This window comes from Chaetodon auriga, chromosome 24 (assembly GCF_051107435.1).
Source record: "Chaetodon auriga isolate fChaAug3 chromosome 24, fChaAug3.hap1, whole genome shotgun sequence".
NCBI classification, from domain to species: Eukaryota; Metazoa; Chordata; class Actinopteri; order Chaetodontiformes; family Chaetodontidae; genus Chaetodon; species Chaetodon auriga.
In genome coordinates, this window is record NC_135097.1 from 15099491 (window position 1) to 15631841 (window position 532351).

Genomic DNA, 532351 nt, shown 5'->3' on the forward strand with positions numbered 1-532351 from the left:
GCAACAGCTGTAACATTCAGTCACGTAAACGCCACCTGCCAGTAAAACGAGAAGAAGAAGGAGAAGGTGAGAGTGATGGAGCGCCTGCCAAAAGGCTAAAAGTCTGTGCAAGTATCTCACCAACTGGGAGGCTTACCTGCACTTAATGACGAGCAACATTGGTGGTGGTGTGTCACACGGAGGGAAAAGAGACAAATCTTTCGAACATAAAGGAATCCGAGAGGCTCAGAAACGTGCTCCACCAGCGCCTGCATTTCTAATATCTCTGTGATCTCCTCTCTCAACCGTTGTCTCACTTCTTACTCAAAATCACGACTGAAGCATAATGTGTGAGTGACGTGTGCAGCATTCAAGTATTTCAAAAATAAAGCAAGTGCTGAACTTAAATGCCCTTTTCTGTTTTCATTGAGATAATGCAGGGAAGCTCACAGCATTTCACTTTAAACCTTATAACCTTTAGTAGTGCTGTGGAGTTTTTTTCTTTAGGTTAAAACCACATTCCTATCTATGAGTTCACACTGTTCAACTGGTGTATAGGAAACAAAGCAAGGCTCCAGCAAAGACAGGGAGAAAGAAAAATACGAGAAATGTATGGAGATCTAAATATTTAAGAAAATTCAATCCACTCAGTCAAGGGACAGTTTTCAAGGTCAGTTTCAGATGAGAAGGATGTGGGTTGCTCACATTTGTGTGCTGTGGACAGTTCGATTGGTTCTGTTCGATTTGGCTGAACGTCTTATTCATTATTTCCTAATAGCTTAAGCTTGAGGAGCAGGAACAGCACACAGCAAATTTGTGTCATGAATGTTCTCGATGTGTTTGTCTTCACATGCAGCCGGTTAGTGAAACATACAGTGTGATATTTACGCTCTGCTCAGATGCAGAGCGGAGATGGCTGTTAGCTGTGGTGAACTGCAGCACGCCCACATGAACCTGTAATACGACGTCTGTGTCGACCATAGATCATGTTAGAGATGAGAGTCTACGGTCACACCGTGATATTCTGCAGTACTCAGCACACTTTTTCATCGAAACGATACAACAACCTGGCAGAAATTGGATAGTCAGTACGCATAGGTGTGTCAGCTCAGTTCATTAGGTGGTAAGTTCAGTTAGCATGTCACAACTTTGTGTGTTTTTGAGTAGGTTGGAAAGCGACTGTGAGATATAGTGAGAGCCAGTGAGTGATTGCAGTTGATTTCCTGCAGGTTGTGATGCTTGTGAGTCACAGCAGGTGAGTAATGGAGGTGTGCCTGTATATGTTTGTCTCTGGCAGTGCGGTTTGTGTGTGTTTGTTATTTGTGCGGAGGTGAAGCAGGTAGACGGAGCCGCAGTTAGAAAGGCGCATGCAGTGTGTATCTTTGCAATTTTAAAAAGCCTGCCGGTGGATGTAACACAGAACAGATGAAGGTCAACAAAAGCAGGACTCCATATTCAATGTAGTGAAAAGGCCATGTCAAAAAAGGAGGATCTTGTTGTCCAAAAAAGCTGGAGGTGAACATGCCGGGACCCTCAAACAACTGAACTTGAGGGGGAAAATGCAGACCTTTGTTTCAGGAAAGAAAATCAAATAAACATTGATGACGTGATATTTTATGTCCCGCCGGGGGACAGAATCCTGGGCAATTTAAAAAAAAAAAAAAGTTTTGGATCCTTCCCCTCTGGCTCGTCCCTCACAACCCACTCCTCAACAGACGCACATACACACAGCATACAAACATGCACACATCCACATCTGTCTACTGACGGACATCTGGAATGCCATCCACACATGCAGAACTTTGTGAGGAAACTCCCACAAAGTACGCCTCTAATGCATTTTTTTTTTTTTTTTTTTTTTTACAAATAATGGATATTGATGTTTTTAAAGCAATCAGGAGAATAAATCAGATACACAACCGTTCAATCTGTACCTGTTTACCTTTTGGTTTCTTTGTCTTTTAAATCTTATGGTCGTATTTTTTATATATTTTGCTGCTTCTGCTGTGAAGTGTTTAGCAATCTCTTTCTTCGTTGTCTCTCTGGCATTCTTGGGAAGGCATCAGCAGGAAGCATACAATGTTTATATGTAAATATATAGAGCAGAAATGGGGACATGTGGGGGGTTTAGCATGCTCCATGCTAAGCCCAACATGGGAGGCAGTCGAGGAAGACAGAATGGACCCAAATGCAGGAGACGGCAGGCAGAACTTTCAAAAGCCCAAATATTAATCATTTATTGTACATAGAGCTTGGTGAGAGCACTTTGGTGGGTGAGGAGTTACTCTCCGAAGTTTTCAGCATCAGAACTTCCTTCCTGCTTTGCTGCTCAATGATCAGATTATGAACCTCCTGTATGAGTAAGTACTGCATATTATGTGAATAAACTCAGAGCCTGACTTGTTGGTGGTTGGATCCAGATCCGCGATGGGCCTCTTCATCGTCAGTCACCTGCTTTTGATGACTGTTCTGTTCCAGCCGACTGAGGAGAGTGAGTTCAGACGCTGATCTCTTCGTAGACTTGATAGAATGAACAATGCTTTTGGGCTGTTTGTACCCTACGATCTTCATCATTTAGTGATAGATAATGTTCGGTTGTAATATCAGGAGTGCACAATAGTTTCTTGTACACATTTCACACGATGAAATGATTGAGTTTGTGAGAATTCTGGGAGCTCAGCCACCAATCAGCAAACACTATGAAACCCTGCATCATGTTAAGTGAAGAAGACTTAACGAATAATTCAATGCTGATGTTTCTTCATCATTTGAAATGATCTCGTTCTCTCCAGACGCAGAGTGGAAGTCAAGCACAGCACCTGATCCAGAGACACAGTCTGTGCATTTCCGTGAGTTCTGCCTTCGGACACCTGATGACTCTCGCTGGACCATCTCTGCATCGGTAACCCAACTACCCACGAAGTCAGCTCACCCAACCAAACATGCCACCCAAACGCCTCAACAGCCAAGCACAGAGCCAAACCCTCCTTTCGGGGAATCAACCCAAGAGCCTGAAGATGTCATCCAGGGAAGCGGGGACGTTATATTAGAATTTAAAGCCCCTCGTCGTTTAGGTGCTCAAGGTGAGACCCTTTTTCTGACATCATTTGATAACGTCATGGTGGTTTGCAGATTCAACTTAATACTGATTTTCAGAAAAAACCTAATGATTTTTAGTTTAGCTTCACAGACGTTTCAGTTATTAGAAATGTAGTTTACTATTGAAATGGAAGTCCCATCAGTAATTTTATTTATTAACTGAAACAATGAGTTTGATCGATTCGTCTGAAGCTCTAAACATCACATGAATCTACAAGTTGTCTTTTATCCCCTTCAAGCCATCGTTGGATGTCGCTGCCAATATAAAGAGAAGAAACATCCATCTGAAGCAGAGTTTACAAAGATCATGATGTTGTTCCCCACTGAAACGTGTGAATCAGCTGAATTCGTGTAAGTGTGTGTGTGTGTGTGTGTGTGTGTGTGTGTGTGTGTGTGTGCAATGCCTGTCCACCATATTCTCATCAGCCTCAGCTGTATTTTCTTTTGTATTACCTGCTCAATGCTATTCATTAATATTACCAATTTGAGCATGTCTGTGTGCTGATGTTACCGCGTGGCTCGATGCGCCACGGTGCCCAGTGCAGCCTCAAAGGACGGCGAGCATTGCCGTGGGCCGTGATGCTAGAGGTGCAGATGACAGAACTGCAAAATGAACGGACTCTAACTCATGTTTTCCAGTGGGACACTGATGGATGGCACGGAAGTTTGTGTGATTACACCCAGCCTCTCAGCATTCTACAAGGAAATGTTTAAGTAAGTCTGTATTATCTGATATTGAACATATGATAGATTTCACCAGGAGGAAATCAGTGTTAATATGTGAGCCAGTCACAGCTCATTGCTCCCATCAACTCGGCTCCAATTCTTTCAGTTGAACTACTTTTAAACAGTTACAAACAGAACATTAACCTCATCCTGAGCCACATCATACATGCTTTTGAAATCTGATGCAAGCCATTTCCTCACTGATAAGTGGGTGTATTACTAATCTTTTCCTGTCAGTTGGTTTGCTGACAAGAATATATTACTCAATCCCCAGCCACCAGTCTGCACCTGCAACAGAGCCAAGTATCTATGAAGAGCTGTCGGTCACATCTCCTGCTCCACTGGACCCAACCACAGAGTTACCCACAACCACTCAACCTTCTGTGACAGAAACCAACCAAGTCCATGATCCAAATCCACAAACTGTCTTTCCAAGTACTGTAGAAGACACAGAAGCAGAAACTGATTTTCTCTCTGAAGCATCAGGAGATGAGGAAGCTTGTGAGTTTTGCCAGTAGAGATTGTAAAATGCTGACAAATACCGTGCAGCATTTTGTCAAGTAAATCTTTGTCTCGTGTGGCTTCACAGTGGATTACCATTGTGAATCCTGCGACTTCACGATGAGCCTGGACAACATTGACCCGAAGGCTGTACAATCCCTGTCTGTGACAATGCAATCGCTTCCCTGCCCCATCCTGATTCAGTAAGGTTTCAACTACTATTTTTCACAATGTTTTTTGAAGGCCTTGCACTAACACGGTTTGGTTTGGACTGAGATTCCAAATAGATGCATCTTTAACTTCCAAAAGCACACACTGTGTCATGTATTGAGAGGGGACTGCAAATAACTGTTGGAGCACCAAACAGCATGCTGGTTGGGTCCACTACTGTCGCCTGCTGCTGCACATGTAAATAGCCTGGCCCAAAATACTAAAATAGCCTGGTTGCAAATACTGTTAGCAATGACAACAGCCAGTGATGATGTCACATTTGCTATGAAGTTGAAGGCTATTTTTGCTTGAAATGTCCATCCCTACTATCATCATTCAATAAGTTTGTTTTGCTTAACTCATTTCAAGCATCATCAAGTAGTAACTTTGGGAATTAATGTTTTTGCTACCAGCAATACCGGAGGCCAAGCAATTGGGCACTGCCAAAGTTGTCTGTATAAATGTATAACTCAGATTGGACAGTAAACAATGCTTTTTATTTCTCTCTGTTGGCTCACAGTGTGAGCCTGAATGGTGATTCAGGTTTCTGTCTGGACTCACATCAGCCGGAGTTCAAGGCAATACTGAAGAAACTGGAAATTCCCCCTACCCATGAGGATTATATTGCCCGGACACCAAAAAACAGTTTGTAAAAATTTCCTTTTTACAGTTGTTTGGGTGATATTCCACAGTTAGAGACTTCACCAAATGTACTGTTTGTCCAACCAACAGCCCAAACCCCAGCAATATTCAATTTAATATAATGTGATGTCAATGTACTATAATGCAAAAAGAAAAGCAGCCAATTCTCACATATGAGAAACTGGAACTACCAAATATTGAGCTTTTTTTTTTTTTTTTTTTTAAAGTTGCTTTTCTGTCATTCAGCTAACTGATTAATCATCTAATCGCTGCAGCTCTGAACAGCATACGTGTTTAAATTGTTAAAAGCTGTGTTTTACCTCCCTCAAGTCATCAATGGATGTCGCTGCAAAGAGAGAGAGCAGAAGCGTTCCGATGAAACCTCCACCTTAATGAGCACAAAGGTTTGGCTCCCCAGTGCAACATGCAGCTCAACTGAATTCATGTAAGTGCTACATGCATCTGTGTGTGTCTCAATCTATGCATGATAATAGTGAAATTTCCAGCTAATGTAAAAGGTGCCTCTGATGTGTAGTAATACTGGCCTAGTGTATGTTTCAAAACTTGTATTACAAACTGAATTGACCCTAAATCTTGTTTTCCAGTGAAACACTGATGGATGGCAGGGAGGTGTGTGTGACTGCACCCAGCCTCTTAGCATACCTTGAATTTCTTCTTCTGTAAGCAAATAATATTATTATTTTGCACATTATTGAATGTAAATTGTGTTGCACTGGCAAACTGAAAAGTCTGGCAATGAGCGGCTGACATACTGCAGGGTCGATGAACTGGTGAATAGTAGGTATGTAGGCTGAGAGATTTGAGAGATTAACTTATTGATGATAGGTGTGCAGGAAGAGCAGAGCTTAGAGCCAGGAGGGAAGTCACAGCCACACCAAACACACACAGGGTGCGTCCCAAGTCTCTTTACTGCGTCCATGTTTCCTCACTTGCATCTATTTTTGCATCTTAGTTTCCGTGTTTCTTCTTCTCACATCCTCTGTTGGAGGGACTAGACACAAGTGAGGGAAATGTGGATGCAATTTAAGCAACTTGGGAAGTACCCAAAACTCCAGTAAAACCAATAAAACTGGAGGCACGCCCGTGGCCATGACAGCGTTGCTGGCATCAAGTTCATATTTAAAAAAGTTGACAAGGTATATATATATACGCACACACACATATAACTGCCAATAACTGTGAAAAAGCTAATTGAAAGATGTAACATTTCCAAAAAACTCACTTGCACACTTAGCTAGCATGTCATTGGTTAAGCTACCGTGTGCCAATGGTGGCGCATGGTTAGGCGCCATGAGAAGCAAGTGAGGATTGAACTGAAAATGAAAAGAAGATATTCATGTTTCTGTGGTTTATCAGATGTTGGCCATTTCCTTGCTGATACGCTGCTGGATGTGTTCCAAAAGTAACATCAATAATCCTTTCCTGAATGTTGGCTTGTTGATAATACTGTGTAACTCATCCCATCCCCAGACAGAGGTCTAAACTGACAGGTGATACAGGTGGCCATGAAGCGCTTGAAATCCCACCTCTGGTCTACAGTACGATTAAGCAAATTGACAGCATTGTTACATTACGTGAAGAAACACTTCAAATACGACCTGAATTCGTTAAGAAAGAGGGTGAGTTTAAGCTTGGACATGCCAACATCACATATTCAAAAATATATTCATTCTCAGACTCTTATGTCAGATCAGTCTCTGTGTGATGCGGCAAAACATTATTTTCACCATTTATAGCGGGAGGACATTGTCCATAATGGACGACATCCTCTTTATATTCATGATCACACCGATATGAATGCTCAGTTTTGATTCTAGCGAGATGCAAAAGTTTGCTGTGTAAAACATTTAGCATGTGTGAAGACTTACCGCGGCATTGAAATCAATTATTGAAGGTGCTGAGAAAACATTTTCTGAAATGACGGCAATGACACAGTTACTGTTTTAAACAATGCAAAAAATCTGGGCTTGGTTGTCACCGCTCATGATGCTTATTCCTGATGTTGATATTGTTCAAAACCGCCTTTATGTCCATATTCATTTAGGTTTAAGTTTCACACATATCACATTTCACATCTGAGTTAGCTTTGTATACCGCCAATGCCAATACCCACTGTTTTGTGCTTTATTTGCATTACTTAGTCTTCCATATGATCTACAACTACACACTCACAATTTTACATGATTAGAACTGTACACTCCGCACAGAGCCAGTTGATCGCTGCAAGTATATGCTGCAGCATTCCTCATTGAAATCTAACAAAAAATACATACATTCAGAAACATAGATTTTTTTGAGGGAATCTCTAGAAAAAGTCAAATAACTTCAGTTGAGATGAACTGTGTTTACTGGGACCAGAATTAACTGTGTTATGATGTGACTATACAGTGTATGTCATTTTCTAACTCAAAATATTTAGTGTTCAGTCTCTGTTTAAAGTTTTCTATTGTGTGGCTTCACAGAGGAACCACTTATATGCATAGCCTGCTCTCTTCGCTTCAGCAACCTTAACCCAAAGGATGTACGATCCCTTGAGATGGTTGTGACATCACCCAAGTGTCCTGTCTTCATTCAGTAAGTGACCTGCGACTCTTTTCCACTGATCTTTAACCTGCAGGGATTCATCGTTATCTTTTGGAAAGCTTTTCACAACTTCAGAATGTCTAGGCTTCCTCTGTTCTAACTGAATGGTGGGGAGTCCCGGGTATGTATCCATTGTAGGATCGTTCACACCTTGAGAATTGTTGAGCTCACAACCAGTGTTCATGTGAGTCGTTTGGGTCACATGAGTCATGGTGTGAATGAGTGTTACGTGAGTCATGGACCCACCTGGTCATCATGTGAGTCATTAGGATCACATGAGTCGTGGTGTGAATGGGTGTTATGTGAGCCGTTGACCCACCTGGTCATCATGTGAGTCGCTGGGGTCACGAGTCATGGTGTGAATGGGTGTTAAGCCGCCTGGGGAGGGATGTCAGGACTGTACCATGACCTGGATGAATGAGAATCTTCGCAGGCACTGTATTCTTATTTGTCTTTTGGTCCTCAGTGTCCGTCTGAAAAGTGGAGCCGGCCTGTGTTTGGACTCGTCCCAGCCAGGGTTCAATACAGTGCTAGAGGAGCTGGAAATTCAAGAACACTGAAGAAGAAACCTTAAATTACAAGGTGGGGTACTTCCGGAGAACCATGATGTGGTGGCTTGCATCCAATTTTTATTTTTTTTTTGGTCAAATTCCTTTATTTCTTGTTTTCAATTTTTTGTAATTTGTCTTGAAATCCACTTCATTCAATAAAATTGAATATATGCATCATCTCAATAAATATGCTATTTAACAAATGAAATGTTCATTCATCCAATTGAGTGGTTTTATCATTAATTACTACTCCTGCAATTTGAACTTCGGATTATTAAAAAAAACGTAATATTATGCATTTATTTTGCAGCTGTGTGCATTTCAACTGTATTGCTCTGTTGTTAATAAACATATTGCTAACTTATCTATATTGTTTACTGAATTATTCATTTTTACCAGGCAATCTTAGGGATGCCAGTCTGGCTAAAATATCTCAAAAACTATTAGACGGATTGCCATGAAATTTTGATTAGACATTCAAGATTCTCAGATGATGAATTATGAAATGCCTAAACATCTGAATCAAAACTTTAGCGATCCCCTGACTTTTCCTCCAGCACCCCCATGAGGTTGACATCTGTGGTTTTTAGAGACATGTCTCAAAACCTGTTGGATGGATTACTCTGGAATTTGGCATATACGTGCCAAAGATGAACTGTAAACACTTTGATAATCCCCTGGCTTTTTTTCTGAGCATATCAGGTCAACATTTTAATTTGTCCAATTACGGTTCAATTATAAGTTACAATAACTTATAAAGTACTCATCCATGTCAACATTTGACGATACTTGAAAGTATCATCAAAAAGTTACATCAAAAAACTTGAATCAGCACTGTGTTGGTTACTGACATTTATACCCAAATATACAGTAGATGGTGGTAAGTAATGTGCTTTTGCATATGTGTTCTGTCCTTTTTAAGTGGCAGCATCAGAGCCTGTGAAGTCCTAGAGTTCACAGACATACAGCAGCTTGTGTAGAACTAGATCAGGTCCCATTTTTCCTTCCCATGCTCACTGCTAGAGTAAGACTGAAACGATGAGCCCCACTGGCTGCATTTCACCTCTATATACAATCAGACAAACTGTTAGTTTAACTGGAAGCCCAAGAACTATACATGTCTTCAAGTATCTGTATTTTCCTTGCAGAAGTCTGCCTTTCCACTGTTGTACAGTAGTGCCATCTACTGACTGCAAGTGAAAACAGCATATTATACCTGACATGGTGAAGCAAAGTTTCACTGTCAGACAAAAAAATGTGCTCAGGTGGTTCTTTATTAGTATTGATTTGAATGATGATTTGAAACTCAGTCTCAAAAAGGTTAAGATGGTTTCAATCACCTCAAAGTAAAATTAAAGTAATAGCTCAACTTTGGGAATCTGAGAGTGAGATGACTAGATTTCTAACATTTTCATGTGTGTATGAGCAGATGGAGGCTGTGACAGATGGGGATTATTTTAGCTTAGCATACAGACTGGATGCATGGGGAAACAGCTAGCCTGGCTCTGTTTAAAATACATTCAAAACTTCCTCTGCCTCCACTCTTTATGCTATGCTAAGCTAAGCTAACCGCCTCTGGGCTCCAGCTCTGTACTTGCATAAACAGGAGAGCTGTACCGATCTTCTCATCTAATTCCAAAAATGTAATTTAAATGGAAATATGTAATGTGTAGTGTGTATTGTGTAGTTTGATGGCAGTCATTCATGTCAGAAGCTTCTTCTTCCATCTTCTGCAGCTGAGGACAGTCTCAGCTTGCTGGCCCTTCAGTTTCTCCAGCTGATCCTCCAGATGCTCGGAGGCGTCCACGGTGTCCTCAAAGTCCCGTAGCAAGACCCTGTTCCCCAGCAGTCCGCGATGCTCCTTCAGCCTCAGGTTGTCTCTCTGCAGGCTGTTGCGTGCCTGCTTTGTCCTGGTCAGGAGGTCCCTCTTCCTGGCCACCGCAGCCTCCACCTCAGCCAGCTCCTCTCGCTTGGCCTGGACCTCCGCCTGACTCCAGAACAGCTTCTCCTTTATGTTTGTTAGGAGCTGACAGAGCAGAAGAAAACACAACACTGAGTCTATGATTTAACTGAAAATCATATTTTGTGAAGCAACTCCAAAAACTTTCTGTCCCTTCTTCAGCCCACCTCTAAATTGCTGCTGATCCTTCTCTGCAGCTTTAATGATTCCTCATTCTGCTTTTCGGTGTGTTTCTTCAGCTCCAGCCTCTCAGCCTGCAGCTGCTCAAACTGGAGCTGCAGGGGGTCCCTGGCGTGTTCTTCCCTGTCACGGAGCTCTGCCTCCAGCCTGTGAATCTTGATCCTCAGCTTGATGTGCTTGAGGCGCAGCTTGATTAGCTCATCCTGTCGAAGTTGCTCTGCGGCCAGGATTGACTCCACTTTGGCCTGAGCAGCTTGCTTACCAAGGTGTCGGCTTAGTACTGCCACAGCTGCATCCTGCTTTAGTGCTGTGAAAGCTCGCCATTCATTTTCCACCTGAGGACGAAGATGGGGACAGTTTGGCACCACAACACACACAATCAACAGTTATTGAGCAACAAGATGGTTATTCGTGCAGTCATATAAAGATCCTTGCAAAGAGCCAGTTTTATCAGGGTACAACACTACTAGCTACTCAGTTGTAGCTGCAAAATAGTTGTTCCTAAAACATGCTCCTGTTTACATAATGCTGTGAGCAGGGTCTGCATGCCTCAGTATGGATGTCACATCCACCCAGCTCACTGCGTAGCAGCATGTGTAGACCCCTTGTACTCCTTTTTCCTGGAGACAAAGGAGGCTGTTAAAGCCCCTGAAAATTTGGATTTAAATCATATGTATTTCTCTTTAGTGATAAATAGCCTTTACTAAATAAGAAATGATCAAAGATAATGTTGATTTAACATTTTAACACACAAAACAGTTTTTTTTTTGCCATCAGGACTGGTGGTTTGATCAAATTTGAGCAGTCAACCCCCAAACTGTCACCAGATTTAGATTTAAATTTTGCTGAGCTCTGGTTTTTGCATTACATTTCACCAACTGAGTCCCAGCCACTTCAAACCAGTTAGAAAAGCAAAAACAAGAACAGAAATTTCTCATGTGAGTGAACAAAACAACCACCTGTTTTACCCTGGGTAAGAAAAGGAGGAAGCAAGGCTCGCTGAAGGAGTTTCAATGTCTCAGCAGTCTCATGTCATCTCCACAGCTTTAACAATGTCTCCTTCAATTATCTAAGATTTGTGTACAGACGCCGCTTTTGTCTCACCACCATCTGCTCTTGATTTAAAGTTTTTGCGCCTGTGAGTGCTGCCTTTATCCATTGCATTGGGGCACAATGGCATCCATCAACATCACATTTTTTTTTGTAGAAAACCTCCACAAACCCTTACAACAAGACCAACCTTGTCCAGCTTCTCGCGGCACTGTGAGCTCAGCTCCCCTGCCTGCTGCTCAGCTGTCTCTGAGTCAGTGTTGAGCTGCTGCCTCAGGTCAGTCAGGATGTTGATGTTCTTCTCATACTCCTGCAGCTGCTCTGATACCGGCAGCTCTCTCTCCAGCTGGCTGTCGTCACCGGCCTTCTTGTGGAAGTACTCTGCCAGCTTCATCTGCAGCTGGCTGTTGTGCTGGCTGGCTTGATCTCTCTCCTCACACAGCTTCTGGAGGAGCTGCACACATGCGTCATAGCTGATGTCTTCCTCGTCTGCAGGAGCGGCAGTGGGTGCCTCTTCTTCGGCCTTATCTTCCTCCACCTGTGTTGGACTGATGTTCTCTCTCTCCGGGCTCTCAAGATGCAATCTGCTGGGTCCATCGTCATCATTGCTGTTGATCTCAAAAACAACACTGTCCTCATGGGATGTTGGCTCTTGATGGACTTCACTCACCTTCACAGCCAAGTCTTCACTGGTGATGACGGAGCTGACAGCAGGGAGCTCATCCTCACTGTTCTCTTCTGGCTCGGAGGTGGCTGCTTCTTCAGCAGGGGCTTTCATGCTTTCAGAGTTTTCTTCTTCATGACCTGATGCAGCCATTTCAGCTGGGACACCTTCTTTTTCATTTTCATTGACAGGAACAGGAGACATGTCCTCCTCATTGGAGGAATCTGCCACACTCTCTGTGACATTCTTCACCTCATTTTCTGACTCTCCGTCCATTTTTCAATAGAAAAAATAAGCCCAAAGTATTAATCACTTTGTCTATAGCTATAGGAGTCGTGCACTTGTGCAGTCAATGAAACTGTTCGTTTTGTTTCGGTTGTCCTGGAAACTGAGAGCGGGAGCCAATCAGGGGCGGCCTGGCCATCGCTCATTAATATTAACAAACAGGACGTTAGTAGGTCGCGCTGCCAGGCTCGCGCTGCGCAGGCGCGCGGATGTGCCTCCAACAACAAGAAGCAGGAGCGAGGCAACATGGCCGACCTGGGGAAGAAGTACTGCGTGAACTGCCTTGCAGATGTTACCAATCTGCGGCTTCGCTGCACCGACTGTCCCGATATAGAGCTGTGCCCGGAGTGTTTCTCGGCGGGTGCAGAAATCGGTAACCACCGGAGATGGCACGGCTACCAGCAGGTCGACGGCGGTCGGTTCTCTCTTTGGGGTCCCGAGGCAGAGGGAGGATGGACCAGCAGGGAAGAGCAGTCGCTACTCGATGCTATCGAGCAATATGGATTTGGAAACTGGGTACTTTTTAAGTTGCTTAACTTAATTTATCTATACAATACGCCATATACGCCAACACGAGTTTTATTTAAAGTGCGTAGAAAATGTCAGGAGTGAAATTTGGCTAGGAGCGATAATGTCAGTAAGTTAACGTAACTGACCTTTATGAAAATCCATTTTCTCTTCGGACTGTCGTAAAGTTGGACAAGTGAGCATGAAATGCAAATGGAATAGAAGCTCTGACTCTTGGCTTCTAACACAGAAGAACTGACTGAAAGATAATATTTTAATATTATATTCAAGGCACAGCAGAGCTTTGATAGCATGTCCCATTGAAAATAGGAGCTTACGAGTAGTCTCCCGAAATAAGAGAGCAGCGTTACTTTCCATCTTCAGATCGACATGAACGGGAAAAAATGCATAAGAATTAAAATTGGAAACATATAAATCGTAACAAAGTAAAATTTTTGACCAGGAATTCAACTAAACTAAAACTTGGACCATAGATATGCAATGTTAATGACTGTAAATGCGATACACAGTCATATAGTAACATATAGTAAAGTAACTATGTGAGGTAGCTGTAAGCTGTGGAGGGTGACTTTTTAGAGATGATTGCAATATATTTATGAAATACAGCACACTCCTTTATACTGGCTGTATTGTTGCTGGCTGTAACAATTCAACTTCCCTGAAGTGGGATTGATAAAGTTTTATCTTATCTTAAGAATAGCTCCATATAAACATTCATTCATTTATCATTTAGCAGAGTTTACTATGTTGTTAACCTGACTTACTGTTAGTAATAAATTATATAGTTTGTTACTTTGAACAACTTAAATATGGAATATATCGATTACTATCATTAGTAAAAACTTTCTGTCCATGTTGTCTTTCAGGAGGACATGGCTGCCCACGTCGGAGCGTCCCGAACTCCCCAGGAAGTCATGGAACACTATGTCACCATGTACATCCATGGAAACCTGGGTAAGGCCTGCATCCCTGACAGCATTCCCAACCGGGTGACTGACCACACCTGCCCAAGCGGGGGCCCTCTGTCACCCAGCCTCACCACCCCCCTCCCTCCGCTGGATATCAGCCTGGCTGAGCAGCAGCAGCTGGGCTACATGCCGCTACGTGACGACTATGAGATCGAATATGACCAGGACGCGGAGAAGCTCATCAGCGGGCTGTCTGTGAACTACGACGACGAGGATGTGGAAATTGAAATGAAACGCGCCCACGTGGACATGTATGTACGCAAGCTCCGCGAACGCCAGCGACGTAAGAACATCGCCCGAGACTACAACCTGGTGCCTGTGTTCCTGGGCCGAGACAAGAAAGACAAAGAGAAGGAGAAACCAGGAGTGCTGGGAGTCATAGGCACCGCTGGTGGTGTGATTGGGGCAGGGGCTGGTGGTGTTACGGTTGGATCAGGTTCCACGACAGCAGCAGGGTCGGGTCCTGTTCCAAGTACGCCCAAAAGAAAGATCACCAAGGAAGAGAAGGAGCAGCGGGTCAGGCTGCGGGGGCTCTGTCAGTTCATGGCCCATCGGGAGTTTGAAGACTTCTTTGAAAATATGCATAAAGAGCGCGTGCTGAGGGCCAAGGTGCGAGAGCTGCAGCGCTACCGCCGCAATGGCATCACCCGCCTGGAGGAATCCGCTGAATACGAAGCAGCGCGCCACAAACGAGAGAAACGCAAGGAGAACAAAAGCGTGGTCACCTCCAAACGCGGCAGCGGAGGAGGGGGCGGGCTTGGTTCCGGGATGGGACTTGGGGGTACGGCTGGAGGGGGAGGAGGCATCGCTGGGGGGTTGGGGGTTGGAGGTGGGATCAAAGAAGAGGGCAAAGATGGCGAGTTTGCCGCGATTGAGAATCTGACGGGCTTTGAGCTGCTGTCAGACAGGGAGAAGGTGCTGTGTAACTCCCTGAACCTCAGCCCAGCACGCTACCTGACTGTCAAAACCATCATCATCAAAGACCACCTGCAGAAAAGACAAGGCATCCCGGCCAAGAGCCGGCTGCCCAGCTACCTGGACAAGGTCCTCAAGAAGCGCATTCTCACCTTCCTCACAGAAAGCGGCTGGATATCCCGAGACGCCTCTTAGCGACCCATCTTTGATCAGGAAGTGACGAGCTGATCGTCACTGACAGCCGAGTTGCCGCACTCCATGAGCAGGACAAAACTGAAATGGCTGCGACCATTTTTTTTTTTTTTCAAAGGTGGCCTTGTGAATATGTACATTGCAAACAAAAAGGATCCCCCGCTGGAAAATAATCTATTTTCATACCAGGGCTAGGAATGAAAATGAGCCTATATTTTTACATTTGAAATGGGATGGGGGCGAACAACAACACTGTGGGTTCAGGCGTCCATATTGTTACTACATGATGATAACCACGATGCTAACAAGTATTACATAGTTGCAGAGATATTTTAGTGTTATTGCATCAGGCTCATTGAAGATGTCTATGGAGAAATGCTATTTTGTATCCAAACAGCGACAGGGAAGAAGTCTTCTCATGCTCAAAAGAAGAGGAAATAAGAGGAGTAGAGTCATTTTTTGGGCTGAATGTTTGACAGCATGGCACTGATGGGTGTCAGAAGCGATCACTCTTGTGGCTCTGGGTGTTGTTTTTCAGGATCTCTCAAAGTCACAACCTGGTTTGGTCAACTTAGTTTTATCATTTAAAGCTTAAAACACTTTAAGGCCTTCATTTCCTACAACTTATCATCACTGATATCGGTATTGCCACACATGGCAGCGAGTAAGTAACAAGAAATGTCAGTACAAAAATGCCAAAGAATGCTTTCGGGGATGTCTCCATTATATCGTCTGCCCACCAGAGGGCGCTGTCAAGTTTATTTTTCAGCTAAAATGTCCTGCTCGGTACACATACATTCACAATTCTTCAGCAACCAAGTCAGTTGATGTATTGGCTTCAGATCTTACGTGTTTCTCCATCATGTCAACTGTTCATGCTAAATAAGCGACAACCCAAGTTTAAAAACATCTTTACGCATTATTTATTAAGGATTTAATACTCTTCTTTGGCAGCGTAAGCAAACAAACCCAAAACTCCTCAGATTGAGATTCAGATGTTGCTAAACTCTTAATTGTTGCGCAGAATTAATGTCACTCTTTACCAACTGAGCAACTAACCAATCCCATTGGACTGACGGTGACCAAACAGCCCACCAGCTGCCTTCACATTTGCAACGCTCAGATGTTGCTTAATCCTGATTGGTGCCCAGAAGTATGACATCATTCCAGCTCACTTCAAACCAGTGAGAAGAGCACAGAGGGAAAAAAAAAACTTTAATCGTTGGCAGAAAATTGTGAGATTTTGTGTGATCCGTTGACCACAGTGAGAAAATAAGTTTTCAGGGACGTTAAATATCCTCTTTGAATTTGACCGTAAATGTATTTATTTTTACAGAAGCACCTTGTGCAGCTTTAAGTGTTCCACATGGTACAGTGCAGGTAGAGAAGATGAATGTGTAACCAGTGATACTCAAAATTCCAAGATCATCATTATTGTGTGTATGCGTGGCGGGCTAGTATTACACCTCTTTATCTTTGATGACGGCGTTCCTCCTCACTGTATGCATCCTTTTTCCGTAAGCCGGGCTGAAGGGCGGCCATCGCGCTGTTTGAATGAAAATGAGGTTATGAAGCTCAAACATCAATGTGTGGAGTATGTGCTTGATTCTTATTCTTTTTTGGGGTGAAACTCGTGAAATACGCAGCATTTGTTTTGTGGTGGAAGGCATTACCTTTAAAGTGGAGGAATGGCCTCATCTGCGTGGCAGAACTTGAGGTTCTGGCGTGAGATTGTGCACCAGCTGTGTTAAGGTTGTCAAGATCATGAGTCATTCTTAGTCCTGTGTCGTCAGTGTAGTGCTACAGCTGCTTTTATAAAATAACTGGTTTATTCTTTAATTCTCTTATTGTCAGCAAATCCCATAATAACACCCACGACGTGTTGATTCAGCTATCAAGAATTGTCTGACTAGATAATAAGATTAAAACCACACCGACTGACGTGTTCCTTCATGGCCGTGAACGCACACACTGTAGTTTATTTTGACACAAGAGAGCATTTGTGTATTCATCCGCTGCTGAAATTAGTCCCCAACAAATGCACTATTTTCTCATGTTTGAGTAGCGTTTGTTAAAATCTACAGCGCCCAGCTGTTTTAGGGATTTACTTCTTAAACATAGAATAAGTAGATATTCATGACACATCCACCAGTGGGGAAAAGTGGGAAGTGGGAGAGTGTCGACAGGTGGATTGACTTTTTCTTTACGTGGGATTTGTTGACAACGAGACCGTTATTTAATGTCGTCTCATCTTTTAACGATGAGAATGATCTTGACAGGTGGAACTGATTTCCAGCCTTTAAACCAAACGGCGAAGGTGTAGAACTGAATTTGATGGTTCTCCTTTGTTTGAATGTCACCTTTTCTTGAGTCCTTTAGATGTTTTTTTTTTTTTTTTTCCAAATTTGACAGCGGCATAATTCTGCATGTGCAACCAAATGTTCCTTCCAAAACGGGGTTTCAGTGTAAATGTCTCAAAGAAAAAAAATATGGCATTTTGATTATTTTTTTTTTCCCGCCAGAGAGGGACTATTTTTTTGTAAGTACGGGGGTGGGGGTTGCTTACTTCATGTCAGGAAGTGTAAATAATTTTGTAGATAAATTGGAAAAACTATAATTACTGACCTGTGAAATGTACAGTATTTTGTGTCATGGAAATTTTTATAGCTTTTGTAATAAAAAAAAAAAAAAAGATTTTGGATTCCGAACAAGCGTTTTCTGAAGCGTCGGGCATTGTGATGGCATGCTGTCCAGCTGTCTTTGATCTTGTTACCGAGCTGTTTTCTTGTCCTGTTACTTCGTTGTTGCACATGACAAAGTATGTACAGAGATGTATTAAAAGTGCAGATCCTTTATGATATCATCTAAAATAGTCCTGTTTCCTCTCCATCATTTGCAGTACTTGTGCACCTGACAGGACAAATGAAGCCCGTCAGAGCAGAGTGTCAGCTTCAGTTGTCAGTCGTGACAGAGAGGGTTTGTGACTGAAGCTGCAACTGTGGGCCAAGTGTGAGGAGTCACACAAGAGCAGCATGTTAACGAGGTTACGCCGCTCACAATGTCTCCATTCACTGTTATTACAAGTGGTTAATGCTGCCACGCCGACAGCTGAGACCGGAGGAAGCATGCTTTCGGGTTGTCCATTTTCATGGACGCAATATCTCAGGATGAGATGGAGGGAATTTCTTCAAATGTGGCACAAATATTCACTTTGACTCTACTCTGAACTGATTGGATTTTGGTGGTCAAAGGTCACTGTGACCACCAAATGGTCAAATATATATCCAAAGGGTCAAAGTTCAACTTCACTGTGGGATCATAGTGTTCTTTAAAAACACTTTTCTGTCCACTATTCATCATCATAACTTAGGAACAGGAGGAGAGATTGACCATCTTTCACATTCGATCAGATACTGATCAAAATACACTTAATACCTTTTATTAAAACCCTTCAAAGAACATATATATGATGAGTCCAGACAGACATGCATGTAAACTCGAGAAGCTAACAATTTTATTTCCAGATGTGTGTAAAAGACAAACACGTAATTAAGGCGCCTTTGAAATTTGATCAGTTTATTCTGATGCTGTGACAGTTTGGACAATGGTCCATAGACAGTTATTCTAGTAGTTTCCAGCACTTCCTGTGGCATAGGGACGTTACAATGACTGAGGCTGGTTCATCAGAGCCCGATCGCAACCCAGCAAACAAGAGAAAGACGTTTCAGCTGTAAAGGCTTTGGGAAGCCCACCTCAGTGCAACGTAACACCTCAAACCTTCCTTCACACCCTCAAGTCCTGTTCCTTGCTTCATTTGCACAATGAATTTAAAACAAACAACAACTGAGGAGTCAAGTTCAAGATTATAAGGGCTTTAAAGAAAGAGCCGGAATGATGCCAGCAGTTCAGAATCAGCACTGCTCAGTTTGTGGATGGGTTTCACATCACGGCCCACCGAAAATTCTCCAAACCAGAGCGGTTTCTGATGGCCACATTTCACCTGCTTCTCTTCCAGTTGTGACTGATGGCTGTCGGAGGAGACACGAAAGCCTCTGCCTGTGATGTGGTGAGTGTTTTTATTAACAAACTGGGACAATGACTGACTCTGACGAGACTCATAGGACAAACTGAAATGTTGTTGTAAAGAGCATCCTGTACAAGACAAAGTGTGACGAATCTGTTAAAGCTGGTAAATACTGTCCAGATACAGGGTTCAGTTCAGTTGGGTTTCCGGCGCCTCGACCAGTCTGCTGTACCTGAAGGGAACAAAACAAATCCCACTTTGTCACAGTTACATCATCACTTCTAGGGGGCTTTGGCCACGCCCACTAGTGCTGGCCTTAGGGTGCGACCGTGAAGCTTGTAGCCCACTTTTGTTACTACTGCGACGCTGCCGGGCTCCTTGCCCTCCATGGGGGCATGGAAGACGGCCTCGTGCTCGTAGGGGTCAAACTTCTGGCCATCGGGGTTGAGCTTGACCAGGCCGTGCTTGGTGAACACCTTCTGGATCTGGACCTCGGTCATCACCAGGCCATCGTACAGGTTCTTCAGGTGAGGGTTCTGGCTCGTCACCTCCTCCTTGGGCACGCTCTCTGTGGCCTTCTCCAAGATGTCGGCCACCTCCAGCAGGTCCTTGCAGAAACCCTGGATCCCTGGTGATGGAAGGAAGTTAGAGCGTTATTCAGCACGCTTTAACTCTGACTTTGTATCAAAAATGTCCTGCATTAACACACGCCACTAATGGGCCCATCACCATCCACAACTGTGGCTGTCATATGTCTCCAATTTAGTCTCTCAAGACTCACAATTTGGTCAAAAAGGCCAAAGTTGCCATTTTCTGACATCTAGTGGTTAGAATATACAACTGCAGAATATTTAATCTTCACCACAGATCATTTTCTGAGGGATTCATCCACAGTGAAGCCCATGTTAGGTGGAAAACTGCTCATTACCGTATAATTTAGCATCTTCTATCATCTTCTGACTCCTCGTCCTGAGGTTCTCTGTGTCCGCCAAGGCCCGCTTGTACTTTTCCTGGAAAGATGGTAGAAACAGTCCAAAGCGCTAAATGTAAACCGTTGTAAACATTCCTTCATTCACAAACAAATACTATTTGTTGTGTGCAGCCACCCTATGCAAGATATTCTTCTATGAGGAATTCTCATACTGGCAAGTAACATTCGAATAATCCAGGCAAAGCAGATGGAACAATTCTCTGTCTGCTCAACTCTACATAACTGGTCCCTGTCTGCAGACGTACTGTCATGTCCTTCAGCTGCTCCTCCAGCTGAGTCTTCTCCTCCGTCAGGACTTGGTCTGCTGCACTCTGCTCCGGCTTTTCAGCCTCCTCCTCTGTCCTGTCGCCATTCTTCTGCTGGGTGGCAGTACATAGCAATCGAGGGGATGCTCTGGGTGGGGAGGACACATAATAATGGGTCATTTGTCAAGTGTGTGAACGATTTTGGCAGTTGTGTTACTTATTCTTTCTTCTCACAGACGGTTTATCTTCACGCCTACATTATCAGAGAAACAGCATGCCTCTAAGCCTGTAATAATGTGAATCACATGGTGTTCATAGCCACCAGATCTCAACCAAATGAAGACCTATTGGAGATTTTAGAGGAGTTTTCTAAACCCATCTGCAACTACTGCACATATTGTTTTAACTTTTCCTCCAGAAGGCAGGGTATTCTGGCTTTTTGACCTACTAATTGATGTTATCAGACAGCTTAATTTACACTCCTGCCAACTGTATAACTGCCAGTAGTGCTTACTTGGAACGTTATGCAACTTCCCTGGGTGCCATACAATGATAAACCTCCACTTACGGCGTCTAGCAACAAGTGTAATGTTGTTAGACCACCTTAGCATCTTATGTCGTTATCTCTCTCTAACCGGTAACGTGGAGACATAACACCAAACTGCCTTCACAGATTATTAATTTCCTTTTTTACGGATGAAACTTTAGGCAAAAAGAAGACATACTCGCTAACTATGAACGTAAAATTAGCAGATTTATGAATGGAGTTTGGTTTGACATTCTCTCCTGTCAAGAAGATACAGTAACGGAAGTCAACGCATTGAGAAACGCACCTCACATGAAAAGTAAATAAAGGAAAACGCAAACGCACACCCAAAGTCAAACCTCACATGACAGACAGTCTGAACGTTACTTCAGCAGAACGTTACAAAGCGACATCCCCCTCCTCTTCATTTAGGATATGTCATGTTATGTCATCACCCTGTTTCTAGCATTGACATGCTAACAATGACACACACTGATATGCTGGTTACACTTAATATTTAAGTCTGAGCCATGTCATGTCCAACACGCACACATACAAGCACACGTCACACACACTTAATGTATGTATTATTCACATTAAGGTCAACATTAAGGACCATGGTCGGTCACGAAAGCTAACGTTGCTAGCACGCTGCTACTACTGTTCCCTGAGATGACATGAGCTCCTCATCCTGCCAAACCAAGCCTAACATTACTGTAAAGACCACATTTCAGTTAATAAAGTCGATACTGATGTCTGTTTTTACCTTAATAGCGCAGGCGAAGCTACAACTGAGTAGCTCTGTCTCACTGCACGTACGCACCAACTCGCCATTTTTCACTCTGCTCAAATGTGCAGGTAAAACCTCCTTGTAACGCACGCTGACGGGATGCTAAACATGATGCCGACGGCGCGGGCATTGAGCCAATCAGAAGTCAGTGGAAAAAATCGACTCTCCAAGTTGACCAATCACATTCAGAGAAGACATTGACGTCGTTTATAGTTAGGTTGAGTTGAAGTTAAAGGTGAAAGTTACACACGTGATCAAGGACAGTCTTTAAAGAGTCTTACCAAACAAGAGGTTACTCGTCGCATGGTTATTCAACCCAAACAGTTTGCTAGTAAACATTTAGAGCTTTAATATTCTCCTGATAGTTCATGTGAAATGGAAAATTAGATTTTCTCCCGTCAGTACATAAAGTATTTGATTCCCTTGTTTCAGAGAATTCTAGCTCTTGCATTACAACTGACAACAACACATAAAAGTTTCAGAATATTGTATATATATTACATAACCAAGCTATGATGTCAGAAGGCCAAGAAGCATAAGAGACTAAATTCATTGAATGGGATCAGATCTGAGGTAACTCATTTTAAATGTACTATTTTTTGCAGGCCTCAGGTGCTCAGGTGGAGTGGAGGTAAGCAACACTGCGCAGGAAGTTGAAAACTACATAATGGTTCAGGAGAATAAGCATTCTCAAGATGCACAATGTTAATGGCTAATTAAGAAAAGATTTGTATATTACTGGCAAAAAGAATGAGAATGATGTAGCCATGTAGTGGCACTGCAGAGCATCACAGTTGCTGTATGGTACGCTGTATGTCTATGAGCAGGTGAGTCCACATGGTACAAATACTTGGGTTAACTTGGTGCTTTGGTTCACTGATGTTGATGCATTCTGTTTGTGTTAAAGAAAACAAAACTATGTAATCATTTTAATGCACTGGATACATTGTATTCATCTGTCTAGTAATCCAGATTTACCGCTTCTTGTCAGGATGTGGTGTCCAGTCAGTGGCAAGAGGTAAAAAAAAAAAAAAAAAAAAAAAAAAAAAAATGCAGCCTCTCTATTACATCAGTCACTCCAAAACAAAAAAAAACACACACAAAAAAAAAAAAAACAAAACACACAAAGCTCCAAATATGCTTGTCTTTGAATTTTCCAATGGCAAAAACATGGCCTCACGTTTACATTTCAGTTATTCTACAGATTTCATGAATCAGTGATACGAATAGGGACACACATTTTAATGTACCACGCAGGCTGCATTAAACACCGCCACTGAGAGGCAAGCTGGCCTTAAATTCTCCTCAGTGTATTAAATGGAAAGAGCTTCAAGCTTAATATTGGATGGCAAATCTGCAGGTAGCGCTCTCGTTTTCCTTTATCCTCACTGTAAATGTAAAAATCACTCCTCAGCCACCAGAGAGGGGGTTTCTCCACCTGTTTAAAAGAGCATATAAAGGATGTCATCTGAGTCACCATTGTTTAGCAGCAGTCATATTAGAGCTGGTTATCACTTGAACTCCACCTTGGAGCCGTGATGGGTGAAATGTGTGCAGAGATGCGAGCTGTGACAGTCAAATTGCCTGTAGCTTCCACGCAGCCCTTTGAGTGACACTCCCGGTTATAGCCTGCTCATTCACAGAAGCGTGGTCTCTCTGTCTGGCTCTCCTCAAATAATCAGCCTCGCCGTGAATGAAAAGAAACCTTGCATCATCTTTTTCCTCCCACTTTTCCTGTCACACACACACATGCGCACACACACACACACACACACACACACTCAAATCTCCTTTTCATTTCCACTCTGTCTATTTCTCACCCTTTCTTTCAGTGCACATCTGACAAGGCGGAGCTAATTGATAGGCATGCCATTTCTCCATGCTCCTTGCCAGCCCCGTGACTCCACCTGTTCACATATCTCAGTCGCTGCCTCAATGGTGTGGGGGGGGGGAGAAGGAAGAGGCAAATTATTCCTTCATTTTGCAGTAAGCGGAGCAGACAGGTTGGCACTTCCTCATTAGGAGGAGGTTTGTTTCATGAGGTGAGGCTGGGATCTCTCTTGTTTCTGCTTTGATGAGGCCTTGCAGAGTCAGACTTTGATGTCTGTCATTAATGAAGCTCTTAAAAGACTCCTGATTCATGCTTAATGGGAAAGGGACTCGGGCAATGTGGTGGTTGGGAAAGCGTGCGAGCAGCGTCTGTCTCAGACACTATTTGATGGAAACTTTTAGCTGTGTTTGTTTACTTCTCTCTGCAAGGTGAAGCCTTTAAACAGAACGTTGTCCAACTAGGTTTTCCTTTCAATAAAAAAATCTGCTAGAGTGCATTAAAGGGGCAATCTGCAGGGAGCACAAGTCAGCCTGTGAAAACAGTTTAGAGTCTTTTGTGTCTCTGGAGGAGCTTTGTCAAGTCTGAAACTATTTTACATACTGACGGTCACTAGAGGGCGCACGTGTCCCCTTCCACCAGCCATCAAGCTTAATTCAGAGTCAGCGAACTTAATAAATGATAATATTAAATGTTTGATTTAATATTATTCTTATGTAGTAGAAAGCTGGCTTTAAAAATGACTCTATTTAGTTTTTTTTTTCTAACTGAACACACGCTTCCTCCTCATGCCGCCTCCACATAATGCAAGTAAATGGATGTAAAAAGGACGCAGAGGACAGCGCCTGAAAACCAATAGAACTATGGCTTTCATAGCTGATTGGCTGAGTAGAGCCCACACAAGGGAGGCTGTCCCCGTTTCTGTTCCTCCCTCTGTCACTCTGTGGGACTTTTGGCCATCTCACATATGGAATCACACCTCAACGTCCATTTAGCTCAGCAGCCACATTATCTTCATGAGCGGGTGGACTTTTCTCTGTTGTCATGTTATAATTGTCATGTTTTTCTGAGTGCTATGACTTTTCGTCCAGGTTGGCTTCAAAGTTGAGTTCGCCAGTTCACTCTTGACCTGTTTGCTAATGCTGCAGTTATTATTTTAAGCTCATTTTATGCTGTATATACTTGGTGCAGCTGTTATATAAATATGCAAGTTAATTAGGGTTGTTGTTTTTTGGCTATTTATGTTGCCTTTGGTCATTTTATAGAACTAACATATTGAATCTAAAAATATATGAATATTTTCATCTTATGTATGTTTTGATAACATTGCTGTGACAGGTCTAATCCCCATCTCCCTCATTGACCCGATCCTTATTTCAGCCTCTGTCTGCCAAAGTTGGACCGGGGACACGTGATGAGTGTGTTTGTTGGGGGCTTATCTGGGTTAAGGATTTAGTCCTTATGAATAGTCATTGTGAGCTCTCAGCCTTGGGGATGTCGAGGCAGACAGAGCTGTCTGTTTGTTTACCAGAGACGCCGAAACAACTTGCCTCCAAAACCCAGTGTCATATAAAAGCATGAAGGCAGACACAAATGAGTGAGGGGCACAGACGCTGATGGAGAGGCATAAGACAAGCGCAAGGAGGAAAATAAACCTCACATCAAAGCCCGCTTGTAATGGAAGAAAGGTTGAGCGCGGCTGGGTGGATGCAGATTGTTTGAAAGTTTTTCTTTTTTTTTTTTTTCCCCCACGCAAACTAGAAGACAACATATTCAAGGTTGTTCAATTATTCATGTTCGGGGATCTTCTCCCAGCCCTTTCCCTTCTCATCCAACAAGACTAACAAGACCTTCACAGTATTACCAAGAGGATGTTTGTTTACACGGATCAGATTCAGAGCAGGAAAATAGCTCACAAGGGTCAGATGATTGCCACGGCTTTGAAGGGCAGGGTGTGCACAACACCAGCAGGGGGCATTCAAACACATGTTTTAATGAATGGCCTTGGATCAGTCGAGCTGATATGAGACATGGCAGGAGGAACGCATTGCAATACACCACAGAGCCCGGAGGGAGGCTTTCTCAGCGCTGCACCCACAGGACAGCTCACAACACAAAAGAGGACTTTCATTCATCATTTTCGTCTTTCTCTGGGACGCATGCGGCAGCACACTCGCAGAGCACAAAGAGAGAGCGAGCACGGCAGAGAGGGACCCTGTCACCGCCGCTATCTGTGCAGCCCATCACTTGGAGTAATGGAGAGGGAGACTACTCAAGTATGGATGTTAAATGGAAAAGTACAGCGAAGTGAAAAGGATTTGGTCTCAGTGCATCCTGCATAAAATATTATTTTTGTCCCATCTGTGGGCTCAATAATGCACCTGATATGTACAGTTTACTTAAGACTGTGTATTTTCAGCTTTGTCTTGCGCCCCAATAAACTAGAAACAGCAGAAATATGCCATAGTGTGAGCCTTTCTTCACTAAACTCTCTGTATCAGCCTGCTAATCATCAGTAAAGAAGATGTAGAAAGCATTCAGGTAGCATGTTCGAATATTTAGTCATAACTATTCCTCACACCTGATCTGATCCCCATCCTTAACTTCACTTGATGTCAGCAATTCTTCAGCTTCTTTGACAAGAATTCCAAACATGACAGCGCTCAAACTCATGTGAAACTGCCGGAATTGTTCGAAAAGGCAGCTTTTCATCTGTAGCTCCACTTACAGCGAGGTGAGTGATGATGGTGTGCTCACCGCCGAAGTTCGCGTTTGTGACGTTCACTGAGTGGCCGCCCATGAAGCAGGGTGTGACTAAAGGCCCGCCAGCCTGTTTTCCTCCACCGTATGAAATATGCAACAGCATCTTCTTGAATCTTCATCCCTCAGTTACTTTGTTCAGTGTCGCTAACAGAATTCCAGCTGGAAAGGTGTTCGGCCTGTGATGAAACAGGAAAAAAAAGGTCCGCACAGTGTAACTCCTTTTAGTGCAGTTTAATGGGACACCCACCTGCAACAAACTGTATCTGACAAATGGAAATTTTGACTGTTTAATTCAGTCAAAATTGTACTTTATTCTGCTTTACCTCAATTAAACGAAGCATAAGAAGAAATGGGACTTGCAATTTGCTGCCCAGTGACTTTGTTGGCAAAAGTTGGCGCTCAAAGGTGAAGTGTGAAGGCGGTGTCACCTTTGTCTACGTCTGGATCTTTGAACAACAAGAGACGAGGATGTCGGGGAGTTACGGGGGACATAAAAGTATTCAGTAAAGACAGACATTAAATGATACTTCAGACTATCGCATTAGCACTTAAAGACTTTGCTTGGGTCGACATGAAATTATGGAAAACATTCAGTCATAGTTGACATGTTTACTAGAAAGCTTTATTTATTTCTGTATTATGTACATTTGTAACAGATACTGGACGAGGCTGAGGGTTGACAGCCATGCTTGTGGCTCTGTGAAGCTCTGTTTACTGACAGTTGGGCCTCGAGCAGAATGCTAACATCAGCATGCTGATATGCTCACAATGACAACATGCTGATGTTTAGCTGGAATAATGTTTGCAATGTTCACGTCTTACTTTAGCGAGCTAGCATGCTGAGGTTTGCTAATTAACCCAGAGCGCAGCTGAGGATGATGGGGAGGGAATGTTTGGACCTAATTACATGGCAGTGTTTACTTTCCAGACTTGGACTTGTGGCTTGTTGGTCTTAGCCCTGTTGTACCTCTCTTGTTCTATAATGCAATTGACGCCCGTGCATCATTGAGCCAGCCTAGACCTACGTGATGGATTGAAGATAACAGTGAGGTTGCGTGAGGACGCTTGCATACAGAACTATGCAAACACAAGACGGCGCCTCCCCTGTGACGCCTCCTTCTTCTGACTCAAGCGGAGGACCCTGGGCTAACCTTGAGCACGGAATAACTTGTGGGAGTAATAATTCACTGCTACATTTCTTGATGTGACAGCGCATCATTTCCCCTCCTCCCCATAGACGAGCATGTCAGCCTCTGCACTCCAGCCACACACACACACACACACACACCCCTTCCCACCTCCATCCATCCGCTCTTCCTCCCCACGCTCCCTTGACAACAATTAAGACGTTTGCCTTGCACAATAAACAAATCTGTTACAATTAGCGTTGCTACACCAGGGTGGGTTTCACTACTCTATCTTAGGTTCAGGATGGTGGCGGCGGGAGGGTGGAGGCACCGGGAGGCTCTTGCGCCGGTGTTCAGATGTTTAGCTCTGTTGAAAATAAAACCCCAGGGGTGGGTTTGATTGAGTGAGTCATGTGGGTGGGAGGGATGGTGGAAAGTGGCCGGGCTCTCTGGGGAAATCTGACAAATGGAAACGTATTTCTATTCCCAAAGCAAAAATTTGCATCAAGCAAAGGCAGAATAAAACTGCTCGGCTCTGACTCTCACTGCTCTGATGTGTTTATTGCTGAAGCGAAGAGGCTTTAAAGGTGGTGGAAGTTAACACAGCTGAAGGCTTTTAAAGCGCGGCTTTTATCAGCACAACTTGTTTTTCTGAGTTTTACTGCAGAGTCATGTTGTGCTGACATGGTCTAAATGCTGTGTCAGAGGCTTTTACCACAAACTCATTCCACTGTATCGGTGAATACATGCACATTTAGTGAAGGAACGGCTCAGCATAAGACAAAGATATATATATTTAACTTTTTTTTTGATAAGATACTAACAGGTTTTCACATGATGGTCTCATATTCATGTCAAGACAGAAGCTTCTGTTCTGTTCTTCTAATGCTTTATAGATCAGTTGTAAGACATTAGTGGATTACCGGGTAGTGAGAGTCTCTTTGGCTGGGGTTTATCCTCCTGAAGGGTTCAGTGGACACTTAGACCTCTGAAGGCTGGGTGCCTGAAACAAACTAGTTCATACAGTGTGTACAAGTGTGGTCTGATCCCATCTAAAAGCACCCATAGCCACAGGACTGGACTGTGTATAACCCACACGTTGCAACATCCTCTTTCAAGGCTGGTGGTGACAGTAGCTGTCTGGCTGGTACAGAGGGCTCCTCCTGGCTTTGGTTAAAAGGTTGAATGGCAAAGTTTCTAAATTTCAACACAGTCTAAACACAAAATCTAACATGTCACCCTGTGGGGATTATCTGGATGTGGCACAACTCCCCTGGTTTTCTCCTCCAGTATAGGTGTGTTGCAGCAGTGGCTCATTAAGCTGGACAGGCACATTTCGGTCATTCTTTCTGAACGGCTGAAACTGTGGAAATGTGGCTCAAACTGCACGGTTCAATCACCGTGGACATAAACACAGAACCCTTGGTTTGTTTTCTAATTATACTTCACTCCAACAGGGTGATTGTGCCCTCTTTTTGTGGTGAAAAAAAGACAAAGACGGCATTACTCTGCCCAATTCTGCTTTTCAGAGGAAGCAAGAAGAAAATAATATGCTACACTTTTGCAGCAAAGTTCAGTTTTGTTTCTAAATTCCGCCTCATTCTAAAGTGAACTGGGGGAAAAACCTTCCTGCACACGACCTCATTCACCAAATTACAGGAGTGATTACAGCACAATTCATAAAACCTTTATAAAATCGGCCTTGTTAGGAGTGAGCAATCCAAAAGTATCAGTATTGTTCTTCCCAAATCCACCAGCGAAATTCCATACAACTCAGACAACAAGAGGAATATACATCCTCCTCTGTGCTAATAGATGGGTTAAAGCAACCAAAGCTGGCCCCCACAGCTCTGATTAGCCCGTCATCCTTGAAGGTCTATTGTAGGTCAGAGTGATTGCTGTGAGAATTAAAGCAGCCTTATGATGCAGCTCTGCCCATCACTCATCACAACCCGGCCTCATGACACAACGCTGAACCGCTCAAACGGCTTAGCACAGGGGTGTGAAAGAAGAGAAAGTTGCATATTTGGTTGTTAATGCAGTTTTATCTGCCCAGAATAGTTTGACATGAAAACAGCTTTTTGTTTTGAATCAACCGTTCAATTCACCACTCCATTTAAAAATGTAGATATTTGGACTAAAACTCGAGTTTTAATTACATTATATCAGGCCTGCTGTTATCCACTCGAGATGCAGACCAGCATGAACTGATGCGACCTGACCCTTTGTAAGTGCACTCAACACAAGGGTACAAACTCTTGAATCATGTGTTTTATTATTTCACTGTTGGCAATGAGAAAAAAAAAAAAAGTGTTATGCAAATGCATTCATCGGCTTCAGTGCGTGAGGTTTGGTGAATTCAACGTGGGTAGGTACAGAGCAGAATGTACACGTCGCTGTGCATTAAGTGGCGAACGAGAAAGTACTCGTGTACATCTGTCCAGTACACGCAGGCCTGCAGCGTTGTTTGTTCATGCTCCGGTGCCGCCGAGCAACACCGAGGCTTTCAGAGACCCTTGTTTCTTCCTGTCGAAGTGTGTGTCCGGCGGCTGGGGTGAGTTATCAACCTCGCCGCTTTAAATCTGGGACGACAGAGCGTGACTGCTGGGACGCCGGGACCTGTATGCCGGGTGTTAGAGGAGGGGGGGCGGGCCCCGTGTGGCCCTTAATTGATGGTCACACTTCTTAGACCATGCAAGATATGAAATATTGGTGGGGAGCGTTGGTGTCTGCGTGGCTAAAGGTGTGTGTGTCTGCTTCTAGGATCCTGAACCGAGGTAATTACTCGTCCGGGGGTCAGCGGGGTCAGTTGGTGGCTGGCTCTTTATTGGAGTGGAACATGCCATTAAACTGTGTTTGAAGTACGTCTTCAAGGTGTTTATGCTTCACCGTAGAGCCTAGAAGTGATCACGGCCATTAGAATATTTTATTCAGCAGTACTTCTTTTTATACTTTTGTCATGTACTTTTACTATAAGCTACACCAAAGAGCTCACTTGTAGCAGCAAACCCACAGAGAATGATCACTCCACTCTGCACCGGCGCTCAGCTCTGCACAGCTTTATGTCGCCTTTCAGCTGCTGATTTTGTTTTACCGTCTTCCAAGTTTACTGTTTTGGCTTACTTCCACTCCTCTCAGTACCCTTTTGCAGCTGCAGCGGGCAGATGTTGGTGGCAAAAGAGCTTCGATCAACCCACCCTACGCTACCTGGCCAGCACCAAACAGCAGACAGACACAGTTAGCGACGAGATCTGTGTTAAGCAGCTAAAGAGCCAGATATTTTCCTCATTATTTGACCAAAACAGAGCTAAATATTGGGTATATATTTGTCACGTGGCCAGAAACACAACTCAGTGACTGTTCCGTGTCCTGTTTGCTGCAGCTTTAACTTACATACACTTACACCGACATATGAACTTATAATGTTGATATGGACAACATGTTGGCAAGAGGAGTGACCTATTTGCACAGGCAGCAGAAATGAAGCAACATTAGCTTTCATTTGGAGTTTGTTTCTGGCCAGCTGATAAATATTTACAGCCCCTTTAGCTTTGCTTTTGCTCTGAGCCAACTCTTGAGAAAAATACACATTTGGCTCTTTAACGCTTGAACTTTTGTCATTAGCTATCAACACTGGTGCTATTTGGTGTTGGGGAAGCTGCATTAAGTGGCTTTATCAGAGCCTTTTTGCAGAAAACCAAATAAATGAGCTACAACAGGCTAAAAAGCTGCATCGAGCTGAGGGGAGCTGCAGAGTTGCTGATGATTCTCTATAGGTCCATGCTAGCACTTTTACATTATTAATAGTTATTTGATTAATCATGAATATAAACAATATTGATTTGTGGCCTTTAGTCCCCAGAGAAGGCCTGGGAGCCTGTAGCTTTTTCAGTCATAGGTAATGTTTATGTACGTGAAATAATGCAGCTCCTCATCATAACCTCTCGGAAAAGTAAACTCAGTAAATATTTCATGGCCCTCACTGATGGGTGTCTGTGGCACTCTTGTGTGTGTGTGTGTGTGTGTGTGTGTGTGTGATTACAGATGAGAAGTATGGATGAATAAAGCAGGTCTTGCATCATCCGAGTGCATAGACAGCTCAGGGGGAGGCAAACCTTGGACCGCGGGAGTCCAGCTTGTTAGCATGCAGCCGAGCGGCTGCTGAACGAAGCTTTGTTCGTCATGAAATTTTCACGGATAATTGGATGTTATGAAGATTAATGTGCATTAGTTTTACAGAGCCGCGGGAGAACTGCAAGAGACTTTGACTCTCAACAGCCGCCTGTGGCCTCTTTCGTGGGGGTAGTTGTATGAGAGTGCTGGCTTGATTTCTTGGTGTTGATTGATTATTGATCAGCTGGTTTCTTTCATTCATTCGCTCACATCTGACTCGTTTGCACCAGCGGTTCTGTACAATCTGTACCAATCTGTGCTCTTACGTGCCTGCAGGATGATCTCAAGTTTGGCTTCACTGTAATTTACTCCAAATTACTCCAATTAGAGAATGCGTGACTCTAATCATGTCTTTCATCCTCATTACTGTTATTTCCAAGTGTATACTTCAATAATGAATCAACCAAAACTTGCATATTTTCCTTGTATTAAAATCATATCCGCTGCAGACAACATGTACCTCTGGTGTGTCCCTTTTTTTTTCACATTCTTACCATGTAAATGAGTTCTGGAGCTTCACACCAGACATGGTGAAATGCAGGAATATATACTAGACACGAGAATAAAAAGGCGTTCTATGCAAAAGTGTTCTTATTCCCCCCCCAAAAAGTTTTGTTTGTCTCAAAAAGGTTTTCTCTCCTTTCAGAAAAGTTTAGTTTCACCTGCAAAAAAAAGACATTTTTCCAAAATTTTCACAAGAATTTGGCCAAATGTTTTCCAGTCTCTCACAAAAGTCGATTAAACTCAGCTCCACTTTCTGCACACTTTCTCCTGGCAAGGTAAAATAAGTTTGTTATTTTCACGGCCAGCCCGAATCCTCTGGGTGATCATGACAAATGCAGCTTACATTTTCCATTTAATTTTCACCCTAATTGGCTTTTGTGTTGGGCCTGTCTTTTAGATTAAAACAGATTACGCTGAAGCTCCTGCAGCCGTAGCCCTCGCCTTCCTCCTGCACACACTCCGGCACACACCCAGACACACAGCGGTATGAAATATTTAAATTTAAGCTCCAGTTTAGGAGGCACAATTACAGGCAGTATCCTAGCAATAGAGGTCATAGAGGGTGCACGCGCTGCCATCATCTGCTGTCCCGCGCTTGTGCACGAAAACACAGCAAATGCGGAAAATAGACCTATTTTTAAGATCACAAGTAAATTTTTAATTTGAAGTCCTGCCAGATCAGCTGGATAACTAGGCTGTGTTTTGATCTGTGAGTTCTGTAGGCATCACATGTAGGTGCAATTTCCATTTTGATACATATTATTAATGTCGGCTGAATTATTCAATATTTTCCAGACACATGCATTATTTACAGTGTTGTCTGTTGAATTATTTTGTTAAAAAAACGACTAAATAAGTTAACTAATGAAAAATCATGTGAAGTAACCTGGAAGCCCTTGATGCCGTGCCCCCTCCTCGGCTGTCTGGCATTACTTTACCCAGCTGTGGTTCTTTGACTTTTCTCTGCCAAAATATGGTGTTTCTACTTCTAAACGTCACTAAAACTCAAGTTTGAGGATTCTCAATGTGGACGGAGAGAAAAGAAAAAGAAATGACAAACGGTGCTGTCGTGGAAATTCTCCATAATAGAGATGAAGAGTTGTCTTTTGGGTGTTTACTGTAATATTCAGTCAATCATTTGCAAATAGACCTCCCAGCTTGTCAGACTGAGAGACACAGACAGGAGATAAATGGACTATATTTATCGAGTGCGTTTTTCTAGTCTACAGACCAGTCGTTCAGAGGATGATACTTCCTGTTGTTGCTTCTATGCTCGCCCGTTCACACTGCAGACATGCAGGGAGCGGCTTGTATATCACGGATTGAACCAGCGACCCTCTGATTGGTGGGTGACACCCTCAACCTCCTGAGCCCCAGCCGCCCCTGTGGTTCAGCAGTCTCATACTTTGGAGAGCGTTCCATCACCCTCAGAGAGCAACAACTGACTTTTAATTAATACATCATTGCTCTTCGTTCATTCATAGCTCCTGTATTTCTTTTTCAGCTTTTATCTGCTGAGAGCTGAAGGTTGAAGGCTGAGTTTTACTCTCTGAGATCCTCGTCCTCTCCCCTTCCTGTAATTCTGCTGCGCCTTCTGCCCTCAAAGCCATCAAATATTCAAACTAACTCTGCTCCTGTTCCGCCACTCTGGACACCTGAGTGCACTGATCTGAGACCAGTTGAGCCAACAACATCGCTCCGTCCATTTATTCCCAAGCAGCAACAACAACAGAAGGACTCTGGCGTATAAATAATTGACAAAGATCACCTTTTCAGCACTGATACCGCTCATAGGTCAGCATGAGCAGAGCTCTGTCTTTAAGGAGAGGTTCTGCTGAAATAATAATGTCCAACCCTGTCTCCTAAAGACTGAGTTTAGAAGTCTGCAGCATCTGCTTACAGCGGCACTCAGCTTTAAATATCAAAATGTACATGATGGTATGTTTTTCTTTGGGCAAGCTGAAGGTCTAAGTGATCATTATACTGTATATTTATGTCATAATGACCATTTAAAATGATGCACATGCATGGTACCACAATGTCGTGATCACTTAATTATTGACATTTTTATTATTTCGAGATGAAGCAACATGTTGGGAAACGTCAAAATACTGTTTGAGTAAATTTATATGAAGCACTTTTCCAGAAATTTTACCGCATGTCTGTCACGTGACACGCGGAATTCCAGCGAGTAACTGCAGCTAATAGCAATGATGATGCTAACCAGATTGTACACAAAGCCAGCTCTGCAGGTAGCGAGAAACGACTTGTCTGTCCCAAACCATCAACAGGAAGTGTGGGTTTATAGATTTGAGGGGAAAAGCAGACTTGGTGATATTCTCTGTGGGGGTGTCACCTCTGTATGACACCTTTAACATCACTCATACTGTACAAAACATTGATCAGTGCAGCTTTAATTGGTATCAGTTTGTCAAATTGTGTTAAATAAATGAATTACATTCTCTGTGATAACATTTAATCGAACAATACGTCGTCAAAAAGTCCACAGGGGTGTTATGACTTAAAGCTGGAACCGACTGTTTTCTTTTCTAAGTAATGCCTTCCAAATATATTTGTTAGCATATTTAGCACAGCCAACCTTTGATTCTTCATTACATTGATAAAACCTACAAGATCCAATTTAAACTCACATGTTAAATCCCTGAAACGGGGCTGGAATAATCTGCTAGAGGACCCCAGGCTAAAAACCAAGGACCCCCATTGAGCTCCTGTGTTGCTGAACTCAGTTAATTAACTGTAAATGTATTTAAATGTGCACAATACCAACTAAAACATCACTGGAGGCCCTTATCCTAAAACAGGACCCCAAGATTAGGCACAGAACCCCCTTTTTTATTTCAGTTTATAGTGAACCAAGGACTTTTGAGACCACTGAGCGTCTGAGCAGTTGCTCACTTTTCATTATTTGTATTATTCCACCACTCCCACATCACATGGCACTGCTTGTAGCTGCGAAAATACAGTGCTGTTGATACAGAATGTCAAAGACCCTACAAGCCAACCCTGGTACTGGCCGGTGAGGCAGGTTAATCCTGTCTTTTAGAGCACTTTCTTTATGTGCTGCACTTTATGGTCAGGAAAACTAATAATCTACATGACAGAGGACAAAAATCAGCACTGGGATTTTGTGGTCACAGCTTAATGTCAGCACACAGCAAAGGTAAATCCTTGTGGTTTGCCCTGAAGAGACGTCCGACCCCAATCCCGACCCACCCAGTCACGGGTTAATCCAGCCTCTGCCTATAATTGGATAGGACGGTGGACACAGAAGAGAGCTATTACTTAATGTGAACTCTGACCTCTTGGCCAGCTGGCCACCATCACAGGCAGTGAGGCAGTGAGTGGACTGACTGCATGCAAATGTGGCTTGGCAGTGTCTTTTTGGGGAGTGTTTCCAACCGCTTTAGGACATCTGATAGTTTTTATCTTTTAAATTGGGAACAAAAATCTAATTAAAGCAATGCAGGACTTTATTTGAAAGATGAAACAAAATTAAACCCTGGGAGAATTTAGGGACAACTGCCCGTAAGCTGATTAACTGCTGACCTGTAACATTTACAAATTCTCCTCAGGACCAGTCTTCAGTCAGTGTTCCACCTGCTCAGGGATGTCTGGTAAATAGATCTCTCGCGTTGTTTCCTTATGTTGTTTGGGCTTCAAACTAGCATCCCAACACCAGTCACACTGGATTAACTTTATTCTGCACCAGTTTTGACTGTGTGTCAGTGTTATACTTTTGCATTACTGAAGAGCTAGCCACCCAAACTAAAATAATTATTATTTTGACCTATTGTTGGATACAATGTTCTACCTAAAATGGTCACACATTTCCTATTATTTGCACAAAATGAAGTGCATATGACATTTCAAAGTTCTACAGGAACAAATAGTTACATGTAAGTTTAAACAGAGCTACAATAAATCAGTTTGGAAACAATAATATGTTTTAGTTTTGGGAAATAACCCCACGTTGAAACACTAATATTGGGCCAAAACAACGCTGGGTATTTTCTATCAATGAATAGGGATTTTTTATTTTATTTCACTGAGTATCAAACCTAAACCCGAGCAGAAGTTTCAGTGTGTTTAAAGGGCTCCAGGTCATTAATTCCCATTTTTGAGTCACTGGTGTTTGCTCCTCTGCTGGGGGCTCTGCAGCAAGAAATGCATGAAGTAAAAATGCGTTTTAACGGTGCATCTTTGAAATAAGTCATGTCATATCTAAAATAGGAACTCGTCATGTGATGACACTTTAGGAAAATGCACTGAGTACAGTAGCGTGGGCGCAGGGCGCTGCAGCTGCACGACAGCAGATGGCACCGCTGCGCCGTCCTGTGGATCCCGCTTGGCACAGAGACGCGTCCACGTTGTTCCCAGTAGCTGCCTTCGCTCTAGTTCCCCTCCCTCCCTCCCTCCCTCCTTCTCCCTCACTCTCCCTCTCTCTCGGCTTACAGTATACACCTATCTATCTTCCACAAGCATCAGCAGTCTCTCCATCAGTCTCCGCGATACGAGCGCTACTACGGCGCAAAGAATGGCATCTCTGCGCCCCGAAAACCCGGTCTCCGTTCCTTCGCACCTCTTCGTCTTTCTGTTGATCGCCTCGGCCTGGATGGCACTGCCGGGACCCGTGCGCTGTGACAGCGGGGCTTTAAACCGGCGCGGCGGGGAGGACCGTACGTTTGACATGGGCGGCGGAGACGGAGGCTCCCCGCCGGGCTTACCGACGGACGGTGGCCAGGATGCCGTTGGCGCGGATAGCTCACCCCGCTTCAGGAGAGCACTGTCCCGGGAAAAACAAATGTCCCTGCTCAGCAGTTCGTTCGTGCTCAAAGGGGATGCGACCCACAACCAGGCGATGGTTCACTGGACAGGAGAGAACAGCAGCGTAAGTAGCCTACCCCTCCTCGTCCCGTCCCGTCACGACCCGCTGGTTCATACACCATCACCACTACACCCCTCTTTGTCACCTTCCACCATCCATCACTCCAGCCACAGCGCACATCATCAGAAACAAGTTATTGTTCTCGCTGGAGGCTGCCGCTGCAGACGCACGCTGCGCGGCTCCCAGAGAGACGGAGGCACGGTGTAGTTTTTACGCATCCAGGTGGTCCACCTGGACGCGCGGTGGATGTTGTCAGGCACCGGGCTTTGTTGAAAGATCAGGACTTTGTAAACGTTTTCACGTCAGGGGCCCCACTAATAGACATGTGCACCGTGTCGCCCCAGACTTCCATTACATCACATGGTGGTCCATGTTCACGAGCATCTTGTTGTTGTCACACGGCGCTGCGCAGGGGAATCAGCATTCAGACTGAAACTTCCTATTATCTGCGTCCTTTGTTTGAACCGCCCTTTACATTAAATTACAGTAAAATGAACACATGGCTCATATGACTTGGGGAACCCCTTTAATGTTCTATTAGTGACCCGGGGAAGGTCCTGTAACCCCACTTTGGGAACCACAATAACAATCACTCACGCCACTGTGTGTGATAACATTTAGAGAGGGTCCAAGGACGCGCCTGTGAGCGCACAGAGGCAGTGTGGAGACAAGGAGCTCGCACTCAACAGACTGCTTGATTCACCCACACGAAGCCATGGCTGAAATATTGATGGAGTTTTTTTTTTTTTCTTTCTTTTTTTAGCCCATGAATTTTGCCGTGCCTTGTTTAATTGTGGGTTGGAACGTAATTTGGCTCACATGAAACTGGATGTAGCAGCCTCCTTTGTATGCCTTTACCGTCAGTGTCTCAGTGTGTCTACTAAAGTAGATTTCAGCCAGATGTTCTGATATCACAAAAAAAATTAGCCCCACTAGGATTGAACAGTGATGTCAGCGGTGACAAAAATAGTACAACATAGATGATACATCCATCCATTAAAGTGACCAAGCACTTAGACTGTATTCCAGTTTTTTTTTTTAGGGATATTTAAGTGATTATTTTCTAGATGATTGTGTGATGACATGAAGATAACTGTATGAATAGTTATATTTATCAGAGTTTTTCCTCGGGGCAGGGTTAAGTGAGAGCAGCTCCACTGTGTAAACAAGAGCAGTCTTTGTGATGGATATTGACAGACGCCAGGGGGGGATTGGTGGTGGTGTCTGGTGGGGACATCACTTGCAATCACAGCCTTTTTGTGAGTGTAACACATTGCTGTTTTACTGGCACTGGCAGTGGCTGCAGGCAGCTCTGGAAAAGAAAGAATAACATGAAAGAGAAAATAATCTGCCGGCAAAGCAGCCAGCAGAACTATTTTGCTCAAATTTATGACAAATTGGTTGTAGATAATGTAAACGTTTGCAGGTAATGCGCATCTCTGGGCGCCTTCACACGGGTCCAAATGGCAAGAACGTGAAAAAGTTGAATTTCAGAAGCCAGAAATCTTTGCACAGACCAGTTGTGGTGATGACCAGACTGTCAGAAAAGCTCCCTGTGACGCTGTGATGTGAATCATAACAAAGAGTAACGTTCAGAGTCACGGAGACTGTGCTCAAATCACAGATGACACTCAGCGGCAGCTAACAACATCATCCTCCCAGCTGGTTAATTGTCTGTGTGGCTCTAACAATTGTAGTGATATTATCAACAGTTTTTAGTGGCCGCCAACACAGGCAGCCTCCCAAAAACACACGCCAACTGGAGAGCACAAATGCTATAATGGCTGAAAAATAGACACAATTTCCTTTTCTTGGTTATTGCAATTTTGACCAAATAATCACACCACAATCAGCAAAAGTGCACTGATTTGTTTCGTAAAGAAAGAACTTTGATCTCGCTTCGGCGATAAGGAGCCCAAACTCGATCCACTCAAACAAACTGGTCAAAGTCACCCGTGAGGACGAAGGCACCACAATTTAATAATGACTTGCAGGATTCGAGGACTTTGGCATTTAAGACTGGGCATTTAAGTAATAAAAAAAAAATTGACATTCTCCCAAAGGACTCCGGCCTTTCTTGTGAGGAACTTCCGCGTCTGCGTCGTCTTTTTTTAATCAAGGTGATGAGTCCGCAGGGATGCTCGCGCTCAGACTCTGCCAGTCACAGGAACTCTGAGTTTGACTGATCCTCAGCTAACTTGGCATGGGTATGTACTCTGAAAGGTCACTGAGACCGAGTTCATCCCAGCCTAATAAACACAGACAAATGGTGCCATTCAATTTCCCTAAGGCTGACATTTATGAGCGCCGAGCAGATTGATGGGTGGGAAAAATGAATCTTTGCCTCCCCTCTTGTTTCATCATTTCGTTTCGGAGTCTCCGAGGTTCCAAATGTAAGGCGCCGTTGAGAGGGTCAGCAGCGCAGAGGACTTCACTTGTCACATCCGTCTTGATGATGGGTAATCAGGGCTGCAATAAAAACCACCTTAGTATCGCAGTTTTTACATACGTTTCGTTTTCAGGCCAATCATCACATCAACTGAAATATGTTTGTTTTCTGGCCAAATTCCATTTCCTACCGGGCTGCGAGTGTTTTGACACGAGGCTGAATTGTTCACCTAGTTTTCTAGTAAAAGTGCTGTTGCAGAAAACAGCTCTTGTGTATCCCCCTCTGTCACCGCAGCAGCGACGGAAACAGTCGCTTTACTTTGGCAAGCCTTGATTGGTCAATTGATGGCTTAGAGCATAAAAGAGCTTTCCCTCAGGCATCCTCCAGAGGTGTCCTTGAAGAGCAGATAAAGCTGGTGAAGTGTGTGTGCGTGTGTGTGTGTAATGGGTGTTTTATCGTAAGAGCATGCAGATATTCAAGGAAAAGCTGAAAAGAAAGTGGATATAGAATCAAGATCAAAATACAATAAGCGCAACGGTAAAATGCCTGCTTTCCCTTCAGGTGCTCCTTCTTCAGCCGTATAGGAAAAAATAATATTGAGGAGGTCAGAGGTCACAGACACAGCCCCATGATTATGTTCCTGAACCCAACAGAGAATTCTGAGAACATATTAGGGGCTTTAACATATTGTATTAGGGGCACAATAGGGGCTTTAACACACTGAGAATGTGCAAGTATGTTAAAGATGACAGGTTTAAGGACATTTCATGATATTAGCATGTTATATCCAACAAAATCATTATCCACTGTCAGAGACGTAAACACACATACATGTGTGTGGAGTCCCTGAAGACGTCCTGGGAAGGGACATGATGCTGTAAACATGATCCCAGCCTTCTGAATGAAGAGAGCCTCCACTGCTGGAAGTGCTCTCTTTGTGCCCGTCTCTCTCTCTCTCTCCTCTCTCTCTCCTCTCTCTCTCTGAGCTGCTGACCAGCCTCAGGGAACTCCGAGCTGTGTTCGTGTTCCCTCTATTCCTGTCTCCTCTCTGTGGCGACGAACAGCGCGCATGTGTCTCCAATATGTGCAATTGTATCGCCGAGGAAACAGCCCTCAACGTTTAATAAGGTTTCTCTATTTTGCGCGTATTGATCGTTTCGTGGAGAGACAGATTATGCATTGGTATTGCGCTCACACCTTTTTTAAATTTGCGAGCGCGTGTGCCTGCATGTGTGTGTTGCTGATCCCTGGCGGCCTGTCCCACAGTAGCCTAAGTGATTAATGGGCGGCAAAAGGGGTGCTGACAGTCCAAACTCTCATCCCACCCTCTACCCCCATAGGGGAATTGTGGGTAATTCCTGCCACTTCCTCGTTTAAGAGCCCTCCTGGGTGGGAATAAATGAAAGTAGAAGAACACTGAATTCATGGAGTCTTGGATGGCCAAAGATTTAAAATATAAAACAGTATAAAAGTATGTGATAATCACCTCATCCACTGTATGTATAAGCATCAGGTGATATGACCCGGCTGGGAGATAAGAGCCTGAATATATTGTGTGACTGTACAGCCTATCAGGACCAAAAATAAATATGAAATATTGCAACAATATGGTGAGTCACATCAGTCTTAATATTCATAGTAAACAACACTGAAGAGCAACACACATCAACGTTTGTGTATCATTTGATGTGTGTACCACACAGTTGAGAGAGCAGATAAATTGCTGCTTTTCTGCAGAGTTGATGCAGATTGATGATTTGGAATCAGACAGCGGCGTATCTTGACAGGCTGGCTCACATACACCTGCGATGATGCTTGTGTGTCTCGCCCTCAAGTCTACAGCAACGCTCGCCGCTCTGTGAGACTGTGCTCAGGGTTAACTAAATGCTAATGTCAGCATGCTAACACGCTCACGATGCAGGTATGGTTTTTTTTTTTTTTCCCATGCTTGCCATCTTAGTTCAGACATATTCTTATTTAGCACTAAATGCGAACTTGACAAAGTTAAAGTTTGACTGAAGTGAAGGAATCAAGAAAAGTTATTAGAATTCATCCTGAGGGGAGCGTGAATGTCTGGTCCAAATTTCATGGCAGTCCGTCATAGTTGTTGAGACATTTCACTCTGAACCGAACATCCCAACCTGCTGGTGATATTATGAAAGGTAAGAGGGAAAGTTATTGGCACATGAATGTCCGTTCCAAGCTGTGTACCAAGTCATCCAGTAGATGTTGAGAAATTATGCAGTACGAGAAGTCAGTGGATCACCAAAGTCATTAGCATTCATGCTCTGGGCACCTCAGATGTCTGTACCAAAGTTCATAGCAATCTATCCTGCAATTGTGGAAATGGTTCACTAAAAACCTAAAATGTCATCTGTTTGTTGGTGGTAGAGGAACAAGTCAGTAGGATTCACCCTGTGAAGACCATGAATCCATTTGGTGGTGTGGAGTTTTATTGTTGCCTTGTCCTTGTCTCGACCACCTCCGTATCATGTTCCTCCCTCTGCGTGTGTGTGTGCTACAGGTGTGAATCGACACATATCAGATTACTCTGCGATGCTGTCTGAGTGTGTTGCACTTAAAGCAGCAGCTCACACTTTAATGGCTGTTTTCAATTAACTTTGTCCTTCTTGTCATTGTCAGCTGACATCATCAGTTTGAATGTACCTGTCTTCACCGTTCCTCATTCTCATCTTTTTCTTCTTCTCCTTCTATTCCTGGTGTTGGGTTGAAGGTTTTTTACAGTTCATATGATGTTCTATCTGTAAAGAATACTGGGTGATACAACCTTTTACCCTCATCTTTTCTGCATCCCCCCAGGTTACCTTGCCAACACCACCTTCAGATTACAAGCATCATTTTAGCCAATTAGGTCAAAGGATTATCCGCCTGCAGCATACATCTAATCTAAACATGGCATTGGTTGAATTTAAATTGAGTATTTAGAGGGAACCATGATTTTTTGTAATAAGGTGCTTGCCTTTATTTGCATGGGAAATCAGTGCTCACGCAGGTGTGTACACACGCCTATAAGCCGTAACTATACACAGCCATGCTCACTCCCTCTTGCTCCAGTCACACACATGCACATGCGCACACACACTATCTAGGTCTCCAGGGTCCTGACTTAATGTGAAAGGCATTTGTTCACGCTTCACATACTGAACAGACAGTTCATTTGGCCCCTGGTTGTTCTGCGGTGGAAAATTGTTTGCACATGTGAGGAGAGCCTTTCTCGTCATTTATCTTGTCTGTCCTCGTTCATCCTGGTTAAAAAGACACTCCAAAACCCACACTGTAAATCATCAGACTTGTTTGCTCGGTTCTCCCCTGTCTCTTTTTAGCGTGAATCCTGCAAATTACATAGTGCAGCACCGCTAAAGCAGGCTTGCCATCCAACATGGCCGTTAGGACACATCTAAGTACAGTTGAGTGTCTTTCCGCAACATCAGATGGGTCCTGGTCTCCTCTCATGGTTGATTGATGCCTGCCATCCATTTTTTCCACTATGAAGGTCTGAAAGATGTATCGCTGTGATTGTTATATCAAGCTGGTACTGGAAAATACCCACCATAACACTTTTTTTTTTGTAATATCAAAACATCACTACTCCTGCAGCATTATCCCTCTGAGCATGTGTTAGGCAATGAATTTTTTTTTAAAAATATAGCTAAATAAAAAGCTAATATTTGTCACTAGTGTGGTTATCTTTTGGGTTAGCACCCTCGACAATGAATTTCTATGGATTAATGTAATACACAGAATTAGGTTATATGGCTGTTTTGTAGTGTGTTCATCATTTGGCTACATTATTATTATGTCAGACTAATGTATTTTCCCCCAAGAATATTTTTTGATGAATATCATTTTTAAATGGATTGCGTGCCCATTGCTGCCCTAACTGACATCATCCCATTTATTGCCAGTAGAGAGCACTAGCTGTTGCAGCACTGCAAGCCCCGTGTAAGAGCTACCAACACCTGAACGTAGCGCACAAGAAAGGAGAGCTGCTCCAAGATATTAATTCTCTGTTAATATATGGTTAATTAGTTAATTAATGTTCGTAACAAGGCAGCTAAGTTGAGTAGCTACACTACTTTTCTGGGCAAGCTAGCAACCATAGCTTTGAGTGCATGGAAGGTGCTACAAAGAGCAGCTGATGTATGAATAGTTTTATTTAGAAAATTTGTCATTAGATATGCTTTTTATTGAATATTTGCTTTCTATTATATGAACACCGTACATAAATAGCATATGGGGACGTCTTAGTGCCAGCTATGCTAGTATGAATGTAGCATGGTCACAACAATGGAGAGCCATTGTGCCCGGCTCCCGAAGCACCATTTTTGTATGTAACACTGCTGCATGTAGCAGCTACCGACGGACTGAGTTTGAGAAATGTCTATTGACGTTTTCATTCTTTTCCACAATGAAACGTTGTACCCATTGGAATCCATTCTAGCTGTTGTGAATCCAAGGTGACTAAACCTTGGTGAAGGTTTAAGTGAGTGAGTTTGATACATGACATATAGGTTTTCAGTAGAACTTTCTACACCCATATAATGGAAGGAGGGCCATGATTGTACTTTTTTTTTTTTTGAAGAGTTCCAGAGTGCATTTCCCTGCATCAGTGCTCTGCTAACCAAGGAATTACATTACTCTGAGCATCAATGGAGTTTTTTGTCTTTCATGATGGTCTAAGTCATTTTCCAGAAGTTTGGAGATTCAAGAGTGAAAACTGATCTTTGTTATTTTCTGGACACTCTAGCTTTTACAATGGTCAGATGCAAAACATATGCAGGCATAAAATGTCTAATTCAAACTAGAAAGTCTGCCTCAGCTTCCAAAACCCATGTCAGTGAAATCTAATCAGGCTACCTGGCACAGTAGAATGCTGATAGTCCGGATTGTGAAGCATATATCTGTGCCCGATCTGTTGGCTGCGTTGACACAGACTACAATAGCAAGTTAATTGTCTGAAACATAAAAGCACTGTGGATGATCGAGTTTATCCATCGATAAGATCTTCATTCAAGGCCCTTATCTTATTTTGGCCTCGGTGTTGGCACCGGACAGCTCTTTGCCACTTGGTAGTAGGTAGCGTTTGTCGCTTCGATGCCGCGGTTGCCTTGCTAACGAGACCTTGTAAAGTGCGTGGAGCGGTATTCTACTGTAGTGTTACTGTCTAATTAAGTGTTTAGTGATGCCAGGTGGATGCTGGCTGCCCGGCAGCTAAATAAAAGCATCGAGACACGTTTGTCTTACAGGTTGTTTCAAGGATGCTGGCAGCGGGGCAGAGAGATTGTTGTTTGTTCCTGCAGTGCTGTGTGTGTGTGTGAGGAAGATGTGTGTGTGCGTTCCACCGCGAACCAACTACCTTCTTTCTTTCTCCGCTTCCTCGCCCGTGCTTCCGGCGTGGCAAGGTGAAAACCCTTAAAGACAAAATTACTCAGTGTAATCATTTGTGCGCCTCTGTGTATGCTGTGTTTGTATGTGTGCGGTGGAGCTGGGGGGTACTGGTTACCAAGCGACAGCCAAAACAAGTACTTGGCAGGCTGTGGCACAAGCTTCATCTTCATCATCTGCTGGAACATCCCAGGCGTTCTCCAAACTTTCTTTGTTTTGCTCCGGTGTTCAGATGTCCCCAGCATGCGTTCATTGATTCTCCAGTTTTGTCCCTGTAAACAGATACCCCTCTCCACCCCCACGTTCCTCGGTGTTTTGCGCTCTCTTCTTCATCATCTGCACTTCGGCTGCCATGGTTGGAAGTTCCTGCTCATGTTGCCCTGGCAACCCACACTGGAATCCTGTTGGGGTCTTCCAGTGGTTTGGTTCCTGATCTGAATTCAGAACGGGCCCTCGCCTCTCACTTCTCCTCGGTCCTGCATATTTAATACATAGCGCTGGCATAAATGTATGCCAGTCATATTGAGATTGTCTGGTGAAAACCTTGGATTTCCAAAAGTCAATTTTTCAGGAACATAGGTTATGAACCTTGCTCTTTTTTGGCTGACCTTCATGCATTTTTGCATTTATCCTATAATTTTTGGTTTCTATTATTGATGCTCTCCCTGTTTGTCCCCCAGTCTGTCTGGTGTCCATCTAACCGTGAGTAAGACATCATGACAACCAGTGGCCAGATTGCCATGAAATTTCAGATGTGGATTTATCGTCCCCTGAGGATGATTTCCCAGTAAATGTTGGTGGCCCAGTGACCTTTCTTGGTGTGCCACCATCCAAAATATCTAATGGCCAAATTAGCCAGTCATATTCCTGCTCCCCAGAGGATAATACATTAAAACATAATATATGAGCTTTCCTTTAATGCCAGCCTTTGGTGTCAAGTTTGCACACAGAATAATCTCCTAATCAATAAACAAATTACCATGAAAGTATGTTCATGCTACCAATGACAGAACATTTGTAATTTTAATGACCCCGTGACATTTCCACTTGTGTCAGTCTCTGTTTATTGTTCGTTATCTCTCTATCTATCTTCATAACACCGACGTTCTTTAACTGAAGATATTGAAGTTGAGAAGTTTTCACCTGACAGTAATGAGATATATATATATATATATACAGCTTGCAGTGTTTGCTTTGTGTGTGTTATGTATGTGTGAGGGGGTGGTGTGAGATGTGCGGATGCCTGCCTCCAGCTACTATAGGAGTAGTGGGAAAGCTCTCCCTATAGAACCCCTCAGAGAGATGTGAAATGTGGCCCAGCAGGGTTTCTCCAGTATTTCACCTCCACAGCAACACATTTCAAGATTGGATCTTCTTCCCTTGGCAGTAAGCCGTCCCCACTTTCTATCGAACTCCCCCCCCCCCATCTGAGCCACACCTCTCACCAGGGACCTGCGTATTTTCAGTTTTCGTCTTAAGCCAATTGCACAACAACAGCGTGAAACCTTCCACACAGAGAAATGGATACAGATACAAAAGACATTGTCCATGTCCTTGGTTATGAGTATCTGAGGCAAATACAAAAATACACAGTCAACGAACAAAGCGAACAAAGCGGTTGCAAGACAGTGGATGTATTCATGATATCCTATCAGAACAGATACTCATGGATTTGACTGAGTAGTTGTTTGATATGGAGCCATTAACATTTAGATAACTGCGGCTCTTTTAATCATAGTGAAGGATCCATTTGGTGCTTAAGACTTTTAGCAACTTTTCTAGCAGTTGTCAGACAACCGTGAAGGATTCTGCTTTGGTTTAATGCTAATGAACCCCATTTTGGTTATTTACAGAACCCCGCTCTGTAAAAGCTGCAGTGATCCTATGTTCCCAGTTGGCTGAAGTTTGTCTTGGAGCACAAACCCAGACTTAAACTCTGCCCTGTCTGCAGTTCAAAGGCAACTCCGCCACCCAAGTTCTACCGGGAATGACGTGTTCGGTCGCTGTGCCAACCGCGCACACACCTACACACACCTACACACCTACACACACACAAGGCGACGCGAAGCAGTAAAAATGAGAATTAGCATGTGTTGACGGACACGAAGCTTGCCAGTAATAATTCTTCTCCCTGGGAAAAAAAAAGAATGTTTGTGACTCATGTTGATAGCAATTAGAGCACCGGAGTATCAGGGGAGGGGTGGCGAGTGTGTGGGAGAGCAGAAAAGGAAAGGAGGGAAAAGAAAGCAAAAGCAATAACTCTACACTGAGGCCTCTTTCATCTCAACTCTGCACGTTCCTTGGGTGGTTTTTAACAAACGTGCTGAAAAACAGTGGTTGTTTTACATGAAAAAGACAAGGCCGTGTGCTGTGATCTGATGCTGCCAACAATGTAACATACTCTGCCGGGCTCCCAGCTCCCAGTTTGCCTCCTCTCTCTCTCTCTCTCTCTCCCTCTCTCTCTCTCTGGTTTACTTTTGCCTGATTGAAAGGAGACGTGTGCCTGTGAGCGAGAATAAAGATTCAAAGCGGCGACAAATTGAATTATTGTTTGGAGTGCTGCTTGTCACAACAGTGGCATCAGGTGATTGTGCAGTGTGTAGGGAGAAACACGACGGCTTACAAAGACGAGGTGACAGGTAGCCGCTAGGATGCTAAAAATAAGCCTAAATGCAAGCTAAAGGAGTGATTATGTGGCTTTTAGAATAAGTCATTTGAATGTGAGCTTTTGAAGTATGAATTCATGCACCAGAATATTTTTTTTTCTCCAAAGATAGATGTTTAAGGCTTGCAGAACATGAGATGAGATTAAATTTTGAAAACTTTACAGGAGAACAGAGCTCGTCGATTATTGAAATCATGAAATGCCAATCAATGATAGAAGGAATGAACTGGGAGCGACGTAACAGATAAATCAAGACTATGTTTTTATTGACAGCACTTTAATTGAGCCTCTGAGTACAATTCTCAATTTGTGCATGAAAAACTGAGAAAAAAAATGTGCGAAATGTGAAAAAAGAGCCAAATTATTACCAAGAAAATAGCATAAGGACAAGGACAACATGCAAAAAAGGATCTTGGAAACAGATTTTTCAAAAAGACCTGCTTTTTCTTTTGAAATAACGCTGCCACTCATCATTACATGGCCCCACTCCGCCAAATAGACCAAACAATGAAGCTTAAAAGGAGCGGAGGTGCAGAGTGCCTCTGTGGAACTGCAGCATCTCCGGGTTTGAGTCAACAGGGGGGCCCTTGCTGTCACTCCCCTCTCTATCACAAAAGCGGTGAAATGAAACGCCACAGAGTACAGTCAAAAGACGCAAATTAATTTCAGTCATCCAGCTGACATGGAATGGATTATTATGAGTGCAGGATACGTTCAGAGTTGATATTTGTAGTCCTGGTTCTGAACTCTGAGGTTCTGCGGTAAGTGCTGTGGCAGCGGGCCCGCTAACAAAAGAGCAGAGGGCTTGTTTGATATATGCTGCAGTTAAAGGAGTCCGTCGTGTGAGGGTAGCAGCAGAGTCGACTTGATTGCCTGAAGGAGACTTTGCTTGATTCATTTAACAAGACCAAGTGTCTGCAACCACGCAAGAGGCTCTGCGAGGCTGCACTTAGACGCAGCAGTGCTTTCAGTTAAACGCTAATATCAGCGTGCTAATGGACTCACAGTGGCAATGCTGATTACTGTATTCACCATGTTGGTTAAGTGTGTTAGCATGCTAGCATTAGCTAAGTGGCACAAAGCACAAACTGCAGCTGAGGATAATGAGAATAGCATCGGTTTTGCAGGGTTTTGGTCGTAAACCATAGTATTGGACAAACTGTGAGCTGATGGTGGCACAAGGTTAAGAATCAGTCATTAGGATTCATCCTCTGGACACCAAACATATCTATCAAATCAGATGGCAGTCCATCCAATACTTTTCTTTTGCTGCCTCTTGGCTGTCTTGTCATGGTCCAGAGTGCTGCCACTGGAACTCTCACTTTATAGTCTCCTTGCTGTCTCACCTCATTGTTCATGTGTCTTCTCAAGTGCTACCATTGGTGGTCATATTTCAGTGAAGTAATTCTACCAAAGCATCCAGCCCGCGACAGCCCCTGCGCTGGGAAAGAGCCATTTGATCCCTCGGCCTCCTCTGAGGCTGAGCCAGCCGGTTTGTTATTGCAATTGGAACTTTTTTTTTTTTTTTTTTTTTTCCGAGAGAGAGGGGTAGAGGAATGAAGGAGCGTCAAAGCCTCTTTGGAATAACGCGTGTAAACACAGGCAGTGCATCACTCAGGTAATGAGATTCTCCACTCTGCTTATATTGAAAGCCCCTCAGCACCAGAGGAGGACAAACAACCCCCTTCCCAACGCTTTCCTTTAGAGGAAACACACATACACGCACACACGCTTTCACACTCGCCATATTTCCCTTTCTCTTTCTTCCTTCCTTTCCCCTTCTCCCCTTTGTGAAATTGGACCGACTGTTTGTATGCAAATATGTCATTTGGAAGACCCCAATGCCCAATTCACACACACACTTGCACACAAACACAGAAAACCCCGTAGAGGTTCAGAGCTGCCGTGCTGAGGTGAGCAACACTCCAGCAGGGCAATAGAGGCCAGCAGAGGGAAGCTTGTTTGCCCTTTTTTTAATTTATTGTGTGTATTCAACAACAGGCCCAACTGGTTCTCTCCTCTCTTTATGTGGTTAATCCCCTTTTTCATTATCATCCTTTTCATTTGCCTCTGAAAAACAGCTTAACGCCAAACACTGCGCAAAACACTAGCCCATTTCCGGAGTGTTGTGTTTCTTTCTTTCTCTGGGAGAGATCTGCAAAGCTGCTTTTGCTGAGAAGTCCGTGTTGTTTTGTGGGATGATTGAGGGTCATTGTTGGACATGTCTGTGTTTCTGTATGTCAAGGTCTTTGTGATGTAATGCACAGAAAGTTATAGCTCAACAGGATTACTCATCAAATCAGTCAAAACAAGTTTATACGAATATATCAGGCCAATAAAAATCAGATGTCCGATCGTAAATGTCAAACCGCTGCCAATATGATGGAGGAGAGGATGTTATTTTCCTTAATGGCCTCTAAACCCTTCAAGGAAGCCTCACTCAAAACCTCCTCCTGGACCAGGAGCCCACTTGATGTTTTTTAGAGGTCATGATGTTAGCGAGAGGAGTAACTGAGCTTATTTCTGCACTCAAGACACCTGACAGAAACATCAAACAATTTTGCCAACAATTAGGATGTCTTAGACGAGTATGGGAGGGGAATTAAATATAACCACGACCTTTTCACAGAAGGGACATAACAAGGGTCAGTGATGACCCTCCAACTGTGCTGATTCCAAAAAATCATGCAGAGCAACCTGTCAATAAGTTTATGTTACATAACTAAAAAATAAGTAAATAAGATAAAGACGAATGAAATATAACAATAGGTTGGAAGCTGTGGGAGAGAAACAGAGACATTGAGACCAAGCTGGCAGTTATGGCCATGGTGGAGGCCTGCGCAGGTGCCACCACATCACCTAAATGACTCCTGCAGGATGAGGCCAGCTGAAACTCTGCAGGCAGAAAGGGAGGGACTGCTACCTTTTACAATAACATTCATGGAGCAAGCTCAATCCTCCGCAATATTCAACAGTTTCTCACTCAAATGAACAGTAGCATGAATCAGCTTCTGCATGAAATAAAGTAAACCTTGAACAAAACTAGAAAAGCAACACGTTTTTGCCATTCTCCAAAAACTCCAAAAGCTCTAAAAGCTAGAATTAGAATTCACGAGGAGATTAATTTTGGAAACTCCTCAATCACATAGAGGCTGGACCGTTTGATGAAACGTGCGTTGTAAAGATGATTGACTGGCCTTGGCCATTTATGTGTTCAGAGAGCATACAGGCATCTAAGTTAAAAGTGGACCAAAGTGAAGCATGATTCTTGACCAAAAAAATAGTCTTGACTGAATGATAAAGAAGACCATCTGATGAGAGCAAAAGCTCTTAAAAAGCTACGAAGTGGACCTTAAGTTAGTCCAATTGAGAAAGTCTACCTTCCATGTAACTGTTATTTGCACAGCATTTTAATGACTGTATTTCAGTGTGTGTGTGTAGCCTTGTTAAAACACACTCATTGAAACGTTCTCGATCCAATATGTAATCTAGACAGTTGAGACTCGTCTAGACTTTTCATCCAGATTTAGCCTAGGTTGATCCCGGACTTCTAGGTGTGGTTTGAACCTACTAATAATCGGATTAGCGCTCTTAGTTACATATACCCTGGATACCTGATGTACATTTATATTCATCCAGTCGCTGTAAGAAAGGGTTGATGTTGTCATGGTTGTGTCAGTGAAAGAGAACACCACCACGCTGCTCATGACGATTGACCCGAGCCCATTGAACCAGACCACAGCGACTGAAGCGCATGTATTGTAGTTGCTTTTGACGTTACAGTTGTTAGACCCGGTTCTTTAACAGAAGCCTTAAATTATGCACCGAGTGTGCTCCATTAATACAAACTAAGCTGTAGATTTTACACTAAGCCTTTCTCTGAGAGAAAAAAAAAAGAAAATGCAGCTTTGTGAATGACATCATCTGGGAGATATTTGGACACTGTTGGACCTGAACTTGCCTGTGCACTGAAATATATAGCTCAGTCTGAGCAACATCAGAACAGGAAGTCGTTTAGTACACAACTGATGAAACCAGTGTCCTCGTTGATGAAACATGACACCGTATTCCTCCCCGGTGTCTGTGCGTGGACTGCATGTATGTTGCCGTGTCACCGTGTCTGTTCCTGTTAGTCCCATTCCAGTGGCCCATGGAAAGAGGACATTCTTTTCTGCAGTGTTACAGCCTTGTTAAACCCATTCCACTGCTTCCTCCCCTGTTAAACCTCATCTTTCTCACAGCCCCTTTCTCTACCCGTTCCTCCCTCTCCAGTTCTCCAGCCAGTGAAAGACAGTCCGTCACCGGCCATTCAGAGGCAAAGGGACACAATGACTGATTGGTGTAAATTAAAAGTGCTCTTTGAGGCCGCTTTTGATCGAGTGTGTTTGCGCACTTCATCTGTGCATATGTTTGGACTCTCAGTCGGGGTTTTGATTGTCAGACGGAAAAAATAAATTGAACTTTTTTCCCCTCTTTCTTCCTCTTCTCCTCATAAATCCTTTTACTGGAACTGGACTCCAACATGGCTGCCAGTTGCCAAGAAGCTGCCCTTATTTCCCACTCAGCTGCCGCCACTGGCCTAACACTCAGCATGTTTTGACACATTGGGTGGGGAGTATGTGTGTTGTAGAAAAGGGTTGTTATGGTTCTGGCTTGTGTCTCTCTCCACATCCGTCACAATGGCTGCCAAAATCCCCATGACCTCATTCTCATTAGCACTGCTTCAAGTACAAAGAGCTAGGCTGTGGCTCATCGGCGAGGAGCACCGGTCCTGAATGGACGACGCCCGCTGCATTTTTAAAAAGGGCTGGAGACTTTTGGTCGCCGCGGAAAGCGTGCACAAAGTCGGCTCATGTGTAAACATGGTGGATAATTATGCGAGCGGGTCTGTCGTCTTAGCGTGAGCTGCACGACTCCTCTAAGGTCTCTTGAATTAATTACGCTCAGCAGTGGACGCTCTCACCAAATTTGAGAAGTGATGCACCTTGGAGAAATGCTGCCATGTGGAATGTTTTCAACAGATTTCCCATTCTAATTAATAAGTTATAGCTTGGGGCTGACAGCGGGGATGTTGAGTCAAGGTTTGCAGACAAACAACTTAATAGGCGGGTAAGTCTGTCGAATGCTGTGATTTCTATTTGCCTTTCAGACATGTTATTCATTTGGCTTACTGTCTTACACGAGAGCAATAGAAAAAAAAAGGTGCTACCTTTCAGATACTGCATCAGAACATCCACAGCGTGGAGAGCTTATGGTGGCGTCCCTGTTGTTACGTTGCGTTACTGTTGTGCCTTTTGGAATGGCTAAATTAGGGCTAAAATCTTCTGACAGCATGTGTGTTTCTAACCTTAGGAGACAGTGAAGATAAAAAAGAAAATCATCAGGCCTGCTGGCGGGTAGAGAGAAGATAAAATGGCAAAATGAAGGATGATGAAAAGGTTCCCCTCTACAAAATCTCCCACCCGGAGAGGGGATTATCTCTCTGGAAATATCTCTATCTTCAAGGCTCCTCAGTTTCTATCTTTTTCTTTGTGAGGAGAATCTCCACACTTCCTGATGGTCTTGTCTGATTTTACGCTCTGTCACGAGAAGCCTTACCTGATGCCAAGACAAGAAGTGACAAGAAGTGGAGCTAGACTTTCACCTGAACTCCCACCATGCACCTCTTCCTGTTTCACCTGTGACCCCCACCATATGCCAAGTCTGCACGGTTAAACACAGCCGCATCATTTGCATATTCAGGCCATCACCGCTGGAAAGAGGGAAAATGGAGCGCAGGAAAATAAGCAAAGCACTGTGGGGAATTTTGGAGGGAGCGACCTTATTACGCGGGTGATGCTTGTTGTGTGAAATGCTGATTGGCTTCAATTAGCTCGTTGGCACCTGCACAACGTGTGTCCCAACGGTACCACCTTCATTACTGCCATGACAATTCCTTATTCGTCTGGCAGACGGGATTATCTTTAGATGGATCTGGGGATGGGATGCTTTATGTCAATGATGCTGAAAGGGGGTGAACGCCTGCCTCAACTCCTTATTACTGTGTGATAGTGGGGGCTGGGAAAACATCTGTGTTTAAGGACTGGAATGGAGAGGGGAGTAGAGAAGGGAGAGGGTGGTGAAAATGCAAGCAGACTGTCTGTGTGTTGTCACCAGCTGCACAGAAAGAGTTAATGGTCAGAGTTGTACAATAGTATTGATATGCAGATGAATTTCCCTCACACCACAGGGAAGGGTATAACAAATAAGTCAGGGCTGTTTCGCTCCACTGTGGAGTGGAAATACTTGCACATTAACTATTTTTTCCCACCACCGCTCTGCCTCACATTCCTATATTTTGCCCTGCTCGGGCACCATTGTAAAAGACGTTCTCTGCTTGCTTTTTCAATTTGAGACACAATTCGCCTGGCGAGATAGAGCCCCCGTGTCAGGGTGCAAATCATCCCAGTGTGTCGGAGAAATTGAATTTCCCATGAATACGTGATTGGCTGTGATGTGGCCCCCAGCGTGCGCGGCGGCTAATCCTCTGAGGTGGCGTCGGCGGTGGCGGCGGGGTGGCTGAGCACAGGACGACAATGCTGGGACAGCTGCACGGGCGAGCATGCCCACGCACTCCGTCGCGCTCAACAGACACGACAGGAAGACGCACCTACTGTATGTGATGACACGCTGAAACGGAACCCCAGAGAGTCACAATCACACACTCGCAGCAGGTCACCGGCAGCTGCCTGTTTGTGTGTGACTTCAGAGCATGCTGTGTGCACATGTTGGCGCGATTACAGCCTGCTGTGTGTGTGTGCGCGCGCTGTGTTTATCAGTATTCCTGTCTGTTTGAATCCTTGCCGCCCCATATGCTGTGGCCCTCTCCCCACCGTCACATTTACAGACCACTTGTGGGCCTCTGTAGTGTAACACCCCAAAAACTTCACTATCACGCCTGTCATCAGCCCTTATGCTAACAGCCTCTTGAATTCATCCTCTTCTGGTTTTCACACAAAGGATGCCATCACTTCCTTTGTTGTCCATGCTCCACTGCAGCGAGCTGATATAATTTTCCCATGTATTTCAGGAAACAGTGATGAGCGTATATCCAGGCGAGCTAATGCCTATTGGACTCGTCTCCTGTGTCAGACAATGGCTGGTGAATGAGTCACTCAAACACAAGTGCATATGATTGCATGGGCACATGCACACCTCACAGACACTTTCGCAGACACAGAAAGAAAGAATGCACACACACACACACACACCATTTTTTTCAGTTTGTCTCTTCAGAGAAGCAGTAACTGTTATAGGTGTCATGAAAATGTATTTGCACTTTTGTGGGTTTTGAATTGTGTAATTATTATTAAATAATAATAGGTAATTGAAGTGTCTTGAAACCTGATTGGTGGGGATCTTTAACAACCAGCTACAGAGATTTCAGTTTGCATGCATTCTGTTGAGGTGATGTATGTATCAGTGTACAGGTTTCATTATCTGGATCTGACTCCATCCACAGTCACTGTTCTCCTGATGTGATCGGATTCCTTCATTGGTGCCCAGGCTCCCAGGAACACAAGCAATCACCGCAAACTATGAATTATATTGTATGCATCTTCACCAGCACTGAACAAACGTTCAGTGTTAATCAAAAAACTGTCTTGGAGCAACATTAGCTTAAAACTGATTTTTTTTTTTTATCAAACTTTAGGCTTTGAATTTTTAAGCTATATTAATTGTCCTCTACTTTAAAATGCAACCTGCTCTATTAAGCTACATGATGAGGTTAGACTGGGGGACAGCAGCAATGTCGCCTATGGCACAGATCCTTGGTAGGATTGAATGTAGCTGGCAGCAAAGGTGTGCCTCCCATCACTGCCACTGGCAGCAGACACAGCACTAATACGTTGCTACCTTATAAAGGACCAAAGCATGTCTTTTGAAGTGCCTTCCTCAGGTATTAAAAGGGATGTCCAGTCTTTACTTGATTTAATATGTTAACAGCCACTCCTGCTTCAACATCACCCACAGCAGCTTCAAATGCCAATCATTATGCTGGAGGAGTAAACTGACCGTTTGCCTGTGGCGCAGTTGTTTACCAAGTGTTACTTGATAGATCGGAATATCAAACTGAAATGAAGGGCGATGATTCCCTCTTGATTAGAAATTTAGGAATATGAATGCGTCAAGTGCAGCCCCATCAATCCTTTATCATGTGTAAGTGATGATGTGAACAGATCTTTGTGCCTTCCCATATTAATTCACATCATCCTTTTGTGTCGTAGTGCTTATTTTAAAATATGCACTTTTGGAAAAATATAGACATCCATATAATTTTCTAACCTCCTTCCCTCTGTGTTCTGACAGTCTTAAAAACAAGGCGCTGCCAAGTGTCATTTTTAAATGCTACCAAAACACTGCAGTTGCAGCATTTCCTACCATGGGTTCCTCCCCCTCCTCAATTTCTGTCATGTGAAGTGAACCTGTGCCAGAGTGAAACTCAATATATTTCCACAGGGAGGCCAGTTAAAGTTTGAAAAACTTGGTGTCACTGTGTTTGTGTATTCACCGCTCCGGGGTAATTGGGCTTGATTGGCTGAGTGGACAGTCAGAGGAAACTATCCACAGCCTGGGAACTCAGCGTTTGGATGTAGCCACTAACAACCAATACTGCACTGAAAATGACCCAACCCACATAATATCCTATCATTATTGTTCCACAAGCATTTGAAAACATTAGCAGAAAAAGTCCAAACAGGACTTTGCGTATCATTTTGGATTCTGCAAAGCCGGCCAGCACTTACATAACTTCCTGATGGCTGTAAATTTACACTTTCATCTGCCCTTTTCTTCAAAGATTTCTCACTTCCCTCCTTCTATCTCCATGTTTTCCCAGTAGTGGGCTTTGTACGTTGTACCCAGCTGGACAATGGCATGTAACCTGGCACGTCTGGGAGACCAGAAGGAAAGACAAAAACATGAAGAAGCAGAAAGGTGCATAGTTAAAGAGGGAGTAAGAGACCCGTAGGAGATTTTTCCGATGCCCAAACACAGAAGAAGAGGCGGTTCTTAATTTGATAATGGCCCTCGGGCCGAATGACTCTTCCTGGGCTGCATTGTGGCTTTACACACAGTCATCTATCAGGCCTGGACTCTCCTGTAATTACATATTCTTCATGTGGATACAACTGAGGAGAGCGGGCGCATGGGGGAGCAGAGAGGGCCGGTCAGCACATTGAGGCGTGGGATGATTGGAAAAGAAGAATCAAAAGAGGGAATTTTTTTTTTTTTGTCCTCGAAAGGGTTTGAGATATGAGAGGAAGGGAGGATAAAGAGGGAGACAGAAAGGGACAGAGAGAGAGAGGGTGAGGCAGGGACTGTAGGTAACAAAGCTGTTGTCCACACTGAGATAAGACAGGACAGGATTTCAGAAGCGGTTTTTCAGATGCCCTTTATCCTTTAGTTGTCAAGCCGGATGCATTTAGTTTCTCATGTGTCCTTCACTTTGTTGGCAGGTGAATTTGAGAGCTATTGCTGAACCTGAGGCGAGTTTTATTTGCACTACATATAGATAATACCTGTACTGTAACAACACCTGTGTGACACCTCAGACTCTTGACTCAGAACTTACAATGAGTTCCTGTTCTTTCAGTTTTTTTCTCCAGATTTTTCATCTCTTTAAAGTTACTTTAACTAAGAATTGTATTTTAACAATCTATCAAATGACAACCTGAAACAGTGTGACAATGGTAAAGGGGTCGCTTGTAGTGATGAATCTACAGAAGACGATCACATAAATCTGCAGCTGTACTGAACTTTATGGTTACTTTCAGGTCACTGTTAAGCTGTCCAACTGCAAGAAATAGAAGAAATAACCCTAAAAGCCTGCTGTTGACTACCTGCTCAGCACCAAACAGTAGACAGAAACAGTCAGAGAAACTTTTTCAACTCACATGGATGCATCTTGCCTTAATTCATGGGGCCTAGAGCCAAATCTGTCTGTCTTAAGAGGCTGTTTTCTGAGATTTTAAATTGGAGGGTTTGGGCACTGAAAACCTCATCTCTATTGTTTTTAACCTAACTCCACACACCAGCGTAACATCATGAGTTGGGTTGACTTGTCAGGATACCCAGCTGTCATATCTCAAGCTCTGATACTTGTCATTGCTCCAGAGAAGCAGCAAATTTGTCCACATTCACTCTCAATACTGGCAAATTTGGGCTATTGTACCGTAACTGTTTCTTCTATCCAGTGTGTGCTACATGGGTCAAACGCTACAAGATACAGTGCATGTTGCCCTCAAAGGTCCGATTCTTAAATCAGTCGTTCACACAAAGGTGAACCATGAAAACCATGAATACTCCTTTGCTTCGGTCGACTGCATCTAATCTATCCAGACCAGATGGAGTACTGGATCTGACTGCATCCACTGGTTCCACTGTTGTACCTCAACTCACGTCAAAATCCCAACGGCAGATTATAGCCAGGCTCAGGGCTCTCGTTTGATCTGGGCTTGTACCCATGGATTACCCACTGTGCCTTCGATTTTGAGAGATTGTAGATGCACACACACACACACACACACACACAGGGTCCCATGACCAGTTCCACTCTCTCAGGCCACACTAAATTCCAGGCCAGAGAGGGAGGAAATAATCAAATCAAATTTTTGCTATGAACCTCATCTGCTCTGCCCCTCTCTGTCCTGTATATGCCTTCCATGTGAACCCTCTCAGTCCAGCAGCACTGGTCCACTTTCCAGCTCTATTTTACAGCCACAGCCTTTTCCCAGCATGAGCTCTTGTGTAGAGCTTTGTGTGTTGACCCTTAAATGGGTGCACATCCTGGAGAATACTGAATCCCCTTTGTGAACTCGTCCACAGGGGTCAGATTCAGCCTGACAGGCCGCAAAACCCAACACAGAAGAGCTAGATTGTTGTATAAGGGCTGTTTCTAGACTGTTCACCTCTGAGGAGAATGTGACCCTGGAGGTAAAGAGGAGATGGACTGGCAAGAATACCAATCACAAGCCTTCTGGCAACGTGTCTTTGAAACAAAATCTCCAGAAGTTGCGATCAGATTGAGTTTGAATTCAGTAATTGTGAATTGGCAAAGATAAGCTGTTTGTTTCTGGCATTTACCTTCCATGCAATTTTCTACACGCGCATCAAGCAATTCATCCTCTGCTTGTTTTGTTCTGACTTGAAGAAGGTATTTGCAGAGGGACAAAAGAATTGCATGAATCTCCTCAGCAGCTGAGCAGCTGTGGAGGTTTATGTGATGTCATGTCGAAGGATTTGTGAGTCACACCGGAGAGGGAGATGGAAATCTGCAAAGGCTGACTGTCCTCACCTCATACAGGTGTGCTGGCTGAATCATCTCAGCTGAAAAAAAAAAGATGAATTTGTCCTTTATGACTTTTCTGACTTTTTTTTTTTTTTACTCTGCAGATTATTGCAGCGTGCTCTTTTTCACTGTCAGTGGAAACACGCTCATTGTTGCTCCCATCATTGTCGTGAGCCTTTTGACTGGTGGCTTGATGTAGATCAAAGCCATCTGCAGCCCTTCGTACCTCAGTGAGTCACCGCCTGGACCGTGCTTAAAGGCAGCTGTTGTTGGTGCGCAGCTTTGTGGAAGAAGAGAACAAGTAAAAGGATCAGTCTTGACCTTTGGTGGAGACTGCGCTGGCTCTTTCACAATGCCTTGGAAACTTAACACTCTATGTGACATTTAGTGTCTGTGGTGGAGTGGAGCCACTGTACTGGACAGAATGGGAATGAACATGAATGGAAATGAACTGGATGAGCAGGTTGCTATTTTAAATGCAATGGTTTTTTCCATAGACAATATAAACTTGTATAAAGTGTCAGTTAAAGCCTTTAGAGTGCTGATCAGTTCATTAAATTATTGTTGCCAGTTAACCTGTGTCAACCTGTGATTCTATTTTTTTTACATTTTTTTTTTATAATGACTGCAATCAGTCACAATCACTGTAGGTGCATTAAATTATTATAGGGCTGAGTGATTGGAGGAACAGCAGATGTGCAGATGGTCATGAAGCTTATCAGCTGTGAAAACACAGCCGCTGAACCTTTCTTGGTCATCATCCGTCATCAGCTAGTCAGAAGTCTGTGCTTCCCTTTTTCCTGGGCTCAGACTACATTCAATGCGGAAACTCGACACCTCTGTTTGCTTTCATTTTGTTATAATTTTATCTCACAAGCAGGGCCACAGCTAGAACTCTAGAAAAAATAAGGTCATGAGTACAAGCCCTGCCAATTTTCTTTATTTGCATGTAGTTCTATTTCTGGTCACGAAACCAAAATTCCCACAAATAATACAGAGACATGGTCTGCAGTGGTAGATATGGCCCTGTTCACAAGTGAAACAGATCAGTGGAGAAACTGCATCTGAAAGAGCTTTCTAATCAATACTAAGATAATAGGTTATAGATTCAAAGTAAGTCTCATTGGCTTTACTTTACATAGTTTGCAGTGTGTCATTACTCTTAACTTGTGGAACTCGAAAATGGATCATGTACTGTATTTTCATGGTGATTCCACAGTATTCAGACAGGGTTACAAAATCTGACTTCAGTCAGAAACACTTACTACAATGAATCGAGCATTCATAGCAAATGATTATACAGTTCTATTTGGCAGAAATAGCTCTGTTTTATGAGGGGGTCTGAGCTGTCCACCTGCATGAATATGATTGGACGTTACCAGCCACACAGCTGTGAGAGGGACAGTCATCATGGAGCATATTGCAAACAGCTGTATCAGCCAATACATAGCAATAGTGGTGAATCATACAGTGGCAGTTACTGAAGGCTGGTATCTGTCTGCAGAGCCATCCATTACTGAAATCTTTTTCTTTTTCTGTTTATTCATGGAGTAACCTGATTAAAACTTGCTAATTGTGTCCGTGGATATTTGATTTATAACTCAATTTTAAAATAGATAGTTTCTTGTTCTTAGTTATAACTTAGGGTGAGGATGAGGGTAGCAGTCTTTTGTAGTTTCATAAGCTACACAACCCGGCTGGTCAGAACACAATTAGGTACTCAGCTGACTAAAACTGCTCAACAGAGCAGCTTTGCTTACAATAGTTTAGGGTCATCTCTGCCTGTTCTGTTAGCTGACACTGACCCAAACTAGAACTCTGTGTCCCACATAGGCTTTGTATCACATGGTGTGTACCATCAAGACTGCACTGTTTCCCTTTGGTTCAGATGAAGTTCCCTGGTTTATGCACAGGTAAACATGGCATTGTTTAGGGTAACATGGGGGTTAGTTGAGGAAAGCACGCCTGGCAGCATCTGCCATTGCACCTTGAATCCCCTGTGACAAGCTTCGCTTCAGACAATGGCTCTTTGTAGAGGCTGAAACGGACTTACCTTTAAAAGCCGACCTGTCTGGTAACACCTGTAATTAGTGTGGGTGACCTTGGAGGCCATCGGTAATCATACTGAGCTAAGCTGTGATGATAGCACCTGTGGAGTGACCTGGGAAAATTCTGAAAACCGTTTTTGATCATTCAAAAGTGGAGTTCTCCCTGGTTTGGATGCTAAAACTGGCTTGTACTGTGAAGATTTGTAAAATGACTGTTTTGTTCATAAATTGGGGGACATAGTGTTCCCTGTGCGTGTTTCGCGGAAACACCTGCAGGGTAAAAACTGTAGGCTCCGAAAACGGCACATCTTGACTCTATTCATTGTCTTTTATTGTATTCTCAGTGCGTGCTGCCTGTGTGGGCACAAACATTACCTGCTTCTTCTTTTTGTCTGTCGGGTACTCCTTCTTCCTTCTCACTAACTTACAACTCTCAGGAGTGTCATCACTCCTCTCTTGTAACTTCACACTCGAGCAGAAAAGGACCCAGAGTTATGTTCATGTATAGTACCCTAATGAAAAGGAATGCTTCTTCTTTTTCATAAATGATAAATAAGAATAAAAGCGCAATGTATGTGCAGCCATTTCTATATCACCATAGAAACAACACATGTGGCCAATGTACAAAGCATCATTGATTTCTTATTGGTACATTGTATTCTGCAGCACAGCAGCGTCCAGCAGTAAAAGCAGAAGAGAAAAAATCACCCATTTGAACGTGGATGCATTTGAATTCCTCCTGCTTGATCCTGACAGTGATTACAAGTTGTTGTGGACGGAGGCTCGCCGCGAGTATGAATCAAACCTCGGAAACGTCTGTGCAGCGCCGTGTCTTAGCGTGTGTTTGCTCGTGTGAAAGCGCCTAAGTGCATGTGAATGATACCGTTTCCCCCCATGCATGTAAATGGAGAAATTGTTTAGTTGTTCATTGTGTTTGCCTGAAGGGGAAAACTGGAATATAGCACCAGTCAACTGTGACAATTGAAGAAATTGAGAAAGAGAGCGAGAGGAAGATGTGGAAAGAGGGGAAATATCTGACATGAATAATACACCTGCATTTCCAAAGATGCAACACTACCTGCCCAGACAGTCCTGCTGATGCTCCAACTGTCTGAATATGCTAGTGGGAATTAGACCATGCCGTTGCAGCTCCTGTGGGGATGTTACATGTACTATTTGTGCGAAACAATGGAATATGCAAACAGTGAAACCGTGTCAGACCTCTGTGAATGAAGAATCTGTCGTCCCAGTCAGCTGAAACAGATATAAAAGCTGTCACCACACAAACATGGCGGTATACAGGAATGATTTATTACGCAAGGAAGGAACAACATGGAAGTGGCTTCACACCAAATATTATTCAGACATGCTCTTTACATATATACAGTGCATGCAAGTACATAGGGGGCATAGTTTTACGACATTTCGGACTGTCCATCCCCTCATAAAAAACACTCCATGAGCTCCATGGGTCCTCCAGATGTTGTCAGTTCCCATGGACTCTCCAGTGGCATTTGGCTCTCCGAGGCTTAATAATGAAGCTAATGACTGTCACTAGTGTTTGATTAAACCCTGCCCTGGCAGCCCGGGGGCTCAGGTGTACTGGCTGTAATTAACACATGGTAATTAATTTACTGAGGAGCGGGAAGAGGATAAGGGTGCCCCAGAGGTTAAAAAAAGCACTTGTTTCAAGAGATGGAATGAGCTACATTGCAGTGCTCGACTGCAAGTCCCGACGAAAAGGGATGCCTTCAAATTCCAAGCAGCTGAATCCTTTAAACCTTAACATCGCTTACTGTGTATCCAATCCTCTGAGTCATCCCCGTGAGAAGTCACTGCTGCAACTTTTCATTCATAGTCTGAGCAGGAATTTATTTTGACTGAGAGGTTTTCCATATCTGTTCGGTCAGCTCTGCGAGACTCCTTGACCGCATTATAATATCCATATTAGAGGCAGAGTCTGCCATGATCATGTTAAAAAAATGTACATCTTGAAAAGTAATTTTGTTCAGTCTTAATTGATAGTATGTCTTTGATATAATACAAGTGGTTTCAAGCATTTTTCTTAAATCAGGTGACATCATGATACTCAGAGAATTACGCCTCGTTTCAGTCACTTGAAGCGTGAAATTATCTCGCCCCCACTGGCAGGTTTTGTGAAAAACAAGCAGCTCTTTTTAAGGCTCAATTCAAGCCTAAATTACTTGTTGGCATGAACATTATTTCCAGCGAAGCTACGTGCCTTCTTGCTTAGAGACACCATGAAGAGCAGCTGGATATCATTAACTCAGGGCTCGACTGTGGACCTCTCCAGGTCAGGACGATAACCTCTGCATAGGATAAGAGCCAAGGGTCAGAGGTTATCTCCAATTTAATGGCTTCTTGTCCCTTACTCTATAATAATCTTGCTCCAATCATGATATGTTTAGAATGTTAAAAGGCTATTAAGCAAACTTTCCTGGACGTGGTTGAGCTGTGGAAGAGCTGACTGAAGCGTTCTGCCAGGCAGAGAATTCATCAGATAATGAACATTTCAATTGAAGAAAAGCTATATCGAGAACTGTACTGAATTCACTTGCAAACTCAATCCGTGGAGAGCCATTAACGTCTGAGCTCTGTACCACGGCTTTCTGCTGCCTTACAGACCGGGTGTCCCTGTTCAGTCTACCGTATATCTCTCTCCTGCTCATCCTCTGGCTTTCTATCTCTTCCTCCGCCCTTTCTATTTTCCTCTGAACCCTCCTTCCTCTCCCCAGCTCTTCTTCACTTCTTTTTCTGTCCTCCGCCTCCACGGTGACTCTCCTCTCCACCTTAGCGCTTCTCCTTGCTCAGGATGTCTTCATCATGTAGCTGCTCTATCGTGTCTTTTTCTTCCTCTCTCTTACATCTTCCTCTTGGATTTTCTGTTTCATTTGTGTGTCACTGTGTCCTCACTTTTTTTTTTTTTTTCTCTTTCCAGCCATTGCTCTTTGATCAGGGACGCACACATACCCATGGCATCCACAAACGCACACACACACACACACACACACACACACACACACACACACACACACACACACACACACACACACGCAGTCTGCCGTGGATAGATAAGAGGTGTGTGGAGATTAGCCCAGGGAGTGTTGTCTTAAGCAGGCCAATATGAAAGAGGATATAGAGGGGAACAGTGGGTCCACTGTTAGCACTGCTGATAGCCACCTCAGGTAACACAGGTTTATATACACCGCTGCAGATAACCACCTCAGCTAACACACACAGAGGCAGGCATGTGAAGGTATACATCTCTACTAACACGGTAATATTGTAGATAAAGCATTACTGTGATCCCAGTGGTGCCGAATGTATTGTGGGAACGTGGTCAGCACAGACCTCATTTGAGAAGATTTGCAATAAGCAAATACAGAAAAATGAGCCTGTCCATTTCAGCTTTAAAGGCAGACACAGGAGACCATTAATCCAACTTGTACTAATACTGTAAGAGGACAAAATGAACCAGGACACTATGGAAAGAGCGGTTCAGAGGCTTGGATGGAAATGTGGATGGAATCAGGGGGCAACTATGATTTGAAAATGATCACTTCCTGGGAACATGTCCCTCCACAGATAATCAATCATAAAATGATGTTTGTTTAAAGTTTCTGATTTTTCATTAGTTTATCCAGTAGTCAAACAATATTTGCTCTCAGAATAGGCTGTCTGATCCTCTGTTTTTCAACACTTTCTTCTAATGTCTCTTAAGGAATAGGTGATTTAGCACAATGTATATAGTATATGTACAGAGTTATTTCCTCTGACATTAAGGTCAAAGAAGCTGATGAAATTGTCCAGTGCCGTCCCTGGACTATGTTTTTGTCCCTTTGTGTGTTGTCAGTTTTCTCTCGACACTGGATAAGTGTTGGTTAAGATCTGACATGTGAGGAGGTGAAGTTTGGGTCCACTTCCCTTCAGTCTCCTCTGCTTGAAGGACTGACACAGAGGCTGCAAGGTCTCTGGAATGCGTGGCCTTTATGCAGCACACTGCTGTGGGTCTTAGGACCAAGAAACGCAGGGTGTTTTTCCTCTTTGGTGCTCGAATGGGCCTTGCATTCCAATTCCTCTGCCTGCAGAATGCTGAACAGTATGAAAAAAGTTTGAAAAGAAGGAATCAAACATGGTGGGACAGAAACCGGTCTCAAGCCTATACCCCAGGGCCATACATCCATCCGTGCATTGAGTGCAGCTAGCATCAAAGTCCTCTTACACACTGGTGTTCCATGTAACCAGCAACTTGGAAATGTCGACTCAGAAGAATGTTACCAGGCGTCTCAGGTAGAGGAAAAGATCTTAAATTCTTTGTGACACTACTACATTCAGTGAGAGTTTGAGGCATGCATAATGCCTGAGAGATTTCCTTTCTTACCCAAGGTTGAACTCCACATAAACGATCATAGCACTAAGGAGCCACTTTTTATCTAAACTTCTTAAAAAGTGAGAACAAGAGCTGCCAAGTGACAGGCTCGAAAGTTGAGGAATGTCTTTATGCTGTTGATAATGTAATTGTCCCTTTGCCCCCACCCTTCTTAGTTACTGCACATATGAAGTTTACAGTGATTATGGTGGCAGATTAAAATCACAATTCACAGTCATTTTGGCAACAGACTTGAAATAGGTCTTGTTCTAACATCCCTTGACTTGTTTAGATGTGTACTCAAGAAAAAAAACATACTTGGACAAGGAATACCATGGTTAGATTTAGGCTAAGCTCTGTTGATCGCATTTCCAAACACTGTGCTTCATTTTTACAAGAGAAGGTTTTGAGAGTATGAGGAAGAAGCCCTGAGTTTGGCAAACGTAGTGGTATCTAACTCATGTCTGGCTAGAGTTGCTGGAGTGGGAACTTCCTCAAATAAACAAAGAGCAGGACTGAGCTGCTGTCATTACTCTGACTTCTGATAAAGTCGCATCTTGGCTAACAGATTGACATACCCACAAGTAGTAGCTGTGTTGGTCTTGAGCAGGTATTTTTCTAATGTAACCTGTAACCTCACAAAATAATGTACAAAGCTAATAACATGCCCATTGCCTCAGTTACCCAGACATGCTAACGTTTGATCGGATAAATGCAAAGTTTAATCCATTCCCCACATGTTTGCATGTCTTTTAGGCTTTTGAAAGACTACAAAAAGACAACACCTGTATCACTTGTCTTCGAGGCTCATGCTCACCACATCAACATGAAGAGAAATACAAAGCTTGACAGGCCTGAAAGTGCCTTGTTACGCTTGCTAAGCTGTGATTGGACAGTAGTTGTTTGGAGGAGAGGTTTGGCGAATGACAATGTCAATTTGAATGAGGAGCTGTACTGATTCACTTACACGACACTTGAGGTGATTTTTATCTTTGCGTTTTAACCTGTCAATCAGTCTGACAGTATTATAGGAGTGCAATGTTGAACCAGAGAGGAGTACTTTTATTATATATCATACTTGACAGGGCTATGCATGGTATCTTTCATCCCATAGCACATCAGCAGGAGCACTGATTAAGATGTTGTGGATTCTGATCAACGCTTCAGATGCTGCCAGGTTGCATCTCAAGGTCATATTCAGTCGAGGAGCTCCAAACAATTCCCAGTGTTTGCCAATTCTCTGCCCTCCATGTGATACCTCCTGCTTCCCTAGACACATCAGTGTGGACAAGGATTTCTCTTGTATGTTTCACCACCTTGCAGTGTGTGATTGTCTCTTTCTGGCGTACCTCACTCAGCTACAGATCGATGCATGGCTCTGTTTTCAGACTCACAGTGGCACACGGGTGTCGTGGTGTAGGCGGCTGTTTTTCAAGCAGTTTCTACAGCTGTATTAAAATGTGTTAAAATATGTTTAGCGACAACAACTGGCACAACAAATTTATGACTTCATTCATTAGCTTCCACCCTTCACTGTAGGACTTGCCAAACCCTACTTTGGCCATGGTTCTGCCTCTAAGGTGTTCTTCTGTTTCATTGTGCTGCATCGGGGCAGCCAGCCAGCAAACAGTTCCTCTCCATGCTATTTATTCCATGCTTACAATCATGTAGAATAATATGGCTTAACCTAGCATTGTGGGTAATTAAGTGCTCTGATTGTCTTTGCATCTTTGGCGCGTTTCTTGAACAATACAATACCGCCGCCCATACAAAAGCATAATACTTGGGTGTTCATCAAAGTGCAAGCTGCCAAAATCATCCTCGTAGCTGAAAAACATCCATTCTCCGGGGAAAGCCTTGGCAGGTGGCAGTGGTCCAATCCTACAGAGCCTGAAGGAACAGCACATCCTGGGTGTAGGTAGCTGCCAGCTTGCTCTGCCTGTCTGTATCAACTCCCAGAGCCGAGCAAAGGTAACTGATTGCCTGATTATTACACAGTGAGTTGCTAGACTTCAGTTTGTCTTTTATACAAGAAAAAAAGTCTTTTTTAAATCGTATACATATATTTTGAAATATATTCTCCTTATTCAATCAGTGCTTAATGAAAACAACCCTGGAGCCAAACAAGGAAAATGTTATTTTCATTAATGAAGAATCTATAATCAATTGTTTAATCCATGACATCTTGAAATGCCTGTGTTGTATTTATTAATACACTAATGCTACAGTATGTCTGCATGATGCAAAATGGCAGAAGGAAGACACTGATGAACACCCACTGTGGGACCACAAAGCAGGCAAAGCGTCTTTTATTCCCAAGTCATTCATCCTCCAAAACATAGACGATCACGAGTGCCAACTAGCTCACTTCCTTCTTAGGGCTACTTGGCTTTGATTGTTGTGTTTCCTCCCAGTTGTCTTTTCCCAGTACAATCTGCCCAGAGCAAGAATATCTGTGATCCTCAATCTGTCTTTAGCTGCATCTTTTGGACGTTTGCCTATTATGTCTAGACTCTAGGAGAGATGGCGAAATGGCGTCTGTTGTCGGCACAACACAAAAGGGGTTGATAGCAGTGAGTCTTGGGTGATAAGGCTAGTGTCTTTCTAATAATATCCCGTTTAACACATTCTTTTTATGTTTCAAGATGCAAGCACTCAGAGGGAAAGGCGTGCAGAAGAAAGGGATCAAAGTGAACATTTCTACTCAGCTGTCGTGTTTATTGCCTCCTCCACTCCCACTTTCTGTGGTTACGCTGCTTCCTTGGATTGCTGTGGTGACTCCAAACCGCACATACCAACAGGCGGGTCGATGGCGGCCGGTTCTGGGGGAGTCCTAAAACTGAAGGCATGCCGGCTATGTGCCACTGAAAGGTCTGAAGGAGTGTGAGACTCAGCAGCTGTTCCGTCCTCTTTCCCACAATCCTTCACCTGGAGCCGTCCCATGAGGTTTCTGTGGTTGAAATTGACACAGATGGTCATTCATTCACCCTCACGTCATATCACGTCATGCTGAGGGGGGGGGGCGTCTGTGGGAACGTGAGTCCATTTTTAAGGCATCAGGTGTTCAATAAAACAACGGAAAATCATGATAAATGTGCTCTTGTATGTTTCAGACAGGGTGTGATCATATCATGTTCATTCATCTTTGAGAATGTTCGTGATCAGGAATGTAAAGCATGTAAGCCTCAGCAACTGAGCCCACGCTCATATCCTGTGCCCACTGCACTGTATATGCTGCTTATGTGCATTTATGCTGCAGCTTCAGTATTCAATGCACACAGTTATTGACGCACACAATTCATGAGGGATAGTTCGTTTGCATGTTTGCCTTTTGGAGGCCCTGGCAGAGACTCTGCGGACAGAAAGTTAGAACTTGCACAAATAAAGATATTTATTGCAACATCTGATGTTCTGAGATTATCAAACACACTGACAAAAAAAATGACCACAAGAAGCTGAAATATCTGAAATATGCAGATTCAGGCAATGTGTTTCGAGCTGTGCACTCTTCCTCAGGTAGCATTCAGCATTTATTGATTTCTGCCCATCCAAAGCTGTAAAAAAGCTCATGCTCTCGGCCCTCTTTATGAAGATGAATGATTAAGCGGTGGAGGTTTCGGTGTCGTTTCTGGAGGAAACACTGAAAATGTGTTTGGAAGCTCTGCTGGTTGAATTTATTTTGTTTTCAGGAATCCACTTTTCCCCGGTACCCACAAACTTACCCCTAACCCACACAGTTTGTGAACAGTCAAATGCCGATTGCCATAAGTGCATAGTTCTAGATATTATTATTCATATTCTCACCATATCCAATATTATTCCACATAAACTTACTGCCGTCAGCTGCATTGCTGCTGCAAAGTAGACTCTGGTGAATTGTGGGATATACTTGGATCTTAATTCCAGCATTAGGCAAAGCGTGCCTAATAAAAAGCAAGAGCTGGACTTCCTGCTTGACTTCCCTCATTCAAAGGACCTTTTTTTCTCTCTTTCTTTCTTTTTTTTTTTTTACTTACATTCTCTGAAAGAATTTGGCATCCAGCTACTTGTGATAACATTTTATCTACCGTCTGAACAGATGAGATATGGGTCATTGAGTTCATATCTCAGCAATTATGAGGGATGATGACAGAAGCTATGAGGCAGGATATTTAAAAGAAATTACCCTGACCGAGATTTTTTGTTTGATCCAATTTCTCACAAATTGTGTTTGCATCACATGACTGCTTATCATTTTCTTAAGAAAACCATACTTCTGATTTTAGATTTGCGATAGTCCTTTCCTGGCTTCATGATTTCTTTTAAAATGAAGTCATTGTTGCAAGGTAGCCCAGTTCAAACTAGGGTTTTAAAAGTCCACTGGATTTTTGTCAGCCAGGATTCAGGCTTTATCCTTACATTTACAGACTTTTACGCTAACTGTGAAAGGGCGATATTGTAACTGACAGAGCACCAGAGAGGGTTTTCAAACAATCACAGAGCTTTTGGGCAGTCTGGCATCAAACTGTATTAACATCATGTTTTTCCAGGAACTGACTCCGCAACAAGCTCTGACATCTACCAGCTTTAAACAGCCCACAAGGACAGTGTAGTTTGTGGGAAGCAGTCTTGCATACAGTCTCACATTCATGCACGACATGCTAATGTGCCCAGACAGTGTGAGCATGAAGGTGTGGGGTTAGAGTGCCTCGGCTGCATGGCATTCAGCTGGCTGAACAACAGAGGTGCTGGATGTGTCATCGGATGTGTGTAAGTGAGCAGACAGGAAGTGGTGTTTAATGAATTCCTGTATATTGTGTGTATTAAACATTGTATACGAGCATTGCATGTCTGCATATATATGTGTGCTGTTGTGAATTTGACAGACAGGCAGCTGTTTCTAAGCTGGTAGGGAGGTAATGAAAAGAAACCGGGCTGCAGGGCTGATGCAGCTCTGTCAGTAAGGCCTCTCTAAATGAACATAAGGTGTTAGTGGATTGACGGAAAGGTCAGGTTTACACAGACGTGCATGTATGTATGCAACAGGTTGTTTTCCACTTTCTCACATGTGGCGCTGTGGGTGCGGAAAGAGAAGATGATCGCTTTCTGAGCTCGTTAACGTGTGAATGTGACTTTGTGCAGTGTGTAAATGTGTGTGTTCATATTTTCAGTCAGGTCTGATGGAAGTACAGGAGACATCACACACACCCACACACACATTCTCCCTGTCGCATACCTTCATCTGACCTTGGCGTTAGCAAGATGGTGACAGCTTCATCCTTCTAGGTTTGACTCTAATGTGCTCTGCATACAACATGAGGACACGAATGCACTCGGGGACACTCTTACTGAAAGAGCACACACACGCACAAACGCAGACACACACACTGAGTGCATGCTCGGTCCCTCCGCCAAACAATGGCTGTTTCCCTGCAGAGATGAGCGACTCCCTTGTTTTAAAACTTCATTTGAACAGACTGTAATGCGGCGCTCGCCAGGACATTACTGAGGAAGTGAGCACTTAAAAAGCTCAGTAAAACTCATAAGCTCACATGTAACTTAATAGATAGACTGCTTGCCCTGCCCTCGCTCCCTACTTTACCGCTTATCCCTTGGTCTTCATGTTTTAATTTAGTACCGCGGCACAGAGGCACAAACAAACGATGGGGCATAATTACAGGGTGCGACTGGGGAGCCGAGTCTTTACCCCGCCACGTTTATTTACAGCTCTGATGAAAACGACACTCGGCGGACCTCTAATGGAGCTTTTTATTCACTCTTTCTCGTTTAATACCCCCCCCTCACTCTTCCCTCTCTGTTGTTGATGCAGTTAATTTGGGTCGGGATAATGAGTTATTGCTATCAGCAGCGAGCGCCGCCTTGCGCTTTATTCCGAGCCACAGTGTCGTGATCCCAGCGACCCTTCCCCCCCCCCCGGGGGCACTTGCGCACGTTTCACTGTTCCTGTGGGAATGGTGTTGGTTCATGTGCATGTGGCACTGCACAACTGTATACTGCAGCAAGCATTAGCCTATCTGTGTACCTCTTGATACAGAATGTAATCATTGACTGACCTCTCTGTGTTTCCCTGTGGGTGAGCTAAGCAGCAGAATTTATCACTGCCTTATAATCTCATACACACACATAAACACACACGCACTCTGCTAAAGCTTGTGAAATGCATATACCAATTTAAGAGGAACAGCGTGCATGGTAACAAACTCAAAATGTCAGTTCAGCAGGATGCATAAAACTGTTATGAGCCATAAAACCCATAAAAAACTGCATAATTCTCTGTTTGGAAAAACACTGTTCCCTGTAAAAACCTGTTTCCTTTGTTATTATTCATTTTGCCACTGCGCTGCCACGCCACAACACCCTGGGGTGTAAATAAAACCTTAAAGTCCTCTCAGTGCAACACTACCACTGACAGCCAGATGACGTTTATTAGGGTTTCAGCTATCTTAAATATATCCCCCCTCATTTTTTTCTTCCGCTATTGTCTCTGTCATTCTGCGAGCTGCTGGTATATAATGCAATCAGTCAAACATGAACGAGGGATAAATGGACCCACTCATGAGTCTGAATGAGACCATCAGTCAAAAGAAGTAGAAAAGTGGAGTCTTTAAAGCCACAGGTGGAGTGTGTGGCTGTTTGTTTGGCTCTGTACTATCACTGGCTATGTTTACTTGCATGGAAGGACCCTCCGTTGCACCACAACCTTGCTAAGGTCTTATTCAGGTTAATCTGTTAACATGCACTTTTGCTGCTCAGGGATCAAATCTCACTGTCACAACGAATAAACCAACGTAATATTCTCTCATCTTTTTTCTATGAAGCACTCAGGGTTGCCTCTAATTCACAGAAAGAGAATAATGTCTGAGCAGTGATCTTCACGACGCTCCTGACAAATAACCAGATGCCGCAGGCAATTATACTTTCTGCTGTGATGAATCACGGATGTCACGACTAGGAGGGCCGCTGCTAAAAAGAACTGACCCTGAGAAGTGAATTGCCGTCACACAACGGCCAGCAACACTCAGAGGGTGAGGAAGAAACCGCAAGTAAACGATGTTTTATTTTGGTTTGCAGAAGACTTTCCAAAGTGTTTAACCACTCTTGAAATAAGGAGTAAGGATGAACTATATCAGCTCCCTTGTACCTCTTCCCATGGCTGCATTCTGTCTCCTCAGTCAGGTCCATGTTAAAGCCAAACCTCAAGGGAACACTGACGCCGCTGTTGGACATGTGCCATCACATTAACACATTAAAGCACATTGTTGTCGCTGCCACCTAAGTGAAGACGACGCCAGCAAACAACGTTGATATTCTAACATATGGAAATACCGGCGGCAAACGAGAAAAGGGAAGCAGCAGGGTGACAAGGACATCAGGCCCGTTAAAGCATCGCAGGTGACTACAGAGAAGTGATGGATGTTTGGTGGGAGATTAGTCATGTCTGTATTAATGTGCTTGCTGGCGCCGCGGCAATAAAGAAACAACAAATTGATATAAATGGCAGGACGGTGTTTGAGAGAGAGTGACATATGAGGAGTGTAAAGTGATGTTTAAAATATCTGTTTTCTTGGCCTCTCAAGCATACCAAGCATTTTCTACATTGGTGTAGAAAATCATCAACAAATCGACAAACAGAATAAAAAGAGTGCACCAAAACCTTGCTGCCTGCAGCGCCTGCCAGAACTACAGTGGAGAGACAATTTCCTAATCAGGGCACTGCAAATCCTTTCGGACTGTAATCCCAAATCAATTTCAAAACCAGGTGAGTTTCCACCGCCTTCCTTTTGTCTGAGCTCCTCTCTACCCCACTTCAAACCTCTGCAATTACATAATCGCATCTTGTACAAAGATGCACACGGCTCCGCACTGGTGATTGGCCCCTGATGTGGACCTACGACTCTAATCAGCTGGTGGTCACACAGAATAGAATAATTTTGTCCACAGAGCACAGCCTCGGTATATCTTCATGGGCGGCAATTTAGAGATGCACTACGCATGGCCGAATTAACCTATTAGGAAGCAGAAATGTGTTGTTGGGGCCCTGTTTCAACCCTGTGTCCCACTGGACAGACAGGGCCACAAAATGAAATACAAATGCAGGAGACTCCTGGATTGATATTAAATTTTATTTGTGGAAATAATTAAAGAACTCTGTGGTTATAGAACCTAATTTTCTGTCCAGAGGAAGCTATTTGTTCATCTAAACAGTCCCAAATGATCAGCAGCTCTGTAGGTTTAACTTGTTTTGCACGTCGGCCTCCCTGATGGCTTTCCAGTATGCATGCTGCAAGAGTAAATTCAACAGCATAAAAAGATGAGAGCGATGCAGAGATTGTACGAGGATAGGTGTGTTGTTGTGAGGGAGTCAAGTCTGAGACGAAAGCAACCAGAAGAGAACAGTTTACACACCTCTCCAAATGTTAAAATGGGTTCAGAGATGTAGATCTACTACGGAGCCCTGGCATAAAACCTTCAGCGTGGAAGCTCATTACATTATGGCTCATTACATTATGTTTGTAAGGGTGGAAATGCTGCCACACATCAGTTAAACATTTGTTCCACTCACTTTAAATGGGAAGGAAAAATCAAGTTGACATCCAGCAGGGGCTTAAGACCAAGATGAGTCAGTCACACTGCACTGGGGGCAGAGACGAATCCAGCACACCAGAAAAGTAATCTTGAGACTCAACAAGACTTCAATATTGCAAACCGTGCTTTGTTCCTTCAGTCAGGAACATTTCCAGACTGCGTAAATGGCAGGGAGGTTGGACAGAGCTGGTGTTCAGACCCTCTAGGTGGGGGTGTGGGTGGGTTTATTGTACCCTGCTTCAGTTCGCCCCATTTGGCGCTTTCAGACTTCACGGCCTGGACATGTAAAAAATAAAAAGCTTTCACCAAAACACAGCCACCACGCCAGGCGCATAGGAGGTCCCTTTGTGCTTTGTTTTAGATCTTTATTTCTGTACATGGATGGCTTGTTGGATGGAGTGATGGAAGAGTGGGTGTGAGAAGGGAGGAGGGGGAATAGAGAGTGAATGCTGGAACACAATGACTTCACAAAGATACGGGGAATGTTCAAGGTTGAGCAGAGAGTGTTTCCATGCAGCCACCAAACAATACCGATACAGTTCTAGTTTCAAGAATAGCTTCAGACCCTCCAATCAACAGTCCTGCTCTTTCCTTACACTCCATTCCACCTTCTTGCCACCAATTCCACCAGTGCCTTGCTTTTCCAATACGTAGCACACCTGCAACATACACACACACACGCACAGATGCAACCCACACACACATTGCCCAAACCCAGGGCGCTCCTTAGACAGCAACAATAATGAGGATGTCGTTAATTTGCCCAAACGAGCGGGGGGCCTTTAGTGCAGGCGAGTAATTAATTAACAGCAACACAGTTACTTAATTAGCTCCACATGAAAGGAGAAGGGTGGTGTTGGAGGATGAGGTGTACAGTGTGTGTTTATGATTAAGGGAAGATGGAGATTGATTATGAGCGCACATGTGTCTAACTGACTTCACAGCTGTGGATGTAATGCTGTCTTGTGTAAACGTCCTCTAAATGGGGAAAAGAATGTCATCGAGGCTGTTAATGTGACAAATGCTTGACTATGACATGACATGTAATGACATTTTAGCAACAAAGATGCTAACCTGAAGCCTCATGTGGATCCTGAAGATGTTGTGCACAACCTTAAAATCCTGTAAAATCATTCTGTGGGTATCTCTAGCACTGTAGGGCCCCTTTCTCAAAGCCATCCCCTGGTTTTGTTGTCTCCATTAAGCGTATGTGTTGTGAGCTGTACGGTACGTGGGTATATGCATACATTTTCATGCCTCTGTGCATAAACGCAGCCCGTTCCCACCCACTCCCCGCTTTCCCCAACTGCTCACTGGGAGAGCTTTCGCTTTGTTAGCTGCAGGCTAAAGCAGAGCCTTATCAACCCAGATACCAAGTCGTACTCCCTGAGGGTCACACAGCCCTCTCCGTGAAATCCCGCAACTCAGCATTACTGCGTGCTGTATACATATTCAGGCCTGCAACAGTGTAGCATCAAAGAGGCCCTCTTACCCTCTGCCTTAATTCGTCTCATGCTCTTTTATAACTTATCCTAGTTGGCCTTGGTACACATCACCAGAGAGCATGCACAGTCGCATCAGTGTTTGTGTGGTAGCCTAAAGGTTAGAAAAGCTGTTTTGTGGTTGTTGAGGTACTGTTGGCACTGAAACCCCAACTGCTTTGGCTGCTGCTGCTGCGGCTCAGGGGGCCACCAGGAGAAGAGGACTGGTCCACTCTGGTTCCCAGATATTTTAAACTCTCATTAACTTTCATAGAATTTCAGGAAATGAACGTTTACTTTGAAATGCAGATTAGTCAATGTGTATTAGACACAAATGCTGTGCAGATTTGGGTCATCCTGCAAGAACTTTCAAGTATTTTCTTGTGTAAGAAGCACAAGTTTGGATGAGATTACAACTGAGTTTAGATTTTGCTAATAAAGACCATACCGCTTATGTATGTGAACAACTTTAATGAAATATATGCCAAGCGCAGGGTTGAATAAGTTTAGGGGACAGAGGAGCACATGGTCCTCTTACCGGAATATCACGTCCGAATATTACGGTATTTTTGCTTTCTGTTCATTCTTAAACTTGGAAGTTGGACATTATAACCCCAACTTAAGGCCCTCTTTCAACAACATCAGACGTGTTGTGTCTACATGTGACCGCACACTCAGTATGAGTATAGGTCAGCATACTTCTGCGTGAATACAGAGCAGACTGCATCTTTTCGGACACACTACTCAGTGTGTACCACCTCACTTTCCTAAGAGCACGTATGTCAACTCAAGACCCAGTGGAATTATCTTTGGCCCGCATGATAATATCTAATCATTATTAGAGCTGGCCCGCTGGTATAATGCATGCACCAGTAGTACTACAAGTCCCACAATGCACTGCCAGTGACAGTTTTATAAGCTGTGTTAGTTCCAGGTTTAAGTATCTGGCTTAGACTAGTGTGCATCAGAGAGCAGCACACTCAGGTTTAATATAGGTTGACTTTTTGAATTCTTTGGGCATTTTTGGTTTTTGTTTTGAAGGAAATTGTTTTTTGGCTGTTGTTGGCCTGTCGGAAATTACTATGGAAAGCTGCAGATAAAGCCATAAGAAATGAATGCAGCTGATTTTTCATTTATTTAATGATTAATGCTGTTTTATAGGCAGTAACTTATAAGCTGTTAGTTCCAGGTTCAATATGTGCAATAAGGTCATTTCAATCAGTTTTCAATAAACATTGAATCAGTCCAGCCCTCGACTTGGAGCAGTTTTTTTTAATTTTGGCCCACTGTGTATCTGAGTTTGACACCCCTGCCTTAGAGCCTCCTTGCTGGTTGAAGATGCGTAACCATGGAAACCTGTGCCACAACGAACTAATTTAAAAAATATATTCAATCAAAGTGAAACCCACATTTTTAATCAGACTTTCAATTGATTTGTTTGATTTATCTTATTCCTTTAATCACGCTTCTTAGCATATTTATCTTTGTTCGTATCTTATTTTAGTTGCATGTTTTAACGACATGTTTAATTGCTATTTATTTCATTTACTCATTTTATTTTATTTTATGTTTACGTCTTAGTCCCTTGGTTTTTAGGTCAAGTGTTTCCTCATGGGGGCCCCCCTCACTGGGAACTGCTCCTGGCCTACTGATGGGGGCGCTGCTGAGGGGACGGCTCTGGCCTGGATGGCTGGAGGCCTCTGCACCTTGGTGTGGGGCCTCCTGTCTGCCTGGGTCGGGGTGGTCTCGGGCGGCGCCCCCCGGTCATGAGCCGGGGGCCCTCTCAGTGTGGATGGCCCCCAAAGTTGGCTTATTCCTTATCTTGTCTGTATGTGTGTGTGTGCGTGTGTGTGTGTGCGTGCGTGCCTGTCTGTGTGTGTGTTTCTGTATGTAGTTATGGGGGCGGGAGCGCTGGGTTTTCTTCTTTGTTGTTTTTAGCCTCTGTGAGGCACTTTGTGTTGCTTTTTAAGTATGAAAAGTGCCATATAAATAAATAAAGTTTAAAAGTTTAAACTTTACTTCCACATAAGTTTAAGGGTTATTAATGTCACACCTACTACATACTGAAAAACCTCACACACTGTTTGAGCACACTAAATAAAATGTTAATACGGACTGTAGGACACAGCCAACAACTTCATCAGCAGATGGAGTTTGCTCAAACTCATTGACCGTTGAGGACTTCCCGAAAGTCCTGGAAAAAGCTTGCAAGTGCTTGTTTTGTCATTGCTTTCACTTGAAATTTCCTGGTAAATGTCCGTTCAGCACCGCTAAGTTTACACCTTTCCTCCAGACACACTATTCCATTTTCGAAGGAATGCTACACCCTCACAAATATTCTGTCACTTTTTTTTATGCAGGGATTTTAAAGCGAGCCTATGATGGCATAATGCTGAATGCTATGCGTAGTGTAGAAGTAGCAAAGGCAGAGGAGACTCAACAAGTCATTAAGCTTAGTTACACAGCAACATTTGTTAAAATTAGCCACCATAAGCGCCTCGCCTCGTCTTACCAGACTATGTTAAGTTTATGGTGGGAAAAGCGCTGGGTGTGTTGAATTGAATCCTGTGTGTTTTATTGCTTATGACTTCATCGTTTTATCTGTAAGAGAAACACTTTGTTGTATTACCTTTTGCACATTACATAGCCTTACTTTAAGACACTGCTTGATTTAGCTTGGTCGTAAGGGTTAATGGTCAGACATTATCTTTGACCTCCGTGCAGCGGCTGCAAAAGCGAAAGAGAATTTCCTCATGGGAATCAATAAACATATTCAATAAAAAAGCAGGCAGATACTATGGAAAGATTATTTCTTTGTACATCTTCTATAGCCTGTTAACTAATAATCCAACATGAGGAGTGACAGGCTGTATAATGCAGCAGGTTACAAAGCATGTGTGAAAGGCAGCAGCGTTGTGCTGGTGTGGATGTAAGCTGTGGCTCGCCTCTGGCCTTTCGCTGCGCTCTAATCCTCTCTGCGCCTCTATCTGGATAGCTCAGACAAGACGAGGTCAGGGGACACCAGGCTAATGCAATCATATGATTTAACCAGATAGAGAATAGCAGCGCAAGTGTGTGCATGTGCGTGAGAGTTTGGGTGTCCGTGTTGTCAGGACTCTGTAAACTGTAATCCAGAGGAAATGAATAAAACACTATATGAATGCACTTTGAGATGATGGAATTATAATACACCTCATATCTCCTTATTAAAACATTTAGTTTTGACAACGAAGCAAGCACCTGGTTTAATACATCCAATATAACAGTAATGATATCAGTGCGGTCAATTATTATCTATCAGATAGGGTGTGTACACAACGGAAAGGGACCCTTCTGCATTATTAAAGCGCTGACAAAAATAGGTAGGCTTTACTAGAAGGGTTCAATTCAACAGAGGCTTTCATTGGATTATTCATGAGGCGACAGGGAACTATTTACGAGACAATATTGTGCGAGACCATATGCAGCAATAGAATTTTTTTCCTCTTTAATCTTCATATTAAATTGTAATTCAAAGCTTGGAGTATGAGGTCTTAATGAAAACAAAGACCATTCAACGCCAGCACCCTGTGTTGGTTAGTGAAAGAGTGTGTTTGGGTTCATCGTTTTTCTTCAACCGTCACCCTTTCTCAGTCATCCACCCATCCACGATTGAATAGAAAGCAAAGAATGCTCCAGTCCCCATTATTAATTATGTATACAACTCTCATGCAAGTCCTATCTGGACTGGAACTGATTAATAATGAAACAGTACTGTAATTACATGGCACTCATCACAGATATTTTCAATTCACTCTTACCCCTTCCCTGCCTCATCTCTTTACCTCTCTATTTCTATCTTGCTTTGTCCATTTCTCTTTGTGTCCGCTTCTTTAGGTTTAATCCAATCTGTTCTCATCAGCGTCAGCTTTTATCTGGCACGCTGTAGATGACATCACCTTGGAAGAAACCAGGGTGCTCTTTTACTGTACAGCAAGGTCGAATCTCCTCTTTTCTTGGTATCAACTGGGCATTTTGTTTGGGAAACAGAAGCTGAAAAACGGGCAAAAAATTACGCCTTAAAGTTCCTGTATGAGCATCAACTCTCTCAAATTTCCAGCACATAGCCAATAACATAACAACTAATTTTTTCCATCCCCTCTTGGCATCTCATACAAACCATAAACTATACTTTCAGGGGCGTTTTCCACCTTTGTTGCAGTTTCACGTATTGAAACCAAAAGCAAAACTCTGCAATGACAAGGCAGCATCAATCTAAGGCATCAAAAGCTCCATTAAAAACAAATAGTTCCAAGAATTAAACTACCACAGAAACCGAATTAGGAACTCATTATGTATCCCTGAAAATTTGATGAATTAAATCAGCTAATGGATTGAAAAACAACAGCTGCCCCCATCCTTAGATTGATAGGTGTGGCACCCATTGTTTGCTTCCTGTGCAAATGCTGTTCCAGACATGTTGCACAGCCTCATTCCAATAGTTCTTGGGCCACCAGAAAGTACTACCCCTGCATTAACTGTACACGGCACGAGGCACTAAGGTTGAAGCTGGAATTCTGTGGCCTGCACTTTCAAAACCTGATGCAGATGTTGCTGTGCTTCTTTTGGTACTGCACTAGCTAAATATCTCTAACAAACTGGTTAGCCATGTCTTAGATTTGGAACATGTGCTATAAATTGCAGTCCTAAAGTATAATGTGTGTATCACTGGTGCAGGTCGCTATATTTTTCACATCAAGTCAGTCATGCTACCCGTGTGGCTGATTATTGTGCATGGATGCTCTGGCACCACTGCTCCAGTTTGAACATCTGTATCTGCCTTAGAGGACAGCGATGTGATATCAGTTTTAAATATCAGAAGGGCAAACTAATGATCACCGAATGCATCTTTATATCAATACTGAAGGCAAATGCTCCGCTATGATTTAATACTTCCCCTGAGCGTTTACTTTAAAAGAGCATTTCATTGTGTTTTCCCCAGCTAATCAGAACATCAAATAGGAAATTACAGATATCAACATCAAAGCAGCTGCCCTGTATTCTTTCCTATAATGTTGTCAAGAGCAGTATCCTCAGACCAGACGACGACGGCAGAAATGAGTCCTGTCGCGGCAGCGTGCAGCAGCTTGCTTGACAGTGCGCCTCGACAGACGCCGTCCCGCGAGCCTCTTTGATTCAAAAAGCCAGTTAATGATTTACACGGTAAAAACAACATCGGCGACAAACAGTTTCTCCAGACGGCTTTGTCTGCGGTCTGTTGTGGAGACAGCAGCAGAAGAAGAGGCCCCATCTGAGTGGATGCTGTCTGTGTTTAGAACAGGAAGCAGGAGGGCTCTTTGAAGGGGCCTGAAGTGAGCAGACGTCTCGACAGCAGAGCAGATTTATGAAAGGTGCTCGTTCATTTATCAACATTTTCCTCCTGGATTGTGTTTCCTAACTCATCCATTTCGGAGCTTTTTTTGCATTTCCATTCCGGCCCGTTTCTGTCCTCTCTTCCAGCCTAACCTCTGTTTCCCCTCATCCTCTCCGCCGCCATCGCCATCGCTTTCATTTAATCTGTTATGAATTGTTTTTGTTGTGGTTTGCACCGGTGAGGCTGCCATAATGATTACAGGTGTCCTTTCTGCAGGAGCACAGGCAATTACACAACTGCAGGAAGTGGCGGTGTTCACCAGTTAGTGTTCAGAATTAAGCGTCTGCGCATTTCACCATTCGATTACCCAGACTTATTCTTAGCAGGCTTTGAAGGAGAGTTTTTGATTTGTGAGGCGAAATTCAAATGCTCGCCCCGGAACTTCTATCTGATCAAGTTATGTCACAGGATAGCTTGGTCTTCATTTGTAGACATTTGCACCCATCTTCCACAGGGCAAAACAAGAGAAACGGGCTTGTCTGGACCCATTATCTGTGACGTATATCTCTGTAGAGAGGCGATTGGAAAAGATGGCAAAGGTGACTTGCAGAGAGCTCAGTTGGATTTTCGGGGTATAAGGCTTCATGTTGTGGAGTTTTATACTTGATTAAATAATCATTTCAGTTAATTAAATGGTCAAAATACGTATTTGATTTTAGAGGTTTTGTGAGAAAGTGCCTTTATCTCATCCTATGACTACCATGCCTATGGTTTCATATGGAGAGATTTAACATGGAAGTAACTATAAATTCATTATTTATGACTAATTACATGTATTTCTTGCATGCCTGGCATCTTCCAGCACCCCGTCTTGGACCATCCCACCGCCCTTACTTACATTTAGACAAGGGTTCGCACAGCATCTTGCTTTAACATATCAGCACAACACGGATCGGGTCAACTAGCTCCTACATTAAGTGACTATAATGAGGGGGTCAGAATCAGACACATGGCTGAAAGTGAACTGCTGTGAAGAATCCCTGCATTATAAATGAAAACAGAAACGGGCGTATAAATTCAGCACTTCATTTATGTATTACTTGAAGGATACGCACACATCACTTACACATTACACTTCAATCGTGATTTGGAGAGAGGCTACTGACAAGCGAAACAAATGGGAGAGGAGGATGATGGATGGCAGAGATAGTGTAAATGCAGTCACTGGTGGAGTATGTTTCTGTGCCTCTCGGTCGTGCTTACGCTTGACAGATTGGTCGCCTTTCCCTCCGTCTGACACACGACAATCCACGGGGCATATTTTGCAAAAATCATGACTCTGACTGATGTCGCTCCTCATTAAGCATGGGCAAGCCTCCTCCCGTTTGGTGAGACATTTGCAGAAACCTTTAGAAGTTTTGGCAGGTGCTCCGTGATTCATCTTCTTCTTCTTCTTCTTATAATGGTGCTACCATTTGAGAGAATGACTAACCCCTTGTTTAGGAGTGGGAGAGAGGGGTAAAATTCAGGTGAATCTCTGGAAAGACTGGATTTACTCTAGAATGTAGTCCAGTCTGATCCTTTTAATTTAGCCAGAAACAGCTGTCATATGGCTCCTCTCAAAACCACCAGACTCCATTGACAGAAATAATAATTTCACCTTGAAACAAAGCTTCATTGCTTGAGGCTTCTCTACCTGGCACCAACCTCTCAACAGTAAGTTGTTTGGTGTGTTAGCTATATTACCGAAATACATTATCTCTGCATGTCTTCACTTGGATGACTCTTACTCGGCGTTGTTTAATGTTAATGTTACAAATGGAGCATTTGTCATCGGTCCAGTTCGTTTAAACAGTCTCTTAATGAGGAAGCGATCCTCCTCATTATAGCAAATTTATCCATAAAGCACTTTAAAGTTAAATTAAAATTCCAGTAAAGTCCTTTTATGCATCAATATTGGATGTTTCAAGAGAGAATCACAGTGCTTCTCACTCAGATCTCTCTCTCTTTTTTTTTTTTTTATCCTTCTGTGTGTGTATCTCGCCAGCTAGCCTGTCTCATATCACAGCAGAGTCTTTTCATGTAATCAAGCTGTAATTATACCATAAGTAACCATAAATACTGCATCCATATCCACGATAAGCCTCGTCAACGTCCTGCTGCAGAGAGTAGTTATTAGTTGATTGGTGGGCTGTCAGCTTTACTTCCTGTCAGAACCGCTCAGGGAAGGCTCTGATTGGCTGGCATGGTGACAGAGGGCGACAGAGGGTTGACGGGTGCTGTGGGAGGAGAGGGAGGGAAGGCATTTGCACTGAGGACTGTGGGCAAGGTTTCCAAAAATAGCTTGCGGCTGTGACAGGACAATGACGGGCTGTGTGTGTGTGTGTGTATGTGTGTGTGTGTGCGTGTGTGTGTGTGAGAGTCTGTGTTCGCTGTGAAATCTTAATAACAGCAGCACAACTAACCCTGCCCTATCATTAGAAATCTCCATAGACACAAGGGTTCACTATAACTATATAATAACATGGGCAACAGACTCTGTGTGTGTGTGTGTGTGTGTGTGTGTGTGTGTGTGTGTATGTGTGTGAGGGAGATTGAGAGATACAGAGGAAACAAAGAGGGAGAGGATCAGAAAGAATAACCATAAGACACCAGTCGATCCTTTGGGACAGAGGGAGGGAGATGCTTGTCTACCCCTTTGTTCAAACTCCTATTTGAAATTACACACACGTGCACAATCACGGCACATTCAAACTCACACTCCCGCCATGCCGTCTTCCTACAAACCCCACGTATCTTGGCAGGGAGGCGCTGGTCGATGTGAAAAACTCCTCCGTCTGGGTGTGAGATGCTGCAGGGAGAATCGACAAATCAGTGATTGATTTCCTCACCTGCTCGGGGAGAGACAGACCGAGGGAGGCAGGTAAATGATGGAGACATGAGAAGAGAGAAAACAGATGTGGGGCAAGGCAGCCAACGGGGAGGAGGAGAGTGGTGAGGTGGAGGAAATCATAGGGAGAATGAGGAAGGGGCAGTAGGCTGAAAGAGGATATTAGGAAGAAATCAGCAGGGTAAATTTAAGCCCCTTCTATAGTTTTGCATCCTATGTCTTTCCTTAAGCCTTGACCTTGATAGAAATCGTCATGAGGTCAAGTAAAGATGTGAAGAAGAATTGTGAGAAGGCGACAAACAGACAGATAGATCCATGTTTAGGCTTCACTTGTCTCCTCTATGAGATGTCTGTGTCCTCACTGTGCTGCATTATTGTAAACTATGATGAACTGGTCCTGGATCACATCTTTAGCCTGTGTCCAGACGCTGTCTCTCCCTCTTCATCTCCTTGCAGTCCTCATGCATTACTTCAGTGTTGTTGACTGTGTAGCTGCTGTGGCTGCTTTGACAGACAGTATGTTGGTGTTCAAGTGTAAAATGTTCTCAAATTAGCACGACTGTATGAAAATAATAGTTATATTTATGCATGACTGGCATGATGTGTTTGGTCTTCAGATCTACTACTGTACTGTTGATTGGTGCTTTCAAGTTGTTATGACTGATACAGGCTGTAAATGCTTAATTTGACATGTTCATCATTTCCTATCATGACTGACTGAATGATGTGTCACTTAAAATGTTGCTGCCACAAGGAATTGTAGGATCTTCTTTCCTTTCCTAAAGGACGGTCCATGTATCCTAGGCCAAAGGAAATATGAAAAGAGGCTCATGTTGCAGCTTGTTTTGGACTTATTGGAACTTACTTTTCTTGAATTTGGACTTTAGACTTCTTGCCAAGGCGCAAGACTTCCTGTCAACATCTTCAGGGTTATTTTTTCTTCCTTGAAGCTCCTCCAGAGCCACAGAAGACGTGACCTGACCTTTATGTGTAAAATTTGTGACGCTCTCCTACTTTTGCCCTCATATGGTAAGACAAAGAGTTCAGAAGCAAATGAGAGTAAAAACGTGAAAAAGAAGGGAAGTTGCCTGCTTTCAAGTCACAAACCACCACATCTGGAGCTTTTCCCAGAATGCCCTCTAATGATTAAAATCCAATGATTGGCTGCAGGCTGGCGTGAAACCACCTTGTTTGCTCTCAACTTTAATTGACTAATTGCTTAGATATTTCATTTTGCTTTGTGCACTGGAGTGAATTGTTATTGTGTGCAATCTATTTCCACCCTTAAGCACTAACACCCCTCCTTGAGTTGTGTTGCTGCTGAAGAAAAAGCTCATATTGATCACAAATCCTGGCCAAAGGCATTCCAATTAATCACCTCATGGCTGTCCTGTTTTGTGCACCTTGGGCATTTTGTTGCCTTGCTGGCGTTTTATTATTTCAGTTCCAGATTAGCTCGGTGAAAGCACGGGAGAAACGAAATGTGCTGATGCATCTGCGGAGCCACACCCTTTCTTTTACAGTCAGTTACCTTCAGCATTTTGTTTTTGGAAGGGTGAAATGGAGGATGGCTCCTGTGGGAGAGCCAAACAAAAGCTTTGTACTCTCACCCGCTCTAAATCATTCATGGCAGTATTGTTGGCGGGACTGTAGATCGGGTTAGATCCTGACAGGTCAACATTGCCCCGACGCTGCCCTCAGCTAACACCAAAACCTGCCCATCTTTCCCTAATTCATTGTGACTGCTGGCTTCAGTCAAGTGTGAGATGAAATAGCTGAGCTTGACATCAGTGATCAGAGAGCGAGAGAGAGGGAGAGCGAGAGAGAGAGAGAGAGGTGTTCATAAATGTCTAATGATCCCACCTGGAGTGTGTCTGTTGTTGCAAACAAAGGCCATCAATGTGTTAAGTGGAGACACTGTCTCTCAGGGCGTGGATGTGGTTTCAAAAGTGGAAACTAGAGCAATTCAAAAGACTGCATTTATGTACAGTACATTTAAATTAACACAGCAAATAACACACGTTCCGCAATGTCGGTGGTGCGCCAAACAAAACAAAATGTGAACTGCTGTATTATTAATGCCATGACTCTACTTAAAATGATACCTGCTTCTCTTTCATGTTACACTTCAACACCCCTGGTCCGGCTTTGTTAGATTTAATTATCATGAGCAGCACAAGCGTTCCTGATAATTCCCTGTAATTTCTGTCACTCAGCGTTTTCTCTTTGTTGATCTGTTGTGGCAGGAAGGTTTGCACAGCGCCACCAGCAACGCTCCGGAGCTCTGTGGTGTCCATGTTGTCGTATTGTTTGGCTGACGTGAGGTATTTTCTGATGATGCATTTTGATATACGTACAGGTTCACACTGGAAGGAGATGAAGATGAGCAGATTGTACCGGGCCGTCGACGGGTTGATGTATAAGAATGGATTTTTACGTATCGCAGATTTTTCAAGCGACATCATTATTTCTGCCTCAGAGCAGCTCTGCCTCCCAGAAATGTTTGTTTAACTAAAACTCCTATCTGCTCTCATCACATTTGAGGCTTTGGTACACTCACTTTTATTTCATTTTAGACGTTTGTTCCAACCGTCACACCTCTGCGAATCCCGCAGCCGGGCGACGTGCTCAATGTAAGGAACACTTTGTTTGTTGCACCTTGTATTTTACCGCTACAAAATTGAAGGTTACAGACTATTGTCTGGCCACAAAAAGCGGTATGTGTGTGCGCTTCCATGGTTGGCGTGATATGTTTGTTAGTTGGGATAACCTTCAACCGCTGCCCAGCCAATCGGAACAGGCCTGACACTGCCGGCTGCCTCATTTCTGGCATGTTTTTTTTCCTTTCACTTGTTTTTCTTCCCCAAGTATGTGTGTTGTGTGTGTGTGTGTGTGTGTGTGCGGGGGGAGGGACTGTTAAAGTGACGTGACGGCAGCTTTTGTGGGGCAGGTCTGGATGTTAACACAGGCGGTACAGACACACACACACACACACATAGACATCAGCAAGGGCGGCAACAGAAACACACTCTCTGCCTTTTAGTCAAGCATACTTACACACACTGGCGTATGGTTGCGTTCAAGGTCATGAAACAGCCCGGTGGAGGGAGGTAAATAAGTGATTATTGTAGCGGGAGCAGGAGATGAGTGTGTGGGTTTCTTTATTGTTATGCTAATACAGGGAGGAAGTGTTGCGAGCTATTCTCAGGCACTGTCTGGCTGTCACCGCTGCAGCCCGGTTAAAGATGACCTTTTTAGACATGCATGGATGCATATGAGACATTCACCCACGTAAACACACGCAGCCCATACGCAGATAAACAAACACACGCACTGAAGTGGATGAGACATGAACACCTGATTGTGCATGCAGCGACGGATTCATATATCCCATAAATAAGCGCTTACTCATATTTATTTACATGACCAATTCCAATCAGTTGGATCTCATTACACACGGGGGACAAATGATGATCTGGCTGTTTTTTTTTGTTTTTTTTTAACATGCATTACATCACACGTCAATGAATTTTGTTATTTAATTTCACAGATTTAAGAGTTACATTGATACCAGAAGCAACTGGTAAAAATCAGATTGTAAAGTCGGAGTCAAAAGTTTTCATTTGCTTGCGCTAAGTTGCGGTGTGCTGAGCTGCCGTGGCCACCGCAGCGGAGGCATGAAATCCAGCTGGAAATGAGTCTTAACTGGATACTTTTCAGTGAAACATCCTTAAACTTCTCTGAAGCACATTGAGTCTTTTATATTATTGTTACGTTAACACAGGACTTAAGTCATCAAAGCCGACACAAACTGAACATCTTTGGGTTTTGGACTGTGGTCAAATAAAACAGGCTCTAAATATGGATCACCTGAGGCTGAGGGGACATTTTTCACTGCGTTCTGACATGTTACAGACAAAACAATTGATCGATTTATCGAGAGAATAAAAGGTTAATCAGCGATGAACACAATCATTAGTTGCAGCCCTGCAATGAAGAGCAAGAAATGATCTGTCAATCAATCAAGTAACAACTGAGCCTCCAAGATAATGTTTGTTTCCAAATGCTTTATTGCATCTTTTCTTTCAGTTTTTCAGCCTCACAAAAAGAAGAAAACAACTGTTTACAATGTGCAGATAATGTTTTAAAAGGTGGCATTTTAGTTTACCCTTCACACACACATCCAAATTGTGCATGTGAACAGGTGCACCTGTGGATTTCAGTGGCCGTTTGCTCTCACTGACTTCTGCACAAGTCAAATAAATATTTGTAATTTTTGGAAACAAGCGAGGTCCAGTGTTTCCTAGTTGAAATTTATGAGGTTTGTGGAAATCAAGCATGCCAATTCGCATCCATCTGCTCAGGTTGTGATCCTCCTGGATGATCCAGTGGCACCGAGGCCCTGCATTTATACAAATTAACCCCCCGCTTCGACGCATCACACAGCTCATACCTCGCTAATGTTATTTGTCGTCCTGGGTTAACATTCAGTTGGAGCTGAACTCGGCACCAAATGAACTCCAACTGAATTCCAAAACTGCCCTGCGATGGTATTACTGAATTATATCTGTGGATTGAATTAGTCCAATTTGGCCGTAATGGGCCCACTTAGACTCACATTCAATACCGCAGGCACCTGTAATTTGAGAGTGAGCCATTTGTTGCAAATTACACACTCCAGACCCAGCTCATCTTATTTAACTCACATTGTGTAGGTACAACTATGCATACGCACATAAACACACACATCTGACTGCTCTGCAGAAACAATCATTTGCGCTTGTGTGTGCTTCAGAGTGTGGGTGTAGATGCTAATTTGGTGTTTCTGTGAGTGTGTATGTTTGTTTATATGTGTAATTATGTGTGCGCCTTCAGTCTATTTGATTAATGTTGGCATTCAGTCTCTTGTGTGTGTTTGTGTGCGTGTGTGCGTGCGTGTAGCAGCACACACTCGGGCACACATGTCAATATGAGTGTCTAATGTGTGCGTGTCTGGCCTCTGGAAGTGTCAGATTAGCGGATTAAAGGGGAGAGGGCCTCCACCAGGGGACACACAGAGGCGGGGGGGGGGGGGGGTGTTTGCGGATGGTCCCGTTAGTGCACTGTTTTCTCCCAGTACAACCCCCCTCCCCCATTCACTTTAAACCTCCCTGGTGAACCCCTTTTTTTCTGTCTGTGCCTCCTGATTGCCTTCCTAAAACCCATCCTTTTTTATTTTTCCTCCTTTTGAGATATTTTTTAAATCTTTAATCCATCGTCTTTTTTCACTGCTGCTCTGTATATCATCATATTTGCCCTCCTCCTCCTCATCGCCTATCGCCTGCTGTGCATTGCTACTCCTTCACCTCCCCTCTCTCTCTCTTTACTCAGTCTCTAACCCTCCCACTCGTTCTTCCTCACAAATAGAAAAGCACAAAGCGAGGACGGCAGAATGGCTGCGCACCAAGAAGACGAGGAGAGAAAGAATAATCGGTTGAGGTTTGGACGAGCTGCAGCCGTGGCGACGCCAAAGCCCGGTTGCTGCCGTTGGACAGCCCATAATAAACCCGTGCAGCCATTTCTCACTCACTACCTCTGGCCAATAATTAGTAATTGCAAGCAGGCCTCGGCTAATCTGAAGCAAACGGTCACTCTCAGACGCAAGAGCCTTGGATCACTTTTGCATTCTCTCACATAGTATTGCGGTGTAGCGAGGAAGCAGAGAGAGCGAGACCGTATCACTGCCCCGCAGATAGAAACTCCTCAGCTTAGATGGGAATGTCATGCTGAAGTGAAATTGAAGCTTTTAGCCTCAAGCCACAACAAATCAGGAAATCTCAGCATCTACTGAGCGTGCTGAAAGCTTAACGCCACAGAGAATTTGGTCTTGCAAGTGATTTTGGAAATTAAGAGATGTTGTTTTTACAGATATGTCTCTGTAAAGACCATGATGAAGGTACAGGAAACAAAATATTGTTGTCACACTGCCCTTCAAAAGCTTAGAGTACTCAAACAGAGGAAAGAAGTTGAGGGAAAACGGGTTGATGATACTGTTCCTTCGAACGAGTTCGTGGCTCTGCCTTGTACTTCTTCCATGCAGAGGTCGGCCACAGTGGGAGATACAGGTGAGCCCGTAGTGTAGCCACCAAATAGGTGGTGTTCAGGCAGAGGTCCAGCAGTTTCAAAATATGTTCTGGGCTGAGGTTGGATTTCTTTCGTGGATGGTGAAGTTGCAGCTCTCATTTCCTTCCATTTTCCACCATCTCTAATTGAAATGCATATGTAAGGATAAATGCAAGAACATTGTCATTCTATATGTGTCCGGAGTGTCTGAGAAACACTTTACATATTTTGGATTGGGAGGACAGATGGCTCGAAAGAGGAGTGAACCCGAGGATGAGAGAAAGCATCCCTCAGCAGAGGAGGAGGTCTACAACGCCACTTGGCCTCGAGTGACTCCAGATATTCTTAACAACTGCCGTTACAACAGCCAGGAGCGCTATGAACCAGGTGGTATCAATGACCTCGATAACAACCCCACGGAGGTTAAATACCCAAGACTCCCCAGCAGTCAGTGAGAGCTGAAGAAAACGTTTCCGGTATCTACAACCAAGTCCAGTTGCCCAAGATTCAACCCTCCCTTGATAACCATGACCTGGATGACTCAGAGTCTTCACAGGCCTCTAGGCAAGATTTGATTCAGCTCCTGTCTTATCTTCTATGATGTCTTATCAAGTGGTATAACTTACTGGATAAGGCTATAAGGCTGCTCTCTGCATGCACAAGCCACATTCTAGTTATATTCTGTCTTGTCATGTTAGGTGGGGTCCTGCTGCTTTGTCGTGGGTATCAGGTCTGCTTGTCAATATGTGTAGCATCCACGTAGAGGGAAGTGGATTTAGGCAGACTGAGAGTGTGAAATATGGATGCAAGAAAAGCATATAGTGCCACTTGTTTCAACCACGGCATGTTAAGTGGTGCTACATCATGCTTCTTCCTGGTGTTCTCTGTCTGTTTGTGTTGACCGCATTTTATATAGAGTCAAATTCTTCTCTATTCTGACAAATGCTAGCCCAGTGTGTGCTAATCTGCAGATAGAAACAGTCCCAAACAAATGCCAGCATTTACCCCTTTTTGAATAACATGGTAGCACAGGTGCTATTGAGCTAATCATTAACACTGTCAGGGTTGTTATCTTAGCTAACTCTCCGCACACACAAATCATCGCTTGTGTAATTCAATAAGAATGTGTGAGAAATGACTGCGCTGCCAAGTTGGCAGATGCTTTAGCAGAGGCAAAACATGGTGAGATCATGTGACGCATCTGTGTGTGTCCCATATGGAAATTCATTTCACACTCGCTTCAGACTTAATGTTAACATTTTCGAAGATAATGAAGTATCCAAAATACACGTTATATGAAGTTTATCTGTGTGTAGAAACACATTTATTATTTGTATTATTATTTTGTCGCCGTCTTCAAAATCTGGGCTCTTTTGCATCATTTCATTTATCGCTGCCGTCTAATGTAGAGTGTGAGTTGTGCTGCGTACTTTCTCAAATGGCTCCTCCTGTAAAGCTCAGTTTGAAAGTAATCATCTGTGACATTTTCATCTGAATGAAGTCCATTATGTTACTCTCAATGACAGAGTGGCATAACACGAAATGTGGTGTCCCAGTTCATGAGGCTTTTTGCATCGGATGTATTTTTGGTGAAAAAGCTTCAAGGGCACAGGAAGTGATGCACTTTACATTTGAAATAGAATTAGTTCGGGGTTTGTTAGCGCAAGTCAGCGGCAGCCGCTAGCTTTTTAGTACAGTTGAAGCTGAGGGCTGTGTTCAGAGTGACATTACCGCAGTCTGAGCCCCCTCATTCACTTCAATGAGCACCGCCTTGTTGAAACAGTGGGGGAATTGCAGGGCTGTGGTTGTAAAAAATAAATTGTTGATCCGTCATCATCTGTCCGGAGTTGTAAAGCCGCGGCTTGTGCACTGTAAAACGCACTCTTCATCTCACCACCACTGCTGCGTGCCCTCCTGTCTCTAACCCCGGCTATTGTCGCTCTCTTAGCGAACATGAAACTGCAAAAACTAGCAAGCTATGCTGACAGGATGATCATGATCCCAAATCATCTTAAAGCGATGTGATAAAGTGTTCTGGGTTCAGCACAGCAGAAGGGAAAGTCATTTATAATGGTAAAGCTGTTTGCTGAGTTTTAAAAAATGCAGCTTCCTCACAGCAGCAGCACGTTATCTTGCCACTCATACGAGGAGGCTGAGGCACCATGAATGAACTCCTGTCTCACGGAATTACTAACTGTGTAGTGTTTTGGCACCATATATGCCTTCGAACTTAAAACGATTGGCTTCCTGCATCATATTTTCCCATCACCACCACCTGTAGTAAACCTGCCGCTATCACTGCAGCCCCTTGGGTTTATTCAAGACGGCTATTTTTGTTCAGAGCACCGACTTAGATGAATTTAAGCAGCAGTAGTTGTGTGTGTGCACAGGTGGGGGAGCGGGGGGTGGAAGGTTGGGGTGGAGAGCTAAGCAGCTGAAGCAGCAGGCAAAGGGCATCACCTGGTCTTGGATGCTGACCTGGAGCAGGACCAGGGCATGTCATGAGAGGCAACCACCAGGCTGGTGTCCGGCTGGTGGAGGGGCACTGGATTACAAAGCAGACGCTTTGGGGCAAAGTCAGGCTACACCTCTTTGTTATTCTGCCGAGAGAGCCGCGGCCCCACAGACATTTTTATGGTTAAATCATTTAGAGCGCGTGCTTTTTAATGTGGTTGTTGCTTTTAATGTCCATCTTTCACAGACTCTGCTGCTCAGAAGCTAAAGTGACAGTTTTTGAGAAGTTACGCTCGAAACGAGAGCTTATATCGAACCGTGCATTTGTGCATTTGGCCACTGTCACTTACGTCATGTCTTGTTAGTGTCTCTGTCTCTCTGAGTTTCACAGTCACTTTTCATTTGCTCCTCATGCTGCTCTCCATTTTATTTTCTTTATGCATCAGAGTTTCTGCTTCTATCAATCCAGTTTCACTTCAGCCTGCTGCACTTTATTGGTGCGAAAGTAAAGAACACTTTTGCCAAAGCGCCAAGATAAAAGACAGACATTCTGACATGAAATTGCTTCTTAGTGCATGTGTTTACTTGTGAGACAGATTTTTTGGACATTGCTGTGTGTTCCAAAATAGGAATCCACCAGCTTTTTTTTTTTTTTTTTGCAGAAACATATGCAACATGAATTCATAAATCCACTGAGCAATAAGAACTTATTTCTTTTCCACATATATCACACCTTTCATGGCCCATTCCCTTTATTCTGCTGTTTCTTCCTTTGTTCTTCTTCCTATTATCTTCTTCTTTGTCTGTCTGTCATCATGCATAGCCATATGCAGGAATTTCTGTTCAAATACTCATGTATTCTTTTTTTATGTAATGAGTGATTGTATTTGCCTGACAGGCTGCAGGGACAGAGAGTTCAGAGCTGACATGTTTGCATTCAATATGCAATCTCCTCCACTGGCCTTGATTTGGTCTGGTGCATACGAACATATGTCTGCCTGTGGTTGGAGGGTAATTTGCGCTTTATTGGACGGTTGGGCTGGATATTGGTTTTGGCTCTCTTTTCATTTAACAAAAGAAGTTCTCAAATGTTATGGCAAAGGTTAGATTTATCTATCTTAGTACAACAACAAAGAATAGGCAACTCCATCCACAGGTCTCGTTCCAGGCCATACTAAATATTGGACTTCTGAGTTATTGTCCTTTTTTTGTACAAAGGTCCCTTTTGTGTTTCCATTGACAGTGTTTCTTTGCCGTGGCAGAGGGATACATCCTGGCAATCCAGCCTCATTGTCAGACAAAAATATCAATATTGGACGATTCCGCAAAACCCAGGATTATGTGCAATGCCAATGGGTTTTTTTGCCAACATTTTTTTTTTTTTTTTTTTTTTTAATTTCTCTGCAATATCTGCACTTGGGAGCTACGTTATTGTTAAAGTGAAGGATTGATTGTGGTCAAAATGTTTGGCTAAGGTCAGGGATACATGAAGGGCACACTGCCTCTCGTGTCAGCACTGAATGTTGCTTTTGGAACTGAATGTTGGAAGTAAAGATGTGGAATTGTTCAACATCGCATAACTGCCTTGTATAATGAGATGGGCAAATGCACATATGTAGAGCTCAAACTGGAGTGTATACTGTGAGGTGTTACTGCTCTTGTGTGTACCGCTAGCATTACAGCATAAGGCACAACCTCGTTCAGATCTTCTCCAGTTGCTTCATTATACTCTGTAACAGTTACTTCATTATATCCCTCTGTCAGCATCAGCAGCTAATAGCCCTCAGACCATTAGTGTACCTTCAGAGCGTTGAGCACAGTGCCAAATTTGGGTTTGAGTAACAGATGTGGCCTATAGAATTCTAATGTTGTTGCACTGGTATTTTAAATGAGGTAGATGGGTGAGTGTGAGTGAGCCTGGATGATTATTCAGTACATCCTGGAGATGGGATGTCATTTTAGGTATAGTATAATATTATATAGAGGATGTATAGATACTGCAGAATGCTCTAAGGCACTCTAACCATCTCCCTATTATATTTTTAATCGTGCATGGAGAACAATTCAAAGCTGCACTCTTGATTTGTGTACATTTATTCATGTCTTCCTTGAATGATAACTGCAGGCTTGTTTACTCACCTTTTTATTTACCCCACACCTTCTGTAACATCAAATGTGCGCGGTTGTGACAGTTGTAGCATGCCAAAGGAAGCTTTACTGCGTCACTCCCCGTGTGTATTCAAGTGCATGCATGTGCACGGCGGCGTCTCCCTCTCCTAGACTGTGTGAGAACAAAGAGCAGCCAAAGAAAGGAGCGGAAATGTCTGCATGCTCAAAGTCGTCCTTGAATATTTTTATCCCAGGTGTGTCTGTTCCAAGAGACAGAAGTGAAACAGCAGACACTCTAATCAAAAATGGAGAAAAAGGCAACTTAACGCAATAATGTTTGTACAAAAGCTGCCACTAAATGAAGGGCAATTTCTTTCTCTATCAGATGGACTTATTTCTCTTTTTTTTTTTACTCTGCTCCACATCTGTGTTGCTTCAAAACAAAGCGCGGCCCTGCCATGAATAATGAAAGGCCTGTACAGTAGCTTGGCATCTCTCCTGCAGTCTGCCAAGCAGACCACGACATCCACAGCCCACCACCATGTTTATGGATGAGATGTCGCGCCCAGCGTACCGCAGGGACAGGACGCAACCGGACCCTGCGAAATAAAAAACCCTCCGCCATCTGCACCGCTGACATTTCCCACACCAGTGAGAAAGCGCGAGCATCTGGTGTTCACCTCTCGGCTTGTGCAGGATTTGAAGTTGTCGTAATGTCATGCCGCCATGTGGTTTGTGTGCAGGAACCAGTGTGAGCCACATGACATGTGTAGAATGCTCTTGGACTATCTTGTTCGAGTGTTTGTGTGCGTGTTTGTGTGTGTGTGTGTGTGTGCTGAATTCCAGTTTCTTTTTTCAGCGGCCTTGATATTGTTACCTCGGCTCTGGCTCGACTGTACAGGGAAGACGGACTTTGTTTTTGAGGCACTGTGTGGAAAAAAAAAAAAGAAAAAAAAAGGCCACCTCTTGGTAGTCATTGGCTGTGCGTGCACAGATGGTTGGCATGGCGATGAACTCTGCACTGCAAAAAGCAATTTTACTGAGATAATCTAAAATGTAAATTTAAAATCTAGTCTGACTTATTTTGGATTGGATTATCTAGTGCTGGCTATGCAAGACTGTGACTTGATTTAATTAAATGTTGTCTTAATTAGAAATTTCATCTTACCAGTTTTTTTTAGGATTGGTCGTGTTGGTCTGTTGGTCCACCAGTATAAACTGTAATAACCTCGCTGATCCCTTTTATGACTTTTATTATTTATCTAATAAATTTGTTTATGACGAAATACCTGCAAAGCTAATGCCTTTCCCATCACGTGTACTGTAAGATGCTGAACATGGCCAATATTATACCTGCTTAGCATCAACATGCTACATGTGTGAGCATGTTAGCATGCCAACATTCCTGTTTAGATACTATGTCGATGTGCGGCCTTGCAGAGCCACAGTCATGGGTAATATCTAACGTGTGTTCACTTATATTTGGAAGGGTGCATTTTTAATGTGCATCACCGCCCATTGTGCAGGTTTTAGCACACCCAAGATGGCACTTCATCTCTGCCAACATAAGCCTGGAATCTCTTCTGGGTGCCGTGCGTTCACCGGCTTACATCAGCCCCTGGCCAAAGTTTGGTTTACAACACAGCTCATATGGTTTGCTTAATGATGCAGCACCTTGCTTACTTCACTGGCTTGGCCGGGGAACAAAGGTTGCAAGGTTTGAAAGCCCTTTCAGTCACTGCCGAGGGCTCTTGTTTTCATTCTGGTTTGACGGACAGCCCGGCTCGGCCATGTGTCAAAGTACATTTACGTCCCTCTGTGGGCGAAGCAGCATCAGTGTTTGTACTTGTTTAGACTTTAACACTCGCTCTGACCTCATTCTATAGCTGGGTGGCCTTGGTGTGAATAGGACAATACAAAGAGATGGAACTCGGAGAAAGGCCAGTCTGAGGAGGGATCCAAAGAAAATCTGAAAACTGGTTGTCTGCAGAGTTTCCAAGAGCGCTTACAGTAGCAGAAAGAGCTTGTGACTTCATTTGTGTGTGTGTCTTCGTGCACAAGTGTACAGATATGTTTGCGTGCTGGTGAAATGTATGCGTTAAAGCCTGCACGCACATCACACTCCATTGCTCCTCTTCCTTGGAGGGTAAATGAAGTGTGACAGGGCATTAAAGTAGGACCAGAGCTGTGGGTCCTTCTGCGAGGGAACTGGAGACAGAGGGGGCTGGAGGCTGGATGGAAAGTGTGTGTTTGTGTGTGTGTGTGTGTGTGTGTGTTTGTCAGTGTGTGTATGGGCGGGTTAGATGAAAAGCAAGAAGGTGCTGATGGCTTGTGCCAGTGGCCAAGGTGGAGGTGAGGAGAACAGCCTGGACTCCAAGGAGGCCTGAAAGCCAAAAACACCAAACCACAAAACTCTTTGCAGAAAGTTTTTTTTCTTTTTTTTTCTTTTAATTTTTAGTATTTGTTTGTAAAGGCCTTGGGCTATAAGTAAAATTGACTTGACTTGACTCTGAGTACATTTGCACAGAAGCTCTGGATGGAGCTTGTTTGGTAGTTTTTATTTCCTTATCTAAATCCGAGGTTTAAGGATATCAAGTGTCTTGTACTCTACAGACTGTGAAAACCTTTGATGCTCCGTTGAGGTCATCTGGGCAAGGCTGCTTAGCACTCTTTCAAAGGTTTCTTGAGACATAAAACCTCTTAAAGGATTTCTTTTGGGAGTTTTGTCCTGATCCAAACCTGGGGCCCGAGGATAGAAGCTGAAGAATTTGCGATTTGGGCTGTATACATAAAACTGACTTGTCTCTGAGTGCATCTGTGCTCATCCAAATGCTTCTTGTAAAAGGGATGAAGGGAGCTAAAGTAAAGCAGAAAAAAGGAATTTATTCAGTGAGTTTGTGTATGGAAAACAAAAGTGGAGACATGTTTGCACTTTCCCATTTTTTCCTCCTTGGTACAGAAAGCGCTGCCTCAACTGCATTTTGTGCTGATAATGAAAACTGGGTTTGTTTTCATAATGACTAACGGAGGTAGCTACGACTATCAGCAAACAGTCCTTAGGTGCAGCTCCCAAACGCTTAGAAACTCCCCAACGCACAGTGTGCTCCCATCAGAGAAACTGCCACTACCGTACCCCCCCGACAATTTTCATTTTGCTGTTGTTGTGACCTGTCAGCAATGCAGTGTGAAAACCCCAGTCTGCTCTTCCATGTGATTAGTCAGCTCTCACATACAGCATTGTTCCACAATGTGTGACACAGCCAAAACTTTTTCTCGACTTTAGAAAGACCCCCATTCTGTCTTGACAAAAAAAGCCAGCTGTGGAGTTTTCTCCAAAGTGAGCACCTTCAGCTCTTGTCGAAGCTACACTCCCCTTTCAGCGCAGAATAAAAAGACAGCGGCAGTTTGAATGAATGCACGCCGGAAGCCGGGTAGAATGTGTGAGGTACAGATACAGGCATTGACAGGCAGGAAGAAGCATTTGTTATTATATTGCTCCAACCCCGGCTAACCCCAATTAATGTTTCGCCCATGAGAAAGAGAGAGACTGAGCGACGGGGTGATCTCGTGAGGGGGGACGAGCTCGGTGTTGGGACAGCGTGTCGCGCTTCAGCTGACTAGTAATGAAGCTTCGCGGCCAAATAGCACCAAACTCAATTAGCCGTGTTAGCGCTCCGCTTGGTCGTAGCAAGCGTTTTAGTCCTAATGTATTTGCATAGCCCTCTGCTCTCGGCCCTGGGCCTGTTGGACTGGACACTGGGAATGGTGCTTTCAGGTTAAGGCAAACATTTTTGGGATTTGGCAGCTGGTCTCATATTTCGTGCCCATAATCAATCATTTGAGACAAAGATTCACTAACAATAATGGTACAAATGCAGCTACTGCTGCCTGTAGCTATACATTACTATTACAACAAGAATATTTCTAATGCTGCTAATACTTCTTTTCTCTCTAATGCTGCTGCAGTAAACACATTAACTCATTATGGGGACCCAGGGCAAAATGTAAATGTCCCCACTGACACTTCCTTTGCTGCTGCAACTGCTACCACTACTGCAGTACTGGTAGTATTACTGCATTTACTGCACAGTTTTAATGGTGTTACTGCTTCAGTTACTACTGCTACCACTATCCTAACCATAATTAGCATACTTCCTAATGTAACGGACAGAAATCCAATGCAAATGTCTATTTAGAATCAATTCAGGTTAAGTGCTTCCCATCCATAACTGGCATTGATCAACAATCCATCCGAAATCAATCAAACTGCAGCTTCCTATCCACCAGTCAGTGTAAACCTAGTTCGGAGGATCTTGGGGGATACGGGGTTCATTGTGATTGTTTTTTAAAATCCAGCCAAGGTTTGTTGTATTTAAACAATGTTTTTTTCTTAGTCAACTGTTTATGTTGATAAGCTATTTCTATTCAGGTTTGTAATTTCCATAATATTTCCCTCTGGCTTTGACTGGTGGTATTGTAATAACCCTGTTCATTTCCAGAGGAGTAAACACTGGCCTATGAAATAACATTAACGGTACCTAATGACAAGGTGGAAAAATGTTGCGGTAAGAGCCTGCAGTCTCCTCAAGAGTCAGCAGAATCGGAAAACACGCTAAATGACAACCAAATAACATTCGGCATTTCTTTACAGCTCATTTACACATGAAGGTTTACGTACAGCATGTAGGATAAACTGTGTTTGAACCTCGGTTGTCGGGAACAGGGAAAACATTATGTATAATAATGTACATGGATAAATAATGTATCTTCTTGGAGTAATTAGAGCAGCTCCCCGAATACATTTGCCCAGATTAGACCCTGAGAGTATTTCCACTGTGTTTAATGTTGCATTCAATACTTGTTACACTCTGCTCCACTTACCCAAGTCATTTTTAACTCCCATTAACAAAACAATCTCAGGCATCGCTCGATTGTTAATAGCTGCATTTGTTAATGACGTGTGTTTTTAGACTTTGTTTTGTTGAACGTCGGATGCAAAGTGTGTTTGCAAGGGACGAGAGAGCTGGTAATGGCCATTTATGACAAAACAAAAACACGGCGCCAAAAAAAAAAAAAAGCAACAGGAACGTCAGCAGAAGGAGGGGGGAGAGGGAGAGGGAGAGGGACGGGGATTATGATAATGCTGAGGCGACAGCTGTTCAGCTGTGGCGAGCAGCTGTATCCACTGAAGGGCATGAAGCCTGAGCCAGCACAGGAGCCTCTGTCCACGCACCATGACAGCAAAGGTAGCCAGGACAGACACACAAAGAAAACAAAGCTGCATGCAAATGTGTGATGAATGTAAACAGGTGATCATTGAATATATTAAGCTCAGATGCGTTATAATGGAGTCAAGAAAGTTCCTTTGCTTTGCATAGAGATGACAGCACAGAGTGTCAAATCTCAGCGCTCTAATTAAAGAGGAGCTCTTCTAATTTTATGCAGAAGAGATCAGTTTACTGGTCAAGAGGAGTCCTCAGCCTGTGAGATCAGCTTTGTCATGTCTGAGGGATGGTGGTGTCAGCAGGTTTATGCTGGGAGACAACAGCTTTTAAACAGGACACCTGTGTACATAATGCAGCCATTGGATTCCAAATTCACCGTACATGAGGGTCAAAAAAAAAAAAAAAAAGGATAGTGAACGAGCTGAATTACGGGACATGAAGGATCCAGGACTTTCGGAGCTTGAACATACTATGTACTAAAAGTGAGAGCATCACAGTCTCTGCTGCATCGATTTAGACCCATTCTTTTTCAAACCTGTCTCTTGTGCACGCTGAAACTTTCAAGAAGTGCAATACTGAATCACAGAAGAAACATATCCTTTGTATTCTGTGCTTTTGTTAGCAAAGCCAGCAACGCCTGAGTCCAGCTTCAACACAGCCTGTCGGAAAAACACCCCTCTAAGGCCCAAGTCTTTTCAAACTGTGTCACAAATCCATAGAGTTCCATTTCTTTTTCACGTTAGTAGTATACAAACACAATTTCTAAAAGACACAGTGGGAACTACACCTAAGCTTATCTTTTTTTAATCTTCAATGTACTTGTGTATTTATACACTTGCCATTTAAGCTCAGACAATAGCTCTTAGTATGACAGACTTATGCTGTAATCACATCTTCCATGAAAAGCATCAACTTTCTTTCTCCAACTAAATATCATAGTTTAACCAATCATATTTGCATGTTCAGTTTTGCTCAGAAGATAAAATCCCTTTGATAGATTGACTAAATAGAGAGTAGAATTATTATCAGAGTACGAGCCCATTTTTATACCCCTCTATTTAAGAATTATGACGCACGAGAATGAAAGCATGAATCATCACAATGTGCCAGATAATATCTTTCGCACTTGAATGCAGCAAGCTGAGAAAGGATGAGGCCTATTTCACGTGCGAGCAACAGCATCTGTTATCTTTGATGTGCTCGCTGTGGCAACTCTCGGCCTCCGCATGAGAGAGAGGAAGGGGAAGTTGCTCCAGTCTCCGCTGACTTGATGGAGGATGTATGGAGGCATGGCTGGTACACATGTACAAATAGGACAAGATAGGGCGATTTCTATTTAAAAAATGGTGAAACAGGGTTTAATCAGATACAGTTTCATACACAGTAAACAAATACAGCCTTACAAGACTGCACTTGGCTACCCCTACCCTTCACACAGGTGGTCTTTTAATATCTGCATAGTTCCACCTGTGTCTCCAGCTCCGTGGTGTTTATTTTCTCTTTCTAATATTGCTGTCTGGAAAGATTTTATTGCGGCTTTCGGAACAAAATACAACATCTGTCCACCTGAGCGGAGTGGAGGCATCCCCCAGCCTCTTATCCATCTACTTAGTCCGTCTTTCTTCTTGTAATTCCAACTTTGAGATGGGGCGTTGCAGGTGTCTGTTCGACATCAGAGACATCAGTGTTTCATTCTGCAACAGCCTGCATGAAAGAGATAGAAACATCACATATCATCTCTGTGCTTCTTTAATCAAAGACATCTGCTTTCTGAGTCTTCTCAGCCCTTCGGGAGCATATGGTAGTAATGTACTCTCAAGATTAAAGGAACAATTTACCTCCAGTGGCCCTTGTGTCAGTGAAAAATCAGTTAAAGGTTTATATCGTCAAACTAGAAAAAAGTTCTTCTTATAGATTTCTTCGGCTTACAGTGGCATTTGTTGACTTCAGAATACTTGAATTATTATGCCATGATCTGTAAATAGAAATTGGATTTCTCATTTCATGCCCTTTCTGGAGCTCTATCTCAACCACGCTCTCCTCACATCAATAATGTGTGATAAAACTGCGAATGAACTGTGTTTGCTGCAGTGTTTACTGTTTTAGTTCTGCAAAAACAGTTTCATTTAAAGATGCGGGGAATATATGTTGACATCCCATGCCAGCCAAACACAACACATTCAAGCCATTTCTCCTTTTAAATAGTGATTTCTGGGCCTGCTTTGTTAAAACCACCCGTGCTACGCGTGGTGATGTACTCACACAGAACTGGCCGGTTCACCTCAGCTCTATAGTTTTTAGTGTCTTTTAACTCATTGTTAGTAAGTAACCTGCTGTTGTCAGTGAAGAAGCTCAGCAGTGGACAGTATCTGCCCAGCAACAGACAGCAGACAAAGTTAGCAACTAGCAGGTAACCATAGTGATGTTTCTCAGGAGTTGGTGGAGAGAAAACAGAGCTAAAAGGATAGTGAGTTTCAGATTTGGATTGCTGTGTTCCATATGAGATAAAAAAAATGTAAATTATGTCAATACTTTACACTTACACAAGTTTAATTAAGTGTCAAAATCCAACCCTCTGTGTGGCATTGAGCACTCGTTTGATTGTCTGTGCACACTCGACTTTTTATCCAAATGATCCTTGAGCCCAGGTTAAAATGAGAGAAATCATTGCTAAAGACCTTAAAATACTTTAAGCCGTTGCTATTATTTCAAACATCTGAACAACTACTCAATGGCTTCTTCTTGTTTTTAAGAGAACAAATATGTCCTCAATTCTTCGTGAATGCTACAAGGACTTGAATCAGTGTGGACTCCTCAAAATCTTTCAAAATCTCAACAATCACAGCACGTCAAGTTACCACAACTACCCAAAAGGCCATGAGACTCTCGTATAAAAACAGTTTTTCAACTTTTTATTCTGCAGTGTGAATCCAAACACAAAAGAAAAGAAACTTTTCCACCTTGTCAGCCAAGGCTGGACAAAACAGACAGTTGAACTGACTGGATGCTTGTATTTCATTGGATCTCACCTTAGTAAAGGCCTGAAAAACACATCAAGCCTCCAGTGTCTCTCCTTGCATCGGAGTGTTATAGTACATGTCGAGGTAAGGTCATGAACCTCATCAGGTTTCCCCTGGAAGACCAGCACTGATTACCGAGCCAGGTTATGTTGGGTTTGTGGTCCCAGTGGCCCCGTCAAACCCCATTGCCTCGTCCCCAGATCGATGGACAGATTTGAGGGCCAAAAGGCTTGTCTCAATCCCTGAGCTTCATCGATTACCGTCCCCATTACAGTCCTCACAATTCCAATCTCCCTGTCCTATTTTATGTCTAATTCACTGTCTTGTTTCCCTCCTCTATCCATCTCCAGCCATTCCCTTTTTTCTTGATCTTTCTCAGTCATTCTCCAACTATAATTCTTCTTTCTCTCTCTTTGTTTCATGCAGCGTCTTCCCTCCAACTTATCCATTCTCAACTCTTTTCTTATTTCAGCTCTTTCCTTTGTCTCTTTGCCTCTTGGTCTCTCACATCTTCCTTTTATCTCCCCGTCTCCCACTATATCCCATATCTCTCTTTATCGCTTCTTCTTCCTCCCCCAACACTCTCTTTTTCAGTCCCAAAGGCCTCGGGCTCCCAGCACTGGATTATCACACATCTAAGGAACTCAGCTTCCTCGGTCCTGTTGGTCCAATTAGTGGTTGGATTGAGCATCAGTCAATCTATTTCAACCTCCACGGGCAAAATCATCCTTGCAATCCCACGTATATTAATATGTATTTGCGCGGATAAATGGTTTTTGTTTAAACGTGTGTTGATGTTACCCCTTTGTGTTTGCAGTGGAATTACAGTAATGTGTGTTACCAAAAATATCCTATTGTTGTGGATGCACCCCATAATTTGAGAGATTTGGGGGCGGACGCATGTGCATTTGTATGAACATCACCAGCCCTATCTGTTCCAGGCTCTTCCTTGGAAAACAGGCCACCAATTTGATCAGAGTCCAATTATAGCAATTTCTCAGATATTCATGGAAGAACAGAGGAAGCTTGAAAAGAGGAAGAAAACCACAGAGACTTAAAGAAGTGTGGAGATCAAAAAGAGTTGATGGGAAACAAGACCTGTGAGGCATAAAAGAGGAGGAGAAACTGACAAAAGATGGGTGAATAGGTAATAGTGGGAAGTAAGGAGCGAAAAATTTGTGGTTCGAAAAGAGACTTTAATAATGAAAGACCTTCAGATCAAACATGAAACAAACAAGCACAAGTTTTACCTTAATTTGCCATTGTAGCAGGGTAAAAACTCATATACTTTTTGAGTTTGAGGCAATCTAAAAAAGAATAAAAAAAATTCAAAGATGATCTCACACTTATCTTTGAGTCTGAATTAAAGTAGATGCAGAAGGTGGTCCATTTGGAATCCCTGTTATTACAAACTACATAGCATACCGGATCCAGTTACTGGTCAACTTGCTGGTTGACTTACCTGATTTTGCTGCAGAATCAATTCATTACAACAGAATCACCATGATGAGTGGATTCACCTGTTGGGGCTAAGTAAATCCTGGAGACTCTTTACTGTTTTGTGCATTCAACTTAATAGAACTTTGACATGCAAATTTGTGTTGTTGGCGAGCAAATACTGTGCCAATGTGCTGTACAAGCACTAGCAAACACAAAATGATGGCTTGTCTTGTCACTACCATGATTAGAAGGGAGACTCCAGTTGTGGCTAATTGCATAACAACTGTGATGCAGTTTGCTGAAACAGCTGCAGGGATTTCCAGGGGATTACTTTCAATGGCAACTTTTATTTAGACTCAAAGACAAGTGTGGAGATAGATTCTGTTCAGCTGAAGCTTGAAGCTGTAGGAGGTTTCCCCTGCTTGTCCCAATCAGTGCTGCTCTGCATTTTCCAAATTTCTAAAATAGCATTGGTCAGTAAAATTTGAATCATGACCACCAGTAATAATGAGGTTGATACATACCTTTTAGTGCTGTATTTAAACAAGCACACCAAGCTGTTAGGTTAACTTTCCAAATAATATCCAATTTGAATTTCTACAATGAAACTCGGAAGGTATTGCATGTGAAAAGTAGACAAAGTTGAACTAATTTCCTTAACACCGACCACAGTTCCTCTGGAATCCAGATGTGGTCCTTTTCCACCTGATTGGACAGACTCCTGCAAGTGAGGTCAGCACAAGGTTTTTGTATGGGCAGAGCAAAAGGCAAGCAGGGGCAAAGATCCATGTAATTGCCCTCCCCTTTTCCCTGCCTGAGCGGTTTAATGAATGGTGGCAATCTCAAACTACTGTTAAAATGGTAACGAGTTTGTGGGTCACTGGCTGGCCTCAGATAAAGAGTGTGGTCAAGGTCCAACGCAAAAATGACTTCAACCAGATGTGACTACTCAGTGGTGGCTGGTGTCCTGAACCATTAGCGCGGCCATTGAATGGGAAGGACGGGGGTAATGGGGAACTACTTGGATGAATAAAGCAATTTATTTTATACAAGTGTGCGTATTCTTGTGCTTGAGCAAGCAAGGACAGGGATGTAGAGGCACTGAAATGTCCTTTGGATCACCGGTTAGGGTTTTAGATGCTGGAAAAAGAACGTGTTGGGTAATTGTTACTTGTTTAAAAGGTTAGTTCATGTGAATTACAAAAATTCATCTTATTTTGAGACGTGTCTCAATGAAGATGAATGGAGTGTTGTTTGTGCGCATTGAAAAATGGCAACGCAGCAACATCTCACATCTCCCTATCACACTGGAAGTGAAGAATAGAAATACAAATAGAATAAAAGAACACACTGTGACTGTTTCTTTGTGTGTAAGCAGAAGTTTTTACTGAAGACTGTCTACAGGGAGGTCTATGGATAATTTAGCATATTAGCGGGTGTTCCTGCAAAGCAGTGTTGCCATTTTCTTCTTAAATGTAGTTGTTGAATGTTGTGAGCACCAAAAACAAGCACTTTTTTCTTCGGCAGCCACTTTTACAATAGTGTGTAGAGTTGTTTTGCTTCCAAGCTGTTGAATCCACATTTGCAGCTTGTTTCTAGTAGCAGAATAAAACTGTAGCATTATTGTGTCAGTACATACATGCATTTATATACACTCACAAGTGAATTACATGCTTCAGAAATGGTTCTGGCAAAAAATAAACTCCCATGTTGTAAAGATAGTAGAGAGGAGGAGTGAGCCATGCACGAGCTGAAAGCGAGTCAGTTCAGTCACACAACCTCAGTTGGAAAAGCAGCAGTCTCTGGCAGTCCTGGCAACAGAGGAAAATCAGTGGCCAGGGTTTTGGTTTTTATGGCCAGGCTCTGAAAATCAGTCTTTTTTTTTTTTTCTTTTTTACTGTTTAATGCAAATAGTTCAATAATATGTAGGTATATATGTTAAAAAACAACCACTAAATGATGTGCTTATTTACTGAACATTTTAATGTTGACAATTAAAAAAAATTGGTTCGGTTGATATGAATTCATTGTGACCTGATAGCGTAGAAGGCAAAATATGCCTATATATAAGTGGTGTAGTCTCACCCCACTATTAAACTTACAATTCCTACATAAACAGCCCAAGGCCAAAGTCGGTTATTATAAAATAAAGTCAGTGGTAAGGTGGCAGTTGTATGACTACCATGGACAGCACTACACAAGCAAGCAAGCAAGAGTACGACAGCGTGTTCCTGCACGACAGCGTGCAGCTCAGGGAGGTTTCATTCTACTCTCATTTGTCTGATACTTGATATTGGCAAACATACGTCCACTGAAAAAAATCCAAATATTTCTTACAACCTGAAAACTGGAAATATTTCACAGAAACAAACTGCAAAAAAATTATATGACTATGATGATTGTGGCTTACTTACTACACTTACAGTGGCTCAGGCTGGGCCTAATAATGCTGCAGCCAGCATTTCCCAGATGAATTGAATCTCCTCAGTAAACTGTCTTTCCCCTCTGTCTTGCATTGTTGGTCAAGTTAAATTAAATGAGCTTTCCGGAGATGTGACACACTTCTCCGGTGCTCGGTGAACACATTTTGTGGCAAGTGGAAAAAGACTTCTCACAACCTTTTACTGTAAACATTAAATCTGATGATGCATGAGCCCTGTCTGCGAGGGAATCAGCACACAGCATCGCCTTTCAAGAGTGCTCAAGCCAGGGTCTGTTGTGGTACCAGATGTGTTTCTTCCCCGAGAAGAGCCGAACTGGAAAGCTATTCAGGAGTACCTGTTTGGGTTTATCATTCCCCAAGGTCATCTGGACTTACTGCTGAATTCTCCAACAGGAGGTTTGGGAGAACAGCTGCTAACAGACGCACAACTGCCATCCTGTTCTGAGGTAGCTAGTGGTGGTGTAAAAGGCGACCCAGACACCGCTGCTGGTGGTGGAGGAGAGGGCGGGAGAGTTGACACAGTGGTGGCTGCACTTGTCCCTGCTGTGGTTGCTCACTAGGTGGTAACGTCAATGTTAGTTCCTGTTTCATTAGTGGAATCTACAAAACTCCTAGCAGTAGCTGATTATAGTGGTGAGGCTGCACCTGCTGAGCGACCACCCTGATTAGATGAGCTTTTTGTTGGTAAACCACTTTATTGTGTCCATTTTCAACAAGAAATGTGATTACTGATAATGAAACCAAGCTAGAACTGGTCTAGCAAATAGCCAGCAAAACAAGCACGATATTCCATACACTAATATTGCAAAATAGTTAAATAAAAAAGAAACATTTGCACATATACATTCAGTGACAATAATGATAATAATAAATCACATCCATTATACATTATATACAGCTTTTGCAGCATGTCACCACCCTCTCTCTGTGATGTCAGATTCCTGTCTGATTCTCTGTTGTACTCTGCTGTATCAAATAAAGACAAAGATTTAAGTCAAGCTTACAGATTACGCAACATATTGAAAGGCTTTGTGCTATGCGTGCACCTCTATCGCTGTGCCTGTGTTTTCGTGTGTGTGCGCTTTTGTTTGTGACAGGCAGAGAAACAGAAATGGCGTCAAAGTGTCAGCACAAACTCATTCCCCAAATTTAATCGTTGTGGAATTTACTTTTGTGCCCCAAGAATATAAATTGGGCTCCATTTTTTTTTTTGGGGGGGGGGGGGGGGGGGGGGGGATAGACAAAAATGAGTTCCTCCCTTTTATTGCAGACTGTGATGAATTGTTTATGTGTGTGGTCTGTTTCTGGAGAATGCGAAATGGCCCGGAGGGATGAGGAGGGGGTGTCACACACTTGGATGGAGTACTTGTATTTCACTGTTTTCGCTTTAAAAATGAATGAGTGCATTCTTTCTCCAGAGCCTCGGAGTCTGTCTGTCTTTATTTCCCCCCAGTCCCTTTCTTTCTTTAGCATTTTCTCCCTCTGTCCTCTCCCCAATAGCTGATTGCTAGTGCTCCATTGACACGCAGTTGATGGGAATGTCTTGGGTACAAATGGTGGTTGTCAAGCGGGAGTTCATGGTCAACTCGGCTAGGAGCTTGACTCTCAATGGGGTCTCTTGTAGCATTTGTATGAAGTCATCCAGGGGTCCTCACCACCCTGTTGACTTTTCCCCAATAAAAGCCATTAGGCTCATTGTCCACCAGCTTACAAACAAGAAATCCACAGTGGTTGATTATGTGGTCGTGGTATTACAAGGTCGCTACAATACAGCGATACTTCCTCTACCGCAGTTTGATTAGGTCACCAAGTTCATCACAAACTTCCTTGCAAGGAGGAAATTGCTCCTGAAAAAAAATGAGCTCCTGGACATGTTTTACTTGTTGACTCTAAGAATGGTGATTTATTTCTGTTGAATTTCAACTGACTGGCATGGTATTATATTTCCACAAAAATAGGGTTTTTCTTCTTACCGCCCTGGTTGGATTGTTAACCAGTGCCAGTTTCGCCCTTTAGTCCAATGAGCTGTAGGTAGAAGCTGCCAAATAGTAGTCCTAACACACTGCTCTGTACACTAGAGGCAATAGAGGAATCTGGCTTTTGTGCTGTTCAGCACTTTTGTCAATGTGGCTAGCTTTGCTGCTGCCAAATAAACGCTCTCCCTGCCTCCTGCCAGTCGTGATTTATGACCGAATACATCCTTGCCCTGTCCACTTCATCCCCAAAGAAAGATCTTTTTCCAATTGAGCAGAACTTAGGCCTCGAAGACTGACTCAACATGAGGATAGAGAGGCAGAATATTTTATTGGCAATGGCATTTGGATGAATGAAGCATACCTCAATCTCACGGGGCTGATGGACTGATAGACTTTAGAGGCAGTTTCTTTTCCCCTCTCATTTTCCTGTACAAGACAGAGGATGCAATTTGATGAGAAAGCTATAATTATAGATTTATATGTAGACAGGGCTCATTTATCACCAGCATCACAAATGTATTTTGTGTCAGAGGAAGGACGCAAGATGTTAGAGGCTGTTGAGTATTACTATATTTATTGTTACATTTTTATGCGCAGCTGCTTTTCTGCCTTAGCACTGGTACATATAGAGTTTGAACTGACACAAGACACGCTGACCAAGATGGCCAAATGCTATGCGTTGGATATGTCATTAAGTTGTTCTGGTGCATATCTCCAAGTATTTCCCCTCCCTGCCCTCACACAGCTTCTTTAGTGCATTGCTTAGATTTGTTTGTCCTGCAGCTTTGCAGCATTTGCTTTGCTTCCAGTAACTAGCAGTGGTTTTCAGCAAGAAAGATTTGATAAACCCACTGTATGCTACCTGCTCAGCACCAAATGGCTGACACAGCTAGCAACTAGTTAATGAACATGTTAAAGCATTTAGAAGAAGAGCCAGATATTTTTTTTCTGGAGCATATCGGACTTCTATTTTCTACCTGGCCAGAAAAACAACTACAAATAATGTAATGTAGCTTTAAAAACTATGCCAACTTAAAAAAGTTTTCACCTGGGGGGTTTGAGCTAAAGGGAAAAAGAAACTAAGATGGGAGGCACAAGTACTAAGTGTGCAGCATGGTAGATCTAATCCACATGTCAAGGGACCAGTGCTGTTACTTTGCCTCCCTGTCTGCATGGTAAGAGTGTCAAGCTTTGCACCAGTATCTCATTAGGAGAAGGACAGCTGTGCAGAGGCGGACAGGCTGTTTCCAGAGACACCGGTTGAATCACAGTAGGCCAGCGACCAATCAGGGAACACTTGCTACATGCTGCATGACTCAGAGAGCCTCACATGGTGGCTTGTTTGCAAATTCAGATATGGCTGCTGTCTAATTCAAAGTTTTTCTGTTAGAGGCAGAGAAAAAGCAGGTTGTGTGCTCTGTTTGTTAGAGCTGTTAACAACAAGGTTGTTATCAGCCCTGGCAAGTGGCGTCTGCTTGGGGAAATGTCCTCTGTTCCGGTTCTCTGGACTCCATAAACGTCTTTGGAAGCCAAGCTCCACCAGGGTTGGAAATCCTGGGTTTGGGTTGCTTTGAGCCAATTGCCTAGAGACACCACTGAGTGGCTTTGATGGCAGTTTTGTGGAAATTGGTCTAAAGCTCTCAAAGCTCATTCTGTATGTACCCAGCTGTGGTGCTCTGCTTTGACCAACTCGTAGTTTTGTGCAGAAAAAAGTATTTTAACAAAGTTACCAAGACCAGACCCGCCTCAGTGGAGTGGTCCTATTAAAAATTGAGATCCTGGTCTCATTCCCAGAGCATCAAATACCAGCACTTTGTCATGCCCCTCGGCGTCTCATAGGGATGCACAAGGTTCCCACCCCCTGTGTAAACTCATCTGCAGCAATATTAGATGTGGATGGTGTGTGACAAAGCGTTGGTATTTGACACTCATGGAATGTAGGAATGAGAACAAGTTAAAATTGCTTTGGGTTTCTTTTTGAATACTAAATCCAACTGGTTGCTACAGGCTGCGTAGTCTCCTCCTGACACAAGAGGGCAATATGACGGCTCTGCTTTACTATGGAGGGTAGATTTTTTGAGAGGTTGAATACATATTTAAGAAAATATTTGGCCCTGGAGCCTAACTACATATTAAATCAGCTGAGACAGACAGCTTTCATGCTATCTGACAAAGAATTTAGTCAGATATGTATCTCCTGAACTTTACTTAGTTAGCTGTCTTTCATTTTCCCGGAGGCCACCCAGACTGTAAAATTTCCATCCTCTTGTTCTGCAAGTTGCCTAAAAATGAGAACCATAATCATGAACTATCGCCACAGAGAATATGGTGATACAGGCTGTGCTTGCTTTCCGCATTAAGATGTATCAGGAGTATCCATATTGCACAGAGTTTGCTGCTTCACTCCTTGGGAGCAGCCACCTTCAACACAGCCTGCTGTTGGCAGCTGCCTCTGGGCTGGACCCCTCGGCCAATCAACTCCCCTCTGCCTGAAGGCAGGCCTGAGTTTTTTTTTTTTTTCTTGCTCCACTACCTAGAACTGCAAGCCAGCCTGTCAATCACACCACCAGGCCCCACTGTGCTGCCTGACCCACTGGCACTCCTGCCATGGCAACGCAAATCCCAGCAGACCGAGCTGTCAAGAACAGGAGTTCTCAGAAATATGAAAGACAAGACTCTCTGATCCAGTGTACACACACGGGGTTTGTGCCACGGACCATGATGTCTTGGTCACATGAATGATGCATCCCTACATGTTATTTATTTGATTTTTTGTGAAATATCATAATAATATAGCCCCCTCACCCAAGAACATACTCGTATTATGAAATAAAGATTGCATAATGAAGTCGCCCGAAGAAAAATAAGTTGAAGCAAAATTCTTAATTGCACTTGCACAAATTAGGCATGGAGGAACATTGAGGAAAGCACTGTGTGAGCTTGCTTTAGAATCAAAGTGGCAAACAAGACTATTATTTGTTCAGGGTAATAGTTTCTCCAAGCACCCTCAAACAATGCTAAGCATAGAAAACAGCAGCAGTGCAGATGGAGATCCCCCATGGTTGCCTTTGCTTGGAATATTAATAGAGAGGAGAGATTAGTTCAAATCTTGGCCAAACATTGGCCACATATATGACTGACCAACGGTGCTGTCAAGTAGAAGTACCAATTAAAAACCTCCCATCGAGTATTGTTGCCAAAACTGAAATGAATTTTTTTAAATGTGTTTTTTTTTCTCTTTTGGTTGACCTTCTAAAACAGTGACGGGTCACTGACTCTGTTTTTCATCACAAAATTTGTTTTAAAAAATGATGAAGAAGAGTGTAATTTACAATTGGCAGTTATTTTCAGGTAATCAAAAATTCTCATTTGGAGGAATTATGGATTATAAAGAGACAAAATGTAAGGATTAATGGATTATAAAGAAACAAAATATATACAAATATAGCCCAACATCAGGAGTCATGTTTGGTCAATCTGCTCTGTTAACTTTACTGCTGCACAGTATACAATCAGCCAAGACCACAAGTAATAGCTGCACTTGCTAGCATTTAGCACAGGAGATTACCCTTTGCTCATTAACTGAGCTAGTTTTGTTCCTACATCTTTAAGCTGCATTCATTTGTTGATTGTGTTTTGTCACGTGATCAAGCCAGTTGGGTAGAACATTCTTGGTTGTTTATTGTCCTTACACAAACTATTTTCCTTTAATGCTCCACTTCTTTCCTCCTGGTCATCCATCCCTGCTCTGCATTAGCTGTACACCCACCAGTCTGAGACCCACTGCACTAACCAGTCCTATTCTTCAGCAGTAGCTTTATGCTTAAATGGTAATAAATGTGTCTCTCTCCTTCACCTTGTCTTGCAGGTTATCCTGATCCTGACCAAGTACTACCACGCTGACTCCACCAAGGTGCTGGAGAGCTCACTGTGGAGGTAGGCCAAACGTTTACACCATGTTTGCTCTTTCTGGATGTCTTTATGTCATGTCTGGCCTCAGACTCACACAGACCTTTCATCAGCAAGAAGCTTCCCTTTCACAGCGAGGATAGTGCAGGTCTCGGTTATCTCTCTGCTGTGCTTCTTCAAGGAGACAAGAGTGATACAGAGCGCCAGGGCGGACAAAACATCAGCAGGCAGCTACGAGTAAAGTGGGGGACCGGAGAGTGGCGCTGCGAGGCCAGAGCGGGCATCTGTTTGGGCAGATAGCATATCAGCATGGCACAGGGCAGGACGGCAGGTACCGGCAGTGCCAGGGAAAGGGGTCAAGTCTGGCTGGCAGAGCTTCCTCTATTTAGCAAAGCTGCCTGTCGCCAGAAACACTTCACACTTCCCTCGCTTCAGAGCGGTGGAAAACGCAATGCATCCATTCCGCTCATCTTCACAACAAGTGTATCTTGCGCCCGTACTTATATTCTCTTGGAATATTAATTTCCTCTTTACTCTACATCCATTCCCTACCAGCTCTATGCTGCTATGTAGCTGAGCATGCCCCCCTCATAGATAAGGGTGTGGAGGAAACTTAATTACATTCAAATTTCCTAATAAAAACTTAGAAAATAGACAAGACAGGGCTCATAGCACTGGCTAAAATTAGCCATCTAGAAGGCATTCACACAGAGCAAAACGTGTCTGATGGTGGTACTTAATTCATGCCATTCACCTCACTGAGGGCTCCATGACTTCAAAGCCTCAGCCTCTCATTAGCTCTGACTGCCTGTCTCCCTGGAGGACAGATATGAATAATGTACATATTTTCTCCTTCCCTTGTTGATGTTTTAATTGTTGCAGCGTATGAATAATGCTGCAGATTCACCACTGGACAGCCCAGTTGAAGAAGAAGAAACACAGCAAGTGGTTGAATATAATCTGAACTGAACCTAAATTGACAGAGACAGAAAATGCTGGCCAGCTGCCTGTTGGCATCATCGTCTAAAAAGCAGAAATTACCATGAAATTAACATGTTTCTAAGAGGACCCATACGCCTCTCTGACCACGTCTTGGTAGGTATTATGTGTGGGGTGTGCCTTGGTTTCTTGTAGCTGTCAGGTTGGCGTGGTGTGTGGACAGCCACAATCCACTGGCCTATAGGCTTTGAAGTCTCAGGGCTGCAGGATCAAACAAGGAAGATGGGGGAAGATGAATGGGTTTGCCGTCTTGCCCTGTCAGGTGGCGTAGATCAAGATGCCAGGTTTCACACAGGGGGAAAGTTAACGGCACAGAGAGGAGAAAAGTTTTTCAGGGCAACTGGATTAATGAACTGAGGCCTTTTTAGATCAGCAGTGGTCTGTGGAGGCTTGTTTTGTGTCAATAGGCAAAGCACACATTCTGTGTTTTCACAGTCGAACACCTAAAACTGTTAGTGGCCTTGGTGGAATCAGCCCAAACAACTGGGTATTAGCCTGTTGGTGTCATTCACTTCAGCCCGGGAAAGGACCAGAGAAATCATTCAGACTGAGTGGTGTTCACTTTGCTGGACCGCCTTAAAAAAAATCTTTTGATTGATTTTTAGTGTCTCTCGATATAGAAATGCTGTTTTGCAAGCGTTTCCTCACAATAAAAGAATGCAATTCAGTGATCACTTTTCCCAAAAAGAAAAATAAATGTTCATGTTTCATGAATCTTTGTTTGAACGGGGACAATGCACAAAAAGCATTAATCTTATATAAAGCAAGGACAGATATAATTTCAGATTTTAACACACTGGTATTTTCCATCCATAATCCCTGGCCAGATAGGTAGAAACCCAATGACAAATATAATTAAGTACAAGTCATTTATTCACACACTAACAACCTACAAAAAGGGAGGAAGGACATCTGAGGGGATAGTTGGGTCCACAAATGACGTGATGTATTTAGCTTTCCAGTCCAGCTCCTACCAACCTTCAAGTTTCTTTCAACCATGACGGCAAGGATCAAACCCTATCCAAGTTTGCTTAAACCTGTCCAGTTCTGTGAGATAATTTTGGCAAAGCTATCCAGGTCACTGGAAGGTCCTTGGACTCTCCAGGCATCATCAAGTGTGAGCTTTCCAGCTTGTACCTTCTAATCATAACCATAACCACACTTTGGTGCCATGTCTGTGTTTCCCAGTATGCTGTGGAGAGTTTTGTCTGTCCCCAGGCTTTGGCGTCAGTGCTGGCTCCTTTACCACTGCTGCCTGTTACTCCTATATGTCTGTACTTCAGTCTGTTATGGCTGGCCCAAGTTCCAGGGATATAACACAGCTGATAAAACAGTTCCAAACATCTCCCCTCTCTTGTCTTGTGAGAATGGCTTTCTTTGTGAAGGGGCAGGGGGGTGAGTGGTAACTCACAGAACACCTAAGGTCTTACCAGGCACTTTATACTTGTCTTTGAAGTATGCAAGTGAAAATATGAGAACATGTACCTATAGGAAGATGACTCAGATTTATACATGCAAGGCTCCAGAACTGCCTGTGGGCAATGGGCTTTCTTTGTCTCTTTCTTTCTTTCTGTCTTTCTTTCTTTCTAGGTGTTAGAAGCTTCAGTGTGTGTTCAGGCTCTGGTCAATAATTGATGCCGTAGCGGCAGTGATTTTGTCGTGTTTTTTGTTGGCTGAGGTGAACTGCTGTAGGCAGAGGTCTGGACCCCTGAAGTGAGAAGAGATACACTCGGACACTTAAACCGCTGATGTCCTGCTGTGTGTATGTGTGTTTTAGTTACGCATCTATTTAAGTGTGTGTGCTACTATCAACTTCTATATCGTAAAAAACAGTCTCATCAGAGCGTTTAGGGGAATAAAACTGCGAACAATATTTAGTCATTTAGTGCTTAGTTTAAATGCTAAAGCAATAAGCCCCAAGAGGCCGTCCTTTATAGTGATTTTAGAAAAGCTAAAGGGGTTTTAGGCCCTTTAGCTGCTCTAAAATCACTGTTGCGTGGCTTATTGCTCTTAGAAACGGTTATTACATATACCTGGCAAGGATTAATGAAGTAGACACACAGCAACAAAAAAGTGCAGTAATTTCGTTAATTAGTCCATTTAGTTTGACTCTGGACAGGTGCCAGGAAGAAGGAATATTGCTCCAGCACTCTCTGTCCTTTCTGTCCTTGTAGTTTGGGCACCAGCAAGTAAACTATCAGGTTCACCTTTCCTGTTTTTCATAGTGGCAGAAAGCAGATGGAGAGCCTGATTTGGCTTCATTTTACTAGATTTTAAACAGCCAAACCCAAACAGCAAACTGAGCACATCATCTGTTTCACGGTTCCGGCTTTGTTTCTTGACTTTTCCAGCTCTTCAGTTTCTAGCTTAAAGCTTTCAATGTGTCACAACTAAATCTGACATTCTGAAACAATTTGTTTGGTGCAGTAACACTGATGTAAAACAGTCACATTTACAACATCTTCCAACATGGTTCAGCCAATCACAATCAAGGACTTTTTGACAATGACCATTATAACAGCAATCAAACATTTTAAGGACTAAGGACCTCTTCTTGCTGTACGTGATGGGTTAGGGTTAGGGTCTCTCCAAGTACTCTGTTTTGCAATTGATGCACACTTTCGGACAGTCTCTTGCCCAAAGCGTGATAAGTTGGTAATAAGTTGTGTGGAGAATGAAAAAAAGTTCAAACTTAGCCTGCTTTCATCTCTTTGCACACCTGGCCAGGCGTTACATAATGTAGGCATGATTGTCACTGTAAGACAGACCACTTGACCCGTGTTTGGCACCAGGTTTTCAGATGCTGTTAGGCTGTTATTGTCTATGTTCTGTAAGTGTCTGACTGCACAAAACCGGAGGAGGGGGCTATTTCTAATGCTAGACAGTAAAGCTTTTAGAGTTTCTGGCAATGGCAGATGGTGGAGAAAGTGGACGGCTGAAAGTGAGACCCACAATGAGTTCCCACTCCACGTGTCGCCTGAGGACACTTAAATATGATATTTGCCTAATCTGATATTGTCTCTCAGTTGACTAGTCCAGGCTTACACTCTAAACTCAGATCACATTCGGATACTGCATCAGAGTAAACAGAGGGAAAGGTCCTCATAGATTAGGCAAAGACGTGAGGATTTGCCACTGCATTACCAAACACTGTGATGACTGCAGGCTGACAGAACTCCTCTTAAGACTCTGTTGCTCCAAGTCGAGCCATAAAATACTCAGTAAACCTTTTTGATCCCCAAACTGAAAGGAGCAGATGTACACTTCACTTTTTTTTTTTTCTTTTGAATCCTCGGTGCAAGAATTGCTCAATTTTAGACGATGCATCGAGCTGCAAGCATCAGGCCGTCGCTGCTGTCCATTTGTGCCTTGGTGAGTGGAATTTATTGTAATGTCATATTTTGATCAGATTACCATACAACATCCTGATTTGTAGTGGAGTTTTAATGTCTCCAAAAGGGCTAAATCCAGTTTTAGAGGCTTTTAAAACCTGAAAATACATTTTTTAAATGAATTTTGGGGAAAAAAAAGCTTTTCTTCTCCCTGTTGGGAGTGTCCCTTTGTGTTGCTGTATAGATGCCTTCTGGAATTGCAATATTGAGGCTCTAATCTGGCTGTATTAGATGTTGGCTCAAACATTGGCTTTTGGAAGCATCATTACCTTCAAAGTAATGGTCGTTGGCCTTCAAAATGAACCTTCAGAAATCCATTTTGGTCAAATCTAAGAATTTCTGCCCCATTTTTGCCTTTGCGTTGTTTAACCCCAATCAGATGCATTTATTCCCATAGTAACCAAACCCTCGCGTAAACAGGGTGTTGGTGTGAGAGTTGGGAGGTATTTATAATTCATGCTGTCTTCACACATCTTTTGAAGAGGCGAGGGAGGCTGGTAGCCACCTCACTGGGGGGGGGGGCTTCACTGCTCCATTATGGATGAAGAGACCATCCGATAGGCCAGCACTTCTGTGTCCAGTAGATCAACCACAGCTCACTTCCACAAACACAACGTTATGTCCGTCATACGCCGTGTGCTAAACTGCTTTATCAAGCATAACCACGGAACCGATTTCATTGATATTCAAAATGTGAAAGCTTCGCTGCAAACACAAAATATGAGGGAAAATTAAGTTCAGCTATGTGTGTGTGTTTGTATATTTCTGTTCCGCTGTATGTTTTTGAGCTTTCTGTTGATGGGTAGCATCAACTGAATGAAATAGAGAGAGAGAGGGGAGAGAGAGCTGGACAGGAGGGGAGGAGAGTGATTCAAACGGGCCTTCAGGGCATCTTTAAGCTGAACATTAGGGGGCATCAAACTTCAGATGCGCACATCAGCTGTCCGACATCCACACCTCACCCTCATCCTCCTGTCTCTGTCCGTCATGCCTTCCTGTTCCTCCCCCCACATTGATTCAAATGAAACAAGGTTGCTCTTCAAAGCTGCGTTCGAGAAGCAGCGCAATCAGGAAGATGATGAGTCCTGTGGGGAAACTGGGTCATGATAATGTAATACAATACAATGTAGAGGAAGAAAATTCTACTTTTGGGATAAAAAAAAATAAAGGTTTATATAAGGAAAGTCTTAGTGATTTTAACCTTAAATGCGAATGAGGTTACACGGGCCATATTATGAGACTAATAACATTAAAATGTACTGTATGTACGTGAATTATAATGAATGACAACATGCCTGTAGGATGTCCAGTGAACAGTTGCAGAGTACAGAGAAAATGAAAGATCGTGTGAAAGCGGTAATAGTAACTTAATGCTACAGTTGATCCTGTATCTTTGTTTCAATTTGTTTCAGTGTTTTCAAGCTGTTGCTTTGACGCTAGTAGCACTACATCTACAGCTCACTTCCCACTTTGATGCCTCCTTAATCGGTTTACTTGAGACACAGCTGACACACACACACACAGACACACACACACACAGACACACACGCACACACACACACACACACACACACACACACACACACACTCAGATATTTGTGCTTCTGTCCTTATGAGGACACTCATTAGCATAGGGCATTCTCTGGCCATCTCAGAAACTTAAACTTAATTCCAATCTAACCCTTAAAACCAATTTTGAACCCTCAAACAGCCCTTTGAATGCCCGTCCAAAAATGGCGATTGGCCAAAATGTGTACAAGAACAACACGCACACGCCGCACACACAGTTCTTCCCCCATTACAAATGTGTTGACGATTAGCCCTCCCTGGGGTCCAGATCACATTTCCCCAAACTAAACCTAGAGCAAGAGCCACAAAGTAGAAACTTTTGGGCTTAATCAAGACAATATGTTTCATGTCCTCATCTCCTTTTCCTCTTTACCTCATCCTCCCCTCACTTCCACTCATTCATTTCCCTCTCAGGTTGTTTCTGTCCGTTTTCCTTCATTCTCTCCCTCCGTCCTCTCCCGCGGTCCAGATGGTCTGGGCTGCTGTAAATACTTAATCGAGACGAGAGCATCGTCCTTCCCCCATCCCTACACCCCCACCTCCACCGCCATTGCTTCACTTGTCCATGCATATTTCACAGCCTGTGGAGAGAGAGAGAGAGAGAGAGAGAGAGAGAGAGAGCGCACCCAAGAGAGCTCTGAAGTGGTTTCATATAGAACTAGAAAACACTTCTCCAGGGTCATACCATAGCGCGCTGGGTAGGATCATTTCAGAGAGAATGTTAAGCATTTACTGTATATAGGACGTTACAGTTTCATATGGAAACCTTGACCCTAACAGAGGATAGTTTGAAGAACTTTGCTGGTTAAATCTATTGAGGAAAGAATGAAAAAGACACTGCTGGAATGAAGAAATCAAGAGCTGCTTCAATGATGGATAATTCATCGTGTTTGGGTCGAGTAGAAGCCGGGTCATATCTCTATTTTCCCTTCACTTTCCTTTCTGTTTCTTACAGTAACTAATAAAGAGGTGCGACCAGCGGTCTATGTGCCAGCTTGTTTAACTTATTGTCACTTTGCTCACTTTATTAAAAGACTTCTCACTCATTCCCACGAGGGGACCAAATCATGAGTCACCACCGTCTGCTGGCAGGTGTAGCACTACGTTTAATCCAGATTATATTTGTGTTACTAGAAACTCAGAAGGCAAGTCAGCTCGGGTGAAATTAAACACATATGGTCAGCAGTTGTCATTCACTTTGAATATGACTGTCTGGTCTAATATGTGTGACTCTATGATTGAAATGTAATGATGATAATGTCTGAGTCATTCATGTCGTTTCTTTCTAATGTCAAGAATCCAAAACCTATTGACTTATTGAGGGAATATATTAGAGGGATTCACAGAGTCAAAGTGATAAAGGGCACTATAATTGTTAAGAAAAGATGTATTTAATATTTTTTTTTAATTTCTCATTGCTGCCTGTCACACCTTAAATGCTATAATCATGAAGTTTTCAGGTCAAAGCTGTGAAAGTTGTGAAATTTGGTGCACGCCTTCATCAGAGGATGAACTGTAATGTCATTGATCCCCTGAGCTTCAAAGCTTTAGCTTTAACTGTTTAATTTATCCATTACTCTGGATAGCTAGCAAAGCTAATGACGATCCCATCGGCTTCGGTTTCAGCCGTACTTTGTGTTTAGCGCTAATTAGCAAATGCTTGCATGCTAACAGGCAAGTTTGATTGATCCCTGTGATGGACAGATGACTTTTCCAGCATGGACGCCGCCTCTCACCCAGTGTCAGCTACGCCAGGCTTCAGCTACCCCACAACAGTGCAATGGAGAAGTGGTTATAGATGATGGATGAATGGATGGAGGGATTCTGCATTTTATGCCTTCATCATATAATGACAGTAGAGAGATGGTAGGAAATGAGTTGAAAGAGAGGGATGGACATGCAACAAAGGTCGCCAGCTTGAGGACCAGGGATGTTGGGATACATGGATGTGTTGCAGTCCAATGTCCTCTGAGGGCGTTTCAGAAGCAAAGCGGTCTCTTCTTGAGAAGCCCTATTTTCAGGTTTCAGCAGGTTTTTTGTTGCTGTGCTTGACTTGTTTTGTTCAGTATAGACGCAAAACACCTCGTTGCCTTTGTTTTTTATTTGTATTTCCAAAAATAGTGCATATTAACAGAAGAAAAAGTGTTGCAGAACTTGTTTCGTTAAAGATGCATAAAGACAAGGTCAGGTGCAAATGAAAAGCATCATTAATTTTATGTCAGCTGTCAATAAATGGAGTCATTTATATGCATTCACATCACAAGTGAATTTCATGCATCAGAGATGTGAACTGCTGTGAGGAGTGAGTCACTTCTCTCAGAAGTTACCTTGACATCAGCATACTGGAAAGATTAAGCTGTGTTTGGGAGGGCAACTGGGGCAAAACTAGTTTACAAGATTAAATGACTCATCAAGATTGATATTTGAAGAATTACAATTGAAACTGAATTTAACCAGCACCTCAACTAAGCTATAAATACTGACTTACTGGCCACGTCACTGCTGGTATGCAGTATGGCCACTGAAATAGCCCACAAAACAGGATTATAAGATATCATTTTACAGTTTTGGGGCTCAGCCACTGTTACAATAACAAACATGATATGGAAAGTTTGCGCATTGTCCAATAACACAACGACTGCCAATGTGAATCTGTTAGGAAATGAAGGATGGAGACGCGCAGGAAACTCAGATTACTATCTGATTGGACCTGAAATGAATTGGGAAATGAAACAACAATGCAAGCACATGGGCACGTATAGATCATAATGACATTCTGTGTGTGCATGTGTGTGTGTGCGCGCGCCCATACAGTGCAGTGACTGCTCTATAGAAGTACGATATGTTGTGCACATGCTTAGCCCTGCTCTTGGCATGTGTCTGCGCACATGTGTGGGAGTGAGATCGTTTTCGCACGGCGGCTGAACGGGGGCCATGTGCCCGGCCATCTGGAAGATGTTTGCCATTTCCTCAAACATTCTTCCTGTGAAGAGGAACACAGGTCCGCAACTGCACACGGCTGAAAGACAGAGAGAGAGAGAGAGAGAGAGAGAGAGAGAGAGAGAGAGAGAGAGAGAGAGAGAGAGAACTCCTTCTGGATTTGCTTCTGACTAAACTGTGAAAGTATACCCACAGTAAACAATAGTTGGCAGGCAGTTCATAGCTATCCTACTATCTATCCCTCCGTTTTCTACACACACACACACACTCACACACGTGCTCTATCCTTCCTCCACTTTCCCCTTTTTATCTTTATCCCAATTTCATGGCCTTGCTAGAAGCTATTTTCCTGAAGGACACTCTAACTTCCGGACCACACGGCGCAGAGCAAAACACAACAATAGCGCTGCAGCATCTGAAGCTCCTCAAAATAAATCTGACCTGGATGAGCCTGGCATGGTACTGTTTGTTAGCTGTGATCTAAGATCTGACTGAAATGAAAATGAAGTAAATGTCAGGAGTTCACTGGAATAAAACCTTTTTTTTTTTTTTTTTTTTTTTTTGTAAGTGTCAGTCAAAAAATGTTGGGTTTGCCAACCAGAAGCTGTCATTTCTCACATGGCTGAGGTCAATAGCCCCCAGTACACCACTGGCTGACTACTGGCTATTTTTACTGTACTGCCATACTGCATGCTATACTGTAGATTTTACTTATTGCTATAAGGACATTTTGAGGGGTCTGCAGTCCAGTAAATTCACAAACTCCATCTGTTGTGGACACCATTCAAAGACACAACTTACACTCACATTGAGAGGACTGAAAAATGCTGTTAGCCGGCTTATGGACTCACCTGTTAGATGAGCGTTCAGGTCCAAGTAGGACAGACTCAGTCAAAGCTGAAGCTGAATTTTGAAAAGCACACATTCAAACAAATATGCATGTTTATGCCCATACTTCTTGTATTCTCTCCCTCTTTCTGGCTCTAAATTCTCATTATACTGTTGGTCTTCATCCAAATTTGAGTAGTCGACCAGCTCATGATTCTGGAGGATGCCTTCAAATTAAATTTACAGTAAAGTGAATTATGGTAATGTTAGTGAGGTTGAAAGGCGAGAAGTTATGCTGACTTCCCTAATTATAAGGCAACTTGCAGTTTGTAAGCTTTGAATGATTGCAGCTTTTTTTTCTGCTTTTTGACCAGCGCAATTTCATTTTTAACCGAGAGGAACTTACACGTCACATAAAAACGCACGCTAACATGCGAAAAACCAGAGCAACAACCAAAAGCACTGTGTCTGTACACAGCCAAAAAAGCTTTCAGAGAGAAGGAAAGAAAGGACGAAGGAAAGAAAGAGAGAAAGGGTATGGCAAGAGACAAAAAGAAAAGGAATGGAAGACATTAACAACAATAGAAAAGCAAAGGGCGGACAGACAATAGTTGGACAAAGCAGCCGAGTAATGAAAAGAATGGCGTGAGAAATGAGAGGAAAGACTTCGATTGAGAACAATAATAGTCTTTCATTAGTGAGCATTAATTGATGTTTTAACCTCGTGTCAGCCTTTTTCATACTACTCTGCGCCACTGTGGAGATAGAGAGGAAAGAACAAGGGGAGAGCGATGGAAGACGGAGGTAAAACAGAGAGACTGGGGCTCGGATGAGCATGCGAAATGTTAATTGCGCTTTGATAGAACAACATGTCATCGTCTTACAGATAAGAGCAGGGAGAATTGTTCTGTCAACACGGCGCAGCTAAGACAGCCTGCATGTGTAGTCATTAAGTAATACAGAATGCTTCATTTTCGACTTTTTTTGGTCCTCTTTCAGACTAGTCTGTCTGTTTCATCCTACCCATTTAAATTATACAAGCAAAAAAAAAAATGTTTCCCTCAATTAAATAGGAAATCTGGGGATTGTGGTTAAAGAAAAACACATGCGAGCTTGGTAGCAAGTCAGAGTGAAACCAAACTTTCCTGGCTTCATCAGTGAGGAAGCCTGTTTTGCAGGATCAACATCTGCGTGGGGAGAAGTCAGCAGGAAGCACACACATGTTTAAACACGTACACACACACACACACACAAAGGCTGGAGCTGTCCCCTGAGTGCTTGCATGTACAGTAGGAACAATAGGAAACTGGGACTAATCCTCCAGTTGGTGCCTGCAGCAGGTTCACTCTTTACATGCTCAGCCGAGGATAGAGAGCAGAGAGGCATGGAAACATGAGGACATACAGGTTCATTACCAGTGTGGTATTTTTCCCCTGCCAAACCAGCAAACTGCTTCAATAATGAAATGACAGGTGTGTGTGTGCCTGAGATAGTGACTGGCTGTTTGTTTTAGTCTAATGAAAGCAGCCGACGTGTTTGGACAAGCTTTGATCAAACGACAAAAAGGTGGACGTCCGCAGCTGGCCATCTCAGAGTCTTCACCGAGCCTTCATGTGTCCTCACCCGACCCGAGTGCACCCGGGCAGTTCGATTAGGGGGGAAAGAGGGAGGTGAAAGCTGGGATTTGTGACATGATGGGCATTTCCATTCGGCCCATTTTTGAAGTTTCATGAAAAATTCTTTTTTTTTTTTGTGAAAAAAGTGGGAATTCTAAGTTGGTGTTTTGATAAAAGCAAGAAGTGCGATAGAAAGAGACTTGGCAAGTTCATCATGATGCACATAAATCATGGGGCTTAAACTTCCACTAAAGAGAGACCAAAACTTTTGCAGATTTAATGGAAATTTGTTTCTTGCCCTTTTGGGCTTATTTATAGTGATGTTTCCACATTGACAGATCCCAGCAATTTAACGTTGGAGTTTAATACTATCCGCTCTAATAGAAATCACAGAAGTAAGACTCGCCTTCTAATGAACCAAAAATGATCACAGCTTTGCTCTCAGTTTGGGCAAAGAGCTTTAAATACCACAACACACACTACAAAGCCTCAAACATCGGTTATTGCCGTGAATTATTGAAGCAAATCCCGAATGTTGTTGAAATTAGAAACAATTGCAGCACCATATTTGCTGAACGGTGCGCTGCTGGAGGGGCGGAGCCAGCTGGGTGCAGGGAAACACCCAGCTGAGACAGACAGGGGAACAGACAGACATGACACTAAAGGAAAAAATGAAAAAAGGAACACTAGGAACAGACAAGTTAGCGGATCCTGACACCTGGAGCCTCCAGCCTCGAGCAGAGCTGAGGAGTCGGCTGCAGAGCTCCACGAGCCCACGATTGCATTTCATTTTCAAACTTGTAGCCTTCAGATCCGACCATCACTCGGGAACACAAAAGGCTTTACAAAACTTTTTTCACATGCAGTAATCCTCCTCAACACCTGTAAACAGACGAACTTTGATGTGTAGAATCGATGGAGTTGAGTTGATTGACGGCTTGCGCGTAGCTTTTTATCTAACTCTTTATTAAAGAATCAGATATATTCTTCCACAGTTGGCCGTCTTTTGTACCGAGGATTAATCTAAGCCCTGGAACTGTTCCAACTGTAAGCCACCTAACATTGTCTATGCACAAAATGAACAGGAAATTTACTTCAGGAGCGACTAACACTGGAAATAACTCTGCAGAGCTCCTAGAGAGAGCAGCTACAGACTGTGCATGCATCCTCTGTTCTCAAGACTTGATAGAGCTTGGAACTGAGCAGGGGGTGTCACTCTTTTGCCAGACAAACACACAGACACAGAAACACACACACACACACACACACACACACACACACACACACAGTCACACCACAGCGTGCCAACTCTGTTTTCTGAATAGACTTGGCAATCTTCATCGTTCCATCATCAGTAACACTTTAGTGGTCACAGAGAGCTCTTCATAAAGTCTTATTGCCGCTTTATTTATGAGCTTGCCATCATTAGAACAATGAGCCTTTCAATAACACGCCATGGATAATTACCATAAAACAATGGCCATTATCGCGTTAATGATGTCGTTAAGATATGTGCACTGGGACCAGAGCGCGGGCTTATGAGGTGAATTTGTGGGTTTGATCGACTCGGGGAAGAGTTTTCTATTTGGCTTGGTTTATGACTTTTATTAGCTGATTGTGCAGGGAGGAGGGCTAATCGCTTTTTCAAACACTTTTAAGCTACAATAATGGGGTGAAATGAGGTGAACGGAGGCTGTGGCGTATGATGAGTCGATCTAAATGTGGGAATGTAGCACAGCTGTGATCTCAGCCAAAGACAGGAAGCTTTGTTACATGTTACACGACTTCCCATGTGGGGGGGAAATTCTGAGATTAGATTTAAAACCGTTAACAGAGTTTGCTGACCTGACCCCCGAGGCAGACCCCTCATACCGGTCCATTAATAACTCACTGACATACGGTCAACTTGTGTAATACCTCAAAAGTAATTACAATTAGCCGCTGTAGTGAGTCAGCACCGGTGTGACTGAGGCGTCTTCAGTAATCATGCAGCCAAATGTAAGACTAATTGTAGGTGTGCTGCAGCTTCTTATCCTAAACAAGAGTGTGATCCATTACGACAAAAACAGGTGGAGACGATAGCTTTAAATGTCATTATGATGACGGTGATGGTGAAATATGATGCTGCTCTCAATGTTGAATACTCACTTGTTGTCCTTGGCCTGCCTTCTACAGATAGTGGCTTTAAAGTGGCTGTAATACATACGTTCATAACAATGGATCACATGACTACTTGCATGTGAAAGGTGACAAACCTGCAGAGATTTATCACCTGACTCTGCAGTTTTCACCAGCTCTACAGACTTTCACCTCATTGTTTTGATTTTCCTGTTAGAAACTTGACTGTTTCGGCTTTTACAGAGGCAGTGTGGGGGTTGTAGTTTTTTAGTAGAAGCCAGGTCAGGCCACTGTATCCTGCTCTGAAGTCCTTGTAGCAGTAAGTCTTGTCTCTGTTCCAGCGGACAGTTAGCATGCTGGGCATCTCACCGTGAAAGTGCTTCAGGGGGAAAAGCATCATTACGTAATTCCAGCCAACGCATTTCAGTGCCAGAGAGGTGGCATCTGGCAAGACAGAGGCAGCAGTAAACCCCTCTTCCCCTCCCCCCCCAAACACCCTGCTGATGGTTGTGATCCAGAAAGCTCCAGGACAGGGAGAGAGGAGAGGAGAGGGGAGCGTGTCCAAGGAAAGAGAGCTGATCCGTGAACTCATTTGGCGAGGGGAGAACAGTGACATATCCTATACAGGAAAAGAGCCAGCAGCTGATGGAAGATGGGTCCAGGCCATGGGTGGAGGACACAGAGACAAGGCTCTTGGTCCTGTACCCATGATCACTTGGAGCTACTGGCCCTTCTCAGTGTAAGCTCCCCAGCTGGCGGTAGAATTAGCTGATAGCAGGCCAATTTTACATTTGGCCAAGGAGGGAGTGAAAGAGAGAGCAATCAATGGAAACAAACGTTGGGTGTTACTATTGTTGTCGAGCTTTGTGAGGGCTGTTAGGGTGCTGAAATGATCAGTGGGATATTTTGTGGTGTGGTAAATCCCATCATGCTTCATCTAAATCACTGTTGTTCTGATATGATGTATATCAGGAATAAGTGCACGTTTACGAGCATGAAAAAGCAAGCGTTTATCCAAGTTCTCTCAAAATGTCGCTCACAAACTTGGATGGAGCGAGGTTCAGCGCTTTGTGAACACGTGATTGTATTAAGGATATTATTACATGGGCTCAGGAACAAACATTGGAGTAGCTGTTTAGCTCTGAATTACAATTAAAATGAACTTAAGTGACGAGCAGCCACTGTGGTCACACAATTATGGGATAAAGCTAAAGCTGGATTTATTGTTGGCTGAAGGGAATAACTGCAACCGTGCTGTATATGCCCAAGAGATTATCTGTGCTTTCATTTTAGTCCCCACAGTTACTGTGTATCATGATAAAGAGTGTGAGGCTGTGGTGGGCTATGCTTAGGCCTACTGTGAGCACAGTGTTGGCAGTGGAGATCATTTTGCTACATGCCTGTTTCTGCGACTTCCTTACTGTTGACTTCACTAGCAATACCACCAGAAGCTTATAGGAGAAAACATAAGCTGACCAATGACAGCTCTTGCAATCTCCATGTGGGATCTTGATCACTGCTGTAGCACAGCCTACACTGTGTAACCCCAGAACTCACAACTACAAAGCAAACTAGTACATTAGAATATCTGCAGCTTGGAGATGGAGTTTTACCCCTCATACCTTGTGAGACTTGGGATTCTGCAGAAAGAGGGATGGATGGGACATTGAATAATAGAGTGAGAAGCTGAAAATCCACAGACTTGGCATAGAGAGAGAAAGAATTATTGAGTGTGAAAGTGAAAAAAAAAAAAAATGCTCAGAGAGGTGTGAGTGTGGAGGAGAGACTGGCATGGTCTATGAGGGCTTTAATAGCGGCAGAAGAAGGGCAGCACGGTCAGAGCGGTTCTCCTCCTCCTCCTCCTGCTGACCCCTCAGGGCGCACTTGTCACTCTCCTTGACACACACACTTTCACACACACACACCCACACACACACATATGCTACTGTATAGCTGGATTTTGCTGCTGCCTGAGGCAAGAGGGTGAGGCTCAGTCACCACTGGCTGTCGCAATAAAACACGAAACACATATATGGCCTCTTTTCAAAATGGATGCTCTGACCCTAAAACTTGCCAGCATCCCCCCCATCCTGCCCTCACACACACACACACACACACACACACTGCTGTTTGTGAGGTCTGGGCTGAAAGCCTGGAGAGGGCGGCCAAGCAGGCCAGAGGCTGAAATGAGCCAAAGTCTCACTACACACAGACTCCGTTTCCCAGGAGGCCTAGCTGCTACAGCTGCCCCAGACTGCCGCCCCTTTTAGCAAACACCTTCCCTGTCTCTGTAGTTGAGGAAGCGCTCGGCGATCGCTGTCACCATGACTACAACCTGCAAAAAGCAACAACACTTACAGCAGCAGCAGCGCTCAGGCCAGGCGTCCCGCGTGTAATACATTCATTTAAATGCCATCAGCTGTGTAAATACAGAGTGGGAAATCAAAATTCCATCTGACAGGAGATTTAATTATATTTGACTGCTGGGCCATCGTTTCTTTCCTGCGTCCAGAAAGTCTAAGCGACTTATGATTGCTGCTTATGTTCATTCACGTCACCCGCTGTTTCCCCGGCCAAATGAAACCACACGACTGTACCTTATATGAAATGACTGCGATGACTTAACAAGATTTTGGGCTGAAGGGAGGGAGCTTTGGCCTTCCTTAATCTAGCTGGAGCTTCTTAGCAGCTTTTGTCATTGGCACGGGGGGGTGGGGGGGGGGGTGGGGAGTTTTTAATGGGGTTTTAATTAAAGCTGCATTTGGCTTGGCTTATGGCGCGAGACGGTCTCCTTATCCTCCCTCTGTGACTCCCCCCTCTGTTTTTCTACCACATCCCTGCAAAAAAAACTGCCCATCTCAATAATATGTTTGTGCTCCCACATGGCAGAAAGATGTACTCAGTTAGTTTGTACTTTGATGTGTTTGATCATTTCTTAGCTCCTGGTGAACCCTAAACGTGGATTTGGTCATCTCCCTCGGCAGTCGGCCATGGCAAATTACAGACACACCTGCACTTAATCCAGGAGCATGCTTCACCGCATGTTTGCTAACTAGCAAGTAATGGAAGCTGATATGACCCCACTTGTCTGTGTAACTTTACCTCGATTCCAAAAAAAAGAAAAAAAAAAATTGGGATGCTGTGCTGCTCCAAGAACACCTGTTTGGAACATTCCACAGGTCATCAGGTTGATTGGTAACAGCTGATAGTATCATGATTGGGTATGAAAGGGGCATCCTGGAAAGGCTCAGTTGTTCACCAGCAAGGATGGAGGGAGGTTCACCACTTGAACACATGACTGAATATAGGATGGACTCAGGAATGCTTTGTAAAATTGTTGGCAGTTAACCAAAGTTCATTTGCACGTAATTACGTTCTGCTTCTATTTAGCCAGTCAGCAAAGTTGAGCCCCGCCAGCTCTATCCCTCGTAGCAGGGGCTTCCTTTACACCTGGAACTACTGTACAGGAACTCAGTTTAGTCTCTGCTTCCCCTGGTCCAAATGCAGGTTTAAGCTCCTCGAATGGTTCTTGATTCAGTGGCGAAGTTCTGATGGAAACGGCATATTAGTCAGTGTCATTGGGCCAGGCAAAGCTAAAGTTAACTAGCCTTCGCACACAAGTCAACACAATGCGGTCAGTGTGTGTTGAGGATGGCTGCGAGTCAAATGTGCCGCGGAGAGAAGTGGCAAGAAAAGGAATATTGAAAGAATGAGCACAACAGATTCTTCATGTGAAGTGAATATTATGCACTTTCTCAGGTCTGTTAACAGGGAACTGGCAGTGGTATTGTACTCTGTTATATATCAATCTTCGAAAAGAACATCACATCAATACGCTGTGACAGGAATCTCAGTGCCTCCTGGGATGTGCACTGCACTCCGAAAAGGACCTTATCTTATATTATGTGTGGTGTTTGGATGCTGTTCCTCTGTTCCTCCAGGAGACAGTTTTCTCCTTCTGTGGCATGTGAAAAATGATGAGGCGAGGTTGTAATGACCTGGCACTTTCTAGATATGACGCTGATAACTCATGTGACGGATCTTTTCTCAAATATTAAGAAAACAGAAATGCATTCAGTCACCTACATCCAATTTGAATGTAATTCATAACGACACAAATGGGACAAAGATATTATTGCAATGTGTTTCAATCTGTATTTGTGAGCCAGCGATGAAGAGTTTATCGAGGAGGATACAGTTGAGTTGGGCTTTAGAAGGGAATCGGATTAATCACAATAACCATCAATACATTGCATTGATGGATATTGTGAACAGAGGACAGGAAGTATTATGATTAAGTGACCCAAGTGTTGCATGTCGGATGATTAAATGGCACAGGTTTAGCTCCACTGATGCATGTGAACAATGCAGTGGGTACAGAGAGGTTATGGTTAGCACTGGTGACACATAATAAGGACAGTCGTGTGTGTGTGTGTGTATGTGTGTGAGAAAGAGAGAGAGTGTCTGTGAAAGAGGGTTTAAGGCCAGGCTGAGCTGTGGGTGTTATAACCAAAAATGGAGGTCAGCAAAGTTCAGGAGCTTGTGCTTTTCCATCAACACAACCGTTGCGACTTGACAAAAGTGTAAAAATCACCAGCTGTCACTCAGTGTACCACCTCTACGTGAATGTGCGTGTGTGTGTGTGTGTGTGTGTGTGTGTGTGTGTGTGTGTGTGTGTGTGCGTGTCACATCACAGTGATTCTAGTCATCTTTGACGAGATTTCCTCCTAGAAGATTTTTTTGCGTTGGATGGTTGTCTAAGATGGAACAATGTCATAGGATGAAGGTCAGTCAATCCGCCATTGACAGCATCAGATTTGTCTCCTTAGTGCCTCATGCTAGACACACAGTAACTGAGAAACTATTGTAGAAAACGAAGATATTTTCATATTATTCCAAACAATACATCAGTAACACCCAGTTTGGATGTTTGTGTTCCCTTGCGGGCACACAGCTAGGTTGGCTCGCCATTGGATCATGTACGTTCCTCCATCAGGTCTAATAATTGTCCAGTGTGTCTTACCATGGACTCCTTTCAATTCAAACTGTCTAAAACTTTAAATGAATGCAGAGTTTACCTTCGCTGGATATCACAATGTGATGTAGAAGAACCATCCATGACGCTAAAATCGATGAAGCTTGAACTGTGGCTTTCGTGCCTTATGGGGATAAGTCTAATGACGTCCGATGGTGAACAATACCATAAAGGGACAAAAGCCATCACTAAATTAATATTGCTAACAAGTATTGTCTATGAAGGCAAAGCCTGATACGCTATATTCAATTCCTCTGTGACACAAGGCTCCAGTGCTGTTCAAAAACTATACACACACACACACACACACATACAAATACTGCCCCAAATACTCAGTAGAACACCAAATGTGGATTATTCTGCCACTGAAAATAGTCCACAACGAATGCACTATTTCCTCTGCTTAAGGGCACTTGCTAAGAACTGCAGGGACAACAACAATATGGAAAATCCCCAACCTTATCCTTTAGGACATTATGTCAGTATTCTGTCCCTGAAGCAGAGATGGACTTGCTCATTTACTGCAAAACACAGATCTAAATCTGGCAAGTCCAAAGAGTGAGACACAAGCGCAACACTATCCTCGCATTAACATATCTGAAGAAAATCACTTTAATCATTAAACCAGGTCTGTGACCTCTGAAGGTGCAACACCTACATTTACCTTCAGTGGTTACATAAGTAGCATAACAGTAGTGTTTATCAAAGCCTATAATGGTAAAGGAGTATTTTACATTACTCGCCTCAGGTTGCTCTCACGTCCTCTCAGCTCCACTGAAACCCTGCTTTTGTGTAACAAACACAAGACCCATAATAATAAAGTCACACCTGATTCATAACCTCCTAGATTATGAATCAGGTGTGACTTGGCCTACACTGTATTATATAAATCTCCTAGATTTTTTTTTTTAAAGCTGGGTGTTGCTGCATCTATTTTATACATATTTAGGAATATGAACCCCATAAAGCTCAGCATGCTGTCATGTGGGTGTGGAGTGATACATTGTGGGGGTGTGTTTATGCCACATTGTGTATATGTGCAGAATATACAGTACTGTATGTGTTTGTATATGCACAATATGAACCAGCAGCTTGTCTGTATAAATGTCTTTGTAGGCAAGTATATATGTCGGTGTATCTATGTCTGCATGTTAATATGCAGGTTGTGTGTACATGCATGTGTGTGCATACTGTACATGTGTTAATGTGTGGTGTGTGTGCACTTGTGCTTGCAGTTGTGTGTGTATGCTTTGAAAAAATGTATATTTTTGTGTGTGTGTTTGTGTGTGGTAGCTGTGAATGCTATAAAAGTGTTAAATCTCACAGGGACGCACACACACACACACACACACGATCCTCACTCAATGTTTTTGCATGGATTGGGCGAGAGAGCTGCAAAAAATGAAGTAGAGAGAGAGAGAGAGAGAGAGAGAGAGAGAGCATCCTGTAATTGAGGTGTATTGGGTTTCGCACATCATTATCAGCATGCTGGAATGCATCTGCTATGTCGGGATGGTAGGTGTGATGGCAAACAACACTTTGCACCTGGTGATGATGTCATCAGCCTTGGACCATATTGTGAACCTTCCGTACGGGCTGATGTGAATTCGTCTTCATCTCGCGTCTGCTCCTTTTCCATGAATCTCTTCTGGAAGACGACGCAGTGATATCTAACACAGTGTCTCCCATCTTAAATATTACATTGAATATGAAGTATAATTATTGCACGAGGGACATTATCATCATTTCTCTTACCTCTTTGTTCCATGGCAGCTCTCAACCTCTCCGTCTAACTCAATACTTCATCTCCATATGCCCGCTGCGTTAGCCCGTTCTCTTTCTCCAGCTTTATCTTTCACCATTGAAGTCGACCGACTAAATTGATATGACAGGGGCTTTTCACTGAGAAAAAAAAAAACTGCACATTAGAGATGCTTGGGCTGATTGAGAATCATGTCATATCTACACATAGGTCAGATATCGCTTGACCTTTCCTTGAAGTCTGCATTTAAAAGTTTGTAAAATATCAATTTTTTGATGGTAAAACTTCAGTCTTTTTATCTTTAAATCTTGCCGATCGTCTCCAAAGTGAACATCAAAACAAATCAGATCACTCTGATGCATTGGAATCAAGTGATCTCACCTCCTCTGAACTGTTTTAAGACACAAAATCAGCATTTAGAAACAGCCTGAGTCTGATTTCAGACCAGTACAGTTCAGATAAAGTCAAGTTAAATGCTTTTATTCTTTACATTTTCTGCTGTATCATCTCTCCAGCTGTCATTGTAACAACCACAGATAAGCTGCATGGGTCATTAAACGCCCTGTGACACTTGTATGTATCCCAAAAATTATATACCTCTTTTATTTGGGCTATTTCTCTTGCTCTCTCTGATGGCATATTGTCCTGCAGGAAGAGCAGACACTCAGAGACATCAAGGGTAACGCCTCTCCCCTCTCACCATCCGTAATGCTTCAGAGAGGGGATAGAGGCAAAGTAAATAGGGAGGACAGCTTGTTCACTTCTAAGTGGCTGGGGATTGCTGCTGAAAGAGGCCGGGCTCGGCCGCCTCACCAGAGGCAGCTAGACAGTGCATGCGGAGCGCAGGGGCGAAGCATGAATGAATTGATTGTCGTCTGTCATGGAGATTTGACTTTGAGGAGACTCAAGATTTTCAGTAAGAGCGCTCATCCGCATGGCTGAGGTGATCCGAAGCGCATTATTGCGGCCCGCGTATCAGTTGGATTTCATCTCTGAACAAGAAGCCTTTCAGGGAAACAAAAAGCCCCAAAAACCCCAGACAATCAGGGAGAGATTGCATAATGCTCATTTGGCGGCCGGCTGGGACATTTGGCTACGACTTGGCTCCTCTTTAACCCACAGAAAAAGAAAAATCAGCAAGGATTTGGGCTAATCCTCTTAGCCCTATGCTTTCTCTCCCCCTGCCGACTGGAAGACGAATGTGAGCACAGGCATTCGGACCCCCCGACTGAGCCAAGCCCAGCTCCCCTTCAGCATATTTTAATTGTGAAATGGATAGTGACGGCTTCCTGGAGACTTGTTGGCCGAGGGGCTTTTGCCATTGGTCTGCCAGGTTACAGATCCTGCCCGAGGTCCGAGCCAAGACAGCCAATGACAGACAGTGTGATCACAAACTGCCCAGTTATTCCCCGCTGCCTCCTGGTCCATCTATCTTTCTACACATTTCCCAACATCCTTCTTGTTTATGCTCTTTTTTTTAATGTTATCGCAATGATTTTTAACCGAGGAGGCCAGCGCTGTCACAAAAGGCTCATTTTATGATTATTGAAAGCGTATTAAGACCAGAATCCTGTGGTTTCATCATGGTTCGCTCTTTTTTCTCTCTTTCTATTTCCCCTCATCTCTCTTTATAATCTCTTTCTGTCTTCGCTCTCTCCATCTGTCTGTGTCCACTAATTCATATCACAGCTATCTGAAAGATGGGATATTTTCAATATAGCTGCTTTTACCAGAACCCCCACTCAGACTGAGAAAAGGAATAGAAGGGAGCACATTAGAAAGAAAGAAAGTTGAGGTTAGTCAAGGCAATCATGGTAATCATATGCATTCTTGTGTGAAAACTGATCCAAATGTCGAGGACCACAGCAACAGTCAATTCATTATCAATGGAAATAAAATCAATTGCCAACAACTTTGACTTTATCAGTTAATCATTGAAGTGGCAGAAGTGGCATCAAAATTGGGTTTTGGGCTGCTGATCGCACCAAACAAGGCATGCCAGGATGTAACCTTGCCCAAAAATGATTGATAGTGAAATAAGTGGAGCCCTAAAAACGTCATATCTAATAACTCCAACGACAACCAGTGCCAGGGTTTTTTTTTGAAGATGGCCTGTGAGAGCAGATTAGAAAGTCTTTTGTCAACTCACCCTGCTGTCACACCAAAAGTTCAGTACAACATTGTGCAGAGCAAAACTCTTATTTTCTGTGGCTTTACTCTCCTGAGCAGCTGTATGAGCCACAGAAGGTCAACCACTCACATTTCACACTGTCCGGCTGAACTTGACATCCAGATACGCTGACCTCCATGATGCACATCCACTGGCATCCGCCGATCCAAGTCCGATCTGACGTCACAATGACACACCTTTATGTCCAACTTGTCTTGTGCATGTAACACAGTTCTTGCTGTACGATTAATGGCTTTTTACACAGATACACAACACACAAACAGCACTGAGCGCCTATAGTAAATGGTGACTTACCAACAGCTCCTCATCCAATACTCTGTTTATGCACATTTGGTGTAAAAGATGTCAGCTCAATTATTGGACAAGTTATATTTTAATTAACACTTCCTACTCCAGTCAACTATATACAGTAAAAAGAATAACTTGAATGCAGTGTATCTGTTGGTGATAAATGAGAAACTCATTTTTAATAGGCTGGTATCAGGCCTATTTATCTGTGTAACCATGACACACATGCAGTACACACTCATGCTAATGACTTTTTACTGCCTCCGTCAAACCACCACCGCTCTTCACGTCAGGTGTTATTCTTCAAACGATTCCGAGTTTGAAGTGCCGGAGCCAAAACGAATTAACACACGCTGGCCCAAATGACACGAAAAGAAAGATAATCATGACAAATGCTGTCTCTCTGCGTGTTTGCTATTGCAGCCCCCGGCTCTTTCCACTGAATTAATGAAGCTCTCCACACTCTGGCAGCTTGTTGTCCTCTCTTTAACACGTTCAAAGTCCTTTTAAATCTGGGTCCATGTGGCCCGACAGAGCAATTCTTTTTTTTTTTTTTTTTTAATTCAAGTTTGGTGTCGGTCCCCTGTTTTTACACAGATATGATATGCAGGACACTGACACCGGACTCTGGGGTATATGTTTATGCAAATTCCCCAATAATGGATAATTACAGCAATATATAGACACCTTACCTACTTCCTACCATTCATTATCCTTAAAGCTGTATCCCTGGCATTTGACAGTAATACAGTGCAGGCCAGTTTTGTACATTAACATGATGTAAAATGACATAATCTCTGAATTAGAGGCCAGTAACCCCTGACAAACCACCTCTTTTTTACGTTATTGCAAATGTCAAGTCAAAAGTTCAGGTCTATGTCTCTGTGTGTATGTGTGTGTGTGTCTCTGCGCTCTGAGTGAAGCGCCCTGCTACATCTGCAGTCTGTTAAGCCTTCAGCACTGCACCTTGGCCTATAAATCTCTGCTTTCTTAATATTCTTCAGTTTGTCTGGCCTCTGACCACAGCACAGTCCCTACCCTTGATGGCCAGATCCAACTCTCTGCAGACTCCTAAACGTAGGCGGTTGCTGGAGGTTGGGGGTGACATAAAGGAGGATAAAAGAATATAGAATCCAATAAAAACAAGCCATAGATGAGAGAAAAGCTGGAGCTGATGCAGTAGTGTTTGAGGAGAGACAGCAGCACACACTTGAATTAAGGGCCAAGATGGAAATGCAAGTGCTGACGTATTTTTTTTTTTTTTTTTTTGACACAATTCACAAAAATTCACAAATTCACAAAATCCATGTTGGTGAAATCAGCTGATTACATCCATTTTCCACTACTTGGTATAGATGCTATCAAACTGCTTTAAGGGTTTCATCATATTCTGTGAAGTGAAAAGCTGAATCTCATTTAGGGTTAGGGTTTACACAACTATTTTCAACACGTGCACATCTAGAGACCGACCTTATATAACTTATATCAGAAAAGTATGACTTTTGTGTCACTTGTGTCAAATGAAGCTTGAACTCGTAGTTTTAAAAAGCTGCTTGTGCCACTTGATTATGCAAACAGGCACCAACACATGACTGATCAACCCAGTTGTCATACAAAGGTTGTATTATAAAATGCTTTAGCCTCCCAAAACTGATTATATTGTTCAGATAAACTGAAGGATTCAGCATTCCTTTAATTAGAGAAAATAATGCTGCACCAGGATTCGGTCAAATTAATTCATTCCAACTGTCACAGTCTGAGGATCAGCTTGAGGAAGCAAAATTAGTCTGTGTACATGTTCCATGCAGAGATTTTGGTGACCTTTGGTGACCCTTGACAAGCAAATTTGCACCATTGACCAAAAGCATGTCACCTAGACAGTGCTGACCTTTGAGGGAACGGAGAGCCACGGACTCCAAAATGGAAGACGCTATTATAGCATATTAGCTGGGTTGCACTCGTCACTTTTATTTAACCTTGTCTGCCGGAGCAAAAACGGAGCCACGACAGAGCAACAGACAGTTATGAGACAGCAGCAGTTGGTCGTTTGAATAAATTGTATGAGGGGAAGCACTGGGAGCTACTGTGACTGATAAGTGTTTACCCGGTTAGCTCACCAGCTACAGCAATTCACCAACTAGCCCAGATCACTAAGCTTCCAGCCCCACTTATTTCACTCTGACAAGCAAATAGCACTTTGTGGAGTGAGCGCCACTTTAAGACAAAAAATAAAATCGATCAAAATAAAAATCCAGTGAATTCTATAAAAAAAAAAACCCACACATTGTCACAAAGCTGAACGTTTTTGAGATGTATAGTTTTAATAGGACAGCAGCTGAACACATCCTCTTTGCTGCAGTCAATCTGTTTGTATATCTAACTGTTCTCTACTTACACGCTGGATGCAACATTTTTTCCAAAGCGACCATTTCATATTCTCTCTTAAAAAGATCATTTGGGGTTTTTTTTGTACACACGCAAAGCTTAGCAGCTTAGCTTCTCCCAGTGTCTGCGTGGGCTTCCTCCAGGTGCCACAGCTTCCTCCCACAGTCCAACGATGCAGGTTAAATGGAGATTCAAAATTGATGACGTGGTGACCTGTCCAAGTTGTATCCCACCTCTCACCCAGTGTCAGATGGGACCTGCTCCAGCCCACCACGACCCTGCAAAGGATAGGGGGTTACTTGGATTTTCAAGTTACTTAGTAGACATTGTCTTCGATCTTCATAGCAGCTGGTAACTTCATAGGCAAAAATGAACACCAGTAAAATATATGTACAGCAGATTTTATGGTAATCTGACCGGCAGTTGCAGAGATACCTTCCTCTGGAGGAAAGTGTTGGAGAGAGGGACTAATGGCCTGACAGACATTGCCTTCTTGGAGTTCTGCTGCTAACATTCCCTCCAATCCGATATTCATATGCACACGTAATTCAATAAACCACTCTCCAGATTTCATTACCCATCACCTAACTCCTCCTGCCTAGCCTGCTTTGCTACTTCGTCCCCTGAGCTGGTGTGTTCACCTCTCAGCGACCCCCCTCCAACACACTTCCACCCAGAGCCTAATCCAATCAGACACCCCGGGCATGTTGGTCCACGGCCCTCTCACCTTGCACTCAGCCCAGACCCATCCAGCCTCCCTCATGGGTGCTCTCTGTCAGCCGCGTTGTGAAAGGCTTCTTATTTCAAGGCTACAAAAAGCCTCTTCATCCCTAACTAAGAGAGGCAGAGCGATGGAGAGGGCACTCAGACAGGGAAAGAGAGTGTCTGTGTGCCTGAGCTCATGTGTTTCTATACTTATAAAGTGTACCTACAAGGCTGGGACAACAAGGGAAATATTGAATAATTACAAACACCAGCTCCATTGATACAAGCATCTATAACTCAGAAGGTCAAGCCTTGTTGCTGTGTGTGCAGCAACCCAGCCATTTAGTATGTGTGTGTGTGTATGGTATACCTGAGTGTTTGTGGGTGAGCCGAGGTCAGGGTTTGTTGAAGTTATCTTTGAAATCTAGCGGACAGTCTTCAGGGAGCTGAAGGAGGCAGCTGAAGCAGCGTTCAGGGACAGAGTCAGAGTCAGACTGTCAGTACAGCCCCCGGCTTAGATACTGAAATCAAAACCTGCCATCAGTGGCAGATAAAGAAGACATCAGTCAGAGCTTTCAGATACATGAACTACTGGAGAAGAGGTGGAAAAAGCTTTAGTCCATGTTTGAGGTGACAAAGTGCAGCACAAAACCTCTTAAAGACCTTGGTATACTCCAAAATAGATTGCATGCAGTTCTTTTAATACTGCGCTGGGTGTCATGTTGGAAGATCCTGCACATCTGATGCCCGTGTTGAGTGCAAATGCAGATTATGCTGAGGTCTTCATGTCAAGAGGTGTAAAGTTAGGGTCTGGAGGTTGAGTGGATTGGTGTCTAACATGTCATACTTTTCATCTTGTCACAGTCCTGGCCTTTTTATGAAGTGTAACCACTATTTGTAGCTGCCCTAGACTTTTTTTAGTGGCATAACGAATACCATACCTTAACCCTAGTTTATTTGCCAATTCCGTAATCTTATTTGCCATGTTCAGATATCATAGAGAGTGAAGATAACCCAGGGTTTCTAGCAATGGTCCAGTTTTGATGTTCTTGTCTGGCAGTTGGGTTGGTTCACACATTCAGTCAGTGGTCATGGTCAATGCGATCAGTTTAGGCTGTATGTGGATGTCCACTAAAGACTACATTGGCAGATTTACTACTTCTACTACTACACCTACAAACAATGTAAGACTTGTAGCTATACGAGCACTGAATGGAAATGTCTGCTGAAGATGTGGCAGCACATCAACGGAAATACTGGAATCTTGTCAGTGATTAAACGAGCAGCTGCTCTGATCAATCTGCATTACGTTCAGAATTGACTGACCCAAAGTCCAAACTGGAAAAAAAAGGCAGACAGAATGGAAATCTCTGTTAAATCAGTTAATGATAATCAGATGATAGGAAGTCTACGTGACCCTTTTTGATCTTGTGGTCTCCACTTTGCATGTGATTGCTGAAATGATTAGCCATCTTGTGTACTGTATGTGTGTGGGTGTTTTCAGCAGATTAATCTCGAGCTCATTTCCAAACCATATCACCTCGTAGATTGCTTTTAAATTATTTAGTAAAGCAGTGTTCCCCCTTCCCATTGGAGTATTATTGGCCAGGCTCATCATCAAAGCCTCATCAAAGACTGCAGAGCTACATGAATGCTCCTCATACGGTGTATGTGCTTTTTGTTTTAGTTGCTGCTGTACAACACAGTTCTTCCCCCAGGGGTCATTAAAGTTTCATCATGTCTTAATGTTTTGCAGACCAGTCTTCAAAAAGCACAAAGTCTAGAAAGTAAAGAGATGGTGAAAAATCTATAGTTGTATGTACAGTATAAAAGAAAGCAGTGTTGAGGTAGCTTGCAAAAAAGACTTGGGACGGTTAAATAGTAGCTTGAAAAACAGATATTTCTCTCTTTTTTCACTGTGTTCTGACAAGTGTACAGAGTAGATTCAACTGTAGCTACATTGCCTGATTTCTAGGAGTTAAAAGTCTTCTGCTAACATGCACTGTGCACTTTCATATGGCTGTGTTGTGTTCAGATCATACATTGGCTCAAATCGCTTTGGATCCTTTGAGATGTTTGAGTCGTAGCTAATGGAGCAATTAAATTTGCCGGTTGTCAGGAAGGAGTGAATAGCATAATCTGAGGACCGTAATTAGGAGCTATTGCTGACACCCCACTCCTGCTGCACTGAAGCAGCACTTACAGCAACATCACAGGCTTAAACATTTTGTCCACACTTTCTAATTCTGAAAGGCTGTTGATCGAACATGACACAGCAGCGCTGATTGAAGTGTTGTGGTAGGCGCTGCCTGTTGGTTATTCCGCCTTTGTGTCGAGAAATGAGAAGAAACAGCTTTTAAATGAAATAGAGGCGTGCATCCATCATGCACCGGAAGCGACGACCCAGCGGGGAGAAGATGTGGGATTGATTTGATTACCTGCCACTTTAGCCACACAGGCTTGGTTTGATGGGAGGCTCTAGCACGGCCAAGCAGGCCAGCCTTGAGGTAGAAAGTATCCTGAGCAAAACAACACTGCCCTTTTTAGTCCCAGGCCAACAACTGTGCTGTTGTACTACTCCCATATACAGTATCTGCTTGTCAAAGTCTCCTATTAACTTCAAACTCTGTATGTGTGTGTCTGGAAACATGCGCTACTTTTCTCCCTCACAGACAAATACATCTGTTCATTCCCATGGGGATTTGCCTCCTGACACTGTCACACACACACACACACACAGGCCACGGATTCACAGGTGGTCCTGACTGTCCATTTCCCTGGAGACATCCACGGCCGGCATTAATTGGCTTGTTTACAGTCATCTGCACAAGGAGCAGTCACATGTGTTTGCAGTAGACGGAGTGGGTTCACAGTGCCATCATTGTTTTAGATCGCTGTGGGGATGATTGTTGTTTCAAGCAGTCAGCCACAGTGAGATAACAGGTGATAACACGCACAACCTGTCAGGCTCAATAGAGGATGCTGGGTAAAGAGCGAACTGTGTGCATTTCCTTGGATAACATACATTAGAGCATTAGAGACTAATGGATAGCAACTGTCACAATTCAAATCAAGCTTTTTTTTTTTTTTTTTTTTTGCCATCTAGTCTCTCTCCTCCTCTTGCTGCGAGTCAGTGAGGCATTTTGCCCTTCCTGTTCAAATTTTCTGAAAACGACCGCACTCTAAATGACAAATCCACAGTCCTAATTTGGTGCAAAACTGCATGCAAGTTAAGCTGAAGCTACAAGTAATATGAGGCTTCAGGTGTTTGAGCGCGACAAATAAGTGAAGTTTATTGCCACAGCAGAATGAGAAAACACTGCCTGCAGAAACACGAGGAGGAAATTTTCTGCTAAAAAGACCAATTTTGGAAGATACCCACTTTATTCGGCTAACTCAGGCTGCAGAAGCCTCCTTTTGAAAGCATCAACATGTTGTCTCGTGAAAAAACATTTCCACAGTGTAGAGCTTTTCAAGAAGAAGAGGAAGAAGGAGGAGGGAACCGAAAGTCAAAGATGTCAGTGTGCACAGTTACTTCCAATAACATATTAGCTATAGAAACAGGATGGTTTAGCGGTGTTGATGGCGAAAAGGGTCTGTTTTTATGTGATTTCGGTGAAGTTTCAGCTTTTATTGCTCATCAACTGATGGCTTAAACGTCCTTCACTTCTGATAAGTTGTGTTTTAGAAGTCAGATTTGTATTTGTTCGCTTGGAACATCACTAACTAATGAACTTTGGATTTTTTGGCTGGAACAGGGACTGTGGATCCTGATGGCTTTCTTTTACCAGTCGCTCTGAGAAGGTATTGATTAATGGCCAGTATGCAGAAGAGGGATGATTAAAGCAACCAATCATTATTTTCAAATTTGAATCAGTAAAATCCTTTGACAATCAAACTAAATAAGACAACAGTGGGCCTTGCACAGAATACCACCTCAAATATTTCCAAAAACCTTTTGAACACCAAACAAAAAGCTGCGATCAGGAAAGCCCAGGTAACAGCATGTCAGTGGAACTCTGCTGACATTTTTTGCTTTTTTGTAAAGCTATTAAAACAGCTTTGAAAGAAAAAAATGTTCAAATATGGTGCGACTTCAATGGTCCATGGTCAGATACTTTCAGCTGACGAAGCACTTCTGCAGTGTCAATCATGTGTTGTGGATAATCAGTGGTCAGATTTTCTGAACTTTTAAATAACCAAATGAAGGACGGTTGAATTCCATTCAGCTGCTTCAGCTTCAGGGTCACTGTCAAGTCTTCCCAGAACACTTGAGGAGAACACAGCCATTGTGTGTCTTATTAGTAACAGTAACTGTGCAGTGAACATGCTCACAGCGGTCAGTAAAGTGAACAGATCTGGATATTTCTTGTGCTCCTTGGACTGTATGCTTCTCAGTAAATCACTGAAAATTTGGATTCAGATTGTCTTAAAAATTGAGACTACAGCTGTGGTTGGCCTTGCTTTTCTCTCCGAACTGTGTGTGTATGTCACGTGTGCATAAGCTGGTGCAGTCAGACTTTGTGATTCTGCCTCAGACAGAACGCACTGATGGAATTCACTTAACCTTCCTGCCCAGTCTTACCTCCTCAGCCTCTGTATGTTACTCTCTCTGTCACACACACACACACACACACACACACACACACACTCTTTGCCTTAGGTTTTCTCTCTGGCCTCCCATCATACCCATCTGTGATAATCCTTTCACCTTGCCTATGCTTTTATCTCCCCGTCTTCTTGAAGTTTCCATCCTACCTTCTGCTCGCGGATACAGTTTGACATGCGACTGCGCTATTTAGCCTCTTCATGTTGCTCTGTGATTTTTTTTTTTTTTTTTTTTTTTTAACAGCTCCCAGGAGGGATGCATCTTCTCCCATCAGGTGATGTCACTTATGATTTTGTGCCAACAACTCTCTTATCTTATTACTTCACACAGCAAAAAGCTTGCTGTTGGCAAATTCGGGCATTATATTTCTACTCGTTCAGTAAGGAGGCAAGTGTGCTTTTAAATGCAATTACACAAATGAGATGACCACCTACATTCACGGCCAGTGAACAGCGGCAGCACAGTCAGCCAAGGACGAGCAAACGTGGGCATATTTAAATCCAAATGTGCTTTCTGTGAGCATTTCCCACAACAATGAGCAAGCAAGGTGATAAAACAGCGCTGGCTCGCCCACCTTGGAGTGCTTTCTGTGTAATTGGAGCCAAGATGGTGTCGGAGGCTTGTCGAGTCCGAATGGAGGCAGAGGTGGAAAATCTCAGCACTGCGGACAGCTCCATGATAAGACTTAACTGGCAGGGAGGGAAGAAGAGGAAAGCCTCCCTCAATCCAGAAGTAGCATAGAAGCAAGCATTTTATGCATGCTATGTCCTGTATACAGTCAAATTAGGACATGAACATCATTTGTTTTTATTGTCTTCTTTGCACCACTGAGGTTTAAAGAAATTGTCAAAAACACAATAAATTCCAAATCACTGTTCAAACATTGGACTATTTCCATCTGAAAGCACAGGCTGGACTAGATGCACAACAAAAGCCATTCCTATGAGTGCTGCTTGGCCATTATTCAAGCTTGTATTTATTTTGTCGCATATAAATTCATTGTTTAATCCAGATGATCATGAGCATTTCGTCTGATGTGTAGAATTTAAAGCCCAGCCAATGTCACAGCTCTTCCTGCCTGACATGCATTGATTGATTTCACCACTGAGACTGAATGCAAATGACACTGAGACACAAAAAATGGGTTTATGGCTGAAAGACGGCAGACATGAGGGAGCAACAACAACAACAACGACAGCTGCAATGTTGTAAGTGAAGTCTTGAGCCTAATTAGTCTATAGGCTAATCTATCAAATTGGTTTAACTAGATCAGTGGGTGTCTGTGTTTGGGCATAGTTAATTAACCAGAGAATGATTTCCTCTTCTTGCGATCCTAATTCCAAAAAAAGGACGTGGTGTGAAACAAACAAAACAGGATGTGATCATTTGCTAATCCTTTTTGACATATTCTCAAAAAAGCATGATAAAGATGATGTAATTAATGTTTGACCTCATCTACTTCAACTTCCAGCAAGGCGTTTGACAAGAAAAACAACATTATTGGCCACTTGTTCAACTCTTTCAACTACCTATGGGTGCTTCCATAAATTGTCCTCCGTCATTGAGGATCAGTCTTGGCTCACTCAGGGAAAATGAGATAACCTATGTGAGTATTTGTCCACCTCATCAGCATAGTTTCAGTTGTCATTAATTGTATGTTATCCATTAGCCGCTGCCTGTAAAGTATCAGACTTTCTGTTCTGGTTGGATTTCTTTCCAGTAACAACCAAAGTCTGACTTGGCTTTCCTTTTTCAGTCAGAATGTGTTCTTAGGGAGGATGTTGGGGTGGATTGTTGGGAGGATAAAATGTCGGACTTTGACAACAGAGACTGCGGTTCGTATCCCGTCTCCCACCAGCTGTCAATGTTTCTTTTAACCATCACCAGAGTCTTCCCTTTACATTATCCAAGTTGTGGTTGCATCACTGTAACCAAACCTCAACCACAGACAGGCAGATCAGAAAACACTGGTGTAAATCGATTCTGTAACTGTTTTTGGAAGACTCACTTCTGATGATGGAACCTCACCTCCGGGTGATGTGAGGATGGAGGAGCGTGAGACGTGGAATAAAAGAAACGAGATGCCCCCAGGTTAAGCAAGGATGCAGCTGAGGGTCCTCACTGGGAATCAATAAAAAAAAAAAAAAAAAAGCACATTGTGCCAGAAATATTTTTTTTAAGCTGGGCTTTTTAAAAAATAAAAATCAATGTCACTTTTGCATGAGGACAATGAGGAAAGTCTTGCGTCAGAGCTTTGTGCGTCAAAATAAAATACACGATATAAGACTTTCTTTTTGCTTCCCACACAAGAGAGCCTTGGCATGTGGATAAGCCGGCCTCACCAATCTCACTGTGCTACAATGACTTTCTTTTGCACCGTTTTCCCACACATACGCTATATGAAATGCCTTTTTTCTGCTGTAAGACTCCTGCCACCACCAGCACCTCTGCCAGCTTTGGGTCAAATCCTTCCAGCACCGTTTTAATGATGTCTCCCCTTCCTTCATGCTCAGTAGAGATATTAATAGTAGAGGTTAGTGGATTGCACACTCAGACCCACACAATATGCTCTCACTGAAGGCAGGCAAGGCAATAAAGATTACCCCATGAGTTAGGATTGCTTTATAGACCTGTAAACAGTCATTGCAGTGCGGCATTTAGACATTTAAGAGCCATCTCAGTTGCATTTTATTTATTAAGAGGTGGATGTCCTTCACGGTGATGCATGGTAACGTTTATAGCCTCTAACTCAAATTACAGATATCTGGTGGGAGTTGGATATTCATGCAAACTTGACATGAAGCTGATCAGATCACAACACTTGGAACAATGTGGTATGCTGCTGACTGATAAATATGATGCATTGTAACAGTTGTCTGGCTATTATCTGATTTTGAACATAACAGCTAAACCTAGCTGAGCCAATGTGCTGTATACAGCCTGCGTGTGTGTGTGTGGGGGGGTCCGTGGGTGTGTGTCTCAGGGGTGACAGATGATTAGGAGATGTGAAGCCACTGCAGTGTGCTCGCTCGGCCCCCTGGGAAACCGTTGGCTTCTCTCTGTGTTATCAGCCCACATACTGAAACCACCGTCTGCCTCGCTGTGTGTGTGTGTGTGTGTGTATGTGTGTGTGTGTGTGTTTCTCTAGCACTCTGTCTGAAATGCAACCTGTGCAAGAAGAAAGTTGGCCTGTTTGTATTATAATGCTAAATATCCTGATGTTTTCTGCCACCACTGTAGACTGGGATGGAAGGAAATATCTACATCCGTCACTGATGCTGTTCCCTCTCGCTCTGTGTGTGTGTGTGTGTGTGTGTGTGTGTGTGTATGTGAATGTGTTAGCAGTTGGTGAATTCTTAAGGAGTTTTGCAACAGTTCCACATTTTGAGAAATGACGAGTAAAAGTCCCACAATTCAATACACTTGGGGGTTTTGGTGATACTTCTTTCTTGCTCTTGTGTGTCCAGTAACGTATCGTGCCTACTGTAAGCTTATCTTAGCTAAATTTAGACTGAGTGTGTTCACTGACCTGATGACCCTAGTTCTTGTTACAGTATGTTTTAGCATTTGTGGGTACTGTTCAGCGAAAGCTACATAGTCTCACGTTAAGTACAGAGCTGGAAGTCTGGACATGGTTAGCCTGGATTAGCGCTGGAAGCAGGGGAAAACATCTTGGTAAAGTGAAAAAATACACACATGACCACGTCTAAAGCCAACTTTTCTCTCATGTTTGCGTAACCCGTCCATGAACACAAATGAAAAACAGACAGTTTGTGACTTTGGGGATAATGTGTTGGAATTCTATTTAATTTTTCTGTCTGCCCAGTACTTTTTCGCAGCGTCACTACAGTGTGGGTTGCCAGATATGGTCGCCAAGCACATTTTGTGGTATGGGTCTCGAAACCGACACATCAGCGGTGAAGCTGTGCCCAGTCACTTCGTCTGGCTGCGTCTGACAATAAATAGCTACTGCATGTAAAACCACAAATGAGGGCTTTGACGTGTCAGTGTGTACCGGCTAAACAAACAAAATCTAACATGTGAATTAGTGAACTTTAAAGGTGTTGGTAGACGTACATATGTTTGAACTTTGGATAGAGTCAAGGTCGCTGTTTCTCCTGCTCCCAGGCTGTATGCTAAGCTAGGCTAACCAACAGCCAGCAATGTCTGTTTTCAGAGCCAGAAAATCTAGCCTTCTAGAAATTAGTTTTCTACAAGATCTGGCCAAGGTTAAGATCTGAACAACTGTAAGGTACCACCCCCACTGAATTTACCACACATATTGGTCTGCAGAATTATCGACAGTCAAACTAACAGCAATCAGTAGTGGCTGATTAGTCTCTGCTTTGTGTCAGAGTCGGTTACTGTGACAAATTATTTTGTCTTCGGGTTGACTGACATTGACATGGGATCTCCTCCCGTGAGGCCTCGCCTCTGACACCCAGGCACGTGTGGGCGTCTGACAATCCTTTCAGGCTTTGCCTTTTGGGGTCAAAGGTTGAAGAGCTGAGATTAAAAAAAAGGGGGGGTGAAATGGGAAGAAAGTGCGGGGACAATGTGCAAGCCACGGAGATGTTCCCTTCATCTTATACTAATTACCACAAAATCCTCGAAACCAAATTGCAGAAACAGACAAAATGAGCACAGATGCTTTATTTCATCAGTTTAATAAAGGGATAAATAAATAAATAAGAGTGTGGCAGAGTTGCTCTCAGAATCCATAAAAAATAAATCCAACTGATTGCTGAATTTCTTCTCCAAAGTAAGACTCGCTGTCCATCTTATCAGTGAAGGGTCTCTGGTCATAACTTATGCATACAGCACAATCATCAAAGGCACCTTTTTCCCTGCCCTTCATGTTATTGTATTTATATTTGCTCTTGATCATTGCCAGCGAGGCTGCATGCTGGCCTTTATGTGGACTGCTGTGAGATGCCCCACGGCAGTAGGAGAGCGCGTTGCCAACATTAAGCTGCGGTTAGCAAGGGGGCGTAGCCTGTTGGTCTTTGAAGTCAGGTCCCTAAGGTGGATATCAGGTGATCAATGGAGATTCACACCAGTTCGTTTTGATTAAACTCTGTTGTTCTATGATGGTGTTCACTGTTGATTCATCTTCTAGTCAAAGAATCAAGTTTGACCTCCTTCCTTTCTGCCCTCTACATGTGTATCTGCATGATAGTGTTATACTTAAAGTACCTTGAACATGTCATTTCATGTCTGCTTTAGTAAATCCACAATTGTTATTAGAGTGTAAAACCCAAAGATATTTGATTTACAAGCAATTCTCATTTTTGCAAAACTTGAACCAGCGAATCTTTTAGCATTTTTGTGTTGCAAATAAATTAAATGCTTGATCAACTAATGAGTAATCCTTTTAGCATTAGATATTACAATGCAGCGCTTGAGGAGGTTCGTGTTTTTAGTGCAGATCAGTCCACTTTTTCCACTCAATACATCACGACAAGACTTTAGCTTTGAGCTAAATACTTACTTCAGCATGCTAACATGCTTACAGTGACAGTGCTAGCATGTTGATGTTTTGCAGGTGTGATGCTTAGGTCTACTGTGTTCACATTTTAGCTTAGCATGTTAGCGGGCCAGCATTCGCAAAGTAGCAATAAACACAGTACAGCTGAGGCGGATGAGAATGTCATTAGGTTTGCAAGTTTAGATACCAACCAAAGTACTGGACAAATAAAAGTTTTGGCTAGGGATACAATAGATGTTGAGGTGTTTCATCTGGCCAGCTGGTATCGCCATGCCTGAAAGGCACACTGCTAGCATGGCTAATAAAAACACAGTTTAATTCCTACTAATCAGTGGAATATGCACTGTGAAATAGCCCTTAATGAAAACAACTAGTACAGAAATTTAACATCTTAATAAAATAGGGTAAACCAAAAAGTGACAAGGCTAATAAAAATGGCTTTAGCCATCCCGGTCACCTGTAGTAACATCAAGTTCATTTACCCAAATATTTTTTTTCAAAGTCTGTGAAGATTTTTTAAGAAAAAAAAAATGCTCTTCAAGCAAAATCAGTCTGTTTTTTCTCCTTAATCTGCCAAATCAAAGGGCAAACAGCAAATCAATAAAGCTGATGAAAAATACCTTTTTTTTTTTTTTTACTTTTCTAACATTTAAAAGATGCCTCTCCATGATTTTTCCTGAAGTGGAAACTGCAAGAAGAGTCCCCTGGAGGTTGTTGAGCAGTCACTGTTTAGTGGAACAAACTGTCCTGCACAAGCACAAAGATCTTTCAGAGTCTGAGTCACACACAGAGCCACAATTACTACATAACATTCATGGGTTCCCCACACCAAACACAAATAAGCAACATTCCCAAGACATTTTCAACATCCTTCAAACAGAAACCAGCATTTGTAAAGTGCTGGAAGAGGCACATCCACAGCCATCAGCAGAAAACATCAGTACAGCAGTAAAAGTTAGGATTGGCTGCTGGCAAACGCTGCTCTTATTTTGGGACAAAACACATACTGGAAAAAATGTATTCCATGTGAAGATTATTGATGCCATTGCTACAACACTGCACACAATTTTACATTAGTCGCATTTTATTGTATCCAGAGGATGAAGAAGCCTGAAACATGAAGTAATGCTTACAACGGTAATTCCAATAATTTCAGCCAATTATAACTCCATACCTGACCGCAATGTCATATTTTATGCCCAATCCCTCCAAAATATAGCCCTCGCCCTCACCGAACTTTTTTTGCCCATTAGTCATAAAAGTTAAAAAAAAAAAAAAATGTCAAGAAGAAGACACAAAACCATCTCTCTGTTTTTGGCTTACACCCAGTATAACCAGCCATATGTGCGTTGTTAGGCTAATGCTAATAAGTTGTGGTTGTGACAGTGCATTAGCATGAACAGCAGACACAGCTATACACCACGTATACCTGCTTGTCCTATTGTCAGGTTTTTGGTTTTTTTCCTTATCAAAACAGTTCCCAAGGGGTTTGACAAAATATGCTGCTGGTTGCATCATGAGATATGGAGGAGTTAAGGGTCTTGGGAGTTTGACACATAGTAGGAACTAAACATCCACATATCTCTGCTGCACCGATTTTGGCCATTCTTTTTTAAAAATGTCTTTTAATGTCTTAAGGAAGTGCAGCTATCGCCTGTTGGAGTACCCCTGTAATGGTTGCTTTGTGACATTTCAGCAGAAATAACACTTGCAAAGAAATTCATGTGTGCTAAAATTGCCAAGATATTTTTTTTTAATCTGAACTTAATCCTAATATTAAGACTCAAAGTGAATCACAAAACTCCAGCTTTAGTCATCATTGTGGCCATTACTTGGATTAAATCTTTAAGGATGAAAACAGCAAAAAGCAAAACCAGTGAAAGCTAATCTTTGTCTGTAGCGTTCTAATTGCTGAATTTCTGGGTAATACCTCTAATATGTGAGCATTTTGTCTCTCTTTAATCACATGAGATCAGTAATTGGCTTTTTGGGTTGAGAGTGATGAGTATTTTCCAAAAGCCTGAGGAAAAAAAGGGGGGGAAAAGAGATCTTTTTAGATTTCCAGTAAAAGCAATTAAGCTGGAGAGCATTCTTTTGTCTTTGTACCTCCTCTGTTGTGCCTGTGCGCCTCAGCGTGGTTATGGAGACACAAAACAAAGTGTAGAGAGCGTGAGGGGATCATTTTTAGAATAGATTGACTGAAACAGCAGAGGGAGGAGAGGCTCCACTGATCTGGCTGTGAACGTCATCGTCTGTTTCAGGATTCACAGCCAAGTTTAGTCGGAGGACTTGCTGCTTTTTATCTGCTCGTTTCTGTGCACTCTTCTTCACTTGACACACACAAAAAAACACAAGCTCAAAGTCAAACCACACAGATTCACCTGCGCAGAAGAAGCCATGTTTCATGTGAAGTCTGAGGCAGTGTGATGTTCAGGGTGCATGTCCCCAAGGGTGCTGATGGGGATGTCATCTAGATAAATGTCCCCATTTACTGCCCTTCCTCCTTCTATTCAGCTGGGACATGGGTGCACGGATGGGTGGGGGCGGGCTGTGTTTTATGGTGCCTTTGGTATCTCTGCTGAGCCAAATCCAGCCAGCAAAAGTGGTTCAATCAGAGCTTTAACCACATTAGAGCAGGAAGGCTGAGAAGAAGCCTGTAAGAAGTGTTTAATCTCAGTCAGGAGACACAGAGGTAGGAAGGGGGAAAGATAAGTGGAAGTGCTAAGTGGACTTGCCGCGAAGCTTAAACACCACTCTAAACACTGTATACCGCACACATTTCAATCTGTGGGTTTGCATGCAATTAATTGTCAGATTTCTGCCAAATTACATGATTTCTGACCGTAATTTAAATGTGAAACTTGGTTTCCTTGATCAACTCAAGGGATTAAAGGTCACACAGCAAGATTTATGCAGGAGATACCTGATTTATTGACGATGTATATGCATAGATGGCAGCAGGCGAATTAAAATAAAAACTACCCTTCTTGTATCTGTTTAAAATAACTAACATTGAAATATATTTGAAACAATAAAACCTCAGATGTGAACACGGGAGATTTCTGTTAGTTAAGAGTTTACAAGTCAATGTTTTTTAAGCAAGGTTAGGCCACAATCATCCTCTAACCTTAACAAAGTACTTATTTCGGCCCAAACATGATCTCATTTGATTCTCTATTGACATCATACCAGCAAAATTACAACTTTCACTCCCGGTTCAATGTCTGTAGATTATATTACAGACTTGAAAAAAACATGATACATGATGTCCTTGATTTTAAGTTTAGCAGTTTGTTGCAGTGCATGTAAACCCTTTCGCTGATTGCTTTCCTGATCCTACATTTCTCCCAGTGTCAAATGAATCTTTGCGACTTTGTGACATCAGCTAGTTTTTGTTTACCTGGTTTTAGTCCTCGGGTGTTCTCTGCTTCTTGCAGATGTGAGAGAATTGCTTGTCAGATCTCATTAAAGTCCTTACAGCAGCTTTGATTCTCCCTCTAATGTCAACTTCCTACATACCTTTTTTTACGCTTTAACCGCATCGCATGTTTACTCTGGGGACTCTTGTTGAAGTTGCAGTGGTTATCAGCACCGCTGGTGTTCACCTTATGGCACTGTATACTTGCTAGAGGTTTTTTGGCACACTGCTAAAGTACTTTGGGTGACTTAAACATGGAGGTTACACAGAAGTAGGCCAGGTCAGCTGGCCTTGTGTTACAGGAAAATACAGAAATAAGTCTATTTGGACTGTGGACAACATTACAAACTGATAGTTATTATTATAAAATTCAGATTGGATCCTGGACGTGTGCAGAAGGATTGAATTCTCTTCAAGGATTTTAGTCTGCGCTGATTTCTGTTTTCATTTTTGCTAATTATGCTCACTGGGAGAGCCATAAACTTTTGATGATGGGATCCAGGGAGTGTAGTTATTTCTCCTGATAATATGGTATTTTATATATACACATATGTCTTTTTTATGCATTTTATTAGCAAAATAGTTTCTGCTCTTAGAAATTTTCTCAATGATTTCCATGCAGGGTGCTAACTACAGGCACGCGAAACTTGTATTTTCTGACATTGATCTCTCGTCCCAAAGTTACAGCACTGTGCTGTAAGTGAATCATTTATCAAGCATTATTTCTGTGATGGATTTATATGACAGCAGGAAACTGAGGACATTGGAGGGACAGAGCTGTGACTGAATGCCTTTCACCAAGTGCAAACACAACCTGTGTTGATATTAGCAGGCTGACTGTGCTCCATAGAGGGAGACCTGGAGGCCATGGCAACCTCCATATGTCTTTTTATTGTTCTTTTATTCAGTGGTTCTTGTCAAAAGGATTCAAAGACATTGTCATCAAAGCTGACAGGACGAGGCCAGTGACTCACCACAGAGCCTCAGAGAAAAGACTTCAGTTGTAAAATACGAGAAAGACCTCTTATGCCTCTGATGCCCCACCCCCTTTTCCCCCAAGCCTTTTTCAATCTGTGGATTAATAAATGTATAAAATTATGTAATTTTCTCCAAACAAATAGGAAAAATTGATGCAAAACAAATTGTCAGGGGACATCCAAAAGCAGCGTCTCTAATGGCAGCAGCTCTTTGCTCCTGATAACTATGCTCCAGTGGTTTTGTGCATTTCAAGAGGCTATCCGCAACTGTCAAGTGCCCTTACCGAGCATGAATCACTGTATCCTGGCTAACTGCCTGCTCAGACTACTTGCAGTGTAGGAGGCACTTCCAGATGCAATTTGCCAATTGCTGCTGAGGTATCAGTGACTAAGCTGAACAGAAGTGTAGCCCACATCCTCTGCTGCCAGGTATTGTGATTCTAATGCAAATGATCTAATTTACTCTCATCATAAAGTATGAGCGATTGCAGCATAAGCAAATCTGTTGCAGAATGGACTCCTTTATGTTACAACGTCCGTGACTGTCAGTTCTGATCTGTTCTACCTCTACAGGTGTCTACTCCTACCCATTTTATTGCAGGACAGTATGGTGCATGGTCTTCCAAGTCCTCTCCGCTGAATTGCACATGATGGTGTCTTAAAGACCCTATGCCACTGAGAATGGCACTTTGATAAAGTGGTTCCAAGTGCAGAGGCAGGACTCAAAATCAAGTGTGCTGTATAGTTGATCAGGAAGTGAGGGATGGGAGAAGGAACAGAAGGGGAATGCTGATGAACAATCAGTGGACTCTAATATTCACAGTACTGCACTGCAGAGGTTGTGCAGCAAAAGCATTAGTTCATGTAAATTACCAAAAACACATATTCCCTCACTAACCCCCTCGTTTTATCCCAGCAATGCATATAGTTCATGGATCATGAGCTTTGGGCGCTCATCAAAAGAATGAAACTGTGGAAATGTCAAAAATGATCTTTCACAGGGATGGGCATGCCTTTAGGGATAGGGTGAAGAGCTTATACAGCCTGAAGGAGCTCTGAGTAGAATCACTTCTTTAGCTTGTCAAACAGACAATGAACAAAGCCAGTTTAGATGATTAGGTCATCTGATCCATGTGCCCCCTGAACGTGAGGTTTTCCGGGCACAATCATCTGGGTGGAGGCCAGGGGCAGGCCTGTAACAGGCTGGAGGGATATCCCATACGTCGCTAGAGACAGGGATATCTGGGCTACCTTGTTTAGCTTGCTTCTACTGCCGTCTCTTTACTCTATAGTCAGTCATGAGCTTGTAATCCATAACATCTTTTTGGAGACACTGCTAACAACTCATGAAAGGGCAAACAAGTGTGACTGACACCTCTGCTGCTGTCATCTCAAAGCCAAAAGAAGTTCACTAGTTGTCTTTTTGCTTTCCCTATTGACTCAGGTTCACACTTAACTCTGCATAGCTGCCATTTTCTGGAGGCATTCACAGCTAAGGAAAATTCACACTAATGGAGTGAGTGTTAAAATCTGCTTGTGTTTGTGACTGTTACAGCTCAATCATGACAGGGCCGCAAATGTCTTCAAAGGGCCATGCAGGGACCGCAGTAGCAAGGTCAAAATGCCCAAAGGCATTATCCATCAAAACATTGTTTTGTCAAAGTTGCCTCACAACCATCCTGCAGCGTCTCTGTTGGCAACATGTGGTAGATCTCTGGAAGGCATACTATATCATTCTACATTCCATTCTGCAGTCAATAAAGCCAGGCTCTGACACAATCAGGCCAGAGCAGATGGTCATAAAGCCTTTGTCCAGGGTACACCTGAGACTCCATGAGCCTTATCATCCATAACCATTGCAGGGCTGTAAAAAGTAGGGAAAATAAACAGATAGATGGCATCGAGGAGTTGCCTGATCCATAAAAAAAAAAAAAAAAACCCAGCTGCAGTCAAACAGAATGGTCATTTTTAAAGGAAGATGCGAGCCAGAAAGAGGTCAGCATTGATGACCTGGCCATGTGTGAAGCAGATGGGAGCCCCCCTTTCTTTTTTTAGCGTCATACCTCATAGTTTCATTGTTTCAGCGGTGCAAAGCTGTGTCATGAAACTGTATTTTTAGAGCATAGAGGCTTTAACACTAATGGCAGCCATCTCTGAGTAGTATTTTTAACGTTAGTCATGGCAAGTACCTTTGCTGTGATATATCAAAAGCTCTCATCTCCTGCCAAATCCCGGCTCTTTCAAAAAGAAAGATAGGCAAGCTCAGATCGTTATGATCGCTCAGGACCTGAGCTTTAACCTGCTCTAGACAAAATTTGGCACAAATTCTTTGGGGATACAGTTAATAACCCAAATGAACGATACCCTGGCAAGGAAGCAAATTTGCCTCATGCTTCATCACTCTTGTCAGTGAAGTGGCGGCGTTGTAATGGATTACAGAATTTCTCAACCTTGTGTGTCTGTGGCAGTGCAGCACGATGCACGGATGATCGAGAGCTCTGACACACTCTCCATGGGCAGATACGGCTCAATCCTCTGTCTTGTCGGGGGAATCTGGCTTCTTTCCCGACTGCCCCGCAATTTCTGGTTGGGCTCCCTGGGACATGTGTATGTAAGCCAATCACTGATGAGCCTCGTCAAAGCTAACAGTCTGGCCGTCTGGCTGTCTGGGCCTGAGTCAAACTGACAGCATCTGTCTGCCTCAGCATTCTGCTCCCTGTAGAAATCAGACCTTCAGCATGTCAAGGCATATCCAGCTTCTTATGTCCCCTTACTCGTCTTGAACACGCCAACTGGAGTTTGAACCTATTTCAGTGTTACCTTAGTTCTTGACAGCAGATACCTCTTGACATGCATGCACAGTGAGGAGAGACATACCTTGAAGGATACACTTCCGTCTGTCACGTCTCCATCACAATACATCACCAGCTAACATGTTGAAGATCTTCAGGCTGATTTATCAGGAATTCATTACAAACCCGTTTGCTCGCATCATTCTCAATCACACCTTTTCTATATTTTGGTATTCTGTCTCGTCACGCGTCTCATTGACGCCCTCGATTTGTCTTCCCTAAGATGTCAGGTGCTGGGAGCAACCTTGACATATTAGGACATTAAATCTGAATCAGCACCTGTCGCCACCCTAAAGTGCCTCCACATTCTCTGTTTTCTCAAGCGCATCAAGGAAAATACAATTTCACCTGCAGTGTCTGTCTCTGTCACATCCACTCTCGCAGACACTTCCATGTCTGCCTTCCTCTCCCCTTTCCTGTCTCTTGTTATTCCACTCCTCTTTTTTACCTCAGTATTCTAGTAGTTTATGTCCTTCCGCTGTTATTATTTCAGCTGTATGGTCTCTACCAAATATCTTCTGTCTGAGGCAACTTGTTTAAGCCTTTGTGTGTTAGAATTGAATGTTTCTCCATCCATGTCATGATTGCGATGATTGAGGGTACGTTTCTGGGAGTTATTTCCTTCAACTGACTGGCATTGGCACATCCAAATCAAATAGTGTTTTGTATACATTGTACGAAATGAGGGTAGTATCAATAGTAATTTATTTATGTAAGTGCCATGATGCCCCACTTTTCTGCTAATACGTAATTTTGCTAGGATTGAGGGCTACACTGAGTGTAATAGATTAAATTTTAGTCACAACCCTTCACCCCTCTCCTCCTCCCTGTGCTCCACCATCTCCCGTCTCATCTGCTCCCCACACTGTTTCAAAGTAATTATTCATCATTAATCTACAATAGCTTTTTACCAGTCTATTAATCCAAAGGTCTGGATGGCAGACAGTACAAAATGAGCTCTCCTATTAACTCAACTTCATTATTCTCACCATATAAGGTGCTGTGACTGCTGATTTTCCACAGCAACCCCCACCCAACCCCCCAAATTAGCCTCATTAGCGGCACAGCGTCTTTCCATTGCCCTATGACTCCTCCCCTGTGCTTGGCAACATTTTTCAGTTTCCGTTCTTATGTTTTTCATATGAGCAGGTGCTGCTACTTGTCAGTATTTTTGAAAAATACACCTGCCACTTCTGCTTGAATTGTACTTTATAAATACATTTCTTGCATGAAGTTCAGTCACCTTCGTACCGGCAGGGAGAAACAAATGCAAAACACAAGCCGCCACCCACAGCAAGATGGACGACTCTTATCTCTGTCATATCATTTGGTCTGAATATTTGAACTGACATGTCAAGAGCCCAGTGTGCTTCTAGCTGTTTTCATCACTTGACCAATATTGTCGCACACCTTAGGTCTTTAACACCAGATGGATGTAAAGAACCAGCCTCCATGGCAACACACTCTTGGTAGTGAGGAGTAATGAGCATAGAAACATAGGGTATGAAGTGTGAACAGTCAGCGTCCAGATGTTGAGATGTGTTTCTGGGCATAAGGCCCACTGCAACCCTGGCCACTCATTACACTCCTGCTAATGAAATACTGTGAATATGTAATGGTGAGAGGGCTTTACAGACCTCTGTGTTCAACAGAGATTATCACTGGTTTGTTCCAAACAATGTCATGTTCAGCAATACAGTGGTGCTACATATACTATACATAGACTGTGTGGTGAACTGGTCACTGCATGTTGGTGAAACAATGTGATACTTCAGGTATAGTTAAAACTGCAGTTATTGCTATTTCTGTAATATCAATGGATCAAATATATGTGCGCAACATGAAAAAGCATTGATCATTATGACAAACCAACATGACAAACTGTCTCAGTGGTGTTCTCGGACATAAATTCAGCACTGGACTTATCCGCCGGCTTTCTTCAGTTTTGTTTCCAGCAGCAGTTGCTTGCTGTTTTAAGCAGAAACATGCAAATTGACCCACTGCACACTACCCAGCACCAAACAGCTGACGAAGTTAGCAATGAGCTGCTGAACATATAGCAGCATTTAGCAACTAAAGAGCCAGACCAAAGCTGCGAAAATGAGAGTGGAACTTGGATTCATAGTCATCATGTGGCTAGAAACACAACTCCAAATGAGTGCTTAATGTGGCAATAAACAAGTTTTTGTTAACACATTTGACATAACAACTCTCTACAGTAATGTCAGATGTTTTGTTTTCAGCTTGTCTTGGAGTAATTCCCATGTCACACATTTCAATCCAGAAGACAAACAATGGCAAGCAAACATGGACATCATTAAAAATAATAGTTTGAATTCGGTCATAGTCATTTAAAATATGTGTTTGACAATGCAAACATAAAAGATATGAATCCACTCTCAAACGTACAAAATGTGTATCATCCTCCTAACTCATTAGGGCTGATGAGTCTGCTCAGTGTGGTTTTTTGCACTTGAACCCTGATGATCCAGCCTCTCAGTGGACCTCTACACGCCAGGCCTAGCAGGTCTTTACTCCATCCACAAGTGGGTTTTTGAGATAAGCGCTGAGCTCTGGCTGCTAACACAGCCATCAGCACTAGATCTGTCCATGTCCTCCAAGTGATCCTGGGTTAAACACCGCGTACAGGCCGGCGAGGAAGATGAAAACACTTGCCAGCTCACCGCGGAGAAATAGCTCACCCCTGCTATGCCACTCCATTTTCTACAGCTGTATCGGAGCACTCTGGGAGAGCTGATTGCTGAATGGCTTGGCAGGGCGTCGGGTGTGTATGTGTCTCATTGTGTGTGTGTCTGTCAGTAGTTGATGTCCCACTGCGCAAAGGAGTAAATCCTCTCATCCTTAACCAGGCTTACGTGCTAGCTCATCATTCTCTTTCATCAAGACCTCTTCTTCCAGGCTCCCTCCTGTTGAACCTTCAAGCCTCAGCTAAAAGCTGCAGCATCCTTTCCTGCGTGCTTTGGATTGCTTTTGAAAGTAGCCATAGAAAGCAGTCAAAAGCTGCAAAAGCTGCACACCAGAATAAGCAAATGCAAATACAGTAGATGCAATATTCACTTTCTTTTACCTCTTTTTACCCCCCACGTAAATTCAGTTTCTTATCAGTATTTGTTGCCTCAATCTCCCTTGCTTCCATTATGTGGCTTAAGAGAATATTTCCTGTATTGTCTCTTCTATGAGACATTAATTATCCGTAAGCAGTCACCTCTTTTCAGCCTTACTGAGATGTATCCTGTGCTGTTTTCAAAAACCTGTCACAAACAATTACTTTCACTTTGCTCGGTGGGTGTGACTGAGCCAGACTGGAGAAACAATCCAGCAGTTAGCTATCAATCTCAAACACACACAGCAGTCCGTACCTGCTCTTAAAGCTGCCAGATTTGGGGATTGGACGGTACTTCATTGCTAACCTGAGGCTGTTTTTGCATCGTTGTGGCAATGACAAGTTGTCCAGCCATTTTTGATTTGTCACCGAGATCAGACCACGGACCACAAAGTGGTAATATGATGAACAGAGAGTTGATATAATGCCTTCAGGGCAGTTTGAGAGAATAAGCAGGTCCCCTTGTCTCAGGCTTTTTGCAGATTTAATCTCCTTCCGTCAAAGCAATGATTTTTCATGGAGCTGATGGTGTTTTAATATGCAGGATAAGAAGAATTTGATGAAATAGAACTAAGATAAGTTATAAAATTTAATGAACTATCAACATATTGTACCTGCAGCACTGTTTTTAGAGGTTCTGTTCACCAAATCATTACCATAATTCCTTTTGCTATTTATATTGTGCGGTTCAGGAGACCATTACAAAAGGAAATGACCGCAAAAATGTTCTTAAACTTTCCTTGCTAACTACTACTTGTTCTTGTTTTTGTCTGACTATGTTCAGGTCTACTGACTACGGCACCACCTACACCAAACTCAACCTGATGCCAGGGACAACCATCGTGGTGACCAGCTTCTACATCTGCCCAACCAACAAGAAAAAGGTAGTTGAGTGTATTCACTAATGAGAGTACCACTGTGTTTCCCATGAGATTGCTGAAATCTACCACAGTGCTGCTCCTCTTAAAGCTTTGCACTGGTGTGTTGTTGAAAGAGTGAGCTGGAGGCCTAAATGAATATTTACACTGGCGGGCTGGGTAGATAGAAGAAGACGTCCAGTTAAAAGATGTGTTCAATTTGAGAAAGTGAGCTATTCAAACTAAAGACAAATGGCTTTAAAATTAGCAAAGACACTCGAGCATAGAGGCAAATATCCACTGATATTAGGAATATTGAATTATAATTATATTGAGTAAAACTATCCTTTTAAAGCACCTTCAAGGGTCATTTCTAAGTATTTCTTATGATTTGAATATTTCTGATTGTGTTGCCCAAAAGTGGTAGTATTTAATAAAAAAAAAACCAAAAAAAAAAACCACCCTTTTAACACACTGTGCCAACATTTTTAAAATTACTGCTTCCTACAATATCTGTGCATGACAACTGCGGTATAAGGTTAGGTAAGTAAACTATGGCGCAGCTTTATAGTCAAGGTTAGGCGACATAAATAGGTACAAGTGCAATTCATAATTTAACTTCCAAAAAGTTCGGGGGTTGCCAGGGGTAGGTTAAAAATTGAAGCAGCAGAGGCCAAGATATCCTGATTTTTACTCCCAACTGTGACTCATGCCCAAAAAAGCAGCCATGATGATGTCATTGGTTCTCAGCTCCCCCTGATACTCAGAAGACATTATACGGCTGTTTTCACAGGCTGTATATTACGCCTCATGAAGTAAAATGAACATCATGTGGTGGCGTGCCCCACTAAACACTCGAAATTATGGGAAGATTGTGGTTATGGTTAGATACACAAGCAAACATTAAGTGCTAGATTGCACCAGGATGCAAACTCTGCTGCATGAAAGCCTGCCTGTCCACTACCCAGACCTCCAAACCTCTGCTTTCTGCTTATATATAGGACGCACTGCTTCCTGCTTTTTACACTGGCGTTGAATCTTAGCTTTCGATGAAAATCGTGTGCTGCAGTCAGTCATCCAAAAGGAACAAATAACGAGGGATACGAGGCTGGTGTTCGCTGACAGGAACACACAAGATATCCTCCTACACCCCATGGCTCCAATCCAGGGACGCTGTGAATGAATGGGCTGAAAGCAACACATAGAATGGACCAATTTTCCCTGAAACTGTCTCATAAAAAAGATAAGACAAAAACCATCACGCAAAATTTGAAAGACGCTATAATCACATATAGATTTTAAATCCAGGGGCTTTGATCGTGGCAAATGAAATGTAAGCAAATGCTGGAAATGTGTCTTTTGTTTGCCTTTTTACTAATTTTCTTATCTGAGTGTGCCCAGATTAGGGCACGTGGCACTGCTGCACTTTCCCCAGTCTTTTAGTGGTTTTGTACTCCTGCACCACTCCTCTGCGTGTTATTCAGTCCACAGGCAGCTTCTGATTTAAAGGTGAGGTGAGTCATTATGGAGAAATATTGATAATATTGCCAACTCTCCTTCTTCACAATGCAATCACATGTTAGCAAACCAGGTTTACCATCCCTCTCACTCCCCCCATCTCCCCTACCCTTCCCCTTGTCCTGTGTTCGAGCATGAACACTGATTGTGCTGGAATAGTGCTGTATGGCTCGGTCCGAGCCACTTTGTTTATTTCCCATTTACGGAGCCAGGGCTGTGCGCAAACACTGGATTCTTTTAGGTGTGCACAGAGCAGACAGCTAGCGGACCGCCATGAGATATGATTTGAGATACTGAATTTCAAATTCAGCAAATATGAACAATCTTTCTCCAAAATGACTCCCCTCACCTTTAAGCTCAGATACGACTGGAATGCCAAATCTCGCGGCCAGTCTAATTGGCAGGCATTATCGCCGGGGTCCAGGGTTCTTCCAATCGATGAAGAGATAGAGGGAGATTAGATGTAGTCACTTTTCTCACTTTCTGCTGCAGTCTCCACTCCAAAAGTCTGTGCGGTCTCTGCCATCTCATCTTCTTCACACACACACACACGCAGAGAATAATAGAGGGCAAGGCAGCATGAGAGCATTTAATTGCATGGGAATGGAGTCATCTTAATTTTCCTTAGGGACAGAAAGAGAGACAGATAGAAAGAGAAAGAGTGGGAAACAGTGACTGGCAGTGAGAGTGTGTGTTGTGACAGTAGGATGTCTGGTAATATGAGCTGAGGATCAAGCTGCTGCTTAAACACACCTCCAGGCCTGGCAGGAGGGGTGTAATGGAGGCTCAGGTTCGTTGCTGCTCGCTGTAAAACGGTGTGTGTGGGTGTCTGTGTGTCATTGCTGCCGTTGTGAGAGTAGGTGTGTGTTTTCTTGTGTGAAAGGCAGTGGATGTAGGCTGCATGTGTGTATAGATTTATGTGGACTTTGTGTGCAGAGTTGATCATCACTTTGGTGCCTCTAACTAAATATCAGTATGCAGCCATGTGTTTACTTCCTTCTTTTCAGCATCCAAATTATGGGGGATCACATCCATTAAGTGGCCCTACACACATGCAAACACACACATGCGCGAGCACACTTTGATCAATACTGCTAATCACATCAGAAAACAGCAAACGGGAGGGTCTGTAAGCTCTGTGAGGGGATTACACACAGTGTGAAGGGATCACACAGAATAGGTGTGAGGGGCCTCGGGTAATCAATAGGACTTGAGGCAGTTAGAGAGAGGTGAGTCTTCAGGTGGAGACAATGTCACCCTCTCTTTCTCTCTCTCCATCACTTCATTGAGAGCTCCATTTAAGATCCGCTCAAGACCCTTTGCAGTAGAGAGTCCCGAAGGACCCTTGACACACTTCAACGCCAATGTCGCCGAGTTGTGAATAAACTTTGCCACTGGAGGCTAAGCGCACTCTCCCTTTGCAATTTTCTTTGACAGAAGAGGACTGTCAGCCGGGCAAGTGTTTGCAAAAACCCTTTTCTTGTTGTTTTTGATTCAAATAAATAAGGTCAGACTTCTGTTTTTTTCAAACAGTTGCTAATTTGGCAACATGTCCACAAAAGAGTCGAACAAAACATATAAAGAATGTTACATAAATCCATACCGAGTCATCAGTGTCAGTAACTGAATCAGCAGCTTTTAACATTAAAGCTCCCCTCAGTGGTGATTGCAAGATACTGTCTTCAAAAATGGCCGAATCAGTCAGACTCAGGGTGGAGGTCAGGGTGCATGGATGGGTCAACAAAATAAAAAAGAAAAAAAAGAGAAATCCTAAATATCATCAGACAGTTTTAGAATTACTGTGCCTAGAGAGAAACAAGTTATCCATCCACCCGTTCATCCATCTAATAGCTTTCTGGTTTATTCTTTTGAGGGTCACAGAACTGGAGCCAATTCCAGCTGACATTGGATGATAGGCAAGGTGCACCCTTGACCCATGAATTATGATTTCAACAATGTTCAAATTTGTATTATTTATTGTGTGACATCCAGTTTACAATTGATCTAAATGAACACACGGAACAGCCTTGAGTCAATGAAGGGGCGCTAATCTGACCAGACTGTCGAGGTACATCAGACAAAGAAACCTGGGAGCCTTTGATGTAGAGTATCTGAGGCCCTGCTTACTAGCCGACTGAGAGACCACGAAACCTAGGAAGCAACAAGAATCATGATGTGATAACTTTGTTGCAGGTAGGTGGTTGCAGAGTCTAACTTAAAATAGTGCATATATAGGGCTAGTTTTGTACTGAAGTCAACCAATAACAGACTGAACTTGCTCATGATGTTATGTTATTGTTTAAATGCTGCAGTGCAGTTCGTACTGGGTAAATGATTTCTTGTTATATCTCAGGAAATGAATTACAACTAACCGTAATGGCATACCAACTATGAACAAACCACAACCATCAACTGGTGGGTGGGACGGCCCAGCGTCCTCTGCTCACAGCTATGTCTTGGTTGGATGCAGACAGCGATATGGTTATCATTCATTGTCAGTCACAGTCTTTGTGAATTAATGTTTCCTTTCTTTTTCCTCTCTGTCCCTGATGACAGTTGGCTGAGTGGTGATGGATTCAGTTTTTGAGTTAGTTTCGCATCAAGAAGTTCTGGCCGATCCAGGCTTTAATTTCGTAGAAACATCTGGTGTCGTCTGCAAAACAATCAATAGATCAAAAGAATATTTGAACTGAACTGGACAAAATAACTCAAACCAGAGATGAAGTGTTTTTGTAATTTTAAACTTGATTTTCCTTCAAGAAATATACGGATGCTTTCTGGCGTGATGTGTCATATGTATCTTCAGTAACAGTAACCTTCTTGACTTTTGCTTCTGTGTAGCAACACAACAAGAGGCATCTTAGCAATGATTCATAGAAAACAAGTACAGAAATATGTTTGTGTATTTGAAGACATTTCTTAGCCCATTAACGATTTATCGAACTCTGATCCTGTCGCAATGCTACTTAAGATATGCGCCCGACAAAACCTTTTTTGCGCCTCCTGAAGATAGTGCCACTGTAACACCACTGACCTGTGGCTTAAAACATTTCCGTACCTCAGCAATTCTCTAAGCAGCAGGGCATCAAGCTCAGAGGGCTTCAAAGGCAAACCACCTTCTGAGCTGGTGTCCCCAATTATGTCCTCGGTTACTAGTGGCATGGCATCTCCTGAGGGAGTACTGTTCAGGATTTCCTACCTGATGTCACGCTGAAGAGACTGGGGATGTGTTTTCTGCTCCATAAGAAGAGGTCTAGTGGACTCTTTTAAATTGACAGGGCTTACAAGGGCTAAACAAGTTGTTCAATGACACCAGAGGCTCTCTACTGGCTGGACTGGTTACTCCTCAGTCCTTTGAGGACGGTACTCAAGTAATATATTTTATAATGTATTTGAGTATATAATAAAATGTAAGCTATTACAGTTATCCAGGGTGACTCTGAAACATTAGCATTCAAATTTGCCACTTTATATGATGTAGTCCCACATCACAATCAGCCACAGAATGATGAAGATGTTACATTGTCCTTGTTTATTGTAGCACATCACTCACGCATTGGCACTTTCCTTTACTGAGACATTAAAGCAAGTCTGGAAGGACATAGAGCATGAAAGAAACAAGAAATAGTTCCTGTGGATTTCAATCCCCAGCCGGGAGGGATTTTAAGGTTAAAGTTAAAAAGTGAAAAAACAACAACTCGCTGTAGGCAGAAAGGTATATCAACCACAGGTAACAAAGTCTGTCCAAGGGATGTTAAACATTTCTTTATATACAGGGCGAAGGGGGCAGAATTAGAGATGAGAGCTTAACAAACTGGCTTAGGGCATCTGCCTTCGCTCTAACTGGCTCTTTAATGTGCTTATGCAAAAACTTAAATCTTTATCAGCCTTTGAAGTTTTGGGAAAATGTCTCAATGTCTAAAGATTTTAATAGCTTCATTGACTCCATCTCATTGAACCATACTCTATGGCCAAGACCAGACCCCTTACCCTTATCGTCACATTTTCAAGGTGTGAATGCAGGTTTCTTTGGGTGTTTTTGTACCGACAGTTGGTTAAAATCTCCCACCCTGAAGCATTTTCCCCATGTATAAGTTTCGTTGAAAATTCAGAACTGAGCCCGTCAAAAGAAACATTTCATGATATGTCACCATGATATGATTAAGTTGCAATTTTACTGCAGTAGAAAGTCAGTTTCTACAGCAGGAACTACTCCAATGCAACCTTTGTTAATACAGCAAACAGCAATTGCTACGCCAAATGGAACCCAGCCGATACTACAAAGCAATAACTCGGACTTCGACTGTGGCCAAACCAAGTAGTGTAGTTTTGAAAAGACCTGTAGTCACCTACTGAGATGGAGGAGAAGAAAAACAGAAAAAAAAAAACAAGACGAAAAGCAAAGCACAAAAGAACACAAAGTGAGAAGGAAATGATGAGTAAACACAGACATGAGTAAAAAGGCTTCAAAAAGAAGAACAATGGGAAAAGGAGTAATAGACTGAATGATAATGCAGATTTACTGTCAGCATTTCAGTGATTGGCAGTTCAAAGAGCTTCAAAGAGAAAAGCAAGATATTCAGATGTGGTCACATCATGTTCAGATGATATCCCTTTGATGAAGGGCAATTTTTGTCATTTCAGAATAACTCCTATTCTTTAATGTGATTGACAGTGAAATAGATGTCTGCTTGTCTCTCTGCGATCTCTTTTTTACTGTCAACTGTGTCCCCTGCTTTCCATAAGAGTAACATAATGGTAACTGGATAATTTTTTTTCTGGAGCAAATTTGCCGTCTTTGTCCACTGTTATCATAGAGGAGAGGACCTTGAAAGTCATTATGAACAAAATGATGGTGAATGTGATTCAACAGTAACAGGAGCCACTCTGCTGCTGGAAAATGACCTAAAGTATTAGATGGAGGATGAATAAGCCAGGAGGAGATTTTTTTATGCATTCAATCAATGTTTAGGAAGTTTTATTACCTGGCAAAATACTCAAAAGAGTTTTCAACTCATGCACATTAATACCTCAAACCTGAAATTCATTAGCCCTTTGGTGATTCACTTGGGACCAATTCTGTTTAATCTGGTTTAAAATCAAATCAATCCTAATACCAGTTTTGTAACAATTGCACAAGTGCACGTAGTTTGCATAAATCATGGCATGGGAGAGGACATTGTGTAAAGCAATGCCAACTACTACTGCAAAACGACTAACTATAGGATGCAACCCTATGACCAGACAGAAGGTTGATACTGGACAGTGCTACAAAACCCCAGTGTACGCTCAATGCCAGTGTTTTTTAATGTCCAATGTATGTTTGTAAGACCAATATTTCAAACTGTCCTTGCTTTTTACAGTACCTGTCCATGGCAACTATGTATAAGTTGTAGAAGCTATGTAGAAGACACACACCCTGTTGCTGGTCAAGTTGTGCTATGGGTAATGAAGAAAACTGGTTTTGACAGGAAGAATGTGTTAAAATGTGATATCTCTGGTCCTGTTCCATCAATTTTGACCTTTTTTAAAAATGTTCTGAGTCTGACAGTGTTATATGAGAGAAATTGCTGGAGTATTCTTTTAAATTTGTGACCGTGAAAAGACACAAACTCCAGTCTCCAGCATGAAAGTCAAAAGTGCCACACACCTATTCGCCATGCTTTCACCTCCCTACAAAATGGGCACATTTTTTCCTGAATTGGCACTGATCCTTGGTATTGTGGGTAAATTGTTTGCTACGCACTATATCTGAAACTAACCAACCAAATCACATGCTTGATTTTCATTGAAGTCCTGGTAGGAATTCTGAAATGCCCATAATTACCTTTCCTCCAAATTGGTGGCATTGTAACTTCAGACCCCTATCAGTGCCTGCATGCCATCGGATACCTTAAATCTCAGTGTTGCTGAACTGTGTCTGTTAAAAGCTGGTGGAAGATCAGGCCTGTGTGATAAGCTATGACTCATGCAGTTGCTCAGGAGATGAGTTGCTGTACAATGTCACACTTGCCTGTTTGGTGTTAAAGCAGGATCACAGATATCTGTCAGTGCCACTGTTGGACAGTTCATTTAGCATGAACTGTCACTTACCATTTTTTCAGACCAGGCTTCCAAAAAGTCCTCTTCCATTTTGAAGTCTTTTACCATTCATGTTAGTCTCCCCATTCCAGGGCCATTTTAGATTTGCTGACACTTCAGATATGACAGCCATGGTGTATGCACGCCGGCTCCTTTCTGTGTGATTAATCATCAATAATTCAGGAGGTTTACAGACATACTTTGATGGAGCACTTTGCTCTCACCCTTTGGCGCTTTGACCAAATGTTTGCCCATCCTCTTTTTGAGAGCCTGGCTGTGTGAAAACACTTAGAAACAGAAAGTTAAGCTAGTCTCTTGTGTATAATGCTCCCAGGCTAATGTCACTCATGAGCAAAGTCGAGCTGCAGGGCATCAGCAAAAATGGTTGGTTTTCCTTCCTCTGGAAACAAACATAAACGACATGCGAGGTGACCTTTTGACAAAGCTTGACACAGAAAAGCATGTGTTCCAGAGCTGTAAGCTATGCCTGCTAAACCACAGCATAGCCACATGAGAACCAGCCATTCCCCTGATGTTTCCTCTTCCTCCCTCATCCCTCTATCCATGCAGCCAATGTCGTCTGTACCGCAGAGGAGCCGTCTTTCCTTTATCCTCTGCCCAGACACTGATCTGGAACCTGCGCACAGGCTGATAAGGAGACTTGAGCATATGGTGCAACTGTGAACCGAGGACAGTTGGAAGCGAGGTTGGACCACGGAAGCTAGTGCTAATGCTTGCTAGAGGGTTATCGACTTTGGGTTCCACTACAGCGGTTTGGTCCACCCACGCAGTCATATGGAAACAGTGTTCTACTTCTGAGTCTGCAGGCTACATTTGAAGCATTAGGAAGACGAGGAAAGCTAGATATCAGACACAGTGTGAGACAGACACACTGCATGGGAGACAGCAGGCACCAGGTGATGATGGAACTGGATTTTCTTTATGTTATGACACATCAGATGCGGTGCTCTCTTTCTCTTTCACAGCTTTTCAGTTCTCCCTGCGTCAGCAGACTGTGTTTATCTCAGGGTACAAAAGAACACGCAAAGAATAGCAGACTGTAGTTCAGTCTTTCCCACTGACTAAGACTTAACTATGAAGAAGCATTGACCTTGGAAGAAGACCCATCAGTCAAGAGGAAATTTATAGATTTATATTTAGAGACTGAAATTTGTTTGACATGCTGTATTTCTGGTTGAAATGGGATGTAGGGAACGCACATAATGTTTTTTCTCCAGAGAGTGAATAGCAAGGAGACTAGATTATGAATCACTAAAACCAGGGTCAGACTAAAGGCTTTTTGTGCAAATTCATCCCTGATTCACAACCTCCCAACATTCGGAACAGAAATCTTGTCTGGGATCCTGGTCGGTACCAATTTTTGGTCCAAGTTATCTGGTAATGTGAGGAGTTTACAGATCCAGACTAAAACCTCCCAAACTCCTCGCAGACTCCTGAAGGGGGACTGCGATAGCCAATGAGAGAGACAGGGTGATATACTCCCAGAGCAGCTGACTGTGTTGCCAAGCAATGGTAGTAATAGCAATGTCACTTTATAGCACAAAGCAGAAGGCCCATAATCAGACTGACACACAACAAACCTGGCTTCATTAATGTTTCACTGATCTTTTCAAACATGCTAGCAAACAGTTGCCTAATGCTTGATGAGTATTTGGAGGTTCCAGGGTACACAGGAAGTGGGTCAGTAGTGGCCCAACAGCTTATTTTTGCCTCAGGGCCACATAGCAGGTTTATCGAACCTTGTTGCTGTCTATACATTTACAAGGTATTTACGTTGAAAATGTCTTGTTTTCTGTCCACTCTGTCTCTGACAAAGCATATTCCATCCACAGTGCTGCTGCCACATGTCCCTGCAGAGCATGATAAATCATACTGGCCCAGTCTATTCAGATTACAGCATAACGTTAGCTGTGATCATCTTTGACCTCGCATTGATCACAGCTATTGAACATATGCTCCGTCCAGCTGGGCTCTTGTGTTTGTCCTCCTGTGCCATAGGGATCAGCACTGCTGCTCACAGCCCTTCACAGGCCGGGCCTAAATGGATTGACCTGACCTGGATCCACCAATTTGGATCAATAGGCAGTCAGCCAGAGCTGTTGACTCACACTGCTATCTGCCGGCTCACCCCTGGAGGGAGACCTGGCTTTGAACTATCCGTCATGCAGCTTTTGAAAGATGTAAATGCTGCCCTGCGCTTGTCTCTGAATTTTAGAGCTGTATGTGTTTGGTGCAGTCTAGAGCTTAATAGGGCTTGGTTAATATTTCAATGCAACTGAAGTAGACCGAAGAGAATATAAGAGCAGAGAAGGCATCAGTGGAGAACAGACGGGAGGACAAAACAGGAGGAGGGGAGTATGAAATCGATGTTTTTCAGCTTTTTATGTGTCACATAATGCGTCATGAAATTTCGAAATTAATTTGACATTAAAGACAATTTGAATCAGCGTTTGTATGGCGTGCAGAGGCAGCCACTGCCTGAGAAAAGACATATCAGCTTTGACGTAGTACTTTGACTGGCCTAGTTGTTTCAACGTGGGGCGTCTAAAAATAAATTTGACTGTCGCTAATCCCTTTATAATGTCCCTTACTGATTAAAGTGAGCCAAGTTTAGCTCCGCAAGATTCAATTTTTGATGTCTCCCTGTAGGTCTGCGTTCAGAGAACTGTCACACAGGCAAAAACTCACCAGCTGATATTGGATTTTTACTGTAAAGCCAATTTACTGTAGGCCTATTTATAGATGTACCAACAGTGCCGGCTTGATGAGATGTAGTGCTCTATGCAAAACCATCAAAACCAGCGTGATGGGCTCATACACCACAGCATTACTCTTATTCTGGTTTTCTCTCATCCTACCCAGCATTTGTCCATTTATTGATTTATCTATCCATCCCTTCTCTTCCACCTCTATCTATCCATCCATCATCCATCAATGAATAAGTCCTTCTTTCCCACTTCTCTCTACCTATCTTCATCTTTGCATCCCTGCCATCCTCAAAATTCTCTTCCCATCTCTTGATCATTTCTCTTTTTGTAAGTACCTCCTTCATGCCTTCTTCTCCCTCTCATCTTTTTAGTCTGTTACCACTGCAGGTAAATTTTCCATGGAGCCTTTTCAAGAACCCAGGAACTTTTTAAGGAAGTCGGGGACCTCCGGGTTTTGATCAGAGGAATTAAAAAAAACCCTCTTTTCTTCTTCCTTTTCTTTCTTGCCGTGTCCCCCTCTCCCTTTCCTCCCCAGCCATTTTATCTTTCTTTTTCTCGCTCATATATCGTGACTTCTATCCTGCAAGAGCACCATCATAAATATTAGCACCACAATAGATGCTATTTATATTGTAATTGTCCTCCTCCCTCTTTCCTCTCCATCTCCGTCTATTTTCTTTCTCATTCTTTTTCATTCTTTTCAACCTCCCTCTGTCCTCCTCTTCCTCGCTAACTGAGGACTAGACGCCATGAGCCAGACGCTGGAGATTGATTGACCCCAATGAAAGAGTTTATAGACAAATGAGGAGAAAGAGGAAGGAGGGATAGATGAATTATGCTGGGGAAGGAGAGGGCGAGTGTGATGACCCTGCGGCCGCACCGCTGTGTGTGTGTGTGTGTGTGTGTGTGTGTGTGTGTGCGTGTCTGTGCTGCTGAAGCAGGAGTTTTACAGTGGAAAAGGACAGGGGGATGAAATGATAAATGAGTAAACAATAAAAGAGTAGCAGAATAAATTGACTTGCATAGTCAACAAATAATATATGTCACTGCTATAAAACTGTGTGCATGTGTGTGTGTGTGTGTGTGTGTGTGTGTGTGTGTGTGTTTTCAGATTTGTTTCTCTCCATGTCTTTGACTGCGCTGTGTAGAATATGTGTGTTTTTGTAATAGCTCATGTTTATTTGTGCCCAAAATACAAATTTGATGTATTATTTGGTAGCATGTGTGTGTGTGTGTGTACGCGTGCATGTGTGCTTGTGTGTGTGTGTGCGCACGCTGGTTGTCGAGTACCCACAGCGAGTCTCGCAGCCCTCTCTGAGGATTATTCTCTGCACTTCAGTTCCAACTGCACTTCATAGGAAACTTGTAGAATAAATCCATAAACTTCAAAGGGAAATGTAAGTGTTGAGGTAACATCCAGACATACAGCTGCAGCTAATTTTAATCCCTTGTCCCCAGGCAGGTACATTATTCGCTAACTACATTAGTCACATTTATGATAGGATTTTATATGTTTCAAAGCGAAGCTCTCATTTTATATATTGTTTGAGTGAAGCAACCGAATTATATTTTGACTTTGTGCGCAGTTTTATCCATCTAGACGCTGAAAGTGACATCCCAAATGGAATGCCTGTCACGTTGGATTCATTTAGGCTTGTAGTTGTGTTCGGGATTCAACAAGACCTTGATGTGTGTTGCTGAAACTAAGTGGAAATGGGTTTTTCTGCAAGGAAGGGATTTAAGGAAAAGGCAGGTGTTGCATCATTCTCATGATGATACAGTGAAGCTTGACAAATAACCGTGAGCGGTGTCCGGGTGAAGCGCCGCAAATCTAGCACCAGACAGAAGGGCGACATTGGACATTTGTGAAAAAATAAGTGACATTTAATGACAACTATAAAATGATCCACATTTCCAGCACATGGCAACTAAATGAAAGAATGTGGTTATGGCAAATCACCAAGGTTATAAAGATCACAGTTAACAATCATTCAGTATCCACAATAATCCACAAGCTAATTGTTTTTGCAGTAAGAATAAAATATTTCTCCAACGTTCAATTCATCTGCCTTCTTCTAGCTAATTCTTAGACAAACTGTTTTGCTGCCCATAAAACTCAGTATTTTCTCTGTTGCCTCTGTAGCATGTGTTTTCATAAGCTTGCAGCATTATTTCATATCATTTCAGTGATAGAGATCAGCAAAAGGACATAAATTCATATGAAAAAGTTGCAAATTATTAATTTAACTAACAGTACTGGGCAATATGACACTGGTGTTACAAAATATCTTCATATCACTGCTGTTTTCTTCTGTTTGTACTGCACTCTCTATTCCACACATACACACACACACACTCATCCACACTCAAGCTAATTCTCCCATTCAGAATCTCCTCTGTACCCTTTTGCCATCTCCCAGCGTCTCTTTCTCAATTTTTCACTTATCTTACCACAATTCCATGGCAAGAGAGGGGGAGAATAGAAAATGAATGGGTGAAAGAGACAGAGGGAGCGACAGAGAGAGAAGGGGGAGGAGGGGGGGGAGAAGTGATGAAAGCCAAGATCTAAAACTGGAAAATTGATCTTTTTCTTCGGGACTCCTCTTCTTTTGACTGCAAGCGGCACTGAATATAAATTGATAAATTTGCCAGGGTATACTCGCTATGACACCCAAGGCAAGCCAGGAATGAGATATGGTTCTCCTGTGTAGATACAGAGAAGGTGGAGGAGACATTAGAAGAAACAGAGCTAAATATCTGGGATTACATGGAGTTTCATGTGTCACTTAAACAGACCACTAGAAAGAGTTCCTCATTCTTTTAAAATCCATTTTTACAGAAAGCAGTACTTGCTGTATATCCTCGGTGTTGTGCTTTAACTTGTGGACTTACTTGCTCAAAACTATAATTACAAAAAAAAAAAAAAGATTTCATTGACTTATTTTTATCTATTGTGCTGTCCAGGGGGCGTGAACTTTTGGCTCTGATTAGTGCTGGGAATTTGATTGCTGCAACAATTATCTGGGTGGATGTTTTAATAATTCAGTCTCTTCAGTTCCTACAGGCAGTTAAAGGAAAGGTTCTACAAACAACGCTTGCCCATTTGTCCAATGCAACAGTTTGTTTGTCTCTGCAATTATTCCCCCTGTCCATAGCAGCCCTGGAGAGATCATCCTTCCAAATGATATATAAGGTTTTAACAGTCACATCAAGTGGGTATTATGTAAAGTTACAGTCTTCTCAGCACAAATATTGTACATTACTTTGTACTGTAAGTTGAATCAAGGGGATACAAATGCAGTGCTGAGGTAACAGGACGACCTTTTGCTAAGTTTTGACAGTCTGGTTCCTTGCCACCACATCTGGGCTGATGGCAGAGAGCCAGCTAATGCTAGCTAGCCCCCTCTGCTTTCTATAATGTGTGCGTAGAAAGCGCTGAGAGTGCAGGAGCTGCTGTTGACTCAAGGTGTTGAAACAACATGAATGAAAAGTAGCCTAATGTCCTATGAGAATTAGTGTTAGTATTAGCAAGTTAGCCAAATATAGATTTGATAGCATGATGGGTCCTCCTAAATATTGAATGCTGGAAAAGAACAGATGTCGTAAATAGCTAAACTTGATTTAAATATGCCAGACTTGCAGATGCACACATGCAAGCAAAGATACACAAAGAAGAAAGTGTTGATTTTAGAGGAATTTCAGTGAGGTTGATTAGCCATACTTTTTTTCTTGAAATATCTGCCAAACAAATATTGTACAGAATATATTTACCAGGGTAGAAGTCAACCTTCGCTCTCATCTGTCCCAGCTGATTTCACAGCGAGTATCAAAGGATTGTTAGATGAAAATGTTACACTGACAGCGCAAAACACAAGCAGTCAGTCACTTGCCAAGTCAAGCTGTCAGTCTGTTTTCAGACAAACAGGTGATGGCTGCCAGAAAACCTGTTTCACTACCTTGCATGGTGTCAAATAGATGTTATTTTATTTTTGAAACAGCATTTGATTGTGTCAGCCTCATGAAAGTGGAAAGTCTGTCATATCGGGCTCAGACAACACAAGACATTATTGGAGCCTGTTCTGCATGACTGTAAGTCTATTGGAAAGGATTTCCCAGCTTATGTCCTCCTATCCATTCTGATCTGCATTTAAAAAAATACGTCCTCTGCACACTTGCGTCACTTTGTCTCCAGAATCGGAGCCTTGAAAATTGCCAATTTTCCCCATCGCCCTGACACGTAGCGATACTTCATATTCGCCTCAGCTTTGTCAATTTGTTCCTCTGTGGCTCTGGCTAAAATGCTCTAGTCGGATCAGGGAGGGTGTGGGGACTGACAAAGTGCATTATGGTTCGATTATAGCGTCCAATATAGGAGGCCCGTGTTGTTGTCTTGTTCAGGCTGCTGTCACTCAGCTGGGACGATTGCCTGCGACTTGAAGTGAACAGAAGGGAAAGAAGACTTTCTCTGCATCGCTGTGACTAGAAGATCTATAAAGCATTATAAGGTCACTAATAGGAAAATATAATGCACACCTTCCTGCAGTACTGCTGTTTGATGACTGACTTTTGACAGCGTGTTCTGTGGGTTATCCAGACAACAGGAACATTTCTGGAAAGAGATGAGCATTTTGGATAAAACCTAAACAACTAAAACCAAAACTTCCTGCATGGCGCAAGAAACAAGCGAGAAAATATTACTTTGCTGAAATATAATTGTTTACAACCTACAGTTGTTACCCAGAACAGCTTAACATTGCTATCAATTAATTCACCTTGCTACTTATTTATTCAACAATAATTCATCTTTCCGTGGCCGGTTCCATGTTGGATCTAGTTTTTTAGTCGGAAAATAACAGATGCTAACGACTTGAAACAGCAATGGAAAGCCCACAGTATAGATAGGCTCTCACTTATAGGTGCCGGTTAGAGCAGCTGTAGGTAATTAATGGTACTTCCATACTGGTAAAAACAAATTGTTTGGCTGGCTAGCTCAGAAGGCTACAGCTGTTATGTGAGTCTGTCAGATACACTTAATTATCATTTAATATATTATGCTGCTCTGCAGTGTTTCCTCCTTCCATCTTTTGGTTGCAGTTATTTGAGCATTCGTCTGCTTACAAATGTCGAAAGGTAAACTTGATAAGATTTGGTAAAGGATTCGCCAGAATTTGGATTCGATAAGTGGATTCCACACTGGATCTGGATTTAATAAAACGCTATGGAACCTCATCCGTAAGTGGAACTGCAACACGCTGTGAAGTCGAGGTATAGATTCAGCTTTGAGCTAACAAACACACTTGGATGCCTGTTTTTCACAGGGATGGCGAGGAGTTTGGCAGAAGTAGAAAGACACTTGTCCGTCAGTCATGCATGTGGCGAACAGAATAGTGGATCTTTTCTCAGAAGCATACACATGCTTCACAGCAAGACTCTCATGTTGCCTGGCTCAGGCGAGCGCTATGTGTATGTATCAGTGCGTGTGTGTATGTGTGTGTGTGCACACCAGACAGGGCTGTCTCCTCCCAAAGCCTGGAGCAGACAGCCTGAGCACCCTCATGACAGCTGTATCTACAAACTCTGCTGCATTTGGTGCCCTCTCCTCTGCAGAATCCACACTGGCTACATTAGAACCATCTTGATTCTGAGGGTTGTCTTTCTCCTTTGATTTGAAAAAGCAAAAATGTGGCAGCTGTTGGAGGAGTATAAACGCTAGTTTTCATGTGTTGGCAGCAGACAAAGTGCAACAAGGGGTCACCAATATGAAGAAGATCTGTGTCGCCCTCCACATGCGAAACATGCAGATTTGTCAGGTTTGGAGCTGCAGTGTCTTTCCTTATGGATGAATGCATGGATGGAAATTAGCATTAATGCTGCAGACCGAGTTTTTCATTGTCTCTCATTCTTCTCTTCCTCCATCTCCTTCACTTCTCTGTGTTCCCTGTGCTCGTCCATTTCTCTCTTTTTTGGTTTATTCTCTTCCTTTGACTCATTTTACTCCCCCTTACTTGCTGTTTTCTTTTTGTTTCTGTTTATAATCTTGTTTCTTCCCTCCCTGTTCTTCTTTTCTCTATCTGTGTATGTATCTGTGTGTGCATGCGTGTGTGGGTACAGTATATCAGCTCTCCACATGCCCCTCGTTAGTTCCCAGCTATCTGTGTGCCACGGGGGGAAACAAGCGCTTATTATTTTGTCACGTGTGTGTGTGTGTGTGTGTGTGTGTGTGTGTGTCTAACTTTCTCAGGGTGATGCGCTTGGAATAATCTTTTCACAAGGCGACACAGCAAAACGAGATGTAATTGGGACCAGACATGCGGACGCACAGGCGCGCACACAAACACACACGTAGACGTGCAAACACACAAATGTAGATGAAGATATCAATGTAAGCAAGTTATATAGATATATGTGCGTGTATGTGTGTCTGTAGACGCTGTGTGTGTAATGTTTGCCTTGGAGGTGGACGTTAAAACCTCACTCACCTTCAATGGTGTGTACCCTGTATATCCTTTTAATGTCCACTGCATGTGGACATAGGCTGAGGAGAAATCAATATATGGACTGACCACACATTTGGCCAATAATTGCCTTTTATTAAAAACAAACCACCCACCCAGTGTTGTCCGCTTCCTCCCTGTCCACAGCCGATCGATAGCTTCTTGATATTGTCCTGTGTGACTTTCTCCTAAGGCAGCCTTTATAATGGGTTGATAAGTTGTAAATAATGATTTTATTAATTGTTAATGGTTACTAGTTTTCACTGGACAACTTTTTGGTTGTAAAAAGGTTGTCCAAAATCTAAAGCAAGGACATTAGAAGCAGAGAAGTGACTTTAGCTGAAATCATGCTTCTAAAAATATGCTTTTAATGTTTTACAAACCATAACAGCAGACACTCAGGGGAAATTGTAGGCATTTTGTTGCTTTGAAAAAAAACAAAAAAACCAAAAAACATTGTGCTGCAGTGGGTGGTAGGGACTGGGAGTCTGGAAAGGCCTCATTAGTTGGCCTTTTTTCTCTAATTTTAGTTTGCATTTTACTGATTTTCATTGTGGTGAATTATTGTGTTTATGCAGGGCTCAACATGTTCCAGCCAGTCAAGAGTTTTACTAACAAGTAAAGAATCGGTTCTACTCTTCATCAGTGACTTAAGAACACTTCGAACTTTTAGAGTAAAGGTAGAAAGCCAAGAGCCATTATTAATGGATTACATTAATGAAATGCAATTATAATGGCAGTTTTAGCAAATGGAATGAATAAACACTAACCAGAGGGAGCTTCATGACTTGGCAACCCAAAGGTTGTTTTTACCAATGGCTTATGACTAATCTATAAGGTATTCAGTAAATGATTAATGAACCATTGAAAAACTATTAATCACAGCTTATAAATGCTTAAGAGGATAAAAAAATGATCACAGTGCAGTATTTTGGGTACAAAGGTGCAAGTGAATGAAACGAAAGGAGAATCTTGAAACCATCTCCATGTGAGAGTGCCTCAACTTTTGAATGTAATTCAGGCCAACACGCGGGGCAGCGTTTGAGACGGACAGCTCGACAGCTCGCAGACGGCACCTGAAGCCAGTCATCCATTATGCTCACACTCAGCCCACCGGTAACCACCTTCACATACAACAGCTTGACATTTTTCAAACGGACTTCACGCTTGGCAGTGACACCAAAGCGTTACTTCAGCTTAGGCTCTGGTTAAGTCTTCGCGTCACTCCCAGGCCTTTAAAGTTAGAACAACAGCGTCTGGTGGGCTGAGGAAGAGAGGAGGCAGAGAGATGAAGAGTGGGAGAAGAGAAGTAGAGTGATGCTGAGGTGATGATGTGAAGCCACCTCCCGAGGCAGAGCTGGGGAATTGGTGGGGGGGAGGTATAAAGCAATGAGGAGGCGACCTGTCAGTCTGAGTGTAGAGGGAGATTGATACAAATGACACATTGAAGGAGGGAGGAGGAGAGAACAGGAGCAACAGCGACTTTGAAACAGTGAGGAGGATGAAAAGAAGGAAAATGTAGAGGTTCTCACATATTTTTTAAAGATTAGGATGATGTTCGAGGGCTTATGCACCAGCGATGTTTGCCAGACTTCTTTGAGAGTTTTCAGCTTTTTTTTCTCATTTGGTTTGTTATGCTAGAATGATACCATTCAAAAAAAGAGGTGACATCAAACAAGCAGAGCAAAATGCCTGAAAATGCGCGACTTGATGTTATGAGAAGTTCGCACACTGATTCTGAACCAGCCACATGAAACAAACACAAAGGGAACAAGGAGCAGTGATCCGTCATGGCTGCAGAGCCAAGCAAAACAAATGAAGTGAGGGCAAACCACACTCTGATTATATATTAGTGCCTGGTCACACCGGAAACTAGAAAAGCAAGATACATTTGCTTGCCCTTGCAAAACGGGGGGGCAAACTAACAAGCTAAACACAACACAAACAGAAGGTTTTATCATCATACAAATGGTAATACAGTTTCCCATTTACAGAGCTACACTATTATGTATTCATGAGTCATTATCTCCTTTTACTTCTGTTCCCCACCTATCCCTGGGTGATTTTTACCTTTTCTTTTAAGTGCAGCATTTACGTGTCAACACACTTTCAAGCTTTAATGGCAAATGTTAGCAGACCTTTACCTATTTACACACCCAGCTGACATAAAGCAGCTGTTAGTTTCTTTCAATGTAAATACTCACCCTCCTTTTAGTTGCTGCCAGTGATAGTGGAGACAAAAAAAAGTAAAATTACAGGTCATCAAATCAATGATTAAAAGACACTTAAAAGCTGTGTAGAGCTAAGGGGAACTGCAGCATAAGGTTACAAGTCTCTGTGGGTTATTTACAATGAGTGACCCCTTTTACATTACACAATCATTTGATACATTGGTAATATAAAAGTACTGATGAGTGCAGCTGTAAACAAATATTTTCTTCAGTGTTAAATATCTATATATAGTATCATGTGCCAGAATGCACAGCGCTAACATTATGATTGGATCTTATTGTTCCTTCACTCAAAGCTTCAGGTTTGCATTGGAAGCTTACCAACAAATCCCCCTCTCGACTACCAGCCTCAGTCTAACTTTGTGCTCTCCAGTTGCAAAAACATGAAACCGGAGGAGAAACTGGAAGAATTCAGAAGGAGTGCGAGACAGCTCACAGGCCAGAGCACCTATTCCCCTTTGGTAGTGTGAGAACACTGCAGCTGGATTGACAGTTTTGCTAGAGGGAGTTTATTTCTGGTAAATCATCAAACCAACTGTGGAACTTCTTAAGGAGGGAAAATGTGATCTGACCATGATCCAAGTCTAGGAAGGAAGCTCTGGATTATGAGTTCAACAAGCTGTGATTTTTGGATCAGGGACTAGTTAAACCCTGATAGAAAGTTCTGTCTTGCAGCATATTTCTAACCATAAGGGGAAATGACTGCTCTCAAGAGACTCTGGTTGCTAATTCATAATTTGTAGTGCAAAATATGACCAGACCATTCGTATCGGCCTCTTTTTACCTTGTCGGACACGTCTTTTCCCAAACTCTCCACAGCCAGAAGTTTTAACCTTGCATGTGAAGAGGTAATAAGGAACTGCTATAGCATAGCAGTGAATACTAATAGCTCCTATCAAATCATCTGTATGACAGTCATACCTCCATGCGTCTCCAAACTTTCCCTCTCATGATTTCAGATATAAGAGCCAATCTTGCAATTTTGTATTTCATACTATGCCTTAGAAACGTTACGTGCCGTGGGCTCCAATGAAATTCATGATCTTTCTTGCTGATTAAAAATAAATAGCATCTCAGCAAGGTGATGTTTGATATCCATCACATATTGCATTTATTTCTGAGGAAAGAAAGATTTTACAAATGGCTCAACTCCAGTGAGTTCGTTCATGTTAGAGAAGTTCAAGGTTTTCATGGCGAGAGGTACCCATGCACTCCACGAAGCAAACTTTGAGCGACGACAAGAAAGACTTCTATAAGGATCATCAGATGTTTAAGAGCCTTTTCATTGGTTGTTGTTTGAACAAAATTCAGCTGGACACATTAAAAAGTCAGCCAGAGACTGTGTTATTACCCAACTCAAGGAGATATTGTTAGCTACAGCTAATAACAATGCAATACTACTATGCTTGGGGTAACTAGCCGTACCCTGCAATACACAAACAATGCTGCTCCATTAGCTCTCCACGGTTGATAAAACCTGCTAGAGACAGTAAGCATTTTAGCTGTCACTGGCTGGAAATACCTGCTTATTTCCTTCTGTCTGCGATCAACAGCCCATTGCTTCAAACGTTTCTTATCATTTTGAGTAGTAAATCTTCCATGGTTAGATACTGTAAACTGCATATGTGCCATGCTAAAAGGAAAAGATTGACAGGCGTAGCAACAGTAATTAAAGGGGATAGGGCTTAGCGAACTGGTCAGTTATTGGATGTCACTATCCTTCTGAAGCTAAAATGTCCTCACATGGATACAGGGATGATGGAAATCCTCTTAAGAGAGCATCAGGACTAGGTTTAGGGCTAACCCCCTCTAAACAATGACACAAATGTATTTGTACCATGTTTTATACATTCATATTTGCCAGACAGTGTGTGTAAGTGTGTGTCTGTGGTTTCCCAGGCTGGACACATGTGGCTCTGCTGAATGGGGGAATAAATAAAAAGGCAAGTGGGGCCGCTGCAGGACGGTGTGAAAAATGGTCCAATTTGTTGTTGAGCTGAAATCAATGGGACAAGCTGAGGTGCCGGGCTTTGCCGCCGCAACAACACTTCTCCCACAGCTGCTGCCTCTCGTCTGCTCCCTCTCTCTCACCATGCACTTCTCTCTCCATCTTCCTCCAGCTCGTTCTGCAGGATCCATGCTGGCTGCACAGGATGGCCTGTGCTGATGGCTTTGCTTTCTCTCTCTCTCTGATTTATCGGATTTCAGCTTGCTTTCTCGCTTTGATCTCATTTGCTTTGTCACATTTACTTAATCGTTTGTGCCAATCAAAAAAGTGTCTTGTCCTTCATTGTGAAAAAAAAAAAGATTTTTTTAACAAGGATGCAGGGAGGAATTCATCACAAGAGAGCAGAAAGACAAACATCTTCACACCGGGCAGCCGGGCAGGAATCAAAGGCAATGAGTGGACAGTTGCCATCATCATAGACATATTCGAGTTGTCACGACCTGGGTGGTGAGCTTTTATGTCATCCTTTCATTGAAAGCAACAAATTCACACTGCTTTTTTTTGAAGGTCGCTAAAATTGAGGCTTGTAAACAAACCCCAAACCAGGACCTTTGTCTCACCAGATTTAAATTCTATACAATCTAATCATATCTGGATAACATTCTGTATTGTTTCTCGTTAACTGGTCACATGTTACTGCCAGGCTTGGCGTCGAAGACTGCCCTTTTTTTTTTTTTTTTGGTCTATTTTGGACCAGTTCTTGCTGTCCTCAGGTCCCTTTCGGATTAAGTCCAAAATTCTACACATGTGAAGACCTATAGTGGTAGTAGATGAGGCAGACTGCCAGACAGCTGATGCACCCAAAAAGTTAATAATTCATTGGTGACACTCATAAGGAACTGATGATGAGGGCCCATGGGTAATTTATTTCCATAGATTTGGGAAAAGGTCCATGGTGCTGGAGAAGCGAGTAAGCTAAAGGGAAGAAGGCAAATGAAGAGGAGGATCAGGGAGACAATGAAGAAAAGATCCCTCACCCACCTTCTGCCACAGATGTGCAATTGTACTCCCACATGTTCTCCAAAATAATAAGAATTCATCCAATAATTCACACACACAAACGCTTCTGCTGTAATGCTATTCTGTCTCCTCCATTCCTCATGAAAATAAGATACACATAACCCTAATGGATTCTGTTTGAGGCAGGGAGAAGTAAAAGTGGATTTAAAAAAAAAAAACCAGAACCGTCAGACTTCAGAGCAGCAATGATTGTGTGTTTCATTGATTGATGATTGTAGAGTATTCACAAACTGCTAGTACTATGAGGAGTAACATGAACATGCAATAACATGCAATACATGTATTGGTAGATTAGACCTGCTGCAATGCATGACACAGTGTACAGCTAAAACCTTAAAACAGTGGTGTTTCCCTGCCTGGCAGTTGCAGTATATACAACATTCAAAGTATATCTCTTAAAGTATGAATATTGATGAAGAGACACACTTGACTTCATTGAAGAAATGAATGAATTAAATGAATGCTTAAGCCCAACATAAACAACCTCCCATGTTTCCATATGTTAAAGTATAAAGTTAATGTATTCCACATCTCAGGATCCTCAATCCTGCTGCAGGATGAAGAAGGCTATAGACGTGACGTGAGGCTAAGCAGTTAGCCCGAGCCAGACAGTCCAATTAACCAGAGTCAGTGGAGTGATGAAGGCCTCTGCATGCACAGGGTGCATCTCTGGAAAGGACCGTCTGCAATACTGCAACTCCTCTTCATTGCTGTTTCCCTTCCTGTGTGTGTGTGTGTTTCCATATGTCGCTAATCACCTCTGTACTTGCATCTACATTTCGTTAGCACCTTGTTTCACCATTTCCGTTGTGATGGTGGATATTACAGTTTGTCGGGTGTACGCACGCCGCATGAGGGACCACCACGACGGCCTGACACTGCTAATGAGGTCCCATGATGCTTTGCCAGCTGGTTATTGCAAAATCTGGGCTTAAGGTGAGAAGTGATTGGCTGCTGGAAAACGTGCGTTTGACCTTCTCCGCCCTCCTTGGTGCACAGCCACGAACTGTGAGCTGATAGGAATGAAATCAGATCTTTACAGGGATCATTAGTGAAAGACACTATTAACTGATACAGCGGCGACATCATTGTGAAGGGGGTGAAAGTAGGAATTTGGTGATGACCAGGAATTAGATGGTTTAATTAACCAAATGGGACTGGAAGGAAAAACTTCGCAAGTCAGCTAAAGTTTTATGTCTCCTTTCAAAGGGTATACTTGCTTATAACACCTTTAAAAGTGTCTTTTATCACTCAAAGCGTTTGATGGAGTTGTTAATTTTGTTTGGATGTGACGGTTGCATAATTTTATAATCGAGGCTCACAAAATTGCACCCCTGGATTTAACGTCCAGCGGCTTTATTGGCCCCATCTGCATTATATTCTGAAATGACCTGTCGTTGCAGCCTGCGCTCTCCAACTGCAGAATAAATAAAGCCAGTGATTCATGCGTTTGGGGAGTCGTGTTAAACTCCAGGCTCCGAAGGCTTTGCCTGAGATCTGCAAACCAGACGGAGCACATTGCATTTCCTCTGCCAGGATTGAGAGATGATGAACGATGCGATGAAAGAAGAATAAACATCAGGAGAGGGAAGGTGAGGCAGATGGAGCGTTTTGCTAGTGCAAATGTAACATTTGCCATCAAGAAGCGATGGGAGGGGAGAATATGATAGAAAAAGAAAGTTGAGCGGGGAAGGGAAGAAAATGGCTGGTGTTCTGTGGCTGGTAGAAGAGTGGCGATGACAAGCAGCCTCATTACTCTCATTTAAATGTCAGTGGCTGAACCTCAGCTCATTTGTTTTGTGGCCGTTTAAAATGCTGTCCCACGGGCTCTGATCCTTTCGCCTCCACTGCTTTAATTGAATCAGATGATAAACAGCAGAAGAGCGTTAATTTGCAAGTGTGAGTGTGTGTGTGTGTGTGTGGGTTGTTGGCAGAGAGAGATAAAGATGATATACTGTATCTGTCTACGCGCGTGTTTGTGTGTTAGTGTCTCCTTTGTGTTTTGGGTGTGTGGCTGCAAATGTGTGCATCTTAATACACAGTGCAGCTGAAACTGGATATGTGTCTGGAGGCCAGAGCCAGTTTCACTGTCTGGTGAGTGTGTGAGCCACTTATGTAACCAGTCGCAGGTTAGTTAGATAGTCGAGTTCTGTTTGTGGTTACAATAATAACCACATGGTTAAGGTTAGAGAACAGTTGTGGTTATGTTTTAAAGACTCTGACTGTCGGTTCTGACTGCATTAAAGTCTCGGTTTTGGTGACCCATCCATCCACCGCGACCTCCTCCCTACACCGACCTTGTTCGCTCTATGCATAATAACATCACCTCACTTCCTCCTTTGACCACAATAATTGGATGATTACTACTGCCAAAGGCGCAGTACACTTTGGATTGGTGGCTTGGCTCAGTATTTCATGACCTGGAAATGAGACTCAACAATCCTTTCAAAGTTCCTTACTGCACCTTTTATTGGCATTGAGGTTTAAAGTTGCAGATCTCTTGCATGACAGTGGCCTCTGTGGCAACAAGTGGGAATTACATTAAAAATTGCCATTGTGTTTACATCATTTTACTGGTCATACCGGACAATGCAGCAATGCAAATGTACCGAATTTAACAAGGGTATGTTTTACTGTTCATGAATTCAAACGTTCATTTTTAATGAGAAAGATTGTATTATTTCTGCTCTGAAAAATTACATAGCGTCACTTTGAAGTGGATGCCACCGAACAGTCGTGCTTCTGTTCAAACACAGCTTAACCTTCAGTGCCCCTGGATGACAGTTCTGGATCAATTATTCAAAATGAAGGATGAACTAAATCACATTTCTTGTATTTCTCTCCGCATGACATTCCTTCTGTAAGACACTTGAGTGTATATATCAGATTTGTAATATTAAGCACACAGTGCAAATCAAGAACTGTCAACCAAAGCCCAACACTGACTAAGAGCTCTATCAGATCTACCTTGAGGCAAGGAGGGAAAAATGTCATTTTGACAAGCACATCTCTGCACTCTCTCTACATTTCTTTGAATTGTGAAACTCAGCAAATTATTATTGGATAATCGACTGTTGGAAAACATAAATGCATCCTGACTCTAATAAGGTTAATTGTAGATAATGCACGTGTCACTTTGTCTCAATTAGCATTTGGTGGTCAAACCAAAGGTCGTCACAAGCCTGTTTGGCCTTTTGGCCCCTCTCTGTCGGCCCTGTTGCAGGGAAGGATTCACAGTCAGATCTGGGTCAGTCTATTGAAAAAAATAAAGTCTGTATCCCACACTGCGCAGCTACGTGTGGCTTTCATTGGCTCTGACATGGATTTTTATTTTTTCTGAGTAAATCAAGTGGAATTTAATCCAATTATCCCCGTGCATGTCCCTAACAGTAGTTCACCCAGTCCTGCTTTTACTGTGAAAGGCTAAATAATCACTATCCGTGGCCTTGCCGTTCAGCGTTCTGCTGCCAATGAGTTAAATCACCATATGAAAGATATTCTGGGGTTCGCTTTGCCTATCATGATTTCCTGCTATGCTAACCCAGGTGGCGTAAACAAAACAACTGGCAATTTGTGTGAGATGTGATCTCCTTCAATCCCAGTTTGTTGATCCTCATTTGATTCGGTATTGCTCCGTCAGTCTCCAGACCCGTTGCCATGTTTTATTGATGCTATGAATAAATAAGCAAATTAATAATGAAACAAAAGTATGCTTTTTTTAATGCATCGGTGCACCAGGACTTCTTATGTGAAGCTGTGTGTGTGTGTATGTGTGCTGGCAGGGTAATGAGCTCAGGGATATGCTGCGTGAACTAGGATAGAACGGTGACAGCATATTGAATGGAGATGAATGTGGGCTATGAGGATGACTGGCAGTGCTAACAACAGAGCAAAGCAAGACAGCCCTCTGATCCTCTCCACCTCACAGCTCAAACAAGAGCTGCTCCCTGACAGCCACCCAGATCAATAATTCACAGCAATCAGCTCTCAGACATCTCATATTCATTTTAATTGCCTCACATTCTTGATTTTAAATGTAATAAAAAAGCTGATTGAACCGAATTAAACAATGCCCTTCTTGTGGCAGACAGACGGATCTGAGAAAACTTTACTCTCTGTAGTCAAGATTAGATTAGATTTGGTTTGATCGTGTACTATGTTGACATCACAAGTGTTAGTGTAGAATTGTCATGAAGTTGCATTCAAAGCCAGATCAAGACATTCTTACTGACAAAGTTAATTTTAAAGCATTAAAGTCAAACATTTTAATTAAAGGTTTGTCGGGAATTGAAATATGCTGTCTGCATCACACAGTTACATGATATAACCATGTAAAATACAACAGAAATAAGTGGATTTTCTAAAATACTATGACCAATGTTACAATGTAAAATGACTAAATACAGCTAAAATGTCACTAGAGGGAGTGCATCTCAGATATTCCTCAATTTGGATGTGATGGATGGTTGATCAGGATCCAGACACAGATTCAAACTTTGTGAATATTTCTTGTTAGTAAAGCAACAAACACAGAGGATGGTACCACACCAGCAGAGGTACAGAGGTGTGTTCTCTATGGGTGCTTTCTGGTTCAGTTCTACAGGTGTCTTGTGGTGTCAAGGTGACTGGTTTCAGGGTCAGCTGAGGTGCACGAAGCTTTACAGATCGTGGAGAACAGGAAGTATCGAGTATAGAAAAGAGGAAGTTGAGTACTGCTACCATGATACCTTGCTGCATAATAAATGTGTTGCTGTCTCTGTCCAGACTTCAGTCCCTGCTGGGATGTAGCCAGATGCCCTATGCAATGCTGCAACAACTCCCACCAGCACACAGCTCTGCTGTCTAAAGTTCCCCTTTGATAGCCTTCCAGGAATTAGTTTTCTTTGCTTGAAAACAAGTTCTCTCAGGCGGAAGGACCCACTGGTGCGCTGTGATATATTTTTTTTTTTGCTTTGTTTATTTCCCTGTGAGATGATTCATACTTGTGACACAACATTCTCCTTCTTCAGAATATCTGAAAATATTCTGACTCCCAGAAGACTCATTCTCAATACCCATCAAGGCAGAATCAAATCAATCAGCATTTTATCAGCAACTCCAAATCCTGCTAAGGGTGTTTTTCAAGCTGGAAGCACTGATAGCTTCTCTAGGGCTCATTTCATGGTCGGTAAGCCTTTGCAAACAACAGACAGTATTCATGTTTGCAGTCACTTAATTACTGCTTTTGTTGTCTGATCACTAAAGGCAGTAAAGTGGGAAAACGCAACAGCATGTAATCGGAGTTTAACAGCACGTGAACGACTACAACAGATCCCAGATGCCCTTTTTCAATTAAGACAACAGTGAACACAGTTCAAATGTCTACATGTGTAAATGCATCAGTCAGAGTGTTTTTCCTGTCAGATCAATCACTCATCTGTGACTTAGACAGCAGAGGTTACTCTCTTTAGAAAAAATGTTGCAGATCACTACTGAGGGCTTCATGTGAGGAATCACCTGCAGAAAAAGGTTACTCTTGTTTTAAGTCACCGCAGCCCAGGAGCTGATTTCAGTCTTTAAACTAGAATGACTACAATTAACAATTTCTGCTTTCTACACCTCAGACCATGTCTACCTGGGCTGCGTAGCGAAAGCGGCGCAGCGGCTGTAGTCACACCTGCAAGTCGTAAGAAAGCCATGTGGTATAACTTTTGGTGGACAATGCCAAACTTGGGTCCAATGATGGCCAATGTGGAGGTTTGGACACCGCAGACTTGTCAGATATTTAAGACTAAATTCTCACAATCTGACCTCTGCTACGACTTACATCAACAAACACACCGATCAGAATTCAACAGACTGTACAGGCCAGCTAAGGAAAAACAGACACGTCCAGTGTGTCATGCGTCACAGTCTGTTTTGTCTAAGTGATAAAGTGAAATAATATGACAAGTCAGTCTGATTGTCCTCTAGCCTTTCTATCATACTACACACTTCTTTCACTTATATTTAACAAATGCGGCAACTTCCCCCGCAGTTAAATAGCTTATTTGTTGCCTCTGTATGATATATCGACTCATAACAAGCAGTGATATACAGCCCACTTTAATCCATGCAAAGCATTCATCATTAGATTACGCTGTGATGTACCATACACGCACGGAATATGTTTTCTAGCAGGGGTGCTTTGAATCACACACACGTTACAGGTCATGAATCTTCTGCCCTTTGATGTGAGTAATACAGTAATGTTCTTCGGTCCATCCTGCAGGCCTGCGTCTATGGTAATTTATGGAGTGTCTTTACCGCTCACTGCTGTGGGGGTTCCACTGTTTGGGAAAAGCTAGCAGGGGGTCGATTTAATGATGCTGATTTATATGTGTGCAGGGTTGTGTGTGTGTGTGTGTGTGTGTAGGGTGTGCATTGCAGAAGGACAGTCCTGGGCGTAATTGTTTATTCTAACATCTTTGTGCCCTCCCGAGGCTCATCTTGCCCTGTGTGTCCCTGCAGAGCTCCCGTACAGGGTGCTGGGGATGATTCTACGACCTGGAGTTAAATTCACTTTGCCATTAATGAGCTCACATTACAAAAAATGTGCTTGACTTTCCAATGAGCTTGACCTATGAAGTCCCTGTGGGCTTCTCATAATATTCTCCTGTCCGGTCTAACTTGTCTTGCTTACAGTGCTGCATTCTTTCTCTCTGCCACGCTCTCACTTGCAGTCAGTGTGTTCTTTAATAGCTTGACACTGTAATTTGATACATTGCCAAAGCAAAAGTGCCTGATTGAATTGCAGTCTGCAGAACAATAAAAATCAAATGGGAAGTAATTAGTAGATATCAAGAATGTTAAGTTTCTTTCAGTGTTGCCTACATTACTGGAAGGTGTGATCATTCTTACACATTAATACATTATTGGTAAGTTAACTGTGATGAATTAGTACAATTACCTCAATTAGATGAGCCCATTGTTGAGCCTATTTGTAGCCTGGTGTGCACCATTGCTTCCTGCCCCCAAGATCTTCATCATTTTCTCATTTGTGAAGATGATAAACTTTTTCAAAGTGACTTTTCCAAGAGCCACTCATGCCACCATTTGTAAGTCACTCTAAAAGGCACTGAACACCCACACAGATGGTTTCAATCTGGCTGCTTAGGCTTCTATTCAGGTTGTATTAGGGCGGGCGGAGCTGTGCTGGAAGTTTGCTGAGGTCACCAGACTTCATCTTCATAAAGAGTAACTTAATACCAGGCTGAAAAGTCGTGTTTATGGTTCAAAGTTTTAAGGGCGTTGCACCTCTGATCATCACTAATAGGTCTAGTTGAGCGGGATCAGTGTGTGCTTTTGCACCTGCAACCAAAAGTAATGTCACAGTGTATTGACTCTCTATGGAGCATACTTCTGTATCACTGAAGTATGGTAAGAGGTCGAATCACTTGAAGTTAGCAAGAGTTGCAGCTGGTTTTAATACACACTTTAATAGAATGGCTGTAACACCAGCGGCTGTGCTTTGTCAGCTAGTTATAAACAGCAGCAGGTTGTCCTGATTGTTAATACTTGTTGAGGATGAGTTGTGCTTTTGTTGAACATAGGCTATACGTTACAGATACAGAAAAAAAAAAAATCTCAACTATTGTCTGAGGTGAATGCAGCCAGTAGCGGGCAAACTCTAAGTCAGTCTTTCAACAGCTTTAAAGTGTTTGCAAATTGCTGTATTGCAGAGGTTTTCAAAGTGGGAGAGTTGAAGGGAGAGATTTGAGGCAAAGACACTGATACTCTCTATTTCTTGGAGTCATAACTCTGTCACATCTGAACACACAGGCGTTATACACACATTTTCATATTCAGTTTTTTCACTTTTACTCTCCGAGGATATTGTTATCATTATCTCTATCGTGAAAAAGGTCCATAAAGACGGCCTTTATAACTCCAGTCCCTGAGAGTCAACACATTTTTCAGTCTTCTTCAGCATCACAGTAATCCATTGATACTTGTCTATACATCCTTGGGAACATTGCAAACAGGACCTGCTACTAGCTAATTCAGCATACTTTTACTCGTTCAGAGAAGATGCAGCCTCTCTGGCCTGTTATGTTTATTTACCCACTGTACATATTACTGATTTATACTGATTTTCTGCACGTGGTCAGTCACTGTCAGTCGTCTCTATGTGTGTCTCTCTTTCACTGGTCTTTGAGGTCACCCAGGGTTGCTGTCTGAGCAGTAATGGAAGAGAAGTGTGAAGGAATGAAGTGAGAGAGAAAGAGAGGGAGAAACCTAGCGGAGGCTAATGAGGCTTCATTAACTGTAGCTAATTGGTGCTTTAACCTCTGGCTGCGGCTGTCATGATGCCTCTCTTTGCCAGCAGGGAGACTCATGGGAATCAGGGCATAGCAGACGTTCTGTCCTCCGACGTTCATTTTCACCTTCCCAAAGAAAAAAAACAGTATTTATCCTCTGCAGATTTGATAGGTGCCAGTCAAACCGACTTAATTTGACCAACTCGGTGTCAAAACTTGGGAAAGGTGAAAGGAGGTGAGCTGGAGCAGGGAAGAAAGAGGAGGCGAAAGAGGGCGGCAGGAGGGAGGGATGGGGGTGAGAGGAGTGCGTTAGGTGAAGACGAGCGAGGTTTGAGTTTGCATCATAATGACAGCGTGCCTTTTTCCTCCCAGGCGAGGTAAACACTTAATCAAATGCAAGTGAAGATCCTGGCTTCAAATTGATTTTTGGTCTCTTTTGCAAGCTGGTGGCCCAATCAGCACAGCTGAATGGTTTGATAGATGGTTTGGGAGACCAATAAATGAGCTGCCAAGGCACAGAAATATCAAGGATGAAAGGCTTTTTACTTAGTGCCATACCTTATTCTCCTCCACTCTGCGCTGCAGTTCAATCAAAGATGCTATAGCCCGTGCAAAACTAAATACATTTAGTATTTTCTAGATTTGAATATTAAGTCTTTTATCAATCCTTTGCTATTCTATAAACTTTCATAAACCAAAACACAGCCTTTAGTGGTTGTAGTACTTATGATGGGAGATAAAGGATGTATTCTGAAGAGCAACAAAGTGCGCTTCTGACAAGATGGTGGACAGGGCAACACCCGTTTCTAAGTTCTCGTATAAGTGCCCTGAAATTTACACGAAAACTTCAATTTTCCTGCTCAAACAAGATATAAAACAGCAAAATGAATGTTGGAACAAGTAATCAGACCACCTCAAAGTACAAATTAGAACCGGGTAGCACCTTTAAACTAACATGCTAAGGGGAAAGGCTGAAGCTAGGCTAGGTCAGGCCTAGAAAACATGAGCGATTACAACTACTGACAGATAAATGCTGCTGAGATTAAAGATTACAAAGCCAAGATACCAGCAGTGGCCGTCTCATCAAGAAAAATGAGGAGTTTTGGTAGGAGTGGAGTGGTGGAGGAGGAGTAGTTGATGCCACCTCAGGAGGAAAGGGGAGACGCTATCAAGTCATCATGCACTTCACCACGAGATACCATCAGGATATCTTTTGGAAGATGTCCAAAGAATCTAAGATCTGCAAAAACTTGGGGATTCACTTCAAACAAGACGTCTGCAAAGCCAACAGAGAGGCTAACATGGCTGCATGGGCCAGGGCGGCAGGAAAGGATGAGTAGTACAGAGGACATGTGGGCTACATCAGTGGTAACAGGGTTACTCCAGGTTCGGTAAACGAAAGGTTACAAAGCATCATTCATTTCACACTCTCAGACGCTTGAGAGTCCTACCTCAAGGTTCTGTGTCAGCACTCACATCTCAGATATTATCTTCTGAAACTTTAACAGTCCTCTAAGGTGTGTTGCACATACAAGAACTTTTGTTATACTTTGTTAAACTGAGATAGAGATCTCTGTTTAAAGGTCAAGAAAGAGGAAAATAGATAACATTTCAGAGTGAGCTAACTTCATATTAGATCAACTGTTTACCTCTATTCACATGAAGATTTGCACTTTAAATGCCAGCTTGGCCTGAGGTTCTGCTTTTTACACATTTAACTGGTAGGACAAGGTGAAACTATAAAAAACTATGAAAAGACAGTTTTCCTGGGAAGGTTTAACCACTCAAAGGGGTACTTTTGGTCACTGGATAGTTTGTGTCTTTGAAGTTAATGATAACTTTCTGATCCTCTGTAACCAAAATAAAGCCATGATTACTGAAATTACAAAGGCTGCAAAGGCTCTTCGTCAAAGGTATCCCACTGAAGATTTTATATGTGGACTGACTTTAATATGGTGATGGATGAATGGCTTGATAGAACTTGAAAGATGTACTGAAATGATATCCAAATTTTCACGTGGTTTAAGGCTGGTGGTTCAGTCAAATCCAGAGTAGATCTTTGGTTCGTGTCAGAAAATAAGCATAAGCCTGGAGTCAAGATCCCTGTGTGGTTCAACTCACCACTGGAACTTTAACTGGATACTGGAAATTTAATTCTCACCTCCCACTTGTCAGGAAATTATAGCAACAACCCATCATACAATTGAAGATTCAAATTTTCAACTCAGAGATGAATATGAGTATTTAAAATACAAACTATGTCAGATCTCCACAGAGCAAATTATTAAGCAGAGCTAGTAAAAAAAAAATCATTAAAGAGATAAAATATATCTCTAATAAATCTTTATTATTACCTCTAATTCTCATGAGACGATTTTTACATCACTAAAGCCAAAGGAGCATAAGATCAAGTGCGAAGTGGATGGAGGAGGATGAAAGGAATGATGGGGGGAAAAAAAGGAACAAAGAGCAGAATGCTGTAAAGGCACTGCTAATCGACAATCAATGATGTAAAATGCCTGATAATATTTCTGAGCAAATCCTCCAATTCTGCGGTAAACAGTACTCTTCCTCTTCCTTAGTACATACTGACACTGTCTTTGAGCTCCTTAAGGATGGGTCCCTAAAGTAGATTCAAAAGTGTATGTGATGCAGACGTCAGTGTGGATGAATTGGAAAAAGCCATGAAATGCTTGTCCTCACGCAAGATGGTCTAACGAGTAATGCCTGCAGGCACTTTTGGGCACATCTGAAAGACCTGATTTACCATATGTTGAAAGAAATATCTGAAACTACTATGAAGCAAGCACTCATATCTCAAACCTGGTGAAGATCCAAATGACCAATAAACTAAACCTTTTATAAAGGTTTTAACACAATAAAACACGGGTTTATATGTTTCGTACTTTCGAATTGTTTGGATTAGGAGGAAATATAAATTTAGTTAAACTACTTTACAAGGACACTAATAGCGCAGTTTTATTACCACAAGGTACGTTTCCAAGATTCTCAATTGATAAAGGAATTAAACAAGGTTGTCCAATTTAAATAGCACGCTTAAGCAATAAACCCAGCCCTTGTTGAATTCAACACTCTGAGGCATCACACAAAACTTGGGTAGTCTCACTTTAATAATTTGAACGTTTGTCGGCATGTGGGTAAGTCTTTACTCTGTCCATCGCTGTCTTGTAACAAAAAATGCATCCATCCCACATTTTAGCCATTCCTTCTCCACGTTTGCCTAAATAAGTGAATGAATCAGCAACTTTAAATGACAATGAACAGGCGATTGCGGCTGTTAGGCGCTCAGTATTCCACTAACTAAACAGGAGTGCATCTCTGTTGCTTGCTCCGCCGTTCATTTGAAAATCCATTTCGTTGAGCGACCACATTTGCTTAATTTAATTCACAGTATTTAGACCGTAATGATGTCTGACTGCCTTCACTGTTGTAAACATCATTGGCAAACAATGCATCATTACAAAGCTTTGCTTTCCTATTATGAATATGTAAATGTTATGATTGTGCCTATGTGTGTGTTTGTGTGTGTGAGAGAGAGTATAAATGAGTTTCTAGTACTTACTGTTTGTAATGACTGTGACAAAAAACTGGAAGACAAATGGGAGAGAGACTGCTTTCATTGTAATGATGCTACAGTTTACACAGCATATTATATAACTGTCAAGTTAATTAAGATAACCTTGTATACTTACCATAAACAAACAGGACTATAGTTGAGACGGGTGTCATGCTCATGGTAATGCTTTTAGTTCTCTGTACAATAAACCTGCTAGATGGGATTTTTCCACAGTGCCACTTGGTTCCACTGTGTCATAATAGTTGAACAGTATGCTATTGCCACAGTGTGTTGTTTTTGCCGTTGATTTATACGAAATTAATGGACTTTGCCATTTTCTTCTAATGGGAAATAATCCGTAATATACTCAGACATCACTCTAACTTCAAATTCTGAATGCCGCAACCATTTAAACTTTCCAAAGAATTTTCAAAGATTTAATAGTTATTTTCGACATAAAATAATGCCCGTGCATAAAAGTGTGCACACCCCACAAGAGAGATTTTAAAAAGTGTTATTAAAGTGTAATCTTGACTTTTAGCTCCTATTATTGGCCATTACCATGTATATCATTGGTGTTGGTCAAGTCCCATCTCTTCTCATTCCTTTGCTTTTTGTTTTTGTGTCACAGTATTGCAGCCTGTTCTGGTTGGTGCTGTGTCAACCTGTTCTTTGTTGTGCGTCTGAAGTTGTTTTGCTTGCTATGCTCCAGATAGTCATGAGCCAAAGCAAAGGAGAAATGATATCGTAGTATCTTTGTCGTGCTGATACAGTTTTGTCAGCAATCCACTCGGTCCATATGGAGAAGTCATATAATATTCCACTGCTTTTAATGTTGTCTGTCCCCGCCGCTTAAAGTATATTTCTATCTACCTGTTTTCATGAGCAATTTCAACTTCATCTGCATTAAAACAAACAAACAAAAAAAGACCTTGGTGAAATAGAGACAATAATAAAAAGAAAAACTTGAAACATGAATGCCATATTTCTGTAATGATTTTTTTGTCTGGTGCTCATTTAATTGCGTTGTCCTCATCCTCTGCAGTCATTTAATGGCACCTGACTGGAAAATAACACCACCAGCTGTTTATCTCTATGAACCAACTCAGAATATTTGCAGAACTGTTAATTAGGGAAAAAACTGAATTTTAGTGTCTTGTTGATGTTTCAATTTACCACATGAAAACTCTGTGATTATGGCTTGAACCTTTATCCTCAAAATCCTCAAAGACTGTGCAACACCATGGGGAACCATCACGACATCAACATCATTAACCATAGAATATTTCAGTATATCAAATTTTATGTCCTTGGAGAAAAATGCCATGTAAATGTTATCTGTAATCCAGTGTGTGTTTGCATTGCTTGTGCATATGTCTCAAAGTAAAGAGGCCCCATGAATAATCCTGCACTGGGGCCCATCTTTGATAGCTGAAATCACTGAAGCAATCCAGCATGCACCAGACTGCCCGATCCGACATATCTGCACTTTCATGCCACTTCCTGGTGTCTCAAAATAAATCCTGATGTACTGGTGTTAAAAAGCGCCTTTGTGGCACTGACTGAAAATTACAGTTGACAATTTAGATTTTTTTTCCTTTAAATGTGAATGCCTAAATAATTTTGCATGCCTTCAGGAATATTTGAAATACAGTCGCATGGCATCTGAGTACTGGAGAATGCAAGGATGAGACAATTCATAATGCAAAGTGACACAGAGAAAAAGTGGATGCAGAGATACAAAATCATAGCGGAATCTTGCAGTAAAAGTCAGATAGAGGGGGGACTTGCCCTTTATGCGTATTAACATGAATCATAAATTACCAGCACAACAGTATCTGTCCTTTTAATTAATTTCTTTGTCAAATCACAACGCTGTGAGTCCGTGTCTGTCCCGGCTCGATAGAAACCTACTCTGACTCTTAATGTGTGTTTTACAGCTTCTGTGTGTGTTTTCTCTGGTGGAAAAGGTCACTGCTTCCCAATTAAACCCAATCTCCAGACACACAGCCGCCCGCCTCAAGGCATGTAGCAGCCTCCAAACCAAAATATAACCTCTCGCTTTGAGCGGTAGGGAACTGTGTCAACGCTGCTGTTCGTCTTTGTTCTTGGGAATTTGTGTCAGTTCTTAATAATCTAATAGGAGCTCATGCTGGCTAAAACAAAAGGCAAAGGAATGAGAAAAGATGTCAACGCTGCGGATGAGAATTAGAGTATACCAATGGTGAACAACTGCTCAGATCCTTCACTGAACCAGAACAACAAATGCAATTTCAAATTACTCCTTTGTAAGTTTAAGTACTGCATTCAAAATGTTACTTAAAGCTGCAAGCTCCTGTGCTTCTTTTCACTTTTGTTAGCTTGATTTTACAGTTTTTTTCATGACACAGTGTTTTAAAGTTCATCTGAAGTCCTCAGCAATCAATCAATATCTGCAAAATTAAGGTGTTTATAGACTAAAAAGTTTAGTACTTTGTTTCTAAAGTACACTTTTGTTGGGGCTCTGGGTATTTGTTATGGTTCCATTATACTTCTCACTACTACTCACAAATGACAAAGAGTCTTGCGGCTTTTTAACTTCTGTGCATTGCACAGGCCAGAAACTATGTTTTCCAACTATTGGTATTTCCAGCCACTTCCAATTTGCCAGTCCCCACATGAGCAATGGTGGATGGAACAATTGATGAGCATTTCAGAAAGACTAAGGAAGGCCATAAACTAAAGCCAAAAAAAAAAGCTAAATGGTTATATATCACTGTTTTGTATGGTGATTGATTGCCTGCTCTCTATTGTTGGATCTCTGCTCTAATTTGTCTGCATTGTGAATATTCGACTTCAGAGATGGTGCCAATGGCAGGCCACGTTTGATCAATGAGATGGGGTGGCTGTGCCAGACACTTGTCACTGCGATTGCAGTCCCTACTGCCTGCCAATATAAACTGAGTCATGTGTTATTTGCATTATGCTTTTTTTTTAGTTGTGTGGTTTAGGAAGGGGTGAAAAACAACAGTGAGACTTTGTCATCGACCTTCCCGCGAGGAATGGGGAGTCAGTCAGTCATTAAGCCAAGCTGGAGTCATCAGTCCTCATAAAGGCCTGGTCACACCAGCATTTTAATCCAGTTCGTTTCAATCACCGTGATTAGTGGATTCCCTCATGGGGCCAAAGTAAATCAACTTTGGTGATCTACAATTTTAATCAACAGTCTTGGGAGTATTGAGCTTTGAGGGAATGGAGAGCTTGACAGTCCAAAATGGGAGAAGCTATTGTAGCTTATTAGCTTTGCTGCACCATTCACATGTATTCAAGTTCCTCTGACGGAGTAAAAGCTGCTCCGCAAAAGAGGATTGATTTGCAGGCAGTGGTGGGACTGGAGTTCATGGTGCAAATACATCATTTCAATGGACTGTCTGAACTTATTGTCCCATTAGTGACTGAGTTAATTTTCCCACTTCAATAACTTTTTATTGAAGAAAATGCTCTTCATGGTGAACAATGGTTAAAAATACCAGGGGGAAGTAAACAGAACAGTAGAGAGGAAAGCGAATCTCCAGGAACCCTTGTGAATAGCGCGTTAATGGTTAGCTTCCCAGCTACGGCAGTTTTACTACTCCTGTGAGCAGACACTGCGTCACAAAGACTCTAAAACCAAATATTTTGTAAAGACATGCAGAATACGTTTGTGGGACCTTAAAAATAAATCAAAGGGTTGGAGGCAACAGTATGTTTTTCACCCTTACCTTGACCCCTAAAATCAGCCGTATTCCACTCCCGCCATCCTCGACCATGAGGCAGACGCTAATAACATGACAGAGCAGCCAGTTGTGAATTATTGATTGTTGCCTTCAGATGGGTTCAGCCTGCTTTCATCTGAGAGGTCTCAAACTACACAGTGGTTAATGGAATTGAAAACAGTGACAATGTTTGAATTAGAGTTGAAATCTTCGGCGTACGATTAAGTAAAGAGGAGAGAAGTCGAGAGCAATAAGCTGAACGTTGTCAGTTTGAACCCCTGCTGTGAAAATGTTTTAGCATAAATAAACTATGTAGCACTGTGCTCTTTAAACAGCTGTCCATGTGTTCTTGAGCGCCGCACTGAGCCATTAACCTCTATAGAAGAGCAATTAATGAGAGTCAGCGGAACTTTTTGCCTCGATGCAACAGCTCCCGCTGTTTATAACAGTGGGTTAAGTAGAGGTCAAAAATCACTCATCCATCCACAAAACAACTTCTTGCTTTGTGTCAGTCCAGACAGTAGCACACTGATTTGAAAAGAACTCAATTATTTATGTTAGTTTCTTCCAGAGCCTCTTCTTTTCCTCTTCTCTCTTAATTGTACATTCATGAAGTGGAGTCCTTCATCTGTGGATTAGCATAAATTCTTTTGCACAAGCTGAGGCACTTTCAAAGTGCCTATAGAGCAAAAAAAAAAAAAAAAAAAACTCTTTTACAATGTTCCCTCGATTGGAGCATCCATCCAAATAGTGACTGACTTGTCAAAGACTTGATATTATTGATACATTTGAAAAATAGTGCAACTCGTAGACAAAGTAATGTTGTTTAAAAAACCTTTAAGGTCACGTTGGAAGACTGAGTCCACCTGAAATGTTTGTGTTGCGAGCAGAGCACCCAAAACTTTAATGTGGTTCTAACCTAAACAGCTGCCATCAGACAAAGCCTCAGTAGCCTCTAAGCATTCCTCTCAGGTCCAGCGGTGCGTTTGTGGTCGTCGAACACATCTGAAGATAAACCAGGTGCTTCTTGTTTGTCACGTTGTCTCCTCATTTCCCCCACGTGCATCTTTTCCTCGTGTTGCTCGTTCCCACATTCAACGCCAGGGAGGAATGAAGGAAACACTTGTTTAATGAGATGGCCGAGATGTCTCGAGCGTCATCACAAGCGACAACGATAGTGATGGCACGGCTCACAAAGCAGGGCCTGAATTATCAGATTCAAATGTGAAATGTGACTGAAATGAATGGCAGTGCTTATTGCTGAAAGACATTCTGTGCTGTAAGATAAATAAATCCCTTCATGATCATCGACATGAAAAGTGTTATCAATTGCTCTGCTCCGTCTCGTATTTTATCATTTTTGAATCGATTGATAACAAGTGTAACCCAGGGGCTTGCTTGTGCCTTTTACAGCGTGAAGCTTCTCTACATGCAGATTGTTGCTTCTCTCAGATGTCGGAGGCCTGAAGATTTTTCCCGACAGACAACAGAATAGTGGCAACTTGTGTTCAGCATGCAGACAATGAGGCAAAGCTACTTGAAAGGCGAGCAGTGCACTCCAACAGTGTGTGTTTGTGTGGAAGGGAAAGAAATATGACCTGGGCACATACAGCTCCCTCTGCAGATGTAAATCTGACAGGCGAGGTGTGTATTCAGACACACTTTGGCTTCCAAGGAGTGCGATAAGCACACTCACAGTCACACAGCTTGGGGACGTACAGAGCTTTTGTCAATGTTTGACCTGTGTGTAAATGTGTGTGTATGCGAGAGGGAGGAGACTGGGAGTATTTCCCAGCAGTGCTGACGTCTGCAGACCGCGGTCAGGCGTCTGTCTGGGGATCAGGCTGCATCACATATTTACTGGGATTATCATAGGGCTCAGCATCTGCAAACACCATTTTGGAGTAAATGACAGATACATGGATCTGTTTGGAGCAGTTCAAAGGTGGCTGAATATTGGTGTGGTAGTTGATGTGGGGAGCTGTGTACACATCTACTCTGGGAAGCAAGATGAACTTGAACAGTCTCATGTTTTTCAGTCCCCATGCCGACACCATTAAATAACCCATCCTTTCCTTATGTAATGCTGTTTTATTGCATTTCATGTGGCTTTACCTCTATTCTGACATTTTCCTCAATAATCCTTTGAGTTGAAATAAAGGTTTAGTCTTCACTTCATTGTCCACTGCTGAGCAGCGTATGTCTTTCATAGCACTGGCCTGTTGGCGTATGATTCAGAATGTGACTGACTGATGGATGATTGTTTGTTGGCCAGCAGCCCCTCCCCAGTTTCCACCTCTGGGACTGATTGACAGGTGGACACTCTGAAGCTTATTAGGACTGGCAGTAATGCTTAGGTCTGATTGGCAGAGGTTTTCCTATTTATGACAGGCTCTCATCAAAATACACAGGTTGAGAGGGAATTTCAGGGTCTATCACATTACTCGGGGTCATTTGTCTTCCCACTGACTATAGAAGCCACTTTGTGTGCCCTTTTTGGTATGTCATCACATTTTTGAGTTTTAATGGGTCTGTCTACTGTTTGGTGCCGGGCAGGCAGTGTGCAGAGTGTTTATCAGAGCTTTTTCACTGAAAACGACTGCCGGCTGATGAGAGCTGTGGGACTGAACCGAAACGGTAGAGTTGCAAAGCAAAATCGGGTGTGGCCATCTAACACTTTTGAAAGTTTCAACCCATGTAATAACCAGAGCTGTAGCAGTTTTTTATATTAATCAATACTAATTTGCTGTTATAAAGTTCTTAGATGTTTGCACTGACAGAAGAGCTGAGATATAAAGAAAGCAGCCTCTGTTTTTAGGGTGGTGGCTATCATGTGCCAAAAAGGCTCGATGACATAAAATACATACACAAAGTACAGATGTATGTCAGTAAATCACGAATAAAGATGTCTCTATTTACCTGCTGATACACCCTGCGTTCTTACAGTATGGTCTCATGTGTTTTCCACAGGTCAATAACTGAACTGAAATTGCTTTCCAGCATCGGCGTCTTAATGAACACTCCGATCATAGCAACTGTCTTCATGTCCTTCAAGTTAAACAGGATAAAGTGACGCTAAGCCATAAACAAGCAGCACAAATAGATTTTTAGTGCCCTATCCTTGGTTGATACCACATTTAGTGAATGTACATAGATGTCGTTTCCCTCATCCAGTATTTGATGCGTCAGTCTTTATTGCTCTGTACTGCTGATTAAAGTCATCATAACACCCTCTGCCTCATTTCCACAGTGTGACTCACACAATGAAGCACTCTTTTCAAGCTGTTTTATTAGTGGCCAAGAAAATATGATCTCATCCCCAAATGCTGGAGTTTTCATGTCTCCTTGTATCTCATTTATTCTCCAATTTTCCCCTCAAATAAAGGCATTTCAAGGTGAATGAGATTTGGTATTTGAATTTTGTCATAAAGATATCCATTTATGAAGCCCTCTCTGCAAGCTGTTTGAAACCCACCAGGACCTAATGAATAGGCTTGAAAATGGTTGAAGGGGTATAGCTTTTGAAGTTCTCATTTGTGAATGTCATGAAATAGGACTTCTTAGCAACATATGGTCATGGCATGTAGTGCAGCTTGCTCCCTCCTCTCTTTCAGCCACCTCTTACCCATTTATTTAATCTTCTTTTGAAAGAGCAAGCTGCTGAGCATAATTCAATTTTACATGCAGCTCTATTCCTGTGACTCTCTCTCCCAACAAAGGCTTTAGACACTGAATCAGTTTGTCTCATTGTCATCTCACCAGAGGAGGCACATCAGCATTTAGTTGATGGCAAGCTTCGCCTGCGTTAGTTGTTTTTAAACCTGCAAAGCACCTTGTTTCGCTGTGGATGCCAGGTGGTGGAGAGAAAAATGAATAGCAGACTCCGCGCAAGCCATAATAGTGTTTGTTTGATCAATTTCACATTTCTGTCCCCCTGGGCTTACTGTTGTTGTTGTTTGTCACTATATTTCAGCAATGAGAGAGATATGTTTCCCCTCAATGCAACCTGTGCTAACACGGGGCAGACTTTTTTTTTTCCCACTGCTATTGAGAAAACAGTGGTATCTGTTTACTGTGGCGATGGCTGAGCTCCATTTGCAGGCTGCAGTGCACCTGCAGCTTGCTATAACAATATTCCCCAGTTTAGAGAGGCATGGCAAGATCAACTTGTTAGGGGGCCCGTGGGCAAATATTTGTTGTGGGACCCCTATGGATGAAAATAAAGGTGTGAAAGTCAGGGTGATGGATGGGAACATCAAATAACAATAACACAGTGCTATGAAAAATACATTTTATAATGCAGTGCAACAAACAAATCAGCATTAGTTTGGCATGTGCTTATTAGTTAGTTGAAACAGCTGTAGCTAGAATTGACCACTTCCATTAATAAATAGGAAATTTGCATGATAAATCTTATAGAGTGCCAGTGTTGTGAGGGGTGCAAAGTAAAGACTGACCATCCCGCTATGCTGTGTGAAGCACAGTGTCGGGTCCTAAAGCTAGAATTAGTGACGTACCTGAGGGATGAATGAGACAGGGGGTCAAGTTTGGACAAGGTGGATGGTGAAGCAAACCTATAAATAGAATTGCCATAATCTGAGTCAGAGAGAGGCCAGCAACTAAGCATTTTCAGAAATTATTAGTAATTTTGCTTCATTTCACCGGACAAACAGGGAGGGATGGGGGAAAACATGACTTTAGTGGTCAAAAATGATATTTATTGCACAAGATTCCCTGGTATTTGTAGTTATCAGAGGACTGAATAGAAACACCATCACAAGTATTGATGGAGAGAGTTGGAACCTTTGATCGCCCAGGGGTAAAGTCATGCTTTTAGCCTTGGTTGACTTTCAAAGCAATTTCAGATTTGACAGAGCATGCTGCAGGCTGTTAAAATCAGTCTGCAGATCTGAAAAGACCATCAGGGATGCATGACTATATCATCTGTATACAGATGGTATTTACAGAAATTAAACTTATCACAAATGTTGTTAACATAAGCTTTACAATTACAATTACAATTACAATTGCTTTAATAAGAAGGGGCCCCAAAATCAGTTCTTGTGGAACACCCTTCAGAACAAAGAGTGGCTCAGTTGTGACTTATCATGTTTAACAATCAGTTTGTGGAACCACAGCACTCAACAAGGTGTTCATGATGAATGGGTGGTCCACAGTATCAAAGGCCATTGTAGTTATTCCAAAAATCTTGAAAGGACAGTGAGATTAGAAACTTTTCATTTAGTGTGCTCTCGCACCAGAACAACAACTGGTGCCAGGTTTGTTGCTGAGTGAAAGCCCTGCAGCTTTATTTAAAGGTGGCCACCAAATAAATCTCATGAAGGACCAAAACCAGCATTGAATGCATCCCAGTAACAAGCGTTTGCCCAAAGCCTGATATATCTTACTCCTGAGCACCATTGTTCAAAAACCCTTAAAAACACATGAATGAGTCACAGTGTTCAGCATTTCTTCATCGCCATGGACACACTCACTGCAGTTTATTTTGACTCAAACAGACATACCACCGTCCTGGTACCATAAACATTCAATAGAATGAACCAAATGTGGGTTAATCCTTATGTGAAAATAATGTCCAGCTGGTTTAGGAAATTAATGAGACTTTTTTTTTTTTTTTTTTTTTAAATGTCAAAGTTTTTCAACTATTTTACATGCTCAGTAGCAACCAGTTGTCTTGGGGCCAATGGCTGGGATGTGCCAGAAAAGAAGTAGTTTGTACCGCAGGTTGAAGCACCAGCCATTACAGAGAGGGCGATGCATTATCTTTTAAACATGGGGGAAACTCTCCTGGAAGACAGTCATTGTGTTGCACTTGATTGCAAACATGAAAGTGGCAGAAATTGTTGTGCAATGAACAAAAAAAAAAAAAAGGCTTTCAAACCCTGCTTACTTTCTCATCTCCACGCAGCTGGCCAATCTCTACGTGAAGTGGATGTGAATGCTGGGTTGTTGGTTTCGAATGTTTACAGAATGCAGGGGTGAATGAAAGGGTGTCTCGACATGTTTGACCATCAGACAAGCATTTCTGATGAGGTGCACTGGGGCCTTGTGTGCCGCAGATGGTAGCAGGAGCTGGAACATACTGAAAGCTGCACAACATTGTTGCTTTTGGTCTTTTCATGAGATTTGCCGACAATAAGAAAACTATTGGAATTACACCAGCTGTAGTCTTTAAGGTCTAGAGTTTGACAAAGTGCCTTTTCTACAAGAAAGAGCCACATCATTCCGTAATAACACACGACCTACTTTAGTTAATATTACACTTACACTGACTTCTTTTGATAATGAAAACATTCCATTCCATAACTGCGAAACTGAATGGCCAAACATAACTGCACAATCGCAAGCTCTGCTGTGATGGATGCTCTGAGATGCGTGCAAGGCCGGATGCAACAACGATAGCGATTAGATAAAAATGAGAGAAAGAAGCAAATTGCAGTGTGCTGAATTATTAGCCATTAGCGCTGTCCAAGGTACCCATTAATCTGGCAAAGTCAGCTCAGCTCTATGCAAGACAGGGGCACGGCTCGTTAAATCAACATGTCTTCATTAGCTGGGGCGGCATTACAGCTGTGATATATTCAATTTATAGCCATTGTCCTGGTGTGGAGATTCGTGGTCTTCTGTCTTCTCTGTTAATGCCGCTGTAAGAAAACATTTCAAGTATCTTTTTGTGGGTTTGTTTATTGAAATAAGTGTCAGGTTATTGGAAATTACTTTGCATCCTTGTTAGCGCAGAGATGAAAGTAAGCGATCACTGGAAAACTTCTCCGAAACTTTTCTTTTGTTGGACAGAATCAGATCTTTAAAGAGGCCTTCAGGCCAGCGATGCTGTGATCAAAGCAGGATTGGCTACAAGTTGATGAGTCAGGCCAGCTTTGCAAATTTTTTCGCTGAGTCATCCATCAAACCACGGCTTTTGTTTGTGTCTATACTTTAAATATTTATTCAGCAGATAAAACCATCCATCCTCTCCACAGCCGAGAAGCTGCTAAGTTGTCATCACGAGGGAGGGGCTCCTCACAGAGGCTTAAGGTACTTGGAGAATGTGAGAAAGATCTTTGGGTCCAGATAAAAGAAACAACTCCCCTTACATCCAACATGTTTTTTTTCATACACAACTCAGATGTCAATGGGCTTTCATTAGATTCTTATTATGTTTTCAGTTTGTCCGTCCAGCTATCTGTACATACTTACGTCTCCTGAACATGATATCTCAGGAACATCTGGAGGGAATTTCTTCAGATTTGGCACAAACGTCCACTTGGACTCAAGGATGCATTGATTAGGATTTGGTGGTCAAAGATCAGTGATGGCATGTGATATCCAAAGGGTGAAAGGTCGACTTCACTGTGACATAGTGTTCTTTTTCTGTCCATTATTCAACACCATAAGAACAACAGAAGGGGAGATTGTGACCATATTTCACATGTGATCAGATACTGACTGCGCTGATTGTATGGATCTCATGTGCTGTCCGGTTGAAGATGTGTGTGAAGCCTCCACCTTTTCCAGTTTGTTGCTTCTTTGCAGCAGCATCCATATTTGAAGCATTGTTGTCACCACAGCTCACTGGTTCTGCTGATATTGAGCTTCAGGTGATTGTTGTTGCACCATGTGATGAAGCTCTCTGTCAGTCCAGTCTCTAGGTGAAGACAGCATGGTGCCATGGAATCAGACATGGCAGCATAGTGAGAACTTCCATCTCACCAAAAAATACGCTTAAAGTCTTCACCACATATGTTATATGACTCTGGACAGACATGGATGTAAATTGTTACTTGACTGATTGGTACAACTACAAAGCAGTGATTCAACTACTAACTAGAAGCCATTTCTAGTATTTATCAAGTTTCTTGTTTCTGGTTAGTTTACATAAGGGTTTTTATTGCCAAATAACTTAATGGCATTTTAGTTTCATTAAAATCACTGAGCTTCTGGTCTATTTCAACAATACATAGCTGAGTGTGTCAGTGAGTATATTTATTTAAACCACAGAAACTGCTTGGTGTTTATTATTCTTATTCTAATTATTCTGACTATTATTTCATCTGTGTTTGGTTTTATATATGTATCCTGCCGAGTTCTGTGTATCATCCTGTTTTTCCTCTGTCTGTCCTTGTATATTTTATCCCCATTGCTGTCATAGACAGCATTTCACCAAGTTTATAAAGTTTCCTTGAACTCAACAACTCAACCAGACGCCATGAATTTTTCAGGGAGTCTGGGGCTGATTTGCTGCCACCTCAAATTACTCACACGCAGATTTCGTTCTGGGGGACAGAGATCTGATCTCAGGGAGAGCAACTAAAACGCATTAAAAATACCAGGTGTACAAATTAAAGCCAAGACACAGCCATGCTAACAGACTCTGCTTCAGCTCATTCATTTTGTGGTTCCACAGTGGACTCTTTTCCAGTGATGTGGGGTCAGTGCTTTAACATCACAAGCTTTTGGCCGCTGTCGCTCCAGCAGCAAACTGTCAGGACTTCCTTACTTTTGATTTCATTTCAGCGACCTTTTCGGATTTTATTAGCTTTAACTAATTACTTAGGTGACCTGAGCTGACATGCACACTATTCCAGTTCTGACTTTTATTCAGATTTTGATCATATTAAGTTACAAAGTAAGTCCAGTGTCCCTTTGCAGAGTCTACTTGCAAACTTCTGTCCTCATCCGGTGCTTGGTGCAGTATAAGCGGTGTGTTTTCCAGCTGGTGGCACCCTAGTTTTGTATTTAGGCAACTTTGTCTGTGTCAAACTGCAGCCCTGGTTTCCGCTTGTTCGGTCTCCATTCGAATCTCTGCAAGACCCAGAAAGAAAAGCCTCCTCTTTTCAACTTCTCCCTGTCAACATCCTCAGCCATAACACCCTTTGAAGATTAAACACTCCGGCACGGATGCACACCCCGACCCCACGCATACCTTCGTGTACATTCCATGAGTACACAGCATCAAACACCTCACACATGGCATGTTTTACGTGTTGACAGGCAGAAATACTTGTAACGCTTGAGCATACCTCATATGAGGGCAATTTATTGGCCCTCATGCCTGGCAGACCAGAGATTAATGAGCTGTTTGTTGGGTACACACATTCTCTACGCCTGTGTACTCCCAGACCTCGTGTTTCCAACCTGCAGTCCTGGGTTTTTTCATTTTGTACAAAGGTAGAAAAGATTTCTCCGGAATGCTCAGGTGAGATTTTGTACATTCATTTTTTTTTTTTTTTATGAGCAGGATGTGCTCATAGTGTAGGCCGCTTTCATCTTGAAGGTCAGGACCGTTAGGCCTTTTAGCGTTGACACTGAAAAGGGTGATAACAAGGTCTGGAAAGTCATGGTTGAGTTGTCCCGAGCATAAAAAATGCTTTTAGGAGAAGAGCAACAAAAAAAAAAAAGGAGAGAGGAAGTCAAACCTTGACAATTCAGATGTTTGAGTGACTTGTAACATTTCCGGGAAGAGCCTGCAAATAGATGACGATCAGTTTGTGACATTTTGATTCAATTAATAGCAAAACACTGTTTTCCAGATGGCTGCTCGATAATCCGTAAGCTCATAAGGAAATATTTTCTGCCTTTCTCCACTTTACGAAACAACTTTGCCGTGTGACAGACGGAGCAAAAGTGTGCAACACTTTATTTTCTTTTTGGCTTTTGAGGGCAAGTGGTGGCCGTGTTCCGTTAAATATTTCAGAACCGACAAGGCTGCTGGAGAGAGGCTGTGGGACGAGGAGGAATGGAGTAATTGCGGGAGTGTTGGAAACAGAGGACAGAAATGGAGGAGGGTGACTGTGGTTGAACTTTAGCTGAACTTTGTCTGGGTGAATAACAGTGGGCCAAAGATGATTTGCTAGGAACGTCATATTTTCTTTACGAATTTGACAAAACTTGAGTTTTTGTGTTCAGTCTCAAAGCCACTGCACAGCCTGTCAACAGATAGTGATTGCTTTAATCTTTAAAAACTGATATTGCAGCTGTCCATTGCTCCATTGAGTGTATACGTCCACAAATCTGCTTGGAAAAAAGTTCTACTAGAACTTCAGATCTTTCCTCATAATCACCAGATTTGTACAAGTACATGCTGCATGGTGAGGACTGTAATGGCAAACTTACATGCCAAAAGCTGGCATTTCTGAGTAGACTAGGATATTTTGAAAATAACAATAAATGGCATTCCTAGCTAAGACTTATAGATATTCCTGGCATTAGCCTGGGGTTCATGTTGGTGGCTTATAACGACAATGAAAAGGAATATGCATGAGTCTCGCTGTGTATTTGACACAAAGATGGCAAATGTGACATTGAGTGCTAACATTTTCCCCACATTCTAGTCTTTTTTTTCATATATCTGGAATATAAAATGAACGCAGACACATTCTCTGCTTTGGGGGCCCTCTTTTCCCTCTTCCTTTTTCTCTGTCACACCAGTTTTGTCTGTCACTTCAAGAAGTTCGCACTGTAATGCCATTAATGTGAGACTTTGCCTGCTCGATAACATTCCTCGTGTACTGTGAGACACAAGCTCCAGATTCTAATGTAAATTAAACAGATTTAATTGAATTCCGTTCCCCCGAATAGTTTCACGTTCCTCAAAAGTCAAAAGTTTAAAAAGTGTGTAAAAATTTCATACTCTCAGTCGGCAGAGCAGCTATGCAGAGATTTGTTTTCCTCAGAGCGAGTCAGGGCATTTCCACTTCACTTTGCATGAGGATGAAGCATTGTTGGTAAGTGCTTTATGTCTGTCTGAGTACACTGTAATAATTCTCATTCTGCCCTGATAAAAGATGCCAGAAAATCCACCCCCTTCCTTTCTGTTTTTATTGAAAAATATCCCCCTGTCGGCAAATCTTCCTCTCCCACTTATCTTTGTTTGACGCACACCTCTTTAGGAATTTATCCCCTCAATCCTGCCTTGTCATATCATCCCTCTGTGGCAAAGAAGCTGTCACGGAGAAAAAAAAAAAAAAAAAAAAACCCAACAACAACAACAACAACACAGGAATCTAAAACGAAATAGCTCGACTGCAGAGAATGATTCACAGACACACATGCATCTCAGTCATTCATTCACTTTGCATCTCTTCTCATCTCATGAGTGTTCGGCACTCACAGTGATGAATAGCAGCGATTCTCCTCTCGGCGGCTCACGGCTGCCTCAAACCAGCCGCTGTGTGGGTATGAAAGATCGCACAAAAAACGAGCCAGAAAATCCTCGCTCGTGTCTCGGGCCTCTGCACTCTCATCAGTTAAGTTATTAGGCTAAATACACAGTGAAATCATGAGCCCTGTCAGGTACGGCTGCTTGTGAAGGACATGCGGTCTAATGCAGCAGGGGTGATGGACTGGGATTGCTGCTTCATCGACCTCTCTCAAATGGGAGTAATGGCTAATGACTGAGGCAGGCGACTCCACATGCAAGGCTCATTGCGTTCAAGCGAGGCCTTTCAGCATCTGTGTTTCCGCCTACTAAATACTATTCAATCCTATTGGGGTGACAGGTGTTGAACTCTATGGGAGGCTGACATATGGATGATTTCTTCTTGTGGGGTGATTTCATACACAGTTTGACCTTCCACTAATGATTTTGTCTCTCTTCTCTCTGCTTTTTTTTTTTTTTTTTTTACATGTGTGCCCTCTGTCTGGCCTTCTTCAACATTCCTCAGGTAAGAGCTCTGGAGAATTTTTCAGATGCAAATGATGCTGGCTGCTGTAATGTAACAAAGAGGCCTTTTATAAACTGCCACCTTTAGCATCTAAATGGCAGTGTTTGTTGATGGTATGGACACGGTTTCAACATGAGATCTTGGGTCAAGGTGCTCTCTGTGATGACACAGTCTAAAGTGCTGTTATTAATAAAGCCATCCTCACTGTAGCTGATGTGAATGGTCAAGAAATGCAGAGTTCTGAAGACACAACAGCTGGATCAAGGCGATTGCTTTCATATACGAGCATGAAAGGCTGTTCTTAATCTTGGAAATCGTAGCTTGACAAAAAGAAATAGGATTATGTTGATACTTGTTGAATGTATAGCTCAGAGACTGAAGAGTGTGTTGACAAGCAGCATCCGTTAACATCAATCAGGGGTTTTATTGGAAACAGTATTCCAGTTGTTGGAGATTATTGATAATAATGAGCTAAATGATAAAGCAGGTTTAAGTTTAGTGGCTGACTTGGTCCACCAGTGTTGTCCTCTTCCCAGCTGTTAGCTAACCGCTGTCATCATGGCCTTCATATAAGTAGTGAAGCACATTCATGTAATGACTGGGTATCAGTGGTATCTTTATTTGTCACTGAATTACATCTGTAAACTGAAACTTATGAAACATTAATGAAAACATTGATCACTTAGTCATTACTGGCAATATGGATTCCGTAGATTGGATCAAAGGGTTTCTACTCACACCCACCTGTTATCACATGCCATCTTCATGACAATCTTGAGCTGAGGGTTTGGGGGGGGGGGGGTTGCCATGTGCCTTTCAAAGTGAGAAAAATGAGTCCCATCTGTGGATAGGTTATGCTTTGTAGGTTTTGGGTCAGTGTCAAAAATTTTCACAGGTATCTTGTGCATCAAGTCACTGGACCTGATCCCAACCTTAACTATGTGCTCTCAGTGCTGAAACACAACCATCAGAAAGTTTAATAACACTATATAAGTAGATATTGTACCATGAGGTCAGAGAAAATATAATACATTGAACATTTTATTGATACGAACAGCATCGTTTTTGTTATGTTGCCAGATGACTTTGATTAACAGCGTTTCCACATTATTTTGACAGGAAATGCAGCCCAGTCAGCCTTATATTTCCCACATATTTGCTGTTGCAGATTAGTTGGATATAAGCATAATTTCTAGGAGACATTACTATTTGCCAGTTTTTTTCAAAACGTCCTGGTTTATCGTTGGTTCTTATGCACTCTGTTGCCAGTTTGAGGGCAGCTTCTTGGTGACGTCTTGGCTCTAAATGTTTGACTCGGTCTTATCTGTAGAGGTGAAGGAGGTACAGTCTGGCCTTCAGGTCCGCTGATGGACTCACCTCTGCGGGCTCCCACTTCTGGAAGATCCGGCCTGTTACAATAAATATAACGGCAATAAGAGCTAAAAATCGGAGAACTTTGAAGTTTAATTCTAAACTCTTTGAGCAGTGCAGCCACAGCTGAATTCTGAAGTCATTTATTTCCCCGCTGCTCGGGGAAAGCCCTTCTCGTGGCGTAGACTGAATACAACATCTAGGAGGGAGAAGGAAAAGGAATTAATGGCTATAGTTGTCGTTTCGATTCCCCTCCAGCAGCCTCCAGCGTTTTCTGTATTGCTTATGCGAGGAAACACATCCTCTCAGCTTCCCAGTAAGAATGATAAATTTCATCATTGCACAGAGGCAGTAATCACTGACTCCAGAACTGTGTGCTTTCATCATTCCTAATTGGCTAATAAATTACCTCCACTGATGAAAAATGGCGTGTGTGTGCAAACTTGCGATCAGATGCACTTTGTCTTACAAAGTCGCTCAAGTTATGAGTGCAGGTGGAAGGAAGAGGAGGGAGTTTTTTGAAAATTCATAAGAAGGAAGATTTATTTAAGGAGTTGGCGGGGGGGGGCTTTTCATCATTGATTGATAAAAGCAACGGAGAGTGAGGAAGGATTATGAGATTTATGAGATTTGAAGATAAACCGCTGCGTGTTTAATTTAGGGAACAATTAAAGCGACATATCACTGGTGCTACACCACTGCACATTAGGCTAATCCCCATGGAGACTGTTGTAATGTTTATTTAGACACCAGCCCCCCAGGGACGAGGACGTGCGGAGGGATTTGTCAGATGACGCGTCCTGCTTGGTGTGTGTTTGAGAGAATACTAATGCTCACTACAGGACATCAAATAATGCGGCGTTTGTTTAACTTGAATAAATGTGTGAGTGTGTGTGTGTGTATATGCAGTGTGTGTGCATGCATAATTAGCTACGTTTTTAAAGGTGTTTTGCTCCGTAATGTTGGCTCTACATCTTGAATGGAGACAAACTCTCAAATGAATTCATACTGCTGGCTCACACAGCAAACCTTACTTAGAGAGAATAAATCCACAGAGACTGACAGTATTTTAACAGTTTGACTGAGATGAAGTGTGATGATCAGTGAACTGTACAATTATTATACATCATACATGAGGAGATAACTTAAATTAAGAATGTTTATTAAGGCCCTCCCTGAGGAATCACTTAATTCTTGTTCTCTCTTACATTACGTTACAGATCTCTGATGCTTTCCCACGACTATTCCAGGTGAAATGAAACATGAGCAACAGCACAAAAATAAATAAATATAGAAATTAAAAATCCTGTAAATAAGCAAGCCAGCCAGGCTGTTACCACCCAAAGCAGCGGTAAAGGTTGATAATGCCGCTAATGGCGCCCGGTGACTCGTTTCACGATGTCAGGGACACACATTATATTTTAACCGACAACAGCACATAACTAGGATTTTTGTAGCACTCCTGTGGCAACCACGATGTGTGAGGAAAGAAAAATCAAAATGGGATGACAGTCAGGTGTGTTTCACAGTAGGTGCAGCACACTGGACACACAAAAAAGACATATCTGTAGAAATGCATTTAAAGCTGTGTGTGTTGCATTAGTGCAGTTTGATGTCTGAGAAACCTATAAACCCCCCAGAGAACAGGGCGACGAGAGTGGAAAGCAGTGGAGAAAGACTGACTGGCAGCAGGCAAAAGGCCGCGCCTTTTCCTCCCCACCAATTACATACCCAGCAGGTGACTGAGCAGTGAGCTGCTAATCCTGCCCTCCTTCCAGTCCTCCTTCCTTCCATCAATCTCACAGTTCATTTATCCTTCACCGCTATCCTTCCCTTTTTAATTCCCCCCCCTGCTATTAAGACCACCAAAGCAGGGTGAGGTTAACACCCCCCCCATGTAGGATACCATGTTAACTTTGTCTGTGAATGCTAACACATGTGCACTGCATTGACAGCATATGGAGCGCATGGTACAGACTCAGTGTTGCAACTTGTTTTGGATGTAAATACCAAAAGGATTTTTACAGCTTATTACAAGTTGACTCATATATTCATAGTTTTGGCCATTGACACCACCTATAAGATGCTAAAAGATGTGAGATGGGACAAGATGCATGAGCAGTCAGGCAATCAGACTCATCTAAGTCAGACATATTCAAAAGACAAAACAAAGGCAACAGTAACATTTGCACCCAAAATGTCCATTACAAACACTTTACTGGCCAATTTCCTAGTTCTGATTTAAACGACTACACTTTACATACTGCAGTATTGTGGCCTTTGTTTCTGTTTACATTTTCCACAGCGCCAGGGCTGTAGATTACCTTTTTTTTTTTAAATTGAGAATGGATTAGCAAATTATCCCATTTTGTTTTATTTTTGTTTCACACTGCTTCATACATTGCTTGTGCTTTCCATTTATTTTGATTAATGTGACTTTTCACTTTGTAACTGTGGTGGTCAGCCTCCTGAACATAAACATAGTGACACAACAGAATGAGTAATAGCGCATTGATTTCACTTTTTTTTATTTCAGCTATTGATCATAGCAGAATATAAAGCAGTTTGGATGTTGTCCCTGGATGTTCCCCCTCTCTGTTTCCTAGATCTTTGTTCACTTCTCTGATCTTTTCAACTCAAAACCAATATCAACCTTGTAGATTTTATCCAGTGGACAAACTGCATACCCACAGATTCTCCCAGTGTTGTTTCCCTCCTTGTTCTGTGTTGTTCTGTGGTGTTTCGGGGGGGGGGGCTGCAGCAGGACGCCCCTGCAGCTTTCACACAGGACAGTGGTTGGCTCAGCTTCCGAGAGGCCCAGTTTGATCCTCAGCCCGTGCTCTTGTTTTAACACGCTCGGACCAGGTCAGTGAAGGAGAAAGCCCCCACCGCCACTCTTTCCTCTTTGCCCTGTCCTTTATGTGACGTCTCCACACCACAACCAGTGCAGATCGCGAAGGTGAATCACCGTCATTGTCCTTGAACACTCTGCTACACTCCGGAAGAGACAAGAGAAAGGGAGAGTTGTTATATCAAACTCTTGTCGAGGCGAGTAGTCGCTGCTGTTCCCTCACGCACCCAGTGGGCAATTTGTTTCAAACATGGAGCAGTGCTTTTCCACAGCTTTCCCACATAAAGAGGATAAATCCTTCTCTCAGCTCCGCTCCTCAATTGTTACCTTCTCACATCATAGAAAGTTTCTTTAAAGAGTAAGCTTGTTCCGAGTGTGTTGGCAATGTGGGCCCCTTGCATATCCCCCCCCCACATGCTTGCTCTTTGAGTGGAAACACCAAACGCTCTGACAGTTTGTCACAAAGAAATAGCAGGTGGAGTCATTTCAAAAGAGGCCTTTTAGAGCGTCTGACAAATCCTTGTTGTGATGAGTGCTAGCCGGACACATTTGAAATTAGCAGGAAGCTAACAGGCACAGCATGACTGGAGACCACGCTCTGAATCATGGAGCACAGACTGATGGTACTATGAAGGATTGGTTAGCGTGGTTAATGGGTTTTACTGCTGCAACTGTACTCATCAGAAGAATTGGTGATTTATTTTAAAAAACTATGACCAATAGCCATGTTTTCCACACAAACGAGTGGTTGATCAAATAATGGGTTTCTTTTCTTTGAAACAAAGCTGAAACTAATGTTGTAGCATTAAAACCTGGAGATCTATTGACAGATTTGGAGATTGGTTTGGGGGGGTAGCAGTACTGAATCCATTTATCAAATCCAAATCCTTCCCTGTCAAATCAATTTAGGCTTAGTTTTCACTGTTGTAAGCAAAGTTATTAATGACCTCACTTGAGATCAACTTTAGGTTTTTATGGCCAAGACGGCAGAAAAACTAGCTTTGAGTGGCGGCTTCATGATAAGCTCTCGCGAGACCCTATTGATTAAATATAGGTATCTGCCTGAGACAGTGAAATAACAGGTATAGCCCACTCACTTTTGGATGTGTTTCACAAGATATTAAGACCTGCTTTGCAGCCCTGCATGGAAGCACATTTATTATCAAGAATGACTAGTTTTACAATCCAATATTCATTAACATTTCCCCCTTATGTATTGGTTTTGTTTTTCCCTCTGTTAGAGCCATCTTTATACTTAGAATAGCCCTTCATGTGTATAAACTTCTAATATCCCCCTGCTTCGGTTTTCTTTCCACTCTGTTGAAGCCCTACCTCCTGACAGCACTGCTGTTTAGCCCCTGATCAATGTTTGTTTTTTTTTTTATCCAATCCCAGCCGCTCCCCGTGGCTGTGACCTGTTACCACAGTAATCAATAGCCAACAAATTTTGCACCAGCGCTGAAGATGCACCAGTGAATTAGGGCAATTATACCGGAGGAGGAAGAAGGAAACGACTGGAGCAGAATGTGAAACAAGTGCTGCTCTGGAACAAATAAATGAAAGTCACTGTGAGAAGCTTCTGTTAGGCAGAGTAGACATCATTGTATTCACCATTTAATAATACTACTACCATTTAATAATACTTGTTTCATGGTGTGGGAGTCCTGTCATGTTATTTGAATGTTGTTTTTATGAGCTTTTGAAAATCACAATTGAAAAACAAATTTAACGTGTATATTACAGGATAGCTTTGCAAAAACAGACATAAACAAAAACAGATACAAGCAAAGACAGTGAACAGTAACATGAGATCAGTCAACAGGGCAGATTAGCAACAAGTTGTATATTAACAGACATTTGCCAAATGATGAAGGCATCCACACTAATGCTGACAGTTTGATGGCTTTTAAGCCATGTTCTCAACTGTCTAGAGAAGTAGCTGAAAGTGGTGGGGTCCCTGATGTGGACAGCATTTCTGTCATGTGCTGCTTTAATTGAAAAGGCAGATTGCCTGAAAGCAGATTTTCTTTGTGGGATAATGCAGTTTTCTCTTGTGACTCCTCTTGTAATCTGACTGGTGCTTATTTTTTGCCTAACAAAGCAACTGAATAGGGGAGAAGCCATTCTGTGAATAATTTTATAGATGAGACTTGTTTCTTATCAAGGGTTTCATGGTTTGTTTATATAATGATTCTAGTGGCCTCAAGCTTGAACTATTTGCCTGAGCTCAGCTTGTGAAACAGTAGGTTAAGGGGGATATGATCATATCACTCATGTACACTGTAACAGGCTGGGTTTCCATACAATAAGTTATGAATGTGAAATTTGCTAGATCGTATATGACTGTGTACCAAACCTGCTGTTTCAAATAATTGAATATGTGTTTAACAACTGCATTGCAGTATTTTCTGTGAAAAATATACTTGTCGTTTTTGACACATTTATCTGTAGATAGCAGTGCTTCAGTAACATGGGCCATAGTGTTCGTTAGGATGGAGGTAACTTGGCTATTTGTACTGTTGTATGCATATATAACAGTGTCATCAGTGTACATCTGAGTATCTCAGGGCAGACGGATGGCAGAACTTTAACATATAAGCTAAATAGAAGTGGACCCAGTATGGATCCTCGTGGGACACCAGTGGATGAGCTTCTCTCCATATGAAAGTAAGTAGCTTTATGCTAACACATAATGGGAATTACCACAAAAATTAGTATCACAACCAAATTTGATATTAACAAACAATCTGTACTTACACTATACATTACAGTAGGTTTAAAATGGGTTAAAAAATACAGCCACCACTAGGTGGAGACATTGTGTTTGAGAGCAGGGCAGCACACATGCGCACGCACACTCACACACACACACACACACACATATATATAGGCAGAGAGATACAGCCTGAGACTCGAAATGCAACTAAAAGAGGGTGGCGAGGATTACTGAGTGTCAGAGCCACAATCCAGGATCAAACAAGGAGCATCCATGAATACATTAGGGAGGAGGCTCCCCACGATGAACTGCTGAGAGAGTGCCTCAGGCAGCAGAAGACAGAGTGTGATGAGGAGGGAGAGAAAATATCGTGGACCAAGCTGCTCCATGGGATGTGTCATTGGCAGACGGAGGGAGTGGCTGACATCAAGAAATTCAACCAGTGGCTAGAACAGCACAAGAACAGGCCCTGAGCACCAGCTCCATAGAGGCAGGGGTTTTACCATGGGAGACAGGACCCCAAGGTGAAGGCTGTGCAAAGATGTCCCTGAGACAATTCAGCACATAGTAGGAGGGAGTAAGATGCAAGCTGGGTCAGCATATACTGAGAGGCAGAACCAAGTGGCTGGGATAGTGTACAGGAACATCTGTACCAGGTATGGATTAGAAATCCCCAAGAACCAGTGGGATACACCTCCAAAAGTGGTTGAGAACAACAGAGCTAAGATCCTGTGCAGCTAGACTGGTAGTTACAAAGAGCAGAGAAGAGAGCAGGAGTGATACCTGTGGCAATCCCAGCTGGCAGTAACATCAGAAAGAAGGAGCGCGAGAAGATCGAGAAGTATGAGGAATAGCAATAAAGAATTATTGTAGATTCCATTTACAGGCTTGCAAATGGAAGTGCACTGTGAGATCCTGGTTGCAGAAGTAAAACTAACGCGTTCTTCGCTCTGCATGCTGAAAACCTTGTGCATCATTTTAAAGGGATTTACTGAGATTAAGGTAAACATCAGCGACGAATAAGATGAGCGTGTTTATATATTTTAGAGGCAGATGTGAAGTAAATTACATGGTGTGTGTGACGATATGCTAATTCAAATTATCCTCAGCCTGCCCGCTGTGAGGAATACAATCATATTCGACACGCATGTGAATGAATCACAGGTTCACAAGCAGAGGCACGCACGCACGCACACACACCTGCCCAGCTGTACTCATTCATACAGAAACATCACTGAATCCACAGGCGAGATTAAACCACAACACCTGATTCTGTTTTCATAGAATTTTTGCTGCACCTGTGTTATGTCACAACAATACTCAGGATACCAAACAGAATGATCACACTTTTTTTTTTTTTTACATTTCACCAATTTTTTGCTCTTTCTTAAACATCGCCAAGACTTCTGCACAGTGTGAGTTTAAAGTTGAATGTAGTCACATCTGGTTGATGCAGATCATAGGAACTCCGCCATTCAAAATTCATTTAAATTGAGATACGTCTGCATCAGGTTTTGTTGGAAGGAGGCAGAAACATGACAGTTTTGAGTGGGAGCTGTATTAGTCATGAATGGGTTTCATAACAACCTGTTGCTAGAACTTGAAAATGGGATGACAAGTAAAAGATAAATGTAGATTAATTCAGACTAAGATTGGGAGATTTAAACTACTTAAACTGATGTAATGCATTCAACCAGATCATTTCATCGAGAAGACTCGCCACCATCCACAGCGTCCGACATGCCAAGAACACATTAACCAGGCAATATTTTGGCCATTTGTTTATGTCAAATACATATAAGTAGCTGACTGAGACATTAAACCAACAGATTTAGCCTAATTGCTTTTGCACACATTTTTCATAAAGTATCTGCTCTAATTACTGGAGGTCCCATTGCTGAGCTGTTGATAAGCTTTAACTATTGAAACATGACATATGATATTTAAAAGCTGGATTCTAACCACTGAAACTGATGTAACGTAACCAGCTGGATTGTTTCACCACTCTTCTGGTCTTGTTGAACTTTGAAAAATGGATCCACTTGATTTTAGAGTGGCGTTAGAGTGGTGTTCCTTTCACTAAGACGTGATCTTGTGTGAGTGCAGACAATCTGATGCATTTCCCATTTTGATTTGGTTCATTTAGGCTGCTGTGGCCTGGTCCACTTTCAAGCGAACTCCGGTCTGGTTCATTTCACCAGCAAACTCCATGGTTTTTGCCTGTTCATCAATAAAAAGTAAATAAAATGTCATAACCACAAAGGAACTATCACACTTCTTGATAAGATTACGGTACAAGATGCCTCATTTTTTCTGTTTTTAGCTGTCTGAACTTATTTGTAAGATATGAGGTTCAGTTTCGCTACCTACTTCTGTATTAGCTCTTTGTGTCACTACAAGAGACAAATAAATAAACCATTACGTCTCAGTAAAATGCTGTGAGACTTGTTGTTGCTGCTTACATGTCGGTTCATATGACTTCATATTCACAGGTCTTGATTCATTTGTAATCCATACAGAGCAAGGAGTCCAAACTAAATCAATGCTAGTCCTTGTAGCTTTAGCTTAGCGTGATGGATTTGTGTGCTCTGTCTTGTCATTCATCTTCTCTGGTGTTCACCTGGTTGGGAGATATGAAGGTGGTTGGAGCTTTGAATGGAATTGGTCAACCAGCCAATCAAACTAAAAGACTAAACACTTCAGAGTTCAACTGAACCACTGCAAAGATCTGTCACGCTTCCTGTCATGTTGCGCTCAGGATCAATATCTGATCGCACTGAAAGTTTTGCATTCACATATCAGATTGTTGCAGTCATTGAATGAACATCTGTATTGTAAACTGATGGACATTTATCTGTAAAGGCTGGCAGAATTCCTCAATTTTCTCAGTTTTGTTGTCCTATTTTTCATGGTGGCAGTGGCTCACCATGATAATACTGAATACATACTTTAAAAAACAGTAATCTGTGAATTTCTGCAAGAAGACCTAAAAAGTCAGGTGAACATCAGTTTAGACAACCGGCTATTTTGAAGTAGTTGTGGTATTTTGGGTGAAAAGTCAATATATCTTTTCCATTAGGAGCTAATAACGAACCTGCAGTTCATCTTGTCATCACCACTTCTCTTTTGAAAAAAAAAAAAAAAAAGGGGTAATTTCTGTTCCCTCTCTCTGCTTCTACCTTTCTCTTCATCTTTATTTATTCATATCTGAGCTCTTGTATTTTGAGTTCTCACTCTGCAGCTGCAGTACTGTGACAGAGCTGTCACCTCCTGCCGCACTCACTGCTCTTGATACGCATGTGACAGCTAAATGGCTGTAAAGTAAATATAAATCTTGACATCACCTCTGGTTTTATAATGGTCTCTGCCTCGTGCGTGTGTGTGTGTGTGTGTGTGTGTGTGTGTGCTGATGTGTGTGTGCATGATACCTGAAGGGGAAAATCATTATATCATAGCAGAGACATTCAATGACATAGACGCCTTCGGTGGAGTGCTTTTCTTAATGCTGTAAATGTGTTTCATAGTTACATTTTGATTTTAAAATACACATTTGATGGCATTTGAATGGGTAATCTGTGAGTAAACAATAGCACATATCCAATAGACGCAGAGCCTAATCCTAGACTGGAATCCTTGTCATAGGTGCTCGGGATCCAAGACAGGAGGCCCACTCCAAACCGACCTCACGGTGCCTGAAACCCGGTGAGCAGGTTGGAAATCAGTGTATTATTTTAGACTTGGAACTCAACTTCACAAGTATAAAAAGTGTAAAAGGACAGCATTTCACCACCTAAAAATATTTCCAAACTTAAGCCCAGACACTGAAAACCGTTCATGCGTTCATGTCCTCTAGGCAAGATTACCATGATGCCTTTCTTGTGGGACTTTCCAAAAAGACTGTGGGAAGGATCCAGCTCATCCAAAATGCTGCAGCCAGAATCCTCACTGGGACAAGAAAAAATAAACACATTACTCAATGCTTAGGTCACTTCACTGTTGTGGATTAAATACAGAATTGGTTTAAAAAATATTGCTCACTGTCTACAAATCACTTAATGGTCTGACATGCTGACCTGCTAACTGCTTACAATCCCTCCAGAAGCCTCAGATCATCAGACAATAGTCTCCTAACTGTTCCTATGATCAGAGATAAATCTGGTGAAGGTGCATTCAGGGCCCACTCTTTGTAACAAAATGCCCGATGATATAAGATATACCACAGCTGTGCTTAAGACCTTCTGTTCTTTCAGTGCCTACGGCTAGCTAGTCTCCCTCTCTCTCTCTCTCTCTCTCTCTCTCTCTCTCTCTCTCTCTCTCTCCTCTCTCTTTCTTTGGGTATGTGCAGTTGGTATGTATGAAATGTGCTATCTTAATAAATTCTTCTCGATTTGACCAGTCATATTCACACACTAACGCACCAATTAGAGGATGCCATTCCACCATTGTGGTCTCTTAACGCTGGGTCGCCGAATGAAAATGAGAATTCATTTTGATGAACGATTTCATCAATTTGATGAACAATTTTTAAAATGATTTCATTATAATGCTCGCTGCTGTGCATCTCCTTTGGATCACTGGAGGCCCCCGACTTCACTGTCTTTGTTTACTCGTGGCACTCATAATATATTCCTTTATTCATGAAGAATTCTTCAGCATAAGCAAACAGCTTTCTCTCATACAGCCCCTTCTTCTCTATCTCAACCCCGTGCTTGTTTTGCGCTCCTCTCGCTCACCGTCCCTCGTAGCGCTCACATTAAGTGCTCGCACGTCCCCGACCGTCTGCATGCCTTTGGATTTTTCATCAGCCGAAGATGCGTTCCTCCCCATCTCACCCACAGCGTGTACATTATTCAAAGCTGCAGCCCCCAAATATAGCCATGGGGGATTCACAGATGCCCCCTCTGTCCCCTGAAAGCCCTCACGGGCACCCTCCCATCATGCTCCTCATCCTCCTTTGAGCTCAGTTTAAATCTTTAATAGCCTGACAATAATTTTTCTGAACAAGGGTTAACGGGGCTGGGGGGAGGGTGACTGGGATTCAAAACATTGGAGGGAATAATAAGGAGAGGGGCTGTCATTAGGGAGCTCATAGCAATCAGAGGAGGGAGGAGCTCTCTGCCATCTTGACGCACATTTTGGGAAAATCTCTGTGGGACGCCTGCTTTGATCACTATCATTTCCCCAGTGTGTACTGTATGTGCACGCATGTGGTTTTGCTCTGTGCTGGCAGGCAGTGGTTAGTCGACGTGCGTGTTTATGCAAATGCACTTCTGTCCTCTGAGTTTTTAAGCAACTGTCAAGGTGTTTACTTGTGTTTCATCTTCCAGACATGGCTGAGTGTTTGTTTGAGATCACATGGACGCCTCGCCACCCCACCCCCACCCCCCACTGCCATTTATTTATAACCAGGCAGCATCAGTAACAGCAGGTTGTGAGCCCAGAGTGGGTGCTGGGGGCCGACTATCATGTCAGCGATGGGTCTTGCTTAATGATAAGCCTACATTGCCTTGACTACGGGATCAGCGCAGATGTGTATTGAAATTCCTATTTACAGACTGTAATCTTGGGGTTGAAGGAGAGTGAAGGAGAGCAGGCGGAGGCAGCGGATAAAACAGAATCAGAGGAAAAAATGAAGATGACTTTGCGGGCTTGAGGTTTTTAGACTTTTTCAGGAAGAAATACAACATGATTAAATCTGGCGCCAAGGTGAAACAACAACTCGTCGTCAATCACAACTCATCACATACGGATGTGTGATCAGGATCACTTTAATGTCATTTTTGCAGCCCATTCTCCCTCCCAGTGCATCAAACGACAATTTGAGCAAGAGTCCGTCTATGGAAGAGGTTTGGGTGGTTGGATGGGCCAAGCTCAGCACCTTTACCCAGGACACCGGGGTTTGTGTCCCATTGTAAGTGAAGTAACATGATGTACGTAACTTAATGTATCTAAGTAACATATGCAACTAACGTACTTATTTTCAGCCAAACCATGATCTTTTCCTAAACCTAAGCAAGTCATTTTGTTGCCTAAACCTAACCAAAGGGCAACCTTTTTACAACGTTAACAAAATGTTTATTACTGTTCTCATCAAACTTTATTTTGAAAATCTAATTGGACTGATCAGATGTTGCATATTTATCATTGCTAACTTGACCGCAGAGCACTGTACATTGTTAAATGATGCTAAAGGGGTACCCAGCCTTAAAAAGTGACACCAAGAGGTCCTAACAAAACATCCGTATGTGACAACTTGGTAGAAAGCTTTGGAAACAAAGGACTGCACTGTGAGGAACCTGGTATTACCAAAGCTTGTCCTCATTTCTATACAAGCCACCTGTCAAAATTTAGGTGGAAGAAAGCAATCAGTCCCCATACCCTTCTTTGAACAAACCTGTTTGTCAGTATAATGTGAAAGATGCTGTAATTGCATGAAAAATTCTTGAAAACAGGGGTTTAATACGTGCAAGGAAATACATAATGTATGACGTTTTCTTGATTGCTGCTGAGGCTGCAGACAGACCAGAGGATTACCAGCTGATTTACTCGAGACAATCAGATGGAACATCCTCACCAGATTCCGATCTAAATCTGTGAAGGATTTACTGATTGAAAGTACAATCTCTGCCAACAGCCAATAAGTCCTGGGTTTGCTGTTCGAGTCAGTTTAGGTTCCTAAAAGTTAGTTTTAAAGTTTTGGTCATCATCAAATAACACATGGCAGACTCAAAGAGAAATAAACACCACTAACAAAAGTAGAAATCATGTTATCATGTGTTGGGGTACCTTTTCGACCTGTTTCACCGTGTATTGATGCAAGTTGGACACTTTTGCAAGGTTCTGACATCGGAAGGATTATCTCACTAATCCTGTTAAGTGTGTCAAGCCCTGTCGTTACTCGTCAGTGAGAACAGATTTATGACATCAGTCTAATCCGTCACCGTATGTAATGTAATGTAGTTGGGAGTTCTAGTGTGCTAGTGCTGTGAATCCACACCTTTTCGGCCTGTAACCCTCTGAAATGAAGCAATGTCCACTTGTGACCTTTCACTACAGGTTACAAATGACTGAGAGAAGACTGTTAGCAAGCACCTGCCCTCTAACTCACCATATAACGAACATGGGTTTACAAACCTTCAGATATTTTACACCAAAGATTGCAGTTCGCAAGACTGCAAACAGTCAACGTTGCTTCTTTTAACCATGGGGATGATCTTTCCTTAACCCCGAACCTGAAGTAGCTTTAGTTTGCCAAATCTTATTCGTAGAGGCAGCAGTAACAGTCAAGGTTTTAGGTGGCACTGATGAGCAATGTCAGCCCACCAACATGAACGCCAGATGTGTCGTTTTGGAAGACAATGACAAACAATATCTTGTCGTTTACTTTGGAAGACATATTGGACTTTTCTAGTGTGTCTCTAGACCTCAGTTTTTATTGGTCTTTGCAAGTGGTGAGAGAAGTGCTGTCAGATAGGGAGGAAATGAGAAGAGTGTGATGCAGTCAATTTATTGGAAATCATTTGTTTGCTAATTACAGTAAAGAATGGAGGCTTTTCTGGTTTTATAATGTGGGTTCATATAAAGTGTGTGTGCCCTGACAGGGCTGTTTACATAATCCATAATGCATTGTACTCCTCATAATTTCCACTACCACTTCTGTGATTCTCATCTCATTCATTGTTGTGGCTGGATGCAAGTTATTCCCTTGATACACCGGTGCGTGCACACACACACACATACACACACACACACACACACACACACACACACACACACACACTGAGCTTGTCATCCCGTGGCCAGCTCTGTAATGAGAACTGACCCTGACACAGATACGGTGTCATAGCCACATATTGTACACCACAGCCTGCTCTGCATCCGTCTGTCTTCCTTTCTCTCCATCTTCCCCTCTCTCCCCACCTCCGAGCACTCCCTCCTTCTCCTCATCTGCCCACTCTCTCAAAAATGTAGCAGCGAGGATTATGCAGCCGTCAGATTTCTCCAGGATGACAACGACACCCCCCCCCCCCCATACACACACCCTCCTCTTCTCAAACCTCATTTCACCTCCTCTCATCTTCCCACCATCGCTCCTCCAATAAGCCTCCAGGTCCGGTGGGAGGGGGCTACGGGAGGTCACAGCTGACTTTATTAAAACATGGGTGTCTATTAATCTGCAGTCCAAATCACACTGAGAAGAGGCAGGAAGAGGAGGGGGGGGGTGGTGAGAAACAGAAGTATGATAGAGAATGAAATGGGCAGGGAGAGGAGGAGGTGGTACTGAAGGAGAAAACAGAATGAGGAGGACTAAAAGAAGAATAATAAAGCAGAAGAGAAAAGAAGAAAAAAGGCAAAAGAGAAAGATAGTGAAGAAAAATTATATATTAAGGCCACAATTTACTGCACTGAGGTCACATGACGCTATTATATGCAAATGCAATTATAGCTGTGCATTTGCTTTGATTCATTCAGCTACATAACTGAATGTTCTTCTCTTATTTCCATTCTTCCTCCCCTCATTTTCATCCCTTTGGGTGCGCAATTTCATAATTCATCTGAATGAATGAATTGCCGCTGCTTTCCCCGCAATTTAATAAAAATAAGAGCATTGCTCAATTTAACTTCCACAGCGACCAAACTAGTTTCTTCTCTTAGCTAATTGAATTTCCTTGATCACACAGATTTGTTTAGTTTAATAAGTATTTTCGCAAACTGCAGATTCGTTTAAGTTTTGTTTTAGTTGAAGCTCTCAGGAGAGGAATCATCATTTGATGCGATTTTACTGATCAAAACGGTTGAAAATGGCTTTGCTGTCAAGTAGAGGTGTTATATGCTATGAAGGAAACAATCTGTAAATGTCTGAATTCTGATGGGCTTGCTAGCTTAACTGTGATTAATAAGAGGGGAAAGTAATTGCACTGATGGAGTTAGTGCTGTTGAAATGTTCATGTCCTTAAAAGTGAACCATTGTAACACAGGTATCACCACCCATGTTTGCTTACCCCAGCCCCCCAGCTGTTAGTTGAGTCTTAAAAGCCCCTTGAGGCAAACTGTGATTCGTGATACTTGGTTATATCAATTAAAAATGACTACATCAATAAATCTCCTAATTCATAGCATTTGAAAATTGCCATGAATTTCCTTAAGAATTTTTTAAACGTCTCGTCTAAAATTCATGAAAGACTTACAGGCCCAATAGAGTGGAGGTTCATGGAGGGAAGACTTCCAGAGCAAGAGCGAGCTCCCCTCCCTGTCTTTGTCCTGTTTAAATCACCGACAGACGGTCGGTGTCAGGCCGTCAGCTGCCATTTTGAGTGAGGGCAGGAAGGCCAATCTGCCATAATGAGTGTTTGATGATGAGTCTATTTAATTATCATTAGCCTGATCGCACAGCCCCTGTCCTTTTATGGATCCCACTGGGGTGATAAGATAGGTTTGCCTGGGAAGTGCTGGGAAGAGTTGGAGAGGAGAGGAGAGGAGAGGAGAGGAGAGGAGATGTGAAGATGGGACATGAGGGGACAGGAAATATAAGGAAGGAGAGGACATAGGAGATAAGAAAAGGGGACAGGAGAGGTGATACTGGAGGGTGAAAAAAGACGAGAGGAGATTAGTAAAACTGGAGGATAACAGAGGAGACGTGTGAAGAAAGGACAAGACATGGAAGGAGAGGAGAGATAGACAGAAAAAGATGAGGAAAGGTGGGAAGAGGAAAGGAGAGGAGAAGGAAAAAGATGAGGAGGAGAGAGCAGAAAACAGGAGGCAAAAGAGGGAGGGAAAGGAAGACAGAAAAGGGGAGGAGAGGAAAGGTGACATGAAAGGGAAGGAGATATGAGGAAATAAGAGGGAGAGGAAAGGAAGAAAGACAAGGAGAGGAAGAGATGAAAACGGAAAGGAGGGGATTACAGGATAGGAGAAGAGAGGGGAGAGAGAGGGAAGATTGAAGGAAAGAAGATGAGGAGAAGGAAAGAAGAAGAGAGGAGTGTTGGAAGGAAAAAGAGAAAAGAGCTTGAAGTAATAGAAGAGAACTGGAAAATGGAGAGGCCATGAGGAGATCAGTAAATGAGAGGAGAGAACAGACACAACAAGACAAAAGAATAGACAGAAGAAGAACAAAGTCAAGTAAAAACGGAATAAAAAAACAGCTGTGACATGAAGAAAACAAGAGGACGAAGAGGAGAGGGTGTTGGAGAAGGGAGCGAGAGGAGAAATGAGTCTGATTGTAACAATTAGACTGATTAAACGAGTGGCACTCTGCAACTATTCACCCTCGTCCCTCACCTAATTTACTCTGCTCTGCTGTGCTTTATGACATGCCTGGGAGGGTAAACAAAAGAGACTCCTACCAACAAGAACCAACACACACACACACACATACACACACACACACACACACATACACACACACTGTACTGTAGACACACACACACAAGTTGCAAGACTCCTCTCACATGTGAAGAACACCCACTTAACCTCTGCGTCTTCTGTGTATAACCTGATGTGGCCTGCAGCTAAGAAGTGTTAATGATGTTTTTGGTTTTTACCAGTGAGGGGGGTGGCTAATATCTGGTGCCAGTTTAAGGCCAGAAGTGTAAAACCATAGTAGTAGCTCCAGTATAGAAGCATACCATTCTTTCTGAGAGCAGTTGTCCATGCTTATGTACGGTGATTGAACTGTCTATCGCCAGAGAAGTAACATATACCAGGATTGTGTTTTAGGAAAGTTACTAGCTTCGAGCCAACTGCAATGTCTTTATTGGATTCGACATAAAAAGCGGCAGTGCCCGCGTCGCGAAAACACATCCAACAGTCCAAAGCACTCGCTCTTATGAACTGTCAGCCTGCCGCGAGGTTCACGTTGACTTTGAAATAAATTCAAGAAAATGGGATTGCTTTTCATGACTTAAGGAAACTGGAACACTATCAACAAAACAAGCCCTCCAAGACACACTAATGCAAATCCATGAGAACAGGTGCAGGTAGAAGACAAAAAGAAGAGCTTGCCGTAAGGCCAAGAGTTGGCAGCCCGTCGCTAACGTTTCCTCCAACAAGCTGCTGCAGTCTTTTTCTATTACAGTAATACTTTCCCCGCACAGCGCGCACAGTTCGCAGTGCACTTATATGGCCTTTCTAGGATAGCATGTACTTGAAACAATACCTGGGTTTGTACAAATCATAATAATCCATGAATGTTTGCAGCCTTCTGTGTCATGAACTGTCCTGAATAGACAAACCCATTCACAATAAATGCACGACAATATAGCGGCTATTAGCCATGGAAACATTTAAAGGGAAAGTCGAAAACAAAGCTTTTGCAGCACATACAGGATGACAAATGGAAGGGAGATCTAATGTAGTGTCTTTGTCTTAGTAGGTGTGGTTCTTCCAAAAGCTATTCCCTCACTTGGTGTTTTGCTGATGGTGGTGGAGAGCTCTGTCTGCCACAATATCTCCCATAGGTGTCTGGTTAGATTTAAATCTGGTGACTGGGACGGCCATAGCATATGACTCATATTATCTTCTTTCTGATTAAACCAAGCCCTCATGTTTTATGGATGGAGAATTGTCATCTGAGAGGGGACCACTGTGATCTGGATATCATTTTTTCATTGTAGGATGAAAGTGATCACTTCTTAAGACATCACTGAATCACTTTGAGTTATCAGGCTTGTTTGCTGTTACTTGTTTGTGGCTATGATACAATTTTACTCTGAGGATGTAACTCCAGTAAGGCTGCAACTAAGATCATTCTTTAATATATGTTAATCAGATTATTTTCTCTATTAACTAAGTAATAGTTTGGTCCATGGCCTGTCAGATAGTAGCACAAATTGAGTCCAAGGTGGCCCTTCAGATGTCTTGTTTTGTCCAACCAACAGCGCAAAACCCAAAGATTGAGTTGACTGAAGTTTGAGAAGCTTGAAAACATTTTTCCTTAAAAAGTTACTACAATTAATTGGTTATGAATGTTCTTCAGTCAGCTGGTATTGGAGCTCTCATCCTCATGCGTCTTCCTGTGGATACGAAGACTTTCCTGATGCTGCTGGCCTCTGTGTTCTCTTCAGGTTGTCGCGTTGACTCAGGCATGACTCTTGCCAAGCAGTAACTTCCTCCTCTGAGGGGTTCAGGAACACCTGCTTCATCAGGTCGCTCAGATGATCTGGAAAACATGGCCGATACAGTGTTACGTGTAAGACAAGTACATAGCAATATTACATCCTATGTCGAACGACTGAAGGCTGCGACAGCTCATTGGAGCTCAAAGTAGACCTGAGCAAAGCCTCAACTGTCCTTCATCACTCTGTATTGGATGCAAAGCGTAGAGGGGCTCCACAGCCTGAGTGTCTCAGAAGACGAGGTTCAAAACGTTCTTTATTTAAAAACGTGTCCGGTCACGGAGCAAAGTGTGCTGCCAATGGCTCACTTTTTTGGCAAGTAAAGAATGATAAAGCTGGCGGCACTTGACAACGTAAATGATGCAACGCTGAAGCATTCTTCTTCAGGCACAGAATAAGGTCAATAACAGCAGATGCTAAATGCCACATATAATTACAGGACATAACGCTAGTGAGACCATACAATTCAGATATGAGGGTGTGGGAAACACCAGTTTAAAGAGGCCACCCCTGATTTCCTGGTTAAATCTGGACAAATGGCCTGTTTGTTGGAACTAAAAGTGCCTGTCTGCTGTTTGTGCTCTGTTGTTGAAGTCCTCTTATACAGTTAATGCATCCAGGTGGATGCACCGCCGCAGGTTTCCCTCCCGTACACGAGCCAGGGTTTTGTGCCCACTCGTTGCCATTGATTCCCAGTAATCCACTAACAACTGTTTACTGTAGCAGAGCGCTGGAGGCTTTACACTGTGTCAGCCCACGCCTGGATGTGCTGCACTGCACACAGGACCATCTATCTTCCCTCTAATACAGGAAGTCAGCCAGAGCAGCAGTTTTGTTGTTTACAGTGCATTGAAAAGCTGAACCCAGAGAAATATTGTACACAGCCTATTATAATTTATACTATGACGCTCGCTGGCTTGTGGGTGTTAAAATGGGTTTTGTAACTGTGGGATTGCATGTGTGTGTCCAATGTGACAACTTGTTCCAATTCCTTGTTCCTCCAAGGACTTTGGGTTGCTTATTTGAGCTCCCGCTGTCTTGATATACCAACAGGCATATAATCTTTATTTGTAATATCACTTTCCAGCCAAACATGAACATTTTGAAAAACATAATAGCTAATATTTAATAGAAATCTCAGGAATTAAAAGAGAGTACCCTCTTTGCAGAGAGTTACCAGAAAGTTCACTTGAAGTTCAGTAATGATAAACAATAACAGAGAGTCCAGAGGTAGGATTATAGAGATATAATAGGGCATGCTATGATTAATAGATATACAATATGATAAGAACAAGAAGATAAGTCTCATAAAATAGGGCAATGGAAAGTCCAATTACAGTTCACCACCAGCTTCAACAAAGTGCCAGGCTGATTCATCTGTCTCATGGAAACTATGTTCATACATACTGGAAGAACTCTCTGCTTGGGTTCATGTTAACTGCCAGCGTTTTTTCCAATCGAGAAAGTTTTAAGGCCTTGTGCTGCACAATGGTCACAAGGACCCAACACATCCTGAGTCCTGTGTGGTGAGGTGTAGGTTTTCTCAGTATTTAACCAAGACCACAATCTCACCCTTATAATGATGATGTTTAGCATGCAATATTTACCACCTTCACCATCTTATTTCGGTTGTTAGCGCACTCACAGTTGCTAATTAGTACTGAACAGAAAGAATAGCTGAGGCTGATGGAAATGTTGTTAGTTTTGCACGTATTTGCTCAATTGAAATTCAGCCAGAGCTAAACCTTAATCCAGTGCTTTGAATTGCCTAAACACAAACTCAAAAGTGTTAATCATGCTTTAGTTTCTCAAAACAAATTGAATTTACCGTGTTTAAGTGCATTTCCACCCTCCTGTTTCTCTGTACATTTAAAGTTTGCCCATAAAAAAAACCTGTAAAAGACTGTAACCTTCCTCAATTTTAATTTAATTAACTCCACACGGTTTTCTATTGTTCTATTGTCTGACTGAAGCATCGTCTCGTTGCACCTTCTTCCTCTGCAGGGACTCCATCAAGTAATATTCACCCAACAGTTTGCGCCACATTTGGATGGAAACTTGAACTTCAATATATTCAATGAAAATATCTCCTCATGGTGTTAATAAAAACATAACTGGGGTGACATTTTATTTTTAATATTAAAAGTATATTCAATGCAAAAGAGATATTTTTGTCAAAATTGACAAAAGACCTGAAACAGACAAAGAAAGTCACTGCATCACTGATGCAGTGACTTTCTTTGGTTATTCTAATTCTTTTTGACAGCGCTCAGAAAAGGGACATGAACTTGTTGCTCTCAATTAACGGTGTGTCTACAAGCCAACTGCTTCATAAATATCAGAGCGTGTCTATGATCACTGATAAAACTTAGACAAAATCCAACTGTCACTGTGGCTACTTTACATGCTGCTTCATTGAGGCTACTGTTGGTGTAGAAATTGGCCTGTCTGCCTCTTCTACAAGATGTCAGTGCTCTTTGATTTAGAGAGAGGCTGCCACCTCTTTTCTGTCAAACTACATTAAATATTTTGGTATGATGTCAAGTCAATTATCCACAAAGAAATGCACTACAGAACAGATCACATGGGTCCACAAATTTGCTCGGGACTGTGCTCGAGTGTCTCTGTTTGAATATTTCAACACTGTTCTGAAAAGTTACCTAATATGTGTTCAAATTAACTCTGGGATTCAATAAAACTGATAAAACTCTTTCTGAAGGTGAAAAAAAAGCAAAACTAGACACAAAAGAGTGCAAACAGACAAGTTGACAGACTGGTTTGTATTGTATGTATTAGCCCTTTGTTCCAGGACAGAGGTTTGGTCTGAGTTTGATGTTCGGCTGCTGGTCTGTGCGGATGCTGCTTGACCGTTGGAAGAGGTGTCGGAGAGTAAAACATCTCTATGAAATCCAGATCAGAGGTCTGCAAACCAGAGCTTCCAGGCTGTGGGAAGCAATCCTTACGCAAATTTAATCCAGACATGGTCTTTATCCAACAATAAATAGAATTATGTCAACAAACATGTTTGATCTGCAGCTTGTCCAGCAGGTTTAAAGTATTTTAAATCACACTGTAAAAAAAAAAGAAAAAAAAGACTGCTTTTAAGAAGATATTCAGCTTTGCCATTGACTCTTCCATTCTATCCATCATTCATGTATACTTGCTTATGCTATTCAAAATCACAGAAGGCTTAACTGTGGAAGGAGACTGACAGACAACACCATGTTCACATGCTGACATGGGAGAACATGCAGACAACACCTAGACAGGCCTCAGTCAGGTCATTCTAATGGTTCAGGTGACCGGTAGATTCTGTCTTATCTTGCACTATTATGCTGATGTGCAAACCGCATCAAGATGACACTATCTTACAAAATGAAGTACAATGTGATTTTAAAGGGTCTGTCCTCTCAAACGTCTTCCTTCCAAAAATATATGTGCTATATGTTTTGTCTAGACCAGCAGTAGGCAGCCTTTTCCGAGCAAATGTCGCCTTTGCTGAAAAAAGTGTTTGTGTTCTTTACCTATTCACAGATTTTAATGTAAAGCTAAAGACTGTGTAGAAAAACGGCGTGACATCATTCGTAGGTGAAGAGCCATTGTGAAGCTCAGAAAAATTCACCCCTGTACAGTTGTCATGAATAAAGAGACTAAAAAAATGTTTTTTACCAGGTGGTAAACATGTTTATTTCTGTTATGAATTTGAGCATTTTAATATTCGAGGATCTGCAGGTTTTGGTATTTCTGCATTTGCTTCATTTTTCCGTCCCAGAGGCTCCTGCTTGTGTGAAACCAGACCAGGAAGTGACTGCTTTAAATTAGCAGGATCTTTACACAATTGATGCAGTCCTGATACAGCGCCAGGAAAGCATTCTTATAGAATAAAATGACCATTTCCATATGAGCCTGGCTTTGTGCACAGGGGTGCGTTGAAACAAGGACCAACACAAACTGCTGCCACAAAGTTGGAAAAACACTGTAGCATTAAGATTTCCTTTAATTAAAACTAAATGACCAAAACCAGACCAACAGTATGTGGACAGGAGTGTCCACATATTATCCATGTATGTAGACACTCCTGTCCATATACCTTTGCCATATTAACTCATACTTTTTTGCCATAAAGTGTAAGTGAGATAAGACAGCTTTTGCTATTTGGCTGAACTGTATGACGGGCAGAATAAAGGTAGCTTGGAAAGAAAATTTTTTGCAGTGTAATCTTAAATTGTTTGACTTCATGGGTGCAGCTGCAGTGGGCCGACCCTTTTGATTTTTGTCCATTTATTGTTCACAGACTTTTCTGATGGAGCCCTCTGAGGACAACACTCGGCGTTCTGTTCTTTTTGTTTAGAAACCATGAACTGCTTTGTTCATTAAACTAAATTACACCCTGGACTTTGTGGTGGAAACTTAAATTAGTCCCCGCTCAGCCATTACCTAGCTTTGAGCTTTGATGTCATTGTGAGCCTGACGCACGAGCAGATTACTAATGGAGCAGCTGAGGAAAGATACAGACAAATATTCTCCTTCCCACTGAGAAACTTTTGGGGGAATAAAATAAGTGCAGCAAAGAGAGTTTCCCCCTTTGCTCTCAGTGGGGTCCCTCCCGTCCGCTGTAATGTCTCTCCTGCCGCATGAAGCAGCACGCTGCTGCAGCTACCTCATTATTCCATCTGTCAGAGAGGAGAAATAGAGAAATAGAAGTGGGGGATGGAGGAGAGATGGGGCGGTGTTATCCAGCTCAAGGATGAAGGGTCAATAAAAACAGATGGCGTAGAAAAGCAACTTTGAAAAGGCTGCGAAGATGCTCTGAACAAACAATGCAAGATTCCATTTCAGAGAGCAGAGAGGTCAGTTTTACCTCCCGTCCCCTCCTTGTCACTGTCTTCTCTCGCCTCTTGAGTGTTTTCAAGTGTGTTTTTCCGTCCCTATCCACTCGGAAACACACTCATCTTCTGCGACCCACGTTGACAAAGCAGATAAATGAGTACAACTGCCAAATGATGGCAGTCGTTTGCCTGCAAATCAGATAGATGAAATGATAAAAAACCCCTTTTTCTTTCTTTTTGCACTGTGGTACAAATGGTTGAGATGGCTGTTTGTTTAGCCAGGCATGAAGCTTTAACAATCCTGGACTCTGTTTGTTCCCTCTTGTCTAGCTGCAGTACAAACTGGACCCACAGCAACGATTCATCATTCAGTATGTCTGCACAGAACGATGTCATTACGATTTTAAATGAGGCAGGACTTCATGTAGACTTATGCTAGCACCTTTGTGAATATGAAATGTGTGTTTGTTGTGTGCACTTCTAAATGACCATGGACTATTGTATCTTCTCATAAGAAATGACCAGGGTTTAGAGAGTTTCACCATTCCTTATTGGGCCTATTCACTTTAGTTCCCTGAGTTACAGCCTTGAAGTGCAGCACTCGCCTTTATTTTATAGCTTATCAGTTCAGCATGGTAACAGTCGGAGATCTGACACATCGTTCCAAGAAGCATGAATATCAACATGGCATTCCTGCCAGCAGCAGCAGTTTGTAGGAGCCCCAGCAGCAGCATGCCAGGGAGCCCACACACACTTTATCAGGGTGGTTTATAGCTGAGCAGATACAGCAGAGCTGCTGGTGCTGCTGCAGCTTCAGAGCTAGTTATACTAATGAAACAGAAGTGCAATGGCAAGATAACATGAAATTACAGAACATACAGTCATGTAAAGTATCAGATGTACTGCAAACTACACAAACCACTACAAATGACCATAAACACACACATTATCCACTTATGGACATATTATAAGTAATACAAGGCCCCTAATGATGATTACACCTGTATAAGAACTATGTCCTTTAACAAGATAAGTAGGTCTCTTGGTTCCGTTTGTTAGTCCTGCTAACAGTGTGGCAGTGACAATGCTGGTCTGTCAGACTGTCAGTTGGTCCGCCACTTTGGGCCAAACAAAAATATTTCCATAACTAGATGGTGGATTGAAATTTGATACAGATATTCATGGTTGCCAGACAATATATTCCTAAGGAATTTGTAGCCATAAGGTCACATGTGTGGCTTTTAGAGAAACGTCTCAGCAGCTGTTGGATGGATTGCCATGACATTTGGCACAGACATTCATGTCTCCTTCAGGATGAATCTTTATCACTTTGGTGGAATCTTTTCATCTAGCAGCATCGTCAAAATTCTCATTTGTCCAACACGTTGGTTTATGAGCAAATACCTGCAAAGCTAATGACATTCCCATCAGTCTCAGCTGTACATCGCGTTTAGTGCCAATTAGCAAATGTTAGCATGCTGGCCAGCTAAACTGAGATGGTGAACTTGCTAAACATTGCACCTTCTTAGCATTAGAATTTTAGCATTGTCATTGTGAGCCTGTTGACTTTAGCATTTAGCTCAAAGCATCACTGTGCAGCCTCACAGGGGTGTTAGCTTGATTATAGACTCTTGTGACAGTAAAATGTGCCCGCCAGTAGGAAAACCTATGTACGTGTTCTTTATGCTATATGGTCTGCAATATGTGTCAATACAGATTTCCTTTTGCATACAGTAAATATGGTCACAGTGTCTGTTAGGCCAGAGTATAAATACCAATTAGGTCTGACAAGCTCATTAGAAAGTCTCACCCGTGTCTCCCACCTTTACATCCCTCTCTCCTCTCCCTGCCTCTCCATCTTCTTAGTAATAACCTCTCTTCTGTATGCTGCAGGGTTCCGGTAATTCATCCAAGATTAAACACAAAACAAACAGCCAGACTAAATACCACTTCAGTGAATCTCACTAGCTCTTCTATCCCCTTTGTCTGGCTGTCTCACAGTCAGGCCTGCAGCTGTGTGCTGGCTGTGTGTCTTTTGTCCGACTGTAGTTACAGAGCAAAGAGAGCTGCAGCTGGACGAGACCTGCCTCGGACACAGGGAGACAAAGTGGAGTGTTTTATTAAAGGGTTGAGACTACCAGATGACAGTGTGAGCTCATGTGTAGGCTTGTGCACATGTGTTTTGTGCACAGATGTACGGCTGCAATCCTATTCTGGTGAGTGGTTATATGGGAACACCAGACCTTCTCTTTAGTGCTGACTTGAGTTCATTAGTGCATGCAGCCATTTGTAGTGTGTTGATTCTGAGGTTTGAGTCACAGGCACATTGTTCTTTGATGTTTACTTGTAGCATTCATGCTAAAGCTTCTACACATGCTGGTGTACCTGTTGAATGCTCTCTGCACTCTGATTGGAGGCTGGCTGTGTTCATGGGTGATTGTGATTGAGATATTTCACCGAATGCTAAATAAAATTGGCAGTGGTGGCATTGGATGGATCAGAGGTCAGACACATTAGAGTCATCCTTTGCAGAACACCAATAAGATATTTCACTCTGACCTGACATTGACATCCTCACAGCTCCACCCCAGACATGCCATGTTTCAACTCAGTTGGGAAAGGGGATTAAATTTTGAAGTACTGGGCTCTAAATTCCTGATATTCAACTCAAGTATGCAGATGAGTCACCAGAATCACACTGACACATCAGATCCCCTGCCGCTTAAAAAGCGATGACTTGTGACTGCAAAAACCTTAAAGCTTATATCTTGACCTAAACAGGAGTGTTTGACGTGTGTCCCTGTCTGTTCGGCTCATGTCGCAGGTATTTCTTCCTCCCTCAGTTTGGTATCTGCAAGGTATTTTTTTGTGGCAGAGACGGACTGCTGGAATGAGGGAAGAGTGCAACAGAAATAATAGTTGTATTAGTCATCCTGGTCTTGTACTGTACAGTAATAAGGAGCTCTATTTTTAAGACACATCACAAGGATTGAAGGGTGAAATATCCCCTTATTATGTCTTTACACCCACAGGTCACATCATATCTCCTCACAGGTGCCAGCTTGTCAGTGGGAGATGTCTTCTAGTTTTTCTGTTAAAGCGATGGTTTTCTAAATGCTTGGTCAGTTCCATTTCTAACACCAGGGACTTAGCTTCTTCATTCCTGCCTCTGTGCTCTAAAATCTCAAGCCCCCATTATTTTTTCATCTTTAAGGCTCTCCCTCTGTCTCTTGGTCTCTCATCCTTATCCACCCATCCTCTCCTGACTGATCCACACGTCAATGTGAGCCATTTGTGGTTGGAAATATCTTTTCTCCCCTGTCGCTTACCATTCAGATCTCCCTGTAATTAGAGCACAGCAGTCTTTAAATTGCATTGTGTACCAGTGAGCGTATTACTAGTACAGATCAAAATGCTGCTTAAATCAGTTTGGCATTGGATTGACGCTGTGCCAGTGGTAATTATCAGTGTCACTGGCAGGAAATGAAAGGTGAAAACACCTCCATCAAAGTTATTCGATATGGTGTAACTTAGACATGGAGGGATTTTTTCAATGTGAGAATTTTCTTAAATTGAGTCAAATTTCTTTGGCGTCCAAGGAATGGTCTGCCTCATTTGGTCCTGTTTGAAAAAGCCAGCTGAATCTGAAAATGCTGCTACGAGACTCTCCTTTTAGCTCTGTTTTGGTCTCCACCAACACCTGAGAAAAACATCTGCTAGATTCTCCACTATATTCACCAGCCTGTTGTCACTGGAAGGGACGCCTCCAACATTATGCATAGTCATTTGGCCTATTGTTGACATGAAAGTACTGACTAGTCTATCCAAATTTCCAAAATATCAGTTTTCCAGGTCTGCAATTAACATAATACTAGTATTAATAATAATAGTATTTTCAGATTTTTCCGCTCTGGCCGACTCCGTGTGGACATGGTCTGTATTGCAAAGGTTGAAACTGCCTTCGTCCATCGACAGAATTTTGCCATTTGTCAGTTTTTACGTCTGAAGATTCCACTAAATAAATTAGAAATACAGTCAGCGCATCAGGAGCTTGAAATTCCGATCTTCTATGTGATATTTTATTTCACAGTTATCCACAACCTCTTGAACATCCCTTTTTTTTTCTTGTCTGCAGACAAAAAAGAATCTCTTTGGAGCTAAATATTGAACAGTTTTGAAAAGAAAGTGCACGACAAAAAGAACACTTCTTCCAGCTGGGATGTCAAATAGGTCTCTGAGCTTCATTCTTCCCACACACGCTATGATAATAATAATTCCAAACTTGGGATCTACTGAGGGTAAAGCAGATATGCAGCGTGAGAAGTTGCAATACATTACCTGACTTGAATGTCTGCGTCCTCTCTGCCTATTAAATCTGCTTTTTGTCATGCCAGCCTTTCAGTCTTACTCCCTTTTTCCTCTTGATCATTCACAAATCCCATTCCAGCCTGTCCAGGACATTACGAATAGCTGTTTATGGTGAGGTGCAAAAAATAAGTGGAACATTTTGCAGAAGCTGGGAAAAAAAGTGAAATGAGAATTAGATTCCTCCATCCACTTTTTAATTTCGGTAAAATGTCTGCCTCTAGAGGAAAAAACATTGAGCTCTTAGAAGCGATATGGGCTCTAAGTTGCAGAGAGTCCCCTTAATTGAAAATCATTGTAAGAGAAATAGGACTGCATATGCATGCAGTCTGATGGGCTGCCGCTGTACATCTAGCTGTTCAGCAGTCATAGAAGGGAAAAAAAGCAATCGCTGCCTGTATTAGGCTCATCCCTCTTCCTCCCCGATTGATTAATGCGAGCCATCAACTGTGCTGTTGTTGCTTTGTTTGCTGTGTTTTCACTGAGTTTTCTAAAATCAGAGTTAAAATTAAAGGCCCTAGAAACCTGTTTCTTATTATAAGTGATGAAGTCCAACGTAAGCATAACCATAACAACGCTGTTGGTTTTTGTATTCGATCGTGAGAGTTCATTTTTGATGTACTTTCCAGAGCTTCTTCCACAGCAAGTTGTTGGATTGTTTGCATATGACACCAGAGAGGCGCCACTGTCAATCAAATCTGATCGAAACCAATTTAATTGTCCCATTCAACTAGGTAATCTTTTCTTTATTGGTCAGTAATACCTGAACAATTTCCTAGGCGTTTCCGACAGCTCCTTCTTCTTCTTCTTCTAATTTATCAATTCCAATCGTTTTGTTCCTTTGTCTAGAGAGTTTCTCAGTGAAAACACATCAGGTCAGTTGAATGTAAAAAAATGGGACATTTGTATAAAGGCAAATGTACAATTCAACAATAAAGAAGAGCGAAGTTCAAAATAATAATCAATGATGAATCGATATTTACTGATGTTTATACTTAAAACCGGTTCCTAGTTCCAGTCCAGGAAATCATTATGAAACAATCTGTCAAACAAAGTCTTACTTCAAATTCTTATTACTTCATAACTAAAGACATGCTGGGATTGCTGAAAGGACAAAGTGGGCCACTGCCACAGAGCTCCAGATGCTTGTGGACCCCGAAGGTTCGTGTCTTGCGTTTTTTAATTCACTGACTTTATTCATCCCCAGCAGGCCAATTGAAAAGTACACTTTTTTTTCCTCTTTGATGCTAAATAACATATAAACTGTCACAATCAGCACCTACAGGCAGCTCTCGCCTCTTTCACGTCTTGTAGAGGAGCCCTGTGTCGAATTGTTTTTAATGCTGTCATTATTTTATATTATGTTGTGTTCACATTGTGCACATTTCTTAAAATAATTGCGTTTAATCTAATTACCACAAATGAAGTGACACACAGCAATTCTGTAGCGTAGGTGGTATCCCATCACACCATTGGTAATTGGTTTTTTGGGCTCTGGGCAAAATATAATGAATGTGCTATTTGTAGTATGTAGTGTGGTCTTAAAACCCCTGAAAACCTGGTTTCAAATCAAGTATTTCTCTGTAACATTAAATATGTATGTTTAAATAAGAAACAATACATTATAGCTCAGGGGGGAAGATGGAACTATAATTTATGAAGAGCCACAGAACTCAACTTAAGTGCTTCACCAGTAAATAAACAGGAAAAGAAAGACAAAGAATAAGCCTTTTGAGATAGTTGTAAACTACAAAAAGAATAAATAAATAAAAGAGTAGAATGAGAAGGGAAATTGAGTGTGAGCATATATGACTTTCTAACCTGCGCTCCATAATCCACCGTTCCACTTGAATGTCAGCTGCCCACAGTGGGAAACAAACAGATTCCCATCACTCAAAATCCCCTCACACTGTTGAGAAATCTCCTGTTTTCCTTATTAAAAAACCCACTTCTTGTCAAATTTCCCAAAAGCCAATTAAATACTCCATATCTGTTCAAATCAATTATCTCCACCACGCAAGTGTTCTGCAACGCTGTGGTGAAATGATTGAGCTAATGGGTTTTTGTTCCCACGCAGACGGTATCAAACCACTCCGCAGCAATTAAGATCATTATCCACCCCCGTGTTTTTGTTTAAGCCCATTTCAGGTCCATTTTGCTAACTCACAGGTTCAGCTGTGATTGAATTTGAAGCTAGGAGCACGTTGTGTACTTCCAACCTTGTTAAAACGCATCGGGTGACCACAAATGCACTTCAGCTGCTGAGAGCCGTGGTCATTTCATCCTGAGAGCTCTCCATGCCACAGATAATTGACCTTGTGGTGGAAAACAGCAATTAGTACCTCAAGTAGCTGAGATGTAGTTGAGGTTATTGTAAAATGACTTGCTGACTGGCAGCCTCACGCCGCAGACTCGTGGAACAAAGTGGAAAAACTAAATTCGGCATAACCAGCCGCTGCAGATTCATTGTTGAGCAAAACTGTGGAAAAAAAACGCAGACTTGCTTCCTGCTGCCAACCCTGCAGAAGGAAACTCTTCACCTAAAGTATAGCATCAACTGCATCATGACGTGTGAAAGGACTGACACAATAAGCAATGAATCACAACAAAACAATGCAAATATGGATAATTATGTGCAGCAGCAGGGAATTATCACAGCTTCACTGTGTTTTTTTCCTTCTGCTGCTCAGAGCTGTTTCTGCAGTCACTGCCGACGCAGACAGTAACACCAATAGTTTTATGAGCTGTTGATGCTGAGGTGCTAGTTCAAATAAAACGATTCAGCAATTAAAACATTAGAACACTCAAATTTCTGATGAAACATGTCATAAACATGGCACAGTTTTTGAGCTAAGCTAGAGAGGATTCATTGCTTGTGGAGAGGTTTTCAAACGCTTAAACCTTTATTTTTATATATCCGTCATTGCTTTATGTATTTCGTGGCCACTGCGAGCAGCACACCGGGCTGTGAACACATCTGACCTATCATCACCCTTCATGATGAACAGTACACATCCAGCACACACATGCAGCGCAACATCAGCATTCATTTGGAGTCGTGTTTGTGTCCAATATTCCTCTCCTTGTAGCTCTTTTTTGGTCTCCACCAACTCCTGAGAAAGCTGCCAGAAAGCACCACTACGTTCACCTGCTAGTCGCTAATAATTTTATCGACTGACATGTCGCTGTGGCGCACATAATAACTGCTGTGTCTCAGATGCGAAGGCAGACTGAGTGTGATGCCTCAAAACATGAGTCAGACACCAGAGACCAGGGTTCACATCCTATCTTGTACCAACAGTCTGCGTTTGCCTCTTTAAACTTTAACTACAATCGTTCTCTAACCTCGCTTGTTGTAATAAGTCAAAGCCACAGACTGAAGTCTTCATACAGCTCTGTGTTAACTGAGATGTGTTGGGATTCGTCTGTTTGTGTGTCTGGGCCAGCTGTCATCAAGCTGGGTTCCTCTTGTGTGTGCGCCTGTGAGAGTGTGTGTCCAGCAGCAGGGGTATGTATGCCAGTCAGAGCGATGCTCCCTGTCACTGGTGATAAGTGGTAATTGAATTTTGCCAGGCGGAGCTGACAGGGCAGGGCTGGCAGACTAGTGTGTGTGTTGCATGAGAGGGTTTTGGCAGCATAATGCTTTTAATTGTGTCAGTCAGGGGCGGCATGGAGGTCCGTCAACTGTAAAGTGCCGTTGCACTCTTTGTGTCTCTGCTGTCTCTCAGCCTTTGTGCTTCCATTCCTCTTTCTTTGTCTGTATCTCTTTCTTTTTTTTTTACTTCACTGGAATTAATCAAATGCATTATCCCTGAAGCTGCATACAACAGTTTAAAGCTGCGCTAATTAATATTTGTGGATGGATCAAGTGACTATGTTTAATGTGAAAGGTGGCATCTGTAGTGACTCACAGAGAATTATCACCCACTTGCTGATCTGCTCGGCTCTGTAGTTTTCTTTCCTTCGTAATCAGCAAAAATACAAAGCTAGCAACTAGCCAATGAACACACATGAGCGTTTAGCAGCAAAGAGCCAGATTGTTTCTCAGGAGTTTTTGCTATAAGGAGTGAATATTAGCATTGCTTTCACCGGGGGCCACAAACATGACTTTAAATGAATGCTAATGTCGCTCCGTGTCTGATTCATATCCAGACATTTGTTTGGGAGCTGGTCCGACTGTCCCCGTGAAGCCAAAAATATCACTGAATTCAGCTTTAACAAACTGAAACATGTCAGACTACGCATGCACTGCTTACATGCAGACCACTTGTTGTTGTGTTTAAATTCTTTTTAATTAATTTTAAAGGTTTTTTCTTAATTTCATTTGTTCACTATTATCATTATTATTTGGCAATTATAGAAAATGTGATTATTAACTGTTATTGTTTAATTTATCAGTATGATTTTTTTATTCTTTCCTTCCTTTTTTACTATTTGCTTAAAAAAACATGTAACATGTGATGCAAAGTGCAAATTTATTGGTATCGATTATTAACATGCCATGTCTACCAACAAAAACACATTATTAATACTGTATACTAGCGCTACATCTAGTATAATAGAATATATTTATACTATGTTATACTATATATTTGTAATACACAGTATGTATGCAGTAAGCAAGACTGCATGTTTAGGTGGAGGTGAAGTGCTGCTGCTCTCCTCTCCACCCAGTCTTTCCTTCTTATTTTCCCATCAGCTCTCTCTGCTTGTTTGTTCTTTCTGTCTTCTACTGTTTTTGTCCCGTCTTGATTAAGTCTCCAACCGTCTGCGGTTTTTCTCACAGTTGTCCTGCTCTCCTTTTGGTGAAGTGGGTGTTTACTGCTGCAAGGTTGCAAGGTCAAAGCGGCTCCCTCTCTCTCTCTCTCTCTGTCACCTTCTCTGTCTCCGCGAGGGTCTCTCGCCCCATGTCTGGACGCAGCCCTCAGTGTTTGTGGCAGTGGCAGGTCGTGATGGTTGGCTGATTAACCTTCGCAGCGCAGCCGCTGACAAACTGGCCTGGATTAATATCAGTCTGACCTGGCGCTCAATTACTTTCTATTTCTCACACATGCACATGCACACACACACACACACACACACACACACACACACACTGCTACCACTCTCATGTTTGCTGTGAATGTTGCATGAAAGTTTCGTCAAGTTTCGACACATATGTGCTTCTGACTTCTTCAATAATTATGATAATAATCACTAATTGATTACGACTGATCATCAGATGTTGCATGGTCAAAAAGGATAAAACACTTTAAAAACAATTCCAGCTTTTATCACGTTTAGAAGATATTTGATCGTTTCACCTCATCTTACCTACTGTATTTTTAATTGAGCATCATATATTATCATGTAGTTTCTCTAAGAAGGCAAAAAAGTAAAGCAATTTTATTAACAAATTGTGGCCCGCTTTGATTTGTCTTGAGTCAGCCATGATGGACATCACATATTTCACAGTCACAAAGAACCTTAAAGTTTTAATTTTTGAGATGAAACACAAGCAGAAATTGGAAATGAGATGCTCTCTTTCAATCTTATCTCAGCTCTGGCAGTGTCCCCGAATGACTGCATTAATGAAAAAAACAGGCAGTGGAATTATTTCTTGTCACTGTATTACATTTGCTGATGAGTTTGGAAAGTTGTTTTCAGTGTCTTTGTAATTAAACAGGACTGATTGGTCCCAGAAAGGCTCAGTGGTTTAGCAATGTCACCCCACAGCCAGGAGGTCAAATCGCAGGACTGGCAGAGTCTGAGTGTGAATTTGGCTGTTTTTTATGTATTTAATCTACGTGGTAGACCCAGTTATAGGTAAGCAACCCCCAAAGCGATCGAGTATTGGACTGCTACAGTAGGTAGGGAGGTAGGCTACGTCATTAAATGCTTTATTTCTTCCTGTTTTTATGACCAGAAATCTGCACATGGTGGTTTATTTTGAAAACTGACCGGTTCCCGTGCCTGACTTCCCGCCTTGGCTCATTCCACTCTGTGCAGCTTGATGCGATTTTCATCAGAAATAGGCTCGGCGTGTATTCCAAGTAGAGCAGAGTGTGCTGCGGTGCATCTGGTGGAATCACAGGCATTGTCCAGAATGACTGCGGAATGAGATACAGCCATGCCCAGTCGAATCAAGCCGTCAGATGATTGGTTTGAATTGGTGATCTCCCCCCTGTTCGTGTGCATACAGCCATGTGGGGAAAGACTGAAAGATGAAACTGTCATTGACTGACCTGATGGATGAAAGGCACGAAACAGTATGTTGTTTGATGCCTTGACTACAATCTGTTGCTTCATCCACAATTTTAAAACATGCAAATATTGTGTTCAGCCTGTAATGCATGTTCATCTGGTTTTGTTAGAACTTGGTATTCATTCCACTCTGAAAGTTTAGAGGATTGAACAGCTGACCTTATTTCCACTTCATAAGGTTCAGTTCCATCACATGGAATTCGTTCAGTCCACAGACGGAGAGCCAGGGTTTATTTTGACAATTCCACTACCTTCACCTACTGTCCTTCATGTCCAAGTCCGTTACCAAACCCTTCACTCAACACCTCTCAGCAACCCGTCTTACTTCTCATGTTTGAGGGTAAACCTGTACCACTGAATCTTATTATAATATTAATATCATACATTACTTGACCAAAAATGCTACGCCAACGAGCAAATTCAGGCAGACAACTGGAAACTGTTGTTTTCCATTCACTTTCACATTTTTCAAATGCTCTCCTCATTATATGGCAGTGCATTTCAGCCGCTAGTGTTCTGCTATGATTGCTTCTTCACAGCTCACCAGTAAACTATGCTACAACTGCTGCATCAGGCAGCATTCATATAGCATTTTATGAAACCTACCTCCACCCCAGGATCCAGTTGTATCTCTAATTTCCCATGGGGGGGATGATAGCTGTAGCTCAGATGGTACGATTTGTGATTTGAGCACATGCTCATTTGTCTTGAGTGAGACACTGAACCCCACATTCTAATGAGCAGGCCAGCACCTTGCTTGGTCATCCAAAATATCACTGGACCAAAGAAACATAATGTAATGTAATCTGAAATTGTGAAGGAATGTGGATGAAAACAGTCAAAATAAGTGCATCTGGGCCCACAGCTTCCGAAGCTGAGACACCCGGAGGGAATTCAGTGATGAACCTCTGCTCCTCCACTTGAAAGGTGGATGATTCGGGCATCTGATCACGATGCCTTTTGGGCACGTTCAGGGACGAGGAACTCCTGAGGCAGACGCAGACCACACTGGAGGGATTGCATATCTCATCTGGCCTGCTAAAAGACTTGTGTCGGAGGAGCTGGACAATATTTCTGAACATGCAACACAGCATCAGAATGCACGCAAGGTTTAGAAGTTCCTCGAGACGTGTTGACATTGTTTCCTCTGATGCCTGAAGAGTATTAGACCAGTTCTTTTTGTCTGGCTTCGAGTACTGGACCGCTCTGTGATGAGCTGGCAGGCCTCAAGGACCCCCTCATGGAGGAAAACTACTGACATCCTCAGCTACACATTTATGACTCCATCATGAAAAGTGCACAAACCCACACTGAAGTATTTTAGCCTGTTGAATATGTTTGCAATATAAAGTAAGCAGGCCAGCCAGTTGTGGTTTTGTGTGTTTTGCTTTGAGAGAATTTTAGTGCTTAGAGAAGAAGGACCACTTTTCCCTGGAAATGTTCTTCATTGAAAAGCTATTTTTAGCAGGGATTCTCACTTAAGACTTCATTATTTCTTATAATGTGAGGACATAAGGCAGCCAGGCATGTTTGAAGCCCATACGAAACTAAAGAAAATAACCCCAAATCTGGCTTCTGTGGTGCAGGCTGCTTTCAGATTTGCTACTTGAGAAAGCCTTTCAGTGAACCTTGCAACCCGGAGGCGGCAGGACGATAGAGGGCACACGCGCAGCGCCACACCAGCCACAAAGCTTAGCTGATCCAGCTTCAGTTTAAGAAAAGTAAACTGACATAAAGTATGTAGAGGGCTCTCTAAAACCAATAAAACTTGGCTAAGTGGGCTTTATATTGGCTGAGTTGCCAGTCAAGACCTCATGCAGTACAGCGAGGTATTTCTTGCATTGTCCATAGTTGTAGCTTATCAGCAGAAAAGCAGACTTGAAGCAACTCTAAACTATTAATTTAGGTTTCATATTAGCCATTCCCAGCTCCACCGGTCTACTCCAGCGAAACGGGAGGCTGTTTCCACCTTTTATGCACAATTCACAAACGCTTTTTTTTTTTTTAAACTGGGAATTATCTGTAGCCAATCAGATGGCTACTTCAGTTACAGTCAATCGCATAGGGGTAGATTCCAGCTTATCATTTAATGTGATTACACAGAGTTATATCCTTACACACCATACATAATATATAAAACCACAGCTGTGAAATGTTATTCTATGTTACATAACACTGCTGCTTAGCTTTGGCATTTCTTTTATTAGAACATCCATAAAGCAGCACAAAACATTTGAGATGCGTGAACATTTGTGAATTGAGCCACATCAGGGTTTCAGCGCTAATATGCAAAATCAAAGAAATATTTGATGTGTGAGTCAGAAATACTTTTGCAAGCCTTATTATTTTATTTTTTTTTTTTTACATGAGGATTTGTTGTACATTTCTAATATGATAACTGTTTTGGTGTGCATTGAAAAAGAGTTATAAGGACAGCTGTGAATGCTTCTTTGTGCATTCATCAATACTGAGACTGATCTGAGTCCATGTGTGCTGGCACAGTAAGCTCAGAGCTCAGCTTTTCTAACCGATATCTGCTTGTGTGTTGAGGAATCCATTTTAGACAGACTTTGAATGCCTCTAATATAATAATAATAACTGAAAGACAATGTATTAGCCTACGTCTGCAAGAAGCTCAGTCAAAAAAATATCAATCCAGTTAGAACAAATACGCCAGAAATAAATATCAGACATTTTTCACCGACTTTTCAGACATAGCACAGCGGAAGTCAAGCAGCTGAGACACAGTGTATTATAATATGTCTCCCCATTCAATATATTGTTCGTATCACAATTAGCTCCACCTAATTATCTATTCACAAAAATATCGTCGAATAACTTTTGCCAGTTTCTACCTGGTGTGATTCAGAATAGCTTGGTCTTTCCATTGAAGACGCTGTCGTTCTATATTAATGAAATAAGTATTTTTATCTGAGGTCAGAAATACGTTCAGTCAGATATTTCATCTGTGAACAAGTGAAATGCAGATTCTCAGTTTCACTTGGCATCACTTGTTGTTTATTACTCTGGCATTGCAAATACTGTTTACTCATGTCAGACGTAAGTTTTCATGGAGATGAATGCCACAGAGTTAGTAGTGTGTGTGTGTGTGTGTGTGTGTGTGTGTGTGTGTGTGTGTGTGTGTGTGTCTGAGTGGATGGCACTTGACACTTGATTGGCAGCCATCAGTAACAGAGGAAAGCCTTTCAGGTGTGCACCTTTATAGTGAGGCTCTTTCTTACACACACACACACACACTCGCTCACACAGCTTCTGGCAGGGAGGTCCAGGTTTTTTTTTTTTTTAACTTTATGTAATTAAGTCTAGAATAATTGCTCAGAGGTTCCTCTCTTCCTCTCCTCCCTCTCATTCTCCTCTCCTCTTCTTTACTTGACAGAGGAATGTAATTAAAAAAGGGAGAGAGAGCCTTCCCGAGGTTTGATCATTGTCTCCATCCTCTAATGGAGAGCTTAGACCTGCCGTCTATCATTGACGGCTAGAGAGGGATACAGAGAGAGACCGAGGAGGAGATATCGGAAGAGCGACGAAGATAGAGAGATCCGTCAATGAGGGGGAGAGTGATGGAGAAAGGCAGGAGACAGCCGAGGCAAACAGAACATCAGGCAGGCAGATAATCCAGAAAGATGTGGAGAAATAGATCAGGGAGGGAAGACAGTGAAGGAGAAAGCGATAGATTATCAGGGAATTCTGTATAAAGCTATTATATGTTATTGTTTACTCAATTTTTCTTTAGTTTTTGGCAGCCTTTAACCAACACCGTTTCCCATAAGCCCCTAGACCACTGTGGGTAAAACATAGGGATGGATGATATCAAACTTTTTCGACCAATTCTTTAAGTTGCATTTTTAACTATACAGATACTGATAACATACTTCATTTTTTTTGCAGAAAGACAGGAAGAAATGGTGAGTGAGGGGTTGCATTGAGTTACAGACGTTAGCAGAACGTAGGCCAGCATGGACGTGATGTCCTGACTTCACCTCTCTGCAGAAACAGTCGACTATAGGGAGCCATAGTTAGTGTTGGCCAAGTTATTTTCAAACTGTTATACATTACATATGACCAGTTACCTTTGGTTTGAAAGTAGTTAGTTACTTTACAATATTATAAAATTCTTTTCTATATAATGGTTTGTATTAGGCTCCATACAGGCTCACATTTCAGCTCCTGAAGCATTTATTTACATTTATTTTTTTGTGCTAGTTTGTACTTTTAAGCATTAGTGAGGAGGCTGTTGCTTTTCTTGACTCCAGTTGTGTTTAACAGCAGTGTTTTTGAGTTCTTTTCCCTTATGCTGAATGTCATTAAAGACTTGCTGCTAATGGCTGATGAACGCTTAATAGCCAGCAGTCATGCATTACATGATATAGTGTACTATAACTGTAATAATATTACAGAAATCTTATTTATAGCTACTTCCTCCTACTTATTTCCACAGTTGAAAAGTTACAAATTTGGTGATTCAGCATAAACAAAATCACAGAAACAAGGCAGTAGTTAAATCTAGTCATGATGATGGAGATTAAAGCTAAGCCTTATGAGCTCGGGAGGCTGACAGTTACTCCAGCCTCAGACCTAGTGAACTCAGCATGAGTTGAAACTACCGTTTCCAGCATCGACAATGAACTTTCACACTCAGTTATAGATTCAATGAGATTTAAAGCTGAAAGAGCACATTTGGTTTCTTTGGGGGTGAAAGTCAGAATGCAGCGTCTGCATTTTCAGGGTTCTGTGTAAGGCGTGACACGATTGTACTTGGGGGTAAAGTAATCTGCTAAAAAATTCATTGTTTCTGTCTCTGTTGTCTTTAAAGGGCAAAACAGCGAATGTATTTTTTGTATGATGTCCCGAAACCTGTGTTTGATTCAGCCTCGTTAAGCAAAAGCACGCCTTAATCTTGCGTGCGATTTTTAGGTACAGTTTTAAAAATGTGTTTTGCAGCTGGCTGGAGAAGTTGCTGTAGAGCAGGGGATGAAGGCAAAAAAGACACAAAGAGAGACGAGAGTGTATCTAAGTCCTTGTCAGTCACAATCTCTGCTCTTTGGGAGGCTTCAGACGGAGGGAGTAGCTAACGGATAACAGGGAATCTGGGACAGGCAGTGACGTACCACACACCCACACTCCCACATAAAAACACACACCCCTCTTTATTGTATCTATCCATGCTGTCAGTCTCAGCGTTACCACACACTCTCTGCCTCTTTCTGTCCCATTAATTCAATTTCACTGATCAAATGTGCTTCAATGGCATGAAATAACACACAGAAACATCCATATTGAAGCTGCAAAGGTTGTGCTTGTGGAGGTGATTTGCACCAATGCACAAGTTGAGAAATGAATTAAGTGTCAACAGTCTTGGGGAACAATCAAAGATTAAATCATAGAAAAAAATACATTTGTTATAAAACCTTTCCAAAGATGAGAACAGGAGTAACCATGTGTCTTTTTCCACGCCTGAGTGCATCAGCGCGTCTCAATGCATGTGTGCTTGTTGACAAAAACATGCTAAATTATTAATTGGCTTTTGACTCGGGGTCATGTGTAAAAGTTGACCCCCACTTGCAGCGTGCATGTCTATCAGTGTTTTTCTCTGAACTCGAGCCAAGACGTGGGATTTGCCGGAGTCGAGCACGTTTGCCAGTCACCTCCACTGTAGTACAGTGCAGCAGTCGGGCAGGGGGGATGTATAATACATGAGGAAGCCTCAGGCTAATGCACTTGAGCTGTCGCCAAGGTGGGTGAAAACGCTCTCAGACCTCTGATCTCCCCATATCCAACACCTCGCAGGACAACATGTCGCCCATGTTTGCCTCCCTTATTCTCCATTTCGAGCAAACGCATCATTTCTCACCTTGCGTTCAGAGAGGTGTGAGTGTGAAGTGACGGTGGTGCGGTGCAGCACAAGCTCTGCACAACTTGCTCAGACTCCTGTTTAGTTAAAATCTTTATTTTATTGAACAAGAGGAAAAATACAACGGAGAGTGCAGATAAATTCTGTTGTCTCCGTTGTGAATCAACTTGCTTCAGGGATTAACTTAATCCAGTGACATTTTGTTGATTCTAGCCTCACTCTGCCTTGAATAAAGATATTGACAGAAGGGAGACTGCACTGGAAACAAGTGAAATTATCTCATCACAGGCAACGTTTTTAACTAAATATGAGACCAAATGTACAGCATATCCCTTCTCATTCCTCTTCTATGTCAGGACAATATGCTGTTATTGAAGCAATTTGGTTTTACCAGAAGCAGAAAGTTCATTCTTGACCTCAGAAACAGCAGTTTGACAAAACAATCTCAACTCAAGGTCTCTGAGCAGCTTGCTGCAAGGCTGATGTGATTTAAAGCAACATAAAAATGTTAATGCTCCAAATAAAGTCAACCAGCAAAGGCCCCTGAGCTGGGGTCTACCCTAACCCTAACCCCTAAACCACAGGGGTCTCTCAGTTTCTTTTTCATCCATTCCATCGCAGAGTGGTAGTATAACACACACCACCTCCCACACTCTGTCAAGTGATTGCAACAACTACATTTTACTAATGAATGAACCCAGTTTTCGTCTGATGAGAGCCTGAGGACGATCCTTGTACAACAAAGCACTTAGACGGTCCAACAAGGGTCTTCTGTAGGTGAGACTCAAAGAAAAGTTGTGTCAAAATTGAAAGGTCCATCTGTTAGATCGAAATGGACATCAGTGATTGTTTAGTAGGTGGATGCAAGCGACTAAAAAACGTATGTATTCCCAACAGACCACGACTCAATGAGCTACCGTCACACGGGGGCCTCTCTCCCAGAAGAAACCACAACCCAAGCAATTTACATATGTAATTGAGTGGAAAGCAATTGTGCTGGAAGCCGCTCGCTGCAAGCAGCTACCGGTATGCATGTGTGTGTGTGTGTGTGTGTGTGTGTGTGTGTGTGTGTGTGTGTGTATTTATGTTTTGAGACCCCAGATATCAATGAGAAAGCAAAGGTTTTTATAACAGCCTCGCAGATCGGTCCGTCTTCTCAATCAGTCACAATAACATTGTAGTCACCAAACTAATTTTCTGACTTGTCATAGCATAGCAAAGCACACTTATAACAAACTGTGTTTATAATGGCTCAGTTCCATCAATTGTCCCACTAAGCCGTGACAGTGAGGCAACATGCACACCACCACAACCCTGGAACCAGCTCCCCTAAATGGGTAATATTTACTGTTATCAATTACTCCTGTGCTTGGCAAAATGTCCACTGTGAAAAGGGTGTATTCTAGAGATCTGGGAACACTGCAACGTTACTGAGGTCCAATGGGTCAAGAAACACTATCAGTCAGATGAACAGGCAGGTTGCAAACAACATTGCCATTGTCCAGGACATGACCCGACACCGGGCCATGGAACATTTGCTAACGGGCCATGAGAATCGATATGAATCTGCAAACAAATCTTAATAGTAAATCCTTAAACTTTATAAGCTATTTGCATCTTCCCTCATCCCTTCTTGTCAGTCCCAAAACAATGGAACTGTAGTCAGTAATGAGTGTAAAAAGTCCTTTGTCCCATTTAGCTACTCAGTCTGAGTGTGCTCTTATTATTGTCACAACTAGTTAGTTAACCTGAGTAAAAACCAGGCCCCCAATCTTTCAATTCCCCAGCTAGCAACAGTAATAAGAACCCAGACTGAGTAGCTACTGTGAGTACGTAATGATGGACTCATGACTTCACTTACTGCTGAACTGCAGTTCAGAGTCTGTATCCTGTTATTAGTGGCCAGCAGTTTGCGAGCTAACCTGAGCAGAAAACAGACCCCCAAAAAATTCATCCATGGAGCAAAAGAGGTTGGAAAAATTTTTTGGTAAAATTCAAAAGTGAGTGCTGCAAAAAAGTGGCTTAATTTAGTCAACATTGATGCAGGAAATCAGTATATTTCTGTTTAAATGTGAAGTTTTTTACTTTAACTATCAAGATATCTAACTCTGTCGCCTGATTATAAATGCATCAGGTAACAAAACTGGAAACTCTAAGCTTGGTAAATCTAATGAATCTTCTCTGAAGGCATCATCAGTTCAATTGAAACACCTTTTCCACCTCTATCATCTTCGTGTGCGCGCTCATATTTTGTACCCTCCGGGTGCCTTTGACATGCTGCGACATTTGTGCATGTGTGTGTCCCATGTACAAGCTTTCTCCATTCTCAAGACCTGAGGAGTTTCCATCATCCATATCAGCACAGAGCATCAAAACCATTTAACTGCTTGAAGTTGTGACATGCAATGCAGAGTACACACAAGCATTCTCATCCTCCTCTGGCCTGTAGACATTCATGCCGTTCAAGCTGCAACTGCACGCCAGCGCTCCTCCATAAGCTATTCTAAGCTTCTAAGTAGATTGTGTTGTTTTATAATAGATTATAGGGCTGATACCCTCTGATGTGTGTCAACACAGCAGGACTTGTGTGCGATCAGCTCCCACAGTCAGATTGACTGTGATCGAAAGATTATCAAACGCCGCACGGATTCGGCATCCGCTGCAAACCACACTGGTGTTTAAGCCCTTTACAGATTAAAAAGAGCTGAGTTTTGTTTCTATCAGTCCCCTTAATGTGTCACACCCCTACAGTATCCAGAGCAGACACAGGAAGTTTAGAGTCTGCTTTTATCTGCGGCGCACAATAGCAGCACTGTGCTTCCCAAAGCTTGAGTTATTACACAGAGGAAATCGTTATGGAGGAGGAATGTATCAAAGTCTTTTGATTGTGGAGGATCGTAACTTGTGCTACAGGAGAGGAATTGTAGTGTCTGTCTGCCCTCCCCCAATCCTCTTCTTTTTTTCTTTTTTTTTTAAGCTTCCCCCAAAATTTCCCTGTCTTATCAGTAAGTTGGTGAGTCAAGCTCAGTTTCAACTTTAGTATGAAGGTTTGAAGGCATGCTGACGTGCAGACAGTTTGACAAGAGTGCCACTTGTTGGCAAGTCCCGTTACTGCGTCGGGGAGGCTGTGAGTCTGTGCATTTCTGCAACATGATACAAACCTTTCTGCTCGGACACGGCCTGTGGTGGAGCCTCACGAGTCGGCGTTGGTCGTCTTTAAAGGGTCACAAGCCGAAAAGGCTGGGAACCAGTGTTCTACATTATATGCGTGCACACATCATGCATTTGTGCAGAGAGTACACTGCAAAAAGTATTGGCTTGGGCTTTTGATAAATGACATTCTATCTTTTGATGAAACTCATCGGGTTTGTTGAGGGTTTTTTTCAGCTCAAAGACGAGAATGTTAACCTTAAAGTAAGTAACAAACTAAATAAATAAATTATGGAGATGTTGGTTTTCACTGGTTTTCACTAGACATCACAGATTTGATTTATTCTAGTTATTTTCTGTAAATGACGTTTTGCAACATGAAAGTCAAAATGCAAGAGCTTTCTCGACAATGCCAGGCCGCCTTTGTTAGTGTTTCTTCAATCGTTTATTTTGATGAAACGTTATTGATCAAAAAGCGTTCCAATGTAGTCACGCTGAGCCGAAAAATAATTGAATCGACTTATTAAAAAAGCCCTTGTGTGGAGTGTTTTAGAAATGTGCAAGTCTGTAAAACGGCCAAGCCCTGCGTAGGACTGTCTCACCCACCGGGTGCAGACAGTCCTCGATGGTTCCCATAGAAAAGCTTGGAAACACATCAAGTTTTGTTTTTTGGTTGTTTTTTTTTTTTTTTGGTTTTACAAGAGAAAAGCCTTCAAGGATGAACACTGACTGGTTGGTTTGGCAGATGTTTGCCTGGTTAACTTTCCCTCCAATAAAGACCAGCGCTGAGCTTTTTTTGAACTGTCTCCATGCAGTCACTGACATGTGAGGCTAATCGGTGGAGTGTCCCCTTAAAACTGCCAAGATGTTTTGGTTTTTTTTTGTCTTTTTGCAGAGTGTGTGACCAAAACGAAACAGGGTAATAGCTATTTGCGTTGTTGGCCGTGCAGCTATTTCAGGCCGTTATGGGCCAGTAGTTCTAACTTCATCATATACAGCAAGGCTTCACCTCTCTAAATAACATCTGTAATATCCAGAAGCTTAAAACTTTAAAGAGTCAACACACTCCGCATGCATACACACGTCCATGCATCATGAATCAAACATGATTTTTTCAGGTGCTTCTTGTCTCACGGTACATTTTCTGTCATCGTTTGGCGATGTGATGTGTGGGCGGCCTGTGTGTGTGTGTGTCCTGAGGATGTCCAGCTGTCAGAGCTCAACTAGGTTAAACTGAGTGATGTCCTTTAAATAGAGACATATTGGCAGAGGCAGGCTGACCTGATTGATGGTCCTGCCCCACAGGGACGTGAAGACAAACCACAGTGAGATGAGCATGAAAGGGAGGCCTCTCATTGGTTCATGCAGTAGAAGCCAAAGATTTTGTTAGTTTCCAACTTCTTGTCATCGCTCAGTTAGGACCAGCGACAGAGCAGAGGGTACAAATGCAGGATTGTGACTGAAGAAGTGTTTGTCAAGTCCCTAAATCCTCTGGAAAAACTCCTGCTTTCTCAGAACAAATGCTCCCAGGGTGCCCTTGAGCAAGGCACTGAACCATGAGCCTTCTTAGTGGATCTGCTTGGCTGTCAACAGCAGGCACTGTGGGCAGCTCCCAGGTGGAAACGCAGACATACCCAGGCAACATTCGCAACATGAACACATAGAGCGACTTTAAAGAAGAAAGAGGCAGTCCTACGTCCCTCTCCCCCCCCCCCCCCCCCCCCCCCGCTCTTCACCACTGCACCGCTCGTCCTTATAGGCCTTCCTCTGGCAGGCAAACAAACATTGGGCCTTTAATTGACCATGTTGCTCAGGGAAGTGTTTTCAGAACAAGCAAGAGTTACACACACAGAAACACACACACACACACAGAGCTCTCAAGTAGTGCAGCCAGCAGGATGTGAGGCATGCTACGCCGGCTGCCTAAATACAGTCATGATGAGAATACTGAAAAGGATTTGTGTGCATTCTTACTCACTATCTTGTGAGTCTCACTGCATACAAATTTATTTGATTTTTGGAGAGAAAACATATATATTTAATGATATGTTACCTGGATGTAACTCCAGTTCTATGAATCTGTGTGTGTAAATGAAAGAATGTGAGGTCGCTGTGTGTAATGTAAAGCATTGTATCAGCCCGTCCTCAGCAGAAACACGGCTGTATAGGTCACATGTTTAGGTATGAGGATGTGTTGGATCATATACAATCTGTCTGGTATGGCAGTGGTGATATCAATGGCTGACATCTGACCACAGCCATATATAAAAATGTATGCCCTTAAACCTCTGACATCAACTATAAATCCAGTTTAACCACCTGGCTCTAGGTTTCCGTTATGTCGGTTAGTCTGTGGTCGTTTGCTTAAATGTAGCTTTTAAAACGGGGCCCCTCTACAACTGAGGACCATAATGTTTTAATACAGGACCCAGTTGATACACTTTAGCGGTGCAAATCCCAGACTAATTAATAAGTAATTAAATTTTCAAAAACCAACTGACAGGGAGTGAAACGGGGACTTTGGGGCCCCTGGAGGTCTGGGGCTTTGGGACGTAAACTTTAATACCCTGTTGTTCTGTCACGTTTTCCTTTTTTAGAATGTTCAACGATGAAAACTGTTCAAAATAAGTATAAATTTACTAATAAAATATTCAAAGCCCCCGAAGTCTTGGCTTCAAAACTTAAATATTTCTCTATAACATTAAATATTCACGACTGAATAAGCAAGTTCAAGTTTGGAACGGACACATTCTTAAGTTTATTTATTAGGAACTTTATCAAATTCAGCTAATTGGGTTCATGGATGTGTGAATGGGGTCACATTTTCATGCAAGTGTGTGGCGTCACCTTTTTCACGTAGAGCGCCATTTCTCATAGTAAAAGTCTGAAAGAGAAAATGTGTTTGGGGCCTTTAAGTTAAGTGACGCTTCACCCTCGTGCTCACGCAGCTAAGGCCTGTCTTCTCTATACCCTGTTGTACTGAATTCCCCCAACCAGCGGCTATTTCACCCTTGAAAAACAATAGCAAACATGTGGCGCTTCTGACATGGTTGAATATTTGTGGTTCCTCGAGGACTCGTGCGAGGATCCGAATCTTTTGTGAATAAATGAAACCATGCGATTCAAAATGAGAATAAACACTGGAGAGAAAAAAAAAAGGCATAAACACTTGTTTGATAATGTCTGCTCTGTGGATAGACTGTCAATGGCCTGGTTGCTTATTTGTGTGCGAAACAAGCAGAATGAATGTTTTAAATAATCATTACAAGCTGCACTTCCCTTTCCTATTACACACTTTATGTCCATTAATCTAAAAACCTTGACAACAGAAGGAAACAGATGCTTGGAAAGAACACAGCTGTCGGCGAACCATCTTCATTATTTGCTTGAGCGAAGAAACAGTTGTAAAGGTTACTAAACTATAACAAATACTTTCTGTAAAGAGCAGGTGCAAACATCACCGGGATGATGTTGAACACCACAACCTAAAAACATTCACTGGATAGTTTCCCATCTCCCACAAACTCCCAAAGAACGCGCCTGGTTCATTAGTTTCTATCGATCACCCCTGTTGGTAGCCTCAGTTCTGGGTGTCCGGGACATAATTGTGATTGGTGGGTTGGCAGGTCCTGCTGTGCCCTGTGTTTAATGCCTTCACTTTATGAGCTATAAAACTCTGAATAGATAATCAATACAGTGTCGCCTCGGTCTAAGCAGCATCTAAGGTTGATGGAAAGTTCGTATGGCCCAGAGAATGGCCTTGAATAAAATGTGTGTTCATGGCCGTGCATGCATTTACCAGTTTTCCAGTGCGAGCAGGGGAATTAATATGCACAAGTATTGATATGAGGAGGATAGCCGTTTCACGTCTGCCATGCTGACTGAGCTGTGAATACACTGCGGGACATTACCCTTTGACCGTTTCACCTCTGACCTTTTTTCCTCTATTTGTCTCTCTCAGGTAGTGCTGGTGGGTTCGTCCATAAATGAGAGGGATCAGATGCTGTTCATCAGCACAGATGAAGGTTCCTCCTTCCAGCGACAGTCCATATCCTTCACCCCGGACACGCTCGTCTTCCACCCCAAGGAAGAAGACAAGCTCCTGGCCTACTGCAAGGAGGGCAGGGTGGGTATCATAGCGCTGCAGAAACATGAAAATGAATAGCTGATGCTGTAGCTGCAAGAGGGAACAAGAAGACAGCATGATGTTAAACCAGCAAGACGTCTCTGCTGTCAGTGCAGCAATGCATTAAATTTCAATTTTCACAAGCACCAGCACAACACGAAGCTCAGAAAGAACTTGATGTGTGATTCATCAACAATACGGCTGTAGGGCGAATCTTCTTAAGCAAGTGAAATAAACAGAACGGTGGCCACATCCAAATACACACACACGGTCTTGATATTGCATTTCGTATTGAAAACATGTCGCAGTTTGTCACACTTTGCTGTCTGTGGGAAGCTCTTTGAAATATCTTGCCTGGAAAAAGTCTGGACTAGGATGCAACAAATACACATTGTAAGTCTCTTTGTGTACACTTTTTTCAGATGATCTAAACAACTCTTTTTGGTGTCGAAGTTGAAACAAGAAGTGGGTCTTTAAATTTTAAACATTTTGATGTTTGCATTGGACAGTTTAGGTGATCATTTGACTGTTGTTGAGCCTTCCATCCTTTAATGCAAAGAAAGATCATTTGTATAGCACTTTTAAACAATAAGACAAGACAGTACTGTGCATAAGACATAAAAGATAAATAACAGACACAAGGCAATATAAGAAGACAGATAAACAGGATTTAAAAACAGTAAAATAATATAGTGGATAAAGTCAGTTAAAACCTGTCTGATCATGTTTATTGTCCTTTTAAAATTATTTGTAATGGAAATAATGAAACTAGGAAAATATGACCCAGCATCATGTGAACACTGCACTAGAAATGTTAGCTGATTTTGAGTAGCTAGCAAGGACTACTGTAGCTACACTACATGAGCGTTAGTGGGAAATGTAGTACCTAAAAACAATAGCAATGCTACATGCAGTGTTAGCACTGAGTACTGTGTTTAATGCATACAGTAAGTAATGTACTTCCACCTCAAGATTCAAAGTGAATTTTGACATCCCATCTCAAAACAATTAATACTAATATTATTAATATTCACATTAAAGGCATAATATGCAACATTTCCTCATTAAAATGTCTAAAAACGACTAGAACAATGAGATTAGACTAGAAAAAAAAATGTTCTTTAGTCGAGTTGTGTACTTAGAGCATCCCAAATGTTTCCAACAATAATCCAACCCAGAGAAATCTTGGAATTTTATACAAGGTAAGGGTGTGTTTTACCTCACCACCTGTCAATGGTGTCATATACCCTTTACCCCTCTTGCTGCTATAACTTCTGGGAGAACACAGGACACACGGGATGATGTGTCAGAGAGTAAAATAGGCTAATTAACACTAACAGTGTGGTTTCTCAGGTGCTGGTTAACGAGCGGGCATGCACGATTATATAGCAGATAATAGTTCTGCTCTATGGCATTGAGATCATTCAGTGAGACCATCAGGTTGACAGCAGTGTGGAAGAAGAGCTGCAAGATGGGACCAGTGCTGGTCAAAGGCAATGCATCCTCATTTACGTTAGAAGACAAAACTTTTCGCAGAGGACACAATCATTAATACACAACATATGAGACATCTGTCAGTCTTTCAACTGCATGTTTTAGTGCTGAAGTTTCCAACCTGGGAATGAAGGCCCAGCCAAGAGTTCCCAACTTAAATCTCAGGGCTCTTAGATTTAAGGGATAAAATCAGTTCTTCTTAGGAAATACTTCTTTCAAGACACAAGCCAAAAAAATAACTAAAAATTGGCAGCCGCTGCTGAAAGCACACAGATTTCACTATTTCTGCCACTGGCAAATGATGCACTAATCAATTCCAGCATTTTTCTCCACTTCAGGAAAGCCAAATACAGCAGGGACGCAGGGTCAGCAATGCAGCTTTGACTGTAGGAAATGTCATCTTCATTTTAGGAGATGCTAAAGTTAACAACACCTCCAGTATGAAACAGAGACAGCTAATTATCTCCAGTGCGGTCTTGTTTGTTTACGGTAATCGCACAAAGGTAGCACAATAAATCTGGCATCGATGTACTGATGTTTGAAAATGACGCCCTGTCTTGTTTAACCGTGACAGCGTCTTCATATGGACCTAAATGCTGCAAATGCAGGCTCTTATGGAGCATTTTGTATGTGAAGAATGAATGCTTTTGTCATTATAATGACAAAATTATCTTATCATGACAAGCATATGTTGCTCTTGTCATTAGCAATGACAATAACAATACAGGCACTTTGATGAACAGATGATGAGCTGAAATTGTTGAATTATTCCTTATGGGGCAGCTTATTTCTATCTTTTATATGTATATATTGTATCTTTTGCTCATTTGTCTCACCCACAACCAATAATTTTATCACTAAGATTCAATTTTCCTGTTAATTCTGGATAAACTAACTCCATAAAAGCGTCTTGTTGTTGAAAACCCAAGCTTAAATTATCAATTTTTTCTGGTTTGTAGCCTGTCATTATGATCTATTCCCATATGTAATTACTTATGCATTTCTATGAGGTTTGAAGAACCTGTTTCTTTCTAGCTTATTCTGTTTTAATAAACCAAAACCAATACAATGAAAAACATTCTTCTACTGTCTATGACACAAACAATATTATCATGCGTAAAATCGAACTCCAGTCCTCTCTTGTGTCACCCTCCCCCATTCTGTTTGTTTCCTCTCACCCCCGAACATGGACCATCACACAGAGGTGAAATGCAACAAAAATCATTTGGATTCACTATTTAACGAACCTAATCAGGTAAATAATTGATCTATGTCATTCGGCTTTTCCAAAGACGTGCGCTCGAACGCATTCACACAGATGTGCACAGCTCCTAATTGAAATTTGCACTGTAAAGCGGAAATGTGGCGCTGGAGACATAGAGGTGGAACATTTGGTCCAAAGTTAAGTCAGCTCAACTCCTCCTCAACTTTCATAATTTACATGCAATTAAACAAGAAATTCAATTAGGTTTTAATCTGTTCCATATGGGCAGCCTGCAGATGGAAGCGAGGAATCCATTCAAACAGAACAAAAAAATCATTTAGCTGGCGGATGATGGGAGGACGCGTAGTGGCACGTGTAAATTAAGAAGGTGTGTGAGGGCAGGGACAGATTTCTATCAAGGTCGGCCACAATGTGCATTTGAAATACGCTTTAGGAATGAGTTTGACCATTGGTGACTTGTATTTTCCGATGACCCTGGGCGAGAAAGGTTGCTAAGAGCAAACCTGCCAATGGCGAGCACTGAGAAAGTCCGCGTTAGTGTCTTTGTGTGCTAGAGGAAGTTTGGGTGGTGAGGTTCTTTTCTGGGCTTCTGGATGGTCTTTTCAGACATCCAGGATACCTTGTGGGTAGGAATCAATAGACTTTAATTATGGGTGCGATCAATGCCGTACAAGCTCAGGCAAAACACACTAATACAAAAACGCCGCTCATAAAATATTAGGCACACTCACAGACACTCACACACCAGACCTGCTATGATTAATAATTGAGCTCAGTCTTAACTCAGCGAACCATGAAATTCAGTAGCTTGATTGGTTGAACTTTTTTTTTTTTTCCCAAATAGACTCTCAATTTATCCTCTATTGTAAAGGATACTGCTTGTAATAGGGCTCGGGTTAGGCTTTATAATTGAATGTTACAAGCTTTGGCCGTGTGTTTTTCTGTCTAATTGTGGGCTCTCCTCTCTTTTTTGTGTGTCCAGCTCTTTGCTTCCACAGACCTGGGCCGCAAGTGGACTTTGCTTCAGGAGCGGGTGACCAAGGACAGAGTCTTCTGGTCAGTTCAACTTTATTTTCTCGTTATTGGATGAATAAGGACTCAGCTCAGTGTTCAGAGCAGCTTCATCACTGATGTACAAAGCAGTAACAAGCAGTTCAGCAGTCAGAATATTAGCAGACAAACGTTTTTTTGCTTCTTGTTTCAAAAACATTACATAACAAATCACCCTTGGTTATGCAGACAAATGCAAGGCCTCGCTACTCAGACATAAGTCATGGTTTTATAAGAGTAAGATCTGAAATAGATGAACAAGGGTACTAGTACTTCTTATGAATTTAGTCCAATACTGCTATGGCATGGTAAAACATAATCTCTAGGTCTGTTATGCAAAAGGCCTTCATAGCTAAGGTACATAAAAGACAGGTGAAATGTCATCCCAAGAGCTGTTCAAGCAACAGTTAAGCATAAGTGTGAAGCAGGAGTCAACCTGAACAAGGCTGACCAAGACTGGAAGGCTGGAAAGACCCAGCTCGCTCATTAACACATGGTATTTTGTATAAATGTTTAAATGAAATTTTGTGATTTTAGGGGGAATAACCTGCTAACTTTTTCTCGGTGAACGACGGCTGGCTGCTGTGTGTGCAGCTTAGGGTTAGGGTTAGGGTTAGGGTGAGGTCTGCTGGGTTTGGGACCAATGTGCCTGACCAAAGAGACCAAAACCAAAACCTGTGCTCGCTGCATGCTGCACAGGCGTGCTGGGCAGGTGGGACATGTCTACCAACAGTTTCAGCAAGCATTCACGGTGCCCATGGTGGATCCTGCTGACTATGGTGACCACCTGACCTTTCCTCTAGGACCACCTTCAGGTTTGCATTTGAGCTTTTGGGTGAAACATCTCAGCAGTTCAACACTGGATGGATTGCCCTGAAATGAGAATGAGCTCTAATAACTTTGGTGATCCCAATGGGGAGTCCTAACTGCCCACACATGTTTAAGGTGTGTGTGGTTATTCTGTAGCATCCTGGTGTCATTTGCAAGTTATTCAATGAAGTAAACACAATAGACAACCATGTATGATGGTACTGCACAGAGGATTTATCAGCTGCTGCTTTAATGTGAAGCAGCAGTGGACAAAAGACACTGGAAGAATCACAAATATTCATTCAAATGAAGGTATTCCAAAAAAATGTGTAACTATCAACTTTAATATGATTTTTATCCAAGTGAGTAATCTAACAATGGTAAAATAGAGTGAAACAATATTTGGTAACCGAGAAACAGACTCCTGCAATAAATACATGAAGTATTTTAAACCATTTAATGATTTATACTCTCAACTGTCAGGGCTGTTATAGGGTAAATATGGTAATGCAAGCACGGTGTGGGAGTTTTTTGGGTTTGATTTGATTTATTTCTGATTTGATCAGCCTTTGTCAGACATAAATCTGATCCCCTGCAGAGCTAATAGGTTTATTTTTTGACTATACCCTGATCCCATTTTGCTATCATTTACACAATATCGCTCAAACAATAAAATCACGTCTCCATCAGTCATAACCCAGAGACAAATAAATCAGTTTTATGTTGACCGTAATACAGGAGACTTCTGCTTCGGTTTTTCTTGAATTACAAATTGGAATTGAACTTTAGTCGTAAGTGCTGGAGTTTATGCAGCAAAACCCCTTTATAGACGAATCTCTTGATAACTTAGTGGCTGCGTTGGCAGAACAAGCAGGCGGAGGTATATGGCATTTCCCTGCACATGTAATATTTCACAGTTTGAGATCTACAGTATCTCTTCCAATGCTCCCCCTCCTCATTCTCGCCTTCATCTTATCTTGCATCATGTGTCTCTCCCTCCTCATCAGTGATTTTTACCCCTTCCTCCTTTCTCAACTTTGTTTCTCGTTCCTCCTCCCTGTCCAGTCCATGTTACTGTAAAGTGATGCATACAGATGCGCTGCATTTAAATACAATTGACTGCACACTTTCTCGGGTCAGAAAGGCATCGCAAGCTCCCTTTGCTTTGTTTCCTTTCGCCACCGATAGCAAATGAGCTGGTTCGCATGCTCAGACACCTCTGATTTATACTAGCAACTCCAACGCACAAATCATCCACACTCTGTGCTGTAAGAAATGAGAAGGTGGGGGACAGAGGGAGGGAGGGAGGGAGAGAAACAGCTCCAAGTGCTTCCTACTTCAGGCTAAAGTTATATACTCAAGATTAGACTTGGGATCAACCTAGACAACCTAGACACGGTAATGTGACGCACAGTATTTCTGAATTGAACACAGTGTTTGGAAAGGTTTTAGTAATGAGAAAGACTGAATTCAAAGTGATCCAATCAGATGTGATTGGATCACTGAAAAGTGGGCTTGTAGGTGTGGTCTGCATGACCACCCTTGCATTAGACCAGGAGAAGGTTAAGAAAGAAAGACATCCTTTATTTGTCACGCCACACAGTACATGCTTGGTGAAATTCTTCTCCGCTTTTGACCTATCCTTGGTCAGTCCTTCATCCGCGGCAGACCAGGGGCGATGGGCCGCCAGCCGACCAGCGCCCGGGGACCAGTTCCTTTATCGTCACCATTGGTCAGGCGGTGATCTTCTTGCATATTTTTTTTAGTGGGGGTTTTTTAAGGAGGATACCCCAGGTGAACATGCAAACTCCGCTCAGAAATTCCCCTTTCCTTGAGCAGCAGGCACCGAAGGCATGGTGAAAGACACGCCCACAGCGCTGGGAATTGAACTGTGAGGCAGAAGTGTTACCCCTGTGCCACTGTTCCACCGTGCCACCTAGTTTTGCCAGCTGAGATCCAAATCCTCACTTGCCGTATTGCTCTGCTCCTCATCTATATTCAAGGCTACGACAGCCACCACATAACACACCCAAATCCCTAATCAAACTGTTTCTCGTCGAGTTGTGCACTGTGGGTAATGTAGGCACCAGGTTTTAACAGCGAAACTAAAATGTGTGGAATATAGAAGATAGAAATTCAAGCTGGTTTAACCTGTTGTTCTTCCTCGACACCAACTGTGTCACTGTATGCAATAACATCAATCTTCTGTTGGAAAGAAAGCAAACAAGCATATCTAGCAAGATGTTCAACCTTTGCCGTAAGATTCACCAATATTTTATTGTCTGGATTTCAGTATATGCTCAGTTTTAGCAAAGTACAGATTTTTTATGGTCTGGCTAAGCTGTGTCTTGAAAGTGTAAGATCACATGATTATTTTTGCAGTGTACATTTAATCCTTGCCGCTCAGGAATTGAGCCACATATTGCAGAATTTTATTTGCCTCAGGTAAAACTGCCTGCAGCAGACACACACTTGTGAATTCAGGCCTGCACTACTGGAAGACTGGGACCTGCTCCTCCTGTTCAAAAAATAATAATAAAAAAAATGCTTATGTGCAGACATGTGTGCATACATGTACTGTATATGTGTGTGGTCAGAGTAGACAGAGTTGGCCTGTTGTTGGCTCTGGCCTTCGCCTCGCCTGTGGTCTAACAGTCATAAAAGCAACAAGAGAACAGGAGTCTGCCAGCGTGCTCACATAAATCACATTAAAAACATCACATTAAAGCCAATCTGCTGTTGGGGTGGTCTGGCCAAATGTGTTCCCGTGGACCTTGTTTTTGTGATCCTGGGCTGTAAAGTTTTGTGTTTGTCATCCTGAATGGAAAAAAAAAACAGCAGTTTTGAAATTGAACTGGCATCTCGCATGACAGCTGACAACAAAAGCAAACATTTGAGGATAGGCGATAAAAATGAAATGCTGTGAAAAGCATGCGGATAAAAGTGTAATCGAATGGCAGTGAAACCAGAGCTGGGATGAAACTGAATTCCATCCCAGGGAGGATGTTTTTGCAGCGTGTTGCGCTCTCTCCTCCTTTTCTTCGAAATCAATTCTCTTTTCTTTGCGGATCAAGCTCTCTATCTCTCCGTCAGCCCTGTCTATCGTCCCTTTTATTTCCCCTGCTCTCCCCTCAGCCCTCTCAGCCTGTCTGCTTTAACTTCCCTCACCAAAGGAGAAGGAAATCCCACACACTTAGACTGTGATGAAGGTCTAACTGGACCCAGAACGTTAGTGGAATGAATAAATGATGTATTGCCGGTGCGGAGTGCGCCTTCGACCTCGATCTAGGCATTTGCATTTCAAGCATGCAGCTGACACTTTTATCCAGAGTAACCTGCACTGAGTGAAAAGGCAGAGGTTCAAAGACTTGGTCAAGGACACTTTAGCAGCACACACAGGACCTGTTGAAAAGTTCTTTTCCACTCTTTTTCTTTCTGCTCTTACTTCCTTCATCAGCCAGATCTCCAGTTTCTGACTGGACTCTTGTGGCGACCTCTTGTGGTGGTACAAGCAACTGCATTACCCAAACACCATTCAGATTGCCCTCAAAAGCCCAGAGAACCCCTTGTATGTTATTTTTGTTGGGAAACAAAACTGAACTGGTTCTTAAAAACTGTATCATACCAACAAAAATGTGTCAATAAGCTTCCTGCAGACATCTGACAAAACTTAAAGCTGCTTAAAGTTGAAACGTCCATGCGTGCTTTGTTTTTTTTTCACTTTTTGACCTTTTTTTGTACTTTTTAAGATTATTTCTACTTAAATTTGATTGCAGTAACTCTCACTGCTTCCAAAGGAATGTCATGAATTAAGAAGTAAGAAGAACAGCTGTGACGTTCTAGTACTTTTCTTCATTACCGTATTTCCGTTTTTGGAACACTTTTAAGAGTATAGATTTTCCGATTTGTTCCCTGTTATGGTCGGCTGATAGCTTTAGACATAAGACCCTTTAAAGAAGTCAGACAATTATTGCTGCTGTCATTATTTGTTCAGTACTTTTTCATACCAATACTTTTGAAAGCAGGACTTGTACGTATATAACAGTATTTCTCCTTTATTGTATTACAATTTTTGCTCAAATATGTCCAGACAAGAAAGTTGACATTGGTAAATATCCAATGCTAATACAGATTTATACATCACTCATGAAAGTCATTTTGACTGGCCTTAATATGATCAGTTGCTATGACAGTGAGAGCTGTAAAATATAATATAAAGTAGATCAAGTGCATTTTTACTGGTATCGTCACCTGTGAAGCCCCTAAGACAGCCTGACTTTCTGTTGCTTTGATCGAGAACTGACTAAAATCACATGTATTTCTTCCATTTATTGATTTAAATAGTAAGTAAGCAAACTGCTCATACAGATCACTTGAAGAAGACCTGAACCATCATCCAGGAGCAGCAGATCCTGAAGCACTGCTGCGATTCATCTTCTCCTCTTCACTCCTTCCTTCCTCCCTCGTTCCTCCATGGCCTGCTAATTGCTCATAAAGTCTCTTTATAGGCAAAGTAACAAGGTTTTAAATCGCCACTCTATCTTTACTGGGCTGGGGAAATTTCACAGACTGCACTGCGCAGTCCTAATCAGATGAACTGCTTAGTTTACTGCTCACTGAAGGGCACACAGAGCGGGCGTGCTGAAGTGTATGTGAGTGTGCTTCTGAGGAGGATAAGGGGTATAAAATTTTGGAGCTTTTATCCATGTTAGGCAAGGATGAATACGTCAGAGTGCACTTTCCAGGAAGAGCTGAGCTGTGCATATTTACCGAGGTATCTGTGTAATCAAAGGGGAAGCAAGGGATGTGTTTGTATATTCGTATGCTATGATGTAATCATTTTAGCCAAGCGTTCCGTTTTAAATTTTTCATGTATCAATTAAATATCTGCACACTGATCACGTGCAATGCAAATACCTGTTCCACTCTTAGATCATTTGGATCCTCACACAAGAACGTTGAACCTGGACGATTCTGCAAAGCCCCCAGTCTCAATAAATGACAGCTTTTTTATGGAGAAACTGTGGTTGTTGATTTCAGATCCAGGACAGGATGAGTACTTGGAAGTCAAATGACGTCCTTCCACCAACCCAGCCTTCTTTTTTTTCTTTTTTTCATGTTCCTGTTTACTGTTTCATGACATAATTGCTGGGAATACTGGACCAATGACATCAACATTCCACTTTTTTTTTTTTTTTTTTTTTTTGACTGTGTGTATGCGTTACATACCTCATCTAGAATTCTAAATTTGGTGTTATGTATCTTATTTCTGATTGAATGTATTGTCTCTGTTAATTAACGTCACGTTATCAATTCATGTGTTCCAGGTCAGTATCTGGTGTGGACGTGGACCCTGATCTGGTGCACATGGAAATGCAAGACACTAGTGGAGGTACAGTGATGTTCCATCTGGTCGTTTATCATTTATATATTTATTCATGAGGTTTTTAGGCCCTGGTGACACCAGCACAATGAAAATTCAGACAGAAATGTATTCATTTCAATGAAATTGCTGTTGATTTTTTCAGAGAAGCCTTGTAAATGTGTGGTACTTTCTCATAGAGATCAACTTTGGTTAACTTTATGACACAAATTCACATCAACTGATCAACAAACCAACCATGAGAAGCCAGTGAGGCAAAGCAAAAGTGCTGTATTAGTCACCAAGTTTCAAGCACTCCTTTTTTTGCAGGAAAATGAATTAATTTCAGTTCGCCTCTTCTGCTGGGAATGAGTGTTTAAAGGTACCCTTGTGGATTTTTTTTTTCTTTTTTTCTGGTTGAAAAGTGAAATTTTTGTACTCTTCAGGCCTTGTGAACATGTCGAGTGTATTTTCTTCCTCAGAAAACATTTGCAGAGCAGATTTTTGGAAAAAATTAAACCTGAATTGTTTTTTCATCAATGTTTAAGAACTAGGAGTCTTGTTTTTTCTTGCCTTTGTTGGCCATTGCTACACTGATTAGCACACAACAGCCAACAAATATCAATCGGAGGACCGTGTGTTACACCACCCTCATGTGCACGCACAAGATACAAACAACACAGGCAACTCATCTGCTCGTAAAAACACTGCTCCATAGCACTACTAGTTGTTAAAAAAAACAGACTCCACAGGGCCACAGGGTACCTTTAAGGTGCACTTAGATTGAGCTCATAGCAAATTTTCACCTTGCTGTATTTGCACAAATTTAACTGCTGGACTGTTCGTTTGATCTCTGTTTATTTGCCCTGCAGCCAGTGCACCTGCTGTACAGACATTAGCGGTAGCTCGGTAGCTAGCTGCCTTCTTTATGTGATCTAATCACATTGTACTGGAACTCTGTGGTGGTAAATAGGAGTCTTCTTCTATGCTCAGTGTCTGAAGCTAAATAGAGAAACCCAGGTATGTCATTTACATGAATTGATTCAGATCAGTCATCTGGAGACGTGTGTCACATCTCTGCAAGACCTACTGAGGGCGAGAATTTTAATGTGCTCTCTCCCCGTCATGGCAGCACTAGTCTTAGCATAGCTTGCAGTGTAAATGCAGGTAATAGAAGAGATGGATGTTTGACCTTGCTGTGGGCAGGGTGTGTTTCGGTGTTGGGAGGGGGTCAATGGAGAATTAATGGGGAAGTTAAGGAGGGGTGTCAGGGGCCCCCGGGGCAACAACAGCAAATCTGGATTATCATATCAGCTGAGTGACAGACGGACAGGTTAGTGCTTAACTCCCCACCAAGGGCCAAGAGGCTAATAGAAGTAGTGTGTATTTAAGATTGTGTGGGTTTGTTAATGTGTGGTTGTAAATCCATGTGTGCATTCTAGACTTCACCTACTGCGGGTCTCCCTACCCATAATGCCTAAGTCTAAATAAACCTGAGCAGGCTAAGTCAAAAAGTATTCACAGATAGTGAAGGGCAAAATGAAGGATATGTTTCTTAGTATTTGCAGTGCCACACTTTATTTCTCCATAAACCTCCCCTCTAGGAAAATACAAACACCTCTTAAATCCCTTGAGGAGACACACAGTCTTTTAACCCACACACAGAAAGATGCTGCCTGCAATGTGAAAGCTGTCAACCCGAACAACACTGCCTGTGTTTGTGGAGAGTGAACGGGAGAGGCTGTCTGTCTGGGCCAGCTGCCCAGGCACGAGAGCTCTTCCTTGGGCTAGGCAGCACCACATGGTCCTCCCTCCTCCCTCCTCCTCCTCCTCCTCCTTTTCATTCTCCTCCCATTCCCTCACCTTGCTTCCATGCCCAGATAGATAGATAGTCAAGGGGGGCTGGAGCGATCAGGCATGCCAAACCAATCTGTTGGTCCTGTGACCCCCCTGTCACACATGGCATCGCCAAGGTTAAACGGTGGCATGCTACAAAGAAGGGCACAAAGTCTTGGGAGTCTCTATGGAGGCAAGGAACCATGCTCAGCCCGTACCTGGAGGATTTGTGCACAGGACTGCCGGTTGACAAGAGCAACAGGACTCCAGAGAAATGGGGGTGGTCTGGTGATGGATGAGCCATGTGTACAGGGAGGATGGCAGAGAGTACGTTTGTCATTAAGAGGGATCGATGTGCAGGAAAGCCTGAGTGTACCTTGTTCATGCGCTGATGTACACAAGCATGCATGCATTCACGCCCTTCTCTGTTGTGTTGGCGTGCGAGAGACAAACAGGGACATACATGTGAAAACAAGCACACACAGCACACATCTTCAGTACGCTCCATTGTATAGAAATTTTAAAATTATGAGTGCTGTAAAATCAGTATATGCAATAAATTATAAAAAAATTTCTTCATCCTTGGTTGTCTGTAAGTCACTGTTTAGTTCTGATAGTTTTCTTGGTAGTCCATCAGCTGCACAGGTGTAGGAAAAAATACATGCGCATCGTATGTGAGCATGTTTGTTGGTGTGTGAGGACAGCAAGTAGCACGAAAAAGTGCTCATGCCACAAGCTGCAATTGAACACTTAGCCCAATCTAATGGTTTTTTAATGAGTTCTCCGCTGTGTGCGTCTTTGATTAAACGTCCAGGCTTTTCAATAAATTAGCCAGTCCATTTGTTAGACCGGACACCTCTCAAACAAAGACGACGCAGAGAGAGAAAAGTGCAGCGGCGGTGAAGAGGGGAGACGAATATGAAGTGGAGTTTATTGTGTCTCTCACGTTGTCACTCATATGAATATATAAAGCTGCCAATGGCAGTCGTAGGACCCGCTAAACCATGTTTAGAGAGCTTTTTGTATATTAAGTAGCTTTAAGGTGGAGTTTATTATTTAATAATCTTAATGAGTGCATTGAAATGAGCTAAACTGAAACATTAGGAAGACTGACAAAGATGGTAAATATCATGTCTGCATAGTCACTGTGAGATTGTTAGCATGCTGATGTTAGCATTTAGACCGCACAAAGCTGCTTGACCGTAGACTGTTCGCCTTGTCAAAGTGAAGCTTTGTTTTCCATTGAAGGAAGCTTGACAATGATTGAAAGAAATGGCAAAGTGGGAGCAACTGAAAGTAGCTAGTGAGTGAATCTGTGAAAAGCATTCAGTGCTCTCAGGGTGTGGAATATAATATTAATCTGTTATTGTACTTATTGAATTTGTTCTGCGGTTGCTGAGTTGCAGCATGGACCCCCAGGAATGCAGAAGTGACCATTTGAGCTGTGGAACAGTTATCCCTCAATGGTTTTTTACCTTTATACCAAACCAACCTTTATTTTTTTCATGCTAACCCTGACCCTGTGAGACTTTGGGGTATGTTTTCACACCGAACTTCAAATAGTTATCTTCTCATTGTGAAATGGAGTTAAAAACAAACCTAAATTTTTGTGGTGGCATGTTTTTTGCTCTTCCCTTTGGCTTCCCAGTAGTGAGGTTTGAGGTCCATCAGCGGGCCAAAATTTCGCATTTGCACAAGTACACATTCACTCTTCCTGAAAAATAGCATTCAAAGATTCATATCAACTTGGTAGATGTCTCACCCACTTAAAGGGTTGGATAGCTTCTACGTTGTGGGGATTTCATGGTATGAGTTCATGTCAGGGTGAACAAGTTAAGGATTGCATGCAGTCAATGGAAGGTTTAAGCAAGTATTGTCATGCAAACCTGTGTTTTTGTGCAGTATGTGTCTGCTGCAGTAACCCATCTCTGAACAGTCAACCTCACACGCGTAGGGGTGCAGGCTCGTGAGTGTGTGCGTGTGAGCATTTTCTCTATTGCCAACTTGTCACCTCTGGGAGGAGAATAACGGCTGAATTTCAGCAGGCAATGTTGCTGATGCAGCTGCTGGTTGAAATTCAATAGCGGGTAAGCTTTGCAACAGGCGCTAACCTCTCTGTGTGTCTCTCTGAGGATAATCCCTCCTGGCCATTTGGATGCTAGAATGGCTATATGTCTGTGGGGAAGCTGTCATATCTTATAGAGTTTGGAAAATGATGTCTCAATTTTTCTGTTCGCCTGGTTTTCTCCCGTCCTTTTTCTTCCATGTCATCTACCTCTCTCTCTCTCTTTTCTGTCTTTGGCCTGCTTTGTGGTTATTCTTCAATTTGTTTTCCATAAATATAAACTGACTGGAAATAAATTACCTCCTCTTATTCTTCCCTTCTCCCTCGCAGTCCCTGCTTAGCGTAGCTCACATAACCATACAAGGCCATCACAGCACAGAGTCTGGTCTATCCATCGACAGTAACCGTTGTTTCCTGTTCCTGTGTGTCACTGCAGGTTACCTGTATGTTACCTGTCTCATCCAGAACTGCTCAGACAAAATGGTGACGGCTCAGTTCCTCGGCAAAATCGACCACAACTCCCTGCTGGTGCAAGACGACTACATATTCGTCAAGGTAAACAACACTACAGTGGGGGGAAGGTGAAAAGGAGATTGGTGTATTCTTGAGATGTTTCAGGGAAAAACAAATGGAAAAAAAAATAGTATACAGTATAATCAGACCCCATCTGTTCCCTACCTTATCCTTCATGTCATCAGAAGTATGCCGGTACCTGCCATGATCCTTTTTTTGTAGCTGTGAAATTGGTCTCAAGGTACTAGAACTATTGCTACTCCATTAAAAACTTCAGGATGTATTGCCTGTCAAATTAAGGTGACACCTCAACATACTCTAATTTCATTTAAAACCAGAGACTGCTTCACAAATTTAGGGCCACATTTCCGATTAACATATTAAAGAGAATTTTTACTTCTTCTTTGGAGGGTGTCTCGTTTGGCTTCATGGTAGAGGATACACAAAAGTAAAATGACAAAATCACATGAAATGATTAAATATAAATGACTATGATACGTCACAGGGGGTCCTCCTCAGCCTGTAAAAACAGTTGTACATAAATACAACTGATATTGTGTGATAAAAGAGGCTGTGTGACAAACGAGGTGTGCATTTGAGAGACATGGGCGCTTATCAGGCAGTGAGGGTCTGCATTATTGGTAATTATTAGCCACTAAAAGTCATGATATCTCAGCCTCTGCTGCCTCTATCTGGACTGTTTTTTATTTATCTCTTGCAAGTACCCATTTCAAGTCTTAAAAGCCAGATTTTTAGTTGTTGTTTCGCCTCTTAAGGGAAGTGAAAAGCCTGACATATCGCCTAAAAAGTGATGTTAGCAAACAGTTGCTTATTTACACATCCAGCACACACAGAGGAGCATTAACATTCATTTGGAGTTGTGTGTCCAACCACATGAATAATTTAAGTCAAATATTCACTCTGCTTTTAGCTCTGGTTTGGTCTCCACCACAAGTTTTTTCATTAAAAACAGCCGCCGACTGCCGTGAAAAGTTTTGAGGGTAGCCAGGAGAGGAGCCAGGGCAGAGAAACGACAGAAAATGTCCAAAGTTTGGGAGCATTTCAGAAAGCAGAAAACAGCCAGTAGACACAAGGTACGGTTAATATCAAGGTTAGAATATGATAGCTAGTTAACACAAAGGCTAGCCAAGAATGGATGTTAATTGTGGCTGTATGTGATGGCTACTAGTTATGTCCCTAACTTAACCCTTAGATGCATGACCTACCAGTACCTACACTCTTCCATGAGTGGGGTCAAAAATGACCCCAATTAGAATGAATGCGTTTTAAGCTGTAAACTTAAGACATTTCTTTCCTTTTGGTTAAAGATGATTATTTTAATTATATTTTGGTCAACAAAAGAATTATTTCATGTTTGACATGTTCCTTTATCACTTTTTATTAACATTTTATTCCAAAACAACTTTGAGAAAACTGAAAAAAGTAAACATCCAAAATGATCCCAACATGAGAATGATTTCATATTTTACATGTTAATTTCTTATCATCTCTCATTTGAACACAAACTTGCTATCAACACAGCTATCAAAACATTAACTTTCAGTGTTTGTGTGTCCCTCTGTTGCACGTCCACACATGGCCTGACAACGCCAGGTGGACAATAGTCTGGGTCCTCTATTGGGTCCTCTTCCTCTGAGATGTCAGATCCTGAGTCAAACCCCATGATGGGTTCATCATCTTCCAGGATCATTTCTATGGCAAGGTCCAAAGAAATCTTAGCAGGCATCCTAGCAGCCATGATACTCTAGATGAGGACATAAAAGAAGATTTTTTGATTGGCACACAAAACTATGAATCAGTATGTAGCTGCATAAGTACATGCACACACATACACATACACATGCACGCACACACACTTATGATATCATTGAGTAATCAATAATAGTATAATAGGCCACCTAATGGGTTAGATTTTATTACTGGAGGCTTTAAATATCATAGTAAGAGTCTGTTTCTCTACACAACAAATGCAATGTTTGCTAGCTTAGTTACCTACTGTTAGCTTAGTTAGCTTAGTGTTAGCTTAGTGTAGCTAACTACAAAATAGTAATTTGATGATGATAATGCAACACTATCGCACAGAAATTCATGGATGTGGAAAATAAGTTCATATTTTATAACAGCACATATATTATGAGGTATAAAAATGATGATTATACTTACAGGTATGCTGCTGTGTAAAAATAACCTTCAGCGTGGTGAGACTGCTGGCATAAGATGTGTGGATCAACAGTAAATGTATACCTGACAGTCACAGTTGATAAAAATCAAAGGTTCCTAGGGTTGAACTTCCCCATATTCCATAGAATTCCATAGAAAATGCTTGGGGTCATTTTTGACCCCACGTATGGAAGAGTGTGGTACTGATACAAAAAATGCAATCACTTAAAAAATTTAACAATTAGATACAAATCCAAAGGGCCTCATGTCAAAGACAACCTGTTTGAGGAATACATGGAAGATCAAATGATAAAAAATTAAAATGACAAAGATATTGCAAAAAAACAACCACTGGGGTCATTTTTGACCCCACTTATGCATCTAAGGGTTAACCAAGTTTAGCCAAAGAAAATAACTATAAAGTAAGACGCTGCAGTCACTGTGTGAAGCTAGAGCTTCATTCATGTGACTATTATAGTCACACACACAAATGAACATGCAGCCGTAGCACGCACACACACCTACTCCACTAAAATACACATAGCAAAATATCAGGTGGTGTAAGTAACAGTTTGAGCCTTAAAGGCACTGATTCAATACAGCAAGAATATTCAGTATAGTCAGATTGAGTGATTTTTATGTCCATGGAGGAAGATGGCCCTGAAGCCCACTGAATGGGTTCAGCTTTGACAGACAAATATGCAAATTTAACCGATAAAAATAATTGGTAGAATAATCTATTACTAAAATAATCGATAGCTGCACTGAGACAGAACCAAAACAGGACATCCGCATCTGATGGAGTCCCGTGCTTTGTACACCCAACCATCCATCCTGATCTCCTCCCTGAGACTTATCAGCCTTGAGACGACAGGAGGGCGCTGGTGAAAAGTCATTTTAAGGCTTAGAATAAGCAAACGATTCTTTAGTTTCACTGATACACGTGTGAATTCAATTGTCCATGAGCTCCACATGCGCTGGAAGAACAACGGCCTCCAACTGTTTTATGCTTTAAACCAGCTGAGCAGGATTTCCCCATATCTGATCTCACTGTAAAGTCACAGAACAACAGTGGCTCTCATTTGTTCATTACACTAATTCTCAAAGTGAATACACTCATTACTCTGTATATTAATCCTGTAGCCTGTTTTTCTAAAACCCGCTTCTTATTTATCACCATTCAGCATTTTTCTGCATATGTTGTATCTGTCTGTGTATCTATTCGGTTGTAGTTGTATTTGCACACACACACACACACACAAGCACACACACACACGCACACACCGAGGCTGCAGTCTTTTTTACTGATAAACTCTGCTGCTCAGATAACATACAGTACTGTCGACTTGAAATGGAAAAGAATTGCTATTCAGGACATTGTGCAGAATTAATCTTGCCTTGTCTATAATTGACTTGCCATGCAGTACAGTACTATACACTCTGAGGAGGCTGAGAGCTGAATCCCATTTGCATGTGATAACAGCAGAATATACATGAGCCGGTATACTGGAGCAGACTCCCTATAGTTGGATAGAATAGCCATATTTTGTGGACGTGCCCGTCTATATGTGCGTGCGTGTGTGAATATGTGGACATGTGTACATGTGAATGTGTGCGAGAAGAATTAAAACCTCATTAGCAACAATAGGCTGGTCCATTATCCTTGAGGGATTATCCTCCCAGTACTCCCAGTATTACTAAGCCACTGATAACAGATGGAGGAACTCATGTGTGGACAGGGGCGTCGTTTCCACGGGGGGTGGATGCGGCAAAACGTTGACTCAAGTGACATCACTTGAGGACAGAATTTTATGTGTAGTGTGTTATAGTAGTAATATAATTTCCTTTTATTGTTTTCTTTTGTGTAAGAATCTTTGATTTCCAGCCTTAAACCAAAACTACACCCTTAACAGAGAGCGCACACACACATAATGTATGTGCACACACTTGCCAATGGCGTGGCCAGATCTTTGAGGTAATTATCAGATGTTAAGGCAGTGCAGAAATATGCAGAGTCAGAGGTAAGAACGCAGTGTTAGCGTTGGCACTCACTCACACACGCACACACTTCATCTCCTCCCACCTCGCCAGCCATTCTTTAGAAAGCGATTCCTTTTGAAAACGCGGTCGATAGCGCTTCCTTGGGGGGCGCCTGCTTTTAAAAATGGCTTTCATTGTTTCATCACTTTTTCACCAGCGTTCAGCATTAAATAAAGCCGCGCTAGTCGGCTCCTTTCAATCACAAATGATGGTCGTAATCACAGCTCAGTCTGAACGCCGACGATACAGGCTCAGATATCCAAGAGTGAGAGGGAAGGAAAAAAAAAAAAACAAAAGGCCTTCCCACAAAGCCCAAAATAGAAGCGCTGAATGCAAAGTTCTGCATCAGATTTTGAAAACAGCAGCTCTAAAAGTTTAAGTGCTGCACACCTTGCAAAAAGCCAAGCGGTGACAGCGACTGTGTTTCAGAGAGTGTTATGTGGGTTCCTGAGCCCGTCACTCGACATGTGACAAGTTCAAGTCCTGTTTAAGTCACTGCCAGTCACCGGCGCTTGTCTCTTCCACCGAGCTTCCTCTGCTCAAACCCACCCTCAGCTCTTTGGGTATTCTGCTTCAGTGCCTTGTGAGCTTTCTGATCAGCTCTCTCAGCAGGGGGCGCAGCATGATTCAGCTCTTTCCCCACAGATCTCCGTCTGCGAGGCGGATGCCAAGCTCTGTGCGGCGCAGGGGAGGTGTTTTCGCGTTTACCTTTCAGCGCGATGTTAGTCACCAGCAGCAGATGGTGAACTCTGCACCTCAGCTCGACGACTGCGCAACGGTTCATGCCGACTACCTCATTCTGTTAGAAGTCTTTTTTGTCTCCTGGAAAAAAAATGGAAATGTCCTACTCTAGCATTTTTCCAAAATAAAAGCATTCAAGCAGAGTTCAGTTCTGTTTTTCTGGAGCCAAGTGACACCAACTCTGCAATACTAATCTCACCTTTAATTGGCATACTGGTCTTGTGTTTCATTTTGACTGACATAAACAACAGTCTTAATAAATACAATTAGTTAAATACATATTCTGTTTCGTTCTTCAGTCTGACCTCTATTTATCTATCTATTCTCGACGTATTTACCAAGTTTTATCTCCTCTTCCCTCCCTTCCTGTGTGTTTGAAAGATTAAGAGCTAAAAAAATCTATAAAAAGTCTGCACACGTTCATACTGGAATAAAAATTTTAAATTTTAACTTGTGGTCTATTGAAACGTTAACCATGTTGAGTCATGTGGTTATTTTTTGTCCATTTCCCAGGTCACCACAGGGAATCGCACCAAGCACTACGTGTCCTACCGGCGCAATGAGTTCGTCCAAATGAGGTTTCCCAAGTACGCCTTGCCAAAGGTAAAGCAACAAAAGTGATACTGCTTTCACTGCTGATGTCATTTCAAGCTTAACGTATAGCTGATGCTGAACACTACATGTAGATCCACATGTATCAATCAGATCCATGTTTTTCTTTTCTGCATAATGTTCTGAAATTGATGATGATTAATAATAATACTAATAGTTTTTACCTACTTTACTCATCTTTACATGTTTCCCAACAAGTCAGTACAGGCAACAGGATGAAAAGCCTTTTCCTTCACTGTACGGATTCAAACCTGCAACGCTGCAACCTTCTGACCGCTATGTTCCACTTCTTCTATGGTGTCAGATGTTAGTACAGTACCTGCACCTAAATTAGACCTGGGACTGGCCTGATATACAATAGCTTGCATAAAATATTCAGGATGAAGCATCGACCCAGTCGCATCCCGTGTCACTGACATAGGCAAAGACAAATGAGATCCCATCCAATACAAGACAAGGAACCTTTGCTGTCGGCGGCACAGGGGGCCGATTTAGCGCGACACCGGCCTGAGTGCTATTGAACTGTGCTGATTGAATGCAGAGCCCAGAGAGATGTCTCATGTATTTTTCAGCCTTAAACTAAGAAAAGAAAACCTTTAAGACAATCACTGCCATTGACTCTCTGTCAGTGTGTTTTCTACCAGTACACACACATGCACATACACACACAGACACACACACACACACACACACACACACACACACACAATGTCCAGGAAATGTATAGAATTACTCTTGTTCGACTCCAGCCCACCACTTAGAGAGATCTTATACCTCAATTGCTCGACTACTTCAGCCTCAGTACTCAGTGATCCTCAAGGAAGGTGAAAGGGATTAAATTCCACACACACACACACACACACACACACACACACACACTTGTTCTCCTTCCAACAAGTAGAGACGATAGGGATCAATTTGATTAGGTGTGGCAGGAAGGCAGTGGATAAATCAGTTTGTGTATGAGCGTGTGTGTGTCTAAGTGTGTGTTTAGTTAAAGTATGCCCTAGTTGCTCTCTCTCTCTCTCTCTTGTCTTCCTCTCTCTCTACATGTGTCCTCTTACTTGGGTGAGCAGATAGGTCACACGTTGCAAAGCTTTTAGGTCGAGCGACACGGGGGGGGGGGGGGGCAGGGGAGAGGAACGGAGAAGGAAAAGAGGGATGGACTGAGGGATGGAGAGGGAGGAGAGGAAGGGAAAGTGTGTGTGTGTGTGTGTGTGTGTGTGTGTGTGTGTGTGTGTGTGTGTGTGTGTGGGTGGGTGAGAGAGGGTGTGTTGCGAGTGCCATGTTTTTCCACTGTGAATAATTGAAAGGCTGGAGGATGAAAAATGCAGAGGCCATCAGAGAAAGCAGTTTGGCTCTGTCCTGCGAGACCTGACCCAAGTTATGGATTAACCACACATACACAGACACACACACACACACACACACACACACACACGCACAGACACATGCATACGGCTTGCTGGGCTGTGAAATCACAGGTAATAATTGTCCCTTTTTGCTCTGCTTCCATCCCGGCACTTGCTGTCTATCACCCAGGAATGTAATCACCTCTCTGTCTTTTTAACACTTTGTTTCACCAACTAACACTCCACAACCACAGCGTCCGCTCCAGTGGACGGGCTAGAGTGTCTTGCTCAATGGCACTTCAGTGGTAGCTCTTGAGAACGAGAGGCACTCAAGTTTCATCAGAACAGTATCAGGGACTTCAAATCTTCTGTTGACTTAGTGCGCTGTACACACACACAATGATGCTAAACGACGCGTGTCCGAACACCCGCACCCAATGTTTTCTGTGGAAGTCCGCACACTAACAGTATCTGCATGCAGGTTATCACAGGTTGACGTGCATCAAGATATCTGACACTGGCCTATTTCACACATTATGACATGCCAACTCTTAAAATAATCAGCAATGTTATCACATTTGTTGGCACATCCTGGATACCATCCCATGAGCACTTTTTCTGTCAACACACGCTGATGGTAAGCAATGTGTTGGGACACCTGTACACATTGTTTTCTATGGAAGGCCACACAATGACAGTGTCTGAATGTGGGTTATCACAGGTTGATGCACATCAACATGTCAAAATACCGAAGACACTGTCCTATTTCACACGTTAAGACATGTCAGCTTTCCAAAAGTCAGCAATGAGTGCATCCCGGCCACCATAGCATGAGCACTTTTTCTGTCAATATGACTCAGTCTGTGTTTGGTATGGGAGTCAGTTCTCAATGCTCCATGATGGATTGGGTATGTGTTGCACTTAAATTCATTGAATGTGCAAATGCACCTTGACCTTGCTTTAGTATGTAAGTCCATCATATGGCGTTGCTTTATTTACCTAATATTGTCAGTTTCTCTGTATTTCTGGCTACTATGTAAATACCAAATGGAAGTGGTTTTCCCAAATTGAGTGTCTCCAGTTGCCAGGTATCGTATTTTGCTTTGAACCACATTTGAGTGTGGTATGCAGTTAAAAGATACTGAGTGGACCTTTAGTTCAGATTATTTTGTCACACACTAGGCAAAACAGTCATTTACATAGCACAATCAATACGTAGTATAGCTATCCTCCAAACCGCAGCAGTGACTCTGACCAAACTCTATAGGCCACCAAGAATGGTGTCCACAGGCTACACAATTAAACTGTTTACGTATTACAGGAATGAGTGTGGCAAGCCCCAAAGCGCATAAGCAGTGTCTTTGATATGCTTTGGCATACAAGCAGAAGTTCAGTATGTATGAACTGTTGAGTACTCTATGTATGGGGCCTGGTATCGTCACCATGCGAGTTGAGTTGAATCGAGCATACAGGTTAAGAGTAGTATTAAACTATGTCGTTAGCAAAGGCATTGCTTGCATTGCGAAGCCAAGTAGTCCAGAGAAGGTGATAATATGCATGTCTGTCAGCATCGCAGTCAGAGGCTGTGCTCTGCAGGTACAGGTGTGAACCACTGCAGAACCAGTTCGTACAAAGTTGAAAAGGAATTGATGCAAAAGAAGTTTTTGTTAAGTTTCACGGCACTGTTTCACATCAACAATCCAAATCACTTTGTGACCACTGACACCTGATTTTTCTGTGTTGTGAAATGACATCTCGACCAAGAAGGCAGTTTGGAAATATGCCTATAATCACTACGAGAGATTGATCTTATCTTCAAGAGGGTACGTTAAAGGAAGTTGAATGGAGCCAGAAGCCAGTGAAGTCTTTCTGAAAGGTAAAATGTGTGGGCTGACAGAATCAAAGACCTCTTTACAAAATTCAGTGTGAATAATGTCCAAGGGGCATGATGAGGATTTAAATGATTAATGGGATCTGTTAGAGTGTGGAAGGAAATGAGCTCAATGCTGCCGAGAGAGGGGGAGCGCACTGAAGAGGCTATTATGTCACAGCCGACTGCCGGGGGAAATCTGGCATCAGATGTTGTCCATTCTTTTAATGAAATGGGCAAGACACTCCTCACACCACTCGGTATCAAGCCTCAGTAATGTTGCAGGAATAAGGGGGCGATGATGTAGTTTAATCTATTTAAAAGGAACCAGGAAATGGTTGTATGTAGGCTTCCAACAGAAGCATGACAAATGAAATAAGTAAGGCTCTTTGGCGAACCCCCGTCTCATGTCATGAAATTTATAGTTCTGCCGTGTGGCATGAAACATTGTACACAATGTACTTGGGAATTCGGTAGTAGAAAGATTGAAGAACAGGCAAGTACACAGCTGGAACCAAGCTTGGAGTCTCGACCCTTCTAACCGACTGGTTGCTGTGATTTTATAATTCATGCGCTGTGATGAATCAAGTCCAAACAGGTGGGAACTGTCCCAAACCACACTAAAGTGTCCATCAATAGGATGACCAATGAAATGCAGCAGTCATTCACCAGTGCAGCTGGCAAATGCAGCCAAAGTTTACAGGAAATGATGGACTGCATGCAGGATTGTTCTGAAATCTTCCATGAGTCGTCTGGATTTTAGGAACTTGATGATAAATCCTGTGTGGATAAGTGAGGTGGATTTAAAATTCAGGCTCTGGGGTAGCAACGGGTTTTGATTTGGAAAGGATTTATAGGGTGGAGTATGGATGAGCCCCCAGGAATGACAGGATGAGGTGCACCATTTTTATATCTGCCTGGGAATGAGGGGACCTGTAGCAATGATCACAGAGCCCATTGAAAGGATGAACAGGCGATGAGGAGGAGGATTTCCAACACCTAGTACTGGCTGGCAAGAAGAATTTCTTCTCAATATCAGCTAAAATCCTTTTGTCAGGACACACACATTTATATACCAGAGGCATCTTTCTCATGGGAAGTAGCCAGTTTAGCACAAGCAACGTGAAATAACTTAGCTAGACACACAGAGTTAGCAGTTTATGGGTTAAATCTATAGCTAAACTGATGGAGTGTGATACAACAGCAATGCAATAAATCCCATGACATGAGAGTTAGAGTGTTTTGATTGAGGTGCTGATATTCGTGTAATTTTGGTGGCTGTAGTTTGTAGTCCTGTTCAATTGTATTACACTGACAGTTCTGTATTTTCTTTACCCTAGTGGACATAAATTGTTATAAAACAGGGGTAGCCAAGGAGGACTAATTTAGTGGCTTTGAAAGGCTGTACTTAATTAAATTGAGGCAACTCACAGATGAAATCTCACAGTAGTCTACCGAGCCAGCAGACATGTTCATCAATGTTTTTGCCAATATAGTCAAATGGCCGCTGCACTCTGACCTTTGACATCTCGCTTGACCAATTAAAATCTTCTATGTCACGTCCACAGCCGACAATACGTGTCGCCTACAAGAGCCCACGCCAAATGGAAGTGTTTTGTACTCTACTTTCATGTAAAGATCGAGCCAGTTGCAATAATTGTGCAGATGACTGGTACGTCCTTTAGCCAATGAAATTCTGAAAGCAAGCTCAGTGGGTAATTTACAGCCAAATCAAGAAACTCAGTCCAAATAGGAATATTACACAGGGTTTGAAATGATGATGTATTAAATGGCAAAAATATAAAGATATATAGTTAAATATATGTAGAGATAACCTAGATATAAATATATATGACCAAAATATAGATTGCGTGAATATAAACTAATGTAGATAAATGGGCTTATTTTGGAGAGAGGCTCGCTTTAATGTTAGAAAAGTGTCAAATTTTCTTTGTCTGTGGTATTGTTAGCAGTTTTTATTGAACTTGGAGTTGGCTAAGACATCCCTTTGTGTTTTCTAGCTAATAAGACCCAGATTCAGTCATCTTCAGGCATCTATTTGCCAAACAATATCGAGGCAGAAATAAAAAATTTCTACTTCACTGTGTTCAGACCTCTATTACTCAATGCCAGTAGCACTCACAGCACATCCATGCCTGTGTGTGTTTGTGTGATTGAGTGTATAAAGGACAAATTTTAAAGTTCTTTGGATAAAAATGCTGCACAGATATGTTCATTGCTCGTGTTGTGTTGGCATGTTGTCCATGTTGGCCGTATGAGTTTTGGAAAATCATAGGTAGATGTAAACAAGCACAGTAGTTTGAGGGGAAAATAGCTATAATTGACAACACTTAAACGCAATATAAATCACAATGAATATCAAAGATGGATGATAAACTGTTACAGGAAGTAAAGGGCTAAGTTGATTAATAGCCAGTCTCCCAAACACATTGTATACATGCAGGTGGATATGCCATTTCCTTGAACGTTTCAGCACATTTAATAATGTCATCAATAAAACACAGTCTATTAAAAAGTAATACAAGATCCTCAGAAACATACTGTGGACTGCTGCAACATCTGTTTCACCTTTTCACTTCACGCTTCCTTGGGTTCACCTTCACCCTCCGCTCTGCTGTGGCAGCTCCTGTGTCTTCTTTCATTCTCTCTGGCTTTCTTGCTACAGTGTGGGTTTTTGCTACTGTGTGTATTTTACAGCTGACTAATCACACCACTTATTTTCACTGCTTCTTGTGGTCTGTTTCTGCCCTACATAAAGCTCTTGCATTTTTGGGGATGTGCATGGCGTGCCTCTGCACCCAGACATTTTCCATTCAAATTCAAATAAATTGAGCTTTAGCCTTCACTACATCATCACTTCTCTCCGTCTTTGCCTCTTCTCATGTCATTAACACCATACTGAGTTTCGGTCAAGGGAAGTTTGAAATAGCCACATGTTGGTTGTTGTTGCGTCCGGTGGCTCTTGTAGCTTCGAGGAATCTGGATCTCTGATACCAGCCGTGGCCCCTGTCTCTGGGGTGACTGGCCCCGCTGGCCGTGACAGAGATGGATGGAAGATGTTTGTTTCAGCGGGCACTCGGTGATGCAGCACCAATAGGAGGGACACTGGTTGAGATATCTTGCAGTTTCAAGTCAGGATTTGAGCTGGATGGTAAAGGACAGTGCACTGGAAATCAAAGTGGCATTTTCAAAACATACAGATGCCAGATGTGTAGATTTCCCATGATCATTTGTCTTGCTCTTCTCATGCTACATTTAGCTCCTTCAGATATGGTAAAAACCCAGCTCAAATACCACTGACTCCAGACATGGACCAGAGAACACAGGTATCCTTTTGCACAGGAATCTTACTTTGTTTCCTGCATTCTCCTCCAGTTTTGGCTCTGTATTTTTGTTTCTGGCACCAGTTTGTTAACCAGTTAAAGGTGGACTGGGATCCAGTTCAAGGCAAAGTGGATTGTTTGATGATGGTGCCACATTTTCCACTATTGGACTGCAGACTATTCCAACCATTGTGCTCCTTTTTCCCTTTTTAACTCATACCATCTGTGCACTTACACCCTTACAAGTGGTGGTGGTTGCTGTTGTTGAAAGTATCGTAAGTTTCTAAAATTCGATATTGATTTCAGTCCCTCAGAACAGTTCTATCGTTTCCAGACTTTGGTTACTGAAAGAAAGCTTGTGCTTCCTTTGAAGATTCTTTACAAGCACCAGTTTGACAAACTGCCTCGGTTGTATTCACACACTGAAACAGTGTTACATAACTATTCTACATGCTGTAGCTTACAAAAGCAGACCGTCCGTCTTTTCTCATCGCAACCAAATCCATCAAGTTCCTGTTTTCAAACATCAGCTCACAGAATGCGTAGAAAAGCTTCTTTCAGCTTCCATTCACCATAATCCCGTTCAGTACTGCATTCACATCTTTCAAACAGAAAAGAAGAGTGTTCAAACATGTTGCTCAGCTGCTGTGTTTGATCTGTGAATTTAAGGTGCAAACTGCAGGCTTAGGAACAGGCACGTGACAGGCAGACGGGACTTACAGTAAGTTGTGGGGGGAGGCGTCATGTAGCTACAGAAATACCATTTCATCCGCAAGCCCTTACATCTCCAATACCAAACTTTCGTGGATGGTGCTTCCTTCCAAAATCTTCCCACTGAGTTCAAAGATTTTAAAGGGAATGTAATGTAATGTATGAGGCAAATATTAATCAACAACTCTGAGTAGGAGCTATAGATTAAAAAGATGTCAGACATTACATCTAATGCATGTTCTTTTATCACATATCAAAAAGCCAATCTCACAGCACATTCAGCTTCAGCCACACTGTGTTCAGCTCATTCACCAGCCAGTATGAAGTCCTCCAGTAAACTAAGCATCAAAATACATTGAAGCCATATATTTGGAGCCACTTTTGGCAGGATGAAAACGTTTGTTAATGCCTTCCAAAACCATCACAAACGACAAAAGTAAGCACTGCAGTGACAAATACATTGGGTTTCCTTTGCTGCTGCACAATAAAGGCAACCGTGTTTCATCAGTGTGATGCAACATTACAATGCTGCACCGCTTTTGCCTGTGCTCCTAACAGACAGCCATGAGGTTTGCATTTGGACAAACAACAAATGCTGTTTTTCTTGTGAGGACTGAAATGGTCAAATGCACTTTTCAGCCTTTTTTTTTTTTCTCGTTCTCTTTAGATTGGTTTTCCAACTAAGGACTCTGATCCAACCCTTGGCCATGACTTGTGAAAAGCTGATGAAATAGAAGAAAATAGAAAATCAGTGAAAATACAACATCCAAGTGTAATAGGTTTACACAGGTTCAGTCAGTGTTGTCTGCATGTATTTTCGTCTTCACCTCAACACATCTTCCGTAGCTCAGGATTATGTTCTGTCTACGCTGGTGGGTGGAGGGCTGGCTCTCAACGTTCAAAGGCAGCAGGAGTTGAAGTTTGCACACTTCTCAACGCCAACTCCTCTTCAAGCTGTCAACCATAAACTCGGGCTACAGTGCAGTGCTTCAAGGGGACAGAAGAGGAGAGACAGGAAAAGGTAGATTAGGGGGAGATGCAAGGAAAAGTAAAAGAGGTGAAGTATTCATGTTTGAACTCCAACAAGGTGCTGTCATTAAGGCTTTGCACGATTATTTCCTCATTCACAGTCAGTATTGTGTGGTAATGTCTTATACAGAAATGACAATTCTGCCTGTAACGGCACAACAGGTGACTTACCTACATGATACTCTACTAATATTGTATTATAGAGCGGTTGGTTTGTTGGTTGTTGGCAGGTTGATTCTCTGACGTGTTTCAAAGTTAGACTGACCTGTTGGCTGTCATCGCTCTGACTTAGTTCCTTAAGAGACTCTGTACGAGTGGTTCCTCAGTGCGATAGCCACCTTGGTAATTTGCACAATGCTATCAAAGTGATCAAGAAGCTCTATGTATGAATTTAAAGATCAGAGAAGTGAGATTGGATAAAGGGATCGGAGATGAAGGAGAGTGCACATTGCCTTTACAAACATAGTAATCTTCCATACCTGAACTTCTTGTTCATACATAAGCCACTTCCTGCTTTGGATCTAAATATTAAACAAATTCAACGTAAAGAGAGAGGTGCAGAATTGTCCAATATGCCCAAGCAACCTTAACCTAAGCCTTCACCCTTCATAGGGATAGTGGGCTGAGCAATCAAATCATGCATCCATACAACTTAGTTCCCTTTTTCACTTTTGGCATTCTTGTCTTCCTGCCAAGAAGCACATAGCTTGCTGCGTTATTCAAACAGTACATCTTTGAATATGAATATCAGTGCACAGCTTTCAATACTGTTATTACTCTGAGCCACAACCATAAATCCAAGGGTAATTGAGCTCTTGTGTTTTTTCTCAGCAAGAAGGCAGAGTGTCAGTGATTAGAGACACACCTTCTTGGGCACTTTCCCCCGCGCTCTGATGGCTTTATCTTCAAATGTTATGTTAATGTAATCACTAACACAGAGAAAGTGCTGAGTTGCTCTTTGCACCATCATTACAGTCCAACATGAGTGATGAAGCCATTTGCATTGGAGGCTCACAAGCTTTGACGAGAACACCTAACAAGTTTTCTAAGCTGCCAGAAACAGTTTTCTGATGGGTAGAGGGGTTCTTTATCTCCCCCAGTTTGGTTCTGTGACTCTGTAGCTCTGTATTTGCCGGATTATGTTCTCTGGCTCGCAGTGAGTGACTGTCAAACTTTCCTTTGAATCAGACTGCTGCATATACTGCTTTATTTCTTTTCTCCCCACGTCATCACTTCCAGCTTTTATTTACTTACCCTTCACCCCACATATTTTTCTCTCTTTAATGACCTCTCTGAACTCTGTGAGCTTTCTCTGTTGTATCATCTGTTTTGATATTATATATACTTCTTTTTTTCTGTTTCTTTAGCTTCATTTGCTTCTCTTGCCTCCACTGTTCATTTCTTCCCACTAATTCAGAAAATGCTGACTGTCCCGTTTTGACCCCCACTTCTCCTTCTCTCTCATCCCTCCGTCCCTCCATCTCTGCCCCCAGGATGTTCAGATAGTGAGCACGGACGAGAAGCAAGTCTTCCTCGCCCTCCAGGAGTGGTACCAGTCAGACACGTATAACCTCTACCAGTCGGACCCCCAGGGCGTCTACTACTCCATCGTCCTGGAAAATGTTCGCAGCACCAAGCAGCCCGAGGAGAACGTCCTCATCGACATACTTGAGGTGAGATGGGATGGAGGAGTGAGGACAGTGTTTATAGCAATGGACACATGGAGGACTTTGCAACAAAAGATACATGGATTTCATGAATGAAACAAGCAGGGTCTAAATAAAGGCTCCGACTTTTTTTTTTTTTTTTTTCCAATGAAGCATTTCTGTTTCCTGTGCTGAGTGTGCTGTATCATTATTACACCTGCAGCACTCAATGAGCACAGTCAGGACTCAGTGAGTTTGAGTGTGTGTGCGAGAGAGAAAGAGAGAGAGAGAGTGTGTGTGTTGGTGAATGCAAGTGTCGGTTATACACCGGTGTGTGTATGTGTATGTGCGTATGCTTGTGCATGCATGTCAATTGGTGTCGCATGTGTTGGTTATAAGCAGGGGGGTGCCTACAAGAGACTGTAGCGGGTCAAGTAAGTTCTGTATTAGAAATGCTGTTTCAGCTCGACAGCAGTTGCATTTAAAGGAGCCGTCTGAAACGAGCAAGCTGACCAGCTGAAAGCCAGACGCCTTACAATCATAAATAACAGCCTAGTTTGCACCTGAGCAGCCAACTTTCAAACACTTTCTTCATCACTCAACCCGTGTTTCTCATCAGATAAAATAAAATCTAATCTGAAATAATGTTGACTAAAATGACTGAAAGCTTTTAGATTTGGCTGGACTGGATTGACTTAAAGGTTCGATATAATCTGATGACTAAAATAAAATAAAAAAAAAAAAAAGTGACCAAAATGCTCAGACTTTCAGTCAACCAAAACTTGACTTAAAGGAAACAGGTTGACTAAAATTAAAATGAGTCATTACATTATAAAAAGGACCCATTTAATCGTGCCTAAAGGACAAAGCTCGTGCTATTCTTGATTTATCTTTTTGTCAACGAATCCTGTTAAAAGACCAAAACCAACAATTAGGTTAGTCTTAGTTAGTTAGTCTCCATTCCTGTCCTGTCTGTGGCTGTTAACCCACTGGTTCCTGCTGAAGATGTAAAGTTTCTGTCGCAAATATATTTTTTAAAGTCTCAGTAATTTCCCAAAACAGCTGGGCACTGTAGTTTTTAACAAATGTCACTCCAACAGGAGACGATACGCTTATACTTCTTGTCCCGTCCATAAGCCCAGACGCCGTCGGGAGGAAACTCACCTCACTGTCCATACTCTCACGGTTTTAGCAACAAATCAAAAGTAGTGGTGGATGTGAGGGTTGATGCACTTTCCTGACAGCAGGTGATCCTTTCAATCTAATGCTCACTCTTTCACTCATCCCTTCACTCATGAACAAGAGTAACCCAAAAAAAAAAGAAGAAAATCACTCATGAGGGTTTCTGTCACAAATTTTGTCAGCTGCTCATGACTTCGGGCCAGACTTCAAACCCTTGGAGCCACATAAAGTATAACTGCCCTTCAGAGTCTCAGAAGAAAATGACGCACAGACAACCCATGTTCTCAGAAAATTGCTATGCCTGCCAATGCAGTTTGCGATGTTAATGGGGTCAGATTATCCACTCAGTTCTCAATAATTCTTGAAACAGTGGGTTCTTGATTTGAGCAATCACTGAGTAACGTCATGTTGGGTGAGGTTGTATAACTCTATGGACTAATCTAAATATTACAGTAAGTCTTAACTTGGATGTAACTGCAGCCCTGTGCACACCACTTTGGGATGTGGAGAAATCAGTCAGGCCTGTTGTGCCTAGTTACTCTTGCTAGGCCGTGCTTCGTGATTGGACAATGACTGCTTGGGGCAGGGATTTAGCGGACAGTCAGTTGTGCAGCAGGCGCGACGATTATGTGTCCGAGAAAAAGCAGATACATGCAAGTTCTTCGTCCACCTAAATGGATGGAAAATAAATGCATTCAGCCTCTGATGCCTTCTTAACTGAATGCAGTCCTGCATTAATTATGAAGACTGTTGAAGATCTCCGCCCGATTCACCTTCCTTCCATTCTGTACGTTCAAGCAATCAAGCTTTTGTTCATCCCTGTGTGTTTTGGCAAGGTCTCTAGATAAATGGGCGCAGAGGACATGAAACGTAGAGATGGAGGAAGGAAAGAGGAAGTGTTGGAAGGAAAAGAAAAGGCGGCGAACCATGGAGGCAAAGGCCTTCACTGCAGAACTCATTTCCTCCTCCTCTCTCATCCCTCACTCCAGGTTACACCCTCATCACGTCGCTGTAGATAGAGATAGAAAAGGCGAACAACATACAGGGCATGGACAAAGACTTGAGGCAGCAGGAGGAAAAAAAAAAAGGAAGATGTTAAACAGAGGTGAAGAGATGACATATGGAAAGAGAGGAGAGAAGCCAGAAGTCCAGAGAGAATACAAGCAGGCTTATGTGCTTTGATATAAACAATTACCTTGTTTCACTCCATAAACATCAATGCTACATAATAGATAGCAAGGGGAGCTGGGGGAGTCTGCGGATGGAGACATGTCTGACATGCTGCCTGCCTCTGTTGGAATGTCTTTCTGCACAGCCTTCATCGTCCTGCTGTTAAATGTTTCAGCTTAAGAGCCTGTAGCTATCAACCTCACAGCCACAAAAACCATGCAGTGTGTATTGATTTCAGGGAATTAAACTTTTACAGCCCTGTAGTTTCTGTGTCAGTGGTTTCCTTTAAGCCTTTAATGTAACGCACGCATCAGTTTCAACCACTGCTGACAGTTAAAGGGCACGTTCTCCTATGTTCTGCTATCATTCTCCATGTAGCTGCGGAGTTCACGGTAGAGTTACAATCTGGCGAAGGCAGTTTTGTGTTTGGACTCCTTATAAGAATCCTACCCACACATAACTTCGCTACATTCTCCCTTCGACCCATATTCTGTGCTTCTATCAGGAAAATTACCATTTGAAGATCCAGTTACTGAATTGCATTGAGAGAATGGAACTTTTTACAGAAGAGGACAGACATAGAGGTTTTACTGCTGCAGCCTCACTCAGTCTGGTATGACCAGTAGCTTAATGAGCTAATGTTAGCAAACTTTAGATAAGTATTTCTGTGTAACTTACATTACTGAGTCAGTTCACTGACTTTATGGTTCACCCTTGCTTGTGCTGCTGTTACACTGCGTTTTAGTATTTACCACCATTCTGTAATTTCCACTTGTGGCCACTGTTCAGAAACATTATTTAATCAGAGGTTCAGATCATTCTTAGTTAACCCTAGCTGTTGTAAATCCACCTTGTTTCCCAGGTACGTGGGATCAAAGGAGTCTTCCTGGCCAATCAGAAGATCGATGGCAAAGTGACGACGCTCATCACCTATAACAAAGGACGCGACTGGGAACCCTTGGTCCCACCTGCTACTGACATGAACGGCAAGCCGGTCAGCTGCAAAGCGGTAAACACTGACCCAGGAGATCCTTTATTCACCCCACCCTGTTGGAATACTGAGTTTGTGGCTTTAATGTGAATGTGTTTGCAATTAAAATGTCCTCAATGGGATGTAAGGAAATGTAAACAGGTGAAACAGTCAAGTATCTTAAAATATGACCTGGTTCACAGTTAGGTGCAAATCCAAATATACACAATGTCAAGGTTAACGGTAAGAATCGCAGATATGTATGAGAAGTGACATATAGCTATGTATGTACCACATCAAATCTTAAGTACAGGTTAGTACATATACTTGCATATACTCCCAAAATGTCCAACTATCCTTGTTTCTGTGCTACAGTTGCCTCACTTTGGTCAGTTCAGACTCAACACACTATAAAACATTAAGAAATCACTATATTTTACCATAATGTCTAGTTAGCAAGATTACTGTAAGTGCACCGTGACATGTTATATGACCAATTTAGGACTATAAATGCATTACATCCATTAGGCTTCAGCATTTCAACGTGTCACCACATGCTCATATCGAGGACACATTGATATTGAGTCACTACATTTTCACAGAGTGCTGAGCTAAACATCCCACCTCTCGTGAAATGCCAAAGTTACACAGCTATTACCGATCCATGTAGATATGCATAAACTATGGGGGCATCTTCTTGTTATCTCAGAATCTTCTGTCTCAAAGCGGACGAGTAAAGTCAGAGCCCCAAAGTCCCACATCAACACATCACTTTGCTAATGCTAAGCTAACCAAGGTTGCTATTATAGTGGCTTTAAAACAGAAAACAAACTTCTCAAAACTGTTGCTTGGGCAAAAGCTGCACATGCCAGATACTGCTACTGCTGGCCAATATGTTCAAACTTTGTATCTGCACTCAGTCAAAATTAGGACCTGTCAAGCAGGTAGTTCAGAATGTGAACACAAAGTTCGAGAAGGAATGATGAATGGTGTACTTTGAGGAATGTGTGCGAGATGCCCGCCTGGCTCTTCCATTCATCTTGTCAGAGTTGCTACTGCGGGGCTAGACGGCGAGAAGCAATGAGTCAATTGCAGTCTGTTATCCATACATCACACCTCACAGGGAGGGTGAGCCTGGTCCTTTATTTGAACCATCACTCCACTCAGCTGACAGATTTGAAGGGAGACACGGATATCATCTTGAGACTTGTTTACCATGACTGACACACACACACACACACGGCTGTTCACTCCTATATTGACCTCTTCTTCTCTTTGGCCTCATCCATACCTCAACATAATGACCTTGCAAAGAAAATCAGCTCTCCTAGAATCACATCTTGATGTCTAGCGGGGGGAGGGACAGCGTCACACACCTCACCTCACTGACATTACAAGCCACCAAGCTAGACAAAGCCAGATACTAGATGTACTATCTACTGCGTCAGCTTAACACTGCCAGCTGTATCCACCTTACCGCCTGACAGAGACTGGCTGAGAGTAATGACCTCAGAAGCAGTTTATCATAATGTCTGAATGATTAATATCCTACAATCTGCATTTAATACAGTGTTGGAAAGTAGTGTATAAAGCAGAGAAGACAAACAGCTATTTAGAGTTCCCTTTGAAATGAGAGTGCCGTAGCTGTGAATACACAAAGAGCACAGGTAATATGAGCTGCTAACACCTGAGAAACGCTCTAAAATGCTCTAAAACACACATATGGTCTTGTCAAAAAGCATGGCCTAACATGGTCACAGACTGTCCTACAGCAACATGTGTCATATTGGTTCTCTGACGCATTGCCATAAAATATCCCTGCTTGCATAAGCGGAATAATCTGCATACTTCAGTGCTATTTGTGACAAAGCGTCACACTGCGCGTTGCAGAATAGACTGCCTTCAGCTCTGCCTTTTGAGGTTTAAAGCCACGAGATCCCGAGTCAGCTCTGCTCTGACAAATGTTTGCATCGTCTCATTCCCTCCTCTGAAATGAGCTGGCTTCCATTAAAGATCTCTCCCCCCATGTTAGGCTTGATTAACGGCGCTCAATCCCCACGCTGAGCTGCATTTGCAGCCGGATTATCAGGTATCTGTGCGGTAAGACTCATCAAACATGGCTGAGTGCGAGTGTCTTCACTTCACCACCGCTGAAGTGCTATTTTCTTGTATTAGAAGTCATTGTCACAGATCCTCTGTGAAACCTCCTGTTAGATGACGGATCAGTGTATACGCTGTGGGACAATGACGCTTTCATCCTCACATTAAATTCTCTCTATACATTTTGGTTCTGCAGCCTGACTGTCACCTCCACCTCCACCTGCGCTGGGCAGACAACCCTTACGTGTCAGGGACCGTCCACACCAAAGACTCTGCTCCAGGTCTCATCATGGGTGCTGGTGAGTCTCCAGAGCAAACACTGACTTTTTATTTATTTCTATTTACTCATTTCTTGACTGTGTGACCTTCTCTCCACCTGACATTTATGAATTGTTTTCATTAATTGGCGCAATCAGTGTTTCTGGCCCGAACGCTGTGTGGAACTGTCTTTGCGAGTGCAGAAACTGAGATGCAACTTGCGGCTTGGCTGAATTTTGAAAGATGATATGTCACAGGAAACATCAGATGAACATTTCAGATTAGATGTGGCTAAACACATCTGGTAAACCCATCTGATTTCAATAGAAGTAACATCTTTTCTGATCATGTTTTATTTAGTTGAATACTTGATTCTTCTTGAATGGAGCTGTCAAATACAATCAATAGGCAGTAATAACTAAATATCTGTGCGATGCCTGCTAATGGAAATCTGCTAAAATGTCACCAAAGAAACTGATGCCATGTGTTTTTTTCTTTTAAAGAAACTGTGTTTTGCCAGTAATGTCACACATCATCACTTCAAGTGTTAAAGGGACAAACACATTCAAATCCAGGTGTAAATGCAGTATAGATCATAAGATCCATTGACTAAACAATTTCTGGAAGTGCTCAAACACACATGGACTAATTTAAAGTATGTATATGCAAAAAAGCACCCGAGAAGCTTGAGGGAATGGATGCACTTGTTTGGTGGGGCCAGCAATTGTATCAGGGTGGCCATCACTGAGTTTCCATGTCAGTATTTCCTTCAGCTCTATTTATTATTCCAGACCAACAGACACTTTGGAACAATTTTACTTTGTCTGGTTCTAGCAGCTCTGCAGGAGTAACAAGGCTCTCCTTCACAAATTCTTAGCTATCAGCTCGATCACCACAAAACCTGCGTAACACCACCTCTGTCAGAATGTGGTCTTGTGAAAGCTGCTTGTTGGGCATCCTCTGCTGGAGAGCTGGAACTTTATCCAAAACCCTTGCAGTTGTTCCAGTTTTGAGCTTTAATGGCCCTTGAGGTTAACCATTTTCATCGCTGTCAGCTCATCCTCGCAAGCTAATTAAGGCCCACTGGCTTTCCTTTATACTTCAACAACAAGCATGACACTCAGCATCTACCTTTGCTTTGGTGACAGTCAGCATGATGCATTGACGCGATATCAACCCGCTATGTGGGTGTTGAGTTCAGGGACCGCTTGAAAGAATGTGTTAGCCTACTATTTTATGTAATTTTCTTTGTCGCTGAAAAAAGTAATTGCTTTTTTTTATTATTATGAAGTGCCTCGCGGGCCTGATCAAATGGTCTCACAGGCCCAGAGGCCAGAAGTTCCCCCACCTCTGCTGTACAATAACACTCCAATTATGGCTGCACTAAAAAATGTCACTCCTCCAGAGACAAACTTCCATTTACCCAGAAAAGAGCTTTGACACAAGCAGTCCTTTCTGCCTGTGTGGTGGTGGAGGGAAAACCACACTGCTTCATGCCCGGGCACTCGAGAATTCCACTGAACTGCCAGCAATTTTATTTATTGAATACTTCACCGTGTTTGTTTGTGTGCACACCAGACAGATAGCAAGAAATAAATAAATAAATAAAAATAAAAGTCCTGAAAGGGATAAGCTGTCTGTGTCTCTTCATAAGATAGGGAAAATAAGCTATCTAGGTCATGCCTTGCATCTCTGTCTGCTACAGAAGCCCAGTTCTGCCAAAAAAAAAAAGAGAAAAAAAAACACACCAAATACTAGGAATGACAAAAATAAAAATACTCATGGTAATTTGAGAGATATTAAGTCCAAAATCTTCGATAGAAAGTCAAAATGAGGAGTTTTAAACAGGAATTTCCAAGTTCAGTTTACCTTTGAGGACTCCTACTGAGCATGTGAAAGCAGTGCTATAATGCCTTTTTTGGCTCTAGAGGGTCTGTTTAGTGTGTTTTTGAGCAGTTAAAGGGGGCACCCAAGTAGAGGTTTAGCATGAAAAGTCAAAATGCAAGCCTAATTGAAACATAAATTAAAAGTCAAAATTAGTTGTTTGTGAGTCAATATTTCAATTTTCTGTCTGACTGAACGTTCTGACTTTACTCATAACTTTGTCCAAGCAAGCCATATTTTTTTTTTCTTTTTTTGATTACTATCCCATAATTATGACTCAGGTTGTCATGTATTTCTTTTACTTACTTAAAAAGTCAGTATTTTGACTTGCTATGTCAGAATTCTGTCCATGGATATGTGATTGTTTCTAAGAATTAAACAAAAAAATACCCACTTTGTCCGAAAGAAAACCCTTCTTTTCTGTTATATTTCACCTAATTTCGCAATTTTCAAGGTTTTCTTTCTCTTCTAAGGCCCATTCCCATTTGGTAAATCGTCAAAAAAAAAGTAAAGTAAAAGGTGAAAAAGTCCTAAGGGGACATCCTCAACCCACACATGTGACGTCCTCTGTTTTGGTAATTCACTATCGAGTCTCTCACATCTTTCTGTGAACTTCTGGCTCTTTGAATCTGTTGTTGTTGCATGCCTCATGTGAGCCTCCCTGCCTTATGAAATTTTAAATTCCTCAACTTTCCTTCAGGTAACCTTGGCTCCAAGCTAGTAGAGTATAAGGAAGAGATGTACATCACTTCAGACTGTGGGAAGACATGGAGACAGGTACATCATGTCTTCCCTTGCTTCTTCTCCCTCTCTGTACTCCCACGTCTTTCTCCGCTGTTCCCCTCCTAACCTTCTCCACACTTTTGCCTCTGCTCTCATGAAAGTTACAAAATCTCCCAACTTTACTCCAAAGTACGGCTTGAACCGTTTTCAATCTTACTTTTTCAAGAACGCCTCGAAATTCTTTTGCTTTTTTTCATCGTTTGGGAATTTCACGCCCCAAACTCTCTATGTTACTTCTCTCGAGGTTTTTGAGGAGGAGCATCACATTCTGTACCTGGACCACGGCGGGGTCATCGTTGCCATCAAGGACACCTCTATTCCTCTCAAGATACTCAAGTAAGATTGCTGTTATGTCACCATATAGTGACATAACAGACGGTTGATTAACTGTTTATTCTAATTAGTGCTTGTGGATCACCTATTAGAAACAAGTGGCAGTCATTCAATCAGGTCAGTGCAATTGAAAGTGCTGGAAGTCAAAGATGCCTGACAAAAAAGACGAACAACAACGAACGAATGAACAAGACAAACCAAAAGTTGGGCGACATAATGGTGGTGATTAATAAATACACTCTCAACCAGTCACATCACTAGTGTTGGTGCTTTGAAACAGCTGAGCAGATCACAGTGAAGCATGACAGAGCCCAACGAATAGTTCAATACGCGGAGAGAGAACCTCTCCATGACTGCGTCACTCCGAAGTTATTTCAGTCATAACTCAGTATGTACAGTGACACATTTCAAGAATAAAACATGAAACACCACTTTTGCTAAAAAGCTACAAAGGGGGCCTAAAATATCAGCGCATGAAGAGTCTGCACAGGCCTCAAAGCTCCACATCAGCTGGGCACATTCCATTTATTTATACAGCACAAAGATCAGTGAATCCCCCGGTCCAGCACTGTACCCTTCAAAATCATTTAAGATCATCCCCCTCTCTCCCCACAGCTCATGCTGACAATTTCAAGCTCAGCAAGATGCTATCTCATCAACCTTAATAAATAAGGATGAAATAATGAGAAACCATAGATAAGGGAGTACTCAGAAAAACATTTATCACAGACCTAAATCAAATGACCTTTTAGATGGGCCCTCATCTGTCTCTCGGTGAAAGGCAGCGCAGCGTTGTCCTTCACATTTTTCCTCCTTCACGGCTTAGCTAAATCAATAACCCCAAAGGCTCTGGCAGCACGGTGGAAAACATCTCATAAAGAGCCACAGAGGGCTGTGAAAGCTTGAGAAAGTGTTCTGTAAGAAACGACAACTTCTTAAAAGCGAAATGAGCATTTTTACCACTTCATTACACAAACTCATCGTAATGTTATCACCTCATCAGGTGCAGAGCTCTGGCTTCCAGAACTCTCCCTGGCCTGCGTTCCAATTTGGAGGCTGAAACGCTCGTCTTGTTGGAGTTTCATGACCCCCCCCAATAACTCTTTCTTCCTCAGCTGCTCCATAATAAAGACGGGCGTAATGTGTGAGAGCAACACATTTCAGCTGTGAAGATTTAAAAGCATTGTTTTCAAAGCAAAAGAAAAAAACTAATGACGGAACGGCAATGTTATCGCAGTGTTTTTCACATTGATTTATTACATTTTCAGCGCGTGTCTCTGTTGGACGCCTGCTCTAATTACCTGGTTTACTCATCTCTTTTGTAGAACCGCAACTTTATTGTTATACTGGCGTTCTGTTAGAGCACAAACTTTTGTAAAAGGGAATGTTTTATGTCAGTGTTTCAGCCCCAAGTGCTCTCCAGCACATCGGTAAAACATTCAATAGACTTCAGGATTCAGACTTTAGGATTCAAATTACATATCCATTCATGCTTATTTCACCTAATGTCGGCAACATATTTCTTTTTTAGTCTTCTTCATCACTTCAGCACTGCGCTGTAAACAGACACACCAACTGCTCTTTTTATGCTGCATGTCTTTTATTTTTTGTTTTTTGGGGCATTGTCTTTATTTGACAGATGACAGGACATGAGGACAGAGAGAGTTGGGGAAGGAAAAGCAATAAATGTCCCTGGCCGGAGTCAAAATGGGGATTTCGTGGTTCAGCACCTTAAACCCATGTGCCACAATGGCATCCCTTTCTTTTCCATTTCTGACAAAGTAGCTGCAGAGACGTGTTTGCTGCCATGTTTTTGAATGGAACTCTTGGACCTGTGTTGTCTGGCAGTAGGGATGCTTTCCTTTCTTTGAATCAGTTGGATACGACACAAATATTAGACCCAGACAACGATTAACCATACAAAAAAGCAGACTAACAGATGAAAATAGACAAAGAAACAACACACTGATAATAATCTTTCCATTTTCTAACTTCTACCAATGGGGGAAGTTGTGGAACATAATAAAGCCAACTTGAAACAGATGGCTGGACGTCATCTAGCCAGCACTGTGGACAATACCATCCAACACTAAGGCTTGTCTGATATCAGTTTAATTCAAGTAAGGAAGCATGTAGGAATAAAATACATTGTAGAAGATGATGATACTTGGTGACCAATTTCAACCCAACATGTATGAATCTCCATACAGAGCAAATGCACCTAGGTGTCTACATGCTGCTTGATGGGGAGATTCTCAGTCATCCAGGTCATGGCTGTCCACGGAGCTTTGAGTCAAGGAAACTTAAAAACATCTCACCTCCCATTCAGGGGACTTCATTGTGTATGTATGACAGTCATTAAGGCTGTCACATGAGGCCAACTGTGACTAGTCGTTAAATCTGCTGGGAAGGGATGAAAGGACTTTGTAGGTGGTGGGTGAGTAATTGTTTTTGGTTCAAACCTTTGCCCTCTTCTTTAGGGGGTTATACTAACAAACGGACTCAGCCCATGCAGTGCGACTCATGCACGTGTGTCCTGGGTTGCTGTCCACACTACACCTACCTGTAATCATGGGTCAAAGCTTCAGGAGACTTCACCTCTCAACCCATAGAAAGCAGGGCAGCAATGTCTTTTTTTTTTTTTTCTTCACACTAGATCTAAGTTGGAGTTCTACTCTTTAAGGATAAGAGCTTTTAATGGGTCTGTGTGCCCTAGTTTAACCTCCCGGACAGAAATGCGCAGAGCTGACAGTGAAAAAGAAAGGGCAGGAAGGACAGAGATAGAGAACTACAGCAATAGACAGTGAGAGATTGAGGACATGGCAAGCTGTAACAAGAGGAGTTTAGAGGAGAGTCAGTGCTTGTCTCTGTGAAGAACCCTTCTCGACCTGATACGCTCCTTCACCATGTCAAGTCCTCAGAATTTACACACTCCTGATACTCCAAAAAATCTGTCCACATCCCGACTCCCCGACTCTGCAGTGCCTTTGACTCCGTGAAATAATTACACCATGTTCCCGTGCGGGGGACGGATATCTAGAACTGTGTGCATGAAAGCAATGCTGTTTTCACGGCCACTTGAAAAGCAGTGCATCTTTTTTGAAGTGATGACTGCGCGTGTACGCACACATACTCATTCCATTTCAGATAACTCCCCGGCTCCTCTCATCGGCTCACTCAAAGTCAGCGGAGTTTTTTTTTTTTTTTTTTTTTTTTTAATACAGTGGTAACTCACACAATGCATTGATATCAGTTAATTATGAAAAGCTAGCAGGCTGAGAAATGAGATGTCTCCGCAAGCGCGCCGGCTGGACAGGATTGTGTTATGTACATTTATGATTTATGATTAGTTCCACGTATAATAACTCTTGTTTAAGGTTTCTTCGTAGCATTGGAGGAGTGGAGTAAAGGCTGGTAGGTGGTATGGAGCATAATAAGTTTGGCCGGCTAATCTATTTGACAGGGTTATCGCTCCATTAATTTCTAATAATTCCTCGGGTATTAGCTGGAGAAAATGAGATGTAATTGGATGGGTGACTGAGGACGTCCTCAAGTTGAAGGCTGCAGTTGTCCAGCTGATGCCTTACAGTTCAGATGGCTGGTGCCTTGCTTAAAGGTAACTCATCAGTAGTCACTTAGAAAAAGGAGTATTGCTAATTAGTTTGTTCTGATTGAATCTGAATCATCAGTATGAAAGAAAAGCTGGTTTCCGCTTATGCACCTTGACAATTGGACGAGCCCAGTTGAAAGCATACTGAGGCCTTTGCCATTGCAACATTGTCTTCAGTGGCTTTGTTTATCCATTCTGTCTCTTTGTAACTGTGCATGTTTACCTGATTATCACATTGTAGTCCTTGTTAGCACATCGTTACCACACACAGCCTGCAGCACGAGCCACGCACTGCTCGATTCGGAATTGATCCCTCTTCATCGCACAGTCACATTTACTCAGCACTGCTGCCACTGTTGACTGCAGGACTTGTCGGCACAGTGAATGAAGCGGAGCAGATGGCTCGCTTTGTCTGCCTCCGACACTTCATTTGTTTGTGGGATTTTTTTTTTTTTTTTTTAGTTGCATCGAAGGAAACTCCAATACCAAGTACTCTCACACATGAAGGATTGTCCCTTCCTCATCAAAACATTTCATTTCAAATTTCTTATTTAGATCATTTAGGATTTTCTATGGGTGGACATTTCCTGGTAGTTCAGTGAGCCAAGGTGCAGCTTTGTCACATGGTCTCTGTCTCCCTCATCCTTTATTTCATCCCCTTGTTCGTTTCATCCTTCATAGTACAACTAGCATGAAATGCATATTAGAAAAAAAGCTTCCTCAAATTGACCCTTCACTCATCTAAAGAAATTCAGAAACAATTGGTCCTTGATTTCACAGTGAGTGTGTCTGTGATTTCAAAGCTGACTTCTCCATTCTAGCTGGCCAGCTTTGTTTTGCTGGCTGTCGTGATCGCTACTGCTAGCAGATTTTATCAGCTGTAGCTAGCTCATCTGAATTAGGGAACATTAGCACCACGTTTTGCTTAAAAATGTCCCCAGCTCCCCATGTTTACTGCTGAATCTTTTTCACACGTGAAGCCTGTAAAAGGGTCTTAAATATGCACATGATGGCTACATACATGATATGGTAATATGTATGCTAAAGCTACACGCACGCCCTCGGCGTGCTCACCAGTTGATGATCAGTATAGAAGAAGCAACACTGTTGTATTGCATCAAGTTAGTGTTATAGTATTATAGGTTCGCTAAGCAGAGATGCTACATCAGATTGTTTGTTCCGACAAAACCCTGTTTAGCTACTTAGCTTAAATTATCCTTTATTATTATTATTGTTTTTATTTAAACAATGGTTTGGAACTAATGTGACGAGAGAAAAGGCCTGTAGGATAAGGATGAACCAATGTGTTTGGCAAATGCTATCTGAGGCATCATCAGCCTACTTAAACTTCCCTAAATAAAGACCAGGACAGAGCTGCTAGTGTTAGCCTAAACCAATAGCCTCCGTGGCCTTTCTGCACTGTGGAGAAATAGTAAAAAGCGGGTCCATTAGTCATGAATGGAGCTATTTTAATCCTGACCTGTAAGCCCAGGTCAATTAATGTTCTCTTTGAACGTAGATGTAATGCTTTGTACTACTGTACTGTACTACTGTACTGTATGCAGTAAGATACAAATAATCATGTTATTTAATTCATTGATTTCACTGGTTTCAGTTTTGAAAAGGCCAAAAAAGAGACAACACCCTCCAAACTCTTTAAATCCCAGATAGACAGGGGACAGGGTTAAAGACATGGTTTTACTGACTGCAGTGCAAGGCTCCATATGTGTTTGAATACTGGTGATTGTGAACACTGCCTGCTTGTCCACAGGTTCAGCATCGATGAAGGACAGACGTGGACTGTTCACAACTTCACCAGCACCTCCGTGTTCGTCGATGGACTCCTGAGTGAGCCGGGAGATGAGACTCTGGTTATGACGTAAGTGAATAATAAAATCTGCATTGGTTTTGTTGAATCCATCGCAAATGGTCTGAAGACTTTAAATCCCTACCTCCAAATCTGAGCCTCTATTCAATCATGAGTGTATATTACAAAATATTGAATTGAGGCTCTGTGGATGGATATATTAACACATGGCATCTCCTGCACCTCCCATAGCATAACTCTTTTGTCCTCCTTTCACACTTCCTGCTCTCTACTCGGCTGTAATGAGTTGTCTAAGAGGGTCAAACGGGGTCGCCCTGCCTGCCTATACACTACATTCAGGGGAGTTCAAGTTTCTCTCCCATCACAACAATTCCCTCTCAATCTGTTGGAGCGGGTCGCCCAATTTCGTGGGGCTAACAGCAGCTGGTCTCACTCTTGATTTCTTGCAAAGCCATCCCCCCTCTTCACCTCCAGAGGGTTTGATTGCCGTTGCAGCGGAGGCTGATGGGAGAGGAGGCCTGTACGTGCCCCCTGCCACCCAAGACTGCTGAGGCCACATACTGTATTAGCTTCATCTGAACTTTGGAGGGCACTGTTCATGTTCAGGGCCAGTATGATTAAAGTAACACGTCACTCTTTCAGCATGCACACGGCATGTTTCTAAGCTGCTGTTGTTGGTTTTGCTTTCAGTCACTCAAACTGTGGAAGAGTCTGATCATGTGGAGCTGAGCCTGAACAGCTGAGTTTCAGATGTATTTTTACAGATAAACCCTGTAGATGCAGGCCAAAAGTGTTTCAGATCTAAGGACGGCAAAGTTTGTTTGATTTCTGGTGGGTAATCAGGAGCCTCATAAGGCCACTAACATGACTGTGTGCTTATGCTGCTGCTGTTGTTATTGTCTTTAATTTAAACTAAGATTTGTCTGTACATCTGGTGTGGTACTCTGCTACTTCATTGGCATGAAAATGATCAAAATTAATAATGTTGAATATTGGTACAAAATGTCATTGGCAGCTTCTCACCCAAACTGTTGATGTAGGCTTCAACTGCTCACATCTTTTAAAAAAAAATACGGCCTCTCTCTCTGTTTCTCTCCCTCTTTTTCGCCAATCTCTCCATCAATAAGTTAGCCGGAGTGAGACTTGTCACATCATCTCAGACTCCAGGCCCAAGCTCAGAGATAAGGCCGTCTTCCAGCTGTAATCTGCTGAGAAGGGCAAAGAGATGGTCACACAGTACGCACACACACACACACACACACACACACACACACACACACAGGCAGTTGCACACAAGGAGTAGAGACCTGAACACTCCGACTCACTCACCATTATCTGCCATGTGTCTGACACACCCTCTAGGTTGACACACACACTCACACTCATGTATATACGTTGCCCATCTGGCTCCGGCGAGATAGGGTCGGCGGCCAAGGAGGGATGTTGAGGGCAGCTCATGTCTGACAGATTAGCCAGGGTCTATTTCCTTGCCACTGAGATTCGATTTTTGACGCCACAGCCTGCCATCCCATAATGAAGTCTTTGAGCAGTGACTTAGCACCAAGGACAGGTGGGGGAGCAGAGATCGTCCACTACTCATACCAATGACAGCTGGGCAAATATCAGAGACCGGACAGACTCTCAATGGGTTTATGCTGCACATGCTGCTGGATGAGAGCCTCATGCCAGCTCATTCTGCTCCTGACAAACCATTTGCACTCTGTTCGTTCCCTGCGCCGTGCACTGTAACAAACACACTCAGAAAAACAAACACATTTCCTCAGAGGGAGCCCTGCATCTAATCTCATTCTGCAGCACAACTCTCATGGAAATGACTTCCAAATACATTCTTGGTAATATTTTGGCCTTCTTAGCTCTGGGTTTTAATGAGAGGAGCTAAAGGAACAAATTTCCCACTGTTAATGAATGTTGTTGTTTGTCCACTAATAGAGCTCTTACGGCTCTGGAGTGGCTATTCAACACTAGAAACAAGCGTTAGATGAACCCTGCTGGTGGGAATTAATGCAGAAACAATGCAAAAGAGTTAATTTTTACACTTCATCCTGGAACTAACAGTGACAATTTACTGTGTGCAACTCAAGCAGTGGTATCTAGCAAGTAAATTATTTGTGTTTCATGTGCTGAGGTTTCGAGATATACCTCTCTGAAACTTCTGTTTCTCGTATTTTTATTGTCCTGAAAGAATGCTCCATGTCCAGACTCTCCTTTAAACACGTTAATCAGGGGTAAAATTCTCATTTCAACCCAATGAATTAGCATTATTGACACCTGCAGACCTTCTAGGAATAATATGCGACCTGTTCCGCTCTATTTGTGGCCAGGTTTCATTCACTAAAATGTTACCGAAGAGTAAAAATAAGAACTTTCAGCCGTGGAACAGTCAAAAACAGAACAAATTCAGCATTCAGCACTCATGTGAGCGGACCAGGAAATATGAATACAGCTGTCAATGACCATCAAAGTTACTGTGAAAGAAATAAAGACAGAATGGTTTGATGCTCAAAGAGGTCTTGCTAAAGCAAAGCAGTCCATGGTTTAGATGGGAAGAGGTCAAGAGGAGGCTTTGATATCATGCACTGGGTGATTTTATGCTGTCTGCTGTTATGTTCTAAGTACGACAAAATTGCTCCGGACAAACTGAGAGCCTTTCTGTTCACGAGAGTTTTTCACATGAGGGCCAATATCTCAGTCACAGGTGGTGATTTGATGGTAAAAGAATACAAACACATTGCACTGAAAGTGGGACCAGCTAGCAAGTCAATGTGGCCCTCACCAGAGGATTAAAAAAATAAAAATAAAAATAAAAAACTTTTAGGAATTTTTAAGAGGCAGGCCTGGAAAGGACATGGCAAATACATAGTTATGATGAAGAAAGTACAGATGGAAAGGTAGAGCTGAGAGACAGACAGACTGCAGAACAGCAGACAGACCCCCAGATGGACAAGAGAAACAGCAGCGATGAAGGGATGAGAATGCGAAACGACAGCATATGCGAGTCCACAGCCGAGACATCTATCACTTCCCCTTAACGACGATGGGGAAGACAGCATTAGTCATGCTTGTCTTGCACTCCAGCGAGGTGAGCGCGAGCCGCCACCAGCACGGCAACATATGTCGGAGTCACTGACTTGTGTCACATCAGTCTGCTGCAAAAAAAAAAAATGCTGTGTGTGAAAGTTCAGGGCTGGGTGTTACCTGTATTGCATTGTGAAAGAGCACCATCTAGTGGGTAAGAAGGGAAACTGCAGTTCTGTGCAGAGAAAAGAAAAAAGAGACTCTGCATTTAGATGAGGTTATCCAGTCCTAATTTTAACCAACCTTAAAGTCTTTTCTGTGTTTTTCATAAGGAAAAATAATAGCTGGGTTCAGGGTGGATTGAAGGAATATTTCAACAGTTTGGGAAATATGCTTATTTGCATTTTTACTATGTGTTCAGACAGAATGCAAAGCGAATCATTCTAGCTGTGTCCCCCTGGTTCTAGGCTTTATGCTAAGCTAAGCTACCCAACTGTAGCTCGAACTCTATATTTAGCTACCGCACAGACATGAGGGGGCTATCAGTCTTCTCATCTAACCCCACAAGAAAGTGAATAAGTGCATTTCCCAAAACGTCAAAGCATTTGTTCGCTGTGGAGATGAAAAGATCCATTTGGGCTTATTTGGCGATCTGGTGAGACGTTGTTCGTACACAATGTGTGGCCTACTTGTGAATCTGTTTCATGACAGCATGTTAGAATGCGAACTGTATTCTAAGGAAAGGCTTAAAATGCCGATGTTAAATCACAGATTTGACACTGCACACGTGGAGGAATTTGATATTCAATGATGTCTTGATTTTGCATCTGTGCCGTGTGTATGCAGCGTCTTTGGCCACATCAGCTACAGGTCAGACTGGGAGCTGGTCAAAGTGGACTTCAGGCAGTCTTTCCCCCGTCAGTGTACCGAGTCTGACTACGACTCCTGGCAGCTCGCAGACCTGCAGGTAGTGCACGCACGCAAACACAGCACAGACACATATTTACAGAACGTGTGTGCTTGTATTTTCAACTGAATTCTGACTTCCCCATGGTGAACATCAGGGAGGGAAGTGCATCATGGGCCAGGAGCGGAGTTTCAGGAGAAGGAAGGACACAGCGTTCTGTATCAAAGGGAAAAGCTACACCTCAGCTCTCACCACTGCACCCTGCCAGTGCACAGAGAAAGACTTCAACTGGTGAGCACAGATTAAAAGCAAACACTGAGCAGACTTTAGATTACATGATAAATATACAGTGTGTGAATAACGGATGTTAGACACAGCGAGGAACCAAACATAAACAAATAATTTCAACATTTAATCATAAAGGATGAAATATGAGAATAATTGTCAGAGTGTAATGTATAGAAATCTTAAATGAAATGGCACCAAACAATGAAAAACATGATGTTTGAATATGTGTTATTTAAATACTCAAACATACTCATTTTATGACATAAAAATATTAAATCTCATGAATACCTGAGAGTGCTGCAGCGTTACGTTTGAGGTCAATACTTCTGCTCATTGTTATTACTCTTGTTCTTTCTGTGTGTCTGTGGTGTGTGTGTGTGTGTGTGTGTGTGTGTGTGTGTGTGTGTGTGTATGTGCGTGTATAGTGACTATGGTTTCGAACGGTCCCCCGTGGAGGGCAAGCGGTGCTTTGCTGACTTCTGGCATGATCCAGATTCACCACCTGAAGACTGCCACCTCGGACAAACCTACGAGTCCAGCACTGGGTCTGTACACACACACACGCACAGCTTTATCTTTAACACACACACACACCTATATGTAGCTAATAATGACATTCTCATCTCACTCTATATAAGCACATTTTCCCTCACTCCACAGACTCACTCTCACACTGTCCTCTGCTGTGTTTCAGGTACAGGAAGGTGACATCCAACATGTGTGAAGGGGGACTGAACAAGCAGCAGAGTGCCAAACAGCACAACTGCCCTCTACTGCCCCCTCAAGGACTGCAGGTCGGCATCAAAGGGCAGATGTTGGCCGTGGCGCCTGGTGATGACATCACGTTCATTGTCCACCAGGAACAGGTAGGGTCAAAGTCGCTCTCTTGATTTGTCTTCCTTGCCTTTGTTCCATCTGCTGAAAGTCCTCGTTCCTTCCCTAACAGGGCGACACCAGTAGCACCAAGTACCAGGTGGACCTCGGCGACGGGGTTCGGGCCATCTACCAGAACCTGACGGTGACGGATGAGCCCATCCAGCATCGCTACGAAAATCCAGGCGTTTACAAGGTCACGGTGAAAGCCGAAAACATGGCGGGACACGACGAGGCCACCATGTACATTCAGGTCACAGGTCAGTTCTCAGACAGCCTCTGGATGTTTTTCTGTGCTTATTAGACAACTGACACATTTTTTCCTTTTAGAAGGTGAAGGATGATCCTTCACTCTGTGCAGCGTTCTCACCAGAGCTGTTTTTAAGTCCGTTGAAGCAACTTCACTTCAATGCCTCGAGTCTTTGAGTGGATTTTGTCCAGTTTATCCTACTAAGTAGAAAAAAATAGTGAAAGGCTAGAAAAAATAATCATGACTGGAAGTAAAGCTCGACTGGCAGCTCCTCTCAGTGTCGACTGAACTCCATTTGAAGTTGTTTTTAAAGTTCTTGTAGCTCAGTCCACTCACCATGACATCACATTTTACAACTGTTGAGTATCAATTCACTGAGAGCTTTAAGGCAGCGGCCACTCATATTAGCATGTTAAAAATACTCCATATTTTTTACAGTGTAGGGATGTTGTTAGAGTGTAATGTGGACGCTCTTCATGTCCGTGATGAGCGCGATGCAGGACGTGCACGACTGAAACAATGAACAACCTTCTCTGCTCTTTGTCTGCACGTCTCATGTCGGCTTGTGCCTCCAAGAGTTCAGTCTCACAGCAGACGAGTTCAAATCAATCGGCAGGTCTCAAGTGTCAGCAGCTCCAACCTGCACGCTCCTTTGACCTGAATTTTGTTGAACACCTGGAAGAGATAAACATGATGAAACCGGTCGGTTCAGTCATCTGTGATATATCTAGCTTTCTGAAAAACTCACCCCTCGCTGTTAAGGAGACAGGGTTGAGTCTCACTTCTATGGTAACGTCTTGTTTTTTTACATCTAAGGTAGAAATGATTGAGACTTATCGTATAAAGTAAATCTATGGTGCTTCATTCAGCGGGGATTGGAGGCTCTTATCTGTTTGTGTTTTACTTTGATAAGACGGCTCTTTGTGTTCTTTGTGCAGCTTTTAATCCAACGAGCTGGTTTCTTGATGTGGCTTTAAGCTGATAATGAAGACTCTTGTGACAGACTCACTGAGCTGTCATCCATTTGTTTTGCAATGATTACATGAGGTTCGGCCTCAGATGTTGTACTTCTCTTGCTCTTGTATGAAATATTTACCTCAGTTGTAACCAAATCGTACACCCTGCACTTACTGTGTTTTAATAAAATTCTTTGCTTTGTAAGTTTGAAAATCGTGTTTTCTGGCCTTACAGCCCCTCTGCAGGAAGTGCACTTGGAAGTGGTTCCCATTGCTGGGAGGAACCATGAGGTCAATCTGACAGCTGTAGTTCTTCCCACTGAGGCCAACCTCACCGTCTTCTATTGGTGGATAGGAGACAACCTGCAGGTAAAGGATGTACTACGAACTTCATCTTAAAACATTGACTAACATCAAAATATAGACTTAAAAAGTCTGAAATGTGTGTGAGAAGAGGTGAAAACAACATATTATCACCTTATGAATTTGTTATCTCACTAAATGCAGTAGACACAGCAGTAATCGCCCTCTTTTAGCTCTGTTTTGGCCTATATTGACCAGCATTTGCTAACTTTGTCCTCTGTTCAATGCGGGGTAGGTAATGTACTGTGGGCCGATTAGAGCTTTTTGGTCAATAACAGCTCCGTGCTGCTGCTGTAATCTAAGCTGAAGCCAAATATTCAGGCGGGAAAACAAAAACATTAAGCTGAAAGATGCTAATAAGCTCCTTTGAGCTGAGGGGATTTGCAGGGTTTAGTGATAATTCTATGGATCCAATGCAGCCATATAGAAAATATTAATTATTGTAGCTTTATTTTGTGGCCACTGGGGGGCACCGGAGACAAGTTGTGAACACAGCACTGACATATCATCACCTTTTAAGTGAATTTAGGGAGTTTGCTAGCAAATAGTTTGCATGTGTTTATACATCCAGTGGTTATGAAGAAAGGGAGAACATCCAATATTCACTAGCTCTGTCTCCTCTTTATCTGCTAATCTCCACTATGTTCACCCCCTCGTCTCTAAAAGAGCTTTTCCATTATCACTTTTGACCGCACTGAGTCACACCATGCCGCATTGATTTTTATTACCAGTTTAAAGTCACTGAGTTGTGCCAAGTTGCGTCAAGATGAACCTTCTCCAGAGTCAGGTCAAATGGTGAGGTCGCCCGCTACCGAGCATGTTGGGGTGACCTCAAATGGGCTTTGCCATCATTCAGAAACAATGCAGATGATGTGTTTAAATAGCCCCTGCAGCTATTGCCAGATATAGCAGATACTTCATCAGTTTCATTCATCCTGTCTCCATTTTTCAAGCAATAAGCAGCGCTCCTGCTTGTAAATGTCATTGACTCAAGAGAAGGGCATCATCAGTTAAAGACATATCTTCTGTCAGGTAGTCTTGTTGTAATGGAGATCCCTGCCAATGCGCCAAGTCAAGCCAAGCCAAGCCAAGCCAAGTCAGCACATGTGTATGAAAAAGGCAGATGACTGTGTCTGTCTGCTCGCTCTAAACCTCAGTAAAGCTGAGGGGAGCTGCAGCCGTTTTGTGAGCTCAGAAAGTTCAGACGCTCTGAATGCACCGTTGACCTAACAGCCAACCTGTTGTGACTTTCTCCTGCAGCCTACGCTGACCCTGCAGAACAGCCTTCTGACTCGTTTCCCAGAGACAGGAGAGGTTTCAGTCACCGTCCAGGCTTCGAACGGCCGATCCATGGTGCAGGATACCAGGACAGTCCAAGTCTATGGTAACACAATGACAACTGAAAGATCCTCCACTCTTAAACGACAGCAGTTGCTTCAAGTTTGCCCATTTGAGAAAATTCTTACATTTTCCAAAGTCAGAGTTAGGGCAAAAGTCATTTAACAGCTCCTCTTGGTCTGTTTCTCAGTTAGACAACACTGATGCAAACCCTTAGCCTGACTGATGCTTAAAAATATGACATGATCTCATCTGTTGTTGGTGCTAAGTGTGTCACATGATGAATTATGTTAGGTTTCTTTTTTAAACAGATGTGCTTGTTTTATTTATAAGCTGCATGCTTTTGTCCCTTACGAGAGCTACGTCTGCTATGTCTGTGAGTGGCTGGGATCCACTTCACTTAAAGGCAGATATTTTCATTGGAGCTGAAGGCTCCATTTAAGTCAAATCGATCTTGTTTCCTGGACACGCATCTGTGCATCAGCATATTCAGATGCTGCTTTTATCTTTTTATGCTAACAGTGTACATCTGCATCTCTCCATTCAGCACATAGTGTACATACATTGTGTTTCTGCATTTGGCCTTTCTTATTATATTTGCTGTTAACTCTTCAGCACTCGATATGCAATATCCATGTTTATGTAATGCTGCTGCAATAATTCATTTTGAGTTCTGGATCGTGACTGAGATTATTGCTCCTGTTCTCCTGATCCCAGATAACTTCCAGGTCATCCCTCTAAGCTTCAGCGCGAACCTGGACCGATTCAACCCAAACATCCCAGAGTGGAGAGAAGACATTGGCCAGGTGGTCACCAAAATACTCGCTAAGGTAGGACTGTAAAATGAAATGACTGCAAGCACACGATAAAAAATGGACAATGGGCCTCAAATAAAGATACAAAAAAGGAATAATTAGTTATTAAAGTAGGAAGGACATTTATCAAGACTGCGTGTCTACAGGTATGCTAGTGACTCTGTGAGGCTATACACTCACACACAGCAATGCTTTGAGCTAAATGCTAATGTCTGCATGCTAACATACTAACAATGTAAGGTTGCTACCTTCAGTGTCACCTTCAGGTTGCCACTTGCAAGCAGTCCCTTATTTGTCCCTTATATGTGTCACATGCCCGGGGGACACAAAAATGTAGGGATCACCAAAATCATTACGGTACATCCTGAGGGCAACAGAAATATCTGTACAAAATCAGTCATTTGACCCATTCTTAACACATAAGTGTATTGATTAGTGCAGCCTTAAGACGTGACTGACCGATAACCATCTGCCCTCAGATCACAGGTGTCCCTCAGGGGTCCCTGGTTACGGTGGTGAAGCCAGGCCTCCCCACCACTGCTGATCTGTATGTCCTGCCACTGGACAGCAAACCAGCCAAGAGGAGCATGTTTGTTGATAAGGTAAATGTTTGCATAGGAGACCATATTTAGTACCAACATCCTGGACTATAAGCAGACACAGATTCACAACTTTCTTGACTTTTCTCATCCTCAGCGCATTCCAGCCATCATGCAGGCCTTCAATGACAACAACGTTAGCTTTGTGGTGCGAGGAGGTCTACAAGTGCTGGTGATGCTAGCTGACCCAAATGCAGGTACTGTATATTTCAATGCTATTGGCATTACATTCAGTAAAGTCTGCTTTTTCAAACCACACTTTTGATAATTGCATGTTATTGATTTATTTCCAAGGGCAAGGTCTAATTGCTAATGACTCAACAGCTACAACAGCAGAGACTGGTGCGTTCATGACCCGTAAACCTGCAGCTTTGTGTGCTGATGCGCTCTTTGATTCCTTTCCCTTTCCCGATTTCCTAACAAATCCAGAACGTGTGCAATTTAAATCTGTCTGTGCTGCGCTGTGATTTTTCATGCACCTGATTATCCTTCAGTTTGAAATGGTCTTGTCTTCTGTGGGGTGTGGCTTCTTCAAAAGGAAATTGTAGTTAAGTTGGATGTTTTGAACTTCTTTCCGCCACTTCTGTCCCTTCGCTCCTGCAGTGTTTGACTCAAGGTCTTCTTTCTTTCTTATCGTGCACACATGATCCATCCATTTTATTGGTTTATCTGTTTTTATCATCAACACAGGCTACCATGGAGCCGCCGGAAGTCCGGGTGTTTGGGCTCTAGCGGTCATTTTCCTAATCAGCATCATCGCCACCGGCTCCTTCATCCTCTACAAGTTCAAAAGGTGAGCCATGTCATGTTAAAGAGCCGTGACATGTCAGCGAGCCCAGACAGATCAAACAGCACCTTGTCAGTTATTTTCAGACCAATCAGCAGACAAAAACAAAAACTGCTTGTCTAACAAGAAGTGGAAACAATTCCTTTTTTTCATCTTATTTAGTATTCCAAAATATTTGGCTGCCATTTGTGTCCATCTCTGATATGATAGTGGTTCTGTCTATTCACCCGTGTCCTTCTAATATCTTTTGTCAACATCTTCTTTATATTGTATGAAAGGCCTCTCCTTTAGTTCATTAAATCCCTGCAGCCATCTGAAGGCAGCGGGATGTATATGTTAAATATAAAGATAAATCTGCCACCTCTGATTGGAAAAGTGCTGCACCAGAGCGCAGTGTCATTCCACATTGGCTGTCCACTGTATTCACTTCATTACTGCAGATGACAGCAGGCTGAATAACAGAATAACCACACGCTCCTTAAATGCATCAGACTGTTGTTTATGAGGAAAACATCAGATTACAGCGGCTCATCAATCCTGTGTCTCATTGCCTCCTTTTCAACTTATGACACAGTAAAGAGAAAGTAGAAATAAAAGTGACAGAGTTTGATTGAAGCAGCATGTGCTTGGAGACCTATACACAGTCTGAGCAACAAGATCAACAACTTTGCATGATTAAACTAGTGCCCTAAGAGCCTACAGTCATGCTAGCTGCTCTGTGAGACAAGCTAAATGCTAATGTCAGCATGCTCGCAATGACAATGCTAATGTTAAGTTTTAGATGGTTTTATGATTAAGGTTAACCATATTCACTATCTTGGGTTAGGGTTTTAGCATGCTAACACTTTCACACTGCACAAATTATCGCGGAACCTCAGGGGATCACTGTCGGGAATGTGAACCACATGTCATAGCAATCCAAAAAAATGGACCAAAAATGTCAAAAAATAGTTGATTCAAAATTAGCATTGTTATTGGTCTCGCTAACAGGAGCTAAATAGCTAAAGCTGATAGCAGTTGTTGATGGACGTGATGAAACCTCTGTCATTTGACACTGTGTATGGTCACATTCCCGCACCTTAGCTTGCATGAACATTCACAGTTGATGATTTCCTGTATGTGATATCTTGTGTAACTGCATGCTTTCTCCTCACGTCAATAACACACCGGCAGCACCTTGTCACGTCCCGAACACAAAAGTCCACCAAAAAGTCACTGAAATTAAAACATGCAAAACTACAGCCCCATCTTACGAAAACAACAAATCCCACAGTCCTTGGCTTAGGACTGAGGATACCTATCCCCCACTGTTTTTCAGGAAGCTGCCAGGCAGCCGCAACGTCTACGCCCAGATGCACAACGAGAAGGAGCAGGAAATGACCAGCCCCGTCAATCACAGCGAGGACACCCAGCACATCATCCAGGGCGAGGAGTTCATCGACGACGACCTGGACTCGCAGACTCTAGGTAACGCAGGAGGTAGCCCCGCCTTCCGTTCCCTTATAAGGACTACCACTAACCACTGCTACTAAAACCCAAGCCACTAACACCAGCAGCTAACACACACCAAGGTACTGGAGGACTTCCCCTTTTTCATCCTTATCACTGGTATTAATAAAAGCCTTTTGGCTTCGAAATGAATATTCAAATCAGTTTTTCAAATCATGTTGCCTCAAAGGTTGGTCTCAAGGCGCTTTGTGTCCATCACCTGCATTTGCAAGCACATTCAGATCATATCATAACTCATAACTGTCTCAAATGGGTCAATAAGGACATTTCTCATGTAATATGTGATTAGTATTTGCAAGCCTTACGACCAAAAGTAATGTGTGTGACATGGTGTGATATGATATGATATGATTTAACGGCTATGCTTATGATGGCACCGAAAGGCCTTGTGATCTGGGATGTAGTGGAAGTTAAAGGTTGTGGGGTTGCTTCCCATCTTTATCAACCACTACATCACTGAGTGTGACCAACGTTTAAAGGGCTTCCATATATAAAATTATTGTTCATTTTGCATGGATGTCAAGCTGACAGAAATTTTAAAGGTATCCTGTGGACTTTCTGACGGTCGGCCTGTGAACGCTGAACGCATCAGAAGTCCACAGGGTGCCTCTGACACCAGTGAACCACAGTGTGTCATGATCTGGACGTGTTACTCTCTCAGCGTTGCTTATTTGCTCGCCCTGTTTCTTCTTCCCTCTTGTTACCAGGCAACCATTCGGGTGTGGTCCTGAGCATCAACTCCAGAGAACTACACAGTTACCTGACCAGCTGATGGCTGCCATGGCAAAGCTAACAAGCTAGCCTAGCCTAGCCTAGCCGGCTAATGAGCACAGGGACTCCACTCTGCCTTCCTCCTCCTCTCTCCTCTCTTTTTCCGTCTTCTCTTCCTTGGACACTTCACCTCCACTCCATGGCCTCCTCAACCCTTCAGCTCCAGCTTTTGTGTTGTCTTGTTTCTTTGGGGTGGGGTGGGGGTTGAGCGTGGCAGAGGGATGTCTCTTTCACCTCCATCCCTTTCTCCCCCCCCACTCAATCTCTTCCATCTCGGGGATGGAAGGCACTCTGCTTTACCTAACATATCTTACATCATTGTGTCCCCTTCCCCTCTTCACTCCCCACATCAGGCCTGGAGAATTGCACTGACACCAGGTGAGGATGGAGGTCTTGATCCCAACGGACACTCACTCATCTGTGTTCAAAAAAAAAAAAAAAAAAAGAATCGTGTGTACATTGTCTGTCACTTGTAGACACTCAAAAAGCAACCATGACTCACTGCACTGGCTTCCAGTAATATTCACAATCAGAGAGGACTGAAGCAGCCACTGGGCGCAGCCAGTGAAGGCAGTTAGGTGGTGACGTCCAATTAAAAACTAGATATTTTTACTCCTCCCATCCCGCCTTTTGTTTTATCCTCTTCTTCCTCTTACCAGACAGTCTTCACAGGCAATAATGTTCCCTCAACGGAACGTTGGATATGATAAACCCTTGTGAATTTGCATATGACAAGCGTATGCATGCAAACACAAGAGGGCAGTGTTGCACTTTCTTAGATTCCCACTCACAGGTACTCAGAGAGCTTAGCTTCTTTGGATTACAGTTGAAGTTCCTCCCTCCGCTGCGTTCACATCCTTGTCTCCTCGTTCAGAAGTCACATCCACAGAAGTTTGTTGAGTGGTGTTTAAAATCAGCACCGCCTCTGTAGGAGCTCATCGTCTGTCCCATGGTGCCTAAAACAGCAGGTGTTAATCTGCTCAGTGACATTAGCTGTCGTCGAGTTTATTTATTTCTAATTACAATACGCCCCCCTCCTCCTCCTCTTCCTCCTCCCCACACTTTCTGGGTCAGAGGTCAAAGCGAACTCGTTCCCTTGGAGACAAAGGTCGCCGTCATGGAGGGAAGGTGTAGTTGATATATTTTACTGTATCAGCCTATATTAGGCGTAGCCCGCGGTGGAATCATGTCTCCTTAAAGGTTTGGTTTGTCGTATGTAAATGTGTAAATATGAACAATCTCCACTTTGTACATATTCCCTTTGACTTGTGTGTGAGTGTTTTACACTACTACCAAAATACACAGCAGTTTTTTCGGAGTGACCCGTCACTGAGTTTCCTGAATTTGAAGAATTTTCTCACTGTTTCCAGTTTCCTCAATGCCATTGCCTGCTTCACATGTATCCATTTTCAGTACTTTCAGTGTAATCTCATGAGTAAGATGATTTTATGGTCCTCATTGTTAACTGGAAATAATTTCATTGTCTTCTAAAGATACAAGTACACAGTGACAACTATGTATATGGATATTTTTGATACACTTGTCAGTTTTTGTCATTTTCCGCAGTACATGTAAACACTGGTTATTGTTTCTGATGCCTTTTGCTGAAGTCTTTTTGTTTGTTTGATTGCACTAATGATGTAAGCAGTGCTGTCGACGCATACCAGCCGCTGAACAAGTCTACAGACTCTGAATCAAAAGGTCTTTGGATGAAAGGCCTTTACAGGTTCGTCTTGTATTTGATACAAACAACAGACCACATTCACTCGTTCTGATTTACACCTTAATTCATCTTTTGTACATATTCTGCTCATGTTCGACTTAGTTTTCTAGTGGTGTGTCATCACTGTATCAATGTCCTCTTCGACAAAGGGGAAAGGTGGAAATGTGACACTCCAACATAAGAATGGAGTTTCACAGCTGATGGCACCAATCGTGTAATTTTGACCACATTGTTTTTCTTTTCCTCTTTCTGCTGGATTATTTGGTCTATTGATTTTGCTATTAAAAACAATTGTGTGTCCTCATCAGGGAGCGTAGTGCACTCAAACCTGCATCCTGGAATAAATCACTCCCATAACTTACGCCTGTTGGTTTTGTCTGTTTGGTTTACATATTGTTCTCTTGCGCTGGCGAAAAAATGGAAAGCTCTACCAGATCTTCACTGGTACGTTGTACTTTTGGGAAATAGCACAGTCTCTCAATCTCGAGTACAACAGTGACAACAGCAACCTTAAACAAGGGAGATGTAACATGTTAATTACTTTGAGTTTGTTCATTATATATATGCTCAACTTGGCTAATGTGCTAGTGACTCCCGCTACTGTAAATACACACTGTCCTCAGTGTTCTGCCCCTCACTGCCCCTGGTAGCCAAACACATGCCACATTACTGCAAAGGCAAGGTCCACATGCAAATTCTCATTCCTGATAGTCCTGTGGTACGATGTTACAGTACCACATAAAAAGCAAAGCCTGTGCTGATGTAAGTTATGACAGGCTCTGCAGCCAATGGAGTGAGTTAAAAATGGACCAAGATTGCAAGGTAACATAGATGTATGATTATCCAACCAGGGCTGTGTAAATATACACACCAAAGCTTATTGCATCTGTCAGTGAGAGAGGATTAGCTGGCCTTATCATGGAGGATACAGTGGTGAGCATTGTCACTGTCACCAATAATAGACCTCGGGGCTGAGTGGTAAACACAATCTAGGTGCTCAAGAGTGAATTACATCCTCCTCAATGTTGCAACACATGCATGGGAGAGACAGTTTCATTTATATAAATGAACACTACAGGGCCCAGAATAGATCCCTGTGGCACGCCCATTTAACTGACAGGAATACAGACTGGGCTCCCTAAACATCTATCATGACATCTATCATATAAATAATTTTGAAACCCACTGCAAACATCCTCAAGTTAGTAATCAGCACTTTTTCTTTGAGTGGAGCATAGTTAAATGCTTAAATCTATGAATACAGCAGCACAATGTGTCCTGCTTCTAAAGCAGTAATCAAGTGGTTTAACAATTTAGAAACTGGGTAAGAGTTTTAAGATTTTTACTATCCTCACCTTTAGCTACACTGGTTTCAACAAAATAACGGCCACGACTCATACCAATGTCTTCTGTCATTTTATTTGTTTCTCTCTCTCTCTCTCGTCAGCAGACATCGTGAAACTAGTGTCCATTGAGAAACATCATGTTTACACAAGCGAAATAGCATGAAATCAGATATAATTGCTAACACGTTGACTATGAGGGTACATCAGTAAACACAAAAAAATATAAGATTAAAGATTAAAATTAAAGATAATTACGTGTGCGTCTAAAGTTATTAGTGAGCTCTTCCACATCCACGTTGGCTTTTTGGCTTTTTCCTTTTCATAAGAGTTCGTAAGTCATACCACAGATACCAAAATACCAAAAATTTTCTCTAATTGTGAGTGCATGTTTATTAGCAATGGGGTGGACTGTACACATCCCCCACAGTGATTGAATCATTAGATATTTTACTGATTTTCAGAGATAAGAAATTTGGGGGTAATTGAGGGAACTATGGCGGTCTGCTGTGATGGATTCATGGTAGAGTGTTTCACATTAAAATAATAGCATTGACTTCAAGCCCAGCAGATTTTCTGTAGACCATGTTGTCAGGCTGAGCGGGTGGCAAATGAGAATAAAGATCAGACAGTCTGTTGGTAGTACGGACAGGAATGGCAATACCAAAATTACCGAAATGTATGCCAACGCGGGTAACGTGTAACTGAAACCAGAAAAATTTGTGGATGAGGAGGTCCTAGATATATCTGTGTGTGTGTGTGTGTGTGTGTGTGTGTGTGTGTGTGTGTGTGTGTGTGTGTGTGTGTGGTTGATGTAACTTTCCTCACCTTAACACATACACTTAACACTACGTCATATTTTCACTGTGCCTCCTACATTTTTTTTTTCACTGTTCGAAGCTGCACTTTTAATTTTATCATCATCTGACATCAGCAAAATAAGGCCAAAGCAATACCTCATATATATGTTCTGGTTATGTAGTCTGATAAAGCAGTGAACTTTATGTATACTTTACAGCACACAGACAGCACATTAGCATAGCACAGCTAGTAGAGCAAAGTCATAATTCAATTTTAGACCTCAGTTTTCTTTTCTTTCTCTGAGGTTTTCCCTCCTTGTGGAAGACTTTTCCATCTGGTTGCTCTCTCCACTTCAGACTGACTCCTGTCACTCCTTCCTCCTTCAACCTGTCCTGCAGCTGGGAAACAGAAAAGGTAGTTATTTTGAACCATTTGCTCAGATCCACATTAAGCTTTCATTTGGCCCGCTTTTCACAGTGAAACACGAAAGAAGCACAGCCAAATGAAAACTGGGCACAGAAATTCAACCATTTAAAGTGTTTCTAATTGACTTGGGATGGATTTTGCAGCCTCACCTTTTCCAGGAGGTCTGCTTTCACATCAGGGTCATTCAGATCCACAGAGGAGTCTCCCGGCTTCATCCTCAGCTTTACTACCTGCCTCATTACCGGTGCTTGCACAGAGAGAAGAAAAACATGTTGTGGAATTAAATTTGTGATACCAAACTCATGCTGTCTTCCACTGACAGACAGTGAACTACTCACCAGGTGTAAGACCGTAGCATACAAATGGGAATTTATCTTCACAGGTCAGAGAACTCCATTTTCCTGAACTCTGCAAAGCTGCAGCACGACACACTTCAGTCGCTGAGCCAATTACATGACTTTTGTTATTCCAGTAGCTGAGCAAGAAGCCACTCGAATTAGACCAGTAAATGTGAGGCTTGCGAGACAAACCAATCCATGCCCTGTCTTTATCTGTCACCGAGGTCTGGATCTTCTTGTTCACACTGCCATTGCTCACAGTGGCCAGGTCTATGCGGGTGTTCCTACAGTGTCTCTGAGCACTGGACCAATTCATTTTGTTATGCTCAATAATGAGGGAAGGATTCTGCGGTGTTTCTGTAGTAAAAATGGGAAATGTTGAGTTCACACACTGAATTTAAAAATAATCCTTTTCAAGATCAAAATATACCTTGCTATATCTTTACCTTCGTAACAGAAGAAAATATATTCAGTAGAGCATTTATCACTCTGCCATAATCCATCACTTCCAATGCTCACACACAACTGTTGAGCTGAATGAGAGTCTGGTTCAGAATTGGTTTTCCAGTTCCTATATTCAGCTCCACTCCCCTCATAGTTGTCTGACCACCTCCAATCAATATTACTGTACAGGCCAATCCAGACCTCAGAGTTGCAGCCAGAAGATGAAACTGTGTTGATAAATTGGTTCATTTCGTCTTGGTTTTCAATGGTGGCCAGGTCTTCATAAATCTGTCTACAGAAGGTCTGAGCTTCAGTCCATTTCATAGGATTAGCAACATAGTGGTACTGGCGGAGGCACGTGGAGATCTTCCAACCTGTGAGGGGAACAAGAGTTTAATTTGTTAAAAGCTGTTTCTCAGTGTCTGTCCCTCCACATCTTTTAACCTGTATGTGTGCTTAAACTATTTTTCTGCTTTGATTAATAATCCTGACATTCCATCATGCATCAGCACTGTAAACTGTATTTTGTTGCATCAACTATTATCTCCAGTGTTATTGGATTTGTTGATGGGCTGATTGGAACTTTATTGTCTTCAAGACTAATTTTTTAAATAGTCCACTGTAGTCGTAATTTTCCAAATCACTGACAGGATGAGGCCTATTACCTGCCGCAGCTGAAATGAAACTGTGCTGCAATAAGAAACCGATCGATCGTCAATTAAGCCTTTTTTTCATTCCTTATTCCTTCATTTTACCGAGGCAAAGACATTTTATTTGCAACAGGAGCTACAGAGTCTAAGAGTCACGCCTGAGCTGTTTAAAGCACTGACACTCTACGCAGTGTTGGAGTTAAGATGCAGATAGCTCTCCTTTATCTTTCTATGTCTCCCTCGGCCCGTCTGTCTCTGCTTTACAGCAGCACTTCAAACATGGGTGCACTGTTTCCATCTGCTCTCTATGAACTACACTGTGGAAATACTGGGTTTAAAGCACTCTATGATGCAAAGTACTGTCGGATAATAGATAAAAAAATTTGCATGTATTTGCAGGTTTGTGCTCAAGAGTGTATGAGACAGAGAAGTCTGTAGCTCAGGAGATAGAGCGGTCATTAGGAGTTCAGTGGTTCGATCCCTCGCCTCTGCAGTCCACATGACGAAGTATCCTTGGGCAAGATACGGAACCCCTAAACTGCCCCTGATGCTGCACCATTGGTGTGTGAATTCATATGTACGTTGCTTTGGATACAAGCATCTGCAAAATGACTAATTGTAAAGTGAAATGGAGAGAATTACTACTCGCCTTCTGGCTAATTTCTGGTCACAAGAAAATAAAATCATGCAATATGACTCTGGCTAACCCAGCAACAGGAAACCAGAGACTGTTGTACCCGCAACAGAGACCTGGCTTCATCACTACGTCCGGGAACAAAACTTTTGCTCTTGAGCTGTGGACCCACGGAATGCAAGTTTTTATTATTCCTCCAGATGCAAATTCATTAGGTTATCAGCTGTGACATGACAAAAAACTGGACTGCATTTTTATTGTAGCTGACACCAGCATGTCCAAACAATACCCTGGACCATCTTCACATAGAAAGGTTACAGACTACTACGATACTAAGAACATGAGTCAACCAGCTAGTCCATATCATAACTGACATTTTTCAGATTATCACTGTCACATAGAGTGTTCCCACCTGCTTGAATACCACCTCAACCGTCCCTATACCTAAAAAGTCCGACTACCACCCTGTGGCACCCACGCCCATTCTGATGAAGTGCTTTAAATAACTGGGTTCTCCAGCACATCAAGGACAACATCCCCACCAGCCTGGGCCCTCAAGAGTTTGCATTCGGAGCCAACAGATCCACTAAAGGTGCCATCTCCACTGCCCTTCACTCAGTCTTTACAGATCTTGAAAGTAACAACACCTACATCAGAATGCTGTTTGCTGATTTCAGGTCAGCTTTCAGTGGAATTCCAATCACCCAATCAAACACAATCACCCCGATGAAACTGGCAAACTTAGCACCTTGCAGAAGAGACCACTGACAGTTTGGATCGGCGGTCACAACCTACCACCCAGCACCGGAGCTCCCCTTGACTCTGGACCCCCCTCCCCCATTCACAATGTAGACTCATGACTGCAACCCCAGTATGGAGAGAGCTCTGTTGTGACATTTGCCATCATTGGCCGGATTACAAACAACCATGACAATTCATGTCGCAAGGAAATCAGCAATGTTGCAGGGTGGTGCACAGAGGACAGCCCACCCCTCAATGTCAACAAAACTAAGGAGCTAATTATTGATTTTACAATAAAGGATTGCTGATAGGAGCGCTGGCATATTTCATTTTTCACAAAAAGTCTGCACCAAGGTTCCCTAACCACTGAATTTGAGGACACCTGTGACTTGTTAATTATTTCAGTATTAGTGTATTATACATTAATAAGCAGTCAGGCATCAACAGTATCAAATAATTCACTGACCTGAGAGATACAAGATCGCCAGTAAGATCCTGTCGATCATCATGCTGCTCAGTGGCCTGTGCAGGTCAAAGTGTGGTACTAAAACAAGACACCGCTGATATCATTGGTACCACTAGGCAAATCGAAGCAAAGTCAACACCAGCTCCTCATCTGTTGGTGACAAAGGTCACAGGTCTGCTGCACTCTTTATGCAAGAAGCAGTTAATGGATGACTTCATGGAAATGTTGAAATAAACATTTACATTTTAAACATTTCCTGTTTTGTGAACACCAGACAAACTTTTGCCTCATTATTTAGTGACCTCTGTATCATGACAGTGACTCTTCTGTATCTATTGTTGTTGCTGCTTTGCATTCTACTCTGTTGAAGCTTCTGCAGCTGCAGGAATGTGGTTTTTACAGTAAAGCACCTACCACATGGTTTTTAGATGCTCTGTAGTGGCAGACGCAGAGCAGGACAAATAAGCAAAGAAATATAAGCTTCTTTCTGGGTGCTTGCCATCTGCCCTGGGTGCATGAATGGGTCAGTGTCCCAGGGTGGATTTTGCAGGTTCACCTTTTTCAGGATGTCTGCTTTCACAGCAGAGTCATTTAGATCCACAGAGGAGTCCCTCAGCTTCATCTTCAGCTTCACTACCTTCCTCATCACTGGTGTGTAGAGTGGAATGAAGAGAGAAACCAGACATGAGTTTGCTGTGGTATTAGTTCTGTGATACCTGTTTCCAGTTGTGAAAGAAGAACTCAGATCTTGTATTTGAGTAAATTAATTTTTTAAAAAAAGGACCAGACATCAAAGTACTCATTATGCAGAGGTGGCCCATTTCAGAATGTTTATTATATTATCACATCATAACTATTGACGCATTAATGGGTGGAGCCTCTGAACAAATACCTCTAAATTGTACTCAAGGACAGCACTTGGGTAGATGTACTTACAAATATTAGTAATATTAGTTGTTTGATCGTGTTTTAAAAAATTGACAACTGGCTAATTTATTTTTTTTTTTTTTTTTTAAACAACCAAATATCAATATTGTAGACCCCAACCTTTTTTCCTTGAAGCCCCCCTTGCCTGTGTCCAAGACAGGCCAGGCCACCCAACCCCAACTCCTACCTGTATGCATGCACTAAAAGAATAAAGTGATTAATTACAAACTTTTCTTTGCAAAAATAAAAGGTCAGAGGTAATAAGTAGCTTAATGAATTTAAATGTGGACCAAAAATATGTTTTAATTTGGATTAAACAGAGTTTTGATTATCCTATTGGGTGTTTTATTGGGATTTTATACATTTAATGTGGACAAATATAATTTTGGTAACCTCACAACCTCAGTGCAAACAAAAGTCTGCACCTCTCTGACCTCTGGCGCCCCCCTGTGGGGGGCACGGACCTCAGGTTGGAAACCACTGTTGTAGACGATAACTGTTATCTAATGTGATCAGGGTTTCTCTCTCTGTTCCACTGAAGGACAGTAAACTACTCACCAGGGACACTGTAGCAGACAAATGGTAATTTATCGTCACAGAGCGAAAACCTCCATTTTCCTGAATTCTTCATAGCTGCAAGACCACAAACGGCATTAACTGAGACTGGGATTGAGGTTCCTTCCCAGTATCTGAAGGAGGAGCCACTCCAATCAGACCAATAACTATTAGTGTCTCTGTACAAGCCAATCCATGACTGGGTTCCATTGCCTGACATCATCTGGATCTTCTGGTTCTCAGTGTCATTCCTCACGGTGGCCAGGTCTCTGAATTTCTCCCTGCAATACTTCTGAGCACTGGACCAATTCATTTTTTTACTCTCTAAAACAAATTCAGGATCCTGCTGCGTTCCTGCAGTTTATGAAAAACCAAAAAAGAAACGAATATCAAAGTTGACATACTCAATTTCAAAATAATCATAATCAGAGAAAAATAATGATTTGCTGAGTATTTACCATTATTACAGATGAATGGAAAATTCAACGAGCAACTGTAATTCACCCATGACTAGCCAAGCAAAATGCAGTTTGATTTGGATGCAGGGTTAAAGTTTGGTTCCGAATCTCCCCAGTTCCTATATTCAGCTCCACTCCCTCTGTAGCCGTCTGACCACCTCCAGTGTAGATTACTGTACAGGCCAATCCAGACCTCAGAGTGGTCCTCAAATGATGAAACTGTGTTGATAAGTTGGTTCATTTCGTCTTGGTTTTCAATGGTGGCCAGGTCTGTGTATTTCTCTCTACAGTAGGTCAGAGCTTCAGGCCAATTCATAGGACCAGCAACATAGTGGTACTGGCGGAGGGGGCATGTGGAGAAGATGTGCCACCCTGAGGACAACAGCATTTTTTGAAATGGAAGGTGAATCAAACAAATTTTTCTTCAGTATAGCACAATGATAAACACTGTCAGACATTATCAAAGATTTCACTGACCTGACAGATAGAAGACCCCCAGCAAGATCCTCACTATCATGCTGCTGCTCTGTGCACTGTGTCCATGTAAAGCACATCGAGCAAAAATGTCCTCTATATTTGCTGTTCTCTCCTCTTTTGCATTCTTTATGCAAAAAGCATTGTCTGTATGCAAAATGTAAAAGCCAATGATTTTCCACCTCGATACAGTGGAGGTGGATATGCATTTAGAATTTTGATGCTCATGGCATTGAAGAATTGACAGTTTTCATTGGGACTATGTCTTCAGTGGAAACCTGTTTCTCACCAATTCCAACATATAGATGCATCAGATGAAAGTAAAGATAAAAACTGAGTTCAACTATTTCTCATGTTGTTTTCTTAAAAAACAAAAAAAGTTTACTTCTATAGTCATATTTCAATTTGCCCTGCTTTCTCTCCATTTTCTCCATCACAGCTGGGGGCCCAGGCCCCCCATCCAGGAATTTGGCCCACCCAAAAAAAAATCTGTATGCCAGTATGGATTAATAGATACATGAGAGAGTTGGGAAAAAAAATGTTCCCTGAACTGCAGGCTGTTGTCGGCTTGCTTGTTTGATGTGTAGTGCTGTCTATTTTGATGGTGCAACTGCCACCATGTTGCTGTTTTAGTTTCAGGGGCAAGTGGCCTAGAACCTGAACTACTTCTACTGGGCAGACCCCTCTCGAAGGCAGGCAAGAGGCTGGTGGCATAAGCAGAACTGCTCTGGAGGACAGGCAGGAAGCTGGCAGTGAAGGCGGAATCCCTCTGGAAGTCGGCCTGGAGGCTGGTGGACACAGCAGAACCCCTCTGAAGGTTGGGCAGGAGGTCAGCAGTGAAGGCGGAACCCCTCTGGAAGCCGGCGACGTGACTGGAGGTCAGGACCAAAAACCAGTGGCAGGAAATCTAAGCAGGAAGCTGGCAAGAGGGCAGGAAGACTGGAGGCTGGCATCAGGCCTGCAGGATTGGAGCACCAGACCTCAAGACTGCCATCAATTGAAAAACTTAGGAAAGTTCAGTGCTTAGAAGGAAACCATAACTCACTGACCATTTTTCCAATCATACTGACTTATTGTTTGGAAATAGGCCTACCAAAGCATTTTGAGCCAGGCCTACAGAGGCAGCCACAAATGCCAAAAAAGTTAATTTCTAAAGCCGGTGAACAGAATTTTGATGCACTTGTCCTGGGGCATTAACCAATATCTGATATTTCATGTTTTTGAGGGCATGGTCAATCACATGTTGGCTCATAACGCAAGTTGTCGTTGAAGGATCCCGATTAGAATCAGTGAACACATCCTGCATCAGCCCATAGAGAATCAACATTCTTCATGGAGACTTTCATCTTTTTTGGACACTTTTGGAGGTCTTGACACAAATATCTTTAGGTTACAAAGCAGCTGTTTTGTGAACACCAGACACACTTTTGCATCATTATTTAGTGACCCTTGTATCATGACAGTGACTCTTCTGTATCTATTGTTGTGGCTGCTTTGCATTCTACTCTGAGGCTTCTGCAGGTGCAGGAATGTGGTTTTTAGATGCTCTGTAGTGGCAAAACGCAGAGCAGGACAAATAAGGAAAGAAATGCTAACTTCTTTCTGGGTGCTTTGCATGAATGGGTCAGTGTCTCAGGATGAATTTTGCAGCCTCACCATTTTCAGGACGTCTGCTTTCACAGCAGAGTCATTCAGATCCACAGAGGAGTCCCTCAGCGTCACGACCTACTTTTAAGGCAGATAATAAACTGCATGTGTCTTTAAATGTATTATGTCATATACTCTGTGAAATTGGGGTCCATGTGTGATACACTCAGTTTTATTAGTCATAGAAGCAACCCCACCAATAAACCACAAAGTCAATGCCAGCAGTTTGTCAGGAGGTTTATTAATTTATGTACAGCGTATCTGTCACCAAGGCGGAGACTGTCTGAGAATACAACAGAGTAGAAAATGTTTAAGGTGCAAAAACAAACACTGATGTATGAGTCTGTACTCCTCCCACCCCATCCCACAGAGTCAAGCTATGTACAGCAGGTTCACATTTACTCACATCACACATCTTGTTCAGTTACAAGCCACGCTGAGCCCACAGGGAATCAAAACGATCTAAATACTTGCAGATAAAACTCCCCGTGCACCCTGTCTTCATGCTAACACGGTGACTACGCTCTGGCTTGCAGACTGGTGGGGTGTCCATTAGAAAGCAGGAGAGGGACAGAGGATAGTTACAAGATTGAGGAGCATTTGGTGCCCAACTGATGTATGTAGCATTGATTTCCAAACTCTAGCTGCAGTGCATGCTAACACAACTTCTGTCAACAATCCCAGTAAAGTACCTACTTAGCAGTATCAACATGGCAGCAAAGCATAAGCAGTGGAACATAAAACCATTAAATAAACCCCATAAAAATGTGACATTGATGTGTGTGCATATGTGTGTGTGTGTGTGAAGCAGTCTGAAAATCAAGGTCACAGCCTTTGATTTAGCAGAACAGTCAATTGGTTTACAGCAAGTGCCTCTATTTCAGTCAGTGTATTGTTGATGGGTTTGGAATGTGCCTTGGAGACTTTTGAGTGTGCACACACACACATCCACGCACACGCACGCACACACACAGTCAGATCACATGGCTACAGTAAACCAGTGGCGTGATTAGAGGATCTGGACTGAGGCTCTTGGATGAGGAACTAACGTCAGCCATGTCGGTTGAGGTTTCTGAGTTTTCCAACCAAGAGCGCCAAATCTAAGGGCGACCACACCTCAGCCTGACCTGCCCGGCTTTCCTACAGCTAAAACGCACCCAGTTACAGTCCCTTTAGAGCCTGATGACAGCCATCCATCATCGCACTACGGAACTATTTAAAGAAGCACAATTATTCCATTAGCAGTAAGTAAATCGACAAGTAAATGTTTTCTTAATTTTCTTATTTACCCCAAACGGTCTCTAGTCATGCAGATAATTCTTTTATTTGGGACTGTTTCCTTCTAATTAAATACACTATCCCGTCAGAAACAGTACGATATGTCAATAATTAGATGAAATTGGATGAAACCTCTGTTATTTCTTTATGGACATGGTGACAGCGTCATCTGACAGTGACACACACTTCTGTAGTTTTGGGGCTATAAAGCATAAATAATTCATTGATATGACAATTGAGGCTGTTTATATGTTACTGGATCCAATGGCTAAAATTCTTATTATACAAAGACTCATTTCAAAGTGTTTTTGATATAAAAATGTATAAATCAGCTTACATCTGTTTCTTTTGTAATTACTGAAAAAGGGGCCAGTGGGCGCCACGTGACTTGCCACAACAGTAAAAGGAATGGTTCAGTATTTGAGTTCTTTTTTGGCTTTATTCACGACCTGACAAACTCGCAGATGCCTTACTTGTATGTGAAGTTTGAAGGTACGTTGAACAGCCGTCTTCAATTCACAGAAGTCCGTGGGATCAGTTAGCACCTCCTCCCAAAAATAGGAAAATGCATCTCCTCCAAAGCCGAAAGTTTAAATATTTGTCGAACTCGGATATTGAATTTCTGAACCAAAAGGGTTCATTTTCTGCAACTACACTGCTTTGCATAAATAACTCTTCTCCAGCTGAACATGTCAAAGTGTCTCAACCTCTCTTTAATTTATTGTGCTTCTTAGAGTTCAGTTGGAATGACTCCACTTCTGGAAATACCCCTTTGAGCGGAGCTGCATTGTCACTCAGATGGTGTGTGTTCTGATTAAAGATGCTTTGCTGGCTGATGCTGACACCCATGAATGAGAACCATTAACGGTGGAGGGAAAGGGATTCTGTGGAGCGCCACAACTTCTACAAAGAAACTTTAAATATATCAACATAAATAAACGAAGGGAAGCTAGTATATCCTTTAAACATTTACAAATAAATACTTGGTTTTGACCTTTAACCTTTTTGAACCCAAACTGTCAATCCGCTGGCACAGATTTGAATGAAGAGAGAGAAAAAAAGGTGGTTGCTTGAAAAGAGTACAGCGGACAACACAAGTTAAACAACTTAGTATACTGAGCATGCTCGACAGTAAAAAAGTTTAAAAAGGTTGCTGTGTCCGCATGTCGCGGTACCGACGATATACTGAAACCAGCAACGTGCTTTGGTTCATGGGAATGCTATGCTTGTGTCCTTTCCTTTGCTGTCTGTGACTGTTTGAACAGTTTTAAATAAATATATACACAATTTCTTAAAAAGAAAAAAAGAAGTGAGTGACCGATGCGATGGGTTGGATGGTTTATGTGCCGCTCTTCTGCTCCCATTCCTGGAAAACAAACACAGAGACACACGTTTGTTTGCACGCATCGATACATTTTGCATGTATTTGCAAGTCATTCTTATTAAGCAAAGTAGTACGAAATTAAAGAGCCGCATGATAAATCATCATCATCATTTTTATTCTTTGGGCTTCGGGATGATATCAAGTCACACCAAATTAAACCATTGTCCAAAGTCAAAGTGAAGCCACGAGGCATTGGTGGTTGAGTCTTTTTTTTTTTTTTGGATTTTGTCAAGTCTGACGTCAGGTGAGTCATGACTTTAGTCTGATGTGACTCCAGTCCACACCTATGCTACATACAATACCACTGCACTGGTGTAGTAGATGTAATAGCCACACCTCATACAGATGTCACTGCCAATGTAACAGCAAACTATTACACAGTGCTCTAGTCCCAGAATGCTTTGTGAGCTCTGACCTTGGCCTTCCTGAGGACGTGTCCCCGAACTGGTGAGGGCTTCTGGCCACCCTGGTGCCGGCGGAGCAGTGAGGCGCTGTTGACCGGCAGGGAGCAGGACTCTGTGTCGCTGGTGTCGCAGCTGGAGAAGGGAGAAGACTCCTGGGTCCGTCGCAACATCGCCGGCGACTACACACACAGACAAGGACAAGAATTAGGCGGTTGATGGTGGCAGGCAGTTAGCTGACGCCTGTTTGCAATTTCAAGCCGGCAACATTAGATTTCTGTAGTACTGTTGACGGATAAAAGCACCGCAAATCAACCACAAGATGCTCTGACCTGGAGCCCAGAGGAGCCAGCTTTTGGTTCGATGGTGAGGCCCAGGGTGACTCCGCCGCTCAGCGCTTTCTTCAGGCTCTCCTTCACCTCTGTCAGCTCCAGTTCCAGGTTCACACGCTCCTCCTCCCTCTGTTTGCAGTCCTCCTCCACCTTCTTCAGTCGCTCTGACAGCGATGCGTGCGAACGTTTGCCTAGCGGAGGAAGAGAGGGGGATCTCTCTGTGAAGGTTTATCTTTGTTTATCGTCAATAAACTTCTACCTGGTAGGACGCTGAATTCCAGACAGAACTCTTTTGATGACAAACACTCATTCAACAAAGACTTTCTCATTCTCTCTTACCAGCAGCAGCCTCAACAGCAGTGCGCAGATCTCTCCTCTCCTTCTTCAGCTGGGTCAGATGGTTCCTGATCTCCTGCTTCTTCTTCATCAGCTCGTCCTCCTTGGACTGCAGCCGCTTGGCGTCGGCCTCCACGCGGTTCTTGCCGTACTTACACTGCTCTGCATCTGCAAAATGAAGACTGGGTGTGAAGAAGCTGGATACAAAAGTCCAAGTGTGACGAAAGGCTGAGTCTGCCTGTTTCTATTTCGACTAAGAGTACAGCACGATGGCCTCAAAATAAGTGGGAAATGCTGTCCAAGGCTTGGAACACTGGACTCCAATGGCCAGTTCGAGATTGTTTTAGACAGAGTTACATGTAGGTAGAATATCTGGATTTGATTGATTTCAAAAGCACTTGCTTTGGAGGTAAAATCAAAAGTGACTGCAGCTGATAGAGCAAAACTGTGTTAAGACTGATAGGTCAAACCAAACAGTCAGACGGACTGTCTGGTCAGTCTCCCATGAACTGCGATGGAGGTTTGAAATGAATACTTTGGTTAATAATCTAATCGAACTGTATGCAATTTCTACCACTAGCAGTCTCTCAGTCAAGACCTTGAAAACAAAAGACCCGGTTTGATGACATTGTGAAGTAGTGTTGGATCATGGGACTTGTTGTCTTCATAGTTAAACAAGCACCACTGCTGATGAATATCTGATGCGACTCACGCAGAAATGTTTACGGAGGTAATGCATTCAAGTTTTATCAGACAGACAGGCGACCAAATGAAACACACCCTTACCTCGAGTAAAATGACATACTTCCTTGGGTTAGAATACTGTTGAATACATTTGGGATGATCTAATGTACTCAACAAAATATATAATGTCAGACATTTTAATATGGAAATGTTACATATTTTATTTTGTTGTCTTTTCCAAATAGCTTGTTTACAACCTGTCAATCATTTGACTGGTGACTAGACACACCAAACCTTAACGATCTGAGCTCTGGACATCAGAAGAAGGATAGAAGATACCCAACACCCCTGTCCATGGTGCATTGCCCACAATAACTGAAAATAAGAGATTTTCCAAGGACAAATTCCCATACCAATGCATGTGGGAAAAGGAGTGCACAGCCTTTATTATCAGGGCGCTGGTAAGACATGAACTGCCCAGAAACCCACTGAACTCACAGCCGCAGCCTTAAGCAGTTATTAATTACACCAGGACGATGCCTTCCCTTACTGGAAAATACACTGAGGGTGAACATCCAGCATCTGTGTGTCTGTGTGCGTGCATGTGAACTTTGCTGATGAGGAGTCGCTCAATCAAACCGCCGCTGACATTTTCAAATTCAACATATCTATTGGACGCTGGAAATCTGAGAACTGTGCGGCATACTCCGAATCCAACACGACACATATTTGCTTTTTCCATTCCGACATTTTGGAGGAACGACAACCCTCCTCGTTCGCACATTAGGCTAAAAAAAAATACTATTCTAAACCACAGGGATTAACACGACCACATTCCACCCTCTCTCAGCGATCTGGGCTCCACTTCTGCTATCGCGCCTGTTTGAGCTTCACCCCAACGTTGGCAGGAGGTTCAAGTCTGGCCAGCTTGCGTCACACGGATCTTCTCGAGGGTAAGATAGGTTTCAGGTTTTTGAGTTATTTACTCCCCCTCACTTAAACCAACTGTAATTTGGACATCTTGCATTTTTCCAAATTTCTGTGGAGCGATGTTTAGCTAGAAAGCAATCAGCAGCGGTGAGGCTGGGACTGTGGATCCAGACACATTGTCTGACTGCTCACTCACAGAAGAAGAGCTGACTGGGAAAGGTGGGCCACCCTCAGAAATGACTATTTTAATGATATTTCAGTGTTTGATTTAACAAGAAATGACAGAAAAGTTGACTTTCAACACCCCCGTTTTACAGCAGAGTGTCATAAGCTCTTCTGTTATTAACACGTTACTATGAAAATAACATAACCTTGCAAACATATTTTTTGCTGCTACTTACTGGAGGTGTTGCGTTTCAGAGAAGTTGTCCCATTCGTCCCAATGACTCCATTCTTCTTGGATTGGTTCTTTGGCTCTGCCTTCTGTTTTGATGCCATCCCATTGGTCGTGGTTCCCTTCTTTCCCTTCAGCTGATTGGAGAAAGACCAAGGTACTTAACACTGTGCCGTATATGAGCATCATATGTGAACTATTTGTCCCCAAAATTGACCTGAACAAGCTGAAAACACAACAATGACAAAATATCACCGTTTAAAAAGTTGTTATAGTTAATTTACTATCAAACAATTGCCTATTTACACATCAAGCAGACAGAGAGCAACGTTAGCATCCTCTTGGAACTGTGCTTGTGTCCACCTGATGAATGTAAATCCGTTTCGCTGTGATCTAATATATTTGGCTTTCAGCAGCTAAATGTTCCACGATGTTCACCAGCTAGTCACCAACTTCGGTTCTGTGCTGAACAGGTAGAATCAGAGCTTGCAGGACACAGCTCTGTCATGGTGAGCGAACCAAAACAGAAATGTTGGGCGCTGGAAAACCAAAACAAAGCGGTGAGAGATGCTATGAAGCTCAGCAGCCCTACAGAGTTGGTGATAATTCTGTGCGGTTTCATCACTACGACCAACACCTTTTACATGACACATAAGATATTGACCAGTGCAGATTTAGCCCACCTCGTCTACAGTAACAATGGTTTAATGATGAACAACTTTTCTACCCTGATACTCAGGCTCAATGAATATCTTTCTTTAATATTCAACAATTGATTATATACCTATTTCTCTGCCTGAGCTAAGAAAATAAAACAGGTGCATAAATTGTCTAACAAGGACACAGTCATAGCAGGAAACTTAAAAAACTTTTCTAAATGCTTTTGGTCTTAAAGTTATAAAATCTTAAATATCCTTCTGACCCAACTTATCCAAACAAAACAGAAATCTGGAGTCTAAGAATGACTTGATATGAATCTCCTCGTATCAAACTCGGACTTGCAGGCCGGCAGTGCTGCCCACAGTCTGCTGTACACCTCGCTGGATGAAAATCTCCATCTTATAGTGGAGCAGTACTTTGTGGTCTTGGAGGCGATGTTAACACCCCTTGGCCACACCACACACAGCACACACATCAAAGGGGCGGCGGAGAGGAGGCGGAGCTCCGTACAACTCCATGTGGTGACTTATGTGGCTGTGGAGGCAGGGTGGCACTTAGAGCAGGGCTGTAAAAATATAAATTACACACACAGCTAACGCTCAATGTAAAGGAGAGGAAGGAAATACAATGTGGGACAACCACACACACACAGCCTATACCCACTTTATTCATATTCTGTACTCACACTGCACCTATACTACACACCCAACACAAAGAAAAAAATTGGCTATAAGATGCACTTGTGCAAGAGCTTGTGTTTAAGACCAGGATTAAATTGTTTCAGATGATACTGATATTAAAATTGGTGATCAGTATCAACTCTTAAAAGCTTGACTAGAGCTAATTAGAGGTGAAGCACATGTTGAGTGTTTCCAAAGACTGGACACAGGAATGATTTCAGGCCCAGACATGGTGATAATTGAATTACTAAAAAACACACCAGCGGGACGACATGATTCACAGGCTGATGGGAAAGAGAGGTGGGTTTGTGGGTGGCCAACATCAACACCTTATCTGGTGAGTCAAAGCATGCTTCTTCGGGAATAATAAACAGAATTTTCTCTTTCCTCCAGCCAAGCACATCTCACTTTCACTTGTTCACAGTGCATGCAAATCAGGAGACTCGCTATTCTAGTGAAGGGATGCATTGTAGTTACAGTAAGCGAACTCATCATTTAGGACAACTCCATCACATTCAGGGTTTTAAAATCATTTCCCAGCAGCATTTTGATGAGAATCACTGATGCAAATGAGACTCACTGACATTAAAGCTGCAATAATCAATATTTTTCATGTTAACAATGGATTAAATGTCACTATAATGTGATAGGCGTCTCAAGCCCACCGAGAATTATCAGTAACTATGCAGTTCCCTTCACCTCTATGGAGGTTTTCAGCCCCTTTTAGCTCATTGTTTTGCAGCAAACTCCAGCTGCAGCAGGCAGATGTTTTCTGGCAAACAGCTTGTGTACACTTCCTTCCCAGCACTGAACGGCAGATAGATGAAGTTGGCAACTAGCTGATGAACATAGTGAAGCATTTAGCCAGATATTTCTATCAGGAGTTGGTTAAGAAGAGTGAAAATTAGACTTATATTCTTCAGGGGGACCCATAACACCACTCCAAATGCACGAAAATTAGCCACATGTGGCTAATTGTATTAGCCACATGTGGCCTAAAAAACTAAAGTAATGCAGCTTTAAAGGACCAGTTTTCATTCATGTTTATCACCTGAAAATAAGAATTAAAATGAGCACTTTAAATGTACTTCTGCAGAGTCCGCCATGTTGCACCACCATGCTTCTACGGTAGTCCAGAAAGGACAAACCAAACACTAGAGTGCTCCGTTTGTGAGTCTTGAGGCCACTGTAGACTCTGCTACACTCTTGGAAAGGGAGCAGTGAGGCGTGGGGCATTCATTTAGTTGCAATCTGCAACCTCACTGCTAGATGCCAGTAAGTCCTCCACACTGGTCCCTAAAGCAATTATCTTACATTTTACAGAGAGGGAAGAATTTTCAAACAGGAAATTAATATAATTTAATCAAGGTTTTTCAGACAAAATTCCAATATTTTTCCAAGAAACACAAGCATGACTGGATGATAATGGTACTCCATCTCTGCTGGTTGTGTAAACAGGCGCCTGTTTGCTAACAAACCAAAGAATTACAGACATGTAAAAGCTAACAGTGTGAAGGTTCAAGGGAAGAGCAGGAAAACAGGGTTAAAGAGCAGAGTGTTAGTCACCTGAGCAGCGTCTTTAGCTTTAGCATCAGCAGTGAGGAACTTAGACGATAATTTAGTAACAGGGGTTTTGTAGTGACTGTTAGAAGTGGAGGAAGAGGAAGTAGAAGAAGAGGAAGGCTTGGGAGGATAGCGAGTGGCCAGCTTGGGTGAGGGCATGTTCTCATAGAGGTCAGTGTTCTCATAGTGCAGCTCCTCTTTCAGCTGGCGCACCCCTGTGCTCGGACTGGAGTACAGCGCCTCTGGGTCCTTGGGTTAAAGCGGGTAAGCATGCAAGCAAGCGGACAGGAGAGGAGAGGAGAGGAGAGGAGAGACATAACAAGAAAGAAAGATAAAAGAAGAAAGGACGGCAGAGATGATAGCTGTATACATTTAGTGAGGTTACACTGCCATAGCAAGTGTTACTACAACATATTACATCAATAGAGGTGCTACATGTGGCATTCTAACATCTAGTGAATCACTGTAGGGGTGGGCGACACGACCTTATAAGACCTTTATTTCAACCAATCCATTTTCACATAAATATGGCCATGGTGATTTCTATGGCTCATGCTGACATTGCACTTGTCTCTTACAGTGTTCAATGTAAATATGATTTTCACATGTAGGATTTCAACCACTTGACCGAGTCCGACTGAAAGTAAACCCAGAAGGAGGTAGTCTTTATATTTGTGTTTCGCCCATGAGCAGGTGAGTCCTTACCGTTCCGTTGATGGGCACATCGTCATAGTGCAGAGCCATACCGGTGGGGCAGGCATAGCCATTGACCGGGTTGTCCAGGTATGGATTAGGAGAGACAGCACGCTTACTGGTGAAACTGGGAGGAGAAAAGATCAACAGTCATTAAAAAGAATACACGTACACAGACCCAGTCTATAACATACACTGTGCATGGATCAATAACAGCACAAATGTCAAGCTGCTGGTTGCAGTGCATTGAAAATTATGCTGCGTATAAAAGCAAATCAGGCTCACTAAGGTTCATCATATGAGCCATTTTCATCACTAGAGAAAATGTGTGTCCCTCACCAGAAGGACTGCTTGGCCAGCTGGATGACATTGGCAGTGGTCTCGACGTCGATGTAGTCATAGTGCAGGGTGGCTGGGTCAGTGGTGGAGCCAGTCTCAGCCAATAAAACCCCCAACCAGCGACCCATCACCTCAGAGGAGGAGGCCTGGAGGAAAGAGACAGAGTTACAGGACGTTGATCGTACCACTTGATGTGATACGATAAAGTTTTTTTGACAGGAGGTGGTTAATGTACTGTATAAAGAATGGTTGTTGCACCAACATGTGGTGCCAAATGAAACCTCAGATGACACCAATAGCTGCTTCTTGCATCTTTGAGTTACCTAAAACAGCTTAATGGTAAGAGTTTAGGACAGTTTTTCTTTCTTTGAGTCACTAACCTTAAATTCCACATTCATATAGTGTCCTCAGGTTAAGAGCTCTTTGGGTTTGTTGTACAAACTCGCCACTCCTTGCATGTTACCATCCATCAAAGGCTCAGTAATGGTAAGGTTTTACAGGGAAAAGAAATGGAAGCTAATGTCTTGCAGAGGATAGCGTGCAGACGATGTGAGGAAATAAAACGAAAACAAACAAAATGACCGATGGAGGAAGTTCATATACACCAAAAACATCAAACACACACACACACAAGTCAGTGTTGGGTGGAGGAGACGTTTTACCACATGAGAGGAAAGGCGGAAAACATGACAATGTTTGCTTGTCCTGGTGTGACTGAGCTTTAATATATTTTCTTATACTTCATTTAATGGCTGACTGGAGTTTTAGTAGCTGACTTCAACACGGGAATACACATCTACTTGTGCAGAATCAAATAGGGATTCTTGAAACACGGCTCACCTCCAGGACGGCGACCTCCTGGCCGTTACGAAGCAGGCGGAAGGCAAAGGGGTGTTTGTGATCGAGGCCGGGGCTGACCTCGCAGCCTCGAAGGGGCAGAGAGGCGATGTGGCTCTTCAGGTCGTCCCGATCCTTGTGGAGGAGCAGCTGGTTGTCTTTCAGGCGGCACCAGCGCTCCCGCCAGCGGTTGTTGGACAACACGTTCAGGTAGCCTGTCAATCAAATGTTGTATGTCGTATGTGGGTCCACATGCCTTTTCACAAATCCTTTAAGTTTCAGCTTGGGTGCAAACTTTCTATTTATCATCCCAACACACAAATAAGCATCAAGATGAGTTGGAGGGAGAGAGAGAGAAAGGACAGTTTGTTCAAGAGAGAGAATGTGTGAGCAGTAAAGCCAAACTAAACAGAAACCAAAACCTAACTTTATTTTGTATCTTTCATTGGGATGAAGTTCAAACGCGCAATGTTTCCTCACAGCCTGCTAGGAAATATATTGAGGCCCGGTAATATCTTTGTCTTACCACACGTGGGCACATCCTCTTCTGCCGAGGAGGTCTGCTCGTCTGTAGATGGCTTCTTCTTACCCAGCCCAATGATTTTAGTGATCTTCTTCCCTGCTCCTTTCCCCACCGTTCCAGTCTTCTGCTCTGACTTTGAGCTTTTCTTTCCTTTTCCTGACAGAGAGAGAGAGAGAGAGAAGCAGAGATTGTGAATCTAATTCATGACTTAAAATGAAGAGGAAATTAGTAAAACACGTATGTCTGCAGGAGTCCTTCACAAAAGGGCCCAGGGAGACTTAATGTGCTCTACCCTCATTATCTAAATACAGGAAATTACTGAGAGAGATGTTACGTGTCCATTTATGTTGATTCAATTATGTTTGGATGTGTTTGCAATGCTGTAAGGAGGAGAAAAGAAGAGAAAGAGCAACCTTAGACTCTACTATAAACAACCATGAGTTCAGAATCAGTTGCATTGGGTTTAATCAGACCCTTGTGGGTTCAAAAGCTCTTTGTTGGTGAATCAGGCTCAGTTTGCAATCCCAGCAACCCCACTGGTTTGATGAGCGGGACGATTTCAGCTGGCCTAGTTTCTATCCACAGAGAGAAAGAGAGAGGAGTGACTGCGCACATTCTGCTGGAATGAGGGCTGAAGTCGAGTAAGCCAGGTCTTAAGAGGCCATGTCTGAGTCTCTGCGTTATTCTGCCCGTCTAAATGAGGAAAATAGCTTCTGCTTGGCTCACTTGTTTAGATACTGTGGTCTGTGGTGCATTTAAATGGACGCGCATGAGGGAGAATCAAAGGGAAAAAAAATGAAAGAGAGAAGAAGGGAAGAAAGAGGGTATTGGTCAAAAGATGTGATAGTGTGATGTCAGACATAAAGTGGAAGAGAACAAAAACTTTAAACTTCTCTCAACTGCCAGATATCGAGGCAAAAGAGACAGTGGCGAAGAACCGGAGGAGGAGAAAATAAAGAATTCCCCTTCAGTGAAGTCATCATGCCGAGACGGCTAACACAGAGAGTCTGGAGCGGTTCGAGACACACACACTAATATACTGTGCATAATCAGCAGGCAAACAATGCCTTTGCTTTACACGAAACAGCACCAAGCCGCTGAAAGATAATGAATAGCAGTCCAAACTGATACGGTGACAGCAACTCCTTCCATCCAATGCTTTTTGACGCACAGCTCCTGCTTCAACATTTTTTCCTCCCTGCGTTATCCTCCCAGATACAATGTGACAACTACCACGGCGACTGCCTTAATTAAATAGAAAGCCGTCTGCACACAATTTCAGTCGCGGGGTTTTTCTCATAATGCGAAAAGTATACAAACACACGTCGCACACAATGCAGGCCTGAGGTGGAAAGCAGACACACAGATGTGAAAGCGATTCAAACCTTTTTTTTTTTTTAAAAAAAAGGAATTATTATTATTTTTCCCCTCAGGAAGACGGCAAGGAGGAAAACTCTGATCAGGTAAATTTGATTCCACTAAATCAGCTCTTTTTGTTACCAGCCATGGAAAGGCTGATTAAGCTGAAAAAAAGGCTTTCTTCAGGACTGAACGAGAGGCTAACACAAGGAGCTGAAGTCAGACCAAGAGCCCGGCGGAGTTTATTATGTTTGTTTCACCGATAAATCTGGTGTGTTTACTGGCTCACAATAAAAGTTAGAAGCGATGTGTAGCTTCTAACCTTTGAGGATTCAAAAAGCGGCTCACGTAGGAAAAGTTACAGCCTGAGATGAGGTGAGGCTGAAAGTGTCCTGATTCAGATTTACAGGTGTGGACTGGTCCAATCGGTGTTATTATAGGTGTAAAGATAAGAAAACCCTCACAAGATACAGCTGTGTGCAATCAGCCAGTTTTCTACCACGCCCAGTGCTGCCTGAGTCTTCAAAATGTACCAGAAGATGTACTGCTGGTGCCATAAATCTTGGTGATAATTTAAGAAAGCGATGCTGGCACCGGCGGTGAAGTTATCGGCTAGTATTACCTGCTAACACTACTTGTAAATCACAGGAATACTCCCAGTTGTCATAGGTTCAACGCCATGACAGCTTGGCTGAGGACAATACCCCTTAGCTATGGAAGGCAAAAAAGTCTACTCTAAATTCCAAGACTTAGTTCTTTAATAAAGTCGCCCAAAAATAAGATATGAGATGCAATCAGACGTTCTGAATGACAGTTCTATACATTTCTAATTAGAACAGACCAGAAAGGTTAAGGCCTACCCCTGTCTCATATGATTGCATTATATAAAAGTCACTGCTGATCCCATTTCTACATTCTCCATGGTTTCACAGCTATGACACATGAACATGACTTACACAACCAAGTCCATGAATCACAGCTCTGTGCTGACTCCATAAAATACCCAACTGGATAGAAAATGTGAAATTAACGGCTGGTGGGAAATCTATTTCAGACATAATGCTGGAAAAATGAACCAATCTTCGAGAGGGGAAAAAAAGAAAGAGTGTTAAATTTTAGTTGACATCCAAATAACTGAGCTGACAAGTGAAATGAAATGTCTCTCCCCGAGGAATTTTGCCTGCTGAGCAAACAAACGGTAAATAATCAGAGGCTATTTCATCCCAATCTCTTTGTTTTGGCATCTAGTTCAGCAGGGGAAGACCATCTCTGTGCAAAAGCCATGTTTAATAAATCCAAATGTTCATTCTTCATGCATTATTATTAAAGGCTGACCTTTCCGGAGCTTTCAGAGATTCTCCTTTGAATCATGAGACTACTGATTAATGGAGGAACAGACAGCTGTGATATCTCAGGATCTGGAACTGGGTCCAACTTGAGAACAATTATCAGCTGTTTTCAAGAAATACTGGTACTGTCCTCGCCCTCGTTTAACTAAACTATTACTAAAGCTATTAATACTTTAGGGCTTCAGTTATTGGTGATTAAAATGCTGTACTGTGTGATTGCAGAGTTTTATGATGGGGATTTCACTCTATTGAAACACATGTATTCTAAACTTAACACCTAACGAGTCACAGATGTTGAGACATCGCACACACTTGACAAAACCACCTACTAGCTTTGTCCAGAGCTTTCAACTGTATCATACCATCTTCATCAGTAGATAGTTGGGGTATCTGTCATGGAGAAGGATCTCCTGACAAGAAAACCTCTTGGGATTTCATCCATAGCACTTTAGCACTGAAAAAGTGCGAATGATGCAGTTGAAAGCTTTGGGGAAAAAAAATAGTAAGTGGACCTTGAGTTGCACCAGAGAGGGATTTTACCAGGAAAGTCCTTCCAACCACCAAAAAACGTAAATATTTCTAACATCTAGAAGTAAATGACTCTTCTGTTAGCAACAGATGTTCATTTCCAAGAAAAAGTCACAGCTGATTTGGCTATTGTTGTTAGCTGTGGACTCTCACCTTGGTCCTTGCAGTCGCCGTGTCCGTTCTCGTGAGCCACCTCACCGTCGGAGCTCGGCCGGTCACACGATGTCTTCTGGCAGGGCAGGAGGACCATACAATGGAAGAAGAAGGTACCAAGTGAACAAAGCTGCTCTTTACTTATGCACAAACACAGCTGTCTAATTACACTGTACATTACAAACACCCTGAAGAGCATCTGCAACATGTTATACGTAGATGAATAATTAGGCTGGGCTTGTGTTTGCTTTGCCAAGTTGGGAGCGGTTTGTTGTTAAAGAACCTCTGATGTAGCTCATTTTCCACCAAGAGGCACACATGCATATGTACAGGCACACACATATGTCCTGGGTACAGCATGTCTCCAGTGATTTTGCCCACTTTTCCCAATGAAAACCAATAACGCAGTGTTTTCCCTTCAGCTCCCTACATTTGCCCCTCTGCCAAATGGAATAAAGTGTGGCAAACAGCTTTTACTACCCAGTGTGATTGTGTTTCCAATTATGCCAAGAAAAGAGGGCCTTATTGGAGGGTGGATGCTGCTGTATTTGAAAATCTTTGTATTCTATAGCAAGATCAACCCCAGATTATCAGGTCAAATTAAACCAAATCCAATTAAATACAGCAAATCAAGCAAAATTAATGCTTGGTTTGCTGTATTTAACTCAATTTTCTGCATATATTCTATTTTTATCTTATTACTGCTACTCGGGTTTTATTTTCCATCGTATGGTATGCGTTAAGCAGCTTAAGAAACAGGTGTTTCCCTCAGGAGTTGGTCAAGACCTCATCAGAGCTAAAAGAAGGGTGAATATTAGACTTGGATTCATCAGGTGAAACACTAATTCCAAATGTGCCGGAGTGCTAATGTTATGCTATTTCAGCTTGACGTGGACAACCAAAAATTATTTAAGCTAATATAATCTGCATCAAAATTTTGGAGAAAACTTCCTCAGCAACTGGGGTGAGTGTGTTTACCTTTTCCAGCTCAGGTTTGTGCACTGGTGATCCAGATCCAGCTCCATCCAAGTCCACACCCCCATTAACACACACTTCTCTCATCACCTGGAAAACATAAAGAAACACGGCATTAGCTAACGAGGCTGCCTTTTACATTAAACAAGTGGAAAGTTCACCCTCACACGCATCCTGATCACCCCCAGGGGAGTTCAATGCATACGCTGCGATGTCTGACTGGGCCGCTGGAATGTTAGGTCCTCGCCGTGATCATAACACATGGGTGGATCCCTTATTTAAAAATATTTCCTCACACCATTGCCACATAATTAAGCAGCTCATTCCTTCAGTCAAGAAAGCATGCCTGGGGTAATGTGGGCCACATGTACAGTAAACTCCCTCCTCTCTCATATCCCATCATGCTACTGAATTGCAGCCAAGGGATCATAAGGCAATACAGCCCATGCAATGGTGTAACTGCAGGAGGTAGAGAGCGTGCATGCATGTGTGTTAGGAGTCGGTGGAGGGGTGGGGGTGTCTGTTACACACATCAGACACCACAGAGTTTTACTACGGCCATGGAATCCTTATGCAATAAGGTCCAGTAGGGGTGAATGAGATCTGCAGGGCTCTGGACGGGGCGCCACTGTGCATTACCGTGACCTCGTTGGACTTCAGACCTGGCAACCCACAGTCAGATCTGGCAATCTCAGGCGTGTGGCGGTGACAGGGGTGTGTGTGTGTAGATGAGCGGTGGGCAGTGGGAAATGAGATTTCAGTCGAACCGCTGTGTGTGCAATACACACACACACACACACACACACACACACACTCCCCCTCGTCTTCTCCACAAGCATTCTGAACCATCTCTGGCCACGCAGAACTCCTCAGCTCATTGGTTTTGGCTTGGAGGGAGCATAATTGGGTTTCGCAGGGGAAATGACAGACTGTGGCTCCATGGGTTTGGCTCAGAGAGCGGCTCAGAGGCCGGAGAGTGGGACAGACAGCAACATCATGTCTATCTTCCACTGGAGAGCTATGTTGCCAGACTGGGGTGCTACGTGGGTCTGATGATGTACTGCAAATCAAACTTGAGGAGGTAGCATGCGTGTGTGTGTGTGTATGTGGTAGTTTTGGGTGCTGAAACATTATTTTCAATTAAGGAATATGCACGCGATTGACAAATTGGTGCTGCATGCTTTAGTTACTGAAGCGGTTTTTGCACATATTAGCATTCAGGACTGCACATATCCCACTTTGCGTGCAATAGAATTAGCTTGAATCCAACTATTCCAACCATATCAAAGTGTAGTGAAAATTTGAAAACTTTATATATTCCAATAAGACCAAATCTGTGTAGTTTACAAAGTGTTTAATGCCTTTATTCACTTGAGATATATTTGGCAACATATCAAAACACAGATTCAGTCTTTTTAATCAACCAGTGCTGCGAGCTTTATGCATGTGACAGCATATCACAGGGCTTTTTGTTGGAGGTCACCATCACTTTTATGGAAATGATCAAAATTCAGGCTCCACGCTCTGTGATTAAACCATTTGCCTTTGGCTGCACTCACTGTACATCGCTGATGCATGAAAGCTGAGGGTCTTTTTAAGATTATTGTAATTTCATCTTTATTTGTTCCATTCTTTATGAATTCTGGGTGTATATTTATGTGGTTTGTGCTGCAGAATGCTGGAGGAGTGTAGAATAGCTGCTTTATTTTATCATTATTTTCAAAGGAAAATTATACTGAAGGGTCATGAACCGTATTTCTAGCCATTAAGCCATTACTTTTGGAGGGCATCCTTGGATTTTCACTTTTCATTTTTGGAGCATTTTATGTCTTTAATTGTTAGCCAACAGTAGAGGCGGCGATAATGAAAACGAGGAGAGACTGAGATGTGGAATGTCATGCAACAGCCAGCCAGATGTAAACCGGTGAGGTTTTGGTTCACATTAAGCACCTTAACTTCTCGGCCACCAGGACACCCCATGTCTCTAATAACCTTCATTTGGACTTTTTTCTGCTGAGGGGATCTACAGGGAACTGCTTTACCAATACAACTTCAAATTGAGTTAAGCTGAAAGCGGTTTTAAAGAGGGATCAGTGGTGTAGTCATGAGTAATCTGGTACTTGTCTACTGATCATTGTGCATTACTCGTGTTTTGTGCTGTCCTGCATGTATTTTCTTTTCTTGAGTTTTTGCGTATTTTAAAGGCCCATCGAAGGCCGGGCATTTCAATTCAGCTTAGGCTATAAATGCTGTGATATGTGGCAGTGGTTAATGCATTTCACTTGACCCTGTAACAAGAAGCATTGTACGAGCAAATACAGCGATGGTGACATACACAAGATGGCCATGCATTGTTAAAAATTTGCAGAGGACAACAATGATGCACCAGAGGTTAGACTGTCAAGGTGGCGATTGAAAGCACACTCAAACAGATAAGCTGTGAATACAGTAAATATACAACTTACTTTCCCCAAACTTAGTGCAGAAAAGGTGAGTTAGGAGGAAGGAAGGAAGATATTACAGTACATTAGTCATAGAGGTGAAGAAAGTCCGGTTGCTCTGTAGCAGGAGGCAAAAGGGGGATGAGGGAAACATAAAGGGGGGAGACAGGGAGAAATGCACACAGAAAAAGGATTGGGAAGGTTTAGGAGAACAAAGTAAGGACACAATATGGACATGTGTGCTCCATAAACACATCGTTTGCAGACAAAGTCTGGGAGAATCATTACTGTAACTAGCAGGCTTTGGAAACACTCGGGTACTCTCCAAGCTTCCCCTTCCCCCTTCCCCCTTCCTTCTTCTCTTCCTTTCAATACTTTCTCTTTTTTCCTCTTCCTTTCTTTCCTCTCACCTGGCTTCCTGTCTCTCTCCCTTTTCTCCTTGCTATTCACCAGCTCTTCCTCTTTCTGTCCCTCATCTCCATTTGCTACACGCAATTTCACATGGCTTCGCTTTTGTCACGAGGACGCGCTGTTGGCTGGCTGGTTCAACGAGGGTGGGAAATGACGTAAAAACATCTATTTCCATTATCTAAGCTGGTAATATGAAATGCAAGAATGACTGTTGTTGAAGTTTTATGCCTCTGGACAGAAGAGTTCCAGAGAGGGGGACAAAAAAATAGAAAAGAGATAAAGAGACAAAAGAGAGAGTGAGGGGAATAATGAATAAATGAGTGATTGCTAAATACCCAGCGGTCCTAGCAACACAATATCCAAACACAGACACAAAGACAGGCTAATCTTTCTGGCTGAATGCTCTTACACACCCTGAGGCTGGAGGGAGCTCAGAGCAGGCCAGGGAGTCGAACCCTCCCTCGCTCTGCTGCTAATGACACATGGACTTCAAATCCAGGTTTGCAAAGAAGGGCGTGAGCACAGAACCTCAGCCAACTAGATGTGATGGCTGCCGATTGCAGCCATAGTGTTATCAGTTCAATATGTTTCCAATATCCCGGCACCTGACTAAATATGCAAAGAGAAATGGTTTCTCCAAGGAACAATTAGTGCAGTCATTACCAAAGTTTGGGTGGTACAGAGATTTGTATATTTTCACGGGTCTGGTTGCGACTGCCTGCAGATACCTCGGCCCCGACGAGGTCACCTGCCTCAGCCAATCAATAAACAAAGGTTAATTACCATACTAAAGGAGGAATTGAATCAAGAAGAAGAAAAATTTTAGGATTTTTGTTTCTTGACAGCTGTAAACTTCAAGAAAAAGAAACACTGCAAATATTAAGGCTGGTGTTTCCATCAATGGTCTGCAGGGCAAAATTTCTCCACACTTAACAAGGCCTTCGGCGAGCAATGAAGAAAGTGCACCTCTGAGTCCAGAAGCCTGGTGGTGAAACTGCAGCAAAGGGGAATTGAGTTGGCCAGCAGGCACAAATGATTACAATACCATCGCATAAGTGGACAAGGAGGGATCTTAAAATAGCGCACAATGCACAGTCAAGGACAAACAAGGAATTGCATGAGATTCTCAGTAGAGCAAAAGAGAGCAGAGGTGAGGAGGTTTCTTTCAAATCCAAAGACCAGATGAGGCCCGTCTTTCCTCCCGTGATCGAAATAGAGAGAGCCCGGAGGTGCTGGCACTGCACTGACAACAAACGGACGCAGGGGTTGAAAAGCAGTACGCACCAGAGCCTTTTTGATGTCGGCAGGGTACGTTTGTTTTGCAGATTTGTCGAGGGGCCAGACGGAGAGATCAGAGGGTGAAAAAGAAGACGAGGGGATGACACAGGCCGAGAAAGAATGTGTGAGAGACCGTGAGACGAGGGATCAGAGGACTGCAAACCAAACAGCTTCACATCAGAGTGAAACCACCACCTGTTCATAACAAACTGGTCATACAATAGCAGGAAAGGTCCATCCTGAAGAACAAAAGCCGAGTTATTCTTACACTGAGAGCTAACACCCTTTATCCTTCAACACAAGCAGCAAAATGAAAGTTACAGTACAGCTGATTTTTACCTCCCTGACATAAAGAAATGAAAAAGTCTCAGAGACGAAATTCCGAGGCTTCACCCGAGTCTGAACTGTGCTACAATGATCTATGGTGAGCACTGCTGACGCTGTCGTACAGCACCCTTTGTTTGACAGCTCTCCATTTTACGCAATGAGCCACATGAGGTTGTGGTTTAAGTAATTTTAGAAGAGCTAACAGGGTTTAAGGAATCCGCACTGTTCAGCAACAGTGTCTTTTGGTGACAACATGCTTTAAGAAAGGTTGCTTTGGTAAAAAAAAAGAGGCACACTAGGTGTTATTTTTAAAACTAAATAAGCTCAGATTTCTTATTTGAATGAATGAATGGAACGTGGTGGGAAAAGGGAAAGCATGTCACAGAGGCTTTGGGGTTCATTTTGTCACCTTGAGCCACTCCTCGGCCTGCTCTTTGCTCTGCACAGCCAGCACCAGGGCATCCGCCCCCTGGTGGACGATCTTCAATTCGTGCTTCTTCTTCTTGCCGTCTTTGGGGATGTGAGTGATGCTGCACCCTGACAGGGTCAGCTCCATCTGGGGGGTGTGGTCTTTGGAGGACTTGTAACACTGGAGGGAGAGAAAGGGGGCACGGTTAAACTGGAGGAACTAAACATGATGCAGCTGTCACATTTTCTTTCTTCATTACTGGGATAAGAACTCTCGTCATCATTTGTGCACACACATGCACAGCAGTGTCCCTCACCAGCAGTTTGTTATCTTTGATGACACAGAGGAGTTTAGTCCACTGGCCAAAGCGCTTCTTGCGCAGCAGGAACGCACAGATCCGTGCGTCCTTCACCAGATCCATGGACGCCTCTTCAGATGGCCACTGGTGACGCATCTTCTGGCCCTTCCCATCCTCCTCTTCCTCGTCATATGACTCATAGGAGCTGCTCATGGCGTCCGAGTCGTAGTCTGAGAGGGAGGTGCAGAAGGCAGAAGGAAATGGACTTTTTTTTCGCCCCATATCATTACAAAGAAACATGAAACTTCAGCTGCATGTCCATTAACTACTGTCAGCATGTAGGGCAATGAGTACTATAAGTGTACTGAATCAGTGTACTGTGAAACAGCTTGTCACTCACTGGAGGTGATGTATTCAGGAGCCTTCCCAGGACTTAAAGGAACTGCTTCCTCATAGTAGCCTTCTGGTAGAGAGGAGCTGGGCAGAGGAGGAGGGCCACTGTTTGGAGGCTGCAGAGAGAACAGACGTTTGTATTGATTAGTGAGAAGTTAAGAGCATGAAGTGACTGACAACTGATGTCTCCACTATTCCCATCACTAACACTTTGAATGACAATTCAGTTTCATCATGTACACTTCAGCTGACACGTCGTCTGTAATGTCAATATTGTGAGACAAGCAGTAGTTTGCAGTAATGTGCAGCTTCTGTGGTGCAAGCAAGGAGCCACATCAAAGTGCCATTCTTTTGATCAGAGCAGGGACGATATGAGGGAAGTCATTCATAATCTTTCAGCACTCATAAATGAAAGCATTACAAGTGTGATTGCAAAGCAGAGGTGTCCGCTGAGCCCAGACATTAAAGGCGATTTCACTGTTAAACGCAAAATATGAAAAGAGAACAGAGGAGACTGAGAAAAAAATGCTTGTGAGGAAGAAAAGACAATAATTTTTAAGGTAATGAGTACCAGAGAAAACGAATGAGTGTCCAAGAGAAGTGTTGGTTAAAGAAACCTAACTTGAAGTCTTGTTATGGCCATTTATTAATGACTGCGACAGAATGAGAGTGATGTGATAACCAAAATAAAGTAGCAAAGCTGAGAAAACTAATTCATTTGTGACTGAAGATGCTTTTGCATAATGAATGATCTTCAGATGTTTCATGGCACTGTGCTGCAGAGCTCATGACAGGAGCAGAGACACGCACGGGGGAGAGGGTGGAAATAAATCAGGCCTCCTTTGTCTGGACGTGTTCTCTTTGGTACCACAGTCCAACAAATCCAGTTGTTAGAGTGGGGGGATCAACTGCACAGCCTGACGTTATCCATCTTGGCCGGCACTGTGCACCATTTCTCTGACATTTCAGGTCTTAAAAAGAACAGAACTGTGGCTATAAACATCAAATCTGATAATCTGACAGCACACAGAAATGATTGTCTCCCTGGCTGGCATACGTCAATGTAAGTCCGACATTTCACCACTGTAGAAAAATGTTCACTGGAGTCATATATAGTCTTTAAGTTGCACTTCCCTAGCTGTAGCTAGGTAGCGATATATGGTCCTTGCTAAAACTGATCTCAAAACATACGTATTGACACATTTTTAACTTGTGATGGATAATGAAAAATGATCACACTGCTGGCTGCACGCAACTATATTTAACTGCATTTAAAGTAAGTGGGAAAGCAGTAGTTGTTAGTAACACAATTAACAATGGCAATGTTTTATTAAAGGGCAGGACCCTGCAACTGAAGCTGCTAAATGGCATTCAGCCATACATAATTAATATTCGTCATCGTTTTTGTGATTTTTATCTCGTCCTTTGAAAGACAGAGTGTGATGTTACTTGTCATATGCCTGTTCATCCAGATGGGACGAAATCAGCATTTTTTACATATGTAAATTATCATCAAGCAATGCTTTTAAATCCCTGCTCACGGGAGCCCAGTGGAGTGTAGCATGGACCATTAAAAGCAATGTTTCTTCTGGAGTACAAGCCAGTACCAAACAACCTCAAAGCGTATGAAATGTGGTCAAACTGTAAAGACCTTATAAGGCCACACTCCAAGTCTTCCTGAAAGCCCTTTTCACAAAGACCATGACCAAGCTGCGATGGCTGCAGACTTTTTTCCTCTTATGGAAAACCCCTTTGATTTAACTTTTTATTTTATTTACTGGTGGCAGCGCCGATTTTCCGCTGGTTATTAAGGGGAGAAACTCCATAACTGTTATGAAACTCCATGTACTATGGGCCATTGGTTACAGCTGACCCAATCAGGCGTCAGCGCTGCAGTGATGTCAGCACCCATTGCTGTAGCAACGTGGAACATTCATAAAAAGGTTTTGGCTGACGTGCAGCCTCAAAGGCTAACTTCTTCAAAGTGCAGAAAGTATGTGTCACTGTGCCGTGACAGTGGACAGTCCAACAATATTCTGCCACAACTACGGCACTGCTCTAATGAAAAACTACTGAATAAAGTTTGAACGAGCACATCACAGGATTAAAAGAATGCCCAGAAAAAGGCTAATCTATCAGGGGAGAATACACTTGTCGTCTTTACAAAGACGATCTGTAATTTTCTCATTGGTAAGTTTCATTAGGGCTACCAAGTTTTCCCAAAGGTCAGGGCATTTATAGACCTGTAGTTCCTTTACTTTGCTCCCAAACAAGGACTCATTTACTACAATTACAGACTATACAATTACAACCCCAAACTCCAGAAGTCATTAGTCAGAAATATTAGCAGGAAGATTTGAGCATCAACAGTGTGCATTGCTAATTTTTTTTCATTGAATTTATGTGGCTAATATACCAGTGTCAAAGTGTTACAGAGTGCATCTTGACCAGAAAACAATGTCCTGATGCACCTAGCAGACATGCTGCCTCAAGAGCTCCTTGTCGGAGATGGGCTCTGAGGGGTGCATACCATCACATACTCACATAATTGTTCTTTAGAGGACGCGTCAGGTAAACTTGATTACATTAAGCCAGTTGTTTCAGATGCTAGGGTCGATTGCATTCTGACTGCACACAAGCCGCTACAAGTTAGGACTGGTGCTTCCTAGCGTGAGCATTGATCATCTGAACTGCGCGCATCTCACGCTGCCTCCTGTACAGGCGGCGCTCATATTGAACAGGTTAATTGGTACAAGTCGGGGACTGCAACTTGGCTGAAATATTTTCTGCTCGGTATTTCATACTTGGGATCCACTGTCTTGATCATCTGCTGTAGCCTTCTTTTTCTACAGTGATGAGCAAGGCCATGTCTTTCGCTAGGTGGATAGTGATAGAGTTTGTAATCTTGATCCACCGCTTGCTTTTTCTGTCGTAGGGAGTCCCTCTAGTAAATGTGCCTTGAAGTGATATTTGGCTCAGTTTTTCTTTTTCTTTTCCCATGTTACCTGCTGATGTGGACGTTGCTGATCTTAACTTCACATATTCTTGATATTCCAAGACATGCTTGTGGCGAAGGTGGTGGAGCAATCTGCTCATGTTGCCGCCTCCGGCGACAACTTTGGCCCGACAACACTTGCTCTTTTTTTGGCACAAGTTCTTCTGTGCCATCATGTTATACTAGTTCTGCAGCTTCAATTTTGGAACTTTCAATGTCTATCCCATCCATCTTCACCAAAACGTAACACCAGAGGACTACAGTTTACCCTCACCACGCCCCGCACCATGCGTGTTTAGAAGCGCAACATTGAAAATGGTCCCGTCTGAAACACTGTGTAATCACATACACCAGTGTGGCGGTGTACTAAAAATTCATATCATAACAAAAATATATACCCGTTTCGGTGTGAACCGGTATACCACCCAGTCCTACTATTACCCCTGTTAAAATCAAACATGAAGCACTGGGAAATTTGTTCATATTTGAGCCAACTCATAACCATTCCATAATAAGTTGGAGTCAAGCCCTAAAACAATCAGATTCTGGAGATGAAAGATAAATGCTGGTCAAACCAAGCCTATGACACCATCGGTCCAACAGCCATTAAAAAAGTTCACCATGAACAGCACAAAGTTAAGGTTTTTCCTCTTCTGTCTCTTGTCTAAGTAAATACATCCCCTCCCCTCTGTTAATCCTTGTCTTCATCGTGCCCATTTTCTTTTTTCAGGCCTTTAGTAGAAACCTTATCGTATCTCCTTTGGGGAAAACAGCAGTTCAGTGAACTCATATCTTGGCAGGGATACGTTGCCCTGCTAAACTCCAGCACCGCCAGCGTTCTCCTCCCTACCCCAGCCTTAAAAAGAAAAAAAATCCCCCAGAGAGGAAGACAGAAGGAAAGAAAGGCAGAGAAGTGAAAAGAACGAAAGCACTCAGCCTCGACGGTCAAACAATAAGGCACAATATCAGGTTTGAGAAGTGGATGAGAAAGTAGGCTTGTTTGGGTTGGTGGAGGCTGATTGTTGAAATGAGGTCTGCAGCTTCATATCTCACATCACAATGACTTCCTTCCCAAAACTTTTAAGCAACAATACCTTTAATAATAATGCAGACGTCCATTGTTTGGGTAAGCATTTTTCCCTGAGTGCAGCAGAATACATTACATTACACCCCAGAGAATGTGATCCCATTGCTCTGCTATGTAGTGACTCAAAGCTCTGAGGCACTGGGGTGAGGAGAGTGTGTTTGCAAACACTGCATACACACTCACTCATTCACTCTACTCACTACTTGGCTAACCCTTAACCTAAACCTAACCTTAACCCAAGTCTACCCTAAAGTTTAATGATTTACATTATGGGGACGTACATTTTGTCCCCACAACGTGAGGAATACGTGGCCACACACACACACACACACACACACTTTTCCTTCGCTTTCACTCTCCGAAACAACAGCTTGGCTGTATCACACAGGTTTTCCAAGATGGCAGTGCCCTGTTTGGCTACGGCTGCATGGGCTCACAACAGGAACAATCAAAACATGCCGCCTAGGATGGCAAATTCAGTCAGAAATCGAAGTAAGATATCATATGATCGCCAGCTCTTTTGGAATTACGATCTTCCAGTGACTTCAGCTTCGTAGACCCAACCAATCTGGAGTGTTTACGCAGCCTCGGAGCGCTTCGCCGGCAAGACCCCGTGGCCTACAGTGCAGCAGACTCGCCCAGCAGCACAGGCCGATAGAGATCCAATCGGAGGCAGTGTGACCGGAAGCAGAAGCACGACTAAGCTAAGCTGAACGCCAATCCCTATAAAACGCCGCTTCCATCCACTTTCTTCTCCAATGTTCGTTCCATGAAGAACAAAATAGATCATCTGCAGTTTTCATGTAATCACCCTCAGCACAGGCTCCCCTCAGGGCTGTGTCCTGAGCCCACTGCTGTTCACCCTGATGACACATGACTGCGCCCCCAGGGCTGCCATCAACCACTTTTTGAAGTTTGCAGACGACACAACAGTGGTGGGCCTCATCAGAGACGATAACAACCTGGTCTACAGAGAGGAGGTGGAGCAGCTGGTGGGCTGGTGCAAAGTCAACAACCTGATCCTCAATGTGGACAAAACCAAAGAGATCATTGTCGACTTAAGGAAGAACCAGCCCAGCCATGTTCCACTTCTCCTAAACAACACAGCTGTGGATGTGGTCAGCAGCACCAAGTTCCTGGGGGTGCACATCACAGACGACCTCACCTGGTCTGTGAACACCGCGTCACTGGTCAAAAGGGCACAGCAACGTCTGCCACTTTTCTGCGCAGAATGAGGAGAGCCCAACTGTATATCACTACATACTCTTCATTTATATATATATATAATTTTTAAATATTTTCTACCCTGTGCTGAGCCTGCTGCAATTGAAATTTCATTTGGTGTACACTTGCTGTCTACTGAATGACAATAAAGCTTATCTAAGTCTAAGTCTAAGTCTACGTGGCCTGCAGATCAATTACGCTACAGCACACTGAAACCAACAGTAGTTCACTGTGGTCACAGGGCATGCCGCACTTCTGTTGACCATACTCACACACACTGCATAAACACCAACAAACAAAAGCCGGTTTTCCCCCACAGTGCAGCTCAGATCAATTTCAAATGCTTCAAAGATATTTTGACACCCCCAAAACATCCAAGGTCCACTTACTAGCTTTTTTCCCATGTATTCCAATCGGTATTCACAAAAAGCGGCTGTTGCTCCAACTTTATTCAAACATGATCCGCTCACTTTCAGTCGCCATTGTTTAATGTACACATAGACAGTACATGAGGAAACTTAACACAGTGGCTTAGAAACCCTACCGCCTTTTTTGCATTTTGGTGGTGTAATTGCAGTGTAGATGCTCACAAAGTATAAATGCCCACAACGGCAAAGAACTCATAGTCCTGTACATTCAACACAGAGGTATAAATCAGCTTTCAGACTGCAGCTCAGGCGACCACACCATGATGTTAAATGAAATGCTAGCACACTCACAGTTTTGTGAACTGTTTCCAGGATAGACAGACTCAGTGGAAAGTCATCAAGTCTCTTAATAAGATGAGACCATTATGTGCATTTATTAAACATACATGACAGTTCAAGACTGTGTCAACTTGGCAGTCAAGTATAACTGGCCTTGCTGTAAAAGTCTGCTTGGCATAAGTCACCGAATGGCTTGGAAAGACACCAAAAGTGTATTGTTTCCTATTCATTTTCTTAAATGCAGACATGGAACAGTTTATGTGCTACTTGCGACTGGCTGCTTGTGTTTCCCTGAGAAATGTTCTTGTCAACACTGTGGAGTGAAACAATAGAAAAACTTGCCATGAAATAAAAAGTGTCAAAATGTAAGGAACATTGTGAACGTTGACTCATCCATATTATTTTCATACTTTATGGAACTCCAAACCCACTTGAAGCAATTACATTGAGAGATTCAAGGAGGTTTTCATGTCCTGTCATGGTCTAAAAGCTGTTTCTCCCTGACAAGAATACATCTGTTGAGGAGAACTGCTACAACCATGAGAAGAGCAGCATGTACAGGTCATGTGCATGGATGCATATCAGAAATGTCAGAATTCCACAGTCATAATGTGTAATTAGGTAGTGGTAAAGGAGTCCTGACCTTGGTTTGGATACTTTGAGTGGGAGGTTTGTCTGCTGTTCTGGCCCTGGCCTGAAACTCACATCCAAACATTTATGCCAAGTATCAATTTTGCCCTGCGTAGGAGGACTGGACCTGAATAAATGTTTCTGCCATGGTGCCAATGGGACGCTGGAATGGATAAACTGACTGGACACAGGAAAGCCACTCCCTTTGGAAAGGGAAAACTGCATTTCCAGTGATTCTTGGCAAATGACCCAATGTAGAAGCACATGTGTTTCCAGCTGGCACTAATCCTAACAGGTATTTAAAATTTATTTGACAAACAATGCTGAATGAAAACAGTTTGTAACTGGCGACTTGCTCAGACCGGTTAATGACCATGTCATTAATGGGACATTACATATTGTATGTGTGATGTTTCATTTGTTACATTGATGGCCAGCAAATGACATACAGACATAGTAGAATGTGAATTAAAAAAGTGCACACGTCACTAAAGCTGTATCCTATTATGTGAGTTACTCTTAGCTTTTAAAGGTCATAGACAATCTAAAGTGTATGGCAGTTGGAGCACCTCGAAGGCTCGGACGGGCCTGAAATTGGCCTGGTTGAATCATTGGGATGAAAGATAAGAAGTTGTGAAAGCCAATGTATATAACAACACACAAGCAGGAATCAACAATGACTCCCAAGGGGCATGCAAGTTTAAAATGATGTTGCTCTGTTTACTTTCGGGTTTGTCGAGAATTCAAGAATTTCAAGAATTTGTCAGCTATGGTGTGGTGTTCTGTTCCAGACTGCAACAATGAAGTGTTTGACTGGCATCCCCACCAAAGAAATAATAGCTGAGGCTCATGGGTATTGTAGTTTCTAGAGCCATATGCCATACCAAATTGGCCATAAGTTAAAACAAAATGGTTCTATAGACGTTTTAAACTGAAACCCTAGTGCTTCCATTTGAAGGACACATTGCTGCAGTTAATGAAAACCTTCTAAAAATATTTTCCAGACCTTCAGGTCCCCCAAGGTAAGGATTATCAGTGAAAGACCTTTTAAGTGTTTGCTTAAAGCTTTATTTATCCTGAGGAGGCTGGCTGGGGCCTACGCTCTTTTTCAGCACCACCCTGCTTCAAAGTACAATACACATTCACATCTGGGAGCTGCACAGTGCAACCACAGCCTTGTGCTGTTGGCCTCCGGTCATCTCTGTACTTGTACAACTGGAGGTTAAGTGCCATGCTCAAGGTCACCTGATGGTAGTTATTTCAGGGAGGAGTGAGTGTTCCTCTTCACTTTCCTTGACCAGATTGTTGCTGCTGGTCTTAGCTATTTCTCTAATTTCCAGCTGCTGCTACCCATATTTAGTCAAGCACATATGTTTTCAGTCTCTTGTCAGTGCTCAGATGACCAAGGACTGACCATGTTTCAGATCAGCTGTTGTGATCTTCCCCAAACCTTTGAAAGGTTTCAAGCAGGATATAATAAGCAGAGTATGATGACAAGCCTTAAGAAACCTACAGAAATGCAGAAAGGCATTTAAATGACAGACAGGACAGAATATGGAAAGATATGCATGTGTACACACCCCCCTTCCCCCATACATTCTTCAAAGCTCAAGCATGAGGTCAAGCTAAGGCAATGAGTTATAAATTGATCCCAGACTCCAAGAGAAGATCAAAGCACAAAAACCAAAAGGCTGTGGTGGTAGATACCCATCAGCCTCAGGGTTGAACCAGTGAGCCCTGCCTTTGTCCCGGGATAACCCAGACACAGCTACTCTTTTAAAACATGGAGCAATGGGGACATTTTACAATTTTTATGGATCTCCAATGGAAGACTGGAAAAATTTGGAGCGACGGCACGAACACGATATTTCAATCATTTTAAATGAATAATTTTTGTTAGTCTTCACGCAGTTTTAATATAAAAATAGCTCTGATGAAGGGTCTAAAGGAAGTGAGCAATTGCATGCTGTTGGCTGGTCATATACACTCACATTTACCGAGATGTGTGTATAAATCCGGTTTATCAGGAAGAATATCGTGATTACAAACCACAGCACACATTAAACAGCTTTTGCAACAGTGATAGCTATCCAGCAAAAAGTCTCATTTTGTGGTAGGGGAACTTAGTCTGGATGTCAGCTGATTAGTCAACAGTCAGTCAGCTGATTAGTCAACACACAGTCTTTTCATAAGAGACGCAGCGCACACACTGACATACTAGTATCCGTTCAAAAACATTGCACAACAAAGAAAGTACTACCATGGGAAGAATCAAGAAAACAAAATACGAACTAAAATAAGATACACACATACTGTACACGCACACATACACACACACACTAAATCTCTCTAAAAATCCTCTGCAGGATTCAAGGCCTCGTCCAAGGTCTGCGATACACATCTAAGTGTTCCACCTCTCTGTTTATACATGAACCACCCAATGCTAGTGTTACCTCTGACAAAACAAAGCTGTTCTCAAAACTCCCATCTTAAACTCCATTCTGCACTTCCCTTCATAACCTTCCCTCCTTCCCACCCCAGGCTGGCATGTTAAGTGCGTATTTTGCGGGACAGGTGCATTCACCAGAGTGCCGTTACTGGCGGATGTGCCAGCTTGCTGGCTGTGCTGAAAAAATAACCGGAGAGTGAGATTGGGTTGGGTGTTTCCTGCATTTCTCTCACCTCACAATGAGGTGTAAATGTGGGTCAGCAGGAGCCGGTGGGAGCCGGTAGGAGCCGGTGGTCCATCGCTTTGGAAAAGCTTTGGAAGGGTGGGGTGGCCCTGCTTTCGTTGGAAGGAAGCCCTGTGTTATAAAGTGGGTCCATATCTGGAACGGAATCAGTCTATTATACTAGAACTGAGTGAAAAGTAACATTAAGGGATTCATGTAGCAATGCAGAAACACACTAGCACACACACATACTGTACATATATTTAGTCACCTAGACAGGAAGCAGACAATGCCATCCTCCAGCAGAACTGCGACTATGAAATATGACTGATCATATATTGTCAGTCAGTCTTTAATGCAAACTAGTACTATAGAATAATATTTTTGTCCAACTTGTTTAAAGTTGCTTTTGGCTCAGAAAGGACACCACATAGTAGGACAAAAGCTTCCCCAGACCTCTATCATTTCAGCTCTGTGCAAGACTACTTCCCACCAATGATCAGAACTGCAGTAGTAACCCGTGCCACGACACTCCTTTGTTCAACAACTTCACTGTCATGTTGGAAAATAGGATACTATTGGATTGTGTTGCATAATGATTTCAAGCCAGAATACAAGAGTTTCTTATCCATTGCCCGTTAGATGGTGGCTCCATGGCTGCATCAAGATTCGGGAGAGACTCCTCAAGTTGCTGTCAAACAAAGCCAATTCAATTTACCTCAAATTAGAATTTACCCCTTTACGGCTTCAGATTAGGTATGTTCGGGGCATGTTTGCTCGACTGACATGCTGCTCAGGCAATCATACTTTACCTGCTTGTTCATTTCTCCTCAGCTCCAACTAGACCCAGCCCTTTTACCCATATTTGGATTTTCCGACTTCAGGTTCTTGAATCAATCCTGATTCTGAGATTCAAATCAAATCCTGGGTGGAGAAAGATAGCTGAATCTGAAAATAAGTGAATATCTCCTCACAGTCCGCTAACTGTCACTAACAACACTGTTCCGGTGAAAGTTTGGATTTCGTTCAGGTTTAGCTTGTTTCATTGTTTCTGCCTTGTCTTGAGTACGGTTTATTTAGCGAGTTATATCACGTTCTTTGCATGTACCAGTTCTCTGGATGACAATTATTTTACAAAGACAAAGGATCAATGGACATTTCCAATTAAATTTATTGATGATGGGCTAAAAATGTCCATTCTTTGTCTACCAATCACCCGCAGATTCCATTTGGGTCAACAATAAACTGTATTGGTTATCTACCAGACTGCACAAATAGCTTCAATTTTCCCTCGGTGCTTTATTAAGTCACTTCGATCACATCATGTGTCAAGAAAAAAAAAATCCTGGCATTGTAAAAAGCCTTCAAAAGCACTTGAGTGGGGGAAAAAAAGTTGTGAAATAGGTTTTCCATTCGTGGCCCAGTTTCTCAGCAGGGACTTTTTCCAGAGTGTTATAAGTAGGCTGAAACAGTTCTGGCCCCCTAGATTAACCGTGCTGTGGGCATGTGTCACTTAGTAAAGTCTCACTGCTAACTGCAGTTAAGACTTAATCAATCTCCAATTTGCCACTTGTTTGGTTACCCCAGTGACACAGTGTAACGCCTTTCAATATGATCTGTTAAAAAAACCTCATTTCCTGTCTGAAGTCGATGACACAACAGCGCTGATGTCACTGAATGCTTTGCTGTGGTTGACCAAGCCACAGAGCAGGGGAATCCCACTGAGGAATTAAGTTACAATATGTTATATCATATGTTTAAATATGAAAACAGATTCATCTGCACCAGAGCGAGACCAAACCATTCCATGCAACGAACTCCCAAAAGCAAGTCGTTTCTAAAGACACACGAAAGCAGTGCTGATTCAACTCACATTGTGTGACTGGGAGCCAGCTTTTGCTGTGCATGTGATCCGTAGCTCAACACAGTACAGTGACACATTGACTTGCTACAATGTGTTTCCGCTTCAGGCGATGCAACATTTGGTTTGGCAAAATACAGCTGGCCTACATTTATACAAAATACGAAGCTGCTGGTCTATGGCCCCCAACAGGGTACTGATTTGTCATGGCTAACAAGTGAGAAGATGGTGTGTTCAAAGAAGAACGGCCTCCAAACTACTAGTGATACCCAACAAAGCATAAGAGTGCATTTAAACTTTGGGTGTACAGCATTGGCTTTGTGTGAACACAAAGCTGGCGCTGAGACACATATTTATCTTCGAAAGTACATGTGGAGGAGGGGGCTGTCTCATTCAAAATGAGAAGGGGAGGAAATGAATTCCAAATGGGACCCAGACTGCTATGGATAAAGCAATCCGGCTAGTGTGTATACAGTATATCCATCACATGAACACACTTCTGTACACTTCCCGGTTAAATTGCATAGTGAGGGAGGTTCTGCTTGGGGGAAGATGAGGGAGGAGAGGAGGAAGAGGGGCGTTGAGGGGCGGGGAGTGGGGGTGGGAGGGCGGGGGGATGGCACGACTCTCCAACATCAACACAGATGGAAATCATTTGTGTTTCTCAACAAGAGGACTGGTCCACATTCTCCTTTAGCAGAGCCTCGCGCAGCCCATAGGATGCAGCTGATGATGTGACTGAAATACGGACTTAAACGCAACTGGAGCAGAAAGCATTAGCACTAAAACAAACAGCAAACAGGCTCTGCTGGCACCCGCTTAAATGTGAGGATCTGCTTCTTGTCCGGACTGTCAGTTGACATTTAGACAAAAGATTATTTGCATTAATTAATTATAAGAATTTATGTTGAAGATATTCACAAATGAGAATTACCATTAGCTGCATTCCATGATGCTAAATCTGCCTCCAGGCATGGCCTAGCAAGCACGTTGATGGATGATTTTCAATCTATTGGAAAGCTGGTGGATTTATTTATTCTGTTAAAACTTCCTCAGCATTGCATGCTCTTTCAAAAACTTGAATCTAAGCATTTTAGTCAGAAGTGATGAAAGGTAAACGCCTGGGTCCAGGCGTCCTGTAAGTTAGGGAAACAGTAACTTTGAGCTTAGTATGGTGAGAAGTCCGACTGAGTCGAAAGGCAAACAACTGTTACTGTTTTCCTGGTGGATGTTCAGTAATGCGGCTCCGTTCTCCATCTGGATGCCGATTTGTTTGCTTCGCTGCAGCTTAATGGAAACACACATAATTTACATTTTATTTTTCAGGACTTTTGTTCAAACTACTCGACAGCTGGATGGAAACCATGCTTGTGGCTGAGGCACTAAGCTCGTCGATGACAGGAACGTATTTCATGCCAAAGATGAAAGAGCGATATTAGTGGAGCATAAATCTTGGATTTGAAAAGAGACAGAAAGAGAAAGAGAGAGAATCTTTCTCTTTTTCTGTCACACTTAACGGTCATTACGGCCTAATTAGAGCCAGAGCTTTATTTTCTGTGTGCTTAAATACATGGTTGTATTTGTGCGAGTGTGGCATTTCACACATTGTAAAGTGGTGCAGTGATTATTCAAGTGAGTTATGAGGTGAGACGTGTGGAGAGGATCAAACTGACTCGAGAAGAAAGAAGCTCACTTCGCATGAGGGCCTTTGAGCATGACAACACCAGGAAGAACAAACCAATCAACAGGTTAATCAATGAACTTCTGGCCACCATAAAGATGCATTACAATAATCATGAAAAGGGTTGGCAAAGTGATACTTTTAACACTGTTTTTAGGCAAGCATTTCTCTTTTTTTGATATCTTATACATATTAGAGACACACACACACACACACACACACACACACACACACACACACTAAGAGCAGCTCAGTCTGAGGTCGATAAAAAACACTATTCGATGGCTGTCCATCTGATTAGTGGATACTCTGCTGATCACTAAGGACATTAATGTTTGTGTTTGTATTTGTGTGTGTGTGTGTGTGTGTGTGTGTGTGTGTGTGTGTGTGTGTGTGTGTGTGTGTGTGTGTGTGCCTGTGCGTAAGCCAGTTAGTCTGCCCTTGGGAAACAAGTCTCTTCACCCAGCTACACAGCAGTTCATACACACCATCTCGCTGTTTCCTTTTGTTTATAACCAGTGTCACACATGTGACTCTCATGCCCCGCTATGAGATAGGCTGACTGTCCCGAGGCAACACTGTCAAGTTTGAGGAACACAAAGAATGTTTTGCAAGAAAGCAAATGCTTGAACAACAGGCTTAGTGGTGTGATCTTGAAAGAGCTAACATGTACATGGAAAAGCGGTTTATTATGCCATTAATTGCACTAAACACTAAACAATTAGCATTGCAGCACATGGCCAGAATACTACTCTAACTAATTATTCCTTTTACAACAGTAAGTAATCAAAATGGCTGCCATAGCTTTTCGGGTTGATGGCTAAAGCTGCAGGCTCTCAGTCTTGCAGAGTGTGTGTTGGTTTGGCTCTGCACTGATCCTTGACGGGTCGCAGACAGACTGTGGCCAAGGCTGTCTCGTCCTCCTCCAGTCTTCCATCAGATCTCTCGTGTCTATTTATTGTTCTTACTCACCAACAGTAACTCCCAAATGATGCTTTATAAAATATACTATCCTGCAAATTAACTGCATGCAAACCTGACTAAATACGGTGCGCACTAAATCTTGCTCTTCTTTGTTTCTCAAACTCATTTTTTATCCATTCTCACAGGCTGAAATTTATGTAATTTAAAGTAATGGAAAGTGGAGGGAGGGAGTGGACTGGATTTTTTTTCTCTCTGCCTGGACAGCTTATCCAGAGGTCAGTGTGGAAATGTGATGAATGGTAATTTCAGAGCAGAGAGACAGCAACAGAGAGACAGAGAGCTGGAACAAAATGAAAGACAGTAGCCGGGTTTCCATCCAAGTATATTTATGAAAATTGTACTTTGCTGCTGTTATTCTGCACATCCTGCACATTTGTTAGTTTCAGATATTCTTACAATATATATAGGCTATATTTCCACTTGTATGTTTTATGTACTATATACTATACTGGGCCGATTTGAGCAAAATTTGATAGGTCGGATTGAACTGGTGACTGGCTCCGTTTTAACACCCGGTTTGGCAAAATCAGCTGAGCTCTGACGGTAACGAATCACTTACCCAAAAGTCCGAAAGACTGCAAAAGTTACCGCAAAGACGGGAACAAAGGTCAGAGCCGAAAAGTGGAAAGACACCACTCCTCCTCTCGCATCTAGTTTTCCAGGAAACCCTCGGCTGTGATTTCCAGACACACACTGGGGTCACCGGAGGAGGCTGAGGCTGTGGACTGGTTCTAATTACAAACTGCACTGTAAGGCCTTGTGCCTCAGTGTGTTTTCGTGTGTGTGCGTGTGTGTGTGTGTGTGTATGAGAGGATGTAGAACAAGGTGTTGTGGCTTGTTGTTATGGTGAGAAGGCTTTGCGAGCCATCGCAGCCACCTGCTTTCCATCAGAGGCATCTGCTCCAACACTAAGGAGACACACACACACACACACACACACAGCCCTACCTCACGCTGGGTCTCTTTCCACATGCGTGCTCCTAATATCACTCCCAACATCATCACACACACGCACAATTACCATAGTAGAGATGCTGCAGTCCTCAGTGTGTGCGACAGGAAAACATATTGAAGCCATGACCAGCCTTCCTACTGCTTAACAAGAGGCTGTAAAAACACCCTCAAACACCTCGCACACGGCTTCCACGTTCCACTCTGTGACTAAATGTGACATTCATGTGACCGAACAGCTCCGAGGGGCGTTTGCACGTGACTATTGGCGCGCTGCTTCACACCAGTACCGCATCACCAAGTTCCAAAAACTGTCAAGTGCTGAAAGGCAGCGAGAAATGCTGGCTAAGATATGCATTGTATTGTAATTAGATTACCTATTTTCTGATATAAACATTAATTCAGCCAATTTCTTCTGCAGCTGCTGGGGTTTACGTTCCAGCCAGATGTGACTGATCCACACTGACAAACCCAGCTCTGCTTGATTCTGTCTTTTCTAATCTTCCACACATGAAAGTGTTGAAATCCAAACGGACATGACTTGAAGACTGAAAATGATCAGTCAACCCACTCTATGACGCAGGTCTCACTTCAAAGCTGGCAAAATGCAGCATTTGGCAAAACAACCTTGACCCAACGTCTAATTTCTAACTTGCTCCGGAGTCTCCGACTGCATCTTTGCAGCCTTCATTTCACAGTCATCATCTCCACGACCATGACCACGAGATGTGGCTGAAAGCTCTGGAAAAAGCGAGGAAGCAGACCTTCAGTCAAGATTATTATGTCAAACTAATACATGCTTTCAACTTTCACATTCTTCATGCAGGGTGGTGAGTTTCCCCAGCTCTCATTTTCATTCCTGTGTGTGTGCTACATCTGCTGTTTCCCAAACGAAGCCGCCATGAGAATGTGTTGCATGCCTGCAAAAATCGCACACAGAGCCAGATGACCTGCAAGTCACTCGCAGTACATCGCTCCAATCAGAATTTGTCAGCAGGAGTTGTCAAAATTTCGGCACCACAGCAGCTTGGATGAGAAAGACCTCTGTTCGGTCAGTCAAAGCACGTCTTGGTCATAATGCAGTAACACAATCAGGTGTGTTTACGTGCAACAAAAGAACAGATACGATAAGATAAGAGGAAAGTGAAACTGAGCGCGAAGGTTCACGGTGATAACACGGTCAAGTTTCCAGATTTTCTTTCCAAAAAGTTGCCTGTGTTGAACGTAACTCTTCAGTTTATGTTGGAGGCACTGTGAAGTCTTACCAGCCAGGGGTGAGGGATCTCAGGGAGGGGCATCTGAGGCGGGGCTGGCAGACCACTGTGGATCTCTGACTTAAATGAAGGCTCTGGGAAGGAGGAGCAAGTAACAGAACATGAGAGAAAGTTCCTCACTATACTGTAAATATTCAGCGGGCATGAGGACGAGGCACTTTGAGAGATTACATGTTTTAAATTTCAGTAGCTGCAACTGGAAAAAAAAAAAAGGCTGCACTTTGGCTCATTGGCATTAAAAATGGAACCCAGTGAGGATTTTTTTTTCTGTCTGCACAAGAATGTACTTATGTTGCATCATGCCGTCCACAAGACCTTAACTGAACTGAGAAAAGGCTGAAGACTTTCAAATACTGTATAAGCCGATACGTCTGCTAATATAGACCATAACTGAAATCATTTTAATGAGTGATGGTTTGAAATTGAAGTTTCCATTTGTACATGAGGGTAAGGTCTGAGAAATGTAGTACTGTGAAAACACAGTATCGTCAAAATTACAATGAAAATAAAAGCACTTCCACAAAACAAATAATCAAATCAAATCTAAAATTACAAACTGACCTTTTCCATTATGAATTTAAGTCATAATTTTAACTCGATTTTGATCAAATTATTTGTAATTTTATTCAATTAAACAATTGGCATCCATAGACTTCCATAGCCTCATAATCACTTTGGTGTTTTGTACTGTTTCAGCCCATTACAATATTTACATATGGAAATTCCAGAATGCATAGAAATCAGAAACTACAGCAAAATATCTCCCTGAGATCCTTCTTTAACCTCGGAAGAATTCTGCCAAACACCAGGAAAAATAACATATAGAGACAAGAGAGTAACACTCCTCACTGCAAATATGAGGATGATAATCATCACATTTAAGGAGATAAAACAATTACCCAATCTGTCTCCACCTCGATAACTTTAAAGATTCAAACATTTCAGCTGTGAGACCTCTTCCCAGAAACAATCCTGGTGACTCAGGATAATCCAAAATCCTTTATTTACACTGACAGTGAGCTCACATCTATCCAAACTGTCTGCACGTGAGAGCTCTGAATGTGCCAACAAGTCAGCGACGTTAAGAAAAAGATAACGGTTTCTGAGGAAGCTAATGGTGCAGTGCGTCTCGTGATCTCACCTTTGTCTGAGAGGACTCTGTGGAGGATGTTGGAAAGGTGCATCTTCCTCTCTCGAACCCCGGCGCTCAGATACTCCCTGTCCAGCAGGTCAAGGAACAGACGCAGCTCACACACCAACTCCTCCATTGCTGCAACACAAACACAAACATAAATATTCAGGGATGCCGTTATTAGTTCAGGCACTGAAGACATTAATTACATCTGTCACTATATACACAACAGCTCATGAACAGCTGGACACATGGAAAAAATGCTACAAGGAAGTCCAACAGGCAACGAGCTGTCATATGATCAGACAAGTTGTAAACAAACCAACAGTTTGTGGAGATTATCTAAACATTCAGTTCATTCCAAGAGGAAAGGCTCAGGTCCAAGTGAAGTCACTATAAGTCAAGTTGCCAGTTTTTGATTATGTTATGTCCAAAGTCATTAAATTCAAGCCTTGAGTCAACACCTCTCTGCAGCGGGTTGTTCCAGGAAGTCAGCGTGTAAACTCCACAGTTAACTCGGCGAGCACAAAGTTCTTATTTCTTGTTGTAATACACCAGAAATACCCTTTAAATCGGTGTCAACAACCAGTATGACACAAGAGCGCGAGAGCAAGGTGCAAACCTACAAACTACACCAGAAACAGACACCCTTGCTCATTCCTCAAGCCTAATTAATTAATTAATCCTAACGTACGGTATGTTTTTGTTGAAGCAATTTGGAAAGTCTTTCAAACAGAAACTGCACAAAAGCAAAACACAGTTACATAACAGACAAGTGGGCAGCCAGGTAGAGATGGAAAACAGAGCTTTCAGTCAGTCCATCAATCATAAAGCAAACAGTGCCTCTTCCACAGCAGAGACCCAGCAGGCTGAAAGCTGCTCGGCAGGGTCAGAGCAGGCAACCCACCTGACGGGCACGCTGCAGCTGAATTACAGCTGCTGGTGGAAAATACACCGCAGGCTCCCCACACAGGGCAAAACAATCAAGAGGGAAACCAAATATAGCAAGAAGTTGAGGTATGCGTGTGCAGTCTTTCACTGCAGACCCTTATCAGAGGGCTTGTTGTGATACGGACGGCATCACATTGTGTTCATAAGGGTGACTCGGAGCTGCCACGCTCTGCACAGCAATGTAGAGGTGTTCAGATAACAGGCACCTTTCCCAAAGTGGGGACCCTGACCTGTTTTGGTGCAACTCAAGCTTACTGTCAACAACTGATTGCATCGAAGGTGACGACATCACACTGCAGATTGAAGGGGCCAGAGGACTTAATGCTGATACGCTTATTTTATTTAACATCTGCGAGCTCAGAAACAACTGACTATACATGAAACTTCTTAGTGTTGTTGTGGTATTTAATTGCTCCTTTAAGCATTTTAGCAGGCAGATGCTTGCCCACATATAAGGGCTTCAACTCAGGCCAACATTTGCAGCGAACGATACATACTAGGTTGACAGCATGCACCCCCAGCTGATGACGTGTATCAAAACACAGACACCTATTGTTTTATATAAGCTGCTGCATGCACTCAAGAGGTATGTGAGAAAATCTTTAATCTTACTTATTACTCATGAAGCACTTTTTTTTTAAACAAGAATTATAGAGCTCTAACATGCAGTCATAAGTCGAGGTTCCACAGAAGTTGAAGCCCTCACCCCCCGCCAGGCCAGCTGTGATATGTTCAGGGTCTTTACATAATCATAGTAAATCAGCTCAGCCAACATTTGGGCTAGACGCACAGGAGGGTGTACTGATTTGACCCAAGTGCTAAATGTCCCAGCAGTCTAAAACTAAACCGTGCTCAGGTTAGGGATTCGAATGCATCACTGAGTCTCTTCGGCAGGGACTAGATGTTCTTGCTCCTTTACGCCAGGTACGATGACGCAACAAACCTCTTATATCTCCTCCAAAACATGTCCAAATACCAGATCTGATCACAATTTACTCAGCCTATCACACAGGTATCTACGCTTAAACAACAGCAGGTGAGACTGCTGGTAGCTGGCACATGATGGGGGAGATTCATCCCAAACCTTTTCATCAGAGCATCTCAGTGTTTTGACAATAAATTCTGTAAGAGCCGTGTAGGTTTCCAATGCAACCATAACTCATATTCATTGTGGCAGCAGAGGTTCAGCTATTGGACAGCAGCTCTGAGGCTGGACAGGCAGCCGTTTTCACACATTCCTCACATAATCTGATTATCCTACAGGAGAGGGAGTGAGGTATGGAAGGAGTGATGGTAGAGTCCAATGAGGAGGAACAAGGGAGAGGGAGTGAGAGTTAAGCCAGCCAGGAAAGAGGAGGCAGTGCTCAGAGAAGAGTTAGATAAAAGGAGAGATGGATGGTGGAGTGATGTGGAGACAAATGGAGAAGAAAGAAAGAAAATCAGTTGTTGTAATTGATGTCTAACGTGTATCTATGTTTTTATCTTTTTGAATATAGCATTCACAGAAGTAGACCATGTGCAATCTCAGAACTCATCCGCTATCATCTGACAAAGAATTGGCCTCTGGGGGCAACATCCAGTGATTTGGGATTTCCGGTGTAGCCAGCAGATATCTAGATAACAGATAATGGATGTCCGGCTTGTTGTTTGCAGTCCCATTAGCAACTTGACTTTCAAACTTGGCAACAACTCAACATTTTGCCCGATCTCTATCAACAGATGCCTGCATATAAATGCAGATTTAAAAAAAAAGCTTGTAAAAAGCTAAACTGTCATAAGACGATAGCCTACGTAACACGGATAACAGGGACAGTTTATCTGCACACAACCAGACCCCACTCAAACAGGTGTTTCTGGGGCATTCCACAACTTTCCCCGACTTTCATCGGCCCTGTCCCAACTTGTCTGAAATGAGTTGCTGGACTGAAATTCAAATTCAGCATATGAAACTGAGGAGGTCAAACATTCATCATGTTCTCTTTGTACTGCTCAGCCCTAATAACTTGTAGGAAAGATGGCCAAAACTACAAAACCATCCAACGTAATAACCAGAGTTATCCATTTAAGAGCCACTAAGTCATCCGCATTCATTGAACACTATTACCTCTAATAGCAGCAACAGTAAGAGCACTTAACAGCATCACATCATCACAGTGCTTTGGAAGCATCTTTAACCTTCACGGTCAGATGGACGCATCATCAATCATGTCAACCAGTCCGTCAGCCTCTATTTAAAGGAGAACAATTTCTCAAAGCAGACACACACCCCCACTGTAAAGCTGCTCGCTTCACGCACGCACCCTCCATCACTTTCACCGTGCCTGTTTTTATACTACACCGAGAACAGCCAAGCGCTCTTAACTGCTCCATTTACTGTCTCACAGAGCTTTGTGCAACCTGTGCAATGCTTTACCTCTACTGGGGTGGTCAGAGAAGTCTGTGTGTGCGTGCATGCGTGTGTGTGTGTGTGTGTGTGTGTGTGTGTGTGTGTGTGTGTGTCATTAAAACCTAAAGCAAGCTCTCTAGATCACCAAAGACGGCGAGGGAAAATGAAGTGGCACGGAGCGAGGAGGACCACCCTCAAACAAGGCCCGAGGGCGAGCAGAAAAGTACCTCGTCGTGCAAACAAACCACCCACGCCCTTTCTTAAAAAAACCCACTCCTGTCTCTCTCCCTGTCATTCAACTCCCTCCTTCACTTCCATTTTCGTTAAGTCTTCCCCTCACTTTGTTCACTTCCAATGCAGTGGAATTTATTGCATACTTTGAACAGTGGAAATCCATTTTTTTCTGATTCGAAACTCAGTTGTCTGACATTTCTAAACACGTGTCACACATATACTTTCAATTCTATTTACCTGACGTGTATTTTTAGCAGTATAATTTGCCTCTAACCACATTTGCTGTGTCGACACTATGCTTGCATGACAAATGAACCAAAAAAAACAATTAATTCCCACACACACAAACACATACAAACCCACTAAAAACACCTTGACAGGTCAGAGGGATGTTTTCACTGTGAGCTATTCACACTTCCCGGAGCTCAGAACAAAGGGGGCTTTCCTGGTTGAGGTGTGTGTGTGTTTGTGTGAAGCACCGGGGTCATGTTCAGGTCTCGCAGAGAACTTCAGACCCTGAGGCTCCAAAGTTGTTGTTAGTACAAAAATGCTTAGCCAGGTTAGCGGGAGGAGGGTTTTGTGCCCTCTTCCCAGAATACAGCTGTTGTGATTGACAGCACACTGACAGATGCTGTCCCACTTACTGTGTGTGTGTGTGTTTCAGGTGCCTGTTTCTTGTTACCAACAGTGTCTTTAACACTTCAGGGATGTGTTTAGTCTGGGAATTTGACAAGCTTTCAGGTCAGGATCTGTCTCCACACACACACACACACAGGCTTAAAAGACATAATTTAAGCATCAAATATCTGTGGTTTTACAGTCACACACACACATCATTAAAGTAAATCCAGTTTCTCTCACTGAGTTAACACATTGGGTTTTCTCTTGAAAATGTCTTCCCTGCTAATTACAAGCCATCTTCGTCACAAAGCCATGCCTCTCATCGTCTGTCATCAAGGGCTCTTGTCAGTTTACTTGGATAAGTGAGGGTTTACAAACATATGACGGTCTGTGAGATTTGGGCGGGTCTGCCACCTCACAACGCCAAAATGAACGCCCATCAGTTCGCATTTTCTTAATGAAAAACAAAAAGCACCCACTTTTGTCAGTGTCATAACTAGAAACAGAAACAAATGTTATTTAAATAGTTCTATTTAAAACTTCAGATCGTGCCTCATAACCATCAACTGTATTGTCTGTTCATGCAAACAGAAATCATGTGAGCATTTATGTTGCAAATTATGTAAAACGTAAACAAAGACAGACTAATGAAACGCAGCTCAAATGTCGCCCAAACCCGCAGTGCTGACTGATTCCATACTGACTATCTCGGCATGATGGGAACCCTGGTGGCAAAAAACCCAAACCATATGCTATACATTCAAAATAGAAATAAAAATAAATACATTACTAAGGCTTAGAGCTATATAGCAACATGCTTCTTATGTCCCTTCAACATGGACACATCCGAAGCAATCTGCACTAGAACACCAATAACATACCAAATAATATCATGGCGTAAGGATAAAAGACATTTAAATGCGTTAAAAACAACCCTGAAACCAACTCAATCTGATTGTGGTGACAAATACAGGAAATCATCTTTATTTCTTCATGCATTTCCATGCAAACATGTGTGTTCATGTGCTTATTTTTGGAGTATAATTAGGGGACACAATTTCTTACAGTGAAGCAACATCTTCAAATCCACATTTGAAGACAGATCAGAAGACGGCGTGTCATCTCTATGGCATGCAAAACCAGATCAAATTAAACCCTAACATTAAGTCTGTTTGGGAAACTAAAATAGGCACCACAGGATGTCCAGGTAGCAATACTTGTTCCACTTCTAAACCGGGGAACCTGACGTGCTTCTCTGTTGGAGGTGGCAGAAACCTCCCGAAGGTGCAACAGACTGATGACGCAGCCAACAGATGCATGAGAGGCCAAAGCATTTAATGAGCCAACCACACAATCATCTTCGGTGAGCACTTTCTGTGGTTCTGGGAAACTTAATTGCATTGTGGGCTGAGTGTTACAGTAAGATGGTGGTTTTTTGTTAATTGAGGTTGGCTTATGGTCTGGCATTGTCATGGTTACTGCCTCCAGTGAGCCACCAAAACAAAGAAGGCACATGAATTACATAAGTGCCTTCACACACACTCACGTACAAAGTTTTATGAGTGAAAACATATTACGTTTACAACACTGACAAATATGACAGCTGTTGCATATAGTAGGAGAATTTATTAAACTATTGTCCGTCTGAACTATTCCAGCAAAAATCCGATCTATAGCTGAAACAGTCTAGTCTTAGTCTCTTAATCCACTGAAATGACTCCATTGTTTCAGATGTTTAACGGAGCAAACATGCCAAATATTCAGTAGTTCAAGCTTCTCAAATGGCCCGAATTGTTGTTTTTCTCTGTTTTATACATTTATATATGGAATATCATTGTTGATGAAGACCATGTGACCATGTGTGACACACCATGTGTGAAAGGTCCAGAAAAGCTAATGAGACCTTTTTCATCCTTTTGACCAACATTAATCTTGTTCAGCTTTTAAACCACAAACAGACAAGAAGTCCTTATACGATGAAGATTAAGTGATAGGACTGAAAGCAGCATCTGCATGTGGTTGTCTCAACTCTGTATGTTTGGGTTTTTGATTCCTGATCAAACAAAAGAAGACTTTTGTACATGTCGTCTCATTTTTATGATGACTCAAAAGCTTCTTGCGCACTTCTTTTTGTCTCAGAGTCTACACATTCTACTATAGTGGGAAAAAAGCCATATAGATTGGTACACTTGGTTAGCACTGCTGGTGAATAGTTGAGAAAGTCATGCAATATTACATTTAGTCGTAAATGTTTCAGAAAGGTTTTGTGAAGCCTCGACTTGGACGAACACCAAGAGAGAGGGAGAGTTATGAACAGATCAGAGGACGGGCGATGCTGCATTAGTTTATGATGAAAGACAAGCTGTCTCGCTCTCTCCCCATTTCTCAGGTCTGTAATTATGAGGTTTGTGTGTTTTCTTCGTTCCATTGGACGTGCCAAGCGAACATCACAGAGCGGGGCTGATTGCTATCGAACAGTACAGGTGGTTTACCGTACGAGCAGATGTTTCCCTGACCACAAATACACATCTGTAAAACCCTGAAGGGTTAGAGATGGAGGGATAGAGCAGTGCTGATGGAGGTTTACAGAAGATATGAGAGAGGAGGAGGAAATAGGGTGAGAAAAGAGGGACTGTCCAACAGCTAAAGGCAGTTTGCGGACAGCGATGAAGCTCCCTTTGGTATCTTTTTTAAAAAGATAATTAGAGGGTGCTCAGCTAAAAACCACAGGCCAAGGAAAGGGAGATGGGGTAAAGGGGAGGAAGTGTACAGAAGCTCCAGCTCTGGGATTCTATCTTCTAGTGGGAATGGAGGACATGTGGTTTCCTTGATTGGACTGGGAATGGTAGCTGCATGGGTGTGAGAAATGAGTGTCACTTTGTACAGATTTTTTTCATTAAGTGAGTTTCTGGAAGTTGCAAAGCCATCATGAGATCATTCACTCATCCAGTGATGACACAGCGAAATAACCCAGATATAAGCAGGGCACTGGAATAACTACAAATCTACGAATGCATCGTTCTGATCGACCAGATAGATGTCAGTACATCAGGTGTCGACCGAATGAACCCAGTGAGATCCCAATTCATCAACTGACAGAAAATGGATCAACGATTATGATTTGCATCTTTATCTTTATTTTACTTTTTAATGTTGCTGTCATTGCAGAGCAATGCATCCAACCTGAGACTTTGTAAACATACATACCCAAGCCTGAGAAAAGCCTGAGATCTGCAGGGACAAGTCAGTCTTAGCACAGACTGAATAGAACCGGCTTAACACTCGCTCTTCAGTTCTAATGCCAGTAGTGTCTTATCTTCAGATGCTCAAGAGTTCTGACAGTGACTGATAGCTCCAAGCCTTTTCATCTGTCAACCCCCATTATATCCTGCCCATAGTACTAGACCGCAGTGCACTCCCAGTACTGGACACACCCATATGGGCATCTGTTTGTGTAAGCGCATGTGGCCAAAAGACAGATCCAAACACAAGTCAGAACACCACGTAATAACATGGAACTTACACATGCAGACATGTTATATGCTCACAAGTGTACCCATTAGTCCCAACCTACTCCTCAGCTCTACCTTAGTTGTTGTTGTTCGTGTTGTTGTTGTTGTTGTTATTGACCCTTCATCTGACAGATCTCTTGCTGTGTGAACCTTCACATAATTCTACATCAACCCCAGGAGATTAGCTTGTCAACACCTCGCCCCATCACGACAAGCCACATATGCAGTTTTGGTTTTGTAGTCCTAAAAGCTTTGTCCAAGACATACAGAAAGCCTAACGAGCTAAAAGGCTCATCCTATTACTACTATAAGCCTATTAAAGACGCCTGGTGAGGCTCATCAGAAATGATCCCCTCTTAATGGACCTACATTACCAAGGTAACATCAATTCCAAGATTAAATAGAATTATTTCAAGTGTTAGTTTTACATTTTGAAACCGGAGTCCAAACGTAAATGCTTGGTTAATGATGTTAAATCAGTAGGCCAGTTTGCAGTGGTGTTTAATCCATACGTGGGGCCCATGATTGCCATTACAGAAATTTTGTGATTCCATCAATGTTTTCTGCATCATATCATTCGTGGGGCCCTACGATATGAAGCTGTCCTATTGGGTGTGCATCATGGTATTTAGAATTGTGCTCGAGCTTGGCCCGAGATCCCCATCTTTCTCCCTGTGTTTTTCCAGATGGATATTGACACGGGCAAGGCTGGGAGGGCTATGATTAGTCTGCCCGAAATTTAAGTCTCTGTTCACTCATGCCATCTTACTGACAGGTCGGCTTTGGAGGGAAGGAGGGAGAGATTAGAAACTCATTTATCCTCATCTCTCTTCTCCACTTCTGGGATCCACCCCCCCCCCCCCCCCCCCCCCCACTACCACCACCACCACTACTATGAGAAAGGAGGGGCTCACATATCTGACACATGAAAGCTTTTAAAGTTAAATCATCATTGGGGCTAATAGGCTTTCTGAATGAGGTGGAGAGGGAAAGCAACCCCCAACTCTAAAGCAAAACCAAATGGGCCAAGTGGGCCAGAACGGTGACAACATGTACCCCTTCTGACCACATCACACACGCCCCAATTAATTGCTTGTCAACTCAGGGTTTCTGTGAGGAAAGCTGCAATAATAAATAGTAATGAACACGTTAAACACTTGTGCATTTTTGCCCCCAAAACATGGCACCCTGTTAAGCAGAGGAGCCCTTGAGCAAGGACTTGCTGAAAGGGATCCTTAACTCAACTCAAGTATCTTGCTGTGTTCCCACCACCAGCTTGAGTCGAAGGGGAGAGAAAAGAAAATCAGGGTCCAACAGACCAGTACATGAACTGGGCTTAAACATTTTGTTTGGATGGCAACCAATTCATTTCAATGGAACCAATAAGACTGTTGAGGCAGAGTGAATTTGGGCAGACAATTTTGCAGAGTTCATGTTTGGGAACATTGACATTATTGACCCACAGATCAACACATATTTCACAAGGTCGTGCTACTGAATTTCCCTGCCTACTTTGAGGTAAGACTGCACCCCTGATTTCACATGATAGACAAGGTACCGACATTCTGATTGGATCAGAACATACTATTACCTACTACTATTATCACTAGTATATTTATGAGCATGGAAATAGTTAAAAGTGAAACTATGTTGTGATTAGAGGCTTCAGAATTTAAAAAAAGTCTTTCCCTCTATAAGGTATTTTCCTGATTCCTATAAATGTAAGAAAATAAAATCTGTACATAACTGGGTAAACTAGGTTTACCATGTACTACATACCTACACATAGGCCGTCTTAAACTCAACACTAGTTAAACACTTATCCAAATCCAAAACCAAAACATGATCTGCTACATTCTCATGTGCTGCTGAGATGTGATTACAACCCGTCTACACAATGGATGTCTGTCAGAACCAAACCAAATGCCAGGCAGAGAAGCGCCACTGGGCTACCTGATACCCTGCAGCTGCTAGAAGAGGTCCTGTTATTGAAGGACTCCGTTCACTGCTGGAGAAATTAGAGATATGGAGCATTTGCGTTGTCATTCCAGGATCATGTTAGAAAACCTCTGGCAACAGTGTGGAGTTACCCCAATGTTGACCTGGACTGTGTAATATCTGACTGGGCACTGGCAGCTTTAGTTGAGCTGGGAAATCTGATAGAAAATAAACTAAGCAGATGAACAGCTATGCTTCTAATAACTTTAATTTACAGAGCTGTTCAGGTGGATCCCATTAGCATTCAAGTGGACACAGAGGTCGAATCCAAAACCAGAACGGTGGTCAGACTGAGTTACACTGACTGAGTTAGGCCTACCTTTTTCCTGCTTGTGGATACTAGCAAGTCCAGAAAGTTTTTATTGTTCAAATCAAGGCCATGTGGGGACAAGGACAGAACCCCTGGCTTTCCATCTCACAGGTCAGCCAAAGCTATAAGGTGAAGAGTGTAGCTCCATCTGTAGCTGGCGGCAGAGATTTAATTTAAGAACTGGACTGATTCCTTATTTCATTTTTCAGTGAAGCATGCAAGATAATGTGTTGTTGATGTATCTGGATCTGTTGTCTAGCAACGATGAGGTAATGAAAACCAGACTGTGTTTTAAGGTCACAATGCTAGAAAACAAGGGATGAGATTACATAACAGTGGGCTATGTCAAAAAGCTGAAATGATAAAACAATATACAAAAAGCTGACGTTAGCAGCAGCTAGATGCCTTTCAAGTGAGTTGCTGCACAATACGTCATAAAGGGGGTATGTCAGGATATAAGATTATGACAACTTGAATGCAGAAAGAGAGAAAACATTAGTTTTCACATTGGAGGGTCAGTGAAGGTAAAGGAGGACATCCACTCTGTTAAAAGATGCTGCCATTTCTGTTGTTTTGTTGCAGTGAAATTCCCAGATGAAATCTAACCTGAGCACTATCTAACAAAGCATATTCTTCAGTGTGTTATGCAAGCTTTCATAACTCCTGTTAAGAATATGATCATTCCACCAAATTCTGTGGTAGGTAGCAGCAATGAGCAGCCTTAACTAAGCCAACAGTTTCAGTTTAATCAGTCTAAGTGCTACATGGAATGCAGAGCTTAAAGTTTTAGCCCCTTAAGACAGAAGTCCCAAAAGCTCCTGCTCCACATTTATGAGGCATGCATTCTTGCATAAAGTAAAGCCACCTTAAATTACCAGATGATTGAATGGAGTTTGGCATGAAGTTCATTCTGCATAGACACTTGACAACCAACCACAACCCCAATGACACTGTCAAGAGCCAACTGTCTCTCCACAGTCTCTGGTCCTTGACTCCCTCCCTCTGACCCCCCCTTCCATTCTGCTGCAGAACTAGCCCACCTTTTATAAACATTGCTCCACTTTTTATTGCTGACACTCACCGCTGGCTCCTCTAGTTTCTACACACACACAAAAAAAGTTTGTTCTATCAGCACACTGTTGACAAAACAGCATCTGGGAGTCGCGTGGATGTGCTCTAAATGAAGCTTCAGCCAATGTAATATATTCAGGGCGCGTGGGTGTGCGCGCGTGCGGATGTGCGCGTGTGTTTGGAGCGATGATACTGCATCATACTACTAATCCCATCATATTAACAAGCATGTAATAATACTGAGACTACAGCAATGTTATAATGAGGTTTTGTATTCAAATCATTACTTCTGACGCAAAATGCCATTTGAATTAGACTAAGTATTACAGTACATGGAAGAAAAATGACCTTCCAGCACAATTAGAGGATTCAAAATAGAAAAGGTGCTATGACAAATGACTAAACCAAAGCCAAACCAACGCCGTTAGCGACTATTAGCCAAACAAACGAGGTGGGAATATAGAGTTAAGGTGCAAATGGTCACTACGAACTCTACGCTAGCAGCTCATGAAAAAAACACACTTTCGTAGGTGTATTTTGGATATCACGCGGATGCTCCGTAAAATGCAGCATAGTTGCCACTGTAATCTCTTGACACGCGCTTTAATCACCTTGTACAGCAGCCAGCCATCAACTACCAACTGTACAGTGATTTTTCGAGGTCAGAAAAAGCCCCAGGTTGAGCCACTCACCCCTGTTGGAAGTGAACAGAACAGGGTCGCTCCTCATCGTGAAGTCAAACTCATCTAATCCGCCCAACGACACACAGGAGCAGGCGCGTGCCCAGCGGCTCCCCGGCAGCAGTAAAATCCACACGAAGAGACTTAAAACCGTTTGTGTCTTCACTTTTCAACCTCCACTTATTCCTTTTCTACCGGGCCGGCCACTGAAACGTCTCTCTTTTCCTTTCAAACTTTTTCTCCGGATCTTTCTACTCCTCCTCCTTCCTTTCCCTTCTTTCCTCCTCCCCTCTTCTTCTCCAAATGACTCTCTATCCCACTCGCTCTCCCTCCTGCAAACTGCCTGCATGGATGGTTAGGATGCATTTAAAAACAATCGGAAACTAGGGAACTTCACCCGATTTATGGATTTACCACTTTACCGCAATTTTTATGCTTTACTACTACATCAAGTCGTTCTTGTAGCCCACTCTGTTAAAAAAAAAATGTAGTTTACAATGGAGACATGTGATATATATAATATAATACCATAACTAATATAATGTAACATATTTGAATTGTGCAAATTAATGTTATTGATAATTATAGTAATAGTACAAAAACAATAACACCAGCTGCAAACAATAACAAGTCTGTCTGGTTTGGATTTTTTTTTCTTCCTCATTCTTTCCAATACAAGAAAATAGATGGTTCACTTCAGTGCAGGCTCTATCTAGCTATGGCACATGAACTGCACAGTTTTTCAAATTGAGATTTACCTGAATGCACTTGAATGCAGCATTTTCACTCCTCATGAAAAAAAGACGGCTTTCAGAATCTCAGAGAGCTGGGACTTCCTAACTCCAGAGATCTTGCTGGTTACACTATTTTTCATTTCTTTATTCAGTTCAGTCACAGCTAGACACATATCCATTTTCCCACTATATCAAAACCTAAACTACTCCACTGAGACCATACTTTATAGTAGCAGTCTTAAACAATGACTTTTCAGAAACAGGAAATCTCCTTCAGTCATGTTCAGGTGATTAATAACTGCACTAAGGCTTTGACCTGTGACCTCTTTACAATTCTTGTAATTTTGATGATCTACACATTGAAGTTGAGTTCACTTTTGGACACATTGGATGTTATTCTGGAGTAAATCATGTAAATGCAAATGACTCTGCAAAACTCCTGCACTGTTGCCACAGTTTGGGCTATCAACATCCTATAACCTCAAATCCTATAACCTCAAAATGCCTTAAGATTGGTCTTAGCCAGTTTTAGTCAAGCACTGCCACATACGGGCGAGATGGGCAGAAACAATAAAGGAGAGTAAGAGGCTAGCTTTCCTAATTATACCCCATTACCATAAGCTGCTGATTCCCCCCATCCCCAGGGGCAAGAGCCAGTCTGAGTTCAATATCCCATCTGCCACCAGTGGAAGAGGAGGAGGAAGAGGAGGGTGGGGGGGGGGGAGTCAGACTGGGGCTACCCAATGCTGTGTTTTTCTTTTTTCTTTTTTTGTCAGGGCTGCACTTTTTCAGAGAGCAACATGAGACTGAGGGAGGGAACAGTGTGGAGAGAAAGAATAATGTCCCAGCTCACCTTTCAGTTCCACCAGTTCACAGAGAACCACAGAATGGTAGAGGGTGGTAAAAAAGTATTTCCTTAAAGGATAATCACCATTATGTTCCTCTAACTGCCTCTAACTGACCTAGTCCTATTGGGAATGTGCATGTGTGTGTGCATCAAAGCACTTATAGCTTTTCACTGTCTCACTGCATCATCCTCATGTATGTAAGTCCCTTAGACGACACATACCAAAATGCCAAAATGTTTTTTTAAAGTCATTTTTCAGATTTAAAACATGTAATTCATGATTAAAACTGCACTACAATATGCACTGGTGGTCCCAAAATGGTTGCATTTAGAGTTTGAATGTGACTTGATGTCCATTCGGTGCATGCCTTCGTCTAAGAGCTTTGGAAAACTACCATCTTTGACAGTAACACGTCGAATCAGTCCTCAGAGGAACAGTCGGGGTGGACTGGATGAACAAAGTGCCTGACTCCGCCAATGGAGAGTCCTGCTTTAATTTTACACTTTTAAATGCATCTTTAGCTCACAGTATGGCATCCAATGGTCTTACATATTATTTCCTCAGGAACAAAGAGCCTTGAGTTCAGCACAACAGGCAGCAAGGGGCCACACACACATACACTCACACACACACACAGATTGTGGTTGGAGACAATTGCTTCAGACAGGCCTGTCAAAACAAACAGCGGGCTAAAGTGAACCCAAAAACCCTCCAGATTTTATCTCCATTAAAACCCACTTCGCCAATGTGAAAATAACAATGGCAGACAAACACGGCTGAGCACAGGAGGCAGGTCGGCTCTGGGGTGTTTTTACTGCTAAAGGAAGGTGGCATTCCTCACACACTGCTCATTGTGCCAGCTAATTGCAGTGGAGAAATCCAGTGGGAGGATTTCTGCTTGAGCTACGAGACTCTTATCAGGGGGAGATATGATGATGGAGGGAGGAGTGTGTGGCGAGCATGTGTGTGTTGAAATGATGAGCGATGAAAGGATGGATGGATTACAGTGAAATAGCATGTGCTGTTATTCTCAGTACATTCTTCATGCAAGTGTGCCTTCTAGTGTGCACATCACACACACTTCTCTACAGTATGCTGTGATGTGTGTGTGTGTGTGTGTGTGATCCCAGTGGAATCTCATACTGGAGAGATGTTGGTTTGGCTCTGTTGTATAAAAGTCAACAGTGACATCAGCGTTTGGCCCCCTGACTGAGATTAAATCTAATAGAGATTGAGATACTGTAATAACTTGGACCCTTCGCTGCCCTGGTCAGCCATCAACCTGTCATGTTATTCAGACACCCCACTGAGCGCGCACACACACACACACACACACACACACACGCACACACACACACGCATTTCCTCATACACACATTCTGTCGAGGGCCAAAGAAAGCTGGCTTTGAAACATCCATGGTTTTAATTTAAAGTAATAACACCCTTCCCCTAGTGAGATGTTCTTCTTCCTGAGCTAGCCATGTTAACACATTATGTTTTATACTTCAAAAATATCAAACACGCTCTCATACATTTTACAACCTGCCCATGACGAGCTCTGCACAGGAGCACTGTCGTCTTAGCAGCAAACCTACCGCTGAGGACACAGGAATTTAGTGTAACTGAACTCTTGAATGAATAAATAAAACGCGGAATTTTGTGATTTTCTTGTTTAAAAACTTCTGTAGAGCTTGGTTGGTCGCTTGTCAAAAAAATGTGAGTTGAGTGGAGTTTTGCTGGGGCTTCTGGCAATGGCCCCGATGGTCTTGACATGCTTACTGGCTGCATGTCCATAATGGTGACACTTAAAATTCAGTTTCGGCGATATAGTACAGAGTACTCAGGCCAGGGTCTGTTTTGGTACCAGGTGTGTGTCTTCCCTGAGAAGAGTCGAAGTGGAAAACTATCCAGGAGTACCTGTTCGGGTTCATCCTCCCCAGGATCATCTGAAATTACATTGCACAAGTTTTCAAGATCAAGTTTGGGAGAAGGATGATTTCGATCCATTTATATATGATACAAAAATCAGTGCTTAGATAGACTTACATAGCAATGCAGACTTGATGAATACACAAACTAAACACGTTTCAAAGAGTCTTGAACTAAACTTTAACTGCAGGAATAATACATCACGAATCCTACCAATGTATAGCTTGCATTCATAAATGGTCTGCTATTGGTCCAATAAACTCTCAGCCTTATCCTCAGAGGAACTCTGGGGTGTGACCACAAAACTCTGATGCTATTAGCATTTGGACAGTAGCACTGCCTAAGAGTATATGCCCACAAGTCACTTTCTGTCAAATTCCTGCAAAGCAACGGCACTTACTCACAATACTGAAAGCTGTTTCAGCCTTCTATTTGTATCATGTTTAAATCCCATCATCGTCTAAACTGAGCCCCTCCTGCGAGACACAAGTCCTGACCAAAAACAAGTCATCCCAGTAACCAACACAGAGTCACATTGCAGGAGACTGACTTGGAATAAATAACAGTTCCTCAACCCATCCCCCCTTTCCAGTTTGCCTTATTGGATTAAGGCACACATAGTTTGGTTTTGACACAAGGCGAGCCTTGTCCTCATTGTATGGAAACCCACTGGTGGAGCGTGGTGCTGTCAGGGGCTGATGGGTAACCAGATACCCAGGATCTCTCCAAACTCTGACAAATGCTACTCCTGGGTCAGTTCCACCACTACTCACAAGTCGATAATTGGAGTGATAACCAACACTTTAGCCGCTTTATTTTTCCAACATGCACCAACAACCCTGTGTAGCATCTTGATCATTTACAGGAACTAGAGCTGTCAAAGGCCAAGTGCACATTGGACACTGGATTGCCAGATCAAGAAGGGTTCTCAGTTTCCACACATCAGCAGCGTCATCATGGCGCCCTGCATGGCCCCTGTTGTGACAGACTAGGCGTGCCCCTGTTGAACTGACCTCCTGTGCTCCTGACCTCATCGGAGAAGTCTTCACAATCATCAAACATGCTTGATTCAATCTCATAGTGCTTAAGGAGCCAAATTGTCACTCTGGCAAATGTCAAGATGAAAACGAGTGCAGATAATGTGAGATGTCCTCCAACAAAATGATGTGCAGAGATTCCCTGGATGTGGATCAAAAGTAGTCATTAACCTTGGAGATGTAACAAAGAAACGGACGACTGGAAAGAAGTATCTATTTGCTAAAGCAAAACAAGCCCGGTGTAATTGCCCTTCATCTCCGTCCTGTATATTGTGTTGGCTGAAAGAAAGCAGAAACAAAACCTAAACAGAAACAGAGGAAGAACGGCCAGAGCTATTTCAAAAGAAACTCAAATGCACATATGTAAGAGCAGTTGCCTTTAAAGCAGGAATGATGTTTTTTTTTTTTTTTTTTCTTTGGAGACACAAGATGCAAACACACCATTGACGTATCATAATCTTATAAAGTTGTGATAGCAATCATGTTAGCAAACTGTTGTTTATTTACACATCCAGCAGACGGAAGAGCGATACTATCAGTTACTTGGAGTTGTGTTTCTGTTTAGCCCATTTGTGCCTCCATGTATTAAAATTAGCATTGCTTTCCAAAGAACGACACATCCGTTTCTCTACAAGATAAATACTTTAAAACACCAAGAAGGTCGTTAAAGACCATTTACTTCCATCCGCTGCGAGATAAAAAAGCTTTTTAACGTGCTTCTCAAGGTGCGATTCTGTTTCCTATCCCAAAAACAAAGATGGTAGCCAGTGGCTGCTTTGTTTGGAAAGGTTGCAAATGCAGAAACAGCTTTCAAATGCTGGGTTGGGTCATTGGCTTATCAAAGCTTTTTTACACTGAAAACAGCTGTCATAGCGGTGATAACACAGTAAAGATGTGGGTCACAAAACCAAAACAATGATCTTAAAGACATTACAACATTAGATTAGTGCAGCTTTAAGGTATGTTCAGAGTGAGCATGACATTAATTTTAGGGGGCCAGTGAATGGAAAGAGGTGAATGGACACAAGTTCGCTCTCGGACGTGTGACTTAAAAAAGAGAAATTCATGTGTGTTTGAGTCTAAAATTTGTGTTTATCATGGGGCGTTGTGAGACCAAATCATCAATGAACAGTGACAGTGAATTTCCCTTGGGGATGAATAAAGTATCTATCTATCTATCTATCTAGAAGCAAGGGAGGGAAACTGAATTTCTGTGATCAGTCGGAGGAAACCTCAGCTGTGTCAGCGGGCTAACAGGTCGGCGACGTGGATTAACTTTCCTGCACCAAGGCCGCCAGTGTGTGCCGGTGCGGCAGCAGAGAAAGGGGATGAAAAGGCACGACTGTGTGTGCGCTGGCCAGCCTGTTTTGATTCAGCGTGTTTCCCCATTCCCAGAAAAAGGCTGGTATTCGAGGCACGCCGGTCAAAACGGCAGCCAACCTGCACACCCCTCAGCACGCACGAAGACTTATTCCTCACTCATGCACACACACACACACATACTTTTCTGTCAAGCAAAACAAGGTGGAGCGACTCATGAGGAACGGCTGTTCTGGATTTGATTGTGTACATTCATGAGAATATGACATTACAGATGTGTGTGTGTGTGTGTGTGTGTGCGCGTGCGTGTGTGTGTGTGTGTGTGTGTGTGACCTGTTGTTGCAGTTTGATGTACAAACAGCATATTCTGGGCTGTTTGTGAGGTTCTGAAGTGACAGCTTTCCTGCAAAGTGTTTAGATGCTGCAAAGGTAAGCCACTGTGCTTCATGGCCATGCTCTCCAATCTGGCAACCTCTACTGATTCCCTTCTTTATGTACTTATTTAGTGTCACTCATTCCCATTGTGTATGCTTGCAGACTACTCCCTGCTCCCCAAGGAGAGTGGGAGGTTAACCCCACCTGGCAACCATACCTACTTTAAACAACTACTGTTGATAGGTACAAGCGTGACACTTGTGAAAGACCTGTGGCGGTTCTGGGGAGGGGCCAACAGGGGCCAGTGCCCCTGTAGCACTGATTCTGGACCACCCTGTGGCCCCCCCTCCGAACGTAGATTATACAGTAGCGCCGAGTCGCCGACGTCGAAGGTGGAACTAAAGTGCATGGCTTAACATTCTAGTCGGACCCTTTAGTGCGCTGCACCACTGAAAAAAAATGAGCGCGAACATGTGAAGCAGTCCGAAGATTACCACAACGACGAACGATCTTACACTGTCAAGGTAAGACTTCTGGTAAAGAAATGTTGTTTGCTAACTTTATGAATTATAATAGCATCCTGCCAGAACACCAGGTGTTAATGTCATCTTAAGGTGATTGTATGGTTCTAGCGAACGTTAGTTACTATCCTTAACGTACGTTATCACAACACAAAACCAAGCAAGCCCGCAACAGTAGGGTTGCTGAAGTGTAATTCCTCTTAATTGCTTTTTGTCTGTAGTGAAAAATGAAGAGAAAAAAGGACATTACGTCCTATTTCTACACGAAAAAGACACAAAATGATGCAGACATTGAGACAGAGCCAGATGATGGTGGTGAGAGAGCTGAAGAGGAGCAAGTTGAGAGCGCCAGAGAGGGAGAGTCAGAGGACATGGGAGACACTGATTTTCAGAGAGAGGGCACAGAGCAGCAAAGAGAGACAGATGAAGATCCTGAGGGTGAGGAAGCTGAGACTGAGATACAGGCGGAGTGTGAGACACAGACAGAGAATATTTGTGCATCTACAAGCACTGGACCATCAGGTATGTGATGTTGAAAAGAACACTATATGTTTTGTGTGTAACTTTTTTTTTTATATCCCTTTTTATTTTAATGTTTATTTAACAGGAACAATATATAAGACATTGCCTTTTAAAATTGGGAAAAATCAGCACTTAATTCAGTAATACTGTGACTATTATACTGTTTTTCATCGTCACTGTAACGTTATGACTGCAATGGTTTAACAAGTTTTATGAAAATAAAAAGTCAAATAAGATTTCGAATCTTTGTCTTTTTTGCCGCGGGTTTAATGTGCCCCTCTATCAAAACCCCTGGCCCCAGCCAGGCCCCCTCAGTGAAATTGGTCTAGAACCGCCACTGTGAAAGACGCATCTTGATGACTTTGGTGTCCAGTGGTGCTTATCAAGGATGGTTCACTATGTCCTTCCTTCTGTAAAGTGTAGAGGCGAGGCAACATATGCAAACACTACCCGGAGGAAGAGTCATGAACTGGAACTGGATTAAACAGCAGGAATTAGTTCATCTGGAGCCAAATTCGCTCCACATGTCAGTGGTTTATTGAGCCTCTTTGGTAATCTGTGTGTGACTTCTGCCAGAAATTATGTCATTAAGACCTAGATTGATTAGTGCAGTTTTATGCTCATTAAGCAAGCGTTCGTGTCAACAGACAGTGACACATAATGGCCTTGCGAAGTTCATAAAGCGTGTTATGATGCTCCACATGCAGCACACATGAATCAACATTCATTTGCAGTCATATTTGTGTCCGCCCCATGAATGTAAGTCCAATATTCACTCTTTTAGCTCTGCTTTTGGTCTCTACCAACTCCTGTTTAGCTGCTAAATGCTCCACTATGCTCAAGAGCTACTCGCTAACTGTGTCTGCCTGCTGTTCGCTGCAGAGTAGATAGTGTACAGTTTGTTTATCACAGCTATTTCACAGACAACAGCTGCCTGCACCAGCTGAGGTTGATGTGACTGGTTAGAGTGAACAAAACACTCAAACCGGGGGCCGCAAAACCACGATGAAATCACAATAAGTCACTATGTGTCTTTGGCCTTCAGGTAAAGTGTTTGAAAACCATGAATTCTGCACCTTCCCTAATTTCAAGCCATCAAGCTGCATAAGTGGGTGAGGACTGGAGGAATTCTTCTGGATCCTAGACCTCCTGCTGACTGCGTTACAAGAGGCTGCAGTGTATCAGCACGACCAACAGACACGCAGCGTTGCTTCCTCAACACATCCAGTAGCAAGCACAACGACTTGGTGACACGTGTGTGCTTTTGAACTGGGCTCGTGCCTGCTTTCCATATGGAACATATGGAGTCATCAAACACAATGCAGTACTACCAGCTGGAATATGGGAATACCTCCTACACTCCTCCATTTGGATGTAATACAGTGATGTACCATGTGGTATAAATATGTAGATTTGGCTGTCTGATCCTCTTCTATTACGGGAAAATACTGCAATTGAAATGTAGATTTTTCACAGCTGGTTTTGTTTGCAGAATGTGGAATGTGCAGAGTATGAGGACCAATACAATGACCAGATTCTTTACATTAAGTGAGTGCCATACGACCCACAGTTAAATACTTCTGTAAGCCTCAAAAATGCTTGGAAATAAACAAAACAAAGCAAAAAAAACGCTGAGAGAGATGCAAGGAAGCCAATCTCAACTGGGCTTCAAATCTTTGGGATGTAGCAGCATAAATGGTATTATTTCACACACAGACACACACACACACACTGCAGGCTCACCTTTCTTAACGGGAAGTGTATGAGGGGTGCTGACGTCAAGCTATTATAAATCTCAAGTCACAATGCGTCACAGTTGAGCAGCGAGCCAGCTCTTATGTCCAAGTCTGGAAGTCCCATCATCATTACCATCATCTTCCTCACCAGAGTCAGCGAGCTGTGTGTGCGAGCTGCGCGTATGTGCGCAGGTTTGAATGGCTTATGACTGCAACTATGGCTATATGTCCATATGGCCATGCACACCTGTGTGTGCATGACAGTATATAATGTGTGTGTCTGAGTCCTGGTCCTGTGCAGTATAACCAATGTCTGGGATGCACTTCAGATTAACTTGTCTGAGTGAGTTTTTATTTTGAAAGCAAAGACGGTTCATTTAATGACATTTCATGAGAGAAAAAAAACACTTGACAGTTGTTGATGTATTTGCCACTATGGGATAAAGGTTCAACGTGCGGCTTGTTCAAATTAAAATAGCAATAAATAACTGACTCTAGTATTGTACTTTCCGGTCGGGTAATTATCTTTATTAAGAGTTATGGGTTGCGGTTTTTAGTGTAGTTAATGGTAATGGTTAAAGAGTTAGCAGTTTACAGTTAGTAGTTTAGTGCGTCTATCTCCAAAGTCATTAGATCCAACGTTTCCCAAAATGCAACTCAAGAGCATCTTATCAGACTTTTTCTTCTTGCCAGTGTTTTGCACTGTGAAAGGAAGGGTGTTGCATAATTTGATACCTCTCCTCTGTCAGTACAACAGCATATGGAGCCGTGGCTGTGAGCCAAACTGAACAAGATGCTGGCAGATCGGTGATGGAAATTAGGTCAAGAATGGAACCAGCTCCTCAACAGTTTGAGCTGTGTGTGTGTGTGTGTGTGTGTGTGTGTGTGTGTGTGTATGTGTGTGTGTGTGTGTGTGTGTGTGTGTGTGTCTCTAATCATACTGTTTACTTTGAGACCCTTCTCACCTACGTGTCTCTTTCTGGCCTGTTGATCTCTGATATGTGCGTATGCGCATGTTTGTAATATATCTGCAAGGAAAATGTTTTAAGTCATTTATGAGGAAAAATCAGTTATGATTTCTAAAATTAAATATATATTTGTTTGTTTTTCTTTTTAAATGGTCCTAGCTAACTGCTGGTAAATGCAGCTGAGGTTTTACCACAAACTCCACAGCCATGCTGTCTCTGAACCATCGGCCTGGTGTAGAAATGATCACAGAACAGATGGAAGCAATGTCCATGGTTGTTTTGTCCGTGAGGTCCAGTTCCAGCTGGAAATGTTGATTTGTACCAGTAAATTGAGACATCTGAAGTGGAGCCATTGCTCCAGTCGGCCAAAACAAAGAGTTTTACACTCCATTTGTTTGGTTTGCTCTCCAATCAGTTCCTGGCCTTTGTAGTTGTCATCTTCTTCATGTATTCAAACAGTTTTAATGTTTAGCTTGGGAGAAAGTCCTGCTTTCTGGGCTTGAGTCTGAGAAGGTGGGTGATGTGTGTCACACCCTTTTTTGCCATCGTCCGATTATTTCCTGGATGTAACCAACGATCTAGCTCTGATTCTTTGCTGGACGGTAAATAAAACAGATGCGTCTCCACAAGAAACGAGCAAACTCCATCTGCTGACGATTCGACCTCCGCGCCGATGCCGACTCAAGTGACCTCATGTGAGGACAATTATCAGACGTCACACAGCTCCCTCACACGTGCAGTGCTATTCACACACACCTGGAAAAAAAATGTTACCCCAAACACACATTTTGACCCTGCAAGTCACTAAATGCTCTGTGTATGTTTTTGTGCAGCATAATGATTACGTGTTACTTCTGTGTATGAATCCCATAACTCCATCTATGGAGTTATATACATCTGGAAGTGGTTGTTCGGAGTAAGTGTGTAGAGGTCAAGCATGGATGTCGGAAGTGTGTGCGTGCGTGTGTGTGTGTGTGTGTTTGAGGTGAAAGCGTGCTGCATGGTCACAGGTCAGTGACTCCAGTCTTTTTATCTCTTCACCCCCGGCTAGCTCTCAGAATTGCTCTTGGCCCGCCTCAAGCCCTCCTACTTCGACACAGCTCCACATCTCAAACTATCCCAGTAAATATGACTAAGAGGTTTCATTTTTGTCAAAAGGTCCTCCTTAAATAACCCTTAAGCCTTTTCAAATATCCTTAAGCCCTTAACTCTCCGTCAAATAACCTTAACCTTCCACATACCCTGTCTAATTAGCTCTAAAACTACATCTAAAAACTTTTAACTCTTCCTCAAAGCCTCAAAATATTCCCTCAAAATACCCTCAAACTTTCAACCCCCGCTGAAAAAGATTCCTCGTAACTCTAAACCCCACCTTAAAAACACTGAGAACCTCAAACTAACCCATCAAAGTAGCCTTCATCTCTCCCTCAGAACAATCTTAAACTGCTACATACCCGCTTCCAGTGGCCTTTAACCCTTAACCCCCCCCTCACCTGACTGAAAAGAACTCTACCCCACAGAGACCCCTCACAGCAAATCTTGCTGCTGTAACAAATCATTTTGTAGCTTGTTGGATTTTACCGGAGCTAATGGTGAAAACAGACAGCGTAAGGAGAGGATGAAGTGTCTCAGGTTCAGGCAGCAGAGGGCTCAAAGTGTGTGTTGGTGAGGGAGTGTGTGTGTGTGTGTGTGTGTGTGTGTCTAATCTTGGGTCTAAATAAAGAAGGCTGTTACCAATCAGTGCACAGGAAATTTAAACAAGCCTCCTTCATTACCGTCCTGATCAACCCTCTGCTCACCCCATGCAGCGATGATATGTTTGTGTGTGCGTGCAATCAGACCATTCTTCCTTCATTTCCGAGTGTACACAACACAAAGATTACTAACTGATGATGGCCGGCCGGGCTATGATATTGCTGTTTGTCTCAATAGCTCAATAGTTTGTCTCACAGTTATTTGTCATATTGACATTTACTCACCAGGGGCGCTTTTTCGGAGCTCTCACACCAGGAACAAAGACATCAGCTGATCATGTTGCGCGGAACAGACGTCACAACCTTAACTGAAGTGCTCTTGTTGCTTAAAGCTGACCACGGTGTGGACAGAATCCCTGGATTCTGGTGTCACAGTCCCGGGCTCCAGTGCAGTACATAAATGTAGTGCATCATTCACTCATATAAACATCGTCTCTGAACGCAATCCAGGCAGCGATTATGTTTGTCAGCACGGCGTAATTATGAATGCAGGTTTGTTGTATATAAGACGGGCTTGGTGTTTCTCATCACCCTGTATTGTATAACAGAGGACACATAAATAACAGACAATGAGCTCAAGGACAGCGCTGGTCACCTCTCCCCTCTCTCCTCTCCTCTCTATGTTTAAGCCAGGGCGGGGCTCAGCTCCTCCACAAACACACACACAAATACACACACTGTGGTGGAGACAGTGAACCAGGTCAGCTAACATACAATGAAGAGTCAGGAGGAGGATGACAATATCATTCATCACTGGATGATGCTGAATCCATCATTTTAAGTAACTTTTCGTATTGTTTATCCATCATATCCTGGTGTGTAAAGGCCTCCAGTCATTGTTTCCACATTTTGACGTTTTCTCCCTGCCTACAAACACTCTTCATGTCATCTGTGACGAAGGTATGAACTAAAACAAGAAGCCTTCACCAGAGTTACGATGCCATGCAATCCTTAAAGCTGACCCTGAACACATCATTTTGGAAATTAGCATCTTACTATGATTGTTGGCGTCCCATATAAACACACCCTGTCCAGCCGACATTGGAACAGCTGTGGTCATCTCACATGAGAGGCTTCTGTGTTTGTGTTCTTCTCTGGGCTCCTCACGCTGGTGATGTCAGGCACCAATCGAAATGTGCTTCAGAATTCTCATCCAGCCTCCCCAGCTTCACCTCTGTATTCACCAAACTGTGAGGTGTTTGATGTGCTTGATGTGAGTGTGGGTCTGTATGAGTCAGCATCCTCGACAGGCTGTTTGTCCACTTGTTCATACATTTTTAATGGAACTAACCCAAACACACATGCAAACACACACAATAAAAAATCTGATGGCCGTTACAAACGGGAGCAGATGCGTTATTATGCATGGTAACTACCCACCCACCCACACACACACACACACACACACACACACACACAGTCAGTCACCATGACTTCTGAAAGGCCAGATGGTTCAGTGAAGAATGACTGGAAAGAAGGGTGGGTGATGGAGGGTGGGGTCAGGGGTAGGCTGGACTTAGTAAAAACTCCTCCTCCTCCACTCCTAACAGAGCAGAGAGCATCCTGTGTACCACTACATGCCTTCAACTCTTCTGTCTGTATCATTTTTCCTTTTTTTTTTTTTTGCCCCATGTGCATATATACACAGCACATCACATATCAGTAACTCACAGCAGGCTCATGAGCCGAAATCCAGCTTCTGAGTGCAATATATCCTGCAGCTGCGAGACACGCTGTGAAGCTCAGCTAATAAAAGCTAAAGTCAATGGAGGCATTAAAGGAAGACTATGTAGCTCTGAATGAACTGACACGTTCTGCCATCAAATGAAAAAGTGAGTTCATGAGCAATAAAATGCTCTGTTACTCAGTTCAAGACACTCAGGGGTTTTAGTGCCGCAGCCTTGCTTGATCTGGTGGGACCAGCAGCTTATGGTCGCTGAGTCAGTTCTCTGACTCTTTTGCTGCCGTTACCCTACATATTAGCAAGTCACAGATATCCAATTCTTCACTGGAAACAAGCAGTGTGTGTTGTTTCTTGCTTACACAGCGAGTAATAACTGAGAATTAATGGAAAGTGTTTAATAATGATCTACTTTTTTTTCCAGGCGTTCCTCTTCCTTGTCAAAACCTGGCGCCTCCAATGGTGGTTTATTCCGGCCCTGGCTTCACCAGACTCTTCAGATTCACACACAAGCTCTGGCCTGGCCACCTAGACCAGAGGAAATGGCATCACAGCTCACTGTGCAAGCTTGTGTGTGCAGACACATTTGGATGAGCTCGGGGTAATCCCTGCTCGTAGGCCAAATGGATGCAAGCCACAGCTATAAACACCCACTGCGTTCAAATGATGTCTAATATTTAACAGTAAACTTAAATTTCCGTAAAGAGGTGAAAAATCTGCCAGTGGGATGAAAAAACTAATTTCCAATGCGAATCAACTGTCTTTTCCAAAATAAAGAGTCCTTTTCTTGGTAGCAAAGTGGTAAATTCAGAGACATTCAGAGTTCTGTCACCCTGTTGGAGAGATTGTTTTTACAGTGCAGCAAGGAGGCAGCAGTGTTTGCCGTGCGCAAGGAATCACATCAGTGCTATATAAAAGCCATATGCTCCAACAATGTGGTGGGTGATCCCGGGGATGGAATGAAATGAAATGACTTCATCTCTTTCCACTGAGTCCAAGAGGAAGACGGAGGGTGGAGGAGGTGGGACAGAGCCTGGAGAGCAGAGGATGTTTCATCATCTTGTGTGAGGCAACGGCTGCTTCAGCTTACTGTCACATGGTATTTATAGCGTAGACGGTTGCTGGAAGTCATCTGTGAGTGTGTGTGTGTGTGTGTGTGTGTTTTTGGACTTAAACTCACACAAGCTGGCACACGCATACCAAACTTTGCGTGCACACACCTCAGTTAGCCGCCATGCTGGCTGATGTTTCAGTTTGGCATGCAGGAAACTGAACACTGAGGCTTATTCAGCTTGTAACCAACCAAAGCGCATCTGTGTGTGTGTGTGTGCGCACGCTCGCACGTGTGGGCATGTGTGTGAGTGAGAGGGCAACGCCACACACCATTGGCTCCTAAGTGGTCAGAGCGGGCTCCGTCCAGCTAACCAGTACTTAGTCAAATCCCAGCTGTGTTTCCTGTCTGGAAACCGGTCTAAAGAGTTCATTCTTGCAGCTGAATATTTTCAACACCAGTAATAATTATTCAAGTTCAACTCATAATATCACTCACATTATGAAGGTATCAGTCAATATGCTGTCACACTACAATACGACAAGGTGTTATAGATAGCTTGAACTGCAGCTTCCAGGAACCTGACACACCAAAGGACGAACAGATAATTGGCATGACCACTACAGTTCCAGTGGAAGAGGAAAGTAACCTTTTCATGCAACAATGGACTCATATTGAATAGCTCAATATTATGTAGGCTTACTACCATGACATGATATGCTCAATCAGTTGATTTGAGTTAATTGTGACCTGATGGTGTAGCCTATGATTTATGAGAATGCAAAGTATGCTAAAGTGGTGTAGCTTCACCCCAAAACTGCATTAAACATTACAATTCACACACACAAACCAAGCCTAGGAGAGGGGTGGCTAACAGATGCACAACTGCCTTCTGGTTCTGAGGTAGCTGCTGGTGGCAACCCAGACCCTGGTGGTGGAGGAGAAGAGGGGAAAGAGATGGCACAGTAGTGGTTGCACTTGTCTCTGTTGTAATTGCCAGCTTGACGGTAATGTTTCATTATTGTGATCTGCAAAACTCCTTGCAGCATCTGATTGTGGCGTGGCTGCACCTGCTGAGTGACCATCCTCATTAGTTGAGCTTTCCTTGTTGGTAAACCACTTTCTTACATCCATTTACACAGAGGAATATGACTGCTAATACTTAAACCAAGCTAGTCAAATATTAGCTTTCAGCTCCCAGTATCCGTCCATAGGCCCACAGCGCTACACTGCAACTACAACACATGAACACTGATGTTAGACAGGTCAAATACAGCGGTTGAATTTCCAAAGACGGCAATTAAAGTACAATTTAACCTTTACAAAAATCAAGAAAGGCAATGAGAGATCCTGTGACCACACTAACCGCTTCTCGGGATTTTGGTTCTTCTCTTTCTGTACATGCTATATTGCTCCCCTTCTTCTCTTTTCCAGGAATGACTGAGAAGTCAAACACCAGTTTGAAGCTGAAATATAATCTCAAACACTTTCCTTTCCAATGTTATATAGGTTATGTAAATAACGACACAGCTACCGCACTCTGCTAAAACATCAAGGACAGTTAAAAAATAAAATAAACCACATAAGAGATGGAATCACATCAGGACAAACCAGAGGTCCAAATGATTCATGTTAAGCAAACCAGCGACGTTCAGTGAGGAAACACGATCCCATCAATAGCTTAAATGCCTATTCTTCTTATTACTGAAACCCCAATAAGTCTCTTCTGGTTCTAAATTACAGAACAAAAACAAGCGATGCAAAAGGATTGATTAAAGAATGATTTCTGTAACGCAAAACACGTCCTCCTCTCACACGAGGCTTGAATGATCTATAAGAACATACATTCTTTTGGTAGAGCCAATTCAGATGGTTGGATTAGTACTGCAACAGAAGTAATAATTGAATAGGTTCAATGCTTTGATGCAGTGGGTTTGCCAATAATGAGGGATGCAGGAAAAATAAGATCTCCTCCAGACAGATTTTAAGATGCATACATTACTGTAATTTGAAGAATAATTTGTGTCTAATATGGGAGGATACTTCACTGAAAACTCAGTCCTCAGTGTATGTGCACTGGAGGCTTCAGGTTTCCACATCACACTTGAATATTGGACCAGAACTGGCTTCCAAACTAGCTGCGATGTTACAAATCATGTTGGTAGGTCCACCCCTTGAACCTGGATTTTCAATGAACACAAGCTTTCAACCCCCGGTAGATGAATGTGAAAACAGCCTTCTTGTGTCAAACTGCACATACGTCATTCTGCACAGTGAAGCTCAAACATTCAACTGCAGGAATGAGAAGAAAAACACATTTTTGTAGTGGAGAGGGACTTTCAAATTGGCTCAATTCTTTCCACAATGTCATCATCGTTGGGCGAGGTGCCACATTTCCCAAACACTTATGTGTAAATGTGCATTCCTGGTGGATTACTTTGTAACTTGAATACCAAATGTTTACCAATTGTTATGGCAAGAGATAAAATGACTGCCAAAACCTTCCACCAAGTCATTAAATGATCATTATTACTTATTGTATCACTGGTACCTGAAACAACATGTCCACGCCAGCACAGGACTGTTGCAACCAGCTCGGCTTAGTGTGCACTGTTTGATGAATCACAATAAACCGACCATATTGGACCCTGTTGACTACTGGTCAGGACACAGCATGTCCTGCGGGATACGAAGCCTGGTACCTGGGTTCATCCAGTCCTTGACCCATCCAAACACCCTCCACCATAGGCAGACACTTATTTGGTGCACTGGGAGGGAGAAGGGTCTGGCTTGGGAGAAGTACACTTAGCATAGCTTGTTTAGCTTGTGGCCACCACTACCCACATCACTATAAGCTGTAGAAAATTGATGAATGGCATTTCAGATAGATGCAAACAAGGAACCACTTTGTCTCTTTGACACATGCTCGTTTAACACAAGTCGGAAAAACAGAACCTCTTTTATTTTTATGATTGATTCCACTGCTGTTGTGTAGCAAGAATTTATGGACTAACAGAGCAAGATTCCTTGTAGCATCAACGGAGAGGAAGGGTTTAAGATAATCAGATGACAAGTGAGATCTCTATTCATTATGAGACAGTCGGGAAGCTTACTTTCAGTAGGTGACTTGCATTTGTGGTAAGCCCGTTTGAAAAGCCTGCAGTAAGAAAACAAGTCACAAAATTGAAATGATTTCATTATTTTCCTCCCTGGCCAGAATTCAAGGTGAAGACACACAGCCAAGGGAAACACATATTTTCGAAGACACAAATTGTGCAGTAAATCCTGAAAGCTCGTCCCAGATTTACAGCCTAATGAGAGGCAAAAAGGGGAGTATTAGAGAGAAAATGATGAGGCACCGAGAAAATGGTGATGAGTTTCATATGTCTGCCTCACTAATACATGCATTACACGCAAGACAGAAGGAGAACGACACAGCGCATGACAGAAACCATGCGGCAGCTTTTAACAAACCACATAATCACAAGGATGCTATATGGTAGTCTAAACACGATGAGGACAGTCAGTGGAAAACCATCATTAGATGAGATAATTTGACTTTTTTGAAACACAAATTGTTGCATTATCTACACTGTTTGAGTTATTTATCTTAGACCACGCTCATAAATCCATCAGTGCAAAGGAATAAGCTTGCTATCCACAGGCTACGTCTTCCATACCTCAACTTGAATTCTTGAATAACAAAAACAAAATAAATCCTTGAACTTTGGACAGAGCCAGGCTAGCTGTTTCCCCTTATGCTAAGCTAGGCTAACTACATCCTGACTCCAGCTCCTTACTTAATGCACACATATAAGATTGATACTAATCTTCTCATCTCATTCCAGTAATGAATTGACCAACTATTTCCAACACGCTGAACTTCTGAACATTTTTTTCTGACTGTGTCCCCTGTGACGGTGAAGAGTGAAACCTTGTTCGGGCTTTCCATTCACCCTCTTGTTGCAGATGTGGAGCTGCTATTTACTCAGGGATTCCACTGCATAGATGGCTCAGTGTGTCAGCTGGGGGACACACCCACATCCACACACACTTCGAGTCATACAACTATATATAACCATTATAAATCTACCAACAAATACAAACTCAACCCTATGTTGACATATGTTTGAGTGTACGCACACACACACACACACACACACACACATACACACACACACACTCCAGGACAAGGTGGAAATACCACAGCTTCGCAGCTGTATCCAACACGCATTTCTTTCTGCTTTCTCTTTTTTTTCCACGCCTTAATTATTTTTGTTTTTTTAAGGGTGTGTTGCTCTCATTATCAATGCAAATACTCAAAGCACTCAGAACCCAGAATAGCTGACATTTAGGTTGAGAGAAAGGAGGGAAAAAAGTGGGTTAGAATAATAACAGAATGGAAACTTTGCTTGAAATTGACTTTCAGCCTCATACTTAGCACGCGGGCCCTGTATAAATAATGACTGCAGAGGGCCTGCCAACTAAAGACACACACATTTCACCTACAGTACCTAAAAAGACACAAACGGACACATACACACATACACACACACAACGTCAACCCAGAAAGAAATACCAGGCCGAGCTTTTTAACTTTAACTCAATTTGCCAAAAAGCCACACACGTCTAATATGTAGTGCTGTAAGAGTCTGGAGGGAGTAAAAGTGGAATCGCTCCAAGCAGAGAGGAAAGTAAGAAAGAATGACAGAGGTGATGTAAGGCCATTGTGTATATGTGTGTGTATCTGTGTGTGCCTGTATATGTGTGTGTGTATACACAGAAATGGTACACGGACCTGGAAAAGCTCAGGCTAACAACTCAGATCCTCTGTACAGCACACACTGTGCACACTGTGGTGAACATAGCAGAGTGTAAAGAGGCATTTATTTTCTGTGTGCGAGTGCGTGTGTGTGTGTGTGTGTGTGTGTGTGAACCATCACATCCATCGTTCTTGTCTCTCCCCCCTACTCTCTCTCTCTTTCCTTGTCACATCTGTTTCCAATCCTGCGAGTGGAGTTGTTGTGGCACGCTCCGGGGTCTCTGAGCTTTTGAAGGTGTGACAAACACCCGCACGTGAGGTCACACACACCTTTGAAAATTACACAGGCGAGTTCCTTACTGACACCTGCGGCCCACAGGGACTGAGTGCGCCTTCATCTGCTCATTCACGCTTTGCATAATGGACAGTTAAAGCTGCAATACTCACTTTCTATTACACTGAAATACCTTGAGGGAAACAGGAAATGATGCTTGCTACCAGTTTGCGACCCGCATGCTCCTGCCCCGTTTGCCTCAAGCTTAATTTTTCAATGACGTTGTAAACACTAACTGACGTGGACGGGGCCAACACTAAGATGGCTGCGCAAACAATCCCTAATTTGCTTTAGTGATCGAATGTTTTAGGTTACAGGCGGTTAGGGTTAAGTTAGGGTTGAGTTTCTACACTGCTAGTCATACTGGCAGAGGCACAAATCAAACACCGTCTGACAGGAAGTGCGGCCTAAGGAGTGTAGGTGTAGATTCACTCAATAGTAACAATATGGAAAGACTCCAGACATCAAACAGTCTTCCTGTCTGTTGCATATTGTTACCTTTAGATGCTTTTTCACCAACAAAATCCAGCTTCATCCAGTTTCAACAATTACAAGCTTCAACTTTTAAATGTATATTTTTCCATATCTACATGAACTGTAGTGTTTTATAGCATCTTCCCCCACATAAATGATCATAAGAGCACAAAAGAGATGTATTTTGCTGGACACCAGTCACACAAGTCCATCTGCTCATCAGCCTATGTTTTCCTAAATGAATTATGAAGGAAACCTCTGTGAAGGGGATGGGCAGGGAGCAGGGAATGGACTCATTCATTCAGACTGCCGGTCTGAGAGGTGACATTATAAATCTGTCACTAGACATTTCCTCTCACAACCCAATCGTGACCCACTGGGTTCAAGCACTTTTTCCCTTTTTCCTTCCTCCTCTTCCTCACCCCGCTGTGACCTTTCAGAGCGAGAGCAAAATTTGAAAGGGGAAAATCCAGTTTTCAGTTTTAAAATGATATCCGATACCTTTAAATGTCCCAGTTTTCATGTAAGAAATGACAAGTATTTGACGTTTCCTGTCCAAAAACTTGAGCAATGCAATAAAAGACGGGAAGAAGAAAAGATATAAAGAGAAAGAGACACAGAGGCGCCGTGGAAAGCTAGTAGCTACACAAGAGACGTTCCAGTATGAGCTGGATATGACACACACACACACACACACACACACACACACACACACACACTGGTGGACAGCTGGACAACACATTAAATGTAAATGAGTGTGCGCAGGGAAGAGGTAAGGAGGTCAAAAATGAACAGAAGGATGACCAGAGAACGATAAAAGGAGGGAAATCACAAGAAAGGACAGCCTGAGGCACTGAATACCTGGAGCAAGACACCTGCATCACACATACATACACACACACACACACACACCAGACAAGCTATGCGTACGTTCCTGCTGCCTGCAGGCATTTTAGCTAAATGAAGTCTGTGCCCATATGAGACTCTCTGGCATTTCATTCCTATAAAGAGAGGAGCTGAAAGACTCTTTGACCACAGCATGCATCTGCCTCATCACATTCCATCCAATCAGTGCAGCCTGGGCCTTAAGAAAGACTCAGTTTGTCTTGCTTGACTTGCATTCCGGTGTGAAGGAATGCAGAGGCGATAGGTAAGGGCTGGGATTTGTGTTCATCTGTGCTGCACTGGGTGTGTGTGTCTAAGCGCATATTTCTTGTCCTGGGGGCGAGTGTGTGTGTGTGTTGCTTCGTCTCTCTGGATGTTATTAGGGTTATTCTGCTCTCTCTCTATGGGGTATTGGTGTTCACCCTGCAGGCTTTTTAATAAACAGCCTTTATCTGTGGTCAGACTATAACAACAGGGCAGACCGAAGCCCTTCATACAGGAAATAGAATCCCGCTGGCAATGAAACAGTGTGTTTTAGGGGGTTTAGCATTATTATGAATGAATGAATGAATGGACTTACATTCATCAGGTGGACAGTTACCAAATATTCTAATGCTGCTCTGTCTGCTGGATGTGTACGCACACAACTGTTTGCTAAGCAGTTAGCCTTAACTTTTGCATGGAGATGCTCTGTTAACAATGCCCTTTTAACATGACATGAGTCTTCATGTAGTAAAAGCTTGTATCCAAAAGCCTGCGTTTGCTTCACTCACATCCATCTAAAAGCAGCCAAATACACCACAAGCTGTGCTCTCAACAGGAGCTTATGATCAGCTCGAGAAGTGAACATTATTCCCTCCCAGTAAAAAAAAAAGGGAGCTACAGACTTTGAGCAGCGTATGGCGAAGGGAAACAGGTGTTGTTTTGGGTGTTGTGAGGCATTCGGGGACCTTATGGTGTGGCTGTTAACAAGTCCAGGCCAGTGGTCTGACCTACATCGATGCATTTATGTACCATAGGTCACGTGAGCAGAGACGAGATAGACGAGGCGATACTGACTTTACTGTGATTCTTTGTTTCACAGCTTGGGAGGCAACATCTGTTTGTGCTCGCTGTGTGTGTGTGTGTGTGTGTGTGTGTGTGTGTGTGCACTATATATGAAAGGATGAAAGGTATTCCATGAGGGCAGGGAGACAAATGATGTTGGTGAAAGAATGATGGGATGGTTTTTAACAATGATCAACAGTGTGTGCACATAGTTGAGTGTGTGTGTGTGTGTGTGTGTGTGTGCGTGCAATACCCACAGTGAACGCCAAAGCAGAAGAACAGCTGTGTATGAGGCATAGCAGGAAAAATGTGATGACACAATGTAAATCTAACACCTTCAACATCTCTTTGCCTTTTAGATTTTGACTTCAGCCTGACATGTAATGGAACAACACCTCTCCAGTCTATATGCCATTAAAGATATCATTTAGGTTAAACGGTTTTCATTTCCTGGAGGGCCTTGTGTGTAAGAGGAGAACACGGGTGTTACTGCGGTTATCAAGCGGACGCCACCCTTCCATAACTTTTATTAAATCAGAGCTAGAGCACCTCCAGGAGGTTTTAAATGTAAGGATATAGTCCAAGAGGAACCTAATAAGGTGCAATTAAAGACAATTATTCTACCCCGTCCTTATTAAATATAAGTGACAGCTATTTACAGCCCGACCAATAGTGGACTTTTGAGGCTGATATTTGCAAAAAAAAAAAGTATTTGGGCAATTTTTTCCCAGCAGAAAAACACTGTTTAAGTGTATAATGTCTCTATTGTTGTATAATTAGATTTTTACCACGCATTTAAGCTTAACAATGCTACTACTGCATTTTAAACGACAGTCTTATGTAGACAAACATACTTTCTGACCAGGGTATAAAATGCTTAGGCACAGAAAGACAGAGAATTCTCTTCCTGGACTCTGTGGATTAAGATCCAAGCTGTTTGGTGACTCAGTGGGTCAGTCGAGGCGACTGGGTGGACTTGTGGTTACATAGAGGGCCTTTGAAACAGATGCTGGCTGATTGAACGTGATTATTAATAAAGAACCTGAGCTCATAGGATTTGTAGTCTGGGCTGATGGCATCATTGTCTATGATTCCTCTCTGTAGTTCATGCAAGAAAACCTCAATTTACGCCAATGACAGCGAAAGAAAAGATCTAACCGCCACACTGACGGGCTTGTTCTATTAGACCTCCAAGATGGCACGAGTCTCTGCATTTCTCAAATCAAAGCTTCTGCTGAGTGAAACATCCTCTCCATAAACTGGTTTTGACTTAGCCTAGCATCTGTGAACCATTTAGCAAACTGCAGCTAGCCTTTTAACAGGAGCTGGGTGCCTCATTCAGACGAACTCCGCCCTTACATTTCGCATTACACTGCTCCCTTAAGGTAAGTGAGGTTGAAACGCCATCCGCTTCTCTTTAAAAGCATCTACATTGGAGCAAACCCAAGCCACACCACTTTTCTGCATTTACTTTTCCTTGGATGTGGCGGAGGCGATAACGACACATCGCTCTTTCAGTCCTCTATCTCTGTCTCCTCAGCCCTCGCTTGCAATCGCTACCATGTGGGGGATGCTCCGTGGTCAGGTTTGCGGTGTGTGTGTGTGTGTGTGTGTGTGTGTGTGTATGGAGGAGACCAGATTTTGGATATTTCTGTCTCCTATCATCACTTATCACCCATGTATCAGCTTGCGAGGAACACAAAAAGCAGGAGAGAGCTGCAGAAAAGAGAAAAGATGGAGACTAACCAGCAGCACCACTTCCCTGCTGGAAGAGAGCCCCGGGTCATGTGACCACAGCACCATATCACATTTCATGTAGATAGCATGTGACAATATATAATGTAAGTTTCTTAATGCAAATTACAAGCAAAATGCACCACTCAAGAACAGCAGCCAACCCAATGTTCATCCATCTTCTCCATCACTACTGTCAACTACAGATGCAGTTAACTCAAACACATTGCTGCAAAAATGGCACAAAGAGCAGCATTAGCATCCATTTGAAGACACATTTTTGTCCACCTGATGCATCTAAGTCCAATATTCTGCTCTATTTTAGCCTTCACCAACTCCTGAGGAAAATACCTTCAGCTCCTAAATGCTTCCTCTATGATCAACAGCTAGTTGCTAACTTGCCCGCTGCAGCTGGAAATAAAGTTAAGAGCAGTGAGACTGAACCAAAACAGTAAAGCTGTGGGCTGTAAAACCAAACCAATGAGCTGAAAGATGCTAAAATACTCCACAGAGCTGAAGGGAACTGCAAAATGGGTTACAGTTCTCTGTGGGTTGGTCACTACAAGCAGCCTCCATCGCACTGCACACGGGCATTTTTATGTTGTTAACATAAAAATACTGATTAGCGCAGCAATAAATTTGCCTACTCCAGAATGGTGATGAAGGTACAGTATGTACTGAGTGGAAGGCACCGTGACAGTATAAAGACAAACCTGTCAGTGTTCTCTGGTGGGCAAACCATGTAACTGCGACAGTGTACTATTGTGCATGCTGGTAATACATAATCCAGGGATTGGGAAGAAGAAACGGGGCAAACAAAGAGGAGAGTGGATGCAAATAATGAGAGTCTGCAGGGAAGTTTGATGGACATAGAGTGGATGAGAAAGACAGAGGAAGAGTGAGACAAAGGCTCTCCTGTGTATGAACTGAGCTTGAAGGACTGACTACACACACACACATACACACACACACCAATAAGCAGCTCACACTCCCTCAGACGATGACTCACAACAACAGGGGTTCATCTGTTAAATTCCTTGACATCTGCCTTGACACACACTTTAACACACATACACGGAGTGAAAACCTCCCCTCACTATTATCCTTCACTAATGCTTTTCTTTTACAGTACCTGCCCTGCAGCACAGTCTGGATGAATGGTATATGACATCTTAATGGAGAGGAACACTTTGACTCACACACTCACACACACACACTCACAAACACACCTCTGTTATGTTTGAGCCAGTGCTGATTTAGACATTCTTTAACACCTGAAGCCTTTTCATCTTCACACTGAAAACCGAACATTCGCTTCAATGTGAAGCATCTTTCAGCTTTTAAAGAGCCTTTGGATGATAAATGACCAATCAATATATTTTTGATCACTTTTTAATCATTTAAGCTATAAAATGTCTGTTTTAAAAAGCCCAAGGTGACCAACAGTCCAACCAACAGTCCAATTGCCACTCAAATATATTTCTTAAATTCCCACACTGTTTGTATGGCAGCATTAGCATTTAGCTCAAAGCATCGCAGTGCCTGAGTACACGCTCACAGGGATCTCTTTAAAGCTGCAGTAGGTAACTTGGGTACAAGTAATTTTTTTGTCATATTTGCTAAAACTGTCCCTATGCCCAGACAGCAGTACATGAAAAATGTAATCTGTCAAAAAAAACGGCTCCATTGGTCCCACTTACTGCTCCTACTGCGACTTGCAAGAATCCACCGCTCCCGACACAAAACAACCAATCAGAGCAGAGGAGCGTCTGAGGGCATGTTTGACATCTGTCAATCATTACTCACACACGCTGCGAACCGCCCCCTCCCTCCGCTCATGCTACCGGCTGCCGCTCAGTCAAACAGCTCTGTGAGCAGCGTCAGGAGGCTAGTGAAAGCTATGGTGGAGCAACAGTCACCCGCAAAGGAGAAACCGTCCATACCACCGCTGCCAACAACAGCATATACGGCTAAGACAATAAATAACCAGAAAGCTAATATGGTGATTGTTACAGTAGCACTCTGCAGCACGTACGGTATGTTAGCGACTGTGATGTAGCGGCTGGGCAGTTAGCTTGTTTCCGATGCTAAGGTTAACATTACCGGTTGTCACGGCAGCCGCGCAGACGCCGCAGGGAGGAGGGGCTTGGAGGCAGGGCATGAGTGCAGCGGAGGGGGAGGGGGAGTGACGTGAACTCATGTTGGTTCAAGTCTGCTCTCTTCTCCATCTTACCTACTGCAGCTTTAAGGACTCCGTTCAAGTGTAAAAACTCAATGAAAATTAAACTATTAAAAAGAATTCTATCATTCAACAGATCAATCAATAAATCATATCAACAGTAAACCCAAGCACTGGCCTCATACTCGACCTAACCTGTAGAAGAGAGAACCGTCTCACCTGCCACACAGTTAGGGACGTTCTTCAGCCTTGTGCGCAGTGGACAGATGGACATTTGATCTCAGCGCCACCTCGTAACCTGAAAACACAATTCCTCATCTCTCTAATCACCTCTGGGGTTTCTGTACAGGTGAAGCGCAGGATCACAGTGAAGGCAAGTGCCAACACACTCCAATCTCGACAAAAAAAAGCAAAAAAAAAACCACACACACACGCAAAATCAGTCCAACAGATGATTAAATTACAAAGGCTTACTTTGTTGGTCTCACTCTACTCATCTTGTTACATGTTTTTCACTCCCTCGCGGCTTTTAGGACCCCGTTCTATCATGTTTTGTTGCCTGAGGGGTAAATAGGGGCTGGAGGTAAGTGTAGGGCCTCAGGATACTGCATGTGCATGTGAGTGCATACAAGCAGCTTTGATATATCTGTACATGTGTAAGAAGGCAAACAAAAAAATGTGTGTGTACAGCTGTGTTTGTTACCACTTAGAAGGATGTGTCCTTACAAGGATAGAAGTACAAGTGAGTGTGTGCGTGTCTGAACACACACTGCATGTACATGGATGTGCGTGTTTGGGTTCTTAAAAAGGTATTTCAAAAATAGATGTGTGTTTTAGTAGTGCTGATGAGCAAAGGTGCAGAACACACACACACGCGCACACACACCCACGAACATCCCGATCCCGTTCCACAACCAAAACACAGCCGTCCTGACTCAGAGGCCTGATGTTGAAGTGTCAGTGACATGTGAGGGGACGGACACGTTGACAACCTGTTGTTTCAGTTTGACCGCACACTTCCCCCGTTGGACAACTCCCTTCCTCCCATGTGTCAAGATTCCGCACAAACATCTTCAATCCGAAACACACCTCAAGATCCAGCATCATTAAAGTCCAACTTCACAATCACGTGATATTTTTTGGAAGTAGCCGCCCAGAAGTTCTTCCTCTTTGTCGCCATCATTGATGATACTCATGATTTTGACCGCCAGAGCATTGAAGCTCTTGACTGTGGAAATGGCTGTGATCTAGTTATTCATTCATTCACATGGAAGCTGTGCTAACGGTTGGCAGAAGCAGTTATTTTACGATTTGTCATGATGAAAGAAGAAAAATGATGGTATAGGAGTTGTTACTTATTGAAGTCTCATAAAAACCTGTATGCTTCAATTACAGTCATTTCTCTGACACTCTTTTTTTTGAGTAGAGCTATCTATGTATGTCAGAAGATGAAGTCCCCGTTCTTTGAGTCGCCTACAAATCTTTTACTAGTCGATTATGTCAAAAAACAGCTTTTGAGTTTCATAATCTAAAGGAATAGCTCAACATTTCTTTGAAAGTTTGGCCACTCACTAAGAAATACACGCACCAAACAATCCATAAAATACAATTTTTACAGATTAAACAAACTAGAGACCCCCCCCCCCCCCCATACACACACTTCCAGTCTTAATGCTAAGCTAGGCTAACCACTTTCTGGTTTTAGCTTCATACATGACACAGACATGAGGCCGATATGGCTTTCGTCATCTCATTCTTGGAAAGAAAACTAATTACGCAGTGCTCTGATTGGTCAGTGATATGAATTAATAATGATGTGTGCCGTCATTTAACAGTCTGTATCATTGCTTGCCAAAAATGTTTCAGTTTCGGTGCACAGCTCCACAAATAATCCCAGAGAGAAGGCAGAGCGTGAGGTGAAGAAAGGCAATGATGGTTTGCTGAACTTGTATTGACAGAGGCTGAACTATCCAAACACATTAGCTGTACGCTACAGATGCCGGCCGTGTCCCGACTTGAAGTTCAGCACCTTGGCCTCGTGATGCAGGCATTGCAATCATGCATTTGCGTCGTCTCACAAGCGCCGACAGGCAGGCGGAGGTAGCGAGGCAGACAGACAGAAACGTGTTCTGCAAAATCACTTCTGAGCTTTCCTCTGTGCAAAACACCCTGTTTAACTTATTATGGGCCTTTAACATGTTATTATCAACCGCCTCAGCCTGACTGTCCTATAGATCTACTAACAGGCCATAATTTACTCCATTTTGTAACCTAATTTGAAACCAGACCATAATATTACTCAGAGCCCAGATGCCCCAGTCATACAACTATTTCCACCAACATACACTGATGTCTTTGGTGCCATATCTGAGTTTGGGTTAGACAGTCATCAAAATTTACAGTTTGTACTCGTCATCGGGTTTGATTGTCTTTGTCTTTCTGCGCCAACAAACACAGTTGAAGAAACAGCCCTGTGGCAGTCTCTTCAATAGTCAATCATCGCCAAAACATTCGGTTTGGTGCGCCCGTGACTCAAACGATTGCTGTCAACATTGTCTACATCCACGTACCAGAGCGTGAGTTTCACCCAGAATGTTTAGGCAGCGCGCCAGCTGCTGTGTGTCAGCTGTAGCAGGCTAGTCAGATTAGCACAGTAAGTCAAACTCATGCAGTCTTGTTAAATTGGGCAATGATTTGTATCAAACTGCGCTACAGGGGAAGTCTGTGGAAACACTTCAAACACGTCATTCAGGGCGGCATCACCTAAAAAAAAAAAACTGAAAGAAGGCAAGTCCTTCTCCCCACAGCGTTCAGGCAGCCTGTAGGAGTTTCCCTCTGCAGATGTGTGACCATATGTGATTTAAGCACATGGTCAAAGTGCTTGAGCTCCGCTGAAGGTGCCTTCAGGTGTCTTACAATGGAGCATTAATGCCATTTATTTTTGTTATTTATTTTTTCTGACTGACAATGTGACAGTGAGAATAATTAGGGTTCACAACTATGGGTGACATTTTTTCTGCTGCATCAAAAACATACCAAGCAGTGAAACTGAAGCCGAGGTACATCCCAAACTGTGACTACTCGATAGTCAATATGATCGTCAGTGCGCACAAGCCTAATTTGAGTGCCCAAAGAAGCACATAAACATACCAATAGTTCCAAGTACAGCATGGTAAGCAAGGTCAATTCAAACCACACATGCAAGGACGGTTTGGTGCGCAACCACAAAGAAAGTGTACATGCATTCACACACATCCCATCATTTTTTATTCTCTATGACTCCTGACTATCTTTGGCAGAGTCCTCACCTGCAGGCAAACACCTGGACCCGAGAGAGGTTTGCACACAGCGAGAGAGAGAGAGAGAGAGACACTGGAGACAGACAGTAGGCTGGGAATGTTGGCCTAAAGCAAAGTACAGTGGGATGCAGATATTGTATGAAGGAGGGAGGGGAAGAAGAAAAACGAGGAGGACAAAGGGAAAGCTGAGGGGTAAAGAAACAGGGTTGAATGAGAAAAGACAAAGACAGCAGGAAAGCAACGTGGAGGAGACAAAGGGAGGAGATGAACAAAAGGGGAGGACAAAGGGAAAGCGGAGAGATAGGGAAGATAGTGAGGGGAGGACCACGGAAATGCTGTGTCATACCAGTTATTTACCAGAACACTATTACCACAACTCAAGGGTCTAACTTTGGTATGAGAGAGCTGTAAAAGATGATGATATTTCCAGCAGAGTGTGCAGTTTCACACGGGTAACAAGATGTAACTGAACACATCACGGGCCGTACTGAGTATCCAATCTCAGCTCATACTGTTACCATGGCATCTCGGCACACACACACACACACACACACACACACACACACACACACACACACACACACACACTCTGGACCCAGATGTCCAATAGTGATGAGGTCATCAGCAGGACCAACAGTACTGACAGTGCAGGAAAAATGAAGCCAGCTGCTTCGAAAAATTAAAGCTCACGTAACAGAATCAAGGTGTGTGTGGGAATAAATTCACAGTTCTGAAGCACCAAGTATGTCATCTTGATAATGCCAGTAATTTAATTTTCTATTCATTGCTCTTGACTTAACAGAACATAACTTTTTGACACATTTAAGGGATGCCAAAATTAACAAAACATACTTTGACAGGAAAAAGCTTAAATACATGTGCACAAAACTGTATTAAAATCCACTTTGATTAGATTATCTGGACAGTTTTCACTGTTTATTTTTGCACTGCACCGACATGAACTCACAGTAACAGCAAGGCCTGGAGTTACAAGTTGTTGTTGTGGTTATTCCATTCTGTTAACAGTATACTAGCGGTTGTGTTTTTGTATTTAGGTGACTAAATGCTGAATTAACTCTTACATCAATACTGTGACCTCATTCATCATAACAGTCCTTGTCCTCTCAACACTCTTTGCATACAGGTGTAGTTGAACGACACGCAACTTAGATTATTCCTCAAATTATTCATGTGATCTTACTTTAATTCTGTTGAGGACGGGCAAAAAAAACATCACGAGACACAAAGTGAAACTTCAGTCTGACCCCGTCTTTGTTTACTGTGTGCTCCACTCTGCTCTGTGTATGCAGGGTACATTGTTGGCTCAGCGCTCCATCCTCTCTGCAAGCCAGCAGGATGTATACAATTTGTCTGCCTGCTATTGTCCATTGTCACGTGGAGACTGGCTGTGGTGAATACTGGCCTGGACTTCCAAGCAGCTAAGGAAATACAGAGCCTCAGGCGTGCGCACACACACACATATATTTACAATGAGGGGTAAAAATAAAAGACAAAAGGCTGTACAAGTATAAAGAGTTCTTGGAATTGAAATGTGGGACAGAGGCAGGTCAGCTAAGGTAAGAAAAGTGGAGGAAATGGTACATAAACAGAGAAAAAAAGCATTCCCAGCAGCGTGAACGTAGGCCTGTGTCTGTGATCTGCAGGGCTGGGAATCGACCCTTCACTCCTTTTTCTTTTGTTACTGACAAAAATGTATCAAAAATCAAACGTGCGGCTGCTTCAAATGAGTCGAGATGATGCTCAGAATGCCCACACTGGAAGGCATACACGAAAGCCTGTCATCATCACCTCTGTCTGGCTGCATCCCACTGCTTCCCCGAGCTCTCTCCAAAAATCCTGTCTGTCTTTGCAGACTTGACGCCACGAATGGTACAAATGGGAATAATGATGCGCACTTTCACACAGCCCTTGCTCAAAGGCGTTCCTGGTATTATTTAAGGGAGAAGTTTAAATCACCTTCACACTTCTACTCCGGGCCAGATTCTGCGTGCAGAGAGTGTGAAAGTCCAATTGTGTGTTTAAGTTACGAAAGTCGGACGCCGCCCTCCCAGATGCTGTTGGACATTTCCAATGATTCCTCAATTTAAATCCTATGCCGCTGTTCCAGTATGCAGCTATTAAAGAGCCAAAATGCTGCAGGTGTGGCTATGGTGATGGCTAATGATGGATGGCTGATGCTTTATTAGAAGTCACTTCCAGCGCTGTGATTCTTTTTATCCTATCAACAGTTCCAGCCTAATTACTCCAAAGCTAATGCTTTGTATGTCCCGTGGCTCTATTGTATTTGATTAATTGGATTTGCCCCACATCATTGAGCTGTTGGACCCCCCCCCACCCCCACCCCACTCCCCTCAACCCCATCCGCAGTCTGTTGCATTACAGACTGCGGGCGTTGCCAGATCAGCCGATGACTGTGGCTCCCCTTCAAAGATTTGGCAACCCTTAAAAAAAACTTAACTTCTTCAATATGAAGATGTCCAAAATCGTTAAATTGATCAATAGTTTTATGTACTTGCGAATACAGTTTCAGAGCCCGATCTCATGTATCTCCGAGTGTTGAAATGAACCCTGATGAAATGAATCATCTGTCCATTAAACTGCTTCCTTTGGCCGTTTCCTCTCAATAAAGACCTTGGAAGCTCTTGTCTGGAGGTCATGGGGAGCTAACACAGATCCAGGCTCCCAGCTGGTCTCTCCCCTCCTCCTCCTCCTCCTCCGCCTGCAGGGGCTGCTGATGCTGGGAGCAGCCTGCAGCCTCCAGCCAGGGGCATCACACACCCATCACACAGCCTGCCAATTAATCACACTCCTCCCTCCCTTCCTCCCTCCTCCTCTTCCTCCTGTCCTACCACATGGTCCTTTGTATCCCTTATAGTCCCATTCACAACACTGAAGCTCCTGCATTTTCTACTAATTTATACTAACTTATCTTTATACTTCAATACATCACAATAATACGATTATTTAGTCTGCTGCATATATATAAATGCATTTATATAAATATAAAGAACCAGGTATGATTACAAGGTGTTACAGTTACAGAGTGACAACAAGGATGCTATTGAAATAATGCAGCAACATGTAGAAATGATGCTGGAAATATTACAATGACAAGAAAAATACCAAAGGAGACAGTAAGGCACATAAAACACCTTTCATTGCAGCACGAAATGAAAGCCAACACACACATCCTCTCCCATCACTGACACCAGGCAACAGCAAACAGCTGACAGCAACAAAGCTCAGAGCCGACAAACAGTCAACAACTTGTGAATTAAAAGTGCACATTCACAAAGTGTTTCGAAGCAGAAAGCAGCTCACCTTCGTCGTTTTTCTCCTTTTCCATCCTAAAAATGAATATTCTCCTCGAGCCGGTGACAATAGAGGCAGGGCGGCTGCGCCCGTCAAAACCCCCCCAGCAGCGACTGACAGCGGCGGCGGCCAATCAGTAGGCTCTGCTGCAAGAGGCGGGTTTTGTGTGGTTCGCAGCCACCTGGGACACCTTGCGCATGAAGTGAAAGGACAAATATGGTGCAAACGTATGTTTGTGCTAATTTTATCTATTTATTGTTAAGTAGTTTGTAGAACTTCAACGTGTTCTACAAGATAATCAGACCTTTTGTATCCAACACGTTTATATACAAGTAACCAGTAACTCTGTCACACAAATGTAGCAAATTAAAATTAAATATGTTCCCAAATGAATTTGAGTGAAGTAGAAGTCTTTAGCTACATGAAACGGAAATATTCAACAGCTTTTGCTTTTCTGCATTCATTCATTCCCTTATTATTATTCCTTATTATTACACTTCCTTTTAATTGGCTACTTCAAGTTATTTTTATGCTTCCTTAATTTTAGGGGAGTTGCAAAAGACAGAATTAAAAAAAAAAAAAGAACAGGCCAAATGGAAGCAGCAGAGTCTTGACTTTTAGTACCAACAAAATACTGCTAATTTCCTACAGAAAACGTTTCCATAGAATTCATCTACAAACTTTCCCCAAACCTCAACCAAAGTGTTTCAGTAGCAACCAGTTTGAATGAGAGACTATTCTGGGACAACAAACCTTAGCAGACTCATGCGCTCTTCATTTATTTTCTGATCATTATTTGAAGAAGTGTCCAACGAGGCAGCTCATTTCAGCCATTTGTACAACAAAAATACTCAAACTAAAGGTGAACTCCTGAGCTCCTATGGTGAAGCCTGGCTGGCTTACATACTGCTGGTCTGATGAGCCTGATGTGACGCAGGTGCACAGGTGATGAGGCACGAGACAGCAGATCAAGAACAATATCACAGTCAATGCTGAATTTAATATTTATTAAAGGGTGGACAGCAGACATATCTTGGCAAACTGGCGACACCTAGCAAACAAATCAGACGACATTCAGCCACAACAAAACCATCAGACATCTGATTAGACACATTTGTTTTTTAATTACTGATAATGAATAATGGATAATTGCAGAAATGAACACACAGTTCGAGATCATTCCTCACTGTGAATCTTCCGGCTCTGAACCACGTGTGAAAGTCGCCGCTGTGGTTTTCTCTGGATCTGTTTGCCCACAGAGATGAAAGGTCTCTCCGCTTGTTTTCCTCCTCTCCCTCCTCTCATGTAGCATCCCTTTGGCTGCACTCAGACTATAAGCTCCGTGCTTCATTTGAAATTACTGCTCATATAAGCACACGTTGGATGACTGTTCATATACTTCTTGGATGTATGTACATCTGAAACCTAATCCTGTGTCATCCTTCGACATTTGGAACAACCTTGTTTGTTTAATCAGTGCAGTCTTTAACTTGTAAGATGCACCATCTCCCCAGATTTCACCTAAATCAAACAAGTGAAGTCTGACATCATGCCTGATGTTGAATGGCATCTTTCATAGTGATGAACCTACAGAGAATTATCAGCGGGCAGACACTGGCAGCGACTAGCTGCGGAGCATTTAACAGCTAAGGAGCCTCTCGTTCATGAGCTGGAGACCAAAAACAGAGATAACAGTGAACATTGGACTGAAAGCAGATTCATCAAGTGACAGAAACACAGCTCCAAATGACTGCTAATGTTGCTCCGTGACTGCTGGATGTGGAAATGATCAAATCAAAAGGTGATGTTAAAAAAAAAAAAAAAAGGGTGTAAAAATTTGTACTGCTCCAAATAATTTTGATGAACCTGAGTCTTTGTTGACAGCTTGTCTGGTTGCTTGACTGCTTTGTTCCCAGATCTCAGAAATACACTCGGCAAGTTTATCACAACCAATAAAAACGATTAAAATAATGCCTCATTTGTAATTTAGCCACAGTTTCCCTTTAAGTGGCTTTCAACCACGTTGTCCCAGATTTCAGAAACCTGTGTGGGACAATTACATGAAACCTGACATCATGTGGTGTGAATTCCTCATGCTGGAGTGAATCTAGGAATCTCCCCAGACACCACATCTGTCAAGATGAATGATGAAGATCTAAGATTTGGTTGTTGGCCTAAGGTGCATCCACCAGTCTTAGTTCAATTAGATTTAAGAAAACAATTTAGATGAGCTCTAAACATCCACACACCTGTATGTTGCACACTTTACTTGAAGATTTCTGACCTTCCTTTAACAGACTCAAGCACTCCAATCCAATGTGACTCTGTAGTTTGGATAAAGCACTTTAATAGCAGATGAATATTAGAAAGAGGACATGATGCTTTATGACAACAGTTAGTGAGTTACTTACAGGAGCAAAACTGATTTGACACTCAGATTAAACTCAAAATTTGATATGTTTCTCTTCAAAAGCTACCATCTCTGTGATGCTATTCATTCAACACTACACCCTTAAGATTTCACAATAAAATCCCTTCCTTAATATTGCAATTAAATAAATACCTAACACAAGCGAATGGAAGCAGCTGACCCAGGCATTTGACACAATTTAACCTGAAAATAATCAATCACTCAAACCACATTGATGATAATGTTTTCATACATTTCTAATCCGAGGTCAGTGGACAAACCCCGTTTTCCCACCCTCATGCATGCCTGAAGAGTTATACACCATGGCTTGTATACAGACAAATATATCTGGTATATGTCCAGTATATGTTCACATACATCTTAGAGTATGTTAGTTGGCGAGTTGATCGGTTTATGGTCCAGAAATCCTGAAGCAAAGCTGACAGACTTCAGCTTAAATGTGGAGCTTTTACTGTACGCAACAATGCTTTCAAACAACAAACATAGAAAGAGTTAAATTGCTATCTGAGAAGATATAACACAGCTAGAGTATTGAGTTTTAAATCAAGCGAGACCCCACTTGTTATGCTGAAGTGCTGCTGCGGGTCCGTGAAGCTTAACAAAGTCAGCATGGGCTTTTTTTTCTTTCTTTTTTTTCTGGTAACAAAATCGTGATTTCTCTCAGCTGCATCTCATGACTGGTTTAATGATCCTTTCCAGAAGTCAAAAATAGCTTATAAAAATAATTTATTTCATTTTTGTTCTGATGCGAGTGCGTGTCACTCTGGCAATGCTGCATGTTTGACACCTTTGCACACCCCTAAGCCTTCTGCACTGTATGTTTTCTGCAGGGCCCCTCCTTTTTTTTTTTTTTTTTTTTTTTTTTTTACCCCCCTCCCCCCACCACCCTCCATCTGTGATTCACTGCCATGTTGTGGCCCCTATCCAGCCCTGGCTCTCCTATCTGTGCTGATTTACGAGATGCTTGTGTAAGATATGGGACCGCATTCAAACATATCAGGGCACGCATATCAAGACAACCCAGCCACTTTTCCCCAATTTCTCTGATTGAAAAGAACATGAAGGAAAATTGAAAACAAAAGCATACACTAAGGTGCTTTTTGAGTACACGATCAGAGATGCTGTAGTCGTCCATTATTCCTGTCTTTGGCCTTGAATTGCTGACAACTGTAACAGTCACTCAGTGCAGGAATGAGAAATTAAAATGATGGAGAGACAGCGAGAGAGAAAAGGCAGAGCAGCAAAGGGACGATATGTAGAGACAGACAGGATGATAAACCCCTGCAAAGTGAAAACAAACTAGCTGCGGATGAAAAACTCAAGATAGAAAGAGACAAGTCAAGACTGACAGAGTAGAAGAAGGCGCACATAAAACAGTCAGAATCACAGAAACCTGGAGGAAGGCCTGCATGAGAATTAGAAAAAGCTGTTTTTTTTGCCAGGGTGTATGAAAGCACTGAGATGGGCAGGAAGGGGGGGGGGGATGCAGAAACCACATGGGAGGCGAGGAGCATCAACACAGGCCATGCAAACGCAGCTCCTCGTCCTCTTCAGTAAGGTCGTCAAAGTCAAACATTCGGGCCACATCGCATACAAAAAGCTATAGATGCTGCCTCAACATTGTGAAAATTTTCCCGCACGGAGCGCCTCTCCGTGGCGTCACAGGCAGATGGTATGGCGTTTTACAGGTGGAAAGTAAGGGGATCATGGCGGTGCATATATAGATATTTCAGATGGGTCGGTTTTCTTTTCTGCCTCCTCCCAGACAGGACGGATGCTTGTTGAGATGTTGCTTTTCCTTCCGCCTAAAAAAGGCGCGCTGCCTTCTTCAGGTCGTTCTTCTTCCAGAGGGCCAGGCGGTCGAACTGCTCCAGGGTCATGCCGAAAACCTGCTGGAAGTCCTCTGGAGATAGGTGTCTCTGGAGAAGCAGAAAAAAAACATACTTCAAGCTAAAGACCAATATCATACAATGTGGTGGAGCATGTTCATACAACCATGAAAAGCCTTCTGTGTGGATGGTTCGGTGTCGTGAGAGTCTACCTTCAGAACTGGAGACAGAACAGGATCAGTGTACTACCTCATACTGACAGTCAACAATGGTGACCCCTCTCAACTAAACTCAACTGAGAAGCTGTCGGGCTCAATTGGAATGTATTGAGAAGCAGCCAACTTGTTTTTTAGCGATGAAAACTTGTTAAGCTTTACATGTTCTACTGAGTCAGGAAAACAAGTGGTTCCTCGGCTCAATGAATCCCAACTTGCACCTGAACCAGTGGGCTTATTTCTGCCTCCAGGCCAGCCTGATGTTCCTCCCCCACTTCTTCTGCTGTACGGTAAATCAGCAGCAGCTTCATACTTTCAGACTGGACTCTCCACACAAGCAGGCGTTACATTGCCTTCTGTACTGAGGTTTAATACACCAAGTTCTGTTCTCAGAGGTTCATCCAAATAAAACTGTTCCAAAGTCCACCTTGGCCCATGTTGCAAACACTCACTAAGTCCTTTGTAAATGTCAAAAATATACCATGGAACAAAAACATGCATGGTATTGATTTAGCCCCAGAATGAAAGCATAGAGCACTTAACTTTCAAACCTTGGCTGCACTGTGCACAGCAGTTGCGCATCTCTGTGATGACAGTGATAGTAAATTAGAGGCAGGCTGTTGCTTTGTGATAGCCAATCACCTGGTTTCCATACCAACCAACAGAAGGAGGAATGCAGCTTTCTCCCTGAGGCAAAAACATCCAGATCCGTTTAATCATGCTGAATGCCATACTGACAGAATCATAGCATGAGATATGATATGATATTTTATATGATAAATATGGCTTCAAACCCAATCAGTGATGGGACAGCAGGTGTTTCGTCATATAAAAACACCTTTTGTGGCACAGCTGACTGGCTGTGGCTGGATGTGTAACATGCTGGAGAGTTTGAACCAATGTGAAGAGCAGAACTTCAGTACTCTGTGATTTTCTGTGGATTCAACCTCTAAGTTACACTAGTTCAAAGTAAGTGCCAATGTAACCCTCATGGTTTACCAACTCAATGCATGAAAAGTGCCTTTGAACCTGCAAACTGGGCAACTACTGTCCCCTTTCCACTACATAAATTTTTCAAGTCAGTCAGGAATCTTTATCTTTCTCTTCTTGCATTTCAACCATAGAAACATGGTTCCACATTTGGTTCCCGGGCCGTAGTTTGTGCTCCCCAAGTACCCATATTGTACAGCATTCAGACAGCAGTGTGTGGGCACTTGAAGTAGCGACTATTTCTATTAGGAGTTGGGACAGGAACCTCTATTACTGTTAGCAACTTTTAATTACACAAGTAAGCACATTCCTTACTTGACATTAAAGATCAAGATAAAGAGGAAAACTTTTCCTTTTTGTATTTATTTGAGAGATCAGAACTTTACTGTTGAAAGGCCAGTTGGACTTTGGACTTTTTTAGATATCTCCATTACTATAAAATCCTCCCTTGAGCCCACTGATGTTACTTAAATACTAAATGCTACAGGCCACAAATGGTTGATAAGCCCACTTTTGAAAGCTGTTTTGAACTTGTTTGTATAGGCATAAAATACTGGAAATACAGAATGACTGAAATCTTCTGGCATGAATGATGGCAACACTGCTGGTGTGTAACATGACACACACACTGACAATGTGCAGCTGCGGAGAGGGGAGGAAACATGTCAGCACGCTGTAATTCAGTCTGAGGACAGACCCTGCCTCCCGACTTCATGCTAAGCTAAGCTAACTCCAGCTCTGCACTTAAAACAGACACTGAGAGAAACTGGTATCAATCTTCTCATTGCACTCTCTGAAAGAAAGCAAACAAACATACTGAACTGTCCCATTTAGTTATGCCTGAGCACAAACGCTCTCTGGCCTTCAGAAATGTGCAGTTTGCCATGGTAAAGCATCCCTCTGAGTTTGAGTTTTGATACGGGTTTAGCTGCTGATTAGTTTGGGTAAACCGACACCACTTTGGGGTCAAGGATCAGGAGCAGTGGTGGGTAAAAGAGAGTTTGGAATATTTCTCTCTGACATACACACAAATGCAAACTAATGACAGCATGACTCCAGTCTGGTGATCCCAACCACAAAGGGAATCTCTTGCGTCAGTAACACCTCAATATCCCGACGGTCTGACTCCCCTCGGGACAATATTCCCATAATCCAAATGCACACAGGCAGTTCTCATATTAGGGTGACTGAAGGTTTAAATATCTTTAAGGGTGTGTTTTTTTAAATATGTTCTGAGGAGAGGAGGACCATCAGTCCTGCACCACAAGACAAACCACAATCCAAAGCATTTAAATGGACTTTTTATCCTATATGGAACATATTTGAGACTACTTCACTGACTAAAATATTTCCTGTTTTCAACTGAACAAACTTAGTGAAAGCTCTGAATCTGTAAATGGGCAGTGTAAGAATAACAGCTGGAGGAAATTAGTTATTACGGGACATTAAGTCTAACTGTGCTTAATTTTTTTTTTTTTTTTTAATCGTAAGACATGCATGTTGGTTAAACTTGCCGTGACCCAGTTCGAGAGCAGGTAATGTGATACAACATCAGAAAGTAAAGCCACTGCCAATTAAATTCACATTCAATAAAATCCCACAATTTATTGACTTTATTTAATGTCTCAGCTTGAACTAAAAGAGTTCTCTTGCAGCAAACTACACCACATGGCCAAAAGCAATACCCATATACCCATATGTCATTGTTGAATGTGTCATTCCAAAACCATGGGCACTAAAGTGCTGCTACAACAGCCTCCACTCCTGTGGTTTCAGGCTTCCCTCCAGATGCTGTACCCTGGCTACAGGGGTTTGCACCCATTCAGCCACAAGAGCATTAGTGGAGTCGGGCACTCACTGAGTCAGGCTTTATCACCCAAAGGCGGTGGATGGGGTTGAGGTCAGTGCTTTGTGTGGGCCAGTCAAGGACCAATCGGACATCTTCAGTGTCCCCTAAATGAAGTCGAAAGCACGCTTCACACCAGCGTCGTACAAGGTGTTGCCTGGTCACGTCTAAAGCAAACGTGTTTGGAACTGTTCCGAATGGTCACGCTCGAGGTGGCGGCAAAAAGCGTGACTACAGACAGCGTCATCACAGAATATGCCAACGCCACCACAAACCTTTGTTTCAATCATTTAAGAAAGCAACATGAGCCTTGGGGACACAGCAGTCACCCAAAGGTACGGAGTTCTAGTTTAGCAGCTATGTTACTTCGAAAGAACTGTTGCTCCAAACAACCCATGTTCACTGTCACTGATGTGGCAAAATGAAAGTAAAACTGCAATCATTTATCCACCTCCACAAAAATTGGGGATGGCACTTCTTTAAGCTTTGGCTGATCCCACCTGGCTTTGCTGCTTTACCCAAAGATCTTCAGGTCATTCTTTAAACCACAGTTCAACATTTTCTCAGGCTTTTTAATGACCTGCAGACAGAAGGAGGCAAACAACAGAGCAGGGAGAACACGATTAGAGCTCACCTCCAGTCTGGTGCGATCTACGTCTCTGGGAAGCTTCACTTTCACTCTATGCGTCACTGCCAGAATTTCATAAGGGTAGATCTGGCACAGACAGAGCAAGCATTGTGGGAGATTTATTAAGGAATACAATTATAATCCAACGTCCAAGCAAAGCTGCCAAGAAAATTATTTTTGAAGCATTAACAAATGAGGGAAATCTTACCTTGTATTCTGTGAGGGAAGAAAAGAAAGAGAGAGAGGGAGAACGAGATTTAATCTGTTGAAACAATGAGTTTTTATTTGAATAGCAGACCCATTATGAAAACTACCATAATAGAGCCTGAAAATAAATTACACCTTGTGGACTCAAATCTCTTCAAAAATATTGGGTTTCAAAGGCGTCAAAAGCATTATAAACGGTTGCTCTGCGCACACGAACACACAGTTATGAGGCTGGCATCCTGTCAGCTCAGTCTTTGCCGAAGCCACAGCCAGGACTGTACACACACTTGTAAACACACACCAATAATTCTGCAGCTGGAAAAATGATATCACCTCTTTATGCTGTAACCTCCAGCAACTGATCTGGAGCCAGAGCTGCAGGGTTCTGCATGCTTGGTCTCAATGTAATCGTTAGATGTGTAGGTAAAGGAAAGATGACACAGGCCGTTTCATGTGGAGTTAAAGGCTCTCTTAAATACTGTAGTTGCAAACTTCTTCTTTTTTTTTTTTTGGAAGTCCAAGGTTCTGGTGGGAAAAATTAGGTGGCTGATATTTGGGTGGGGATGGGGGTGAGGCACTTCTAAGGTTTGGCAGAAAATCTGGGTTCATTGATGTGGTCTGAAATCAGATTTGAATTTCTTCAAAAGGCTATTTACCATCATCAAGTTGTTGAGTTGAATGAACACAGCTGTCTGAACTTTCCAAATAAAAGGTAGATTAAAGAATCTAGTCCTGATCCTGTGATGATATCGTGGAAGAATAAACTTGGTAATTTAGTGGGAAAAATACTTCCGGAACCAACCAGCCGACCTTCGACTTCCCCACTCTATGAGGTTAAATGGCCGACTTCTATTTTAAGGCAGTGATGATTTTTTCATCATCAATTAGTCTGCAGATTATTTTCTTGACTATGGATTAATTGTTTTGTCTACAACACATCTGTCCAGCCAACAGTCCAAACATACTGTCAAATTGACAACCAAATGCAATCAATCTTGACATCTGAGAAGACGGAACTAGTGATTTTACAGCATTTTTAGTGGAAAAATTCCATCATATTTAATATGGGGTTGGACCCACAGACATCACGTGATGCTTTGACAGTCCTTGAAAGCAAGAAGTATCAATTCCTGCTGTTATCAGGGGTATTGTGACTTCGGTTTGGTCTTCATCAGTAAAACGTATGAGTCCAGTATACTGTAACACCCACATGCATTGTTAAAGCTTGAATGCAGAACTTTAACGTCAGACATAGTTTCATTTCAAATCACATGCTGCAGTAGAGCCAAAGCAATAAGAAAATGCTACCATAATAAATAGCTACAGACTTCATGGTATGTTTTTGTATAATGTATTGTACACATTTACACCTATCAATTATGCAGCACTGGTAAAAAATGTCCAAACCAGTGTTAAATTATTTTCATCCTCACCTCTCATGCCTCCCCAGCTCTGGGAATCTGGATCCACTTCATCCTCCACCATCTCTGCAGTCTATAGAAACACACATACACACACACACACACACGCATAAACAAAGAGTTAGGCCAGTTAGGCCATCATTCAGATGTCCTGCTCCATACTACCCAGAACATTGCTGGACTTTATCAAAGCCACGGCTCATCTGAAAGCCTTTTAGTCACTGCTTTTACCCTTGATTTGCTCACATTCTTCCGGGGTGACCAATAGGAAGTGAGAGTGATGCATTCTTTTGATGGTGAGCTTACATCACTTAGTTTGGAGAAACTAAAAAGCAACTGAAAGGAGATGGAAGAAGTGATGATAGACAGTGTCTGTCCGCCAAAGTGTGAAGTGTTTTTTCCAGTTGTGTTCGCAGCCGTTTGCCAAGTATTAGATACTTTGCTGCTTTACGTAAATACAGTTTGAAATGAAATGATCAATTGGCTGAATGTATAAAAGTTCTCTCTCTACACAGACAGAAAAGGAGCAACACACTGAGTGATTAACCAGTAGACAGTCAGGTTCTATGAATGTAAAATATCTCCCTTTTGGGTGATCAATCATGACCTTCAAGCCATCAGCCTCAGCTGTGCTAATTATCAAATATGAAAATCCTAACATGCTAAACCCAGATGCCAGCATTGTTAGCATGCTAATCTTAACATGTTGCTCAAAGCACCGCTGTGCCAAAGTACAGCGTCACAGAGCCATTAAGTGTGTTTGCAGACTCAGGGAGTATAATGTACGACTGTTTGTTTGCTGTAGCTGCAAAAGAAATCTCAAAATTAACTTTAAATGGCAGTTGAGCACTATGTCATTCTTTGTATGAGCAATGCGCTTGCACAAAAAGACACTGTATATTCCAACTATAATGTTACACAGCTCCAAAATCTCCCCTCATTCTTCTACCAACACACTAAATCCACAAAGTCAACAACACTAACCAGCAACGTCAGCGAGTGAAAAATAGTTCATTACACTCTGAATCCATCACGGCTCCTGAGCTTTCATTTCCTTCTCCGTTCTGTTTTGTCTGCCTGTCCTTTATCCATCAACAAACACAGAGGGAGAGCAGCAATATCACATCAGTGGATGATAGACTAAATACCCCCAACGTCCTCATAATAAACTGGAGCTCTGCCTTGTGTGGAGTGAGGGGTACTGACTGACCCCTGTGTAATCTGATACCAAAACTGTGAGAGAAAAGCTTGGGGTGGCTGATTTTTAAACCTGAAAGAATGGCTTAAATGCTACTATGAGGTTTCCTGTGTTGGTTAGTAGAGGGCGTAAGGGGGAGTTTGATAAAACTATGGTGTAAACACATGAAGACGGTGGCCAATTCGACTACAGTAGCACAGTGGGTGCAGTGTTTGGATAAGAAACAGTACTACCTGGTGGCCTAGAAGGCAACTACTGTCAGATCTTCACCAACACCTCAGTTAGCTCTTTCTTTAAATGCCCTCTAATCCATGGGTGTCCTTGGTTTCCGCCCCTAACTATGCTGACAGGCACAGCCCATTTTCCTTTACAAGTCACTCTGCAGTGAGTCAAAGTTCTCAGTACACCAGCCATCACAAATCAAGCACACCTCCTGCCGAGGATCGAGCCCTGCCCAGGTTTTGGGCCCAGGATTTATTTCACCAGACTTTGAATTGGACACAAATAAAGGACTCTGGTTGTGATTTAATTTGCGTAAGAGTATAGTGTCACGTTGTTTTGGTGGAAATACTGTATGTAAACCCTGGTGTTAGATGGGAGTAAAGGGTTTAGATTATGAGTTAGGTAAAGGTTGGCTGATTACCCAAACTGTCCATTATGAACACCCATTACAGCTTCTAGCCTGAGCTCTTGCTTCAGTTTTGGCTCACCATTGAAGTTTTGTGCACTCATGGATTTCCTGTGCTCTGAAGGATTATTAGCAACATTAAATAAAGTGCTTTATATTCTCTGGCAAGCTGTCAGTTTATTTATAACCTTTTGTGCTGTCAGACAGTTAATGCGTCTTTCCTCATTAGATGTATTTTTAACAATGTTGCCTTGAAGGATAGAACTCAAGTCGTAATACACATACATAGTCTTCCTTTAAGTGCTCAGTTTGAGCTGTGGTATTTGTGTTCTCTTGAATGTCCTTTTTTTTCCCCATTTTAGTGCAATATTCATAATCCCTTGAGGATTTTTGTTGTGTGGAGATTTTATTTATTTATCTTCTTTCAAAATGGGTGGAGTCTTTGCATCACTGCCAGTGTTATTTTTCTGATAGGACCACTGGTATCAAAGTTAAGCTTTAATTTTAAGGAATTATTAGTTACCTTTGGCTGTCAAAGTTACAGGAAGCACCATGAATCGTTTAAACCAAGGCTACTACTATCTTGTGTTTGCCCACGATCATCGTGGCTCACCTTGTAGATGCCGTTCCTTCCATATCCCGGTAAGGACGCAGACTTATTGTAGGGGAAATCTGAAGAGAGGAAAAAATATTTATCCTTTTTTTCCGCTTTAAATACGGTTGAAGATCCACTTTGTTGTATTCAAGTCAGTCACACCAGGCTGATCATGTGATTAGCGACTCACTAGGCTGCGAGGTGTCAGTGGGCAAACTGCAGGTAGACTTGCGAGGATCCAGGTCTTCTTGACCCATGTGTCCATCTATTTCACTCTTTAAGATCATCCAACTGGTCCTCTAAAGAGAGAGAGAGAGAGAGAGAGAGAGAGAGAGAAGACAGATGGAAGAAGTGATGGATGATGGAACAGCATGAGTTAGTAAATTAGTAAATGGATGTACAGTATTTACAAAGTTTAAGAAAATGACATTGACATGAAAAGAGGCAGATAAGGACAGACTGATAAAGACACACACATACACACAAACCCACCTTGCTATCCTCCCCATCCTGCCAGGATGTTCTAGAAGCTGTAAAACAGTCAGATGTTACAGGATGTCACAGTTAATGTGCTGGATCATCTGCCTCTCAGCTCTGTGCTGCACTATTAACGCTACGGTAAACCGACCCCAGACCATGACATCATCAGCTGCAGACGGCATCTACAGGGAGCTCTGTGTGCACTGTGCATTAAGAACTGAAGGATGCATAGCAACTACAGACAACTGTATCAACAGTGTAGTCACAGGGCTGCACTGACATTTTGAGAGTCTGACCCATCATTCTCTAGAGCAAGATATCTGAACATCTACAGCCCTGACTGTGCTGAAATCTGGTAACCATGGTACTGTAAGGAGTACTGCAAGTGAGTTGCACTCCTGGCCTGCCCTATGGCATAAAAAACTGGGCGCAATTAACTTATTCAAGGTCTCGAGTTACTTAATTTCTTCTCTCTGTAAGGGATGTCAAAGGAACATGTTAATCGGCAAAATCTGAAGAATATCCATTCAGTCCAATACAATCAGAGGTGGCAAAGAAGTTATAGGTTATTGACGATAGACTGGTCAGTTAGCGAGTTAGCGCCAGGTTTGAAACTGTCTACAAACAATGACTTCAGATCTTCATTTGAGAGTTGTACCTTCTTACTGTCATTACATTTGTCCTTGTCCCCACAACACGATTTTTTACTTTAGCGGTGATGCTAAATTGGACATTGTTTCAGCAATACTGGCTAGTTATCAGTTTGATGCACGCAATACAGTGCAAATTAAACATGTGTTCCAGATGTCAAGCCAAGAAAACTTAATCTATATCAGCTGGTTGGATCTCGCCAGCTGCTGCTGGTTTGCATGTTGAACAGAATTGTGTTACTTTTGCCATCCCTTCAACATACTAACATTAAGTTCTGTGCATTAATTAATAAGAGCATGAACTAAGAAAGTAGCACAAATTACCTTTCCTTTCTTTTCCTTTAGCAAAATGTTAAACACATACAGTATGATCATTTAGCATACAGCATGCTAAAGCATTGGCATGTACACTGGACAGAGGTATCTAGATACCTCTAGTTGGTGACAACTCTCAAAATGTGTGCAGTCCATTCAAACGTAATGTCGCTTTACACAGCTCCAAAGTTAAGTAGATGGAATTGTATCTTTTCACCTCTTTTGGGCAGACAGCACACACCTTGTCAGTGACCTCTCGTCTGCTTGGATGCATACAATCAAGATGCTGACAGGCATTTCATAAATCTGTAGCACTATGCCATATGCAGCTGATTTACTTGTCATATCTAATAAAGAAGAATATTTCCCTGTGTGATAGAGGTGATAAAAGCTCCTTGGACTCGTATGTCAGCGTGTTTTGAGTGACCCTGTCCTGTGCATATAGCTTGAGGGCAGCTAGAGTGAAAAACATACACCATAAATTAGACACACAATCAATGGTGAAGGGAGTGACACAGTTATTGAAACAGTGATCAGTACAACACTAATGTCACCACACAAAGTGAATTATGTAGCCAACCACTCACAGTGGACACACAGTCACAACATCACCACTAAAACCAACAAATGAGCTGGTGAGATGAGTGCATGACATGCATGAATGGCATGAGCCACTAAACACCCAAGTGTCCCAATTCCAACAATCAGTCCCATGATGGAATGAGTAATCAATGTGACAAATCAGGGGCGATGTTTTTTGTACATAAAACCCGATAATGCAGACTTTCTTTCTCTTCCCTCGACTTAATTTCACATTTAAATCTAAAATTTAATTAGTTACTGCAATACTGCTGCACTGCCCTCTATAGGTTGAAACTTTCAATCATCTTTGAAGCGTTTCAGGCAAAATGACGCCTTTAGGCAATTAAAACACTTGATTTAGAGTAGGGCAGGATTGTGGTTCTGGTTTTAAAAAAGGGAACATTGAAGCACACCTATGATTGAGTGGTTACGGTGAAATGCTACAAAACTGCGACGCCCACGGCTTAATTCCGTCCAGGGACCTGCGATGTGAGTCATATCCCTCTCTCTTCCCTTATCCCCTGCGCCGCTATTGTCCAATTAAATAAAAGCGATTAAATATTAACCATTAGATTGAACAGGATGCAACCTGTGGTCTCCATAATGTGAGTTGCATGTGCCACAAACCCATCCAGTACCCTGACCTCACCACCCTTACTTTCTGCTGCGCTGCATAAGGTTATTGCATTGGTGCAGAAACTGGATGCAAATCGTGCACTTCAGAATTTATTTTATTTTGTGCAGTGGCAAATTCGGCCTAAACGCCTGCTTAGGTTTAGAACATCAGCTCATCTTGCCTAGCCAGTGCAGCACAAAACTTTACTCCATTTATTCCATTGTCTTTTTGTATCGATCAACCTTGATAGATTGTCTGAATTGATTCTGTAACATAGAATGGGTGCAGTACTCCACCAGGCTTATGCATGTAGATCTACTAGATGTAGATGAGTGCAGGACTTAGAAAAAAAAAAAGGGAGGAGAACTGGGATAAATGGATGAAGACGTGACTGACAGGCGACATGCAACACATCGTGCAGAGACCAGACCAGAGAAGGAAGTGTTACGGAAGTAGACTGTACCATGCTGTCTGTAGATGGGGGGTTTTCTATAGATATTATCTTTGACCATAGTCTCTGAAGATGGGAACAGACGCAGAAGAAAGAAAATGGAAGAAGCCAACATAAGAGGTATAGAGAAAGAAAGAGAGAGAATGGAGAAAAAGAAGCATGAGTTAGCAGTTATTGGAAGATGAGATATTTTGTAGAAGCAAAAGGGGGAGGGGGCGCCGTGTAGCTTGATTCAACACACATTTGTCATTTATATTACGGCACATCAGAAACATCGGCACTTTTTAATATAATTCATGCAACATATTCGAAATCTAGCGATTTATTGGTCTTTGTTGAATGAGAGGTTAGAATAATTCAGTGACACTCAAAGAATAATATCAGAAACCACACATGGTCCCCAGGCGGTCTACTTGTATTAGCATTCTTTAGAGAGTTTCAAATGAAATCAAAAAGGACACCGAAATTAATAACATAAACACCACAACAATGGAGGAAACATTGGGAGTTAATTGAAGTCTTGTTGTATTAACTGTCCTGCTAGATGGATAACAATTGGGACAGTGTGTTTGACCCAAAGGCTGATCTAATCCATCTTTGTGTCAGTGGACCCAGACAGGCCTCTGACAGAGATGCTTAGGAACAACAGTCACACATTCAGCCGCAGCAGAAACATGACTCAGAAATAAAATAACACATCTGTTTTTTTTTTTTTCTTCCCCTGGCTTGTTTCAGTGCCTGCCAGCATCTGAAACAATATCCATATAAAAGCAATAAGGATGATGACTATGAAAGCTATTAAGTGGATAATCGCTGGCTGTTTTTTCCACTTAACTCGCTTCCAACATGGGAGGGTTTTTCTTCCTCTGCATGGCTGACAGTGAAATTGTCAATGGGAACAATATGTTGGATCTAAACTTTTTCTTCCTCTGTGAAAGACTTAAAGTAATGAAGGACTTTCTGTTTAGCGTTAACTCCTGTCCAAATGTAGTGTAAATATAATCCTAAGTGATGCACTCTCAGGCTAGATCATAAAAAAGTTGCTTTGAAATTAGCAAACCGGGGGGACACTGGGAATAAAGACATAAGATATAAAGAATACAATCCATAAGACAAAGCTAAGAAGACATGTGATATACTACTAAGTGCAATGTAAAGGGGCCACTCACACAAACACATCCAATCTCAGGAGGTAGGAATGAACGATGTAAGAGAACTCAGGGCAATTTTCTCTTCAGCACTTAAAGCTCATATGTAATATTTTTGTGCCCACAAATGATGCGTACCAGATAGACTCACATAGCATTCTAAAGACATGAGTTGTGCTAATGATAAAATCCCTGAAACACACGCCTAAGTACTCTCGTACAAGTGCCGTCAAGTCGAAACAAACTCGTTGCGACAGCTATTTTCAGGTAAGATTTGTTACTAAACCTCATAAAAAAAGTAAAAGGTTTAGGAAAAGAGAATAAAAATGTTCATGCACGAGGGCCCGTATCCCACACATGACAGCTTCACAAGACTTATCTGCATGTTCCTGTAAGGAAAGTGGTCAAATGCACAGGAAAATAAAAGTCTAATCTGGTCAAAACTTTACTTGATAAACACAATTCAGCAGTTGAACACCAAATAAAACTTGCATTTCTGAACCTCCACTGGTTGAAGTTTTAACCTAAAGCTTAGTATCATATCATTAAAATTTCTACAACTGATTTTATGTGTAAATGTAACAGTTCAATTATTTTTGGAAAGCTTGTTTGGTTTTTGTCATTTATCATGATCTCAGAGTCTAATTTGGAATTCACCTCTGTGCTTTATACAATGTGTAAAAGTGTGGGAAAAACGCAAAGTTGAGTTGCGACCCGAGCGGTGCAGCTATGGCCTACCTGGTATGTGGAAATGCCGGGGAGCAGCCACGTATGTAGAAGTGGAGGAGGGGGATTTGCCATCAGAATAGGTGGATAAGCTGGGGGTACTCCGACCACTTTCACTACCTCCAGTTGGGGACGGAGTAGGGTAGGCAATGGATATGAGAGGCAAAAGGGAAAGGGTTTGGGAGAAAACAAAGGGTATTGGGGGGGCAAAAAGGCAGCGTTATGGTAAGCATACTGATAAGTGTCAAATATGAAGCTGTGATTATTACAATGATGCCAATGACTTGATAACCCAGCCATTTACTGTGTTTATATTTACTATACTAAAACAATGTCTTAAACAAATTTACTCATTTTTTTGGTGGAGAATCCTGCAGATCTAGTAACCTGCTAAATGATGAGACACAAAAACTTGAAGGTACTGATCATGGCAGTATGTTATGTGGTCAGTGTAAATGGGTGACCTCTATGCAGCAGCGAGGCATAATCAAGACATTGAAGCATGAATGCTTGGCCACCACGAGCCACTTTCACTTGTGGCAACTTTTCCGACACCTTGCGCTTTAAACCCAAAAGGTCTGAAGGATGGTGAGGCCCCTCTTTCACAGTTTTTAGTATTCATACTGGAAACCATCATCAAGTGAGCTTCTGTCCTCCCACTGCTGAACAGGTGCACTACCCCCGTTCTGCTTCAGTCCAAGTCAGAGTTTCTCTAGAAAGAGGCTTTCTATGTGGAGTCTGCGGCTAAGGTTAACTGCCGCTGGAAGTGGGTGTGACAGTTACTGGTGGTCTGCTTATATGCGTCAGCCCTGTGAAAGACAGGTGACCTGCTCAGGATGTACCCGCCTCTTGCCCAAAGTGAACAAGCATAAGGTCCAGTGCCCCGCACCTACTTCAGTTCTTGAGTTCTTCTATAGCAGACTGTAGGACTGCTGGTTTTGGAAAGGCCCCAGAAATGTTCAGAAACAGCTGTGGAAGAGGAGCTGCTATTGTTCTGAACAGCTCTTCATTTGAATTGCAAAACAGCTCTAAGCTCTGTCATATATTCATTAAGTTCAGAACTGAATGCTAAGTTCTTGCAAATACATTGGCACTGGGCATATTAGTGGTCTGTTCTCATCACTTAACAGTTTACACTGCAAAATCACAGAATTTATGGGTATATTAAATCTAAGTGTAGGTGCCAAAATAATGCCAATGAAAGTGACTTGTTACCCTTTGGGTTATATTACATTTGTTCAGTTTTTATGTGTGTTCAGCTGTAAGTGTGAGTTAAACATATATTTGCATTTTGCTGACGGCACACATGTGTGTTTTGAATCTATGATCCCAACCGCGGTACACCCCATTGTGGTACGTCACAGGCAGGCTGGGTGATGGAGTCACTGACACCCTGAAGGCCAAAAGTAATAAACACTCTACATCCAGAGGTTTGAGGAAGCAGCAGAGAGAAATCGGGAGTGTGCATGAGAGAGAGTGTTAGCTGATTGAACGCACGCTTTTCTTCTCAGACAGCAAGGAACCATCAGCAGTGATCTGGATGCAAGTGGATGAGATCACTGACACACAGCAATGCTGTTAGTGCTGGTCTGAGTGATCTCCTGCACATACAGTACACACAATCACGCACACATGCCCATAAACACACACACACACACAAACACACCAGAGCACTGTTAGTGCATATTTAAATGTAGGGCAGATCCTCCATATGAACATCTGGAGCTAAAGGAGGATGTGTTGGAGGCTTGGAAAGTTTAGGGAGGAGATGCGTTATAATTTCTTGTGAAATGATTACACATTGGACAAAAGGTGGTGGCCATTCACTAATCAAACCAATAATACAATAACAAGGTAATAAAAAATGGTTTTGGGATCATTAACAAGAAACCAGGGAGATAAAAACAAAAGCATGCCTTATTCATCCAGCAAGGTGCTTTCCTCAACTCGCCCTTAATTTCCACCACTTGACAACACATCTAAGTAGCCTGAGTGTTGCTTAAGTCTCACTACCACAGAAACTTATCTGAAGTAACCCGATAGCTCATTAAAGCACAAATAGCCCTCTTCCATGGCATGTTAGGAGCAGCTAGGGCCTGAACAAGGCTAGCGGTGCAATGCGTTACATGCCACTGCAACTGGCAACCAGACCCCAAATTACAGCTCGGTCCGCTCAGGCTAAGTCATTCCTCCGTCCCCCCTCCTCTCTTTCATCTTCCTCATAGGAGAATTCCCCTCTCAGCTTCTCCACCCTGTCATGGAAAAACCAAAATCCTGGACCGCGTGTTCGTGATTTTCCGTGCAAACGTTCGAGTGGAAGCTCATGATGTTGCTCTCTCTACCTCCTCCTTTAAATCAACCGCGGTCCAAGGAAGCATATATTAGAAAAACGTGTTCCTACTGAAAGGGTTCTGCACAGAACGACAACAACATCTTTGAGTTAAAACAGGCCTATATGAGAACATGTTGGTGGTCTCGGAACTCTTTCATTAGAGCTGTCACTTTTTATTCAAAATTTGAACTACCATTCGGGCCTGTTGCTCTGTCAGTAAACTAAGCTAATGACAAAGGGAGAAAGTTAGTGAGCTGTGCGAGTGGATAATCGCAACATTAAACTTAAAAGTAATGTGCGGAAGGAGTTTACATTGAACACCACAGATGGAAAAATCTGGTTTAAAGGTAAGGCTGTTTGCTGACTTTGCAGAATACAGTAATGTTAGCTTGTCATGTTAGCAAGGCAGCGATCACTTAAGACAACCTGTATCATTTGAGACAGGCACCTTGAATGAATGACAACCTAGTTTAAAATTTAATCAAGTGTCTTATGTTCATTGTACTAACTAATCTTTGATTCTACTGATCATCTTTGTGTGCTCATATCTTAACCTTCACTACTACTTCACAATCTACACTTTGTTGCAACTTGGGCTTATCTTTATATTTTGGACCACTGGTTTTATAGGTCATATTTCACCAAAATAAGACTGATAAGATCTTGGAAATAGGTCCAAGCAGTTGACACTTAGTCATATTAGATAGCAATTTATTTGGAAGTAAAACTGAAACTAAGTGCATCCAAGATGCTCATCCAACCTCAACAATTTCTCATTGCACAATAAACTCCAATCGAGCACAATTCCAGCAGTCACGACTGTCAGCTGTGGTTTACAATGGACGTTTGGGTGATTGATTTGGTTTGTCAGTCTTGTTTTTCTCTTCTAAAGAAATTTGATGGATGTAGGTTTTTTTAAACCTGCATGACTGTCTGTGTCTGTGTTACTGCAGGGCATGGCCGACAGGTTGGGCCCAGCCTCTTCTCCTCCTGAGCACAGCTGTGCTCAACAAATCAAACCAGTATTCGTTGTATCGTCTGCCTTTCTAAGCATTAAGTACCTTGTCAGTATTTTCTTGTCTTGTCTGCTGCCTGCATTCCTGACTTGTGTGTTCCTCTCTGTGCTCAGGTGTCTCAGGCTCACCTGCTGTTGCCCATGCCCTGTCGGTCTGCTCTCATGAAGAATCTGGACCTGTCTCCACTCATCCAGTTACTCTGAACTCATTCCTCAAATTATATTCATGAAATTGTTACAACTTTCATTCGCCTCCCACCTCATTTGTCCAGTGTTTCGGGTCCTATGAACTCTAAAGGCTAAAAAACACAACATAAAATCCTAGTTCATAGCTTTCCTCCAAACTGTGCCATGGTGTACTATTATCTACTCTTATCTACTGATGAGATGATCAATATACTACATATACTAGATAGCGTCTACTCTGTTATTAGTCTGTAGTCTCCAATAAACATGCCGACTAATCCCTATATCTTATCTCCTTGGTTTGTAGTTAAAATCTTTTGGTATTTGCCGGTGCCTTGGTCATGGTAGCTGTTTCTAAGACATGCAATCCCTGATAATGTGCTCACTTGTACCTCTGTCAAAAACAACAGACCAATGATTCTTGTCAACCTGCCTGAAAACCTGTGTCTGCTTATCAATCACAAAACAAAGCCTGCACTCTCCTCCAGATTCACATCAAGGACAAATGCAGGTTAACACCAAAGGTTAAAGTTTAACACATGACAATAAACAAGGGATCATTCCGGAAAAATAACAGGGTAGATCAGAGGTCAAAGGCAGGCAAACGAGTAGGTCAACAATCTGAACAGACAAGCAAAAAAAGTGAAATAATCCTCAACCGTTCACCAAAAAAAATAATGCCAAAGGTATCAGGGTCACACTCAGGTCTACATAAGATTAAACCATGCACAACAACAACAACGTCCACAGACACAAGTGAACAGGGCAAGCAGAATGAGAAAACTGAGTGGTCCTACAAATGAACTTTGATGCACCCCATGAAACCCGACAGCACCACGATACCGGACAACAACATCACAAAACCTGCTAACCATTCCACTGAGGAGGGGGTACACAGAGAAGAGAGAGACTACTGGTGTTTTTACCGTTAGGAGGAGGTAAACTGAGATGCAGGGATGTCCTAGGTTTAAGGTCAGGTAGGGGGTCCTGTTTGAACCCTGAGGGGTGAGGGAAATCAGGGGTTGGAGAGAAAATGAAGCAAAGGGAGGTGGTTGGATAAGCCTTTCTGCAGGGTTGCAGCGTGCAAGGGGAATATGTCCATTACCGGTTTGTGATGTTGATTTTAGGAATGTGTGGTATCGTGCATAGCATTAGCAGTTTCATGGCTTTGGCTCAAGAATTAACAAACACATCTTCATGAGTGATCAAACAGTGGTTACAGATCCAAACGTAGCTCAGATACGGTCAGATGTTCCATTTCCCGTAATGACTCGCAGGTCTATGGTGAGCAGAGAGACTGGAAGACCCAGAGTGTGAGTTTTCAACACATGGTTAAGTTGGTGTTGTTGAACCACAGGCCATGCCAGGTGAAGTCAGTTCAATATCACAGCACTCCATTCTTTATGACCTTCGGTCTCAGACAAATACAGAGTGGACTGGCATCTTGCTGCTGTGCGGAAACCTGTTTTACAGATTTTCAAGTTTTTAAACGTAAGTCCAGGGTTGCATCCTTCTCCTCTACCAGGGGAACACCTTGGAAACCTCTCTTTTGGAGCACTTTGAACCCCTTTTCAAATATTAGCTTTTCAGTAGTTGTAGTAGAAAAGGCTCATGGTTTTTGTTTCTGTCTAAGGTTTTGACAACAGCAATGATTCCGGCAAGTCGTCCATTGACTGTAGTAGACCGGGTCTCAGCGTGCTTTGATACCTCTGAAGTAAGGGATGTAGTTGTGCTGCTGCAGCATGGCCAGAGTGGTGGGGTTTAGGTGAAAAGACAAGCCTGCACTGCCCCCTGCTGGTGTAGGCGAATACTTGCCACTACCGGCAACACCACCACTCCCTTCCACACCACCAGAATAGTTCATGGGGAGGGAAGAGGAGTCCCTGGCCCAGGTGGAAGGGTTCTTAATACCACCCACGATAGTTGGAGGCAAAGTGAGAGAACTGGAATCATGGGCTTGGCTGCTGGATCTACCGCCAACGTTTACCTCTGGCCCTGAATGTCCAATCAGATTACAAGGAAACATGTTGAGTCAATGGATAAGATGAAGGTATCAGGTTTCTTTAAAAGCAGGGAATAGCATAAATCCTAGAGAATAAATGTGTGATCTCTTTATATAATGTTGAAAGCCAGTCAAGTATTAAATATTGATCTTAAAGATACATTGGGAAGATGTACTGTAAAAATCCCCCAATCATATGCTTTGGTTGTGTATAAATGAAAGGCCTATTTCTATTTTAAGAAGCAAGCCATATCAAAGGTAAAACGGAACATTTCATGACACAAACCACTTGATAGTATAAGTTCTGACATGTAGTGACACTGAAATTATTATTCTGAATGAGGGTCTTTATTTATCAAGCATCCCAGAGAGATAAATCCGTCCTAAGTGACCAAAAATTCTCAGGGTGACACACATTTGGAATTACACTCGTCCTTTAACAACATTCATCTTCTAAGCCAAGCTAGTGGCTTGCCAGTGTACTTAATGGCCTGCTATGCAAATAACATACACGGAAATGTGAGAGTTAAGACAGGCATTGATTTTGGCATTATATGTTTGCATAGATGATTTGGATAACTTACCCAAATGATTTGCCTACACACACAAATGGTGCTACATTCCACATTCAAATTTTCCCCACTGATTAACACTGCAAACCACAACTGTCAGGAGAACATAAAAAGTTATCATTTCTAGCTTGTGGCTCAGTACGTGCCACACTATCTCATCGTCTCCTTGCTGAAAAATCAGTGTACGAAGCTTCACAGTTCTCTCTCAAGCTCTATAAGGTAGACGATTGCCTGAGGTCAGTATGCTTATTAGTAGGGATTCTGAGACACTTGATAAATATGGGCCCAGGGCAAGAAATAACATAATATCTAATTTAGGCAATGCTTGAACATAATGTATCATACAAAAATGAACTGCAGCTGTCAGGGGAAATGTTTACCAGGAAGTAAAAACAGCAGACATCTACTTAGTTTGACAGCCATGCAGTTTTCAGCTCATCCAATGGGTTCTGACAGTGTCATATAAGGCTGAATTTAGTCAAGCTGTAGAGGAGCATGTTATCTAATATCTCGTTTTGGGATCGTTCACCAGCAGGAAATCTTCTCAAAAAATGCAGTAATGTGATGAAGTGATGAATCATTTGCGATGTTTGTAGCAGATGTTTCCCCCTAAATACAGTGAACAAGCACTTTCCCCAACCTGCTTGTTCACTAAGAGGAATAAAGGAAAGAGGATGCATGTGATCTTGCAAGGTTCATGGTTCATGAAAGAATACAGAAATACAAACTCAAACTTTCACATTACAACAGTATTTCCTGAATAATGAGCTGTGTGTCGTGTGTGAGGCTGATACCTGGTCGGCTGTAATTCTGGGGGGAACGGGATGGGGTGTAACGTCCGTAGCCCCCCAGGGAGCTGTTGGAGCTGGGGCTGGAGGGTCTCCGTTGGCGGGGTGACTTCTCCCCATCACCCTGGACCAACAAACACATAAAGTGAAAAAAATAAAAAGACCTCAGAGCATTCTACTGAGGTACAGACATTATGCCACTGCTTTATCACAGCATCAGACAGGAATGTGGGCACGACTCCATCTCTTCTTAATGAGGCGGATCAATCCTGTTGCACAAGTCATACAAAAGATTTAGGAAAATATACGGCTGAAGTCGAGATAACATGGATGTCAGGGAAGTATGCATATTGTTATGTGCCAGTGCAGATCAGGCTGATTCAAAACAACATTTTTGAAGTCAGGAATGGACTTTAATACATGGGCTAAACCAAAATGAATGCACTAAAATGGCACTTCTGGTTCTGATTTGAGATCTCTGTCTCTGAGATTTTGGCATGGATCTATCGATACAATGGAGGTGAATGGAATTTCCACTGAAAGATTTGTTTGAATAGTGGTGTGTGCTTCGTGAAAGACTGTCCATGGTACTCTGGATTATCCACTGAATGCATTGGCAGCAGTTTTCTCAGGAACTATTTCTTCAGCAGCAATTAGTTTACATGAAGCAAGGTAAACATATCAGCATATCAATATGTTACCTAAAGTATTCATTTATTTTTTGGTACTTAAGGCAAAATCAGCCTTTCAATGCCTTTTGTAACGAGAACCTTTTGTCAAACCTTCAGCCCTGTTTCCTGTGTTTCTGAGCACATATTAAACCTTTCAGAGCTCTCCATTCCCCGGAGAAAGGATTTGCTTTAAACATTTACAAGTGTTCCCAAGTATAGTAATACAACTCCTTTGCAGACACACACACACACACACACACACACACACACACAGAGGAAAGCACTGATGAATGGCGTGACATCCACAGTGAGACATAGTGCATTATATTACCTCAGTAGGAGTAGGAGAAAGCAGCTGGGGGGACTGCAAATGAAGAGGGGGAGAAAGCCAATGATTAGGACGAACTCATATGCGATGTTATATGAGTTAACCATCCAGCCTTGAGAGTGATCATTCAATGTCAGTGAGTCACGGCGTCCACCGTGAGGACATTCCTGATGGATGGATGAGTTGAATGAAGCGGGTCTGTAGTACACCGTGCAGTTCACATACTCAGCTCTGAGATTGTGACTGCACTGCAAAGGAATGGCTGGTGTTTGTGAGAGAGAGGCAAGCACGATGCTGATGCGCGACAGATGATGACGGTGGGACAGAGAGGTGAAAAATGAAAAAAACTGGTAAGGGAGAGACTACAAAAAGAAGTTCACTCAATCAAATCGGGCTTTTGTGTGAGGAAACTTGAGAAATAAACAAGCTCTGCTGAAATCAAATCATCTTTGCATTAATCATGTCAGGCATCTCCATTGTTTTCATCACATACTGCCTAATCAAGTTAGAAAATTAACAATATATTTAGGTATCAGCCTAAAAAACAAACATAATTGACTTTGAATTTGGTTACCAATTTTTAACCGGAGACCTGCTATAAAGGGTTTCTAAATTGTTATTACAGCCTTAATTAATGGTTAATAAACTATTACTAATGCTTAACAGAGCAGTTATCGGCCATTAACAAGAAAAACCTTGGGGCTGGTTATGAGGTTATGAGTTATTTACTTTCACTTTCACGTTTTCAAAATCTTAATCCGCAGTGTAAATGATTCATTTCCATCACTGGATTGGAGAAACCTTAAGTGAGACAGAAGAGCTGAAAGACAAAAAGCTGTGAGGCTGGTCTACCTCTCCGTAGTGCCTCTCCTCAGACGGGTAGCTGACGTATGGAGAGTAGGACAGCATGTCAGGCCTGTCTATGTTATAGATGGCCTTGGTCTTTGGAAGGGCGGCCAGGTCCTTGTAGTCCAGCATCTCCTCACCTAGTTTGGCCTGGCAGCAAAGAGAAGTACTGATATTTAACATGCTTTGATGAGTGAAAATACATAAAACAATTACATAACACTCATGAGAATCCTGAGAGAAAAAGTTGACATATGCTGCTGCCCCTGGTGGTGAGTAGAGGCAGTGTAGTCTTACATAGATGACTCTGCTGGGAGAGCCCGAGGCGCTGGAGGCTGGGACTGAAGTGATGCTCTCAGATGAAGTCCGGGTCACCTGAAACACACACAACATACACACATACACAATTATGTTTAAATACACTGGATTCACACAGGTCGAGGGAGGCGTCAGACAGAGATACTGTATATACTGTATTCACAGTTCATTTGTTTCAGCTCATGCTTTGTGTGAAGAGATATTTGGTTCAGATCTTCAATTCAAATCTGCTTTGTTCTTTTCCAACTCTCGTCAGTGCTGCATGTACAATAGTTCATTAGTCAGTTACTTTTTCATGAAGGAATCCCTTGACTACTTTTTGAATCAACTGGTTAGATCATTTATTAATAGTCAGTAAACCCAGAATCCATGGAGGCAAATCCAGACTGCATGTTTAGTCTAACCAACAATTCAATGAAAAAACTAGTTCATTTTACTGTGAGAGAGAAGCAGAAAAAACCCCATATTTAAGAAGCATATTTGCTTAATAATTGACTGAAAGAAGTGACCCATTAGTGGCGTGCAGTGCAACCAGCCATAGTGTTTTTTCACACAATCCTGTGAGGTGCAGCATATTAATCCTTTTGTAAATCCAATCATTATCTTAAGATAAACTTAACCTTAGCCCCACTTGAACACTAATCTGAACCTTAAACTAACTTAAAAGAAAAAAGTTAAGAAAGAAACAGTTCAGCATTTTGAGAAATATGTTGATTTCCTCTCTTTTGGAGTGTGAGGTAAGTATGGGGCTAGCCAGGCTAGCTGTTTCCCCCTGCCTCAAGTGTTTATGCTATGCTAGGCTAACCACATCCTGACTCCAGCTGTGTACTTATTACACAGATCTGAGATTTATTTTATCTGTACAGGTCCCTCTGGGAATGAAAGTGATTGAATGTAATGTATAGCACAAGATATATATATATAGTACAATATAGTATATATTTATACTCTAAACATAAACTGTTGATCTTTTTTGTGCTCATCACTAGCCGTACAAGAGCAAATTCTCATTTCATTATGTTCAAACTGTATCACACAGTGGTGCTATTAGTGAAGCTGTACCAATCAGTTTTTGTTGAAGCACACTCGTTGAAGACAGAGAATGGACTTGTCCTTCTGAGCAAATCAAATATTGGTATGAATCCTAATTATTACAATTTGATATTAGTTACGTCCTCTCTGCCTGTCAAGTTGTGTGAGTGTTATTTTTCAGATACAGGAGATATATCCTACAGATGCAGGTACTGACACACATCAGTCATCTCTACTTGCTTGTTAAAGCATCCCTGCACATGCATCGACTGATGATCAGCATCATCAGTCACTGACCAATCACAGGCCTTCACACTAGGTGGATTGTGGGTGGGGCTGCTGCTCAACTTGAAGCAAAATAGCAGTAAGGTGTCAACAGTTAAGATCAACCCATGCAGCAGATGGTTTTGGGGGGTTGAGTGGGGTTTGGGTGGGTGCAGGACGTACAGGTGCACCAACCTGCTGCTCAGGGACGTCATTGAGCTGTATCCGGACCTGCTTCTGGGAAGGAGATGGGTTATGATGAGGAATGAGGATGGGAGATGTTGGAAAGGTAGATACTGAATGTAAAGCCGCAGGGTTGCTGATGGTCAAACAATCCTCTGCTTCATTGTGATTGGTGTGTCACATTCTCTTTGGAGTTCCTGATTTGTCTTAAAGTTGACGTTGAACGTGTCATAATTACTAGAACCTTTTTGCAAAATATTTTAAATGCTAACATCTATGACTCCTTGCAGTGGCGGTCCAAGCAGAAAAGTATGTTTATGAGTTGTAAAATAATTGCAAAAAACAGTAATACTACTTCATAGTATATACTGTATATGATTACTGATTCAAGTTTCAACATGAGGAAACCAAAAGAGTCAAGAAAGTTGTTGAGAATCTTTAATGGGCTCTGCGGTCCTTTAAACTCACCTTACTCTTCTCCTCCTGCTTGGCTGCTTGTCTGCATGGAGGATGCCAGATAGAAGATCCTGAAGACACAGAGACAGAGACATGAACTGTCAGAGATTTTTCCAACATGTCCATTTGCATTGTCGCTTCACTTATGTTCAAGTTCTTTATTTGTTTAGGGATGACAGTGGTGGTAATTATGTTCCCTAGTCATCATTAGGACAAATTAGCAAATGCAAGCATGCTAATACACAACTTTACCAACCTTGGTAAACCTTACAGGCTAAATACCAACATAGTAACATTGTCCTTGTCAACACTGTGAGCATGTTAGCATGCTAACATTAGCATTTCACTCAAAGCAGCACTGTGCAGCCAAACAGAGCTGCACATGGCTGTGCACTCTTAGTCTGCTACAAATGATGCTACAGATTGGTTCTCTCATATATTGTGAAATATCACATTCCTCTTTGTAGTGTTGGCAGTGTTTGTTCAATAATCCATTGGTGTAGCATGCTGTAGCCTATATTAGCTTGCACGTTCTTTATGCAATTAGCTGTGAAAAAAAGCCACCTGTTTGCAACATTCCACAGGTAAACAGGTTCATTGGTAACAGGTGATAGTATCATGGGGATATTACTGCGTGGGCTTGGGAATACTTCGGAAAATAGTTGGATTGGTAAACACAGCTGTTTTAGGATCAGGGTTCTATCAACCCTGAAGTGACAGGTAGCAATTCAGTAAGAGTTGAAGCAAATCGAGCACCAGCTGCTATTCTGAGTCAGCGCCATAGCTGCAGAAAATAACATCTCTCTAAGTGTGGCGATGTGACTCAGGCACATGTGTGCATGATTCACTCACCAAGCTGCTAACCCAGTTCATTAGGAACAAGGAGATGCACAATGCATTGGGTTTATGGTGATACACTGCTGTTGGTGAGTGAGAGCAAATAGGGACTTAAGTCAGGTGTGGAGATTTTAAAAACACGTGAATAAAAGAGTGAAGAGAAAGGGAACAGTGAAAAAGAGATGTCACCAGTAGATGTTTAGCTCTGGTGCTTCTTATCGTCTAACAATAGGCAGTCATGTGCTTCAGGATTAAATCCTTTGTTCTCAGGCATAAACAGATACACTACCTACCCTGATGTTTGGCGTGTCAATAAAATGTGTTGAGGACAGATTTTGAAGGTATATGGCATGTCTCAAGTCCCAAAAACTGTGTTTACCTTGCAGATACATTTCTTCTCCCTCTGCAAACATCTGCTCACAGCGGGCACAACGGGCACATGTGGGGTGGTAGTGCTTCTCTCCAGCCTGTTGAGCATTGAACAAGAACAGGTTAAGGCAACATTACACTCTTCATTGGTCTCTTTAGGGGAATTATGAAAGGCGTACTAAAGCAATTTACTATTGCACTTTGGTAAAGTTGGGGGACTTGCAAGAGACAGGATAGAGTGAAGCAGCAGAGCTGGGATATCCTGACTTTTAGTGCCTAGTATGAGTCAAGCTCCCATAACTTGATAGCATCTTCTCATTAGGTGTTCCCCACCAAGTCTGAACTTAGTCTAAATTGTGAGATACTAAATAGTTTTGATTTAAAAGCCAACATTTGTACTTTCTATGCCATATTTATGACTTAAACGTCATATGTTTGACTTGATATATCTTGTGTTTTTAATTTAAAAGGTCAAACTTTTGACTTAACTAAGAATCACTGCCTCACTGTTAGCTGATCTGCCTACTTAGCAATTCTTACTGTAAGAGACATGGCAGTAGGCATAATCTGGCTTGTGTACAGTCATGATAGTAAAGACAATGCCACACAAATGAAATAAGAAAAGAAAAAAAAAACCATTGTAAGTGCAGTGGATAATTGAGAAACCAGAAAACACTGGAAGTGAATTTCACAGCTGAGTGCCCAACACATTTCTGGAATAAATGCACCTTTATACAAGCACAAGCTTACTCTCTGCATGTCTGAAGCCACAGTTCATTAGAACCTTAATTATGAGCTTATTCAAAATGCTGATGCAGCATGAATAAGCAGTCCCAGGAGTGTTGCTGAGCTAATTCTAATTCAGAGTTCAATTAACACACTTGATTAAAGTGCTACCAGCGACAAATGACAACAAAAAGGTTGTGTTTTATTATTTAACCACAAGGTGGAGCACTTGTGTTGGGTAAGCTGCATTCACTGCACAGAAAAGTGCAAAAGTAACATGAGTTTGAAAGCATTCCACTCAGCTTAGACTTCCATACTTATGAGTGATCAGTATTCAATCCAGCCCATAACTGACCAAAGGTTGTTTGTCTCAACAACTTCAGAATCAATGGTGAAAACGTCCTTCAACGCTCAACTGAAACTGTCCAAACTTCCTATAAATGTCTCAATAAACCTAAACAAGGAGTGGGCAGTGGCCGAGTATTCATCATGCTCTGTGTGTTTAGAAGGGAGTTGCTTTATGTGACTTGACATTAAGAAGTTAATGGGGGTGAAAGGTCCTTCTCTGAGTAAGAAACCACAAGGTAGTGTGAAGAGAGGGGGTTGTCAATATGTGGATGGATGTGTCTGTGATATTGCCTTGAAGTCCTAGTATGGATTCTTTGGGACTTGAATGAATCCAGAGGGCCACTGGGATATAGCTCTTCAGGGGTTCACGTTGCCTCTTTTAACTAAAAACCAAACTGGGACCTGAGTTGAGGCAGGTCCAAAATGCTGCTGCTGCTGCTGCTGCTGCCAGTGTTGGTGCTCTCTCTTCGACTGGTAACTGTTTGAGTGTAATTATCCTTGGGTTTATTCGGAGTGACTTTCCTTGGGCCCTTTGGATTGGGTTTCTTTGTTTTTAAAGAGAGATTTGCTGTATTCATGTTGGGTTTGAGTAGGTTTTCCAAGGGTTTGTTTTGGCTTGGGTACAAAATGTTGGACTGGTGACGACCTCTACAACTGGGAGCAACCATCAATGCAGTTAGGCTGTTTTAGTGCCGTCAATGGGCACCTCAGCAGTAGTTTTTGAACTTGAGTTATTTTTGACTAAATTTTCCAAGCTGGTTCAGTGACTGAAACTAGCAAATCTTTAGTCCAAAAACTTTTAAACAGGTTATTCACTCAGTCTGATGGGTAATCCAAATACCATTCCACTTGCTCAGTGATGATTTACTCAATACTAATGCCTTATTCTGTCCTGTATTGTGTTGTGACAACAAAAAACACCACTGTAATTGAGTGGAATTATCTCACTCTGTTGGCAGATTTTCTTGTCTTAAAACACGCATGATTTATGGACTCAATAATAAACTAAATGAAACAAGATGGATACTTTTTGCGGTGAAGTTGTCCTTTTTCACTCCTTGCAAAACAGTCATAAGATGTCTGCTGATCTCTACCTCCCAAAGGCATCCTTTCTTTCTTCAACAGCGGCCTGATTACGCACAGTCCCTTTGAGATCTTTCCACTTTGCTGCGTCATCTCAACATGGAGCGGTACCAGAAAACAGGACGTCAACACCCTATTTCTTGGATAACACTCTACTACATACTTTTGTGGACCAAATGGACAGCAGATGGAGGGACCAAGCCAGAGTCATGAAGAACTGACCGAAAATGAGCAGGGAGACTCCAGGTCTCAGGTATTACTGGGAGAAAAGTAAGGTCAGGTGCCTGAAAACTGGCAGCATGTTGTGGATGCCATGCCAAAAACTCATACTTGAACCGAAATGAAACAGAGAAATAGACAGATACCAAGAGAAAAGAGGAAGTTGACTTAGAAACATTCGAGCCCGGGGATAAAAGGCCGGAACTGGATTGAAATTCAAACATGGAAAGAATGAGAGGGCAGGAAAGGAGATAGCGGTGCAATCAAATCCTTCCTTTGTCAGAATCCAAAGCTGCATGAGGGGGAAATTATCATACTCAATGTCCTGCAGGACTGATAAGTCAAGGAAGAGGAGGGGCTGAGGATGGTTTGTACGGGTGGTGAACTTGACAGCCGATGACTGGATGTTTTACTTAGGAATGGGCTGTAGCTAGACAGCCGGGGTTGAGGTCTGTGGCTGAGCCTCCTGCAGAGTTTAAAGCTTTTGAAACAGCTGTGGTAAAGAGTTGTGAGAAATCACCACAGCCAAGTATGAAAGGGCAGGTGAGGTTGCAAAGAACTGTCCGGACTTTTCTACCTCTTCATTTACCCAATTACAGACAGTCCATTCACTTTCTCAAAATGATCCATTCTCTAATGCCCTGTCCATCCCTGCATCACACAATTGCAGAAATCAGCCTAGACAGGTGATCCATTTAGAAGACTGGAATAGATTTTGGTGAGACAGGCATGGAAACAGCACACACAGAGAAAATCAGCGATGCTTTTCATGGTCTAGGTTAGTCTTTCATCGCATCAAGTGAATCTACATCAAACTCTATTCATGACATTTTGCAATTCAAAAGATGCTTCTTTTTCCCAACGTGCACAAGAACACAAAAGAAACTCAATCTTTCTCCAGCTCAAGCTTTTACAATTCATTGCCTGTTATATACTATAGTCACACTCAAGGCCTCGGTATGCTTCGAACAAACTGAGCCATTCTTCATCAGCACACAGGATCAACTCATGATCAGCAGCACAGTCGCTTCGCACTGGCATCAGCCATTGCTTACTCATGGAGATAGCAAAGAGACTGAACCTCACGGCAGGGCAACACTGGGTGTTACGTCTTCCTGAGATTTTTATACCTTACCTGCCTCAAAGTTCAGTAAGTTTCAGCTTTGACCTTTCAATGTGAGAGTAATGAGTTTATAGCTGTCCCAAACCTTTCTTTATTTTTGGGTTCCTACTTATCTTACTCTCCACAGGACAATCATTTCCAGTTTATTCTTTTGCATTAAGCTGAAATACATAATCCACTCGCTAAGCTAGTTGTTTTAAATCTTCTGAGCCACTGAGCAACAATCATCCACCGCTGCCAGCTCCGGTTATCGACTCGATACGTCCCCACAAAGCAGACTCATTGATCTCGAACAAATGCCATGACATTTTACTGTTTCAAAGTGCAGCGGAGCACAGGTAGAGTGGCTGGAGATGGCTTCTATACTAATGCACTGAGACAAACTCTGTGTGCTGGTATTTGATTTAAAAATAACAAAGGCTGCCAAAGAGCCAGACCTTTATCAAGCACGGCAGAATCTCTCAGAGGAGTAACACTATAGAAAGTTTGATTCAATGTTTTTATTACTTTGCATGTTATATAACCTTTAATATCATAATGTATTAACTCATCCCTGGTAGAAACCTTCCTTTCCATTTGAAAAGGGATGAGGTAATGAGAGCAGAACAGAAGTAAGGAAAAAGTTACCTTGAGCAACATAACAGCCAGACAAGACCACTTACTTAGTGCACACACAACAAAACAAAAACGCACACACTTTATAGGTACAGACGCTTTTAGTCCTGCTTGACTGACTGGCTCCACACTCCATAGGTCAAATAATCAAGTATACACCTGACGGCCCGGCACAATACTGCAGGAAATGGAAGTGGATGATGTCATGTACACAAACACACACACACACACACACACACACACACACGTACACACACACACACTGAGTGAAATGCAGAAACATGCTCTCATCTCATTTCTTATGTTTCCCCTGCTCTCCAGACACTGGAACCTGATAGGTGTTTATGAGAGGAGAGAATGTGAGAGCGCATCATCTGATGAATGAAAAGAGAGAAAGTGAGAGCGAGGGATTGTTGTTTGTCCCTCCAAAGCCGCTCTGTTGTTCCGAGGTCACGGAAGGAGTTTCCAAGACCCCCTGTTTAAAAGCTTTATACGTCTCCTCCTCCTCCTCTCATCCCTCTCTCCCCCCAAGGAGAGTATCCTGTGTCCCATCCCTCCATCACTGCAGAACAGCAGACTGCTTCAGTAAAACCACATTCCTCTGCACTGATTTCTACCTGCCTCTCCAATGGACTCCTTCTCGTCCAGTCCCGTCCATCTCTCATATTCTCCTGCCTTTTCCTGTCCATTCACTGTTGTAGGCTAGACCGCTGCAAAACATAGTTCACTGGCTTTTGTTCTATTCAGCAATCTCGCCACTGCTTACTATGATAAAAATGATGGAAATGAGATACAGTTCAGATTTTGATTCAACCATGTGTCCACTCTTGGTTTAAAACAGGCCTTCTAACAAACAGTAGGAATGAATTTAACCATACAAATGACACAAGAAACAGCGTTTATTACAGTAATGACGGGACCTCAGACAATGATTGCTTGTGCACAGTCCAAATGATCACTGGAGGTCAGGGTGACATGATATTAATATTAATATTTTTTACAGATGAGGAGAAATGATGATAAATGAAAACATATGTAAAGTGAGTGGTGTCTTATGAGAAGACATATCCATAGCGAGTTAACGCCTATTAAATAATGAATGTATTTCAAGTGTTAATTTCTTTTCTCCAACCTCTTTCTCTTATATCAAATACGCAGCTGCTCATTTGTTGATGTTGTATGTGACTGGTTTATAATCGAGACCTCTGCCTGCCATGTGTGCTCGGTTTTATATTGTTAATCTGGAACTCATTGTTATTGCTGCTATCTTTTCCAGGATGCTGCTGAAAAGAGAATCTCAACACGACTTTCTTGATTAAATAACATGGCTAATAAACCATGGGCCATTGAAATTCAATTAAATAGCAGACGTACGCCTCCTTCCGAGTTGTCCCTGAATGCAACACGCACATAGTGGTTGAGACATTGACTCTGACATGCTAAATTGGATGAGCTGCAGGGACAGATGCAGTTGGATAAAGTTAACGCTCTTTGGTAGAATTTGGATTCCCAACAAGCAGCTCTCACAAGACCACATTCTGACAGTGTTGTGCAGGTTATGTTGTGAGCGAGCTGAAGCTGAAACCTCATTCAGAAGGAGAATTTGTGAAGGAGTGACGTGTTGCTGCTGCGTAGCTGCTAGCGCTGAACAAAGTAAAACTGTTTCAAAGTGCCAGTTTGTCTGGATTAATTCACAGAGCTCAAGGAAAAGCTGACAGGGAAACTCAGTGATAGCAAGTGTCTCTGTGATTTGACCTTCATGGTGAACATTACCAAGAACCTCTCAGAGGTGAACCTCAAGCTCCAGCAGCTTCTCAGCTCTCTGCTTTCATTAAAACTGTGGCAACTGGAAAGAGGAGGCACATTTTCCTACTCTGCAAGAACAAAAGCCTGCTGTCACATCTGAATATGCTGCTGAGTGTATAAACTCCTTCAGGCATTTGGTGAGAGGTTTCAGGACATGTTTGCTGTTTCATGTGAAACCAGCTGAAGAGCCTGATAACAAACAACAGGAACTCATTGAGGCGCAAAGCAACGACCTGCGACTGTGAGCGGCCCTTTTCAAAACTGACTCTTGCAAAAACTCGGCTCTGACCCAAACGTGTAGCATCATTATCACTACGATGTGACATCACACACCTCGTCAAAGAGAAGCTGTTCCATCACATAAGTTATCGTGATGTATGCGTGCAATAATTCAATACTTGACCGATGTTATAGAAATTGAAATGACCCTCGATAAGAAAAAGTTTCTGATTTTTGGCTCAATCTCAGAGTCAAAATGTTCTATTAACTCTAGCTTTTGCTTTCCCACATGACCTCTAACAAAGTACTTTTACAGGGAAGCTCTCTCTTTCTCTACATCTCTATAAATACTGCTCACACACATTGAATCAGGTCACACACATACAGCACAATGACTCACATGTGATGTAATGATGCCAACAACCTTAGGATGAGGACTCCAACACCTCATATCTAATTACACGTTTGGCATTGCAGACCAGTGGTGCTTTGATAGGCCCTGAGAGCGTGTGTGTGTCATCTGTCATGTAGCTGTCTGTCTTTTCTAGAACAGGAGGCTGTGTGGCTTTGTCTCATGACACACAGAGGCAGACTGGTACCTGAGAGTGAGTGACAGTGAACGGATGACCTGCCTGAGGGGGAGAGGAGGACGGGGAACAAGGAGAGGTAATATGTGTGTGCAGCAGAGAGTGAGGTCAAAGCCATTATCCCACAAAAAAAGAGAGATTGTGCTGAATAGCCAAACAGGCCCGACAAGAGGATAGATCCTGGTTGGCTGGTTATCCCCTGTGGACCGAAACACAGCAGCTACAGAGGGACTAATGCATGATCTCAGCAGACCTCACCCTGGTAGCCTCTCGAAGCGCCTGTGCACTGTGCTGTTTCATGCTGAGAAATATTTGTGACTGAAAAGCTGCAAAAAACTCTGAAGTAACGGCAAATGAAGCTGGTCCTAGATCTGTACAGACACTGGTAGGATTTCTAGAAGGATTTCTCGCGTATCTGCATTAGCAGTGTATGAGATCTGATGAAACTTTAATGATCGCTTTGGGGAAATGGGGTCAGTACCGGAATCTGTTAAGTGGAAATATGAGAATAAGTATAAGGAATCTGAAATAACAGGATACATTATGTTTGTACAGAACACGTAAAGAACAACATTATAAACAATGCCATTTAAGTCAGTAGTCTCTACTGACATTGTTGTGCACCCAAGCTTCTACTTTTGAATTCATATCTTGAAAAACTTGAGTGACAGCTTTACAAAATCCATTACTGAGTATCCTTTTCTTTATAAGGCCACAATACACAGCAAGCTAGATAGCTATTTAACTGTATCTATAGAAATGAATGAATGAAAAGAAAATAAATGCCATCTTTCACTCCATTCATTCATTCGCCTTAGTTATCTGTGGATTCCATGTAATCCATCTATTCATCAATCTGTCATTATTATCTATTCACCTATTTCCTACATTTCTCTGACCCCGAGTATTTCCTCTAAATGTAACCCATCAGTGCTGTAATGTTACCTCCAGGACTTTTCCAGTGATGTACTTCTTGCAGCTCTCACACTGGATGCCAAACATGGCGTGGTAGTCCATCTCGCAGAAGGGGATTCCATCCCTGATAGGACAACACAGGATAAGTCAGCAGATCAGAGACAGCACAGAGCCTCAGATACACTTCACATCATACAGGAGACAGGTCTGAGCCTCAGAATCCTTAATGCACTACGCCTGAGCTGACAGCACTCAGCGGTACTGAGGCAAGGTGGAGGGTGGAGCTCCTGCTGCCGACATCCAAGTATCATGGCAAAATTATATTTCCATCATTTGTAAGCACTTTAAAGCAAATATAAAACTGCTGGTTAGTGCTATGATACATCCATATCGCTGCAATACAAGTCGGTATTGCAATGCTTTTAGCTAGCCATTTTTGAAAATGTACTGTTTGTGCTCATTAGAGTTTTGGCCAAGGGAAAGTCATGCATTGGTTTCTTAGCATGTCTAAGCAGCTCCTACTCTGTTCTCTCTGAAAATTCATATTTTCTATAAAATTCCAGACTCCAGATTCCTTAACATATACTGTACAGGTACCACTTTTCAAAACAATGTTACATAACACTGTTAAATGCAAAATGTGAAAACGGTGTACATCAAACTTCCAGATTCTCTTTCAAAACTGTTAATAAAAATGATATATTTACAATGTGAAGTTGAAAAGTGATAGGTGATCATTGACTGGTTCACCAACCCTCCAGTTCAAATATCCCCACAACTAGTTTCTACCATTAAATGCATCTAGTTTGCTTCCTTTTTAATAAGATTCAAGGCATGAGATACACTATCAACTCCACAATGCCAAACAAAACAGCATCATCACCACAGTCACAATCACCTCAGTCTTCTAGAAGTAACATGGTAGCCATGACACAATTTAATCCCATTAACCCTAATTTAATTCAAAATGTTTAGAAATGATCTCCAATCTCAATTCATCCCCCTGTTGCCTTCGTGTTTTAAATTCTAATTTCCTTAAAACAGCCTAAAGAAAGAATTAGAAGTCGTTGTTTATGAGTCTTTCCAATCTGGCATTTTCCCAAAGGCTTTGTAAACTGCAGCCATTGAGTAAAGTCACCCTGAACTCTGACTCTGGACTCTGAAGAGTTGTTTTGATAACTTTAAATCTGGATTTTGGTCTCCGTCATAGCACTGAGAGTGCACTTATAAAGATTTTAAAGAACATTTGGCTAAACAATGACTCAGGTAAAGACTCTGTTTAAGTATTGTTGGATCTTAGTGCTGCCTTTGACACTGTGGACCATACAATTCTATTGTAAAGATTAGAAAACTGAGTGGGACTCTTTTGGAATGTCCTTAAATGGTTCAAGTCATACCTCAATGACAGAAAGTACTTTGTCTCCATTGGTAACTGTGTGTCCGAGCAGATGGTCATTACCTGCAGGGTTCCGCAATGGTCCCTCTTGGAACCTCTCTTGTTTAACCTCTATATATTTCCTTTGGGCCAAACTATACAAAATAATAAAGTAGCGTACCACAGTTATGCAGGTAATGCACAAATCTACATTTCCCTTACACCAGATGACTGTGGACCCTTTGGATTTCTGTGTAACTTCACTGAACAAATCAGTGACAAGATGAAGCAAAACTCCCTCAAACTAAATAGAGATAAGACCAAGATAATTGTCGTTGACGCACAGAAAGATAAGATAAGACAAAATATCCACTCTCACCTTAACTCCTCCTCTCTTCTTACAAAGAGTAAAGCAAAGATGTAATTCTAGCGGCCAAATAAACATTATTGGTTTTGATGCATCAACTGAATACCAGCAATCTGATAACAAGTTAAAATGCAGGATCACTTGACATAGGGGTCACAGCATAAAAGAAGTGTAGTTTTAGCACTGTATTTCAAAAGCCAGTGTGACTTACTTGCTGATGTACTCGGCATTGAGAACCTTGTTGCAGACTTTGCACTTGAAGCAGCCCAGGTGCCAGTGCTTATCCAGTGCTACAAGAGACTGTTCATTCTTAAACTCCTTCCCACAGCCACAGCAGTCTGCACAGACGACAGCGACACAAAGGCTGAGATTAGTTGACGTTTGATTACAAAAATAATACTAAAGTTAACTTCCTTCCTTTCCTCTTCAGTACTTTGGTTTCATTAAGCAAAAGGATTAAAAAAAACTTTGTTCCCTGACAGCAGAATGACTTAACACAATTTAAGTAGGAGCCAAAGAGCAAATTATGATAACAAGCAATGTAATAAATCACAGTTTGCCGCATGCAGGCTGCACGATTTATGCTTTAGAGTGACAAGTCAGAGAGAGACAGATGTAAACAAAATACTGACTGTGGACAGCCTGTATGGGTGCAGGGCTGTTGGCAGGGAGAGGCTGGGTACACTTTTGGCAGATACACTCCTTGCCATTAAATGTCACTCGGTCGCCGGCCGGAAATGGCTGTCTGAAAAGAAAGAGAAAAGAGACTGAGCATCAGGAAAAGGGCATTAGCTGATATGGATTGTGCGTCCCAAAGCTTGAAAATCTGTTCTAAGCCTCTGGAACAAGGCTTGGCTTAAGGCAGGGTGGGGACGTTTTCATTGCAGACTAAAATCCTCCCAGACACGAACGAGTTCTCAGATCTAACACATGAAGTAATAATATACTGATGACTAGAGCCTCATTTTTATCATGAAGCAGGAATACTTACTGGACAATTTTAGTAAATAGACTGTCCCAAAAAAAGCAACATATTGAGCAGGGCCATAGTGAAGGATTCTGAGGCCGTCATGAGTCTTCAAGTTTTAAAAACTCTGTGTCAAACAATAAATTACCGCGGGGCTCTTCACTTTCTGTGCAGATTTGTAAATAACAGCATCATCTGCATAAAAGTGGATATTTGTGCATTGTTCAATATCCCAATCCTGTTACTATACATGGTAAAAAGATGTGGCCCCAGAACTGAACCTTGATGTACAACCTTGGTCACATTCTTTTATTTATTCTGTTGTGTGTGAGAACCACAGAAAGCAGAGACAACACTTCTTCACTAGTTCCAGAAAGAAATTGTTTTTTCAAGGTTGATGTGGAAGGTCTTTTGAAGAACAACTGAAAGTGGCCTCGACATTAAGACATGGGAGTTGTGGCTAGGAAATCAGATTTATTCATTGGTTAAATCATTTTCATTCATCAGCCAAAGTTCCTTTAGAGACGAATTCCATTATACTGTGAAGAGGGACATTCTAAACACAATAAAACACTGTTAATATCTCCTGACTGTTTGTATGTGCTGCACCAACACAGCTGCTGTTACCGAGTCAAGTACAGAAGGAATGATGATTCCTTGGCAGAGCAGGGCTTGGACTGGCTGCCACGTGCTGCTTCCTAAAGCTTGGAAATGTGATATTAGAGCTGCTGTCACACTGTCACAGCCAGCTACTGACAGAAAAATACAGGCAGGCAGGCTGGGAGAGGCTGAGATTACAGGTTACTCATGTATAAGCACTCACAAAGTGTCTTTTTTTAAGCTTGATAGTCTTTAAGCCCATTTTAAATTTTAACTTGGAGTATACAGTTTGGCCTGTCTCTTAATGCAACATTTACCTTGTTCCCCTTTTCATATTCATTTGTGCTTTTTGTTATGTACTGTTGACATCAGGTGCAACACATTTTTTTTTATTTATGAAATTAGCTAAAACTGTAAAGAACTGATGCCATGAAATTTTATATACTTATCCATTTAGTTGACAAACAAAACAAAGATTCAACTTCTGGTCTTTAATTCTGCCTAAATACACAGTAGTCACAGTTACTTGTATGCTCATGCTTTGTGCAGCAGAACACAAAAAACAAACAGCATTTGACTGTGCCTTGTCATATGGCGTCTTTGTTATATAACATCATGTTAAGTTCACTCATTGCTGTCAGGTTTGTTGATTCTGCACTTGACAAATGTGTGTTGGCTCAATTTTACTATTCTTTTTTTTTTCATATGTAACTATTTAATCACAACTGAGCTCATTTGGTTGGAATTTTCTTAGTTTGTGTCAGTCTATCAGTGTTGATGAACATGTGATCTGACAACACTGACTCCTTGGTTGCTATGGGCATGAAGCTCCAGGAAAATAGACCATCACCCTCACAACCCTACTGAGCACCTGCACGAATATGTTTGGGCACAGTGTACACGCATTGCATACATGAAGCATCCAGACCAGAGAGACTGAAAAAAAAAGCTTGATCACCCTTGATGAATTACTGATGATTAATACAGCACTGTGTCCATGGGACACAAACACAGCTGAGTTTGAAGTCTTATCTCAAGCAGCATTTGCTCTCTTTCTCTCAGCTCTATTTTTATATCCTGCACAATAAGCTTGTGTGTTTTGCCACCACAAAAGCGATATTTGTTATAAAAGGAGCACAGGATTTTGATGATCACATTACAAACCTCAAATGCCACACTGGAACATTCTGATCTCAGGTTCAGCATAGGGATCACAGAGGTATGATAGCATGGACACACACACACACACACACACACACACACACACACACACACACACACACACTCACATACCGACAAAAAACCCACCGCCAGTTCAAAAGACACTTAACACTAGCTGTGGGAATGGGCTAAGTGGCCATACTGACTGGCCACGCACTTAAAATTCCTGCCTGAGAGAGAGGCTCCCATTACCTTTCTAGGCCCGAGATACAACACTGGTCGCATGCGCGCACACACACACACACACACACACACACACACACACACAATACACAGTATACACATGGTTGGAAACAGGTGAAGATGGCTGTGACTCACAGTGACATGTGTCTTCATGTGCTTTCCTATATTTATACATATATGTGTATTATAGTTTAATTTACTTGTAAATGACACCAACACCACAGGAGTTTTGCTGTTGGTGATGTGTGTAAAAGAAGCGCACTGCTAGTGCAATGTCTGCCTCTGACAAGGCGTTTTGTGTTTTCATTTTGAACTTTTTTAGTCATGGGAAAGTACAAGAAGGGGTCAGGCAACCAGCTTATGGAGATGACATAATGTTTTATAACAGTAACCCTATTCAGTTCTGATAGAGGATCTGGCTGCCTCTTCTGTATGCCTTCACATGTGTTCAAGACTTTGTGTGACTTTCACAGTGTTTTAAGATATTTTGAGGCCTGTAAGGACCTGAAGACACAGTGACAAAGTGCTCTGATCAAGGGTTAGGGTTAAAAAACTTCATGTTCTCCACTGCCTTTGATTAAACCTTTAGCACTCAATCATGATCCACCTTTCACTCCCATTCTGAGCTACCATATACAGTAACATCTAATACCTCTTACCTGTATTTCCTGTTTAATATTTTAAAGCATTACATAAAACACTTTAAATTGTCCTTGTGTATGAATTGTGCTACACAAATAATGGATGTAGGCATCCGGTCAATGAGAGACAAGACCATCAGCACACATAGAAATGAGCGGTGCATCTTTTTAGAACACATATTGGTGGAGGTGATAATTACTGCTTTCAGTTATCACACATTTAAATTTTCATTTTCTGAGCACTTTGTGGAGTTCTTATCCATGTTGACTTCAAGGTTTAGGTTCAAAGCTCAATGACATGTGGGTGAATGTCACTGACATGCTCACTATCACTACCTGGCTGGGGAGTTCGCTTGCTTTGTGAATATGCTGCATTTCCACTCATGTTTGTTCCACTTGACGAAGGTTATCAAGTCTTTTTGGCCACAACTCAAGACTAAAGCTTGGTTTAGGCTTCGGCGTCGCGGCGACGCCGTACCTACGGCGTACACCCTACGCCGTCACTGAGCATTCGTAGTTCTGCATCGAGGGAACGCGTTGCTCCGCAATTCACCGCCAAGCCGCTAGGGGGGTGCGGCTGTGTCTTTGTATGGTTTCGGGGGGCTCTTGCTGCCGCGAAGAGGAGTTGTAGAGGTGGTCGTACTTGCGTACCTCCTCGATAATTCTTTCTTCGGCTTGGTCCAGTTTTTCTTGTAGCTCTCACCACAGAAACTTTGAAAATGGCGGTGTTGTTGTGCTGCGACCATAGGGCTGCGACTGAACCGAAAATTACGTTCTGAACGGACCAATCACAGTCCTCGACGTTCACGTCACTACGCGTCGACGCGACGCGTAGTCAGGATTTTTTGGAGGTGCGCGTCAGGCTACGGCGTAGGGTCCGCGTAGGGGTCTGCGTCGACGGCGTAGGTACGGCGTCGCCGCGATGCAGAAGCCTAAACCAAGCTTAAGAGATGTCACTGCCATTAAAGTCAAACGTAACTTGTGAGTCTTGCAGGGAAACAACTGAAGAAGAAACCAGCTCATACGTGAGTTAAATATGACCCGACTTCAGAGATCCTGTTTCTTACTTGCAGGAGGCACAGACGAAGCAGCGGGGGTGGTAGGTCTTGCCCAGGGCGGACACCACCTCTCCCTCGATGAAGTCTTGGCAGCTGAAGCAGCGAGTCCCATAGAGTCGCTGGTAGTCCAGAGTACAGATGTATTCACCCTGACGCACGAAGAAGCCTCCCTGGGCCAGTTCACAACCACATACTGCAATAAGGGAAGGACGAAGAGAGGGAAGAGCGAGACAGATTAGGCAAAATTAATAATGAACACATTTAAAAGCAAAGCCATTAGAAATACTAATGCTTCCTTTCAAAACATGGATGGCTCCAGGCTAATTCCAAAACCAAAGCCATTGTGCAAACTGCGACAAAAATCAGAAGGACAAGCTTTTGCTTTTTCAGTTTTTCAACACTTTTTGGGGACATAACATAGACTTCCATTCATTTCCTGGAGACTTACCCGAAGCATAACCATTACTTGCCTAAACCTAATCAGAACCCCAGTTTTCACCCTAAAATTTAATGATTTACATTATAGGGACCTGCATTTTGTCCCCACAAGTACAGCGAGTCCCCACAATGTGACTGTGTGAACAGATTTATGTCCCCACAACATGAGTAACACATGAGCACATGTGCACACACACACACACACACATTTATCTGAATAGCAAGTTTGACACGTCTGCTTTAAGAGTCAATAGCATCGCTCTGTCAGAATGGGTGTGTTTTTAACATATGTGTGTCTAAAGACTGCACTTCGCCTGTTTGTTTGACTCTTGACAATACATGACAGGAACTCCAAATCACCATCTCCTCTCTAGCACACACACTGATTACGCGGTAACCATGGCAACCACATGACATCACAGCCCGGCCGCATACTCAGGGGAAACCTCGCTCTATTTTTCCACTCCTTTAGCAAAAACAATACCCCTCCTTTCTTTTCCCTCCATTCTTTCTTACTGGAAAGAACGACAGGAAAGATAAATGAGAAATGTTTGTGCTGGTTGATGTCGCGCCCCTGGACGGCTCAGTGAACTTAAAACACACACACACACACACACACACACACACACACACACACACACTCAGACTTGCAGGGATGTGTGAAAGTATGAAGTAAGACACATTTGTGTTATGTGGGTGAGATCACACACATACACACACTTATCCTTGCAGGAATGTAGGAAGGTATGAGGTGACATATGTACAAAACATGGATAAAATCACACACACCTAAAACACATACGAGAAAAACACACACACATTCTACAGAATAGGCTCGAACACACCCAGGCACAGCTGGAGCAGTGCTGCTGGGTTTCCCAGCTCTCCTGAAGGTCTCAGTGTAAACCGATGTCCATGATGCTGTGCATGACAGCTCAAACAATTAAATAAAAAGTTCCAAGCAGCAGTCCAACACGGGTCAAGTTCCTGCCCAGTGAAACCAGTTAGATAACAATACAGACTTCCCAACTTTGCTCGATATTACAGAGTGAATGAAGGAATATAAATCCAGTTATTTTGGGGTGCACTATTAAAGAAATGGTTTTCTCAAGTTTAAACTTAGATTTTCCTGCTTATATCTAGTGAGACCTGGTCATGCAAACAGCAAACAAACTACTACATATGTCACATGTCCCTGAACGGGTCCACAACTGCTTAGTGGTGCTTTGTGCTAAATGCTAACACCAGGATGTCAACCCAGTGCCCCAACCCCCTCCAAAAAAACTACTCTGTTACTGTTATGAATTTCTATGTCCATGTTTCCATGCCATGTTGGCATGGAATATTCCTGCCTTTACCACGTGCAGTGCAACTTGCTATGAAGCCTGTGTTGCCTTCAGATTCACCTCGCTAAACTCTCCCACTCTCCTCTCCCTGATTGTGGTGTCCGTACGGTCGTATGTTAGCATTAGCTAGCACTTCTTTGCATATCAGGCTGCAGTTAGTTACTTGAGTCAGCCAAGTGACCTTGAGGTTCTGTTCATCACACTTCTGATATTTTGGTTGTAGCTCCTGTGGTGCCAGGCTGCAAGGCATTTAGTATCAAAAATTGCTTCAGTTTGCAACTTCAAGTACCTCATAGACCTCCATGAGCTGGGAGTCATAGGCACTGCTGCACCTGAAACTGCTGACTGTGTTCGTAATCATGAAAAAGTACAAAAATTAAGATCTCATTGTTTTCAGGGCACCTGCATGCACCAGTCCCTGATTTACTTCAGTTATAATGGTTGCACTCTGTTGTTGGATGTCGTTGTGTCAGTCTGTTTTATTTACAGTACATAAAACAGCACTAAATCAGCCCAAATACCTTCCAGGCAGCAAAAATCCTGAAGTTGGGGTTAAGTTGTGGGGGTTTGTAGCTTTTAATATTTTCTTGTGGTGGAGGTAATTTCTCAATATCACGTTGCACGACTGTTAAATCCATGTGTGAGATCAGGCTTGGCCTTACAGGGAGGAATTTAAATTGGACTGAGAACACCCCCTGTCATACAACACGCTGATGTGGAAATGGGTTTACAATGTTTGTCTAAATTCCAACACACTAAAGAGAAACTTACTCTCCCACCCTTTTATCCCCTTGTACAAACCTTGACCGACACATTGGACAACCAATTTCACTTATGTTTTTTTTTTTATCAAGCCCTGACAGGGGTTACAGCATGCTAATAAAACAACCACAACAATACGAGCAGGAATGTTTTGTCAGGAAGTGGATGACATAGTTTCCAGCGGCTGCTACCGGCTCCCTTATATCCGGTTCACATGTCTGACTGTCTCGAATGAGATAATGTTTTGGGCTGACGGAGTAAACATCAGCAGAGTGGAAAGCTGTATGGATGGATGGATGGATGGATGGATGGATGGATGCATGGATGAGGTAAGATATATAAGTACAGGCAGAAATAAGGAGAATTCTCAGAGCTCTTTTGTCATTGTCAGATGAAATGAAAAATAAAAGGTTAAATTCAGCACTTGACTTCAAAGCACTGTCAAGTTTTGAACAATTAAAAATGAAAGTAACAAACCTCAGTTAGTCTCAAAGACTTGACTTGAGACTTGTCTTGAATTGCTTGAGATATGCCTTCAGAATTTACATACACTTGTCTCCAGTGGCTTGAGCCTCTGTTTGAGATTTGCTCTGACAGACTTGAGACTTGACTCGAGTTTGTCTCGAAAGGCTTGAGATGTTTCTCACAGACTTGATACTTGAGATTCCACGAGACTTGGCTTGAATGGGTGAAGACTTGCTCTGATAGACTTCAGAATAGACTTGTAAATGACTTGAGATTTACTTTGACAGACTTTTGAGACTTGATTCTTGTTCTGACAAACTTGAGACTTGGATTTATTTCAGATGACTTGAGACTTGCCTATAGACAGCAGTTCTGCTCTTCGAGATGTGGAAGAGATGGAGACAGAAATCCTCACTCGGACGCCTGATTGCAGCTTCCCATCAGCTCGTCTTTCAATCCCTGTATATTTAGACTTGCTCTGCCAGCTGGCACATAGACTCTTCCTCTTACTGTATTATAACTTAGTTGCTTAAGCAGCTCAGCAGCCAAGCCCATATGAGCTCAAGTTGGATCATTCATCATTCATCATTCATCATTCATCGAGCTAACACTACCAGAAAGCATTACGTTTATCCTTTTAGAAGTGATAGCAAACCCACCATTTATATAATTTGTTTCATCTGCACTCCAGCAGCATGGTGCATATGTAGAGTGCAGAACAAGGCAAAGTTACTGGCAAACTAGCTTCTAATGCAGATCAAAACGTGTGTCTGAGTGCATTACATAAGTGAGAGGGAGACAGAAGATGCTCTTTCAGCTTTGTCTGTCATCGCTAATGGAAACCGCCAAAGCTGTCTGCCTCTCATCCCTTTCTTGTTGCTTGCATATCTCCGATCTGTCATTCCTTAATCCCTCATTCAGGTGGACCGTGTTAAAAGGCAGGGGGAAGTTGAAGAACTGGAGCAGAGTCGGATGTGGAAGTCAGTAAATCAGGTTTAATTGAGGGGGTCGACTGAAGATCGCTTTCATTTGCTTTGACAGAAACAGTTCAACAGCAAACCGCAACCGAAGGAAAGGATGGAGGACAAACTCCAGATGATAGCAAAAGGATAGCGAGAAGAATATCCTCTTTTTTGGTCTTAATGGAGAGTTTTATTGCTTATCACCCTCACCGGGAAACAACTGTACGACTAAAAGCAGCCAGCAAATAAATTATTAAAGTACAGAAACAGTGTCTGTATTAACCATGCAATACAAATACAATCAGAATCAGCCTTGAACTCTCCTTAATTCAACCAAATGTTATGGTCAAGCTTCATTATTTTGAATATTTCATCTCTATGACTACGGAGGGGGGGTGTGTGTGTGTGTGTGTGTGTGTGTTCACCCTGCTCGTGGGCCGTTGTCGGATGAGATCATGATGCGGCTAATTAGTGGTTTTGTCCTGAGACTCAACTGGGAAGAACGGAATGTGTCGAGCTACACGCCTGCAGCGAGATAAAACGTACGTGAACCACGGGAGGCTCCGACCTTTTGAACCCTATGTGTGTGGTGATCGGAGGAGGTGTGTGAATAAGTCAGTGTGAGGTTATGCTGCTGTTTGAGGACAGTCTGTGGAATGATTTTCTGTAATGACTCAATCCAGTTGCATGGAGATGATGTGAATTTCAGCAACAGGAAAACCTTGAAAAAATAAAGCATTGCATCAACTGTGCTCAGGAAGCCGTGTGCTTCTTAGTTACAACATTTTCTAAGGCTGAAAGATAGATGACTTCACAGGAAGCTGATTATAACCTCTCTGAAGGCTTATCTCATGCACTGTGAAGCCACTTACATAATGCGAATGTACGCAGAGGCTCTCGGTGGAATTCGACGTGCTGTTGAATCTGCTTCCTCTGCACCGGAGGATCTCAGAGCCAAGCCTGTTCTTTTCCTTCAACTCAGCGCGTAGAATTGTGGAGTGAGGAAGTGAGGAAGCTACACGCTTGAATGGATGGATGTGCAACAAACGTGCCCCGTTGTGATTTGTAAATTAAATATGGCGCGTCTGTTTTACTTGTGTACGAACGAAGTCTGGAGAGGGAGAAGTAATGGATTCAGTTGTTCGGACATGATGCAAGTAATCGAGCTGAACTAGAGCTAGGAATCAAACCTAGCACTCTACACCATCTGCAGGACACAAAATGACAGACACACAAAATTAGCGGCTAGCTTGTAAAGAAAGTGGAGCATTTAGCAGCTAAAGAGCCACATATGGACTTAAATCCAGGACTTGAAATGAATGCTAATGTTCCTCTCTTAACAGCGCATCACGTCAAAGCATGTTATACACCCACCACACCACGCTGGTCCATCATGTCTGGGACACGTTTTGCATCAAATAGGTCTGAAAACGCCTTCCCCATTCCGCGGTCAACTTAACAATACTAAATATAGGCTACAAAGTCCAGTTACACTTTCAAAATAAAGCTTGCTGGGAAAAATATCATGTGAGGGCTGCAGTTGGGTTAGGTTTACGCACGAACTCTACTCAAAATAACTTCTCCCTTAGAACAATCAATAGTGGTTTCACATGGAAGTTGAACCCCGGTCTCCTGTTTGCGGACCACCACTCCACCCCAAGCTCCACCTTTGACTCTTGTTGCCTTTTAAACTACACTTGTCCTTCACTACCATCCTTATCACCCATTACTGCGCCTACATATGCATACGCTTTTCACACATGGGCGAGGCAGGCCTGTCTGAGAGAGCCTGTCCAGTGTGTGCATGTGAGTGAGTGAGTGTAAAAGATGGAGAAAATGTATCTTTCCAGCACGCAACACTTCCAGAGACATTACTGACAGACGTCATATGGTGCCACATACAATATATATATATGTGTGTGTGTGTACTATGTCCTTACATGAGTGTGACCTTGACGACCTTGACTTTATCTCATGTTTCACAACGACTTCCACTGTGCATGTGTGTGAACGTGAGCAGGGTTAAATATACATGTGCTATGTGTTTTCTGCTATGCGTGTGGGACCTTGACTGCATTTCATGTTTTACAATGACTCACCGTTAACGTGTGTGCGTGTGTGGCAGGATGGGGTGGAGTGGATCATTCACTTGTCTATTCCGTGACCTTGACTGTACAGTCTTCAGCCTGCTGGCATTGATCTGACGGGCTGTGCTTGAAAGACAGTAAAATTCAAGGTCGATACTTCTGACAAGTCAAATGGATTTACAGCCGTCCAGACTCCCTCTACACGGGCCTGAAATGCAAGCAGGCATCGAACGAGGTAATGAGCATGGGAGGTCCTTTTATTTTCTAAATCACTGGGATACAGCATATCTCATCAACACAATTACTGTCGGTTTTTGAGAACTTTCAGCAAGAAGTGATTCTTGTGAGGGTTTATGTTCATATCTACATGTTCATTTTCATTACAGGCTACAATTATTTCTGTGAGGTGACTTTCAAACCCTTCATCTGCATCAATCTCCTCCACATTTGTTTAAAAATCCGATGATACCATAAACTTTATGAAATTAAATATCATCATACGCTTGTATAATCTGCGCAACATGGCGTGTTTTGTATGTCCAGAGTGCCTTTCAGCTCATTTTTAGAGTGTGCATGCATGCGTTTCCTTTCCCCAAGTACACGTGTGTGTGAGGTCAGGCCTCCTGGCCCAATGACGAACACACACACACACACACACACACACACTGTGTTCTGGTCAGCCTGCTTCCAAGAAGAAGACAAATCAAATAGCCAACACCCTGGTGAGAACATCACAACCATCTGCTATTATAACACCACTGATCCGAGCATCAGGGCTTCAACATGTGGCGAGCAGCGTCTGTTTACCAAGCTTACTTCCAGGAAGAGAAGCACTCAGGCTGGGTAGCTGCACAAAAACAATACAATCCATAAATCTGTCAAAACCTCAAAGGAAGCCTGTCTGTGTGAAGAGAGTCAAAGCTGTAATTTCACACTACACACAGTAAATAACATTCTAACATCTTCCTTCAGTTTACGTGCCATGTCTGCTTTCTCTCTGAGTTCTATAATTATAATCTTTACAGGTAAACTGTCTACATTCCTCTGGGTACAAGCAATATTTTGTAGTTTGACAGTTTGAAAACAGTAGCTGACAAAACAATGTCGAGTCTGCAGATTACAACCATACACAGTCTTCATCACCAGATGGAATTTGCTCACTTGCATTGGAACAGTAAATGCTACTTTTGATCATTCTCAGCACTCTTATGACCTGTGACCCAGCCGAGACCCCAAAGTAACCACTGCGAACATACTGAATGATTAAACGTCATGATCCAGGTCCAGTGCCAACATTCAGTGCAGAGATCAGAGTTCGAGTCCCATCATAGACGTGCAAGTCATGGTGGCTACAATGTGCTGATATGGTAGTAGGTAACAACAAAAACGCACTGAAACTGCACGTAATCCAGGGTTTTGCAGAATCGTCAAATATAAACATTGTAATCTGGTGACATAGTTGTGAAAACCATGTAAACTAGAGAAAAAGGGGACCTTGAGTTGACTTTGCTTCGTCAACAATATTCTACGATTGCTTCTGTTCAAAGATGAATCTCAGTTGACCAGGGGTGGGGCTTCACTTGGAATACATTGGTCATTAAATTGTTTTGGACCTAAAATGTCGTATTGTACATGTCGTATACTGTATAGTGAAACATTCAAGAGGAAAAATGATAACATCTCAGATCAAATATGTCACCAACTACACAGAAAATCCTGGTTCAATTACACAACACTCGTCATTTTCCCAAGAAAGTGATTGCATTCTATTGCTGATGTTACGTGAAAGATTTAATTTCTTACTTTAACTGTTTTCTTTAAAAAAAAACAACTTGGTTTTCAGAGCTTTTAACCACATCTCATGGTCCTCATTCAGGAAATAGAAATGATAAGGGGCTGTTGCACGACTGAAATCTGGAGTTTCAGTCACTTTCAGTCACTGGAGATAGTAACTACCATCTCAGTTCAAGGCTGGTCTTGGCATCAAATATGAATGGCTGCCCACGGACTTCTACTCAATGGTCTTTCAAGACCTCCATCATTGTCTCAGAGACAAAGACAGATCAGATAAAGATCATGTCATGACACCTGAACCAACTCAGTCTGTTGAATTTCCCTACGCCTGATCAGGTATATTTTATTTTTCTGACATCAGAAATCAGAAATTTAGAGGAGTCAGAGTTCGGCGTCCAGAGGTCTAAAGTAACATCCACTGTTTCAAGGCAGAGATTAACTGTATCTTAAAGCAGAAAGCTTGTATATGTGTGTTTTTCCCAAATGACGTGCACTGTGGCATTGAGAAGCACCCAAGCTTGGCAAACATCAGCAAAATCATGAATAAAACTGTTTTCAGCTTTATGGAGAGGCGAGCGGAATGCAATAAAAGATACCGCTCCCGGGTTCGTGAGGGTGTGTTCTGGACTGCTTGTGAATGTGATGTGAATGACAAAGAAGGGGAGCGTGTCTGATATAAATGAGTCTCTCCGTATCACCACTCCAGCTCTTAAGGGCCGTTAGAGTTAACCTTCCATAACGATAGCAATGGCTGTTTCCACTCTACATTTAGTAGTTTTCATGCAGGCTTGACGACATCAGGGTGTGACCACATATTTTCACATTTGAGTATTCCCTGCTGCATTCAAATGCTATTTGGATGATGTGATGGCCCTCCATGAAAGCAAAACCAGATTAGGATAAAAGTCTGCCTGAGTTGTTTTGCCAGGTCATCTTGTCTGCAGCGCTATGCTGTCGACGGTGTCTCAGCGTCAGCTTAAAGGCGTCTGAGAAGCAGACATAACAGGATATACAAAGACAGGCACAGTTGGTACCTAAATAAAACACACTTCCTCAAGCATGCAGCTTGCTGTTGATGGCAGCTACCATGAAAACAGCAATTAGTGCTTAACAAATGCCCAAGAGGCTTAAAGGTACAAGTGTGGGACTTTTTTTTTTTTTTTAAGCAGATCACATGTTGGCAGCAGTGAAACAAAAAGTTAGACATGAATCCATTACACTTGACACAGGGCAACTGAGGCTCCAGACCATCATGGATCCAGAAGGAGCCAATTCATGCTTTTAACAGCTTCCAATAATTTAATGAATTGCCAGTAATGTGTACAAATAAAGCATAATACCAAGTGATATTTTGAGGGCCTTCAAGATACATTTTGTAATTAAGTGTCCCACAACAGTGAGTCAGTCAGTATCTTAGTTTAGCCCTGGGGGCCTTGCAGCAGGTTAATCCAGCCATGTCAATTGCATTTAGGTGTACAGAGTTCTGAAAACACTGAGGCTGTGTTTACTATTAGCACTGCAGAGCTACCTTGATATCTGGCCAATGCTAAAGAGGCTAACATTAGCACACATTTATCCAGTCCTCCACTCTGCTTGGTGTTAATTACACATGCCTAGCTGAGCGTTGACGGTTCCTCACTTCAGACCTGGCGCTGTGAGTCTGCTGGCTAACACCCAGGCTGTTTGTAATTGGCACTAATACAGCAATACAGTCAGGGGTCATGGGTTTGATTCTCTTCCAGGTTAATCTGGACATCGTTGATAGAGTGTACTTGGTCTGAGGTGAGCTAGATCTCAACAGTGTGCGTTAATGGTCCGTAAATCAAAGACTGAAACGGGAAGATATTTCATCTTATTACAATATCAACTGGTATCCATGAGGAATGTTCTAAAAGAAAACACTAACTTCTAAGTGAGCACACCACCATGTTGAACTTGGCTGCTGACGCAGATACAGATGTCTTTTTATTTCTTTGATGTTCGGGTCTGAACAGCAATCTGATCCCATTCAGCCTACTATGGTTTATTTTATTTCCACGTCCGACTTTCAGATTTCTGTCAGTTCACATCTGGCCATTTTAATAGCAAACTGGCCACCCCGAGACCCCACCCAACCCTCGCAACGCCAGGATAATCAGCGTGTTTAATAACCCAGATGAGTTGGAAATTCAATTAATGCACTCATGCTTTGGATTAATGGACAGGAGAAGGAGCCAGGCATTTTATGTGTGAACTGAGTGAGCGTACTTACATAACTCCTCTGATTGTTGCGTCTACATGGTATTAATACACCTCCTGAATGCCTGACATTAAATTAGCCAGGCCCATGCTTCCTAATTAAACTCTTTAGAAAGCAAGCCAAATAACTTCATCCAGTGAGGAAAATACGCTGGCTGTGGCTTTAATCAAGCCCTCCAATAATGACTTTCAAGCATTAACATCTGAACTTTGAATTCGTATGAGTAATTGGTATGTGTAACCTGAGGCGTGTAATCATCACAATTGGCTAATTTCTTTTTAAGTTAAACATAAAAGCTCCTCATGAAAAAACAAACTCAGCTCAATTAGTGCGACATGAGAGTCTCACTCCGTCATTGCCGCACAATAAGAATGAAACCGCTAATCAGGCTTTGTTAATAAGAAGTAGCCAATCAACAAAAAGAAGTACAAGCTGTGTTATTGTGAAATATTAGTCAAAGTCTTCACAAGAATTATGAACTTGTACTTAAAGTATCAAAAGAAAAAAGAGTGTAATATTTGAATATATATTACATTATTGACTTGACACATAAACATGGAAGCAGTATTTTGAGTTTTTTGACCTTTTTATATACTGTTGGCTCCAGAAAATAATTATGTTTTCTGTGTTGAATCTCTAGTACAGTGAGATAATGCAACAACTTCTGTAGTTTTGCATATGCAGTGGAAATAATACCTTGTGCTAAGAGCGTACTGATACAGATTTATGCTTCTATTTGGTAAGCAATGTTGTGAAATTGAACATATTGTGCAACTGCAGTTCGTTAGCAGTTTACATCCATAGGATAACGCGGCTCCAGGGGCAGGCATGGTGCAATATAGACATTTATCATGTCACCCAAATGTCAGTGTAATATATGACATGCAATATGGCTCTAAGGCCAGAAACACTGCAATTGAGGTAGGTGGTATTCAAAACATCAAATTATTTGAACATTTATTCTTGACCTTAACAGCAGTTTAACCAAAAAAATGACAAGACGCCAAGCCTACTGTTTGATTTCTTTGGTCTTGTCATTTGAGCAAACATTTTCTGCCCTAAGAACGCTTTTAGGGAAGTGAAACTTTCTAAAATGAAATTAAAGTACGGGTACCTTAAAGCTGTACATGAGTATTTGTTTACATTCCACCACTGGGGATGGCTAACAATATACAAGGACTGTACCTAAGCTGTTTTCTAGTAGCTGCAAACTACATTAGCTAGCCAACCAACTGACCTCTTGTTACCACTTTCTGAAAGGGTTAAAAGCAGCCAGGAGCTAAGACAGCTAAGGGATCATTCCAGTTTGTTACAACTTGTTCCTGTTTATCCGCTTGGACTGGATCGCTCTTCAGTGATGTCACCACAGTCTCAGATCTTCACTGTTAACTTTGTCAGTACACAATGTTATTACTGCTAGGAATGAAAATAAGGTCCAAGAAACTGCAGCGATCCTTTAAGATCACGCTCAAATAAAACAAACCATCAATTGCCACACTCTGCTCCTTCGTGCCTTGTTCGCAGACTTAAAGATGGAGGATGAGGAGGAGGTGGGTTGTAGAATGTACAGACAGGGAGTCTGCTGATCAGCGGAAGATTAAAGGTGATAAACTCCAGGAAGCTGCCGACAATGTAGCGACCCTGCCGGTAGCCTAGGAGCTGTGTGTGTGTTGACAACAACAGCAGCCTGATACAAGGCCTGCGTGGAGAGTCTGGGCTGGGAGGGGGACACATGCACACTCCTATGAAGTCCAGCTACATATAACATGAAAAAAAAAAAAAAAACACACACACACACGCAACCACAAGCACACACTCAGATTTCAAGTATCTGACACCTGCAGCCACACATCCAGAAATATACACACACACACACACACACACACACCCTTTTCCCTTGCACACACACAATGTAACCCACACCTACCTCTGTAACTGATTAGACTGAACTGACTCATCAGACTTTCTCAGTGACTTTCCTCTTATTCCTAAACGATAAACAAAATGACTTAACAATAATGTCGATTCAATTTTGGCCACAAAGTTGCACTAAATTGACGGTGGCCTCTTGTTAAGTCTTTACTAATGCAAGCTAGGTGTCTTGAATGCTAACCAGCAATAAGTTGACACAGCTTATTTGAGATGTGTTTGTACCATCAACCTCCTCATTACTGTGTGATATGTCTCTTTGTGGAGCATTTAGCACTTAGACAAAGCAGGGTTATGTACACCGGTGGATGGTACAACACCATAACAGGCTATAATAGCTTTCTCTGCTTTGGATTCTCTCCAGCTCTAAGCACATTGTTCAACAGTGCAAAAAAAATCACAAAAAATTGAACTCAGTGCAAAAAAAAAAAAAAGCGGTTCACACTACTGGTCAATCCCATGTTGCCTGCTATCCCAGAATGCCTTGAGATGCAACTTGCTTGTGTCCCATCGAAAATGAATACAGGAGAATGTGTAAGTAGGTACATTCACCTCTCCGTTTCAACAGAGCATCTGATTCTTTTCATTTTTACGTAAAATGGTCCTTATTGGCAAAAATACAGCTTTTCTCCTTTAACATCTGCATATTATTGCTTCTTTTGCTGATCTCTACAGGATCATGCTGGTAATTTTTCCACACGGTTTCTTTTCTACTCATGCTTACTTGGTTTGAGTCTATTTTTTCATAAAAGCAGCATATTGTTAGATTTCTCTCTGCTCCACACATCCTTAAATAGTACCGTGAAGGTATGTTTCTGCTTTACAACCAAACTGCCAGTCTCAGATATACAGCCTTTTTAGTCTCCAAGGTTGTGTGAGTTATGGGCAGTTTGGTGACAGTGTAGAGGTGAGAGGTGATAGCTGGCTGTTACATACCTTTACAGACAAAGCATTTGATGTGGAAGTGTTTGTTCTGGACCCGGAGCGCCTCCCCTTTGCAGGGCTTGCCACAGTTCTGACAGGGGATGGGTCCTCCTCCTCCTCCTCCTCCTCCTCCCTGCTTTTGCTTCTGCTTCTTCTGCTCCAGAGGGCTGTGGACAGCCTGCTGCTGAAACACTGGAGACAGAGAGAATCCCATTTTAGATCTGCATTGACAGAAGGTATACATAGACACACACAAACAACGATGAGCAGCTAAACTGCCATTTGGATTTGGCGGACTTTATGATGAGTCTGACCGTGTGGTTAACCTCCGAAGTTTTTATTCTTTGTCCCATTTCCTCAGTTCCTCACTTCCCAAGCACTACCCACATAACATCACGCAAATATCTAGTGGAATAGCATAGACCAGTGAAATCTGCTGTTAAATAACCTCATACATGGGTTTCATCCTGATGTGTACAATGCACCCTATTTTACTGCTCCACTTCCCCTTATACCTCTGTGTTTGTAGGGCCACCCCAAACTGACATGACCGAATTCAGCCATTAGATAAGCAGAATCCAAAGGCTGTTTAGAGAACTGTAAGGGAAACACTGGATATTTGGAAATGTTTTACCATTAAAATATACAGTATAATGCTAACATAAAATACCACTTGTCAGTAACTTTAATCCAAAAATACCTGCATCAATTCTGGCCTTCAAAACTCATACCAGTGACCCCTTCATACATATCATTTATACATAGTGTTTGGCCCCATTTGGGATTTCAGGCGTCAAGCATCATCCTTTCAATAAACACACAAATCTTACTTTCTCGCAGTGTCATCTTTTATTATTATGACAATAAGACATTGCTTTAATCCAAAAATATCCAAGTCATCACTTTGGGTGTCACATCAGACCAAGGTATGAAAAAAACAATGTTCTTTATTACTTTATTAGAAAAACAGAAGAATGCATTCCCATCACTGAAGAGGACATTGCAGTGTCTTGCATTCATTCCTTGGAGACAAAACCGTAAATGAAAACACCTCATGCCTAACCCTAAACCCCACCCTAACTCTAAAGTTAACCTAAGCCTAAAATGCCTCCATAATATCAGGATAGATGTCTCTCTCTCTCTCACACACACAAAGTAGAAACCCTTGAAAGTCACTGATGACCAGTTCCTAGTCACTTTCCAAGCATTTACCCTTCTTTGTTCCAAATCGGAAGGAGGATTTGTGCCAAGGAAAATTATATCAACACCAACAATGAAAAACAAGGGAGCACAGCAACATCCCAGAAACCTGGAGGCCAAGGCAAGAACTCAAGCACACAGTGTGAGAGCCGCCTTCGTCCGAACAGTATCATCAGCACATGTCACCCCTTTCCCCTTTCATCATAACCCTGGCAGAATATGCTCACATACTGATCAGCCTTTCCATACAGACTGGGGCATCAGCTGCATAAAAGGCCCTTTGTGTTCTCAGGAAACATTCGTGTTGTCAGACCGGTTTCATGGGGCCTCCATGGTTACCGGTAACTGGGCTTGGAGAGAGGAGTCCATCAAATGAATTGATTTAGAGAAAGAGACAGAGGGAGGAAATGCAGGGATAATAGCTGTGAGTCAAACAGCTGCTTTCTGGAAACTCACCAAGAACTTCCCTCTGGTGGACATTATCCTCGTCTCAGGTTAGCTCAGTTCACTGGGTGTTTATTGGGTGTTTTATTGGCACAATGTTTTGACTTAGATTAAGTTAAAGCCACGATGTTTTTCCCTAGTCCATTATGTGGAAAAACGAAAAGCACATTCAGCCACCCTGACACTTTTCTCCCCGTAAAGCTAAAGTGACACTTCATTGAGACTGAAGAGATTTGAGCTGAACTTGGAGTGGCTCTTACTTATTTAATCAAAGTAATCACTTACTTGGTAAGACTGGCCACCGCCACCCTTACTGAACCAATTCCACATTTAAGCATTTACACTATGCATGTAGCTTGTATTACTTTTATTCTAACAGAACTGTAAAAATATTAAGTTGTGGTTGTTGGGGTATTATGTGCTGGAACTGTTTCTTGATGAACAGGATTATCCATCCGCCCAGTACTTTTGTGCAGTGTCTCTGACAATAGCGTGACTTGCCAGATATGGTCAGTGAGCAGAGACCAAGACCGCAGGAAGCTGCAGTCTTGGTCTGTGCCCTGCACTTTCACATTTCTGTAGAAATATGAGCTGTAAACTTTCATATTAATTTGTATTAATTAGTCATAATTAGAGGTGGTGCTGGTAGGATATTTTTATACTTAAGACGGAGTCATGCTGGCTGTTTCCCCAAGTTTTATGCTTAGCTATGCTAACCATATCCTGACTCCAGCTTTGCACTGAGCACAAAAATGTGAGGTTGATACTTATCTTATTATTTCACATGCAGAAAAAAGCAAACATATTATTATTGTTATTATTATTATTATTATTATTAAAAGTTGAAGTGAATTAACATATTAAGTACATTTTATTTGGTAAATTGTTTCTTAATCCAGTGAATTCTTGATTCCATCTATATATATATACTGTACACAATTATGATTATACATATAATTATGATTACACACACACACACACACACACACACACACACACACACACACACATATATCTATCTATATATCTATCTATCTGATGCTGAAACAGTTTACCCAGTGGATGGAGATAAGGAAATTTGGTAGCACATTACAAAATACAGTTTGTGGATAAAATCCTACATTTTGCTTCAGGTGTCTTTTTCTATTGACTCCCCACATACAAAGAGGCATTTGCCCATTTGTGACCTGCTTGCCGAGAAGATACTTGACAGGGAGTAAAAACACTCACCAGTCTTTCCAGACCTACAGAAGCAGAAGCAACACATTCTCCAGTCGTTTTTCACCTTTATGGTGTGTGTTCCTGTGAGTCCAAGACAAACACAGCCTCCAAGACCTCCTCAGATCTTTTTAGTATGATAACCTACCATCATTTTTTTAAATTTTTTTTTTTTTTTTGGCTATGCTTACGTCGCTTTCCCAAATCTGATTTTTATACAAATACAAAGTGAAAAACCTTTGTGATAGTGAACATTCTTGAGGTCAGCAAATATAATCAAAATATAGAGAAAGGACATTCTTCATGAAGTTTTCTTTGGATGATGCTAGAAACCACAGAGCTGCCTTCATTCAATCCATATGTCTAGATTACAAACTGATCTCTGACTTGAAAATGTGCTGACTTTCAAACTGAATAAAAGACAAGAATATGGATTTTGGACACTGCTGCCGAGACTCTGCTGTTGGTAGGAGGTGCAGCTTTACTGAAGCTACCCGTGTTGAGTGTACACGCGGGCATGGTAAGCAATAAAGACAAGAATTTAGGAGGGGAAAGTCTTGAGTCCTCGTAAAAAAGGTCTGAGACCAAGTTGATTGCTACCATCTGGAAAAGACAAGAGCCCAAAAGTGAGAAACGGTTGGGAGGAGGGTAGGGAGCAGGGATTGGCAGTTACAGGGGAGCCGGGAGGGGTTCTGACTGCTGATCTGACCCAGTGTGCATTGCTACACCCTTGCACCTGTTGGGGGGGGATCCAGTGTCTTTACTTCCTCTTCAAACAGCAAATAGAGGAGGAGGGCGGGGATGAAGAAGAGACAGGAGATGATCTTTTGGGCCAGATGTAGAGTCCAGCAAGTTGTTCCAGACATTGTGGCTGCCAGTAACCAAGACAGTCGTAGTGGTCTGTGTAAGGGTCCAATAATCTGTCAGTGAAAGAGCAGTGAGCTGTTTGCTGTTTATATTTGATACGTGACAAAATGAGTAATGAGTGATCTGGTCAATCCATATTATATTGCTGCTCTTTCATGTCCTTCTCAGAAGTTCTTGGCAGAGCAGTGATTTGCATCTTCGTGTTTCAGGAATTTCAAAATTCCAAATAAACAGGGTATGTTCTGCCTCTCAGTCTGAGGGCATACCTGCCAGGAGGAGATGGTACCATTGTGCCTGCTGTGTGCCCAACAAGTCCAGATTTATTCAAGCTGGATTGTGCCCACTTTTTCCTGCTTCAGACTGCATAGTCCCTTATTTTATATGCAACACTGGTACACCTTTATCTCCCACAGTGCACTCGAATCACCTGCTCATGCATTGCCACAAGTCACCAGGAGTAGTACCAAAAGGTACCTCTACATATCAAAGGCATATTTTGGACAAACTCATTTCTGTCCTTGCAAGCAACTCGTGGTAAAAAGGTCAAATGTTCAGACCTAAAATTTCTCTGCTCATAACGAATGAAGAAAGTGCAGGACCGAGAATGGCTATGCCGTGTGCAGCAGCATGTAGCATGCCCTTCCCCCTCCCACGCCCCCTACCCCTGCCCTGTCTCCTCCAGGCCCAGTTGTCCATATCATCAATCAGCCCTTCTGGTGTCTGTTCTCTGGCTGACAGCCACTACTGATGCTGTTGTCCCAAAGGTCACAGCCAGGCGGGCAGCTATCTGAGAAATGCAACACTACATATCTATGCTGCATACAGTCACACCACTGGAAGCCTCTGGGAACATACACTGAGTATTGACAGAGGTCTGCAGCTTACCATCTGCACACATGTACCATATAACTGCCCAAACATAGGCATGTGGCTACACCGTGAAGGTATATTACATCTCTCTCGGCTACACCATGACGAACCCATACATTGATCGAATTACTTCTTTTTCAGGTTGCAACAATAAATTAGAAGGTACTCATTCAGTGTTTTGCTCAAAAACAAACAAAGTACATGTTGGCTGCTGGTAATGAAATTGAGAATATCCCAATGCTACATTCACATCACACTGAAAACAGTAGAGAAACAATAGAATTCTACAGTGTCTCTTAGAACAACTTAGTTAATATTTCAACATGAAAAGGATTTCAAGGTACAAATATATGTAATAAGGAACCGCAGCCACTGCACAGTGGAACACACAAGCAGTTATATCTCAAATGGCTTTTCAAGAAGCCATGCTCCTGCACCTCCTAAAAATAGAGTGTTCCCTCAACTCACGGGGATCCCATGGTGCTCTGCAACATTCCTGGTGTGAACCATCTGCAGAGGCGGCAGGGGCGGGCAGGGGACCAAAATGCTCACATTACCACAGCAGGAGAACGTTGAGCTGGCCGAGCTGTTGACCTTGGGGACTTTCACTTTTTCACGAGTAAACACATCAACATACTTTACTAAAGAAATGCACATTCTTATATGCATGGAAAAGATGGGAAATGCTGGTAATGCACAGTGTTCTTCATGAGTTCTTTGCTTAGGGTCATGGTTCTATACGGCATAATACACTAAAGTACATAAATACTACCAAATATGAATATATAACTAGTATAATTACTTTTTTGCCCATCTTACAACAGTTAAAATACATATTGTCATAAAAGTTATCTGCAGAACTATTCATGTGTTGCAAAAGAGAACTAATTTCTCATTTGTATTGTAATGAATTGTAACTATACTCAGGGAGCTCAAATGCAATTTCCAGAAAAACTCTCCTTTGTCCCCTTGAATAACTTGTTAGCATCAAGGCTAGCACAGTAAAATTAGCAAATAGTTTAAAGATAAGCTAATTTTCAACGAATACGCCCTCAGTGCATTTCATGGATTAGAAACCAGTGAGTGGACATGAACATGATTGAATCTGGAAGAACCTGGGTGTTCTCCTGCATAATAAACTGTACTTGACTGACAACACAAATGCATGATATCAGAAAGGTCAGAGCAGACTGCATCTGCTCAGAAGACTCAGGTCTTTTGGAGCGCAGGGGGCACTCTTCAGGACCTTGTTGTACTCTATGGTGGCACCAGCCATCTTCTATGGAGTGGTCTGCTGAGGTAGCCACAACTCAACTGCTGACAGGAAGAGACTTAACCAACTGGTTAAGATGGCCAGCTCTGTCCTGGGATGCCCCCTCCATCCAGTGGAGGTGTTGGTAGAAAGGAGGATGATGGCTAAGGTGTCATTCCAGATGGAGAACATGTCCCACCTCATACAGGACACTGTGCAGCTCCTTCAGTGACAGGCTGCTTCACCCGAGGTGTGTAAAGGAGAGATACTGCAGGTCCTTCCTCCCTGCTGCTGTCAGACTTAACGATCAACACGGCTCCCAGTAGACCAAACACACCAGGACTGACAAATTCACTCACATGCAATATCAACGTGTACTAAACTGGGCAATATTTCCAATGTGCAATAATCTGAATTCAACCATTGTCCGTATTACTTATTATATTGTTTACTTATTTATCATGTCTTGCTTTTTTCTACTGATGCTTCTTACTACTGAAATACTGAACTGCAACTGCAACTGAAATAAATGACCCCTCCTACAAAACCTCTCCAGAGAAAAGTGCATGAATGGCAGATTTTAGCCCAGGAACACAACATACTGAGAATGTGCTGCATTTTAAAGACCTATTAAACCAAATTTAAGACATACAAGTTTTTAATTGGTTGTATTCACATCCACTTGAGGTCTTGTGCCCAGATAATATGATCAACAACATGTGAAGACTTTTTAAGAGCCTGCTGACACCTGGCCTTACCTTTGTATAGCCATTACTTCACTGCTTAAGAGTCCGCTTTGGATGCCAATGAAAAGACATGAACAGAACCTATAGACCACGTTCACTGGATATGAGTCCTGTTGTGCAAACAGGGAAAGAAGCAGATAAATTACTAGTAGTTAAAATGAATTACCTACCTTATAAGACTAAAGATACATACAGACTAGTCAGTATGAGTTATGATTCCCCCTGCTCCTCTCAGAGCCCATCCACCTGTCCGGTCATGCCTGCAACCTGACCAGAACAGCATCTGACCTTTGACCCGGAGGTCAAGCACTACAGAAAGATGACCTCTGACCTCCCTGGCAAATGACACCAGTGCATCCTCGTTGGCTAAGCCCTTATAAAGACAAGGGCACGTCATATAAACAGAGAGGTGTACGAAATGAACCAAGTGATGTTGATAATTGATACGCTAATACGGCAACTGCTATCAAAACCTCAGCTGCTTAAACTAGTGATGCTATTTATAACAGCAACCAGAATAGTAACCAGAACATTACCAATCACAATGTTCAATAGTGGCCTTAAGTGAATCAAGACATGGCAACTAGTGTGCTTTCTAATGAATGTGGTCTTTGTGCGAAAACATATGATTCCTGCCATTCCTGTGACAGATGACTCAGTGAATATTTCTTCCACATGGATGAAAAACACTGCCTGTAGATCTGGCCCCACGTGTTCCAGCAGCTGGCTCTACTGGAACATTTCCATGTAGTTGCCTCAAGTCAAAACAGTGTGCGGTCCAATCAGCATAAATACCACATTATTCCTCTCTTGATTTCAGCCAGGAATTGGGAAATAAGGGAATTGGATCAGCACCTCTGCTATGTCAAAACTCCAGTAGAATCCTACTCTGTATGACCTCAAGTACGGATATACTGTTTACGTACTTTGGCCGAGGGCCCCATAGTTTGAATTATGGGAAATCTCAATGCGACAACATAAAATGGCATTTTAGGCCCTAAAGTGTGTCCAACTTTGTGTCAAGTTTGGGGCCCTTTCCTGCTTCAACATGACAATGTCCCAGTTTGGTGTGAAAGAACTTGACTAGATGCCATGATACAAGTAAAAAAGCCTTTTTGTATCAGAAGTTGGAATCAGTGAATGTTCATCCCAATATCTCCAGGACAACTCCATAGATCATGATTTGCATCCAGTGCCAGCATTCAGTGCCAGTGCAGAAAATAGTGATCACATCTTACACTCATGCAGGGGACTCGAATTTGTGTTTTGTGTTGTCTACAAAACACAAACTCTGGTTTTGTCAATAGACTGGTAATAAATGTTTGCTTTTTATGAACCATAACAATGATCTTTCATTTGAAAAAAGTTCATAATCATGCAGTACCCTGTCTGGCCAAAGGGATGTTGTTTGATAAATGACATGAACAATCGGTTATTAAAATTGTTGTTTACAATACTTTCTTAGGTGATTGTGCTTTTTGTGAAGGATTTGACACTTCAGGCATGGTTTAATTGAGAAGTATCGAGAGAGAAAGACAGAAACAAGGACAAGACTCAGACTGAGCCTGGGGACTGAAGCCATTTTGGACAAAGACAGAGATAATGAGATAGCAAAACATGAAAGAAAACAAAGGAAAGTCGATACAATGCCCTCATCATTATACTCTCCGGGTGAAAATGCTGTATAACAGTAGGGATCATGTACAGAGACTGTGATGCAGCAGAAAATCACAGAGCAGCTGCGCATGTCAGAGTGTCTGCACATGTATCTAAGGATGCTGATTGGGAGGAACACAAAAGCAGGTTTAGGAGGAAATACAAGAGTTACATTAAAAAAACAGTGAAGGATTGGGACTGCGTGTGCTTGCAGGCCATTCATTTCAACCCAGAGAGAAACACCGTGACTCATGAATAGAGGCCCTCTGTAGAAAGCATTGTGTCAGCTGTTTGAGCAGAGCTGGTGCAAAAACACTGGCATATGCCAAGCAGGTTTAACACCTAAGGGAGAGAGGCTGGTATAACGGCAGTTGGATTCAAACACACAGGTCATTATCGACATCCACATGACATTGCTTTCCCTGAAGTGCACAAACATACGTTATACAATCACTACGTGAGAACAGAGTGACCCCAGTTACTCAGATTGCTGGATAATTCACCTGCTACTTGACAACAATGCAATATAAACACATTCAAAGCCATAGTTCATTAAACAGTGACCAAATTAAATTGCTTTTTCAAAGCTGCACTGTAATAGTGTCCAATCAGCAGATGCTGCAGTCTCCATTGTAACATATATCAGTTCATTGGTTTAGTTTAAGAGCTTGAAACTTCAATGTTTCCACCTTGGAAACAACCTTTCCAATGGCAGCAGGCCGCTGTTTAATGAAAAAGCTCTGATGAGCATTTAGCAGCTGAGGAGGCAGATATTTTTCTCAGGAGTTGGTCGAGATAGAAACATCAGCTAGGCCCACTATAACCCACCTGGCAAGCACCAAACTGCAGACAAACAAAGGTAGCAAAAAGCTTGTGCGAAGCTAAAAAGACAGACACTCTTCTGAGGAGTCGGTGGAAACCAAAACAGAGCTAAAATGAGAGTGAATATTGGGTTCACATGCATCAGATGGCCCGAAACACGACTCCTAATATTTTTTCATATATTTATATTTATCTAATATCTTTTTCAGTGGGAAATACACTGTAAAATGCTTTGGAGTTTGGAGCTACTAGCATGAAATGTGTGTGTAAAGCCTTATGTATCCCATTCCTCTGTGCCACAGAGCTCCATTGTTGTCCAAAAACTATTAAAAACACATCAGTGAGCCACACTCTTGCACTCGGTGACATGTTCCATCATAACCAAGCACACACTGTAGTTTATTTTGACTCCGCCGCCCTGCTGCCCCAAATACTCACTAGAGCAAGAAATGTGTACTAATCCGCCGCTGAAAATAATCCCAAACGAACGCATTATTTCCTCCTGTTTGAGTGGCATTTGTTAAAAACTACAGTGCCCGGCTGTTTTAGGAAATTACTGAGACTTTTTATATGACGCTGTAATGTGTATCTTCAGTGTTCTGCAGGAACCAGTGGTCTTGGGATTGGTTGCCACATGCCAGTCAGAGAGCATCCGGAGAGAGACTAAGCCAACGAGGGCTAAGGGTCACCTAAGGATACTTTTTGTGGTATCTAGCAATTTCAATGAAATTTCAACATGCCACTGCCGGCCATTTCATAGCTACATTATTTGTTGAGGGAATTAAACCTACTAAAATACATTCTTAATCTTAAAAAAGCAGCAAACTAATGGACACAGATGGTTTGTTTACTGGCAGGTCCAGAATAGTGACGGGCGTCGCTGTGACTGCCGACAGCCAGCTAGCCATTACATCACACACCCAGGATACACTGTCCTTGGCTGAGACTGAGACACAGCCTAAAGTGGTGTGTGTGTGTGTGTGTGTCTGTGTATGACCGTATGCATGTGTCTATTGTAATGTCTAGACTTCATGCCTGTAGGTGTGTATGCATGGATGCGCACGTGCATAACAATATTTTTATACATTTTTGCTGAAGGCCAATACTTTTAATTAGAACAAGACATCTGAGCAAAAAACAATCGACTCTCCCACTTGAAGCACATCTTCCTGCCCCGCCAGTGTACAGTGTGTGTGTTTGTGCGTGGCAGCATGTGGCCTGTGTGTGTGTGTGTGTGTGTGGGTGTGTCGAATGTCCTCACCACCAAACTTTACAAGCTTCGTCACATTGTGATGTGTACACGCCTCCCTGCTCTGTACAAAACACAGTTATGGCCCCGCATTTAGACACCGAGACACAACCACAGACTTAACACAGGATCGGCTTTAACAAGGCTGCTGAGGACAAGACACTGGAGAGGAGAGGACATATCTGTGGTGTGTTTAGGACACCACAAAAAGGACCAACGGTGAGGCTACTTTTTACAAGCAGCTGGAAAGTACATTCCTTCAAGCACTTACAGCTCGTTTAGAGGTACATGTATTTCAATTTTAGGCATACTTAGTATTACTTCACTAGTTACTAGTTATCTTTTCTTATGCACCCTTTAAAATTTCATCCAAAATGAGGTAAATAAAGGTACCTAATAATAAAAAAAAGTTGTTAAAATCAGCTTCACCTCAACAAGCTAGTAATAGCGAAACATCCTGAGAGTACTCGGCTAGCTGCCTCAAGCTTCTGTTACTCAACGCCCTTTCCCATTAAGGGTTTCTTTCATTGGTCTTGTAGAATAGGTGGAAAAACAGGGTTTATATTCAAAGAAAAATCAGTATCTACTACTATACTTGCTATGAACATTTTAAACTTTTATGATTTTAACAGCTTAACGATTAACTTGAATGCAAAAAAACTAGACTACATGATATCATGACATTCTCCTCTAATATACTTTTCAAACATTTTAGCTCTAATAGTTGGTGTTTAAAACTGTCGACTGTTCGAAGGCCCAGCTGACTTATCTGATTTGGTCAAACTAGTGACATTTAGCTTGTTAAAGGCCACTAAAAACTGAAATATCAATTATAAACAATAAAATTACGTAATGCAAAAAATCAAAATAAGATCATCCCTGTCAAGATGAAATGAATGAGCTGTTGAGTAAGATTATATTCCAAGTCTTTTACAAGGATTTTAAACAATTATCACAAATGGTGCTCTCTATAGAATCTCATTAAGGCAAATAATAAACACGAAGGTGAACATGGTTATAAAAACTCTGTACATGTAAATGTACTATACCCTCTCACGGCAAACTATAAGTCTCCACAGGAATATTATGGGAATGTCTGGAAACATTAAGCCCCTATATAGGCACATACAGAAGGTGCAGAGGAAATTAAAGCCCATAAAAGGTCACTACAACCTTATTATGCAATACCAAAGACACACTGCAAATCACTATAGGAATATCAGAGTGATTTCTTCTTAGCAACTGGCTCTTATCCCTTTGCAGGCAGCCCAAATGGCCAAGTTCCCAGTGTTAGAGATGCAGGCAGGGGACCAAGACAACACTGTTGTTGCCAGGGATGTTGCAGGCAGGCAGCATATCAACCTGCAGCAAAAGCATTCAGGCTGCTACCACAGGCTTGTTGTCATTCACATTCGCACACCATATTCAAGCAGAAAGTGCCATACGCTTCTGACTGGGGTTACATAATAGGAGGCCTGTTTAGCTGTAGGTAAAGTGCTACTTACATAGACATACATACATCCTGTAAACACACACACACTCATATGACCTGGACCTTTTAACAGAAAGGATTACTTTGGTTTAATTATCTGTTATTGTGGTAAAACAGTAGCTAATATCCACTTAAGGGAGATGGCTTGATAACAGGTAAGACCTGCTCAACACAAGCAAATCATTAGCTACCACCTCTTCTCTCCCTGACACAGGTGAACACACCACACATGGCTTACTAAAGGTTATTAAAGGTCATTATTACCTTTCTCCTCTGGCATTGTCACTCAGTTGTCTTCACAAACGTGATGTATTGTTATGTCCTTCAGTGCTAGTAATGATGGACAATATCCCAAAAATCTTTTCAGAGTCCTCTGATGGTGTTGCGACACATCCTCTGCACGCTCTGGAGTAATAATAGGTGGGAGGACAGAGTGAGCGCTCTGTCCGTCACTATCTCTGGAATGAGCTGTAGGTCATATGAATCCCTATGTCTCTCTCACTCTCTCCCCCTCTCTCTCTCTCTCTCCCTCTCCACCACCTCTTTGAGTTATTGCAGCTATCTGTTATAAATAGAAGCATGTGTGACTCAAAGAGAATGACACCTCCTCCTGGTAATCTGTCACTGGGCGTGTCCCAGTCTCCCCAGTGCAAACTCAACTTAGACAGCTCAGTGATAACCAAACAGGGATTCAGTGCGTTCAGAATTTGTTTTGTGGTCAATTTGGATGTAACAGTAATTCAGTCTTAGTGTCTCCTCTACCTATTTTAGCATCAGCGGACGTCGAAAAATATTGCTCTTTATTTTCAAGACCAGCTCCAAAGCATTTTACAGATTAGTGCAGCCTTATAAAACTGCATTCATCAACATTTTAAATACCAGCAATGGATCAAATTAGTCAAAGTTCCAGTAACTATTGTGCTGCAGCTGACTGAAGAGATCAACTTCAAAGACGACCAGCTGGATTATATAACCACTTCACATGTAAAAGGTCACTCGTGGTGACCTACCCACAGAGAATCATCACCAATTCTGCAGCTCCCTTTAGCATTTTAGCCTCTTTTGACTCATTGTTTTGGATTTCCAGTCCACATATTTCGCTCTAATCAACCTAATTTCCAGCAGCAAGGGCAAAAAACCTTAGATAAACAAACTGGAAACTACCTGGCGCCAAACTACAGACAAACCTAGAAACTAGCTAGTTGAGAAATTGAAATGTTTGACAGCTAAGACAACTTTGTGTCCAAAGCAGAGCTAAAATGAGGGCGAATACCGAACTTACATTCATCAGGTCGAGACAAACACGATTCCAAAGGGATGTCGATGTCACTTCATGTCACCTACAGTATATGTGTCAACAGGCAACCGTTTGCTTGCATGTTAGCCATAACAACTCTGTAAAGTGCTAATAGGCAAAACTGTTTCGCTTCTTAAGGAGCCAGTCTGCTTGCAAGTGGCTGAAATAATAAATAAATGCAGCTTTAAAAATCAGACGTAGCATAAAGCAGATGCTTCTTCTCCATGGTAAATAACCTCATTGAATAATGGAAATACAGTATAAAAAGCAATAAAGGCCATTCATCTGCTCATTAATGAGTGTATGTGGTGACTTATGCCTGTACTGGTACACTGTCTAAAGACCACATAGAACTATATCAGACCACCCTTACTGCCTCCTTACAATCACTTCTAGCAGACATTTAGCCTTTCAATGAAGCTGACAGTCGAAGTAAACGCGCATGTCTGTGGGGCTCTGCAGACAGTGGGTAAAGATACAGATCAAATTCTGTGAGCACAGACCGACTTTGAAGGTCACCTCTGGAAAGTAAGGGATAATGAGAGCCACTGTGGGATATGAATAATGATGTGGCAAGTTCACCCTCAGAGACAAGAATAACTATGCTCCACTAATATATTATTTTCACTCATCTGCTGATGCAAAAGGTTACTGTCATCAGAATTCAAGAGGTTACGACTAGATGTAGCATGTAGATAGTTGGATATTACATATGAGGATATCTCTTAAATGTCCTTTGGAGAAATATAGTTAGCTGCAACAGGCAATCATAAAAGCGACAAGCAACATCCTAAACATTTTGAAACGATTACAGCCTTAGCAGGGCTAAAAGTTATTGTTTGTCATGGGAGTCGACATGGAGGATAAATTGGGACCATCAAAAATGTTAGCATCCACCAACCAGGAATGTCTACAACAAATCCAATGGAAGTTTACAGATTAGCTAGCAGTAGCCACTACAAAGACACCAAGAGCCATCAAAAGAAGGACATTACAGTGCAATAGTAAAGACTGGAGCATGAAAACACAAACCAGCTCCATCAGTCATTACATACAAGTGGCAGGTAGGTCTATCAGTTTTTTTTTGTTTGAAAAATGACTGAAAAATACACGTAATGAAAAACAATGTAGATACTTAATAAACTGAAAAAAAGTACACTTTACTATTAGGAAAATGTCCATGCTAGTGGATTTAGTACTTGTCAACTCATATACTACTGTTGTACACAAAATGCTCATAGAAATGTTTCATAATAAAAGCTTTGTTAAGAAATGAAGGGTTTCTGTCCACTGAAATACTTGAGAGCTTTTAATTTGAAACAAATACAGGAAGTAGTACAGTCCTGATGACAGGAGATTCAACATTGCAGTATACAAGAAGCCCAAGTGTACAGGTCAAAATGAGGCTTGAGACAAAATTTTTGACCAATTATAATCAGAGGGGAATCAAAATAAAGGTCTACCTCTAATACAAGCCTGCTTCAGATAAAGGCTTTCCCTTCTACAGTTGAGGAAAATAAAGGACCTGCTCATTAGTTTGGGAAGTATAGTAGTTTTTCATATCAGGCCAATCTAAAGTTTAAACTAACAACAAATCAGTGCTATGAAGCTAAACACAGTTTCTCAAGCATTCACTTAACTTGGCTGGGCCACCCGGGTACATCAATGTGCATCAAAGTATATCTGATGGTTGACAATCTCCTCTCGCTCAAATCATCCCGTCTACTGAGAACGCACATGCTCTGCAGAGAGACACGAGACGTTCTCTGGTATTACTAGCCTCCTGTTAATACACTGATTGTAGTGCGACCTCTCATACTTAATGTAGTCTTAATTAATGCCATTGTTTTGTAAAAGCTTGTAAGTGCACTCTGTTGGTCCTCCTGTCATTTGGTACCCTGCTGGCTTTAATTGTTTTGATAGGCTACATCATTAACAACAAAATTCCTCCACACATGGCTCACTTGCTGTTGTGAAAACAAATTCATGAGTGAAAACTCCAAAACATGAGTTGCACACTGCTGATGAAGAAAACCAAGAGAGCAGACACGAACAGGGAGACACACTAACGTAAGGTATTAAGTAGGAATGTCTACATATCTGATTTATGTTCCAGTTGACTTCAAATTGACCTGCTGTTTGTTTGTTGGTATTTGAAGACTGGCTTTAACTCTCGCCATTGCTCTGAGTTGATATCTAATCAATATTTAGGAAACAACAACACATGACCTTAGGAATTCATCCCTGACTGTAATGAAATTAGCTTTATGCTCACACAGATTAGGGCACAGTCAATGTACTGTACAGGGAGGGAACAGAAAAAATAATATAAACATAAAAAGGGACTTGGAAGCAGTATGGTATTTAGTTATTATGTGACGATACCTCTAAAGGGACCTCTAAAAGTGTTTTTGTAATGAGGCAACATGATGGCTTAAAGGTCTTTTTACATAACATAAAACGTAGTGTGACGAATCACTAATCAAGAGTCGGGCCTGTTTCACGAGAAACAATTTCTATGCTCAAAGCATACAGTAAATTGTTGCGTGATATGAGTGAACATTGTATGTACAGTGGAGAGAAACAATGAGGTCATTCTTCATTTAGCTGGTGTAGGGTCACCTTAGGGTAATGGTAATGATGTTGGACCATCTCCATCTCCTGGGCCCCAGTAAAACAATGGCCACTTCCACAACAGTGAAGTAAGTAGGCAGATTCATTAGGCCTTGTGCCAAGCATTCAGAACACGACTGAACCAGATGACCTGAGGGGGTATATTCTGCCGTAATGATGATATAAGTAACTACTCCTGGTTTTGTACAGATATTCATCCCCAGAGGATGAATCCTATTGACTTTTCATTTAGCGCCGCCAACGAAACAAAGTTTTCGCGTATCCATTAAAATATCTTCACATGGTACAGACATTCATGGTTCTCAGATGGTGAATCCTACTGACTTTGGTCATCTCTTGGCTTTAGCTCAATAGCGCCATCAGGAGGTTAACATTTTTGGTTTCAATTGAAATGTCTTGACAAAAGATAGATGGACATTGAGTTTGGAACAGACATTCATGGTTCTCAGAGGATGAATCCCACTGACAGGTGATCCTCTAAATGTTCATTTAGTTCCATCAGCAGGTGCATGTTTCACTTATCAGAAATACATGGAATATATACTTATATTTTGGTACAAAAAGTGATATTTGAAAACATTCATGCTCCCCAGAGGATGCATCCTACTGACATAAGTGATCCCCTGACTTTCCCCCTTCTGCCACAACAATATTTGTGGTTTTGCATGAAATATCTTGACTACTGGATGAGTTGCCAAAATTTGGTACAAAAATGCATGTTCTCTTGAGGATGAATCCCAACTGCTTTGATCGCTTTTCCTGATTTTCCAGCTCCAACAGCACGTCAGCATTTCCAGTTACCCAGTGAAATATCTCTCCATGGATTCTTACCACATTTGGTTCAGACATTCAGATAATGGATGCAATGATCAGACCAAACATGTTATTTGTCTAAATGTTGGAATATGACCCAGCACTTAGAAAAGTACTGGGTCACATAGTGCTAATTTGCAAATGTGAGCATGCTGACACACTAAGGTCACAGTGAACGTGCTTAACATCTTCCTAGCATCAGCACATTAACATTATGAAATTGTGCACCTATTAGCATGGTGACATTAGGACTGCGACTAAATACAGCTTTGCAGAGTTGCTAGGCTTTAGACTTATTACCTTCCTGACCACAATGTATCAGCTTTTGGAAGTTTTAGGATTGGCCCAGAAACAGGGGATGTGACTTGAACCCTGCTAGAGAGAGGACAGACCCAGCATGAGCCTCATTCACAGTCACGACATGGCAGGTGAATGTTTTCTCCTCTGTCAGGCCAGACCAGCAGGCGCCATTAGAGGAGGTTATTAAAAACGACCAAAAATAACACACAGGATGTACCAGAGAAGTGTGTTCAAGATGTGGTGATTGTCAGCGAGCAGAGACAAATGCCAGAGGGACTGAGCAGCGAGCATGGCCTCATTTCATCTCTGACACTGTCCCCTTCTTTCTCACACTTCCTCAGTTCCTCTCTTCTTTCTTTCTTTGTCTTCTGAAGCTGTGACGGATCATCACTGGGACATAAACCAAAGGAAGTGCTCAGTAAATGGTAGGAAGCTTCAGGGGAACAGCGAGCATGATAGACTTTGCCATGTGACTCAGCAGTTCATATGAGTGTGTGTGTGTGGGGGGGGCGAAGACACAGGATCTGCATTGCAAATCATCCAGCACCAGAGCTGCCAAGTGGCATCCACAACAAATCCAAACGTGGGACCAAAACAGAGCGCTGCCACGTCCAGCTGAGCCAAAATAATGAAGCAACAACACAATTTACAGCCGCACGATGACATTTATGGGGATCAAAATGCCAAATATGATAAAAAAAAATTTAATTCTGGCATTCTGTCATAGGAATCCATGCAGACTTTTTGGTGCATTTTGAATATAACCCATTCGTCTTGTCGAAAATACGGACTGAAAAACAAAGACTCGGCTGCTTTTCCCATACAAATTTGATCAATGGCAATCTGGGTTTAGCTTCGCAATACTCTGCCGACAACTTTCTGCAATGTTCTGCAGAGGAGCAGGTCTTGCATGGCACTGAAATGACTGATAAAAAAAAAGCAACAGCACCTGCCAGAGAACAAATACAGTAATAATACGAAAAGGAAACAGCTCAGCTTGTGGCATCGTTTCCAGCTTTGGCAGAATAAATGACTGAAAGGCAGAGGACAGATATCTTCAAGGGCTTAAATTCAGCATGCAACCTCTTCACAGCCACAGAAAGATTCCCTCCCTTTCCCTCTTTCCTCTAAACCTCCCACTTTCCTTCAGTGAGGGGTGTTTTGCAGAGGTTTGTGCAGATCTGTGCATGCTGCAGCATTTTGTGGTCAGAGCAATCTGTCATCCTGAACATGCTTTATTCACTTCCCAGAGAGGGACAGGGGAGGAGAAGAGGAGGCATAAAGAGACAGAGCAGCTGAGCAGATGCACTGCATGATTTATTATCTCAGTGTGCCATCTTCACCTTTCTCCCCTATATCCATTTGATACAGGGATTCAAACCAACAACCAGTCTGATTTCAGAGCTCTCGAGAAGCATCGACCATCTGGAGATGGAAAAATTCATCAAACTCCACATAAAAGCTTAAACTTTACTTTTGTAGTTTATAATGTTCACAGAAGCACACTTCTTCATGTACTTCAGCATCAGCAAATTTCTCTTTGCTTTGGACGTTCACCACAGACAGTTTAGGCTATAATTCACTGTTCACCTTTGCTTTCTCCTCCAAATAAGTTTGGCTAACCTGGCTTTAAAAAAAAAAAAAAAAACTGTCTGATCGTCTGACTGCTCATGTTTCTTGCCACAGACAGTCAGACTTATTTAGAGCAATGTCACCACACTGCCAGATTTCAGCAATTATCTGGGTAAGTACAATGGTGTCATTCCTGTTAGAAACGATGGGAAAAAATGTGGGAGAAAACTGAAGTTGTGACAAACAAGAATTGCTCTTTGACAGCAAGAATACAAAGTACAAAATGAAGATATAGGGAGAGCTGTTACACTGTCCTGATGATATGTCTCTTCAGGACCTTTTGACCTTGACCTTATCTATATCACTCACCACTCCCAGCATTTACCTACAGTCACTGGCAGTCACGTCACATCTGCACAAGCATCCTGGACTTAATCAGTTACACCCTGCAGTGTTCTAAGTCTAATAGGAAACCACTGGGTCATTATACAGCAGTTTAATGCATGACAAGCCTGCAGCACTGAAGTGAACCAGACTATCGTAAAGAGCTTCACTTCAAAGTCTCAGATGACCGAATCACTACTGGGAATACTGGTTGAGTGGAAAGTGGATAAAGGAATGGCCTAAAAGTGCACTGAGGGATCACAGAGGCACAGATGTGGGTTTCTCTCCCTCTCCCTTTCTTAGTGTGCGTGAGCATACATGTGTATGTGCCTCTGCAATGCACCATCGACCCCAATCCCAAGTCCAACCGCTGGTCATAAAAGCGTGCAGGTTGGATGGTGTGTGAGTGTGTGCAAATACAAAAAAAAGTACCTTAGTTTAAGACACCCAAAATGAGTCTTTAAAGCGAACAAAATGCTACTTAGCCTAGATAGGTTAATCTTTCCCTTCCACTGCTGTACTTCTAATGTACAGCAAGAAATGTAGGTTATATCTTCATTGTGACAAAATGCCGGGGCGCACTGGTTTGTCACTATACAGGCAGTAATTCAAACTCTGGCCCAGTCGGTGACAGATACTGATTCCTGAGAGATACTATTTTAATGGCAATTTTAAAAAAAAATCCATTTCAACAGAATGAAAACTACACTGCACATTACGTCGCAATTACTCATTTCAAAGGAACAGTTCACAGACCTGGGAGCAGCTGGAGAAACAGTTTTTACCTGCGCACTTTACTCAACCTCGACCTCTGACTTTCTCGGTGCTAAAGAGCAGCTAGCCCTGGTCTGATAATCATCCACCGTGTCAACTTCAGGACATTTCTCTCCTTTTACCTGTTGGGCTGTAAGCAACACCATGTCTGCCATCAGAAACCCTCTCTGCCTCAGTGCCAGGTTATCCACCCCTGTGGTGATGAGGAGAGGATGCGCCATTGGACGATGTGGCAAACAAGCGCATTGACGAGCAGATACAGGATAGCTGCACTGGCGAGCTAACAAGCAGCACAAGCTTTACTTAGTTATCTGCACATAAGCAACTGGCGGTTAAAAACGAAACAAAACAGCAAGCTCTGTCTCATCTGATGCTGGTGACATTTGTTCCTTAGGTATCGAAATTTGATACAGAATGACAAGGCATTTTTTGATACTTCATAGTACTGAAGCAATTCCAACTGTGCCGTAAAAGTACTGAATTTATGTTATACTATCAGATTAGTTAAGCAACCAATGTAGGCTGGAGCCTCTAGCGTGCAGAGATGAGGAGTAGCATACAGAGGTCTGCTAAACTTTCTAAGTCCAGACTCGGTTCAGACGGTTCATATGTGATCCAAAAAAATCTGCATTACGCTTCCTTAAAAAGCAAACTTCATCATCAGTTGCATTTTTGGATTAAACTCCTTCAGCGTTGCAATTTGTGCATCTGTCATCTAGATCTGACAACTGAATGCATGGAAGAGCTGAAATTGAGCTCAGGATGTCTGCTATCTCCATTTGCAAAATTACAATCACTGCACCCAGGGTGGTTCACTGCTCTGTATGTGGGTGCGTGACGGATGTGTGTGTTCGAGTGAGACGGAGAGGCACAGAGTGGGTGCGACTGTATATCAGCGTTGTTTAGTTCTGCTCCTGCAAATGCACCCCTGTCGTGAAATGAAATACACAGTGCAGTAGATGCCACAAATTAAAAACTCTGCAGTGGTTGAGAGCCGGTGTTTTGCGGAGTCAGAATGCATGTGTGTGTGTCGTTATGCATGTAAACATGAGGGAGCACCCTCCCGATTATATGTCAAACACAACAGGGGACAAGCTGGAGATAGATCTCACACAAACACTTAAACACACACACACACACACACACTGGTAGCTCCAGCTTCTTCTTGGAAAGAGGAGGAGAATAAATGACGCTGTTACCAATGGCAACAAGTGAAGGACAGATGGATGGACGAGTGCCAGGAAAGGAGTCGCAAAACTGAAACCAGCTCATTAAAGCATCTGTTGTACGACTTGCCATGACTCTCGACTCTTCTCCTCCATCCACTCCTTCTCCCTCTTGACCTTCTTCCTCTCACTCTGTCTTAAACATCATAACCTTCTTTATCTCTTTCTCCTCTCCTTCTCATTAATTCAAACTTTAATAACTTGCCATGGCTGGCACAAACATAGCCAGTGCCTTGTAAAAGACAGGCTAAAAACAGTGAGGGGTGGGTGAGATTACCTGTTTCTGTTACCTGTCTCAGAGGGTAAATTCAGCGTAATTCCATCAGTACAACAGAGTCACGTCATTCTCACCACTCGGCTGAGTTTTTCCTTTCAAACAGAGAGTCTGCCCCCATTCACTAATTAACGGCCTTTGTTCTAAATTGCCATTTTTGTAATTGGTGTTGAGCTCCACTCAATGAAAGTCAACACTCTCTGCAGGTATTTCACATTGTTGTAAGGCTTTTAATGTGAAACATCTACAGGAAGTGTTGGCTTTTTTAAAAAGAGGGGCTATTAGTGCTCAAAGTAAAGGTGAAGTGGAATGACTGCAGTTAATTCATCAGTAACAGATTAGCGCCTTCATCAGGAATGGAGGAGATGATGCCCTTTGAGCTTTAAATGTGAAATCTGTGCAGGCAGTGTTGAGTTGTATTAGTGGCAGCTTAACACCGAACAAAAAAACCCCTGCAAAGTAGAACAAACCGTAATTAATTAATTAGTGAGAAGATTGTTTTTGTTGAAAAGATAAGACTCAGAGCAGCAAAGTAACGGGGTTAAATAACTCACATTCATGTTGTATAATAATGGCAGTACAGATTTTGCTGAATTCAGCAAAACAACAGATAAACATGGAGGAAGTGTTGAGTTTCTGAAAAGGATCGAAAGCAATTAAACAGATTAAAGGGAGGCTCCTTCCCGAAATTCTATTCAACTTTGCCATTATACTTACACTTACATACAACTGAAGAAAGTCTATTTAAACTTTCGGAAAATCCTAAAAAATATATAATAAAATACTTTGGATAAAATATGGATAGAGCGGAAAACTGCCCTTCTCTTGATCAAATCTATGACAAACCTTGTTCTGTCTGTATTTGAGGTAAATCAAAGTCCCTGCTAGTATTTGAATATTCATGACATGTTTACTCCTGCTGGTTGGTTGGTTGGTTTAAATTCTGCTGGAATCCATGAACCCTCCTCTTGCATAAGGAATCTGACACACTACACCTTCATTAACATAATATCCATGTCCTCTAAGATACGACTGTCATCAATGCTTTGTTGTATTTTTGCAAAATACGAATCAAAAACCAGCAACTTTCATCCTTGTGTGGTGCTCATGAGCACAGACACACATCAGCTTTAGTGTACACTACTGCTGTATGTTCAGGATTAGTGATCACCAGGGAAGCGCAACATGAGGCAAATCTTAGTCTTCACAGTATATTTCCTGCAATCTTAAGCAGAGAATTAACACAAATACACACACACACACACACAAAAAAAAAAAAAATACTGTGACCCACATTTAGGTTCCTTCTTTGAAACTCCCTCATACAACACAGCGCACAATGTGATTTGGGTGTGTTAATCTGGTTAATTGGTTAATTCACTGGGGACCTGTGGAGGCTCCAGGAGATTAAGGAAAGGAAAGGAAAGGAAAGGAAAGGAAAGGAAAGGAAAATAAAGGGAAGGAAAGGAAAGGAAAGGAAAGGAAAATAAAGGGAAGGAAAGGAAAGGAAAGGAAAGGAAAGGAAAGGAAAATAAAGGAAAGGAAAGGAAAGGAAAAGAAAGGAAAGGAAAGGAAAGGAAAGGAAAGGAAAAGAAAGGAAAGGAAAGGAAAGGACAGGAAAGGAAAATAAAGGAAAGGAAAGGAAAGGAAATGGGAGATGAGAGGTGATGAAGAAAGAAGGAGAGGGAGAGAAAATTAGAGGCTATGAGATGTGTGAAGCAAAAAGAATAGGAAAAACAGAAGGAACAGGGAAGAGAAGCTGGACAGAGTGTACATAAGAAAAGAGGAGGGGAAGAAGTTGTTGCCTTTCTTTAAAAAGGTGTGTGCTGAGGAAACAAAACAAAAGAAGGAGTGGAAGAGTAAGAGGAAAAAAGGTGTGTTTAGCACTTCTTACAACACAGATGTTCGAACTAGAATCACTACACAGCAGAATGTGGAACATCAGACAGCCACAAACAACAATCCAGACTCTAGCAGTGATCAATCACAGTGCAAGAGCAGACACACACACACACACACACACACACACACACACACACACACTGAGGAGAAAGTGAATTGATGAATAATTCACTGAAGCTCATTGATCTTCGTGTCGCTCTCCCTCTCCCCACATAGCAGTAATCTGATCCAGGTTTTAAGTGCAGACTTAGCTCACAAGGTAGCTGCAAACAATCCCATGATGCACTTGAAAAACACAAAGGACAACATGTCCTGTTTCCTCTTATAGGGTCCCTCCGAATAGCTCCAGTGGACATATGTTCATCACATTAAAAGTGTTGTTGAGCTGTTAAAAAGACAAAGAGCATCTGCAGACCCTGTAAGAACACAATACAGCAATCTGCCGGTGTGAATATGCTAACGATCACCGCAAACGATGTCTTCATTGTTGACTCTAATTTTAGGCTGGTCTCTTCTGACCCCTCCTCTGTTGCTCTTCCTGAAGTTTTTCCCCATTAAAGGCCTATTTTGAGGGAGTTTCTTCCCGATCCAAGTAGACGATCTAAGGATACTAGTATGCTCCTTGAGGCAAGTTTGTGATATTTGGCTATAGAAATAAAATTGACATGACTTGACCAGTTGGCGAACTATGGTCTGTCAATCATTAAGTCAGTTCATAGTAGAAATATTAAGATTACAGTCTTAATTTCTGGCTCTGGAAGATAGCAGGAACTTTGTTTGATCAGCATTTATTACAACACTTTGGTCTTTGAGAGCATTTTGTAGAATGTTCAAGGGACGCTGTAACTTTTTTGACTAAAAACTGAAATAATGTTGATATAAATAGTGGATCTAAAACTGAACCCTGTGGAACACCTTCTGCTACTGAGGGTAGAGGTAGCGGTGATGCTCTGATTTTTCCTCTAGCTCCACCAGCAGGTCACAGTTTTCTCTCATCCTGTGAAATATCTCAACGTCTACTGGATGAATTGACACAATATGGTCTCACGTTGTTGCTCATCAGGCACACCAGCACGCTCCACATGAAACTGTTTGACAAAATATGTTCAGCTCCTTTTGTTCACTTTCCACATCTTGTAAGCTCTCGCCGAACGCCTGAAGGGGTTTTCACACTCAGCAGCATATTCAGATGTCATAGCAGCTTTTGTTCTCGCAGAGTAGGGAAGATGATGAAGATGTTTACTCTTTCCAGTTGCCACATCTTAAATTTCACTTCACCTGATTTCACATTTAAAAGCAGAAAGCTGAGGAGCTGCTGGAGTTTGAGGTTGAGGTATCCAAACTCGATGAACGTCGAGTTCATCCACGCGTGTTTCGAGCTGTAATGACTCTTGGGATTAGCTTTTTTCGTCACTGTGTCTCCACAAACTAACTTGGGCACACTGGCTTCCCTTGAAATAATCATTTGTCCGTTCCTCTTGGAAGTCGCTACGCTCCGCAGCCTCTTTGGTCTTCCCGCCATGATGCATTGGCATGATATTAACCACTACATCTAAGTTGTTCTTTGACCACTTGGAAGGAAGTGCTAGTCGACTATTATAGAGCATATTCTATCAGAGCCAACAAAATAATTGCAGTCTAGACATTTCTTTTTGTTTTTTTTTTTATATGAGTTGCTTTGTTGTATATTTATTCTGTCTATTGTTCAGTTCTGCACTCACAGCGCCTCAGCATGATCTAGTTTCTGTTTTGTTTGTTGGTCGTGTGATTGGCTGTCGACCAAGCATGTTAAAACTGAAGTTTAACGGACTTATGGATGGTGATGGTGTAGCGTTGGCCGCTGGTATCCTCCAAAAGTGGCTGATGTATGACTAATGTAGACTACACGGCTGTCGCAATTTCATCAACATGCTACGGCTGCTTGAACACGGCCTGTAAAATAACTCTGTGCGCTGTATCATAGAGCTCCCTGTAAAACGCATGGCTGACGTTGACGGCTGGTGTCACACCTAAATGTCACGCAGTCAGCAAGTTTAACACAGAAGACTCAATTAACAGGAAGCTGCAGGCAGCATTCAGGAGCAGCGAGGTACGCAACAAGTATGACTCAATTGATATGAAAGAGAAAACAGGAAAGCCTGAGGGTGCTTGTTTCTTCTTGAATGAAACATTTTACATCCTTGTTGCAGTTTTGTGCTGTAATTCACTTGTAACGCATATATCAAGGGTTTCTTTTTGCTTTTGATTGAGCTAAGATAGCAGCTAAAAACACCAATATCTTTGTACTCAACATATATACAATACATATACACATATATAGAGTACACTGTATATATTGTACATGAGAACAGTATTGCATCAGCTTCAATTTAAAAACATCGAAAGCTGTGATGTGCCCAAACTATTCAGTCCGTGGAGTCACGTAGGACAAACAACATGCCATTCCCGCCTCCATCAAAGGCCCATGTAAAACAGCGGGCTGCAGGGAAATGTCACGAGCCAGCGCCACACTGTAGGCTTAATTACTGCTGTTTGTGTATGTGCGTGTGTGTGTGCATGAGTGCGAGTGAGGGAGCATGTGTCTGTGTGTGTGTGTGTGTGTGTGTGTGTGTGTGTGTGTGTGTGTGTGTGTGTAGCCCCAGTGTCAGGGGGCTTAGCACCAGTGAGGTCAGATGGTATTTATCCCAGTAAGAAGAGCTGAGGTGTCAGTCTGACTGCTGCCTGGTTCTGCCCACCACTTCTGTCCACTGTTATTTCATTCAGCAGTGCCGGGCCAACGCTTCAGCAGCGAGCGAACCAGCCAGCGCATGACTGAACAACATTTCAGAAATAAAATAAGTGTCATGGTTTCCTTCACTTCGGCAGAACAAAGTCACCATTAATGTTTTGAATAACAAAACTGTGCTTTTTTGACTATGATATGTCAAAATGTCTGCTGTGCCAAAACCAAGTAAAGTGGAGTAATGTGAGATAGAATTCAGTACAAAGCTAATTTTAGCCTAGCGCCACCTCTGCAAACTAAATGGGACGGATGGAATGGACTACATATGTGATACCTTGTGAGAGATAATGTTGTGTTTGCAGCTTTACTTCAAAAAGCTCTGGACTTTCCTGCCTTATCTATGACAGATGTCTACTTCTAACACCTTTTTTTTGGAGAATATTTGCTTGATTTCACAAAAAAATTGATTATTTTCCTAATCTGAACCACACACTGGGGTGTGGTGAAGGTGGATGTACTGTGCCTGCAGTTTTTCTGGATTCTGGCAGTTGGACAGCACGAATTTGGCTGAATTGTTTCTGCAGAGTGTGTTTGTTCGCCCCAAGCAGCCAATGCACCGAGCGCATGGGCGTTAGCTCCAAGCCAGCCAGCAGCCTACACACGGACAGCAAGAGTGTGCAGAGCATTGAGAGCTCAGCCTCTAACTCTTTTTCTGGATTTATCACTTCTCTGTCTCTGTACATTCATGAATTGGAGCCTCTCAAGTTGAAACACTCAGCTGCTGCTAACAGGTCTTCACCTCAGTTAGCAACGCACATGGCAAAGGTTCCATATTGACTTTAGAGACAAACCTTTTCCACCCTCACACTAACAGATTCAAATGAATCATATTCATTGTTCATGTTGAAAAGATTAGTTTAAGTAAACAGCTGCATGATGAACATTAGAATCCATATTTTTTGCTAATCTTTTGAGAGCAAACATTTGCTAATTACACTGTCAGAGGGATTTCCCATCGTCTTATGGTATTAAATGATTAAGATTACATGATTATCAGATTAAAACACAATAGATAATTAAATTAATCTTTAGTTAAAGTCCTCATGATGATCTCCTGCTGATCATGATACATTCCTCTGGGAATGACAAGGTGTGTGGTATTCATATTACACACGTACAGCAACAAAACTGCCACTACATCTATATCAGTTGATGCACATGGATTGAAACATCAGCATGGACTTGACACACACACACACACACACACACACACACACACACGCACACGCATGCACACCCTCCAGATCTTAATATACTCATGCAGATACACCAGTATTTTACCTTTCTATTCTCACTCTATCTTCCCCCTTCTACAAACAACTCAGACTGCACATGTGTAACCACATAGATCATCACTGTCGACAGAGAACACACAACAAACCGCGCACACACACTCACACACCCTGGAGGCACATTCCTTTGAGCAAAACACTCCTGCACACATTCGCTGCTACACATGACTTGTGACACGTATTATTTGGAGGCAGCGTGAACGAGCCTTCCTGCGACAGCGTCACAACGCTGCCAAACATAATCATAGACGTGTGTGTTTGTGGGTGGATGTAATTGCTTACGAGCCGGTGCTTAACCGGGACTTCCTGGTTCGCAGCTGGTACTGAAGGCCAAAGACGGTTCGTCACAAAGCATTTTTTTTATGGAGCATTAAGTCCCCATTTCATATGTGGATGGGTGCTTTACGGAGGTGACGAGGTTCAGGTAGACCACCGTGTTAATGCTGATGATGGAGCGCTGTGATGTGTGTTGAGCAGACACCCCGCATCATCTTTCTTTGTGAATTACCGGTAACTGTACGAAGCCACAGGGCCGCACAACAGATCGATTGAATGCACATTATATTGATCCCTGCCATCTTCTCTGGAAGAACCAGTGGTGAGGATATCACCAAAGAGTCAGCAGGTTCACTGCGTTCGGTTCAGCTGCATCCAGGCTGAGAAACAGTATTGATCAGACCTCTCCTTGTGTGACCTGTGGCAGTAATCTGAGAAGAATTAACAGGCTATTCTACGGTCATCCCTATCTGTTAGTCACTGACGGTTAGTCCCTGTGGTGAAGGCGCTCAGCGCTGTCAAAGTGTCTCTGCTAAGGAGACAAACCCAGTTAATAATCTGGTCTAATGCGACTTTTCGCTGCTGCACAGATGATGAAAAATAAAACATGAAAGCGTAATTGTCTTTTTCTGGAATTGAAAGAATGCGAACTGACCTGTAGATTGATTATTCTGCTGAAAAAGAGGGTGTGTTCATGCCAAGCCTGTTCTGAGAGGTTTATTTAAACTGGAGCGCACCACTCCTGCGGTTTGACCAGGTAAACAATGTCAAAGGCAGGTGGCACTAAACAGTCACACCGCGGCGTCTGTAACTACAGGTCTTGGAGTTTTTATTATCTGAACCGAGGGCTGAGGTCACGGGCTTGTGTCACTGTAATCTGGACTAGAAGCTTCACATTTGACCGGATATGTGACCATTTCATCGATATTAACTATAATTGCTCACACATTACAGCCGGGTCCGCGGACTCACAGCTCAACCGAGACCTGCTCATTTGAATGGTTGGAAAAGGCAAGCAGTGTGTCACATTGCTATCATCCGAGTTCTACATGACGCCACTGCAGCGCCTCTTTCATGCACTGTTTGTAGGTTCTGACTGCTCTGCTTCATCCATATTGACACAGTAAAATTGCATCCTTTTTCAGGATTAAGCAGGGCATTTTCATTTGACTGAAGGCTAATTTAACCACATCTTTTGGCACATAATATATAGATTTACAAGCAATATTCACTCAGGGCTGAAACATATGTGGAATAAAAGTGATGGGATGGGATCAGGAGAGGGTCACAGGCTGGTCAGGATGGGAAGTCCATTCCCATTTCCTCCTCTAAACTGAGCCAGAGCAAAGCAAACAATCCCAAAACACAGATCCCCCCGCCTAATGAGCTGATCAATCACCAAAACAGATCACTTAAAAGTCCATTTAACTTTGGTTTACAGGGTCTGGATCACTTGTAATTGAACACCTAAGTGCTGGGAGATCGGCTTTTCTACTGTGCTGCGAAGTATAGAAAACTAAATGCGAACCATCATTCATTCAGTGAGACAGCTGTACTGAAATCCAACTGGATCTCTCTCTCTGCACACACACACACACACACACACACACACCTGATACTGTTTATCAGGATCAACTCGTCCCTACATGTGGAGGCCAGCTGTCATCATACACAGGTAAAGATGTGAAATGAATTTTCTGCTCATGCCCTCTCGCACGTCCAGCCAAAAAGCTGGAAAGGTCAAACTCTTAAAAGGCATCGCACTGAAGTCCCAGACGAAGGTGTTCGTCTTGATTGTCTCTCTCGCTCGCAGTTTACAGTTTGCGTGCTAATGAGTTTCTTCTGTCTCGACTCCATGACAAACTGCAGCGCTCTCAGCAGCAGCAGCAGCAGCTCCAGTGGTGCCGCAGAGCATCGGCGGGTCTCGTCATTAAAACTAAGAGTTGAAGAGCTGGATTCAGTGACGGCAGTGGTGAGAGTCACCTGACAGTCGTCTGAGATGTTGTGTAAGGCCAACTGTGAATAGCTGTCTCATGATAGATGGCTTCTCTGGTTCAAAACATGTAGGTTTTTGTCACAGAAAGAGCGTCCCTTATGTTTCAGGTGAAGGTGAGCTGCTGAGTCTTGATGTGAGAAGTCATGTGTTCCTTTAATGTTGTTTAGTTTCCTTTGATATAGAGGTCTGTGCATTCCTCACTGCATCAGACTGCACACATTTGATTGCTGTTGTTGTGGTCGGGTGTGCGGTCTTTCATGTGGAGCATTTTCTGTCTTAGTGTGTTGCTGGTTTGCTCTCTTCTTCACCCCCTCAGTGTTGGTGTTTTGTCAAAGGTCGAGTTCAGGTTTCCACAAGCTTCTTTGTGCTCCTTCTCTTGGGCCTGGACACTTGTTGGTACACCATCAGCTCAGTGTTCTGGGCTCTGATAACTCCTAACTTGTGCTCCGGTGGGCGGTGAGAGTCAAAGAGTAAGTATTGGTCTTTGTGTGTGGGTTTCCTGTATACTTCAATGTGGAGGCTCCTGTCCTCTTCAGTGAGTCCAGCACACTCCAAAAAGAGCTTCTGTAATGTTACTGTCCACTGAGTCGATGTGTTCTGTGAAGGCTTGCACCTCTACAGCCAGGAGGCTGCTGTGTTTTGCCCCCTTGGCTGCTTAATAATAATCTAAACCTAGAATATAACACAAGCATCATGTGACACAGCATCGTCCGCTACCTGGTTAGCATGCAACTTCAGCAATTTGCTAATTTAGATTTAAAAGTTGATTCATTTGTCATGGAAGTGCTCTTCTGACTACAGAGTTGTGCAGTGCTGGAAGCAAAATTTAGGTGTTTTTAAGGATTATAAGCATGATAGTGTAGTTTAGAACTAACAGTATATGATGATGAGACTTCAAGGGTTAAAAATCTGATTGCGTTTCCTACTTCAAACTCTTCCTTGAAGGGATGAACCTTTTTTTTTTTCTTGTGACAATTCTGAATTTTCTCCGTAGTGCATCTCAATATGATCACTCCCTCTCCCGATGTGGTCTCTCCCGAGGGTCCTTGCAAAAGTAGAACTCATGTTGTGTGTTGGCTCCGGAGTTGCATGTGTGTTTATTTGCATATGTAAAAACAAGCAGGGCAGCTCTGTTGCTGCAGGACTTGACAGGACACAGGCTTCCAATGAACACCGGCCTCTTGTTACATTTGTCTGATCCTCCTCAGGGACAAAGCCAAGTGTGACAGCGGCTCGCCAGGAGTCAGGCCTGCTCCAGACAACAGCCATGCCTCTTTAAAGCAGGAGTGACTGCAGAGCAACATGATGCGAAGAGCCACCAAACCCTCTGTGGGTGTTTCTACATCCTGTCTAATTAGTGCATATGACATTAATCTTCACTGGGCCAAATGTGAAACTGTGTCTGAACATCAGACAACCTCAATGTTAACTCTAGCATCACATATTTGGGTGCACACTATCGCTGCTGCCCTCATTTGCAGATAAAGGATAACAAGAGATATAGTAGTTTGTATTCTAACACATTTTAAATGCATAGTAAACACAGTTTACACAGGGAAATGTTGTGATGCACAACCAGATGAAACAGTCTGAAAATGAGGACAGAGCAAACAGAGTCAGCATTCATCCATTCAGATCTATAGGAAGCCCTATAGGAAGATTAGAAGCAGGTTACTGGGATTGTTTATTGGGCTAGAAACCAGTATTGGCCCAGTGGAAGGTGAAAGAAGCAGCACAATCTACTGTAAAATGGGCTTACCAGTGCTGCTCATGGTGCCAGTCAGACGTCTTCTCCAGTCAGATGATGCACAGTAAATAAGCCACTATCCACACTGACAGTACATGGATGGTGCCAGCAGCCGCAGAGCGCACAAGCCTCAGTGTCAGCCGGCGGAGTGAATGCGGGGGGAATCTTCACGCTGGAGTGTAGCACAGAGCCCGGTTGTCCCTGTCTGCTGAGGCCGCTGAGCTCTCCCGACACCGCCGCACCGAGAAGACAATGTCCTGCACACACTGCAGAGCTGCGCTGCCTCACTGCTCGGCACACAGCGCAGGTTGGGTGTGGGCGCACTGTGGAGAAATGCGACTACAGTCAAGCTGGAGAGAAGCGCGAGGAACGTTTCCAGGTCGGCGTTTCAAAACAAAAGTCTTTTTGAAACACTGGCCATTTGATTCTTAAAGAATGTGTGTAGAGACATGTGCCGCAAAATTCGGAACCGTTCAGCTTTTTCGATTGGTTGACTAATTAAATCAGAATACTCAGAATAATAATCAACTGAATAATGATTAACTGGTTAAAGTTGAGACTTCCGTAAACTGATTCCACTATCTGGTCAAACCAAGTTAGGTCTGGTACATTAGAAAATACAAAGCCAAATATCAGTTATGTTAAAGGCTGGTCCTTATCGATCCTTAACCTCCTCCAGATCAATGCAAAGAAAACCAGTCTGGATCTGAATCCACTGCCATCAGTTGGCCACCTAACAGAATTTCATCATTACTGTCACAATTCAAGAAATCATTAATCTGTTTGGAAGGCAAAAGTTTTAGATATTTGTGTTACCGTCAACGTTATGTTTAAATGCAGATTTGTTCTATACATCAAAATGAAGATGTGCTAATCGTTCATTCCCCCAACATTTATGCTTTTACTTTGAAGGGAAAAATCCAATGCTTCCTGTCTAACGTTAGGTAACAGAGGGCATCTTGTCTGTGCTTTGCTTCAGCATCCAGCAGGCAGCTCCTGAACGGAGCATCCTCGGGCTGACAGCGCCACTGCGCTCGTACGGCTGCGTACTTGGGAATTGTAGTATTTAAAAAAGAAAACACACATTCAAATGAGCGGCGTGCTGCTCAGTTTGGACTACAAGCCTGTTCAATGTAAACAAACTGCATCGTGAAACACACAGGCAGTGACAGGACTGTATGTTATTTTTGTAATACGTCAGAAAATCAGTCTGGATATAACTGTTATTTTTTTGTTGGCATTATTTTAATCTCATTTAAGAGACACACAGAAGATGTTGAACATCATATTGCTCATTTTGCTTCAGTGTCCTCTTTGTGTGTTGTAATTGCCTACTATTAACTGGGTCAATGAATTTTAAAAAAGCCTTTGGGTGGAACTGAGGGGGGACTGGAGGAAGACGAGCGCTGAAGAAGATGAGACAGATCAGGGGATCTCTGCAAACACCTTCTCTGAGTTAAATCATTATTTTCCCTTTGATTTGAAGCAGTTTATGAATTGGATATAGGGTATAATATTTGGGATATAATGATTATTGTGTTAAGATTTGATATAACTGCATTTAGGATTTTTTTAATTGAAAAGAATCATCAAACATACAGGCATAACTCAGCAGCTAAAGGTTGCATTTTCAAGAACATACACACACATCATTTAAAAAAAAATGATTTAAATACAGAAGTAATAAATAGATGAACACATATTTAACTATAATTCTAGTATTATTTACGGAATAAAGGATACGTTTAAAAAGTAAATAAACAAATTTCGTTAGTTCAACTGTCTCTTCTTCCTCACTGAAAGGCGTTCGCTCAGTATTATTTCTTATTAGTTGTGATGTATTCAGGGGACTCACCAAATGGCCTGCTCTCTCCTTCTCTGTCGTGAAGGATCTATGTACCCATTAAAATGATGAAATCCACAATAAAACACTAAGAGTTATGAATGGGTTCAAATCTATTTATAATCTCCTTACTCCAAATACAAAAAAAGCCCTAGTTTGGTTGAAAATAAAGTCGTAAATATCAGAGTAATCATCAAATGAGGGCAAAACAGATTCTGGCTATGTTTTGATTAGTAGCCAATGAGCTTGAACTGCGACAATATCCTCATGACGTCATATCTGCGCGACGCGAAACGGCATGGCTTCCACCTGTCAGGCTGAACTCTCTCGTTAAAAACTTCAGTGTAAAATTGATGAACTGTGTAACCTTAAGGACCTGAATATGACCGAGGCTAACGACGACAGCTTTGGAATAGAAGTTATTCTTGAAGACGGCGATAAAACGGCGCCATGTTGTCCGCATGGTAAGTCTAAACAGCCATGGTAGACGGTTAAAAGCACAACACCAAACTGCGTTAGGTAATTCTCTAAAGCTAAAGTTGCCTTAGGTCTTTATTTATATATGTACACGCTCTCAACAATATGATACCATACGAATGAATAATGTATTTTAATTCGGTATATGTATATAACAAAAACAACTCGTATAGCAGTGAAATCTGAATTAAAAGGGCTTTGTACAAAAGGTGTATTTTGATACAACTTTAGGTTAAGCTTTGGTGTAGCTAAACACAGTCTGCCTCGTTGCTGATGAATGTGAAGCATTTAGGGTAATAAGAGGTAATTTTTGTAAACACTCTGTCTTCTCAATGCCGGGAAGTATCGAGAGTCAAACCTAACAGAAGAATGATAATGTCTCTTGTTTTTTCCAGGTCCAACCTTGCTGTTTGAGAAAATTAGCAAAGGAGGCGAGAAAGGCAGGAGGTTTTATGCCTGCTCGGCCTGCAGAGACAGAAAAGACTGCAAGTTTTTCCAGTGGGAAGATGAAAAGGTGGGCTCGCTGGAATTCTAATTATCACTTATAACAACACGTCTGATTACCTGACCAATGAGCTCTCTTTCATTTCAATTCATTTGCTTTGAAGGTGTCGGAGGCCAGGCTATTGGCCAGAGAAGCAGAGAACCGGTCACAGAGACCTCTGCTCACCCAGCAGGAGTCCTGTAGCAGGTAAGAAGCCACCTGCAGCCCATCATGGCCTCCACTGAGCTAGAGGCTTAGTCATGACTGGCCCGATCATCCAAAGGTGTGTCATTTGTTGCTCAGGTTCAAAAAGTTTGCCTCTCTCCCGCTGGATGAGAAGAAGTTCTGTCAGGATTGTCAGATTCTGCTCCTGCCCAAAGAGCACGAAGCCCACTCCTCTCACAGATCCACGGCTGTCACCGCCGCTCAGCTGAGGAGGCCCAGTGTGCTGCTGCGTCCTCTGGACAACAAGAAGAGCAACGCCCAGTACCTGTTCACCGACCGCAGCTCCCACTTCCTGCTGGACACCCTGGCTGGGCTGGGTTACAGGAAGCTGCTGTGTGTGGGCACACCCAGGTGAGGGAGATGCCACAATGTTTGATTAAATTATGCTGAGCCATCCTGTCTCTGTCTGTGTCCTGTGATGGTCAAAATGTACGTTTTGAAGTTTTCTGCCATAGCAATAAGAACATTTTCGAGAAAATGCACAACACTGCACACATATTGTTTTCATTTTAATCAAATAGTCAAGTTAGCCACTGCTAATAGTCACAAAACAGTTAAGTAACAAGATTTTAAAGAGTGTTAGAAATCAGTTTTTATTACATTTCAGTAATGATCGTCGCTGTGTGTTCTAGACTCCAGGAGCTGATCAAATTGCGAAACCTGGAGCAGAAACATGAGCCGATGAAGAGTCTGCTGCTGGACATCGACTTCAGGTTAGCTTAGATACATTCTGCTGTAGAGCTGCTCTGCTTTAATGGTTTATTTACACGGATGGCAAACACGTCATCAGTAGCTTGACAGTCAGAGGCCACGTCGCTGCCTCTGGAGTATGACTGCAGGATCATGGAGTGTTGGGATGACAGAGCTCCAGGTGGTTTGGCCACACCTGGTTCTCTGGTGGTTTCAGGAAGCGTACTGCAGGGTACAGGGGCTCAGTGAACTGGTGATGAGCCCTGTCAAACACCGGCGTCACGGCTGCAGAGAACCTCTGCAGGGTGACCATGGTGTCTGCGTCGTAAAACACCAGCTGGCCTTTGTCGTAATTCACCCACACTCCCACCTTTCCCAGCGGCGTTTGCCCGACGCCCTGACATGCTACGTGCCGGTCATTGTGCCAAGCAGAAAGGTGACCGTTACGAAGCTCCACGCACCAGGAGTTTCTGTTCCGACCCAGCTTGGTGCCCTTCTCCCGGCCCTTCCTCTCCAGGCTGCCGTACGCCACGCCCACGGCCCAGGCGGCGCAGCAGCGGACGTCGACCTCCCAGTAACGCTGAGCAGCTGTGATGGGAGAGCAGCCCAGAGCGCAGCACACCCTGTCAAACTGAAGAGGATGCTCCGGAGCTGAGCGGGCGGCGCCTGAGAAGGACATGCCCCGCCCTTCTGAGGTCACTGCGATCTGGCTATGGCAGGTCTGCCTGTCAATCACCACGGGGCATGCGTCTGAAATGAAACAGTGAATCTATAGATTTACTGATGACCTTTGACACCTGTCGCATTGGTTAGCATCATCACGAGTTAGCTGGTCTGAGATTGTTATAATGTAGAAATAATAGCCTCAGTACCTAACAGTAGAGTCTTCCTCTGCAGCTGAGCTCTCAGGTCTTTGGAGATGGAGGATAACGTTTTGAGCAGCCTTTCAAATCTCTCTTCATTCAGTCGGATTTCCTGCTCGCCGGCGTCCGGCTTCTTAGGACTGCGAGAGAGATCACAGAGATTGTGATGAGACAGAGAGGTGTGAAGTAGAGCTGTACGGGAGATGGAGCTGAAAACCTTTGATCTAACGGTGCGCTGGTTTACCTCACGCTCTCAGACTGGCCCTTGAGATGAGAGACAAACAGAAATGCTGATAAAACACCAGGAAATCCCTTCAAGTTACTCTATTTTTAAAGCGGTATTAGTGCTTAACTCCTCAAGCAGACCTTCCCATCTTCCTCCGCCGACAGGCTCTTGCTCAGCGCTTTCTGGGTGCTGCTGATGTTCTTAGTGACCTGGTCCTGGTGGTGTTTCCAGTCCTTCAGAACCTGGTCCAGTCTGGTCCTGGTCCGTCGAAGGTCCAGCTCCAGAGAGTCCAGGACGGCCTGCTCGTCCTGGCTCAGGAGACGGCGCATGTTCTCGAAGCGCTCTCGAACCTGCTGCTTCATCACCTCTGTGCTCCTCTTCAGGGACGAACATAGACAACATGAGGATTTTATATATGGTAACATCCTGTTGGCAGCCGTCCTTGTTGGTGGTCTGATGCTCATACAGTAACTGTCTCATACTCACAGACAGGTCAGCCTTGCGCTTCTTCAGAGACTGGATGTGAGCCTCCGTCCTGGAGCTCTCCACCTGCAGCTCCTGCATACGTCTGGATAGCTGCTCCTGCAGAGTAACAGCCAGTATTTGCATTAAATCATATTTAACTGTGATAACCTCACTAGTGTGCACAGTGTGGACAAGGAAATGCTCTATGTACCAACACACGTGTCATATTAGTCTGTTTACGAGGCGAGAGGTGAGATTAGATCTGCAGCGAAGGATTTATGTGTCAAGTGTTGCGGCCCGTGTGCTTCACCACAGTCCTGTTTACCTGCGTGGGCTGTGCCGCGTTGGCTATCTTCTTCTGTAGTTTTGGAGAGCGTGGGAAAGGCTGAACAACCCTGTCACTGCTGGAGTCCAGCGGAGTGAAGCTCAGTCCGTCCTGCAGTACACTGTGAGCGCCTGCAGAGGGCGATGCGAGGCCGCTCTGTGCCGCTGTTCGCTGTCCATTACCAACAGATAATGACTCTTTTTCTGCCATTTCTGAGGACCGAGCAGAATAACAAACACATATTAAACCTCTGCCTGAGATATTTCCTCCTTTCATGCCACCCAGAGCATGTTCTATACGTTCGCTGTCGCTTTAGTGTAACCAGTTTTTCAGGTTTTTGGAAAGTCTGTTGTCAGTGCCTGCCAAACTTTTTGTCAAAACCCTGTCTGGGACATGGACTTATTGTCGCGGCACATTGACTAAACACAAAACCACTGGAAAACAAGGTCATTTGTGCCACTTTCTGTGTGTTTAGCATTCAGATTCAGCATATTTTGCAAGCTGTTTTCAGTCCCATTTCCCTGTTTACTGTGGAATCAAGCTTCAGACCTCTACATGCTGTCACAGCAGTATACACAGAATTAATATACACACTAAACTGTATTGTTTTAGCCTTCCTGAATCACATTTTTGAGTAGTTCTTACCTGAGGTCTCTTTGCGCTTGTTTCTGCCGGTTGTTTCCACACAGAATGTGCAGACTAGAAACACAAGGAGGGTGTGTTCGTGTGTTGCAAGCTTCAGCCTGCAGCACACACTCAGGCACCTTATCGTTACCTGGATACACACCTCAGGATCCACCGAGTGTGCGCTGACTTGTGTGTGTGTGTGTGTTTGTGAGCAGTAGATCAGTCCAGACTTGTTGGACAAAGGAAACGGAACCAAAGACAATTTGGTGTATTTGAAAGTGTTGAAATCTAAAATGCTGCTGAATCACATGTTTTTCATTATGTTTCAGATACGCTCAGTTCTACAGCCAGGATGAATTCTGCCACTACAACATGTTCAACCATCACTTTTTTGATGGCGAGGTAAGAGTTAAATCACCTGCGTTTCATGTGTTTGATTCTCTCGTTCTGTATGAAAAGCTTTTTGCCTCCTGTCAGGCCTCCAGGGCAGTGCTGCAGGCCTTCCTCACGGAGTGTGACGGGGAGAAGGTGGTGATGGTGGCTGACCCTCCGTTCGGCGGCCTGGTGAAGCCTCTGGCCAATAGTTTCTCTCTGATCTCGCAGACGTGGAGGAAGCTGCGGAGTTCTGGTCAGCGCTCACTGTGTTTTAGCTTGACATCAGAATACGAAGCACATGCATGAATGAGCTTGAAACTACCGTCCGTGTGTTCTGTGAGCAGACAGCAGTGACTCCGACATGCCCATGATGTGGATCTTCCCGTATTTCTTTGAGCCTCGCATCCTGGAGTGTCTCCCCTCATTCACCATGCTGGACTACCAGGTGCGGTGGCAGCGCATCACTTTGATGCTGTTGATTCATGCAGACACATATTGATTGAAAACAGCTTTAAAGACTGACTGTGGAGAGTCCTGCTGCAGGACTGGAACTGTACATCTGTATGACCTCGTGGGCTATAAACACTGAAAAAGGTATTTGGTTTGTTTCCGATCAGGTGGACTATGACAACCATCTTCTGTATAAACATGGGAAGACAGGCAGGAAGCAGTCTCCTGTCAGGCTCTTCACTAACATTTCACCCAGAGGCTTTGTCCTGCCCAAAGAGGAGGGCTACAGGTACAATACCATTAGATTCTCCGATAGTATAGTTCCATATGCAGCTGGTAGAACCATGCAATGAACGTCTTCTCTCCGTCCTGATAGATTTTGCTCTGTGTGTGAGAGATTCGTCTGGTCCCTCAACAAGCACTGCGTTAAATGCAATGTCTGCCCATCAAAGGTACAAAGCCACAACTACGTGCGTTATAGTTTGCTCACGCTAATAAAGGCACATGTTCCAACTTCTGTTTTCACCCTCTGTGTCTGCAGGACGGCCGAGAGTGGAAGCACTGCTCTGCATGTGAGAAATGTGTCAAACCATGTATGTAAAAGCTCACAGAATCACACAGTCGTAGGATGTTTATCTATATGTGGTTACTACTATCATGACTTGTCTTAATATGTGTATTTATGTTATTTTTCCTCTAAGCTTGGAGGCACTGCCAGTCCTGTGGCCGCTGCGCCCTCCCGGACCACCCGTGTGGCCACGCTGAAGGAAGGGAGGGCTGCTTCAACTGCGGCAGCCCGGAGCACAAACGCAAAGCCTGCCCTGTCAAAGACGCACACAGGGTCAGCAGGTGAGCTCAGAGAACGGTCCCCGCCATGGGGTTAAATCCTTCCACTCCACCTCTTCACCAATCAGGTTCAAGACGAGTCTTAACCTGTTCTTCCGCATCCGTGTGTCTGTCTGCGTGCCTTCCAGGCATCACTCCAATGCCAAGAATGGAGGAAAACATGCACCTCATCCTTCACACCTCAAGGCGAAAGCGAAGAGGAAGTCTGGAGCAGCTCGCAGAGCGAAGAAGATGGCCGCTCTGTCTGCGTGACCTCAGCGTTCGTGCAGTGTCCTGTCAGCCGTGCAATCTCCAACAGTGTTAGCTGAATAAAAAACATAATAGAATTTTATCATTTTCTACATTGTTGATTAATACAGATGACTATAGTGAATTATGTAGGAAGCAAGAAAGTGTTAAACAAAGCAAATATGTTTTATATTTTGGATTCTTCAGAGTAACAAGCTTTTGGCTCGATGACAGCTCTGCACACAGTGGGCATCATCATCCAGCTTCATCAGGAACACCTGGAAAAGTTCTCAGTCAGCAGTTAATTAGTGTTTTTTTTTTTTTCCCCTCACCTCAGCATCAAATCACCTGTCCTAAACCCATTTCAGATGGCATACTTATGAATGACTATGACTATGGAATGACAACTTTTTCCTTCATTTGAGTTTTTCTTGTGACCACCTGATGGCAGTGTTGTTCAGGTCTACCCTGCTGTCTCTTCACCGCCTGAGTGGCTTGTTTTCAAATCTGTCAGATTACCTGCTTTTAGTGGCTCCCGTTTTACTGGAATCCATGTGTACATATTGTACAGGTTGTGTTGATAATACAACAAATATGCCCAAAGTGGAATAGACAATTTCATTTAAGAGTGACGAGTCCACACACAACACACACCGTGTCTGATAGCTTCCAAAGGGTGTCTGATAAACCACATAGATAGATAAACAGTACGTCCTGCCAGAATGACGCTGCTTTCATTCATTCATCATGTCTATGCAGTCTGAATGGTGAAAGCAACCAGATGGAGGAACACTGATTCTATGCTTTTATTTTGATGGTGGCATGAGTTCTTGCTGTCCACACTTCACAGCAGCTTTCTCTGATATCCTCTGTGTCTTTGGAAACGCCTCAGGGCACGACGCCTTTACGTGCAACACAAGCTGTTGTGTCTTAACAGGTGCATATCTGGAAATTTAAGATGTTAAAATCATAACAGGTTCAAATATGGACGTAGCCGCTGGTCTGAGATTAACGCTGGGCTGCTTTTTTTGTTTTGTTGTACAGTATTTTATTAAATGAAGGTAAATGGTTGTGCTGCTTGTTCCACTGTTTGTAAGGGACCAAAAAATGAATAACTGTCACACGCTCAGTAAGGAATAAGGTCACAAAAGTCATCAAATTGAGAGACCTACAGGAGCGGCTTCAAGTTTTTGGGAAATCAAGCAAATCATGAAGATAAAGATAAAAACAAGAAAGAAAGAAAAAAAAAAAGGACACCAATCAAGACAAAAATAAGAAATCTGGAAGTAGACAAAAGCAGCAAATTCAGACAGAAAGGGGCAAAAGGCCGACAGAGCATTTAAAAAGGCCGAGCACTGATGTGTGATTCAAATGCTAAGCAGGCAGAGATCCGCGCCTGTCTATGAATTTGAAATGAGCCCAGAGAGACAGAAAACGGGGGAATAGATTGAATTAGGTATAAGACAAAATGCTGCAATGAATTAAAATTCACAAACAGCAGAGCGAAGTGGAAGGGTTTAACGCAGGGATGAAAGGAAGGGGTGGTGTGAGAAGAGACACACAGAAGTGAGAAACTCTATCTGAAAACTGGATCCTTTCTTCTGCTACTGTTAACCTGGTATCACACCAAATAATGAGCAACAGCCCCAGCGGTCCACTGCGGCAGTGTCACGTCTTGCCTCACCTCAGTGTGAAGAGAACATAAGCATTGATTCTGCAGTCAGTGCGCGAGCATAACTAAGAGCAATGAGGTCAATGATACATCTGTGCACAGTGGTATGCAAGACAATGCAATAAGTGTTTCAAATAAGGAAAGCTTACGTTGGATGTTGTCTAATGTAATAATAACAGAGACTTTATGAAAATCTGTGCGCTGTGGATGTATTAACAGAAACTGGATACCGCATTCCATGATGGTGCCCCAGCGCTGTTATTGGGAGCTCAAGACCACATATTTAACACTTCTTGTTCTACATTCTTGAAATTTCTAAACCTCCTACCACCTACGCTGGTCCAAAGAGATGCATTGCTGAGTGTGGTGACCCCAAATACAGGAAGCAGCCATCACACTGTTAGACTGAACTGACTGTAGTAGAACACTGGCTTTAGGGCCTGATTTACTAAGATCCCAAATAAAGAGCGCTAAATTGCGTGCGCACATGGATAGATTGCGCGCGCTGCCTGTTTGGGGCTTGCGGCTGATTTACTAAGATTAACAGCGCAATTGACTACAGGTGCAAAAGTAGTTGAACCCTCCCTATTTAAATGAGGATTTTGCGTGAGTTTTTGCGCGTTCACCATGGCGAATGCAAGCGAGGAGACTCCACGGAAGCGCAAGAGCAAATTCGAACCCATGGAATTTGAGGTGCTGGTACAGGAGTCAAACAAGCACATTGCTGAGTTACAGCAAAGGAATTTGACGGAGAAGCTCCAAAATGGCATCGCCGGATAACCGATATGCCTCTATCATTTTTTCTTCGGGCATTCCAAAAAGAGTGACACGATCAGAAAAGATGCGTTCTCTCCGTTGCCTGTCCTGCCTAAGCCGCCTCCTCGCAACACTGACCGCAGCCATCTGTGCGCACGGCTGTGCCAGGTAGCCTTAAGACATGACGTTCAAACGTGCTAAATATGGACGCAAAAATAATCAGCGCAATTAGTTTCAGGTTTGGTAAATCACATTGCGTGCGCAAAATGATTCTATCTGCATCTACTCCGCCCAGTATTTTTGCGCGTTCTGGCTGGCACGCCTATATTCCATATTCATGAAGGCAGAAGCGCAAAACGAGTAGCGCGTGTTATTTTGCCCGATTGACAGACGCAATCCTCGGTGCGCCCGGTTGGTAGATCAGCATCATCATCTCTTTGCGCGTGCTGTCGCTTTTGCGCACGTTTTTACGCACGCAAAGCTTTAGTAAATCAGGCCCTTTTAGAGTCTTACAAGCTGCTCCTTTTAAGTGGAGCTTGTAAATGATTCCATCTGATCCTGTCAAATTTCACATTAAAAAGCACAACTGGCTTATCAGAGTTCTGACATTTTATATCATAAGAAAGAGGTATTTGATATCATTGGATCCTTCTTTTCCCTTCATGACATTTATTCCACCCAAGCAGCCAGCGACTTGTTACACAGTCCAGATAGTGTTTGTCTAATAGTTTGCGTCTGATCGCTGTTTCTGGAGTTATTTCACGGACTTTATTTTATGCCAGTATGCCTCATGTCCTGTCACATTCCACACTCTGCGCATTTATACGAATCTAATCTCATGTGGTCAGCATGGACCACGGCTCTCTTGGCATAGTCTGCTGCATCCCTGTGCACCGATAGCGCGCTCTCCAGCTGTGCTTTGTATCTTAGAATAAACTCTGGTGTTTGGACTGGCCGAGCCTCCCCGAGCGAGCACGGCACAGACCTTCACAGGAAATGATGTTCTCTGTGGTGCAGCCATTCAGTGTGCTGCGTGCTGAATGACTTTATTTCATATATATACATACATACGCATGATTATATGATTGCATATTAAAATTTCATAATTTAGTAATCAGAAAAAATGCTTGAGATGATCTCCAAATCTGATCCAATCAAAAGAGATGTGACGGGGACACTTCAAACATCACACCTTCAGCGTTTGAAACGGTTCAATGCAGGTTATTATACAGGATGTGTCAAAGAGACCAGCTGTTTTATCCCTGCTTTTGTGAAAAAAGCTGAAAAGAGCCCAGCTGAAAGAGATGGTCGCGGGTTCTATTCCCATCCCGTCTGAACCACAGACTGTATGAAACAGGTCTGAACCCACACTGACCTTTGAAGCAGCTGCTTTAATCTGCTCAGCACAAAGACAGAATGCATCCGCCCATCGCAGCAGGTGGCCACCCACCCACACACACACACACACACACACACACACACACACACACACACATACCTGTGGACAGACACACACATTTACACACTTGAAAGCAGGAATAGGTGTTTGCAAGGCACATCAGTGACATGTAAATACACACAAACACTTACATCCCTACCTCTCCATTCCACACCTAGAGAAACACACACACTCACTCTCTCTCACACACACACACACCCAAACACACACACACACGGTCGCCCTAGGACTGAGAACTGAGCATGCTTTGACCTGTCTGTCTGTCACAGGACCTATTCAGGAGGAAGGACAGACACTGAGCTGTACACACACAGCAGTGATGGTGTCAAGAAACTTCAGCTGGACCTTTCGTCCTATGCTAGTCCCATTTCAGTTTGACTGAAGTTGATGTGGCAGCTGGCTGAGCAGGCGATCAAGATAATCAAGTAGAAAAACATTTTTGATCTAATTAAACCTCCATTAGCTGATTCTTTGGCCACTTGGGGGCAGTAGAAACAAGCTGTACACACAGCATCTTTCAGCGGCTTCAGCTTTAGCCAGCAGTTCTGTTTGAGTGTCTACCAACTTTGTTTCTACAGTTTCTGATTCTTTAGCTGGACCAGAAAACCACAACAATGACCTGAAAGATGCTAAATTGTTCAGCAGAGCTGAGGGGAACTGCAGAGTTTCCTATCTATTTATCTATCTATCAGCAAACATTTTCCCATTTTTTCTCCCCCATTTTTCACTGTCATTTGACTGATTATTCATTGTAATGAAGGAATATAGGAGAAGTTGTAATTGTTGACTTTAAAATGTGCTTCTACTATCCGTATAAATTAGATTATAATGCAGCAGTTATGAAACTCTTGACATTTTCACCTTTATATAACTTTCAGCCCATTGACGTAAATGCTGGGCAGCATGTTTACTTTGTTCTTCCTCCAGCCTTCTGTCCCCAGCGCTCTGTTGACTACCTTTTAAGACCTGCGGATCCGATAGAGCGCTCCATCTTAATCTTAATATCTACATCCAATGTGCTTTACAGAGAGATAAAACACACAAGATGAGAAATGCAACCACATAAAAACACAAAAATCGCTGGAAGGAGAAGATCTAGCCCTGAAGGACAAGCTATTCCACAGTGTGGGGCAACAGTGGAAAATGCTGTGTCACCCTTAGATATTAATCAGGAGTTTGGAATGAAGACCAGTGATTGGTAAAGAGATCTGAGGGGCCTGGAGGTAGAATAGAGGCTGAGGAAATATATATAAACTGGTGCCATTTAATGCAGGGCTCTAAAAATAAACAGGAATGGCAGTGATGAGGTTTGATTAGGCAGCAGATATAAGGCGAAGGATGAGAGCGCCAACGATGGAGCTGATTTGTTTGCCAAACTTTAAACCAAAATCAACGATGACACCTAAATTCCTTTCTTGGATATTTATATTCAAAGACAGATTGGTGCTGTGAGAGTCTTTAACTCCAGTGATTTGGACATTTTCAGTCTATTTCAATGGAATCACTGTGATGACACTCACTCACTCACCACTTGTTTTGTTAACCACTAGTAGGCCATTGGTATTAGTATCAAGGCTGACAGTGCCAATGAGAGAAATGAGGGATGGACGGTCCAGTCGAGGAGGCTATCGTAGCTTATTAGCTGTGCTGCACCATCAGCTTTTATTCAACCCTCCTCTGCCCCTGGAGTATAACCGCTCCACAAAACAGACATGCTTTATAGCCGGTTATGACACTGGAGTCAATGCTGGAAATACATCTTCATACTACGTGAACTTTCTTCCTCATTAGCGAATGAGCTAATAAGCTGTCTAACTGTGCTGTTCCAAGTTGTGGTGTAACTGTGCCATAACAGCAATCGGAGCCCAGAGAAAGCATATGTCAGGAAAATTTAATAGGACCTGAGGTTGAACCTTGTGGAGTGTGTGCGGTTTGGAGGATTAATTTATATAGAAAGCTGAGGAAAATTCCCCATAGAGCTGATTTGTTTTCCATTCTGGCCCTGAAGGTTTGCCACCAGAGTTCTTGTCCAAAGTCCGGTCATCAAATTGAGTCGGTTGCTCACCCAGGATGCAGGGTGGGTCCAGTTTTGTTGTCGGCAGAGTTGGACTACGGACTGATCCTTGAGTTTTTATCATCTACACTTTCATTCTTGAAAAAATAAATCAAGTGAGCTAAATGACTGGTTTGCCAAAGCCATGCAAGCATTCAGTGAAATGAGCAGAATGAGTGAAAGACAGTGGGGAAAATAGGAGTGTCCTGGTCCCAGACAGCCTCCCTGCAGGCCTGCACTGTTTCTAAGCAGGAGAGCAGGAGCAGAGGGAGGGAGGGATGATTGGAGGAGATTGGTGTATCACTGGAGGCTGGTAAGGTCCCTGTTGAGGGACATGGGGAGCAATTATTATGATTCCATCTCTGCTTCCCTTACTGACTTTCTAATGCTCTTTTATTTTCTGTTTCTCCTCCAGTTCCAAAAAAGGACCCTGCTAAAGCCAAGGCAAAGAGGGTGGTGGTGGTGGTGGGGGGTATAAACAGAGGGGAGAAACCAGAAGAGGAAACCCCCTTGTTAGTCTCCATCACTGCATGTGCATGAGGGTGTATGTTGAAGCAGGCGAGGCTGTCCAGCAGAGCCAGAGGGATTTCTTTCCACAGCCATGGGGTGAGTACGATACTCGAACAGGGACGGGGGCTGCCAGACCACAACCACAGCTATCCATGATAGAGTTTCCCGTGTGTGTGTGTGTGTGAGAGAGAGTGTGTGTGCGTGTGTGTGTGTTTTAAAGTTTCCTGTGAGTGAGGGAGAGTGATGAAGCGAGGAGAGTTTTGTGCTTCTCAAGGAGGAGGAATAGTACTGTGTGTGAGTGTTACTGGACTGTAATGAAGTGCCCAGACTGTGTGTGTGTGTGTGTGTGTGTTATCTGAGCAGACCTGTTACTATAATTGGCTACATAACGGAACAATCCGAGTTTAATTCCTTCTGAGTGAGACTTTTTCACCACACTGACAGAAAAGTGGTGCTGGCATATTAAAACACAAAGGAAAACATAACTTTAGAGGACTGCTGGTTTAAATCCTGGCCAAAAAAAAAAAAAAAAAAAGCTCCAACTCGGCCTTGTTTTCCCTTCATTTGTGTCCAAAATTGTTTATCCTCCAGTGGCACCGCTTCATTAAAGCCGTGCCAGACTGAACATGTCAACTTTCACACTTTGACAGCCCCTCCTCTGCGATGAGTTTTCGTGTGTCACCGTTGCCGCCCACAGAGGCTAATATAAATAAACACATGCCGTCACTTGAAAAAAAGTCGGCGCAGATCCCACAGTCCAGCACTGCGCGGCACCAGTCCCAACGAGGTCATGGGACTCGTGGGCTGAATCTGAACCGGTTCCAGGAATTTTGGGGACTGAGCTTGAAAGCTAAGGACAGGAAATCCTCACCTTTGACCCTCCCTGGACTATTGTGACTGGCCGGGTCAGCTAAGGGAAGGGAGAATTTGGCTTGTCGACTGGTCAGTTTTTCCTCTTGCATTATGTGTGTTTGCATTCTCTGTCTCCTTCTCACCTTTTCCAGATCAGATTCTTCCTCTCTTACACAACTCTGCACACATAAAGATCGGGCTCTTCCCCGCTGAGCTCAGGATTCTTGACATTTTTGCTCAGAACGTTTAAAGCTGCTCATCAGTTCTGGTGGCTTATCAGCAAGCTTTAGAGAGGTCAGCATCCTGAATTGTTGGCTACCTGAGCCCGAGGATGAGTTTGTTCTGACTATATAAGGCCTCTGTCTTCTCTCCTCTGGTCTCATTCCTCGTTCCTGCATTCTGGCCTGCTTAACAGTGGAAATATCTCGAGGGGCCTTTTTTCTTCATCTTCACCGCATAAGATCAGAGATGTTTATTTGCAGAGCTCTTTTTAAATGATGTGGGAAGTGGATGTCATGTAGCACGTAGAGCTGGTTTAGCTCCGAGTTTTGATGTGTGCATGGTGGAGGATTATATGTTTGGTGGGAAATGAGGCAGAGTGGAAACTGTCTTTGCTGCTAATCGTCCGGAACGTATTATTTGTGCATTATATCCTCAAAAGATTGACGGCTTTGTTGGAATTGCGCCTCGTTTTGACTCAAAGCTCTGCAATCACCAGCTTAGACACATTAGCTCCCTGCTTATGACTTAAAGCTGCACTGATCAACACATTTTACATTACAAATGGATTTAAATGACAGTGTGTGATGTGAACTCTGTTGCTTACAGGGACGAACCAGCAGAAAATTCTGCCTCAACTCTACAGCTCTAAGGAGTGTTTTAGAGTCTTTCAGCTCAATGTTTTGGTTTTTCAACTTGCACTTACTGGTCAGTTTCACTGCTGTCATTGGCATTGTTTCCAGCAGCAGCAGGCAGCTGCTTTTAGTGATAAACAAAACCCGCTGTGCACTACCTGCTCAGCGCCAAACGGCAGACAAAGTTAGCAAATACAAGGTGAAGAAAGGGGAACACCTTGCACTAGAAGAGCCAAATTTTTGATAGCAATAAACTAAACTGTAAACCGTACAGGGCTGTGGCCAGGAGGTCCAAGAAACCACAGCGCACGCCTGCAGACATCAAAAAGAGAGTCTCTGAAATATATATTCAGATTTTGTATGATTTATTACTTCTGTTAAACTTCTGTTAATTGACTTTTTTGGCCACTTTTGACCAGCGTGACACAACATTGACGTATTGTCTCATCATTGAGATGATATGGAAAACTGTTATGTTTGGGTCCACCTGTTAGATTTAAGCCTAATATCCCCTCTCCTTCACTCACTGAAAGCAGCTGCCTCCCAGCGCCGAGTAGAGCGGCGACACTGAACCAGCAGCGGCCCATAAAACCACAACAATGAGCTAAAACTTTAGCCAGCTTTGATGTAAGTCTATTGATAAGAACAAATTATTTCCTGTTCTTTCCACTAAAATTCTCGTAGAGAAACACTGAATCATTTATTTCTTTATTTCATGGCCTGAAAGTAGTTAACTGTAAGTTCATTGTTCTCAATGGTAGCTACTGCCCATGCTTCGTGTTCGGATGTGTAAATGAACTGTTTGCCAATGCGCCATTCACAACTACTTAATAAGGTAATAACATAACACATGTCGAGTTTTCAGCCTGTTTTATTGCCCAATCAATTACTGCTGTTTTTTTCTGATAAAAAGTTACCATTGGCATTTCAAACATTCATCTTTCACAAATACACTGATGTGTTTCCGCAGCGAAGAGACCGTGCCACATTTCTAACCCCTGATTGGACATAAACACTGTGAACAGTCGTGTCTGTTTCCTGAGAGATGCATTTGCTCTTTCTATAGCTGGAGAAAACCCTTGTGGATGTAACGGTTTGATTAATGGCCCTGCTCTTCGGCTGGATTTGGAGTAGGCCTGCAAGCCTGCTTGGAAGTTATTACTTTATAATGGAACATGTAAGCAAAGGCCATGTGCTTTCCATCACTGCAGGAGCGACAACTGCACAATGAAAAGTGGAAAAAAAAGTGAGATCAAAGATGTACATACAGCGTGTGATGTTCGGAGATGAGCATAAATCTGAGTTTTTATTGTTTGGTTCGCATTTCCTCTGTTCTCTGTCTCCCACCCCCCCTTCATTCCCTCTGCTTTTGGTGTGGCTGCAGTCACTTCACATGAGTCACTTATTCCCTCTGGGGGTGACAGTGAGGGAGCCAAGTTCCCGTTGTGTTCATCCCAAATTTCCATTTCAGGATGCGAGCTATTCCAAGCCATACTTGGTTAAAAATAAACCTCAAACAGATGAGATGAGATGTAAAAGAAAAGCGGTGATCCAGGGGAAGAGTGGAGGGAGCGGATGTGGAAAAGCTGCTCTACATTTCCTTTAGCTTTAGGGTGCGGCAGAGGGTGCTTGAAAGAACTCAGAGATCGATACTCAGGAGGCCAGAGATGAAGTTTTCATCGCACTGTTTCGCACCTTAACACCTCTGGTGAGTTTCGCCATCAGCTCCAGAAATAGCTTGTGACTAAAGAGCACTGGAGAGGTGAAGTGTCAGGCAGACGGGGGCCTCAGCGTTTATGTGAGCGAGGAAATTGACTCAATAAATCTGTGAATGGGTGAGAATAAACAGAATCAGGTCCTGCGGGAGGAAGGTGACTGCTTAGTATGGACATGACCGGAGTGTCTCTTGAGCGATGAAGACGAAGATTTGCAGTCACACCTGCAGTATATCACTGATAATAAGGGAGCTGAAGACATGTGCTTATATAAACTTCTGAGTCTCTCGTGTGTTCTTACGCTGTCATGTTTATGCCAAGGAGAGATTCTGTTTTTGCACACCCGTTATTTGTGTTTTAACATTTTGCTAATATCCTCCACATCTGTGCAAATATCCTGTGCAATATTCTATAGTTTTCTTTACTGTGCTTATATATTATTTATACTTATCTTATTCTATCTTAAAACAAGCAAACCTGCCTGGCTGAGATAACTCATGGTGGACATCATGGTGATGGTTAACTGTTGCAGTTACAGAACATTAGACAGGTGAAAATAATAATACTGTGAGTCCGTTCCACCAGAACTCCACAGCAAACTAAACATTGTCTGTATGACAACAGAAGGTGCAGAGCAACATTGATCAACTGACAAATGAAAGTCAAATAATAACTCCTTACAGTATAGCTCTGTTTTGGTCCCACCACTTCCTAAAAAAGCAGCCATTGCTGTTTTTAGCTGCACCTGTGCTTTAGGGATTTTTCTTTACAAAAAACAACAGATTTTTGCAGAACATAAAAAAAGGAATTCCATTCTTTGAATTTTACTTTGAAATCATGCTTATCAGCTACAGATCAATCTTTGGCAAAAGCTACCGGGGCATCCACCTCCTTTATTTTAGGCTCCTTTCACTTAAGCAGTAAAGCCACTATACTTGGAGTTTTTCAGTCTTTTTATCTGCTTGTGCCTCAACAACAAAGAAAGTAGTCTACAGCTTTTTGAAATCTCAAACTTTGAAGGGGAAGCTTGAACAGTGAAGTGAAGTTGTTTCTGTGCCTACCCCAGCCTTTTATGTTGCGACGGCGCAGACCTGCTAAGTAGCCGGCCCGCCACACAAACAAGACATTACACAGAGTGTTGACGAGCCTATCAGTCAGGGCCCAGCCAGGCATTAGGTTCAGTTTACTGGCTCTGCGGCAGACCCGTTAATGTGAGCCAGAGCCAGCTGAGCCTCTCGACACTGTCGGCATCCTTGTTTGAGGACAAACTCACAGCAGTGCTGCCGTTGGCAAAAACATTCCTTTGGTCTGTGGTTATGTTATTACAGTGTAGCTGCAGAATGTGATGCAGGTATGACTGGACACTTTCAAGTCTGAATTCATCACAAACTGCATGTGCTCTGGTCATATGACAGAGTGAACTGGCATAGGTCCCCTTAAACCTCAGAGTCAGTGTGTGGCAGCTGGTTTGGGATTATTTGGGAATAGTCCCTCCAAAGTCACACCAACTAAAATGATTTGAGTTTTAAAGCCGTGATTAGCTAATCTTGAGGAAGTTTAGAGAGGCCATGTATCAAAATATACGTGCAAGCCTTTCATATTTAGGTAATACTGCATACTGTGTACATAATCCTGAATACATTTATGTCTAATCAATTTAGAAGACTTGTTTGGTTGCTGGGGCTCTAGGCAACATATGATGAAGCTGCCACGTGTAACCAGCTGTGTGCACTGTACAGAATACACAGCCCAGCATTACAGGGAATTACATCCAAATGGGACAATTCCGCACGTCATCATTTCCATCCAGTGGCAACATTCAGTGGCAGTGCAGGAAGCAATGTGCCCTATATGCAGCGAGGCCAGTCAGCCTGCCTGCATGGACCATCATCTGTGGCTATATGCAACAATTTAGCATACATGCGCACTATACTGTGCTCCAGTATTTGAGAGCTTTAACACACCATAGCATGCAAACACAGTATGCGTGAAGGTCGACAGGTTAATCCTAATGACTCCGCTCTCTGTTCAGGAACAAAAAGCCCCCGCTGTGCGATTTTTTTGTCAGGACATATGAGCAAAAGAACATGTGTCCTCTTCCAATTTCACAAGGGTAGTGTCTGCCAGCACCACCCCTCCACAGCTGAGTGCCACCCAGCTGAGCATCAGCATCCAGAGCGGACCTCCCGGGGTGGTGATGATTATGATGGATGCCCAGGACCCACTCTCCCCCAACACGTTACCTAACACCTACTGCTGGCTATTCATCAGCAGGCTGCTGCACCGAGGCTAATCCAGTTAGCGGAGCAGACATGGAGCGCAGGAGCCCGCTGAGGGAGCGCATAGGTGTATGTTTTCAGCTAATAGAAGGCCACAGACACGTGGCTGCTGTGATTTATCCTCTTTGTGAAAATTGAGCGGCATCTTAAACATTTCATGTATCAACTTCTAAGTCTTGAATTGATTGATTCGTTTCAGAGCAAGCCGTGATCAGAACGACTTGACTTTGACTTAATATGGCCTTGTTATAGTTGTTAAAGCTAGCGTGTTAGCAAAGTATTCTCTGTGTGCATGTCTAGCTGCTATGGAGCACCGTTAGCATTCATTAAATCATGGTCCTGTCAAGCAGGTCCAATATTCACAGTGCTTTCATACATCTTAGTGGCTTCAAACTAAGTCAATAATATCATTCCACATCTTTCCGTCTTTAGTTGCTCCTGTCCCAACTTTTTTGAAACGTGATGCTGCCATGACACAAAAGAACAACAGCATCTGTTTGGAGGTGCGTTTGTGCCCACCTGATAAATCTAAGTGGAATATTCACTCTCCTTTATTTCTAATTCCCTGCACTGCCTCTTTGATCACTCCTCCACTGTTCTTGAGCTTTCTTTTTTTGCATATATTATAGAAATGTAAAGACTTTTTGCCCTTTAAAGTAGTTTAATATACAAGGATGATGACTAATAATGAGTAAAGTGATTCAGGAGATGGAGGTGGCATCTAATGTTTTCATAAATAAGAACTTCACTGAACGTCTCTCTCCCTGCTTCATAATAAAACACCCAGAACATCAGCAGACTGATACAGAATATTGGTCTGATTAGTCCTGGCCTGATTAGTAATCAGTGGCCTGTCAAAGGTCTGTTCTAGTGCTCTGCTACAGACTGAAGTCCAGCTCCTCTTGCAGTCAACTGATTATCTGCTTGTTTCAGCACTTATTGGTAGATAAAACTCATAGCTGCCTCAGGCAAGGCAGACCGTTCCTTTCAGACCTTCCCTTGACATCTAGACGATCATCTCACAGTTTAACTAATATTGATCACCTGCAATATGTGTAATGCTTAATGCTCTCCATGACATGTGGACATAAGATGCTGAATCTGTGGGACAGTACTGAAAGTCAAACTTAAAGAGCAACTTAAGAGTAAAATAAGTTAGAAATTAAATAAGGCCAGCAGTTACCTTACTCAACTGATGCGTCATTAACTTTGATCTATCAGCCTCTTTTCCACTTTTCTGACTATTTTTGATACGACGTAGTATTTTCATTTGTGTACCACTTGTTTATCGTACCAGAAGTGTCCACATTCACATTTAAAATAATGCAAATAATGCATTGGGTGTGCGCTTTACACCATAGATTTTCATAGGGGCTGTATTCTAGTGGGCACCTTCTCCTGCGCAGTCTTAAGGAAAGTCTTTTCCTACAATTTCTGAGCAGATTTATGGATACTGATGGCAAAGTATAAGTCGCAATGGATCTAAAAACATGCAGCCATTTGCATCAGTGAAGACAGTCATACCGGGTGTGCTTGGGAACATAACAGCAAGCTAGCACTGTCAGTGCAACGAGCCGTGAGCATCGTTCCCCCTAAAACTAACTCTCGTTGAATCTTGTTATATGTTTCATGCATGATCGCATCACCTTCACTGTTTATCAGTTAACATGCCACATTTGACGACAGGCAACACATTTTGTCAGGAGGAGGGAGGGGGGGTAAACTTAGTGTGAGCTGCCTCACAATATACTGTAGACGTAGTATTGTGAAAGCTGATCTCTCCTTGTGTTTTCTCCAGAGTTTCCTGTAGCAGTCCTCATTTCTCATTCCATCACAGTCTGTTTGAAACTCACACTGACTCTCAGCAGCAGTCATTCCAGGAAACACTTCCTGCTCTGTTTCAAAGCAACTAATGACACTCTGGCGGTTTTCAATCCACCTTACGCCCATGTAATAATTTGATTATTACAAGTGGGTGATGATTAGATTGCTAATCGTGTCATTTGCAGATTTTTTTTCTTACACTACTTGCCATAGTTTCCTGTACAGTGGCTTTAATGAAAGTGTGTCAGATGTGTTTACTTTCAGTTTTATCCCCATGTGGTTAAATTACTGCCGTCTTTACAGCTTGTCTCATCGTCTGACTGCTCATGCTGCTATTGGATGCTTGCAGCAATGTTGCTGTGTTCCCAAATCTCAACAATTACTTTGGTGACATTACATGAACCAATGGGACTGATGGAGTTAATAAGAAAAATAAGACCCAAGCTGTAATAAACTAAAATGATCCTTTAAAAGGATAAGAAAAAAAAATCACGAGACACTGTGAGTGTCTCTTTAAAGGTGTAATATGTAAGAATTTTAGTTAAAAACATTCAGAAATAAACAGAATGTGTTGACATTATGTCACAGATGTGTGTATTGTGTTGCAGAGATATCCGCGAGTTTCCATGCTAACCAGCTAAAGAGGCAATAATCCCATCGTATATGTCAAGAGATGGGTGCTGACGGACGCCCAGCCTCCATCTCACTCCTCTCCTGATTCAGGCCTCTTCTGTCTGTGCCTAAACACACCATGTGTTCGTCGTCTGCAGAGTCAGAGTCCAGGTTGAAGCCGCTGTAGATCACCTACTCTATTCCCTGTTCAGTCCCCATCTGGCCATGTGTACTCAGAGGCTGCTCAGCCCAGTTCCACAGCCTGTTCGGTGGAGCTGGATTTTGGGGCTGCACAGTGGCTAAAAACTGCAGCCTATAGTATTATAACAGCAAAATAGTGGGCTCAGACTCCACAGAGGTGAGGGGCACTGCAGAGATGGTGATAGTTCTCTGTGGGTTCATCACACACACCTTTCATTTAAACACAAGCAGCTTTAAATAATATGTGAATAAATGTGGCAGCAGTTCTTAATAGTGAGGGATGATGACCCAGAATGTCCCCTCACATTGAGAAGGTGTTGGGCTCTTGCAGTTTAGGTGACATTGTGACATCTCTATGCGATTTTTGCATATTTCAAATTATGCTAAGTCTGAATTATTAAAAGCAAAGACAAACCCTGTCTCTGCCTTCTTCATATTGCTACTAGATTCTGCACATCTTGGCTTTAAATGTATCTATTCGTCTTTGAGTTCACCGGCAGGCCATCTGTCAAAACTGCAGTTCTACACTGACTTCAAACCAGGTAACTTCACAGCACCTTTTAACTGTGACTCTGCGCTGTAATTATTGACCAGGGAACATGAGGATGAGCAGTTTGTACTGCTCCTGACCTGCATGGACGTACACTGAAAACAGTGTAACCAAGGTGTCCTTCAAAAAATGCATTTTTTCGCATTCCAGTAATTAAAGATAATTAATCTATCTAAATAAAGTAGACTCTCTGGTTTGAAGTCTTTGCTGAATTATTCATTTAATTTTGAATAAAATCAGGTTGGCGGTGGATAGCGTATCAACAATCTTCAATTTCTATGAACGCACCACTGTTATGTTGCCCCACGGTCGTGCGGTTGAAGAAGCACGTGGTTTGCTGTGCAGGTGGTCGGCCATTTTTCTCAGCGGAAAAATCAACACGGAGCACAAGGACTGCTTCAGTCGAACTGTTTTTGGACCTAAATACAGGTATGTATGCATGAACGCTCAATTGCACACAGTAATAGTGAACGTTTGTGGACACAAATTGCACAATTGAGGTAATACAATTTGAGAAATCCAATCAATCAAGGGTGCGTTCGGACAGAGATTTTTTTCTGTTGCATGCAAAATATGATGTGCTGCCTCTGGCTAATGTCACCATTGTTGCACACCATCTTAGGCTTTCTCGTGACATTATGTTCGGTGTTTCGGCGTGCTATCTGTCTTATCTTATAAATAAGGAGCTCTAGCCGTAGTGCTTCCTGTTATTGTGGATGTTGTGGATTCATATTAACGTCGCCTTTGCTCTTCCTCTACAAAGACCAATATAAATGCAGAAGTTGCGTTTTATTTGCCAGAACTAAAGCAAAGATCACTAATAGAAAAGCTGCCTGGGTCTAGAGACTTCACAGAGATGGTGATAGACCTTATGATTCCTGTTGTTATTGGCTGTATCCTCCTGATGCATCCTGAGAGCACATCTAGGGAAAAAGTATTATAGTGCTCAGAATGGCAAGCTGCCATTGACAATCAGTTGCATTTCTATTTTCCAGTTGATTGCTTCTTCTTCTGCGGTGAAACCTCTCTTTGATTGATTGTATATGAACTGCTTGAGGAGCTGCAACATTTAGTCGGTTCAGAGTCTGTGCCAGCCATTCAAAAGACCATCGGCCAGTTTTTATATGGTCACAGTTGTCAAGTGTATCCTTGGTATGTTGATGATTTTGAAATAAGCAAGTCTCATGGTTCTAACAGTGCTAGAGCCTTTAATTAATGATCTAATTGTATAAGTGCATCTTCTTTTCCCCATCACTGGCTTCTTTCAGAAGACCCACATTTTACCGTCTTTGAAAGCACCACTACAGGATAGCTTGTAGTTCCTCCTTTACTCCAACTACATCACTGGAGTAGGGAGCCCAAAGGATTTTGTAGGGGACGCAGAAATCATAGACAGTATCTACAGGCCATTGGAACACTATTTACCTCATTTGGGTGGATAGAGAAAAAAAGCATTTTCACCAGCCAGAATCCCCCAGAACCACCTTAAAGGGGCAGTTCACCAAAAAGCAATGCTCGTTTATTTTGAAGATATCCTTAAACTTAACACAGTTTTCACACATTAATTTAAAATAATAAAAGTTATTGAGAGCTAATGATTTGAATATGGCCACCTGTGATATCATCAGAACACACTGAATGCTTGTGTTTGGTTAATAACGGCTTCTGATGATTTACATTAAGCTTAACCTACAGCCTGATGTTATGAAACTGACCTTCCTGTTTGGTTCAGCCTGTTCGAAGAGAGATCCAACAATACATGGCTAAGAAATGTATCTGCACATATGAACTGATAGCTGCCTACTCAGTGGCCTTTTATTGAACAAGTAACAATGTCTCGTGGATCCTTTGTGCATCTGTCTTCAGTCTCCTCTGTGACTGAATCGGCACCAGTGAGAGATTGTTAGGAGGTGCAATCCAGGAGTTTTTCTGAACTGAATGTGTTTTATAGAATCAAACTAAACAAAATTTTATTTAAGAAAATGCCATCCAACAAAGTGAGTAGTGAGAGTGAAGGTGTCACACAGCGCTGCTGAATTCTGCTCTCATTTGGAGGCTGAGGGGGTGTTATTGTCAAGCCCCAAGACAGAGCTGAATTATGCATCTCTTTTTCTTTGCAGGATTCCCAAGAAAATGAGGCTCAGCGTGATCTGCAGCAGGCAACCACGGCTGTGTTTGTCATCGGAGAGGGCGATTTATAAATTTATCTCATCCTGCCAAAACTATCAAGATCACCATCGAGGGAGTGGAAGTCCTGAACTTTGGTCCGGATGGAACTGGACACAAACAAGATGTCGACCAAGGCTCAAGAACTGAATACCAAGCTACTCTGTGCTCAGTAGACTTGAGTGTTCACAGTTGAGCGTTTTGAATTTGCTTTGCACTCCTTGTAAAACCTTGGTGGTTTTAGTGACCTGTATTTCCATCACAGGCCAATGTCAGGTTATTTGGGAGCTATACCTTGCGTGAAAAGGCACATTAATTTCTTTTTTTTTTGTTTTTTGTTTTTGCATCATTTGTGCAAATCAGAGTATTGTTCAAATACATGCATGTTGCTAGCAACTCCAAGTCCAATGTACTAGTGGCTGCTTTTGTATGTTCATAACTGAGGAAATTATGCATTTAGATGTGTTAAAAGTTATATTTTATGGATATACCTTTTTTTTTATATAGTATGGGACTTTATCCCAACTTGTTTGGTATGGTGTTTTATCCCAATATCAAGTTGGCCTTATATGTTGGTTCACAATTTTGCAAGACAAACAATGTTGTAAGGAAAAGTATATATATATTATTCATCTCAAAATAAAGAAAAGATGATTCTGGGAATCTATTCTTGGAAAAGATTAATTAAAAAAAATGCATATTGGTGTGTGCCGAGTCATTAATTGTTCGAATGCAATTATTTTAATGAAAAAAATCTAAACAATTTAAGTGATGTAAACAAAAAAATATTGGTTATTGCAATGCAAAATAATTGGTATAATTGGACTTAAAAATCTAGGTTCAATTAATTTGATTTATTTTGACATTCTGTCAATTTTACTTGTGAATGATTTCCCCATTTCTTAAAAGTTAGGTCGATGCTAAAATTTCCAGGTGCATCATGGGACGGAGTGTGTGTGCAGTATGCACGTGTGTGTAGGTTAGTAACCAAACACCATCCGAGCACAACCCTGGGGCATCACACACACACTCACACTCTCTCTCTCTTACACACACACACACACACACACACACACCTACACAAACAGCTTTAATGAGTGTCTTTCCACTCAACGATTTTTTCCCCAGTGTTTCCACAGGGTGATTTTTCCATCTGCACGCACACACACACACACACACACACACACACACACACACACACACACACACACACACACTCATGCAAACAAACAGACCTGAAATACACATTAGAAGAACAAATATTTTTTCCACTAATTGTCTGGAACTTTTTTAATGTAATAAAAGTTTATTTTTGTTTCAATCCTCATTTTTTTAAACTACCGACTGTTTTCATTGTGAATTCATTTTTTATTTATTCAGCTGTTTTTTCTTTTTTTTGTAGAGATATAGCTCTTTCAGATGATGTGCCACAGCAGTCTGTGTTTTTCCTTATGGCCATAAGACATGTAGCTTCGCTCTGCATGAGTGTTTTTTGGTGACTCAGGTTTGGGCTCAGACTGTGGTTGGAACTAAACTGAATCAGCGTTTCTTTAGGCTCAGTTTACTCTCACAAATCTTTCCAGCGCTTATTCTGATGGTTTCTGCTTCTGATTGCTGTGCAAATAAAGGTGTATAGACTTATGGTTCTATGACAATGGAGTCAACACCATCTGAGTGAGAGGGTTAAAAGCTCTGGAGTAAATGGACCTTGAGTTGTGATTTGTCCACAGCTTTTCCCTAGTTAGCCATGCTTGGATGACTCCAGGGATGGCTATGCTGATTGGTCAATCAATCCATCACTATTGGATGAATCACTGTGATGTTTTGTACAGCCATGCATGGTCCCCACATGTTCACCTGGCTTTTCTTCTAGTGCCATCACGTACCTGTAAAATGAACAAAACTCCTACCAGCCTCAGTTGTATTTTGCGTTTAGTTCTAAACTAAGATGGTGAACACGGTACAGTTTTTCCCTGTACAGTTTCCATCATCACTGTGAGCATGTAAACACGCCAATGTTTAGCTCAAAGCACGGCTGTGACTCAGCACAGCCTGCAGAGCTATTTCCATGACTGTAGACTCCATTTTTTTTTCCACCTGTCAAGGAACATTACTTTACTTTTCACTTTATTAGCTGTTCAAAACTCTCTCTCTCTCTCATCAAATGTTTATATATATACAGGCAACATGTATAGGATTCCAAACTCTGGTGCAATGAAGAGGTATAACCAAAACTGACACTGGTAGACATGGAGAATAGACAGGAAAAGCAGCACATAGTCTGCACATTGAATGGAATATGTCTAAGTTTCCCAACCAAAAGCAGGCAAATTTATGGCAAGAAGGTTCTGGGTTCAATTGGTCCTGATTTTGAACAGGCCTGGGTTTTGTAAGGACTAGAGCCATAACATGCCTCAACATCCCCGAGTTATACCTCCAGTTCATGCTCACTCTAATAACCACAGCTGCTAAGATGAATCGCGGGTCCTTCTCCCCTCCGTCATTTTCTCCCACGACGCTACAACACTGTGCTGAAACAAACCATCATGCAAGAGTCCTTCTGTCAAACTAGGGCAGCAATTGGTGTGACAGCCCTTCCTGTCTGTGTCAAAATCTAAAGTTCACAATGGGGTCACTGACATACAATGCAGTAAAATATGAGGGGAAATCTATATGCATTACCTTGCAAATGGAACATCTACTGTAAGCTCATCCCTGAGTGAGTGATGGGGGCAATTGTGACAATGGAAACTATCATAAATCTGGATGGCAACTGAGATCAGCACAAGCATCGTTCATGCAGGACAGATGAATAGGGAGATGTATAGTATGCTTAGAGCAGGAATCCTCAAGGAAAATATCAGCTTTTTGGTGAACAGCACCTTCCATGAACTTCAAGATTTATCTCAAAAGTAACATGTTTATTTGAATAAAACGGCTAAAAGGTTTTGAAAATCCAGCTGCGTCAGCGATGCTGACCTCTGCAAGCTTCCAGCCGAGGTGACCAAAATGTTTGTTCTCTCTTTCACTCTGGGAGCACACTGACCCTTCTACCTGATTTCCAGCTAATGAAAAGTGCTGTTTGTTACCCGAGCTGGGATCTCACTTCATTACCATCTAAAGTTTTCAAGTTGACGCAAGCTTTCTTTCCAGCAGGAGCACAGATTCGGTTCTTTTTTTTTTTTCATTGCCTTGTCTGATTTTCCAGAGAGAATGTTATACTCTTTCTCAAACAAGTGCTTGAAACCTGGCTGAAGGTTTTGCTCACATGCTTTTTTTCTTTGGTCAGCGGAGGTTTGAAGTGAGTCTGAATGTGAGGCGATGCTTGCGATAAAAGTGTCCAACATGCTGGATCAGTTTTATTTTAGGAAAGACACTCCGCTGCTGAGATACACACATCAAACTTAGGACACGAACAGTAGCTGAGATGGCAAATCCCTTCTCATCAAAACAACTTCAACTCTGAGCTCATCTGCATAATGCTCATCAAGAAGCGGGGAGGCCATGCAAATGGAAGATAATGTTTCAGCTGGGTGCCTGTCATCACGCACCATTTATCCTCTGTGGGGGTGGAGAGGCAATCAATTACAGCATCACTCAAAAACTCTGATGACTGAGAAAAGGATGCAAAATTCACAAGCAGTGTCATACAGCACCTGTACAATAGGGAATATACCGATGTGAGGTTTGAAGATCAGGTTTTAATGGAAGATGACAAATACTAAAAACAGGTGTCACTGGGGGAGAGTCTCGAGGGATTGCTACAACATTACAGGCGAGGGTCTCCGATGGAGGATGCTGAGCTTCTTCTACCCTTTTTGACTGACGACAGACCTTTTGAAAACTTCTTCCACGGTGAAGATGTTGAGAAACTCTTTATTCAGTGTTGATATGTAGACAGGGAAAAAAGAGTTTTTGGCTTGAGATCTTAGAGTGTGCACTGTTATCTCCTTTGTGTACATGGTGGAGTGCTGGTAACAGGACTTTTTATATGTTTAGGCATAAATGTGAGGTCACAGAGGCGTCAGCATGTGATTGCTGCTGGCATGCTCTTGACAGCACTTCATTTGTGTTTTCACATTTTCATTTGGTCAAAGATTTTTTTGAAACAGTGCTTGGGATTGGGATGGGATTTTTTGAGAACAAAAGAGCAAAAAATTTGACTAGAAAATGTTGTCAAGAAATGACTTAAAAGGACATTTGTTGTCATTTTACTGCATTAAAAAAAAATCCTCTTATTAAATCCTTTTTGCCTTTTTTCCCATTAGGCAGCTTTAACGTTGTTAGCTTGTCTGACGGTGCAGCATATGTTCTGTATTAACTTGTTCCAGCCCTTCATTGAATTGAGTGAGATATTCAAAGTCCAACTTTGTGGCAGCATTATCCATCAAATGAACATATTCCAGATGTCTTGCACCACAGTTTTTACTCTTCCCAAAATTCTACCCAACATATTTCTGCTCCTCTTCTGATTATCCTCTAACAGTACAAGTCATCAGCTAGCAAAGCTACTGTGTGATCATAACCTTGCATGACATACCTGTCCCTCGAGGACAGTGCTGGGCAGTAATGCATTAGGGACAGACAATATTGATGCATATCACACAATGTCTCACAACCGGGTGATTCCTGAATGTAGGCTAGCTAGCCAGCAAAGAAGTTGCAAATGGAATAACCAAACTGTCTGGCTTTCAATGTTTTACACGTTAAATGCAGAAAATTGGCATATGGCTGAGGTGGTGTTACATTCGTTGAAAGTGACCTTTGCCAGAGCTGGTCTGAGTAACAAAAAGTATAATAATAAATAAATAATTAATAATGGCTTCTACTTTTGAGTAATTCGTGAACTATTATTAGTGAGTAACTTTCCTAATCTCTGCAGTGGACATCATCCTATCAGAGGGAAACATCTGAGCCAGCACGAGTCCAAAATGTCTGCAAAGCAGTTTAATATTCTAATTGTAGCAGAAACACAGATGAACTCATATGCATCCAGAAAAGTATTTCTACATTTATTTGCACACAAAAAGCAGCTGGAGCCTCTCTATGAGGAACATTTTCTAAATTGAAATTACTTTAGCGATGATGGCCGGTGTTCTGCTTTCACTCGGTACAGTCAAACAACGCAGCGTCACAGCAGGAGAGTGAGTTATATTCCTGTTCAAATGCATTTATTTTCTCTTGCCTTCTTTCTGCCGCTCAGGAAATTGCATTTTTTTGTAAAGGATTGGGAGCATCACCACTGACCCCATACTTTCATCTTCAGTATTCAAACTCTCCCAAGCTGCTGTGTATGTCTGAGTGTGTGTGTGTGTGTGTGTGTGTAAGTGCAGTAAGTCATTGCTGTTCAAGTCAGTAGTTTGGTGCACTGAACGAAGGCAGATTATGTCAGTGTTTTCAACCGCTGTCACTTTTCTTTTACGCAATCTCAGGCATTCCAGCGATTTCTCCGAAAACACACTTCCATTTGAGCTTGAAGGGAACGGCTCCGTGTCGCCCTCGCTCTCCTCTTGTGAAATTTATTCCTGTTGTCGCCGCTCTGTGCTGACACTGCGCAGACACACGTCTGTGTTTTCTCAAACATTTGCTGGACGGAGAAAAGCCATTAAACACAGCTCTGCTTGCAAACATCCCTGTTTTCAGGATCTGAGGGGATGCTGAAAAAAAGGGTTTTATCTCCTCAGCAGGGCCAAACTATTCTATATTTCTCTGCAGAATAGTCTGACTTTTAACTTTTCGGCTGCACCTTGAATCTTAAAAGAGCAAGAAAGACGTGTGCAGACTTTGGTTTTGTGAAGGTTTCTTTCTCAGGGGGGAAACCTTCCTTCAGTCGTAAGTTTAAACTCAACAGTGAGCTGATGTGTGAGTCTTGTTCAGGTATGGCTGATGGTCCGGTCAGCTTTTTATTTCCCTCCTTCGTGCTTCAAACTTGTTTACTGAGCGTCTCCAGAGGGAAAAGCCTGGGGGCAAAGTCCACTGATACACAGCAAAGAGTGAGCAGAAATATGCCCACCCTTTATTTCTGCTGTGTGTGTGTGTGTTAAGTCTACTTGGTGTGCATGTGTGTGACCACTCCTGCCTCATACTGATTCATATGTGCATATATGCCTGTTTGCATTTGATACATATTACTGCGTTACATAATGGACGAATGTGTGTGATGAATGTGTACATTTGATATGTTTTTTTTTTTTTTGTGAATTAAATAACATGTGTGCACCTACTCTTTATGTATGTGTCATTTAATTTGAAGCACTAGTTGGTCAAAGTTAACTGAAGTTGATCACTATGACAGCGCACCATGCAGACTTCCTTCAGCACCAGGAGCGAATTCGCTGATCCCAGTGGTTCCATTAAAATGAACTGATTTTAGTCCACAACTTTGCAGAACCGTTAACGTCCAATGATGTTTTATGTCTTCCTTAAAGCGTTCCCACCCTAAAAAACACTGAGTAACTCCACTACACTTCCACACCACACACAACTATAAATCTAGACAATGCTTCTCTCAGCTGGACTCACTCTCTGTCTCAAACACAGCGACTGCACACACTCCCTGACCAGTCAGTCCGTAACAGAAAGCCTTTTAATTATGTCAGCTCTGATCTGACCACAGGGGATGGGTGAAGAGAAGTAGAGGGAGAGTGGAGGAGTGTGGGATATGAGTGTTAGTAGACATTTTATGGCAGTTTCCTTTTAGATGCCAAATTCTGCTTTTTGTGCAAAGCCTACAGGCACAATATTGGTTGCGATTACAGTTCAGAAGGTTCACCAGATTGAAAGGTCTGCTATGGCGAGCCCGTCCTCACTAGAGGAGCGGCCACATAGGTCAATTTTGCAAGTAGGTTATTATGACCCATAGTTGCATTTATTGTTAGGCAGTCACCTTTAGTGGTCAAACTACTGCTGCAGGTAAAGGAGGAGGTGGGTGCATTTTGGTTAGGTTTCATTACCAAAATCGGCTTGGTTATGGTTAGAGCACAAAACACAAAACGATCATGGTTAGGCTTAAAGTAAGTATGTTTGTTACGTTCATAATAAAATCACTAAAACTTTTGGTATCACAGGGATCACAAATGCAAGTATCCTGGATGAAAGTCCTGCACAGGACCTATCCAAGCACCCCAAACTCCTCTTTGCTTCATTTGACCTGTTGGGAGTGAGAACGGGCTATTAGTAGAAGTCTATCTGATTCTAAATGATCACCCAGTGCCTTAAAAAATGATGCCAAGGGATCCTGACCAAACTCCCAAATGTGATGAGTTGGGAGGGATAATGGTTTGCATTTGGAGGGAGGTGGAGTGGACAGATAAGTCAAAAAACACAGGACTTTAACCGAGGAGACCATTGTTCATCGTTCAGTGTGAAATCCAAAGCAGTGTGGCCTAAACCAGACGGAGTAGTTTGGTACGTAAACCTGAGTAAACAGTTGTAGTTTGCTCGAAAGATTGAATTTCATTTTGAGAGTTTTTGACAATCAAATATTCAGTTGTTTAGGTATGAGGATGAGTGCAGTGCTATTGCACTATAGATGATTTCATCATTTGCGGTAATTGTTTAGACAGAGGTGGAAGTGCACAGAAGGAAAAGCTGTGCACTGCAGACAAGTTGTGACCAGCTCAGCTCAGGAACACATTAAAAGGAACTTCAAGAGTCAAAGAGCCTGAGGGACTTTGTGTGCGTGTGTGTGTGAGTGTTACAGGAGTGCAGTGGAAGGTAGAGATACCTGAACTGACCTTTAGCCAAAGAGATTCTGTTTCACATTCTAAAGCTATTAAAAATCCAAATGTGAATTCAGACTTTACAGTCTAACTCAGTCCAAACTGATCATCTGTAGATTACTGGAATTTACAACACCAGTGTTTAAGATTTTGGGGGGATATAGACGCATAAATGGAATATAATTGTTAAGTTTTGCCAGGATTTGGACTCAATAGCAGACACGCAGACAGGGAGCAAGTGTAAAATAGGGATTTATTGAATGGATAATGAAAGGAGACTCCAGGTATGCAGGAAGCTAGTAGCTGGGGAATCCTGGGAATAGCTGGTGAGGCACAAGGCACTGAGATGGAGAGCAGTTCAGGGATACGCTGGAGTGCACAGAGCAGGTGGTTTGAGTACTTGAGGGCATTGGTGGTAGAGGCACAAGTGAAACTAGGTGGTTTTGGACAGGAGGCTCAAGGCTGGGCAGCATGGTGGCAGAGATGCTAGAGCGGAAGATCAGTGCAGGAGAACTCACAAAAGACACAAGAGAAACAAAACTAAATATACACTTATACTCCCAGGTAGCACTAGTAATAAACAACTAACCCTACCAGCAAGCAGCAGAAACAATCTCGCAACGAGTCCTCTGCCGTCCACAGTCTTTATGCTGTGCTTGTTGATTGTGATGAGTCCCAGCTGTGTTGGAGCCAGCTCGCAAACCACCTGGAGAACCACATCCATCCTCTGCCAAACAAAAGGAAATACAGGCAACAAAGCCCCACACCTCTCCACAGAAATTAAGAATTGGCTTTTCATTACCCTAAATGAGCTCTTTATATCCACAGAGGGAGTGGATCCTCCTCTTCCACAAAGTCTGCCATGTTGCACCGCCATGTTTCTGCAGTGGCCCATCGTGGACAAACCAAAAACTAGCTCTGAGAAGCTACTCTCGCTGCCATATCCAGAGAAAATGTGGAAAAATATTGGATGGATTGCCATGGATTTGTTACACAATGTTATTGGCTCCAGAGGATAACTGCTGACTTTGATGATTCCCCTGACTAAATTTGTATTCATCCAGTGAAATCCTCAATGGTAATCAATCTGTTGATCTTGGAACTACGAGTTCCAAATCAATCAAAAAATCATCAGTTGAAAGATCATTTGCTTGCATCCCTGGCTGCAGACTGTGTCTAACAAGTAGAGGTTGCCTTTGGCAAATTCAGTGAATCTGCTAAACCTAAATTAGTGCATATCTTTATTGCTGCACTGGACATGTTGTCTTCTTCCTTTTGCACATAATTTGCATCTGTTTTCAATGAAAATGTTCAAGACATATTGGAGGCTATTTAAGGGTGGACAGCATACATACTGGAAAAGTACAACAGAGGAGAAATCTTCAGAAGACGTGAATGTCTTTAGGCAATGTGTCACCCTCATCAGTGTCAAACAAGAGTTCCATTAGACAGGCTGCTAAGCAAGTCATAAGCAACATATACACAGGACATAAAACATAGGACATAAAATGCCAGAGGAATGCAGGGTGAACAATGCAAGGATGAAATATACTGTGAAGAGACAATACAAAATGAAGAAGCCACAGGGAGGCGGTACACAGCCTATAACGAGCAAAGAATACGTGTCTGCTTATGTGTCCCCCTCCTTCTTCTTCTTCTACACCATTAGATTTACTAAAAGCTCTGTTGTGTCTGATTGGCTGTGCTGTGGGGTTGATGGGAGGCTTGGAGGGGGTTGGGATGTTGCTGGTTGGTTCCCCCCGGGACAAACAGCCACCATCTGCCAGTAAGGTAACACCACCGGCAGGGGCCAAGTGTCCAGCTGGGAGGACACTGGAGACCAGCGCAGCGAGGACAGATACAGAGGCTGAAAGCCATTAGACTTCATCAATAAAAGCCTGCACTCCTCCAGCTGTGAGGTTGGCAGGATAATTGAAAAGTTAATTACTGCTAAGGTTTGTCATGAATTATTTTGAATTAGCATCTTAATTACAGTGTATGTGCTAAATAAGGTCAAAGCAGCTGAATAAATTAATGATTTGAGGTGGATTTGGGAAGAATTTGCCCTTGCAAAGGAATTCCTTCAATTTTGAATTTCATCCAGTATTTCAATCTTTGAACTTTTTGTCACGTAAGAAAAACATTCAGTGTTCTTCCAACTATTCATCTCAAAAACCAATTTCTCACAGTTAATATTTGCTTTGTTTGTGTCTCATCCTTTTGGGTCTGTGAGAAAATGAAGCCATCTGGCTCTTTCGGGAGAATTCATTACTGCAGATGGGGCTGAAAGGTCTGCTTTTCAGCTGCTACAAATCAGCTTTGTATAAACAAAACAGAAAATGAATGAAAAATCTCTGTGTGGCTTGTTCCCTGGAGATGATAAATGTTCATCATGGTGTAAACGGCAAGATAAATCAGTATACACAGACGCTCTGTCTCTGTCTGTCTGTGCAGCTCAGCAATGAGTTTATCATACTTTAGGGCTGATATGTTTATCCCCTTTATATTCCTATTGAAATATGTTGTGCTATATAGGATGTCTGCATAACATCCTTTAATATTTGCATAGAGACGTCTGATTGTTTGACTTTACTTTCCTGTAGTACCGCACCAAGACTGCCAATCTCATGTTTGTGTGTTAAGTACATAGTTGGAGTTGGGATGTGTTTAAGATATCTTAGCTTAACAACTAGAAGCTGGGAAGAACAAATAGCCTGGCTCTGGCACAAAGTTCAACTCAGTCTCCTGTGAAGCTTGCTAATTGTATCTTTAGAGGTGCTGGATGGTGCATTTCTCTCTCTCTCTCTTTGCCAAGGCTAGCTGTTTATTCATGCTTCCAGTCTTTTGCTAAGATAGGCTTACCATGTCCTAATATCTTTCATTTCATTTGGAGATTTTAAGGGCACTGATGTTTTTTTTGGAGGTCTACTCTAGAGAAGAATACCAAATACTGTACAGAAGCTTTCACCTAAAACCACAAGTCTGCAATATTCCTGACGTATGTATCTACTGTGGTTACTTGATACCCAGGAAACATGGAATGTTATCTGAAGCTACAGTTTTGCTGCTAAACCCAACCAGAAACATGATAGCATTGGGGCCAACCAGTGTTTGGGTTGCAGCTAACTCTGGCTAACAGTAGTTTTAGTGAAAGCTTTATTCAAATTTTATTATTTTAATTTGGTTTATTTATTTTTATTTTTATATTTAACCTTTATGTAACCAGGAAGTCCATTAAGATTGAAATCTCTTCTCCAAGGTAGACCCCCAGCTACAGACACCAGTCAGGGAATACAAACATGAAATACAGAAGGAAGAGCCTAAATCCACCTCAAATAAGGCAGCTGCATTTCTCAGTTACATGGACTTTTAGCCTGGCCTAAATTTTTCCATGGGAAAAACATTATTTAGAGATGTAGTAAACTCTGCAGATTATTCCAAGTCCAGGGAGCAAAGTAGGAGAAGACCTTCCCCCCAGATCAAAGCAAACCCTTTAAGCCTGGTAAATAAGACACCTGGTGGACCAAACTGAAGACTACAAGATTACACATATGTGAGAGGGTCTGTACACAAAAATATACAAATGAGGTAGTCTAGCTTTACCGGTCCACCAAATCTTAAAGTGTACAATGATGACTATGGGAACGGACAGAAATAAAAATCTTCTGCTTCAGTGTGTTCAGACATCTATCACTGAATGCCATTAGCACTTACGGTGATAGTGATAAAACTTCACTGTTACCTTTGAAAAGTGACCAGGAGCTTAAAAACATGCAGGTAATTGGTTGTGAACAACTGAGCCTTTCGGGGAAGCCCCTTTCATACCCAGTCACACTATCACCTGCTACCAATGAACCTGTTTACCTCTGGAATGGTCCAAACAGGTGTTTTTGGAGCATTCCACAACTTTCCCAGTCTTTTGTTGCTCCTGTTCCAACTTGTGTGAAACATGTTGCCGCATCGAATCCAGAATGAGCAGATATTTACAAAAATCAATGAAGTTGATGAGGTAAAACTCAACTGAAAAGGATTGGCAAATCATGACATTCTGTTTTATTTCTGCCAGGTTTCTGATAAGACTAGCACGTCCAGTTTAGGAAGAAGACTTCTAACATTAAAATGCATGATCCCAAGTCCTGTTCTATTTTTTAAGTAATATGCAGAAGGTATATTTTGCAATGGGCTAGGCCCAGGATTTGGCTATACATTCCCAAATAATAACACCAACAATAAAACAACAGACCTGGAATCCTCTGTGTGCTTTTCATCAACAACACTGCCTGGAAAATGTGAGGGGGGACTCCATACTGCATAATAAAGGGGTCATTTAGGGCTTTCAGAATTTGCAGGTATAAGGAGGGCCTTACTCATGTTTAAGACTTGTAAAGCACTTGATGCTGAGCATGTAGATTAGCTGGTGACAACAGCGTGCAGCCTGGGTTGGAGAGTGAGATTAATTATGTAATAGGAAAAGTAAAAGACGCATTATGCTTTCATAGAAAAATAAACAAAGAAAGACTCCAGGGACCCACTGCACAGATTTGTGATTCTGGTTGTGGTGATCACCCCTGACACACCTCAGGAGTGCAGCTTGTTGTCTTACAGGCAGGCTATCAGTGTACGATCCATCACATCAAACCAACACTGCTGGTCTTGCAGGAAAGATCATTGCTGAGCCATCCTGGCATGCAGAAGATGGACCAGGCCCAGAATCAATTCAAATGGCACCAAAATGATCAATTTGGGCCCCCATACAAGCCAGGCAGCTACAGTCAGAGTTTGTGTGGAGAGATCCAATTTACTTGGTTAGATTTCCAGGAAACATAAAACATAAAACATAAATAAAACCCAGAATTTAAGATGGTGCCCATTAATTGTACAAACCCCCCAAAACTTAGGCTCTATATTCTTGAGGTT

General features: G+C 42.5%; 8 protein-coding genes and 1 long non-coding RNA gene across 28 annotated transcripts; 3 read left to right on the forward strand and 6 right to left on the reverse strand.

Moving 5' to 3' along the window:
- Positions 1–9569: 9569 nt before the first annotated feature.
- cfap184 (cilia and flagella associated protein 184) lies at positions 9570–12682 on the reverse strand. The gene is made up of 3 exons (XM_076725055.1): positions 11693–12682; positions 10440–10787; positions 9570–10338 (listed from the first exon to the last, which is right to left on the reverse strand). Exons 1-3 carry the CDS (start codon positions 12440–12442, stop codon positions 10015–10017), a joined length of 1422 nt encoding a protein of 473 aa, XP_076581170.1. The 5' UTR covers positions 12443–12682; the 3' UTR covers positions 9570–10014.
- On the forward strand, positions 12657–17912 carry tada2b (transcriptional adaptor 2B). The gene is made up of 2 exons (XM_076725054.1): positions 12657–12967; positions 13846–17912. The coding sequence occupies exons 1-2, from the start codon at positions 12698–12700 to the stop codon at positions 15055–15057; spliced, it is 1482 nt and encodes a 493-aa protein (XP_076581169.1). The 5' UTR covers positions 12657–12697; the 3' UTR covers positions 15058–17912.
- A 548-nt stretch (positions 17913–18460) lies between these two features.
- grpel1 (GrpE-like 1, mitochondrial) lies at positions 18461–21729 on the reverse strand. Its single transcript, XM_076725056.1, has 4 exons — positions 21607–21729; positions 20315–20462; positions 20007–20088; positions 18461–19706 (listed from the first exon to the last, which is right to left on the reverse strand). Exons 1-4 carry the CDS (start codon positions 21672–21674, stop codon positions 19360–19362), a joined length of 645 nt encoding a protein of 214 aa, XP_076581171.1. The 5' UTR covers positions 21675–21729; the 3' UTR covers positions 18461–19359.
- A 14752-nt stretch (positions 21730–36481) lies between these two features.
- Positions 36482–314865, forward strand: sorcs2 (sortilin-related VPS10 domain containing receptor 2). 7 transcript variants are annotated; one of them, XM_076724452.1, is made up of 28 exons: positions 36482–36934; positions 112106–112173; positions 159227–159326; positions 256126–256290; positions 259992–260065; positions 266197–266261; positions 270569–270687; positions 276121–276210; positions 286019–286198; positions 289386–289532; positions 291790–291892; positions 294436–294512; positions 294763–294854; positions 300233–300340; positions 304172–304292; positions 304390–304523; positions 304946–305065; positions 305215–305386; positions 305467–305653; positions 306835–306968; positions 308223–308346; positions 309018–309130; positions 309595–309717; positions 309812–309911; positions 310009–310056; positions 310405–310507; positions 311775–311968; positions 312718–314865. In XM_076724452.1, the coding sequence occupies exons 1-28, from the start codon at positions 36581–36583 to the stop codon at positions 312780–312782; spliced, it is 3480 nt and encodes a 1159-aa protein (XP_076580567.1). In that variant the 5' UTR covers positions 36482–36580; the 3' UTR covers positions 312783–314865. The 7 variants fall into 7 exon arrangements, with proteins under 7 accessions (XP_076580567.1, XP_076580568.1, XP_076580566.1 ...); XM_076724453.1 differs by having other exon boundaries at positions 311820–311980; XM_076724451.1 differs by having other exon boundaries at positions 311775–312072; positions 312718–313206.
- Positions 314866–324630: 9765 nt separating this feature from the next.
- afap1 (actin filament associated protein 1) lies at positions 324631–374637 on the reverse strand. Of its 2 annotated transcripts, XM_076725306.1 has the most exons (18): positions 374337–374637; positions 362571–362699; positions 361421–361503; positions 345371–345479; positions 344989–345200; positions 344673–344852; positions 339810–339896; positions 338832–338907; positions 335446–335598; positions 334923–335134; positions 334083–334228; positions 333756–333870; positions 333054–333299; positions 330155–330284; positions 328143–328307; positions 327804–327994; positions 327486–327653; positions 324631–327052 (listed from the first exon to the last, which is right to left on the reverse strand). In XM_076725306.1, the coding sequence occupies exons 1-18, from the start codon at positions 374371–374373 to the stop codon at positions 327026–327028; spliced, it is 2466 nt and encodes an 821-aa protein (XP_076581421.1). In that variant the 5' UTR covers positions 374374–374637; the 3' UTR covers positions 324631–327025. The 2 variants fall into 2 exon arrangements, with proteins under 2 accessions (XP_076581421.1, XP_076581422.1); XM_076725307.1 differs by lacking the exon at positions 333054–333299.
- Positions 374638–409174: 34537 nt separating this feature from the next.
- Positions 409175–496135, reverse strand: ablim2 (actin binding LIM protein family, member 2). 12 transcript variants are annotated; one of them, XR_013076611.1, is made up of 22 exons: positions 495942–496135; positions 494099–494409; positions 463014–463193; positions 450065–450248; positions 446018–446130; positions 445597–445723; positions 443674–443767; positions 436013–436100; positions 434809–434867; positions 432841–432918; positions 432550–432693; positions 431701–431733; positions 430705–430822; positions 428263–428334; positions 423816–423923; positions 421942–421995; positions 419328–419365; positions 419026–419134; positions 418854–418912; positions 416427–416487; positions 414793–414873; positions 409175–411197 (listed from the first exon to the last, which is right to left on the reverse strand). XR_013076611.1 is itself a non-coding variant. In XM_076724464.1 (22 exons), the coding sequence occupies exons 1-22, from the start codon at positions 475095–475097 to the stop codon at positions 411084–411086; spliced, it is 2154 nt and encodes a 717-aa protein (XP_076580579.1). In that variant the 5' UTR covers positions 475098–475377; the 3' UTR covers positions 409725–411083. The 12 variants fall into 12 exon arrangements, 6 of the variants coding, with proteins under 6 accessions (XP_076580579.1, XP_076580574.1, XP_076580573.1 ...); XM_076724464.1 differs by lacking the exons at positions 428263–428334; positions 494099–494409; positions 495942–496135 and adding exons at positions 414995–415002; positions 429044–429331; positions 475082–475377 and having other exon boundaries at positions 409725–411197; XR_013076610.1 differs by lacking the exons at positions 494099–494409; positions 495942–496135 and adding an exon at positions 475082–475377.
- Positions 496136–496201: 66 nt separating this feature from the next.
- On the forward strand, positions 496202–503231 carry zcchc4 (zinc finger, CCHC domain containing 4). 2 transcript variants are annotated; one of them, XM_076724343.1, is made up of 14 exons: positions 496226–496393; positions 496802–496920; positions 497015–497097; positions 497194–497466; positions 497748–497828; positions 500641–500713; positions 500789–500939; positions 501031–501131; positions 501304–501425; positions 501513–501588; positions 501678–501729; positions 501838–501985; positions 502111–502279; positions 502418–503231. In XM_076724343.1, exons 1-13 carry the CDS (start codon positions 496312–496314, stop codon positions 502232–502234), a joined length of 1485 nt encoding a protein of 494 aa, XP_076580458.1. In that variant the 5' UTR covers positions 496226–496311; the 3' UTR covers positions 502235–502279; positions 502418–503231. The 2 variants fall into 2 exon arrangements, with proteins under 2 accessions (XP_076580457.1, XP_076580458.1); XM_076724342.1 differs by lacking the exon at positions 502418–503231 and having other exon boundaries at positions 496202–496393; positions 502111–502306.
- LOC143316728 (tripartite motif-containing protein 14) lies at positions 497757–499183 on the reverse strand. Its single transcript, XM_076724344.1, has 4 exons — positions 499035–499183; positions 498913–498932; positions 498678–498808; positions 497757–498555 (listed from the first exon to the last, which is right to left on the reverse strand). Exon 4 carries the CDS (start codon positions 498482–498484, stop codon positions 497957–497959), a length of 528 nt encoding a protein of 175 aa, XP_076580459.1. The 5' UTR covers positions 498485–498555; positions 498678–498808; positions 498913–498932; positions 499035–499183; the 3' UTR covers positions 497757–497956.
- On the reverse strand, positions 499209–499762 carry LOC143316729 (uncharacterized). The gene is made up of 3 exons (XR_013076599.1): positions 499685–499762; positions 499381–499476; positions 499209–499271 (listed from the first exon to the last, which is right to left on the reverse strand). It is a non-coding gene; the product is annotated as an uncharacterized LOC143316729 (long non-coding RNA).
- Positions 503232–532351: the final 29120 nt, after the last annotated feature.

Coding starts and splice junctions, on each gene's coding strand:
- LOC143316728 (XM_076724344.1), bottom strand. CDS start 498,484: ATGTCCTTCTCAGGCGCCGCCCGCTCAGCTCCGGAGCATCCTCTTCAG.
- afap1 (XM_076725306.1), bottom strand. CDS start 374,373: ATGAGGAGCGACCCTGTTCTGTTCACTTCCAACAGGG. Junction 338,908..339,809: donor ACAAACCTGAGCTGGAAAAG/GTAAACACACTC, acceptor CTGCCCTGCCAG/AAGACATCGTGTGACCGGCC. Junction 328,308..330,154: donor TCTGAAACGCAACACCTCCA/GTAAGTAGCAGC, acceptor TTCATTTTGCAG/ATGCAGAGCAGTGTAAGTAC.
- sorcs2 (XM_076724452.1), top strand. CDS start 36,581: ATGGCATCTCTGCGCCCCGAAAACCCGGTCTCCGTTCCTTCGCACCTC. Junction 294,855..300,232: donor ATTCCTCTCAAGATACTCAA/GTAAGATTGCTG, acceptor GCTTGTCCACAG/GTTCAGCATCGATGAAGGAC. Junction 309,912..310,008: donor GCTAGCTGACCCAAATGCAG/GTACTGTATATT, acceptor TTTATTTCCAAG/GGCAAGGTCTAATTGCTAAT.
- tada2b (XM_076725054.1), top strand. CDS start 12,698: ATGGCCGACCTGGGGAAGAAGTACTGCGTGAACTGCCTTGCAGATGTT. Junction 12,968..13,845: donor AATATGGATTTGGAAACTGG/GTACTTTTTAAG, acceptor GTTGTCTTTCAG/GAGGACATGGCTGCCCACGT.
- ablim2 (XM_076724464.1), bottom strand. Junction 429,332..430,704: donor CCAGAATTACAGCCGACCAG/GTATCAGCCTCA, acceptor TTGGACATTCAG/GGCCAGAGGTAAACGTTGGC. Junction 423,924..429,043: donor CTACATCCCTTACTTCAGAG/GTATCAAAGCAC, acceptor CCCCAACTGGAG/GTAGTGAAAGTGGTCGGAGT.
- zcchc4 (XM_076724342.1), top strand. CDS start 496,312: ATGACCGAGGCTAACGACGACAGCTTTGGAATAGAAGTTATTCTTGAA. Junction 496,921..497,014: donor TCCAGTGGGAAGATGAAAAG/GTGGGCTCGCTG, acceptor TTTGCTTTGAAG/GTGTCGGAGGCCAGGCTATT. Junction 501,986..502,110: donor GACGCACACAGGGTCAGCAG/GTGAGCTCAGAG, acceptor CGTGCCTTCCAG/GCATCACTCCAATGCCAAGA.
- cfap184 (XM_076725055.1), bottom strand. CDS start 12,442: ATGGACGGAGAGTCAGAAAATGAGGTGAAGAATGTCACAGAGAGTGTG. Junction 10,788..11,692: donor GCCGCGAGAAGCTGGACAAG/GTTGGTCTTGTT, acceptor CTTCGTCCTCAG/GTGGAAAATGAATGGCGAGC. Junction 10,339..10,439: donor GGATCAGCAGCAATTTAGAG/GTGGGCTGAAGA, acceptor CTGCTCTGTCAG/CTCCTAACAAACATAAAGGA.
- grpel1 (XM_076725056.1), bottom strand. CDS start 21,674: ATGGCGAGTTGGTGCGTACGTGCAGTGAGACAGAGCTACTCAGTTGTA. Junction 20,463..21,606: donor GCTTCGCCTGCGCTATTAAG/GTAAAAACAGAC, acceptor CTCCCCACCCAG/AGCATCCCCTCGATTGCTAT. Junction 19,707..20,006: donor AGAAGATGCTAAATTATACG/GTAATGAGCAGT, acceptor TTCCATCACCAG/GGATCCAGGGTTTCTGCAAG.